This window comes from Lemur catta, chromosome 5 (assembly GCF_020740605.2).
Source record: "Lemur catta isolate mLemCat1 chromosome 5, mLemCat1.pri, whole genome shotgun sequence".
NCBI classification, from domain to species: domain Eukaryota; kingdom Metazoa; phylum Chordata; class Mammalia; order Primates; family Lemuridae; genus Lemur; species Lemur catta.
The window spans coordinates 79869603-80446318 of record NC_059132.1 but is presented as its reverse complement, the minus strand read 5'-3'; the positions used below and the strand labels follow the sequence as shown (position 1 = coordinate 80446318).

The window sequence follows — 576716 nt, the reverse complement described above, 5'->3', positions numbered from 1 at the left end:
ACAGAAGGCAACTGGGGAAACGTTACTCTATGGCTCAGAGATTTTAAAAGGCATCGATCGATACATGTAATTACAGAATAATAAACTAATTTTTATTGATTATCTTTTACAGACATGACTCAGACTGACGTGTCACAGTGTGTGATTTTTTTAAAAAAATTAATATGTCAAATGAAGAAATAATTATCTAATGAATTTTTACTTTTTATTTATTCATGTCTTACAGGACTTTCTTGTTAGAATCCATCATCTGATCATCTTTGCTGACTAAGAATTCACTGTGTGGACAACACTGGGAGCTGACAGAGCTTCAAACCTAATAGAAGGGACCTGCATCCAGCCTTTATACACCAATTCTAGGGAACTGAGAAAGTTATGGACAACATTTACTGATCTCTACACACATATATAAATATCAGTTTTCTACTTGTTCATGTATAAATAAAACTATCCTTCTATTAAATAAACAGATTTGCTAAGCATCCCTCAAGTTCTGAAGTGTATTCACCTATGCCTATTTACAGCCACAAATATCAGAATTATGTGGTAATCGTAGGCCCAGAACCATAAAGACTCAAAAGAGAAAGAAATATTTTTGCTCTTAAAAATTCAATTCTATTTAATAAAGACTTATTGAGTTCCTGCTAAGTCAGACACTCTGTCAGGAGCAGGGAATATCAAGGTGAATAAGACATTCCTGATTCCACATGGAACTTCTACTACCCCAACAGTCATTGTGATAGGTGTTACAAGCAATAGAAAAATGAATTAAACATAGTTTGAGCTTTTGAGACAAGGTCTCACCATGTTCCCCAGCCTGCTCTTGAATTCCTGGGCTCCAGCAACCCTCCCACCTCAGCCTCCCGAACAGTTGGGACTACAGGCGCGTGCCACCATGTCTGGTTTAAACATAGTTTTATAAACATTGTTTTCATCCCTTTCCCCTGCACCTCTGTTCTTTTCAGAATAGCATGAAAAAATCATATATTAGACTTAGATTAAGTGCAAGTATAATTTAACGTTAACTAAATACTTCTTTAAAAGAGATGTACGACTAGATGCTATATTCAAGGAATCTTAAAATTTTTTCCCACAAACTAGAATAACAATACCATTATTAAATTTTATTGACAACACACATCGGTCAGGTTATGGAATGGGAGAAGTTATAAAAGGTGTTCCCATAAGGGAAGAGTCTGAAATGCACTGATTTGGCCCTGCCACACAACACCCTTCCTAGAGACCTGAGTCCAAGCCTAGGAAAAATGGAGTTTTTCAGAGGCAAACAAACCGTATGGGGGTTGGGCACCAGGAGGCAGACACAGGTGTAGGCGCCCACGTTTAAACCTGAGTGCTAACATAAAGTAAGCACAAACCGAAAATTAATCGGTTTCATAAAACCTTGGTACCATTTGTATAACAGCTTGTTTTGTTTTAGTTTACAGGACAAACAGGGATGCTACAGTAATTAGCTTTTAAAAAGGGAGTTTTACACATGACTAATGCCCATATATAACTAGACATTTATTTGATAATCAGTAATTTATTAATTAATCTAATGGTTGGCATTTATAAAATTGCTAGCTAATAAATGAACTCTATTTTGAACATAAATGTAATGTATACGGATGCCTTGAAGTCTCTGACACTACTGAATAAATACTTTGTTGAGTTGGTAAAATACCTGAAATCGGGGATAGTGTGGTAGAAACGAGGGTGGCTGCCCTTCTTCCCCTTCCTTTTCTCTCCCAAGAATCTCTGCATTACCAATACGCCCAGCACCTGTGGGACCAGACCCCCAATCCAGCCAGAAAGCACAGGGAATGAGTTTTGTGGGATTCTACTCCCAACAGGTGTTTTATGTAAAAGAGAGTTTCCCGTTCCATAATGTATATTATCATTGCAGCATCATTCAGAAATCCAATAGTTAAAAAACAAAAACAAACAAAAAATATTGCTATCAATTGAAATTTATTGAACTGATAATTTCTCAAACTAACCTTGGGAGCACTTTATTTCAAGTAATAGTTACAACAGAACATACAAGGTTTGGGGTGATGGTTGGAATCTATCCAACCTTCCCGGGCAGCTTGAGTAACGCAACTACCTAAGGTAAATTAGATTTCCCATTTAGTGACTAAAAACTGACTTTATATTAAGGTGCATCACTAAGAATTTACTCAAGTGAATACTTTTCTCCCATATTATCACTGGATTTTTGTGAATACTTTTTATGTTCATGTTTTTAAGCTTTACAGAGAGGAGTCAGTATATTACTAGAGGCATTTTCTGTTTTTCTCTGGGCTATTAGTGAAAATATGGGAGACTATATTTTCATTCTTCCATCATTTATTGAAAGCCTGTGCTGTGCAGATTAAATGAACGAATGGGTGTAAAGCACTTGGAGAAGTGCTTGGCACACAGAAATCACTAAAGAAGTGTTAACTGCAAATTACCACGTGCCAGACTCTGCAAAACGTGGGACTACAGGCGCGTGCCACCATGTCTGGTTTAAACATAGTTTTATAAACATTGTTTTCATCCCTTTCCCCTGCCACCTCTGTTCTTTTCAGAATAGCATGAAAAAATCATATATTAGACTTAGATTAAGTGCAAGTATAATTTAACGTTAACTAAATACTTCTTTAAAAGAGATGTACGACTAGATGCTATATTCAAGGAATCTTAAAATTTTTTCCCACAAACTAGAATAACAATACCATTATTAAATTTTATTGACAACACGGGTCAAAGCACGGGTCCTTTCCAGGCCTAAAATTTCTGTAGCTAGAATTAAAGCCCTTTCTGGGAACAGATCAGTAATCTACTGGGCTTTAGTGGCCAAAGTCACCCAGCTAGAGACACTACCCTTCACTCACTCGAGTTATGTTCTAAAAGCCATTCATATTCTCTCTCTCTCTCTCTCTCTCTGGGCATACACACACACACAAACACACATACACCCTCTCTCTCTCTCTCACACACCCCCTGTTTTTTTCTTTTCTTTTTCTTTCTACTACTGATCTTTCAGATACTGCTAAGTTCTGACACCCTTTGACCTGTTTCTACATACAGCTTGATGAGGCAGAAATATTATTTAGTAGCTCATTTTAAAGATCTGTTTATAATCTGATCAACTTTTATTTTTTAAATCATATTTCTTTAAGAACACCAGAAAAAGTAAACATCTGGACTCAAGTATTATTCACCAAAATTAATTTTGACTTCTGTCATAACCCCTTAACAAATGCTCTTGTTCTCGAATGCTTCATCCACCAATATTTCACAAACCAAAGAGAAAGATTGTGGAGCAATATACAATTTATTTTGGTTGTAAGCATATACAATGGTAGGAAACAAAAGTTTTCTAAACGTGTCATGAGATAAGAATATGTTGATAGATCTAATATTTTCCTGATTAAATTACCTGTAGACATTTTTGAGTGTTGATATGACTATGCTTGATGGAAATAGCTCCACGAAATTTTATTTGCCTTATAACCACTGGAGAAACTTGCCCAAAATTTAACAATTTGTAAGAATTTAATATTCTTCTAGCCTCCTACCAGGTCCAAAAGACATAAGCCTCATGTTAGGCATACGTGGATTTATCTTCTAGTCAACTACCTTCTAAGTCAAACAAACCTGGGCAAGATAAGTTCTGTGCACCTCAGTTTCCTCTATGAAATAGATATAATATAGTGACCAAATGACGTAATCACTGTGAACTATAGAATCTTCCTTACGGATGCCTCTCTTTTCCAGTCAAGGTCCTCCCTAACTTTAGGTCTGATATTTTTCAAATTCAATTCCAAAAAAATAAATAAATAACCTTGTTCTTAACACTGTGATACCTAGAACTAGCATTACTGTAGTTCAGCTTTGTATGTTCCCCCCAAAGTCTATATATTATGAACAAATCTCATATATACAGAGAGAAACTCACTGCTTCGAATACCTTAAGAAATTTTACAAACTGAGTAACTTCCATGTCATAATACACTTATAGTCCAATTACCCTCCTCTGTGAACCTTCAAATTTTCATGGTTTAGAATTTTCTCAAAGTGATAACAAAACTTGCGCTGTTTCTGCTTTTATGTGAGTAGTTTTGTGTCTGATTGCAAAAGCCTCCAAAACAGTTATGTATTTGGCCCGACACACGCCACAACTAGATGTGGTATAAGCACAAAGCTTTATTCCCGCCATACAGAGCACGCTGCCTCTAGACCCTGGAGGACAGTCTGAACAGACACACCAGGGTGTGGGGAGGTCTCTCTCAAAAGTTCCTTGCTACTTTCTTACATAATAATAGTGTTTTAGAGGGAGCTATTAATATAACAGAGAAGATTTGAAAAGATAGGGCTTATACACGTGAATATTTCACGTGTCTTTCTGCCCGAACATATACTTTTATGTGTTGGAATTAGCTACTGAAATGTGGTAGGATCCTTGCCCTCTCCCAAGGCAGAAAGGCCACCTTCATGTTTTTCGGGGTTAGAATCATAAACTTCATTAGCTACAGGTGGGCAACTTACAATCTATCTAAAATTTAATTCTTACATATATGAATTAGGGATGATTTGAACACAAATAGTATACCTAGGACTCCTGATGAGAAAAACAAATCATCAAAATTAGTAAATTGGTTGAAAAGAGGCTGTCAGTCACAAGACAATTGATGTTCCTAAGCAAATACTTTTAGAAAGCCTTTTCTATTGGATGTTGAAAGAAAGCATTGAGTAGGAGGAATTGCACAGGAACTTCACTTCAAAATGGAAAAGTAAAATCCTTCAGTGTGGTGAGAGAGTGTATGATCTAAATAGCATATATTGCAAAATGTAAGGCTTTGCCCATTTTTCCAAAGATAAATCAATAATAAGATCACTTGCACACAAGTTACTATATGCCAGGCTGTGCTCTAAGCACTTGCATATACATTACCTCATTGGCTTTTTATAACAATCCTACAAGGTCGGTATTGTGACTATTTTATACAGGAGGAACCCAAGATGCAGAAAAGTGATTTGCACCAAGATCATACAGCAAAAAAGGTGACAGAGATTCTACCCCCGGGTGAAGGGGTCTGGAACGTACACACTTAAGCATTAAACTTTAATGTATTTATTAGTTCACTAGTTGAATTGAAAACTCTCATAAATATTGATGAAATTGTCAAATGGCTACTCAAATCCATTTATTATTAATAATATAGATTCTCATATACATTTCAAAATCACATAGAAAATAAAATATTAATTTAAAATAATTTCTCACTTTCATGAGTCAAACTTATTAAAACTTTGCACCTGCATTTCCAGCATCCATGACTTTGACATTGCAAAGCCTAAGAGTTTCCTTGCTTCAAATTGCTTGAGATAGTGATGTATCTACATGACAGTGCTGTATATAACATTAGTCAAGTTGATCTTTATCTTTGCAGCTTCTTTACAACTACAATCATTTACTATTTGCTTTATAAATTACTCTTTAAAAGGTTTATGGTGATATCCTGGATATTACTGGATAGTAATTACAATTTTTAGATAATATAGCTTGGAATCATTATTAAATCTATGTAAAACTTATTTAACTCCTTTACACCAATTCCATCCATGCCCCTATAAGCACACCAAGCAAACATTGCTTGGGGTCACTTCTGCTCTATTTTCCTTATTGAAAAATATCTTTTTGTTAACAACAAAGAAAAAGAAACTAAATTAAGAGAGAACCTCATAATATAAGAGATTAAGGAAACCCCTTTTCTGACAGTTAATTTTGGCAGAAATAAAACCTTGCCTCGTATTTCATTTCTAACATCTGAATATAAGAAAAAATTACGAGTGTGTGTATGCACACACACACATATTTAATCTAGTCAGCTAATTTTATCACTTTAAGAAAGATACCTGGCACAGTGAGAGCAACTCTAGAATTATTGTCAAATCCACTGAAAGTTTCCCATCTAAAAGATAGCTCTATTTTTTCAAAATGAAAATGTTCATCTGAGATCCAAAACAAAGCAATCCAAACTGTACAACTTTCCATAGAAATATTGAGGTATATGATTAATTATCATGTTTACATGGCCAAATGAAATGTTCTGTCACTTGTTAAGAAACACAGCAGCTTTATGATGGTTTTCAAGTGACAGCCACTCCATTCTCCAAACACACACACACACACACACACACACACACACGTGCACACACACACACACACACTCAGCATATAATCCCTTTTCCCTTTCAATTTATTTCCAACCATCAACAACCATGCACCTGAAAAGCACAAATTCCTCTGAGAGATTCAAAAAAATTCTCTAGGTCGGTCAGTCCTAGAACTTTTAATGAAAACTATGGCAACTGTTTGCACTGAGTCAGGTGATTTAAAAGCCATCTTCTGGGTAGAATTTCATCTATTATAAATCCCAAACTCCTTTGTATGTTTTCTCTTAATGTTAGTAATAATCACTGCCATTACTATGGGGAGCATGTACTAGGTAATGGGCAATGCACTGAATGTTTTGCATGTTTTCTCTTTGTTCTAATACTGAGAAAGAGCCCAGGTGCTGCAGAAGAAATGGAAGCTCAAAGAGCTCATGTGGCTTGTCCAATGCCCCCAAGTAACAGGCTCCAACATCTATGAATGTTTATAAAAGAGAGTAATTGGAACATAAACATACCATGACAATTATACCATCCATAAAGTCATACTGATAATACAGTAATGCTGATAACACTCTACAGTTGCCACAACTTCCATTCTCAGTCTCTTGTTTTCCAGAACCAAGTGAGACTGGTGCCATGGAAGCAGCAATCCCCGGAGAGCAGGGGGTGTTGCTGGTAATACCAGAAGACAGCTTCTATGACCAAGTAGACAACAACTCTGATGAGCTCCAGAGGGACTGTGCTTAGTTATCCCAACTGAATAAATGCTCAGCGGTGTATGGAGTTTGGGAAATGAGAGTTTAATGTCAGAGAAAAAACATTCCGATGGGATCCACAGAGGAGTCTAAGCTGCCTTCTTTGTGAACAAAAATAAATAGTTGGTTTGGAGAGAAAGTCTCACCACAGAATTAAAAACATTAACCCACAAGTAATTTTAATTTTTAACTAGTTAAAAGTTATAAAAGCTACCTTACACCAAAATGCAAATGTACTTAGGTCTGCATACAATAAAATGGCCGGGACCAGCTAGCTATTCACCACTGTCCTCTTGCTGGACACACAGCGAGATTACATTTCCCAGCCTCTCTTACAGTTACAAAGGAGTTCAAGCCTTTGGAGTATGAACAATAAGAGTGATTATGCCACTTCCTTACCTGACTTACAACAACCTTCCACATGCAACTCTCTGGGATCTTTCCCCTTCCACTGAGAGAGTCTCTGCTGGAAGACAATACAAACTTTGTGAAGGTTAAAGACAACTGAGCCACAAAATGGAGCAGGCCTGGAACCCTGAATCACTACTCTGAAGGGAACTGTCGTCAATCAAGAACACTTTCAGATTTATGCAAAAGAGACTTAACAAAACCCAAAACTTCCATTGTGTTTGAACTATTGCCTTTTGTTTTATTTGGTACAACGGCTACATTATCTGTGGCTGAGGTAACCCTTCTTGAGGCAGTTTTCTCTTCCAGCTGAGCCCTGGTCCTCATCTCCTTTCTTACTTCCCAATCCCTGACATGCTCTCTGTCATCAGTTCTAGTGTCCTCAGATGAGAATGCCTCACAGTTCATGGGTTCAGAAAGCAAGTCTTTTGTTCTACCCACTCTATTAAAAGTATGGTTCTAGGGATTGCGGTCCTTACGAGTGTTATAATACTGCTGAGCATTGAATTTCTTTAATGTTGGTACTGCTGTATCACAGAGCAAGCAAATCATCTCATGTCTAGCAGAAACAAGATTAATACTGCAATTCCCAATCCCCATTAAAAAAAAAAAACACCTGTTTTCTTCCTTCAGCATTCTCTTGGTCTTCTTTGATATGATGGGTGTTAAGCAGACAGAATTAAAAAGTACTGTCGGATGTGCAACTATTCACAAAGTCTACTTCAAATAGAAACACAGTGCATTGTTGTCAAAAGCTGGTAACAGACTGGTGTACTCGACCCCCATAAACTCTCAGCAACCAGCCTCGTGCAGTAGCGGCACCAGTCGGGTGGGGGAAGTTAGAACTATAATAAAACATGAGCATGGCAGCTGTCAGTTTAGCCCTGATGGCTGACTAATGTTCTCATTGTGCTGCTCAATCTGGGAGGATTATTTCATTGAAGCTTATTTTATTCTTTGGTATTTTACATATATTCATTTTAAAAATAAAATACAAATATAAAAGATGAGCAAACACGTATGAATACAAATAAAAGCATTTGTTCTATAAAATTTGGATTCAGTCAGAAGGCCACACTTAAGGACCTAGAAGGCTACAGGTTCCCAACCCCTGTTCTAGGAACAGCTGGGAAGTCAGTACAAGCCCTGGGAAGGAGTGGGGTTGGGAAAGAGATATTCTGTGGTGAAATCATGTAGGGAAGCCACGGTAACGAGTTTGAATTTCATTATATTCTGAATGAGTTGGGAAACCACTAGAGGGCTTTGAGCACTCACAATGTGTGCATCAAGAATTCAAAACATTTTAAATATCGACAGTGTTGCAAAAAAGGTTTTCCTCATTTCAATGTGAAACAATTTTATACATAATCTATACAGATATACAAAATAAAGACCATAGGACATAAAGAAAATGTTACCAACAGCTACAGTTCCACAATGAGATTATGAACAATTAAAATAGTTTTGCTTATCTTTATTTTCCAGTTTTTAATTTAAACGTATTACTTTGTGATAAGAAAAAGAAAACTTTAAGAGTAATTCTACGTAACTTAAACAGAAAAAGATGTTTATTACAACTAATAACAATAGGCCATCCACAAAGAACAGCACCATAGATTATTTTAATGGACAGACCATGGGTAGGGACTCAACTGTGAGGCTGTATCTATTCTAAGTTACCATGTATGGATACACTGGCTATGTACCTTTATAGACTGAAAAATTCTACCCATCCCTCATCTCTCTGTCTGTCTCTCTCTCTCTGTCTGTCTCTCTCTCTCTCTCTCCCACACACACAGGAAACTACCTTATTTTAAATGACATCTCCGATTCTACCTCTAATGATTCATTTCTAGATTTCATTCAAACACCAGCACAGGTGCTATTTCACTAGATGAGTGTTACAACTTAGCTAAACAATAACCTTTAAATCAAAAAATAATTATATGTTACCCCTCTTAAGTTGCTAGCAAAAATACTAGGTATTAATTTTATGTCTAGTGTATCAGTTTTCCTTTTATTTCAATGACAAATATATTCATTTTTAGCGTTTATTTCCAAGGACGTCAAATGATAAGACATTTAATTTCACATTTATTTTCAAGGGCTTGAGGTGTCAACACTGGCAGGCCAGATAATTTCACTGCTTTGGCTCTGTCTGGAGGGCACCATGAAAGAGTTTGTGGTGCATTACTCACCGCCCAGGGCCAGCAGAAATATACACTCATAAACTGCAAGAAGTCTAATATTTTTTCCTTCATCATTTTTTCTTTTTCTTGCAAATCTTAGACACATGCTATCAAATGAATAGTCTGACTTACTAAGACATAGTCAAGCACACATTACCTCATAGGGAGACTCCTTCCTAATACCCTCACTGGTGTCAATGCTCCAGTATTTTTCATGACTTTCTCAGTCATCTGCAAAGATTTATTTACATAAGCAAGTGAGCAACTATCTTAGAAAGTACATACTTCCTAAATTAATACAAAGTTTGAATATTCTATTACTGTATAACACTTGGTTTACTTTCTTCAATTCAGCTACTTTCTCTGACTTTTCTTTTTCTTTTTTCTTTTTGAGACAGTGTCTCGTTCTGCTGCCCTGGGTAGAGTGCAGTGGTATTATCATAGCTCATTGCAACCTAAACTCCTGGGCTCAAGCGATCCTCCTGCCTGAGCCTCCTTAGTAGCTGGAACTATAGGCACATGCCAGCACGCTTGGCTAATTTTTCTATTTTTTGTAGAGACAGGGTCTTGCTCTTGCTCAGGCCGGTCTCGAACTCCTAAGCTCAAGTGATCCTCCTGCCTCAGCCTCCCCAAGTACTAGGATTACAAGTATGAGCCATTGCACCCAGCCTCTCTGAACTTTTCTAACTTTTCTGATAAGTGTCTATATGTATGCATATTGACTTATCCTGGGTGTTAAATCAGGGAGACAGAACAGTACTCATTAAAATACACTTAGAGACTCTGATGACTGGTTAAATATAATCTATGGTGTCATTAGTGAATATGAACACAGGCGTACGCGCACATACCTGCTAAAGCACTGATAACTTGAAACAGATTAACTTCCATAACCTAAAAATTATGTAGCCTCCATTCGCCCTCAGGAAAATCCAGAGCTTATCAAATTAACCAAAATCCCACTCTGGGTAAGAGCATTCTGATAAAGGACTTACAAATATTCTCCCACTTGACTCTAATGCTACTGCATTACCATTGTCCTGTGTTGCTTCTTGCAACAATCTCTTGTTGCAGCCAGAGTAAACTTTAAAACACGATAGGAAAATACACACCTGATCATGTCACTCCCCTGCCTAAAATCTTTTAGTGGCTTCTCTTTACCCTTAAGAGAAACAGTTTACACTCCTAACCACTGCACCCCACTGTCATCTTCTTTTCATCATTTCACACTCATCTCTCTTCCCTTCAATCTCTGTACTAAATAGATAAAGCTATTTCTCGTTATTTTAAATGTCATACTCTGTATCTCTCTCCTGGGTCTTCATTGTTCCTTTCTCCTAGAAGAACACTCTCGCCCCTGAGCTGGCTAATTCTCTGTATCCTCCTCCTGGAGTTAGAAATTCTTGGAAGATGCTTCTGTGACACGCAGAATTGTTGCCTGTCACAGAACTTAAGCCCCTTGGCAATAGCTGCTGATGTAATAATCCGGTGTCCTCTCTAGGTGAGTTCAATGGGACACGTCTGCCTTTTTCATCACTCTTTCCCTAGCCTCAAACATAATGCCTAAAATATAGTCAGTGCTTAATAAACAAATCATTGATGTATTAACCCTAGTTTAGAGTCAAGGATGTTGAGGCTGAGAGAAAATGAATGAGGACTGCCTGACCCAGTGTTCTCTCCCTTACCAACTCTAAGGTCTCCCATTCCACCAGCAATTACAGGTAGGATCACCAGAAAAAAATTATAAGACAAGGAAAATTAACTATTGTTAAGAAACAAATTTAGTTTAGATTTTCTGGAAGCAAGAACAAAAAAAGTTAAGGACAAAATTTCTGAAGTCACAAATTTCTAACTTTCTCTCTTTATAGATCTCAACAGAGGAGCCTGGCAGAGGAAGAATATATGAGCTCTACTCAGAACCCTGGGATTCGTTCATCTACTTTGATTATCTAACAAGTATTTACTGACATCCTGCAACAAGCCAGTCACTGTTATGGGAACTAGGGATATGGCAACGACTGGGATGGTACCGACTGGCAGATGTGAGGTCCAGCCGGCCCAGCCCATAGGACTCTCTGTCCAGTCAGAGGGTGGTGATTAGCAAAGCCAGTCAGACCGGCGCCCTCAGGGTGTGGACTACAGAACCTGAGTGGTCTGGCCTCTGCTGACCATTGGAGTGTGACCTGGTTCCTTGGCTTTCCTGTCTCTTCCAATACATGTATATCTTTAAAATAAGCTTTATTTTTTTAAATCTAGTACATATGTCAGATCCCTGCAACCAAAAGACCCAAAGGAACATAATATTAAAATCAGTGACATACCCATTAATTGGGACAGTCCTGGATTTTGCCCTGACATCTTTACCCAGTCCCTCATTTACACATCTCTTTGTTCAGCACATTCCACACATTATCTGATTTTTTTCTCCATTTTCCTCCTACCTTTCTCATATCTCTCTCTTTCTCCCTCTCTGTCCCCACTTTCTTTTATACAATTATAATTCCATTTTCCAGGGGCAATGTCATGGCCAGCCCTACTTCCCTCCCATTCTATTTTTTTCCTCTTCTTCCAATTCTATCCAATGTTCCTAAGGAGGCCTCTCAACCTCAACACTTCATCCTGACCTCATGTACACTTGAGGAGCGCACTCACACTAGGGATTAAGATTTAATACGTGTATGACTTAGAGCTCTGTGCTAGGACTGCACTGGGCGGGGGAGGGACTGGTCTGAGCTACCGCTGGAGGGAGTTAGGAGACGGGCACCTTGACCCAGGCAGTCAGCAGGCCCGAACAACGGTAGTGAGCACTGAAAAGGGGGCTCTAACTGGAAACCGCTGCAGGCGATTAGGCCGGCTCAGGGCGTGGCTGCAAGTGTACGACGCCCTGCTGGACTGGCGCCAGATTGTGGGAGGGCGACACACAAGAGACAGTGGGCATCCTGTTGACTCAGCTCCCCAATCTGGCATCTGCCAACTCCTGAACCGTCGCCCCAAGCGCTAGGGCTCTGCAGGTGGGCGGCTGCCATTTGGGGGTCCACAACCCAGACGCTGTGGTGCTACAGTCTCCAGCGGCACCCTTCGTCCAGCCAGGGGACTCTTGCACCCTTCGGTGACCTGTTGGAAACTAGCGGGGCCATTTTGATGGGCGGACTTTGAGTGCTTCCCCAGTCATGAGAAGCTGGCCCCTGCGGGATTCCCAGGCGCTGGGGCGCTGGGCAGACTTGGGCATCACCCCTCCCCCTAGGGCAGCGACTTTCATGCCAACAGTGGTAGGCTCCACCCCTGGGGGTAGGGACAGGCAGGAAATGCCACTTTCCCTGTGCGATTGGCATGAATCCACAGGGCCTTGGCACAGATCAATAGTTGACAGCTCAGTGACTAGGCCTCTGAGACTGGCTTAGGTCATCCAGTAGGATCATAACTCTGGGGCCTGATCTCCGCGTTCGGGCAGCTGCCAACAGTGGGGTTTGCAGTCACAGAAGGAAAATCCCGGCCAGAGGCCACAGCAGACGCACCAAGTAACCCCTCCCATCAGGAGTAGCCTCCCAAGCCTGGTGGAAGAACCCTGAATAACATATCAACGGCTCCCCCTAGCGGCAGATCAAGCAACCATAGACGCACACACATCCAGGCTGGCAGGCAGCAACTGCAATCTGCCTTGCTCCTGCCGCCACTTTAAGGGGGAATAGGGTCCAAGTAACCCTCGGGAGTGACAAGGTCCTTCCTAAAGGTTGGGGCATTAGTATTCCTCACCCGGGACCAGAAACCAACACAGAGGCATCAGATTACCTCGATACCTGGCTCCTCCACACAATCTACAACCAATGACAGAGAGGGTAACCCCACAGCTCGACACAGTGCCCTCTGTCTCAAGCTATTAGAGGGCAGTGGAGTTATACACACAGGTGCGATTCAACAGGTGGGTGCTTAAGCTGCGGGACCCAACTCACTAATCTCCACTGGCAGGAGGTGAAAACAACAGGTCAGAGGTAACCCAACTTGCCAAAATACCTCTAAGGCAATACAAAACCAGTGCACCTCCTCCTACCACTGTTAAGGAACGTCCCTTGGGGGCTTGAAGTTTAGGGCACAAACCAGTCCTAGTACTCCCAGTTCTCAATCAATTACTCTGATGAGAAAGAACCAGAGAAAGAACACAGGGAACATGAAAGAGCAGAGAGAAAAGTCACCCCCAAAGGAAATCATGACACCCTCAAATACAGATACTGACTTAAAGGAAATGATTAAATTCACAGAGAAAGAATTCCAAATGTGGATTGTAAGGAAACTCAATGGAATTTAAGAGAATATAGAAACCAATCACAAAGAAACCACGAAAAGAATACAGGAAATGAATGAAAAATTCTCTAAAGAAATTGAAATATTATGAAAAAACCAAACAGAAATCTTGGAAAAGAAGGAAGCATTCAAGGAACTTCAAAACACAGTGGAAAACCTTAAAAATAGAATGGATCATGCAGAGGAGAGAATCTCAGAGCTTGAAGATAATGCCTGTGTGCTAAACAAATGAGATGAAGAAAAAGAACACAGAAGCAAGAGATAGGGGCAGAACATACAAGAAATGTGAGATTATGTAAAGAAACCAAATATAAGAATTATAGGCATCCTGGAGAGAGAAGAAGAAAATACACAAGGTCTGGAAAATCTATTTCTTGGAATACTGGAGGAAAATATGCCTGGCCTGGCCAGAAACCTAGATATCCAGATACAAGAAGCACACAGAACTCCTGGGAGACTCAATGTGAAGAGGCAAACACCTTGTCACATAATTATCAGACTGGCCAAAGTAAACATGAAAGAGGAAATCCTTCCCATGGTAAGATGAAAACAACAGATGACCTACAAAGGAAAACCCATCAGACTAACTGTAGACTTCTCAAATGAAGCCTTATAAGGCAGAAGGGACTGGGGACCCATCCTCCATCTTCTTAAACAGAACATGGCCAACCTAGAGTTCTTTACCTGCCAAAACTGAGCTTCATCTATGAGGGAGAAATAAAGACTGTCCCAGACAAGCAATCACTGATGGAATTTGTAAAGACCAGACCGGCTCTGCTGGAAGAACTCAGACCTGCATGATACACTGAACAGCGCAACAGACACCCACCAAAGTAAAATCACGCAAGAGTTAAAGCCCAGAACCTGGATTCCACAATAGCTTGAGAGGCAAAACAAAATAATAAGAACTTACCCAACAATATGAACAGAAATCAGCCTCAAATATCAATCTTCTCAAGAAATGTGAATGGCTTGAATTGTCCTTTGAAGAGACACACTGGTTAAGTGGATAAAAACATCATAAGCCAAGTATCCGCTGTCTCCAGGAAACGCATCTAACCCACAAAAATGCTCTCAGACTCAAGGTCAAGGGTTGGAAAACAAACTTTCAGGCAAATGCAAACCAAAAGAGAGTAGGGGCAGTGATTCCGATTTCAGACAGCATAAATTTTAAAATAGCAAAAGTGAAGAAAGACAAAGATGGTCACTATATAATGGTGAAAGGAAAAAACCAACAAGAAGACTCAACAATTCTTAATACCTACGCACCCAACACAGGAGCACCGAGACATATAAAGCAAACCCTATATGAACTAAATAGCATGATAAACAGTAATGCCATAGTAGCAGGAGATTTCAACACCGCACTGTCTGAAATGGACAGATCCTCCAAACAAAAAATAAGCAAAGAAATAATGGACTTAAACAGAGCTCTAGAACAAATGAGTCTAACAGGCATCTACAGAACATTCCACCCAAATAAAGCCAAATATACATTCTTTTCATCAGCTCATGGAACTTTCTCCAAAATCGACCACGTCAGGCCACAAATCAGACTTCAACAAATGTAAAAAAATAGAAATTGTACCATATATCTTCTCAGATCACAGTGGTATAAAACTAGAGATCAATTCCAACAGAAACGCTCATCGCTTCAAAATGTCATGGAAATCAAACAATCTATTGCTAAATGACTGCTGGGTGAAGGAAGGGATTCAGTTGGAGAGCAAAAAATTCTTTGAATTAAATGATAATAAGAACACAAGCTATCAAAACATGTGGGATACAGCAAAAGCATTCCTGAGAGGAAAACTAATAGCTTTAGTCCAAAAGACAGAAAACTCAAAAATCAATAAACTAATAAACCATCTCAAGGAACTGGAAAAGGAAGAGCAAATTAATTCTAAAACTAGCAGAAGAAAGGAAATAACTAAGATTAGACAAGAACTAGATGAAATTGAGAACGAAAGAACTATACAGAAGATCAATAAAACAAAAAGCTACTTTTCAAAAAGATAAACAAAATTGATAGCCTTCTTGCTAGATTGACAAGAACTAGACAGGAAAGGACTTTAATAAACTCAATCAGAAATGAAAAAGGATAGATCACTACAGACATCATGGAAATACAAAACATTATCTTTGAATACTATAAAAATCTATATGCCCCAAAGCTACAAAATGTGGAAGAAATGGACAAATTCTTGGAAACACACAACCTCCCTAAGCTCAATCAGGAGGAAATAGAATGCCTGAACAGAACAATATCAAGCCAAAAATTGGAACAGAAATAAAAAATCTTCCAAAAAAAAAAAAAAGTCCCGGACAAGATGAGTTCACACCTGAATTTTACCAAACATACAAAGAAGAACTGACACCCATACCTCAGAAGTTACTTCAAAACATTGAGAAGGACAGTATCCTCCCCAACTCATTCTATGAAGCCAATATCACCTTGATACCAAAGGCAGGAAAGGATGTAGCAAAAAAAGAAAACTACAGACCAATATCCCTCATGAATATAGATGCAAAGATTCTCAACAAAGTTTTAGCAAATTGAATCCAACAGCACATCAAAAAAATAATTCACCACAACCAGGTGGGCTTTATCCCAGGGATGCAAGGCTGGTTCAACATACACAAATCTACAAATGTAATTCACCACATAAATAAAAGCAAGAGCAAAGACCATATGATTCTCTCAGTAGACACAGAAAAAGCATTTGATAAAATCCAGCACACTTTCTTGATAAAAACTCTCAACAAATAGGCATAGATGGGACATTCCTTAAAATTATTAAGGCCATATGTGACAAACCCACAGCCAATATCCTATTGAATGGGGAAGAATTGAAAGCATTCCACTTAGAACTGGAACCAGGCAAGGTTTCCCACTATCCCCACTTCTATTCAACAGAGTGATGGAAGTCCTTGCCAGAGCTATCAGACAAGAGAAGGGAATTAAGGGTGTCCAGATGGGGGCAGAAGAGGTCAAACTCTCACTCTTTGCTCATGATATGCTGTTATACCTAGAAAATCCCAAGGACTCAGCCAAGAGACTCCTGGAATTGATAAATGAATTCAGTAAAGTCTCAGCATATAAAATGAATCCACAGAAATCAGTGGCATTCACATATGCCAATAACAGTCAAGCCAAAAATCAAATCAAAGATGCAACACCTTTCACAATAGCATCAAAGAAAATTAAATATTTAGGAATATATTTAATGAAGGAGGTGAAAGATATTCATGGGGAAAACTACAAAATGCTGAGAAAAGAAATTGTAGATGATGTGCACAGATGGAAATCCCTACCATGCTCATGGATTGGTAGAATCAATATCGTTAAAATGTCCACTCTACCTAAAGTGATCTACAGAATTAATGCAATCCCTATCAAAATTCCACCATCATTCTTTTTTTTTTTTTAATAATCTTTTTTTTTTCTTTGAGACAGAGTGTCGCTTTGTTGCCCTGGCTAGAGTGAGTGCCGTGGCATCAGCCTAGCTCACAGCAACCTCAAACTCCTGGGCCTAAGCAATCCTACTGCCTCAGCCTCCCGAGTAGCTGGGACTACAGGCATGTGCCACTATGCCCAGCTAATTTTTTCTATACATATTTTAGTTGGCCAGATCATTTCTTTCTATTTTTAGTAGAGACAGGGTCTTGCTCTTACTCAGGCTGGTCTCGAACTCCTGACCTCAAGCGATCCACCTGTCTCGGCCTCCCAGGGTGCTAGGATTACAGGCGTGAGCCACTGCACCCAGCCTCCACCATCATTCTTTACAGATTTAGAAAAAATAATTCTACGCTTCGTCTGGAACCAGAGCAGACCTCGTATAGCCAAAACAATCTTAAGCAAGAAGAAAAAATTGGGAAGCATCAATGTGCCAGACTTCAGTCTTTACTACAGGGCTATAGTAACCAAAACAGCATGGTACTGGCACAAGAACAGAGATATAGACTTTTGGAATAGGATGGAGATTCCAGATGTAAAACCATCCTCATATTGTCAGCTAATCTTCGACAAAGCAGACAAAATTATACATTAGGGAAAATAATCTCTATTCAATAAGTGGTGCTGGGAAAACTGGATATCCACATGCAGAATTTGAAAGTGGATCCCCACCTCTCACAAAAATCAACTCAGATTGGATAACAGACTTAAACCTAAGGCATGAAACCTTAAGAATTGTGGAAGAAAATATGAGGAAGACTCTTTTAGACATTGGCCTAGGTAAAGAATTTATGAAGAAGATCCTCAAAGCAATCACAGCTGCAACAAAAATAAACAAATGGGACTTCATCAAATTAAAAAGTTTCTGCACAGCCAAGGAAACTGTCCTTAGAGTGAATAGACAACCTACAGAATAGGAGAAAATATTTGCTTTCTACACATCCCATAAAGGGCTGATAACAATAATCTACATAGAACTTAAGAAAATCAACAAGAAAAAATCAAACAACCCCATCAATAAATGGGCGAAGGACATGAACAGAAACTTTTCAAAAGAAGAAAGAATAATGGCCAGCAAACATATAAAAAAGTGCTCAATATCTCTAATCATTAGGGAAATGCACATCAAGGCGACAATGAGATGTCACCTAAGTCCAGTGAGAATGGCCTCTATCAAAAAGTCCCAAAATAACAAATGCTGGCGTGAATGTGGAGAGACTGGAATACTCTTAAACCACTGGTGGGACTGCAAACTAGTACAACCCCTGTGGAAAGTAATTTGGAGATACCCCACAGGGCTACAAGTAGAACTACCATTTGATCCAGCAATTCCACTACTAGGCATCTATCCAAAGGAAAAAAAGACATTCTATGATAAAGATATCTGCACTCGAATGTTTACAGCAGCACAATTCACAATTAAAAAGATGTGGAAACAACCCAAATGCCCATCAATACATGAGTGGATTAATAAAACGTAGTATATGTACACCATGGAGTTCTACTCAGCCACAGAAAACAATGGTGATACAGCATCTCTTATATTATCCTAGATAGAGATTCAGCCCATCCTTCAAAGTGAGGTATCACAAGGATGGAAAAACATGTACCACAAGTACTCGCCATCTAGCAGATACTAAGGTGCTCACATGGTAGTAATACTCACTGGGTGCTGGTCAGGTGGGGGGGTAGAGCGGGTGGGGAGGGTAAACCCGCAGCTAATGGGGGCGGGGCGCACTGTATGGGGGAAGGACACACTTGCGGCCCTGGCTTGAGTGAGGCAAATGCATTTCATGGAACCAAAGTGTTTGCACCCCCATATTATCCTGAATTAAAAAAAAAAAAAAAACTTCCCAGCCTCCAGAACAAATAAATTTCTATTACTTATAAAAAAATTACCTCAACATTTGGTTGTTTGAAACAAGCATAAACCTTTATTATCTCACAGTTTCTGTGGGTCAGGAATTTGAGAGTGGCTTAGCTGGGTAATTCTGGCTTAGGGTCTCCCAGGAGGTTTTAGTCAATTTATCGTCTGAGACTACAGTCAGCCCAATCCCAAGTCGTCTGGAAGTCTGACTGAAGCTAGGCCTGACTGAGGCTCCCAGCACGGTCAGTGAATGGATGCTGGCTGCCTCAGGGGCTGCGGTCCCTCACCCACTGACCTCTCAAGGTTTCTTCGGTGTCCTAATGCCACGGGAGCTGGCTTCCCTTGCATGAGGGATCTCAGCAAGAGCAAGGCAGAAGCAGTAACGTCTTTCATGACCTGGCCTCGGAAGTTACTCATCATAATTTCTGCCACTTTTTCTTGTTTAGAAGTGATCACTAAGTCCATTTACATGAGGAGGACTATTGAAGAACTTGTGGATGTATTTTAAAACTACCACCGGTCCCATGCCCACTTCTTTAGTCTCCCTCTCTCTAATTCTGTCTACTTAGTAATATACTATACTGAGTAAATATTCCATGGAGTAAATATTTTTAAAACATTATTAAATTCCTAGATTTTAAACAGTCTAATAAGCAATATATAGTTTTCAATTTCTTTGTCACTAATCCCTTTCTCCAACTGTTCCTAAACTTTCTCCATTCCAAGTTACACACTATTGTTCAAAAATAAATCTTCTGAGTAATTTGAAGGTCTATTACATAGCATAGCTGCTCCTGAATTGGCATCCATAAAATCAATTTTAATTCATTCGTATGTAGCTAAGTAATATATTTTATAAGACATTGGATCAAACATCTGTTCCACGTCTTTTGACTACTACTTCAGTATTGGATTATTTTTAGAAAAAGCAATCAAATTAGTTTCTCATAAATTTAGACTGTTTATTGTTCATATTTCCTGGCTTTTACAACATTTAAATGAGAGTGGTTGTCTTCTCTACAAAGCATTTCTTCCATTATTTCACTGCAAGCTAAAGCAATCTTATTTACCCAAGTGACCTGCTTCATAATTGAAGTCTTTTTCTTTGGAACAATGACAAACAAAGAGTGTTTATCTTATTGTTCCAAAACTGAAGGTATGTTTCTCTTCTGGTTTATTGATTTGTGCCTCTGAGAAACAATGGCAGGTATTCACAGGAAATGCTAGTTTAAGTGAAGCAAGAGTCTACCAATCAAAAACTGTGCTGATAAACATAGAAATCATTTCTTCTCTCCAAGTCCGTAAATTGGGTTAACAGGATAGCAAAAGTAAAACAATGTATCTAAATAGATCAAACAACCTTGTCTTTCAGTGAAAAAGTCATTAGACCAGTTGTTTTAATTCCTTTACTCATTCAATGAACACTTACTGTAAACCTGCTGTGTACCCATAGCTAGATTTAGATTTTAAATGCTCTAAACTCTGAAAGGATTATGGTTGCCATACTTATTTCCCAAATAAAACCAGTGCCCACATCCCATACAGCCAAGTAAGCTCCTATGGAAGCTGATCTTCCTGCAGACATCAGTTATTAACTGTAGGAAAAATAAAATAAAATAATGACCTAATGGTGCTAGAAGAGTGAAAAAAACAGACAAATTCTGGAAGGAAGACAAAAATTGGAAGAAGAAACCAGCATGAGACAGGACATGTTTATACTTTTTATGGCTTTTTACTTGAGAGCAAGACTCCGGTGGTGCCACGTGAAGTGACTAAAACTTTAACATAAAAAGACACATATTGCTGACATATTTCTGGCCAGAAAATAAAAGAAGACAGTGTTCATAACAACAATAGCTACTAGAAAGTGACAGGGGAAAAATCTCAGAAAAATTGGGAGGCTGAGGCAGGAGAATCGCGTGAGCCCAGGAATTTGATGTTGCTGTGAGCTAGGCTGACGCCACAGCACTCTAGCCTGTGCAACACAGCAAGACTCTCTCACAAAAAACAAACAAACAAACAAAAAAAACCTCAGAAAAAAAGAACCAGAGAACAAGAACACCGTGTTACATACAGAGAAACTGTGGCAAATAGAATACGACAACGATTATCTTATAAATCCTGAAAGAAAAATACTCTCAACCAAGAATTTTAGATCTAGTGAAAATATTCTTCAGATACGAAGATGAAATAAGGACATACTGGCAAGGCTCCACCAAGGAGAGAAACCACATTAGAGGTAAAAACAAAAAAAGTGGAGACATGTTTTTTTACTAGGAAGAAGCTTGGTTAGGGAGAGTTGCCTTGGCTTCCCGAGAATTCTCAGTTCTGAGCCCATACACCCATCTCCTTGATGGATGTCTTTGGTCTTCCTTTCCACATTTCTCACTCTGGAATATAAGATAATACCACGGAATCAAAAGAATATTTCAGATGGGCACCTGGTCTTTCTCCCCCTGACCAGACTTAATATTATGCCATTCCTTTTATTCCTTCCTCCCAATTTGTGCAATTACAAAACCAAAATCAAAGTTCTGTTTTAGTAAGTAACTCACAGAACAATCGACCCAGCTCTATGCATGTTGTTTTTCTTTCAGTAAAACTGGTTTTGAAATTATGTTACAATTAGAGAGGCAAGAGACATCCATATTTTACGTGGACTGTTTAAAAATAAGTTACAACAAACATGACTGGAGAGTGGAAGAATGGAATCAAGATGTACTCTTTACCATTCGTAAAACACGGTAAGACGTTGCGTCCCACCTACACCTCCTGAAATTCCTAGAGCGGTTAACCATGGAGCCAGCCTATGTTTCAGCAATTTTTATATTTGTTTTTTCACTGCTCAACTTCAGGAACCTGTCTGAGAAAGAGCAGGGTGCAGCCTCTCTCCTGGACACCACGAGAGCAAGCGCAGGCTCACCATTCGCCATTTGTGTCACCTTGGTGGTTCCTCCCTCAACCCTTGGCTATTGGAATTTCTTAGGTGCTTTTTAGAGAAAGGACATAAAGTCTATGACTTAATTGCTTTAAAATTTTAAGATAAGAATCCTGTTCAAGCTGTGTTGACTCACAGAGCATATTGTGCACTGCCCCCAGGACAGCAGCTCAGAGGCATATGTAGGTCACAGGCTGCATTTATAATGATCAGTTCTTCAACCCTAGTGTTGATTTGCTCCCTGGTGAACCCAGCTCTAAAGTTAACTGAAAATCCCTTTATGTGCTTTAGGTAGCTCAGAGTCTCAGCAGATCTTTGTCTCAAGACTTGTATCTTTTTCATTGTTACTTCCTGAGAAACTCTCACCAGCTGACAGTGTTAAGTTTGCAGAACAGTTAGGATTCTACAGATGAATATTCTGCCCCAAAGACCTTTTAGTCTACCACTTAAGGGCAGTGGCCAAAGCAGTATAAAATTGTCCTGGTTTACCAAGGTCAAGGCAAGTGAGGTAGAGCACTGAAAAGGTCTGGTTGGATGTCACATACAAATTTAACAAAGGTAGTTTACCCTAAGTTTTGGCCCGAGAGCCAATGGCACACATGGTCACAGGTTATGATTGTTACCCAGGACTAGCTTCGTGGGTGGACACACAAGGCTCAGAAATGCCCTGCATTTAGTTTAATGTTCTACTGTTGCTGTCTTAAATTCTGGGTAATTTTTTAATAAAGGCTCTGCACTTTCATTTTGCACAGGGCCCCACAAATTATGCAGCCAGTCTGCTGTCACATTTTGCTCTTTACAAACAACATGAAGCAGGAAAAAGAAAATGAAGAGCCAATGGAAGCTGAAGTGGCTGAGGATCAATTATGACTATGGGGGCTCCGTAGATTTCTCTCTCCATCCCCAGCCCCCTTGGCCAGCCTGGGCCATTCAGCACATTTTGAAATTATGCCTTCTGAGTCCTCACTTACCATCTGTTCTGATTTCACATAAGAAGCTGAACAATAGTAAAATACATGCTCATGCCCTTTTTTCATGCTTACTGGAAAGATCCACCGTACGGAATGAAGCTACAGGGGGGACTATTCTATAGCACGAGGCCCTTGAGGCAGGTTGGGGAAGAATGATTCTAAAAGGAGTGAAGGTGACTTTCTGGAAGACATGAAAAGAGGCCTTCAACACTCAGGAAGAAGTAAAATCAACAATACAATGGCATCCCCAGAAAATGATTCCGTTTCCCCACTTACTGGCACAATCAGCCCAGAGTTCCACGGTACAGAAGCATGACAAGGGAGTATGAGATTGGGAGGCCCCCGTGGTATCTCAGAAGGCCGTCAAGATAGCAGCCTGAACAAATAGGAATTTTGTCTTTTGTAAACAGAGAAGAGATAGCAATTTATCAAATGCAATTCCAGTTTTCTAAAACTCAGCACTTGCTATATGCAAGGGTGAGCCCAGGAGAGAAGGAGAGAGCTATGGATCCCTGGAAGGGTATTTCCTGTGCGTTGGTTAGGTAGAGGGTAGGCAGGGGAGTCACATCTGCCCTGGAGGATGGAGGAAGTTTGATTTGTGCTATATGGCATTTTCCATTAATTAACCTTCTTAATTAAACTTTATGACAAAAACATTTGTCTTTTATTTCAAATATCCCCAGGAGTGCTGGAAAAGGGAAACATACCACCAGGAATTATTCCATAAAAGTAATTGCCTAGAGGAATTCATGAAACAAATGTACTGATTCAAGTGTTACACATACTGTTAGTCACATCTGAAAAATCTTAGTACAAACAAAATATTTTTATTGTCTGTGGTTAGCATCAGCTCCGAAGAAGTCATTTTGTCATTTCAATGCTAAAGTGACAGATGTAGATGCTACAACAGTAGAAAGAGCAGCAGACTGGAGATATTGATTCTGGATCTGTCTCCTTCTGCCACAACCTAACTATAAGACATTGGCCAATCATTACCTGTATGGACTTCAAATGAAAAAGGAAATGCTCATACCACTAGTTCTCAAAGTGGGATACAAAACCAGCAACATCAACACCATTTGGGAACTTATTAGAAATGCAAATTAAAGACTGAACGTAGCAAAATGGCTAAGTTCACCCACTTGTATCATCCCACAAAAATCAGAATTCCGCACCTATACCCAGACAAAAATCTCTTTGTGGGCGCCTCAGGATTCAGGTCGGAGGTTATAGAACCCTGGTGGAGTTCAAGACCTAGAAGGATCATTTTGAGAGTTCAGACCTGCACCCAGGTGGCAAACCTACCAATTGGGCTCCCAGGTTCAAGCCCAGAAATGGCCCCATTTTCCAAGAAGCTTAGCTGCAACCAAAACCATTTACCAAGTAGTCTAAGACCAATCTCACACACACACACACACACACACACACACACACACACACACACACCCTAGAATCTTGGCAGAGAGACTCATCTGCCTGCTGACATTGGTCTGAGAAGTGGACTGAAAGTTTTCCTGTGGCTGAGCTCCAGCCTGGTCAGCTGTGGTCTCAGCTTAGTACTACTCACACAAGAGCCCAGAAGAAGACTTGCCCATATCTTGCAGCCTGGGAGTTACCCATTGAACTGAGTCTTAGTGACAACAGACTTGCCAGCTTCCGTCCCACAGCAGATCCTTTGTGGGCCCAGTCTCAGCTTTGGCCCCTCTTGGAACAGTCAGGCAACTATCTCACCTGTGTAAGAAACTGCTGGGAGATATGAGCCTCTCTGGGCCACTGGGGCAGCCTCCATCCCACAGCAGATTCTGAAGGGGCCCAGTCTCAGCTCCACCACCTCTTGCTGCACTCAGGGAACTGTTCCACCTGTGTTGAGAACTGTTGGAAGACATGTGCCTATCAGGGCCCACAGGACTAGGCTCACCAGCTACCATTCCACCACCAATCTTAAAAGAATCCAGTCTTGGCTCTGGCTCCTCTTGCTATAGTCTAGGGACTGACTTGCCTGTTCAGGCAACAGCCGGGAGGTAACCCCTCTGAGTCATTGGCACAGGCTTCGAGGCTTGAGCCCCTTGCCAGCTTTCCCACACAGCCTGGGTACCCTCCTCGAGTCTTCCCCAGGTCCATCAGGTTGGGGCACCACACCAACCTCAAAGCCCTTGTGAGATTCATAGCAAACCTGAGCTTCAGGGGACCTCTAGTGCTGAAATAATTGTAGCAGTCACAAGCTTAGGGAACACAAGTCAGTCTGCTTAGAATCTCTGAGCAGGTCTACTGAAGAAAGACAGGGACAAACAAACCAACACTGTGAAGACTAGAATAAATACCTAATTCTTCAATGCACAGACATCAATCCATGTCAACCAGCATCAAAAATAAGCAGGGAAATATGACCCCACTAAAAGAACAAAATAAGGTGACAGTGACTACCATAAAGGAATGGAGACCTGTGATCAGTCAGACAAAGAATTCAAAATAACTGCTTTCAATCCCAGTGAACTAAAAGAAAACACAGAGAAATAATTTAAAGATATATCAGAAAATGTTAACAGAGAGACTGAAATAATTAAAAAAAAAATCAGAAATCCTGAAGTTGAAAAATACAATCAATGAAATGAAAAATGCAATAGAGAGCATCAACAGCAGAACTGATGAAGCACAATAAAGAATCCATGAACTAGAAATACAAATTCTCAAGCTTCATTCAAGACCTACTGAGTCAGAAACTTTGGAGATACGCCTGGCAATCTGTGTTTTAACAAGCCCTCCAAGTGATTCTGATACATGCTGAAATTTGAGAACCACCAGACTAAATGATCTCCAACTTTCTTGACAGCTCAAAACTTCTATAGCACTGTCATCATTATCATCATCATCAGTAATATATATCAAGAGCTTCCTCTGTGTCTCCCGCCCCTATTCAAGGTACTTTATGTATAATAATCCATTTAATTATCATAACACCCTGAGAGACAGATTTTATTATTACCACCTCTTGGCAAACAAGGAAACTGAGGCCTGAAAGTATCAGGTAGCTATGGTAGAAATGCACCACCAAATCTTTCTTTGAGAAATGACTTATTCTTCCAGCTGTCAGTTTCTTCAGGGTTTTCCTCAGCTTCAGAAAGCCACTTTGCCCAAAGGTATATTTTTTCCAGCTAAGCCTTTATAAAGTAATAAGTCAAGCCTGAACCATGGGGAAGATCTGATGGGCATATAAGCTCTAAAGTTCCCCACTGGATTGGCCAAGGTTTTGTCTGACCTGCATCACAGTTTAGTTTCTCTCTCTGCCCAATCTTGCTTGCTTCTCCTTCCTTTAATGCCTTTCAGGGATGTATTGATCCTTAAATGTACTGTACACCAAATTGCTCAGCATCTGCCTCTAGAGAACTCACTTTATAATAGTAGCCGAATGAAGACTAAAGACCAGTAATTGGTGGAGCTGGCGTTCAGACTCAGGCAGATGGTCTCAAAGCCTTAGGTTCTTAACTATTTATTATGCTGCTTTACATCCTATAATTTGTCCCCCACTTGGACTTGGAAATTAGTGGCACAAGCATTTGAACATGAGCCTTTAGAAATAATTTCATTTTACAAATGAGGAAACTAAGGCCAGAGGAGATGGCTCTAGGTTGCCCCTGGTTGGTAGCAAATAAGCACTGACTTGATCTGAAATGTTCTGACTCCCAGTGTTCTACTGTGTCAGTTTACTTCCCACTTTAAGGAAAATCTTCACATATTATAATACCAGTAAGATAAGGTCTTTGTGGTAAATTATAATTTTGTTGGGGAACACTTGGCCCATAGCCCAGCTGCAAGTAATCTATTTCTAAATCTAAAAAGATCACTAACTGGTAATATGCTTAGAAAAGGGGCTATGGAGCAGATGAAGAAAAGAAAGCAAAAACTGTCGTGATAAAAATTGAATAAGCACTTCCTAAAGATCATAAGGGCCTCTCCAAATTCTTGCAACAGTTCTCTTATAGAGGCTCAGAAATTACCCCTTCACATAATCCCCTGAAAGGTGCTAAAGCATAATTAGAAAGAACATGCCCCCACTTCTAGGAAACCTTCAGGTTGGCTAAGAGCACAGGTTTCTGAGTCTAGCAGACCATGGTCCAAATCCCAGCTCTGCTCATACACATTGCATTATCTTAGAAAGTTTATTTCTCTGCCCCGCAGTTTCCTCATGTGACGACTGAGGACCTTAACAATACCTATTTTATAAGGTTCTGTGAGGACTGAAAGCAATATAGCTCAGGACCTGACACATAGTAAGTGCTCAGGAAATGTTAGAAGCTGCCCTACTATTTGTTGTTATTATTATTATGGCTAATACACTTTCTCATTGGCTTGAATCACAAACCTTGGGTTGTAGGGCAAGAAATACAACAAGCATCAGTGGCTCTTCAGGCTGACTAAGGTGACTAGGTGGCCTTTTGGCCAGGAGGACATGATGATGGTTAATTGTAAGTAATGAAGTCTAGAGATATTTGTTGAAATGAATTCACCAGAATCACAGAAGGAAGTGGACCACCTATAGAGAAATCTAACCAGTCATGTAATAGCCCACCTCACAACCAATCTCTTAGTGCCACAAGCCCGTTTCCCAGGTGAACATTAGGAATCCAGGTCTATGCCCAAGACTCACCAGAGTCCCATAGCAAGTCCATAGCAGCCTCACCTCTCTGCAGAGAAAAGTCACTGTCTGATTCATTTTCCCAAAGTCTAACACAAGATCAAGATCAAGCGTGGTAATTATTTACGCCTCCCGTGTGCTTTATTGGAGGAAAACCTTATAAGACCAAATAAGACACCCTTTGGCCCAACTGGTTGCTCTTCCTCTTCCTTCCTGATATAATAGATAATAAAATAATTTTTCTGTGAAAAAGATGAACAAAACCATTATTTCTAGAATTCTAATAATAATAATAGCTATCATTAGAGAGAACTTACTACATGCCAGAGCAGAGCCAAGCATCTTACAATGCTGTTATTTAATTTAAGTAACAATCCCATGAAGAGATTTCTGTTGTCCCCTTGTGTTAAAAACATGGAGTACTCAACATCACTCACCTAGTAAATGCTAGGGCCAGGACCCAAACCCTGTCTCTCACCATAAATGCGTGATCATATCCTCCTTGCTAGCTTGTCTAGGTAATTATGTACCTAACACCTTCAGTACTTAGGTTAAAGATGAGTGGGTTTGGGGGTCTTTGTTACTCCCTGCCAGATGGCACAAGGCAATAATGTAAACCAGGCTACCCAGTGCTCCCTGCTGACTCTGGCAGTCAAAGCATGATTCTCAATAGGGAGGATGAGGGAAAACCATGTCACCCAAGTCCCTAGTAGGCTGCATCAGGATCTGCTCTGTTCCAGCTCTGATCTTGAGTTGTGGCCAACACAAACTGACTCTGAGTAACTGAAGCTAGTCAGAAAGATATCTGGAAACTTACAGAACTAACAAGAAGACTATGAACTAGGCTCAAGTTTGGTAGGAACCATGGTGTCCCCAGAATTGAGGAAACAAGGACAATAAGATTATTATCACAGCCTGGGCAGACATCAGCATTGAGGTAAATAAACTCTAACTGTTTTTAGACTCTTTTATCTTTCTGTCCAAGATTAAGTTCAGGAGCATCTAATGTGCCCAGTTCGGGTCAGGTACCTGCCCCATTGTTATGGAAGGACAGGTGTCTGATAATATACCAATCTTTTCATGTCCCATGTACAAATGTAATTTCTTGGAGTGCTGGTAGAAAGGAAGAGAGATGCTGAAGAATGAAAAAATGACTCATGTTACGTTTGCCTGAAAATCCTAGCACTGCTTATACATGTAATGTGGATGCCCTGAGGAAATCAGAAACAATCTAGAAAGGAGAAAGAAATATCAATACCCATAAGATATGGACATTTCAAAATGGGTCTTAGACTCATGGATACTCTAAATGCAATTTATAACAGAAACATTAACTCTAAGCAGAATAGTCTAGAAATTCTGGTACTGGATAAATATCTAATCATGATGACTATAATAATTTAGGGACTTGAATGAAGGCGCAGTTTCCAGGAGACAGGGAGGAGGTGGTGATCCTAGTGAAGACGGTGACTCACATGCTTCAGAGAAAAGGGTTATTCTCAGGACTTTCCTCTCGAGAGAAGAGTTGTGAGCCAGAGAGCTGGCCCGGGATGTCAGAGGAGCCAGGGCCAATCAAGAATGTAGGTTAGATTTCATCCAGGAGGAGTGGAGGCCGCTGGACCCTGCTCAAAGGAAACAAAATAAACACAAGATGCTTGGAAAGTAAAGAAGCCTGATCTCACCGAGGCAGCCAATTTCCAAACAGGAGTGATCTTGCGATGAAAGGAAGGAGAAGGATAATGGAAACCTGGAAGGACAATGTCAACAAGAGTCGGTCAGGCAAACCCTTTGAATCAATGTGTCATCTTCAAAGTTGGGCATTTCTGAAGAACATGCTCAGAGATCAGCCTTGTAAAAGCTTCAGACAGTGTGATTCCTGGGACAAAATGTTAAGTATGACCCTGACATGTAATTTCCAGTTACACATGAAGCAAAGAAACTAAAATATGTATTTAAAGTAAATAACCATCCCCCAATAAAGACCCCTTACTGGAGGCAGACACCAAGAACATAAGGACCACGGTAAGTCTTTTAGCGCATTGATGCTCAATAGTGGATGCTCATTGGAATTACTAGAGATTCCGATGTAATTGGTCTGGGGTACAGCTTGGGCATTGGGATTTTTTTTAAAGTTCCCCAGATGACTGTAATACTCAGTGAAGACTGAGAACTACTGCGGCAGGCTGAACTCAATTCTCATTACACAGCAAACATTTCCTTATGGGGGAGAGCACTTGTGTTTGATAAATTTGGAAAAACATTTAAATATTTCATTTCATGAGGTGAGTTACTTGATAGATTTAATAGCATACGGGGGTTTGTCCCGATAGTGATGACATACAAAATAAAGGTACATTTCTCTTGTAAAGCAGGGTGGTGGGGCCACAAATTTCACCCACGTGTCTCCTTCCTCCTCCCACCCCGAAAGCAGCCTTGTTTGGATCACAACCATTAGAGTTCCCATTGGCCACTCAGAGAATGGCACAAAGATTTTAGGCTATTGACTCCATCTTAATACAAAAACTGACAACTGTACAGAATTTTATGCCTCACACAGGATTTCAAAGACGTTATCATATTTAACATTCATGGATGAAACTCAGTGAGGCTGTTGTGAGGAGGCATTACCATACAGAGCTGGGGAGGTTTAGTAACTTGCCCAACGCCACTGCTCTTTCTCCTTTCCCTGGAAATTCTCAGAAAATGCTCTGTTAGCTATCTAGGACTGTAAATACAGAAAAACAATAACTGAGCATCCCAATAAAATCTCTGTGGTGAACATGTGCAGAACATAACTGGCTAGAGGTGGACATAATTCCATCACAGTAGAAACAGTAATGGTGAAGCTGTGTCTGAGTTCTAGAGAAAAAGCAGAATTCCTAAATTCTAACCCCACTTTGATACTCGGTCTCATGACAAGCCAGATGCACATCAACAATTCTTGCCTCACTGGGATCTTTTCCATGTCACTAGACAAGGATGTGAGGTCAGACCTCTCTCACGGCATGCTCTTGAAGCACGTGCTCAAGGTAAGCGGCAAAGCAAACTGTGTGAGTGCCCGTTATTCATTCTGCAGCTTTACTCGACAAGTATTTATTGAATATCAGTTATGTACAAAGTACTAGAGGACACTCGATGCAGAGAGACAGAAACATGAATTAAACGCAGATCTTTAAGGAAGCGCACATTCTCAGAGAACATAAGACAAACGTGTAATTCCCACACAGACATGTCCTAACAGAGGTACAGAGAAAATGCAATGAGGATTCAGATTAGAGATTATATTGTTGCTAAGTTCAGGTTTGGTGGATGATAGGAGGACCAATTCACCAAAAAGCCAATCTGCTAAAGAATTACTTCTCCAAAGCCCCTACATGAGCCCACGATTGTGGAGGAGCAGGATGTGAACATGGAGAGACATGAAAAGGCAGATAGAGTGGGGGCTACCCAGGAACCCCTGGCTAAGGATTCTCAGTGATGAGAAAGTGAACCCATATTTTAAAATAATGTGACACAGGGCACATGTGACAAACAGAGAATCATTATTGCTTAACTGGGCTTGAGCAAAGAGTGTTGAAAAGGGAATAAGAGAAAATAAAAAAAAGGAATGTTGTACGAACAGATCTTGAAGAATGGAACAGGCAGGATTAAAAAGTCTTGACATTAGATGGGGCCCATGCTTTCCAGCAATGAAATAATATGGTCAGAATTCTGCTTCCAGAAGTTTATAATGACTGGACCTCTCTGGATCTGGAACCCCACATCTATTAAAAGAAAGAAGCGAGACACCTGGGAAGCTTACCCAGTCTCCCACTTTGCAATCTTAGGATTTAATATGATTGCCCAAGAGGAAGCCACTGTATGTTCATCAATAGGGAACAATAAGATGAAAGGGATGGTTTGAAAAGACGAGGCTGTCAGCAAATATCTGTTGCAGGAATAACTGCGTTCATAGCACTCAGCGCAATGCCTTCTATCCCAATGCTATATTGTCGATCCTTAGGAAAGCCTTTGATGTAAACCAACCACGAAGTATATATATGTCACCGGCTGAAGACAGGCAGTATGTTTCTCTTTTAGAAAGCATAATGATATAATTGCAAAATGTTTCCGATGAGATTTTCAAAAGAGGCGTTTGGGGTGGTGAAATATGTAACTAACACTCAGGAACTATTCAACATCCTTGTAGCGACAGCTACTCTTCATTTAGTCAGCAGATTATTGAGCATTGCTCTGTGCCTGGCGCAGTGCCAGGTGAGGAACACAGAAGGAAACCAAGCTGACACAGGCTTTTCTTTTGCACATTTGACAATGTAGTAGGAGAGACAAATACAAATGCATATTCAAACTGTCGGCAGCGTTACCATAAAAAATGTAGGAAGGGATGAGCAATTTTAACCTATGGACCTAAACTAGAACAGGGTGTGGGACCAATGACAAGTCCTCTGTGAGACAGATGTTTAAGCTGAGACCTGAAGGATGGCAAGTTAGCAGGCCAATAAGGAAAATAATATCTTGGGTTGGGGACAATCATTTCTTTTATCCTTCTGTAAGAGTATAGTGAAGACTAAATGGGACTTTATAAGGCAAAGGGTAGCAGCAGATCACGGTTGAATGGGAAAGGTGACAAATAATCCAGTCACCCCAGTCCCTTAAAATCTCCAGCTATCCCCGCAGAAGGATCAGTAGAGAGAATGTGGTCCCTGATTGATCGACATCATCAACACACCAGGCTGCAGGTGTTCACATCCCACGCTCACCTCTTTCTAGATTTGATGGTCCCCATACACCTCTTGTTTTCATTTCTTCCCTCTAATATTAACAGGGAAGGTACCTGGACCTTGGGATATTGTTTTCATTCATTTCTTACATGTCGTTTTGAAAACGATTAAAAAGGAAAATTTGCCAAAAGAAAAAACTACCCGAAAGATTTTCAGATCAGCTGCTCACATAGTATATAATGTAGATACTGGAAGTCTCCCCCTCTTCCACCACTCTCTCCCTGACTTTCGTTCCTATTTCCACAAACTTCTTACTACTGTTAACACACTGGACATTTTCTTCTCAGTTTTTCCTACTCAGACATAATATTTTTTTATAAATGACTTTTCCATCATATTTCAAATGTCAAAATCCCCAGTATGGATAGTCCCAAGATATTTATCTAATATCACTCATTTTCAGGAAAAAAGTCAGCCTAATTCAAGAACAAAAAATTCTACTTATCAGGGCCAGGGGCAGTGGCTCATGCCAGTAATCCTAGGACTCTGGGAGGCCTACCCAGGAGGATTGCTTGAGGTCAGGAGTTTGAGACCAGCCTGAGCAAGAGCAAGATCCCATCTCTATTAAAAATAGAAATAATGCGTCGGGTGTGGTGGCACATACCTGTAGTCCCAGCTACTCAGGAGGCTAAAGCAGGAGGATTGTTTGAGCCCAGAAGTTTTAGGTTGCTGTGAGCTAGGCTGACAACACGGTATTCTAGCCCAAGCAACAGAGCGAGACTGTCTGAAAAAAAAAAAAAAAAAATTCTATTAACAGCCCAATGTTTTCCTCTCCAGGGCTTCAGAATGAAAAAACTCTCAGTGGGTTCTGAACTGATGAAGACCTACTGAGACTAACAGCAATATTACTGGTGAGCAGCAAGGGAAACAGCAACCAAACATGCAGGATGATCAGTTTTTTCTGGGATATACTCTGTTGAGTATACATGTATACACAAATTGTATTCAGAATAGTAGAGTTTAGGCCAGGCGCGGTGGCTCACGCCTGTAATCCTAGCACTCTGGGAGGCCGAGACGGGAGGATTGCTTGAGGTCAGGAGTTTGAGACCAGCCTGAGCAAGAGCAAGACCCCATCTCTACTAAAAATAGAATGAAATTATCTGGATAACCAAAAATATATATAGAAAAAATTAGCCGGGCATGGTGGCGCATGCCCGTAGTCCCAGCTACTTGGGAGGCTGAGGCAGAAGGAGTTTGAGGTTGCTGTGAGCTAGGCTGATGCCAGGGCACTCTAGCCTGGGCAACGAAGTAAGACTCTGTCAAAAAAAAGAATAGTAGAGTGTACGCTTTAAAATGCAACAAGTGCCATATAAGTACTTTGTAAAAGAAATTAAGAATATTTTAGTGAAATTGTCGTATATATAGCCTTTGCTTCATTAAAAAAAAAAAAAGCTAACACACCCTGTAAAAGAGTTAAGGCAAGTGCAAATATCTTATTACCAATATACTTTATAAGGCCTTAGTTCAGAGAAGCAAGAAATAGGAAATGTATAAAAAACAATTTCAGCATGTAAAAGAGCAATGTCAAATACTGATGGGCATTTGTTGTCTGTTATTACAGAAAAATGAGACAGGAAAAACAGGCTAAATGTCATTTTAAAAAAGTAGGTTAGGGGCTCAAGCAAAGTAAATTGATTATTGTCAAACTAATTTTAAGGCCAATAAGCATATAAATGCAAATCCAATCAAATATTTCTCGAAATTACCCTCCTTTTAAACTCCCATTTTCCAAAATAAAATTAAACCATACTGCAGCTCCCCCCACCCCACATCCTCACTGGTGGTTAAAGGAACCAAGCAAAGCCGCTTTTAAATTGCTCAGTTCATGGGGAAGATGGAATCTCTTAAATGGTTTTCGGGATATATTTGTCATTTTTACTTTACTTTGAGTGGAAAGTTTACATTACAAAGAGCACAAGGGTGGAGCTAAAAGTCCGCCTCATTTCTGTCCATCACTTCAGTCAAGACATCGGAAGGAAATGATCTGCGGTTGCACAAGCTACCACCAGAGGGAGCCACGAGGAAGCAGCAGAGCCAGGAAGGAAAAAATCATCAGTAAAAGCAACTAGAAAGAAAATAATGTTTACCTTATTTAGGTATTTTTGAGACATATATTTTGATTTATAATTTAATATTTCATATACATAAATAAGGTACAAAGAATAAAAGGAAACACCTAGGCACCCCCCTCCTAGCTTAAGAAATAAGGCATTACCAACCCAGCCCCCCAGGCTTTCTCAGCCTCCTCAGCCTCCCTGCACCTCAGAGGGAAACACTGAGTCTGCTATTTCTCATCTCCATGCCTCTTTTTAATTCTTTTTAATATAAATGTATAAATCCCTGAAAAATTTGGGGGCTTTTTTGCATGTTTTTAAACTTCGTGTGGTACATCATACTAAACATGTTCTTCAATACCTTGTTTTTTATTCATGAGATCTATTCATATTGATACATGTGTTAATTCCTTTTAATGAATTTATATCATTCCTTTGTGTTGATAGACTATAATTTCTATATCTATCACCTGTATTCAAAATAAAGCACTCCTAAATTTCATAAGAAAAAGATAAACAATCCAATAGAAGGGCAGGCAGCAAGTATATGTGGAAAGATGTTTAAGATACTACCATCTTATGCCTAGTGCAAAAACAATCCTAAACATGTCCCATTCTGTTCACGTGAGGGTTTCTCTAGGATACGTACTTACGAGTAATCATACTAAGGTAAATTTCCACAGCACCGTAGAAGAGTTACTGTTCCATATCCTCACACATACTTGATATTCTCGGGTATTTTTTATTTTTCCCAATATAATGCACGCAAACTGGTTTCTCATCTTGATTTTAATTCTCATTCTGATCACTACTAGTAAAGTTAAGAATAATGTCATATATTTATTAGCTATGCATGATTGGAAATCAAATCCCATTTCTCTATTTTTTTCTTTTGTTATCTATGCTTTTGGTGTCATACCCACAAAATCATTGCCAAATCCAACGTCATGAAGCTTTCTCCTGGTGTTTTCTGCTTAGAGTTTTATAGTTTTAGATCTTATATTTAGGTCTTTGATTCACTTTTGAGCTAATTTTTGAATATGATATAAAGTAAGTATTCAACTTCATTATTTTGTATTTGCAATTGCCTCTCAACATCACTGATTGAAAAGAGTGGCTTTTTCATTGAATGATCTTAACACCCTTACCAAAATTTCACATATTTTCTTAAGTCAGCAATATTTTCCTTCTATCAGTCAAATGCCTTCTTATGTCAAATTGCCAGCAAGTGCCATACCCCTAGTCTTCATGTTGCCTTCTATAAAATGGGGATTTCGGCCCATGAAACGCCATGTAATGATTAAGGGCAGTATTTTGAAGTTAGATGGTTTGGATTAAAAATATGGCTCTACTACCTCTCAACTGTGTGGCCTTGAAAACATTATTTAGCTTCACTAGGCCTCAGTTTTCTCATCTTTGAAATGGATGTAGTCATAGTACCCACCTCATACAGTTGTTCAGAGAATTAAATGAGATGGTCCATAAAGGGTTTAGTTCAGTGCCTGGCACAGAGAAAACATTCCCTAAACAGCCCCTGTGTGCTTTAGATGCCATCAGCCCAAAATGCTCCACACAGAGCTGTATAGGAATATAGTATATTCTGGGATCAGCTTCTCAAGTGCAGTGATCCTCCAATGCAGGGACCAGAAGTAAGTTTCCTTCCCATTAAAATTTCATTAGGTGCCAGCAACCTCTGTGCTGACACACCATATGGAAATGCAGTGTAATAAACTCTCACACCCTGTGCTCCCATCCCCACCACCAGCAAATGCTTATTTTCATTTCATACCATCAAGCGCCTTCCTGTGGACTGCATTCCATCCAGTGTTCTCTGTTACAGGGGTGCCCCACTCCAGAAGGCACGATCCACCTCTGCCTCTCAGGACAGTCTTGGGAACCTGGCCTGTAGATGGTAGATACAGGGACCAACTGATCAGCAGCCTTATTGATGATAAGTCTGACCCTGCTGTGTTTTGGGTAGGGCGCTTTCTCCTGTTAAGCACTAGAGGGCGATCTGTACATTCCTATAAGAAGTGCTGCACCCATAAATTTCAGTATTCCCACCTGAAAACACACAAGTAGAGCAACACAGGCAAAGACTTACCCATGCACATACATGTATTTAGCTATATAGGCAAACATTCACCTATCATCACAAACATAACACACACCTTCACAACATAGATAGGTACGTATGTACACACTAGCATATGTGCACAGAGACCCATTCATCAGCACAGTCACATGTCCATAAAAACTCACAGAGACATACAAATAAACTTTTCTACAAACACGAAAGATGCATTCAGATACACTCACACAGACCCACACAGATCCATTTACACACACACACACATATGTACAGACATAAACATAGCTGTAGACACAATCGACAGACTTTCACACCCATGACCTGACACTGGGCTGGGATCATTATCTACATGCTATACATAGGGAACCGAGCCTCAGAGAGCCCAAGTGTTTTATCCAGGGTCACACAGTAACAGATGGTACAGTTAAGATTAAGCTGCAAGTAAGTTCCCAGTAAGGAGCACTGTTTCAAAAGAGGTAAGTTGCTGCTGCTCATATTTTTTTGCAATTACTCTAGTCCTAGTGCCAATTCAGCTGTTGTTCCTTGAGAGCTGTTGTTCTGAAAGTTCCACCTTCAGATTCACTGACTATTTAACTGATAGTCTTTTGCCAGTTGAAAGCATCTCCTCGTTTATTTTATTCTCACCAGGCACAGGGAAACATTTAGACCATTCTGTCTTTGCAGTTGCCTCTCAACTCCCGGGATAACAGAGGTGACTCCATGGGAGCCCTATTGCAGCCTAGCTTACCAGTAGCAGAAGCCAGGAAAGAGGAAGAAGATGGTCTCTGATTCAAGTCCACCTTTCAAATCTCACACAAATGCATCTAACACACATCCAGAACGCTAGCTGCATTAGAGTTCGGACATTATAGATTGTAGCCTTTACTCTCCAACTATTAATAGAAGGAGGGTGAAATGAGGTTTGAGCAGGTTGCTCCACAGTGTCTACCACAGCAAAGTTGCACAGTCTGTAAGTGGTGAAGCCAGGACTCAAAACTGTGGGTTCTGAGCCCCTCTCTTACTCAATAACCTTATATGGACTCAAACAAATAATATGATAGAATAAGTGGTGAGGTTTGGGGTAGGAGAAAATGGGGATCTCTGAAAACTGGGCTTTTTACTGTTTTTACTGCTTCTCTAAAAAAGCAAAGCCTGAGGTAGAAGAGTCCTGTGCACTGTTTATTACTTTATCAGGGAACAGAAGTGAGCACCCAGCAGGGGAAAGTGGGAAGGAAGGGGAGCCAGGACAAGAACGCGCTTTTGAGCTGGCCACAGCCAAGTGCAACTCACGGCTGGATCTGTGGAACTGCACCCCTGAGAAGTCATATAAAGTGCATCTCAGCTCAGTAAAATTGGAAAGGGGGTTCTGGTTTCCCACCAATCAAAAGTTCACCACCAGAATGCTAATTCCACCACCACTTCCCAGTTGCAAATGAATCTCTAGGAGACAGAAGTGACTGAACAAGGATGGTTAGTTAGTTTGGTTTTAATAGGCCTTGAATGGGCCGGGCATGGTGGCTCACGCCTGTAATCCTAGCACTCTGGGAGGCCGAGGTGGGAGGATCGCTCCAGGGCATGGTGGCGCATGCCTCTAGTCCCAGCCACTTGGGAGGCTGAGGCAGAAGGATTGCTTGAGCCCAGGAGTTTGAGGTTGCTGTGAACTAGGCTGATGCCACGGCACTCTAGCCTGGGCAACAGAGCAAGACTCTGTCTCAAAAAAAAAAGAAAAAAAGGCCTTGAATGAATGTCTCATGGAGTTGGGGCTTGATTCTGTAAGCAGTGGAGAACTGCAGGCATGTTTTGAAAAGGAAAGTGGAATGGGCAAAGGGGGCCTTCCCTAGTTGTAGGATCTCCTTATAGAATCTTCATCATCTACTAATGTGAAATATTTGTGGAAGTTTCCTTTGCATCCTTTGGGAAATAGGCATGGGAGAGATGAATCACCATTCCCACTTCCAGAAGAGGCAACACCAAGCAGGACCCATGGAAGATGGTAAGATTGGGCTGGCCAGAAATTAATGTGGCCAATGGATGAGACTGGACTGGAAAGTTTTGTTCAAACTGAGATAACTTTCATTCCCCTGGGGGAGAAAAATTAATGCTTCCGGGGTGGGGGAGGGGAACAGAAGGATAACAGTTTGTCCTCCCTTAGGGACTGGGGGATTATGTAGTTGGTGGCTCTGCCTTCCCTCCCAGTATCTCATCTACACCAGTCCCTGGGCTGGGCATCAGCCTGGCATTGCCAAGCCAGATGGTGAGGCTTTTGCTGCCAGTGTCATCCAGTGGGGTAGAGCAGACTTTGCTCCCTGCCTGCTGGCCTCTGAGTATTTCAGTATACAACAAAATCAGGGCGGAAAACATAAGCCATCTTTCACTTGTGTAGCAGTTTATAATACAAACCACTTGTCCAAATATTTACACATTTAATCTCTGCAATTTTCCAAACTATTCTGATTTCCTATCCTTATATTTCTCTCCTACCCTCAACCAGAGTCATTTGTGGACAAATTACTTAACCTCTCTGTAGCTTAAATGAAAAAAAACTGGAAAAGGCAACAATCTTAACAAGTCATAGTCCTTACCTCAGGTTTCCGGGCAGATAAAATAACGCATAAAGAGTGTTTAGCACAATACCTGGCATACAGACGGCCCTAAATAAATATTAGCTGCTATTGTAGTTATCATTTTTGTTGTTTCTATATTTTATAGTATCATAATCATTGTTGTTTTTATTGTTATCACCATCATCAGGGGTTTGGTCCCATTATGAACCTTCTAGAACTAACCCTAAATTATTATGAGATAATATAAAGTGCCTAGCTCAGTATCTAGTATGGAGTAGCACTCAGGATAAGCTGCAGATGCTAGCTGCCTTTTCCCAAGGGGGCAGGGGTATTAAAATCACCACCTCCAGGACTCAGGGATAAGTACTTCCAGGTGCTAGCTCTGTGATCTCTTCCTAGTAACTGGAATTCTTACGTGGTCCTGTGATGATGATTATTTAATGGTTAAGAGCACAGACTTTAGAGCCAGACTTCCTCAGTTCTAATCCTACTTACCTCTCAGTACCTCAGTTTTATGTTTAAAATCAGCAAGTTAATAGTCCTGACTTCATGGAGTTTTATAAAAATTAAATGGGTTAGTAAACGTAAAAGTGCTTAGAAAAATGCCTAGCACATAGTAAATACCATGTAAATTTGAGCTAATATTGCCTTTTTTTACTCTGTTCTGCCTGTGGGCTCACCTAATGTTCTCATCCAATTCTCTCTTGCTTCCTGACCACACGCGTGCACACAGGCGTGCATACACCACACACACGGACACACGGACCTCTGAGCTGCCGATGGCTCCCAGTGGTAACACAGAGATTCCCAACTGTAACATTCTGTACTGACACTAGGGTACCTCATTATTGTCATAGAAATTCAACTACAAATTGCATGATGAGGTTGGAGTCATGCCCAAAAGGCCCCCGGCTTCCTGATTCAAAGCCACAAAGAGTGACAGTATCTTGGTGTAATAACAGAGTTCACCTTTGACAAAGGCCCACAAGTTTGACTTTTCCAGGCCTCATGATTGGCCAATTTCAAGGACACCACCTGACAATATCAAAACGTTCAAGATCTTCATGTGTAAACCAGTGTGTCCATTTATTAACTTACAACAATAAATATATTCAGTGAGAAATAGAATAGTATTTCATATTATCTAGCCAACACACTTTGTTCCTATAGCCAAACTACTCAGGTAATCAAAATTCACACTGTTGTACATAAGAGTCGGTTAACAGATCTGAATGTTAAACCATCAGGCTCTCCGAACATGATGTATCCATCCCAACAAAAGGGATATTATCTGTCCCTTGACAACAAGTAAAGTCATTGAGTCAAAATGTCTTCTACTCAGAGTGCACCTATATATTAATTGCCAACATTTGCCTCTAAGACAGGCTGGTTTTCTGTTGTTGTTTCCATGGATGACCAATTTGTCTTACCCCGTTAACTGACATAGTATTTTGGAGGGAGAAAGAAAGGAAATATGCTAATAAATTTAATCAAGACTTGATCTGGACTGAGATCTATATCTTTAAGATTAATTTGCACTATTTATTCTGAGGACTCATTAATCACTTTTATATTTAGTTCTTTCAGAAGTAATCTTATTGCCCTTATTTCTATATTTTTGAGGGACATTATGTTCTACCCCTAGGAAGTGCCTACATTCTGTTTTGGACTGCTCCGTGATGACGGCTGTGCCCCTGAACTAACATTTTTTATTTGATATGCTACTCTGCTTGACCAGTCAAGCTGGGCATTTGCCTATCACTCTGGCTCCTTACCTGTTACTTCCCAGTGCAGTCCAAGTCCTAAACTCTAACTGTTCCTACTTTTAGGTCTTATACAACTTTATCAACAGATATGGCATTTAGGCTGTGCTAGGGGCTGGACTGTGCCCCACCCCCCACAATTCATATGGTAAAGTCCTAAGCCCTGGTTCCTTAGACTGCAATTGTATTTGGAGATAAGATCTTTAAAAGAGGTAATTAAGATAAAATGAGGCCGGCCATGGTGGCTCACACCTGTAATCCTAGCACTCTGGGAGGCTGAGGAGGGTGGATCACTCGAGGTCAGGAGTTCGAGACAAGCCTGAGCAAGAGTGAGACCCTGTCTCTACTAAAAAATAGAAAGAAATTATCTGGACAACTAAAAATATATAGAAAAAATTAGCTGGGCATGGTGGTGCATGCCTGTAGTCCCAGCTACTCGGGAGGCTGAGGCAGGAGAACTGCTTGAGCCCAGGAGTTTGAAGATGCTGTGAGCTAGGCTGATGGCATGGCACTGTACTCAGGGCAACAGAGTGAGACTCTGTCTCAAAAAATAAAATAAAATAGAAAAATAAGATAATATGAGTGGGCCCTATTTCAATAGGACTGGTGTTATTATAAGAAGAGAAGATTAGGAAACAGACACTCACAGAAGAAAGACAATAACATATGAAGGCAAAGGGAGAAGATGGCCACCTACAAGCCAAGGAGGGAGTGCAGTCTACAAATAGTTAACACAAAACCTCTGTTAATGAATCTAGTGTGTTTTATCCTAAACACTAAATGTCTTAAAACTGTAAGCAAGTTTATGCATTAAAATGGACAAGGAACTGGGCAGCTTTTCAACTACCAGTCATAAGGAATAACTAAAACTCACTTGATCTGTTGAAGTACGCAAGCACGTCCTGGAGCTGTTTGCTTCACCACCTGAGACACAAGCCTGCCGATCCTTTATCTGATGAACAGAAGGACCCACAGCCCTGATGGATCCTCTGCCCTGAGATGAGGTCCACGTGTCTTTGTTCCTGATGATACAAGAACAGAAAATTCATAAAGCATCACCCAATTGGTTTTCAGAGAAGGGACCATCATAGGACAGTGTAGAGTGAGAGCACTCACTAGAAATTAAAAAAAATAAATCCAAAGACGTTTGCTAAATGCAGAAAACCGAGGCAGAGGCACCAAGGTGCCACATTCCAAGATCTCAATGGAGGATTTTCTAATTGTCAACATCTGCTGTAGTACTCACCCAAAGCAAGACGGGAGATAGGAGGTTAGGGGGGAATTTAGTTTTGTTCTGAGAGGAAGAGACGTTGGTAAGCTATAATCCATCCCCCCAAAAAGAGTTTAAAATAGAGTTAAAATAAATTGCTACAGCAGAGGACAGAGAGAAACATAAAATGATTGTTGTTTTTCTCATGCATATTATTTATTTAATTAGTTCTACTATTAATGAATCTACTAATTGCCATATGAACAACAGTCTTATTGTTGTTTTCTATCACTAATACAATTTATGTGACAAAGAAGTTAACAATGACACATAATTTCAAAAATACCATGAATATGAAATATGGAATAATTGTATATTTTTATTTAAAGTAATCATCCATCTGTATATAATTGTTTATTATGTATTATGGGGCGGTAGTTTTTTGTTGTTTTTCTGTTTCTCCTGTGGAACAGGAGGGCGGGTCTCAGAAGCAGCACAGAAAGATCTAATTACATTTAACTCTCTCACTATATGGCTAGAACACATGCCCCTGAGCACATAATCATTCATGAGGAGTTTATCATTCTGACAAGACTTGCAAGAACAGAACAAGAATGCAAGAGCACAAAACATTGCATTTTACGCCAGCAAGGGCTGGTGCAGAACACTGTAAGGAAGCACGTTTCATATAACACAAAATCTATGACCTCAGCAGATCATCGAGCCAACAGCAGTGTATCCCGATCAATTAAGGAGGACGATTTTGGCGCTGATTACTATACTGATGAAATGGATTCCTTCTTGAACTTTTTATTTATTGTAAGTTTTTTTAAAAACTATTTTAATACTATTTTAGGTGTTTTCACCCAATTCTCCATTTTCTAATAGAGCTGGATTTTGCCACATGAAAATTTGCCAGGCACTCTAATTCTTAGAAACACCCTCCATTCACCAGATAAGAGTAGGTAGCCTACTGCATGTTCCCAGCCACAAAATTTCTTGGGTTTGATTGATAATTTTATTTTCACCTTCTTTGGAAAGAGCCCAACCCACAAATAGGTAGTTCCTACAGCCAGAACTACCTCATTGATTTAAGACAGAATTTTGGGTGTTTGAATTTGTTGGGCTTTTTTTCTTTTCCTTGTTTATAAAACACAAATTAGAATTATTTTCATTTGAATTTGGGTCAAATATTATGGGTCAGGTGATGCCACCAAGTACATATTATAGTAATCTCTAGTTCTTGAAATAACCAGAAATTCTTCCTGATTAAAGAGACCCTTTATTTTCTGACACTGGTCAGTAATATGTCCAGCCATAGACTAAGATAATCCCTATGGTACTGATATTTAATACTCCAGAAAGGGTTCTGTACTTTCAAGATTCCTCAAACCTCTTTGATTTCAAGGCTCTAAAATTGATTCAACCCTTTAATGTACAAAGAAAAAGATTCTGAAATAATGAAATGTCAGTGCTTAAGGTACAAAAATGTCAGAAAAGCTCAGTGAAGCATATTATATAGGTGTCATATAAATGATCTAAATGGTTATATTATTTGTTCTCAACACATTTATTGACAGTCTGCTATGAGCAAGGAATTATATATAACAGCTGCTATGGAGAATGAAAAGATAAAGTGAACACAGTCCCAGCTGATCATGAACTTACAATTCAGTGAGAGAGACAGACAGGCACAAATAATCAGAATATGAAGCACTCAGAGTTTGCCTTGCAGTGGAAGAGAAATGGAATTCAAAATTGGAGCAGTCACAGTTGTAGCAGTAACCAGCTGTATAACAGTGAACATAATTCAGAGTCTCTGTAACATAGTCCTAATATGTAAAATAAGGTGCTGCATGGGTTGATCCAATGGTCTCCAATATTTATTTATAATGATATGCATGTACTAACATACTACACATACTATAACACAATAATTAGCTCAGGAGGCTTTTAAAAATACCAAGGCCAGGATGCCCTCCCAATGAATTATATCAAGATGTCTGGGAGTGGGGCATACAAACGGCCATTTTTTGAAGTACCTTAAGTGTAGGCCATGAGTGGTGGCTCATGCCTGTAATCTTAGCACTCTGGGAGGCCGAGGCAGGAGGACTGCTTGAGCTCAGGAGTTCGAGACCAGCCTGAGCAAGAGTGAGACCCCATATCGACTAAAAATGTTGATAGAAAAATTAGCTGCGAGTGGTGGCGCATGCCTGTAGTCCCAGCTACTCGGGAGGCTGAGGCAGGAGGATCGCTTGAGCCCAGGAGTTTGAGGTTGCTGTGAGCTAGGCTGATGCCACTGCACTCTATCCAGGAGGACAGAGGAGACTCTGTCTCAAAAAAAAAGTAGCTTAAGGCTAGAATAAGACACAGATAAATAAGAAATAAAAATCTGTATTTACTTTGAAATTTGTCAGAGAAATCTCCGAGAAAGTGACATTTGAAGGATGAAAAGTGGCTCCCTGTTAGGAGTTGAGCACTGTGGGCTGGTCTGTGCTTGGGGAGAGGGGCTGGCAATATGAATATTGCAAACGGGAGGACAAGCAGGAGACCCACACCCGGAAAGAGAACCGAGTGGGGGCAAACCTGGCTGAGCCCAAAGAGTGACAGGAGATGAAGCTGGAACATTAGACACAGGCTGGTCCTCCAGGGCCTTATGGTGTGGAGTACAGTTTACACAGACTGTAAGAGAAAGCCAGGGAGTGTTTTAGCAGGTCAGTCATGTGGTCTGATGTGCATTTAAAGAAAATACTTTATATACACTTAGCCTCAACAGAGGCACATCATATAGCCCATCAGTTTGGCTCCCAGGTATACCTCTAATAGAAATGGGTACACATGACCTTGAAAATGCATGTGCTAGAATGTTCATAACAGCATTCAAATTATCCAAAAACTGGAAACCACCCAAATGTCCACCAACTGTAGAAGGGATGAATACATTGTAGGATAGTGCTAAAATGGAGCCCTACTACAACCACATGCAACAACATTGATGAATCTTGCAAACATTATATTGTGTGAAAGAAACCAGGCATAAAAGAGTATATACATGTGGTCCCTGTCATATAATATACAAAAATAACTCTTCCCCTGGAAAAAAAGCGAGGAGGAGGAGATGGGTCCTTTGAATATATATTCAAGGTTGAGAATCAATGATATGATATAATGGATGCCATAAAGAGGCAGAGTCTCTCTCAAGCCTGTAATTCTAAGTGTAGCTAGAGTAAAAGCATATTCCTGTAAATATATGTACACACACACACACACACACACACATATATAAATATCTGTTGCAGCTTTCAGATTCCTTTTTAAGAGAGCTTTGAGAAGATTAACACCTAAGAGTAGAATATTATAATTCTGTCCAAAAATTTTAAAACTCTCCTTCTGAAAAATTTTTTAAAAATACTATCTGCCTGGATTCCCCAAAAAAATAAATAGAGGGAAAGAATGGATTCATCGGAAGGGGATAATGGAGGCACCTGCAAAGGAAAATCACAAAGACCAATGACTATTATGGGCCTGTTGACAAGGCTACCTCTATCATGGAAATGTGGAAATATTGTAGAAAGCTACGTGGAGACCCACCAAGCAGTCTTCTGATTAAAATGTGGCACCCAAGTAAGAGCCCATCTAAAGGACGAGGAGTGATTGGTCCTACTAACAGGAACATGCTTCCATTCCTCTCTTTGTATCCATGTCTTTTTCCACAAACAGTCTGAATTTATACTTCAGTTTTTGTAAGCCAAGAGAATACTAGACTTTTCCTTAGAAAATTCCTTTTTGAATACTGCATGATTCCACTTATATGAGATATCTAAAATAGTCAAACTTATACAAACAGAGTGGTGGCTGCCAGGGGACAGGGAGAGGGAAAAAATAGGAATTGTTCTTATATAAATATAAAGTTATACAAGAGGAATAAGTTCTAGAGATCTGCTGTACAACATAGTACCTATAGTTAACAATACAATGTTATGCACTTAAAAATTTGTTAAGAGGGCAGATGTCATGTTAAGTGTTCTTAACACACACTACACATACACATACACACCATACAAAAGCAGAAGGACACAAGGAAACTTTGGGAGGTGATACACAATTTTATTACCTTGATTGTGGTGACGGTATTGCAGTTGTATTCAGAAGTCCAAACTCATCAAATTGTATATATTAAATATGGGCAGTTTTATGTGTCAATAATATCTCAATAAAGCTATAAAAGAAAAGTCCTTCCATGTGCTCATAAATTAGAATTCTTAGCTCACATGGCTAAGGGGTAAACCCAACCTTGGTGAATATGTTCTTTCCTCAGATCTAGACACAATTCATTGAAAGCTTCATACCTTCACTTTAACAATGGCTTTGTTTTGTGGGGCAGCAGGTGGGCAGGGCTGGAAGGATAAACAGGGGAGAGAAGAAACACCACCCCACCACCCCACCCCTCCACCCCACCCCGTATTAAATGGCCCTAGCAATTGTGAGATACTTCTCAACATCTGCAGTATTGAAACATGAAATAAAAATGTGCATCTTAGAATCAAGACCATAAATTCCTTCCAAGCCTCTTCCTGTTCTTTGTCTGGTGACCTCCCATTGTTTCAGCTTCCCTTTCCTCTGGTGTTGCATGCTGGTCTCACGAGCAAGGTCTCCCGGGCTTTTAAAAAGATTAAAAGAGACTACTTCCCTCAGCAGTGACATTTTTCCACTTGAGATGTTTCCTCTGGTGCCCAGTCCCTCAGCGTGCCAGCCGCTGCAGCTGAACGCAGCCGTGGGCATCCATTGTACTTGTGCTATTTGGGAGCCCTGAAAACCATGCTGCAGCCTGCGGAGGAAGAGCAATGTGGGTCATCCGTAGTTGGAGTGGAGAAGAAATAATACAAAGGCTTGCTAATAAAACCTTCCCGTGGATAAGGCCTCCTGGGAAGCAAAGGAAGCAGGCAGGCTAACCTGGGTGGAGTCACAAGAAAATGGAACAGCTATTTTTAGCACAAATGCTTGGCATTTAAAGGAGCCACAAACAAAGTCCTTAAGAGGAAGAAAAAAAGACAGGGACTGAGGCTACAACTGTCACACCTGTCACACTAGACAGGTATCAGGTGAGAAAATAGCCCTGCCCAGATATGGCTTCACACATATAACACACCCAGTTAGCAGCATAATCGACTAACTATTGCCAACTGGAATCAACTGTTTTTAAGCACTGCATTGAGATTATAATCCAATTGTTTAGTGACTAGCCAGGATTGAAACCCAAAACAATTTGCAATTCCATACTGTCCATTTATCACCCCTTGTTGCCACAGGCAGTTTTAAGCTGCCTCAACAAAGCAGATTGAGGAAAGTCTCAGGGGACTCGATGCTTAGGCTGACTTCCTGGGATTGCAAGACCCTTCTGTCTCCTTTCCCACCCCACCATAAAAATGAAAGAAAACAAACCAACACATACCAACATAATCACAGGGAATTCCATTTATTCCCACGGTATGTACCACTCTCACCTTGAAGACAATAAAAAATATTGCCTTTAACATTTTAAAAATATAAAACCTCTTAGATCCCCTGACTCTCTAAAAGAGCGCACGCACATGCAAGCAAATCCCAACCTGTTTCACAGCTTCATTAACTTGAACGTATGATACATCCCATCAACACACATTGATTGTTGTGGCAGTTGCTTGTGATGGTCGAGCCCCAAATGGCTAAGTTAAAAAAAAAAAGAACAGAATCAGGCAATGTCTGATGGAAATTCAAGAGAAAAAGAACAGCACATAGGTAAGTCTCTAGAAATCAGTAATCCCAAGAAAAGACAAACTCCACAAAATGTACTGAACATCTCCTGTGTGCTAAGCACTGTAGAGAATATGAAATAAAACATGGTCTCTGATCCTGAGGACTTAAGAGTCTAATGGGCCTAAAGACATACAAATGTCAATCAATTAATGATTAAGTAAGTGTTGATCACTGTATGCCCAAGAGGTATGATCAAGTAGGTTTGGGCTATGCTGCAGAAATCTGCGTCCCTTAAAGGACTGGCAGCTGATGATGATGCACAGACAAATTTGGGAACAACTGGTCCAGGAACAGTACTTGAGAACTCAAACCAAGGGCTTTGAAAGCACCAACAGAAAGGAAAATCAAGCCAGGTATGGTGGCTCACACCTATAATCACAGCACTTTGGGAGGCCAAGGCAGGAGGATTGCTTGAAGCCAGGAGTTTGAGACCAGCCTGGGCAACATAGTGAGACCCACAGCCTTTACAAAGCAATGATTTAAAAAATTAACCGGGCGTGCTGGCACACACCCGTAGTCCCAGCTACATAGGAGGCTGAGGCAGGAAGATCACTTGAGCCTGGGAGTTTGTGGCTGCAGTGACCTATGATGACACCACTGCACTCCAGCCTGGGCAACAAAGTGAGACCCTATATCTAAAAAGAAAAACAAACAATAAAAGGAAAACAATTAAAGCTTCATGGAGGTGATGGGAATTGAGCTGGGATTTGAAAGCTTTTTAACAGGCATGGACAGAGATAAGATGATTCTAGAATGAAGGGAAATCATATGTTATGTATTTGCTTATGGCTCTGTCCCTTAACAAATTGGCAATGCCCTACAACAAAAAATAAATAAAACATTAATCAAACAAGAATAAAAAGAGAGGGATGAGGTTAAAAGAAGAAAGGCAAATATGCCAGTCTTAAGTATTCAATCCGATTTCTGTGAATGAGCATGTAAGTCTGACTTTATGACTCCAGCCACCACACAGGCAGTGTCATCAAAAGCAGCCACCTGGAGGGCACAGCAAGTTCAAGGCACACCAAGAGGTTCACTGTAAGGTCAGAAAATAGATAGGACAAGGCTATGAAAAATAAGACTATTACTAATCCTTCTACATTTCTACATTGTACACAACTGTCTACTCTCCAAAGACACCTCTTCCAAACTGTTCTATTTCCAGTTTTTAAATAGTCCCAAATTCTTTGAGACTTTTCCCAGTAAGAGGTGGGGTCTGTGTTTCCTCCTCTGCAATGCACTTTGCCCAACAGAATACAGTAGGGAGGATCCTGTGCCAGTTACCTTAGAAACCAGCAGCTTCCACTTCCTGTGTCTTGGGACACTCATTCTTAGAGCCCAGCCCCACACTGCCAGGAGGAGTAGGCGCATGGACCGAGCCCAGGTAGGTGTTTCACTTTACAGACCCAGCTGGAGTCTCAGCAAAAAGCCAGCACTGATGGCCAGACACGCAAATGAAGAATCTTCCAGATGATCTCAGCTCCCAGCCGTCATGTTACCCTCAGCCTTCCCGTCTTTCTTGTTGACAGACAGACACCACGGAGCACAGACAAGTTCTCGCCCCTGTGCTCTGTGCAAATCCCTGGTCGTGGTGTCTGTGAGCACAACAGAACGATTATACTACCAAATTTTGAGGTAGTCTGTAATGTAGTGGTAAGTACCTGGAATACTCCCCTATATTTCCCTCGTCTCTTGAATCCTCTTATTAAATCCCTCTCCCCAAACACACACACACACACACACACACACACACACACACACACACACACTCTCACAGAACTTCTTTTCCCACTCTCAGGAAATAGCTTTATTTTCTACCTTAGAAAAAAATAAAAGAATCGAATCAGAACTCCCTCAGTCTACTTGTACCAAACATAGCGCATCACCTACAGCTGTAGCCATATTTCTATTGCAACGGCAATCTCCTTTCTAAGGTAATCTGAGGGGCCTGAGGGAGAGCATGTTGGTGGGGGACAGTGCATCACCCTCTCAGAAAACTCCCTGTGTCATGGATTTGACCTTTCCCTCCTGACTGGAAAGTTCCCATCCCCATTTAAACATGTCCAACTACCTCTTATTAAAATAAACGAACATTATGGACCCCACACCTCCCTTTTAGCTTCTGCCCTACCTCAGCTTCCTTCACAGAGCCAGGTATTCTAACCATGTCCCTTTCGTGCTCTGTCACTTTTCAGGTGCCTCTTACCTGGCTTCCACATCATCATTCCATTTAAATAATTCTCACTCATGTTACAGGAAACCTCCACTTCACTAAATCCTTTGAACATTCTGGATGTCTTATTGATATCTTCAGCTGCAAGCAACCATGTGGAGGCTTCCTTCTTTCTGGAAACATTCTCTTCTGCTCCTCGTTCTCCTCCTACTACTCAGTTTTCCTCCTCCTTCTCAGTCATATTTTCTGGTTCGATCTTCTACTCAGCCGTTACATTTTGGAGTTCCTTTCTTGGTCCCTCTACTTCTCATTACATACTCTTTTCCTGGGAAATCTCACCCACAGCCTTGGTTTAATTACCATGTGAAATCACAAATTTACATCTCCACCCCAGATCTCTACTGTAAAGTATTAAAATAAATCCATATATCTAACTGCCTATTTAATGCCTGTCTTCCGTCTTAAACCTGGTCCTCTTCCAACACTCCCTGTCTTAGTGCATGGTACCATCATCCATTCAATTTTTCAAGCCTAGAAACCTAGTAATTATCTATTATACCTCTCTTCTTCCTCCCCATATTCAATTTCTCACCAAATCCTGTCTATTTTACCAACAAAATATCCCCTATAGTCTTTCTTTTTAATCCACCACTGCTTCTCTTCAAACATCTGACCCGTTCCCCAGACCCAGAGTGATCTTTCCAGTGTAATTATTAGGTAGGTATTATTGTGACTATTTTATACAGGAGGAACCTAAGACGCGGGGCAATCACCTTTTCCCCCTTACAAGTGGTCTAGTAGATTCCGCCAGGCTGCCAGGGCTGTCACTCGAGGAGCCGCCTCCCCCGCCCCCCGCCGTGGCCCCGCCCCCCGCCGTGGCTGCGATCTCGCGGGAAGAGCGGCGGGCGCGGCGGTGCTCGGTGGGCGGCTGCGCGCCGAGCGGGAGGGCTCTCCTCACACAAGCGCTTCCTCGCCGAGAGGCTGGAGCTGCGGCAGCGCGGGCCTGAGCCGCGGCTTGGCGGCCGTCTCCTTCTCGTCCTCAGGGCTCCCGGGTCCGCTCGCCCTCCGGCGCTGCTCAGGTAAGAAGGCTCCGAGCGCGTCTCCGCTGAGGAGCGGCGGCAGAGCCGGGACGCCGAGCAGCCGGGGCAGGCGGGCTCCTGACGGGGGCGGCTCCGGGGGCTGCGCGGCGCTGCGTGGTGGGCGCGAGGCTTGGCGGGGGTCGGGAGTGCGAGGGGCGAGGAGGCGGTGCTGTGGGATCTGGGTGCGGGCGCCGAGGGGCGGTGTAGCGGGTTCCAGAGGTCTCGAGGTGAGGGGGCAGCTTACTGGGGGTCCTGGGGCTCTTCCGGCTTGGGATCGCGGTGGGTGGCGGCATAGAGGATTCCAGGTGTTTGGAGTCGAGGGAGATTTATCAGAGTCTCGAGGTTCTTGGAAGTGGTGTACTGGGGTTCCGGCCTAAGGGGTCTGTTTATTGGGGTCTCGGACTCTTTGGGGGCAGAAGAAGCAGTTTAGCAAGGTCCTGGGTCTCCGGGGGCAGGTCGTTAGGGCTTGGGGGGGTCCTTTGAGCAGGCGTGGGCGTCTGTTTGGCATTGCTGGGGTGAAGCCGCAGGGTATCAGGGTTCTGGGAAGAGGGGTCTGTTGGTCGGTGTGTCCGAGTGAGAGGGCGACGTATCTGTTCTGCAGGGGCTGGGGCCGCCTTCCTGGGTTGTTGGGGGCGGTAGGGTGTAAGGCGGCCAGCGTCTGTACTGGGCTTTCTGCTTTGCACAGGTCTCTTTGGAGCACCACTGTTGTGCCTGTCAAAGGGACTAGGTCACTGTAGTCAAAGAAGCCAAGTGTCAGTATTGACATAACGTTGAAAGTCTTCATTTATGCAACATATGTTTTTTTAGTACTTGCTATGTGTTAGTCATTGTAGTAAGCACTGGGGCTATTGTGGTGAACGAGACAGACAGGGTCCCTGCCCTTGTATATGTAGCACTACTAAAGACAATCAGAAAGCTATAGCATTATTTTATAAAGAATTCTTCATGTATTTCGTTCTTATATGAGCTCTTTGAAAACCAGTACTAGTGTTCTTTGTTTTGGCTTTTTCCTCATCCCAACACTACAACAGTTTTTTACATACTAGGTCATTAAATATGAAATGTTCGATTTCGAATCAAAAATGTAGTTTATTATATCTCAAACAAGAAGCCGTACAATTAATGAAAGTATGAGCCTAAACTATCAACACAGTTTTGCCATCTTTACGGTAGCTTGTTTATGCCAGCAGCAAAGAAGCCTGGACAGCGAGTGGCGATGAAATCGCAAAAGGTGTTTTCCATAGCTTGTTGAGAATTGAATATTTTTCCTGGCAAGAAGTGGTCCAAAGCCTGGAAGGAAGTGGTAGTCAGTCAGTTGCTGCAAGGTCTGATGAATACGGTGGATGACAGTTTCCAAGTCCAGTTTCTGTAGTTTGAGCAGCGTCGTTTGTGCAACATGTGGTCAAGCATTCTCTTGCAAGACGATTAGCCTGTCTCTAGTGTCTGTTGACCAGTCTTGGCTGCTTAATCACAAGCATCCTCATCATTTCATCCAGCTGGTTGCAGGAGACATCTGCTGTAGTCGGTTGACCAGGTTTCATGAAGCTGTAGTGGATAATACCAGTGCTGGACCACCAAACAGACACCATTAGCTTTTTTTTTTTTTTGATGAATATTTGGTTTTAGACTGTGTTTTATCACTTCATCTTTATCCAACCATTGTGCTGAATGTTTGCGCCTGTCAAAAAGAATTCATTTTTCATCACACATAACAGTACAGTACCGAAATGGTTCACCTTTATGTTGTGACAGCGAAGAAAGGCAAGCTGCAAGACAATTTCTCTTTTGACATTTATTTAATTCATGCAGAACCCATCTATCCAGCTTCTTTACCTTGCACCTTGCAGTTTGTTTCAAGTGGTCCAATATTGTTGGAATAGTAACATCAAACCTTGTGCTAATTCACACATGGGTTGAGATATTCGCTTCCACTACAGCTTTCAGCTCATCATTATCCACCTTGGTCTCAGGCTGCCGACATGGTTCATTTTCAAGATTAAAATCACCAGAATGGAACTTCTCAAACTATCGAAGTACTATGTGTTCATTAGGCACATTCTTCCCAAACACTTCGTTGATATTTCGAGCTGCCTGCAGTGCATTGGTTTTACAACAGAATTCATATTAAAAAATAACTCGAACTTTTTTACTTATCCATGGTTTCACAAAAATTGCTCTAAAGAACTTTGAAAGATAATCACAAGCCAAAATGGGCATTTGAAAGACTGAGGAGGTACCTTCACAATAAATATAAAACAAGAAGTGTCAAAGTGAAATGTCAGAGATATCAACTGTCAAACTTAGTATTTAAGGAAATCAGATATTTCATACTTAATAACCTAAAAGATACTCAACAGCTATCGTTAACACAGGCTTGCTTTGTTTTTGCTTTGCATTGACTTAGGAATGTCGCTCTCGCTCTCTCAGCTATTTGTTACTTCAGAAGCAGTGAGGAATTTTGAGATCAATCCAGACTCATGACAATTTAAGATTTAATCAGATGCCCATTGAGGACTTTTTAAAAAGGCCTCAAGAATTACCATGTACTCCATTTTACTTTTCCTAGTAAAGATTCTAAAGTGCTAAAGGCAGCTCTGTTTTGTTTTTTTCTCCTAGGTTCAACAGCCAGAAAACATTTACGAAGTTAAAAAAAAAAAAAAAAAGCAGTTGCTTTAAACTAGTATTCATCAATGGTGAAAAATCACCCATTCAGGAGGGTTGTTAAACTTCTTCATATGGCTTTTCTGTAGACTTTTTAAATAATGGAAGAGATTTACTATCTGTTTGCTATTCTTAGAGCTTCTGTTTTCTTCATAATTCCCTTTTGTGCTCCCACTATGTGTTGAGTGTCGGTCTACTCTGCATGGAAAAACTGCAGGATTCTCATCAGTTGTTGAAAGCCTTCTAAAAGCAGTTATTCTTAGTTTCCTTAGTGATAGTCAAAGTTACAATTCTGTACCATGTAGTTTCCCAAAGCAGCAAAGTGGAACTTTAGTAGTGATGGATTGGAGTGAGCAAAGGTGTGTGAGATTTATAGATAATCTACCCAGGCATTAATTTTAAACTTGGACATCACAGAACTTTGTATCAGAATTCTTAGCAAGTGGCTAAATACACTTGTAACACAAGTTTGAGCTACGAAGTATACATGTCACCTGGGACCTTAATTTCCATACGAGGCTCTCCATCCCAAATCCCTTCTTGATTCTTTGATGATTTAACATCATTTATGGATAATTTCTTATCAATCTGACTCTTTAGGATTGTAAACAGCCTAAATATATTGTATACCAAACTTCATTTCTGAAAGAAGAACTTGTGGAATAATGCGTGAAAAGTTCATTTGATTTGCTTCAGTAGAGGTGGCTATTGTGATGTCATTAATAAGTTGGGATGATATTGAGGGCAGGAAGGTGATAGCTAGTTTCATTTTTTAGAGGTAGGTAGTGTAATGTACTGTAGTCTTTAAAATGTCACTAGATAGTGTTGATTTCTGTGAATTTTTTGGCATCTCAGTGGCTAGTAAAGTATAGCATCCTTTACTATAGTTGGGTTTTGTTCTTATGTAAAAATTCTTATGAAATTGAAACTTTTGAAGTATACCAGTGAATGGTGCAGTAGTAATGACCGCAGTTTTCTTGATTCTTTCAAAAAGAGAGGGAAAAAAAGCTGTGGTTAGGGACATTAAAACATAGGAGTCACTTAAACATATACAATGCTACAGAGAGACAGATGAAATTTACTAACTTACTGAAAGATGTTGACTGGGTGCATTGTGTGTATTTGGAAGTGAGATTTGGATTACTAAAGCAGCCTTTGTTTAGTAAGTTGAACATCTAGTGAGAAGATTAGATGGAGCAATAAGCATAGAGATTTGCAGTAGGTGCTGTTTTAATGGATGTTTAAACTGACTGTAGTGACTTCTTATAGCTACTACATAGAAATAGCTTCAGTTATAAAGGATATGGTACCAGAAGTAATTCATATGTTTTCCAAACTGTGTTTCTGGTGAAAATAAACCTGAATTCTTGAAGCAGATCATTTCACATATAATTGGATATAATATTAGGAGAACAAAAGGCCTGAAGCAAAAACTGTTCTTATGGAGGCTTTTTGCTTTCCATTTTAAATTAGTACAATTGCTGATTATTTCTTTTAAATGTCTGATTCTTTTAAAAAGGTATAGCAGTGTGAAATCATTTTTAAATTGAGTACTACAAGTGAGAACAACAGTATCCTTAAACACAAGCAGTCATCGAGTTTAGCTTAAATGGAAATAGTTGACTGGATATGTTTTTTAAAAATAATACCTGAGATAAACTTAAGAATTGAATAGATTAAATAATACGATAAAGGTATACAGGAGGGATAGTACCGTTATACTAAGTGGTTTGTGTGTGTGTGTGTGTGTGTGTGAGGCAGAGACCTGCTCTGTCTCCCTGGCTAGAGTGCCGTGGCGTCAGCCTAGCTCACGGCAACCTCCAACTCCTGGGCTCAAGCATTCCTTCTGCCTCAGCCTCCCAAGTGGCTGGGACTACAGGCATGTGGCACCATGCCCGGGGTAATTTTTTCTATATAGTTTTAGTTGTCCAGCTAATTTCTTCCTGTTTTTTTCGTAGGGACGGGGGGTCTTGCTCTTGCTCAGGCTGGTTTCAAACTCCTGAGCTCAAACGATCCTCCTGCCTCGGCCTCCCAAAGTGCTAGGATTACAGGCATGAGCCACCGTGCCAGGCCTATACCAAGTTTTTTTTTAAAAAAAATGAAATTAGGCTGGGTGCGGTGGCTCATACATGTAATCCCACCACTTTGGGAGGCTGAGGTGGGAGGATGGCTTGAAGCCAGGAATTTGAGGCCAGCCTGGTCAACATAGTGAGACCCCATATCTACAAAAAATTAAAATATTAGCCAGGCATGGTGGCACATGGCTGTCGTCCTAGCTACTCGGGAGGCTGAAGCAGGAGGATCCCATGAGCCCAGCAGTTAGAGGCAGCAGTGAGCTATGATGATGCCACTGCACTCCAACCTGGGTGACAAAGCAAGACCTCATCTCTACAAAAATGATAATAAATAAACTTCGATTTCTGTAGTATGTGGATTTCAATGTTTTGTGACCACATGTATATGTAGTATAATAATAATTCACTGGAAGCTTATAGTATTACTGTATTAGTTGAGGAAAGATAAATAAATTCTTGCCAAATAGTGGAATTACTTCTGAAATATTGTTTTCTGGTTTACATCCTGTTTCCCTCATCCTGCTTATTCAGATAAAGCAACTATTTTTTCCCTAATAATAAAGGTAGAAACATGCTTGTTTTACTTTTTCATTGCCAGAATGCTTGCTATGCAATTGAAATAGAATTAATCACATCCCTCCTGCCCCAAATTCTCTACTGACTGTGAATCAGTATTCTTTTTTAAAAAAAATTCTTTAATGAAAGTACTTTTATGATACCACTAAGCAGATGCCAGGGTTTGCTTTTCAATTAGGTGGGTTTGTGATGGTTAGCAGATTAGACTCCTTCGCAGGTGATGTGTGACCTAGGGCAACTGACATTTAGACTGTTGATCCCCCCAGTGATTTTACGTGTTGGGACTGAGCTGAGAAATTTGTCACTTGCTCTATCTTAAAAGTAGGCAGAAATAAACAAGAGGATTTTTATAGACTGTAAAATCCAAACTAAACATCCTAGAAAAGACTTGAAGACTTAAAAGTTTTTTTAAGTATCAGAAATTTTATTTTTTTAATGAACCTGCAGGAAAACTGAGTTTTTCTGTGTACAGTTGATGTATTTCAACATATGTACAGATTCATGTAACCATCATCATAGTCAGTATCCAGAACAGTTCCATTAGCTCAAGAACTACTTCATGTTATCCCCGTATAGTCACACCCTCTCCACACCCCAAAATCCCTGGCAACCACTCTGACATTTTAATTTTGTCTTTTAGAAAATGGTTATTAAATGAAATCCTATGTCATGGAGCCATTTGAGACTATTACACACGTATTTACTCAGCATAATGCCATTTAAGATTCATCTGAGTTGTTCTATCTATTGATATCTTCATTCCTTTTTATTACTGAGTAGTATTCAGTTGTATGGGTGTACTGCAGTTTATTAGTTCATTAGTTGAATGACATTTTGATTGTTTCCAGTTTTTAGCTATTTTGAATAGAGCTGCTATAAACATTTGTGTATAGGCTTTTGTGTGACTATGAGTTTTCTTTCTCTTGGGTAAAAATACATAGAGGTGAGATTGCTGAGTCATATAGGAAGTATATATTTAACTGTATAAGAAATTAGCAAACTGTTTTCTAAGATGGCTATACTATTTTATATTCCCATCAGCAATGGACGAGTGTTCTAGTTGCTCTGCATACTTCCCAACACTTGGTATGGTCAGGTTGTTTTGTTTTGTTTTGTTTTTAATTTAGCCATTCTAATAGATTGGTAATGCTATCAGAAAAAAAATTTTTTTTTTTTTTGATACATAGTCTCACTCTCTTACCTGAGCTAGAGTGCCATGGTGTCAGCCTAGCTCACAGCAGCCTCAAACTCCTGGGTTCAAGGGATCCTCCTTGCCTCAGCCTCCCGAGTAGCTGGGACTAGAGGCACACGCCCCCGTGCCCGGCTAATTTTTTCTATTTTCAGTTGTTTGGCTAATTTCTTTGTATTTTTAGTAGAGATGGGGTCTGGCTCTTGCTCAGGCTGGTCTCGAACTCCTGAGCTCAAGCAATCCTCACGCCTCTGCCTCCTAGAGTGCTGGGATTACAGGCTTGAGCCACCGTGCCCAGACAGGGATAATGGTTTTAATTTGCATTTTTCTGATAGCTAATGATGTTGAGCATCCTGTCATGTGCTGTTTTTGTCATACCTATATCCTCTTTGGTTGAAGGATCTGTTCAGGTCTTTTGCCCATTTAAAAAAATACAACCTTTTTATTTTGAATTTATATAAGAGTTGCAGAAATAATACAGAGTTCCTTTACATCCCTGACACAGCTTCCCATAATGCTAATATTTTAGAAAACCAAAACCAAGTACATTTATCAAAACTAAAAAAACCAACATTGGTGCTTTACTATTAACCAAACTCTGGATGCCAGACTTGGATTTTGCCAGATTTTCCGCTAGTCTCCTTCTATTCCAGGATCTGTCCAGGATTCCAGATTGCATTTGTCATGTCTCCTTAGTCTCTTTTAGTCCATGAGAGTTTCTCAGTCTTTCCGTGTTTTTCCTAACCGTGACAGTTTTGAGTACCAATCCCAGTGAGGTGTTTTGCAGAACGTTCCTCCATTTGCATTTGTCTGATATTTTTCTTGTGATTAGACTGAGTTTATGGGTTTTAGGGAAGAATATCATAGAGGGAAGTGCCCTTCTCCTCACATCTTATCGGGGAGTACATGATGACAAACTCATTTGGTTAAGGTAGTATTTGCCACATTTCTCCACTATGAAGTTAGTATTTTGTCCTTCCATATTCTATTCTATAGAAGTGAGTTGCTAATTTCAGCCCACACTCAAGGAGATGGGGAGGTTGTTTAATCTTGTGGATGGGGTATATCTACATATGTTGTTAGGATTTCTTCTGTACAGAAGATTTTGTCCCTTGTCTTCCATTTGTTTGTCATTTATAGCAATATGTACACTTATTTTATACATTATACATATTTAATCCCATACTGTGTGATTTTGTTGCTAAAATTGTTCCAGTTTTGGTCCTTGAATCCCTTTGACATGTCCCTCTTCTTCTCTTTTTTTAATCCTTCCTTGATTTCTGGCACTACGCAATACTCCAGGCTCATCATGCATTTTCTCTGCCCTACCCCTAGAATCAGCCATTTCTCTAAGGAGCCCTGGTTTCTTGTATTGGAGAATTATGTTTCTACCCAGTACCCAGGATGTCTGTCTGGGTACTGGGTATACTCCTTGCTATGTAGGGTTATCACTGTTTTTTAGGCCTTCTTAGAGGACAGAGCTGGGGAATATACATGTATATACTAATCCACGTATCTGTATACATGTGTAGTTGTTTCTGTATCAATCCATCTTATGACATATTAAGCTGTATATGTTAAGTTCATATTGATGTCTGTAACTCTAATCCAGTGCCACAGGGTTCATGCTAGGCTTCCCTACTTTGCTTATCTGTAACTTTCCTCTCTAGCAGTGAGAAACCTGGCTTTGATCATCCATTTACTCATTTGTTCCATCCCAGTTAAGCAAGTTCAGAATTGTTAACCTGTAACCCTGTGGGAAATAAATTTACCCTATACCCTTCTGTCAGGTTATGTTGGTCCTTTATAATACAGGCAGATGCATTTGTCATAGACTGCATTCTGTCTTGAAGTTCCCCCAACATCTTAGCTGAATTTTAAAAATTTGTGTACAATAAAGTTCTGTCTTTGTGATGTACAGTTGTGTGGGTTTTGACAAATTGCACAGGGTCATGCATACACGACCTTGGTACTATCCAGAACAATTTCATCACGCTAAAAAATTCCTCTTTGTAGCCCTTACATCCCCTTTGTAGGCAGCCACTCTCCCATCCCCCAAGCCCTGACAACCACTGATCTTTTTGCTTTTCCTATGGTTTTGTCTTATCCAGTGTATCATGTTAATGCAATCATATATTACTTTTTGGATATGACTTCTTTCACTTAGAAACATGCATTTAAGATTTATCCATGTTGTTTCATAAATCAGATAGTTCATTCCTTTCTATTGTTGTGTATTATTATATAGGGATACCACAATTTATTTAGAGTTTATTTATCCGTTTACTTGTTGAAGGACATCTTTGTTGTTTGTAACTTTTGGTGATTATGAGTAAAGCTATATTAAATATTCACGTGCAGGTTTTTGTGTGTAAGTTTTCAGTTCACTTGAGTAAATATTTAGGAGTTCACTTGCTAGGTCAATATGGTAAATGTATATTTAACTATAAGAAACTACCAAACTATCTTTCAAAGTGGTTGTGCCATTTTTCATTTCCACCAGTAATGAATGAGAGTTCCTATTGCTCTGCATCCTTGGCAGTATTTGTATTGCCACGGTTGGTTGGTTGGTTTTAGCTATTCTAATCCGTGTGCTTTTGCGTATATTTAAATTGTATTATTTTCTTACTGTTAAGTTTTGAGAATTCTTTGTGTATTCTGGCTACAAGTCCTTTGTCCCATAGGTGATTTGCAGATATCATCTTCCTGTCTGTAGCTTGTCTTTACATTTTCTTAAAGATGTCTTTCCAGAGCAAAAAATTTTTAATTTTGCTAAAGTCCAACTTACCGCTTTTGATTCTATGGAATGTATTTTGGTGTCTTCTCTAAGAACTCTTTGCCTAACTCCAGTGCACCAAGATTTTGTCCTGGTTTTAAATTCTATTTTTTGTATAAGGTTTATAGTTTTATGTTTTATATTTAGTTAGGTTTATGATCTATTTTGAGTTAATTTGTATATAATATGAGAGGGCAAAGTGAATTTTCATTTTTTTTTGCATATGGATGCCCAATTGTTCCAACACCGTTTGTCAAAAAGACTCTTCTTTCTTCATGGTATGTCCTTTGCACCATTGTAAAAAACCAGTTGGCCATGTTTTTGTGAATCTATTTGTGGACACTCTATTCTGTTCCATTGATTGATGTGTCCGTTCCTTCACCAATACGACATTGTCTTGAAAAGTAGCTTAAAGCCTTAAAATTAGGGAGTATAATTGTCCAACTTTATTTCTTTTTAAACACTAAGTTTAGTCTACTCCAGTTCTTTTGCCTTTCCATATTAATTTTAAAATCAGCTCAGCTATAACTACACAGAAATCCCGGGATCTTCATTGGAGTTGCATTAAATTGTTAGACCAGTTTGAGGAGAACTGACATTTTTACTATGTTGAGTTTTCTGATCTATGAACGCACTATGTCTTTCTACTTATTTATATTTTCTGACTTACTGTATCAGCATTTTGTAGTTTTTAGCGTATAGATCGTGTACATGTTCAATTAGGTTTATTCCTAAGTGTTTTGTTCCTATGGAGTTATTTTGAATGGTATTATTTTTCAATTTGGGGGTTCCATATTGTTCAGTATTAGTGTATAGAAATGTGGTTGATATTGACCTTGTATTGTTTGACTTGAAAAACTCACTTATTAGTTTTAGGAGGTTTTTTGTGTGTGTGTCTATATTCCTTGACATTGTCTATCTAGATAGTCATTGTTTGCAAATAAGGACAGTTTTATTTCTTCCTTATCAATGTTGCCAGTGTGGTGTTATTTCTTTTGAAATGTTTGATAGATTTCATTAGTAAAACTATCCTGACCTGGAGATTTTCTGTTTTGAACGTTTTAAACTCAAAATTCCGTTTCTTTAATAGTTATGGGGCTGTGCAGCTTATATCATTGTAAGTGAATGTTGGTAGTTTGTGGTTTTAGGAAATTGATTCATTTAATCTAAGTTGTTGAATATATGTGCATAGAGTTGTTCACAGTGTGTCCTTATTATCATTTAAATGTTTGTGGGTTCTATGATGAAATCTCTGTTTTTGTATACATATTATATTTAATATATTGAGAATTTGTGTCTTCTCCCTTTTTGTCTTTGTCAGTCTAGCTAGAAAAACTTGTATTGCGTGTATTGATCTTTTTGAAGAGTTTTAGTTTTAATAATTTTTTTGGTATTAATTTTGTTCTTTTCAGTTTCTTTGATGTCTGCACTTTATTATTTTCTTGCAATTACTTTGTGTTTAATTTCTTTTTCCAATTTCTTAAGTTGGAAGCTTTGCATGTTAATTTTATACTTTTCTTTTTTCTAATGTAAGCATTTAATGCTATAAACTATCCTTTAGAGACTGCGTTAGCTGCATCTCACACATTTTAATATGTTGTCTTTTTATTTTTGTTCACTTCAAAATCTTTTTTACTTCTTGAGATTTTCTCTTTGGCCAATAGATTACTAAGTGTGTTTTTAAATTTTCTAATCTTTGGATTGTTCTGTTACCCTTCTGTTGTTGATATTTAGTCTAATTCTATTATGATCAGGTGTCATACTTTGTATGATTTCAGTTCTTTCAAGGTTGTAAAAGTTTATGATGTAGTGCATTAGTTTCTAATGCTGCTTTAAAAGCAAGCGACCACAAACAGTGGCTTTAAAATAGCGCAGATTTATTACCTTACAGTTCTGGAGCTCAGAAGCTTGAGGCAAGTCTCATTGGGCTAAAGTCAAGGTGTAAGCAGGGCTGTGCTCCTTTCTGGAAGCTCTAAGGGAGCATCCATTTTCTTACTTTTTCCACCTTCTAGAGGTTCATTCTTTCCTTAGCTTATGGCCCCTTTCAGCAATGGCCTTACTATTTACGTCATTATATTTGCAGAATGTTTCCTTTCTCCTATTTGTTTTTGACCGTCTTTTAATTGGTATGTTTTCATCTTTTACACTTGTTGTAATTATTGATGTATTTGGATTTATGCCTGTCATTTTCTTATTTGTTTTTCATTTGTTGCCCTCTTATTTATTTCTCCTTTCTGTTTCTGTTTTCCCTGCCCCACCTTTTTTTATTTATTTGATTTTTTTTTTTTTTGTTTTTTGCTTAGGTATTCCACTATTGCATGTGGTTTTAACCATATCTCTGTGTATAGTTTTTTTTTTTTTTAATGGTTGCTCTGGGGATTACAATATACTTAATTTTTCACAGTCTACTTAGAATCAACATTTTACTACTTCAAGTGGCACATAGAAACTGTACAACCATAAAACTCCCTTTGCTCCCCACACCTTATGTTGTACTTGTCTTTTATATTGTGTCATGTGTATGTGTATCATATATATAAAGCCTCATCAGATGTACTTTTGCTTTCAACTGTCAAACATATTTTAAGGAACTCAAGAAGATAAGAATAGTCTGTTATTTGTGCTGAAATATTTAACATTCTGTTGCTCTTCCTATATTCCTGATGTTTCAGATTTTCTTTCTAGTATAATTTCCCATCTATTGGAAGAACTTTGTTTAGCAATTCTTTAAAAGTAGTTCTGCTGTCAACACATCGACTTAGTTTTCCTTCACCTGAGAGTGTATTTATTTCACCTTCATCTCTGAAGGATATTTTTGCTGAATATAGAAATCTGGATTGATAGTTCTTTTCTTTGGGAGCTTAGTTAAAAATATTCCACTTCCTTCTGGACTGCTGGATTCTGAAGATAAATCATTTGACCACTTTTTCCCCTAAAAGTAATGATAAATTTTTCGGGTTGCTTTCAAGATTTTTTTCTTTGTCTTTCATTTTCTAAAATTTAATTAGGATGCATCTGGGCATGGATTTCTTTGTATCTATCCTGTTTGGGGATTTGCAGAGCTTTTTGACTCTGTAAGTTTATATCTTTCAAAAAATTTGGAAAATATTTTCATAAAATAATTTTATTTATACGGAACTCTTTCTTCTCTCCTGCTGGGATTTGAATGTCACAAATATTAGACCTGAGGCACTCTTTGTTTTTTTACCCCCAATCTTTTTCTCTCTGTGCTTCAGGTTGGGTAATTTCTATTCATCTGCAGTAAATTCACTGACTTTTTCTTCTGTCATCTCCATTCTCTATTGAGCTCATTTAGTGAGCTTTTAATTTTGGTTATTGATATTTTTTCACTTCTAAGATTTCCATTTGGTTCTTCTTTATATCTTCTATTTCTTCTCTGAGTCTGTTTTTTCATTTGTTTCAAGAATGCTTGCTCATACTTGTTGAAGCATTCTACAATAGTTGCTTTAAAATCTTTAATATATTTTTTAGATAATTTCAACACCTGTGTTTTCTTGGCATTGGCATTTTTCCCACACAAGCTGATATTTTCCTATTTCCTTGTATACCTAGTAAGTTAACGTTATACTCTGCACAAGTGGTGATGAAGAGATTATTCTCCAAAACATCAGATTCTTAGTATTTTTTTTAAAAAGTTTGAGAAATTAAACTTTTTGAAGGATGTTATAGAAGAGTCCCTGAGGAATTAGTTTTATAATGAAAAGATGATAGAGGTGAACATATAAAAACACATGTATATGTACAGTAACTTCATTTTTTTTGCTTTTTTTTTTTTGAGACAGAGCCTCACGCTGTTGCCCCAGGTGCAGTACGGTGGCATCATCATAGTTCAGTGCTGCCTCTAACTCCGAGACTCAAGCCATCCTCTTGCTTCAGCCTCCCCAGCAGCTGGGACTTACAGTCACGCGACACTGCTCCTGGCTAATTTTTCTGTTTTTAGTAGATACGGGTTGGTCTCCAACTTCTGAGCTCAAGTGATCCTCCTGCCTCGGCCTCCCAGAGTGCCAGGATTATAGGCGTGAGCCACTGCACCTGGCCTCGTAACTTCACTTTTTAATGAGTACAGTTGAAGCTACTGGAATGGCAACTTTTAATTCTCTAAACTGTTTTGGTGGCCAGATTTTCAAAATTTACTCCGCTAAATAGCTAGCACAAATGCTTCAGAAAGATGTTTAAGTCTGGTCAGTGGGCGTCTTTGCTTTAGTGTCGGGAGGACCTTTCTCCTGACTCCTTGCACCAGTCCCTGACGTTCTCTAACATCTTGTGCCAGTGCTTCCATACACTTGCACTCATCTTCTTAGACTTCCCAGTGATTGATGGATAATACTTTTAGTCATGCTTGCTTGAAGATAAGAAGTGAGTCGTTGATTTCAAAATGTGCTTATACAGGCTGCTACTTAACTGATTTTTTACCTTTTTAAATATAAGTGCCCCTTTGATAGACTGAAATATTATTCAGACTTACCACACATTAGCACTCACAGACATAACAATAGTATGTACTAATTAGAAGTCTAGAATCATTAGCTAAATGGTACCTTTAGTGTTGATGCCCTGCAATGTCGGTTTAAGATTTCTGAAGTCCTATTTCTCAGTGTATATACTGGGAATCAAAATATTATCTCCCACAGAGATTGTTATTGGAAAAAGGTTGAGAAAAGACACATGTTGTATAAATATATTGTGATACCATCTTCACTTTTCACTGAACCTCAAGGAATACTGAATTCTGAATATGGTATGGCTGGTGGTAGCATTAATGATATTTCTTGGAATTAACAGAAAGCTACACAAAATATTACAAATAGGCTATTGGGCAGTTTCTAACAACCAAGAAGCTAAATCTCTTCCGACCTCCTGAGGACTTGCTTCTGCAGTGAAACCAAAGGCCTCTATTCCACTTCAATAATAAAAAGCATGCATGATTCATTAAGAATATAGGCAAGGCTTTATGTTATATTTATTTATTTTCCAGCTTGTACAAACTGGATGTGGAATCATAAACATAGTACATTTCTACCATCTTCAACAAAAATATAACCAATATGTACAATTATTGTATTAAAAATACAAAAGGGATACAGACCCCACCAATGTCTTTCTAAAAGACGTACAGGTACAAGCAGTATCAAAAGTATGAGGAAATCACCAGTTAATCGTACATTCTGCACTTGACATCACAGAACTGAGATTAGCAGTCCTATGTTCTACAATTACTTAATGCTTAGGTAACATTTGTGCAATTTGTGGTAGAGCTAGATTTCTGTCTTTCTATATGCACATGAGGTCCATAGCCTATATAATAAAACTGGCAAATAATGCATAATTGACAATGTAATATACAAGCAAGTAGACAAATGCCATGGTACAGAAGAGAATTATTAAATAAAGCACTGACATTGTTTGATAGAGTGAAAAAGCACTGCAATTCCACTTCTAAAATTGGAAGCTATTTAGGTTTATCTACTGATCAATGTGATCAGCTGACTTTAATGGAAAAAAAATCCAAGACCAGCAGTTTCTCACATTTGAGTACTACTCAGATTGGCAGCCTTCACTTTTCCGGAGTCTGTGCAAAAACAACACAAAAATAGAGTGGAGGGGTCATTTTCAGTCAATATAGGGTTAATAGCAGCTGTGAGCAGATGGTTGCTACACTTAGGCCTTCTCTATAGTCAGCGTCCATAAAGCCTTTGGTGACTAACCTGCCTTGCAAAGGCTGGCATATGTAACTAGGTTTTTGATCTTTTATCATGTTTAAAGGCTTGTTTATTCCCTAACGCGAATTCAATAAAGGGAAAGAGCAGTATGAACAGCTGTATTAGCTCCAACAGTTCTTCACAGGGCAACTTCGTCACAGTTTTTCACATGTAGAGGGGAAGGGAAGAAGCCCCAATGCTGCTTTTAAGGCAGGGAAGGAGGCAAACTGGTCCACCATCCTCAGAATGTGAGTTCCAAGGCTCCAATGATAGAGACGTCTTCTTGTGCTCTCCTTGTAGGTGGCTCGCCTGTGCCTTAAACAGCAGATACTTGTTCATCTTCTGCAAATACAGCAAGGAAGAGAGGGGGGAAAATGAATGAACAAGCAAATAATTTCTTGTGCTATAGAGAATCTATTCACTGATGTGCTAAATAAAAATATTATAGCTATTGTTTTTAGTATAGTGTATTTAAAATCCTTGTCTTTTTTCCTAAGGCAATGATTACCACCACAAGAATGTGGTGTTAATACAATGCATATATTTAAAAATATATAATATTAAAAACATATATATTGTATATTTTTTGGTCAGAAAGTTATTAATAATAAATTCATTGGAAAAAGTTATAAAATACCATGTGCTTTTCCTGGGCAGGCATTGCAGAATGTTTTGTAGCACCCCCACCCCCAGCTGTGACAACCAAAAACATCTCCAGATGTTGTCAAGGATCCCCCAAGGACAAAAATCACCCTCAGTTGCTAACTACAGACCTAGAATTATGAAAATCATGGCCTTTTACAAATTTTAAAATATATAGCTCATCACAGTATTTAAAAGTATTAATACTTTCATAATAAGCTTGTGGCTTTTAACTAAGACAGTTCATGTTAGTTACTTAGTTAAGTCCAGGTTAGGTTTATATAGACAGCCTCTCTGGAAGGTAGTTAAATTCTTTTGGCTTTTGGTCATTTTGGCAACTATCATTGACATTTTAGTAGTTACCAGATGAAGTGGTATTTTAAGATTATACATAAGCTGAGAGTCTTTATATTATTAATTCAACCATATTATGTAAAATTTATTGTTATGTAACTCTTGATTTGCCTTCATACATTTCAGAATATAGTTTTTAATATTAAAAACTGTGCCTTTTATGGGTGAATAGTATAGTTTGTGAATTTATCTGAGTACAGCTGGTATTAAAAATATTATGTGCCCTTTTAAAAAAACAACATACAGTCGGATACACATTAAAAAGTCTAGAAGGATATAACAAAATGTTAATAGCGGCTATCTGCAAGTGGTAGGATGATAAGTAATTTTATGATGTTTTGCTTTTTTCTACAATGACTGTGTAATAAAACATGTTAAGCTGAAAACTTAAAGAGGAGGGGTGGGGGACATGATCTCCCTTCTCATCCTCAATCCAGCATGTCCAGGTAGATTTGTAGAAGGAAGGCAAAAAAGTCATAAAGTATATTTCTTTATCAGACTTTCATTTCCAAATGAGCCCCAACTTTTATTTTTTTTATTTATTTATTTTTTTTGAGACAGCATCTTGCTCTTAGCCATGGCTGGACTGCAGTGGTGTGATCATAGCTCACTGCAACCTCAAACTCTTGGGCTCAAATGATCCTCCCGCCTTGGCCTCCCAGAGTGCTAGGATCACAGGCGTGAGCCACTGCGCCCAGCTGATGCATCACTTTTAATAGGAAAGATGAAGCATGATTTAGCTCTTCACCACTCAGGAATAAGTTATATATTTTCCCCCAAGTTATTGAATAAGTGATTCAACAAGTAAGAATTCACCTTTAGACAAATTATTTAACTTGAAAATATTCTGCCTAAATTGTAGCAATTCATTGGTCATAAGGCAAAACGAATTTAAATAATATATATGGACAAAACATCTTCTGTACTCATTAAAAATTAAATTAGCAAATGTATAATGTCGCCATTGTACCCTGTAATGACAAATGAGCATGTTTAAATGAGATAGTATTCATAAAAACAACTCCTTCCCCTGGCAAAAGTAAAATTTACTTAACTTGAAAGTTTTATTGGGCGATAATAATCACAGAGAAGCTCAAGTATATTAGACAGAGTTCTGCAACACAAATATTTTTTTCCTAATCTGAAAAAACATGATAGGGAATAGCACCAAAAAAGGAAATGAATTTAATCACTTACCAAAATGTGGAAGATCCTTTACGGGGACTTTCTTCTGAGAAGGGTAAAGGGACACAGCAGGAACCTGCAGCCCCTGGTTGACTTTCTGTGGTGGCCGCAGCTGCCGGGGTTGTACTTTCTGTTTTGACCCTGCCCTGGGAGCCACCGGGGAGGTTTTGGATTTGCCAGGCTTTTTGTCACCAGGATTCTTAGGCACTGATACTTGTTAGGTCTGAAAATAGAACAAAGGATTTGAGACATTAGTAGCTATGTAGAAGATAATTCTAGAACTGCATGAGCATTTTCTGCAGCAAGAATACTAAAATGCACATCTTTTTCTCTGTTGCCTACATAAAGGACAGAAATTGAGAGGGTACCCTAGTTACATAAAATATTAGAGTCATGGGCCAGGGGCGGTGGCTCACACCTATAATCCTAGCACTCTGGGAGGCCGAGACGGGAGGATCGCTCAAGGTCGGGAGTTTGAGACCAGCCTGAGCAACAGTGAGACCCCAGGTCTACTAAAAAGAGAAAGAAATTATCTAGACAACTAAAAATATGTATAGAAAAAATTAGCCGGACATGGTAGCGCATGCCTGTAGTCCCAGCTACTTGGGAGGCTGAGGCACAAGGATTGCTTGAGTCCAGAAGTTTGAGGTTGTTGTGAACTAGGCTTGATGCCACGGCACTCTAGCCCGGGGAACAGAGTAAGAGTCTGTCTCAAAAAGAAAAAAAAAAAAAAATAGAGAGAGAAATGACAGGACAAAGATATTTACTTTATGAAATTAGCAATCTCAAAAGATGATTATACTATTAAACACATAAATAAAAATAGAAAAATGTGGACAGTTCTATACCTTATATGTATGTATATTTAAAAACAAAAATACCTGGTAAAATCTACAACAGCAAAGACATCACACATTATTTTTCTAAGATGGTGTCCAAAATTCCTGGATGCATAAGGCCAGAAACCTACACATTAGGGTCCTGTGGTTCACTATTAAGTGGCATTATTGCTTTAAGTGGTACCTGAATTTGCCGCTGAGTGTTGGCTGGGGTAGGGGAGGTCAAAGGCAGCAGGCACACCCAGTTCCGTGCTCTTCTGACCTGGTGGGCCTCATCCTTTTGGGGTGTCCATCACCTTGACAGTACCTGTGTGAGAAAACCAGGCATGCAAATGGGAGCCCCATTCACCCATGTGTCCCTTGCCTGTGTACTGGCTGTATCAGGATGAAACAAAAGCAGTGGTTACCCCTGATGCAGCCACAGTGTCATCCTCCCCAGTCTCCCCAATTTCCCCAGGTGGACACAAGGGCTTGGCCAAGCACAGTGCTGCATGGTACTCAATAGCAGTATTCAAGGGAAAGGCTAGGATATCTCAGTGTTGCTATTCCTCCCTCTGCACTAAGCCGCGTTTTCTCACCACCCATACCAGAGGAAACAAATCTGTATTCCAGCCAAAGTCTGCAGCCACTTTAAGGAAAAACTCACGTGTTGGTTGGTGGCTCACTCTGTAGTGATAATGTCCGAAGACTCTTCTCATCCATTTCTAGCTCCAGATTGGACAGGTACTGCTTCACTGTTCGAGCCATTTGGGCATCTTTATAAAGCTTTTTGGCATTGAGAAAGGAACTACGACGTACCCGCTTTTTATGGCCACCCGTCTGAGCAACATCTAGCACTGTTGCATTAGTACTACCCTGGCTGAGAGATCTGGAAGATGAAACGGTAGATACGCAGCTTACTGTGGCATGGGGTTATTTTATCTATCCAAAATGGGCCAAGACTTATATGAATATACATATTCCCTGTTTAGAAGGTCACATGCCCCATTCTAACAAGCATACTGTTATAAAGGAATAATACCGGAAAATTGTTTTAGTTAAAAAGTTATACATAGTGTACATAAAAATATGTATGTTTGGCCCCTGTTCTGTTCCAAGTAGGAAATTGTACTTTTCACCTCCATAGAGCATTCAAGGTGGTTCTATCATAGAAGCCAGTAAATAATAATTATATATACAGAAGTTCATGCAAGAATATACAGCTACAATCATTAAGGTTTGCAATATTAAATGTACTTTTCCTAAAGAACATGTTTTACCTAGATTTAAATCAAACTGACTGCGATCTCACAACTGTTTTCCTATCCTATGGGGTGAATGTGCTGAGTTGTTACAGTAGTATTGTGAATCTGTTAATAACACAGTCATGCAAATGTAAACACATATGTATGGAAACTATTAATATTTAACACATGAATTGTGAAGGATTATTGTTAAAAAAGATTGGTTTACAGAGAATGAAAATAGTAGTTAGTCGAGCTGTAAAAAATTTGGTTTTAACACCTGGGGCACCTTTTATATTATACATATTTACTTCTGACATACCTGTGCAATACTATTTTAATTGCATGATTTTTCCTTCTACTATCCTTGCTCCCCTCCTCCTACTTGGGGTATTGTTGTTTCAAGACATACAAATTACATTAAAATAAAATCTTTCTGAGAGCTCAGAAATATGCCTGGCCTACAGTTCCCCAGAACAATCATCAATCCTTTCACAGCTCTTACGGATCATGACTTCAAAAGCAAAAGCCCCAACAGAGTAAATTGGAAGTCAGTTTGCCATGTGAAATTCTGCTACAGCAAGAGGGTTAAGGCAAAAATGTAAAAATGCATCAGAAAATATAACAGGGAAGAAAACAATGCAGTGAGCAGAATAAGAACCACGTGTGGCTATGCAAGGTCTCCACCACTTACCCCAAACTCCGCCAGTTCTTCTTCCTGCAAGTGAGAGCCATGGAGATTGAAGCACGGGTGCAGAAGGAGAGACAGAGAGATAACAAGCTCAGAAAGAAAAGACTAGACTTCTGGATAAGCAGTTCTAGAAGCACACAAACATTAAACTACATAATTACCTCACACATACAACTTCTCCAGAATTATTTTTCTGGCTCAATAGACAAATATATTTAAATACTTTTTTCTAGAAGAAGACTGACTTCTTTCTCTCCCTCACTGAAGTCATCATTTTTGACCACACTGACAGCTGAATCCCATTGCGTGGATATTGAGACACTACTGTTTGGGTTATTTACATATTTTAGTTCATACTGCTAGGTATGAGTTTTAGCTCTGTATAAGTCATTGTTCTGAAAAATAAACATATCATTGTGACTAATGTTAAATCAAAAATGTCTGAAGGACAGGTTACTTTTACTGACAGTCAAAAGTGCCCTTGGTGCAGAATAAGACATTTACTCCAAAGAGTAAATGGTGGTGATTCTCAGCCTGTCCTAATATAATTTCTGACATACTACAAATATAAATATTCAACTTTTTTTCTCATTTGTTGGGAAGCTCTCAACTTAACCTTCTCTCATCCCACATGTGCCACACTGAAGAGGACACACTCACCGAGTCCTGAACAGGAGGGCCGGGTCCACGTTAACTGAAGCCATTTGGCCCACATGACGAATTTCTTTTGCAATCATCCTTAGCTTCTCAAAGTTAACGAGCCCGTCTACTTTTGAGTCATTTCCTGTAATTGACAGAGAAGGAAAAGGAAATCATATGGCATTTATTCTGTGCTGGTCCAAGTGATGAAAGAAATCCTCTACCTTATATTTACCTTCATGAAGGAATGTGAGATCTTTCTTGATAAGTGGGAAGAGAGGGATTATGGGGGGTTGTAGGTTTTGACTATTGAGGACATTGCGATACTTTGCCATGTTTCTGGAGGGATCAAATAGGTCTTGGAGATCTTGAAATAGCTTTTCGTATTTATTGGGAAGTTTTTCCCAGGTCGCTCGCAGTCTTGCCACTGGTGCCAGGTTGAGACCACTGAGAGGAGGAAGAAAAAGTGGTCTACAATTGAATGATCTCTTCCGAAATGAAGGGAGTAAACTAGCGTGCAGATTAAGTACTGACATATGACACCTCTGCAAGTGTGCTTTATATACATAACAATTTACAGAAGGAGGCATAAGAAACTCGCAAGGAGAATTCTGGGTAACAAGAATGGCTGATGGAAGTAGAGCCAGGGTGAAGCCAAGGGGTTTTATTCTTCTCTTCCCTTTGTTCCCTCCCCATCTCCCTCAGAACCACTAGAATATAAGTACTGATGCTTTGTCTGCGTACACACAGCAGTACGTGGCCGACAGCAGCCATTTGATAAAACAAACTGGGCAGATATCCTATAGTAACAAAATAAAACAAAAGCTCTAATAGCAATGAGAGCATAGCCAAACTCCCACAGAGAAAATGATTAATTTAGTAATCGTGCTTAACATCAATATAGCTAATTGCTTCCATTCGTACTTTCTTCCAAGCTCACTCTAAGGACTTAAAAGAGAAAAAAAATTAACATTTATTGGGCATCTGCTTTGTGCTGTCTGATGGAACTCCACATACATCATATCATTTAATCTTCTTGACAATTCTTTGGGGTATTGATATTTTACAGAGAAATAAAGCGGTATTCAGAGAAGTTCAAGTAATGTGCCCAAGGTCACAGAGCTAAAAAAAAAAAAAAAAGTGGGGGATATAGATTTTCAGGGCTCCAAATCAGCATATGACAGATTTTAAATTAAGGATTATATTAGGATTCAGAGAAAAGTAATTGTTCATTAGGAGTCCATTAAAACCTACTGCATTTATAGTAATTATGTGGTGTTACTGGATTGATACTAATTTTAAATCTGTAAACTGAATTCAGTCTTAAGAAAAGTATGCTCTCCTACCTGATGATTGCAAACATTGAGTTAAAATTCTTGCACTCCCTACAGTGCTGTGCTATCTTGATGAAATGCTTAATGAGCTTCATTCTCTTCAGCTGGTTTGTCTCTCTCAGAATTTCAGATGCTACCCAGAATGTTTCCTGGTTAATGACTTCTTCAAATTTCTTCAGGTTGGCACAGCCGGTCTTTGATTGGAGTTTAAATAAATCATCTATGTATTCAGTAGGTTCAATGTTGCGGAACAGTTCGAAATTGCGCAGAGAGAGCTGCGTGGCCACTTCAACCGTGCTGAGCTGAAGTAGGGAAATCTGGCTCTCTCTCAATAGCTCCTGAGCATTTTCGTCTGAACAAAGTATTTCTGTTTCCATGTTGTTTTTCAGATAATACCTATGCAAACCAGAAACAAACCAGATTTAAAGCCTGAGCAGCAGTCTCATGATATGCCTGGAAAGAAGAATGCTACTTTTTGCGGAAAGTTTGAGAGAACACTGCATTGAATGATGTAAGGGCTCTGTTCAACCAAGGCAGAGAGTGCAGGTGCTGTCTGAGTGGCCACGTCATAGAACCACCTATCCCGAAGTCGGTGATGGAAACAAACAGATCACATGGAATTTCATTTGTACCAGGTTTAATTCCTTTTCTTCTTTCCCGTTCGATTCTTGCTTTCTAAATTATTTTATCTTTTTGGCTAAAAATGACAGAAAATAGCTACAGCTTGTATTTTCAACTTAAATGAGGGAATAGGACCGATAGCAGGACGCAGGAAAGTTCAGGCACAGGTCATCACTCTATTTTCCCATGGTGAAGAGAGAATCTGTGATTCCTGATGGGTCCAAATTGGATGAATCCAACTTTACTTAATCTAGATTTTCACGAAAACCCTATGTGTAAGTGGAGCAGGTATAATCCCTATTTTTCAGAATAGGAAACGGAGGCTCCTAAAGATTAATGGCTAGTTATTGCCAGTGCCGGAACAAGAACTCAGGGCTGGTGCTCCTATCTTTTTCTAAACAATTGATTGAAAATAACATTCAGATATTTGCCTTGTGATTTTTTTTTGTCGGGGGGAGGGTTGGTAGATGTTTTTTCTAAGCCAAATTCCATAAATGAAGAAACACAGAAACAGAATGAGCACAGTGGGGGTCTAGTTAAAGGTTTTTGTTTTTTTTTTTTTGCATAATTCACCAAGGCAAATATTTATGACAGAAAACATACACCTTTCATAAATCCACAGATTTAACGTTCTCCATTTTGGTTACTCATGAGGCCAATGACATGGACCCATTAAAGATTTTCTTGAGAAATGAATATGAATCATGAATCTGAAGCTCAATGCAGATGTAGAATTCTATCACAGTTACAGATTTATCAATGTATATTCAAATGATAATTGAGAAAAGCTATCTGCTTATGTTTGGAAATAAGAATGAAGAAGAATAAGGAAGTAATAGTTGATAGCAAGAAAACAAGTTTTGAATGAATGAAGTAAAAATCTGTAATATGAAAAAGTACAATGAAACAATACATAAGAAAAATAGAAAAAATATGATTTACAGAACTACATAATATTTGTCAGTGTAGAACCTAGTCACTCACTATATGAGAGCCAAAACTTAACTATTTCATTTTTCAACGTTCATTCATTGTGATTTAAGGATGAAATTACACACTCCTAACAATGGAAATAACATTAAAGAGAATGACAAAATCAGGTACAATGCTTTCTGGCAAGTAACATGTATGATACGAGCACTTATGCAGCAAAGGACCCAGCTGTGTAGCAACCAAAGTTTGGTTTCAGAGTTAAGATGCGTATTTCATAGTATGGTATATAATAATAGGCAGTCTTACCCAACCACCTTGTCATAGATGTCTCTGACTAAACCAGTGAAGCTCCTAGAAAAGTTAGGTATGCACGAGCAAATGGTACTAGAATGTTATTAGAAAATGTGTCTGTGAACGTACATATTTCCAAGGAGAAGGCAGCATCAGGGTTTACCTGTGCCTTTACATTAAGCTTACTCGACCATGCTACTAGGTCAGTATCCTAAAGCGCAACCTCGAGAAGCTACTGCTATCACTTTGGGAGTCAGTAACAACTTTCAGGTCACAGTGTCCTTGAACAAGTTCTTAGAGGATCTTTGTCAGGGTCAGTAGTGGACCGTGTGCACTTACTTTGATACAGCAATTCTTGCTGAAAAGGAAAAAAACTGTTTAATCTGCAGGGGCACTTATTCATTATTTGATCCAGCAATCCCATTATTGGGCATCTACCCAAAAGAACAAATATCATTCTATAAAAAAGACACCAGCACCCGAATGTTTATAGCAGCACAATTCACAATTGCAAAGATGTGGAAACAACTCAATTGCCCATCAATACATGAGTGGATGAGTAAAATGTGATATACGTATACCATGGAGTATTACTCAGCTATAAGAAATAACAGTGACATAGAATCTCTTTTGTTCTCCTGGAGACAGTTGGAACCCATTCTACTAAGTGAAGTATCCCAAGAATGGAAAAATAAGCACCACATGTACTCATCAGCAAATTGGTTTCCCTCATCATCACCTAAGTGCACACTTGGGAATAACACCAATTGGGTGTCGGACAGATGTGGGGGGTGGGGGGAAGGGATGGGTGTATACCTACGTAATGAGTGCGATGTGCACTGTCTGGGGAAGGGACACGCTTGAAGCTCTGACTCGGGGGGATCGGGGAGCATGGGCAATACACATAACCTGAACTTTTGTACCCCCATAATAAGCTGAAATAAAAAGAAGATACACTTTAAAAGTGTTTATCTCTTAGACTTTGATGTGAGTTTGAAGGTGAAGAAATCCAGTAACATAGATAATGTATACCTTCCACTCAGTTGTATTCTATCAGCAAGTTTGGAAAGCTGATCTGGAAGCCTTCTCTGTTTGATTACTCCCTCAGGTGTGACAGAGACCTCACATAGCGAATATTGGTCCGGGGTAGCAGTAACGGCAAACTCCCTGATAGCCTGCATGACCACCTCCTTCGCTGTAGTGTCCTTACTGATCATGATGTATCGGCTCTGCTGGTCAGCCTTAAAAACCCTTAGTACTTGATCTGGCAAGTCTGGGTGGAAGAAAAGTCACACGTAAGTAGAAAGGAGTTTAATAATAGATTATAATGTAATTAAACAGAGTAATCTGGGGGGAAACTAAAAAAGGTAATGCTGACATTTCACCTCTCCCTTACTATAGCTCTCTTAATAAATTAAATCAAGAACACGTCTTCCATCTTCCCCTATAAATAACTGAATGATCTACAGACAATTGCAAACACATCAGTATATAGCAGCAGCACACAAGACTGTCATGTTTGTATCAAAACAAAGAAATTTAAATCTAGAGTAAATCTTTATTATATTGAAAAAACCGTTAAGTTGACCTAAAATATACCTTTTACTTTATTTACTGGATAAGACTTAGTAATAACTTCATGGTATGTACTGTCTTCATGTTATGAAAGAGGAAACAAGTTCGGAGAAATTAATTTGCCCACGGCCATATCAAAATAGTCTGCAGAATATAAAAAGAACTGGTTCCAGCTGCTTGAAACTTAAGGTTCATCTTGACTCTGGGCATCTGATATAATCCATGCCAAACCAAGAGAGATACGTCTAGCATTACCATTATGTTAGAAGGGGAAACAAAAGAAGTATTGGTGATGCTTACCTGGAGTAGCACTAAAATCTAAAATGCGATGATGTGACTGCAATACATCATCAGGATTACTGGATGATAAGGTCCCACTGACAGGCAATGCAGTTGGGATGTGCTTTGTCTGCCTTAATCCTACTATGTTGTCATCTTGAGACTGACCAATCTCAATATCACTGAACAAAGAGGAAAATTAGAAAATAAATTATCAGTAACTTAAAGTGTTGTAAGTTATCGCCATATAAAGAAACAGACCGTAAACAAACCCTATTCTATAAAACTTGCAATTAATGTAATATGTCATTAATAAATTTGGTTGAAGACTGTAAAAGCACGTACTTTTTAAATGTATCCAATTTGTTTTGCTGTTTCTTAAGTATATAGTATGTTTCTGTAGAACCTATTTTTTTAACTAGATGAGCTATAATAAATATTAGTAGCTTGTTAGAGAAATGTATTCAACAAAATATAAGTTCTCGCTTCTCATGAAAATGGATTTAAGAAAAGGTACGTTACAGAGAATGCATTTAGCGGCACTCAACTGATAGTTCTGCATGAGAATGATAAATTGTTTTATAATTTGATCTTCAAGACCTGAAGAAATTGAGTAAAATGAAAAGAGGGAAAAACCCAAACTGTCCTAATTGTATTCTCCATTGTTTTAGAGGAGAAAAATGAGATCACTATGGAGTCAAATGTAAGGATACCCAGACACAGACATTATTTCTTAATTATACACAGCATAAAAAAACAGTCTTGCATGATGACATTTCCTAGTATCAAATAAAAAGCAATGGAAATCCAATGACTCACTTTTAATTCCCTCCTCAAAATTTCTAGTTACACATTTAAATTCCCAGAGAAATACTGGTTGATAGATAAAAATTCATTTCCATTTATAAAACACCTGTTACTGTGAACAACTCTTGAAACATGATTTAATAATACATAAAAATGATTTCTAGTTTGAGGCGTCAACTGTTTCTAAAACAAAAGACCAAGCAAAATAATAAGCATACACACACAAAAACAACTAGATCACAAGCTAATGGTTATAGTTCTAACTAGTTTCTATAAAGACCTTGAAATGAGAAACAAGAAAATTATACTGAGGTTGGGATTTAAACTAAGGCATCATAGGCCGGGCGCGGTGGCTCATGCCTGTAATCCTAGCTCTGGGAGGCCGAGGCGGGTGGATCGCTCGAGGTCAGGAGTTCGAGACCAGCCTGAGCAAGAGTGAGACCCCGTCTCTACTAAAAATAGAAAGAAATTATCTGGCCAACTAAAAAATATATATACAAAAAAATTAGCCGGGCATGGTGGCTCATGCCTGTAGTCCCAGCTACTAGGGAGGCTGAGGCAGTAGGATCGCTTAAGCCCAGGAGTCTGAGGTTGCTGTGAGCTAGGCTGATGCCACGGCACTCACTCTAGCCCGGGCAACAAAGTGACACTCTGTCTCAAAAAAAAAAAAATAAACTAAGGCATCATAAATAAAATGAAGACATTTAATATGAATTATGTTTTCATACATTAGGGCTTGATCATAATACCTACTGTTTTGAGTGGTTGCGGTAAAAAAAAAAAAAAAATCTAGCCACATTCCTTGTCTTTACTTCTTTGGAAAATGGAAGTTATAGAGGCAAATAAGCAAGGACAAGAACTTTCTATTAAAGTCAAGACATAAATTAAAATCAAATCTATTGACTTATTCCTTCTTTCCTCTGGGTTCAACAGTCTTTCTCTCCAGCATCTTAACTTCTGTAATACTGATGAGGTTTGACAGAAAAAAACAAACCCAACAGTATATTACATCTAGGTTTCTTTGACTTACTAGTTTAGCAGATTTGTAAAAAAAAAAAACTTTTTTCATAAACACGCTGATTTCTAGAAAAGCTTAAATAGTAGCTACTATTAAACCAAGTCTATTACCAGTATCATGGATCAGACCGTTTACTGAGCCTTCCTGTAAATATCTTAGTTTTTTCAGTGTCAATATAACTAATTGTCTTTTCTTTCCCTTGTCTAGCTTTTGAGTATCTCTTCAGAGAGTTGTATTTAGTATGACTCTGAGATCTTTTTTTGTTATTGTGCTGCTAATAATTCTGCATTTTGGTAAGTTTTTTTTTGATCCATTTAAAAATAAATTTTTCTTCAAGAAGGGTCATTTTAAAAATCAAATCCTAGTTTCTGTAAATGCCAGCTGCCCTAATCCCTTGTCTCTTAGAAACTTACTCAATAGAAACATACCCTTGAGGTTATAAATAAAACCATCATAGTCTTTCCTTATCCTTAGGACTCTGCAACAGAAGTCTTCCTTAGCCGATACAAAACTACCAATCATTACTCTGTAGTTCAATGGAGACAACACAAGTTTGACACTTAGCCCATCAGTAGTATATTTTAAATCATATCTCTAATCTGTGGATTAAAATTTTATTTCACATGGAATTTTTTCTTTTTCTTTTTCGAGACAGGCTCTCAACTCTGTTGCCTGGGCTAGAGTGAAAGGTACAACCTCAAATTCCTGGGCTGAGGTGATCCTCCTGCCTCAGCCTCCCGAGGAGCTGAGACTATATAGGTGCACACCACCTCGCTTGGCTAACTGTTTAAAATATATTTTGCAGAGATGGGGTCTTGCTATGTTGCCCATGCTGGTCTCAAACTCCTGGCCTCAAGCAATATTCCTGCCTTAGCCTCCCAAAGTGCTAGGATCAGAGGTGTGAGCCACCGTGCCCAGCCTGAAATGGAAGTTTTTTAAAAAGTAAAAGAAATGCTTGATGTAGTCCTGAATGTCTGTGTCTACTACTTCTCTTTAGACTTATTAAATTATCAAGGAAAGAAATTAACCTATATGTTTTCAAGTTATCTCGTGTGTGTGTGTTTGTGTGTGTGCATTTTGTTTTATTTTTTTTAGAAACAGGGTATTGCTCTGCCGCCCAGACTAGAGTGCAGTGGCTTGATCATAGCTCACTGTAACCTGAAACTTTGGGTTTTCAAGCGATCCTCCCACCTTGACTACAGTTGTGCTCCATAAGGTCTCCCTATGTTGCCCGGGCTGGTCTTGAACTCCTGACCTCAAAGGATCCTCCTGCCTCAGCATCCCAAAGTGCTGGGCATGAGCCACCATGCCCATCCTCTTTTATATCATTGTAGTTTGAGGAATATATCCTTAAATGTGGCATATTGAGTTCCTTCACATGAAAAAAAAAATTGACAGGCTGGATGTGGAGAGTCATGCCTGTAATCCCAGCTCTTTGGGAGGCCAAGGCTGCAGGCTCACTTGAGGCTATGAGTTCAAGACCAGCCTGGGTTACAGAGTGTGACCAGGTCTCAAAAAAACAATGAAAGAAAACAAAACAAAACAAAACAAAACACGGGCTGATGGTAACTGCGTTTTTAATAAAATATCCCTAGACTCAAGAAGGAGCTAAAACGAAGAAGTAAACAAACAAGCAAAGCTAAAAAAGTATCAAGAGACACCTGCAACTTTGTCTGGCCTGAGCTTCTGGCACAAATAGCCAAGAAGAAACTCAAGAATACACCTAACATTCTGACTACAGAGTTGATCAGAAAGAATCAAAGTAGTTGTGTGCTTGGTTGCTGATGTCTCCACAACACTTAAATAACTGAAAATAGAAGAGTGAGGGGCAAAAGAGAGTGGCAGGGATGAACAGTGACAACTGGATGAAGCAATGATTTGAATGGTAAAGAGCAGATGCTGATGGTAGAGAAGATACCAGGAAACAACAATACAGTAGCAAAAACAATTCTAAATCTTCCTGGGGGACACAGGAGTCAAACACAAACACACACACACACACACACACACACTTTTTAAAAAGTCCAGACGAAAAAAATTCAAATGGGGAAGTGCTAGACTATCCTCTAATGAAGATTGGGAGTGGGCAATTAAGTAGCAAAAATGGGATTAAAACTAACTTGATTGTTTAATATTACTTCTCTAAAATAGCTCAGCCATAAAAGCTTAAAACAGTAGACTCATGCAAAACATTAATTACATCACTACCTTTGTGTATCATTTTAACACAATAAAATAACGTACAGAAAATTTACACAGACACTCACTTATATGGTTTCTGTGGTAAGATACTGATCTGAGTCATGTTGAGTATCTTCTTTTTTAGCTTCTTCCTTCCTCCAACAGTCTTGGCTTTGCTTTTCTTACTCACTTTTTCAAGTCCTGTCACCTGTTCCACATCTACAGCAAGATCTGAAATGGAGTAGCGGCTGGCCTTTTTGATGTCACCAGTTTTAGGAAGGTGAGGGGCACCATCTCCTTTCCATTCTGACAATCTTGTTAAAAGTTCCTTAAATACTAAAATAAATAGAAACACCACAAAGTGCTAATTATAGGAAATCTAAAGAACTCCAAAGCAATGGTGGACTTAGAAATGTATGAGAAGCACAGACTTCGGCTATCAAAATTGCAATCCTGTAGACAAACACGACTGCTGTAAATGAATGACACCAAGAATCTGCTTTGCACATTGCTCTATCGGAATAAGTTTAAAAAACAGTATATGCTTTAATCTATAGGTACTTTAGTATTTATCTGTAAAATATTTCATTTATCAATAAAAAGATATTAAACATAACTTTTATGGTCTTCAAGTCAGATTTGGACTTAGACCTCATCTATGCATTTTACTATAGTTCTTATGTTTGAAATATTACTTTTAAAAATGTCTTTTATTCATTCAATAACTAAATGTAAAAAAAGACCAAGAAAAAAATGAAAGTAGGTAATAATACTTACCAAAGAAATTGGTTTTCACAGTGATAGATAAATATGTGTTATTGCTAAGAATCTCCATGGCTTCTGACAGCTGAATCTGTTCAAAGTTTTGACCATTTACTTCTAGTATCTAAAAATGAAATTATAAAATTAATGTCAGTATCACAACGCACTAAAGGAAAACAAAGACCCCAAAATTCACCCTTAAATCTGGATTTAGAAATAGCGTACCTGATCTCCACGTTTCAAGCCTGCTTCACTTGCTTTGCTACCTGAATCTACACTGTCAACAAAGATTCCAAATCCCGTCTCAGAGCCTCCTAGTAAAATAAAAGGCAAAGGAGATTCTCGGGATGGTTTTGTTAATGTCATCAATCTTCTTTTTGCTTTAGCTGCGCATGCAATATTTAACAGCCTTAGATGTCCACCCATTTTCTGTTAAGAGTTCAGAAAGAGTGGTGTCAATTCAGACAGGATGAATGAATGAAATTAAAGCTGATTTTTTGTTAAAAGAAAAAACACAAAGAGTACCTCTCTTTCCAGATTATTTTCAAATTCTTCTAAAAATCGAGTCATCGCAGGATCTCCTTCAAAGTCATTGAAGTGATTATTCACCCACAATAATACTACCCGTGTAACCTGAAAATTTAATAATTTTCAATAAGTGTTCTTCTTCATGGTGAAAATGTGACTAAAGTCATTTCAAAAAAGAGATCTAATTTTCAATTGACCTAATAGTACTGAAAAATAACAATCAAACCTTCAACAAGCATTTTATTTATGTCAAAAGATGACCTTCTGAAAATATATATTTATACTTTGGATGTAGACTATGTTGCTTTGCCAGGAAGGGTTTTGAATCTGTGAAAGTATTTAACTTGCATCTTGATTCACTATTAAAACACATTTGAAACAGATCAAAAGAAAAGCAAAGGTATAATCAAACCAAGCTAGGTTAATAGAAAAAAAGACAGAAACTAAAAAATACAGGTAGAAGAACAAACGAGACCAAGAGAATGAATAGTATTAAAAAGCCTAGAAAGATCTCTAAGGGAATAGGTTGTAAAAGGAAGGAGATAAGACTATGTAATTTATCATCCAATCTGACCTTGACAGAGCTCTCCAGAGCTGCTAAAGATGGTCTCTAGTCTCCTTAAAATTATATTGCTAGAGCCTACAGGCAGCATTGGCTGTCATGAAATGCTGCTTTGGTGCCAATTTAGAAATTGTAACTTATATCTGAGGTACACTGTCTACCAAACTAGAGAATGCAGATTCCCATGGAATCCGGATGTTTGGTTATCTTTTAACATACTCCCAGTACAATTAAAGTTTAGGCATTTGGTGGCCCATCTATTGGCCTTGGCATTTAAAGAAAAAAAGACATTTCTAGGGCTGAACTTAGAAATGTATAATAAAAACTAATATTTGTATCACCTTTTTTTTGCTTAAGAAGTAAATTCTTGTATTAAATGAATCTGAATATAACTCATGGAACAAAAATATGCATTAAAAGTATCTTCAGGTTTACATTTGAACATTTCATATTTAAGAGCCAAAACAGTATAGTTCCAACCTTATCCCTGAGGCTCGGGTCATTAAACCACTCCATCAACTTTTTGCCCACTTCCATTGGGCTAGAAAGAAAAGTCCTGTAGGTCAGCAGAAAGTCTTCTATGAATGTTGGATCTACTACTGAATGCTCTTCCACCAAATGCATCGTTAAGCTTTCTGAGGTGTCCTGTAGCAAATCAAAGGTTTAATCACTACCCCGAATATTTAACATTTATATGGTATCTTGATTTCAACCCTTCAACATAAAATGAACTAGGTAGCAACACAGACAATAATTAATAAAACTACTCATCAGTAAATACGAAGTTTTTTTATAACTGATAACCGTTAACAGATACTAGGATTAAAAATGAAAAAAAAAATCAGGAGGTCAGGAGTTTGAGACCAGCCTGAGTGACACAGCGAGACCTTGTCTCTACCAAAAGAAGAAATTTAAAAATTAGCTGGGCATGGTCGTGCATGCCTATAGTCATAGCTATTCAGGAGGCCGAGGCAGGAGATTGCTTAGAGCCAGGAGTTTGAGTTTGCAGTGAGCTATGATCCTGCCACTGCCCTCTAGCCCAGGCAACAGAGAAGACCCTGTCTCAAAATAGAAATAGATAAATTCATTAAATAAAATAAAACAAAAACTGATAAAAACCTAAATTGCCACAAGTGATACTACCAAAAAAAATCCATTCTATGGGACGCAGGGGTGGTTCTTTGTCTTACCTTGATGACAATGTGTCCCTTTCTTGTTCCAGTTTGATCACGTTCTGGGTTTTCTTTCACCATAACAATCTCTCCTTCCTCTTCAACTTTTTGCATGTTCTTTTCCACTTGGTTGAGAATACGGCAATAATCTTGCTGGGCTATGCAGACGAACTGGAATAACACATAAGTCACATGTGATAAAGTGCTTGCAAAAGACCTAGCAGTACTAATAATTCAGTGTTTTAATTATTTAAAACTGACATTTTCCCCTGTTTTGAGAATTACTTTCTAAATTAATGCAGTAATGCACACTAATCAGACTTCTCGACTTTTAATGCATTTCTTCCTTGGTCACGAAAAGTTTCTCTTTTAGAATATTTATATGTATTTTACATTCAAAATCATAACAATTGTAAAACTCAGCAGACAAAATTAGAAGAGTCCTTTTTCATGCTCCTTTCAGTTAAAAACACTGACGGGGGAATGGGGGGAGAGGAACCCTAGGAGGACACATACAAAAATTTAATTATCATTTAGTGACTTTTAAAAAGTTTAAAGATTTAAACAGCAACAGCTTTAAATAAGAATGGTTTTAAATAAAAACTACATTCAAAGATACCTAATGGAGTGGATACATAAATTTGCTAGCTATATTGATGAGACACCATTTTTAGAAAGCATGTTCAAGGAAGGTTACAAAATAAGCCACACATTTGTCATAGCTTCACATCATTAACGGTAATCGTTGCTCTTAAAGTTAACAATATGCATATCAATTAATCACTCCTTCACGACCCCAAATATTAAAAAATTCAGAGCTTAGGACAAACCATTCAAATAATTACATGTCTTAGTAGTTTTAAAGAAAGTTAAGAATGAATTATAGAAACCACTTACTACTCAAATTAACCAGAGGCCAGTGAGGAGAGAAGAACAGACAGTTGAACAAATAAAAATTACTTTCCTTAAATTTTGAACAATTTATTCTGATTTAAGAAATCATTTGGGAACGGAAATAATTATGACATTTCTTTTTCTCTTTTAATATGAAGAAGATGAAACATAAGAAGGTAGTTAAATTAGATTGTACATAAGATAAAATATGATGCAACCACCCCAAATCATGTAGAACTCTGGCTTTAATGATCCTATTAAATGTTTTTAAAAGATACAGTACTAAATGTTGTAATAATAGTCATAATGACAAGAACATCATCATCATAATCACATCATATTATGGTAGCCATGCAGGAACTTTCTTAATTTGTTCTCCTAGTCATCCCATGAGGAAGGTACTCTTATCCCTGCCGAACAGATGAAGAAACAGCCTCCTAATTACATGCTGGCTAAGTTTTTAAAAACTTATACCTGCACACACAAAATTTTGGAGGGAAACATAATAAAATGTTAATATTATTTCTGAGCAATGCAAATTATGAGCAACTTTCCTTTTATTTAATGTCCTTTTCTATATTTTCCATACTTTCTGCATAATCAATAGTTTTTTTAAGAAGTAGAACAGCAAGTCATAAGAGAAACAACATATTGCAATATCAGGTTTCTCCCACTGAGTTGGCTGACATAATCTCACTAATTTTTCTATTAAGCATTTAGAATCAAAAAGTTTAAAATTCAAAAAGGTGTTTTTGTACATTATTATGCATAGTTTCATTCAATTTTTAAAAATACCTTTTTAAAAAACCCATTTCCATAACCCTGACCACAGGCATGTATGTTTTCAAAAATATGATCTTTAGTCTCTTAACTTAAAATTATCTTTATTTCTATTTATAGAGCAGCAAAATTGTTCCCCAAATCTGTAGAGGAGATTTAAAAAGGTTTTATCGCCAAATAATTTTAGGTGTTCTTTCTTACCGTCAGTTTTAGCAAACATGGTTAAAGCATCATTTCTCATTTGTCCTCTAAAAAAGAAATATATCCCAGAGTGAATAAGTAGATAAATAGATGGAAAAATGCTTTTTAAAGAGAAATATGCTAAAATTAATTTTCTTGACTAAAGACATTAAAGAAATTAGAATAAATTTGATTTGGAATTCCTGGTGTCTAGACGGACATTTTGGCATTTCTTTTGTAAAAACTGAAATATCATCCAAAAAGAAAAAAAGATCCCAACTGAATTTCTAATATGATCATATAGAACTGGTATCTAAAAAGAAATGAATTTTAGTTGAAAATATTTATCTTTTTAAAATAGCAACTTATTTTTTCTTGAAGAAATCTGTAGATCTAAGATGAAATTCACAGGTAAAATCTAATTTTAACTGGTATGGTGAAGTCTGTTGAAAAATCTGTGCATTGTTTTAGTGAGGTCTTAGACTTTCAGACAACTAATAAACACATGAAAGTACTGTGTAATCTTAGTACCCTGAGATGAACTAAAAATTCAAACAGGATTACATTTATAAAAGGTCCATGGCAGTTTATGTCACAGGATTATTTTCTTTTGAGCACATGACATAATAATTTATACTTAGGTAGAAAAATTAAAACAATGAATGAAATAAACTCAAACTTCAATCAACATATAGTATAGTCAACTTTCCATTTATTCATAGCAAGCTGCTTTCTCACCCAACACTACTTTTTATTTTATTTATTTATTTATTTATTTTGAGACAAAGTCTTGCTCTGTTGCCTGGGCTAGAGTGAGTGCCATGGCATTAGCCTAGCTCACAGCAACCTCAAACTCCCGGGCTTAAGCAATCCTTCTGCCTCAGCCTCCCAAGTAGCTGGGACTACAGGCATGTGCCACCATGCCCGGCTAATTTTTTCTATATATATATTTTTGGTTGTCCAGCTAATTTCTTTCTATTTTTTTAGTAGAGACGGGGTCTCGCTCTTGCTCAAGCTGGTCTTGAACTCCTGACCCTCGCGCAATCCACCTGCCTCGGCCTCCCAGAGTGCTAGGATTACAGGTGTGAGCCATCACGCCCGGCCCAGGAATCTATACGTCTTAATCAGAGTTTTTTTTGAATTGAACTCTACCCTTGCTGACCATCTGTGTTTCCTACCAATCCCTCATTCTGTAAACAGGCTAGACCCTCTTCCCTAACATCACCCCTACCTCCCCTTCCTTTCCCAGAGCTCCTACATAGCTAATGTTACCTGCTACATTTGATGTGACGTAAGCACTCCGTAATATTCAGATAACGTTTTTATCAATTATTCTGAAATATTCCTATGCCTCTAACATCATTTCAGCCCCACAATCATAAAATTTCTAACAGAAAGCATTTGACCAACTGTGAATGTAACAGTTGGAATTCTCAAAAACGAAGTAACTTTTACTTGCCCTTTAACAACAGAGATTCTGACTCCAGTCTTATTGTGATCTCAACATCGAAAGGGTTCGGGGGAGAACTGATAAGACAGTAGGATGGAAAAACCGTTACCAATTTTCTAACTTGTTTTGACTCTGCTTTTATTATTTTTTGGAGTACCATTCCAGAGTTAAAATATCACATAACCCCTTTTAATTGCACATTCCCAGGGCAAATAAAGTCTTAAGGATTTAGCTACTGTTTTGTTTTCCTGTATATATCAAATAATTGAGAGTTGACTATATAGAGAATGCTTTTCTGGCATTACACCTTTAAAACACTGAATTCCTAGCTTTTTTTTTTTTGCTTGCTGAAGGAATTATCTGGCAAAATTATTTTGATTCTATAGGTAAGATTATTTTGTGTATAGCAATGGTCATGTTTCTTTTGGTAAGTAAAATGCCAACAATGAATATTTAAATGAGTGACACCATTTTACAGTGATCTGACACTATAAAAATTCAATTATGTTCTTTTAGAATAAACCATATTCAGATGTCTTTCAAACTGCAGACTAATAAATACAATGAGTACTTAACATTAATTACTCTAAGTTAAACTTTTGATTATTTACTTTAAAACATTTTATCTTTCAAAGACAAATGCTTTTAGAAGACATAAATTATAAATTAATAACAAAAGTATCTTAAATTTCTCAGTAATACAGAGGCTACCAGTGAAATCAATCTAATTAAATTTCACATTTGGTCTTAACATTTTCTCTAGTCCATTATTAAATGCTTTTAAATAATGAATATTAATATAATATCATCATTATTTTGTTATCAAATATTTTTTATTAGCATTTATTTGACTAGCAAGTTTTTCTACTGATTCATACTATGATGAATTTCCATGACTCTTCTTCTAAAATCAACTCTATAGGTATTTAAGTAAAAACATTGCATAACTGTACCATATCATCTTTATTAATGTACTTATTTCTTTTCATGATGCGCGTTTATTTCCATATTTTTGATGGATATTATTGATGGCAATTTTTAAATACTGTATTTGTAGAACATTTTTTTAAAAAAACAGAACACATAGCTCTGTGGAGTTCAAATGACTTAAATGGAAATTAATTTTTAATTTCCCCGGGCACAATCAGACTAAAAGTAATAGTTGTACATTAAAATTTTACCTGCATATTTACATAGACATAAGAGTCTTATCACAACTGCATATAAATGTTCTTTTTCAAGAATAAAATATGCATTTTTAATGATATTTTATACCTGGCAGTCATCCACCTTTGTTCTCATTACTCCTTTCATGTATTCTTTGTCCATGGTAGGAGAGACACCAAAACTATTTCCCATACATAATATTTCTGCTTTTCCATCTGGATAAGTCAATTCCACAGAACCGTTGAGAATCACTGACCATGAGTCCAGCTAATCAAAAAAAAAAAAAAAAGAAAGAAAGAAAAAGCATAAAATATAACATCATGCTCATAATCTGTAAGTGCTAGAATGGTCCCCAAAAATGATTTAGCACATCTTCCATTTTTAAGATGGAACAAATAACAAGTGAAATAAACTGCTTAACAAGTTCACAAAACAAAGAATAAAACACAACCACATATCTACATATTTTCATGTGTCTAGCACAGAGTATGTATCATTGTGCCCTTTTAATTTGACTTTGGATTCTTCTTCTCTAAAATGACACAAAACAAAAAATTTCTTCTGTCCCCCAAAGCACATGTAAACAAGATAATATGGTAACTATTGCCTCAATAAGAATATCATTTTGTCTAACAAAATGCATTATATTTATGAACATTTAAGTTGCGAAAACTGAAAAGTTAATATCAAAAAATTTCTATCAGTATTAAATTATAATAAATACTGCAAATAATGAAAAATAAGATTAATGGATTTGGAATTCTGTGACATAAGGGTATCATGGTTCTTGATTTATTCAAACTTGTTGAGTTTTTAAAAGGAAGAGAAAGAAATGGGTTGTTCAACTGCTATATTGAGAGATCCTCAATAAGAAACTTTTTAAGTGGTAGAAGTATTTACTAACCTCTTCACCATCATTCAAAACTATGGTTCCTGCTCTTTCCACCACCGCAAACGCCATGACGGCACAGAGTTCCCGTCTCAACGACATTGTCATTTTGGCAAAAGCAGGCAACTGGTGAATAAATTCCAAGAGCTGCTTTGAAAAGCAAGAGCTAATTCTAGTCAAAACCATGACTTTTATTTAAAAACAAGTATTTAAAAAGAAAATGTTTCTTTTAGCCCAGTATATTGACAAATATACTGAAGTATCGTCAGGACAAGTTGAGTTTCTTACAGGTATATATACAAAGAATTCCGTCACCATGGAGATAGCAGTTGATTCAGAGGCAACTGTCAGTTTACAGCATCATTCAAACTCCAACGGCACTGAAGAAAGTACTAAACCTCAAATGAGAAATTTCAATTGAAAATGAGCTGTGATCTTATTAAGAGCTAAAATGAAATGGAGCTCTGAGAATTTTCCCATAAGTCAGTAGGACCATTCCAGTGCCTCTTGGGCAGGTGAATTTCTAGAACATCAGAAGTAACTACCTTTAATTCAAAAATAGTCTAAGGGATATTTTCTATGGATAAGAAAAATCCACAAAAATTCATTGATTAAAAAAATTCTACTAGCAGCGTAGAATGATTATAGTTAACGATAATATATTACATGGTTTCACTCGGCTCACACCTGTAATCCTAGCACTCTGGGAGGCTGCGGCAGGAGGATCACTTGAGATCAGGAGTTGGAGACCAGCCTGAGCAAGAGTGAGATCTGTTTCCATTAAAAATAGAAAAATTAGCCAGGCGTGGTGGTGCATGCCTGTAGCCCCAGCTACCAGGGAGCCTGAGGCAGGAGGATTGCTTGAGCCCAGGAGTTGGAGGTTGCAGTGAGCTATGATGACACCATTGCATGCCAGCCGGGGTAAAAGAGCAAGACCCTGTCTCAAAAAAAAAGAAAGAAAAAAGTGGTTGCTGTGAGGTAGGCTGACGCCACGGCACTTGAGCCTGGGCGACAAAGCGAGACTCTTATCTCAAAAAAAAAAAGAAAAACATATAAATATATATATGTGTGTGTGTATAAATATATATAATTTATATATGGCTTTAAATAGCTAGGAGGATACTAAATGTTCCCAACACAAAGAAATAATAATATTTGAGGTGATAGATTACCCTGATCTGATGATTTTACATTATATGTATCAAAACATCACTATCTACCCCATAAATAGGTACATTATTTGTCAATTAAAAAATTTAAAATTTATAACATAATATGATAAATGTAAATGAAAACTGATATACTATTTCTTCTCCCACAGTTTGGCAAACAAAAAAAAAGTTTGATCATTTTTCCTATTGGCGATGCTGTGGAGAAACAAACCGCTTACACTTTGGTATGTATGGTTCCAGCTATTGACAAGAGGGAAGACTTCACAGTCTCTTCCAGCCATGTCATCTCCATTACTAATGGTCCTGTGTTTCTCTATTCTTAATCAGTTTTACTAATTGGCTATTAAACTCTTTCCTTACTCCTCACCATGGCTATATGAAGTGCATGTGTTCTTTTTCATTTTGTAGGGAGAAAACTGAGGCTCAGAGTCATATAGTCAAGAGGTGGCAGTGACATGACTCAGGACCCTTTGCCTCCAAAGCTCACACTGGACTTCATGGGTAGCGGTAAAGAGCACAGGGTGTAATGTCAGACATTTGAATGCTTACTAGTTGTACTACTTTGGGCAAGTTGATTAATTGCCTTAAGGCATGGTTTTTGCATTTGCAAAAATATAATATAATATCTACCTTTCTGGATAGCTGTGAGAATCAAATGCAATAAAAATGACGAAGTCCATGGCACAAAGTAAATAATAAATTAGAACTATTGTCATTATTATTATAGTCAGGATATCATTCAACCTGTCAGCTAAATAAAAATTCTACCTACATTTTTCCTGTCTCCACATAATCATACTGTCCCTATGTATCTGTTACAATAGAAGGATATATTGTGAAAACAGTACTATACTAGGACAGACTGAGTGGTTTTCTGTGGTTCAGCTAGGTAACACCATGTTCTGATTAGACTCTGTGTCATCCCTCTTGTATAAGACTTTCCATTACACAGAGTGGCTCTGGTGCTAAGGAGAATAGCAATGATAAGTGGTACCCAAAGAGTCTAACACGACAGTGTTCTTCAATCTGACCCAGATTTATGTGTCAGGAAATCAATTTACTTTTGCAACTAACAGTTTTTAAGAAGAAGATAAAATATCAAGGCCCATCACTTATAGAAACAGTAAGTTCTATTTAGTGAAATTTATTTTTGGAATGAGTAGGCGTGCCTGTGCCATTCCATAAAGTCTATTTATTCCTTGGCAAAGCAGTTGAAGCAATTCTGAATACTACTGCAAGATATGACCCATACCTATCACATAGGTGAGGTAGGAATTATTGTTTTACAAATGTGCTGATTTGAATCATCAAGGCGAATGAAGAAGTCATGGTCCTCTGACTAGTACATCACAGTTCTGCTGTTTCCAGCCTCAGTGTTCTTCAGCCACAATCCCTCATGCCTTACGATAAGGTATTACAGTATTACCACATATGTTACTTTTTCCTCCCCTCGCTGTTGCTGAGTTTCTTGGAAAGGCACAAATTCATGGGTTTAAGAAAAATGCGAGACCAGAAATTATCAGATATTTTAAATTTGAGTGGGCGCCGTGGCTCACATCTGCAAACTTGGTACTTTGGGAGGCTGAGGTGGGAGGATTGCTTGAAGTCAGGAGTTGAAGACCAGCCTGATCAAGAGTGAGGACCTCGTCTCTACAAAAAATAGAAAAACTAGCCAGGCATGGTGGTGTGCGCGCCTGTAGTTCCAGCTACTAGGGAGGCTGAGGCAGGAGGACAGCTTGAGCCCAGGAGTTGGAGGTTATAGTGAGCTATGATGACACCACTGCACTCCAGCCTGAGTAAAAGAGCCAGACCCTGTCTCAAAAAAAAAGAAAGAAAAAAAAAAAGAAGTATTTTGAATTCAATGTGTGTTTAGACAATAACAGAAGTCAAATAGAAGCCAAAAGATTACAAATCTGATTGAAGAAGATGAAGTGGGCAGAAAATATAAAACATCTTGACAAATATTTGCTATGATGATTTTAAAGTGCCTTGGATAGACATGTTTCTTGCTTTTTGGCAGATTCCTATTGTATTAGTGGGTCATGAAATCAATTTGTGATATAGGAGTAGTGACCAGCATTAAAACAATGCAACAGGATAGAAAATATCTGTGTATCACATATTGTAGGAATAAAGGAGACAGAAAAGATCTAATAATAGTCGATGTACATCATTTTCTAGGCTCAGCTGAAAAACCAAAAATATGCAAATGCTTAACCAGATGGCATCTAAGAGTTTTTAAGATTCTTAAGGATTCAATAATGGTCTCATTGGTTTTGTGATAACTTCTACACTATATTACACTAGAAGACTGGAGCAATTTTAAAAAATAAAGACCTTTTCTATCACCAATCTTTCAAAGAAAATGATAAAAAAGAAGCATTTGGGCCAGGAGTGGTGGCTCATGCCTGTAATCCTACCACTCTGGGAGGCCGAGGCGGGAGGATCGCTCCAGGTCAGGAGTTCGAGACCAGCCCGAGCAAGAGCGAGACCCCGTCTCTACTGGAAAATAGAAATTATCTGGACAACTAAAAATATATGTAGAAAAAATTAGCCAGGCATGGTGGCACATGCCTGTAGTCCCAGCTACTCGGGAGGCTGAGGCAGAAGGATTGCTTGAGCCCAGGAGTTTGAGGTTGCTATGATCTAGGCTGAAGCCACGGCACTCTAGCCTGGGCAACAGAGCGAGAGTCTGTCTCCAGATGTCTACAGGAAGCTCAAAACAAACCCTAATAACGCCACAGGTATCATGCAGAGTTAGAGGGATTGCAGTTGCCAAGACTTTAGAGCTTGGGATGGGTATTAGCACAGTTCCTAGGAAATACAGAATGCAGTAGCCGTGGATGGGAGAAGCAAGTCTGCTTTCTTTTATGTTTCTTAGAACAATCCCATTAGAATTATACACTAATCTATTAAAATGATAGACTATTGTGACCTATTTTGTTAGGAAAGGGACATCTGTTTATGAAAAATATTAACCTTTAAAAAAAAAAGTTTTTCTAGTCAATGACCCAAAGAAAACACAAATAATCAACTTGCCAATACTAAAAGCTAAAGCCAATTCAGAACATCAGCGTACCTTGGGTTTGCTTGACTCAATTTTATATAAGAAATGCTTACTATTAAGATTACAAAAAAAATCTCGGGTTGTTTGAAAGAGATCAAAGTAGCTCTCTAATGTGTCAAGTGCTCAAAGGAAAAAATAAAATTCACAGAGTCCACTTGCTCAAGGCTTCTTGGGTGTGGCTCCCGGTACAAAAATAAATAAATAAAATTCACAAACATTCAGTAATCGAGTAACTACAAAGTTATGAGTTCTAGAGCAAAAATGAATATAATGAAGTTCCTCCCTTTAAAGTGTTGAGAAGGTATACCCAAGAATCTATGGGAACCCAAAGGGAAATTTGTTTCTTCCTGTAGCTGGTAAAATATGATAAAATATTAGCAATTGCATTGGATCCAACTTACACACTCCCGCACACGCACCCCATCTCCCCCTTTGTGGTGGGGATAGAGGAAGGTGGGTGGGAAGAGAGGCATCTAGAGAAAACTTTAAACTTACAGATTTTTGTAGTTCATATAAAAGGTGTCTGTTTTAACCAAATGCTGGAAGATGAGTTAGATTTAACAAGAGTAACAGCTAAAGAGTCCTCACACATGGTTTTATTTTGGGGAGATAGAATAAAAGATCTTTCAGGATCTCACATAGACCAAACAACACCCTTTAGGCCTTCTCTTTAATGTTAGTGATTTATTACTTTAAATAAATGTATATTTGATAGCTGCAAGCATCAGAGTAGTCACTGCTTGCAAGTCTATTGGTATTCAAGTAAATGTCATTCACTGTAGAGATTGTATTGATGAGCACATTTTTTAAAAAGACAGCTTTGTACTTATTTGTAGGAATCAGCACAGCTCCTGCTTTCTAGAACTTCTGGGAGAGACGTTCTTCTCAGATATCAACGGAAAGTCTTAAATTTCCAGGAATGACATACGTGCTACACATATTTTAATATAAAATAATCAGGATTTTCTTCTCCAACTACTCTAAAATGAACAGATTCAAAAGCAACATTCTGTGTAATTTTAAAAAAAACCCTATGAGCAAGGATTCTGGGTTGAAATGGTAAACTGAACACACTTACAATTTAATTTTTTCTTTAAAACTGCAATTAAGGGATTTAAAAAAAAAGAAGCTGGTAAGGACATAGAACAAGAGAGTAAGCCGAATTTTGGACAATGAAAATAAGAAGAATATATGTTATCAGATCTAAGAAAGCAAACAAGGAAGGGGAGAGCGAAGCCCAATTTTGGACAATGAAAATCAGAAGAATATATGTTATCACACCCAAGAAAGCAAACAAGGAAGGGGAGAGTGAAGACCAGTTTTGGACACTGTAAGTCAGATGATCATGTGGTATCAGACACAAGGAAGTAAAACCCTAAGTGTGCAGGGGGTAAAACTGAGAACCATTCCACTCAGGCCATGTCCCTGCTTCTATCACCCTGGCCCGCACTTTAATCTTTAATCTTCCTCATTGCACTCACTACCTGCAATGTGTTTTACTTGTTCACTTGCTAATCACGTGTCTCCCAAACAGACTGTTAATAGAGCAAGGACATTGGCTGCCTTCGTCACCACTGAGTTGCCAGGACGTAGAAGAATGCCCAGTACATTGAAGGTGCTCAACCACGTTCACTGAATGAACAGTTACCACCACAGGATACTCATTCATATATATAGTGAGCAATTCTTACAAAGATTAAATTTTAAGTATCTAATCCAATCAAGGTTTTGGTTTTTCATCTTTAATTTCCCAGCATATGTATATAGCCTAAATAAAGTTTTTCCTCATACATGGTTGTCTCACTCAAACACATACTACAAGCCACTCACACACTCATACCATCCTATACCTAATCCCAACACACTCAATTCACTGAATTTCTCTCCTAATTCATATTGGCCCAAAGAATTGGGGGAGTGGTAGAATAGATAACTGGGCTCAGGCATGGTGGGGAAATGACTCTCAACAGAAGTAGTCCTCACTCCAAGGATACAAAGGAAGAAGGCTGAGTCTGGGAGGGGGACTCAAACACAAAACCATTATCATGAAATCAACTCCTGCTGTGATGGAAAGGTGGCTATAAAGCCACTTCAATTTTTAATCTCAGGGTGCCCACCCCCCACAGCTAACCTGACATTGTGCTGCCTTCTTCCACCCAGTCTCAGCTTTATATGGAACCAGAGTAGAAGCAAATTCATCTGCATGACAGTTTTACCCACCACTTGACTAATGTTGACATACAGAAAACGAGCTTGATAGGAATTGTGCTCAAAAGAAAATTAACAGAGGTAATATTGCTTGGAAGACTGCTTTTAACATTTTATTTTTGGTCATAAACTAAGCTAAGACAGAGGGTATGTGGAAAGGTTTTACTAGGAAGTTTCATTCACAATATTATTTGTAGACTCTTGAAGGTATTGACTGAGGAAAATCGACTTTTTCGATCTTTTCCTCAATAAACAGTACTGTTTATACTAAGGAATTTAATAATGACTTTTTAAAGCCTACTAGTCTTGGGCTCTACTGTAACAGATAATTTTACCTCTAAATGTTTTTAATTATTCTTAGATTCATTTTCTCATTCAAACTTACCAATATCATCATCTGTCCGGTCAACTGGGTCCTTCTCCAGGCAGTCTCTCACAACGTCCCTACTCATCGGAGGATCTGACGCCCTCTCAATATCTTCTTCGTCGTCATCGTCCTCGGAATCCACTGCCATTTCTGGCAACCCACTCAGGTCCATATCACCACCTCACTTTCTGTGGCCTTACAACAGACAAGAAAAATTAAAAACTATTTTAAGTAAATCAGTCTTTGGGGCCCCAGAAACATAAGAATAAGTCTAGATCAAAACAATTTTTTTGTTATATTTATTTTTCTATAGGTGAGATGTACTCAACATCGCACAACTATTTGTATACCAGACGCTATATATAATAACCTCAATAAAATATGAATGATTTTATCTCCTCTTAAATTTTTGGCCAGGATTAATGATCTTATCTCAGTAATTGTGATTTCTTATCTCAGCTGTCATGTCATTTGTAACATAGTAGAATAAAAAAGAAAAAGACAGTATTTGGAGTCACACATTTCAAGATGGTCTCTTCTGTTGGGCTAGCTCAAGCATAGAACACTTATCCTTTTTAGTTCAATCTTGTGATTATCATCTCAGCAACATGTATTATGCATCATACTGATCTTATTGGACATTACATACATAGAACTCACTAACTACTTAAGCACAGTCAGAATGAATTCAATTAAATCTTAACTACATCAATCTTAAATATCACAAATATGTTTTCCAGATGAAATATTAAAATCTTGAAAACATTTTAAACTTGTTAATAATTGTTAATTTTGTAGAAAACATAATTCACCAACTTCAAATAAATGATAGCCCACATTATTTTCCATAATAAACATTTTTAAGAATAGGCAAATAAAGATTTTTAGAAGATAAAAAATATAAAATATTGAACCTGATCATAAGCCAACACTGAATATTTACAATGTGGCAGACACTGCTTTAAATGCTATGTGTGTTCAAACTCATTTAATTCTATAAAGTAAGAGCCATTATTAACTTTTATTATTCTCTGAACACTTACAGAGAAATTATTTTTCTGAGGTCATGCTGCTGATAAATTGTAGAATCAGGATTAGAACCCAGAAATTCCAGTTACAGAGTCTTCAGCCCTACCTAATCTGGCTCCTTATAACAGACACATACAAATGTTGCTTGTATAAAGGATCTATATCCTTTCTATAATTGAAGTCAATATTTAAAGAATAAATTGTGCTATTTTCTTAGCAATAAAGTTTCACCTTTGTAAAGTCCTGGTTTCCATCACAGAACATAAGATTCAATGCTACATTTCAAAGCAATACAAGCATGTGTCAATGTTTTCTCAAGTTTAACAATGAGTTTTAATCACATTTTCAGTTCTTGAGATACAATTTCCCAAATGGTAACACATACAGTATAAGCAAAACTTAAGGAGAAAATAATTAAAGACAGAAGACCTAACGTCTACAAAAGCTACAATGGCCTTAATACTACTGACTGTTATGAGCAGATGTGCTCCAGGTGGGAGCACAATAAGCCATCAGGGCCCATGCAGAAAGAACTGTGACACACTCAGAAGAAACATAGTCCACCGGAAAGACAATCCCATTAATTGCTGGGAGATAATTTTTCCAAACCCGACATGCTTACTCATGCCCACCAAGATCAAAAGTTGTAAAAGTCATTCCAGCAATTGTCAGTTCTTCTCATGTCAGATGCAGTGTTGGAACGTGTTGGCCCAATTTGTCATCTTTCAGCATGTGAAGAGTGGCTTTGCCTGCATATGCAAACTCAAGAATACAAGCTTTCCAGATTTCTTGGGGAGCACACTGCTGAAGCCATTGTAGTTCCACTCAAAGACGAAAGACTATTAATTCTTACCATGGCCCATGAGGCTCCTCTGGCGGCTTGGACTCTCCCTCAGAGCACACAGGCCAGCAGCACCTGGACTGCTAGTTAGTTTCTTTCTTTCTTTCTTTCATACAGAATCTGACTTTGTAGCCCCAGCTAATTGCAACCTCAAATTCCTGGTCTCCAGGAATCCTCCTGCCTCAGCCTCCTGAGTAGCTGGGACTACAGGTGCACACCAACACGCCCAGCTAATTGTTTCTATTTTTAGTAGAAACAGAATCTCTCTCTCTCTCAGGCTGGTCTCAAACTTCTGAGCTCAAGCAGTTCTCCCGCTTTGGCCTCCCAGAGAGCGAGGATTACACGTGTCAGCCACTGCGTGCAACTGCTGGTTTCTTTTACACAGTGAAATGTTAAAACATTTTCTCTTCTACAATGTGTGTAATACCTACACATTATTCCATCATAGTTATGAACCAGAATTTATTTATCCATCCACCACTGGCATTTTACTTATTTTCAGTATTCTATCTATGATCATGAATCATACTTTTTGTATATTTTTCTTATTATTTCCACAGAGTACTATCTTGAATTGTCATTGCTGGGTCATAGGCTACTGTCAAGTCGTTTGAAATCTTGGGAGCGGGTTCCACATTGTAATGCTCCTTAGTCACAAACAGGACCACCCTGCCATGTAAAGATGGCCCTATATAAGCTCCCCACTAAGGTGAGCCAGGTGTTATTCACAACTTTTAACCTACTTTAACTCCAGCAAGACTGATTTTATAGACTTTCCAATCATACTCATTTTTTAGTAGTTGACCCCTTCCTCTGCTAAAATAAAGTTAATTGGTTAAAAAAATTAATATTAAAAAAGAAGAAACACATCTCCTAATTTAAATTCAAAATTCATTGAATTATCTCTAGAGTCTAGGAGACTGAAGTAGAACTTGACATGATACAGTATGCCAGGGTTGTGACGAGAGAAATTCGGTCAAAATTGTTATCACCACACCTTACTTCTGAAGAAAGGTGACAATTTGCTAATGCTTGCTAACATTACACTTGTACCCCACTTTCATCTTCACACTGAAGATTATTCATTACCAATCACCTTATATTGTCAAATATACTGTGAGTCCTCTATTATACACATTCTTTGTTATTAGCAGAGTGAAGAAAGGGTACTTTACGGAAGATATAAATCTTAAAAATCTGCATTTTAAATGATTTAATATAATTAAAGGATTTTCTTTAATTTTAAAACTTCTAATAGATGCTTAACCATGAAAATATATTTTGCAATACCCCAAGGAAATCATCATTTAAATGAATTATATTTAGGTCTTAGAGAAAAGAAAGAGATTTTTAAATGTCAATTGGATTCATCTCTCCAAAACGGAACCTTCCACTCTATTTGTGTAAATGATCCTAGTTGTTAGCTATCTCTTGGTATTCCACTCTTTAAGAAACAAACTATTGATAAAATAACATTCACTAATCCAATAATTTAGAGGATTACTTTTATTTATACTAAATATCTACTTTATTTTAAAATGCTACAGAATTCCCTAAATCAGACATTTCAAAAAACTTGATAAACAACTTTTCAGGAATCCACTAATTTCAAAATACCACTGTCTCATGAACAACAAGACATTTGGAGACTGAGTTAAAAGTTTGCTGAAAACAAATTGGTATTCTGGAGAAGAGTATTACACTAAACTTAAGAAGAATGACTGGAAGACAGTATTTACTGGATTTATATTTGCTGAAGGAACAAACTCAGTTTCGTGGCTCCAAATCTCACCTCTACCGCTCATTATGTGGTTTTGGCAAAGTCACTCAACCTCCATGAGTCTAAGTTTTATCTGTAAACTGGAGACACAGCTTCTCACCATTCCTGGAACTGCTTTTGGATCAAACAAGGGAAAAGAAAGCCAGTTACAGGCTAAGATCAAAAGTTCCTTCCTCAAGGTGTTACATTTTTCATCTTAGTATTACACTTGTACAGCTTCTACCCATACCAGCAGTGAGCCTGGCACACAATTTATATTTGCAGAATTTGATTTAAAAAAGAAAAACATAAAATTCCATTAAACACCTTACCTCCTTACAAATTTGCAAATAAACCTCTCAGACTATTGCACCCATTAAATTCTAGCCAAATGATTCATACAGTAATGATAGTGATCCTATATTGAATGACTACTAAATATCTAGCAGTAAATTTATGCTTTGAATACATAATCATCACTCTTCATATCAATTCAGCAAGTTAGTATTAGTACCCCTATTTTATAGATGAGAAAACATTCAAGGAAATTAAATAAGTTGTTCAAAGTTAACAAAACCAAACCTAGTAACTGTGCCAGGACTCAAAATGAGGTCTGACCAACACAAAAAATACTAAATACTTTGCATTATGCCCAGCTTTCTCAATAGACAGTCTTTATAAAGAAAAGAGTTAAAATATAATACAGTAATAATAACTTTGCTAAGTTATAAAAGATACATTTATAAATATATATTTGCATATAAACATAATTGAAACACTTGCTTTCTAGCTTCCTTGAATCCAACACTACTAAAATTTATGCTTGTCTTTAAGCCCTTTTATTCTAAATAAGCATACTCAAACAGATACGTTATATTTAAAAGTTTACGACTATATTTGTCTCAGCAACCAGAAGAAAGGCTTACATATTCCAGTTAGGCAACTAACTCCTGTCCTAAATTAATTTACCCTATACATGTACAGCCTAACATAAATTTAGTTGCCTGTTACTATTTTTCTCAGATCAATGCTGAAAGACCTATGATTTAAATAAAAAGGGACAAAAATATATTCTTTTATAGTGAATTTTTTGGACTTTTTTTGGACTTTTTTAAAGGATGTCAAGAAAATGAACAAACTAAAAAAATTTTAAATGCCATAAAGCTCTAGTGAAAGGTTAATTTAAGTAAAAATAAAATACTGCACATATTTTATTAAGCACTTTAAAATCATTTGCAAAAAAGTTTTTTTTATTAAATATCTCACACATACAGCCATTTTAAGAGGATTGCTTAAGAAGTATACCCCTCCCCACCCCCCACCCCCCGAGACTGGGTCCTGCTCTGTCACCCAGGCTGGAGTGCAGTGATGTGATCATACCTCACCGTAATCTTGAACTCCTGGGCTCAGGCGATCGATCCTACCACCTTAGTCTGGAAGTAGCTGGGACTACACACGTGCATTACAATGCCCAACTTAATTTTTAAATTTTTCATAGAGATGGGGTCTCCCTATGTTGCCAAGGTTGTTCTCCAATTCCTGGCCTCATGCTGTCCTCCTGCCTTGGCCTCCTAAAGTGCTGGGATTACAGGCATGAGCCACCATGCCCAGCCTTTAATGGAAATAAAATTTACAGAATCTCAAACATATATATTTAACCCAAATAGCACCTAAATTAGACTCATATAAATTTAGGCTAGAAAGTACTACTGAATGCTAATTTAAGTGAGATAACAGAGAAGGAACATCACATAAAATTATATATATGTGGAAAGTATAAACATATATTTAGAAATATAATGTTGGTTTTAAGTCTAGTTTGGATATAATTTATGTTGTTCCTAGTTTTACACTGTCAGTATTTTTTACTTCAATATATGCTTTTAAATACACACGCACACATATACACACATACACCTAAAAGAGAGGGACATTTTTTTTTTTTTTTTTTTTTTTTATTTCAGCTCATCATGGGGGTACATAAGTTCAGGTCATATACATTGTCCCTGTCCCGCCCATCCCCCCAAGTCAGAGTCCCAAGCGCGTCCGCTCCCACTCTCCAGACAGTGCGCCTGGCACTCGCCATGTATTCATACCTCGATCCCCTTCCCCCCCACCTCCCCTGGTCTGCACCCTCAAGCATGACCATTCCCCAGAGGGTGCGCAATGCACTCGTCATGTAGGCATACACCCATCCCCTCCCCCCACCCCCCCATCCCAGTCTGATATCCAATTGGTATCCTTCCCTGATGTACATTTAGGTGATGATCAGGGAAACCAGTTTTCTGGTGAGTACATGTGATGCTTGTTTTTCCATTCTTTGGATACTTCACTTAGTATAATGGGTTCCAGCTCTCTCCAGGAGAACCAAAGAGATGTCGTATCATCGTTATTTCTTATAGCTGAGTAGTACTCCATGGTATACATATACCACAGTTTACTAATCCATTCGTGGATTGATGGGCACTTGGGTTGTTTCCACATCTTTGCGATTGTGAATTGTGCTGCTATAAACATTCGGGTACAGGTGTCTTTGTTAAAGAATGACTTTTGTTCTTCTGGGTATATGCCCAATAATGGAATTGCTGGATCAAATGGTAGGTCTACTTGAATCTGTTTAAGGTATCTCCATATTGCTTTCCATAGGGGTTGCACTAGTTTGCATTCCCACCAGCAGTGTATGAGTGTTCCTGTCTCTCTGCATCCACGCCAACACGTGTTGTTTTGGGATTTTTTGATAAAGGCCATTCTCACCGGAGTTAAGTGGTATCTCATTGTGGTTTTGATTTGCATTTCCCTGATGATTAGGGATGTTGAGCATTTTTTGATACGTTTTTTGGCCATTCTTATGTCTTCTTTTGAAAAATTTCTATTCATGTCCTTTGCCCATTTTTTGATAGGATTGTTTGATTTTTTCTTGCTGATTTTCCTGAGTTCTAAATAGATTCTTGTTATCAGTCTTTTATCTGATGTGTAGTATGCGAAAATTTTTTCCCATTCTGTAGGCTGTCTGTTTATTTTTGTGACTGTTTCTTTGGCTGTGCAGAAGCTTTTTAATTTAATCAGGTCCCATTCGTTTATTTTTGTTGTTGCTGCGATTGCCTTAGGGGTTTTCTTCATAAATTCTTTGCCTAGACCAACGTCTGTGAGAGTCTTTCCTACATTTTCTTCTAGAATTCTAATCGTTTCCCATTTAAGGTTTAAATCTGTTATCCACCGTGATTTGATTTTTGTGAGAGGTGAAATCTGTGGGTCCTGTTTCAGTCTTCTACATGTGGCTATCCAGTTTTCCCAGCACCATTTATTGAATAGGGACTCTTGTCCCCAGAGTATGTTTTTGTCTATTTTGTCAAAGATTAGATGATTATATGAGGATGGTTTTATATTTGGGTTTTCTGTTCTGTTCCACTGGTCTGTGTCCCTGCCCTTGTGCCAATACCAAGCAGTTTTAAGCACCACAGCTTTGTAGTATAATTTGAAGTCTGGCAAATCAATACCTCCCATTTTGTTTTTATTGCTTAAGATTGCTTTTGCTATACGGGGTCTTCTCTGTTTCCATACAAAGTGTATAATTATTTTTTCTAAATCTGTGAAAAATGATGTTGGTAATTTAATAGGAATTGCATTGAATCTATAGATTACTTTGGGTAGTATAGACATTTTAACGATGTTAATTCTTCCAATCCATGAGCATGGTATGGATTTCCACTTATTTACGTGTTCTGCAATTTCCTTCCTTAGCGTTTCATAGTTCTCTTTATAGAGGTCCTTTACCTCTTTAGTTAAATATATTCCTAGATACTTTATTTTCTTTGTTGCTATTTTGAAAGGTATTGAGTCCTTAATTTGGTTCTCCAATTGAATGGTATGGGCATATATGAATGCCTCTGATTTGTGTGTATTGACTTTGTAACCTGAGACATTACTGAATTCGTTAATTAATTCCAGGAGTCTCTTGGTTGAGTCCTTGGGGTTTTCCAGATACAACATCATATCATCAGCGAAGAGTGAGAGTTTGATCTCTTCTGTCCCTATTTGGACACCTTTGATTCTGCTCTCTTGTCTGATAGCTCTCGCAAGGACTTCCAATACAATGTTGAAAAGTAATGGGGACAGTGGGCAGCCTTGTCTGGTTCCAGTTCTGAGTGGGAATGCTTTTAATTTTTCCCCATTCAGTATGATGTTGGCTGTGGGTTTGTCATATATGGCTTGTATTATTTTTAGGTAGGTCCCATTTATGCCTATGTTGTTAAGTGTTTTTATCATAAAAGGGTGTTGAATTTTGTCAAATGCTTTTTCTGCATCTATTGAGAGGATCATATGGTCTTTATTTTTGCTTCTATTTATGTGGTTAATTACATTTATAGATTTTCGTATGTTGAACCACCCCTGCATCTCTGGGATGAAGCCTACTTGGTCGTGATGAATTATTTTTTTAATCAGCACTTGGATACGATTTGCTAGGATTTTATTGAGAATTTTTGCATCTACGTTCATGAGAGAAATTGGTCTGTAGTTTTCTTTTTTTGTTGCATCCTTTCCTGGTTTTGGTATCAATGTTATATTGGCTTGGTAGAATGTGTTGGGGAGAATTCCATCCTTCTCAATATTGAAGAATAGTTTATGTAGGATGGGCACCAGTTCATCTTTGTATGTATGGTAAAATTCAGGTGTGAACCCATCTGGACCAGGGCTTTTCTTTTTGGGAAGGTTTTTTATTGCTGTTTCAATTTCAGTTCTTGATATTGGTCTATTCAGGAATTCTATTTCTTCCTGATTGAGCTTGGGAAGGCTGTGTGTTTCTAAAAATTTGTCCATTTCCTCCTCATTTTCCAATTTGTGTGCATAAAGATTTTTGTAATATTCATAGATAATGTCATGTATCTCTGTGGCTTCGGTTGTGATTTCTCCTTTCATGTTCCTGATGGAAGTTATTAAAGATTTTTCTTTTCTGCTCTTGGTTAGTCTGGCCAGTGGTGTGTCTATTTTATTTATCTTTTCAAAGAACCAACTTTTTGTTTTATTAATTTCCCTTATAGTATTTTTGTTGTCTTTTTCATTTAATTCTGATTTGATCTTAACAATTTCTCGCCTTCTGCTGGGTTTGGGGTCAGTCTGTTCTTCTTTCTCCAGCTCTTTGAGTCTATTCATTAAGTTGTCTATTTGTAAGTTGTCTGTCTTTTTGAAATAGGCATTTATGGAAATGAATTTTCCTCTCAGGACTGCTTTAGCTGCATCCCATAGATTTTGATAAGTTGTGTCACCTTTGTCGTTTAATTCAAAGAATGTTTTGATTTCTGACTTAATTTCTTCCTTTACAAAATTGTTATTCAGAAGAAGGTTGTTTAGCTTCCATGACCTTGAGTAGGAATGAGAGTTCCTGTTAGGGTTCATTATTACTTTTATTCCATTGTGGTCTGAGAAGATGCAGGGTATGATTTCTATTTTTTTAATTTTTTTAAGACTTGCTTTATGGCCTAGGATATGGTCAATCTTAGAGAATGTTCCGTGAGCCGATGAGAAGAATGTATATTCAGTGGATTTAGGGTAGAATGTCCTGTAGATGTCAGTCAGGCCCATTTGTTCTAGCCTTCTGTTTAAGTCTACTATGTCTTTGCTTATTTTCTGCTTGGAGGATCTGTCCTGTGCTGTCAGTGGGGTGTTAAAGTCTCCAACTATTAAAGTGTTGTTGTCTATCATTTGGTTTAGATCGAGTAGGATTTGCTTTATGAATCTGGGTGCACCTAGATTGGGTGTATATATATTAAGTATGGTTATGTCTTCTTGTTGAATTGTGCCTTTCACCAGTATGTAGTAACCGTCTTTGTCTTTTATTACTTTTGTTGGTTTAAAGACTAAGTTATTGGAAATTAAAACTGCCACACCAGCTTTCTTTTGGCTACCATTTGCTTGAAATATCAAGTTCCATCCTTTTATTTTCAGTCTAAATGCATCTTTGCCGGTTAAGTGTGTTTCCTGAAGGCAGCAGATACTTGGTTTGTGTTTTTTTATCCATTGGCCCAGTCTATGTCTCTTGAGTGGGGAATTCAGGCCATTGACATTTAGTGAGAGAACTGATAATTGGGACAGATTTCTGTTTATCTTATTGGGTAGAACTTCTTTTCTATGTTTTCTCTCTTGAGCCATTGTGGTGGCTAGAATTTGATCTTTAGTTCTTGGGTGGCTTTACATTCGTGGGCCTTTGTTGTGATGATCCGTGTGTAACTGGGACATTTTTTTAAAGCTTTTTTTTTTAATTTCAGCTCTTCATGGAGGGTACAAAAGCTCAGGTTATATACATTGTCCGTGTCCCGCCCATCCCCCTGAGTCAGAGCCTCAAGCGTGTCCATTCTCCAGACAGTGCACCTGGCAGTCACCTTGTAGTCATACCTCCATCCCATCCCCCCCCACCTCCCCGAGTCATCACCTTCAAGCATGACCATTCCCCAGACGGTGTGCAACGCACTCATCATGTATTTAAATTATAAGGTTGCTTTCCTAAATTTATAATCCTATAAGGAATGTATAAAAATGTCTATAAATATTTAAGAAAATCTATGCTAATTTGATAAGCAAAATAGTTCTATATTTAAATTTCATATAGTCAATTATTAAATGTCTTAAATATTTTATGTGAGGTAGAGATATTTGCATTTTCTTTTCTGTAAATGACCACCTTCTGTCCTTTGAACATTTTTGTACTATGAGGTGAGTATTTTTCTTATTAATTTGCATAAATCAGTTATATTTTGACTTTAAATCTTCATGTCAATTGATCTTTTAATTATCAAGTGTTTTGATCATTCATTACAACATTGTTTGCTAACTCTTTAGCTTATCTGGAACTTACTTAATTATGATACAAAGTGAGAATATAAAATCACTCCCACACCCTAAAGATCACTTATTGAATAATCCATTGCTTTCTTCACTGACTTGTGGCTTCCTCTGTTACATATTATACCCTTACACGAGTTCCATGTTGCTTGAACTCTGTTTTATTGATCTATCTATTTTTGTACAACTATTTCCAGTCTGCGTAAGCCACTCGCTCTGACGGTCATATCATTTAACCAGGACCTTATCCTGGATGGAAATGGCATTGTCTCGTATCCCTAACTTAGGCATTCTGCTTTTTTTCAACACCAACCTCCTAGTCTTTCAGCTTGCTCCCATCTGCTTCTAAGAAAACCCTTTTTCAACTTAAGGAGGATCTTTAGTCTTCAACACTCTATTACCTCTGTGTCTAGCACTCGCACCTCCCATCTTAACTTCCTTTCATATTCTGCTTATATTCCCTAGTCTATTATTTCAATTACATTCATTCAACACGTCTTGACTGAATTCTTATGATCTCCTGGCACTGTACTAAGGCTCTAAAGAGAAAATGGAGATGAGACAGACAAGTTTTCTGACTTCTGGAAACTGTTATTCTAGTAGGCAGACAGACAACAAAAAAGTAATAATCATTTCACTTAGGGTGTAGGACAGAAATAAAAGGACTAGCCGGGAAAGGAACCAAAATGTAAGCCCTCTCTTACAGAGGATTATCTCGCTGAGGAGATAATACTTGAAAATGAAGGCAGAAAAGGATCAAGCTAGGAGAAAACATTCCAGCCAGCAGGCATGCAAAAGCAAAGCTCTGTAGTTGGAAAAAGTTTGACATGTTGCTCCACCTGTCTTTGTATCACCCTCATTTAGCACAACTTCAGTCCTGGATGAAGTCAAATCTTTGTGCTAACCGTGGAGAAAATTACTCACCAGGGTAAAGGGAAATCATTTTATATTTGAAGGTACCAACTCAATTGAGTCTCCATTTCTCTGGTCAATTTGCTCTACTACGCTCTCTGCAACTATTATTTCAAAACTTGTCTCTCCTTAAAACTCTCTACCCACCAACTCTCTCACTCTCAACAAAGGAACTCAACTCTTCAGAGAGAAAACAGAAGTTTAAGAAAGGACCTCCCTCAACTCCCAAAGTGCCCACTCCAAACCCAGCAGAATGTGTCCCTGTTAAAACAGAGGAGGGTTTCTTCTCCTAACGCTCATCATTTCACTTTCCTCTGAAATTTCTCTGCTTCCTCCACTGCAGCAGCAACATTATTCTACCCATTTCTCCCTTGTTCACAGCATTCAATTTCAACCTCTCCGTGCCCATCTGATGAGCATTTACACTCACCTCAATGTGACAGCTTTCAACAAAAAAGGAAAAGATCCCCTAAGTCAGAATTGTGCAAAGATTAAATGGGCTGCCATGAGAGAGAGCTGCTCGTCCCTGGCACTGTTCAAGAATAACTGGATGCTTGCTGGATAGGATCCAATGTAAGACTTGGAGTTGGACCAATGAGATGTCAGGCTTCTTCTCACCTTAAGAAGTTCTGATTTAAAGATAATAGAAATGGTCTATTGAGAATATTAAATGTTAAGTTTTGCCTAGCTAATAGCCAAATCCTTAGATACAGCTATGGAGTTTTCCTTATGACAAATATAAACTTACAGGCTACATGCCTGTCATCAAGTTCGAAGCAAATAGCTTTGAAACTCAACTAAATGTATCAAAATGATACACAGGGACCCTCCTTTTTATCTAATACCAAGACAAAGTCATACTGCAGACTGTAAGCTCCAACTGCGCCAGAGCAATTAGGAACTCTCACCCACCCAGACATTTGGATGATAGCTAGGGACAGACGTACCATCAGGAATTTCATCATGAATGCAACCAGCTTACTCAAGACAATTGTACATTTGGGTAAAATTCCCCTCAGAACAGCCCTCAATAAATTATAGAAGCAAATTGTTTCATTCTTATTATAAATTTATCTTTTAGAAATTCCATTCGTTTGTGTATGCTTGAAGAAAACAGTAATAACCGCTATAATCCCAAGCTGTATTCCCATTATAGATTGTCAAAATGTGTAATAATCATCTCGACGTTTAGAGGACAAGGGCTCTTCTGTGATATTTTCGTTAATATAAGCTTAAGCACAGCTTTTATGTATACCATTCATAGTTCCATGGAAGGGAACTGTGGAATAAATGTTTTTAAAACAATGAACTTCCAGAAATAGATGGTGTTGGGTAGGGAGGCAGGTAGATTGAGAAAAGTGTATAACTAATAGACTATCTCTTTAAAAGAAAATTTATTTTCTAAGATCTACTAAATTTGGAACTTAAACAAATATGTCTTATATTTATGGCATTCTAATTATTCACTTACGTTTAGTAATTAAAAAATATAGAAACTTAGCACTGCCTAAATACACCAATGATCCTTCATAACTATAATGTTCCTAAAAAAGGGTACTTTTTATGGTCACCTCATGTCACAATTCCTAAGGAGCCACGAACTATACTTTGTGAATGTAATGTTCTTTTGTTTGAAACCATCTAAAATCAAGTATTATTGGAATGTGTTTGAAAGGAGGATTTCTTTTGCATATTTTAGTCACTTCCTAAATTTGCATATTTGAAGCCAATCAACTATTCCTTAACAATTAAGATTATTTTGTTTTAAAAATATGTTTGGAATCCCATAGTTCTAGCTTATTTTCCATTCATTGGTACCGTAAGATTTTTATTTGAAACACATAGCTAAATCTATAGGTAATTTTTTAAAATACAATGAATATAATTCAATGATCCACTCTTAATAATCCCTTCCTTTTGTCATACTCAATATGGACTTTAATAAGAAACACTTAGTATAAAAGCCCCCCTCCAAAGTTTCCCCCTATGGTGTTTAGTCGAGAAAGAGTCATAAACATACTACACCTGTAGTCAAATGAATGAAATATTTAAAGTCAAGACAAATGATTCCATTCCAACCACTCTGCTTAAAATTCTGATAACCGGTAGTAGCAGAGGCAAGTACAATTAGGCAGTAGTTTTACATCCCAAAACAAACAAACATATAACATGCTGTCTGTGAGAAGTATAAACATTAATGTTTTACGTACATATATGTACATACAATATACACACAAATATTTAATTTATAGATTCTATTAATATTAACTGAGAACCCTGAAACTCCTTGGAATACATGAAAATGAAGCAAATGACAAGAAAATCTTCTTACCTGGTAGATATCAGAAAGACTGCTGCTTCCAGAATCACTAGTGATACTACATCCTGAATGGCTAGAAGAAACGTGGGTCACCTGTGGGTGGAGACTGCCAGTACGGTGTAGTTTTGTGAAATCTACAAGAAGCTATGGAAGGAGCAGGAAAAACTAGGACTACAACTTGAATCAGATCTCCAAGAAGACATTTTAAAATTAAGATATTATATTCTATTCCATACCACTAAGCCAAAAATGTTATTAGGTAAGAGTCTTCACTTTTTAAATTCATAAATTACTAAATATTATCCTATTTACCAAAAATCACATGATTTTTTTTTTTTTTGAAACAGACTCTCACTCTGTTGCCCCAGGTAGAATGCGCTGGTGTCATACCTCAGCCTCCAGAGTAGCTGGGACTACAAGGGCATGCCACTGCTCCTGGCTAATTTTTCTATTTTTAGTAGAGACGGGGTCTTGCTCTTGCTCAGGCTGGTCTTGAACTCCTAAGCTCAAGCTATCCTCCCGCCTGGTCCTCCCAGAGTGCTCAGATTACAGGAATGAGCCATTGCTCCCAGCCATAAATTTTTCAAGTTTATGGGCATACAATGAACCTTAAATAATATGAAATTTGATGGTTAAATAAGTAGGTTTGGTGGTCAAGAAGAATTTGCATCAACATTTAATTTAGTAAGTTACAATTCCCAAATCACACATCAATGAGCAAATTATTCTGCTACTATCAATATTTATTACTAGTCACAAATGCAACTTCATGGCAAGAAACAGTTTAAATGATAAAACAGATTTGAGGTTCTTTTATGCCCACATGATGTTTAAAAGTTAAAAACAAAGAGCATCTTAGAGTCGATTAAGTATATTGTCATACAAGTGACTACACTAAGCTCTATGGAGAAAAAGAAAAGAATGCCAGCAAATAACTGAGAATTGAGAAGGTTATGGACAGCGTTTACCTATCTATCTACTTGTTCATGTTCAAATAAAAATAGCCTCTATTAAAATAAACAGATTTGCTAAACATCCCTCAAGTTCTGAAGTCTACTACCCCTCATAATATCAGACAAAATGCATTCACAAAAAGGAAAACATTCACACATTCGCTCATTCAACAAATATTTACTGAGGCCCTTTTCTCTTATTATGTCCTAGTTAGCAAGTAAAACACTGCCCTTAAGAACCTTACACTCTTATCAGTTACTGCCAAGTCTTCTGAATTTAAAAAGACACCATATTCATCTATAATATCACACTTATACTATTGGCCAGTAATACATATGACAGTTTAAAAGATATGCTAACTAGCATCATGAAATACTGATAACATTCTCTTTTTTGTGCCTGCATACTGATCCTATTTAGCTGGTGAATAATAATAAAAAGACTAACTGTTAAAACTTAAATAAAGATTTACCTTAGTAACATTCCCATCTACCCTTTGATCCTTTTCCCCTCTCTAGAATAAGCCTCCTGAGGGAGATGATTCAGGTTTATGACAATGATCAATGGGTTTTGATACTTCAAAGGTTCAAACAGGCAAAATGTGCTTTGTTTGTTTATTTATTTTTGAGACAGAGTCTGGCTCTGTTGCCCCAGGTAGAGTGTAGTGGCATCATCCTAGCTCTCTGCAACCTCAAACTCCTAGGTTCAAGCCATCCTCCTGCTTCAGCCTCCCGAGTGGCTGGGACTACAGGTGCGCACCATGACACCCAGCTAATTTTTCTATCTTTAGTAGAGATGGGGTCTCACTCTTGCTCAGGCTGGTCTCAAACTCCTGAGCTCAAGCGATCCTCCCGCCTTGGCCTCCCAGAGTGCTAGGACTATAGGCGTGAGCCACCGAACCCAACAAAATATATTTATATCCCATATCATTCAGACCTGATTCTGAATAAATTACACCCGTCCCTACATTAAGTGCATGATACTTAACAATATTTATACACAATATGTTGAGAAATAGTATTTTTAACTCTAAAGGAACAGGGTATACAAAGGACAGATTTAAACATGAATTTGTGGCCGGGCGCGGTGGCTCACGCCTGTAATCCTAGCACTCTGGGAGGCCGAGGCAGGTGGATCGCTCGAGGTCAGGAGTTCGACACCAGCCTCAGCAAGAGCAAGAACCCGTCTCTACTAAAAATAGAAAGAAATTATCTGGCCAACTAAAATATATATATAGAAAAAAAAATTAGCCGGGCATGGTGGCGCATGCCTGTAGTCCCAGCTACTCGGGAGGCTGAGGCAGTAGGATCGCTTAAGCCCAGGAGTTTGAGGTTGCTGTGAGCTAGGCTGACGCCATGGTACTCACTCTAGCCCGGGCAACAAAGTGAGACTCTGTCTCAAAAAAAAATAAATAAATAAATAAAAAATAAACATGAATTTGTTAGGGGGCATATGATTAGATGCCAAATAAATGGACATAAACCCATATGTTGGAGGAGCTCAGAGAAGTGAGATGTTTATTCAAATGTGTGAAATAACTGTAAGCCCATCTCACTAAGAGTGTTTTTAAGAAATGATAAAGATATTATGAAATATTAATATATAAAATTTAGGAGAATAACGACTTCTATATAAGGAGTAGATAGACAAATCCTTCTAAATTCAGAATTTCTATGTTTTATTCACAATGTAGAATAGTGAATTAATTGCAGGATTTATTTATGAACAATTTGAAGACAGAAGTTTGTAGGAATGTATTCATGACTAAGATTTTAAATGTAGCTAAGCGACAGTTATCAGATAGTAAAATAAATAACATGTTCATAGCCAGGATAAATACCCTTCATCATCCTAGCTCCACTGCCATTTAATTCAGTCATTTACCACAGAAGACAACTGGGGAAACGTAACTCTATGGCTCAGGGATTTTAAAAGGCATCAATCGATACATGTAATTACAGAATAATAAACTGATTTTTATTGATTATCTTTTACAGACATGACTCAGACTGACATGTCACACTGGGTATTTTTTAAAAAAATTAATATGTCAAATGAAGATATAATTATCTAATGAATTTTTACTTTTTATTTATTCACGTCTTACAGGACTTTCTTGTTAGAATCCATCATCTGATCATCTTTGCTGACTAAGAATTCACTGTGCGGACAACACTGAGAGCTGACAGAGCTCCAAACCTAATAGAAGAGACCTGCGTCCAGCCTTTGTACACCAATTCTCTGGAACTGAGAAAGTTATGGACAACATTTACTGATCTCTACACACATATATAAATATCAATTTTCTAATTGTTCATGTATAAATAAAAATATCCTTCTATTAAAATAAACAGATTTGCTAAGCATCCCTCAAGTTCTGAAGTGTATTCACCTATGCCTACTTACAGCCACAATCAGAATTATGTGGTAATTATAGGCCCAAAACCATAAAGACTCAAAAGAGAAAGAAATATTTTTGCTCTTAAAAATTCAATTCTATTTAATAAAAACGTATTGAGTTCCTGCTAAGTCAGACACTCTGTCAGGAGCAGGGAATATCAAGGTGAATAAGACATTCCTGATTCCACATGGAACTTCTACTACCCCAACAGTCATTGTGATAGGTGTTACAAGCAATAGAAAAACGAATTAAACATAGTCTGAGTTTTTGAGACAAGGTCTCACCATGTTCCCCAGCCTGGTCTTCAATTCCTGGGCTCCAGCAACCCTCCCGCCTCAGCCTCCCGAACAGTTGGGACTACAGGCACGTGCCACCATGTCTGGTTTAAACATAGTTTTATAAACATTGTTTTCATCCCTTTCCCCTGCCACCTCTGTTCTTTTCAGAATAGCATGAAAAAATCATATATTAGACTTAGATTAAGTGCAAGTATAATTTAACATTAACTAAATACTTCTTTAAAAGAGATGTACGACTAGATGCTACATTCAAGGAATCTTAAAATTTTTTCTCACAAATTGGGATAACAATAGTATTTTTAAATTTTATTGACACACACATCGGTCAGGTTATGGAATGGGAGAAGTTATAAAAGGTGTTCCCATAAGGGAAGAGTCTGAAATGCACTGATTTGGCCCTGCCACACAACACCCTTCCTAGAGACCTGAGTCCAAGCCTAGGAAAAATGGAATTTTTCAGAGGCAAACAAACCGTATGGGGGTTGGGCACCAGGAGGCAGACACAGGTGTAGGCGCCCACGTTTAAACCTGAGTGCTGACATAAAGTAAGCACAAACCGAAAATTAATCGGTTTCATAAAACCTTGGTACCATTTGTATAACAGCTTGTTTTGTTTTAGTTTACAGACAGGGACACTACGGTAATTAACCTTTAAAAAGGAAGTTCTACACATGACCAATACCCATATATAAATAGGCATTTATTTGATAATCAACAATTTATTAATCTAATGGTTGGCATTTATAAAATTACTAGCTAATGAACGAACTCTATTTTGAACACGGATACCTTGAAGTCTCTGACACTACTGAATAAATACTTTGTTGAGTTGGTAAAATACCTGAAATCGGGGATAGTGTGGTAGAAACGAGGGTGGCTGCCCTTCTTCCCCTTCCTTTTCTCTCCCAAGAATCTCTGCATTACCAATACGCCCAGCACCTGTGGGACCAGACCCCCAATCCAGCCAGAAAGCACAGGGGATGAGTTTTGCGGGATTCTACTCCCAACAGGTGTTCTATGTAAAAGAGAGTTTCCCGTTCCATAATGTATATTATCATCTCAGCATCATTCAGAAATCCAATAGTTAAAAAACAAAACAAGACAAAAACAAACAAAAAATATTGCTGCTATCAATTGAAATTTATTGAACTGATAATTTCTCAAACTAACCTTGGGAGCACTTTATTTCAAGTAATAGTTACAACAGAACATGCGAGGTTTGGGGTGATCGTTGGAATCTATCCAACCTTTCCGGGCAGCTTGAGTAACACGACTACCTAAGGTAAATTAGATTTCCCATTTAGTGACTAAAAACTGACTTTATATTAAGGTGCATCACTAAGAATTTACTCAAATGAATACGTTTCTCCCATATCATCACTGGATTTTTGTGAATACTTTTTACGCTCATGTTTTTAAGCTTTACAGAGAGGAGTCAGTATATTACTAGAGATATTTTCTGTTTTTCTCTGGGCTATTAGTGAAAATATGGGAGACTATATTTTCATTCTTCCATCATTTATTGAAAGCCTGTGCTGTGCAGATTAAATGAAAGAATGGGTGTAAAGCACTTGGAGAAGTGCTTGGCACACAGAAATCACTAAAGAAGTGTTAACTGCAAATTACCACGTGCCAGACTCTGCAAAGCATGGGTCCTTTCCAGGCCTAAAATTTCTGTAGCTAGAATTAAAGCCCTTTCTGGGAACAGATCAATAATCTACTGGGCTTTAGTGGCCAAAGTCACCCAGCTAGAGACACTACCCTTCACTCACTCGAGTTATGTTCTAAAAGCAATTCATATTCTCTCTCTCTCTGGGCACACACACACACACACAAACACACATACACCCTCTCTCCCTCTCTCACACACCCACACCTGTTTTTTCTTTTTCTTTCTACTACTGATCTTTCAGATACTGCTAGTTCTGACACTCTTTGATCTGTTTCTACATACAGCTTGATGAAGCAGAAATATTATTTATTTAGTAGCTCATTTTAAAGACCTGTTTATAACCTGATCAACTTTTACTTTTTTAAATCATATTTTAGAACACCAGAAAAAGTAAACATCTGGACTCAAATATTATTCACCAAAATTAATTTTGACTTCTGTCATAACCCCTTAACAAATGCTCTTGTTCTCAAATGCTTCATCTGCCAGTATTTCACAAACCAAAGAGAAAGATTTTGGAACAACATACAGTTTATTTTGGTTGTAAGTATATACAATGGTAGGAAACAAAAGTTTTCTAAATGTGTCATGAGATAGTAATTTAATATGCTGATAGATCTAATATTTTCCTGATTAAATTACACACAGACATTTGTGAGTGTTGATATGACTATGCTTTATTGAAATAGCTCTACAAAAATTTATTTGCCTTATAAGCACTGGAGAAACTTGCCAAAAATTTAACAATTTGTAAGAACTTAACATTCTTCTAGCTTCCTACCAGGCTCAAAAGACATAAGCCTCATGTTAGGCACACATGGATTTATCTTCTATTCAACTACCTTCTAAGTCAAACAAACTTGGGCAAGACAACTTCCGAGCACCTTAGTTTCTTCTATGAAACAGATATAATATAGTGACCAAATGACATAATCACTGTGACCTATAGAATCTTCCTTACAGATGTCTCTCTTTTCCAGTCAAGGTCCTCCCTAACCTTAAGTCTGATATTTTTCAAATTCAGTTCCAAAAAAATAAACTTATTTTTGACACGGTGATACCTAAAACTAGCATTATTGTAGTTCACTTTTATATATTCCCCCAAAAGTCTGTATGTCATAAATAAATCTCATATATAGAGAGAAACTCACTGCTTCAAATACCTTAAAAATTTTTGCAAACTGAGTAACTTCCATGTCATAATATGCTTATAGTCCAATTACTCTCCTCTGTGAACACTCAAATTTTCATAGTTTAGAATTTTCTCAAAGTGATAACAAAACTTCTGCTGTTTGTGCTTTTATGTGAGTAGTTTTGTGTCTGACTGCAAAAGCCTCCAAAACAGTTATGTATTTGGCCCGACACACGCCACAACTATATGTGATATAAGCACAAAGCTTTATTCCCGCCATACAGAGCACGCTGCCTCTAGACCCTGGAGGACAGTCTGAACAGAAACACCAGGGGGTGGAGAGGTCTCTCGCAAAAGTTCCTTGCTACTTTCTTACATAATAATAGTGTTTTAGAGGGAGCTATTAATATAACAGAGAAGATTTGAAAAGATAGGGCTTATACACATGAATATTTCACGTGTCTTTCTGCCCAAACATATACTTTTATGTGTTGGAATTAGCTACTGAAATGTGGTAGGACCCTTGCCCTCTCCCAAGGCAGAAAGGCTACCTTCATGCTTTTCGGGATTAGAATCATAAAATTCATTGGCTACAGTTGGGCAACTCACAATCTATCTAAAATTTAATTTTTACATATATGAATTGGGGATAATTTGAATACAAATAGTATACCTAGGACTCCTGATGAGAAAAACAAATCATCAAAATTAGTAAATTGGTTGAAAAGAGGCTGTCAGTCACAAGACAATTGATGTTTCTAAGCAAATACTTTTAGAAAGCCTTTTCTATTGAATGTTGAAAGCAAGCATTGAGTAGGAGGAATCGCACGGGAAGTTCACTTCAAAATGGAAAAGTAGAATCTTTCAGTGTGATAACAAAGTGTATGATCTAAGTACCGTATATCGCAAAATGTAAGGCTTTGCCCATTTTCCCAAAGATAAAGCAATAATAACATCACTTGTACACAAGTTATTATGTGCCAGGCCATGCTCTAAGCACGTGCATATATACATTAGCTCATTAGATTTTTATAACAATCCTACAAAGTAGGTATTGTTGTGACTATTTTATACAGGAGGAACCTAAGATGCAGAAAAGTTAAGTGATTTGCACTAAGATCATACAGCAAAAAAGTGACAGAGAGAGATTCTAGCCCCAGGTGAAGGGGTCTGGAACATACACACTTAAGGATTAAACTTTAATGTATTTATTAATTTACTAGTTGAATTCAAAACTCTCATAAATATTGATGAAACTGTCAAATGGCTACTCAAATCCATTTATTATTAATAATATAGCTTCTCATATACATTTCAAAATCACATAGAAAATAAAATATTAATTTAAAATAATTTCTCACTTTCATGAGTCAAACTTATTAAAACTTTGCACCTGCATTTCCAGCATCAATGACTTTGACATTGCAAAGCCTAAGAGTTTCCTTGCTTCAAATTGCTTGAGATAGTGATGTATCTACATGACAGTGCTGTATATAACATTAGTGAAGTTGATCTTTATCTTTGCAGCTTCTTTACAACTACAATCATTTACTATTTGCTTTATAAATTACTCTTTAAAAGGTTTATGGTGATATCCTGGATATTACTGGATAGTAATTACAATTTTTAGATAATATAGCTTGGAATCATTATTAAATCTATGTAAAACTTATTTAACTCCTTTACACCAATTCCATCCACGCCCCTATAAGCACACCAAGCAAACATTGCTTGGGGTCACTTCTGCTCTATTTTCCTTATTGAAAAATACCTTTTTGTTAACAACAAAGAAAAAGAAACTAAATTAAGAGAAAACCTCATAATATAAGAGATTAAGGAAACCCCTTTTCTGGCAGTTAATTTTGGCAGAAATAAAACCTTGCCTCGTATTTCATTTCTAACATCTGAATATAAGAAAAAATTACGAGTGTGTGTATGCACACACACACATATTTAATCTAGTCAGCTAATTTTATCACTTTAAGAAAGATACCTGGCACAGTGAGAGCAACTCTAGAATTATTGTCAAATCCACTGAAAGTTTCCCATCTAAAAGATAGCTCTATTTTTTCAAAATGAAAATGTTCATCTGAGATCCAAAACAAAGCAATCCAAACTGTACAACTTTCCATAGAAATATTGAGGTATATGATTAATTATCATGTTTACATGGCCAAATGAAATGTTCTGTCACTTGTTAAGAAACACAGCAGCTTTATGATGGTTTTCAAGTGACAGCCACTCCATTCTCCAAACACACACACACACACACACACACACACGTGCACACACACACACACACACACACTCAGCATATAATCCCTTTTCCCTTTCAATTTATTTCCAACCATCAACAACCATGCACCTGAAAAGCACAAATTCCTCTGAGAGATTCAAAAAAATTCTCTAGGTCGGTCAGTCCTAGAACTTTTAATGAAAACTATGGCAACTGTTTGCACTGAGTCAGGTGATTTAAAAGCCATCTTCTGGGTAGAATTTCATCTATTATAAATCCCAAACTCCTTTGTATGTTTTCTCTTAATGTTAGTAATAATCACTGCCATTACTATGGGGAGCATGTACTAGGTAATGGGCAATGCACTGAATGTTTTGCACGTTTTCTCTTTGTTCTAATACTGAGAAAGAGCCCAGGTGCTGCAGAAGAAATGGAAGCTCAAAGAGCTCATGTGGCTTGTCCAATGCCCCCAAGTAACAGGCTCCAACATCTATGAATGTTTATAAAAGAGAGTAATTGGAACATAAACATACCATGACAATTATACCATCCATAAAGTCATACTGATAATACAGTAATGCTGATAACACTCTACAGTTGCCACAACTTCCATTCTCAGTCTCTTGTTTTCCAGAACCAAGTGAGACTGGTGCCATGGAAGCAGCAATCCCCGGAGAGCAGGGGGTGTTGCTGGTAATACCAGAAGACAGCTTCTATGACCAAGTAGACAACAACTCTGATGAGCTCCAGAGGGACTGTGCTTAGTTATCCCAACTGAATAAATGCTCAGCGGTGTATGGAGTTTGGGAAATGAGAGTTTAATGTCAGAGAAAAAACATTCCTATGGGATCCACAGAGGAGTCTAAGCTGCCTTCTTTGTGAACAAAAATAAATAGTTGGTTTGGAGAGAAAGTCTCACCACAGAATTAAAAACATTAACCCACAAGTAATTTTAATTTTTAACTAGTTAAAAGTTATAAAAGCTACCTTACACCAAAATGCAAATGTACTTAGGTCTGCATACAATAAAATGGCCGGGACCAGCTAGCTATTCACCACTGTCCTCTTGCTGGACACACAGCGAGATTACATTTCCCAGCCTCTCTTACAGTTACAAAGGAGTTCAAGCCTTTGGAGTATGAACAATAAGAGTGATTATGCCACTTCCTTACCTGACTTACAACAACCTTCCACATGCAACTCTCTGGGATCTTTCCCCTTCCACTGAGAGAGTCTCTGCTGGAAGACAATACAAACTTTGTGCTGAAGGTTAAAGACAACTGAGCCACAAAATGGAGCAGGCCTGGAACCCTGAATCACTACTCTGAAGGGAACTGTCGTCAATCAAGAACACTTTCAGATTTATGCAAAAGAGACTTAACAAAACCCAAAACTTCCATTGTGTTTGAACTGTTGCCTTTTGTTTTATTTGGTACAACGGCTACATTATCTGTGGCTGAGGTAACCCTTCTTGAGGCAGTTTTCTCTTCCAGCTGAGCCCTGGTCCTCATCTCCTTTCTTACTTCCCAATCCCTGACATGCTCTCTGTCATCAGTTCTAGTGTCCTCAGATGAGAATGCCTCACAGTTCATGGGTTCAGAAAGCAAGTCTTTTGTTCTACCCACTCTATTAAAAGTATGGTTCTAGGGATTGCGGTCCTTACGAGTGTTATAATACTGCTGAGCATTGAATTTCTTTAATGTTGGTACTGCTGTATCACAGAGCAAGCAAATCATCTCATGTCTAGCAGAAACAAGATTAATACTGCAATTCCCAATCCCCATTAAAAAAAAAAAACACCTGTTTTCTTCCTTCAGCATTCTCTTGGTCTTCTTTGATATGATGGGTGTTAAGCAGACAGAATTAAAAAGTACTGTCGGATGTGCAACTATTCACAAAGTCTACTTCAAATAGAAACACAGTGCATTGTTGTCAAAAGCTGGTAACAGACTGGTGTACTCGACCCCCATAAACTCTCAGCAACCAGCCTCGTGCAGTAGCGGCACCAGTCGGGTGGGGGAAGTTAGAACTATAATAAAACATGAGCATGGCAGCTGTCAGTTTAGCCCTGATGGCTGACTAATGTTCTCATTGTGCTGCTCAATCTGGGAGGATTATTTCATTGAAGCTTATTTTATTCTTTGGTATTTTACATATATTCATTTTAAAAATAAAATACAAATATAAAAGATGAGCAAACACGTATGAATACAAATAAAAGCATTTGTTCTATAAAATTTGGATTCAGTCAGAAGGCCACACTTAAGGACCTAGAAGGCTACAGGTTCCCAACCCCTGTTCTAGGAACAGCTGGGAAGTCAGTACAAGCCCTGGGAAGGAGTGGGGTTGGGAAAGAGATATTCTGTGGTGAAATCATGTAGGGAAGCCACGGTAACGAGTTTGAATTTCATTATATTCTGAATGAGTTGGGAAACCACTAGAGGGCTTTGAGCACTCACAATGTGTGCATCAAGAATTCAAAACATTTTAAATATCGACAGTGTTGCAAAAAAGGTTTTCCTCATTTCAATGTGAAACAATTTTATACATAATCTATACAGATATACAAAATAAAGACCATAGGACATAAAGAAAATGTTACCAACAGCTACAGTTCCACAATGAGATTATGAACAATTAAAATAGTTTTGCTTATCTTTATTTTCCAGTTTTTAATTTAAACGTATTACTTTGTGATAAGAAAAAGAAAACTTTAAGAGTAATTCTACGTAACTTAAACAGAAAAAGATGTTTATTACAACTAGTAACAATAGGCCATCCACAAAGAACAGCACCATAGATTATTTTAATGGACAGACCATGGGTAGGGACTCAACTGTGAGGCTGTATCTATTCTAAGTTACCATGTATGGATACACTGGCTATGTACCTTTATAGACTGAAAAATTCTACCCATCCCTCATCTCTCTGTCTGTCTCTCTCTCTCTGTCTGTCTCTCTCTCTCTCTCTCCCCCACACACAGGAAACTACCTTATTTTAAATGACATCTCCGATTCTACCTCTAATGATTCATTTCTAGATTTCATTCAAACACCAGCACAGGTGCTATTTCACTAGATGAGTGTTACAACTTAGCTAAACAATAACCTTTAAATCAAAAAATAATTATATGTTACCCCTCTTAAGTTGCTAGCAAAAATACTAGGTATTAATTTTATGTCTAGTGTATCAGTTTTCCTTTTATTTCAATGACAAATATATTCATTTTTAGCGTTTATTTCCAAGGACGTCAAATGATAAGACATTTAATTTCACATTTATTTTCAAGGGCTTGAGGTGTCAACACTGGCAGGCCAGATAATTTCACTGCTTTGGCTCTGTCTGGAGGGCACCATGAAAGAGTTTGTGGTGCATTACTCACCGCCCAGGGCCAGCAGAAATATACACTCATAAACTGCAAGAAGTCTAATATTTTTTCCTTCATCATTTTTTCTTTTTCTTGCAAATCTTAGACACATGCTATCAAATGAATAGTCTGACTTACTAAGACATAGTCAAGCACACATTACCTCATAGGGAGACTCCTTCCTAATACCCTCACTGGTGTCAATGCTCCAGTATTTTTCATGACTTTCTCAGTCATCTGCAAAGATTTATTTACATAAGCAAGTGAGCAACTATCTTAGAAAGTACATACTTCCTAAATTAATACAAAGTTTGAATATTCTATTACTGTATAACACTTGGTTTACTTTCTTCAATTCAGCTACTTTCTCTGACTTTTCTTTTTCTTTTTTCTTTTTGAGACAGTGTCTCGTTCTGCTGCCCTGGGTAGAGTGCAGTGGTATTATCATAGCTCATTGCAACCTAAACTCCTGGGCTCAAGCGATCCTCCTGCCTGAGCCTCCTTAGTAGCTGGAACTATAGGCACATGCCAGCACGCTTGGCTAATTTTTCTATTTTTTGTAGAGACAGGGTCTTGCTCTTGCTCAGGCCGGTCTCGAACTCCTAAGCTCAAGTGATCCTCCTGCCTCAGCCTCCCCAAGTACTAGGATTACAAGTATGAGCCATTGCACCCAGCCTCTCTGAACTTTTCTAACTTTTCTGATAAGTGTCTATATGTATGCATATTGACTTATCCTGGGTGTTAAATCAGGGAGACAGAACAGTACTCATTAAAATACACTTAGAGACTCTGATGACTGGTTAAATATAATCTATGGTGTCATTAGTGAATATGAACACAGGCGTACGCGCACATACCTGCTAAAGCACTGATAACTTGAAACAGATTAACTTCCATAACCTAAAAATTATGTAGCCTCCATTCGCCCTCAGGAAAATCCAGAGCTTATCAAATTAACCAAAATCCCACTCTGGGTAAGAGCATTCTGATAAAGGACTTACAAATATTCTCCCACTTGACTCTAATGCTACTGCATTACCATTGTCCTGTGTTGCTTCTTGCAACAATCTCTTGTTGCAGCCAGAGTAAACTTTAAAACACGATAGGAAAATACACACCTGATCATGTCACTCCCCTGCCTAAAATCTTTTAGTGGCTTCTCTTTACCCTTAAGAGAAACAGTTTACACTCCTAACCACTGCACCCCACTGTCATCTTCTTTTCATCATTTCACACTCATCTCTCTTCCCTTCAATCTCTGTACTAAATAGATAAAGCTATTTCTGGTTATTTTAAATGTCATACTCTGTATCTCTCTCCTGGGTCTTCATTGTTCCTTTCTCCTAGAAGAACACTCTCGCCCCTGAGCTGGCTAATTCTCTGTATCCTCCTCCTGGAGTTAGAAATTCTTGGAAGATGCTTCTGTGACACGCAGAATTGTTGCCTGTCACAGAACTTAAGCCCCTTGGCAATAGCTGCTGATGTAATAATCCGGTGTCCTCTCTAGGTGAGTTCAATGGGACACGTCTGCCTTTTTCATCACTCTTTCCCTAGCCTCAAACATAATGCCTAAAATATAGTCAGTGCTTAATAAACAAATCATTGATGTATTAACCCTAGTTTAGAGTCAAGGATGTTGAGGCTGAGAGAAAATGAATGAGGACTGCCTGACCCAGTGTTCTCTCCCTTACCAACTCTAAGGTCTCCCATTCCACCAGCAATTACAGGTAGGATCACCAGAAAAAAATTATAAGACAAGGAAAATTAACTATTGTTAAGAAACAAATTTAGTTTAGATTTTCTGGAAGCAAGAACAAAAAAAGTTAAGGACAAAATTTCTGAAGTCACAAATTTCTAACTTTCTCTCTTTATAGATCTCAACAGAGGAGCCTGGCAGACGAAGAATATATGAGCTCTACTCAGAACCGTGGGATTCGTTCATCTACTTTGATTATCTAACAAGTATTTACTGACATCCTGCAACAAGCCAGTCACTGTTATGGGAACTAGGGATATGGCAACGACTGGGATGGTACCGACTGGCAGATGTGAGGTCCAGCCGGCCCAGCCCATAGGACTCTCTGTCCAGTCAGAGGGTGGTGATTAGCAAAGCCAGTCAGACCGGCGCCCTCAGGGTGTGGACTACAGAACCTGAGTGGTCTGGCCTCTGCTGACCATTGGAGTGTGACCTGGTTCCTTGGCTTTCCTGTCTCTTCCAATACATGTATATCTTTAAAATAAGCTTTATTTTTTTAAATCTAGTACATATGTCAGATCCCTGCAACCAAAAGACCCAAAGGAACATAATATTAAAATCAGTGACATACCCATTAATTGGGACAGTCCTGGATTTTGCCCTGACATCTTTACCCAGTCCCTCATTTACACATCTCTTTGTTCAGCACATTCCACACGTTATCTGATTTTTTTCTCCCTTTTCCTCCTACCTTTCTCATATCTCTCTCTTTCTCCCTCTCTGTCCCCACTTTCTTTTATACAATTATAATTCCATTTTCCAGGGGCAATGTCATGGCCAGCCCTACTTCCCTCCCATTCTATTTTTTTCCTCTTCTTCCAATTCTATCCAATGTTCCTAACGAGGCCTCTCAACCTCAACACTTCATCCTGACCTCATGTACACTTGAGGAGCGCACTCACACTAGGGATTAAGATTTAATACGTGTATGACTTAGAGCTCTGTGCTAGGACTGCACTGGGCGGGGGAGGGACTGGTCTGAGCTACCGCTGGAGGGAGTTAGGAGACGGGCACCTTGACCCAGGCAGTCAGCAGGCCCGAACAACGGTAGTGAGCACTGAAAAGGGGGCTCTAACTGGAAACCGCTGCAGGCGATTAGGCCGGCTCAGGGCGTGGCTGCAAGTGTAAGACGCCCTGCTGGACTGGCGCCAGATTGTGGGAGGGCGACACACAAGAGACAGTGGGCATCCTGTTGACTCAGCTCCCCAATCTGGCATCTGCCAACTCCTGAACCGTCGCCCCAAGCGCTAGGGCTCTGCAGGTGGGCGGCTGCCATTTGGGGGTCCACAACCCAGACGCTGTGGTGCTACAGTCTCCAGCGGCACCCTTCGTCCAGCCAGGGGACTCTTGCACCCTTCGGTGACCTGTTGGAAACTAGCGGGGCCATTTTGATGGGCGGACTTTGAGTGCTTCCCCAGTCATGAGAAGCTGGCCCCTGCGGGATTCCCAGGCGCTGGGGCGCTGGGCAGACTTGGGCATCACCCCTCCCCCTAGGGCAGCGACTTTCATGCCAACAGTGGTAGGCTCCACCCCTGGGGGTAGGGACAGGCAGGAAATGCCACTTTCCCTGTGCGATTGGCATGAATCCACAGGGCCTTGGCACAGATCAATAGTTGACAGCTCAGTGACTAGGCCTCTGAGACTGGCTTAGGTCATCCAGTAGGATCATAACTCTGGGGCCTGATCTCCGCGTTCGGGCAGCTGCCAACAGTGGGGTTTGCAGTCACAGAAGGAAAATCCCGGCCAGAGGCCACAGCAGACGCACCAAGTAACCCCTCCCATCAGGAGTAGCCTCCCAAGCCTGGTGGAAGAACCCTGAATAACATATCAACGGCTCCCCCTAGCGGCAGATCAAGCAACCATAGACGCACACACATCCAGGCTGGCAGGCAGCAACTGCAATCTGCCTTGCTCCTGCCGCCACTTTAAGGGGGAATAGGGTCCAAGTAACCCTCGGGAGTGACAAGGTCCTTCCTAAAGGTTGGGGCATTAGTATTCCTCACCCGGGACCAGAAACCAACACAGAGGCATCAGATTACCTCGATACCTGGCTCCTCCACACAATCTACAACCAATGACAGAGAGGGTAACCCCACAGCTCGACACAGTGCCCTCTGTCTCAAGCTATTAGAGGGCAGTGGAGTTATACACACAGGTGCGATTCAACAGGTGGGTGCTTAAGCTGCGGGACCCAACTCACTAATCTCCACTGGCAGGAGGTGAAAACAACAGGTCAGAGGTAACCCAACTTGCCAAAATACCTCTAAGGCAATACAAAACCAGTGCACCTCCTCCTACCACTGTTAAGGAACGTCCCTTGGGGGCTTGAAGTTTAGGGCACAAACCAGTCCTAGTACTCCCAGTTCTCAATCAATTACTCTGATGAGAAAGAACCAGAGAAAGAACACAGGGAACATGAAAGAGCAGAGAGAAAAGTCACCCCCAAAGGAAATCATGACACCCTCAAATACAGATACTGACTTAAAGGAAATGATTAAATTCACAGAGAAAGAATTCCAAATGTGGATTGTAAGGAAACTCAATGGAATTTAAGAGAATATAGAAACCAATCACAAAGAAACCACGAAAAGAATACAGGAAATGAATGAAAAATTCTCTAAAGAAATTGAAATATTATGAAAAAACCAAACAGAAATCTTGGAAAAGAAGGAAGCATTCAAGGAACTTCAAAACACAGTGGAAAACCTTAAAAATAGAATGGATCATGCAGAGGAGAGAATCTCAGAGCTTGAAGATAATGCCTGTGTGCTAAACAAATGAGATGAAGAAAAAGAACACAGAAGCAAGAGATAGGGGCAGAACATACAAGAAATGTGAGATTATGTAAAGAAACCAAATATAAGAATTATAGGCATCCTGGAGAGAGAAGAAGAAAATACACAAGGTCTGGAAAATCTATTTCTTGGAATACTGGAGGAAAATATGCCTGGCCTGGCCAGAAACCTAGATATCCAGATACAAGAAGCACACAGAACTCCTGGGAGACTCAATGTGAAGAGGCAAACACCTTGTCACATAATTATCAGACTGGCCAAAGTAAACATGAAAGAGGAAATCCTTCCCATGGTAAGATGAAAACAACAGATGACCTACAAAGGAAAACCCATCAGACTAACTGTAGACTTCTCAAATGAAGCCTTATAAGGCAGAAGGGACTGGGGACCCATCCTCCATCTTCTTAAACAGAACATGGCCAACCTAGAGTTCTTTACCTGCCAAAACTGAGCTTCATCTATGAGGGAGAAATAAAGACTGTCCCAGACAAGCAATCACTGATGGAATTTGTAAAGACCAGACCGGCTCTGCTGGAAGAACTCAGACCTGCATGATACACTGAACAGCGCAACAGACACCCACCAAAGTAAAATCACGCAAGAGTTAAAGCCCAGAACCTGGATTCCACAATAGCTTGAGAGGCAAAACAAAATAATAAGAACTTACCCAACAATATGAACAGAAATCAGCCTCAAATATCAATCTTCTCAAGAAATGTGAATGGCTTGAATTGTCCTTTGAAGAGACACACTGGTTAAGTGGATAAAAACATCATAAGCCAAGTATCCGCTGTCTCCAGGAAACGCATCTAACCCACAAAAATGCTCTCAGACTCAAGGTCAAGGGTTGGAAAACAAACTTTCAGGCAAATGCAAACCAAAAGAGAGTAGGGGCAGTGATTCCGATTTCAGACAGCATAAATTTTAAAATAGCAAAAGTGAAGAAAGACAAAGATGGTCACTATATAATGGTGAAAGGAAAAAACCAACAAGAAGACTCAACAATTCTTAATACCTACGCACCCAACACAGGAGCACCGAGACATATAAAGCAAACCCTATATGAACTAAATAGCATGATAAACAGTAATGCCATAGTAGCAGGAGATTTCAACACCGCACTGTCTGAAATGGACAGATCCTCCAAACAAAAAATAAGCAAAGAAATAATGGACTTAAACAGAGCTCTAGAACAAATGAGTCTAACAGGCATCTACAGAACATTCCACCCAAATAAAGCCAAATATACATTCTTTTCATCAGCTCATGGAACTTTCTCCAAAATCGACCACGTCAGGCCACAAATCAGACTTCAACAAATGTAAAAAAATAGAAATTGTACCATATATCTTCTCAGATCACAGTGGTATAAAACTAGAGATCAATTCCAACAGAAACGCTCATCGCTTCAAAATGTCATGGAAATCAAACAATCTATTGCTAAATGACTGCTGGGTGAAGGAAGGGATTCAGATGGAGAGCAAAAAATTCTTTGAATTAAATGATAATAAGAACACAAGCTATCAAAACATGTGGGATACAGCAAAAGCATTCCTGAGAGGAAAACTAATAGCTTTAGTCCAAAAGACAGAAAACTCAAAAATCAATAAACTAATAAACCATCTCAAGGAACTGGAAAAGGAAGAGCAAATTAATTCTAAAACTAGCAGAAGAAAGGAAATAACTAAGATTAGACAAGAACTAGATGAAATTGAGAACGAAAGAACTATACAGAAGATCAATAAAACAAAAAGCTACTTTTCAAAAAGATAAACAAAATTGATAGCCTTCTTGCTAGATTGACAAGAACTAGACAGGAAAGGACTTTAATAAACTCAATCAGAAATGAAAAAGGATAGATCACTACAGACATCACGGAAATACAAAACATTATCTTTGAATACTATAAAAATCTATATGCCCCAAAGCTACAAAATGTGGAAGAAATGGACAAATTCTTGGAAACACACAACCTCCCTAAGCTCAATCAGGAGGAAATAGAATGCCTGAACAGAACAATATCAAGCCAAAAATTGGAACAGAAATAAAAAATCTTCCAAAAAAAAAAAAAGTCCCGGACAAGATGAGTTCACACCTGAATTTTACCAAACATACAAAGAAGAACTGACACCCATACCTCAGAAGTTACTTCAAAACATTGAGAAGGACAGTATCCTCCCCAACTCATTCTATGAAGCCAATATCACCTTGATACCAAAGGCAGGAAAGGATGTAGCAAAAAAAGAAAACTACAGACCAATATCCCTCATGAATATAGATGCAAAGATTCTCAACAAAGTTTTAGCAAATTGAATCCAACAGCACATCAAAAAAATAATTCACCACAACCAGGTGGGCTTTATCCCAGGGATGCAAGGCTGGTTCAACATACACAAATCTACAAATGTAATTCACCACATAAATAAAAGCAAGAGCAAAGACCATATGATTCTCTCAGTAGACACAGAAAAAGCATTTGATAAAATCCAGCACACTTTCTTGATAAAAACTCTCAACAAATAGGCATAGATGGGACATTCCTTAAAATTATTAAGGCCACATGTGACAAACCCACAGCCAATATCCTATTGAATGGGGAAGAATTGAAAGCATTCCACTTAGAACTGGAACCAGGCAAGGTTTCCCACTATCCCCACTTCTATTCAACAGAGTGATGGAAGTCCTTGCCAGAGCTATCAGACAAGAGAAGGGAATTAAGGGTGTCCAGATGGGGGCAGAAGAGGTCAAACTCTCACTCTTTGCTCATGATATGCTGTTATACCTAGAAAATCCCAAGGACTCAGCCAAGAGACTCCTGGAATTGATAAATGAATTCAGTAAAGTCTCAGCATATAAAATGAATCCACAGAAATCAGTGGCATTCACATATGCCAATAACAGTCAAGCCAAAAATCAAATCAAAGATGCAACACCTTTCACAATAGCATCAAAGAAAATTAAATATTTAGGAATATATTTAATGAAGGAGGTGAAAGATATTCATGGGGAAAACTACAAAATGCTGAGAAAAGAAATTGTAGATGATGTGCACAGATGGAAATCCCTACCATGCTCATGGATTGGTAGAATCAATATCGTTAAAATGTCCACTCTACCTAAAGTGATCTACAGAATTAATGCAATCCCTATCAAAATTCCACCATCATTCTTTTTTTTTTTTAATAATCTTTTTTTTTTCTTTGAGACAGAGTGTCGCTTTGTTGCCCTGGCTAGAGTGAGTGCCGTGGCATCAGCCTAGCTCACAGCAACCTCAAACTCCTGGGCCTAAGCAATCCTACTGCCTCAGCCTCCCGAGTAGCTGGGACTACAGGCATGTGCCACTATGCCCAGCTAATTTTTTCTATACATATTTTAGTTGGCCAGATCATTTCTTTCTATTTTTAGTAGAGACAGGGTCTTGCTCTTACTCAGGCTGGTCTCGAACTCCTGACCTCAAGCGATCCACCTGTCTCGGCCTCCCAGGGTGCTAGGATTACAGGCGTGAGCCACTGCACCCAGCCTCCACCATCATTCTTTACAGATTTAGAAAAAATAATTCTACGCTTCGTCTGGAACCAGAGCAGACCTCGTATAGCCAAAACAATCTTAAGCAAGAAGAAAAAATTGGGAAGCATCAATGTGCCAGACTTCAGTCTTTACTACAGGGCTATAGTAACCAAAACAGCATGGTACTGGCACAAGAACAGAGATATAGACTTTTGGAATAGGATGGAGATTCCAGATGTAAAACCATCCTCATATTGTCAGCTAATCTTCGACAAAGCAGACAAAATTATACATTAGGGAAAATAATCTCTATTCAATAAGTGGTGCTGGGAAAACTGGATATCCACATGCAGAATTTGAAAGTGGATCCCCACCTCTCACAAAAATCAACTCAGATTGGATAACAGACTTAAACCTAAGGCATGAAACCTTAAGAATTGTGGAAGAAAATATGAGGAAGACTCTTTTAGACATTGGCCTAGGTAAAGAATTTATGAAGAAGATCCTCAAAGCAATCACAGCTGCAACAAAAATAAACAAATGGGACTTCATCAAATTAAAAAGTTTCTGCACAGCCAAGGAAACTGTCCTTAGAGTGAATAGACAACCTACAGAATAGGAGAAAATATTTGCTTTCTACACATCCCATAAAGGGCTGATAACAATAATCTACATAGAACTTAAGAAAATCAACAAGAAAAAATCAAACAACCCCATCAATAAATGGGCGAAGGACATGAACAGAAACTTTTCAAAAGAAGAAAGAATAATGGCCAGCAAACATATAAAAAAGTGCTCAATATCTCTAATCATTAGGGAAATGCACATCAAGGCTACAATGAGATGTCACCTAAGTCCAGTGAGAATGGCCTCTATCAAAAAGTCCCAAAATAACAAATGCTGGCGTGAATGTGGAGAGACTGGAATACTCTTAAACCACTGGTGGGACTGCAAACTAGTACAACCCCTGTGGAAAGTAATTTGGAGATACCCCACAGGGCTACAAGTAGAACTACCATTTGATCCAGCAATTCCACTACTAGGCATCTATCCAAAGGAAAAAAAGACATTCTATGATAAAGATATCTGCACTCGAATGTTTACAGCAGCACAATTCACAATTAAAAAGATGTGGAAACAACCCAAATCCCCATCAATACATGAGTGGATTAATAAAACGTAGTATATGTACACCATGGAGTTCTACTCAGCCACAGAAAACAATGGTGATACAGCATCTCTTGTATTATCCTAGATAGAGATTCAGCCCATCCTTCAAAGTGAGGTATCACAAGGATGGAAAAACATGTACCACAAGTACTCGCCATCTAGCAGATACTAAGGTGCTCACATGGTAGTAATACTCACTGGGTGCTGGTCAGGTGGGGGGGTAGAGCGGGTGGGGAGGGTAAACCCGCAGCTAATGGGGGCGGGGCGCACTGTATGGGGGAAGGACACACTTGCGGCCCTGGCTTGAGTGAGGCAAATGCATTTCATGGAACCAAAGTGTTTGCACCCCCATATTATCCTGAATTAAAAAAAAAAAAAAAACTTCCCAGCCTCCAGAACAAATAAATTTCTATTACTTATAAAAAAATTACCTCAACATTTGGTTGTTTGAAACAAGCATAAACCTTTATTATCTCACAGTTTCTGTGGGTCAGGAATTTGAGAGTGGCTTAGCTGGGTAATTCTGGCTTAGGGTCTCCCAGGAGGTTTTAGTCAATTTATCGTCTGAGACTACAGTCAGCCCAATCCCAAGTCGTCTGGAAGTCTGACTGAAGCTAGGCCTGACTGAGGCTCCCAGCACGGTCAGTGAATGGATGCTGGCTGCCTCAGGGGCTGCGGTCCCTCACCCACTGACCTCTCAAGGTTTCTTCGGTGTCCTAATGCCACGGGAGCTGGCTTCCCTTGCATGAGGGATCTCAGCAAGAGCAAGGCAGAAGCAGTAACGTCTTTCATGACCTGGCCTCGGAAGTTACTCATCATAATTTCTGCCACTTTTTCTTGTTTAGAAGTGATCACTAAGTCCATTTACATGAGGAGGACTATTGAAGAACTTGTGGATGTATTTTAAAACTACCACCGGTCCCATGCCCACTTCTTTAGTCTCCCTCTCTCTAATTCTGTCTACTTAGTAATATACTATACTGAGTAAATATTCCATGGAGTAAATATTTTTAAAACATTATTAAATTCCTAGATTTTAAACAGTCTAATAAGCAATATATAGTTTTCAATTTCTTTGTCACTAATCCCTTTCTCCAACTGTTCCTAAACTTTCTCCATTCCAAGTTACACACTATTGTTCAAAAATAAATCTTCTGAGTAATTTGAAGGTCTATTACATAGCATAGCTGCTCCTGAATTGGCATCCATAAAATCAATTTTAATTCATTCGTATGTAGCTAAGTAATATATTTTATAAGACATTGGATCAAACATCTGTTCCACGTCTTTTGACTACTACTTCAGTATTGGATTATTTTTAGAAAAAGCAATCAAATTAGTTTCTCATAAATTTAGACTGTTTATTGTTCATATTTCCTGGCTTTTACAACATTTAAATGAGAGTGGTTGTCTTCTCTACAAAGCATTTCTTCCATTATTTCACTGCAAGCTAAAGCAATCTTATTTACCCAAGTGACCTGCTTCATAATTGAAGTCTTTTTCTTTGGAACAATGACAAACAAAGAGTCTTTATCTTATTGTTCCAAAACTGAAGGTATGTTTCTCTTCTGGTTTATTGATTTGTGCCTCTGAGAAACAATGGCAGGTATTCACAGGAAATGCTAGTTTAAGTGAAGCAAGAGTCTACCAATCAAAAACTGTGCTGATAAACATAGAAATCATTTCTTCTCTCCAAGTCCGTAAATTGGGTTAACAGGATAGCAAAAGTAAAACAATGTATCTAAATAGATCAAACAACCTTGTCTTTCAGTGAAAAAGTCATTAGACCAGTTGTTTTAATTCCTTTACTCATTCAATGAACACTTACTGTAAACCTGCTGTGTACCCATAGCTAGATTTAGATTTTAAATGCTCTAAACTCTGAAAGGATTATGGTTGCCATACTTATTTCCCAAATAAAACCAGTGCCCACATCCCATACAGCCAAGTAAGCTCCTATGGAAGCTGATCTTCCTGCAGACATCAGTTATTAACTGTAGGAAAAATAAAATAAAATAATGACCTAATGGTGCTAGAAGAGTGAAAAAAACAGACAAATTCTGGAAGGAAGACAAAAATTGGAAGAAGAAACCAGCATGAGACAGGACATGTTTATACTTTTTATGGCTTTTTACTTGAGAGCAAGACTCCGGTGGTGCCACGTGAAGTGACTAAAATTTAACATAAAAAGACACATATTGCTGACATATTTCTGGCCAGAAAATAAAAGAAGACAGTGTTCATAACAACAATAGCTACTAGAAAGTGACAGGGGAAAAATCTCAGAAAAATTGGGAGGCTGAGGCAGGAGAATCGCGTGAGCCCAGGAATTTGATGTTGCTGTGAGCTAGGCTGACGCCACAGCACTCTAGCCTGTGCAACACAGCAAGACTCTCTCACAAAAAACAAACAAACAAACAAAAAAACCTCAGAAAAAAAGAACCAGAGAACAAGAACACCGTGTTACATACAGAGAAACTGTGGCAAATAGAATACGACAACGATTATCTTATAAATCCTGAAAGAAAAATACTCTCAACCAAGAATTTTAGATCTAGTGAAAATATTCTTCAGATATGAAGATGAAATAAGGACATACTGGCAAGGCTCCACCAAGGAGAGAAACCACATTAGAGGTAAAAACAAAAAAAGTGGAGACATGTTTTTTTACTAGGAAGAAGCTTGGTTAGGGAGAGTTGCCTTGGCTTCCCGAGAATTCTCAGTTCTGAGCCCATACACCCATCTCCTTGATGGATGTCTTTGGTCTTCCTTTCCACATTTCTCACTCTGGAATATAAGATAATACCACGGAATCAAAAGAATATTTCAGATGGGCACCTGGTCTTTCTCCCCCTGACCAGACTTAATATTATGCCATTCCTTTTATTCCTTCCTCCCAATTTGTGCAATTACAAAACCAAAATCAAAGTTCTGTTTTAGTAAGTAACTCACAGAACAATCGACCCAGCTCTATGCATGTTGTTTTTCTTTCAGTAAAACTGGTTTTGAAATTATGTTACAATTAGAGAGGCAAGAGACATCCATATTTTACGTGGACTGTTTAAAAATAAGTTACAACAAACATGACTGGAGAGTGGAAGAATGGAATCAAGATGTACTCTTTACCATTCGTAAAACACGGTAAGACGTTGCGTCCCACCTACACCTCCTGAAATTCCTAGAGCGGTTAACCATGGAGCCAGCCTATGTTTCAGCAGTTTTTATATTTGTTTTTTCACTGCTCAACTTCAGGAACCTGTCTGAGAAAGAGCAGGGTGCAGCCTCTCTCCTGGACACCACGAGAGCAAGCGCAGGCTCACCATTCGCCATTTGTGTCACCTTGGTGGTTCCTCCCTCAACCCTTGGCTATTGGAATTTCTTAGGTGCTTTTTAGAGAAAGGACATAAAGTCTATGACTTAATTGCTTTAAAATTTTAAGATAAGAATCCTGTTCAAGCTGTGTTGACTCACAGAGCATATTGTGCACTGCCCCCAGGACAGCAGCTCAGAGGCATATGTAGGTCACAGGCTGCATTTATAATGATCAGTTCTTCAACCCTAGTGTTGATTTGCTCCCTGGTGAACCCAGCTCTAAAGTTAACTGAAAATCCCTTTATGTGCTTTAGGTAGCTCAGAGTCTCAGCAGATCTTTGTCTCAAGACTTGTATCTTTTTCATTGTTACTTCCTGAGAAACTCTCACCAGCTGACAGTGTTAAGTTTGCAGAACAGTTAGGATTCTACAGATGAATATTCTGCCCCAAAGACCTTTTAGTCTACCACTTAAGGGCAGTGGCCAAAGCAGTATAAAATTGTCCTGGTTTACCAAGGTCAAGGCAAGTGAGGTAGAGCACTGAAAAGGTCTGGTTGGATGTCACATACAAATTTAACAAAGGTAGTTTACCCTAAGTTTTGGCCCGAGAGCCAATGGCACACATGGTCACAGGTTATGATTGTTACCCAGGACTAGCTTCGTGGGTGGACACACAAGGCTCAGAAATGCCCTGCATTTAGTTTAATGTTCTACTGTTGCTGTCTTAAATTCTGGGTAATTTTTTAATAAAGGCTCTGCACTTTCATTTTGCACAGGGCCCCACAAATTATGCAGCCAGTCTGCTGTCACATTTTGCTCTTTACAAACAACATGAAGCAGGAAAAAGAAAATGAAGAGCCAATGGAAGCTGAAGTGGCTGAGGATCAATTATGACTATGGGGGCTCCGTAGATTTCTCTCTCCATCCCCAGCCCCCTTGGCCAGCCTGGGCCATTCAGCACATTTTGAAATTATGCCTTCTGAGTCCTCACTTACCATCTGTTCTGATTTCACATAAGAAGCTGAACAATAGTAAAATACATGCTCATGCCCTTTTTTCATGCTTACTGGAAAGATCCACCGTATGGAATGAAGCTACAGGGGGGACTATTCTATAGCACGAGGCCCTTGAGGCAGGTTGGGGAAGAATGATTCTAAAAGGAGTGAAGGTGACTTTCTGGAAGACATGAAAAGAGGCCTTCAACACTCAGGAAGAAGTAAAATCAACAATACAATGGCATCCCCAGAAAATGATTCCATTTCCCCACTTACTGGCACAATCAGCCCAGAGTTCCACGGTACAGAAGCATGACAAGGGAGTATGAGAGTGGGAGGCCCCCGTGGTATCTCAGAAGGCCGTCAAGATAGCAGCCTGAACAAATAGGAATTTTGTCTTTTGTAAACAGAGAAGAGATAGCAATTTATCAAATGCAATTCCAGTTTTCTAAAACTCAGCACTTGCTATATGCAAGGGTGAGCCCAGGAGAGAAGGAGAGAGCTATGGATCCCTGGAAGGGTATTTCCTGTGCGTTGGTTAGGTAGAGGGTAGGCAGGGGAGTCACATCTGCCCTGGAGGATGGAGGAAGTTTGATTTGTGCTATATGGCATTTTCCATTAATTAACCTTCTTAATTAAACTTTATGACAAAAACATTTGTCTTTTATTTCAAATATCCCCAGGAGTGCTGGAAAAGGGAAACATACCACCAGGAATTATTCCATAAAAGTAATTGCCTAGAGGAATTCATGAAACAAATGTACTGATTCAAGTGTTACACATACTGTTAGTCACATCTGAAAAATCTTAGTACAAACAAAATATTTTTATTGTCTGTGGTTAGCATCAGCTCCGAAGAAGTCATTTTGTCATTTCAATGCTAAAGTGACAGATGTAGATGCTACAACAGTAGAAAGAGCAGCAGACTGGAGATATTGATTCTGGATCTGTCTCCTTCTGCCACAACCTAACTATAAGACATTGGCCAATCATTACCTGTATGGACTTCAAATGAAAAAGGAAATGCTCATACCACTAGTTCTCAAAGTGGGATACAAAACCAGCAACATCAACACCATTTGGGAACTTATTAGAAATGCAAATTAAAGACTGAACGTAGCAAAATGGCTAAGTTCACCCACTTGTATCATCCCACAAAAATCAGAATTCCGCACCTATACCCAGACAAAAATCTCTTTGTGGGCGCCTCAGGATTCAGGTCGGAGGTTATAGAACCCTGGTGGAGTTCAAGACCTAGAAGGATCATTTTGAGAGTTCAGACCTGCACCCAGGTGGCAAACCTACCAATTGGGCTCCCAGGTTCAAGCCCAGAAATGGCCCCATTTTCCAAGAAGCTTAGCTGCAACCAAAACCATTTACCAAGTAGTCTAAGACCAATCTCACACACAGACACACACACACACACACACACACACACACACACACCCTAGAATCTTGGCAGAGAGACTCATCTGCCTGCTGACATTGGTCTGAGAAGTGGACTGAAAGTTTTCCTGTGGCTGAGCTCCAGCCTGGTCAGCTGTGGTCTCAGCTTAGTACTACTCACACAAGAGCCCAGAAGAAGACTTGCCCATATCTTGCAGCCTGGGAGTTACCCATTGAACTGAGTCTTAGTGACAACAGACTTGCCAGCTTCCGTCCCACAGCAGATCCTTTGTGGGCCCAGTCTCAGCTTTGGCCCCTCTTGGAACAGTCAGGCAACTATCTCACCTGTGTAAGAAACTGCTGGGAGATATGAGCCTCTCTGGGCCACTGGGGCAGCCTCCATCCCACAGCAGATTCTGAAGGGGCCCAGTCTCAGCTCCACCACCTCTTGCTGCACTCAGGGAACTGTTCCACCTGTGTTGAGAACTGTTGGAAGACATGTGCCTATCAGGGCCCACAGGACTAGGCTCACCAGCTACCATTCCACCACCAATCTTAAAAGAATCCAGTCTTGGCTCTGGCTCCTCTTGCTATAGTCTAGGGACTGACTTGCCTGTTCAGGCAACAGCCGGGAGGTAACCCCTCTGAGTCATTGGCACAGGCTTCGAGGCTTGAGCCCCTTGCCAGCTTTCCCACACAGCCTGGGTACCCTCCTCGAGTCTTCCCCAGGTCCATCAGGTTGGGGCACCACACCAACCTCAAAGCCCTTGTGAGATTCATAGCAAACCTGAGCTTCAGGGGACCTCTAGTGCTGAAATAATTGTAGCAGTCACAAGCTTAGGGAACACAAGTCAGTCTGCTTAGAATCTCTGAGCAGGTCTACTGAAGAAAGACAGGGACAAACAAACCAACACTGTGAAGACTAGAATAAATACCTAATTCTTCAATGCACAGACATCAATCCATGTCAACCAGCATCAAAAATAAGCAGGGAAATATGACCCCACTAAAAGAACAAAATAAGGTGACAGTGACTACCATAAAGGAATGGAGACCTGTGATCAGTCAGACAAAGAATTCAAAATAACTGCTTTCAATCCCAGTGAACTAAAAGAAAACACAGAGAAATAATTTAAAGATATATCAGAAAATGTTAACAGAGAGACTCAAATAATTAAAAAAAAAATCAGAAATCCTGAAGTTGAAAAATACAATCAATGAAATGAAAAATGCAATAGAGAGCATCAACAGCAGAACTGATGAAGCACAATAAAGAATCCATGAACTAGAAATACAAATTCTCAAGCTTCATTCAAGACCTACTGAGTCAGAAACTTTGGAGATACGCCTGGCAATCTGTGTTTTAACAAGCCCTCCAAGTGATTCTGATACATGCTGAAATTTGAGAACCACCAGACTAAATGATCTCCAACTTTCTTGACAGCTCAAAACTTCTATAGCACTGTCATCATTATCATCATCATCAGTAATATATATCAAGAGCTTCCTCTGTGTCTCCCGCCCCTATTCAAGGTACTTTATGTATAATAATCCATTTAATTATCATAACACCCTGAGAGACAGATTTTATTATTACCACCTCTTGGCAAACAAGGAAACTGAGGCCTGAAAGTATCAGGTAGCTATGGTAGAAATGCACCACCAAATCTTTCTTTGAGAAATGACTTATTCTTCCAGCTGTCAGTTTCTTCAGGGTTTTCCTCAGCTTCAGAAAGCCACTTTGCCCAAAGGTATATTTTTTCCAGCTAAGCCTTTATAAAGTAATAAGTCAAGCCTGAACCATGGGGAAGATCTGATGGGCATATAAGCTCTAAAGTTCCCCACTGGATTGGCCAAGGTTTTGTCTGACCTGCATCACAGTTTAGTTTCTCTCTCTGCCCAATCTTGCTTGCTTCTCCTTCCTTTAATGCCTTTCAGGGATGTATTGATCCTTAAATGTACTGTACACCAAATTGCTCAGCATCTGCCTCTAGAGAACTCACTTTATAATAGTAGCCGAATGAAGACTAAAGACCAGTAATTGGTGGAGCTGGCGTTCAGACTCAGGCAGATGGTCTCAAAGCCTTAGGTTCTTAACTATTTATTATGCTGCTTTACATCCTATAATTTGTCCCCCACTTGGACTTGGAAATTAGTGGCACAAGCATTTGAACATGAGCCTTTAGAAATAATTTCATTTTACAAATGAGGAAACTAAGGCCAGAGGAGATGGCTCTAGGTTGCCCCTGGTTGGTAGCAAATAAGCACTGACTTGATCTGAAATGTTCTGACTCCCAGTGTTCTACTGTGTCAGTTTACTTCCCACTTTAAGGAAAATCTTCACATATTATAATACCAGTAAGATAAGGTCTTTGTGGTAAATTATAATTTTGTTGGAGAACACTTGGCCCATAGCCCAGCTGCAAGTAATCTATTTCTAAATCTAAAAAGATCACTAACTGGTAATATGCTTAGAAAAGGGGCTATGGAGCAGATGAAGAAAAGAAAGCAAAAACTGTCGTGATAAAAATTGAATAAGCACTTCCTAAAGATCATAAGGGCCTCTCCAAATTCTTGCAACAGTTCTCTTATAGAGGCTCAGAAATTACCCCTTCACATAATCCCCTGAAAGGTGCTAAAGCATAATTAGAAAGAACATGCCCCCACTTCTAGGAAACCTTCAGGTTGGCTAAGAGCACAGGTTTCTGAGTCTAGCAGACCATGGTCCAAATCCCAGCTCTGCTCATACACATTGCATTATCTTAGAAAGTTTATTTCTCTGCCCCGCAGTTTCCTCATGTGACGACTGAGGACCTTAACAATACCTATTTTATAAGGTTCTGTGAGGACTGAAAGCAATATAGCTCAGGACCTGACACATAGTAAGTGCTCAGGAAATGTTAGAAGCTGCCCTAGTATTTGTTGTTATTATTATTATGGCTAATACACTTTCTCATTGGCTTGAATCACAAACCTTGGGTTGTAGGGCAAGAAATACAACAAGCATCAGTGGCTCTTCAGGCTGACTAAGGTGACTAGGTGGCCTTTTGGCCAGGAGGACATGATGATGGTTAATTGTAAGTAATGAAGTCCAGAGATATTTGCTGAAATGAATTCACCAGAATCACAGAAGGAAGTGGACCACCTATAGAGAAATCTAACCAGTCATGTAATAGCCCACCTCACAACCAATCTCTTAGTGCCACAAGCCCGTTTCCCAGGTGAACATTAGGAATCCAGGTCTATGCCCAAGACTCACCAGAGTCCCATAGCAAGTCCATAGCAGCCTCACCTCTCTGCAGAGAAAAGTCACTGTCTGATTCATTTTCCCAAAGTCTAACACAAGATCAAGATCAAGCGTGGTAATTATTTACGCCTCCCGTGTGCTTTATTGGAGGAAAACCTTATAAGACCAAATAAGACACCCTTTGGCCCAACTGGTTGCTCTTCCTCTTCCTTCCTGATATAATAGATAATAAAATAATTTTTCTGTGAAAAAGATGGACAAAACCATTATTTCTAGAATTCTAATAATAATAATAGCTATCATTAGAGAGAACTTACGACATGCCAGAGCAGAGCCAAGCATCTTACAATGCTGTTATTTAATTTAAGTAACAATCCCATGAAGAGATTTCTGTTGTCCCCTTGTGTTAAAAACATGGAGTACTCAACATCACTCACCTAGTAAATGCTAGGGCCAGGACCCAAACCCTGTCTCTCACCATAAATGCGTGATCATATCCTCCTTGCTAGCTTGTCTAGGTAATTATGTACCTAACACCTTCAGTACTTAGGTTAAAGATGAGTGGGTTTGGGGGTCTTTGTTACTCCCTGCCAGATGGCACAAGGCAATAATGTAAACCAGGCTACCCAGTGCTCCCTGCTGACTCTGGCAGTCAAAGCATGATTCTCAATAGGGAGGATGAGGGAAAACCATGTCACCCAAGTCCCTAGTAGGCTGCATCAGGATCTGCTCTGTTCCAGCTCTGATCTTGAGTTGTGGCCAACACAAACTGACTCTGAGTAACTGAAGCTAGTCAGAAAGATATCTGGAAACTTACAGAACTAACAAGAAGACTATGAACTAGGCTCAAGTTTGGTAGGAACCATGGTGTCCCCAGAATTGAGGAAACAAGGACAATAAGATTATTATCACAGCCTGGGCAGACATCAGCATTGAGGTAAATAAACTCTAACTGTTTTTAGACTCTTTTATCTTTCTGTCCAAGATTAAGTTCAGGAGCATCTAATGTGCCCAGTTCGGGTCAGGTACCTGCCCCATTGTTATGGAAGGACAGGTGTCTGATAATATACCAATCTTTTCATGTCCCATGTACAAATGTAATTTCTTGGAGTGCTGGTAGAAAGGAAGAGAGATGCTGAAGAATGAAAAAATGACTCATGTTACGTTTGCCTGAAAATCCTAGCACTGCTTATACATGTAATGTGGATGCCCTGAGGAAATCAGAAACAATCTAGAAAGGAGAAAGAAATATCAATACCCATAAGATATGGACATTTCAAAATGGGTCTTAGACTCATGGATACTCTAAATGCAATTTATAACAGAAACATTAACTCTAAGCAGAATAGTCTAGAAATTCTGGTACTGGATAAATATCTAATCATGATGACTATAATAATTTAGGGACTTGAATGAAGGCGCAGTTTCCAGGAGACAGGGAGGAGGTGGTGATCCTAGTGAAGACGGTGACTCACATGCTTCAGAGAAAAGGGTTATTCTCAGGACTTTCCTCTCGAGAGAAGAGTTGTGAGCCAGAGAGCTGGCCCGGGATGTCAGAGGAGCCAGGGCCAATCAAGAATGTAGGTTAGATTTCATCCAGGAGGAGTGGAGGCCGCTGGACCCTGCTCAAAGGAAACAAAATAAACACAAGATGCTTGGAAAGTAAAGAAGCCTGATCTCACCGAGGCAGCCAATTTCCAAACAGGAGTGATCTTGCGATGAAAGGAAGGAGAAGGATAATGGAAACCTGGAAGGACAATGTCAACAAGAGTCGGTCAGGCAAACCCTTTGAATCAATGTGTCATCTTCAAAGTTGGGCATTTCTGAAGAACATGCTCAGAGATCAGCCTTGTAAAAGCTTCAGACAGTGTGATTCCTGGGACAAAATGTTAAGTATGACCCTGACATGTAATTTCCAGTTACACATGAAGCAAAGAAACTAAAATATGTATTTAAAGTAAATAACCATCCCCCAATAAAGACCCCTTACTGGAGGCAGACACCAAGAACATAAGGACCACGGTAAGTCTTTTAGTGCATTGATGCTCAATAGTGGATGCTCATTGGAATTACTAGAGATTCCGATGTAATTGGTCTGGGGTACAGCTTGGGCATTGGGATTTTTTTTAAAGTTCCCCAGATGACTGTAATATTCAGTGAAGATTGAGAACTACTGCGGCAGGCTGAACTCAATTCTCATTACACAGCAAACATTTCCTTATGGGGGAGAGCACTTGTGTTTGATAAATTTGGAAAAACATTTAAATATTTCATTTCATGAGGTGAGTTACTTGATAGATTTAATAGCATACGGGGGTTTGTCCCGATAGTGATGACATACAAAATAAAGGTACATTTCTCTTGTAAAGCAGGGTGGTGGGGCCACAAATTTCACCCACGTGTCTCCTTCCTCCTCCCACCCCGAAAGCAGCCTTGTTTGGATCACAACCATTAGAGTTCCCATTGGCCACTCAGAGAATGGCACAAAGATTTTAGGCTATTGACTCCATCTTAATACAAAAACTGACAACTGTACAGAATTTTATGCCTCACACAGGATTTCAAAGACGTTATCATATTTAACATTCATGGATGAAACTCAGTGAGGCTGTTGTGAGGAGGCATTACCATACAGAGCTGGGGAGGTTTAGTAACTTGCCCAACGCCACTGCTCTTTCTCCTTTCCCTGGAAATTCTCAGAAAATGCTCTGTTAGCTATCTAGGACTGTAAATACAGAAAAACAATAACTGAGCATCCCAATAAAATCTCTGTGGTGAACATGTGCAGAACATAACTGGCTAGAGGTGGACATAATTCCATCACAGTAGAAACAGTAATGGTGAAGCTGTGTCTGAGTTCTAGAGAAAAAGCAGAATTCCTAAATTCTAACCCCACTTTGATACTCGGTCTCATGACAAGCCAGATGCACATCAACAATTCTTGCCTCACTGGGATCTTTTCCATGTCACTAGACAAGGATGTGAGGTCAGACCTCTCTCACGGCATGCTCTTGAAGCACGTGCTCAAGGTAAGCGGCAAAGCAAACTGTGTGAGTGCCCGTTATTCATTCTGCAGCTTTACTCGACAAGTATTTATTGAATATCAGTTATGTACAAAGTACTAGAGGACACTCGATGCAGAGAGACAGAAACATGAATTAAACGCAGATCTTTAAGGAAGCGCACATTCTCAGAGAACATAAGACAAACGTGTAATTCCCACACAGACATGTCCTAACAGAGGTACAGAGAAAATGCAATGAGGATTCAGATTAGAGATTATATTGTTGCTAAGTTCAGGTTTGGTGGATGATAGGAGGACCAATTCACCAAAAAGCCAATCTGCTAAAGAATTACTTCTCCAAAGCCCCTACATGAGCCCACGATTGTGGAGGAGCAGGATGTGAACATGGAGAGACATGAAAAGGCAGATAGAGTGGGGGCTACCCAGGAACCCCTGGCTAAGGATTCTCAGTGATGAGAAAGTGAACCCATATTTTAAAATAATGTGACACAGGGCACATGTGACAAACAGAGAATCATTATTGCTTAACTGGGCTTGAGCAAAGAGTGTTGAAAAGGGAATAAGAGAAAATAAAAAAAAGGAATGTTGTACGAACAGATCTTGAAGAATGGAACAGGCAGGATTAAAAAGTCTTGACATTAGATGGGGCCCATGCTTTCCAGCAATGAAATAATATGGTCAGAATTCTGCTTCCAGAAGTTTATAATGACTGGACCTCTCTGGATCTGGAACCCCACATCTATTAAAAGAAAGAAGCGAGACACCTGGGAAGCTTACCCAGTCTCCCACTTTGCAATCTTAGGATTTAATATGATTGCCCAAGAGGAAGCCACTGTATGTTCATCAATAGGGAACAATAAGATGAAAGGGATGGTTTGAAAAGACGAGGCTGTCAGCAAATATCTGTTGCAGGAATAACTGCGTTCATAGCACTCAGCGCAATGCCTTCTATCCCAATGCTATATTGTCGATCCTTAGGAAAGCCTTTGATGTAAACCAACCACGAAGTATATATATGTCACCGGCTGAAGACAGGCAGTATGTTTCTCTTTTAGAAAGCATAATGATATAATTGCAAAATGTTTCCGATGAGATTTTCAAAAGAGGCGCTTGGGGTGGTGAAATATGTAACTAACACTCAGGAACTATTCAACATCCTTGTAGCAACAGCTACTCTTCATTTAGTCAGCAGATTATTGAGCATTGCTATGTGCCTGGCGCAGTGCCAGGTGAGGAACACAGAAGGAAACCAAGCTGACACAGGCTTTTCTTTTGCACATTTGACAATGTAGTAGGAGAGACAAATACAAATGCATATTCAAACTGCCGGCAGCGTTACCATAAAAAATGTAGGAAGGGATGAGCAATTTTAACCTATGGACCTAAACTAGAACAGGGTGTGGGACCAATGACAAGTCCTCTGTGAGACAGATGTTTAAGCTGAGACCTGAAGGATGGCAAGTTAGCAGGCCAATAAGGAAAATAATATCTTGGGTTGGGGACAATCATTTCTTTTATCCTTCTGTAAGAGTATAGTGAAGACTAAATGGGACTTTATAAGGCAAAGGGTAGCAGCAGATCACGGCTGAATGGGAAAGGTGACAAATAATCCAGTCACCCCAGTCCCTTAAAATCTCCAGCTATCCCCGCAGAAGGATCAGTAGAGAGAATGTGGTCCCTGATTGATCGACATCATCAACACACCAGGCTGCAGGTGTTCACATCCCACACTCACCTCTTTCTAGATTTGATGGTCCCCATACACCTCTTGTTTTCATTTCTTCCCTCTAATATTAACAGGGAAGGTACCTGGACCTTGGGATATTGTTTTCATTCATTTCTTACGTGTCGATTTGAAAACGATTAAAAAGGAAAATTTGCCAAAAGAAAAAACTACCCGAAAGATTTTCAGATCAGCTGCTCACATAGTATATAATGTAGATACTGGAAGTCTCCCCCTCTTCCACCACTCTCTCCCCGACTTTCATTCCTATTTCCACAAACTTCTTACTACTGTTAACACACTGGACATTTTCTTCTCAGTTTTTCCTACTCAGACATAATATTTTTTTATAAATGACTTTTCCATCATATTTCAAATGTCAAAATCCCCAGTATGGATAGTCCCAAGATATTTATCTAATATCACTCATTTTCAGGAAAAAAGTCAGCCTAATTCAAGAACAAAAAATTCTACTTATCAGGGCCAGGGGCAGTGGCTCATGCCAGTAATCCTAGGACTCTGGGAGGCCTACCCAGGAGGATTGCTTGAGGTCAGGAGTTTGAGACCAGCCTGAGCAAGAGCAAGATCCCATCTCTATTAAAAATAGAAATAATGCGTCGGGTGTGGTGGCACATACCTGTAGTCCCAGCTACTCAGGAGGCTAAAGCAGGAGGATTGTTTGAGCCCAGAAGTTTTAGGTTGCTGTGAGCTAGGCTGACAACACGGTATTCTAGCCCAAGCAACAGAGCGAGACTGTCTGAAAAAAAAAAAAAAAAAATTCTATTAACAGCCCAATGTTTTCCTCTCCAGGGCTTCAGAATGAAAAAACTCTCAGTGGGTTCTGAACTGATGAAGACCTACTGAGACTAACAGCAATATTACTGGTGAGCAGCAAGGGAAACAGCAACCAAACATGCAGGATGATCAGTTTTTTCTGGGATATACTCTGTTGAGTATACATGTATACACAAATTGTATTCAGAATAGTAGAGTTTAGGCCAGGCGCGGTGGCTCACGCCTGTAATCCTAGCACTCTGGGAGGCCGAGACGGGAGGATTGCTTGAGGTCAGGAGTTTGAGACCAGCCTGAGCAAGAGCAAGACCCCATCTCTACTAAAAATAGAATGAAATTATCTGGATAACCAAAAATATATATAGAAAAAATTAGCCGGGCATGGTGGCGCATGCCCGTAGTCCCAGCTACTTGGGAGGCTGAGGCAGAAGGAGTTTGAGGTTGCTGTGAGCTAGGCTGATGCCAGGGCACTCTAGCCTGGGCAACGAAGTAAGACTCTGTCAAAAAAAAGAATAGTAGAGTGTACGCTTTAAAATGCAACAAGTGCCATATAAGTACTTTGTAAAAGAAATTAAGAATATTTTAGTGAAATTGTCGTATATATAGCCTTTGCTTCATTAAAAAAAAAAAAAGCTAACACACCCTGTAAAAGAGTTAAGGCAAGTGCAAATATCTTATTACCAATATACTTTATAAGGCCTTAGTTCAGAGAAGCAAGAAATAGGAAATGTATAAAAAACAATTTCAGCATGTAAAAGAGCAATGTCAAATACTGATGGGCATTTGTTGTCTGTTATTACAGAAAAATGAGACAGGAAAAACAGGCTAAATGTCATTTTAAAAAAGTAGGTTAGGGGCTCAAGCAAAGTAAATTGATTATTGTCAAACTAATTTTAAGGCCAATAAGCATATAAATGCAAATCCAATCAAATATTTCTCGAAATTACCCTCCTTTTAAACTCCCATTTTCCAAAATAAAATTAAACCATACTGCAGCTCCCCCCACCCCACATCCTCACTGGTGGTTAAAGGAACCAAGCAAAGCCGCTTTTAAATTGCTCAGTTCATGGGGAAGATGGAATCTCTTAAATGGTTTTCGGGATATATTTGTCATTTTTACTTTACTTTGAGTGGAAAGTTTACATTACAAAGAGCACAAGGGTGGAGCTAAAAGTCCGCCCCATTTCTGTCCATCACTTCAGTCAAGACATCGGAAGGAAATGATCTGCGGTTGCACAAGCTACCACCAGAGGGAGCCACGAGGAAGCAGCAGAGCCAGGAAGGAAAAAATCATCAGTAAAAGCAACTAGAAAGAAAATAATGTTTACCTTATTTAGGTATTTTTGAGACATATATTTTGATTTATAATTTAATATTTCATATACATAAATAAGGTACAAAGAATAAAAGGAAACACCTAGGCACCCCCCTCCTAGCTTAAGAAATAAGGCATTACCAACCCAGCCCCCCAGGCTTTCTCAACCTCCTCAGCCTCCCTGCACCTCAGAGGGAAACACTGAGTCTGCTATTTCTCATCTCCATGCCTCTTTTTAATTCTTTTTAATATAAATGTATAAATCCCTGAAAAATGTGGGGGCTTTTTTGCATGTTTTTAAACTTCGTGTGGTACATCATACTAAACATGTTCTTCAATACCTTGTTTTTTATTCATGAGATCTATTCATATTGATACATGTGTTAATTCCTTTTAATGAATTTATATCATTCCTTTGTGTTGATAGACTATAATTTCTATATCTATCACCTGTATTCAAAATAAAGCACTCCTAAATTTAATAAGAAAAAGATAAACAATCCAATAGAAGGGCAGGCAGCAAGTATATGTGGAAAGATGTTTAAGATACTACCATCTTATGCCTAGTGCAAAAACAATCCTAAACATGTCCCATTCTGTTCACGTGAGGGTTTCTCTAGGATACGTACTTACGAGTAATCATACTAAGGTAAATTTCCACAGCACCGTAGAAGAGTTACTGTTCCATATCCTCACACATACTTGATATTCTCGGGTATTTTTTATTTTTCCCAATATAATGCACGCAAACTGGTTTCTCATCTTGATTTTAATTCTCATTCTGATCACTACTAGTAAAGTTAAGAATAATGTCATATATTTATTAGCTATGCATGATTGGAAATCAAATCCCATTTCTCTATTTTTTTCTTTTGTTATCTATGCTTTTGGTGTCATACCCACAAAATCATTGCCAAATCCAACGTCATGAAGCTTTCTCCTGGTGTTTTCTGCTTAGAGTTTTATAGTTTTAGATCTTATATTTAGGTCTTTGATTCACTTTTGAGCTAATTTTTGAATATGATATAAAGTAAGTATTCAACTTCATTATTTTGTATTTGCAATTGCCTCTCAACATCACTGATTGAAAAGAGTGGCTTTTTCATTGAATGATCTTAACACCCTTACCAAAATTTCACATATTTTCTTAAGTCAGCAATATTTTCCTTCTATCAGTCAAATGCCTTCTTATGTCAAATTGCCAGCAAGTGCCATACCCCTAGTCTTCATGTTGCCTTCTATAAAATGGGGATTTCGGCCCATGAAACGCCATGTAATGATTAAGGGCAGTATTTTGAAGTTAGATGGTTTGGATTAAAAATATGGCTCTACTACCTCTCAACTGTGTGACCTTGAAAAAATTATTTAGCTTCACTAGGCCTCAGTTTTCTCATCTTTGAAATGGATGTAGTCATAGTACCCACCTCATACAGTTGTTCAGAGAATTAAATGAGATGGTCCATAAAGGGTTTAGTTCAGTGCCTGGCACAGAGAAAACATTCCCTAAACAGCCCCTGTGTGCTTTAGATGCCATCAGCCCAAAATGCTCCACACAGAGCTGTATAGGAATATAGTATATTCTGGGATCAGCTTCTCAAGTGCAGTGATCCTCCAATGCAGGGACCAGAAGTAAGTTTCCTTCCCATTAAAATTTCATTAGGTGCCAGCAACCTCTGTGCTGACACACCATATGGAAATGCAGTGTAATAAACTCTCACCCCCTGTCACACCCTACCCTGTGCTCCCATCCCCACCACCAGCAAATGCTTATTTTCATTTCATACCATCAAGCGCCTTCCTGTGGACTGCATTCCATCCAGTGTTCTCTGTTACAGGGGTGCCCCACTCCAGAAGGCACGATCCACCTCTGCCTCTCAGGACAGTCTTGGGAACCTGGCCTGTAGATGGTAGATACAGGGACCAACTGATCAGCAGCCTTATTGATGATAAGTCTGACCCTGCTGTGTTTTGGGTAGGGCGCTTTCTCCTGTTAAGCACTAGAGGGCGATCTGTACATTCCTATAAGAAGTGCTGCACCCATAAATTTCAGTATTCCCACCTGAAAACACACAAGTAGAGCAACACAGGCAAAGACTTACCCATGCACATACATGTATTTAGCTATATAGGCAAACATTCACCTATCATCACAAACATAACACACACCTTCACAACATAGATAGGTACGTATGTACACACTAGCATATGTGCACAGAGACCCATTCATCAGCACAGTCACATGTCCATAAAAACTCACAGAGACATACAAATAAACTTTTCTACAAACACGAAAGATGCATTCAGATACACTCACACAGACCCACACAGATCCATTTACACACACACACACATATGTACAGACATAAACATAGCTGTAGACACAATCGACAGACTTTCACACCCATGACCTGACACTGGGCTGGGATCATTATCTACATGCTATACATAGGGAACCGAGCCTCAGAGAGCCCAAGTGTTTTATCCAGGGTCACACAGTAACAGATGGTACAGTTAAGATTAAGCTGCAAGTAAGTTCCCAGTAAGGAGCACTGTTTCAAAAGAGGTAAGTTGCTGCTGCTCATATTTTTTTTGCAATTACTCTAGTCCTAGTGCCAATTCAGCTGTTGTTCCTTGAGAGCTGTTGTTCTGAAAGTTCCACCTTCAGATTCACTGACTATTTAACTGATAGTCTTTTGCCAGTTGAAAGCATCTCCTCGTTTATTTTATTCTCACCAGGCACAGGGAAACATTTAGACCATTCTGTCTTTGCAGTTGCCTCTCAACTCCCGGGATAACAGAGGTGACTCCATGGGCGCCCTATTGCAGCCTAGCTTACCAGTAGCAGAAGCCAGGAAAGAGGAAGAAGATGGTCTCTGATTCAAGTCCACCTTTCAAATCTCACACAAATGCATCTAACACACATCCAGAACGCTAGCTGCATTAGAGTTCGGACATTATAGATTGTAGCCTTTACTCTCCAACTATTAATAGAAGGAGGGTGAAATGAGGTTTGAGCAGGTTGCTCCACAGTGTCTACCACAGCAAAGTTGCACAGTCTGTAAGTGGTGAAGCCAGGACTCAAAACTGTGGGTTCTGAGCCCCTCTCTTACTCAATAACCTTATATGGACTCAAACAAATAATATGATAGAATAAGTGGTGAGGTTTGGGGTAGGAGAAAATGGGGATCTCTGAAAACTGGGCTTTTTACTGTTTTTACTGCTTCTCTAAAAAAGCAAAGCCTGAGGTAGAAGAGTCCTGTGCACTGTTTATTACTTTATCAGGGAACAGAAGTGAGCACCCAGCAGGGGAAACTGGGAAGGAAGGGGAGCCAGGACAAGAACGCGCTTTTGAGCTGGCCACAGCCAAGTGCAACTCACGGCTGGATCTGTGGAACTGCACCCCTGAGAAGTCATATAAAGTGCATCTCAGCTCAGTAAAATTGGAAAGGGGGTTCTGGTTTCCCACCAATCAAAAGTTCACCACCAGAATGCTAATTCCACCACCACTTCCCAGTTGCAAATGAATCTCTAGGAGACAGAAGTGACTGAACAAGGATGGTTAGTTAGTTTGGTTTTAATAGGCCTTGAATGGGCCGGGCATGGTGGCTCACGCCTGTAATCCTAGCACTCTGGGAGGCCGAGGTGGGAGGATCGCTCCAGGGCATGGTGGCGCATGCCTCTAGTCCCAGCCACTTGGGAGGCTGAGGCAGAAGGATTGCTTGAGCCCAGGAGTTTGAGGTTGCTGTGAACTAGGCTGATGCCACGGCACTCTAGCCTGGGCAACAGAGCAAGACTCTGTCTCAAAAAAAAAAGAAAAAAAGGCCTTGAATGAATGTCTCATGGAGTTGGGGCTTGATTCTGTAAGCAGTGGAGAACTGCAGGCATGTTTTGAAAAGGAAAGTGGAATGGGCAAAGGGGGCCTTCCCTAGTTGTAGGATCTCCTTATAGAATCTTCATCATCTACTAATGTGAAATATTTGTGGAAGTTTCCTTTGCATCCTTTGGGAAATAGGCATGGGAGAGATGAATCACCATTCCCACTTCCAGAAGAGGCAACACCAAGCAGGACCCATGGAAGATGGTAAGATTGGGCTGGCCAGAAATTAATGTGGCCAATGGATGAGACTGGACTGGAAAGTTTTGTTCAAACTGAGATAACTTTCATTCCCCTGGGGGAGAAAAATTAATGCTTCCGGGGTGGGGGAGGGGAACAGAAGGATAACAGTTTGTCCTCCCTTAGGGACTGGGGGATTATGTAGTTGGTGGCTCTGCCTTCCCTCCCAGTATCTCATCTACACCAGTCCCTGGGCTGGGCATCAGCCTGGCATTGCCAAGCCAGATGGTGAGGCTTTTGCTGCCAGTGTCATCCAGTGGGGTAGAGCAGACTTTGCTCCCTGCCTGCTGGCCTCTGAGTATTTCAGTACACAACAAAATCAGGGCGGAAAACATAAGCCATCTTTCACTTGTGTAGCAGTTTATAATACAAACCACTTGTCCAAATATTTACACATTTAATCTCTGCAATTTTCCAAACTATTCTGATTTCCTATCCTTATATTTCTCTCCTACCCTCAAGCAGAGTCATTTGTGGACAAATTACTTAACCTCTCTGTAGCTTAAATGAAAAAAAACTGGAAAAGGCAACAATCTTAACAAGTCATAGTCCTTACCTCAGGTTTCCGGGCAGATAAAATAACGCATAAAGAGTGTTTAGCACAATACCTGGCATACAGACGGCCCTAAATAAATATTAGCTGCTATTGTAGTTATCATTTTTGTTGTTTCTATATTTTATAGTATCATAATCATTGTTGTTTTTATTGTTATCACCATCATCAGGGGTTTGGTCCCATTATGAACCTTCTAGAACTAACCCTAAATTATTATGAGATAATATAAAGTGCCTAGCTCAGTATCTAGTATGGAGTAGCACTCAGGATAAGCTGCAGATGCTAGCTGCCTTTTCCCAAGGGGGCAGGGGTATTAAAATCACCACCTCCAGGACTCAGGGATAAGTACTTCCAGGTGCTAGCTCTGTGATCTCTTCCTAGTAACTGGAATTCTTACGTGGTTCTGTGATGATGATTATTTAATGGTTAAGAGCACAGACTTTAGAGCCAGACTTCCTCAGTTCTAATCCTACTTACCTCTCAGTACCTCAGTTTTATGTTTAAAATCAGCAAGTTAATAGTCCTGACTTCATGGAGTTTTATAAAAATTAAATGGGTTAGTAAACGTAAAAGTGCTTAGAAAAATGCCTAGCACATAGTAAATACCATGTAAATTTTAGCTAATATTGCCTTTTTTTACTCTATTCTGCCCGTGGGCTCACCTAATGTTCTCATCCAATTCTCTCTTGCTTCCTGACCACACGCGTGCACACAGGCGTGCATACACCACACACACGGACACACGGACCTCTGAGCTGCCGATGGCTCCCAGTGGTAACACAGAGATTCCCAACTGTAACATTCTGTACTGACACTAGGGTACCTCATTATTGTCATAGAAATTCAACTACAAATTGCATGATGAGGTTGGAGTCATGCCCAAAAGGCCCCCGGCTTCCTGATTCAAAGCCACAAAGAGTGACAGTATTTTGGTGTAATAACAGAGTTCACCTTTGACAAAGGCCCACAAGTTTGACTTTTCCAGGCCTCATGATTGGCCAATTTCAAGGACACCACCTGACAATATCAAAACGTTCAAGATCTTCATGTGTAAACCAGTGTGTCCATTTATTAACTTACAACAATAAATATATTCAGTGAGAAATAGAATAGTATTTCATATTATCTAGCCAACACACTTTGTTCCTATAGCCAAACTACTCAGGTAATCAAAATTCACACTGTTGTACATAAGAGTCGGTTAACAGATCTGAATGTTAAACCATCAGGCTCTCCGAACATGATGTATCCATCCCAACAAAAGGGATATTATCTGTCCCTTGACAACAAGTAAAGTCATTGAGTCAAAATGTCTTCTACTCAGAGTGCACCTATATATTAATTGCCAACATTTGCCTCTAAGACAGGCTGGTTTTCTGTTGTTGTTTCCATGGATGACCAATTTGTCTTACCCCGTTAACTGACATAGTATTTTGGAGGGAGAAAGAAAGGAAATATGCTAATAAATTTAATCAAGACTTGATCTGGACTGAGATCTATATCTTTAAGATTAATTTGCACTATTTATTCTGAGGACTCATTAATCACTTTTATATTTAGTTCTTTCAGAAGTAATCTTATTGCCCTTATTTCTATATTTTTGAGGGACATTATGTTCTACCCCTAGGAAGTGCCTACATTCTGTTTTGGACTGCTCCGTGATGACGGCTGTGCCCCTGAACTAACATTTTTTATTTGATATGCTACTCTGCTTGACCAGTCAAGCTGGGCATTTGCCTATCACTCTGGCTCCTTACCTGTTACTTCCCAGTGCAGTCCAAGTCCTAAACTCTAACTGTTCCTACTTTTAGGTCTTATACAACTTTATCAACAGATATGGCATTTAGGCTGTGCTAGGGGCTGGACTGTGCCCCACCCCCCACAATTCATATGGTAAAGTCCTAAGCCCTGGTTCCTTAGACTGCAATTGTATTTGGAGATAAGATCTTTAAAAGAGGTAATTAAGATAAAATGAGGCCGGCCATGGTGGCTCACACCTGTAATCCTAGCACTCTGGGAGGCTGAGGAGGGTGGATCACTCGAGGTCAGGAGTTCGAGACAAGCCTGAGCAAGAGTGAGACCCTGTCTCTACTAAAAAATAGAAAGAAATTATCTGGACAACTAAAAATATATAGAAAAAATTAGCTGGGCATGGTGGTGCATGCCTGTAGTCCCAGCTACTCGGGAGGCTGAGGCAGGAGAACTGCTTGAGCCCAGGAGTTTGAAGATGCTGTGAGCTAGGCTGATGGCATGGCACTGTACTCAGGGCAACAGAGTGAGACTCTGTCTCAAAAAATAAAATAAAATAGAAAAATAAGATAATATGAGTGGGCCCTATTTCAATAGGACTGGTGTTATTATAAGAAGAGAAGATTAGGAAACAGACACTCACAGAAGAAAGACAATAACATATGAAGGCAAAGGGAGAAGATGGCCACCTACAAGCCAAGGAGGGAGTGCAGTCTACAAATAGTTAACACAAAACCTCTGTTAATGAATCTAGTGTGTTTTATCCTAAACACTAAATGTCTTAAAACTGTAAGCAAGTTTATGCATTAAAATGGACAAGGAACTGGGCAGCTTTTCAACTACCAGTCATAAGGAATAACTAAAACTCACTTGATCTGTTGAAGTACGCAAGCACGTCCTGGAGCTGTTTGCTTCACCACCTGAGACACAAGCCTGCCGATCCTTTATCTGATGAACAGAAGGACCCACAGCCCTGATGGATCCTCTGCCCTGAGATGAGCTCCACGTGTGTTTGTTCCTGATGATACAAGAACAGAAAATTCATAAAGCATCACCCAATTGGTTTTCAGAGAAGGGACCATCATAGGATAGTGTAGAGTGAGAGCACTCACTAGAAAATAAAAAAAATAAATCCAAAGATGTTTGCTAAATGCAGAAAACCGAGGCAGAGGCACCAAGGTGCCACATTCCAAGATCTCAATGGAGGATTTTCTAATTGTCAACATCTGCTGTAGTACTCACCCAAAGCAAGACGGGAGATAGGAGGTTAGGGGGGAATTTAGTTTTGTTCTGAGAGGAAGAGACGTTGGTAAGCTATAATCCATCCCCCCAAAAAGAGTTTAAAATAGAGTTAAAATAAATTGCTACAGCAGAGGACAGAGAGAAACATAAAATGATTGTTGTTTTTCTCATGCATATTATTTATTTAATTAGTTCTACTATTAATGAATCTACTAATTGCCATATGAACAACAGTCTTATTGTTGTTTTCTATCACTAATACAATTTATGTGACAAAGAAGTTAACAATGACACATAATTTCAAAAATACCATGAATAGGAAATATGGAATAATTGTATATTTTTATTTAAAGTAATCATCCATCTGTATATAATTGTTTATTATGTATTATGGGGCGGTAGTTTTTTGTTGTTTTTCTGTTTCTCCTGTGGAACAGGAGGGCGGGTCTCAGAAGCAGCACAGAAAGATCTAATTACATTTAACTCTCTCACTATATGGCTAGAACACATGCCCCTGAGCACATAATCATTCATGAGGAGTTTATCATTCTGACAAGACTTGCAAGAACAGAACAAGAATGCAAGAGCACAAAACATTGCATTTTACGCCAGCAAGGGCTGGTGCAGAACACTGTAAGGAAGCACGTTTCATATAACACAAAATCTATGACCTCAGCAGATCATCGAGCCAACAGCAGTGTATCCCGATCAATTAAGGAGGACGATTTTGGCGCTGATTACTATACTGATGAAATGGATTCCTTCTTGAACTTTTTATTTATTGTAAGTTTTTTTAAAACTATTGTAATACTATTTTAGTTGTTTTCACCCAATTCTCTATTTTCTAATAGAGCTGGATTTTGCCACATGAAAATTTGCCAGGCACTCTAATTCTTAGAAACACCCTCCATTCACCAGATAAGAGTAGGTAGCCTACTGCATGTTCCCAGCCACAAAATTTCTTGGGTTTGATTGATAATTTTATTTTCACTTTCTTTGGAAAGAGCCCAACCCCAAAATAGGTAGTTCCTACAGCCAGAACTACCTCATTTATTTAAGACAGAATTTTGGGTGTTTGAATTTGTTGGGCTTTTTTTCTTTTCCTTGTTTATAAAACACAAATTAGAATTATTTTCATTTGAATTTGGGTCAAATATTATGGGTCAGGTGATGCCACCAAGTACATATTATAGTAATCTCTAGTTCTTGAAATAACCAGAAATTCTTCCTGATTAAAGAGACCCTTTATTTTCTGACACTGGTCAGTAATATGTCCAGCCATAGACTAAGATAATCCCTATGGTACTGATATTTAATACTCCAGAAAGGGTTCTGTACTTTCAAGATTCCTCAAACCTCTTTGATTTCAAGGCTCTAAAATTGATTCAACCCTTTAATGTACAAAGAAAAAGATTCTGAAATAATGAAATGTCAGTGCTTAAGGTACAAAAATGTCAGAAAAGCTCAGTGAAGCATATTATATAGGTGTCATATAAATGATCTAAATGGTTATATTATTTGTTCTCAACACATTTATTGACAGTCTGCTATGAGCAAGGAATTATATATAACAGCTGCTATGGAGAATGAAAAGATAAAGTGAACACAGTCCCAGCTGATCATGAACTTACAATTCAGTGAGAGAGACAGACAGGCACAAATAATCAGAATATGAAGCACTCAGAGTTTGCCTTGCAGTGGAAGAGAAATGGAATTCAAAATTGGAGCAGTCACAGTTGTAGCAGTAACCAGCTGTATAACAGTGAACATAATTCAGAGTCTCTGTAACATAGTCCTAATATGTAAAATAAGGTGCTGCATGGGTTGATCCAATGGTCTCCAATATTTATTTATAATGATATGCATGTACTAACATACTACACATACTATAACACAATAATTAGCTCAGGAGGCTTTTAAAAATACCAAGGCCAGGATGCCCTCCCAATGAATTATATCAAGATGTCTGGGAGTGGGGCATACAAACGGCCATTTTTTGAAGTACCTTAAGTGTAGGCCATGAGTGGTGGCTCATGCCTGTAATCTTAGCACTCTGGGAGGCCGAGGCAGGAGGACTGCTTGAGCTCAGGAGTTCGAGACCAGCCTGAGCAAGAGTGAGACCCCATATCGACTAAAAATGTTGATAGAAAAATTAGCTGCGAGTGGTGGCGCATGCCTGTAGTCCCAGCTACTCGGGAGGCTGAGGCAGGAGGATCGCTTGAGCCCAGGAGTTTGAGGTTGCTGTGAGCTAGGCTGATGCCACTGCACTCTATCCAGGAGGACAGAGGAGACTCTGTCTCAAAAAAAAAGTAGCTTAAGGCTAGAATAAGACACAGATAAATAAGAAATAAAAATCTGTATTTACTTTGAAATTTGTCAGAGAAATCTCCGAGAAAGTGACATTTGAAGGATGAAAAGTGGCTCCCTGTTAGGAGTTGAGCACTGTGGGCTGGTCTGTGCTTGGGGAGAGGGGCTGGCAATATGAATATTGCAAACGGGAGGACAAGCAGGAGACCCACACCCGGAAAGAGAACCGAGTGGGGGCAAACCTGGCTGAGCCCAAAGAGTGACAGGAGATGAAGCTGGAACATTAGACACAGGCTGGTCCTCCAGGGCCTTATGGTGTGGAGTACAGTTTACACGGACTGTAAGAGAAAGCCAGGGAGTGTTTTAGCAGGTCAGTCATGTGGTCTGATGTGCATTTAAAGAAAATACTTTATATACACTTAGCCTCAACAGAGGCACATCATATAGCCCATCAGTTTGGCTCCCAGGTATACCTCTAATAGAAATGGGTACACATGACCTTCAAAATGCATGTGCTAGAATGTTCATAACAGCATTCAAATTATCCAAAAACTGGAAACCACCCAAATGTCCACCAACTGTAGAAGGGATGAATACATTGTAGGATAGTGCTAAAATGGAGCCCTACTACAACCACATGCAACAACATTGATGAATCTTGCAAACATTATATTGTGTGAAAGAAACCAGGCATAAAAGAGTATATACATGTGGTCCCTGTCATATAATATACAAAAATAACTCTTCCCCTGGAAAAAAAGCGAGGAGGAGGAGATGGGTCCTTTGAATATATATTCAAGGTTGAGAATCAATGATATGATATAATGGATGCCATAAAGAGGCAGAGTCTCTCTCAAGCCTGTAATTCTAAGTGTAGCTAGAGTAAAAGCATATTCCTGTAAATATATGTACACACACACACACACACACACACACATATATAAATATCTGTTGCAGCTTTCAGATTCCTTTTTAAGAGAGCTTTGAGAAGATTAACACCTAAGAGTAGAATATTATAATTCTGTCCAAAAATTTTAAAACTCTCCTTCTGAAAAATTTTTTAAAAATACTATCTGCCTGGATTCCCCAAAAAAATAAATAGAGGGAAAGAATGGATTCATCGGAAGGGGATAATGGAGGCACCTGCAAAGGAAAATCACAAAGACCAATGACTATTATGGGCCTGTTGACAAGGCTACCTCTATCATGGAAATGTGGAAATATTGTAGAAAGCTACGTGGAGACCCACCAAGCAGTCTTCTGATTAAAATGTGGCACCCAAGTAAGAGCCCATCTAAAGGACGAGGAGTGATTGGTCCTACTAACAGGAACATGCTTCCATTCCTCTCTTTGTATCCATGTCTTTTTCCACAAACAGTCTGAATTTATACTTCAGTTTTTGTAAGCCAAGAGAATACTAGACTTTTCCTTAGAAAATTCCTTTTTGAATACTGCATGATTCCACTTATATGAGATATCTAAAATAGTCAAACTTATACAAACAGAGTGGTGGCTGCCAGGGGACAGGGAGAGGGAAAAAATAGGAATTGTTCTTATATAAATATAAAGTTATACAAGAGGAATAAGTTCTAGAGATCTGCTGTACAACATAGTACCTATAGTTAACAATACAATGTTATGCACTTAAAAATTTGTTAAGAGGGCAGATGTCATGTTAAGTGTTCTTAACACACACTACACATACACATACACACCATACAAAAGCAGAAGGACACAAGGAAACTTTGGGAGGTGATACACAATTTTATTACCTTGATTGTGGTGACGGTATTGCAGTTGTATTCAGAAGTCCAAACTCATCAAATTGTATATATTAAATATGGGCAGTTTTATGTGTCAATAATACCTCAATAAAGCTATAAAAGAAAAGTCCTTCCATGTGCTCATAAATTAGAATTCTTAGCTCACGTGGCTAAGGGGTAAACCCAACCTTGGTGAATATGTTCTTTCCTCAGATCTAGACACAATTCATTGAAAGCTTCATACCTTCACTTTAACAATGGCTTTGTTTTGTGGGGCAGCAGGTGGGCAGGGCTGGAAGGATAAACAGGGGAGAGAAGAAACACCACCCCACCACCCCACCCCTCCACCCCACCCCGTATTAAATGGCCCTAGCAATTGTGAGATACTTCTCAACATCTGCAGTATTGAAACATGAAATAAAAATGTGCATCTTAGAATCAAGACCATAAATTCCTTCCAAGCCTCTTCCTGTTCTTTGTCTGGTGACCTCCCATTGTTTCAGCTTCCCTTTCCCCTGGTGTTGCATGCTGGTCTCACGAGCAAGGTCTCCCAGGCTTTTAAAAAGATTAAAAGAGACTACTTCCCTCAGCAGTGACATTTTTCCACTTGAGATGTTTCCTCTGGTGCCCAGTCCCTCAGCGTGCCAGCCGCTGCAGCTGAACGCAGCCGTGGGCATCCATTGTACTTGTGCTATTTGGGAGCCCTGAAAACCATGCTGCAGCCTGCGGAGGAAGAGCAATGTGGGTCATCCGTAGTTGGAGTGGAGAAGAAATAATACAAAGGCTTGCTAACAAAACCTTCCCGTGGATAAGGCCTCCTGGGAAGCAAAGGAAGCAGGCAGGCTAACCTGGGTGGAGTCACAAGAAAATGGAACAGCTATTTTTAGCACAAATGCTTGGCATTTAAAGGAGCCACAAACAAAGTCCTTAAGAGGAAGAAAAAAAGACAGGGACTGAGGCTACAACTGTCACACCTGTCACACTAGACAGGTATCAGGTGAGAAAATAGCCCTGCCCAGATATGGCTTCACACATATAACACACCCAGTTAGCAGCATAATCAACTAACTATTGCCAACTGGAATCAACTGTTTTTAAGCACTGCATTGAGATTATAATCCAATTGTTTAGTGACTAGCCAGGATTGAAACCCAAAACAATTTGCAATTCCATACTGTCCATTTATCACCCCTTGTTGCCACAGGCAGTTTTAAGCTGCCTCAACAAAGCAGATTGAGGAAAGTCTCAGGGGACTCGATGCTTAGGCTGACTTCCTGGGATTGCAAGATCCTTCTGTCTCCTTTCCCACCCCACCATAAAAATGAAAGAAAACAAACCAACACATACCAACATAATCACAGGGAATTCCATTTATTCCCACGGTATGTACCACTCTCACCTTGAAGACAATAAAAAATATTGCCTTTAACATTTTAAAAATATAAAACCTCTTAGATCCCCTGACTCTCTAAAAGAGCGCACGCACATGCAAGCAAATCCCAACCTGTTTCACAGCTTCATTAACTTGAACTTACGATACATCCCATCAACACACATTGATTGTTGTGGCAGTTGCTTGTGATGGTCGAGCCCCAAATGGCTAAGTTAAAAAAAAAAAGAACAGAATCAGGCAATGTCTGATGGACATTCAAGAGAAAAAGAACAGCACATAGGTAAGTCTCTAGAAATCAGTAATCCCAAGAAAAGACAAACTCCACAAAATGTACTGAACATCTCCTGTGTGCTAAGCACTGTAGAGAATATGAAATAAAACATGGTCTCTGATCCTGAGGACTTAAGAGTCTAATGGGCCTAAAGACATACAAATGTCAATCAATTAATGATTAAGTAAGTGTTGATCACTGTATGCCCAAGAGGTATGATCAAGTAGGTTTGGGCTATGCTGCAGAAATCTGCGTCCCTTAAATGATTGGCAGCTGATGATGATGCACAGACAAATTTGGGAACAACTGGTCCAGGAACAGTACTTGAGAACTCAAACCAAGGGCTTTGAAAGCACCAACAGAAAGGAAAATCAAGCCAGGTATGGTGGCTCACACCTATAATCACAGCACTTTGGGAGGCCAAGGCAGGAGGATTGCTTGAAGCCAGGAGTTTGAGACCAGCCTGGGCAACATAGTGAGACCCACAGCCTTTACAAAGCAATGATTTAAAAAATTAACCGGGCGTGCTGGCACACACCCGTAGTCCCAGCTACATAGGAGGCTGAGGCAGGAAGATCACTTGAGCCTGGGAGTTTGTGGCTGCAGTGACCTATGATGACACCACTGCACTCCAGCCTGGGCAACAAAGTGAGACCCTATATCTAAAAAGAAAAACAAACAATAAAAGGAAAGCAATTAAAGCTTCATGGAGGTGATGGGATTTGAGGTGGGATTTGAAAGCTTTTTAACAGGCATGGACAGAGATAAGGTGATTCTAGAATGAAGGGAAATCATATGTTATGTATTTGCTTATGGCTCTGTCCCTTAACAAATTGGCAATGCCCTACAACAAAAAATAAATAAAACATTAATCAAACAAGAATAAAAAGAGAGGGATGAGGTTAAAAGAAGAAAGGCAAATATGCCAGTCTTAAGTATTCAATCCGATTTCTGTGAATGAGCATGTAAGTCTGACTTTATGACTCCAGCCACCACACAGGCAGTGTCATCAAAAGCAGCCACCTGGAGGGCACAGCAAGTTCAAGGCACACCAAGAGGTTCACTGTAAGGTCAGAAAATAGATAGGACAAGGCTATGAAAAATAAGACTATTACTAATCCTTCTACATTTCTACATTGTACACAACTGTCTACTCTCCAAAGACACCTCTTCCAAACTGTTCTATTTCCAGTTTTTAAATAGTCCCAAATTCTTTGAGACTTTTCCCAGTAAGAGGTGGGGTCTGTGTTTCCTCCCCTGGAATGCACTTTGCCCAACAGAATACAGTAGGGAGGATCCTGTGCCAGTTACCTTAGAAACCAGCAGCTTCCACTTCCTGTGTCTTGGGACACTCATTCTTAGAGCCCAGCCCCACACTGCCAGGAGGAGTAGGCGCATGGACCGAGCCCAGGTAGGTGTTTCACTTTACAGACCCAGCTGGAGTCTCAGCAAAAAGCCAGCACTGATGGCCAGACATGCGAATGAAGAATCTTCCAGATGATCTCAGCTCCCAGCCGTCATGTTACCCTCAGCCTTCCCATCTTTCTTGTTGACAGACAGACACCACGGGGCACAGACAAGCTTTCGCCCCTGTGCTCTGTGCAAATCCCTGCTTGTGGTGTCTGTGAGCACAACAGAACGATTATACTACCAAATTTTGAGGCAGTCTGTAATGCAATGATAAGTACCTGGAATACTCCTCTGTATTTCCCTCGTCTCTTGAATCCTCTTATTAATATCTGTCTCCCCAAACACACACACACACACACACACACACACTCTCACAGAACTTCTTTTCCCACTCTCAGGAAATAGCTTTATTTTCTACTTTAGAAAAAAATAAAAGAATCGAATCAGAACTCCCTCAGTCTACTTCTACCAAACATAGCGCATCACCTACAGCTGTAGCCATATTTCTATTGCAACGGCAATCTCCTTTCTATGGTAATCTGAGGGGCCTGAGGGAGAGCATGTTGGTGGGGGACAGTGCATCACCCTCTCAGAAAACTCCCTGTGTCATGGATTTGACCTTTCCCTCCTGACTGGAAAGTTCCCATCCCCATTTAAACATGTCCAACTACCTCTTATTAAAACAAATAAACGAACATTATAGACCCCACACCTCCCTTTTAGCTTCTGCCCTACCTCAGCTTCCTTCACAGAGCCAGGTATTCTAACCATGTCCCTTTCGTGCTCTGTCACTCACTTTTCAGGTGCCTCTTACCTGGCTTCCACCCCATGATTCCATTTAAATAATTCTCACCAATGTCACAGGAAACCCCCACTTCACTAAATCCTTTGAACATTCTGGATGTCTTATTGATATCTTCAGCTGCATGCAACCATGTGGAGGCTTCCTTCTTTCTGAAAACATTGTCTTCTGCTCCTAGTTTTCCTCCTACTACTCAGTTTTCCTCCTCCTTCTCAGTCATATTTTCTGGCTTGATCTTCTACTCAGCCATTACATTTTGGAGTTCCTTTCTTGGTCCCTCTACTTCTCATTACATACTCTTTTCATGGGAAATCACACCCAAAGCCTTGGTTTAATTACCATATGAAGTCACAAATTTACATCTCCACCCCAGATCTCTACTGTAAAGTATTAAATAAATCCATATATCTAACTGCCTATTTAACACCTGTATTCCATCTTAAACCTGGTCCTCTTCCAACACTCCCTGTCTTAGTGAATGGTACCATCATCCATTCAATTGTTCAAGCCTAGAAACCTAGTAATTATCTATTATACCTCTCTTCGTCCTCCCCATATTCAATTTCTCACCAAATCCTATTTTACCAACAAAATATCCCCTATAGTCTTTCTTTTTAATCCACCACTGCTTCTCTTCAAACATCTGATCCGTTCCCCAGAGCCAGAGTGATCTTTCCAATGTAAATATGATCAAGTCCACTTAAAACATTTCTAATGACTTTCAATAGCTCTTAGTATAAAAAGAAAAATCTTAACATGGTTTATAAGTCCTGTATGGTCTATCCTGTGTTTGTTTCTTAAACATTATGTTACTTTTCCCCTTCTGCTAGAGCCACTCTGATCTTTAGTGCCTTAACTTTCTGTCCTTACCATAGAGCCTTTATGCCAGTTATACTATCTGACCAGAATACATGTAGTTAATCCCTATTCCATAGAATATAAACTTCAACAGGCAAGGACCTTGTCCATTTTACTTGTCACTATATTCCTAATGCCTAGCACAGTACCCAATATTTAATAGATGCCTAAAAGATATCTGTCAAATATATAAATATGTCTCCCATGTCCTTGGCTAGAATAGTTACAATGTCAGTGATAAGGAAGGCTAGGAAAGATGACCTAACAGGTCAGCCATGAGCCCAGTTGTATCTGTACTACTCTGGAGAAATGGGTAATGGATATTGGTGGATAACTAGTAGTCTCTGCCAGAGCTCACCACTCTGGGCATCTATGTATCCATGTGCATCTTACTTCCTACAAGTAGAATGCAACCTTTCCTCAAAGGAGAAATCCAAAGTCCCATCCAGTTACTGAATCCAGCTTAAAGTCTGGAAACTATAGATAATGTTCTTTTGGGACTTTTGTAGTTCAGGTACCTATAAACTAAAAGACTTTTTAATCTGCCCAATCTTTCTGCCCTACCCAACCTCCAACTCTGGAGAAGAAAAAAGTAGGAAACACAGGTCACTAGTGCACAGAAATTATCAAATCCTGCTGGGAAGAAAATGATATCAAAAATTGGAAAGAAGCTGGTACAGAAAAAGCTCTCCACCCTCCACCTATTTGCCTAAAACCTGGACATAAATTTATCAAGGTGTACCTCTCCCTTCTCTCCCAGGAAAAACAGAAGTTAATCTCCGGAGACAACTGCAGATCCTTATGATCCCAGAAGTAACGCCAGAGGAATCTACATAACAACTTCTACATAACAATCTTCCATTCATTCCCCCATATAGTATATGTACCTTCTCACAGTTCACTGTCCTTTTCTTTTGTTTTGTCACTTCTCTAAAAATGTAGTGTTCTTTTGTTAAGATGCTACATAAACCCAAGTTCTAACCACTTCAGGGAGTTACTCATCACTGAGTGTTCCCACCTGTAACAGTGATGTACACGTTAATAAGCTTCTGTTTGTTTTTCTCCTGTTAATCTGTCTTTGTCAGTCTAATTTACCAGTCCTTAGGCACAGAACTTAAGACGGTACAGGGAAAAAGGATTTTTTTTCTCCCCTACCTCAAATAATTTATAATTAATTGGCATGAAGCCTAAATTGCTTTAACAGAGACCCAAAAATACAGTGGGTTGAAGAACAATAAAGGTTATTTCCCTATCAGGTCGGGCAATGGTCCCAGTTGAGCAGGGCATCTTCCTCTGAATGGCGATTCATGGACTCATGTTCCTCTATTTTATTTTATTTTATTTGTTAGGCAAGCACAAAAATGGTGTTTATTGAGGAGAGAAAGATAGGATTATAGGGCGAGAGCAAGATATAGGTTTACAGAGCATGATACACGTGCCACAGATGATGACCGAACCCCTTGTCACAGCAAAGGGAGAACCAAAGGAAGGGCACAAAGAAGGCTCATGTTCTTTCAATCCTGTTGTTCCATGTAGGGCTTTATTGTCACCTGCTTGGTCAAAGCTGAGTCAACGCCATAACCTGTGTCCATAATCTGGTGGGAAGGGAAGAGATAAAGCTCAATGTTCTGAGGGAGAGAAAAAAAATTTAATTCTTCCCTCAACTCTCATAATTTCTTAGCTAGGACACCTCTATAGCAAAAGACAAGTTACCAGGAAAAAAGGCGTGCAAATGTATTCATGTGCATATGGACACGGGAGCCATACACAAAGTATGAAACTCAAAAGAGAGGCCAGATAACTGGAGTTTTTATACTATACAGAAAGGAATAAGAGCTTTGAGCATGGAAAACAGGTTATGGGAAGAAGAGGGGAGGAAAGGTTTAAGAGCAAAGGCCGTCTTGTAAGGCAGATGGAGCCTTGCAGGTAGCAGCCGTCAGAAAGAATAGACAGTGGCCTGTGGTAAAAGTTTCTCTGTCAGACTTTAGTCTCCTTTCCCTGTGAGTTAATCTTTCCTAGACCTGAGTAAAGAGGTCATCAGAGAGCCTGTCTATGTCTGCTGTTTGCCTCCTTGTTTACCTCACTAATGTAGTAAATAGATTTTCTCTACCAATCAAATCTCCCCTACAAAAGGGAAGCTTTTCAGAGCTATTTATGTCTGCAGTTTCTCTGAATAACCATCTTGAAATATGCCAAAGAAGTATATGTTGGGGTGAAATATTCTGGTTTCCTCCAGTCCTAAGACCTATACTAACAAACGTCAAACACCACTTCTGCTTATATTCCATTGACAAAACCTAAGTCACATCACAAGGGCTCTCTGTCGTATGTGGATGGAGCCAGAGGCACTGAACAAATGGAAAATTCTCATTGATGGCATATTGCTTTTACCTAAGTTGCAGAACAAACCTCTTCTACTTGTAAGGTAAGAATTCTCCAAATTGATTTCTGCAACTGACCTCCCAGACAGGGAGCTGAGTTTCTGCAACGCTCCATGGAATCCAGCTAAGGCCCTGTGCTGAAAGCAATCAATTCTCATCAACAAGCTTGGACCCCAGCCCCCCAGCCATGCCAGCAGAGAGCAGGTGTTTCCCCAACCATAAAACCTGATGTGGTAAATCCCACTGCTGTCTTGCCACATTATACAGCTGTACAGCCATGCATCACTTACTGGCAGGGACACATGCTGAGAAACACATCATTAGGTGATTTTGTCATTGTGTGAACATCATAGAGTGTACTTACACAAATATACATGGTATAGCTTAACACTTACTGCTCTTCGGCTACAAATCTTATAGCATGTTACTTTACTGAATATTGTAGGCAATTGGAACACAATGGTAAGTATTTGTGTATCTAAACATAGCTAAACAGAAAAGCTACAGTAAAAATACAGTATTATAACCTTATATGTGGTCTGTAGTTGACTGAAACGTCATTATGTGGCACACGATTGTAATTACAAGGCTTGAACACCAGATCCCTGAAAATTCCAAAGAAAAAGCTAGTGCTTCCCCAGTTGTAAACACTGAACCCTCAGGATGAAGCTGGACCCAAGATTCTGCCTCGTCTTGTTGCTATTGTATTATTGCCCTGACCACAACAGAAAAGGACCTGGTGCTTCCCCAGCCATGCAGCTCGATAAGCCTGAGTCCAAAGGCGGAGGACCCTGTTCTGTCTCTGCAGTTTCCTAGCATACGATGTTCAATGAAGGACACGCATACCTCCTACTAATCCTGTTTCCTTGAGTCTTAGCTAATGCACACTGCTCCACCAGCCAAAGTGGGTATGCATCTCTGGCTATTTGTCCTGTCTGCTCCTCAGGTATGGACTTTGTCTCTAAAGGAAGGCTCAAGACCTTTGTATTCAAGTGCTAGGGGGACAGTTAACTCACTGAAGCTTGAAGGGCATGAGATACATGGGAGACTGACACCAAATACCAGACACAACTAGATAATTTTTTTTCCCCAAAAGCATAGTGATGAAGAAATTAAGCCCTGCATAATAACAAGACACACTACATGGAGGAGTTAAAGTTGAAGTCTGGACACAGTGATATATCATTATAGTTTTGCTATTTAAAAAAAATATCAATAAGCTTTTTCAAATAAGCATTATCAGTACAATTGTGGGGAAGAAGGATAGCTTCCCCTTCACCCCCAGAAGGTTCGCTGGCAGACCAACTCACAGTAAGGCAGATAAATAAGACAAAGAGATTACAAATTTATTTACCATGTACATGAGGAGAATCACAGAATGATTACCCCATATCCCAGTGGGGTCTAGATGTTTATATACTCTCATTTTAGAGGGGAGAGGAAGATGAGGAATATAGGTAATTCTTTTGGGGGGCAATAAATGGTTGCTAGGGAGGATGAATAGATACTTGCATGAATAAATGGATGGGGGGATGGGAGAAACAGACTGACTTTTGTAAATGATTCTCTTTGGAAATTAAATTAACCGGAGAAGGCCGGGCGCGGTGGCTCACGCCTGTAATCCTAGCTCTGGGAGGCCGAGGCGGGTGGATCACTCGAGGTCAGGAGTTCGAGACCAGCCTGAGCAAGAGTGAGACCCCGTCTCTACTAAAAATAGAAAGAAATTATCTGGCCAACTAAAAATATATATACAAAAAAATTAGCCGGGCATGGTGGCTCATGCCTGTAGTCCCAGCTACTCGGGAGGCTGAGGCAGTAGGATCACTTAAGCCCAGGAGTCTGAGGTTGCTGTGAGCTAGGCTGATGCCACGGCACTCACTCTAGCCCGGGCAACAAAGTGAGACTCTGTCTCAAAAAAAAAAAAAAAGAGTCGAGCTGCTCGAGTTCTAGTGGCTCCCACAATGGTGGTTTCCTGCTTTGCAAGTGGAGCCACTGGGGTTGTTACCACCGAGTGTTCTGCCCCAGTGTCCACCATGAACGTTATTGGTTGGCCCCCTACTTCCATGACGACCATAGGCTCCTGGGGGCCAAGAGTCAGGGAACCCAGTTGGTCCTATTCCAAGTCGACCCCAGTGAGACCAATGAGGTCCTGGGTCTCCAGCTCCTGCTGGAAGCGCCTGGGCAGGTTCCTGTTTGGCGGTGGGTGGTTTTTTTTTTGTTGTTGGGGCATTTATATGTCCAGCAACCAATCCCCTTATAATAGGCACACTGGTCAGACTTCAGAGTCCCTTGTCTCCTGGATCCTCCTTCCCGTGGCAGGCCAGGTCTCTTGGCTGGGTCAGGTCTTCTGAGGGCAGCAGCCAGGAGAGTGGCTTTCTGTTTTATTTTCTTGCCATTCTCCCTCTGTGCAGTCTGATCTCGATTAACATAGACCCTCTGGGCAACTTGTATCAGCTGTGTGATGTTCATTCCTGCAAACCCGTCAAGTTTCTGGAGTTTCCATCAGATGTCAGTAAAGGACTGCCCAACAAATGCAGCATTTACCATCCACTGATTTTTGGCCGCCTCTGGATCGAAGGGTGTGTAGACTTGTTAGGCCTCACAAAGGTGCCTCGTAGAATTTGCTCCATGATTTCTCCATCTTCTGGGAGATTAGAGCGTCTTTGTTCATGTTGGTTGGTTTTCTGGCTCCCTCCCAGACTCCATGGAGGAGAGCTTCCCAATACTTTCTGAGTGCTTCGTGTCCACTGGGGGAGTTGAAATCTCAGTCCGGGTTGGTCTCGGGTGCTGCTCCCTTGCTCACTGCTCCACGTCCAAGATCCCTGCTGGAGCCTGGTCCTAGAGCCACCTCCGGTTCCCAGCTACAATCCAGAGTACATTCTTCTGTGTTAAGGGTCAGAAGGAGCTGGCGGCAGTCTCCCCAAGTGGGTTGGTGGGACTGAAAGATGGATTCCAGGAGGTCAATGAGGGCCTGAGGTTTTCTGGAGTAACCCAGGGCGCAGTGCTTCCAGTTTAGAAGGTCACTGGTGGAGAAGAGCTGGTAGCATAGGACTGGCTGCCCTGGCTGAACAGACCCATCACCTGGGTCTCGCACCTCATGCAGGGGCATCTGGGGAGCCGAAGTTGGGGCCTGAGCTGACAGTGGCTGGCAGGTGATGGGAGTGTTGGCACCTGGTTGGTCCGGAACTGGTGGTGGGGAGACTAATGGTGGCAGGCTGTCTGGTGGATTCAGGGTTACTTCAGGAGGTGTCACGGTAGGATTCTAGGGCAGTGGTGGTGGATCCTTTTCAGGAGCTTCCTGATAGATGGGTTTGGACAATTTGGAGTCTCTGGTCCTTTGAACCACAAAAATCCTGCTCTGTCTCTTATTAGCACAGAACCGGACCCAAGGGGGCATGGTCTGAGCAATCTCTAGCCATGAATCTATGTAAGGGAACTGGTCGGGGTGGCTGGGAGTCCGGTCATGACTTCCCAAACTGCTCGCAAGGTGAGGAGGTCTAAGGTTTCTGTTGCGTGCCAGTTGACCCTAAATGTGGGCCATTAGTGTTCACAGAGGGTCCTAAGGCAACTGGGACTTAGTGTGACGCTATAATTTTCTGTGAAACCCTTTTTAAAGTTCTTTAAAGGGCCAGGCACGGTGGCTCACGCCTGTAATCCTAGCACTCTGGGAGGCTGAGGCGGGCGGATCATTTGAGCTCAGGAGTTCAAGACCAGCCTGAGCAAGAGCGAGACCTCGTCTCTACTAAAAATAGAAAGAAATTATATGGACAGCTAAAAAAAAAATATATATATATATATATACATATATATACATATGTATATATAAAGTTAGCCGGGCATGGTAGCGCTTGTCTGTAGTCCCAGCTACTTGGGAGGCTGAGGCAGGAGGATCGCTTGAGCCCAGGAGTTTGAGGTTGCTGTGAGCTAGGCTGACGCCACGGCACTCTAGCCTGGGGAACAGAGTGAGACTCTGTCTCAAAAAAAAAGAAAAATTCTGAGACAGAGTCTCACTCTGTTGCCCGGGCTAGAGTGAGTGCCGTGGCATCAGCCTAGCTCACAGCAACCTCAGACTCCTGGGCTCAAGCAATCCTCCTGCCTCAGCCTCCCAAGTAGCTGGGACTACTGGCATGCACCACCATGCCCGGCTAATTTTTTCTATATATATATTTTAGCTGGCCAGATCATTTCTTTCTATTTTTAGTAGAGACGGGGGTCTCGCTCTTGCTCAGGCTGGTCTCGAACTCCTGACCTCGAGCGATCCACCCGGCTCGGCCTCCCAGAGTGCTAGGATTACAGGCGTGAGCCACCGCGCCCGGCCAAAAAAAATCAAAGTTCTTTAACATGTATTTAGGGACTGTAGGCTTAGATTTCACGCTACCCATCCTAGACGCTTAAACGGTGTGACAGCTTAACGGACAAGGGGGAGGGCGGTTTCTCTCAGGTGTCCCCTGACTGCGTCCTTCACAGGAACTAAGTTGTGCCCGTGTAAACCCCGGGCCTGGTCGCTCCCTTTAGGGGAGTGAATCACCGTTATGCCCTAGAATGTCGCTGCGGAACCACAGGTGAGGACCCACTCAGGTTCCGTAGCGGTAGCGGTGGAACCACAAAGTCACTCTTCACTCACTCACTCAGACAGGCAGAGGTTCCACATTCCCGCCCTGGGAAGTCCCTGCACTCAGGAGGTGACCCAGCTCCTCTTCTGTCCTCTGACGGGCCTGACTGGGTCGGGGTCCCGGCACCTTACCTGGTCCGATGCCTCCAGACTTGATTTGACTTGTCCGGCCCTCCGTGCCGGGGCGAGTTCTGGACCCCGCGGCCGGCGGCAGCTCCTGAGGAGCGAAGATATTCCGCAAAATGGCGGCTGGCGCCGCTTCGCTTCTGTTGCCGCCGTCCCGCCCTGCGGGCCCGCGCGCTCGGTATCCCGCTCAGGGAGCCAAAATGTTACGGCAAGTGTTACAGCGGCTGGTTGCGAGGAGAAACCCAGCGGCACACGGAGTCGGAGAATCAAGGTTTATTCACAGGTGGGCTCAGACGGGTCTCGCCACCAAATTCTCAGCCCCGTCTACTGGGTTATTCCCACTTTTATTAGGTTGGGGTGGTCCAAGGGGTGGGGTCGCAGGTGGCTGAGCCAGGTAATAAATTAGTATTATGTTGGTGTCTCAGGTAATAGGTTAGTATTATGTTGATGAGGGTCTTCCGAGGGGTGGGGTCTCAGGGCTGAGGTGCTAGGTAATTGAGGGGGGTCTTCCTTATCAACATCAGACACCAATAATCCCCTTAGCACTGAAGTCTATGAGCCACCTGGGCTGCTTATTCCAGACCATCTGCACAAATTCAGTTCTGGAAACTAAGTAAATGAAAGAAGACTAATGTTAGCTTAGAAGATGAGATATGAATACGTAATTGGCACAGCCATTACAAAATTTTGTTGTGAAGAATGAGACAGAAATCACATTAGAAATCTAGAGAAGCAGCAGACTAAAAAGTGGGAAAAATGGAACAGAAGGGGCAGATGTATCCGTGTTGTTCTTCTCTATTAATTTGTACCCCATGTCATTTTTTTTAAAAGATTTTAAACCAAAAGTGACTTTTCTGCAAAGAAATTAAACATTTTAAGTTTCTGTTTAAGGGTAATTAATAAATTATATTAATAGCAATATACCCCATAACAATGGTTCACTAAAATTATGCTTTTTTTAAATCAACAGCCATAGACTGTCACCCCATTAGAAATTCCAGAAAATTAGTGAATTGGTTAGCATTTGCTTTCTGATTAACATGTTATATGCAAGTTCCAACAATCAACTAGATGTTATTAAGATTTGAAAATAGAACTAATAGGCAGCATATCATTCTGATCTCTAAATTTGTACATACTCAGTTTTATTTATTTATTTATTTATTTTTTTGAGACAGAGTCTCGCTCTGTCACCCTGGCTAGAGTGCCGTGGCGTCAGCCTAGCTCACAGCAACCTCAAACTCCTGGGCTCAAGCAATCCTTCTGCCTCAGCCTCCCGAGTAGCTGGGACTACAGGCATGTGCCACTATGCCCGGCTAATTTTTTTCTCTCTATATTTTTTTTAGATGTCCATATAACTTCTTTCTATTTTTAGTAGAGACGGGGTCTCGCTCTTGCTCAGGCTGGTCTCGAACTCCTGACCTCGAGCGATCCACCCGCCTCGGCCTCCCAGAGTGCTAGGATTACAGGTGTGAGCCACCGCGCCCGGCCCATACTCATACTCTGTTTTAAAGACTGATAGTAAGGAAAGAAGAATATCACCTTTGCTCTCTCTGATTTGAGGTAATATGTTGTAAGCTTTAGGAGAATAGGAGATTCGACTGTTTGTACCCCAAGTCTAGTGTCCTGGCACAAGGAGGACACTTGGTGAGTACCTGTGAATTTGATGAATAAATATTGTCTTTAAATATCAGCCCTTGTATATTCAGAGCTTTTGCCATCATGTCAATCTAAGCTCAGATCTTAAAATTCTAATCAAATAGCAGAAAGACCAAGTTCTTTCCTTTGTGGTTTAGAAATACAACATACTCAGTTTTCATCTGTCATGATCACAGGGACCAGATGGCTACCTCCTCTATAACACTCCCATCCCAAGGAGGACAGCATGACAGAATGTGAAACTGGCAGCATTTAATATGAGTTCATAATTCTGCAATGAAGGCCCTCCTTTCATTTTATGTTTTTTGGAGCATGCACACTCTAAATATGACCCATGAGATGAACATTTATATAATGGGGGAACCTTTGAGGCAGACAGAGCTTACCAAGCTTTCCTGTGGTGTTTTGAGATATTCCCAGAGAGCCTTCAGCGCAGACAGTGCTCTAGGGCACCCCAACACCCACCAAGGAAAGGAAGCTTCAGATCCCGTCTTTCTGGTTAAAGACTAGAATAACAGAGGTAGGCTGTATTTTTCTCACTTGATAGACGCTATAAATATGCCCAGCTGCAAAGGGAAGTGAGTAAAATGCAACCCAGGGTTTCAAGTGCTGGCATGCCCCCGACCTCGCTCACTAGTGGCAGCGTATCTCATCTGTTAAAGCGGCAATGTTGTTTTGGAAGAGGCAGTTCAAACTCTATTACTGGTTAGTTCAGAATCCCCTTTGTCTTGCAAAGGATTCCACCAATTTTCAGGTCAATGTCCAGACTGGAGCCAAAACGTGATTTCAGTATTTCACCATGTCTACCTACAAATTGCCGTGACATATCATCAGACTGCATGACCACACAGGCTCTGTCTCCCAGTGTTGCTTGTGGGGGAGGCTGTGCAGAGCTCTCAGTTCTTCAGATTGTTCGTGTCTCTATACTGTGGTTGTCCACCTTCAGCTTCTTGGTTTGTTTCTGTCATGCTAAAAACGTCTCTGATCTGCAGGAAAAATTGCAAAATAGTTTTACATCTTCATTAGAATTAGTCACAAAGGACTATGATTTATTGATTTGCTGTCCCTGCTACTCAGAACTAAATATATACTTAAGGTTCTTTTGGGAAATCTTTGTGTGTGTGTGTGTGTGTGTGTGTGTGTGTGTGTGTGTGTGTAAGGAAGTTCAAGGGGGAGGGATTGATATTTGTCAAAATAATTTCAATAGATTTTTAACAAATGATGGCTCATGCTCTCTGACCAAGTAACAGACAACATCAAGCTTACAAAACAACAGCAAATCAAAGAACAGAGCCGTAAAATAAACAATGAAAGGTAGAGAAAAATCAGGATGGAACACGGGACAACAAAAGCAAATTGAATACACATGATACTATAATCCATAGTCTTCAGACCCTATTGTAAAATTAAAATTCCAGCACAAAAACATAACAAACTCTCCATTTTGATCAGCTTAACTTTTTGTTCTTTTTTGAGTTTTGTTTTTTCAATTATCATCTCTGTTTAACTACCCATGGGTTTAAGATAGGTAGATAGATAAAAAGATGTATAAAGATAGATAGATGATAGGTAGGTAGAGAGATTTAAGGTATATATATTTTAAATCAATGAAAATTGAGACAAAAATTGAGTAATATGCAAACGAATGTGTGTGTGATTATGTGTAAGATATCTTATTTTGTCCTTTCCTTGTTAACTAGAGAAGTCTACTGGAAAATTGATATTTCCTCTCATCTCAGGTTTAGCTCTGGTTGATTTAAAATGGCACCGTGGGATTGAGAAGCAGTGAAAGCAGACAAAGGCTTTCAATAAAATTGCCCAATATCTGTCCTTGGTTAATCCCACCTTAAATCAGCACAGCTATCACCTACATGTCCTCAAGGGGAACAAAACCGACTCAACTGTATTCATTCATCATTCAGAAAATATTATGAGCTCCTACTAAGTCCCAGACACATATAAGTAACAACAAATATTTCTATAGTGCTTTAAACTTTTTCAAATAGTTTCCCCTACAGGTGATGCCAGGCAATCATCCTAACATCCCTATAAAGTAGAAAGTATTGTTATTCTTATTCCATTTTTAGAGGTGAGGAATTGAATATCAGAGATGTTTAGCAACTGGCCAAGGTCATGTAGCATTTGAACCGCAGATCCTGAACTCAGGTTCATGATCACTAATGGCAGAGCTACAGTTTTATCACATTACAAAGTGGTTGGTCCAAAATTCACAATAAAAATAGATGAATAAGCTGTCAGAGAGAAAACACTGGGAAGTCTCTTTGATCTAGGTTTGGTATCTTTTTACGTGCTTTTTGGCAGTTGGTCTGGTAATTATAAAGAATTTGCTTTGGAGAAAGTGATTAAGTTCTGTATTAGGGAAATTGTTCAAAATTGAATATAGTCAGTTTGGTAAATTAAAAGAGAGATACGATGGGAGAGTAAGAGCCAGAGGATTATATAATATATAACAGTATTTAATTAGCTTTTTAAAAATATGTTGCTAGGAGGCAATGATTGTATTTAAACATTGTATTGAATTGGATCGGCTATAAAAGTCATCACTTGATATAAGTAAAAGTAATTTGTTCCTTCTGTAACCTTCATGACCACCATCAGCTGCCAAGAAATAAGGAGTGGGGAAACATCTCAAAGCTCCCGTGAAAGGGGTCACTTTGGCCAAGGAAAACAGAGAGACAAAGTCTTCCCTTCATGGGGATTATATGCTAGTAGAAAATGAACAAATAAACATGTATTTTAATACATATAATATCACATAAAGAAGTAATAAGACCTAAATAGAAGAGAAAACACAGAGTGGCTGGGCACAGGGTCTCATGCCTGTAATCCCAGCACTTTGGGAGGTTGAGGCAGGAAGATCATGTGAGCCCAGGAGTTCCAGACCAGCCCGGGCAATATAGCAGGACCCCATCTCTAAAAAAAAAAAAAAAAATTAAAAATTAGCTGGGCCATTAATAGTCTGTCCTGAAATGGGTCGTTGTGGTTTTCTATGGAGCTAATCACAGGGCATGGTATTACTAAGAGATGCCTAAGGGATGTGCTGTATTGCAGACATATTCTCCCTTACCTTTATTATGGAGTAGCAATATTTTCCTACTTTCGTCTCAGTAATCAGGAATCAATCACCCAGACAACACTGTAACTCCCTCCTTTGCCTGTTGACTCAGTAGCATGAGATACCCAAAGTGGCCACGCCGCAGTCTTAACTTCGAGTTCAATGGAATCATTGTGTGTCCAGATGGAAGCATTCCTCCATTTGAAACTAAGAACTCTAGGCCAACAGACCATAAGTTTGCAGGAATAGGAAGCAAAAATTTGCTGGTGGTTTACTAGGGGTAATAGTGAATAATGCTACTCCCATTTCCATCGCTTGATTTCTGGACCCATAAATCCTGGCCATGGGAGAAATAGCACCATATATTGGATGCTGATTGGAACACACACAGCCTTCTGGAGAACCTTGCCACAGCCCTGCAAGGTATTGCCACACAGCTGGCATGGTAACTGAGTCTTCAAAAGGCCATTCCATTGTTCTGTCAAGCCAGCTGGTTCAGGATGGTGGGAACATGCTAAGACCAGCAAATCCAACAGCATGAGCTCATTGCCATACCTCATTTGCTATGAAGTGAGTTCCTTGATCAGAAGCAATGCTGTGTGGGATGCTGTCAGATAGACATTACCACCACAATAAGCTCGACAATAAGTCATCATAGGATTCTGAGTAGAACCTGACATGATCTGGTTACATTTCAGAGAAGATCAATAGGGCAGTTGTGTAGAGAATAGACTGGAGGAAAGTAAGAATAAAATCTGGGAGACTATTGTGGGAATGGGCTTGGACTAGGTAGTGGTGGGGAAACAGAGGGGATGTATTTTGAAGAATCTACCAGATGTGATGATGGGCTGGCTGTGTGTGTGTCATGAGAGAAAGAAGAGAGTCCATTCCAAGTTTTGGAAATTGTGAAACAAACAGAGTGAATAGTGATGCCATTTACTAATATTTGGACCACTTTGGGGGAAGGGACTTGGGGAAGGCAAATGAAGAATTTGGTGTTGGATATGTAATAATCAAGCTCCCCAATAGAGCTAATGAGCTTGACAATCATTTCACGATATATGCATATAGCAAAACATCATGTTTACTGTAAATATATACATTTTTATATCAATTATATCTTAATAAAGCTGAGGGGGAAATCTCCATTAGAAATGAAGCAGTTGGATTTATGAGTTTAGAGTTCCAGAGAATCTCAGCGTATATATGGATCTTTTACACCATGAACTGTATGAGATCATCTAGGATAAAGTAAGTGTAGAAAAGAAAACAAGAGCCCAGAGACTGAGCCTGTGGGCACTCCAACAGTTAAAAGTGAGAAAGAGGAGGAAGAGTCAGCAAAAGAGGATGAGTAGGGAGGAAAAGGAAAACCAGGAAAACAGAGCCCTGGAACCACCGTGAACACAGTGTTCCGAGAGTGAATAAGCAACTGTATCAAATGCTGCAACAGTTCGATGAAGATGACTGAGAAGTGAACCTTAGAAGAAGCTGTGTAGACATCATTGCTGACATTGACAGTAGCTCTGGACTGGTGGGCTTGAATATGTGATAGTAGTGGTTCAAGAGAGACTACGTAGCAAAGAAATGGAGGCAGAGAATACAGGCAACTCTTTCCAGCAGTTCTGCTATAATGGAGAGCAGAAAATTCATGCAGTAATTAGAAAGCAATGTAAGTAAAGTCAAGAACGTTTTTTCAGCTGGGCGCAGTGGCTCATGCCTGTAATCCTAGCACTCTGGGAGGCTGAGGCAGAAGGATTGCTTGAGCTCAAGAGTTCAAGACCAGCCTGAGCAAGAACAAGACCCCACCTTTCTAAAAATAGAAAAATTAGCTGGGTGTGGTGGTATGTAACTGTAGTCCCACTTACTCAGGAGGCCAAGGAAGGAGGATTACTTGAGCTCAGGAGTTTAAGGCTGCAGTGAGCTATGATGATGCCACTGTACTCTAGCTGGGGCCACAGAGCAAGACTCTATCTCAAAAAAAAAAAAAAGAAGAAGAACACTTTTTGTTGTTTATTTTAAGATGAGAGGTGTTATAACATATTTGTATGTTAATGATCCAGTAGAGAAGAGGAAAAATAATAAAAGAGAAAAGAGGCTGGGCGTGGTGGCTCATGCCTGTAATCTTAGTACTCTGGGAGGCCAAGGTGGGAGGATTGCTTGAGGTCAGGAGTTCCAGACCAGCCTGAGCAAGAGCGAGACGCCATTCCTACTAAAAATAGAAAAAATTAGCTGGGTGTGGTGACATATGCCTGTAGTCCTAGCTACTGGGGAGGCTGAGGCAGGAAGATCGCTTGAGCCCAGGAATTTGAGGTTGCTGTGAGCTAGGCTGATGCCACAGGACTCTATCCCAGGATATAGATCAAGACTCTGTCTCAAAAAAAAAAAAAAAGAGAGAGAGAGAAAAGAGAAAAGAGAATTATAGGAATTCAATAGATGAGAGAGGGTGGGATATTGTGCACAGTAAGGAAATTGGCAATTGGCTTTACCCATAAGTAGGGTCAGTTCACCCATTACATGTCAAAGGAAAGCAGAGAATATGTACAGTTGCATATAAGGTGAATTAATGCAGTGATGGGAGGAAGTAGAGATTTTCTTCTAATTATGTCTATTTTCACAGTGCAATAGAAAGCAAAGTCTCAGCTAAAATATCATTTCTGGGGGGGCAGAAAAGGAGTTTGAGAAAAGTGAGACAGTGTAAAGGGAATATGTTGCAAGATGAACAGACCATGCTGGGGACCACTTAAGGTTTGATGTCACAAATTTAGAATGAGACTGGTTCAGCTGCATTTTTTTTCTGGCCATGATAGCTGCTTGGCTGTAGATATTAGGGGAGAGCTGGATTTAACCAGTTTCAGAGGTTTGCTGGAAAGTACAAGTAAGATGAAAAGATACATGGGACTTAAACATATATGCAAGGAAGTAATTGTAATGGTGAGCCAGAGACCATAAGCTGGATAAATGAAAAAGTGATTGAGCCCATTAATTGGAAGTGCTAGTGGAGTCAAAGAATTGTTGAGTTGGTTACAGTGGGACGTACATCTATAGTCCCAGCTACTCAGGGGGCTGAGGAAGGAGTTTTGCTTGAGCCCAGGAGTTCAAGGCTGCAGTGCATTGTGATTGCACCTGTGAATAGCCACTGCACTCCAGCCTGGATGACAAAGCAATACCCCATCTTAAAAAAAAAATAGTATTGTTGAAATGAGGAGTCTAGAGGAAATAAGCTATACACATGAGAGATAGCACTCAGAGAATGGGATGCCTGAAATTAAGATTTTGGAGGTTGTGAAACCATGGGCAATGACAAAGATATGATTATTAAAGTAGGTGGCTGAGATGGGACAAAGGACAAATCCTTTTAAGTGAGGAAGTCAGTGAATGGAGAGGCTGGGGTGTTGACCAATTATCTGGGGGCATACCAGTGACCAGAGTGATGACCCGAATCATCATGACTTGAGAACACCAGTGAACTTCAATAAGGGGGGAAGGAGTAACTAGGAGAATGGTGGGTAACTGCAATGCGAATGGGTAGAGGCGGGTCTAATCCAAAATGGCATGTGCTTCAAAAGATCTGGGATCTTTTAGGAAATACTATGAGCAATGGCTTGGAAAGAGCGATGGGAAGCCAGGAGCTACCTGCCACACCTCTAGGTCTAGTCTGAACAGAGGGCATGAGAACAGGACCAGCCACCATCTGAGAGAGCTTCTGAAGAAGCTGGGCTTTCAGGGGGCGGGCAGATCTCAGGCAGAGCAGCACTATATATGTTTTGTACACAGCAATACAATGTGAGCCATATATGTAATTTTAAATTTTCTACCAGCCATATTCTTTAAGCTGAAAAGAAATAGGTAAACCTGCTTTTAATAAAATATTTTATTTAACCCAATATAGTCAAAATGTTATAAGAGACCATGGAGACCAAAAGGAAGTGATAACATTTCTGAAGTGCTAAAAGAAAAGAACTGTCAGTGCAGACTCTTATACCCACCAAAATATCTTTCAAGATATTTTAAGTTCTTTTTTTAATAGGAAGTCTTCAAAATCCGGTATGTATTTTATACTAATAGAACCTCTCAATTGGGACTCATCCCATTTCAAGTACTCCATAGCCACGTGTGGGTAGAAGCTGCTGCACTGGGCAGCTCAGAGTTAAAGGTGAAGGAAACGTTCCCAGACAAGACTAAAGACGGAAGATTTTACTGATGACAGACTGACTTCCAGAGGGTCAGAGGAATGGCCAGGGGTCAGAGAAAGACGGGAGCATGAGTCAGATGAGAGAATGTTCCAAACCCTATGAGGAAAAGAGTCAGAGTAATGAGGGATGACCCTGAAGACTTGGACTTGAACTTCCAGTAGTGACTGAGGTAAGCAGGGCCGTACGTGCAGAAGGGATTTGTCCCAGTGGTCTCCTGTCAGGATGTGGATAATCAACTCTAATTACAGCCTCTTTGGGGACTGGTCTCTTAGGCAATTTGTAGTGAAACAAAGTGCAAGTGGAGGCATGGGGACCGGAGGATTATCAGAGCCCCTGGAGGGTGGCTCTCAGGCTAGGAGAGGGGCCAGGGCACCCTGCACATTCCTGCTCCAGCTTTGCTGCCAGCAGTGAAGAGTAAAAATAGAGGAAATGTGGTACATGGCCGGGGACTCGGCAGGATTCATTACTTGGAACAAAACAGCATTTTGCCTGAGGAAAAAATAACACAATAGTGATACTGATGACTATCCTTAGTTAAAGGACACTGATAAGATTTTAAAGAGGAAACAAAGTCAACAGAGCAGACTAAAGAAAGGGTGGAGAAAAGGCAAGAAAAGGGAAGAGGGCAAGCCAGGAAGAAGAGAGGGTGGAGTAGGACAGGAAGAGGGAACCAGAGGGGTCAGTGAGGGACAGGAAGGCTCCTGACCTTCTCTGTCCTCTGTGTTTTCAGGGACCTCAGAAGACCAACTCTCTGTGGACCAGTGGCCCCAGTCCTGAAGACAGTGACTGTCAACGGTTAAGTGCTGAGCCCTGCTTCCAGGCACACCATCTAGTCCCAAAGAGACTTTCTCAACGGTGCCACGCCGGGCTGTCTGTCTCCCATGTGAGTCTCCTTTGCTTCCCCCACAGAATCATGTGCATCAATGACTTATGTCATATCCTCGGAATAAATCCCTCCTTAGCATCTGTTTTCCCACCGTGTTCTTTCCAAATAGTGGGACTGTTCCACAGCCCCCAGCCAGCACGTTCCCACTGAGTTGTCTTGTAAGCACTGACTCATCTGCCTCAGATATGCACCTCCAAGGATCAGAGCAGTAACTACAACATCTCCAAAGCCTTCACTTTACTCCAAGCTCTTTCTCAAAAGTTTAGAAGTGTGGAAGTATCCAGCAGCTGTTCTCCAAGAGAAGGTGCAACCAGTGGCAAGTGGCAGCTCTGCGCTGTGCGAGGCCGAGGGGCCAGCCCTCCTGTCAAATTCCTCCACGGCAGGTTTCACGAGGCAGGAGATGCAGCAAAATCTTTAGGAGAAACCTCATTGTGATTAAAAGGGGCTGCCTCGTCCAGCCACATCTTTGCATGAAACATTATCTCAGTTTATAAAAAAGAAAAAAAAGAAAGCTGTGAGAAGTTTTCACCAGTGAGTCTAATTTTAGAATAGCGTTCTGCACAGTTCAGAGGGAAACAATTGACACTTGCTAAATTATTTCAAATTGGTTTGACTGCAAACAGAATCATGTTTCCCCAGAGTCAGACAGCCCCATCGCAGGCAGAAAAGGATGCTGGAGTCTGTCCTGAGCTTGAACCCTCAGGGCTGTGTCCCATCCTCTCTGTCCTCTGCCTCGGGCTGCCCATCCACCTTGAGAGCTGGACAGACCCCCTCCAACATCAAGGCAGGGACACGTCACCCTGCCCAGCCTCTGCCCTCCCTCAGAAGGGAAAACGTCTCTGCAGGCAGACTCCCTTTTGCTTGAAGCCATCGTTATCTGTTTTGGGTGGCACCTTTCTTCCCCTCTCCCATTTTCCTCCTGCCTAGACTGCCTGAATCCTGGTTCCCCCTATATACTAGCTGGTGTGTTTGGACTTCCCATGCCTCTTTTCCTGTCTGTCAAACAGGAATCATAACAACAGCACTTTCATCATAGCGTTGCTATGTGGGTAAAAACATGTAAAGCACATAAAAGACTGTCTCTCCTTCAGAGTACGCTCCTGGCAAATATTAGCTATTTTCAGGGGACATCTTTGTTGCTTGCTGTTCTTTGATGGTATAAGTCTAGCCTCAGTCTATTCCTGGTCAGTTCCTTGCAGCAGCTAGTTTTGTACCTAAGTTCATCTTTAGGGTAAAGTGGGCCCCCCATACCCTGCCCACCAAATGCATTCTACACTCCTACACCTACTTCCACCAATAACAACTCTTCATTTAAAGAATCTAAATCAGAAGGAATAAGGAAAATCCTTCAGCAACACCAGAAAATTAAATACCTAAAACCGTTGTACCTTCGCGCCAATGTTTAACCCACAGACAATGTTGGTTCACTTCAACTGCTCTTCTTGGGCGGAGGGTGTGCCTCTGCCAGCCCACAGTTTGGAAGTTTAAGGGAAGGTCTTGCCCCCGAATTCGTCCAGGAGTTTTGTGGTGAGGCTAATCTAAGTGTCAACCCCACCAGTCCTTGTCTCTCTGGAAGAGCTTAAAGCAGAGAAGCTGCACAAAGGGTGCCCACAGGCCTAAATTCCCATGGTGGGTACCTCAGGGCCCCAGCTACACAGAGTCAGGATATGTTACTCTAAACAAGATGGCGCTCAACCAAGATAGGATTTAGCTTCTAAGTTAAAGTCAAGCTGAAAGCTTATTTTTCCCTTTTTGTGGAAAAGTTTTGGGTAAACCCATAGGATACACAAGGTGCAATAGAAAGGCAGCCACCCTTTGTAGGAAATACAGGCCGGAGGTGCTCGCCAGCCTCCTACTTCTCATTGCTCCCTCTGGCCATGCTACTCCCAATTGCAGAGGCAGTTTGGGACGACCGTAATTGTCCTACAGTCTGTTTTCCCCAGAGTCAAACATCTGCTCAAGTCCAAGAACATTTCAAAAAGCTAAAGTAAATAAACAAAGAAACCTTTTTCCATGGCTCACCAGTTGCTTTTCCCAAGTTTTTCCCAGCTATAAAAAGATATTTCAACGGACAGGAAATAGTTTCCTGACTGACACACTGTCTCCTGTGGGGAAGTTTAAGCTCTTGTCTATCAACATTTCAAGTTGGCTGGAGAATTAGCCCACCTTCCTTTGAAAGCCTCCTGATACTCTCTCTCTGGGTTAATTAGGTGTCCAAGTCATGAGCACCATGATATAATTTGAACTTTATGATCCCTTTAATAATCCAACTCGCTGGGAAATCCCCATCTTTACCACTAATTAGCAATGTTCTTTTAATTAACTCAAGGAATAAGGCCTGGGCATATTTGGAGAACTTCTCCCCCCTCCCGCCCCCACCCTTATAGAGACTAAAAGTTCAACAGGCAAATTTTTTTTTTCCCAAAAAATATCCACTTAACATGGTGGATTTATGAGTTTTCTGTTGCTGCTGTAACAAATTAGCACAAATGTAGTGGCTCGAACAACACAAATTTATTCTTTTACAGTTCTGGAAGTCAGAAGTCTAAAATCTGTCTTATGCTGATGAGGCTGGTCCCTTCTGGAAGGTCCAGGGGAGAATTTGTTTCTTGCCTTTTCCAGCTTTCAGGGGTTGCCTTGACACTCCTCAGCTCACAGTCCCAGCACTCTATACTGTTTCTGTCTTCACATCACCTTCGTCCTCCTTTGACCTTCTTGCTGCCCTTGTATGAGTACACTTGCGATTATATTTAGGGCCCATGCAGATCATCCAGTATAATCCCCCTTCTCAAGACCCTTAACTCAATCACGTCTGCAAAGGTCCTTTTGCCATGTAAAGTAACAAGCATAGGTTCTGGGTATCATGAATTAGATATCTTGGCAAGAATGCTATTTTTAGCCACATACATATGAATTTTAATTAATTTTGAGTAATGTGAACCAGCCTGCACTATTTTTTTTTAATTATTATTATTATTATTTTTTGAGACCGAGTCTCACTCTGTTGCCCAGGTTAGAGTGTCGTGACTTCAGCCTAGCTCACAGCAACCTCAAACTTCTGGGCAACAGAAGCAGCAATCTTACTGCCTCAGCCTCTTGAATAGCTGGGGCTACAGGCATACGCCACCGTGCCCGGCTAATTTTTTCTATATATTTTTTTAGTTGTTCAGCTAATTTCTTTCTATTTTTTTAGTAGAGACGGGAATCTCGCTCTTGCTCAGGCTGGTCTCGAACTCCTGAGCGCAAACGATCTACTCACCTCAGCCTCCCGAAGCGCTAGGATTACAGGCATGAGCCACCACGCCCAGCCCAGCCTACACTATTTTAAAAACACTTTCTTGTTTCATACGTTACAAAAGGGTCAACTTAGAAAACCAAATGTCGGTCTGCCAGCTTGCACTATTTTAATTGCTGATCTGAAACTCTGTCCTTTAATCTGATTGTCCTCAATCCCTCTCATCTAGGACCACAAGACCTGCTAACAGTATTTCATTTCTTGCCCTGGCTAATTGTTCCAATTCACAGAAAACTAATTGTATCAATCAGGACTCTTTTGGTTGCCAGAGTAACCTAGCTTAAACTGGCTTAAATTAAAAGAAAAAAAAAAAAAACGTGTAGGCTCACAAAACTAGAAAGTGCAGGGGTATGGATGGCCTCAGGCACAGGTGAAAGCAAGTCCTCGATTAAGCCTTCAGGAATTTCTTACCTGCACCATCCTTTTGAGTTGCTTTCTTCTGTGTTGGTTTTTTTCTCAGGCAAAGGTTAATACTCCTAAATATTTCCAAAAATGACTACCAGAAGTGCTGGTCTTCTGTCAATTTGGCAGCCCCAGCAGAAGGAGACAGTATCTCTTTCCCAAAAGTTCCAACAAAAACCCCAGGAAGGATTCCCCTTGACCCTCCTGAGGTCACGAGCACAGTATGGAGCCAATCACTGTAACTATTGGGATATGGTGCTCTGCTTGCCCAGGCCGGAGGCATAGACTCTCCTTGAAACCCAGGATGAGTGTTTGACCTGGGCCACACAACACACAGGGGTGGCGTCCCTCCCCAAGATAAACGTACAATTAATAGAAGAAGTGGATGATGGCCAAGTAAGATTAACATGTCCACTGCACCAGAGTCAGATCTAAGCGGGATCTTTTATATGGAGCATGTAATAGTTATATCCACACACAGTTTCTGAAGGCAGAATCATCTTGCTTTCTTAAAGCTGGATTCTTACCTCTATTCTTGAGCTACACAGTGTTAATCAGCTGTTTTTGGATTCTCAGCTAACACTGGAGTCAGGGGAAAAATTATCTTTTCTCACGCTGAGGGTTGAATGATGAGAGGATCAAATACCCTAGAACTGCAAAACCACATCACAAAAATCTCAACCCGGAGTCAGGTCAACAGCTCAACCCTGGGGAAATTTAAAAGAAAATAAATAATTCAATTGTCCAAAAGATTAAATGACAACTAAGAAAACATGATGTTTAGAGTGCTATACTCTCATTTTCAATAAGGCACAGAGTGATAGGCGTAACTATCCAAAGATTCTTGATTTTGAAAAGTCTTCTGAATAAATGAAGTAATAAAGGACCAATAAAGCTTTCAATTTCATGGCTTTTAGAGTTTATTTTCACAAACTAGTTCTTGGATTCTTGAATCAGAAATCTATTTCTAGGTAGAGTGTTCATTCTTCATCCAAGAGTAGATATAGTCTTAGTCCAATTTTAATTTTTCTCCTATTTGGAAAAGATGACTTGGAGAATTATGAAAAATTATTACATGGATAAAGGAATCTGCAAAATCAGAGAATTTATATTTTTCCATATAGATATTTATCATTTGTATTCTAAAAGTATAATCTTAGTTTCTCACAGTTTTTTTGTTAAAGGATGGTAACACGTAATATAATCTAACAGGTATTTGCCCAATCAAGGAACCAGACTGCAGGGAGGGCTGCTTACCTGGTTTTTCTGTTTTGGGTGACAGAATTTTATTTTGATTTCCAGTGGGGATCCACTTTGCCCACATAACTGTAGAAATAACCAAAGGAGGTATTAATATATAATCAACACATTATGTAAACAACTGAAAAGTTAACAAAAATAATTAAACTTGCATGACAAAATGAGAATTATATGTTATCATAACTGATTTAGTCACATAGGATGACCAATAAATAATAAACCCTGAGATTTTGATATTCTAGTGCCTCTTAAGAATCTATGACACAATTAAAAGTATTTCACACTTTTCTGATTTTCTCTCTTTTGTCTTTAAGTTCTTCTGGTTCTTTCTAATTTTAGAAGTCTCCATTTTTCAGCCTTCAGTTGCATCAAGTTGGAATTTAAAATTTTTCAGCCTACAGTTAAATCAAGTTGGAATTTTAAATACAGGGTCTAAATACTTTTTAAAAATTCTTTTCTTTTAAATCTTCTGTAAAATTCTTGCAACTACCTGTGTGCCTCTGAGAATAGTCCTTCTCACTCAAAGCATGTGAAACCCTAGTAAAACAAGAGGCCCCCTTTTAGCCAGGTTTTTGCTCAAAGTTGCATTCTGAAATAGCCCTTCCAGGGCCTTGTGGTGGTGGCTCATGCCTGTAATCCTAGCACTATGGGAGGCTGAGGCAGGAGGATCGCTTGAGGCCAGGAGTTTAGAAACACCCCTTGCAGGAAGCAAAGTAATTTTAAAAAGAACTTCCAATCTTTTCTTGAATATAATGAATAATATAGAAAGAGATCTCTTATTCAATTTCACAGAAACACTTCTCAAATGTCTCCCCCTCTCCCTATTCCCCATTTCTCTCCCACCTTGTAACTACTCAAGTTTCCCTCCTGTGCTAAACCTAAAGCTCTCGCTGAGCCTCTGCCTGGGCCTCTTCCTCTGTAGCCTCCTAGCCTCTGTATTATGTGCAACTAACTCTGAATGAGTTGTTAGCCTTTCCTCTTGTACTGCCCAATGGTCCAATTCCACGGACTGCAGTACTGGAGACTGGGAAACTCAACCAGCCAAGTTAAAACAAATTTAAAAGAGCAGGGAAAAGTAGATTCTTTGCAGAGAAAACTAAAATTTTCTGAAGTCAGAGCAAGGTAAAGGGTTAAGGGGAGAAGGAATGTTGCACAGTACTGAATGTGGCCCTTGTGTTTTTATAACTTTCAGCACCAAGTTTTGGCACCCTCTGGCTGTTACTTGTTCAAGCCTGTGTGACTCACGTCAGATAAAAGTGTTAGAAAGTTTAGTGCAGTCATTTGTTTTTCAAAGAAAAATAACTTCCAAGCTGAGTCTAAACTAAAAAGTCTCCCCTATTGCCCAGAAATCATGGGTGTTAAGGTAGTTTCAAGGAAAACCATTTATGCAACCTCTCTGGACACAGCATTTCAAACTTTACTGTTTAATCATTCACGGAGCATGATTAAGAGCACAGACTCTGGAACTAGTCTGGCCAGGTTCACATTCTAGTTCTTCCATTTTCTAACTGCAACCTCAGCAAGTTGCTTGCCACCCCATGCCTCAGTTTCTCCTTGTGAAAAAATGGAGAGAATAATAGTATCTACCTTATAGTGCTTTGAGAAATCAACATGTCACTACGTGCGACATGCTTAGAACAGTTCCTGGCACACACAAAAAAACTCAATATATATTAGTTATTACTGTTTATGTTTACTCTCGTGTAGGCTACATAGATGTTGATTTGAGATATTAGGATATCGTCTACTAAAGTACTTTCAGTATAGTCATGGTTTAGAAAGATTTCTATAGGCTGCAATATCCATAATGCTGTCAGTTCTGAGTTCACAAAAACTGTTCTTTGGTGAAACTGAAAAATCATAGTAACTCTCAGAGTCTCCTACAAGCAAAACACCATCTCTTCTAAGAAAAAGGCTGATGTACCTACATGTTGTACCTATGATGTCACACATATGTACCAGTGTGAACTTTTTGATTGAATTTACCATTTGACAGACATAGTTGGCCAGTGGCCTGCTATTCCCAAACCTGAAGCTGTTACACGCAGGTCTGGGCTCTGGGCAAATGGGATTTTGTGTTTACTTTCCAGGCCGGGTTCACTCCAGAGATGTGTTGGAATCACAGAATCAGAGGCTCCGTGGTTCTGCTGGCCCCGGTTGTCTCCCTAGATGACTTGACATTACCAGGCTTAGAACCTTGTTCAATTTTTATAACAGCTTTAGATAAATTTGGGTCACTCCAAATTTGCTGGTTCTGAAGTCGGCTGTATTGTTAGACTTTAATGCATTTGTTGCTCTTGAAAGCATCTTTAATCTCTTCCCTTGTTTTCTGCCCCAAATTAGGCCTTACACCTTTTTCCCTCTGCTGCAAGTTTTCTGTCTCAGATTGCAGCCTCATAGTTCTTATCTCCAATAGAAAGTAGCAGCATGGTGATTTAACATTCTTAATTTCACTGGAAAAAGTATGAGAAATGGTTAATGTAGGAGTCTTGTATGGGTAGGTATGGGTAATTAACCAGCAATAGTCCACATTTTTAAATGATAGTTTTCTCATTCAAGGTTTAATCCGTCTCTGAAAGCACATGTGTCTCCTGTTCTTCATCAAGGTAAGGAAGTTCCTGTCTATTCCTACTTTTCTGAGAGTTTTTATCATAAATGGATGTGGAATTTTGTCAAATGTCTTTCCTATATTCATTAATATGCTCATGTGATTTTTCTGTTTTAGCCTGTTAATATGGTAGATTGAGGCTTTCTTTATGGTCAAAGATGTGGTCTAACTTGGTATAATATATGCTCCATCGGTACTTGAAAGGAATGTTTATTCTGTTGTTGGGTGGAATGTTATATAAATGTTGATTAGATTCTCCTGTTGGCTGAGGGTGTTCAGTTCTTTCCTTGCTGATTTTCAGCCTAATTATTGACAGAAGAGTGTTGAAATCTCCAACTATAACTGGATCTGTCTACTTTTTTTTCAATTCTATCAGTTTTTACTGCATGTATATTGAAGGTCTGTTGTGGGGTGGATACCCATTTAGAATTGCTATGTCTTCTTGATGGATTGACATTTTTATCATCATATGATATACCTCTCTGTCTCTGGTAATTTTCTTTGCTCTGAGGTTTACTTTTTCTGTTATTAATGTAGCTACTCCTGTTTTCTTTTAATATTTGCATGATCTAACTTGTTCCATTCTTTTTCTTCCAACATGCCTATATTGTTATATGCGTTTCTTGTAGACACCATATAGGTGGGCCGGGTTTTTTTTAATTCACTCTGCCAAACTGACTTTTAATTGGTATATTAAGTTATTTACATTTAATGTAATAATTGATATGTTAGACCTTAAGTCTGCTATTTGTTTTCTGTTTGTTCTTTCCATTTTTCGTTTCTCCATTTCCTTTTCCTGCCTTCTTATGGGTTACTTAAATACACTGTAATATTCCATTTTGATTTATCTATAGTATTTTTGAATGTAAGTATTTTTGTAGTTTTTTTATTGAGTGCTAGGTATTTATTTTATCTCACTCTGTTGTTCGGGTTAGAGTACTGTGGCGTCAGCCTAGCTCACAGCAACCTCAAACTCCTGGGCTCAAGCAATCCTCCTGCCTCAGCCTCCCGAGTAGCTGGGATTACAGGTGTGCACTACCATGCCTAGCTAATTTTTTCTATTTTTAGTAGAGACAGGGTCTCACTCTGCTCAGGCTGGTAGATTTGGGATCTTATTTAAATCTCTTGAAAGGGAAAGTGGAAGTGGGGCATGAGCTGCCTCATTACTGCCAGCTGAGGTAGAAGTTCAAGTCCCCACCTGGCCTGCACTGACATCTGTGGAGAGAGGTCACTCATTACTATTAGGAGGGAGTGAAAGTTCCTATTTTACATGGATCCTCCACTGCCACCTCCGTGCCTGGAAAGGGTGGAAGGGCCATGTTACTGCTCCCTCATGACTTCCACTGATGCTAGGGGGGAGGAGTGGCCGAAATAAAAGCCCTGACTCCATCCAGTAGGTCTCCTCTGCAACCATCCCAGCAGGGAGGGACAGGCACCTCGTTACATGGTAGGTGTGGACATCCATGTGGTCTCCACTGATACTGCAGGGGAAGGATGAGAGTTCCATCTCCCTACTCAGTTTTCTCTTGACACTAGCCCAGTGAGGGAGTTGGAGGGGGAGATTGGTGCCAATACAGCCTGGGGACAGTGGAAGTCTATGTTTCTCACTCAGCTTTCACTGGCATGAATTGGTGGGGCTGCAGTATTTTCTGTGGTGTTTGGCCAAACAGGGCAGTTATTATCTGATTGTTTTCTGTCTCACTAGCTACCCATCTCTCAGTCCTTCAGCTAGAGGGGATTTTTGTTTTGTTTTGGCCTGCACTCACTGGCACTTCTGGGTTTCCAGCTTCTTTAGCTACAAGTCTGGGATGTACGAGTCAAGAAGAAAACACAAGGAGCACGCTGTCTGGGGTCTCTAGCCAGTCAGCCTCTTCTCTTCCCCTTTCAGCGTCATTTATGTTTGTTTTGTATATAATGTCCAGGGTTTTTAGTTGTACTTGGAAGCAATGTGGGAAAGTACAGTTATTCCATCTTCCCAGAGGTAGATTAAAAAAAAAAAAACTGCAGTAAGCTAGTATAAACACAAGAGGTCTCTTCTAACATACTTCTTACTTTTTTTTTTTTTTTTTCAAATCAAGGACTCATTTTCAGCATTCTGAAACATAATTCTGAGGGATTAAATTGCCATTTCAATTTATTTTTGATATTTAAATATAAAAATTTTCTTCCATTTCATCTTTTAACAAATCAGCTTTGTCCAATTATTTTCTTAAGGTTGAGTCATTCAATAGGAAAGACCATAGGCCGGAGAAAACTGGCATTATTATTATTCATCCATGTGAATCAGTTTATTTTTGACACATTACATTCATTAAAGTCTTTGAAGGAAACACATCACTACCTTCAAAGAGATTACAATCTGAAAATACAAAGTAAAACTTTAAATAAGTTTTCAGATTTTTGAAATTACACCAGGTTTCAGTTAGACAAGAGGAATAAGTTCTGGTGACCTATTGTACAGCAAGGTGGCTATAGTTAATAATAATGTATTATATATTTCAAAATTATTAAAAGAGTGAATTTTAAATGTTCTCACCACAAAGAAATGATAAGTATATGAGGTAATGGATATGTTAATTAGCCTATTTGCTCATTCCACAATGTATACATGTATTAAAATATCACATCATATCCCATAAATGTATACAATTTTACTTGTCAATTAAAAATAAAAATAGAATTAAAAGAATTTAGAAATTCATTTTATTATTCATGTGTTTTTACAAAAAAAAAAAAGCATTCATTAAAAACCTAAATTGTTCCCACAACCTGAAGAAAGACAATTTATAATAAAAATCTTTCCCATTTTAATCAATATTAGTAGCTGGACAGCAGATGTTATAACTCTTGGATCTCCAAACATTTGTTTATCAAATGTAAACACAAAAATGAGTTAAATATTGCAACAGGAAATATTGAAAATTCTTGAGGCTATTCCAGTGGACGGCCAGCTCCCACTGGCAGTGCTGTCTGCTCCTAACCTCTCACCCACATTCTTTCATCTTCTCTCAGGATAGACAGATCCATCTTTTCAAGTGTCACCACAGAAATTTAAATTGGAACTCTTAGCGCCTTTGGAAATGTAGATTACCATTCCAGTTCAAGTGTAAGTGAAGGTCACAAACTGCTCCTCTAAGCCATCTAATAATTTAAAATCAATTTCTTTCCATTCAGATAGAGAGGCAGTCTCATGACCTCTAACCGGCAAGCAGGGTTTTACTACTAAGTCACTTCTGTTTTTGAAAATCAGAAATTACCATAACAAAACATCAATGCCAGTTCAAACCATTTTCCCTAAACTTTTGACCTGGGTGCATTTGGGAGGGAAGAGAGTGAGGAAAAAAAAAAAAAAACTATCTTCCAACAGAAAGCATTTTAGTTGCTTATTATTCAGAATTAGTGGTCATGACAGCTTTACAAAAGAAAAAAGAAAAAAGGTCAAAAATCTACATAATGAAAAGCATCCCCTGCTGTGATCTCTGAAAGGGATGTATATAAAACAAGGGCACATTTGCAGTGCAGCAGACTCTGGGGCATCATTCCTATAGACTAAATAGGAAGGTGCCTGCTGCGGTTTTCCAGTGCCTTCTATTGCTACCATTTACTGACTGCTACTGCTACTCTGCTTACTTATCCATAGAAGCCAATACCTGCCTTACACACTTCACAAGAGCTTTTGAGGAATGAATGAGATGGATGTGAGCAGGATATCAAAAGCCCAAAATAATATTTAAGTTTCCTCTTACATCGTAAGCCATGTTTCTTCCAAAACCAGAAGAGACGTTGCTGAGACTGATGGTATATCAGAGTCCACTGGCATGATAAGGAGGAGTCTTGGAGAAAAAGAGAACATGTAAGAAAGCACAGTTGTCTGAAATAATTTAAAGCATAGAAGAAAAGCACAGAGTAAAGAAATGAACAGGATCCAGATCATGAGCAGCCTTGTTTATTTGGAAAGGAATCTTCCTTTCTTCTTCAGCAATAGGAGGTCACTGAGGGCTTCTAACAGAGAGTGAAGTGAATAGATCTACACTGAAGAGATCCTGCTAGTAGTTTCTGGGGGACCAACTGAAGGGGGCAAGTCTAGAGGTCAAGAGATAAAATTGGAAGCCTGTTGCCAGAGTGTAGAAATGATGAAATCCTGCATTTAGGCAGTGACAATGGGAGTAGAGATCTTTGAAGATGCTGAATATACAGAACTTTGGTCTGATGGTTCGGGAAAGAGAAGAGGGGAATTAAGGATGAGACTCAGATTTTCTGATGTTGAAAGTTGAAAACTGGATGGAAGATTCCCACTGCATCCCAGCCCACGCCTCTTTGTTTTTAGTAAAGAAGGGTCAAAATGGTCTAGATAGGCCTGGTACGCTGTCTCACACTTGTAATCCTAGCACTCTGGGAGGCCAAGGCAGGAAGATCACTTGAGGCCAGGAGTTCTAGACCACCCTGAGCAAGAGGGAGACTCTGTCTCTACTAAAAACAAAAATAAAAAAGAAATTAGCCAGACAACTAAAAATAGAAAAAATTAGCTGGATGTGGTGGCGCATACCTGTAGTCCCAGCTACTCAGGAGGCTGAGGCAGGAGGATTGCTTGAGCCCAGGAGTCTGAGGTTGCTGTGAGCGAGACTGATGCCGTGGCACTCTAGCCAGGGCAACAGAGCAAGATTCTGTTTCAAAAAAAAATAAAAATAAAAAAACATAAGTGTATAAGAAACTGCCAAGCTGCTTTTCAAAGCAGCTCTACCATTTTACATCCCCACCAGCAGTACATGAGTGATCCTATTTCACCACATCCTTGCCAGAATTTGGTATTTTTTATTTTAACCATTCTGATAAGTGTGTAGGAAAGAGTTTTCTGTGAGTGTGCCCTTGAGCTGCACCCAGAGGCTGTTGCACTCATGAACCTGAGATTTTGCTCTTAGCAACCTGGTGGCTCAGCAATCACCTGTTATGGACTGAATTGTGTTTTCTCAAAATACGTATGTTCAAGCCCTAACTCCCAATGTGACTGTATTTGGAGAGAGGGCTTTCAAAGAGTTAAAGTAAGGTTACATGAGGTCATCAGGGCAGAGACCTAAATCAGTAGGATTCCTGTCCTTTTAAGAAGAGGAAGGTACCAGGGATGCACACACAGAGGAATGACCATGTGAGCACACAGAAAAAGAATGCCATCTGTGAGTCAAGGAAAGAAGGCTCAGGAGAAAACAAACCTACCAACACCTTAATCTTGAACTTCTAGTCTCTAGAACTGTGGGGAAATAAATTTCTGTTGTTTAAGCCATGCACGCTGTGGCATTTTGTTATGGTCGCCCAAGCAAAGTAATACAAGGATCATGAAAGAAAGAAAGCAACCCAGGTAAACTCACAGAGTCCTTGCCTTCCAATTCCTAATGCTGCCTGTGCCCCACCCCACCCCCACCCGCCAGCCTCCAAGCCACTAGAGGTCTGGCATGCACACCAGTAAGCAGGGGCTGTGTCTCCTTTGGGTGCCCACTGGGCTCCTGTCCACTCCCTGCTCCTTCACAGAGCTCTGTGGCCAGCGGCCACTAATATCTCCCTTGTAGCAGATGACCAGGCAGTGTGTACCCTGTTGTCCTGATAATGCTTTGATTTGTCACAATCAATAACGCTTTTAAAGAACAAACTAAGGATTTGAAGTTTTCTACCACATTTGTACTTGAATTCCTCTTCTAGGGTTCACACATTCCAAAGAGGTGATTTGGAGACTTTGCTTTAGTAATAGAAGGAAGCCCTCCTGGCCATGCTAGCCTGACCAGGACCAGGGCACAGGAATTGAACATTCAGGGGAATTGAATGGGTACGTGGGCCACAGCAGGAGATGCCAGAAGGCCATGCTGCGCTGAAAGGGAGCTTAGCTCAGAGCACTCTTCTGGCAGCAGAAAACTAGCTTTGTCCTCACAGGGGAAGAAAGCCCCAAACACATGCAGACTTCCTGTCACACGGAACCAAAAAAAAAAAAGGCATAAAAGCCCATCTACTCTCTTTGAGGAGAGCTTCTGGACGGGCATTCATACACAGCTTTATATACACACATCACAGGAAAAGTAAGCATGACCGAGAAATTGGAATCGTTCACATCCTTTTATCTGAAAGAGTTCTCAGAAGAGAAATAATCTCTTTTCAGGATGCCCCCACACAATTTATTTTATTGTGAGATAAACGTTTGTTTCTATGTAGACATAAGCCAGGAAAAATGGTTTGCAATGTCTTTAAGAAGTTTAGCATATTTTCCAAATGCTTTTTGGTTTCTTGACATCCCAGCTTAAAGAACACTGTTACATTAAAAAAAAATTTTTTTTTAGTTGTAAAACTGTACTCACTGTGTGCATTTACTGTTTTGTTTTTTCCTTTGAATCTATCTTCTTATCCCGCTCCCCACTGTATTTACATGCAAACTTCCGCACCTGTGCTCACACAGATGCACACAAATCGTCTTCCTTCTCCATACTTACGTCATATTGAGCAAATTAACTGGGATTTTTTGCACTGCCAAGAATTTTTCAGAAAACAAACACCAACCTGACCTAAGAAATTAAGAAATTAATTTAGTGAACTGGTGGTGGCTGTTACTCTGAGTAATTTTTTTTAAGAGGGAGGGACAAAAGCTTATTTTGTTCTTGGGATGGAAATGAACATTCTCCAAGGTTTGTGTGCAGAGGGTGATGTGAGAACTTGAGGCAGTAAGAACAACGGTGAACTTCACCTAAGTTGTAACGGTTGGCTTTTAAATGCCTTAAGATTTGGCAATAGAAGAATCATAATGAGCCTAAAGATGGGAATTAATGCAGTTTTAAATTCCTATTGGGAGAACCACCCTTCAATAAGGTGTGGATCATAGTAAAAGAAAACTATGAGAAAAACGGAACTGTTTCCCAGGGCAGGGCACGTGGTCACTGTGACCGCAGCGGGAGAGAAAGGAGGAGGGACGGGCAAGGGGAGGAGGAACTATTTTACGGTAGAAATTGATTTAAGAATATTCCAAAGAGAACAAAGCACCGCAATGGTTAATATCTAGTATTTATTCATATCCCACTTTGTTCCAAAAACATATTTAAGGGGCTGGTTTGAAAATCATCTCAAGCTCACTGCAGCACAGACCCCGCACGGTGGCGGCCGCGCCAGGGCGGAGTCTTCCTGTCTGGGCCGACAAAGCGCCACTCGGAGACACAGCGAGGCTGAGCTGCGACAGCCTGTGGGCAGGAGGGTGGTGTCAGCGCGTCAAAGAGTCCCCTGCAGTGACGTGACCTCCAGCAGGGAACGTCTCCTTGATTAACGTAAAGAGGGCAAAGGGGCAACTCCGGGCGAGCCCCAAGGAAGGAAGGAAAACACTCTCTTAGAGCCACTTGTGAAAGATTAACTAGAAAATTCAAGGCTTATTAATGGGTAAAGCTGATAAATTCTGGGTTCATTTCTGGGTCTGGAGAAGGAGAAAAGAATTTAAAGCATTTTAAAGTATTTTGTGTCTTTAACAGTGATTATTCATGTAAATCCACAGATTTCTAGATCCAGTCATGATCAAGGAAGTGGATCACTTAGTAGGTTTTCCCATCCAGGGGCTGAGATACGGGAGACACTCCTCTAAAATACGGACGTGTAACTTGAAGGTGCCTCAGTGCACTCTAGTAAAATCTGTAAATATTTTACTAAAAGTGCACAATATGAATGAAATTAGCTCACTAAATTATATCTAGAATCATTGTACATATTTTCATCTTAATGGCAATTGTGACACTGGCCTGATCCTAAACCAATTTTATAGTTATTTGGGAAAAAAAGTTCCAATTTACATAAAGAAACCCTCAAATATTCTGAGATATTGTTACTTCATTGATTCCCATCTGACCACATTGCCATTTGTCCATTGCTCAGTGTTAGGTCAGTTAGTTAATATTAAAAGTTTCTTACATTTTATTAAATGATCTGCAGAAAAAAAATGAAGCTAGCTTTTAATTTTGAGGTGTTGAACACCTAGGACTGAATTTGTTTTCACTTTTGTCTCGTCTATATAAAATTGGTCATTTGACTCAATTTACTTTGGATATTCTAAGCTTAGAAATTTTTCCCGTACTAAAAATTGTTATAATATTGATTGCAGATAAAATAAAGCCTTTTTTTAGGATTTAACCTTACATACAATGCTTTGATCATTTCTTTAGATTTTTCTGTTATGTAGCCATGGCATTGTAAAAACTAGCTGGACAATAAGTACAATCTCAAACATAGGCAAGGATTTTAGTGTGCTTGCTTTGTATGTGGCTAAAATGTGATGTTAGAAAAAGTGCAATTTATAAATATTTCAATTTCAATGTTTTTTACTCTCAAATAGATAAATTCTCATTCATTTAAAAATCTTGCTTAAAATTGTCATGTTGGCCTCGGTTGCAGTCTGCTCTACACATTTCCATTGTATTATTGCTCCTTTCAACAATCATAGTGAATATTCACAAAATCATTCACCTCTCAAATCAACAACTTGACTCCTTAGTCGCTACCCTACTTTTATTCTCCAAGTAAGTTATTTTTAAAGAACAAGATCATGAGATATTATGGGATCAAGGACTCAGAGAGCTTCCTAATTTTCTTTGGCATGAACGTAGTGCATTGGCATTGAGAAATACAGACCTAATACTTGTGTTCATACAAACATCCTCAGTGGCTTGCATCATACAGGAATATTTTGAGATATTATCAGTGAACTGGAGATAAAATAAAGTGTATACATAACTGTAAAAATCTACACCTTTCAACAGCAGGAAAATGGATTGAAACTGAGAAAAATATTCAGAGGACTTTAACTTGTATGTATAAAAACACAGACCCACATCTGTTTGGCCTCTTTGATTAGGGTGAAGAGCATCAGATGTTCACCAAAACTTCCCACAAATTCCTAAAACCGCTTTAGCAGAGTTCTATTATTAACACAACACAGATTCAACTCTGTCACTGCTACTGTTTACATCTGACAGATACTTATTTCTTGAAATCCTGAAGTGGAGACAAGTCGTGTGCTACATAGAATTAGCCTAAAACATAAAAATGTAATACTTTTTTTTTTTTTTTGAGACAGAATCTCACTCTGGTGCCCAGGCTAGAGTGCCGCGGCGTCAGCCTAGCTCACAGCAACCTCAAACTCCTGGGCTCAAGCGATCCTACTGCCTCAGCTTCCCGAGTAGCTAGGATTACAGGCATGTGCCACCATGCCCAGCTAATTTTTTCTATATATATTTTTAGCTGTCCATATAATTTCTTTCTATCTTTAGTAGAGATGGGGTCTCGCTCTTGCTCAGGCTGCTCTCGAACCCTGACGTTGAGCGATCCACCAGCCTCGGCCTCCCAGAGTGCACTTTTTAATGAGTACAGTTGAAGCTACTGGAATGGTAACTTTTAATTCTCTAAACTGTTTTGGTGGCCAGATTTTCAAAATTTACTCCGCTAAATACCTAGCACAAATGCTTCAGAAAGATGTTTAAGTCTGGTCAGTGGGCGTCTTTGCTTTAGTGTCAGGAGGACCTTTCTCCTGACTCCTTGTTACAGTCCCTGACGTTCTCTAACATCTTGTGCCAGTGCTTCCATACACTTGCACTCATGTTCTTGGACTTCCCAGTGATTGATGGATAATACTTTTAGTCATGCTTGCTTAAAGAAAAGAAGTGAGTCACTGATTTCAAAATGTGCTTATACAGGGTGCTACTTAACTGATTTTTACCTTTTTAAATATAAGTGTCCCTTTGATAGACTGAAATATTATTCAGACTTATCACACATTAGCACTCATAGACATAACAATAATATGTACTAATTAGAAGTCTAGAATCATTAGCTAAATGGTACTCTTAGTGTTCATGACCTGGAATGTCAGTTTAAGATCTCTGAGGTTCCATTTCTCACTATATACACTGGGAATCAAACTATTATATCCCACAGAGACTGTTACTGGAAAAAGGTTGAGAAAAGACAAATGTTACATAAAAACATTGTGATACCATCTTCACTTTTCACTGAACCTCAAGAAATACTGAATTCTGAATATGCTGTGGCTGGGGTAATATTGATGATATTTCTTTGAATCAACAGAAAGCTACACAAAATATTATAAATAGGCTATTGGGCAGTTTCTAACAACCAAGAGGCTAAATCTCTTCGGACCTCCTGAGAACTTGATTCTGCGGTGAAACCAAAGGCCTCTATTCCACTTCAATAATAAAAAGCATGCGTGATTCATTAAGAATATAAGCCAGGCTTTATGTTATATTTATTTATTTTCCAGCTTGTACAAACTGGATGTAGAAGCATAAACATAGTACATTTCTACCATCTTCAACAAAAATATAACCAATATGTACAATTATTGTATTAAAAATACAAAAGGGATACAGACTCCACCAATGTCTTTCTAAAAGACATACAGGTACAAGTAGTATCAAAAGTATGAGGAAATCACCAGTTAATTGTACATTCTGCACTTGACATCACAGAGCGAACTGAGATTAGCAGTCCTATGTTCTACAATTACTTAATGCTTAGGTAACATTTGTGCAACTTGTGGTAGAGCTAGATTTCTGTCTTTCTATATGCACATGAGGTCCATAGCCTATATAATAAAACTGGCAAATAATGCATATTACATGTAAAATTACAAATGCATAATTGACAATGTAATATATAAGCAAGTAGACAAATGCCATGGTACAGAAGAGAATTATTAAATAAAGCACTGACATTGTTTGATACAGTGAAAAAACACTGCAATTCCACTTTTAAAATTTGAAGCTATTTACGTTTATCTACTGATCAATATGATCAGCTGACTTTAATGGAAAAAAAAATCCAAGACCAGCAGTTCCTCACATTTGAGTACTACTCGGATTGGCAGCCTTCACTTTTCCGGAGTCTGTGCAAAAACAACACAAAAATAGAGCGGAGGGGTCATTTTCAGTCAATATAGGGTTAATAGCAGCTGTGAGCAGATGGTTGCTACACTTAGGCCTTCTCTATAGTCAGCGTCCATAAAGCCACTTGGCGGTTAGTCTTTGGTGACTAACCTGCCTTGCAAAGGCTGGCATATCTAGCTAGGTTTTTGATCTTTTATCACGTTTAAAGGCTTGTTTATTCCCTAATGCCAATTCAATAAAGGGAGGCTGTCTTGAAAGAGCAGTATAAACAGCTGGCATTAGCTCCAACATCCCAAGCTGCTTTCACTGCAATGCTGTCCAGTTATAAATGTTTCTTAAAAAAAAAAAACAAAAAAAAAAAAACTAAAACTCTAAAGTAACAAAAATCAAAGAAACATAACTTAAAAATGGGTTTGCCATCCATCTCGATGGAGTAGGACACGCCCTTCAAATGACACTGTCCTGCCTCCATAAGGCTCAGACAGGACATGAGAGTCCTATTTCCCTCCCCTGGCCATGTGCAAACAGTTTTACAGAAGAACCCCACCCGCTGGGGAAGGAGCAGATGAGGTGTCTTGGTATTCGAGTAATTGGCTAACATTTTATACTTCCAGGATAGGGCACTTCATGGGTGAGGCCAGAAGGATGTGGGAAGACAGGGTCACAAGCCAGGTCTTCCCCTCTTCTTGGTGCGGCCACACCCTGTCCGGCATATTTGGTTTTTTAGAAACCAGGCTGGCAACCCTAGTTAAGGTTCAAAATAATACTGTAATCATTAAATGGATAAAACATTTACTCTCTAAACATAATCTTTAAACTCATTTTTTTTTTTAAAAAAGGAGGACATTGTAAACAAGTGGACAAGCACTGTGCTCAAAGGATTTCATTGTTTTTCTTTGTCTTCCTTGATGGGTTAAAGGCCCCAAGTAGTTCAATGGCTAGCTTTTCTCATTATCCCAATGAGACCAAGTGCTAGGACTGGATTGAAATCTAAAAGGAAGATTTTTAAAAATCCTTCCAGGCATCGAGAAGTGCAGCCAGAGTGAATCATCTCGTCGTGATGATCTTGGAATTTGGAATGATACTGTGTGATGTGGCAGGCAGCAACAGCGGGAGCTTGAAGATTGCTGCACTGTGCATTTCAAGCAACAAAGTCTGAAAAGTGCCAGGGCAATTTCTTCACAGTATTTCACATGCAAAGGGGAAGGGAAGAAGGGGAGAAGCCCCATGCTGCTTTTAAGGCAGGGAAGGAGGCAAACTGGTCCACCATCCTCAGAATGTGAGTTCCAAGGCTCCGATGATAGGGACGTCTTCTTGTGCTCTCCTTGTAGGTGGCTCACCTGTGCCTTAAACAGCAGATACTTGTTCATCTTCTGCAAATACAGCAAGGAAGAGGGGGGGGGAAAATGAATGAACAAGCAAATAATTTCTTGTGCTATAGAGAATATATTCACTGCTGTGCTAAATAAAAATATTATAGCTATTCTTTTTAGTATAGTGCATTTAAAATCCTTGTCTTTTTTCCTAAGACAATGATTAACATCACAAAAATGTGGTGTTAATACAATGCATATATTTAAAAATATATAATATTAAAAACATATATATATTTTTTGGTCAGAAAGTTATTAATAATAAGTTCATTGGAAAAAGTTATAAAATACCATGTGCTTTTCCTGGGCAGGCATTGCAGAATGTTTTGTAGCACCCCCACCCCCAGCTGTGACAACCAAAAACATCTCCAGATGTTGTCAAGGATCCCCCAAGGACAAAAATCACCCTCAGTTGCTAACTACAGACCTAGAATTATGAAAATCATGGCCTTTTACAAATTTTAAAATATATAGCTCATCACAGTATTTAAAAGTATTAATACTTTCATAATAAGCTTGTGGCTTTTAACTAAGACAGTTCATGTTAGTTACTTAGTTAAGTCCAGGTTAGGTTTATATAGACAGCCTCTCTGGAAGGTAGTTAAATTCTTTTGGCTTTTGGTCATTTTGGCAACTATCATTGACATTTTAGTAGTTACCAGATGAAGTGGTATTTTAAGATTATACATAAGCTGATAGTGTTTATATTATTAATTCAACCATATTAAATACAATTTATTGTTATGTAACTCTTGGTTTGTCTTCATACATTTCAGAATATAGTTTTCAATATTAAAAACTGTGCCTTTTATGGGTGAATAGTATAGTTTGTGAATTTATCTGAGTACAGCTGGTATTAAAAATATTATGTGCCCTTTTAAAAAAACAACATACAGTCGGATACACATTAAAAAGTCTAGAAGGATATAACAAAATGTTAATAGCGGCTATCTGCAAGTGGTATAGGATGATAAGTAATTTTATGATGTTTTGCTTTTTTCTACAATGACTGTGTAATAAAACATGTTAAGCTGAAAACTTAAAGAAGAGGGGTGGGGGACATGATCTCCCTTCTCATCCTCAATCCAGCATGTCCAGGTAGATTTGTAGAAGGAAGGCAAAAAAGTCATAAAAGTATATTTCTTTATCAGACTTTCATTTCCAAATGAGCCCCAACTTTTTTTTTTTTTGAGACAGTATCTTGCTCTTAGCTATGGCTAGAGTGCAGTGGCGTGATCACAGCTCACTGCAGCCTCAAATCCCTGGGCTCAAGTGATCCTCCTGCCTCAGCCTCCAACAGTGCTAGGATTACAGGTGTGAGCCACTGCACCCAGCGAGAGCCTCAATTTATTAAGAGTCCAAATGTAATGATTCTACAGGAAACTTTAACCATCCAGTTTGACAGCTGAAGATGTTTCTAAAGATTCTTGAAAATAGCACAATCTTGTGAAATTTGTATTTGTTTCCTTAAAATAGGGCCACAGAAGTACTTCAATTCTGGTGAGAATTCGAAAAAAAAAAATCCAGCCAGGTACACACGTTATTAAAAGTGATTCCCTCTGCGATCTTTGGCGTTTCTTGAGCCATTCAAACACACACACACACACACACACACACACACACACACACACAGAAAGCAGTCAAAAGCTCTAACCCTAAATGTGGAACTCTGAGTATAAAATGATCTTTGTGTAGTGCATGGAGACACAGACATAGCTGACCACAGTATTAAGAAAACGGAGATGCCTTGGGAAGCTCACAGGCAGCCTAAGTGAACACAGCTAACTTCAAGCTCTTAAGAATACATATATGTGTATATACCGTCCTCCTCCGTGGAAAACCCTTGGGACTGGTAGGGGGCGAGGCGAGGGTCGGACTCGTTGGGTCTGTGCCACTGAGGTTTGTTCACAGGCCTGCTGCTCGGCGGGTGCCCGTGTGGCGGCTGTGCGGGCGAAGGCCCAGCTGCGTCGGAGGGTCTGGCCATCATCCGAGACCTCTGAAGCGCCACGTTGTAGTCCGGAGGTTTCCTGGCTGGATGAGAATGCCCTTCTGGAAAGTCAGCGATGGGAATTCCAACGTAGCCCGGCGGGGTGGGCGGGGGCTCTCGATACCTGCCCTCCTTTCGTGCTGCGGTAGAAACAATATGCCAGCCATTAAAAATTTTGTAGATTGTTTTACACCACAAATGTTTATTAAAAATACAAAAATAATTATTAAAACAGTAAACACAGCATAGTAGCAAATGTGATGCTGTGTGGTATGGGATAGAGGTGTGGGTGCGAGGCAGGGCAGGGTATGGATGTAACCAAAACAAATATTCATGATGGCTAACTCTCAGTGTTGAATTGGTGAGAGAAACTACTAAGGCACCTAAGTATTTTTATCTTTTTTTTCTTTTTCCTTTTTGAGACAGGGTCTCGCCCTGTGTCCTGGGCTGGAGTACAGTGGTTCAATTACAGCTTACTGCAACCTCAAACTCCTGGGCTACGCCTGAAACATGTTAGCACGTGGTAAAAGTTCCCTTTCTTTCCCCTCTCTCTGTCTCCCACACAAGGTGGCTACTCCATCTTTGCTGGGCATTTGCCTTTACCAGGCAGAAAATCCATTCCATATTATTTTCAGGTCTCTGGATTTCACTTTGGAAAATAGTGAATTAAAATAAATTTGAAAATGTAGCACAAAGGATACTAATCTAAAAGCTCTAAAACTAGGTCCTTATTTTTCTTAAAATCCTTTTACTGGTGCTCATGACCTAGACCATGAAATCTGCAAAGGCAAGTAACACTAAAGCTTTAGTTTCATCAACTTTCTAGGCTCAGCTGTTAGAAACTAAAAATCATTCTTCCTTTCTTCACAATAAAAATTCTAAGTATTAGTTTGTTGTGAGAAAGCACCTGAAAGGGTTCAACCTAAGAACATGTACTGTTTTCTTCTTCTTCAGCTTAAAAAGGTATTAAATTTGACATTTACCTATGACTATTTACATGGCAAAATAACTACAATTTCCCTAACAAAAAGGTCTGTAATGATTATACTTCGGAATTTGTCCCTCTATATCCTATAATCTATTCCTACACTTCAACTGTAGTGATGTTAAATATGCCACAGAAAATACATCCCGGCAGGACTGAGGGAACGCGAGAGGCTTTAACAAAAACAGCAGCAGTATCTTCCATGTACTTACGGATTGACCATCCAGCACTGTGCTAAATACTTTGCACAGACTTCCTGTAATCCTCACACTAAACCTATTAAGTTAGAAATGATAATAACCCTCATAGCAGAAATTATTCAGCTCATTTTACAGATGAGGATACAGGCACTTTAGTACTCTGCCAAATGTCACAAAGCTAGTGAAGTGGAAAAGCAGGGATTCAAACCCCAATCTGCCTGACACCTAAGCTGTGTTCTCCCTCATTCTATAGTGTGCCGAGAGAATCTGTTTATTGCAGAAATGATTTGCTTGCAAATCAAAAAAATCAATGGAAGATTTCTGAACACGCAAAATATAAAGTTCTAAATGCAATCAAGAGAACAAAATAGAATAAAACATTCAAACAGTTTCAATTAAAGAAGAATTCTTCATCTATGAAGAATGGGCATGCATCCTGATAATAGCCACAATGACAATCTACTGATCCTGACAGCTAGGATTTATTGAATGTTTTACTAGGTAGGAATATGTCTATATGTACCTGACCACAAAACCCAGTATTCATTTCAAAATCCTGAACACACTGCTAATTTGAAGCCCTATTGAGCAATGGACAAAATGAGGAAAAGCACCACAAATATATAATTTTACTTTTGAAATAAGTTAGATTAAAGCCACGATCCAGACATGATGAAGTCCCTCAATTTTTAAACTTACCAATAAGCCCCTTTGTAGTACTCGATGCCACAGCTATGTGGGCAGGCATGGGAACAGGTTTGGTTTCTTCAGTGGTCACAGATGTTATGCTACTGCTTTCAGCTTCAATGGAAACGTCCTTCCCACCCCTCCGCTTTATTGTGCCTGTGTCACCTTCTGAGTCTTCTCCCCAGTAACCCGTGGAAGATGCCCAGCTTGCCCGGGATTGGGCTTGTTCAAGACTCTCTCTGCTTTGATTTTGCCTGTTATGCTTTGTGCTATGATCAGAAAACATGATTTGGTCCATATGGCTGCTTGAGGCCCAAAAACCTGCAGGATCCCCTGAATAATCGAAGTGAGTGTGCCCAAACGGGAGCGTCTCCCAGCTTCTCTGGTGCTGGATGGTCTGTATGTTATCATGGGAACCACTGGAGCATGACGTCCAGCTCCCACGGCCGCTGTCGGCAGCATCGAGTGAAGCACGATCCCCCTGATCTTGGGAAAGTTCCTCTGTGCTTGGAGAAGAAATTACTGTAGCTGTAGCATATAAGCCTCGACTCTCCGACATCGGTGCATAGGACCTAAATGGTCAAAAGAAACAAAAAAGGAAAAAAAATAAAAGCAAGACTGTTTAACTAATTCACCTACGATAAAACCAAAATGTCGTGATTTTTATTTTCCTAAAAAGGTAGCTTTCTTTTATTCCAGAAAGAGGATGAAAGTATCACTGAATTGCATTATAGTGGCGAGTTCTGCCATGTCCAGTTTTCTTACTTTGTCATTACTACCTAATAAACATGGGGAAAAGAGCAACAACTTGCTATGATAAAAAAAAAAAATTTCTTCCTTACAACATTAAGGATGGCTCAACATAATATGATTATTTCAGGAAGGCAGCTTGTACAAAGAAACTGGATATATCCTGAAGCCACCTTTTGCATTCGGCACAGAACAATTATATTCCAATAACGAATAAACCTGACTTTAAAAAGCAGTCTGTGCAACAAAAATAGCATGGTACTTAATCTAGAAATTGTGACCATCAGAACTGGGATGGGAGCAAATGTCTCAGGCATTATGTAAAATAAACAAAAATATGTATCTGGAAGAAAGGACTCGTTATTAAAAGAGAGATGGAAGAAGGAATGCAAAGAGCACTAGGTAAACCCGCCTACCCTAAGCTGTACTGATCCGGCTCAATCAAGGTCCGCCTCTCCATCCTGCCCACACCCAGGTTTGTTTCCACGATGCTGACAGAATGCCTCTGGCGCCTCTCATCATGCAGCGACACCGGCACTGAGTCAAAAGAAGAATTGCTGACAATACTGGATCGTGAAGAAATTTCGCTGTGACCAGAATCTGAAAAATTATCCACAGTACCACTGGGAGCCAAAGTATAGCCTGCATGAGAAATACAACCATATTAATTAGACACTCTAGGTTTATAACATAAAATGGAAGCCTACCAAATAGAAGCAAAAATAAAATGCAGGCACAGATATCACCATTAAAGTGGGGAGGATAAAACCCATTTTACTTGTAGAGACCAGGTGACTATGAGATAAAGTTTTTACTATAATGAAGCTTAAGTTGCTTAGTCAAAGTTTAGAGGAGAAAAAGGAAAAGACTGTTATACAAACTAAGAAAAGATGCAGAAATCATAGCACTACTTAACTATTCTTAGCTCCCTAGCTATAAATTATACTACTATTAGTCTATATGAAAGAAACCAAGAAGAATAACTGATCAGATTTAAAAGTATGGCTTTTTCCAAACTGCAAACAAAGCCAGTAATCTTATTTTCAACTGAGTCTTCTGTTTTTAGAACTTTAAGTATGGCACAGAATAACTGAACTGGAAATATCTATATTATACTTATCATTTTAAATAGACATATAAAAAAAGAATAAGAAATAAGAGATGGAGATGTCTTTGAATTTTTGCCATTTGGTTTTTCAACATTAGTATCAGTTGAATCACATAAAAGGTCATTGTTTTGACAGAAGTAATGTGCGCTTTTCCCTGAGATCATTACTATAAAGTATCTAAACAGATGTCTATTTCTTGTCCTGAAAGGACTCTTAATTCTCCTTCATTACTAAAAATAACTTTAAAAGTCACAATGAAAGAGGCTTGTCTTAGTTTTTTCCTTTTTTTTTTTGAGACAGAGTCTCACTCTGTTGCCCAGGCTACAGTGCCGTGGTGTCAGCCTAGCTCACAGCAACCTCAAACTCCTGGGCTCAAGTGATCCTCCTGCCTCAGCCTCCCGAGTAGCTGGGACTACAGGCATGTGCCACCATGCCCAGCTAATTTTTTCTATATATATATTTTTAGTTGTCCATATAATTTCTTTTCTATTTTTAGTAGAGAGGGGGTCTCGCTCTTGCTAAGGCTGGTCTCGAACTCCTGAGTTCAAACGATCCTCCCGCCTCGGCCTCCCGGAGTGCTAGGATTACAGGTGTGTGCCACTGAGCCCAGCCTTGTCTTAATATTTTCAATGAAGAAAATCTAAATCTTTTTTCTCAATATTCATTTTTTTCTTATCTACTAAGGATCTCATGTTACTCAACATTGGTTTTATATGACTGTATGCAATGCAAATTTTTTCAATGCTGCTTACCTAAAAAATAAATAAATAAATCTAGAACATCTGAATGTTTCTAATTTAAGTATGTTCCCATCCTTTCAGTAAGTTGGTAATTCCTGATTTATTTTTTAAAGGCTGCACAGGTCTTGATAAGATTTAACGTGTTCATCTATGAAATGTCTTTTTATAAACCATACTGCAAGTTCTGACAGACAAGATTTAAAGCCTTCCCTGAATGGTCTGCTCAAAAAAATATCTCCAGAAAAACAATCACTCAGATGGAACACTTGACATTTGGAGGAATTCTCCCATTTTCTTTAACTAATGAGATGACTCCTCTCTTTCCCACCCTGTTTTTGGTTCTATAAACCCCACCTATCCCATAGGTCCGTGGTGCATTGTTATTCTTGTTACTGTTCTCACTTCCAAGAGAAGAGGAGGAACTGGTTAAGTCCAACTGCCCGGAGCCAAAAGATCTCAGCTGATTGCCACTGCCACCTGACAACAGGATGAGAAAAGAATTTAGATATATCCATTTAGCAAGGATGGTAGAGACTGATACCCACACAAAATGCACAGAGGTCTGAAATATCTACAAAGTAGAGCAGTATTTGTTATGTCAGTGAAATCTAACAATTTATGAACCCTTTTGGTCTTCCTCTAGGGAAAACTAAGTCTTAGCCACTTATTACTGGCCTACACCCTCTCAGTTAAACGGCAGGAAGAAGTAGCCTGGAGAGTCATGAAATTCTCTGCTCATTTAATATGAGAAAGTATCGACATAAGGAGACTCTGATTGCCTAAAATGTAGTCTCTTTAAAAAATAAAACAAGGTAGCAACGAAAGAGGTAATCAAGACCTGTGTTAATACAATGAAAAAATAAATCAGGAAGATATTAGTTTTTCCTATGTTTTTAAAGCCCTCTTCTCTGTATTAATGTCATATAACCAAATTTAGTCAGAACAAATTGCAATATAAAAAGAATTCATACTTACAACCAACAAAATTAAATGTATTTTTAAAAAGTTTTATATAGTTATATATTTAATACACTTACTATAAGTATAACATTAAAAAATACCAGAATTCTTCCAAATTTATAAACTGAGGGAAAAAAAATCCATTGGACATTATATAAGAGATCATCTTAAGTTATTATTAAAAATTATATAATGCATAACTCTGGAATTTATTATACCCGAAGTATACACATTGCAAGAAAGGAAAACAATACGTAATTTAGTTCTACCTTTCCTTGGAGAACTCTGTGGAGAGGTGGGTGGAGAAGAAAGCTGCGATGATGCGTTTGATACCGTGTCTTCAGCTTGTTTCCTGTGACGTTCCAAACTTCCCTCTTCAGACAAAGAAAGAATTTTCTTTAAAGCTTGTGGAGAGTTTATGCCTATGAAAGAAAAGAACTTAAATGTATATTTTCAAGACTAAAAAGAAAAATACTAATGAGTAAAAATCTTTTTCATGTTAAGATTTGTATTATTACGTTGAGTTTCAACCTATTTTCAATCTAAATGTCTTCATGGTCCGAACAGTAAGCTTACAGAAGCCATGAGATACCTGCAGTTTGGTTTCAGACTGGTATCTGCCAGCGTATGAGAAACAGACTGCTTTTGATATTTTACTTTCGAGTCTAAACCTTTAAAGTCACCATCTTTATTCCACAATGTTAGGTAACAATGAAGGAAAAAAACAGACAATTTGGAAACAGTTGAATTTAGGATGAAAGTGGCACAGCTAAGAATATTTACTGTTAGAACTCAAGTTTGAGCTAGAAACATATTTTGGTGGTGTTGGCTATGTTAGTTCAGGGGAAGTGGGAATGACAGGAGAAAAGTAAAGGGCCCAGAGATAACAGGAACTAGAAAAAGTGGATGAAAGAGCTCTAAAGAATGCTACACAGATAACACTTGGTCAAATAAACAGATGAAAGAGAAGGCAGGGAGACCCATGAAAGTGTCATGTCACAGAAACCCTGAGAGAAGGTTTCAGAAGAAGGAAGTGAACCAGTGCCAAGTGTAGGATCCAGTGGGATGAGGGTAGGGGAAAAATAATTATATATGCCAATGTAGGTGATTTCCAACCCCCCCCAAATTTATTTTTCAGAAATGAGGGAGTCACATTAAAATATTTTACAAAGGCTCTCATATTATTATGAGGTTGCTCTTGATTACCTTATTTTGAACAACAAAGAGATACCTGCGAAGGCACCATAGCCTGAAACTACCTCAAATCACTTCTAGTTTTAACTGGTCATAGACTTAACAGAATCCATTAAAAAGGAGTCAATAAAATTTAACAAAGATCTAATCCTTCATTTCACCTCTTATTAAGTGGTTTGATATTCTTTTAATATAATTTTTAAAAAAATCGCTTTTAAAGCAACACTTTGATTACGAGTAGAAATAGTAATATACACAGGATACATGAAAATACCAATTACAGTAAAGCTATGCGAATGAACACTTTTGATTTGGAAACAGTTTCCAAGGCCAGTGTCATGCACAAATTCAGAAAGTGCTATCTTTCAAACAGTGTAGATGGGTGTGAAGATGTTATCTGCCTTAGAAGGCTGTCTTAGATACTTCAAAAGTGGTTCCAGTGATGACAAAGACACCAATGTAAAAGATGCAGAATTGGAGTGAGGGAAAAAACCCTCAGCATTTCTAAGTTAATATTTTATATGATATGACTTTAAATATTTATGTTAAGCTAAATAAACATCATAAGACAACATATGATATTTCAGCTACATTTCTAAAGTTCATAAATTCCAATGGAACTAAAACCATTTTGAGAGATATTCTCTGGGAGAGTGGGGGATACAGCTTTATGCTCAGGCACATCTACATTCTGTTCAATGCAGCTAATAGGCTACTGTTAGCTAAAATGAAGACGGATAACCTTCCATAAGAAGTGCAGCATGAAACGTGGAGACAGAAGTCAGACTGCAGGGGATTTAGGAATACACACATTTTAAGCACATCGTGGATAAAGAAAGATATAACTCAATTTGTTTGTGATGGAGGGAGCAAAACAAATATTTGGAAGGGAAAACATATCAAGGAAAGGTGTCCTTTTCCCACACTTTCCCAAACTCAACAAATACGACACTTGCTGATCAGGAGGAATGGGGCAAGGATAGAGTGTATGAAGGATCTACTAAAGGACTCTTGGCCAACTCACAAGGACAGGTTGTAATAGCTCAGGAACTTAGCTACCAACATCCAATTTTACCTTTGCTATCTGTTTATTTTTAAGAATTTTATTTTATTAACACTGTTTTTCTTTTCCCATATAGGTAGGAAAAAAGTAGTACATTTTATGAAACATTATTTTGTCATACAATTTACAAAAAGGGACTCAACTAGTAGATGTATCACTTTTAATAGGAAAGATGAAGCATGATTTAGCTCTTCACCATTTAGGAATAAGTTATATATATTTTCCCCAAGTTATTGAATAAGTGATGCAACAAATAAGAGTTCACTTTTAGACAAATTATTTAACTTAAAAATATTCTGCCTAAATTACGGCAATTCATTGGTCATAAGGTAAAACTAATTTAAATAATGCATACGGACAAAGCATCTTCTGTACTCATTAAAAATTAAATTAGCAAATGCATAATGTCTCCATTATACCCTATCATGACAAATGAGCATGTTTAAATGAGATACTATTTATGAAGACAACTCCTTCCCCTGGCAAAAGTAAAATTTACTTAACTTTGAAGTTTTACTGGGCGACAATAATCACAGAGAAACTCAAGTATATTAGACAAAGTGACGGAACACAAATATTTTTTTCCTAATCTGAAAAAATATGACAGTGAATAGCACCAAAAAAGGAAATTAATTTAATCACTTACCAAAAGGTGGAAGATCCTTTACGGGGACTTTCTTCCGCGAAGGGTAAAGGGACACGGCAGGAACCTGCAGTCCCTGGCTGACTTTATGTGGTGGCGGCGGCTGCTGGGGCTGTGGCTGGGGTTGTGCTTTCTGCTGTGACCCTGCCCTTGGAGCCACTGGGGAGGTCTCGGATTTGCCAGGCTTTTTGTCACCAGGATTCTTAGGCACTGATAATTGTTTGGTTTGAAAATAGAACAAAGGATTTAAGACATTAGTAGCTGTGTAGAAGATAATTTTAGAACTGTATGAGCATTTTCTGAAGCTAGAATACTAAAATGCACATCTTTTTCTCTGTTGCCTACATAAAGGATGGAAATTGAGGAGGTACCCTAGTTATATAAAATATTAGAGGCATGGCAGGACAAAGATATTTACTTTATGAAATTAGCCATCTCAAAAGATACTATTAAACACATAAATAAAAATAGAAAAATGTGGACAGTTCCATATGTTATATATATATTTATTTAAAAACACAAATATGTCATGAAATCTACAACAGAAAAAACATCAGATATTATTTTTCTAAGATGGTGTCCAAAATTTTTTGATGCATAAGGCCAGAAACCTACACATTAGGGTCTTGTGGTTCACTATTAAGTGGCATTATTGCTTTAAGTGGTACCTGAATTTGCTGCTGAGTGTTGGCTGGGGTAGGGGTGTCAAAGGCAGCAGGCACACCCAGTTCTGTGCTCATCTGACCTAGTGGGCCTCAACCTTTTAGGGTGTCCATCACCTTGGCAGTACTTTTGTGAGAAAACCGGGTATGCAAATGGGAGCCCCATTCACCCATGTGTCCCTTGCATGTGTACTGGCTGTGTCAGGATGAAACTAAACCAATGGTTACCCCTGATGCAGCCACAGTGTCATCCTGCCCAGTCTCCCCAATTTCCCCAGGTGGACACAAGGGCTTGGCCAAGCACAGTGCTGCATGGTACTCAATAGCAGTATTCAAGGGAAAGGCTGGGATATCTCAGTGTTGCTATTCCTCCTTTTGCACTATGCCGAGTTTTGTCACCACCCATACCAGAGGAAACAAATCTGTATTCCAGCCAAAGTCTGTAGCCACTTTAAGGAAAAACTCACATGTGTTGGTTGCTGGCTCACACTGTAGCGATAATGTCTGAAGACTCTCCTCATCCATTTCTAGCTCCAAATTGGACAGGTACTGCTTCACTTTTCGAGCCATTTGGGCATCTTCATAAAGCTTTTTGGCATTGAGAAAGGAACTACGACGTACTCGCTTTTTATGGCCACCTGTCTGAGCAACATCTAGTACTGTTGCATTAGTACTACCCTGGCTGAGAGACCTGGAAGATGAAACAGTAGATATGCAGCTGACTCTAGCATGGGATTATTTTACCTATTCAAAATGTGCCAAGACTTATATTAATATACATATTCCCTGTTCAAAAGGTCACATGCCCCATTCTAGTAAGCGTACTGTTATAAAGGAATAACATAGAAAAATTGTTTTAGTTAAAAAGTTATACACAATATACATAAAAATATGTATGTTTGGCACCTGTTCTGTTCCAACTAGGAAATTCTACTTTTCACCTCCATAGAGCATTCAAGGTGGTTCTCTCATAGAAGCCAGTAAATAATAATTATATATACAGAAGTTCATGCAAGAATATACAGCTACAATCATTAAGGTTTGCAATATTAAATGTACTTCTCCTAAAGAGCATGTTTTACCTAGATTTAAATAAAACTAGCTGCAATTTCACAACTGTTTTCCTATCCCGTGGGGTGAATGTGGTCAGTTTTTATAGTAACATGGTCAATCTGTTAATAACACAGTCATGCAAATGTACACGCATATGTATGGAAACTATTAATATTTAGCATATGAATTGTTAAGAATTATTTTTAAAAAGGATTGGTTTACACAGAATGAAAATAGTAGTTAGTTGAGCTGTAAAAACTTTGGTTTTAACACCTGGGGGGCAGCTTTTATATTATACATATTTACTTTTCACACATCTATGCAAAACTATTTTAATTGGATGATTTTTCCTTCTACTATCCTCCCTCCCCTCCCCCTACTTGAGGCTATTCCTGTCTCAAGACATACAAATTACATTAAAATAAAATCTTCCTGAGAGCTCAGAAGTATGCCTGGCCTACAGTTCCCCAGAACAATCATCAATCATTTCACAGCTCTCATGGATCATGACTTCAAAAGAAAAAGCCCCAACAGATTAAATTCGAAGTCAGTTTGCCATCTGAAATTCTGCTACAGCAAGAGGGTTAAGAAAAAAATGCAAAAATGCAAAGCATCAGAAAATATAGCAGGGAAGAAAACAATGCAATGAGCAGAATAAGAACCACGTGTGGTATGCAAGGTCTCCATCACTTACCCCAAACTCCGCCATTTCTTCTTCCTGCAAGTGAGAGCCATGGAGATTGAAGCACGGGTGCAGAAGGAGAGACAGAGAGATAACAAGCTCAGAAAGAAAAGACTAGACTTCTGGATAAGCAGTTCTAGAAGCACACAAACATTAAACTACATAATTACCTCACACATACAACTTTACCAGAATTATTTTTCTGGCTCAATAGACAAATATATTTAAATACTTTTTTTCTAGAAGAAGACTGACTTCTTTCTCTCCCTCACTGAATTCAACATTTTTGACCACACTGACAGCTGAATCCCATTGCGTGGATATTGAGACAATACTGTTTGGGTTATTTACATATTATTTTTACTGACAGTCAAAAGTGCACTTGGTACAGAATAAGACATTTACTCCAAATAGAGCTCAGTGGTGATTCTCAGCATGTCCTAATATAATTTCTGACATACTACAAATATAAATATTCAACTTTTTTTCTCATTTGTTGGGAAGCTCTCAACTTAACCTTCTCTCATCCCACATGTGCCACACTGAAGAGGACACACTCACCGAGTCCTGAACATGAGGGCCGGGTCCATGTTAACTGAAGCCATTCGGCCCACATGACGAATTTCTTTTGCAATCATCCTTAGCTTCTCAAAGTTAACCAGCCCGTCTACTTTTGAGTCATTTCCTGTAATTGACAGAGAAGGAAAAGGAAATCATATGGCATTTATTCTATGCTGGTCCAAGTGATGAAAGAAATCCTCTACCTTATATTTACCTTCGTGAAGGAATGTGAGATCTTTCTTGATAACTGGGAAGAGAGGGATTATGGGGGGTTGTAGGTTTTGACTATTGAGGACATTGCGATACTTTGCCATGTTTCTGGAGGGATCAAATAGGTCTTGGAGATCTTGAAATAGCTTTTCGTATTTATTGGGAAGTTTTTCCCAGGTCGTTCGCAGTCTTGCCACTGGTGCCAGGTTTAGACCACTGAGAGGAGGAAAAAAAAAAAGTGGTCTACAATTAAATGATCTCTTATGAAATGAAGGGAGTAAACTAGTGTACAGATTAAGTACTGACATATAACACCTCTGCAAGTGTGCTTTATATACATAACAATTTACAGAAGGAGGCATAAGAAACTCGCAAGGAGAATTCTGGGTAACAAGAATGGCTGATGGAGGTAGAGCCAGGGTCAAGCCAAGGGGTTTTATTCTTCTCTTCCCTTTGTTCCCTCCTCATCTGGCTCAGAACCACTAGAATATACGTACTGATGCTTTGTCTCCGTACACACAGCAGTACGTGGCCGACAGCAGCCATTTGATAAAACAAACTGGGCAAATATCCTACGGTATCAAAATAAAACAAAAGCTCTGATAGCAATGAGAGCATAGCCAAACTCTCACAGAGAAAATGACTACGTTAATAATCATGCTTAACATCAATATAGCTAATTGTTTCCATTCGTACTTTCTTCCAAGCTCAATCTAAGGACTTAAAAGAGAAGAAAATTAACATTTATTAGGCATCTGCTTTGTGCTGTCTGATGGAACTCCACATACATCATATCGTTTAATCTTCTTGACAATTCTTTGGGGTACTGTTATTTTATAGAGAAATAAAATGGTGTTCAGAGAAGTTCAAATTATTTGCCCAAGGTCACAGAGCTAAAAAAAAAAAAAAAAAGTGGGAGATATAGATTTTTCTGGGCTACAAATCAGCATATGACAGGTTTTAAACTAAGGATTAGATTACATTCAGAGAAAAAGAATTGTTCATTATGAATCCATTAAAACCTACTGCATTTATACTAATTATGTGGTGTTACTAGATTGATACTTATTTTAAATCTGTAAACTGAATTCAGTCTTAAGAAAAGTATGCTCTCCTACCTGATGATTGCAAACATTGAGTTAAAATTCTTGCACTCCCTACAGTGCAGTGCTATCTTGATGAAATGCTTAATGATCTTCATCCGCTTCAGCTGGTTTGTCTCTCTCAGAATTTCAGATGCTACCCAGAATGTTTCCTGGTTAATGACTTCTTCAAATTTCTTCAGGTTGGCACAGCCGGTCTTTGATTGGAGTTTAAATAAATCATCTATGTATTCAGTAGGTTCAATGTTGCGGAACAGTTCAAAATTGCGCATAGAGAGCTGCGTGGCCACTTCAACCGTGCTGAGCTGAAGTAGGGAAATCTGGCTCTCTCTCAATAGCTCCTGGGCATCTTCGTCCGAACAGAGTGTTTCTGTTTCCATGTTGTTTTTCAGATAATACCTATGCAAACCAGAAACATACCAGATTTAAAGCCTGAGCAACAGTCTCATGATATTCCTGGAAAGAAGAATGCTACTTTTTGCGGAAAGTTTGAGAGAACACCGCATTGAATGATGTAAGGGCTCTGTTCAAAAAAGGCAGAGAGTGCAGGTGCTGTCTGAGTGGCCACGTCATAGAACCACCTATCCCGAAGTCGGTGATGGAAACAAACAGATCACATGGCATTTCATTTGTACCAGGTTTAATTCCTTTTCTTCCTTTCCGTTCCATTCTTGCTTTCTAAATTATATTATCTTTTTGGCTAAAAATGACAGAAAATAGCTACAGCTTGTATTTTCAACTTAAATGAGGGAATAGGACCGATAGCAGGACGCAGGAAAGTTCAGGCACAGGTCATCACTCTATTTTCCCATGGTGAAGAGAGAATCTGTGATTCCTGATGGGTCCAAATTGGATGAATCCAACTTTACTTAATCTAGATTTTCACGAAAACCCTATGTGTAAGTGGAGCAGGTATAATCCCTATTTTTCAGAATAAGAAATGGAGGCTCCTAAAGATTAATGGCTAGTTATTGCCAGTGCCGGAACAAGAACTCAGGGCTGGTGCTCCTATCTTTTTCTAAACAACTGGTTGAAAATAGCATTCAGATATTTGCCTTGTAATTTTTTTTTGGGGGGGGGAGGGTTGGTAGATGTTTTTTCTAAGCCAAATTCCATAAATGAAGAAACCACAGAAACAGAATGAGCACAGTGGGGGTCTAGTTAAACTGGTGTGGTTTTTTTTGTTATTTTTTTTTTGCATAATTCACCAAGGCAAATATTTATGATGGAAAACATACACCTGTCATAAATTCACAGATTTAATGTTCTCCATTTTGGTTACTCATGAGGCCAATGACATGGACCCATCTAAGATTTTCTTGAGAAATGAATGTGAACCATGAATCCACAGCTCAATGGAGATGTAGAACTCTATCACAGTTACAGATATATCAATGTATATTCAAATGATAATTGAGAAAAACTAACCTACTAAAACAAAACAATCTGATTGTATTTGGAAATAAGAATAAAGAATAATAAGGAAATTATAGTTGATAGCAAGAAAACAGAAGTTTTGAATGAATGAAATAAAATACATAATATGAAAAAGTACAATGAAACACTGCATAAGAAAAACAAAAAAATATGATTTATAGAACTACATAATTTTTGTCAGTGTAGAATCTAGTCACTATATGAGAGCCAAAACTTAACTATTTTATTTTGCAACTTTCATTTATTGTGATTTGAGGATGAAACTACATACATCTAACAATGGAAATAACATTCACAAGAATGACAAAATCAGGTACAATGTGTTCTTGCAAGTAACATGTGTGATATAAGCACTTATGCAGCAAAGGATCCAGCTCTGTAGCAACCAAAGTGTGGTTTCAGAGTTAAGATGCGTATTTCATAGTGTGGTACGTAGTAATAGGCAGTCTTAGCCCTAAACCACCTTGTCATAGATGTCTCTGACTAAACAAATGAAGCTCCTAGAAAAGTTAGGTATGCACGAGCAAATGGTACTAGAATATTATTAGAAAATGTGTCTGTGAACGTACATATTTCCGAGGAGAAGGCAGCATCAGGGTTTACCTGTGACTTTACATTAAGCTTACTCGACCATTGTACTAGGTCAGTATCCTAAAGTACAACCTTGAGAAGCTACTGCTTGCACTTTGGGAGTCAGTAACAACTTTCAGGTCACAGTGTCCTTGAACAAGTTCTTAGAGGATCTTTGTCAGGGTCAGTAGTGGACTGTGTGCATTTACTTTGATACAGCAATTTTTGGTGAAAAGGAAAAAAAACTTTTTAATCTGCAGGGGCACTTATTCATTTAAGATACCCTTTAAAAGTGTTTATCTCTTAGACTTTGATGTGGGTTTGAAGAGTGGGTGAAGAAATCCAGTAAGATAGACAATGTATACCTTCCACTCAGTTGTATTCTATCAGCAAGTTTGGAAAGCTGATCTGGAAGTCTTCTCTGTTTGATTACTCCCTCGGGTGTGACAGAGACCTCACATAGCGAATATTGGTCCGGGGTAGCAGTAACGGCAAACTCCCTGATAGCCTGCATGACCACCTCCTTCGCTGTAGTGTCCTTACTGATCATGATGTATCGGCTCTGCTGGTCAGCCTTAAAAACCCTTAGTACTTGATCTGGCAAGTCTGGGTGAAAGAAAAGTCACACATAAGTAGAAAGGAGTTTAATATATGGTAATGCAATTAAACGGAGTCATCTGGGGGGGAACCCAAAAAACTTCCCTAAAAAAGGTAATGCTGACATTTCACCTCTCCCTTACTGTAGCTGTCTTAATAGATTAAATTAAGAACACGTCTTCCATCTTCCCCTATAAATAACTGAATGATCTACAGACAACTGCAAACACATCAGTATACAACAGCAGCACATAAGACTGTCATGTTGGTATCAAAAAAACACAATTTAAATCTAGAGTAAATCTTTATTATATTGAAAAACCCGTTAAGTTGACCTAAAATATACCTTTTACTTTATTTACTGGATAAGACTTAGTAATAACTGCATGGTATGTTTTATCTTCATTTTATGAAACAGGAAACAAGTTCAGAGAGATTAATTTGCCCATGGCCATATCAAAATAGTCTGCAGAATATAAAAAGAACTGTTTCCAACTGCTTGAAATTTAGGGTTCATCTTGACTCTGGGCATCTGATATAATCCATGCCAAACCAAGAGAGAGACGTATAGCATTACCATTATGTTAGAAGGGGAAACAAAAGAAGTATTGGTGATGCTTACCGGGAGTAGCACTAAAATCTAAAATGCGATGATGTGACTGCAATAAATCAGGATTACTGGATGATAAGGTCCCACTGACAGGCAGTGCAGTTGGGATGTGCTTTGTCTGCCTTAATCCTACTATGCTGTCATCTTGAGACTGACCAATCCCAATATCACTGAACAAAGAGGAAAATTAGAAAATAAATTATCAGTAAGTTAAAGTGCTATAAGGTATCACCATATAAAGACACAGACCATAAACAAACCATATTCTATAAAACTTGCAATTAATGTAAAAGTCATTAATAAATCTGGTTGAAAATTGTAAAAGCAACTACTATTTAAATGTATCCAATTTGTTTTGCTGTTTCTTAAGTATACAGTATGTTTCTCTATAACCTATTTTTTAACTAGATAATCCATAATAAATATTAGTAGCTTCTTAGAGAAATGTATTCAACAAAATGTAAGTTCTAGCTTCTCACAAAAATGGATTTAAGAAAAAAAGCATGTTACAAAGAATGCATTTAGTTGCTCTCAACTGATAGTTCCGCATCAGAATGATAAATGGTTTTAGAATTTCATCTTCAAGACCTGAAGAAATTGAGTAAAATGAAAAGACGGAAAAAATCCAAACTGTCCTAATTTTATTCTCCATTGTTTTAGAGGGAAAAAATGAGATCACTATGGAGTCAAACGTAAGGATACCCTGACACAGACATTATTTCTTAATTATACACAGCATAAAAAAGCAGTGGTTCATGATGACATTTCCTAGTATCAAAGAAAAGGCAATGGAAAATCCAATGACTCACTTTTAATTCCCTCCTCAAAATTTCTAGTTACACATTTAAATTCCCAGAGAAATACTAGTTGATAGATACTAATTCATTTCCATTTATGAAACACCTGTTACTGTGAACAACTCTTGAAACATGATTTAATAGTACATAAAAATCATTTCTAGTTTTGAAGGGTCACTGTTTCTTGATCAAGCAAAATAATAAGCATACACACACAAAAACAACTAGATCACAAGCACATGGTTATAGTTCTGACTAGTTTCTATAAACACCTTGAAATAAGAAGAAAATTATACTGAGGTTGGGATTTAAACTAAGGCATAAATAAAATGAAGACATTTAATATTTATTATGCTTTCATACATTAGGGCTTGATCATAATACCTACTATTTTGAGTGGTTGTGCTAAAAAAAAAAAAACGTAGCCACATTCCTTCTCTTTACTTTTTATGGAAAATGGAAATTATAGAGGCAAATAAGCAAGGACAAGAACTTTCTTTTAAAGTCAAGACATAAATTAAAATCAAGTCTATTGACTTATTCCTTCTCTCCTTTGGGTTCAGCAGTCTTTCTCTCCAGCATCTTAACTTCTGTAATACTGATGAGGTTTGAGAGAGAAAACAAAACAAAACAAAAAAACCCAGCAGTATATTACATCTAGATTTCTTTGACTTACTAGTTTAGCAGCTTTGTAAAAAAAATTTTTTTTCATAAACACATTGATTTCTAGAAAAGCTTAAGTAGTAGCTAGTATTAAACCAAGTCTATTACCAATATAATGGATCCCACAGTTTACTGAGCCTTCCTTTAAATATATTATATTAGTTTTTTCAACGTCAATCTAACTAATTGTCTTTAATTTTCCCTTGTCTAGCTTTTGAGTATCTCTTTAGAGAGATGTATTTAGATACATACAGAACAAAATTATACATAGTATTCTCATGCAGTGTGCCTTGCCAACATCCTGTGCTGTGGATAGATTACATCCCAGTTCTTATATGTCACATTCTATTAATACTTGCCAGGGTCATGGTGACTTTTTTTTTTTCCAAGGTTCACATTTAACTCTTGGTCAAGTGTGACTCTAAGATCTTTTTTTGTTATTGTGCTGCTAATAATTCTGCATTTAGGTAAGTTTTTTTTCATCCATTTAAAAATAAATTTTTCTTCAAGAAGGGTCATTTTAAAAATCGAATCCTATTTTCTGTAAATGCCAGCTGCCCTAATCCGTTGTCTCTTAGGAACTTACTCAATATAAACATACTCTTGAGGTTATAAATAAAACCATCATACTCATTCCTCATCCTTAGGACTCTGCAACAGAAGTCTTCCTTAGCCGATACAAAACTACCAATCATTACTCTATAGTTCAATGGGGACAACACAAGTTTGACACTTAGCCCATTAGTAATATATTTTAAATCATATCTCTCTAATCTGTGGATTAAAAGTTTATCTAACATGGAATTTTTTCTTTTTCGAGACAGGGTCTCACTCTGTTGCCCAGGCTAGAGTGCAATGGTACAACCTCAAACTCCTGGGCTCAGATGATCCTCCTGCCTCAGCCTCCCGAGGAGCTGAGACTACAGGTGCACACCATCACGCTTGGCTAATTGTTTAAAATATATTTTGTAGAGATGGGGTCTTGCTACATTGCCCAGGCTGGTCTCAAACTCCTGGCCTCAAGCAATATCCCTGCCTTGGCCTCCCAAAGTGCTAGGATCACAGGTGTGAGCCACCATGCCCAGCCTAAAATTAAAGTTTTTTAAAAAGAAAAAGAAATGCTTGATGTAGTCCTGAATGTCTGTATCTACTACTTCTCTTTAGACTTACTAAATTATCAAAGAAAGAAATTAACCTATATGTTTTCAAGTTATCTCGTGTGTGTGTGTGTGTGTGTGCGTGCGCGCGCACGCGTGCACACGTACATGTCCGTGTGTGTGAATTTTATTTTATTTTTCTTAGAAACAAAGTCTTGCTCTGTCCCCTAGGCTAGAGCGCAGTGGCTTGATCATAGCTCACTGTAACCTGAAACTTGTGAGTTTTCAAGCGATCCTCCCACCTTGACTATAGTTGTGTGCCACAAGGTCTCCCTATGTTGCCCAAGCTGGTCTTGAACTCCTGACCTCAAACGATCCTTCTGCCTCAGCCTCCCAAAGTGCTGGGATTACAGGCATGAGCCACCATGCCCATCCTCTCTTATATCATTGTAGTTTGAGGAATATATAATTAAATGTGGCATATTGAGTTACTTAACACTAAAAAAAGTTGACAGGCTGGGTGTGGTGGTTCATGCCTGTAATCCCAGCACTTTGGGAGGTCAAGGCTGGAGGCTCACTTGAGGCCATGAGTTCAAGACCAGCCTGGATTGCAGAGTACAACTGGGTCTCAAAAAACCCAAAAAAACAACAAAACAAAACACGGGCTGATGGTAACTGAGTTTTTAATGAAACATCCCTAGACTCAAGAAGAAGCTAAAATGAAGAAGTAAACAAATAAGCAAAGCTAAAAAAGTATCAAGAGACACCTGCAACTTTGTCTAGCTTAAGCTTCTGGCACAAATAAATAGCCAAGAAGAAACTCAAGAATACACCTGACATTCTGACTATAGTGTTGTCCAGAAAGAATGCAAGTAGTTCTGTGCTTGGTTGCTGATGTCTTGGCAACAGCTAAATAACTGAAAATAGAAGAGTGAGGGGGAAAAGAGAGCGGCAGGGATGAACAATGACAACTGGATGAAGCAATGATTTGAATGGTAAAGAGCAGATGCTGATGGTAGAGAAGATACCCAGAAACAATGATACAGTAGCAAAAACAATTCTAAATATTCCTGGGGCACAGAGAAGGCAAACACACACTTACACTTTTTAAAAAGTCCAGATGAGGAAAAAAGTAGTTCAAATGGGGAAGTGCTAAACTATCTCTAATGAAGATTGGGAGTGGGCAATTAAGTAGCAAAAATGGGATTAAAACTATCTTGATTGTTTAATATTACCTCTCTAAGATAGCTCAGCCATAAAAGCTTAAAATACTTAGCGGACTCATGCAAAACATTAATTACATCACTACCTTTGTGCATCGTTTTAACACAATAAAATAATGTACAGAAAATTTACACAGACACTCACTTATATGGTTTCTGTGGTAAGATACTGATCCGAGTCTTGTCGAGTATCTTTTTTAGCTTGTTCCTTCCTCCAACGGTGTTGGCTTTACTTTTCTTATTCACTTTTTCAAGTCCTATCACCTGTTCCACATCTACAGCAAGATCTGGAATGGAGTAGCGGCTGGCCTTTTTGATGTCACCAATTTTAGGAAGGTGAGGGGCACCATTTCTTTTCTCTTCTGACAGTCTTGTTAGAAGTTCCTTAAATACTAAAATAAATAGAAATACCACAAGGTGCTAATTCTAAGAAATCTAAAGAACTCCAAAGCAATGGTGGACTTAGAAATGTATGAGAAGCACAGACTTTGGCTATCAAAATTGCAATCCTGTAGACAAACACGACTGCTGTAAATAAATGACACCAAGAATCTGCTTTGCACATTGCTCTATCGGAATAAGTTTAAAAAATACTATATGCTTTAATCTATAGGTACTTTAGTATTTATCAGTAAAAGATTTCATTTATCAATAAAAACATTAAAAATAACTTTTATGGTCTTCAATGAGATTTTTACTTGGATCTAATCTATGCATTTTACTATAGTTTGTTCTTATGTTTGAAATATTACCTATAAAAATGACTTTTTTTTAATACAATAACTAAATGTAAAAAAAAAAAAAAAGACCAAGAGGAGAAAATGAAAGTAGGTAACAGTGCTTACCAAATAAATTGGTTTTCACAGTGATAGATAAATGTGTGTTATTTCTAAGAATCTCCATAGCTTTTGACAGCTGAATATTTTCAAAGTTTTGACCATTTACTTCTAGTATCTAAAAATGAAATTATAAAATTAATGTCAGTATCACAACGAACTAAAGGAAAACAAAGACCCCAAAATTCACCCTTAAATCTGGATTTAGAAACAGCGTACCTGATCTCCACGTTTCAAGCCTGCTTCACTTGCTTTGCTACCTGAATCTACACTGTCAACAAAGATTCCAAATCCCTTCTCAGAGCCTCCTAGTAAGATAAAAGGCAAAGGAGATTCTCGGGATGGTTTTGTTAATGTCATCAATCTTCTTTTTGCTTTAGCTGCGCACGCAATATTTAACAGCCTTAGATGTCCACCCATTTTCTGTAAGAGTTCAGAAAGAGTGGTGTCAATTCAAAGACAGGATGAATAAATGAAATTAAAGCTGATTTCTTGTTGGAAAAAAAAACCCACAAATATTACCTCTCTTTCCAGGTTATTTTCAAATTCTTCTAAAAATCGAGTCATTGCAGGGTCTCCTTCAAAGTCATTGAAGTGATTATTCACCCACAATAATACTACCCGTGTAACCTGAAAAATCAATTATTTTCAATAAGTTTTCATCTCTTCATAGTGGGGAAAATGTGATTACAGTCATTTCAAAAAAGATATCTAACTTTCAATTTACCTAATACTACTGAAAATAACAATAAAACCTTCAATAAGCATTTTATTTATGTACAAAGATGACCTCCTGAAAATATATATTTATACTTTGAATGCAGACTATGTTGTTTTGCCAGGAAGGGTTCAGAATCTGTGAAAGTATTTAACTTACATCTTGCTTTACTTTTAAAACACATTTGAAACAGATCAAAATAAAAGCAAAGGTATAATAAAATCAAGTCAGGTTAATACAAAAGAAGACAGAAACTAAAAAATAAAGGTAGAAGAACAAACTAGACAAAGAGAATGAATAGTATTAAAAAGCCTAGAAAGATCTCTAAGGGAATAGGTTGTAAAAGGAAGGAGATAAGACTATGTAATTTATCATCCAATCTGGCCTTGACAGAGCTCTCCAGAGCTGCTAAAGATGGCCTCTAGTCTCCTTAAAATTATATTGCTGGAGCCTACAGGCAGCATTGGCTGTCATGAAATGCTGCTTTCGTGCCAATTTAAAAATTGTAACTTTTATCTGGTGTCCACTGACTGTCTACCAAACCAGAGAATGCAGATTCCCATGGAATCCAGATATTTGGTTATCTTTTAACATATTCCCAATACAATTAAAGTTTAGGAATTTGGTGTCCAATTTATTGGCCTTGGTATTTAAAGAAAAAAAGACATTTCTAGGGCTGAACTTAGAAATGTATAATAAAAACTAATATTTGTATCACCTTATTTATTTTTTTTTTTTTGCTTAAAAAATACAGTCTTGTATTAAATTAATCTGAATATAACTCATGGAACAAAAAAAATATACATTAAAGGTATCTTCAGGTTTACATTTTAATATTTCATATTTAAGAGCCAAAACAATATAGTTCCAACCTTATCCCTGAGGCTCGGGTCATTAAACCACTCCAACAACTTTTTGCCCACTTCCATTGGGCTAGAAAGAAAAGTCCTGTAGGTCAGCAGGAAGTCTTCTATGAATGTTGGATCTACTACTGAATGCTCTTCCACCAAATGCATCGTTAACCTTTCTGAGGTGCCCTGTAACAAATCAAAGGTTTAATCACTACCCCGAATATTTAACATTTATATGGTATCTTGATTTCAAACCTTCAAAATAAAATGAACTAGGTAGCAACACAGATAATAATTAATACAACTATTCATCAGGAAATATGAAGTTTTTTTGTAACTGATAACCTTTAACAGATACTATGCTTAAAAATGAAAAAAAAATCAGGAGGTCAGGAGTTCGAGACCAGCCTGGGTTACACAACAAGACCTTGTCTCTACAAAAAAAAAAAAAAAAAAAAAATTAAAAAGTTTGCCAGGCGTGGTGGCGCATGCCTACAGTCATAGCTATTCAGGAGGCTTAGGCAGGAGATTGCTTAAAGCTAGGAGTTTGAGGTTGCAGTGAGCTATGATCCTGCCTCTGCACTCTAGCCCAGGCAACGAGCAAGACACTGTCTCAAAATATAAATAAATAAATTAAACAAAATAAAACAAAAAATGACAAAAACCTGAATTGCCACAAGTGATACTACCAAAAAAATCCCTTTCCATGGGAAGAGGGGTGGTTCTTTGTCTTACCTTGATGACAATGTGTCCCTTTCTTGTTCCAGTTCGATCAAGTTCTCGGTGTTCTTTCACCATAACAATCTCTCCTTCCTCTTCAACTTTTTGCATGTTCTTTTCCACTTGGTTGAGAATACGGCAATAATCTTGCTGGGCTATGCAGACGAACTGGAATAACACATAAGTCACATGTTAATGATAAAGTGCTTGCAAAAGACCTAGCAGTACTAATAATTCAGTGTTTTAATTATTTAAAACTGACATTTTTCCCTGTCTTTCTCATACTTTCTAAATTAATGCAGTAATGAACTTTAATCAGACTTCTCTACTTTTAATGCACTTCTTCCTTGGTCAAGAAAAGTTTCACTTTTAGAATATTTATATGTATTTTACATTCAAAATCCTAACAATTGTAAAACTCAGAAGAGAAAATTAGAAGAGTCCTTTTTCATGCTCTTTTCCGTTAAAAACACTGAGAGGGGGGTGGGGGGAGAGGAACCCTAGGAGGACAGATACAAAAACTTAATTATCATTTAGTAAATTTTAAAAATTTAAAGATTTTAAAAGCAACTTTAAATAAGAATGGTTTTTAATAAAAAATACATTCAAAGATATCTAATGGAGTGGATACATAAATTTGCTAGCTATATTGATGAGACACCATTTTAGAAAGCATGTTGAGGGAAGGTTACAAAATCAGCCACATATTTGTTATAACTTCAAATCATTAAGGATAATCATTGCTCTTAAAGAAAAATTTAATAATATTCATATTAATTAATCCCTCCTTCACGACCCCAAATATTAAAAAATTCAGAGCTTAGGACAAACCATTCAAATAATTACATTTCCTAGTATTTTTAAAGAAAGTTAAGAATGAATTATAGAAACCACTTACTACTCAAATTAACCAGAGGCCAGTAAGGAGATAAGAACAGACACTTCAACAAATAAAAATTATTTTCCTTAAATTTTGAATAATTTATTCTGATTTAAGAAATCATTTGGGAATGGAAATAATTATGGCATTTCTTTTCCTCCTTTAGTATGAAGAAGATGAAAAATAAGGAGGTAGTTAAATTAGATTGTACATAAGATAAAATATGATGCAACCACCTCAAATCATGTAGAACTCTGGCTTTAATGATCCTATTACATTTTTTTAAAAGATACAATACTAAATATTGTAATAATAGTCATAATGACAAGAACATCATCATCATAATCACATCATATTATAGTAGCCATGCAGGAACTTACTCAATTTGTTCTCCTAGTCATACCATGAGGAAGGTACTACTATCCCTGCCGTACAGATGAAGAAACAGCCTCCTAATCCCATGCTGGCTAAGGTTTTAAAAACTTATACATGCACACACAAAATTTTGGAGGGAATGTTAATATTATTTCTGAGCAATGCAAATTATGGGCAATTTTCCTTTTATTTAATGTACTTTTCTATATTTTCCATACTTTCTGCATAATCAATAGTTTTTTTAAGAAGTAGCACAGCAGGTCATAAGAGAAACAGCATATTGCAATATCAAGTTTCTCCCACTGAGTTGGCTGACATAATCTCATTAATTTTTCTATTAAGCATTTAGAATCAAAAAGTTTAAGATTCAAAAAGGCTTTTTTGTACATTATTATGCATAGTTTAATTAAATTTTTAAAATACCTTTTTAAAAAACCCATTTCCATAACACTGACCACAGGCATGTATGTTTTCAAAAATATGATCCTTAGTCTCTTAACTTAAAATTATCTTTATTTCTACTTATAGAGCAGCAAAATTGTTCCCCAAATATGTATAGGAGATTTAGAAAGGTTTTATCACCAAATAATTTTAGGTGTTCTTTCTTACATTCAGTTTCAGCGAACATAATTAAATCATCATTTCTCATTTATCCTCTAAAAAAGAAATATATCCCAGAGTTCAAATGAATAAGTAGATAAATAAATGGAAAAAATGCTTTTTAAAGAGAAATATACTAAAATTAATTTTCTTGACTAAAGACTTTAAAGAAATTAGAATAAATTTGATTTGAAATTCTTGGTGTCTAGACAGACATTTTGGCATTTCTTCTGTAGCAAACTGAAATATCATCCAAAAAGAAAAAACGATTCCAAACTGAATTTCTAATATGGCCATACAGAACTAGTATCTAAAAAGAAATAAATTTTAGTTGAAAATATTTATCTTTTTAACATAGCAACTTATTTTTTTCTTTAAGAAATCTGTAGATCTAACATGAAATTCACAGGTAAAATTTAATTTTAACTGGTATGATGAAGTCTGTTGAAAAATCTGCGAATTGTTTTAGTGAGGTTTTAGACTTTCAGACAACTAATAAACACGTGAAAGTACTGTGTAATCTTAGTACCCTGAGATGAACTAAAAATTCAAACAGGATTACATTTATAAAAGGTCCATGGCAGTTTATGTCACAGGATTATTTTCCTTTGGGCACATGATATAATAATTTATACTTAGGTAGAAAAATTAAGACAATGAATGAAATAAAATCAAACTTCAATCAACATATAGTATAGTCAACTTTCAATTTATTCATAGCAAGCTGCTTTCTCACCCAACACTACCTTTTAAATCCAAAACATCATTAGCTCCCATGATCCCAGGAAAAGTTGAGTCTGACACAGATTTACCTTAAGAGGTTAGATCTGTTTAAACCGGCACTTTGTAGTTTGTAAGGGAAGTTCATACCTAATTGTTCACATAGGTTTCCAAGTGCTCATTCCCCACTGAAGGGTGGAGGGCAGGGCTAAGCAATGCCTGGGTGTCACTGGCAGGCCTAAGACACAGGCAGTGGAGAAGGCAAAAAGGGAGAAGAATAAAGGGAGTAGGAGGGTGGAAGAGGAGGAAAGGGAAAAAGGGACACAGGAGAAGGGAAAAAGAAAAGAAAGAGGTATATATGGGGAATGGAAAACCATTACCAAGCGCTTGGTATAGAGGATGTCTATACCAAGCTCTGACCTTTGTCCTTCCCATCAAGCAGGGGAATAAGAATAAACACTAAAGAGAGAGAACTGGAAGAGGAGAATGCAAAGAAGGGACCCAGAACAAAACACAAGTTTGAGCATATCAAGGGATCCAAATAAATGGAAATAAATGTTAAATTTAGTCCATTACACCTTTGTGTTCTTAGGCTTAACACGAGCTCAACCATATATCACATTACCTAATATTCATTTTGGAACCCACTGGAATATAAGATAATGAGGGCCAATCCTCATTAGGCAAAGTTGCTTTTGCTTGGTAAAGATATCTTACTTTTGTTAATTTTATTCAGCAGCTGTTGATTCCCTACAATGTGGGCAACAGAATGACAGAAACTTACGGAGGCTACTTTACGGAGGAGTAAAACTATTCTCACTGTTTCCTTTACTTTCCCTAATTACAAGTTCACAATTACAAGAGGATAAGCAGTTGGCATTTGTATTTTCTGACAGATACATGACATTTTAACAGAAAGGCCCCCAAATGCTATCCCAAACAAGCAATTACATTAAAATGTCCAAATTCGTTCCCAATCCCTGTAAAGGGATCCCTCAGGGATAGAATGTCAGGCCTGAGCAGAGGGGTTGGTGGAAGTACAGGACTGAAACTCCTGATTTAACATGTCCCTTTTACAGTGCCTGGAGTGGAGTGGAGAGGAGACAGAGATTTTCTCTAACAGGTACCTTGCCCTTGACCTTCTTTATAATTAATTTTATTTTAGGAGCTACAGGCCATATTAAGAGCTATAGGAGTCCATATAGCTTTTTTTAAAAATTAATTAATTAATTGTTTTTGAGACAGAGTCTCACTCTGTTGTCCAGGCTAGAGTGCCCTGGCATCAGCCTAGCTCACAGCCACCTCAAACTCCTGGGCTCAAGCGATCCTCCTGCCTCAGCCTCCGCAGTAGTTGGGACTACAGGTGCTAACCACCACACCCAGCTAATTTTTTCTATTTTTAGTACAGAGGGGGTCTTGTTCTTGCTCAAGCTGGTCTCAAACTCCTGACCTCAAGCGATTCTCTCACATTGGCCTCCCAGAGAGCTAGGATTACAGGCGTGAGCCACCACGCCTGGCCCAGGAGTCTGTATATCTTAATCAGTTTTCTTTTGAATTGAACTCTACCCTTGCTGACTGTGTTTCCTAACAATCCCTCATTCAGTAAACAGGCTAGACCCTCTTCCCTAACATCACCTCTACCTCCCCCCTTTCCTTTCCCAGAGCTCCTACATAGTTAATGTTACCTGCTACCTTTGACGTGACGTAAGCACTCCATAATATTCAGATAACGTTTTTATCAATTATTCTGAAATATTCCTATGCCTCTTACATCATTTCAGTCCTACAATCATAAAATTTCTAACAAAAAGGATTTGACCAACTGTTAATGTAACAGCTGGAATTCTCAAAAACGAAGTAACTTTTACTTGCCCTTTAACAACAAAGATTCTGACTCCAGTCTTATTGTGATCTCAACATCGAAAGGGTTCGGGGAAGAACTGATAGGACAGTAGGATGGAAAAATCTTTACCAATTTTCTAACTGGTTTTGACTCTGCTTTTATTATTTTTTTGGAGTACCATTCCATAGTTAAAAATATCACATAACCCCTTTTAAACGCACATTCCCAGGGCAAATAAAGACTTAAGGATTTAGCTACCATTTTGTTTTCCTGTATATATCAAATAATTGAGAGTTGACTATATAGAGAATGCTTTTCTGGCATTATAGCTTTAAAACATTGAATTCCTAGCTTTTTTTTTTTTTTTTTTGCTTGCTGAGGAATTATCTGGCAAAATTATTTTGATCCTGTAGGTAAGATTGTTTTATGTATGGCAATGGTCATTTTTCTTTTGGTAAGTAAAATGCCAACAATGAATATTTAAATGAGTGACACTGTTTTATAGTGATCTGACACTATAAAAATTCAATTATGTTCTTTTAGTATAAACCATATTCAGACGTCTTTCAAACTGTAGACTAATACATACAAAGAGCACTTAATATTAATTACTCTAAGTTAAATTTTTGATTATTTACTTTAAAACATTTTATCTTTCAAAGACAAATATTTTTAGAAGACAAATTATAAACATTTAATAACAAAAGTATCTTAAGTTTCTCAGTAATACAGAGGCTACCAGTTAAATCAATCTAATTAAATTTCACATTTGGTCTTAACATTTTCTCTAGTCTATTATTAAATGCTTTAAAATAATGAATATTAATATAATATCAACATTATTATTTTTTTATCAAATATTTTTTATTAGCAATTATTTGACTAGCAAGTTTGTCTACTGATTCATACTATGATTAATTTCCATAACTGTTCTAGAATCAACTCTTTATACATATTTAAGTAAAAACATTGCATAACTGTACCATATCATCTTTATTAATGTACTTATTTCTTTTCATGATGTGCATTTACTTCCATATTTTTGATGGATATTATTGACAGCAATTTTTAAATACTATGTTTGTAGAACACTTTAAAAAAAAACAGAACACATAGCTCTGTGGAGTTCAAATGACTTAAATGGAAATTAATTTTTAATTTCCTAGGGCACAATAAGACTAAAAGTAATAGTTCTACATTAAAATATTATCTACATATTTACATAGGCATAAAAATCTTATCACAACTGCATATAAGTGTTCTTTTTCAAGAATAAGATATGCATTTTTAATGATATTTTATACCTGGCAGTCATCCACCTTTGTTCTCATTACTCCTTTCATGTATTCTTTGTCCATGGTAGGAGAGACACCAAAACTATTTCCCATACATAATATTTCTGCTTTTCCATCTGGATAAGTCACTTCCACAGAACCATTGAGAATCACTGACCAGGAGTCCAGCTAATCAAAAAAAAAAAAAAAGAAAAAAAAAAAAGCACAAAATATAACATCATGCTCATAATCTGTAAGTGCTAGAATGGTCCCAAAAAATGATTTAGCACATCTTCCATTTTTAAGATGGAACAAATAACAAGTGAAATAAACTGCTTAACAAGTTCACAGAACAGAGAATAAAACACAACCACATATCTACATACTTTCATATGTCTAGCACAGAGCATGTATCATTGTGCCCTTTTAATTTGGATTTGGATTATTCTTCTCTAAAATGACACAAAACAAAAAATTTCTTCTGTCCCCCAAAGCACATGTAAACAAGATAACATGGTAACTATTGCCTCAATAAGAATATCATTTTGTCTGACAAAATGCATTGTATTTATGAACACTTAAGTTGCAAACACTGAAAAGATAATATCAAAAAATTTCTATCAGTATTGTATTATAATAATACTACAAATAATGAAAAATAAAATTAATGGATTTGGAATTCTGTGACATAAGTGTATCATGGTTCTTGATTTATTCAAACTTGTTGAGTTTTTCAAAGAAAAAAAAAGAAATGGGTTGTTCAACTGCTGTATTGAAAGATCCTCAAAAAGAAGCTTTTTAAGTGGCAGAAGTATTTACTAACCTCTTCACCATCATTCAAAACTATGGTTCCTGCTCTTTCCACGACCGCAAACACCATCACAGCACAGAGTTCTCGTCTCACCGACATTGTCATATTGGCAAAAGCAGGCAACTGGTGCATAAATTCCAAGAGTTGCTCTGAAAAGCAAGAGATACGTCTAGTTAAAAACCATAACTTTTATTAAAAACAAGTATTTAAAAAGAAACTGGTTCTTTTAGCCCAGTATATTGAGAAATATACTGAAGCATCGTCAGGACAAGTTGAGTTTCTTACAGGTATATATACAAAGAATTCTGTCACCATGGAGATGACAGTTGATTCAGAGGCAACTGTCAGTTTACAGCATCATTCAAATTCTAACGGCACTGAAGAAAGTACTAACCCTCAAATGAGAAACTGAAAATGAGCTGTGATCTTATGAAGAGCTAAAATGAAATGGAGCTCTGAGAATTTTCCCGTAAATCAGTAGGACCATTCCAGTGCCTCTTGGGCCTAAAACATCAGAAGTAACTACCTTTAATTCAAAAATATTCTAAGGGATATTTTCTATGGATAAGAAAAATCCACAATAATTAACCGATTAAAAAAATTCTACTAGCAGTGTAAGAATGATTACAGCAGGAGGCTACGGCAGGAGGATCGCTTGAGATCAGGAGTTGGAGACCAGCCTGAGCAAGTGTGAGATCTGACTCTACTAAGAATAGAAAAATTAGCCCGGCATGGTGGCACATGCCTGTAGTCCCAGCTACTCGGGAGGCTGAGGCAGGAGGATTGCTCAAGCCCAGAAGTTGGAGGTTGTAGTGAGCTATGATGACACCATTGCACTCCAGCCTGGGTAAAAGAGCAAGACTCTGTCTCAAAAAAAAGAAAGAAAGAAAAAGTGGTTGCTGTGAGGTAGGCTGACACCATGGCACTTTAGCCTGGGCAATAAAGCGAAACTTTATCTTTAAAAAAAAAAAAAAACTATAAAAAAAAAGTGCGTGTGTGGATAAAAAAAAAATATATATATATATGGTTTCAAATAGCTAGGAGGATACTGAATGTTCACAACACAAAGAAATAATAATATTTGAGATGATGGATTACCCTGATCTGATCATTTTACATTATATGTATCAAAACATCACTATCTACCCCAAAAATATGTACAATTATTATTTGTCAATTAAAAATTTAAAATTTATAGTATAATATGATAAATGTAAATGAAAACTGATGTACCATTTCTTATCCCACAGTTTGGCAAACAAAAAAAAAAAGTTTGATCATGTTTCCTATTGGCGATGCTGTGGAGAAACAAACCGCTTACACTTTGGTATGTATGGTTCCAGCTATTGACAAGAGGGAAGACTTCACCGTCTCTTCCAGTCATGTCGTCTCCATTACTAATGGTCCTGTGTTTCTCTATTATTAGGTAGTTTTACTAATTGCCTATTAAATTCTTTCCTTACTCCTCACCATGACTATATGAAGTGCATGTGTTCTTTTTCATTTTGTAGGGAGGTTTGAAACTGAGGCTCAGAGTCGTATAGTGAAGAGGTGGCAGTGACATGACTCAGGACCCTTTGCCTCCAAAGCTCACACTGGACTTCACAGGTAGTGGTAAAGAGCACAGGGTGTAATGTCAGACATTTGAATGCTTACTATTTGTACTACTTTGGGCAAGTTCATTAGTTGCCTTAAGGCATGGTTTTCTCATTTGTAAAAAAATAATATAATATCTACCTTTCTGGATAGCTGTGAGAATCAAATGCAATAAAAATGACAAAGCCCTTGGCACAATGTAAATAATAAATTAGAACTACTGTCATTATTATTATAGTCAGGGTACCATTCAACCTGTCAGCTAAATAAAAATTCTACTACATTTTTCCTGTCTCCACATAATCATACTGTCCCTATGTATCTGTTACAATAGAAAGATATATTGTGAAAACAGTACTATACTAGGACAGACTGAGTGGTTTTCTGTGGTTCAGCTAGGTAACACCATGTTCTGATTAGACTCTGTGTCATCCCTCTTGTGTAAGACTTTTCATTGCACAGAGTGGCTCTGGTGCTAAGGAGAATAACAATGGTAAGTGGTACCCAAAGAGTCTAACAGGACAGTGTTCTTCAATCTGACCCAGATTTATGTGTCAGGAAATCAATTTACTTTTGCAACTAACATTTTTTAAAAAGAAGATAAAATATCAAGGCCCATCACTTATAGAAACAGTAAGTTCTATTTAGTGAAATTTATTTCTGGAATGAGTAGGCGTGCCTGTGCCATTCCATAAAGTCTATTTATTCCTTGGCAAAGCAGTTGAAGCAATTCTGAATACTACTGCAAGATATGACCCATACCTATCACATAGGTGAGGTAGGAATTATTGTTTTACAAATGTGCTGATTTGAATCATCAAGGCGAATGAAGAAGTCATGGTCCTCTGACTAGTACATCACAGTTCTGCTGTTTCCAGCCTCAGTGTTCTTCAGCCACAATCCCTCATGCCTTACCATAAGGTATTACAATATTACCTCTAGACCACACATGTTACTTTTTCCTCCCCTGGCTGTTGCTGAGTTTCTTGGACAAGCACAAATTCATGGGTTTAAGAAAAATGCGAGACCAGAAATTATCAGATATATTTTGAATTTGGCTGGGTGTCATGGCTCACACCTGCAAACCTAGCACTTTGGAAGGCTGAGGTGAGAGGATTGCTTGAAGTCAGGAGTTCAAGACCAGCCTGATCAAGAGTGAGACCCCGTCTCTACAAAAAATAGAAAAATTAGCCAGGGGCGTGGTAGTGTGTGCCTGTAGTTCCAGCTACTAGGGAGGCTGAGGCAGGAGGACAGCTTGAGCCTAGGAGTTAGAGGTTGTAGTGAGCTATGATGACACCACTGCACTCTAGCCTAGGTAAAAGAGCAAGACCCTATCTCAAAAAAAAAAAAAAGAAAGAAAGAAAGAAGAAGAACAACAACCAAAAAAGAAGTATTTTGAATTTAATGTGTGCTTACACAATAACAGAAGTCAAATAGAAGCCAAAAGATTAAACATGTGATTGAAGAAGATGAAGTGGGCAGAAAATATAAAACATCTTCACAAATATTTGCTATGATGATTTTGAAGTGCCTTGGATAGACATGTTTCTTGCTTTTTGGCAAATTCCTATTGTATTAGTGGGCCATAAAATCAATTTGTGATATAGGAGCAGTGACCAGCATTAAAAAAATACAACAGGATAGAAAGTATCTGTGTATCACATATTGAAGGGATAAAGGAGACAGAAAAGATCTAATAATAGTCGATGTACATAATTCTCAAGGCTCAGCTGAAAAACCAAAAATATACAGATGCTTAACCAGATGGTATCTAAGAGTTTTTAAGATTCTTAAGGATTCAATAATGGTATCATTGGTTTTGTGATAACTTCTACACTATATTACACTAGAAAACTGGAGCAATTTTAAGAAATAAAGAACTTTTCTATCACCAATCTTTAAAAAAATTTATAAAAAAGAAGCATTGTCTATAAGGAGGCTCAAAACAAACCCTGATAACGCCACAGGTATCACGCAGAGTTAGAGGGATTGGAATTGGCAAGAATTGAGAGCTTGGGATGGGTACTAGGACAGTTCCTAGGACATACAGAATGCAGTAGCCGTGGATGGGAGAAGCAAGTCTGCTTTCTTTTATGTTTCTTAGAACAATCCCATTAGAATTATACACTAATCTATTAGAATGATACACTATTGTGACCTATCCTATTTTGTTAGGAAAGGGACATCTGTTTATGAAAAATATTAACCTTTAAAAAAAAAGTTTTTCTAGTCAATGTGACCCAAAGAAAACACAAATAATCAACTTACCAATACCAAAAGCTAAAGCCAATTCAGAAAATTAGCTTACTTTGGGTTTGCTTGACTCAAATTTATACGAGAAATGCTTAATATTAAGATTCAAAAAAAATCTTGGTTGTTTGAAAGAGATCAAAGTAGCTCTTTAATGTGTCAAGTGCTCAAGGAAAAAATAAAATTCACAGAGTCCACTTGCTCAAGGCTTCTTGGGCGTGGCTCCAGGCAAAAAATAAATAAATAAAATTCACAAACATTCAATAATTGAGTAACTACAAAGTTATGAGTTCTAGAGCAAAAATGAATATAATGAAGTCCCTCCCTTTAAAGCATTGAGAAGGTATACCCAAGAATCTATGGGAACCCAAGGGGAAACTTTTTTCTTCCTGTAGCTGGCAAAAACATGATAAAATATTAGCATTGCATTTGATCCAACTTAAACACTCATGCACACGCACCCCATCTCCCCCTTTCTGGCAGGAGTAGAGGAAGGTGGGTGGGAAGAGAGGCATCTAGAGAAAACATTAATCTTACAGATGTTTGTAGTTCATATAAAAGGTTATCTGTTTTAACCAAACACTGGAAGATGAGTTAGATTTAACAGAGTAACAGCTAAAGAGTTCTCACACATAGTTTTATTTTGGGGAGATAGAATAAAAGATCTTTCAAGATCTCACATAGACCAAACAACACCCTTTAGGCCTTCTCTTTAATGTTAGTGATTTACTACTTTAAATAAATGTATACTTGATAGCACGAAGCATCAGAATAGTCACTGCTTACAAGTATATTGTTATTCAAATAAATGCCATTCACTGTAGAGATTATATTGACGAGCAAACACACTTTTAAAAAAGACAGCTTTGTACTTATTTGTAGGAATTATCACAACTCCGGCTTTCTAGAACTTCTAGGAGAGACGTTCTTCTCAGATATCAACGGGAAGCCTTAAATTTCCAGGAACGACATACATGCTACACATATTTTAATATAAAATAATCAGCATTTTCTTCTACAGCTACTCTAAAATGAACAGATTCAAAAGCAACACTCTGTGTAATTTTAAAAAACCCAATCAGCAAGGATTCTGGATTGAAATGGCAAATTGAACACACTTACAATTTAATTTTTTCTTTAAAATGGCAATTAAGGGATTAAAAAAAAAAAAAGAAGCTGGTGAGGACATAGAACAAGAGAGTAAACCCAATTTTGGACAATGAAAATCAGAAGAATATGTGTTACCAGACTCAAGAAAGCAAACAAGAGGAGAGTGAAATCCAATTTTGGACACTGTAAGTCAGATGATCATGTGGCATCAGACACAGGAAGTGCAGCCCTAAGTGTGCAGGGAGTAAAACTGAGAAGCATTCCACTCAGGCCATGTCCCTGCTTCCATCACCCTGTCCCCCACTTTAATCTTTAATCTTCCTCATTGCACTCACTACCTGCAATGTGTTTTACTTGCTCACTTGCTAATCACGTGTCTCCCAAACAGACTGTTAATAGAGCAAGGACATTGGCTGCCTTGGTCACCACTGAGTTGCCAGGACCTAGAGGAATGCCCAGTACATTGAAGGTGCTCAACCACGTTCACTGAATGAATAGTTACCACCACAGGATATTCATATATATAGTGAGCAATTCTTACAATGATTAAATTTTAAATATCTAATCCAACCAAGGTTTTGGTTTTTCATCTTTAATTTCCCAGCATATGTATATAGCCTAAATGAAGTTTTTCCTCATACATTTTTGTCTCACTCAAACGTATGCTACAAGCCACTCACACACTCATACCATCCTATACCTAATCCCAACACACTCAATTCACTGAATTTCTCTCCAAATTCATATTGGCCCAAAGAATTGGGGGAGTGGTAGAATAGATAACTGGGCTCAGGCATGGTGGGGAAATGACTCTCAACAGAAGTAGTCCTCACTCCAAGGATACAAAGGAAGAAGGCTGAGTCTGGGAGGCGGGCTCAGACACAGAACCATTATCATGAAATCAACTCCTGCTGTGATGGAAAGGTGGATATAAAGCCACTTCAATTTTTAATCTCAGGGTGCACACTCCCCACAGCTAACCTGACATTGTGCTGCCTTCTTCCACCCAATCTCATCTTTATATGGAACCAGAGTAGAAGCAAATTCTTCTGCAGGGCAGTTTTACCCACCACTTGACTAATGTTTACATACAGAAAACTTGACCTTGATAGGAATTGTGCTCACAAGAAAATTAACAGAGGCAATCAATATTGCTTGGAAGACTACTTTTAACTTTTCATTTTTGGTCATAAACTAAGCTAAGACAGAGGGTATGTGGAAGGGTTTTACTAGGAAGTTTCATTCGCAATATTATTTGCAGACTCTTAAAGGTACTGACTGAGGAAAATTGACTTTTTCCATTTTTTGTTCAATAAACACTACTGTTTATACTAAGGAATTTAATAAATTAATGACTTTTTAAAGCCTACTAGTCTTGGGCTCTATTGTAACAGATAATTTCACCTCTAAATGTTTTAATTACTCTTAGATTCATTTTCTCATTCAAACTTACCAATATCATCATCTGTCCGGTCAATTGGGTCCTTCTCCAGGCAGTCTCTCACAATGTCCCTACTCATCAGAGGATCTGACGCCCTCTCAATATCTTCTTCGTCGTCATCGTCCTCGGAATCCACTGCCGTTTCTGGCAACCCACTCAGGTCCATATCACCAGCCTCACTTTCTGTGGCCTTAGAACAGACAAGAAAAATTAAAAACTATTTTAAGTAAATCAGTCTTTGGGGCCCCAGAAACATAAGAATAAGTCTAGATAAAAATAATTTTTTTGTTATATTTATTTTTCTATAACTAAGTGAGATGTATTCAACATCCCACAACTATTTGTATACCAGACACTATATATAAGAATAACCTCAATAAAATATGAATGATTTTATCTCCTATTAAATTTTTGGCCAGGATTAATGATCTTATCTCAGTAATTGTGATTTCTTATCTGAGCTGTCATGTCATTTGAAACACAGTAGAATAAAAAAGAAAAAGATAGTATTTGGAGTCACATGTTTCAAGATGGTCTCTTCTATTAGGCTTGCTCAAACATAGAACACTTATCCTCCTTTTTAGTTCAATTTATAGCCTTTTGTGATTATCATCTCAGCAATATGTATATACGCATCATACTGGTCTTATCGGACATTACATACATAGAACTCACTAACTACTTAAGCACAGTAAGAATGAATTCAATTAAATATTAACTACATCAGTCTTAAATATCACAAATGTGTTTTCCAGATGAAATATTAAAATTTGAAAACATCTTATTTTAAAATTGTTAAATTTTGTAGAAAACATAATTCACCAACTTCAAATAAATGATAGCCCACATTATTTTCAATAAACAAACATCTTATTTTTAAGAATAGGCAAATAAAGATTTTTAAAAGATAAAAATATAAAATATTGAACCTGATCATAAGCCAACACTGAATATTTACAATGTGGCAGACACTGCTTTAAATGCTATGTGTGTTCAAACTCATTTAATCCTATAAAGTAAGAGCCATTATTAACTTTTATTATTCTCTGCACTTAAAGAGAAATTATTTTTCTAAGGTCATGCTGCTGATAAATTGTGGAATCAGGATTACAACCCAGAAATCCCAGTTACAGAGTCTTAACCACTACCTAATCTGGCTCCTTATAACAGACACATACAAATGTTGTTTATATAAAGGATCTATACTCTTTCTATAATTGAAGTCAATATTTAAAGAATAAATTGTGCTATTTTCTTAGCAATAAAGTTTCACCTTTGTAAAGTCCTGGTTTGTATCACAGAACATAAGATTCAATGCTATATTTCAAAGCAATACAAGCATGTATTAATGTTTTCTCAAGTTTAACAATGAGTTTTAATCACATTTTCAGTTCTTTAGATACAGTTTCCCAAATGGTAACACATACAGTATAAGCAAAACTTAAGGAGAAAATAATTGAAGACAGAAGACCTAACGCTACAAAAGCTACAATGGCCTTAATACTACTGACTGTTATGAGCAGATGTGCTCCAGGTGGGAGCACAATAAGCCATCAGGGCCCATGCAGAAAGAACTGTGACATACTCAGAAGAAACATAGTCCACCAGAATGACAATCCCATTACTTGATGGGATATAATTTTTCCAAACCAGACGTGCTTACTCATGCCCACCAAGATCAAAAGTTGTAAAAAGTCATTCCAGCAATTGTCAGTTCTTCTGATGCCGGATGCAGTGTTGGAACGTGTTGGCCCAATCTGTCATCTTTGAGCATGTGAAGAGTGGTTTTGCCTGCACATCCAAATGCACGAATACAAGCTTTCCAGATTTCCTGGGGAGCACACTGCTGAAGCCTTTGTAGATCCACTCAAAGATGAAAGACTATTAATGCTTACCATGGCCCGTGAGGCTCCTCTGGCGGCTTAAACCCTCCCTCAGAGCACACAGGCCAGCAGTATCCGGACTGCTTATTTATTTATTTATTTATTTTCTTTCTTTCTTTCTTTCTTTTCTTTTCTTTTTTTTTTGTTTGATACAGAATCTCACTTTGTAGCTCCGGCTAATTCCAACCTCAAATTCCTGGTCTCCAGCAATCCTCCTGCCTCAGCCTCCTGAGTAGCTGGGACTACAGGTGCGCACCACCACATCCAGCTAATTTTTTCTATTTTTAGTAGAAACAGAATCTCATTCTTGCTCAGGTTGGTCTCAAACTCCTGAGCTCAAGCAGTTCTCCTGCTTGGGCCTCCCAGAGAGCTAAGATTACAGGTGTCAGCCACTGTGTACAGCTGCTAGTTTCTTTTACACAGTGAAATGTTAAACATTTTATCTTCTACAATGTATGTAATACCTACACATTATTCCATCATAGTTATAAACCAGAATTTATTTATCCATCTACCACTGGCATTTTACTTATTTTCAGTACCCTATCTATGATCACGAATCATACTTCTTGTATGCTTTTCCTATTATTTCCATAGAGTACTACCTTGCATTGTCATTGCTGGGTCGTGGGCTACTGCCATGTCATTTGAAATCCTGGGAGCGGGTTCCACATTGTAATGCTCCTTAGTCACAAACGGGACCACCCTGCCATGTAAAGATGGCCCTATATAAGCTCCCCACTAAGGTGAGCCAGGTGTTATTCACAATTTTTAACCTACTTTAACTCTAGCAAAACTGATTTTATACACTTTCCAGATCATACTCATTTTTTAGTAGCTGACCCCTTCCTCTGGTTTAACAAAGAAGTTAATTGGTTAAAAAAATTAATATTAAAAAAGAAGAAACACATCTCCTAATTTAAATTCAAAATTCATTGAATTATCTCTAGACTCTAGGAGACTGAAGTAGAACTTGTGATACAGTATGCCAAGGTTGTGACGAGAGAAATTAGGTCAAAATTGTTATCACCACACCTTACTTCTGAAGAAAGGTGACAATTTGCTAATGCTTGCTAATATTACACTTGTACCCCACTTTCATCTTTACACTGAAGATTATTCATTACCAATCACCTTATATTGTCAAATATACTGTGAGTCCTCTATTATACACATTCTTTATTATTAGCAGAGTGAAGAAAGGGTACTTTACGGAAGATATAAATCTTAAAAATCTGCATTTTAAATAATTTAATATAATTACAGGATTTTCTTTAATTTTAAAACTTCTAATAGATGCTTAACCATGAAAATATATTTTATAATACCCCAAAGAAATCATCATTTAAATGAATTATATTTAAGTCTTACAGAAAAGAAAGAGACTTAAATGTCAATTGGATTCATCTCTCCAAAACGGAACCTTCCACTCTATTTGTGTAAATGATCATAGTTGTTAGCTATCTCTTGGTATTCCACTCTTTAAGAAACAAACTACTCATAAAATAACATTCACTAACCCAATAATTTAGAAGATTATTTTTATTTATAATAAATGTCTATTTTATTTTAAAATGCTATAGAATTCCCTAAATCAGACATTTCAAAAAACTTGATAAACAACTTTTCAGGAATCCACTAATTTTAAAATACCACTGTCTCATGAACAGCAAGACATCTGGAGACTCAATTAAAAGTTTAATGAAAACAAACTGGTATTGTGGAGAAGAATATTATACTAAACTTAAGAAGAATGACTGGAACGCAGTATTTACTGGATTTATATTTGCTGAAGGAACAAACTCAGTTTCGTGGCTCCAAATCTCACCTCTACCGCTCATTAAGTGGTTTTGGCAAAGTCACTCAACCTCCATGAGTCTAAGTTTTATCTGTAAACTGGAGACACAGCTTCTCACCATTCCTAGAACTGCTTTTGGATCAAACAAGGGAAAAGAAAGCCAGTTACAGGCTAAGATCAAAAGTTCCTTCCTCAAGGTGTTACATTTTTCATCTTAGTATTACACTTGTACAGCTTCTACCCGTACCAGCAGTGAGCCTGGCACACAATTCATATTTGCAGAATTTGATTAAAAAATAAAAACACAAAATTCCATTAAACACCTTACCTCCTTACAAATTTGCAAATAAACCTCTCAGACTATTGTACCCATTAAATTCTAGCCAAATGATTCATACAGTAATGATAGTGATCCTATATTGAATGACTACTAAATATCTAGCTCTAAATTTGATGCTTTTAATACATAATCATCAATCTTCATATCAATTCAGCAAGTTAGTATTACTACCCCTATTTTATAGATGAGAAAACACTCAAGGAAATTAAAGAAGTTGTTCAATGTAAACAAAACAAAACCTAGTAACTGTGCCAGGACTCAAAACGAGGTCTGGCCAACACGAAAAATACTAAATACTTTGCATTATGCCCAGTTTTCTTAACAGACAGTCTTTATAAAGAAAAGAGTTAAAATACAATACAGTAATAACAACTTTGCTAAGTTATAAAAGATACATTTATAAATATATATTTGCATATAAATGTAATTGAAACACTTGCTTTCTAGCTTCCTTGAATCCAACACTACTAAAATTTATGCTTATATTTAAGACCTTTTATTCTAAATAAGCATAGTCAAACAGACACTTTATATTTAAAAGTATATGACTATATTTGTCTCAGCAACAAGAAGAAAGGCTTACATATTAGGCAAATAACTCCTGTCCCAAATTAATTTACCCTATACATTTACAGCCTAACATAAATTTAGTTGCCCATTAATATTTAAATAATAATATTCTTTAAAAATAATAATATTCTCAGATCAATGCTGAAAGATCTATGATTTAAATAGTGAATATATTTCTTAAAACCAGTTTATTTTGACTTTTTTAAAGGATGTCAAGAAAATGAACAACCTAAAAAAATTTTAAGTGCCATAAAGCTCTAGTGAAAGGTTAATTTAACTTAATTAAAAATAAAACACTGCATATATTTTATTAAGCACTTTAAAATCATTTGCAAAAAACTTTTATTAAATATCTCACACACACAGCCATTTTAAGAGGATTGCTTAAGAAGTATACCCCTCCCCACCCCCGAGACTGGGTCTTGCTCTGTCACCCAGGCTGGAGAGCAGTCATGTGATCATAGCTCACCGTAATCTTGAACTCCTGGGCTAAAGTGATCCTCCCACCCTAGTCTCGAAGTAGCTGGGAGTACACACGAGTGTTACAACACCCAGCTAATTTTTAAATTTTTCATAGAGATGGGGTCTCCCTATGTTGCCCAGGCTGGTCTCCAATTCCTGGCCTCATGCTGTCCTCCTGCCTTGGCCTCCTAAAGTGCTGGGATTACAGGCACGAGCCACCATGCCCAGCCTTTAATGGAAATAAAATTTACAGAATCTCAAACATATATATTTAACCCAAATAGCACCTAAATTAGACGCATATAAATTTAGCTAGAAAGTACTACTGAATGATAATTTAAGTGAGATAACAGAGAAGGAACATCACATAAAATTATATATATGTGGAAAGTATAAAAATATATTTAGAAATATAATGTTTGCATTAAGTCTAGTTTGTACATAATTTATGTTGTTGCTAGTTTTACAGTCAGTATTTTTTACTTCAATATATGCTTTTAAATATACACACACATGTATACACACATACACCTAAAAGAGAGGGACAATTTTTTAAAGCTCTTAATGTAAATTATTAGGTTGCTTTCCCAAATTTATAATCCTATAAGGAATGTATAAAAATGTCTATAAATATTTAAGAAAATCTATGCTAATTTGATAAGCAAAATAGTTCCATATTTAAATTTTCATATAGTCAATTATTAATATGTTTTAAATATTTTATGTAAGGTAGAGATATTTGCATTTTCTTTTCTGTAAATGACCGACTTCTGTCCTTTGAACATTTTTATACTGTGAGCTGAGTATTTTTCTTATTAATTTACATAAATCAGTTATATTTTGACTTTAAATCTTCATATCAATTGATCTTTTAATTGTTAAATGTTTTGATCTTTCATTACAACATTGTTTGGTAACTCTTTAGCTTATCTGGAACTTACTTAATTATGATACAAAGTGAGAATATAAAATCACTCCCACACCCTAAAGACCACTTATTGAATAATCCATTGCTTTCTTCACTGATTTTTGAGGTTTCCTCTGTTATATATTATACCCTTACACGAGTTCCATGTTGCTTGAACTCTGTTTTATTGATCTATCTATTTTTGTACAACTATTTCCAGTCTGCCTAAGCCACTTGCTCTGACAGTCACATCATTTAACCAGGACCTTATCCTGGATGGAAATGGCATTGTCTCGTATCCCTAACTTAGGCATTCTGCTTTCTATCATCAGCAACCTCCTAGTCTTTCAGCTTGCTCCCATCTGCTTCTAAGAAAACCCTTTTTCAACTTAAGGAGGATCTTTAGTCTTCAAGACTCTACTACCTCTGTGTCTAGCACTCGCACCTCCCATCTTAACTTCCTTTCATATTCTGCTTATATTCCCTAGTCTATTATTTCAATTACATTCATTCAACACATCTTGACTTAATTCCTATGATCTCCTGGCACTGTACTAAGGCTCTAGAGAGAAAATGGAGATGAGACAGACAAGTTTTCTGACTTCTGGAAACTGTTATTCTAGTAGGCAGACAGACAACATAGAAAGTAATAATCATTTCACTTAGGGTGTAGGACAGAAATAAAAGGACTAGCCAGGAAAGGAACCAAAATGTAAGCCCTCCCTTACAGAGGATTATTAAGGAAGCACTCGCTGAGGAGATAATACTTGAAAATGAAGGCAGAAAAGGATCAAGCTAGGAGAAAACATTCCAGCCAGCAGGCATGCAAAAGCAAAGCTCTGTAGTTAGAAAAATTTTGACATGTTGCTCCACCTGTCTTTGTATTATCCTCATTTAGCACAACTTCAGTCCTGGATGAAGTCAAATCTTTGTGCTAACTGTGGAGAAAATTACTTACCAGGGTAAAGGGAAATCATTTTATATTTGAAGGTACCAACTCAATTGAGTCTCCATTTCTCTGGTCAATTTGCTCTACTACGCTCTCTGCAACTATTATTTCAAAACTTGTCTCTCCTTAAAACTCTCTATCCACCAACTCTCTCACTCTCAACAAATGAACTCAACTCTTCAGAGAGAAAACAGAAGTTTAAGAAAGGAACTCCCTCAACTCCCAAACTGCCCACTCCAAACCCAGCAGGATGTGTCCCTGTTAAAACAGAGGAGAGTTCCTTCTCCTAACATTAGTCATTCACTTTCCTCTGAAATTTCTCTTTCCTCCAGCAGCAACATTATTCTACCCATTTCTCTCTTGTTCACAGCATTCAATTTCAACCTCTCTGTGCCCATCTGATGAGCATTTACACTCACTTCAATGTGACAGCTTTCAACAAAAAAAGAAAAGATCCCCTAAGTCAGAATTGTGCAAAGATTAAACGGGCTGCCATGAGAGAGAGCTGCTCGTCCCTGGCACTGTTCAAGAATAACTGGATGCTTGCTGGATAGGATCCAATAAAAGACTTGGAGTTGGACCAATTAGATGTCAGGCGTCTTCTCACCTTAAGAAGTTCTGATTTAAAGATAATAGAAATGGTCTATTGAGAATATTAAATGTTAAATTTTGCATCGCTAATAGCCAAATCCTTAGATACAGCTATGGAGTTTTCCTTATGACAAATATAAACTTACAGGCTACATGCCTGTCATCAAGTTTGAAGCAAATAGCTTTGAAACTCAACTAAATGTATCAAAATGATACACAGGGACCCTCCTTTTTATCTAATACCAAGACAAAGTCATACTGCAGACTGTAAGCTCCAACTGCGCCAGAGCAATTAGGAACTCTCACCCACCCAGACACTTGGATGATAGCTAGGGACAGACGTACCATCAGGAATTTCATCATGAATGCATCCAGCTTACTCTAGGCAATTGCACATTCGGGTAAAATTCCCCTCAGAACAGGCCTCAATAAATTATATAAACAAATTATTTCATTCTTGCTATAAATTTATCTTTTAGAAATTCCATTTGTTTGTACATGCTTCAAGAAAACAGTAACAACTGCTATAACCTCAAGCTGTATTCTCATTATAGATTGTCAAAATGTGTAATAATCATCTCGAAGTTTAGAGGACACGGGCTCTTTCATGATATTTCAATTAATATAAGCTTAAGCACAGCTTTTATGTAAACTGTTCATTGTTCCGTGTAAGGGAACTCTTGAATAAGTGTTTTTAAAAAAACCAATTTCCAGAAATAGATGGTGTTGGGTAGGGGGGCAGGTAAATTGAGAGAAGTGTGTACCTAATAGACTATCTCTTTAAAAGAAAATTTATTTTCCAAGATCTACTAAATTTAGGACTTAAACAAATATGTCTTATATTTATGGTATTCTAATTATTCACTTTTAGTAATTACTAAAATTACTAAAATTACTTTTAGTAATAACTTAGCACTGCCTAAATACACCAATGATCCTTCATAACTATAATGTTCCTAAAAAGGGTACTTCTTATGGTCACCTTATGTCACAATTCCTAAGGAGCCAAGAACTATACTTTGTGAATGTAATGTTCTTTTGTTTGAAACCATCTAAAATCAAATATTATTAGAATGTATTTGAAAAGAAGATTTCTTTTGCATATTTTAGTCACTTCCTAAATTTGCATATTCTAAGCCAATAAACTATTCCTTAACAATTAAGATTATTTTGTTTTAAAAATATGTTTGGAATCCCAGAGTTCTAGCTTATTTTCCATTCATTGGTACCATAAGATTTTTATTTTAAACACACAACTAAATCTATAGGTAATTTTTTAAATATAAGGAATATAATTCAATGATCCAATCTTAATAATCCTTTCCTATTGTCATACTCAATATGGATTTTAATAAGAAACACTTAGTATAAAAGCCCCACTCTGCAGTTTCCTCCTATGGTGTTTAGTCAAGAAAGAGTCATAAACATACTATACTTGTAGTCAAATGAATAAAATATTTAAAGTCAAGACAAATGATTCCATTCCAACCACTCTATTTAAAATTCTGATAACTGGTAACAGCAGAGGCAAGTACAATTAGGCAGTAGTTTTACATCCTAAAACAAACATATAACATGCTGTCTGTGAAAAGTATAAACATTAATGTTTTATGTACATATATGTACATACAATATACACACAAATATTTAATTTATAGATTCTATTAATATTAACTGAGAACCCTGAAACTCCTTGGAATACATGAAAATGAAGCAAATGACAAGAAAATCTCCTTCTTACCTGGTAGATATCAGAAAGACTGCTGCTTCCAGAATCACTAGTGATACTACATCCTGAATGGCTAGAAGAAACGTGGGTCACCTGTGGGTGGAGACTGTCAGTAAGGTGTAGTTTTGTGAAATCTGCAGGAAGCTATGGAAGGAGCAGGAAAAACTAGGATTACAATTTGAATCAGATCTCCAAGAAGACATTTTAAAATTAAAATACTATATTCTATTCCATACCACTAAGCCAAAAATGTTATTAGGTAAGAGTCTTCATTTTTAAATTCACAAATTACTAAATATTCTCCTATTTATCAAAAATCACATATATATATATATATTTTTTTTTTTTTTTTGAAATAGACTCTCACTCTGTTGCCCCGGGTAGAATGCGCTGGCGTCATCACAGCTCACTGCAACCTCAAACTCCTGGCTCAAGCAATCCTCCTGCCTCAGCCTCCAGAGTAGCCGGGACTATAGGTGCATGCCACTGCTCCTTGGCTAATTTTTCTACTTTTAGTAGAGGTGGGGTCTTGCTCTTGCTCAGGCTGGTCTTGAACTCCTAAGCTCAAGCTATCCTCCCACCTGGTCCTCCCAGAGTGCTCAGATTACAGGAATGAGCCATTGCTTCCAGCCATAAATTTTTCAAGTTTATGGGCATACAATGAACCTTAAATTATATGAAATTCGATGCTTAAATAAGTAGGGTTGGTGATTACGGAGAATTTGGATGAACATTTAATTTAGTAAGTTACAATTCTCAAATTACATATCAATGAGCAAAATATTCTACTACTATCAATATTTATTACTAGTCACAAATGCAACTTTATGGCAAGAAACAGTTCAAATGAGAAAACAGATTTGAGGTTCTTTTATGCCCAAATGATGTTTAAAGGTTAAAAAAAAAAAGAGCACCTTAGAGTAGATTAAGCACATTGTCATACAAGTAACTACACTAAGCTCTACGGAGAAAGAAAACAGAATGCCAGCAAATAACTGAGAATTGAGAAGATTATGGACAACATTTACCTATCTATCTATTTGTTCATGTTCAAATAAAAATAGCCTCTATTAAAATAAACAGATTTGCTAAACATCCCTCAAGTTCTGAAGTCTACTACCCCTCATAATATCAGACAAAATGCATTCACAAAAAGGAAAACATTCACACATTCGCTCATTCAACAAATATTTACTGAGGCCCTTTTCTCTTATTATGTCCTGGTTAGCAAGTAAAACACTGCCCTTAACAACCTTACACTCTTATCAGTTACTGCCAAGTCTTCTGAATTTAAAAAGACACCATATTCATCTATAATATCACACTTATACTATTGGCCAGTAATACATATGACAGTTTAAAAGATATGCTAACTAGCATCATGAAATACTGATAACATTCTCTTTTTTGTGCCTGCATACTGATCCTATTTAGCTGGTGAATAATAATAAAAAGACTAACTGTTAAAACTTAAATAAAGATTTACCTTAGTAACATTCCCATCTACCCTTTGATCCTTTTCCCCTCTCTAGAATAAGCCTCCTGAGGGAGATGATTCAGGTTTATGACAATGATCAATGGGTTTTGATACTTCAAAGGTTCAAACAGGCAAAATGTGCTTTGTTTGTTTATTTATTTTTGAGACAGAGTCTGGCTCTGTTGCCCCAGGTAGAGGGTAGTGGCATCATCCTAGCTCTCTGCAACCTCAAACTCCTAGGTTCAAGCCATCCTCCTGCTTCAGCCTCCCAAGTGGCTGGGACTACAGGTGCGCACCATGACACCCAGCTAATTTTTCTATCTTTAGTAGAGATGGGGGTCTCACTCTTGCTCAGGCTGGTCTCAAACTCCTGAGCTCAAGCGATCCTCCCGCCTTGGCCTCCCAGAGTGCTAGGACTATAGGCGTGAGCCACCGAACCCAACAAAATATATTTATATCCCATATCATTCAGACCTGATTCTGAATAAATTACACCCGTCCCTACATTAAGTGCATGATACTTAACAATATTTATACACAATATGTTGAGAAATAGTATTTTTAACTCTAAAGGAACAGGGTATACAAAGGACAGATTTAAACATGAATTTGTGGCCGGGCGCGGTGGCTCACGCCTGTAATCCTAGCACTCTGGGAGGCCGAGGCAGGTGGATCGCTCGAGGTCAGGAGTTCGACACCAGCCTCAGCAAGAGCAAGAACCCGTCTCTACTAAAAATAGAAAGAAATTATCTGGCCAACTAAAAAATATATATAGAAAAAAAAATTAGCCGGGCATGGTGGCGCATGCCTGTAGTCCCAGCTGCTCGGGAGGCTGAGGCAGTAAGCCCAGGAGTTTGAGGTTGCTGTGAGCTAGGCTGACGCCATGGTACTCACTCTAGCCCGGGCAACAAAGTGAGACTCTGTCTCAAAAAAAAAAAAATAAATAAATAAAAAATAAATATGAATTTGTTAGGGGGAATATGATTAGATGCCAAATAAATGGATATAAACCCATATGTTGGAGGAGCTCAGAGAAGTGAGATGTTTATTCAAATGTGTGAAATAACTGTAAGCCCATCTCACTAAGAGTGTTTTTAAGAAATGATAAAGATATTATGAAATATTAATATATAAAATTTAGGAGAATAACGACTTCTATATAAGGAGTAGATAGACAAATCCTTCTAAATTCAGAATTTCTACGTTTTATTCACAATGTAGACTAGTGAATTAATTGCAGGATTTATTTATGAACAATTTGAAGACAGAAGTTTGTAGGAATGTATTCATGACTAAGATTTTAAATGTAGCTAAGCGACAGTTATCAGATAGTAAAATAAATAACATGTTCATAGCCAGGATAAATACCCTTCATCATCCTAGCTCCACTGCCATTTAATTCAGTCATTTACCACAGAAGACAACTGGGGAAACGTAACTCTATGGCTCAGGGATTTTAAAAGGCATCAATCGATACATGTAATTACAGAATAATAAACTGATTTTTATTGATTATCTTTTACAGACATGACTCAGACTGACATGTCACACTGGGTATTTTTTAAAAAAATTAATATGTCAAATGAAGATATAATTATCTAATGAATTTTTACTTTTTATTTATTCACATCTTACAGGACTTTCTTGTTAGAATCCATCATCTGATCATCTTTGCTGACTAGGAATTCACTGTGCGGACAACACTGAGAGCTGACAGAGCTCCAAACCTAATAGAAGAGACCTGCGTCCAGCCTTTGTACACCAATTCTCTGGAACTGAGAAAGTTATGGACAACATTAACTGATCTCTACACACACATATAAATATCAATTTTCTAATTGTTCATGTATAAATAAAAATATCCTTCTATTAAAATAAACAGATTTGCTAAGCATCCCTCAAGTTCTGAAGTGTATTCACCTATGCCTACTTACAGCCACAATCAGAATTATGTGGTAATTATAGGCCCAAAACCATAAAGACTCAAAAGAGAAAGAAATATTTTTGCTCTTAAAAATTCAATTCTATTTAATAAAAACGTATTGAGTTCCTGCTAAGTCAGACACTCTGTCAGGAGCAGGGAATATCAAGGTGAATAAGACATTCCTGATTCCACATGGAACTTCTACTACCCCAACAGTCATTGTGATAGGTGTTACAAGCAATAGAAAAACGAATTAAACATAGTCTGAGTTTTTGAGACAAGGTCTCACCATGTTCCCCAGCCTGGTCTTCAATTCCTGGGCTCCAGCAACCCTCCCGCCTCAGCCTCCCGAACAGTTGGGACTACAGGCGCGTGCCACCATGTCTGGTTTAAACATAGTTTTATAAACATTGTTTTCATCCCTTTCCCCTGCCACCTCTGTTCTTTTCAGAATAGCATGAAAAAATCATATATTAGACTTAGATTAAGTGCAAGTATAATTTAACATTAACTAAATACTTCTTTAAAAGAGATGTACGACTAGATGGAATCTTCAAGGAATCTTAAAATTTTTTCTCACAAATTGGGATAACAATAGTATTTTTAAATTTTATTGACAACACACATCGGTCAGGTTATGGAATGGGAGAAGTTATAAAAGGTGTTCCCATAAGGGAAGAGTCTGAAATGCACTGATTTGGCCCTGCCACACAACACCCTTCCTAGAGACCTGAGTCCAAGCCTAGGAAAAATGGAGTTTTTCAGAGGCAAACAAACCGTATGGGGGTTGGGCACCAGGAGGAAGACACAGGTGTAGGTGCCCACGTTTAAACCTGAGTGCTAACATAAAGTAAGCACAAACCGAAAATTAATCGGTTTCATAAAACCTTGGTACCATTTGTATAACAGCTTGTTTTGTTTTAGTTTACAGACAGGGACACTATGGTAATTAACTTTTAAAAAGGAAGTTCTACACATGACCAATACCCATATATAAATAGGCATTTATTTGATAATCAACAATTTATTAATCTAATGGTTGGCATTTATAAAATTACTAGCTAATGAACGAACTCTATTTTGAACACGGATACCTTGAAGTCTCTGACACTACTGAATAAATACTTTGTTGAGTTGGTAAAATACCTGAAATCGGGGATAGTGTGGTAGAAACGAGGGTGGCTGCCCTTCTTCCCCTTCCTTTTCTCTCCCAAGAATCTCTGCATTACCAATACGCCCAGCACCTGTGGGACCAGACCCCCAATCCAGCCAGAAAGCACAGGGGATGAGTTTTGCGGGATTCTACTCCCAACAGGTGTTCTATGTAAAAGAGAGTTTCCTGTTCCATAATGTATATTATCATCTCAGCATCATTCAGAAATCCAATAGTTAAAAAACAAAACAAGACAAAAACAAACAAAAAATATTGCTGCTATCAATTGAAATTTATTGAACTGATAATTTCTCAAACTAACCTTGGGAGCACTTTATTTCAAGTAATAGTTACAACAGAACATGCGAGGTTTGGGGTGATCGTTGGAATCTATCCAACCTTTCCGGGCAGCTTGAGTAACACGACTACCTAAGGTAAATTAGATTTCCCATTTAGTGACTAAAAACTGACTTTATATTAAGGTGCATCACTAAGAATTTACTCAAATGAATACGTTTCTCCCATATCATCACTGGATTTTTGTGAATACTTTTTAGGCTCATGTTTATAAGCTTTACAGAGAGGAGTCAGTATATTACTAGAGATATTTTCTGTTTTTCTCTGGGCTATTAGTGAAAATATGGGAGACTATATTTTCATTCTTCCATCATTTATTGAAAGCCTGTGCTGTGCAGATTAAATGAAAGAATGGGTGTAAAGCACTTGGAGAAGTGCTTGGCACACAGAAATCACTAAAGAAGTGTTAACTATAAATTACCACGTGCCAGACTCTGCAAAGTACGGGTCCTTTCCAGGCCTAAAATTTCTGTAGCTAGAATTAAAGCCCTTTCTGGGAACAGATCAATAATCTACTGGGCTTTAGTGGCCAAAGTCACCCAGCTAGAGACACTACCCTTCACTCACTCGAGTTATGTTCTAAAAGCAATTCATATTCTCTCTCTCTCTCTGGGCACACACACACACACACAAACACACATACACCCTCTCTCCCTCTCTCACACACCCACACCTGTTTTTTCTTTTTCTTTCTACTACTGATCTTTCAGATACTGCTAGTTCTGACACTCTTTGATCTGTTTCTACATACAGCTTGATGAAGCAGAAATATTATTTATTTAGTAGCTCATTTTAAAGACCTGGTTATAACCTGATAAACTTTTACTTTTTTAAATCATATTTTAGAACACCAGAAAAAGTAAACATCTGGACTCAAACATTATTCACCAAAATTAATTTTGACTTCTGTCATAACCCCTTAACAAATGCTCTTGTTCTCAAATGCTTCATCTGCCAGTATTTCACAAACCAAAGAGAAAGATTTTGGAACAACATACAGTTTATTTTGGTTGTAAGTATATACAATGGTAGGAAACAAAAGTTTTCTAAATGTGTCATGAGATAGTAATTTAATATGCTGATAGATCTAATATTTTCCTGATTAAATTACACACAGACATTTGTGAGTGTTGATATGACTATGCTTTATTGAAATAGCTCTACAAAAATTTATTTGCCTTATAAGCACTGGAGAAACTTGCCAAAAATTTAACAACTTGTAAGAACTTAACATTCTTCTAGCTTCCTACCAGGCTCAAAAGACATAAGCCTCATGTTAGGCATACATGGATTTATCTTCTATTCAACTACCTTCTAAGTCAAACAAACTTGGGCAAGACAACTTCCGAGCACCTTAGTTTCTTCTATGAAACAGATATAATATAGTGACCAAATGACATAATCACTGTGACCTATAGAATCTTCCTTACAGATGTCTCTCTTTTCCAGTCAAGGTCCTCCCTAACCTTAAGTCTGATATTTTTCAAATTCAATTCCAAAAAAATAAACTTATTTTTGACACGGTGATACCTAAAACTAGCATTATTGTAGTTCACTTTTATATATTCCCCCAAAAGTCTGTATGTCATAAATAAATCTCATATATAGAGAGAAACTCACTGCTTCAAATACCTTAAAAATTTTTGCAAACTGAGTAACTTCCATGTCATAATATGCTTATAGTCCAATTACTCCCCTCTGTGAACACTCAAATTTTCATAGTTTAGAATTTTCTCAAAGTGATAACAAAACTTCTGCTGTTTGTGCTTTTATGTGAGTAGTTTTGTGTCTGACTGCAAAAGCCTCCAAAACAGTTATGTATTTGGCCCGACACACGCCACAACTATATGTGGTATAAGCACAAAGCTTTATTCCCACCATACAGAGCACGCTGCCTCTAGACCCTGGAGGACAGTCTGAACAGAAACACCAGGGGGTGGAGAGGTCTCTCTCAAAAGTTCCTTGCTACTTTCTTACATAATAATAGTGTTTTAGAGGGAGCTATTAATATAACAGAGAAGATTTGAAAAGATAGGGCTTATACACATGAATATTTCACGTGTCTTTCTGCCCAAACATATACTTTTATGTGTTGGAATTAGCTACTGAAATGTGGTAGGACCCTTGCCCTCTCCCAAGGCAGAAAGGCTACCTTCATGCTTTTCGGGATTAGAATCATAAAATTCATTGGCTACAGTTGGGCAACTCACAATCTATCTAAAATTTAATTTTTACATATATGAATTGGGGATAATTTGAATACAAATAGTATACCTAGGACTCCTGATGAGAAAAACAAATCATCAAAATTAGTAAATTGGTTGAAAAGAGGCTGTCAGTCACAAGACAACTGATGTTTCTAAGCAAATACTTTTAGAAAGCCTTTTCTATTGAATGTTGAAAGCAAGCATTGAGTAGGAGGAATCGCACGGGAAGTTCACTTCAAAATGGAAAAGTAGAATCTTTCAGTGTGATAACAAAGTGTATGATCTAAGTACCGTATATCGCAAAATGTAAGGCTTTGCCCATTTTCCCAAAGATAAAGCAATAATAACATCACTTGTACACAAGTTATTATGTGCCAGGCCATGCTCTAAGCACGTGCATATATACATTAGCTCATTAGATTTTTATAACAATCCTACAAAGTAGGTATTGTTGTGACTATTTTATACAGGAGGAACCTAAGATGCAGAAAAGTTAAGTGATTTGCACTAAGATCATACAGCAAAAAAGTGACAGAGAGAGATTCTAGCCCCAGGTGAAGGGGTCTGGAACATACACACTTAAGGATTAAACTTTAATGTATTTATTAATTTACTAGTTGAATTCAAAACTCTCATAAATATTGATGAAACTGTCAAATGGCTACTCAAATCCATTTATTATTAATAATATAGCTTCTCATATACATTTCAAAATCACATAGAAAATAAAATATTAATTTAAAATAATTTCTCACTTTCATGAGTCAAACTTATTAAAGCTTTGCACCTGCATTTCCAGCATCAATGACTTTGACATTGCAAAGCCTAAGTTTCCATTCCTTCAAATTGCTTGAGATAGTGATGTATCTACATGACAGTGCTGTATATAACATTAGTGAAGTTGATCTTTACTTTGCAGCTTCTTTACAGCTACAATCATTTACTATTTGCTTTGTAAATTAATCTTTAAAATGTTTATGGTAATATCCAGTAATGACAATTTTTAGATAATATAGCTGGGAATCATTATTGAACCTATGTAAAACTTATTTAACTCCTTTACACCAATTCCATCCATGTCCCTGTAAGCATACCAAGCAAACTCTGCTTGGGGTCACTCCTGCTTTATTTTCCTTATTGCAAAATATCTTTTTGTTAAAAAAAAAAAAAAAAAAAGGAAACTGAATTGAGAGAGAACCTCGTAATATAAGAAATTAAGGAAACCCTTTTTCTGATAGCTAATTTTGGCAGAAATAAAACCTTGCCTTGTATTTCATTTCTCTAACATCTGAATATAAGAAAAAATTATGAGTGTGTGTATGCACACACACATATTTAATCTAGTCAGCCAATTTTATCACTTTAAGAAAGATACCTGGCATAGTGAGAGCAGCTCTAGAATTATTATCAAATCCACTGAAAGTTTCCCATCTAAAAGATAGCTGTATTTTTTCAAAATGAAAATGTTTATCTGAGATCCAAAACAAAGCAATTCAAACTGTACAAGTTTCCATACAAATATTGAGGTAGCTGATTAATTATCAAGTTTACATGGCCAAATGAAATGTTCTGTTGTTTGTTAAGAAACAGCAGCTTGATGGTTTTCAAGTGACAGCCACTCCATTCTCACTCCAAACACACACACACACACACACACACACACACACACACTCAGCATATAATCCCTTTTCCCTTTCAATTTATTTCCAACCATCAACAACCATGCACCTGAAAAGCACAAATTCCTCTGAGAGATTCAAAAAAATTCTCTAGGTTGGTCAGTCCTAGAACTTTGGATGAAAAATATGGCAACTGTTTGCACTGAGTCAGGTGATTTAAAAGTCATCTTCTGGGTAGAATTTCATCTATTTTAAATCCCAAACTCCTTTGTATATTTTCTCTTAATGTTAGTAATAATTACTGCCATTACTATGGGGAGCATGTACTATATAATGGGCAATGTACTGACTGTTTTGCATGTTCTCTCTTTGTTCTAATACTGAGAAAGAGCCCAGGTGCTGCAGAAGAAATGGAAGCTCAAAGAGCTCAAGTGGCTTGTCCAATGCCCCCAGGTAACAGGCTCCGACATCTATGAATGTTTATAAAAGACAGTAATTGGACCATAAACATACCATGACAATTATGCCATCCATAAAGTAATACTGATAATACAGTAATGCTGACAACACTCTACAGTTACCACAACTTCCATTCTCAGTCTCTTGTTTTCCAGAACCAAGTGGGATTGGTGCCATGGAAGCAGCAATCCCCGGAGAGCAAGGGGTGTTGCTGGTAATACCAGAAGACAGCTTCTATGACCAAGTAGACAACAACTCTGATGAGCTCCAAAGGGACTGTGCTTAGTTATCCCAACTGAATAAATGCTCAGCGGAGTATGGAGTTTGGGAAATGAGAATTTAAAGTCAGAGAAAAAAGATTCCTATGGGATTCACAGAGGAGTCTAAGCTGCCTTCTTTGTGAACAAAAATAAATAGTTGGTTTGGGGAGAAAGTCTCACCACGGAATTAAAAACATTAACCCACAAGTAATTTTAATTTTTAACTAGTTAAAAGTTATAAAAGCTACCTTACACCAAAATGCAAATGTACTTAGGTCTGCATACAATAAAATGGCCGGGACCAGCTAGCTATTCACCACTGTCCTCTTGCTGGACACACAGCGAGATTACATTTCCCAGCCTCTCTTACAGTTACAAAGGAGTTCAAGCCTTTGGAGTATGAACAATAAGAGTGATTATGCCACTTCCTTACCTGACTTACAACAACCTTCCACATGCAACTCTCTGGGATCTTTCCCCTTCCACTGAGAGAGTCTCTGCTGGAAGACAATACAAACTTTGTGCTGAAGGCTAAAGACAACTGAGCCACAAAATGGAGCAGGCCTGGAACCCTGAATCACTACTCTGAAGGGAACTGTCGTCAATCAAGAACACCTTCAGATTTATGCAAAAGAGACTTAAAAAAAACAAAACTTCCATTGCGTTTAAACTATTGCGTTTTGTTTGGTACAACAGCTACATTATCTGTAGCTGAAATAACCCCTCTTGAGACAGTTTTCTCTTCCAGCTGAGCCCTGGTCCTCATCTCCTTTCTTACTTCCCAATCCCTGACATGCTCTCTCTGTCGCCAGTTCTAGTGTCCTCGGATGAGAATGCCTCACAGTTCATGGGTTCAGAAAGCAAGTCTTTTGTTCTACCCACTCTATTAAAAGCATGGTTCTAGGTATTGCATTCTTTATGACTATTATAATGCTGTTGAGCATTGAATTTCTTTAGTTTTGATATTGCAGTATCACAGAGCAAGCAAATCATCTTATCTCTAGCAGAAACCAGATTAATGCTACAATTCCCAATCCTCATTAAAAAAACACCTGTTTTCTTCCTTCAGCATTCTCTTGGTCTTCTTTGATATCATGGGCTGTTAAGCAGACAGAATTAAAAAGTACTGTCGGATGTGCAACTATTCACAAAGTCTACTTCAAATAGAAACACAGTGCATTGTTGTCAAAAGCTGGTAACAGACTGGTGTACTCGACCCCCATAAACTCTCAGCAACCAGCCTCGTGCAGTAGCGGCACCAGTCGGGTGGGGGAAGTTAGAACTATAATAAAACATGAGCATGGCAGCTGTCAGTTTAGCCCTGATGGCTGACTAATGTTCTCATTGTGCTGGTCAATCTGGGAGGATTATTTCATTGAAGCTTATTTTATTCTTTGGTATTTTACATATATTCATTTTAAAAATAAAATACAAATATAAAAGATGAGCAAACACGTATGAATACAAATAAAAGCATTTGTTCTATAAAATTTGGATTCAGTCAGAAGGCCACACTTAAGGACCTAGAAGGCTACAGGTTCCCAACCCCTGTTCTAGGAACAGCTGGGAAGTCAGTACAAGCCCTGGGAAGGAGTGGGGTTGGGAAAGAGATATTCTGTGGTGAAATCATGTAGGGAAGCCACGGTAATGAGTTTGAATTTCATTATATTCTGAATGAATTGGGAAACCACTAGAGGGTTTTGAGCACTCACAATGTGTGCATCAAGAATTCAAAACATTTTACATTTCGACAACTGTTCCACAAAAGATTTTCCTCATTTCAATGTGAAACAATTTTATACATAATCTATACAGATATACAAAATAAAGACCATAAGACATAAAGAAAATGTTAACAACAGCTGCTTACACAATGAGATTATGAACAATTAAAAATATTTTTGCTTATCTTTATGTTCTAGTTTTTAATATAAATGTATTACTTTGTGATAAGAAAAAGAAAACTTTAGGAGCAATTCCACATAACTTAAAGAGAAAAAGATGTTTATTGCAACTAGTAACAATAGGCCATCGACCAAGAACAGCATCATAGATTATTTTAATGGACAGACCATGGGTAGGGACTCATCTGTGAAACTGTATCTATTCTAAGTTATCACTTATGGATACATTGGCTATGTAACTTTATGGACTGAAAAATTCCACCCATGCCTCATCTCTCTCTCTCTCTCTCTCTCTCTCTCTCTCCCACACAGGAAACTACCTTATTTTAAATGACATCTCCGATTCCACCTCTAATGATTCATTTCTAGATTTCATTCAAACACCAGCACAGGTGCTATTTCACTAGATGAGTGTTACAACTTAGCTAGACAATAACCTTTATATTGAAAAATAATTATATGTTACCCCTCTTAAGTTGCTAACAAGAATACTAGGTATTAATTTTATGTCTAGGGTATCAGTTTTTCCTTTTATTTCAATGATAAATATATTCATTTTTAGTGTTTATTTCCGAGGACTTCAATGATAAGACATTTAATTTCACATTTATTTTCAAGGGCTTGAGGTGTCAACACTGGCAGGCCAGATAATTTCACTGCTTTGGCTCTGTCTGGAGGGCACTATGAAAGAGTCTATGGTGCATTACTCACCGCCCAGGGCCAGCAGAAATATGTACTCATAAACTGCAAGAAGTGTAATATTTTTTCCTTCATCTTTTTTTGAAAATCTTAGACACATGCTATCAAATGAATGGTCTGAATTACTAAGACATAGTCAAGCACACATTACCTCATAGGGAGACTCCTTCCTAATACCCTCACTTGTGTCAATGCTCCAGTATTTTTCATGACCTTCTCAGTCATCTGCAAAGACTTATTTACACGAGCCACTGAGCAGATATCTTAAAAAGTACATACTTCCTAAATTAATACAAAGTTTGAATATTCTATTACTGTATAACACTTGGTTTACTTTCGTCAATCAACTACTTTCTCCGAACTTTTCTTTTTCTTTTTTTTCTTTTTGAGAGAGTGATTCGCTCTGTTGTCCTGGCTAGAGTACAGTGGTATTACCATAGCTCACTGCAACCTCAAACTCCTGGGCTCAAGCGATCCTCCTGCCTGAACCTCCCTAGTAGCTGGAACTACAGGCACATGCCACCACGCTTGGCTAATTTTTCTATTTTTTGTAGAGATGGGGTCTTGCTCTTGCTCAGGCTGGTCTCGAACTCCTAAGCTCAAGTGATCCGCCTGCCTCAGCCTCCCCAACTAGGATTACAGGCATGAGACACTGCACCCAGCCTCTCTGAACTTTTCTAACTTTTCTGATAAGTGTCTATATGTATGCATATTGACTTATCCTGGGTTTTAAATCAGGGAGACAGAACAGTACTCATTAAAATACACTTAGAGACTCTGATGACTGGTTAAATATAATCCATGGTGTCATTAGTGAATATGAACACAGGCGCACATACACATACCTGCTAAAGCACTGATAACTTGGAACAGATTAACTTCCATAACCTAGAAGTTATGTAGCCTCAATTTGCCCTCAGGAAAACCCAGAACTTATCAAATTAACCAAAATCCCACTATGTGTGAGAGCATTCTGATAAAGGACTTACAAATATTATCCCACTTGACTCTAATGCTACTGCATTACCATTGTCCTGTGTTGCTTCTTGCAACAATCCCTTGTTGCAGCCAGAGTAAACTTTAAAACATGATAGGAAAATACACACCTGATCATGTCACTCCCCTGCCTAAAATCTTTTAGTGGCTTCTCTTTACCCTTAGGAGAAACAGTTTACACTCCTAACCACTGCACCCCACTGTCATCTTCTTTTGATCATATCACACTCATCTCTCTTCCCTTCAATCTCTGTACTAAATATATAAAGCTATTTCTGGTTATTTTAAATGTCATACTCTGTATCTCTCTCCTGGGTCTTCATTGTTCCCTTCTCCTACAAGAACACTCTCGCCCCTGAGCTGGCTAATTCTCTGAATCCTCCTCCTGGAGTTAGAAATTCTTGGAAGATGCTCCTGTGACACCCAGAATTGCTGCCTGTCACAGAACTTAAGCCCCTTTACAATAGCTGCTGATATAATAATCCGGTGTCCTCTCTAGGTGAGTTCAAGGGGACACGTCTGCCTTTTTCATCACTCCTTCCCTAGCCTCAAACATAATGCCTAAAATATAGTAAGTACTTAATAAACAAATCATTGATGTTTTAACCCTTGTTTAGAGTCAAGGATGTTGAGGCTGAGAGAAAATGAATGAGGACTGCCTGACCCAGTGTTCTCTCCCTTACCAACTCTAAGGTCTCCCATTCCACCAGCAATTACAGGTAGGATCACCAGAATAAAACTACAAGACAATGAAAAGTAACTATTGTTAAGAAATAAATTTAGTTTAGATTTCCTGGAAGCAAGAACAAAAATAGTTAAGGACAAAACTTCTGAAGTTACAAATTTTTAATTTTCTATCTTTATAGATCTCAACAGAGGAGCCTGGCAGAGGAAGAATATATGAGCTCTACTCAGAACTGTAGGATTCGTTCATCTACTTTAATTATGCAACAAGTATTTACTGACATCCTGCAACAAGCCAGTCACTGTTATGGGAACTAGGGATATGGCAATGACTGGGGCTGGCAAAATCCCTGCTCCCTGAAATTTACACTCCTGGAGGGAAGAGGGGCTCGAGGGTGGAAGGGGAAAGGGGAAATATGTAACAATAAACAAATTAAAACGATCTCAGATATCAGTAAATACTACACAGACAACAGCAAAAGGGGGACATGCAATGGACGGTGATGGCTGGCAATGGACAAGTTATTATTTCAGACTGGGCAACCTGAGAAGGCTGCTCTGAGAAAGTAACATTTGAAGCGAGAGATGAATAAATACCAAGGATCCAGCCAAAGAAAGACCTGGAGGGAAAGCTTTACAAATGGAAGGAATACCAAAGGCAAAAGCCCTAAGGTGGGATAAACCTAGGAATGGTCAAGAAAAAGAAGTTCAAAGTGACTGGAAGTAAAGAGTAAGAACAGTTGAGGAAGAAAATATTTACTCAGAAGAACCTCACGGTTCTGAGAAGAATACAAGAGTACATGCTCTGGAGGGTGAAAAGTGAGAACGGTTGAGTGGTACAAACAAGGTCAGAGCAGTAGGGACTAAGCCTACTAAAAAGTAGGCTTTTAGCTGGGCATGGTGGCTTGCACCTGTTATCCGAGCACTTTGGGAGGCTGAGGCAGGAGGATTGCTTGAGGCTAGGAGTTGAAGATCAGCCTGAGCAACATAGTGAGACTCCATCTCTACAAAATATAGAAAAATTATTCAGGCATGGTAGTGTGTGCCTGTAGTCCCAGCTACTCCAGAGGCTGAGGCAGACGGATAGCTTAATCCCAGAAGTTTGAGGTTGCAGTGAGTTATGATAACGCCACTGTACTCTAGGCCAGGCAACAGCACAAGATCCTGTCTCAAAAAAACAAAAATAAAAAGTAGGCATTCCAAGTAAAATGCGAATCCACTGGGTCTTTCAAATAGGCATTTAACAAGATCCAGTTATGTTTTATAAGATCATCCTGGCAGGGGGCGGGAGGATCAGATTGTAAGGGGTTAGAATGGAAGTGAGAAGACAAGTTAGAATGGAGTGAGGTGCCATCTCAACTACAGCAAACGAACCTAAAAACGGCCTTTCCAAACCTGAACTGACGGTACTTTAGAGTCCTCTGTGTTCAACTATTTAACTTTTTCAAAAAAGAAAAACTCCATTTACTTAAAGGACCATAAACATGATTAGGTATGTGTCATGGATTATTATAACACTTTAGTAATTAGCACTGGCTTCCTACAAATTATATGGGTGGATGAATCAATTTCCAAGGTCCTTTTATTTCTCATAAAAGTCCTCAAGTTACTGCAGAGTAGTAATTCATTAAATATGAATACTTGTTTTGACCAAGTACCTAAACATCACCAGGAATTAACATCAGAAGGTCAAAGATTATAATATGAAATTACAGAAAGAATACATGGCCAGTTCTAAGTTAGCTGTGTGACTCAGGAGAATAATCTTAATTCTTTATAGGTCAATTTACTCACCAGTGCAGAATAGAAATAACAAGGTCTGTCCTGCCTACCTAACACGGTAGTTGTGAGAACAAATGGAGAACAGATGTGAAAGAATTCTAGTAATATAAAGCACTGTGCAAATACAAGTTTTTGTATAGAAGCACGATGATAGACCTGGAAAGGTTTAAGGATTCCTTTAGCATAATCTTCTCATTTCACAGCTGTGATAACTGATATCAAGAGAGGTGAATCAGATATGGCACTGCTAAAACTGGAATCCCGATCTCACTTTGATACAATAGACAAAAAGTAATTTGAATAGCTTCCAAATTTTCTACAATATAAATTATATCATCAATTTTTTTAAAAACAAGTATTTATACACAAACCAAAAAGATTAAAAGGAAAAAGTAACTTGGAATACATTACTAACAATTTACTATGTTGTATAAACAAAAATTAACATAGTATTTTTACCTCAATTCCATGATATATGCACATTAAAATACGATTGCACTTAGAGAAATATGTAACTTTCATAATGCTGTATGGTCAAGGCCCATCACTTAAGGAGACAAGTGAGTAGCTTCACCTGGTTTTTGGCATTGGATTATACTGAAGGCCTTCAAAGACAGTTTCATCTTTAAAATAATCCTTATTAATATTCTTCCTAAATAGAATGTCTGAATTTCTAAAACTACCATCTAAAATTCCTAAGCAGCTTAAACCAGAAAATTTTTACTGCTTGAACAAACATTTCCATATTTTATTTAAATGTTAAAATTAAAGAATCATATGACATAACAATTATTATAGTTAACAATGCTAATCCTAATTTATTATTAGGATTGCTAATCTGAATATTCAGTGGTTGATGTTTACTGACTGCTTACTGTCTTCAGCCTTTATAACCTATTCCATTTCATCCAGGTAAATCTAGCCACAAGGGGGAAAAAGTCCTCCCGAGGTGACGATCATCTACTGATTCTGAATTTATTGACATGTTTGTCTGTACCTGCATTTTTATACTTATTAATTCCTCTCACATTCCATAAATATTTATTAAATGGTTTTTTAATGTTAAATGCATCCCAGACATTCCAGAGAGAGTGATGAAGTCCCTACCTTCAGGGGGCCTGCATGGAAAGGGGGCTTCAATGGAAAGAGACATAATAAACAAGCAGTAATAACAGGAACAACAAACAAAAACCAAAAACGTCATAATAAATGCCTGGCAGTGGGTTATAATAATACGGTACAGTAGAAACGCCCGAGTGGCTGCTTTGGACTGGCCTGTCAAGAGAACCTTCTACAGCTGGGATCTGGGAGTCATGGATCCAGCCAGGTAAAGATCCAAGACTGAATTCCGGGCAAGGGAAACAAAGGCACAGAAATGACATGGCCTGATTTATATTTCGTAAGTCTGATTTACATTATATAAGTGTGAAGAATAGCATGGAGGAAAAAAGGGCGAGTTTAGAAATAAGGGGAACATCAGGAATCACTGGATAGTATCAGGGAGATGACAGTAGCTTGGACCAGGGTGGTGATAATGCAGATGGAGAGAAGAGCATCAATTCATGACAAGGAGGGCAGAATAAAGACGACTTGCTGAAGTATGTGCAGGTTTGGGCAACCTGAGGAACCAAAGATAATTCGTGGGCTTGGGACTTTGATATCTGAATAGACGGCAATGGCAGTAATTTGGGATGAGGAAAACTGGGGAACCATGAGTTTGTTGACTGCTTGGTTGGTTCGGTTTGGTTTGTTTGTTTATTTATTTATTTATTTAGGTGATGGCTGAGGGAAGAGTCAGAAGTTATGTTTGTCCATGTCAAATCTGAAGTGACAAAATCCACATCAAAATATCTAGCAGGTAATTAAATATACAGTCTTGCATTTTACTATAATCAACCAATGAATGTTTTTTAGACTAAAACTGTAAAACTTCTCACCTGCTCATTAAGTGCTTACATGTTAACACATAAAATATAACTATGAATGGCAATCAAGACAACTATGATGATGAAGAGGAGGATATTTTTATTCCTACCATGCTGGGATAATGATTCTTGAAATCAATAAACAGATGGGGTAACAAGATAAAAGGCCTCAAGTTTTCTCTTTTGTTTGAGCTAAGCCACTATTTAAAATAGTTACATACATGTTAACCAAAAAAAAGTAGCCCCTCAGGAATGTAAAATAGGATTTCATTTATATTTTACAGTAAAGTTTGCTCAAACATCTAAACCTCTGCTCATAAATCTTTTAAAGAACTTAGAAAAACCTATTTCCTCCTCTAAATTTAGAAACCTAATAAAAGCTCAGGTGAAATATGAACTTGGCTAGATGTTTGTCATTTGAATTAATGTATCTTTGTAAACAAATTCTGTTCTTTAATGGTTTTACCAATAGGATTAACAAAGCTCCTGAAATAGAATCTTTCCTTTTATATCACAATTCATAGAAGTCACTTAAAGATTAGAATCAATAAAAACTAAATAGTAACCAAGCCACCAATAACAAAACATACCAAGCAAATGGGACATAAACTTTAATTTCTTTTATGTGTCCTCTTCACTTGAAGGCCATAGTCTGACAAGTGTGATTCTCTGGTGCTTATGAACTAGATATTTTCATAGAAACGGGATATATGCATACCTTCATACATGACTGAGCAAGGCTTACTCTAATATAACCTATCAACCATGGAAAACTGGAAAATAAAAATGAAAAGTAATGGAAGTGAAAAATAGTATCTAGTCAATGCAAGAAGAGTAAATTAAGAAAAGACATCTTTAATTCCAAGGTAACTAACTGCCTTACATAGTAAAAGGAGGGGAAAGATGACAAATTACACAACTGCCATGAATTTTATATATTTCAATGAGTAATGGCCCAAATTTATTAGATATTTTGAAGTGAAGGGAACTATATATATATAAATATTTAATCACCTTTAATTCAGGAAAAGGGGGATTGGGTGCCTATTGGAATGAACACCTAGGTAGTGAGGCACTACATACCCCCCAGTCAGGGTATCTTTTCACTTACCTTTGTGCATATGAATGGCAGAATGCATGCGTGCGTGCGTGCGTGTGTGTGTGTGTGTGTGTGTGTGTGTGTGTGTGTGTGAGAGAGAGAGAGAGAGAGAGAGAGAGAGAGAGAGAGAGAGAGAGAGAGAGAGAGAGAGAGGCGTGCCACAGTAGGGTAAGAGGTAGAAATTAACCATATCCTTAATGTTTCCAACCTGACTCCTTCCTAGTGTGGCTAGAGTCATAGGGTCCCTTAGAAAAAATTCTCGAGATGTTCAATTTCACAATTCCTGAAGGATTCCTTGGGGTTATGTGTGCAAGAAGCAGCTTATATAAGCTTTGCCTTCCAAGTCAGTGCTCAGGCAAGAAAATACTTGGCCTGCATGAGAGCATATTTGGTTGACAGGGTTAGTACATTACTCTGTTACTATGTTACAAGAGGGCAGGTGCCTTTCTCAGTTGATCTGGGGAAAACAGCTCTGAAAAAACAATTGTTATTCTACTGGGGACGCAATGGGCAGTAAGAGGAGCCAATGAAGCCAGATTTCAGAGCTTTTATGCCACTTTACAGTAAAGAAACTTTAGCCTGAAGTCGGTCACTTTTCTCAAATTGAAATATAGACAATTTCACCACGAAACAGTCTAAAATCAAATATGTTTCACATAGCAGATAAGAATTTCAGTGCTGACACCTCTTTTGGCACAGATTCTGAGTTTTTACTGCATGCAAATTTGGGGAGGGGGGCGGAGAATGAACTCATGGCTTAAGAATCTGGCAACTGTTTGAATTTCACTGTAAAGAAGCATCATTAAGAAGCTAGGAATCTGAGTCACTTAATATCAGGCTTCAGCTAAATTCTTAAACGGTTACATAACACCACTAATTTTTAAGAACAAGAAAGGGTTTTTTAAAATGTCATGGTTTTAGGATTTACTCTTTCTCTTTTTCATACTATAAAAATGTCTCGTCTGATCCTTCCATATATATATATACATATTTCTTTATTTATATAACTTATTTACTTTCTTCTTAAAGAATAAAAGATCTCCACACCTTCAGACAGATACCCATTATTAACCTGACTCTCTAAGATATGTTTTTCATTACTCTAAGACAATGCTTCATGTTTGCAACATAAAAATAAGAGAAATTTTATTGTAATAATTAAAATATCTCTAAAATCCCAGTGGATTCACACACTATCAAATAACTAAATTAAAAACCATGCCACGGTTTTAAATCCTAAATGCTTCCTACCATGCAGATAACATATTTGAATGAATAACAAAAGTTTTCACTCAAGCTTTGACATTTTGACATGTAGTAGCTATAACTTAAATTGTGGAAAATGAATAAAGAACGTATGCTGGAAAATGAATTTTAAAAATTTTTAAACTTCCTATATGAATAGTCTCCCAAAATTGGCTGTCATAAAATTAGAAAAAAATAAGTTCCACGTTTATTATTAACAAAAAGCACCCTTCTGTGAGAACAAGTGTCACAAACAACTAACATTAATTTCTTAAGCCTTAAGAGCTTCTTTTCCCAGTATTTTGACAGGGATGAGAAGAACCAGATAAAAGGAGATATTATCATAACTTCATATAAACACTGTGCTTAGAGCAATAAGAAAGCAAATAACCATGTCCCTCTTACATGCTCAGCATTAAATTATCTTTCACAAAGCAAATGGCATTTTTTTTTTGACCGATAAAAGCAGTGTGTACAGTTAAGAGGTATACAACTCCCACATCCTGGCCTTTATATTTTTCTTCTTAAGAGAAAGCAGCATTTATGAGCCCCATAATGACTGACTATTTTAAATCCCCTGGATCACATCACAATAGGAAAACACTATATGCCATAATGTATAATGGCATATTTAAATATGACCCAAAATTCCATGCTTCCATAATCTATACTAAGTTGTAAGCAAATAAAGACATTTCTACCTTGATCATTTCTCTAAGCAAAGGTTAACTAGAAAGGCCAGCATTAGGAAGAAATAGAATACATACCATGGTATAGTCTCTTTCGTTAGAAAAGGCAAGAAAAACAGATTTAGATTAAGACTTGGTGTATAAAAGCTGAAAGCATAGAATTTGTATCCACATAATGAACTGATGTCTCCTCTAAAAGACGTCAGATTGCTGTTCAGCTAAACTATCTAAAAATACCTCCTTGCAAACACACACACGAAATGACTACAAAGACAGGTCTTACTAAGCAGCTCTACTTGCACAAAATCACTTAATAAGTGGGGAAAAATTCTGAAGTACTTAGGGAAAAAATAATGGGAATTTTTCATATCCACTGTGATATTTTATGAGCTATTTTGCAAACCACTACCCATTTGTAAAAAGTAGTTAATGAAGGATCTTAAAGCAAATTATAATTGATCTAAGACGTCCAACAGAGAATTATGGTCTATGAACTTAAAATCAGATAAAGAAAAATAAATCTGCAAATCACCATCAACAGTCTAGTTAAAAAAAAAAAAAAAAAGGAAAAATTTTCAGCTGGAAAAGCAGGGGTCGAATTCATGGATGCCACTGTGTGTCTGACCACGTGCCAGATATGTAATCCCTACAAAACCTGTGACGTATGCATCATTAACAGCACTTGACAGGCCAGGAAAAATAGTTCCAAACATTCAAGCAATCTGCTTAGGGTGATGCAGCTACGAAGAGGAGCTGGGATTCCAACCCACAAGTGATTGGGTTTAGAGCTGTGGTCCCAATCCCCAGGGCCACAGACTGGTACTGGTCCATAGCCTGTCAGGGATAGGACCGCAGAGCTCCACTTCCTCCCCCAAATACATATGAGGCAAAGCTTCATCTGTATTTACAGCTAGCTGCTCCCCATTGCTTGCATCACTGCATAAGCTCCACCTCCTGTCAGATCAGCAGCAGCATTAGATTCTCATAAGGAGCGCGAACCCTACTGTAAACTGCGTGTGAGAGGGATCTAGGGACCCTACTGTAAACTGCTCCTTATGAGAATCTAATGCCTGAGGACTGAGGTGGTGATGCTAGCGCTGGGGAGTAACTGCAAATACAGATTGTCATTAGCAGAGAGGTTTGACTGCACCATAAATGTAATGTTCTTGAATCATGCCGAAATCACCCTTACCCCCTACCCCCATCCATGGAAAAATCGTCTTCCATGAATCCCATCCCTGGTGCCAAAAACGTTGGGGACTGCTGCTCTAGAGCATTATAGCATTGATCACTGGCATTCACACAGGGCTTTACAGTTTGCAAAAAGACTCTGAAAACATGAACTCTTTTTATATTTTCCTTATTTAAACCTCAAAACGGGCCGGGCGCGGTGGCTCACGCCTGTAATCCTAGCTCTGGGAGGCCAAGGCGGGTGGATCGCTCAAGGTCAGGAGTTCGAGACCAGCCTGAGCAAGAGCGAGACCCCGTCTCTACTAAAAATAGAAAGAAATTATCTGGCCAACTAAAAATATATATACAAAAAAAATTAGCCGGGCATGGTGGCTCATGCCTGTAGTCCCAGCTACTCGGGAGGCTGAGGCAGTAGGATCGCTTAAGCCCAGGAGTCTGAGGTTGCTGTGAGCTAGGCTGATGCCACGGCACTCACTCTAGCCCGGGCAACAAAGTGAGACTCTGTCTCAAAAAAAAAAAAAAAAAAAAAAAAACCTCAAAACGAGAATACCACTTTGCTCCTAATATTGTTTGATGATTAAAGAAAATCATATATATATATATATATACATAAAGCACTTAGTAAAATAATTTTAACTATTACTGTGACTATTAATAATCTTTAAAACAATGTTATGAGGTAGACCAGTACTATCATCACCATCCCCACTTTGAAATGAGAAACCAGAAACTTCAAGAAGTTAAATGCTTTGTCTAACCATTACACAACTAGTCAACATCAGAACAAAGACTCAAAGCATAGATCTCTGCAATAAAAGTATTTCAGTGTTTTATTATGACACAGAAAGTCTAGTTAGAATAGTTCCTTCCTATTTACTATGTGGAAAAGTCCACCATTGAAAAGCTTCAGAAGAGTTTGCTTTAAATGTGCCTATTAGCGTGCTGGAAAACGGTATGCAATGAGCACTGTTAAGCAGTTCTGCTACACTATGATGTTTCAATTATGCATCCAGTTTGCTCCCAGGCTACAGGTAACATTTCAAAGCCACTCATTAACTTTATTATAAATCAACTGAAGGCACTATCTTTTTCTATAGCAGCCTGGATGGCACTGAAAGGAGGGAACAATACAGGGAAAAGAAGTAATGTATACAGGTGTGGCTAACAAAGCCAGCACTGGGTACCATACTCCTTGAAGACTGTGCTCTTATCCTCCCACCCCAATGACCCACCTATCACCAGCGACCTACATTCTCTTCTGAGAAGTGAGACTGAGCGCAGGGCCAAGAGCACTGCCCAGAAAGGACTGTTTCTCGATGCAGGAAGGACCATAGTCATTGGATTTCAGGTCGCTTTGTGGTAGCCACATTAAAAAAAAATGTATATATATATATGTGTGTGTGTGTGTATATATATATATATATATATTTTTTTTTTTTTTTGAGACAGAGTCTCACTCTGTTGCCTGGGCTAGAGTGCCGTGGCATCAGCCTAGCTCACAGCAACCTCAGCCTCCCGAGTAGCTGGGATTATAGGTATGCGCCACCATGCCCAGCTAATTTTTTCTATATAGATTTACAGTTGTCAAGCTAATTTCTTTCTATTTTTAGCACAGACGGGGTCTTGCTCCTGCTTAGGCTGAACTCCTGACCTCAAGCGATCCTCCCTTCTCGGCCTCCCAGAGTGCTAGGATTACAGGCGTGAGCCACTGCGCCCAGCCTAAAATATATTTTAACACAATTTTTAAGATATATAATTATATTCATGGTCAAAATTATAATAAAGATGGACCTAATTATTATTATCTGTATTTTCAATGACTAAGACAACATTGCTAAGTGGGGTTGAGAAAACTCCTTCATCTGGCTATACGCTAAACCTAGCTCCCTATAAATTACTTATCTAACTGGAAACAAATTAAGAGAGCAATCATATCACCCAAACAGTAAATCAAAGCAGGATTTTTTTCTAAATTCAAGTCTAAAAAAGGATAATGTGAAATACCTCTGGAGAACCACATAGATGGGAAATCTCAGATAAGCATGGTGACCTTCTCCTAAAAGGTTAAATTAACTAGAGAAAGCTTGCATGTGAAAAGTTAAAAAGTAGTTCTTCAAAACAAAATTGTATTCTTGCAGTCTGGCTAAGACTGAAGGGGAATAAAATACACTGCTTTTATTTCCATCAAGATCAAGGTAGAGTGACTTTACATTTTATGACAGGGATGGTAGTAGTAACTACATGGCACACATGACATCCCTTTGAAACTTATACCAAAGAAAATCAATTCTAAAATGCAGAGGGAAGAATATCTGTTCTCAAACTTTCTGATCAGAGTTATAATTCACAGGACACATAGAAAACAAAAGGAATTGTCCATCCTTGCAACTATGTAATAAGAGCAAAGTTTATATAATAGATATTTCATGCAGCTTCCCAAAATAGATCTGTGTGCGCACATATCTGTGTGTATTTGCAAGTATAAGAAAAGACTGCCAATGGCTCCATCATGTATTAGCTCTGTGGAGAAAGTTACTTTACCTCTTTATGCCTTTGTTTCTTTATATGTAAGGGGGCAGCACACTCAGGCTGTTGTGACAATTAAATGAGATGATAAACGAAGAGTTTAGAACAGTGCCTGGCACACAGGGAGCCTTCCATTTTAGCTAATGGTATTACTACTGTTGCTTTTTCTACTCTAAAAGTGAATTTGTAAACAGGAGTTTGCTTGCTGAGTATGTAACTGTAGGGGGGAAAAGGTAAATCAACTTAAGGACATATCATCCAGGCAAAGGAAAACATCTATGCATGTTTCTGACCCACTTATATGGCAGATTTATTTTTCTTTACCTCCTGGGTAATGGATAAACAATTCCTACAAAAACGAAAGAACTGTACTTATTATGGGCTGTGCATTACTCTAAGCACTTTATAGGTTTTGCCTCATTTAATCTTTACACAACCCTACTATCCAATTTACAAACAAAGATTGTGTGTAAAAGGGCCACACGGCGAGGACCACACCGCAAGTGAGTGTGGAAAGCCAGGTTATAAACCCGAGTTTCTGGTTCTGGAGCCCTCCTCTGACCACTATGCTATGGCTCTTACTAATCCCTTCTCTTTGCATAACTTTCCTCCCAAAGGTTACAACTGGTCAGATTAGAGTTTTCATAATCACATGTACGAACTATTTCCTAACAGGAGACGTTTCACTTTCTAAGTGAGATTCACCCTTCCCATCCATTGCTAAATTCTGAGAGTTCCTGTGGAACCCTAGGTAGTTATTTCAACATTTCAGTGTTCATGTTCCTTAGGGGTAGGAATGATAGCATCATATAAATGACAAGAGCAGAGTATTTAAATCAACATAGGAGCAAATCATCTTCAACCCCATTTCATCTGGGGCTTCTTTGAACCCTGTATTCTAGCTCTTCTGAATTACTCTGATGTGCTGTTCAAAATCTCCAACTCCATCTGCCTGCAATGTCCTCATTCCCCATGTTCGCCCATATCCACCTGGTGTGCCCCAGCTGCCCCTGCACAGCCCTCAGTTAACCCCCAGACATAAACGTATGTCAGCAGGTCTCTCACTACTACTATTCTGTGAGCAAAGCTAAGATTAGGCCAAGTCTTACTCACAATCAAATAACCAAGACAAGTGAATCCTGACATAGAATTCTCCTTGACAAGTCAATCTCTGGTAAGGAAACTGGTAAGGCTAATAGTAGATCTAGTTCCACAACTACGTGCACACTACTATTACCATAATATACAAATGCTATTATATTAAACACATAATTACATTAATGGCTAATACCACATTTCATTGATTCTAAGATTTTATTTCACTTTAATCTCTTTGAAATTAGGATCCATTTTACAAGCAATGAAAAGAAAATACTGAATCATTTAAAGTAAGGTGAATCAATCAATAGTGTCTTAGATTTGATGAAAAATGATATTTTCATTAAAACACATACAATCAAATTTTTAAGGAAAATAATGCCAAATAATACCTGACCCTTCCATTTGCTCACATAATATAGTAAGAAGTGAGTCAACTATGTCCAGATCAACGGGTGGTTTGACTCAACTAGTCACTCAATAAGACGGTCCTCATGAACATAATCCCACAATGGTGCTCTGGCCATACCACATGATTTTATTTCATTATATTTGACTGTTAATGGTTAATTATTACTTGTATCCACAGGATGAGACCAAAACTCCTTGATGTGACACTGAAAGGCTTCTGCAGCCTGACCCTTCTCGGCAACCCTACTTTCCTGCAGTTGCCCCCATCTCAGCCAAATTGATCCACATGAACATTTTTGATTCAGCGCTTGTTCCATTTTGTTCCTTTTGTCTTGCAAAAATTCCTCCCATTTCCTTTTTTCTTCACATCTTGCTTATGTATTGCCTTTATTTGTGGTATAGTTTGAGTCTTATTTCCTCCTTTGTGGACTACTCAGATGACAAATGACATTCCTTCCTGTAAATTCCTATGTATTTTTTGTCCATAATGTTCACCCAGCATTTAAATATATGCTTCTCCAACCAGATGCAAAATTTTCAAACTGTATTTTTAAACTTCTTTTATAGAACTCAAGAAAACCCACAAGGAAACATTCAAAATATGTTGTTTCATTATTAATATCTCTCCTCACAAAATAAATATGCAAAACATATAATTTCAAAATGAACAAAACAAAATGGAACTTCTCGTATGTAAAAAGAACAGTAATGTAAATAATGTTTTATAATGTTTCTTATCCCCATGTATGGTTCATTTTTCACAATAATATCAGAATGCTGCTGCACTAGTCAATGGGTGTTCTTATGTAAAAATGTACTTCTTTTTACCTATGTGTTTTGAATATCAACATAAATTGACTTCTTTTCTGATTAGCCACACATTTAATAAGTACTCAATAATGTTAACATTTCATTTAGCTAACACTGAAGATACTTTAATGAAGTATAATCTATCCTCTTCTTTTGAAAAATATAGCTTATGTAGCCTTGCTCCGAGAAAAAACTAAAAGACATTTAGAGTTATCCATGTTTCTTTTTCTATAGCAAAATGAATATTTCACTTAGTATCAGTACTGATGACTTTTGTGGGGTGTGTCGCTAAACAGACATGCTTTCTTATTTCTATCAGGGTGTTAATTTTTTTCAGGTGGGAAATAAGAAAAAGGATAATGATGGGAAGATTTTAGTGATAAAATGGTTTATAATATACAGTGGAAAGGGAGAAGGAAAGGAAAGTTGTCACATGTGTCTATATTTTCTTTAGCTAAGCAATTTGAAATTTCACTTCTCTTTTTTCTGACACTTTCATGTTGACTTCTCATCTTAAACTTTTACATTAACTTCAAGAAAAAGCACAATGGTATGAATATAGTAAGCTTTATTAGAATCATGCTGCATTCTTTCCCATATTTAGGGTGGAATTCTAAACACTAAATGAAGTTCCTAAGTAAATGACTTTCCCCCCTTAATTTTGCATATGTTATATACAAATTATATGTTATATATTAATATAAAATATATGGCAAACTTTAAAAATACAAAGTAGACAAAGCAGCTTAGGAATAGAAGCTTCATAATGGTTATAATGTCTCTCTTCAATTAGTTGTCTTTAAATAGATCTTCTACATGTATTTTGGGGGGAAAATCTAGAACCAATACCATTACCAGATTTTTATACAATAGTCTAATATATCGCTTCTTGGCCTTTTGCCTAAGATCAAGTACAATAGTATAATATAAAAACATTTATATAATAAAAGGATTTGTACCAAACTGTTAACAATGGTTTTATCTGGATGGTGAAACTGATTCTTTTTCTGTCCTTGTCTTCACCTGTTTTCTATCTTTGATACCTTTTCTTCAATAAACACATAGCTATGTATTTTTTAATTAAAAATTATTCATAATACTAATAACAGACATGCCACAGATCAAACTGCTGCCTAAATAACCGTAACAAATGAAAACAAGCAGAGAAAATTAATTTAGCTACTCAAAGCGTATCTTTTCCAAATAAAATGGTTTTAAATTACTTTTATATTTAGGTAAATGTTATCCCTAAGGTAGAATGATTTTGACATTTAATTGTTTTCACAAATGATATTAATTTCAACAATAAATAGGATGCCTCATATATTCATATTTTAAATTGCCATATAAAATGAACAAAAGTATATTTTTAAGAAAACAAATAAATATAAAATCCTTATTTTTTTTTTTTTTTTTTTTGAGACAGAGTCTTGCTCTGTTGCCCAGACTAGAGTGCCATGGCATCAGCCTAGCTCACAGCAATCTCAAACTGCTGGGCTCAAATGACCCTCCTGCCTCAGCCTTGCAGTAGCTGGGATTACAAGTGTGTGCCACCATGCCCAGCTGATTTTTTCTATTTTTCGTTGCCCGGCTAATTTTTTTTCTATATTTTAGTAGAGATGGGGTCTTGCTCTTGCTCAGGCTGGTCTGGAACTTCTGACAGCAAGTGATCCTCCCACCTCGGCCTCCCGGAGTGCTAGGATTACAGGTGTGAGCCACCAAGCCAGCAGAAAATGCTAACTCAATCCTTTACATTCTCAGTCACTGGAAACCTGGGGTGTAACTTCTGTTGACCTCCTCCCTTGCCCCACTAACCCAGCCAGGGGCTCCGTGACTATAGAATCCTTCTAAATCTTTATTGACAAGAAACTCAAAGCAATCTTCTTTTTCACTATTATTAAAGGCACTATAGGCTGGGTGCAGTGGATGATGCCTGTAACTCTAGCAATTTGGCAGGCTGAGGTGGGATGATGGCTTGAGGCCAGGAGTTCAAGACCAGCCTGGGGAACATAGTGAGAGATCATCTCTACAAAAAATTAGCCAGGGCGTGGTGGTATGTGCCTGTAGTCCCAGCTACTCAAGAGGCTGAGGCAGGAGGATCGCTTGAGCCTACGATGCAGTGAGCTATGACGACACCACTGCACTGTAGCTCAGGTAACAGAGCAAGGCCCTATTCTCCTCGCCCTGCAAAGAAAAAGAAAAAAAGAAAAAGGAAAAAAAGGTACTATAATATGTTTAATAGTCCTTCTCAGTTTTATAATACCCATAAAAACTATATGCCACTGTACTTCTACTTAACTCCAAATATTTCTTTTTTTTTTTTTTTTTGAGACAGAGTCTCACTCTGTTGCCCAGGCTAGAGTGAGTGCCGTGGCATCATCCTAGCTCACAGCAACCTCAAACTCCTGGACTCAAGCGATCCTTCTGCCTCAGCCTCCCGAGTAGCTGGGACTACAGGCATGTGCCACCATGCCCGGCTAATTTTTTCTATATATATTTTTAGCTGTCCATATAATTTCTTTCTATTTTTTTAGTAGAGACGGGGTCTCGCTTTTGCTCAGGCTGGTCTCGAACTCCTGAGCTCCAACAATCCGCCCGCCTCGGCCTCCCAGAGTGCTTGGATTACAGGCATGAGCCACCGCGCCCGGCCCAAATATTTCTTAATGACAGAGAAAAAAGTAAAAAAAATTCCACTGATATTAAAATACTTCAAAGAGTACAAATGTCTGATTTACCCATTATTTTTTTTCTAGGAAAAGAGAGGGAATCAAAAGATTAAAACTCTCACAGCTTTTTTACAGTCATGTTTCAATGTGTTCCTTTATCATGAAAAGTATGATGTTCTGTTCTGGTACTTTTAGTAAAATAAGTGAAATGTTAGCTTACTGAAAATACCCCACAATAAGGTACCCCCATTGTAATCTGTATTTGTAAGATCTCTAATATAGAGTAGTAAGAAAATAAAGTATATGTCATAAGAGATAGGGCATAAATTCCTGAAAAATCAACTTTTACTAGTAAACTAAGCAGAATTTTTTTTTTTTTTATTTCAGCTCTTCATGGGGGTACAAAAGCTCAGGTTATATACATTGTCCATGTCCTGCCCATCCCCCTGAGTCACAGCCTCAGGCGTGTCCATTCTCCAGACAGTGCGCCTGGCACTCACCATGTAGTCATACCTCCATCCCCTCCCCCCACCCCCCACCTCCCCGAGTCAGCACCTTCAAGCATGACCATTCCCCAGACGGTGCGCAACGCAGTCATCCAAATTCTAGCTTTTTCTACAAATCTAAATTAGAAATGAGATTATACATTAATCATATTTACACAGACACATCTATGCACGAAATAAGTACATATAGATATATATATATATATAGAGAGAGAAGGGGTGTATATTTCATTTAATAATCAAACCATGTCAGTATTATAAACCAATAATGTATTTCCCTAGAGTTTGTTGAAGAAGAATATGACCTTAATAATGCTAAGGGAATTTTTCAGGCTGCCATTCTATTAACAAATCTGAGCCTGATCCATGCCTGAGAAGTCTCTGAAAACAGCATTTACGATGAAGAGGATCTGGTGTATTGATATAGAATGAAGAGATCTGAAGCATGTGGGGAATATTTATATAGTGACTTGAGAGTACAAAAGAAACATAGGTAGGGGATGACTAATAAGCTATACAGATATGACACATATCATAGACTGTGTAAGATTAATTACTATATATCACACACATATCAACGTATATATGTGAAAGAGAGAGAATGCAATATACTTACATACAAGGTTTATGTCAGAGGTTCAACTAATAAGAAATGTCAGAGAGTGACAACTGATTAGTTCTTTATGGCATGGATGTTTCTGTACCAACAAGAAAGACAGTGGCAGGACTAAGAGTTTCAGAAAACTACCTGTGTGATGCGATCTGTTGCTTTTGTGAGTGTGCCCTGTTATATCGTGCCTTTGTGTGCTTCAGAGTAGCAAAGGTATAGTTATATTCTCTTAAATATTACTGTACTAGCTTCTTAAACTATGTTCCAAAAATTAGCCACTGTTCTATTTAGTCCATTCTGTATAACTCCTAAGACGATACTAATGGCATTGGCATTTTAATACTGTAAATGGAAATAATCACAAGCATGTGTCATGTCTCCAAAAAGATCTTAGAACAAGGAAATTAACAGAGACCTTGAGAACACATTTACAAACTTTCATTTAAATCACACACATGTGTATAATTTATATATATACTCACATGATTATATCTCTATTTTAATTTTTAAATTTTTTTTTTTTTTGAGACAGAGTCTCGCTCTGTTGCCCAGGCTAGAGTGCCGTGGCATCAGCCTAGCTCACAGCAACCTCAAACTCCTGGGCTCAAGCGATCCTCCTGCCTCAGCCTCCCGAGTAGCTGGGACTACAGGCATGTGCCACCATGCCCGGCTAATTTTTTCTATATATATTTTTAGTTGTCCAGATAATTTCTTTCTATTTTTTAGTAGAGATGGGGTCTCCCTCTTGCTCAGGCTGGTCTTGAACTCCCGACCTTGAGCGATCCTCCTGCCTCGGCCTCCCAGAGTGCTAGGATTACAGGCTATTTTTAAAATCTTTAAAAAGAAAAGCTCATAACCAAACCATAATCCAAAACAGAAAATGACAGGTTATTTGATCTAAATAGAAAAGCCTTTCAAAAGTTTATAAAGATTGCCACAGACGTGATAGTAACAAGTTATTCTTTTTTTTAAACCAGGCATACAAAGAAAGCATTAAAAAAGTATTTCATTAAGCATTTAGATTATAAAAATAATTTTTACATGATTATTGTTAAGCACAGGAAAATAAAGAAAACTGAAGCTTCACTCTGGAGGAATTCTTAACAGATTACCTGAATAAAATATTTAAGAATGTGGTCAAGCCTAAAATCAAAGAGGTGGAGTAAAGAAATATAAGGTTATGTTTAAGGGATTATACCATTTATTTTGGCACAAATTAAATATTAGTATTTCAAATATAAAACATGACATCTAAATGGAGAAAGAAACTATGATTAGTGATCTTCCTATTGTTAAATAGTTAAAGGAGAAGAAATAATTGGGCTTCTAATGATACAGTTTGAGCATTCTCTTCTTTTCCTAAAGTTGATCATTCTCTTTTTCACTAATCTAAATTGATTTTATTTTCAGGTAGTTTTTAAAATGAATCATTACTAAACAATATTTAAAAGCAAGGATATGAAGTATACTTCTTTTGACTAAAAGCAATGATCTTACTTTAATATGTCCTACTATGGTATTGAAGAAAGCTCTATCTTATACATATAAGCACTGTATACTATGCCTTAGCAAGTTTCTAAATACACTTCTTCACTTCTAACAGGGGTAAAAAGATCTACTATTTGTTGCCAGGGTTTCCTGGCCCAAATCTAAGGCAAGATGACCTTGTCCTTGAATAAAACAATAGATATTGCTTCCTCTCAGCCCTCTCTGTTAGCAAGCCCAGTGGAAAACCTCCCCAAGAGATAAGTTTATTTCATCTCAGGAAATACATCTGTCATAATAGACAAAATAAACATCAGATAGTGAAGAGGTAGAGTCTCACCCCAAAAGAGGCATAACTGGGCATCTATAATTAGTCCTGGTTTTTTTTTTTCCCCAGCATTGCTAAGGAAAATGCATCAATCAAATTATACTAAAGAGACACTCTCCCCAATGTTTACAGACAAGGTCAGACTGTCATGGTAGGATAAAAGAACATTTTTAAAAATTGAGTTTTCTTAAAGCTGTTCTAGTTAAGAGATAGGAGGGGGAAGTGAAGGAGGAGGCTATGCTTTTTTTTGCTAGATCTTCAAATTATAGTCATTAATTTGTCAGGTATCCTAATATCCTCTACTCCATTCTCTACTCCATCACTCCAGTATTGACCTACTTCTCTCTAACACAATCCACTCCAATAGTGACGACTTCATTGTTTTTCTTCATAACCTTCTGTATGCTCATATTCTTCTACATCTTCCTGCCTTGGGCCCTCACATGTTATTCTTCCAGCCTAGAAATGCATTCTCTATACTGTACTCTTAACAACTGAGAAACAGTTTTAAACTCCAACCATATCCTTAACCCATGGTACACAGAAGGAGGAGAATTCACCCAAGATATATGATCTGTCATCTAATGGTAAACCCCAAACCAATTTATAAGCGCCAATTAGAAGAATCAATAAATTACACATTACATATAAAGTGCTACTGAATCACTATTCAGAGATAGCAGAGATAAATATGAGATAAGGAACAAGTCAAAGTCAAATCAAGAGCCCTGCAAGCTGAGAAACAGGAAAAGAAAATGAACCTGATGGTTTATAATCAGACCAGCTTGTCCTAAATAAAATAAATAAATAAATAAAGCATAGTTCTCGTATGTTTATAAGGGAAAGAATGTAAATTATAGACAACCTTAAGTAAACAACAGGAAATTAAACAATGTCATTAAGTTACATTATATCCTTCCTGGTTAAGGGGATTAAGAAATGATGAAAATGATAGTTATGGCTACAAATGAGTCATGACCAGTACAGACTTAAGAGAGGTGATCATGAATTGAAGCTGGGCTTCATGACACATCCAGGGTGCACCAGGGCAGACACAGGGGAGATGAAACAGCAAAGCTCAGGGCTTCTGGTGGGACACAGTGGTCATGGTCTGGCAGTCAGAGATTAAAAAGGGAATAGACAGAGGAAGTTGAAGCATGAAGTTTATGCTTTTTTGTTTTTGTTTTTTTGAGATGAGGTCTTGCTCTGTTGCCCAGGCTAGAGTGCCGTGGCATCATCACAGCTCACTGCAACCTCAGACTCCTGGGCTCAAATGATACTCTCGCCTTGGCCCCCCAAAAGTGCTGAGATTACAGGTGTGAGCCACTGTGCCCCGACAACCTTTAAAGAGTTGAGCAGCAAAAAGGAAAATGTGTATGATGGTAGGGCCGAACACAGAAAAGTAGGAGGAGGAGGGAATTGGACTAAATGGCATCTATCCCTGATCATCCCAACTCAAGTCTCAAGGTAATTTAAAAAGGATAGATGCATTATTGACTGAGCCAAGCAATGGGAAGTTTTGTAAAATAATTTGATCATAATACTGTTGCTCTTTTATATTAATAGTACTTGGAATGTCACACATCCCAGGAAAAAGAGTAAAGGGGGCAAAAAGCAAGCACTTTTTCTCAAGTTGTGTATTCCACTAGCTAATACCAGCTCTCATAATTACAGTTACACACCTAATGTTGACCAAATTTGACCACAAATTTAGTACTAGTTTGTGGGTCAAGCGATGGCTATGAAATCAGACAAATGTAGATTCTAGTGATGGCTCTACCATTTACTAGGATACGCCCTTGAAAAGAACTTTTTAAAAAATTCAGTTCCATATCTATAAAAACTGACAATATATCTTTCCTGAGAGGTTGGTTCTAAGAATTAAGTCAGATAATATATAACATAGTGTCTGTCACACACTAAATGCTCAGTAAATTATACCTATTGCAATTTATTCTCTACATTTAGGGAATAAAGATCCAGGTACTTTCTTATGTATACCACTATTTTTATTATTTAATTATGATTTGAGGTGTGGTTTATTATAAGTACAGCACAGTTCATAAATCAATTTCTATAAAAATGTAAAAATAGAAAACAGGTTATCACTTTAAAAGCATCAAATTCATTTACTCTAAAAATTTACAAAGTTTCTAAGTTGTCCTATATAGCAGACTTTCCAAAGGCATCTATGCTGGGCAAAATGGGGAGAGAGGGATTCCATGGTAACAAAAAAAAACCAAAATAGTTGGTAAATTGAGTAATGAGACTTTTAATACTATCCCAACATTTTCCCCAACTTATCAAGCTTACAAAACTTTTTCATCTAACATCTATTAATAGTCTTTACAACTGATGGTCCATAGTAGTCTTTTGAAAAATGCAATTTCATAATACATTTCTGAAATGTTAATAGTCTCCTCTTATTTAAAAAAAAAAAAGATTTTTATATTTTTATGTTCACAAAAATCAAAAGATTCCTCCGAAGACTAAACAAAAAGCCTACATGACTATAAAAATACAGCCAGTGCTGGGTGCATTTTTGGTGACACACAGGTATTCATGTTAGTGTTATGTTATCAACTGACCATATACAATAGGGATGGGAAGGAGGCATGATAGATATGTAAACTTTAAGGGGCTAAATGACACTTTATTAATCCAGTAATTCAATTAAGTGAGAAATCCAACAGTTTTTATTGTACATCCATTATGTGTCAGCAACTGACATATGCCCTAAGATAAAAAATGAATAAAGAATAAAAGCCCATGACAAAAATATTGGGGGGAGAGAATAAAAGCCCATAAAAGATCTGAAAGATTCTCACAAGGTGAGATAACTGAGTTTACTACTCGTACCTAACTGTAGCTTTAAAAAAAAATGGCCTCCGCAATGTAGTATTTTTGTTTTTTTCTGTAGTCAAAGAAGCAAAGGTACTTAAAAAGCCAAAAACTTTACAAAGAAGCAAAAATAGAAGTATTTGTGAATTTAGTAAATTTTACTCATTTGAAATTAGCACTGACACTATTCTCATAAAGCCTCATAGGTTGAAATAAGTTCTCACTTATTTTTGCCCAACAACTGTTGAGTCACCTGTTATGTGCGAGTCAGAGTAATTATTCTCTTATTCAACTCCTTGTACATAATCATCAACTTAAAGGTCTGATTATTAAACAGTGAAGTCTAGATAACCAAAGGATTCGTCAACAAGTATATAGCAAGGCTGTGATATCATAAGCTTCCAACTCTTCTGCATATGATATTCTGAGATGGCAAATTCTGGTATTTTAATTTCTAACAAAGTATCATGAGAAATACCACTTGTGTTTTCTATAAATTGCTTGATCCTAAGTTATTTTATGGCGTTCCTGCTGTCATAGTATTACACTAAATTTTAGTAAAATATAAAGCACTTGTCAAGAAACAGATACGCTTACAGAGTAGATACCCGGCACTCTATTTATGTACCATTTGGTGTTATCTGTCCCAACTAATCTTGTTTTCACCAATCGAGTGATATGTTTTCCTCTCCCTACCAGTAAATAAATAGTTTCAATAGTTTTCCTTGTTCATTAAATTTATATTATTATTAATTTAAATACCCCCTCCCCCTCCATTATAGGAAAAGATATATGAAAAAGGTAAATAAAGGGCCTGTGGTTTAAATTTTGTTTCTAAGGTTCCTCAAGTACAGTTTAACTAATAACGCTTATTTTACCTGGAAAAATCATGACTAAAGGAGCTTAATTTCAAGGGCCCTGTTAATAAAAAACTACAATGGAACTTCTCTATAACAACATTTCCTATTAGTGAAATCAAATATGAGGTTGGTCTTCTTTTGGATCTGATCCAAAGAGATTTAATTCGTGAAGTGCCACAAGGACCTCATTATGAGGGGGCTGGTCTCCCAACACAGCTATTGCCTTAAAACATCCCCTTTCGTTCATAAGGTGAGATTAACGCCTAATATTCATTTCATCTAAGAAAATCTCAGATTTAGTTAACAATTTTATTCATAAAGAACAAAACCAAATTATACTCATGAAACTAAGCATCTAAATATTCTAAATTTGTGGCCTGCTATTTATAAATTTACAAAGCCTCAGCAACTTATATCCATTTTTAAAGTTTAACATCTCATCTTTTTAGAATACATAAAAGACAATTTCTGTACTGTAATGCAATAAGCTGCTAGATGCTAACATGTAGAAGTAGACATTTCAAAAACATTTAGAGCACTATATAAGCTGCCTACATTTATGCATTTTCATTTTGCATATTTAAAATAATTGTATGTACGTGTATGTATCAATCATGTGAATTAGTGTGACAGCAGAAAACTCCCAACATGGTGATAGAAAAGTAGCACTGTGAGAACTCACATTCCTGAAACAGGAGGCTCTGACTTGGTGTGAGGCATAGAAAAGTGTTTCTCAGAAACAGCAGTAGCTGCCCATGGGATTTCAGCATGACAAACGCATAGCTGACTCATGGGATCAATTATAAAGAAGCAATACTTTTTTTCACGGCACTAAAAAATATTCTGTGTTTTCATCACTGATTAGTACATATTAAGAAGTCAAAGGAGCTCCCCTGATGGTTTTATTACCAAATCAATAGCCAAACCTCTCCCTCCACTCAAACCTACATGTGAATGCCTCACTACAGATTCCCGTTCTCAATAACCTTTCTCGTGATCTCTCATTAAATTCAACTACAGAAACATTTTTTGAAAACTATTCAAGTGTTAAGTTAAAGCTGAATTCTCAAGCTTTAGTTTCTGATTATAAAAATCAGCTGCCCAGTATTTCTCAATGTTAGTGATTTTGCTTTAAAAGATTTGTTGGTCTCGTTTAAAATTTTTTTCAATTACAACAAAAGTGGAAGAACAAGCCGGTTGTAATTTACCCTCCCCTCCTCCAAGAACACTATTATACCCCCTAAAAAACGGTTTTCCCTGAAGAGAAAGAGCAACAATTCCCATTTTAAAGCAGTTCTCTATGACGTGCTGCCAAAGCACAAGCAGCGTTTGCAATACTTACTGAGAGCTTCTCCTGCTGGCCCATAACTCCATGGTTAGCTGGGATTGCTAGTGGTTTCATAATGAAGAAACATATGCTGAACTGAATTTACACATCATGTACCAATCTCTCACGATGGCAAGTCACCCTCTACAGCATTAAATTAAAAGAAAAAGGAAAAAAAAAAAAAAAAAAGAGGGAGGAGGGAAAACCAAGCTGCAGCTTAAAGTGTCACTACTGGTAAGCTTAAAAAACCCTTCACACTTGTAGACCAGAAAAGGAATCCGAACAACGGTGTTCGTCTCCATTTTTATAACATTGAAACTCTAACCATCTCAAGCTATGACAAGACCGGGAAAACCTCACACAACTCTCGGTCTTCCAAGGAAACAAGATCATTTCTGAGATTGAAGAACAAGAGGCAAAAGAAAAGGAGGAAAAAAAAAAAAAAAGAAAAGAAAAAAGCTAAAATGGCTGACTGCACACAGACTCTCCTCTAAAAGGCTTAATACAGAATTATATTAGTCAGGGTGGTATAACAACCAGGCGTTAGCATTCAGCCAAGCATTGGTAACACCCTTGTTTCATTTGCAATCACACATACAGACCCCTGCAACCAAGAGAAAAAGAAAGAGAAAGAAAGAAGAAAAAAAAATCAGGGCAGAGCGTGTGAATCGGGACCTCCTCCCTAGCTGCTAATGATGCTGACAGAGTGGTGACCAGTGATCTCTGTCCCACTCCACTAACCAAGTTTGCACAATTAATCTTAGCAGCATGACACTGATGGACATTTAATTTAATGATGTCTGTCCCTCACACTCAACACAAGCATGCCTGCTAGCAAGAGAGTCACTAACAGAAACACAGCACATGCACACACACACACACAATCTCAAGAATCATGAGTCTGAATGCAATACACCAATATAATTACATTATTGTGCTTACTTTGGAGGACCATGGCTGCAGGCAGTTGGCATAGCAACGCACAAGGAAAGCCATTTCCTGGGTAGAGAGAAAGCTTCCTTTTCTAAATAAAAAATTCCTCTTAGGAAACAAACGGCATTGCTGCTTCCTGCAGAAAGCAAGACACTGTAGTCTGTCTCTTAACCTGCAAGGCTCACACTCAATGCAGTTCTAGTGATGTAAGTGGATTTCTCTCTCACCCTCCCTCTCCCTATATACACTGAAATATTCAGCTCAAATGGTACACACATTCCTTAAGGCTCGCCCCCTCCTCTACTTAACCATTTCAGTCATTAAGGTAGCAATGGACAAATCAGATAAAGTAACAAGCTCTTGCCTGTATTATATCAGCGGCTGTAGGTTAAGCAAGTCTCAGAGGGATGGAATCCATTGATTGCTGACTCCAAATAATATCACTGAAGACAGGGTGGGAAAACGGAGCAAGGACTTACTTGAACAGCTTTAAACTAAAACATGATTTTTCACCAAGGTGAAGATAAAGGAATCTATGTGACCTCTACCCCACCCTCAGATATCACTGTGCTACAGTAAACAAATATCTATCAAAAATTTATAAAATGCACACTTGACAAGCTTTGTAAAAATTTAAAAGATGTGATTTTCACAAACACCCCTACGCACACACATACACACACACAGAGATGCACAGACTGCCTTGCAAATAATATAAAAATAAACCCAACCAGGTCGTGATGTTTTTTTTTAAATCAACCAAACTTCTAAAGGTAGAGAGTTGAAATTAAATTAGGATACATTATTCTACGATAAACTCTTTATTTCACCAAGGTATGTAGGTTATTTGAAAGACTGCATTATAGTGAAGAAAGGATAAGGATGTTTCAACTCTGAAACACTGGTCAGTTTCTCACAATCAGATCTATAAATGGTATATATAATAGAAAACAGATATGGAAAATGTGGCATTTTTAAGAATTGACTTTGGAATTGTCAATACTTGCTAACTTGGGTTCCTTGACTCTACCTAAGACTGTGCCCGACCTATTCTCTTTCCTTCTTTCTCCTCGTATCTAAAGCTGACCATGCTCCCTCCATATCACTATTTTGGATCCTTCTCCCCACACACCCCAAACCCTTTCTTAAACTTCTTATATTATCCATTATCTTTGTTCTCCCACATATATTTCACTCTCCCCCACAACCAGAGGTCCTCCCCACCAACTTTTAAACGTGCAGGTCTCTCCCATCTCAAAACCAAAACAGAAACAGGAGCATTCCCTGGACCCTGTATTTTCCTATGGCTACAGTCTAATCTCTTCTCCCACTTCACAACCAAATCTCTCAAGAACCTGTTTTGGCTTTCACCAGTCCCTCATCCTGTGCGCTACTCAAATGAAAACCACAGCGGTCCTGTTATACAATCTATACATCTAAGAGTTTTCCTTAACACCCTTCTCCATGACCAATCCATCACAACATCCATTTATTAAATTCTCTGATTTTTCTCAAATTTAGATTTCTCTTCGTCTCTGATGCTATCATCCCACTCCAGTCATTAATTTTTGCCTTGAGAACTGCAAAAGTTTCCTTAATAAACTGTCTGGATTCAATTTTAATCCCATCCACCCAACTCATTTACCATACTACCTCCTGAGATCTTTAAAAGCTAAAGTCTGATCACCTTACCCTCATCCACTGACCCCCTTTTACAAATTAAAACCCTTCCACGGCTTCCTACGGCAAGATTATGATATGGGTTTTGGTCTTTATGCCAGGAGCACTGGAAAGCCATGGAACCTGCATGATTTATACACTTTCCAAACTTACACCATGCTCATGCTCACTCTCTGCACTGCAAATTGCTTGGGCTGCGCTTGCTACCTTGATGGGCAAAAGGCCCTTGCACATGTTATTTCCTCTGCCCGAAACTTTCCTCCTACCTCCCCTTCTTGATTGACTACCGCCCACTCCCAAAAGTATATTGGTGAAATGCCCTCCTCTTCACTTAAGCACTTATTTATTAAGGTTGTGATTTCACATTTAGTGATGAAATTACTTAAGCAGCTGGTATCTGCTTCCCCCACTACACTCTAAGCTCCGCGATGGCTGTGCCATGTCTGTCTGTGTGCACTCACATTTTCACTGAATGAACGAACTCTCCATTCACTGGGAATGGACACTGGCAAAACCATATTTGCTCTTATAGACTAGTTCCTGTCAAGATTTCACATACTTTTCTATAACAGACATAATGAATGATTTAAAAGTAATTGTCTCCAAAAGGTAGAAGCAACAAAAGTGTTCGTCAACAGATGAATATACAAACAAAATATGGCATATACGTAAAATGGGACATTATTTAGCCTTAAAAAGGAATAAAATTCTGTTGCACACTACAGCATAAATAAACCTTGAAGATAACAGGCTAAGTAAAATAAGCCAATCACTGAAGGACAACTACTATATGATACTCTACTTTTTTAGATACTAGAGTAGTCAGATTCTTGTAGACAGAAAGTAGGATGGTGGTTGCCAGGTGCCGGGGGAAGGCGGGATTGGGGTGTTACTGCTTAAGAAGAGCTTCATCTGGGAAGACAAAAAGTTCTGGAAATGGATAGTGATAATGGTAGCAAAACAATGGGCATGTACTTAATGCCACCGAATGGTACACCTAAAATTGGTAAACTTTAATGTTATGTATATTTTATCACAATAAAAAAGTAAACGGCCACTCAAAGACTAAATAATCAAGTTCTACATCTTCCATCTAGCCCACATCCCACACATCCATGTGCCAAAAACTCTTTTCCAAGTCAAATTACTCTCATGCTGACGGTATCTGACCTTATACCTGAAGGTTTCCCATTGCTCGCCTCTCTCTGGAAAAATATGTCACTTCTCTCAAGAAGGAAACTAACCTAATCGGGGAACCTGACAGATGAGGTAAGAAAATCACACATCCTCAGGCACTGATGCTTTTCTGTGCTGAGTTGGTGTGATCTCTCTCACAGCCTGGCTCTATGCCTACAACCTACATAGCTTCATATCTTAAAACTCTTAACTGTAATACGAAAATTTTATAATCCACACTATCTTGTACGTTGAAACACAATTATGCCAGGTTATAATATGCCAAACACTGCTTAAGAAATAAAATACAAACACAAGATTTAGGAGAATCACATACTATAAATTTTACACCAACAAGAATAAATCACACTTATCTTGAAGTAGCCCTAATTTGGGTTATATTTACCCTGTTCCTTAACCATCTAGATTAGCAAGTAGCATTAAGTGGATCCAGCTAAGAAAAAGGACCCTGTAACAACTTTCTGCCCTGTGTCAAGAACATCCAATGACTTCTAAATTATTAGCAACAATGTTCCAAAAGATGGAAATTACACAGTTCAGGAAACTATGCAATGTAAAGGCTTTCTGTACTAAATTTAATAGCATTGTATGCATTTATATTTTTCCACCTAAAGTATTCACTTTCTAATTACTATGAAATTGAGAAAAATGGTTTGCTGTTCTCAGACATGATTAATCATATTTAGAACTTATACAATGTTTATTTATAGAGCCTAACAACTCTAGGTTTCTAATATCATTCACTGCACTCAATAGTTACATATTGATTTCTTTTCTCTTTCTTCTACCCCAGAGGAAAAATAATACAGGTTGGGAAAAACTTTATAGGTATGGCAGGAGGAAGTTATTCTCTGATACCAGGAAACAAGAAATTTTACAAATTTGATTTTTAATGTTTTATTGTTTCCAAAAGAAATGACATTTAAAATGCTATTTTCTATATGAATACACCAAGCCAATTAAGAACTAAGCCACTGCAAAACAAAGGATGGTGGATATGGTCAGAAGTTTTACCTTTCTTTTCCTAAACCCAATACATCCCCCATTAGTATTATACTTTCTTCTAAAAAGAAAAGTTGATTATCTGACTCTTACGCTTTAACTCAAGCCTTCATTTCCACATCGTTTGTTTCATTCTTGGTTATACCTCAGAGGTCAATGGCACACCCCAACCCAAAACAGTCCTACAGAAAATCTGGGCTAGAATTTTATTTCTCTGCTTTGACCAAATGAAATGGTACTTCAGCTTCATTATTAAAAATAATTTAATTATAACATAAAATATGACAGAAACCAATGTAATGCCTGAAATATAATACATGCCGAATAAACATCTGCGTTGGATTTTAAAAGAGGCTTTAGAAATACTAGCAATCTGTTACTTGAGTTAATGTCCAGTATCAAAAAAAAAAAAATCACCCAGATATACTTCAGAGATATGAAATCTTTAGGCTATTTCTCTCTTTAATAAAAAAGTTTCTGATAGCAAACTATTTATGTTGCATCTGATTTATAATTAGAAAATTAGGCTGGGTGTAGTAGCTCATGCCTATAATCCTAGCACTTTTGGGAGGCTGAAGTAGAAGGATTGCTTGAGGCCTGGAATTTGAGACCAGCCTGGGCAATAGTGACCCAGTCTCTACAAAAAAGTAAAAAATTAGCTGAGCATGGCGGCGCATGCCTGTAGTCCCAGCTACTCCAGAGGCTGAGGCAGGAGGATGACTTGAGCCCAGGAGTTTCAGGTTGCTGTGAGCTATGATGATGCCACTGCACTCTAGCCCAGGCAACAGGAACCTTGTCTCCAACAGAGTGAGACCCTCTCAAAAAAAAACAAAGAAAGAAAAAAAATAAAATTGATGTAGCAACTATCCATAATAAATACACTTAATATTCATACAAAGCATGTTTGAAGAGAAAGATAACAAGATGACATGATAGAGGCATGCAGAAAAACCAGTAAAATAAAGAAGCCTGTAAGTCAGTGGGAAATTCCAACCTGGGGCTTTTAAAAATGCACTTGCTTGAAAAATGAGCAGACATTAATAGCATATTTAACAAAGCTTACTTCATTTCCTAGAATTTATTTTTTAAAAAGGCCAGACTTCTTCATCTTACAATGCTCAAGGTTTCAGAGGTGAAGCCCTTGAATACCAGTTGCAAATCATTTCAAAGCTTTTTCTAGGGACAAGGGCTTCAGACAGGGCTTCCTACTATAATATTTCATAAAACAACACTCAAATGTAAAGAATTAGTATCTGTATTCCTAATTTGGCAGGTAATATATTTCTTTGTGATTAATATGTTTGCATGAGCACAATGAATTGTTAATAATCCCCAATTATTTTGTTTTTATTTAACAAAAACACATGAAATATTGTATCACAAACTGGACTATAAGTTAGCCGGGGTCGGGAACCATACAACATTTTATTTATCTGGTACTGACAACAATAGATTATGTTTTATTGCCCCGTACTTGCCACAAGTAATTATTAAAACAAAGGAGGAATGCATAAGTATAAATATATATAACTATTATGTACCCTTAAGAATTAAAAATTAAAATTAAAAAAATTAAAAAAGAATGAATACATAAGTGATTTCACTTAAACTTCAAAACTAACCTGTGAAGTTATTATTTCACAGTTTTTAAAATAAGGAAATAGACATAGGATGGCTGTGTAACTGTAAAAGATGTTTAACTTCTTTACTGACAAAATCAAGTTTAACAGGGATAAATATTAACACCTACAAGTGTACTATCAACATGCCACTTGTACAGGATGGGGGCACTCAGACTTGAACAATTCACAGGGCAGTGGGAGGTAGGAGGAGTTATCTGTGAAATTGAGCTAGCCAAAAGCTCTCTATGATCCAATGCACAATCCCGAAAACCTTAATAAAATTTTAGGGTACATTATCAGATGTATGATGTCCAGAGCAAGGAAGACAGGAAGTTCTGTTGTAATCTGCATTGTAGAGTATTGCAGGACTTTATGTAAGCAATGGCAACCAGTAACTAGCAGAAATAATGAATAACTATAGTATTCATATGGCAGAAAACCTGGATGATAAGGTGTTTAGGAAAGCTACAAAAAGCCGATGATGTTTAATGCAGAGAAGAGGCTTAGAGGAATAGGATCTTTTTAAATATCTGAAGCAGTTATATGAAAATGGAATATTAATATTCATTTGTGTTGCTTCAGAAGAGATCTAGAAACCATGAACTAAAATTAGAGAGAGGGAGGTTTCAGTTAAACATGAATTTCTTTTTTTTTTTTTAATTTCAATAGATTTAAGGGGTACAAGTGTTTTTTTGTTATATGGATTAATTGTATAGTGGTGAAGTCAGAGCTTATAGTATACCCATCACCCAAATGGTGTATATTGTACCTGATAGGTAATTTCTGATCCCTTCCCTCCCCTTCCCCTTTCTAAGTCTCCAAAGTCCATTATACCCCTCTGTATGATCATGCATACCCATCACTTAGCTCCCACTTATAAATGAGTACGTGTGGTATTTGTTTTTCTGTTCCTGAGATACTGCCCTTAGGATAATGGCCTTCAGTTCCATCTAAGTTGCTGCAAAAGGCATTATTTTATCCTTCTTCATAGCTGAGTAGTATTCCATAGTACACATATGCTACATTTTGTTAAGCCACTCATGAATTGGTGGGCACTTGAGTTGATTCCACATCTTTGCAATTGTGAATTGTACTGCAATAAACATACAAGTGCATGTGTCTTTTTTGATATAATGACTTCTTTTCCTTTGGGTAGATACCCAGTAATGGGTTTGCTGGATCGAATGGTAGGTCTACTTTTAGTTCTTTAAGGAATCTCTATACTGTTTTCCATAGAGATTGTAGTAATTTACATTCCTATCAACAATGTATAAACGTTCCCTTTTCACTGCATCCAATGTCTATTGTTTTTTGACTTTTTAATAATGGACATTCTAATGGGGGTAAGATGATATCTCATTGTGGTTTTAATCTGCATTTTCCTGATGATTAGTGATATTGGGCATTTCCATATGTTTATTGGCCATCTGTATATCTTGTTTTGAAAAATGTCTGTTCATTTCTTTTGCCCACTTTTTAATGGGGTTATTTGTTTGATTCTTGCTGACTTGAGTTTCTTGTAGATTTTGGATTATTAGTCCTTCTTTGGATACAAAGTTTGTGAATACTTTCTCCCATTCTGTAGGCTATCTATTTACTCTGTTGATTATTTCTTTTGCTGTACAGAAGCATTTTAGTTTAATTAAATCCTATTTATTTACTTTTGTTTTCATTGTTTTTGCATTTGGGGTCTTAGTCACAAATTCTTTGCCAAGAAGAGTTTCTTAATAATTAGCCCTTCCCTACAATAAATAACAAGTGCTATGATTTACTAAGTTCTTACTTTGTACCAGGCACTGGGACACAAGTTTGACACATGTTACATAAAGGACAATCCCCCAAATACCAGCTCACACTGCAATTTAAAAATCTTAAACCACAGGCTTAATGTCAGTGACTATAAAGAAAATAAACAAACTGCAATAAGTGGTAGAACTGGGAGATTCTTAAAATCTTTTCACATTCTTAAGGTGGTCTTATCTAATATGGCTGTTACCAAACATCAGCTGGTGACAAAACGGCAGTGGAAAGGGTGGTATGACAAGGAAGGACAGAAAAAGAGACACTACATGAATGCAAGTGCATCTATCTTGGGATAAGATTTCCTGGTAGTAACTATTCTTTATTGAAAGACTTTTGTCTATTTTGGCAGCGAGAGGGAGAATATTAAAATGCCCTTACTTTTAAAAGAATGATAATGATATTGATAACCGGACAATAGTTACAAGTTTTCTTACAACATCCTTACTTGAAAAATTAAAAGTTGCCAAACTTAGAAGTGGGTCAGGGAAAGGTGATTTCCTTAATTTAAACAGTAAGTTGAATTATTAAAAATTGTACACAACTAGTCAGTAAATTTTACAAAAGTTTTTATAAACCCTCTCAATTTACTTAACATAATTTTTCAATGTTCTTAAATATTACCAAAATGTTTCCAATATTTTCTGGTTCAGAAGCTAGCAATTTAATGAGTGGTATTTTTTCATCTCTAAAAACCATGACTAATTTTAGACAACTGTAAGTTGTTTTCAGTTCATTAAAGAGTCATACCTATGAAAAGGCCTTTCAGCAAGATTTTGGCTTTTCTTATTATAAGTGCGCTAAATACACTAATTACCCAGTCATCTCTTTGTTATGAAATGGTACTACTTAACAGTGAAAAGTGAAAATGGTACTACTTGACGGTGAAATTCCTGTATTGGAATGAAACTAGAAAGGTTTAAAAGGAAAAGAAAAAAAAAAAAAAGCTGTGCTTTATTGATCAGAGCTACGTGGTCCAAAAAGGGAAAACACTTGCAACAAGAGACTGTTGAATCAACCAAAGTCTGTCATTGTTACAAATATAACTCACGAATCGTTTCTTCACATTGGACATTCTATGCTCCAGACTATTTCTTTCAAAGATACTTAAATAGTAGGCATCTATAGTGGTTAAATTATTTGATACTTATCTCCTTTGCATCGAATTTCAAGTTTAAATAACATAAAAAACAATATATGTTAAATTCATTTTTAAAAATCAATAATTTCCTGGATTGGGAATGGAGAAGACCTATGTTCATATTTGACTCCATCACTAACATTTACTATCTGAGTGCTTCTCCCCTAGCCAGGAAATACCATCACCTAGTGTTCAGAACTGTAGGTTGGTTTAATTAACAAAACATATGAGAAAACATCTGGCAGATTCGTATACTACAAACATTCAATAAGAGTCAGTTTTACGCCTTCCAAAATATTACAAGAGTCAGTTGTAACAAGATTTAGCCAACCCATTAATTAATCTTGTATAGTTGGCTGGGACTGATATCTTTGTGCTTATATCCTTGCGTAGAATTATTAATGCAGGTAGACCTATAATGCCACTCCTAGAAATACTAAATAATGCTGATTCTGTGAGTCTGATCCACAGATATCAACATATAACCATGGTGCTGCACACACCTCTATTATCTGTTATGCAGAGGGTATATATAAAATGGCATAAAGATACTATCTGCTTTCAAAAGACACTATTGACTTTCGAGTCTTGCTCTGTAACCCCAGCTAGAGTGCAGTGGCGTATCACAGCTCGCCGCAACTTCAAACTCCTGGGCATCCTCAAGAGACCCTCCTGCCTCATCCTAATGAGTAGCTGGGACTACAGGCGCTCACCACCATGCCCAGCTAATTTTTCTATTTTTTGTAGAGATGGGGTCTCACTGTTGCTCAGGCTGGTCTCAAACTCGACCTTAAACGAGCCTCCCACCTCCGCCTTCCAGAGTGCTAGTATTGTAAGCCACTGTGCCCAGCCTCAAATTTAATTTTTAACAGACACATTTTCATTTTTAAAAAATTTAATGTCTGGAAACAAATACCAAATGTGTAAGCTTTAAAAATGGCTTCATAGTCTTCATTCTAAAAGAAAAGGACATTAATTATAAAAGGAAGCATTAACCAATGGCCTTCACTACCAGGAATAGAATTGGGCCTGCCCTTTTGTTGTAATCAAATATATTCCAGACAGGAAATGTTTCCAAATAAACTTGCCTGGAAAATAATTAAATATAGAAGACTATCTCAATATAGAAAATATTTTAAATGCCACAGAAATTTTTTAAATGATTTATTGAAAGAAAAAAAAATTCAACCTACAGATATGGCCACATGAGTTTAAGATGACAACATTTAATCTTCTTTCTCATAAATTAATGAATAAACTAACAATGCCCAAACCACACACCCTCATTTCTCCCTCTCCTCAGCAGCTCTAAAAAGGGAAACAGAGCATTTTATCTATTCATATTTTAGTTATACTTTGAAATCATCAGTTATTACTATGCTGATATTTAAAAAGCAAAGATAATACTAGAATATTTAATTGTATACATGAGACAATTACAATTGTTAGAATTGCTCACAACTGGCCATATAGATCATATTCATGGAATATTACATCTCCTAGGTGTGCCATAAAGTAACATTTCACAGTATTAACACATAACCATAAATCTATAATGATCCACTGAATAGAATAAGGCATTCAATCATTCATTCTACAATTAACCCTTAAGACTTTAAATAGGATAACACAAGAAAAACAAGAAATCAGGGATGAACTTCAGAAATCATACTGGTCCATTCAACAGTGTGCCAGAATAAGCAAAATGTATTGGTCATCATACATTTAGTATAAACATATAACAAAACCTATTTTTTGATGGCTTGTGTTTTATAGGAAATAACTGTTTTTTTCCAGAACATAAAGCAAAATAAAAATTTGTTGGATCAAAATTTATGCTACTCAATTCACTGAACTTTTAAGATTAAAAACAAAAACAAAACAAACAAGATATTAATAATAAACATAAACTACTAGAAAACACGATATTTACAGTTAAAGTAAAAAGACAGTATGGAAGAAAATGACACAATTATTTAAAGGAGCCTATGGTGCCTGCTTACCACATAGAATATTCATGTGGCAATTTCGTTTTTCACCAAGGGAGACCCACCGTTTCAAATTTGAGGAGTGGAGACAACATTTCCAGTTCCTTTCCAAGGGTAGCTCTACGTCCTCAGATCATTACTTTGTCTTAGTAGTTCACTGAACCTCAGGGCACAGCCATGAGTTGTCAGTCACACTTTGCAGTGACAAAGGAAACTAGCCACTAATGTCTTAATACAGGCAGAGCAAGTGGATAGAAAAAGACTGAAGGCAGCATCTTTAATTAGATACAAAAGAAATAAAGGAGCCAGTAAAGGAAAAAAAAAAAAGACAACAGTTATTCAAAGTAGAGGATAACAAAGATAGAAAAGAACTCCAGAAATATATAAGAGTTTTGAGAAGAAAGAAGTTTCAAATATAGTCACATGTCACTCAATGACAGGATACATTCTGAAAAATGTGTCATCAGGTGATCTCATCATTGTGCGAACATCATAGAGTATATGTATACACACCTGGATGGTGTAGCCTACTACGTATCTCCGCTGTATGGGGATATGAAAAAGTTTGAGAACTGCTGCAATTAGGAAGCAATTAGCCTCTTAGCTCTTTTAAAGAATGCACAGTTATCAACTGCCCTCAGATTCTCTGTGTTTATACCCACTTCAGCAGAACCCTCTGACTGATAACTTAATCCACTTGCAGAATGGTTGGCTGCTCATCCAGTCCAGCCGAAGTCAGTACAAAAAGTTAGGCAAAAGGTTATACCAACGAGAAATTTTAAAATAGCAGCTGTCAAGAGCTCATCAGTAACGCCCATGCCAAGTGCACCAATATCATCGAGAATATCGATGATGTCCAAGTATTCCCTACATCCCAGTTGGTTGGGGATATGCTGATTCATAAATTAGCAAATGGGAAAAAAAATCTTTTTCCTAAAAACTTTCCTGAGTAATCCAAAATTCTTGATGATTCACATAGCTTTTTAAAGATTTGGTTTAAAGGCTTTCACAAAGAAATATTGCTTCCCGGCCTCTTGGCCAAGATCAAAGGTAAAATTTTTTATAAAGAAATGCTTATAAAGTAGAAGTGTGCTAATAAATAGAGAAAGGGAAATATTACAACTTATTTTTGAGATTTTAACTTTATTTTCTAACACTCCCAAATACCTTCGAGATTGTACTGAAACCACAAGTGACTGATTATCATTGCTATCCTCATAGGCATCTGAGTAAAAGTTAACACAACCTGAATATTTTCTTTTTCATATTACAGATTTGGCCCACTCTGCTGCTATATTATTTCTCCTCTAGGCCAGCTATTGCAAATTCCATCTTATATCCAACTGTCACCTGTCTTCCACTTTAAAGACAAAAAGGAAGAACTAAGAAATAAAAGGCTATCTGATCGTTTACTGAGTCCATAAGAAATTGTTCTAATACAATTATTCAGTAAAAGTTTTTTTTTTCCAATAGATTCTACAATTATTTTTTCCAAAATACCTCCTAAGTTATTTTTTAGCCTATGTGTAATTTCAATGATCACAAAGGATGGGAGGTACATCTGTGAAATGGGTACATTCAAGTCTGTCACAAGTTTACCACTGATATACTTAACACTACTGAGCTGTGCATCTAAAAATAGTTAAGATAGTAAAATTAATGTTATATGGGGGTTTTTTGGGTTAAATTATATACTTTAAATAGGCAAACTGTATGGTATTGAATTATATCTCAATAAAGCTGTTATTTAAAAAAACTGGAGGTTTGCAACTGATCAGTTATTTTTTAAAGTTTACTACTGAGATATTATGGATAATGACTAAATTTTTTTGGAGAGACTAAAGGGGAAATTTTTATATACATAAATATGCAAAGAAGTTAATAGGTATTTTTATTTTATTTTAATATAGGTAATCAAAATATTTCCTTTCACAAATGATTTAAATATATTTCATAAAATGCTAGAGTTTTATCCAGAGGTCAACAATATCTCCTAGATAACAGAGACGCATTTCAAGTTAATAATGTTTTAACACTGGATGCAAAACCAAAAGAGAACATTTTTAATCACCCGATATTTCAAACAGTGAAAACAGACAACTTAAAACTGATCATTTTAATTCAGTACTGGGTAGGATATAGGTCTGAATATCAAAGTAGATTTTTCCAAAGAAAAGAGACATTTTTCAAATCAGCATGTAGCTCTGCAAAATCTCATGACAAAAAAAAAAAAAATCACATGATAAGAAAGGAAACAGTTGAAGATGAAAAGCATCTTTGCTATTGTGACTAAAAGCTAAATTTTAGCCAAGTATATTTAAAACATGTACAGGCACAGAGAGCCACCAGTGTTCACAATAAGAGGCAGGACAAAGTGGCAATGATCTTTTTGACAAATAAATTGCTTGAAATATTGCATGACTTGCTACACAACACCCTTATTTCTTTCAATTTCCAAGTGCAACCAAAAGACGGGTCCAATTATGACATCAATACAAGCTTTCTTTCAAAATGGAATGAAAGAACAGTAAATCCCAGTAGACACCGGAGTTCTGTAGCAGAGATGATGTAATATATAAAAATAGACATCCTCCAACAGAAGCTGAAACTTGGGTAAACAGCACACTGCATACCATTCTCAACTGCCTTGCATGAATTTGCAATGCATGCTGTTAATAGCGTTAGAGAAATCATTTTATGTTTTAAATTATTTCCTGATTTACATTTCAATTTCTATACATACTCTGTAGTGTAATTTCCCAATCTATAGGAATTAAATCAACATAAATACCTGATTAGAACTTCAAGAAAAAGAAATAGTCCCCCCCCAGCAAGGAGGATCTGACCACTGCAGCAGCTTTAACACGCTGCGTTTTGCCAGAAATTGCAGCACATTGAGCACAGTATTGTTCCATCCACCCATTGTTCAGAGACCTTTCCATAGGGAGCTTTCTGCAGGATTTTAAAATGCAACATAATCTAGGTAAAGAGGAACCAGTAAACCTGCCGATAATGAGTGTGAAAAGCAAAGGCTACTTCTGACACTTCTCTCAAAAGACTCTCTGATGTAAATATGAAGCATCAAGCGTCCAAACAATAAATTCTAGCACTATATGGGGGGGGGAGGGCTGGGGTATACATCACTGTTCTCTAACACTCTCTTTTCCGTTCTTTATTACCTAATGCAGTTTTCCCATGTCTATTGAGCTTTCCTGGATTAAAGAATAACCTGCTTCAAACTAATCTACCTGAACCTACCACTTGAGTGTTTATATTCACATAAAGTCATTAAACACTACTGCAACAGAGTACTGCTCACAAAGGGAATCATCAGAAATTAATAAATTAAAGTTTTATTTTGAAACATAATTATTTCTACTTTCTCTCCCCTGAATACCGCTTAAATCCCCCACCTTCAATTCTTACTCCAATTGTCAAGTTCTAGCCACTGTTTCCATCCCCATTACTTAGCAGTCCCATCTTGGCATCTCTGCCCTCAAAACCTATTCCATCCTAAAGGCAGGTCAGTTTATTTAAATGTAAATTTTTTATGTTGAACACCTGGCTCCTTATAGTCATGAAAAGTCCAACTTTCAACACGGCTTCTGAAAACCATAACATTACTCAACCTATACACCTTTGAACAAAAGCGGTTCTTTCCATACAAAATCTTTTTCTATGAGCCAAGACACTAAGGTGGTTCAGGACGCCATCCCTGATTCCTCGGTACCCGTGTGTACGGACCTCCACAGTACCTGCACTGCCCTATATTTTAGTTGCCCATTTATGTACCTGTATTCCCTTGTAGTCACAAGGTCAATGGGGCTGAGATTCTACCTGCTTTATACCCCTAGAGTATGGAACAGATCTGAAACACAGTGAGCACACAACAAACGCTTGTTAAATGACTAAAAATATATAAATGAATAAACTGAGCTTTCCTGTGATACAAGAAATACATTACAAAATTTCCTGAAACTCTATTATTATTCAGAGACATTGACGACACCACTGAAGACAAAGGCTTTAGGTTCAATTAAGCAAACAAATGTTTAATGAATTTAAAATTAGTAAGGGTGAAAAATATTAAAATAACTGAGATATTTCCCCCGTATTTGAATAACTTCTTATATTCATAAAGATATTTAAGTATCATCATATGAATAAGTAATAGTCAAGTGGGATATGACATAAACTGAAGGTAAAATCTGAAGTCCTTAATATTCTAGGAAACTTACTGGGTATACAAGTCATTGATATATTACTCAAAACACATCCTCTTACTGTTAAGTAGCAAATACTGAATTAAATCTAAGGAGACCTCTGTAAAAATTTAAATAAGTGACAAAGCAAAGCCATGACATGAATGAAAATATTACCTACTTCTAATTTAGGAATAGTAACTCAAGACAAAAAGTCTAACGTCAAATAAATGTGCATAATCACAGAAACTAAAGGTTGTATTTTTTTTCATTAGTTTCAATAGCTCAACAGTTTTTGAAACTAACCAAGCCTACCAAGAAGTCTTTAAAGAAGAAACCAACTTAAATCAAATCTATCTCAAAATATATCATAGGAATGGTTATAAGAAATGGGACTTGTCATATAGTATACAGAAAAACCTTATAAAACATATGATTGATTTTCATAAGCCTCATACATGAATCAATCTTACTACATTGATGCCACATTTTAAAGATATTGTATTATCACTAATTATAATAAAAAATTATTCCCATAAAGTTGTATTATATTATATTAAACTTATATTAACTTAATCTTATATAATATTTCCCATTACTTTTGTATACTCCCACCAAGAACATTAAGCCTACCTACTGAAAAGTTCAACATGTATTTATTAATCAATGGAGTGTATATTCACGTTGTAGAAAAGGACTACTAATAAAATGTGTGGGAGGTATCTTTTTACATGACGGATGGGTTTTCATTATTTTAAAAATTTTACATTGAAATTTTATGAACATGTTTTATGTTATACTGTATTCACATCCTAAACCAATTTGTATAAAAGGAAGCCATATTTGGGGGTAAGGGGTGGGGGTAGAACAGCCATCAGAACGTCAAAGCACAAAGAACATTTTAACTTTGCAACCAGCCTAGGAAGGCGATTTTTTTAACCATCAGTTGGGACACACAATCTCCACAGTTTGGACAGGGCAAATTTTCTTCAGTCTTCAGTCTAATACCTCTCTGTACAATTTTTTGCTCTCTCCAAACTGGGGAGAACTGATTTTTCATTAAAATCAAAGGAGGCATAAAAGACAACAGGAAAGTTGGGTAAAATAAACAAAGCTTCCCCCCCTCCCACATGCCCATTCTGAACTTGGAGACAAGGTAAATTATTACCTGTTCAAAGTCCCAAGTTAATCTCCTTAGTGACTAACCTCAAATCTTCCAGCCTCTGCCAGGGACCTAATATATTACCTGCCTCTATGATCTACTCATTCTAAGACTGAAAATACATGCCACATCTTATTTTTTGGCAATCTTAAATACCGGCTCAATCTTAACTCATCAAAATGTAAGAAAATGCTAATGAAAGCCATCTTCAATCTTCCTTTCTCACTGCATTTTAAAATGCTATTCTCTCTGCAAACCTCACACACTTGAAAAGTGTCCTGAAAGCATTCTACATGGACTATATGAGTATTCGTGTTTCTGAAGAAAATCATTATAATCTGTTTTAAACTATTGCAACACATCTAATTTTAAAAAGTTTACATAAGATATACATCATAACTCACTGCACATTTTAAATTCAATTCCAAGTCTTAAGTTTGAATTAGACTGCTTATTTTTCATGCTAAAAACAGGGAGAATCAAGTACATACTGATTTACCTTCTAAAACATTAAGTTATATATTTTAAGCATATTCTTTCCAGAAAATTTTAAAACACTGAAGTAAAATTTTTATACAATTCATAAATTATATAATTACCAAATTTAAAACCTGCACCAAAAATTTTTAGATTTACCATCTCACTTAAAAATTAGCAGTGTGTCTAAAAAATAATATAGCAATCATGCCACCTGTGGCATTTTAACATGAACTCTTATATAGAACATAAAGTAATTGTTTCATTTTAATTTACAAAATTATACAAATAATTCATGCTTTTAGGCAGTTACTATAATAGCCAAAGATATTATATTGATGATAGATTTCCTGTAATGTGAATTATTCATGATCTCATGATCTTTTTCCTGTACAATAAGACACACCATAAAATGTTACTAGTTACTTAACCAATTAGTTTCCAGAGACAGATCAGTTTTTTTTCCTTAACTCCAAATTCTCTGATGACCCCAAATTTGGTTCACAATTTCAAAAGACTAACACTGAAAATCATAGATTAGTCATGTATTGGTATGAAAGAAATGAGCAAGTATATTATTATAGGCCTCTTGATTAAAATGTAGAATGAAATAAAAGCATGAAGTCTGGTTAAAAATAAAGTGCAAACAAGAAAGTACAGCAATTTTAAACTCTTGTTTCCTTTTTCACTAAACTTTCTTTCTTACTAAAATTTTATCAGTGGCCTTCAAATGCTCTCCCATTGGGATTTCTGAACTTTAAAGTTTTCATCTATAGCATTTAAAATTTAAATTTCTAATGGATGTCACATAAGCTCTCACACAAAATGTAAAAAAAATTACATTGTCTTTCTCCTTATTTCTTTATTTGCAAAGCAAGTTAGTAAACAGTACTCCATTCATTCTTAAAAATAGGTAGATTGCACTGGTATTCTTTCTTCAAAGGTGGATAATCCACCCTTAGGTCTGTACAATTAAAGCGCCTATGTTACCACCTAAACCACTGATAACTTCAAACTTTTAAGAGATTTTACTAAGTCAGGGCAAAATACAAAAGAACATTAGCAAGCAAAACACATAAATATTATAAACTCATTAGTTACAATGCAAATACACACATAAATTTAGGTTAGTGTTAGGAGATCACACACAAATTACAATACCTGAGATTTAGTGCATTCCTTTGAGCCAAAATGAAATGAGTGCCATAAAGGAGGAAAGGAAAAGATGAACATTATCAGACATGCTATATTACATCTGCCAAAATGAAGATAATGTTAAAATTAGGTTAAGAATGACCATATAGAATTGGCTATATGTATAATGTTCTCTATGATCTTTAGCCATGCACTTGAAATGCACTTGTAATCATTTTAAATCACCTGTGAAATATGATCATGCACTTCTTTTAAATAAACTTTTCACCTTCAGTCCCACCTTATTAGTCAATTTCTTTCAGAGAAATATTTCTGTTAAAAATAAGTATATATGACTTAGAGCTAATGAAGAATAATTCTTATTTCATTCCTTTTACCATGTGGTATTATATATATAAAACAAAATTTTGATGTTCTCCTATATTAAAATTATGTATTTAGGAAAAATAATATAACCAATAAATAACATAACTAAAATGCAAATGTGCACCCCCAAAAAGGATCCTTTTAATTATGATCATGTTGTTGCCAATCTTAACTCATTTAGTAAAATTAATACCAATGTGTCACATAATATTAATAGTAAACTAATAAATGATCCATTAGCAATCAAGTTAAATTTCTCATCCTAATACTGAATATTCCCTCCAAGTACACATTGGCCAGGTAAGACATTCTTAAAAACCACTAAAAAAAAAAACTTGTAATAATAAAAAAAAACTACACATTTTTTAAAACAGAGCAAGAAAGGGGAGTTACGTAAGGAAAATGAATGAAGCATTCCATAAAGGGAGGACAGTTGGGGTAGGGAGAGAAAAATAGTTATGAAATGGCCCACCCAACTTATGTGCAACAAATATGACTAAAAATCAAAACAATCAACTTTAACTCTACATTTTAAGTAATCCACACTCCCACTATCTTAGTTTGGAAACTAATTTGGAAAAATAATTCTAAAGTACAAAGACATTAACAATATTAGTACTGGTCTAAAATATTAAAATCTATATTGTACTTCTAATATGTACAACTATTTTAATACATATTTCCTTCTTCCATGATGCTACACTAACACTAAAAATATTACCTTCTTTTATGGACAATGGTAACAAAAAAATCTTTCATGGGCTTTTTTTTTTTCCTCCAAATACCAAGTCTCTCCAACAGACAAACAAAACTGTCTTTGTGATGAGTAAAAAACACCCTTTCCAAATGAGCTGAATGAAATGATTCAAGTATGAAATTCATGTTAAACTAAAATAGCACATGGGTAGCGAGAAGAGTAGGCAAGTCACTAGTCGTCAAAACCACATTAAATATTTAAATACAAAGAGCTCTCTGAGAAATAGAATACATGAAGTGTGGTTGTAAAATATATCACTTAAAGTTACTAAATATTGAATGAATAATTTTAAGTCTATATACATTTTCCCAGTCATTTTGCATTTATACTTATTTGCAGAAAGAAAAAGGTAAGAAAAACTGAGAAGCATAAAATAACTGTCAATTATCTATTTTTATTTTTTCATGCTTTTATTTTAAAATTTTACATATAATAACCACTTCTTTAATGGTATTATATGCATAGATAAACTTTCACCTTATTATGACATATATCCAAGAATTCAAGCTGCTTTGTTTTTAAAAAAAACAAAGAAATAAAAAAAATAAGGCTCTAACGTGACTTTATTGAGGTCTTATACAAAGCACTCATTATCTGTGTCTTGGTTTCCTAAAACATAAAAAGTAGTTTATCAAATATTCATAAAATAAATGACAACCAACTGGGTTATGGCATTTAAGAGATCTTTGAACCTATTAGAAATATTTCAGGACACCTTCACATTCAGATTTTTAAAAGCATCGTCTTGAATTCTTTTCTTATTGAATTAAAAAAATTTTTAAATAATAGTCTCACAGTGATATAAAAAGCTATGAAAATAATATGCAATTTTTATATATCTCCTTTTTAAATAAAAAACAGGTATGATACCAGTCATTTGGGTAGGGGAAGAACAGAGAAAGCAGCTGAAATTTTAGATTAAGGTCAAACAACTTAAAATATTACAATTACAATCGCATGTGCTTATCCAAAGCTGATCTTCAGAGAACATTTTAAGAAATAAAAGAGCTAATTAATGTCTGTTGACATCTTATTTCAATGCCTTTTAAAAACTACTCATATCACGTGTGTTTCCAGCAAAATCTGCTCTTTGGATAATAAGTATATCATAGAAAAGAATTATTCATCAAAAATTGAACATTGAAATGTCTTTTCACAAAACTCCCAACAAAAACCCAAAGATAAATAAAAATATTACACTTGTGTAACTTACCGTATGATAGCCCCTAGGCAAAGGTGGTTTGCCCACAGGGTAAGGATCCACAGTGTCAATAATTGTTTGTCTTTCACCTTTCTGGTTGATTTTTCTAAATCTCCTTCGAGACTGTCTATGGGAAGCTTGACGCTGAAAATATTCTTCATTTTCATCCATATAGTCTACCTGAAATAAACCCCCCCCAAAAAAACGTCATTTCTCCAAACATAACATTCTGTATTAATATTAGATGTAGAAAGAAACTTACAGATAGTCCAGATTCATTCATTTTGCAAAGACATTTGTAAAGAACTTTAAGTGTCTCTGAACTTCTTTGGAACTAATTGGTTTTGAGTAACTTTTCTTTTCTGAAGAGGCATTTTCAGTTCCACTTAGGACACTATGGGTAACTCTTGAATTTCCTGCCATTTCAAAGGGAAGGATATTTTAAGTAGTCTTTGTACTGAATTATTAGTGAAGATCTCACAGGATACACTGCCACATATTATGAAAGTAAATGCCGCACTGTCTTAACAGCAAAAAAAAAAACAAAAAAAAAACTAATGTATATGAGTCAATCTGTAAAAAACCTATAAATCCCAAATGACTCAAACAGGACTGCTAGCAGAATGGCTTTCGTAGATTATCTAAGAGTTTCTCTTCCTACTTTCATTCTGCGGCTTCAGTTTCTTTTCAGTTGTTTAAAAAATAATTCCTCATTTTAAACATTTTAAAAACTCCAATGAATGGATTAACAGAGAACAAAAGTTACGTTAGGTTATTCCTCATGCGAGTGCTCACAATAGAAGCGTGTTTTGATTCCAATACTTTTCTCACACAGACAAACCTAGTAGTGTGTGTAATAACTGCAAGTATAAAATACTCAAGGCATTTTGAAAACTAGAAATCCTTCAGAGAAATCCAAAAATAGCATTAACAGAGGACAAAATCTCAAGGAAATATCTAGAATTCTTTACAGACCCACTGTTGGAAATTCCTATGTATCTGCCTACATTCTTCCCTATCCTAAATCTTTACTCATAACCATCCCACCTTCACATGAGTAAATTTTGTAAAGTTTTACCAAAAGTTTTAGTGAATTTTACAAAAAGTTCACTAGCTTTGACAAGGAAGTCCTCATTTCTAACGGAATTCCTCTACTACATCATAGGGAAAAACCCTAAATCTTTTCTTAAAATAGACCTAGAGTTGTCTACCAGGTACTTTATTAAATATGAATAACAGCTTCCATCACCATCTCTATTCAGCCATGACAAGGTTTTCCTTTCCAGGGAGGATGCTGGCTGGGGACAAAAAGAATATCAACTGAATTCCTGGGCTGGGAGTCTCTCCTCCCACCTCATCTCATTTTTATTACCGATTTGTTAAAAAGGGTACATATTAGCCCATCTTAAAATCATTTGTATACAGCAAGGAAGAATTATGACAGGTTTTCTTTTTCCTTTTTTTCCCCCTTCCTCAGCACTAAAAGCTTTCATCTCTCACCATTCAGTGGCAGAAATGGACAGAGTTTTCATCACAAGAAAAGCTTTTTTTAATTAAACTTCAAGAAAAATAATTATGTTGCTAATATCTACTTTAATACTATATTTTATGCATAATCTCTCTTATCTTAGTAAATTTTTAAAATCACACAATTCAGTTAAAAAGAGAGATAAAGATGTCAGAGGTTAAACACCATAGTAGTCCAATTTTCTTTCAATTACCTGAAAGAATTCAAATGATTTTCTTATGTTAATTGTTCCCTGAGTACTATAATTGCGATTTCATTTAAATTAACTCATTCCAATCAATACTTCGACAGTTAAAATCCCGCAATTCAAAGATTTTCCTCAAATTTCAATTAAATGGTATTATCAGGTTGAATCACACAGTTCAAATGCCAAACATTTGGGTACCTGCCCCTTGTAAACTTTCTACCTTTTATATTTAATTAAATCCTTTAAGTGAATATTATAATTATGAACTCAAATTCATAATAATATAATTATGAAATAAACACATCTAATGTTATAAAAATATAATGTACTATTATAAGTAGTTTGTAAAAGTGCCTTTGTTTCATACAGTTTTTTAGGGGGGAAAAAGTCCTCACAAATAATCTTACCACAATCATTTCAGAAGGCTCTAAAACAATGCATTCACAGCCACGCCTAAAGCTTCCTGCAGAACGTTTGCCAAAACTAGAAAGGGGAGAAAAAAAAGAAAAATCAATGAAGATAATCCCAGAGATTTAAGAAATATGAATTGATAATTTAAACCAACCCTCAAGATAAATAAAAATGAAAACTAAAAACAATTAGAAGAAGCACACACTGGAGAAAGTGAACTATCTTTAATAATTATTTACACAGAATGACAAGGAAACATTCAAATTCTTAAGTTTCAGTCATCTAATTTTCTGGAAAACTTCAACATAATGTTTTTAAATTAATAATGTAAGTAAAGGAGAATTAGTATGAATGCATTTTTGTGTTCAGTTGTCATAACTCATCCTCAAGTTTTAGAATATTCCAAAAGGGATGGAATATGTCTCAATGGCAAACTACAGAAGTGTCCCAGAAAAGTTTAAAATGCATGTAATTCTCTTCATAAATTAACTTGCTTAGGTTAAACATTTCTTTCACCTAAAAAGTGTATTTATTTTTCTAAATTTTCAAATCAACTTATTCTAAATTTCTTAAGGAAAGAATAACTCAATTTAAGACTGTTTTCTTTAACCTATAAGGTGATTTCAGTGGACATGCATACTAAAAAAGTCCATCCTCCTGAAAACTTTGGACTAGTGAACCTAGCACCTTTGCCTTATCTGTGGTGAACTCTCACTTTAGTACTGGAGGAGATTTATTCTTTCTGACATAGGCGTATGTAACAAACTAGAATCAAGAGCAGAGAAGTCTGGTAAAGCTAGGTAATCCCAATTTGCTCTATTAGTGTAATACCTACCCCTCACTCATTCATTATCCCAAAACATAGTCCATTCCCTCCAGTTAACATTAACATTTTTAGTAAGCATACTTAATAAACTGAACTTTAAGGAAAAAATGAGAAAAAATTCTTCCAAAGAACTATTTCATAGAGCAATTTTTTCCTAAATTAATTAGGCATTTTGAGTGATTCCTAAGGAAATCCTTGTTCCTTTAATAATCCTCTTTGTATCAGGGTGGTACACAATGTTTCATATATTAGGAGACAAACTATGGTGCAAAAAGTCACGGAAGAGGAAAACAGGAAAGTCAACGTTCTCATCCTACCATTTGTGATCTCTAGCAAACTACTTCATATGCTAAACTTTATTCATTTATAAGATCATCAGGTTAGACTACGCCATCACTTAAGTCCTTTCCTGCTCAAAAATTGTTTCTATGAAAATCAAAATCAGAATCAGAATTGACATATTTGAAAAATTATTTTAAAAATATTCATGTATACATTCATATGTATATATATATATACTCACACAGACATACATACCAGAGCCCTTTTTTAAAGTGAAAAAAATTTTGTCAAGAAAAACATAATAAATCTACCTGCTTGGTCACATTATTTCTCATGCAATTAAAATGATCTGAATTGTTATGTATTTCTTATAGTTTACAATTAAATACAACTAAAATTTCACAAGGCCTCAATACACATAAAACTTTGTTGCTGGTTTCTGAATCTACCTAGCTGCAATTTCATTTTTTACAACAAAGTTTATAAATATACACTACAAATTAAGAAATAATCTCAATGTGTTAGCAAAATATGTGGCAGGTTACAGACCCAGACAAATTTATAGACATAATAATAAAATGGTTACCTGTTTTTAAATGTAATATAGTCAAAAATCATAAATGTTTATAATGCAATGTTCATCCAACACTCAATTAAAAAATAAACACATGCTAGAATTGAGTTGTTTACAAATTTTAGCAACAAAAGTTGTTAATATTCACGTAAGTAAACTATATGGTTGTCATTAATATTATGTCTAATTCTTGTACCAACTCCCTACTTCAGAATTTAGGCTGTAAATCCTCTTATCAATTAGTCATTCATTTAACAGAATTTTATGGCTAGGAAGTCACATTTCAAGTTTCACTAACACTATTACTTTGGGGATGAAGAGTTTACATTCCCCAAAATGTGCTATAAAAAATACTTCCTGGAGAGTTTTACAGGAAGTCAGCTGTACCAGAACCTGATGAAATGCTTTGCAGCCACAAAAAGACTCCAGTTCTACAGACTATCACAAAGACGTGAACAGAAGAAACTGTAGACCCTCCATCAGATTCATTTCTTGAGTACACTGAATGGAAAAAAAGCAAGTGCACACAGAACACACATTAGCAAGGCAGAAGACATTATTTCATTTATCCAAAAATCTATTTTTCCAAACACAGCCAGGAACCCAGAAGGAAAGAGCAGCTCAAAGGAGCAGAAGCGTAGGTCAGGAAGGCACACACCAGGCTTGATCAACAAGGCCTCTGGGCTCTCGCAGAGATGACTTACCCTTAGCTTACAAACCAAAAACTTTAAGGTAGAAAGAAACAGACAAAGCAACGAAACTTATCAGCTAGAAATTCCTTGAGTCCACAAAGTACTTTTGCTTCTACTATCTGATTCTCTGAAATAATAAATATATAAACAAAAGTGAGTATAATGATTTATTTATTAAGATTTCAAAAATCCTTGACCAAGTTATAGACTAATAAACTGTTTGAAAAATTCAGTTCCAGAAAATAAGCACGGAGATTTAAAAAAAAAAAAAAAGGCAACCAGATGAAGATATATAGGAGGTGAAGTTCCTTGCAGATGACATTAAGAACAATTCTTTCAAACATTTTAGATTACTTAGTAGAAAGAAATGGAGCAAAATCTTCAGGTTTGCAAATGACACACTTTTAGATAGTAAAACACAAAAGCAAACCAGGAAGAATGAAGTACAAAACATTCTATAAAGTACTATGTGAGTCCAGGAAAGCAGTAGAGGATCCCATGTGCACAATGCAATATTCTATGTTTAAAAAGTGATCAAAAGCACACAGCATTTACTATTATATTAAATAGGTTCTTATCTTTCTGTTATAAGTCAGAAATGAAAACTAGAAGACTTTGAAGGCATTAGTTTAGCAAGCTACTTACACAATAAGTAAAATGATAAATAAAGGCAAACCTTGAAATGATAGACACACAGGGAAGGAATTAAAAACAAGAATTATTGGCCAGGTGTGGTGGCTCATTCCTGTAATCCTAAGTACTCTGGGAAGCCAAGACGGGAGGATGGTTTGAGCTCAGGAGTTCAAGACCAGGCTGAGCAAGAGCGAGACCCTGTTTCTACTAAAATAGAAAGAAATTAGCTGGACAACTAAAAAATATGTAGAAAAAAAATTAGCCGGGCATGGTGGTGCATGCCTGTAGTTCCACCGACTAGGGAGGCTGAGGCAGAAGGATTGCTTGAGCACAGGAGTCTGAGGTTGCTGTGAGCTAGGCTGATGCCATGGCACTCTAGCCTGGACAACAGAGTCTCACTCTGTCTCAGAAAAAAAAAAAAAAAAAAATGAAAGAAAGAAAAAAGAATTACTATACATACAACCATGCAAGTCTATGGTGGGGTATTGCCCTAGAAGAGTTTCCAAGGGGAAAAACAGAACTGAAAAGTTTCCCATAAAAAAATTAAGGGAATTAGCCAAAGGGCTTTCTGAGAGGCCAGAGACACAAATTAAAATAACATTTCATTAATTCCTATTAATAGCAGCTGAAAGTCAGTATCATTTAAGTTTCTAAAACAATGATTAAGAAAACTTAGAAATGATACTATTAAAGAAAAACTTGAGTAACTTAAATGTACACCTATAATCCCTGAAGGTTTTGAGAAAAATCAGAAATAGGTAAGAATTGTTCTAAAAACATATAACTACATTCTGATCCACATGTGATTATATTCTGTTCCTTGGTGCTGTTGAAATAGACAATCAGTGCTATCAAATGTAGTATTCTTTTTTGTTCTTAAGTCTTATAACAGACTACATAAAGTGATCTATAGATTCAACACTCTGTATTAAAATTCCAACAGCCTTTTTTACAGAAATAGAAAAGTCAATCCTCAAGTTCATATGGAATTTCAAAGGGCCCTAATTAGCCAAAACAATCTTGAAAAAGAGCAAAGTCAGAGGACTTAGACTTCCCACTTTCAAAACTTACTACAAAGCTACAGGAATCAAAACAGTGTGGTACTGGCATAAGGTTAGACATTTAGGCCAAAAGAATAAAATTGAAAGTCCAGAAACAAACATACATCTGGTCAATTAATTTTTGCCCAGGGTTCCAAGTCTGTTCAATGGGGGAAGAACAGTCTCTTCAAACATTGGTGCTGGGATGCCTGGATTTCCACATGAGAAAAATGAGGTTGGACACCTACCTCATGCCACAAACAAAAATTAACTCAAAATGAATCAATAACCTAAATGTAAGAGCCCAAACCCCAAAACTCTTAGAAAAAAACATAGGAAAAAATCTTCATTACTTTGATTTGGCAATGGATTCTTAGGTATACATCAAAAGTATGAGCAGAAGAAAAAAATACATACAATGGATTTCATAAATCAAAAATGTCTATGTATCAAAGGACATTATCATCAAACTGAAAAGACAACTTAAAGAATGGGAGAAAAATATTTGCAAATCATATATCTAGTAAGGACTTAAGATTCAGAATTCCTGAAGAACGAAAAGACAATCCAATTTAAAAATGACAAAGAACTTAAATAAGTATTTCTCCAGAAGAGATACACAAAGAGCCAATAAGCACATAAAAAGTGGGCCAACAACTTTAGTCATTAGGAAAAAGCAAATGGAAACCACAATAACATACCATTTCACACCTGAAACTAGTAAGTGAACGAGATACCAGGATGGTTATAATTTTATGCCATTTTATTTTTCTAAGAAAGTGAAAAGAAAGAGGATGTGGAGGACCTGGAACCCTTGTATATTGTTAACAGGCATGTAATATGGTGGAGTCACTGTGGGAAACAATTTGGCACTTCCTCAAAAAGCTAAACATAGAATTACCCTATGACCCAGCAATTCGACCCCTTGGTAAGTAAATACCCAAAAGAACTGAAAACAGGGGCTCACACAGGTATGTGTATACAAATGTTCACTGCAACATTATTCACAATAGCAAAAATGTGACAACAACCCAAGTGTCCATCAACAGATGAATGGATTAGCAAAGTGGGGTATATATATTCAATACATATTATTCAGCCATAAAAAGGAATCAAGTACTGATACATGCTACAACATAGATGAACCTTGAAAACATGATGCAACAAGAGAGTCACAAAAGTACAAATATCATATGATTCCACTTATATGAAATATCTACAATAGGGAAATTCATAGAGACAGTAGATTAGAAGTTAACAAGGGTTGGGGGCTGGAGGGAAAAGCTTCATGGTTTCTGAGTTTCTGTTTGGGGTTATAGAACAGATTTGGAAATAGGTAGTGCCGTTGGTTGCACAGTGTGAGTATAATTAATGCCACTGAATCATATCCTTACATGTAATCATACATTTAAAAATGGTTAAGATGACATTTTATGTTATACATATTTTACCACAATCAAAAAAAAACAACTTAGAGAAACTATCAAGAGAATGTGTGTGTGTGTGTTTCAGTGGCTGTGGGTTTCTTGGCGAAACTTTGGGACTGGAATTTTTAAAATATAGGAACTCTACTTTAAACAAACAGCAAACCTTAGGAAGAAAGATAAAGTTTCATGATTGATAAACCTTGAACTAATCTCATTCCTATGGTAATTTAGCAATGAAATGATGGAGGTTGCAGGTGAAAGAAATAGAAAGAGATGGGGAGAAGGTAAATAAATATGACAGAAATAAAGGTTGAGCATCCCTTATCCAAAATGTTTGGGACCAGAAACGTTTCGAATTTTGGAATATTTGCCTTGTACCAGTTGAGCATCCCTAATCTGGAAATCCAAAATCCAAAATGCTCCAATGAAGATTTTCTTTGAGCATCACATCAGTGTTCAAAAGACTTTGAATTTTGAAGCATTTTGGATTTCAGATTTCTGGATTAGGGATACACAGCCTATATGTACATTTTTCTTTCACTCAGCACTAATCTCATTTTTTCTTTACCCATGGCCATATATTTGAGGTTCTTCCTCCCTCTTTATATATATATAAAATAGATATTATTTCTCACATATGTTATGTGAGAAACTTGTCTTCAAATTTAAGTTTGCACATAAATTGTATGTGAGAAATTATATATTACATATTATTTATATAACATATAACCGCTAGCAAAATGTGAAAAATTGCATATATATTAATATACAGCCATGTATCACTTAACAATGGAGATACATTCTGAGAAATGCATTGTGTGGCAATTTTGTTCTGTGAACATCACAGAACATACTTACACAAACCTATATGGTATAGCCTACCGCATACCCAAGCTACATGGTGCAACCTATTGCTCCTACACTACAAATCTGTACAGCTGTGGTCCCCAATCCCCAGGCCAGTACTGGTCCATGGCCTGTTAGGAACCAGGCTGCACAGCAGGAGGTGAGCAGTGGGCAATAGGTGGGTGGGCAAGCGAGAGAAGCTTCATCTGTATTTATAGCCAATCCCCATCTCTCACATCACTGCGTAAGCTCCACCTCCTGTCAGATCAGCAGTGGCATGAGATTTTCACGGTAGCCTGAACCCTACTGTAAACTGTGCATGGGAAGGATCTAAGTTGCAGGCTCCTTATGAGAATCTAATGCCTGATGATCGGAGGTAGTGATGCTAGTGCTGGGGAGCAGCTGCAAATACAGATTATCATCAGCAGAGAGGTTTGACTGCACAGTAAATGTAATGTATTTGGATCATCCTGAAGCCATCCCTCCTCACCCCATCTGAGTCTGTGGAAAAATTGTCTTCTATGAAACTGGTCCCTAGTGGCAAAAACATTGGAGACCACTGCTGTATAGCATGTTACTGTAGTGAATACTGCAGGCAATCACATTACAACACAGCGGTAAGTATTTGTGTATCTAAACACAGGAAAGGTACAGTAAAAATACAGTATTATAATTGTATCAGACCACCACTGTATATGTTATACAGTACATAACTGTATATTATACATAATATATATTATTTCTCACATATATTGTTTGGCTACTTGTTCTTTCAAATGTTCACTAGACACTTAACAGGATTGATATTACCAATATAAATTCAGTAACCAATACAGAACTTATTTAAAAAACTCATTAAATATAGTATCTATTCTTAAGTAGTTTATATTCTATGGAAGATGAGTACACAAATAGCTGTAACCCAATGACAAGTGGAAATGTGAGTTTCATTGAGAGGTGGATTCTCAATGGCTAGGCTCACTCACTAGCTAGTTGAGTGAAAAAGACAAATCAGCATTTGTAATTCAGAAGGCAATTCAAATTCAGCAAAATTACAAATGACCATTCAAGAGCTTTAGAGTTACCCCAGAATAGTCAAAAGATTTGAATGTCAAATCTATAAAGACTAAATCTCTTCAGGCAGCTACTGCCAGAACTTCAACTAACAGGGCATCTGCTTCTTTGATATGGCATTAATACCACATACCAAGATAAACAAAAATATTTTAAATTTTTGGACTCCCTCATTTTTAAAGATATATGGCTTATTTTTTAGCTTTGAATTAATGTATCTTTAAAAAGTCATCCCAGTCTTCTAATAGTTTTAGTCTGTGTGTGTATGTATATTGTATATAAGACACAAATGTTAACACATATACATGAACAGCTATTTTCAAAAACAAGAAAGATGTAGATTACAGTTATTAATGAGTCTTGGCTGAATATTTAAAACTGTGTTAGCTCCTTCTAACTAGATAACCATCCTTTGACAAGAGGCCATATATGACCAGAGGCCCAACAGCAGGAGCAGGGTGGCAGGAGGGAGAAGTTCCCCTCCTTGCCCTTGCTCCCCTTAAAACATGGTATATATGTTTTAAGAATGCTGATAATCTTCTAGTTCTACATAGTATGAAAATTTAATCACTATAGTCTATTTTAAACCCTTTTAAATTGTTCTCTCTAAATACACTATACAACTTGGCTTTCAGCTTTTCAATCTCAATGAATTTCAGAATGTCCTTATGATCTTATATCAAACCACCACAAGATGACAACTAATAGTAATGCAGGTTCACTTTTGGTCATCTATTGGTTCTCTGCCATATTAAAAAAAAATTAAGCTCACTAGCAAATGATGAATGAAAAGACCACTTGCAGCATTAAAAAACAGAGTATTTCTTTTATTCTTTTTATTTTTTAATGACAGTTATTTAGAATGAGGATTATTCCTAAATGCTATTACTCCCTCAGTGTGACTAACTAAGGAACAGTTAGTCAGCCCAAAACAGTTCAACATCCAGATTTTCATTCCTGTTAATTTTTTTGCTAAAGTTTTTGTACAGAACTTAAAAATTGCTCCTAAAATTGAAATTAACTACATGTTTTTACACATGGAAATGGCTTTGTAATATCAAAAATAATGAGGACAAAAAATTACTAATTAATCTTCCACATAATGTAAAATAGAGAAAAATTTTAATGGCCTGCTAAACTTCCCTTCAAGTTCAAGACTCAACCAACACGAATGTTTGACAATATAAAGTCTTACCTAGTGTTCGTAAATACCCACAGGTAATGAAACACTTGACAGGCTGTTGCAGGTGTTGTAAGGCCGAACTGTCCTAAGTTTCTGTGACCACATTTTCTCCACCCAAGATGAGTCAAGAGAACTTTCCACTGGTATGAGTTTTCCAGGAAAGGCTGTCGCTGAGCACAGAAGCCTCTTCTATCAGTGTCCCTAATCTTGCCCTTTGTAAGGGCCTCCACATGCTTGTACGTCAGAACTTCCCAGTGGAATGCAGTTTCTCAGGATTGGAATGTAAACTTATTCATGTCAGGCTATACCCAGCAAGGGAATACACAGCAATAGAACTGAGATTCTACTGCTGGGCAATCCTAATTTAAAAGATGATTAAAAATGTAATACTCCAAGATATCAATTTTTCACACTATGATTTTTCCAGAAAATCATAGGCAGTTACTGAATTTCATTTTCCTTCTAAAAAAATCTAAGTAACTGACTGGACTGATGCTCCTAAACCAAAACCAATTTATTTGTTTATGACTTAGAAAAATAGATTCATGTAACATTATAGTCTTTAGACAGCAGAGTAGCAATTAAATGGGGGGTGGCGGGGGGCGCCGTGATCTACCACGTAACTGCTGATGCCATCAATTCCATTCTCAGAAATTAGAGAATGTGCAGGAATAAATTTTAATAGAAGTATAAAAGAAAAGTGGGTCCGAAAGACTTGTTGTAAAAATACATTTAGTCTTTTTAAAATATTTTAACTTCACTCATTCATTAGTTTAACCAGAAAAAGGTAACAGCTATTTAAAAACAAAATCATACACACACCAAGTATACATATATATATATATATGTGTGTATAAATTATAAACTGTTTCTAAAGCTTTAACCGGCTCATATTTCAGAAGTATTTGGAAAACTAAACATACACTTAAGTATCGCTTAATTTCTTTCAAAGCTCATTTGGAAATATTCTAACAACCATCACCCTGCACAAATTAACAGAGGTTTGCTCCTCTTTGCAGTGAATCTCCACATTTAACCTTTGCTTCTAAAAATAGAGCACAAGAAAAAAAAGACAAGTGAAGGCCTCATGGCTGCATTCTCCCCCACACAAACCATTCCTCAGTAGTCTGTTTAACTACATAAGTATTAAACATTTGATGTTTACGCTATTAACATTTTGACTCCTTTTTGTAAAAAATAATCTAACCTGCACTGTCTTCAATGTCTTTGAAGCACCAGTAGTAACAGCAATAGTGCTGCCACCTTCTACAGGAGCTCTGTTCTCTGCAGCACTGAGTACTCCCATCTCCCTGCGTGTTTTCTCCCAGGGAGTCCGTGCGGCTGTAGCTTGTACCGAGAGCCAACATTCCTTCTGAAGGCTAATTTCCTGCTTTGATGACCCACCCACCTCTCCTGGCTGCAGTTATGTGTTTCACATGTTGTATGGGCACTCTTTCGGCATACCAGCTGCATGACCTTAGTGGCTGCCTGACAGATGCTCTTTATCAATTTCTATTAAGTCATTATCGACTCTCTCATAAGTCAAGGGCAAGTAGGGAGATCTGTAATGTCTGCTCGCAGTCTTCAAGGTCAAATGCTTAGTTTTGCTCCCAATGCAATTCTGTTACTAAAATTTACCCAAGCTGTACTACAAACTAGTTGCTCTCCACCAAAAGGATGCTGAATTGTATACCTGGCCTGAGGGATTATCATGGAAAAGACTAGAATAAATTTAAATCAAAGCAGCATGGGAAAAGTTAAGAGACTGCTTTCGCTCTTGTTTTTTCCCTTCAAGAGGAAAAAAAGGTGGCTCTTACCTCAGCTGTATTGGGGTGACGAGAGCAAGCAGTTTTTCTCTCTTGCCACAATCTAAACCAGCAAAGATCAGTGGTGTGATGACTACACTTTGGTAGTGTCTATGCCCTCGTGATCAAACTGCTAGAGAACAGCTCAGCTAAATTGATCTGCTGCTATCAGTCTACACAGTGGCACAAAAGGTCTCTGCTGATCACAGCGCTTTGTACGCAGATGGCAGCTGATCAGTTTGTATGAAAGTTATGGTCCATAACAGCTTTTCCCTTCAGCATGTAGACATATGCCCATCTGAAATGCCTTTGTTAGATGTTCACCATTTCATTGTGCAAAATGTTCAAGTTGAACTGATGAAGGAAGCTTAGCTCCGACACCTGATCTTCAAGTGACCCAATTTTTATAAAATTCATTAAAGAAGCAAAATAAACAATTACATTAAGAAATAACCAGATTTATGAATAACTTACTGAGAAAAATGGCAGATGAATTAATGATGAATGATTCAGATTGGCCCTAAGCCAGTAAGAAGCTGAACTGATCTCAAGAATCAAACAAGATCTCAAGAATGGCAAGCAAACATCTGATAGTAATATTTAAAGGCTTATATAAATGGCATCAAAACCTAGCCCTCAGCTTCCACAAAAATCTGACATATACCATAAACAAAAATTCAGGTCACATGAATAATACTATATTCATAATTCTTGGAAGTCAAAAGAAAACATTTCCAAGAAAGGAAAAGCAACAACTCATACACATATATAATCTCTTACAAGATGTCAAGTAATAAAATGCCAATTTATTTAATTCATCTGAATTAAATGGGGACTTTTCACATGAGCCACATTTGTAGGTAAAAAACTGCTCCTTCTAATTCTACCAATAACTAACACTGGCAAATATTGTTTAGCCTCTGTTTCAGAGCTTCCCTTATAGACTGAAGTGGTAAAAACCTATTACTTATCATCAAAAAATAAAATGCTTAGGAATAAATTTAATAAAAGATATACAAGATCTATATGCTAAAAACTACCATAGGGAATTTAACCTTAGAAAGGGAAATTCTAGAAGACTTAAATGGAGAGAGCACATGGCTAGGAAAGCTCAATATTGTTAAGACGGTAATCTTAAATTGGTCTATATAGATTCAGTGCAATTGAAACCAAATCCTAACAAACTTTTTTTTTTCCCCTGAGATGGAGTCTCACTATATCACCGAGGCTGGTCTCAAACTTCTGGGCCTAGGTGATCCTCCTGCCTCACCCTCCCAAGTAGCTGGGACTACACGTGCATGCCACTGTGCTCAGCTCCTAACAAACATTTTTGACACTGACAAGCTCATTTTAAAGTTTATATGAAAAGGCAAAGACACAGGAAAAAAATAATTTTGCTCAAGACCAAAGTTCGTAATTTATATTACATGATTTCAAAAGTTACTACGCAGCTACACAAATAAAGACAGGGTGGGATTGGTGTAGGAACTGACCGAGCAATGGAACAGAAGAGAGATTCCAGAAGTAGATCTGAACAATTTTTTTTTTTTTTGGAGACAGAGTCTCACTCTGTTCCCCGGGCTGGAGTGCCCTGGTGTCAGCCTAGCTCACAGCAGCCTCAAACTCCTGAGTTCAAGCAATCCTCCTGCCTCAGCCTCCCGAGTAGCTGGGACTACAGGCATGCACCACCATGCCCGGCTAATTTTTCTATATATTTTTAGTTGTCCAGCTAATTTCTTTCCATTTTTAATAGAGAAGAGGTCTCTCGCTCTTGCTCAGGCTGGTCTTGAACTCCTGAGCTCAAATGATCCTCCCACCTCGGCTTCCCAGAGTGCTAGGATTACAGGTGTGAGCCACTGCACCAGGCCTGAACAAATTTTTTATAATTAAATATTTTATACAAATATTTTCACAATTAAACCACTGATTTTTAACAATGTATCAAGGCAATTTGATGGATAAAAAACATTCTTTTCAATGAAATGTCCTAGAACAACAGAATACCTGCATGGAAAAAATATAAACCTCAACCTGTATTTCATATCACACACAAAAAATAAATCAAAATGAATCTCAGACCTAAATGGAAGAGCTAAAACTATTAAATTTCTATAAGAAAGACATGAGAAAACCTTTATGATATCAGGTTAAGGTTTCTTAAAAAAAAACACTAAAAGTACAAAGTATAGAAGAAAATGTTGACAAAATGAACTTCATCAAGATTAAAAGCCTTAGCTTTTAGAGAGACATAGTTGAGGCAAGCCAGAGATCAGGAGAAAATTTTTGCAAAATATATCCAACAAAGGAATTGAATCTGTTAATAGAATAGATAAAGAATGCTTACAACTCAAAAATATGGCAGACACTCCAATTTTTTCTAACGGGCAAAAGATCTGAACTGACACTTCGCCAAAAAAGATATATGAATGGCTACTAAGCACATGAAAAAATTATCAACATTAGTCTTCAGAGACATACAAGACACAACCACAGTGAGAATACCAACATATTTCTACTATAATGGCCAAGATGAAAACGACAGGCAACACCAAATGCTGGAGAAGATGTGAAGCAAACAGAAATCTTATAAACTGCTATGTGAATGCAAAATGTTACAGCCACTATGGAAAACAGCTCCTTATAGTACCTTGTTTACAAAATTCAGTGAGATTTATGAAATCTGGCACCCACTTTATATAAGGATTAACAACATACTGCATGGCTTGCTAAAGCATGGCACAAGATAATCCTGCACTGGGATGGGCAATAAAGTAAAATTTTAAAGGTGCCAAAGTCTGTCCCCGTTACCTTCTGACATAGCTGTAAGCATCCCTCTTTCCTTCTGCATTCTCCCTATTTACCCAGGCCTTCATCTACTCTACCCTGTATCTCCAACTTTTTCAGGTGATCCAATGCCCAGGTTATCTCTTTATATCTCCTGTAGCTCCCACCTGTTTGGCAACTTGACTTAATTTAGTCAAGTTAACTTAACATGACTAAAATCAAATATCTTCATTTCAACCCTGATAACCACCCATCTCCATCCCCCTCCAGATGTGGTTACACCCATCAAAGACATCACTGTACACACATCCAAGTTCAATGCATTGGAACCATATTTTATTCCTTCTGCCTTATCTGTAACCTCCAGTCATTAATTTCATCAATTAACCCTTCTAAATTACTCCCATCACACATAACCCACTAACTTCTACTTCCAAGGAAATCTAGTCAGGCCCTTAGGCATGGCACACTGAAACCCCTGAGATAAGGTTCCTGTCTCTGGTCTCAACTTTACCAAATCTTCCAGGGATCCTCTCATTCTGACCTACCTTCACTGGTTACACATCTGTTACAAAGTCCTTAGTCCAGCCTCTCATTTTGAATCTGATTAACCACCTGCTCGTAAGCTTTTAAAACAAAAGTCTAAGGTTCAACAAAGAAGCAGTGAACCAAAAACAAAAAAACAAAACCTCTAGGGTCTGGGACTCAGTATTTTACCTATCCTAAGCCAGGTGAATCTAGTAACTAGCCTGATTTGAAAATCTCTACCTTGGCAATTGCTTTTCATAGTCTTGCCATAGACATGTCATCTTCTGACCATCTTTATTGCCAAACAAAGACTCTAATGTCTTTTCTACATACTGTCCCACAAGCACATTCTTAGCAAAGTCAAAATTCATACTTCTTGTGCTTGAATAGTAATCAGGCAGCTCTCCTCTACTATATTTGAAAGACTGTAATTACTTTAAATTCTGACCTAGATAATCAATGAAAAAAATCTTTTTTAGCCACACTGATGCTTCCATACACAAAATTAACGATATGTAAAGGTGTTTAAAAGATCACTTAAATGGGTTAATGGTTATGAAGCCTAGAATACCTTATTTCACAGACAACTCTTAGTCTGTGTTTCCAAAATTATACAGTAAGTTAAAATTCAAGATTAGGTGATAAAGTGGTAAACTGAAATGATCTTAAGATTCTGAATAATGATTATTATTTTAGACTATGTAAATTATGGCAAGAAATGAAGGGAACACTCATATATGTATATGACTGAAATCCTGGTGTATATATATATGATTTACACTAATGAAATGGAATACTCCTAATTTGAAGTTTTTCTACGTATAAAACTGAATCATTCAAATACTTAAATGATTGTTTTCCAAATTTACCTTAATGAACCATAAAATAATAAAACACAGTAAAGTGTTTGACCAAGTTTGACCATTGCCCTAATTTTTAAAATTATCTGAAAATGTTTAAGAAATACCAAAGTTATCTTAACGAAATTACACACTAACACCCTAAGCAGTTTATAGCTATAAAACATGATAAAGGTAAACCATCAACAAATTTCAGGTAAAATAATTTGTCAGGTAAAAATTATCCTGAAATATCTGACTTTAAAAAATTAGGTAAAAGCATAACTGAAAAAGTAGTTATTTAATGTTTATGTAGCTCTATAATTATATAAACATTCAATACTGGAAATTCTATTTTATATTTAATTGCAAAACTATGTAAGTCCTATGTAAAGCCATAAATGTGTGGTAAAAGTAAGAAACAGCTAAGAATAAAAGTACTTTTAATATTTCGAGCTCACAGTTCAATATTTTCATCAGTAATAAATATTAAGCAGATAGTTTTAAAACCCACATGTATTTAAATTCTCAATATTAAAAAAGCAATAATATACTTATCTAAGCTATTACTTTACTTATTTCAACTAATACTCTCAATTTGTAGTACATGGACAAAATTAAGTTGGGTACATAATATAGAATAAACTCACTTTCTTTAACATTTGAATATATGATTTTGCTGTTTTAATATATATAATTCAATTCATAATAAAATAAAAGAGGTCTCTGAACTATGATTAAACAAAAATTTTTTATTTTAATAAAGACAATCCAATTTCCCTGAGTATAATTTGCTTCATATATCAATTCCTCTTTTAACAATATTCTTACTCTTGTTACTTTCTGTTAGTGTCCCTACTACAGAAGATATGCTTCCTTAAACAAAAACAAATTTAGTTGCTATATATTTTAAGATATACCTTGAATTCATACAAGTAGAACAGTAATTTACACAACCCTCTATCCCTCCTCCAAAAATAACTGTGGCACAAAAAAGGGCTATGCGTTCCTCTGCACTTAGCAGTGAATAAAGAATCCAAACATTTTATAGAGAAAAACAATATTGTATTTCATTGACACATAAGTCAGACTTTAAAACCTTTATGAAATATAATAATATTTATTTCTGCAAGAGAAAGCCAAACATCACTGCAAATAAGGACTTCCAGGGTGAACTATCACACACTCATTTATACCAAGGATCACAAATGACAATCCCCTGACTAAAGATTTCAAGCATCAGATGACCTGTGATACTGTATCAACTGTACACACAAAAACATCAGAGTCCTTCTCCTTAAGGCTACTTACTGTTACTGTGTTAAGACACTACCCAGGCCAGTATTCCAAAGACCACAAAAGCCTGCATTTACATGTACAGCACATCTGTGATGTTGTAGTTATAGCAACCAAATTCCCAACTTGATCCAGCAATTGAACTCCCTCTCTGGAGAACGGTTTTGCTCTGTGCATCAGGTATCACAGAATGTGATTTAAAAAGGGAATAAGTGGTCTAAATAATGCAAAAAAAATCATGTTATTTAATAGCTTCCCAGGATAAAGACATTTCATACTGAAGCAGAAAGTACAACTAATATCCAATGGGAGAACATTTTTAATATATCTCATTGTCACTATTTACATATTTTACTTTACTCCTTTGATTTAGAGACCAAGTACCTTATTTCAAATTTAAAATAGGATATGTTTACATCAAGCACAAACTAAACTTTCCCTTCAAGATCATCAACTCTAGTCAAACCAAGTTCACATTCATTTTATAATTTTCTCTGCTTTACTGGGAACTCTCTCCAAGCACTTTCTTAAAACCTTTAATGTAAATCTTTGCCTTATATGCGTCATGGGATTACCAGGACTTGAATCAACTTTAGGTAGAACACACAGTAATTACAGATGATGTAAGAGCTGAAGGAGTGTGGCTAAGCTGATGCAGAGTGTGACCAAGCACATGAAGAGAATGATGATCTAGCAAAGAAAGATACTTAACACACTACTAGAAGGTGGGGGGGAAACAAAAGAGCAGGTGTAACAGAGACCGCTGGTGGCCTGTTTCAATATCCATTCTCCTCTTTCTCCTTAGAAGGATATTTTTATATTATTATTTTTAGCAGGGCACATCACATTGCAGAATAAAGGACTATATGTCCCAAAGTCCTGGGTAGCCTGAAGTGGCCATATGACCACATTCTGGACAATAGGATATAAATAGAAAAGTTGCTTCAAGGAATCTGACTTGGAGGGAAAGGTAACTCTTTTGCTCTTCTGCCTTACCTCCTGCTTCTAGCTTCCAGTGCACACAGGATAGCTGGAGCCAGGCAGCCATCTGTGCTAAGAACTGACCTGGAAATGCAAGCCATGTGCTAGCACAAGCAGAGAAGAAAGAAAGACGCCTGTAACCTTTTCACACTGTGCAGCCACCACCGCACCATCCTGGAGCATCCATCCCGCCCCCCCCCCCAGGTCTTTTACATGAAAAAAAAAATTAGCCCCTGCTGTGTTTATACAATTATTTTATGCAACTAAAACTAATTGGCATTAACACAGTAAGCAAGCCAATACCCAGCAAGACACTGTCTGCCTTTTTCCATCTTCTGCACCCCTGCGCAGGTCAAACAGTATCGACTTCTCATGAGCCTCCCCCAAACTCCTTCCATCACCTTGCAACCTCATTCTTTCCCCTGATGATTCTTCTCCTCTGTATCAACCTGACATTAAATAAATTTAGGTTATTGCAAAGTTTTTTCTAAAAGGGAATATGTCATCATAACATTGTTAGAACTTTCTTTAAAGGGCAAATTAAAAGTACAACCCTGACCCAACAGGATCCAACAAATATTTATTAAATGCCTGCTATGTCCTAAGCACTGGGGAAGCGAAGCTGAATAATACGGCCCACGCCCTTGAAAAATCCCTTAGTATGGATATGGAATGATTATTCCTGACAGGTGGGTGGGTGGAGGTGGAGTACAGGTGGCAACAATAAGTGTACATCCCAGGAAGAGAGAGCAGCCTGGGCAAAAGTGTGCTTGGACCAGAGTGATCAGTAACCGGAGTGGGTATCAGGAGTCAGGAGTGATGTAGGCTGAGACATATTATGAGCTGCCCCGTATGTCTCACTAAGGAATGTGGACTTTACGTTTGCCAGTGGGAAGTCATTTGGGTTCATCACGCAAGGGATCAACAAAAAAACTTCTGTGCTTTTTAACGATGATTATGGTGGCACTATGGAAGGAGAACCAAAGGCATTTGGTGGCGGGGGGCAGCACTTTAAGAGAACAGGTGACGTGTGAACAAGGCAACAGCAGTGGTGAGGGAGGCATCTGATTTGATAGATACTGTCATTTCCAACTCTGGAGTGTTATTTGCTTTAAAAAAATTGGCAGAGGAAAGAGGACAGAACAGAGACTCACAGAAATTTCTAGAGCAGGTGACAAGTAGTTTATTAAAGCCATTGGAGACAGGAAAAATAGGAGGTCAAGTGGACTTGTAGGTGTTTGTTGAATTCCAGACATGGAACCTAGAGTTTGAGGGACCTGGAGAAAAAAAAAATCCACAAAAAGATACAGGTGTTCTAGATACACCCTTAACTCCTACACCCTTCTCTCCCTTTACTGTATGTACTGGCAAAGCACAAACCCCAGCAAAACCCAATCACCACCTTCTCCATGCCTGTCCCTAAACAGCTGAAAGTTGCTAGTGTCTTTGTGTGTATGTATGTGTAAAAATAAATAAATCTATGACCACAAATACCAATTGAGCACTCAATACTCCCTATTTCACAACCTCTCTTTTTTCAAAACTTCTAAACATCCACCATTGAACTCCCAAACCTACCAACTGAATGAACCACACCTCTTACCCTGAGCCTGTAAAACATGATGAAGCACTTTCACACTTTCAAAAGCAAACACCATCCTCACCACCCCCACCCCGGCCTCCCACCCCATTTGTGGGCTTCTCTGCAAAGGCCCTCCTCCCTCCTCCTTCCTCTATCATCTATACAGCTCTCTCTGCCTGATCATCTCCATCAACATACAAACATGCACTCGCATCTCCCGATTTTAAAGAAACAAATCCCTCTTGATTTCACAACTCCCAGCCACCACCCCATCTTCCTGCTCCTCTTCCGGATGAAATTTCCTGAAATGATAAAATCTTCTCCTTCACTAGTTCTTACCTTCCCATTGTCTCCTCAACCAGCTCCACTACTCCACTGACACTGGCTCTGTTAGGTCACCTACGACTTCCATGTTGTTCAATCCAAAGGTTATGTCACTATTTTCACATTATTGAATCTCCCTACAGCATTGGACAAAAGTAACCCCTCTTCCCTCTCAAAACATTGTTTTATCTTTTGGTTTTGATGACACACGAGCAGGATCTTTGGTTCAGCACCATATTCTAAGCAGGCACATATGGGGCACTGAGTAAGATTTGTAGGATGAATGAATAAGACAGAAGTATAGGCTGGGCATGGTGACTCATGCTTGTAAGCCCAGAACTTTGGGAGACCAAGACGAGAGGATCACTTGAACCCAGTAGTTGGAGACCATCCTGGGCAACGCAGCGAGACCCTGTCTCTACAAAAAAATTTTTAAAAATAAGTATAAGCATATAAAGAATTGCAGGTGAGCAGTTTAAGGACAGAAGTCACGATAAAAGGGTTCACTAGTACTAATTAAGCATGAAGTTAAGGAATCTCTTGAAAAGACATAACAAATAACCTGTTAGAAATCTCTTCTGATCATTTTGCTCATCACTTTTGATGATCCTCTTGGTAAACAATTCTCCTATGACATGAAGTTGTAAGGACACTATATCTTATAGTGAATAGGTTTTTATACGTTAATATTTATAAAAGAACAATACATTTACCACTCACTCTTAATTACTATCTGTTATCTTAATTACTCAATCCATGAGATAGAATGCTTCCGAAGACTCAATACAGGTATGTCAAGTTTTAAAACCTGCCGCTGGTTTAGCTGTGGGGTAAATAACTGCAGAAGACTGAGGGGAACACAGCCAAGTCCTAGAGGATGGATCGACACACAAGCACACACAAATACATATTTATGCACATATGCGTATGTTTTAATCCAATTCTACGCTGCTACACATTTATGTTTATATTAATATATAGATGAAATTGAAGATTTTTAAGTAAAAATAAAAATAAGTTTCTATGACTCCCTGCCTAACCAACTATTTCTACTAACTGACCAACTACAGGCCCCAATCACCTGCTTGGGCAAAAATACTACGATAATAATGGGCGGTGTGATACAATGCCTAAGAGAAGCAGTTCTTACACAACTTACCAACCCTAACTGACTCTGCCATCGTCCACTAACTTGAGGCCATTCCAAATATGAATTAAACAAAGTCCTATGGTATTATTCCTTTTAAAGGAAAAAAAAAAAGACTTCTAATAATGCTGTCTATAAGGAAAACTTCTAAAAAGCTTATGTCTTAATAGCATCTCATTTAATCCTATTATACATAAGAGATACCTTCCCACGATGGGAAGGAAGGTACATAAGACCAATGTATTATTTTCAAAACTCAATGAGGACAGTTTTAAGATGGTTTCTAGGTTTTCTCTCTCTCTCTTTTTTTTTTTTTTTTGGTATTCCTTCTTCAATCACCATTCTTTTCCTTCCATGCTCAATATGCACTTCTACTGTTGTAGTTTTACCAATACCTGAAAGTAAATTTTATTTTAATGCACAATTTCCACTAAACTCCACTCCTCACTTCTTTTTATGCCTTTTGGGTATGTTCAATGTCCAAGAAAGTTACCCTTCTGTAAGGTAACTCACTAGTAAGTGGTGTGTTTTGTTTTTGAGACAAGGTCTCACTCTGTCGCCCAGGCTACAGTACAGTGGCATCATCATAACTTGATGTGGCCTCCAACGCCTGGGCCCAAATAATCCTCCACCCTCAGCCTCCTGAGTAGCTGGGACCACAGGTGTGCACCACCACATGCAGCTAATTTCTCATTATTATTTTTTTTTTTGTAGAGACAGGGTCTCACTATTGCCCGGTCTGGTCTCAAACTCCTAGCTTCAAGTGATCCTCCTGCCTTGGCCTCCCAAAATGCATGAGCCACCACACCTGGCCCAGTGAACTACTTTTGAAATGCCATACTACTTCAGACACCTCCAATAAAGCATCACACGACTTACAACAAATGTGTACTCTTTCAAGAATATGACTTTCTAATCCTATACGGCTCTTTATATGAAATAACGAACACTTAAATTTGTTTTCAGTCCCTACCACATAAATATAGAATGACTCATCCATTGTTTTACCCTCTTTCATTACTAAAAAGGCTATCAAGTTCTCAGGGTGATCAATTAACTTATCATGTAGCACTGGCAAGCAGAAAGTAGGCCTGCGATTTTTAAACTCAAGTAGCTCATTGTTTGTCATATGAATCATAATGAGAATAGTATTTCAGGCTCTCAGAACTGATTAGTTAAATGTCTTGTTTCTCCACTTATTCTCATTATAGCTGCCAGCTCTAATTTAAAATGTGATTATTAAGAGTACCATAGCACAATTTTAATTTTTAAATCATGGACATATTTGGTATCAATGAAAAAGAAACAGTACTTGTAAATGGACACAGTCAACGTGGTGCAAATAAATGATGTGCACATTTCTTCCAACCTCCTGCCAGTGTTACTTGAGATCTAATTTACCAATGGTCCTAGCTTTCCAATCAAGTTATGCAGCTTTGTAAACTAGACCTCTCATTAATGCTACCATTACCAATGCTTTTGCAACTATTTCACTCCCCAAACTGCAAGTGTATTCTAGATAAATTGATCCTGTTCTTTTGCCTTCAACTCACGCTATTGGTTATGTTTGGACTGCCCTCCCTCCATCCTATCTGTGTCCATCACTCACATTCTCCATAATGTACAGATTTTCTTTCTGACCACTTCCCAACAATCTAAATTATAAACCCAACTTAAAGGCCACCCTGGATTACCTCCCACATACATTAAAATACCCCCATCTTTGAAATAATTTTGCATTCATATGGTCCTTGCTACATCAATTTACATATACTACCTGTTTAATGACATCTAGGCAATTTTTTCATGTTTCATATACAACTGCCTCACCTCCCCAAGCAGAAATTAAGTTACACAACAGCAAGGGTGGACCATCTTGCATCCTTTGTGTACTTTGAGACTTAATGTAGAGACCATCGAGTAGGACTCAATGCAAGTTTCAATTAATGTATGAAATAACATGGAAATATGACTCAAACCTGTTTTAGAATGAGACAGAATAACCCATCAACACGGAAAGGGCCTACGAACCAAACCTCAATTGTGATGGCACGTCACTGTACAGCAGTTCCTACTGACGGTGCATTGCCAGTTATGGACATAATTTCTTAACACACTGTAGTATACAGATTACTTTGTCTGCTAGAAGTCTGCTGCCCAACATAACCTGTCAAATTAGACCCTAAAGTCCATGAATCAGAAGACTTTGCCCTCTGTAGAGGTCTTTGCCCTAATCACTCTGATTTCCAACCTTAATTACAATCCTTCTCTTGGCATCTTCCAAATTCTCAGGTTTACAGCTAGACTGGGATTACCTTCTCCTTCAACCTTATAGTCCCTACCCTAGCCACCACATAAATACGAAGTGAAGAAACTGCTTACCAATTGCTCTGAAAAAAAGATACAGAAACTTTTAAACTATCAGAGCAATGAAGATGTTATTTGTTTATGATTAAATATGACATACATCCTTATTTCTATTAAAAGGCCCTTTCTTTGAGACTTCCATGATAAAATTGATTCTATTAAGAAATTCAGAGCCAGGTGCAGTGGCGCGTGCCTCTAATTCCAGCTACTTGGAAGGCTGAGGCAGGAGATCACTAGAGCCCAAGAATTTGAGACCAGCCCAGGCCAAACAGTGAGATCTCACCTCAAAAAAAAAAAAAAAATCAAGTTCAGCATTTCAATAGGAATGATTTTTCCAGGATTGTGACCAACGTAAATTCAAAGAAGAGTCATTCTGTCTAACAATAATGGTTCATGTCTTAAATATCTAGCATACTGTTTTTCTCTTCTTCCAAACAGATTTTTAAATGACTGATAAACTAATAGAAAAAGACTCTAAGACTTAACATAAAACCTAGGTAAACTATCTCCTTCTCTAACAAATAGTACAAACAGCAAGATACAAGTTTAGAAACACAATCTGAGCCTATCTTAATATCTAAATTAGAATTCTCAGCCTTTCAAAGAAGCCAGCAGTCAAAAGTAACATAATAATTCAAGTTATTACACTGTGACCTTATTACAAAATAGGCTTCAGCATTCATAGCATGGGTCAATTTTAGAGGAAATGTTAAATTACATAACAATTTCTATTGTAATGTTTTAAATACACTGACTTAGGGTACATTAGGACAATAAATATTAATGTTTTCCTATTCATTATGTAGTAAAAACCAAAGGTACATTAGAAAACTATTTCTAAATCTGCAACTTTATAAGACAATTTTCATTTATTGCTTCCAGCCCCACTGCTAGTACAAATGGTGCCTTTGAAAATATTAGGCAGGAAAAACTGCTTCCTCACCTTACTACCCTATACCTGTCAATTATTCTAATAAATCAATCTAAAGTGACTATGGATGTAAGCAGTACTTCATAAAGCTGTACAGCACACAACCTGCATAACATAGTGGCAACACCACTGCACTCATAGGTTTGGAAAAACACAGGTAGTTTGCACTGTTTCTATATTCATCTATGGCAAATATTCCCTCTGAGTCCACACACTATATTCTTAAATTACCTTTGCTTACAATCTTTCTGTTAATGCAAAGAAACTGAATTCATTTTAAATAAGACTTTAAGAAAAACGTAAGTATAAATTGTACATTGCTTCAAGAATACAAGTTGTACTCCAAATAAGAGTTTAGCTCTATCTTAGGGCAACATTATACGTAACAACATAAAATACATGACATTAAGGACACTTGTACAAATATCGTGTTTTAAAACTTGACGTGTTTCTAACAGATTTACAAGAAAACTCACAAAACACCATTTATATCACTGAAATTGCTCGAGGTGGGGAAGAGTGAGCAAGCTGTCACTGACAGTCGCATAGGAATTCATAGGCTCTATAACTGTTACGAATCTTACTAAAGAATAACATTCATGTTTGAACAAAGTAAAGGCATATATACCAAAACAACCCTCATTTATCCAGGAAGATAACAAAAATGAAAAACAAAACTAGAAAAACCTAAAATGCTGACTTAAATGTCAACTGAGGACTTCAATAAAGCTCATGAAATCTGGAAGCCAAATGACAGATTGTCTACAATATATATATAAAACCCTTCTCACCTGATGAAATCAGATGTCAAAACAATTTCATGAGCATTAGTTAAAAACAAAAATGTTGTTCAAGATACTTTGATACTTTCAAGGTGAATTACCTGTCAAATTGAGTAGGCACTTTCAAGAGAATGCTCAGTTTAATTATATACACTGATAACTGATTTCCAGGTATACATGATAAAAACATGTTAAGTGTGAAGAATCATCTGCGAACTAGTTGTTTTATGTAACTGGACTGTTACTAATACCTAATCCATACAGAATCTCAACATTTTCTGGAAAGAGAAATGTATATGAATCACTAATGTCAAACTTTAACATAGTAACAATAGACTCTTTCGTATGAAAACAATCTCAGAACAATTCCTAAGGCAACATCCCCAAAGGAAACAAACAACTTGAACAGAGCAAATGTCACCAGGTGCAACATGAAGGAATACCTATATATAGCACTAGTTTGTCATTCGGTCTGAAACACCACTCCTTCCTTCATCCTATTAAAGTACTAACTTGCAAGCATTTGACATCTAGCCAGAGAAAGAGTAACTTATGTCATCTTTTAAAATAATTAGATGTAGAGTCCAATGTGCTCGTGAAATAGGTCTGAACTGCAAGTCCTCTTTCTTCTAGAACAGCAGTTTTCTGAACATTAAGTTCCCTTTCCAGAAGTTAGAACAAGCTGTTACTTGACTAGCTGATGATGGCTGGTAGTCAAAGAAGACGATTACTGGCTTCTTCACTACTCTAGGGCGTCAGTCTATGGATTTAGTTTGTACAACAGACCTTGTTATCAAGACGATAAGGTCATAATCAGTGTTCTCTTTAAGATATATAAATTTCAAATCATATTCATTACAGCATTATTGATAATAAAAAGTATGCAAAATTTACCCTTTGCAATTAAATGAATTGTGGAAAGTTCAAATAACTGAATATTAATAGGCATTAAAAGTTATAAAGACTAAACTCTTCTTATGAAGAGTTTTTAATACTATGAGGCAATGCATATAGACACACATATGTAACTAAGATTCTAAATTGTATATAAAGCATGATCTTAAACATGTAGAAGACATACATATAAGGAAGCCTAGGAAAAAAACCAGAATATTAAAGAATGATTATCTTGAATGAGAGGATTTTAGATGATGTTTTCTCTTCTAGTTTTGAAAATTTATGTAATTATTACTTTTTACATTAAAATTATATATGTTTTTAATAACAATATGTCAATGCTTAAATAGCATTTGCCTACACTTTCTTCAAAGTAACAAAATAGAGTCAGACAGAACCTCCAAAATGGACCAATCAGCAGGTCCTGTGTTTGAAGGAGTGGAAGAATATTTGTTCAATTCTCCATTCTTCCAGGAAACAAAATTCTTGGAATTATAGGAGCTGGCTCACAGGGTCACTCTACGCTTTCTAGGTAAACTTGTAAGAGGTACACCCACCCACCATCCTATACTACCAGTTTCCTCATTCACAACAGGCAAGTAATAATTATACCTGTCTCAAAGGGGTGTTATGAAATTGAATGATTTAATATATACAAAGCATTTAAAATGGTACCTGGCAAATAGAAAACACTATAAAAGCCTTAGCTATTTTGTCATTATCATTTTATTACCATTATTATTATTATTACTACTACTACTACTACTACTACAATTATTACTGCCACTATTACTAATACTACCACCACCACCACCAATGCTATTATCATTACTAAGACTACTGCAACTATAAGAACAACAGGAAAGAGTGTCCCTCTTACATGGGACCATTTTCCAAAGAAAACAATATTTGCCAATTTGACCTCAAAGAAGTAGAAGGGCAAAGAGGCATGAGAATTGCACCAGAGATTATTTTTAATTAGACGCAATGTGCCTCTGGCACTCCCTCGCTGGCATTCTGGCCACCAAAGGCCCGTCCCATCCCCTTCTGTTACCACACCCAGGCGAATGTTTCTCTACAGTGTGAAATGACCTCTCCCGTCTCAGTGACTCTTTTTATAAAAATTTGTTCACATCTTTAAAATAGATTCTTAACATGGACCCTGACTTATTCAGAACTATTTATCAAGAATATATTTGGATATTTTTCTAGAGGAGTTAGATGACAGAAAGGGAGGAATCACTATACTTTAATAAATTTAGTCAGTTTAAATAAAATGCTTAATAATTTAAAATAAAAATAGTGAAAATATAAAATCTTTTGTCAAAATATAAATATTTATTTGTGAAAAACACATAAGAGGAAAAAATACCTACTGAAACTCAGTAGCTGATACTTTCGGGAAACTTAAACATAGACAGCCATGTATATAACAGATGAGCCCTAACCCTTTCTGGCCAGAGCTGATTGCAACAGAGGTACACATCTGCCCCAAGCTAGGCCAATCAGATGGTATCCTGAAGAATCCAAAGAAAAGACATAGACACTGCATTCAAATGGTGTAAACATTAGGGACGTAAGATTATACGTCAATAGCACACACAAGCCAAAGTCATAGGGAAAAAGAAATTAACAGCCTAAGAAAGCAGGAAACTAATTTACAGAAAAATGCAAAAATGAGAGACCATATGGTCTGCAGAAGCAAAAAAGTCAATGACAGCCCTTGCCTTTCCACTTCTAGTCCTGTGTGGTCTTAATGACCCTCCTTTGCCTCTTTTCAGATATTTATGAGACTACCTGCTATACTCAAAGTTAGTTCTCCTTTACCTAAGCTATTTTGAGGTCAATTTTATTCACAAACGTGCCCTAAACACAGCAGACATGATCGTGTGACAAATGTATATGTCACCAGCATGTTTTCTGTTCTCACCCTTTGTTAATCAGATTGGAACAGTGTTTACAACATAAAATAGTTATTTCTTACAGATTTATTATGTATTATATCAACATTCTAAAGTACTGCCTTGTTTTATAACAGTAAAAGAAGAAAAAGGAAGAAAAAAGAATTTTGTAAAAGAACTCAATTCTGTAAAAGAATTTCAAGTTTCATAGATAATCTATTATAGAATGTCTATACAATACCTGCTTCTTGGAAGAAACATGGATTCCTTAATGAACACGGAACCAGAGAGAAGGATATACCAGCAGGTCCCAATATCATCAGGACTGAAAAGAAAATATAATAGAATCAGATGGTTATCTATAAGAATAACAACAAAAAAATCAAAACCTATGTAGTGCAAAGTACAGTGCCCAGGTTACATTTAGAATCATCAAGATAAACAGCATAAAACACATACTTAAAAATACCATTATTCAACTATTGGAATCATTTTTTTAATTTTTTTTTACCCCTGAAATACACTAAAATATTTATTAGTATACTTAAATGTTTTAAATGTTCCTATAGCACTTATCATACCTACCATTCCAAGTTTCATTTTTTTAGTTAATTTTTTGAACAGAAAATACTTTTGACTGCTTCAGAAATGAAAATACAAAGAGCTATCAGTGAAATTCAGTCTTCCCAAAGCTTTCCCCTGTTTACCAAGTTCCCACATTTTTCCACCACACTTCTTACGTATTCTATCAGGATTTATTTATGCATGTGCACATATTAATGGATGTATATTCTTATTCCACGCACTATCTTTTTTTTAAGCAGAAAAGATAGTACACTCTACACAGTTCTTTACTTTGTGATGACCTCTGGAGATCTTTCATCAGAAGACAGCTTTCTTGTGCATTTATAGCTGTAGAGCATTCCATTCCATTGTACAGATGTGCCATATTTGACTTAAGTAATTCCCTATTGACAGTCATTTCAGTTGTTTGCAATCATATACAATATATAAAAACTGCAATGAATAACCTTGTACGTAATACAGAAGATCAATGAAACAGAAAGTTGGTTCTTTGAAAAGATAAACAAAATCAATAGACCTCTAGGCTAGATTGACCAGAAATAGAAATGACCCAAATAAGCTCAGTCAGAAATGAAAAAGGAGATATTACAACTGATACCAAAGACATACAAAATATCATCTGTGAATACCACGAAAATCTCTACGCACATAAACTCGAAAACAGAGAGGAAATGGACAAATTCCTTGAGACACAAAACCTTCCGAGACTCAATCAGGAAGCAACAGAACTCCTGAACAGACCAATAATGAGCAATGAGATTGAAGTAAAAAAACTTGTCCAACACAAAAAAATCCCCAGACCAGATGAATTCACAGTCAAATTTTATCAGACCTACAAAAAATAGTTGGTACTCATATCGCAGAAATTATTATATTCCATTAACATTGAGAAGAAGGGAATCCTCCCTAACTCATTCTACGAAGCCAGTGTCACCTTGATACCAAAGCCAGGAAAAGACACAACAATAAAAGAAAACTATAGACCAATATCCCTTATGAATATAGTTGTAAAAATCCTCAGTAAAATATTAGCAAACTGAATTTAATAGCACATCAAAATAATAATCCACCAGGAACAAACGGCCCTCATTCCAGGAAGTAAGGATGGTTCAACATATGTAAATCAATAAATTTGATTTATCACATAAACAGAAGCAAAAGCAAAGATCATGTGATCATCTCAATAGATGAAGGAAAAGCATTTGACAAAATTCAGCACCCTCTCATGATAAAAACCCTCAACAAACTTGGCATAGAAAGAACCTATCTCAAATTTATAAAAGCCATATGACAAACCCACAGCCAGCATCATAGTGAATGGGGAAACGTTGAGCATTTCCACCACGAACTGCAACAAGACAAGGATGCCCACTGTCACCACTTCTATTCAACACAGTACTATAAGTCCTAGCCAGAGCAATCAGGCAAGAGAAAGGAATTAAGTGTATCCAAATCAGGAAAGAGGAGGTCAAACTATTGCTTTTTGCTGACAATATGATCTTATACCCAAGAAAACCCCAAAGATTCCACCAAGAGACTCCTGGAATTGATAAATAAATTCAGCAAAGTCTCAGGTTACAAAATCAATGTACACAAATCAGTGGCATTCCTCTACACCAATAAAACTCAAGCTGAGAGTCAAATCAAAGACTCAGTATCATTCACAGTAGCTACCAAAAAAAAAAATAAAAAAAATAAAAACCCTAGGGATATACTTAACCCAGAAGGTGAAAGACCTCTACAAAGACAACTACAAAACACTTAGGAAAGAAATCACTGATGATATAAACAAATGGAAAAACATATCATCCTTATGGATCAGGAAAATCAACGTTGTTAAAATGTCCGTAGTACCCAAAGTAATTTACAGATTCAATATAATTCTCATCAAAATACCAATGTCATATTTCACAGAACTAGAAAAAATAATTCCATGTTTTGTTTGTGACCAGAAAGGAGCCTGAGTAGCCAAAGCAATCTTAAGCAAAAGGAACAAATCTGCAGGCATCACATTACCAGACTTCAAACTATACTACAAGGTGTAACCCAAACAGCATGGTATTGGCACGAAAATAGAGACACAGACCAATGGAACAAAACAGAAAACCCAGACAAAAAACCATCCACATACAGCCAACTGCTCTTTGGCAAAGCAGACAACAGTGTACACTAGGGGAAAGAATATCTATTTAATAAATGCTGTGACAAGTGGATAGCCACATGTAGAAGAGTGAAACAGGATCCATATCTTTCACCACTCACAAAAATTAATTCAAGACAGATAAAAGATTTAAATGTAAGGCATGAAATCATAAGAACTTTAGAAAAAGATGTTGGAAAACTCTTCTACGTAAAGGCCTAGGCAAAGAATTTCTGAAGAAGATGCCAATGGCAATCACAGCAACAACAAAAATAAATAAATGGGACTTGATTAAATTAAAAAAGCTTCTGCACAGCAAAGGAAATAATCAACAGAACAAATAGACAACCTAATGAATGGGAGAAAATATTCACAAGCTATACATCCAACGAAGGTCTAATTACCAGAATCTACAAAGAACTCAAGCAAAGAAAAAAAATCAAACCACCCCATTAAAAAGTAGGCAAAAGATGTGAACAGAAGCTTTTCAAAAGAAGGTAGACAAATGTCCAATAAACATATGAAAAAATGCCCAGTCACTAATTATCAGGGAAATGCAAATTAAAACCACAATGAGTGATCACCTTACTCCAGTTACAATGGCTTTTATTAAAAAATACATTAACAATGGATGCTAGTATGGAATCAGAGAAAATGCAAGGCTTATACATTGTCGGTGGGACTGCAAATTAGTACAACCTCTACGGAAAACATTATGGACATTCTTCCAAGAACTAAACCATTTGATCCAGCAATCCCACTTCTGGGTATTTACCCAAAGGAAAGGAAGTCATTTTATCAGAAAGACACCTGCACTCAAATGTTTATTGCAGCACAATTCACAATTGCAAAGATGTGGAATCAACCCAAGTGCCCAACAATTCATGAGTGGATTAACAAAATGTGGTATATATGTACCATGGAATACAACTCGGCCATGAAGAAGGATAACTTAATGCCTTTTGCAACAATATGGATGGAACTGGAGATCATTATCCTAAGTGAAGTATCTGAAGAATGGAAAAACAAACACCATATGTGCTCATTATTAAACTGGAACTGGTGAGTACACATGTGCATACAGGGAAGTATAATTCAATGGAAATCAATCAAGGGGCAGGGGGAGGAGGGGACGAGTGAAAATCTACCTAGCATGTTTAAAGAACACTATCTAGGTGATGGGCACATTAATAACCCTGACTCAAGCATTACAAAAGCAATTCTTGTAACCAAAAACATTTGTACCCCTGTAATAACTGGAAATAAAGATTAAAATTAAAAGTTTTTACAAAAAAAAGTCTGGAAAACTAGTAAGTTAAAACCAGAATTCGTATAAATCAAAAGTGTTTTGTGATAACAGATGATGCTTAATGTATGCCTGTTATATGCAAAGTATGGTGCTAAGGAATTTAATGAATTACTTTATTTAATTTTTGCAACAACCATTTAATGTAGATAGTAACATTATACCCATAAGTGGTAAAACTAAGGGTTAAAAGGGTTAATTAGTGTGTCCTGTGTTACAAAGAAACATGTGAAGAGTAAAAACATTCCCTAAAGGAATATGTACCAAAAACAAAAATAACAGTAAAAAAAAAAAAAAAGATAACTAAAATAACTCGAACCACACACACACACACACACACACACACACACACACACACACACACAATAATCTTGTACATACAGTAGTAGTATAACTGGAAAATAAAGTCCCTGAAGGGCAACTGTTGGGTCCAAGGGTATATACATTGCAATTTTGATACTGTCAAATTGTCCTCCATGAGTAATTAGCAATACATATGCCTACCTACTTCCCCACAGCCTTACTAATAAAGTTTGTTACAATTTAACAAATGTTGAACAATTTTGTGTGGAGGACTATTCTAGGTGCTTAGAATACTTCAGGAAACAACAACAACACTAAAAGGTCCCTGCTCTCATGGAGATTATATTCAAGTCTCATTGAGAAGAGGACATCTGAGCAAAGCAGAGGAGTTAGCCAAGCGGGTCCTGAAGGGATCAAGCATTCCCAGCAAAGGGCAGGGATGATCAGGAGTGTGAATGCAAAGTCCACAGACTGACACTGCCTAGCAGGAGGCTAGAGTGGCTGAGGCAGATGGAGTAAGTTATTTAATAATACCAATCATACCATCTAATCATTTTCACTGTGCTGTTTGCTTCCAAAGTGAATCAGCAGTTGAACATCTTTTCCCCCACAAAAGATGTTCCGCTTAACCAAATTAACCAAATTCTTGACTGCTAAGCTCAACAGCAATGCCTCAAGAAAATATAAAGAAAAAAATCATTGTTAAACAGTTTAGTTCCAATGAAGAACCATAAAAGTAAAATAATTTCTCAAATGAAAATGCAAAGTACTTCAAAGTATAATTTATATCTTTGTCTCCCAAGTTTTTAATCATTAGCTTTTGCAACCAGCAACCATATACCTAGTTTGGGGGAAAAAATTATTTGTCTTTTTTAATATAAGATGACAGCATTACTATTAAATTCTAATTTATGACAAGTAAACATGATATGTTCCGCCAGACTCAAAACTAGTTAAAAAAAATTTAATAACAAACGACAAAACATTGAAATAAAAAGCAGAAAAAAAAGGAATATTTTGTAATCTGTTATTACAATATTCTCTTTAGCACAAAAAGGTTGATCCAGGGAAATGAAATCTAGAAAAATAGGAAATTAAGGTAGATCACCACTTACTATGTAGCCTTGGGCAAGTTACTAGAGCTGCTGCAAGTATTAAATGAACAATGATCATTAAATGCAGATAATAATTATTCAACGACAACTAATAGTGTATTAACATGTTAAAAAGTTCAATAAATAGCACTATGATCTAGATCTACTGTGACACAGAGAATATAGCAAACATTAACTGGTTTTTCAGTTATTTCATATCTGTCAACTCTGAAGGCAAAAATAACATGGACAAAATAAGTGCAAGGTTTATAAACTCAGCTCTCCTGGCACTGATCACAAAATACACATGAAGTAAAAGGCAACCAATGTCAAAGTGGATAAAATACCATGACAGTGAATACTCTGGCACCATTAATAACCCTTGATTACCCTATAAATAGGGTTGATTCTTCAGAGCAGGAAATCTGTGGGAAATATTTGGGGATGTGAGGGTAAGAAACTAGATCTCTCAATCTCTACCACTTACTGCAATTTTGTTATCTGATAGATGGGCTATTCCTCTACCTTCTCAAAAGAATCCAAAGTTAACCTGCAAGATTTACATTGGCTTGAATAGCCATTTGCAGTGAACAATCATTCAATCAACAAACATTTTTTGAATTTAGTGAGCATTTACTATAGACCATATAGGATAATCATAATTTATTATTGTCTCTTTTAAGGATTCAGGTGTTATTTAAAAAGTAAGCTAATTAGAACTAAGACTACAAAAACAGTGAATCTTATTTTAAAGACACTCTGGAAATAGCTGTAAAATAGAAAAGCCCTCTTTTCCTCTGCCCCTACCCATCCCCCACAGAATTCATGTTTAGTTTCGATGATGAAAGTTCCTTGTTGGTAGATGGATACCATCATCAAAACCTGTTTCACTCAATCTTAATACTCCAGAAATTTCCGTTAGTTTGTCAGGATGCATTGTACTAACTGTGCTCACTTGTTTTCACTTACAATTATGCTTCAGACAGGCAGGATTTCAGGGTGGGGTACAACCTGCTTCCCTTCAAGGTCTACAAGCACTCCCTTCACCCAGTGTGGCTGTCACCAAAGGGGTTTACAGCATTTTCACACATGCAAAGTGACGACTGCTTTTTAATAGCAAAGATGAAACTGAAATTATGAGAACAGTACTTAGTAATAGCAGCAGCACACTTTTCAGTGCTTAAAAGATATGTAACCGGAGATCACCTTGGCAGACACACCAACAACAAAGCCGGTTAACAGGAGACTGAAAATAAAAGTAATAATAGTACAGACGGTCCCCCACTTACGATGGTGCAATTTAGGATTTTTCAACTTTATGACACATTCAGTGGAAATGAATACAACCATTCTGTTTTTCACTTTCAGTGCAGTATTCAATAAATTACATGAGAAAGTCAACGCTTTATTATAAAAAAGGCTTTGTGTTAGATGATTCTGCCCAACTGGAAGCTAATGTAACCGGAGCACGTTTACAGTAGGCAGGCTAAGCAATGATGTTCGGTAAGTTAGGCATATTAAACACATTGTGACTTACAATATCACCCCATCATAAGTCAAGGATCATCTTTATAAGTAGTAATAATAAATATCTAGGACTAACACTGAGATTCTATGCTGTCTAGTGGCTCTCAAGCTTTAATGTGCATATGAATCACCTGGGATGCTGATTAAAAATGCAGGTTCCCAGACTCCACCCATCTCACCCAATCTCCCAGTTTCTGATCATTAGATGGGAGATCCATCAAAGTGACTTTTACACAAATATCCAAGATGATTCTTATGCATGGGGCTTGTCAACTGTGAAAAACCTTCAGGAAAAACTGTCTTGATACCAAGTCCCAACAGGAACAAATGGCAGGGAAAAAAAAAAAACTACAATTCTATCAATACCCATGCAATTAGGTAACATGTTTTACTAACGAGTGCTATTTTAATTTTTCTCAAATAACTGTTGTATGTTTTTGAATTATGAGCTAAGCAGCCCCTACAAGGGTCACTGAAACAGCAAAATCTTAATCTTGGAAGAACCCTGACCAAGCATTTCCAAATAATCTAAGTCTTACGCTAGTATAAGGTAGAAGCAAGAAATTTGACAATTGAGGGTTTCATATAGGAGAGCAGTACTGAGCAAGTCTCTCTTATCAGCCAAACCCACACTTAGGGAAGACCTAAGTCTTCTCAGAATCTCAGAATTTGACTTCACAGGATCATGAGCTAAAAACAACACTGTACACAACTGATTTGATTCCAAGACATCCCACTCTAAAATGGACAAAATAACACCTCAAAAGTCCAGATGTATACACACACACACACACACACACACACACACACACACACACACACACACGGCACTCTAAAAGGCTCCCATTTTTGGTTTTTACCAACAGTAAGGACACTAATAAAGTCAAACAAAACAAAACACAAACAGACCATCACGAAATGATCAATTCAATTTCCAGTATAATCAGGAAGAAAGCCTCTGAACCGGTCAAAAATGCATGGTCCCTACTGGGCATTCCAAGTGTAAACTTAGCACTCCAGTTTAGACTTGGAATAAAGGGCAAGATGTGAATACGTAATCCAATTCCACCCTTTTCCCACCTTGCCTTCCACTACTCCTCAACAGAACCCACTGCTCCTGACTAGCTGCCTTCCTGCCTGTTCCTTCCTTACTCGGCCAATCTGTTCAAGATGCTTGCCTTTCTCTACCTTCTAAATTACACTGTACCTTAAGGAATGGCTCTAACCCACTTTTTAAAGAAAATCTTCTCACAACTGCATTCCAATTCTAAAATACTTATCCTATCTAATTTCATTCTGTTTTATATTTTTCTCTAATGATTTCTATCCCTGAGGTATCTTCTTCCAACCACACTGAACTTTCTTTTAAGGCAAGAACTGTGTGTCACACCTTGTAGAAGCTGGGCAATATCTCACTTATCATTTGCCTAGGTATGCTCAGATCATGACATACTTCTGCTTATACCCCAGGGTTCCTTAACAAGAGAAGTCCAAACCCCCTGACATAGCATAGCAAGAAAGTAACATGACGCCATGCAAAGAGCACAGGTTTTGGAGCATAGACTTGTTCTTTCATGTCAGCCACGTGATACTGGTGAAGTCAAATTCTGAGGTTCTAGTTCCTAAACTGTAAAATGGGGAGATCAGTATCTCTTCACAAAGTTACTTTCATTGAATGAAGCAGTATACAAGAAGTACCTTGCATAATATACCACCAAAAAAAAAAAATTCTAGTTCTCCTCCCCTCCCCTCCCCTCCTCTCCTCTCGTACAACCGTCTCCAAAAAGGCCAACCTACGGCTTTACCTTCTGCTCCGAACCCCAACATTCCCTATGCTGCAAGCCTCATGCTGTTCAGCTACACCACACTTCCTTTCCACCTGTGCCTCAAGCCTTTGAACAAATCTGCTGTTCCAGCTTCTAAATGGTACCTTTTATCTGGCCAACTTCTTATTTATCCTTCAAGTTCCAGGTTAACTACCACCTCCACTGAGAAGTATTTTGGTATATTCCAAGTAAAGTGAGTCATTTTCCTCCCAGATTCCCAGAGTGCTTTGAACATGCTCACATGAAGCAGTTGCCAGAGTATAATTATTTATATTAAGACTTTTTTTTCCATTAGCTTTTAAACTCCTATAACTTATCAGTACCCCCAGTATATACAGTACATAATGCTTTATTGGCACTCAGACATTTTCTTAATCAATGAATTGATGAACTGAATAGACACCAATTCAGATAAGATATTATAATGTCTGAAAGTCAAAGATGTGAGCTTCGATTTACCAGTAACTGGAAAAATGAAGCCAGGCTTAACGAACTTACTCAGCAATATCCTAGAGATCCACAAGGTGGCGATGTCTCCATGGGAAAGAGCTGCATGTGCGGCTCCACTTTCTAAAGTAGGAAGCCAATAAACGCAAGCGATCAACTTGAAGTTGAAAAAATAAATGCTAATAAATCAAAAGAAAATTAATTCAATCAGCAAAGATAATTATTAGGGGGCAAGAAAGTAACTTTGTGAAAAAGCTACTTTATTCGGCTGTCAATGCAATATGAAAATTTACGTGAAGCCCATTCAGCCAAAAAGGGCTGCTAATGGCAAAGAAGACAGGAAGTGACAGGGGAGAGAAGGGGGAGAGAAGAGAGTTGTGACAAAACGGAGTGGGGGGTGGGGTTTGAGGGCAAAACAGTGGGCTCAAAACGGGACTCCTGTCCAGCCACAAACACGGACATTTGTCTTTTAGGGGTGGGAGGGACAAACAGAAACCGAAAGAGCGGTTCCCACGAAAAATACAAACAATTTAGGACCAGAAGTTAGTGCTTTCTGAGATGATCCTTACAAAATACGGAACAAGAAGGGATTCTTCCCATGCTAGAGAGCAGGTGCAGCATGGCATGGTAAGAAGCGGCCCAGGGGAGTGAGGAAGCACCTCTCAACGCTTCAGACATTAACAAGGGCATTAAAACACAGAGTAGCAGAAAGGTGGCAATGGCTTTGTGAATAAGAACAGGTGAGATGCCCACCGTGAGATGTCCAGAAACAGTGGATGGTTAGGAAGAGCCAGGGACACAGCCATCACAGACAGTTAGGTCAGCTGAGAACCACGCATAGCATCAACTATTTCAGAGGGGTCACATTATACTATCCAGGATGTCATACCACACAGCACCACCTTCAAAGGACAAAACTGTTAGCATCTGGGAGAAAAGAAGACAGGAATCCCCTGGGGCTACTGGCCTCACATCTTCAGCTGAAAAACCAGAGAAAGAAATAAAATGAAGACTAACAGAGGTTTCAATAATTATGTGGAGACGACCAGCAAGGAATCCAAGAGGGCTGCCAGTGACCAAAAATAGAAAGCACCTGTTCCTTTTCCTGTGTCTGCTGTCTCACCAACCTCATCCCACCGCAAGATACAACCAGAAAACAAAGTCTTCCTAAACTCTGCTTCTCCACAACTACCATCACATTCTGTGGACTTCCCTCCCAAGTCTCTTAACCAAAGCCCTTTGCTGAAGTTCAGAGCCTCATTTTTGCTTCCCTAGACTGTTATTCTAGTGTTTTCACCAGCTTAGACTTGTATTCTCCAATATATGACTAGGCCAAAACAACACAGTGAAAATAACTTTACTTATTTACAACAAATTATCCTGTATCCTTTCACAGGTGTCCAGCAGACAGTTCACATGAGCGGTTTCCAATATTGAGCGCCCCTGGGACTTCACTGTGTCCAACCCTCTTTCAACCATAATAGCCACTGCTGTTGAGCTGAGCAGGATTTCCTATGAACAAAATGTTCCATGGGCTTAAAAAAAGAAGTTCTGACAATGGCCACCCTCCAATACACAGATGGCTTTTCAGATAATTAAAATTATTGAATTTTAATCTTTTCCACAAATACATCACTTCTGTAACTGCATTTATCACAAAGTTTAATAGTTATTTGTGTATTTTTGCTTCTCTGATGGGGCTCTAAGCTATAAGCTCAAAGACAAAAATCTGTATTATTTATTTTTGTATAGCCAATGGCACAAAAGAAGCTCACCAGATAAATTAATGCAACACTGCATACTAAGTGACCCTAACAATATCAGGCCAAAAGAAATATAAAGGCAAATACCATTTTTACTAAGGCATGAAGTATTTACCATGTTCTAGAAAGAGCTCTACCAAGAGTTAAAGGATTTGGCATTTACATTTTCCACCTTCAGAACGGCAATATTTTTGAATGATATCATTCATAATATTCAATTATACAAGTATATAAATTACGTATAAATTCCCACATTAGGAAAACAAGTAACATTTTTAAAGTAGAGGATAATTTCTGTTCTATTTCCTAAAAGTTCTAAATTATAAGAAAATTACTTCACTTATAATTAAAAACTCTGAAGTGAAAAAAAAAAGCACCACCAAGTTTTTCAGAAAATCCTTATTCAACAGTCAACAGCAACTCAATTACAAGGGCCTGGAACCAATAAACGGGATAAGTCGGTAACATCAATAAGAACTCTGAAAACTGATGAAAATGAATGAAAATGTTAAGGACATTTTAGCTTCATACTGAAAACACAGGGAACATAGTGAACATCCATTTTTTAAAAAAAATCATGATAATGCACATCACCAGTAGAGTGAACAATATAAACTACTGAAGAACTAATAAAGCCAGAATCTATAGGCTCATTAATGTAGTCATTCTTACATTTATAGAATTCACTTAAAAAATGAAATGAGGCCAAAAAATGAAATGAGGCCGGGCGCGGTGGCTCACGCCTGTAATCCTAGCACTCTGGGAGGCCGAGGTGGGAGGATTGTTTGAGCTCAGGAGTTCGAGACCAGCTTGAGCAAGAGCAAGACCCCATCTCTACTAAAAATAGAAAGAAATAATTTGGACAGCTAAAAAATATATATAGAGAAAAAATTAGCCGGGCATGGTGGTGCATGCCTGTAGTCCCAGCTACTTGGGAGGCTGAGGCAGGAGGATTGCTTGAGCCCAGGAGTCTGAGGTTGCTGTGAGCTAGGCTGACGCCATAGCACTCACTCTAGCCTGGGCAACAGAGCAAGATTCTGTCTCAAAAAAAAAAAAAAAGGAAAGAAATGAAAAAATGATGCACTGGGAGTTATGAAGTTATTCAATAAACTTTTTCTTTCAAATGGAAGGAAAAATGTCAATATAAATTACAAATTTATTACATCAAATCAATGATTCAGCTATACTGAGGGTAAAGGGATAAATCCAGATGCTCCAGGAACAATTTATCAAATTTAACGGAGCAGTAAGATCTGAAAAATTGACTCTTTTGGAAAAACTGACTCGTTTGGAAAAATTTGGCTCTTTCGGAATTTTGTCATTTAGACTTTATACATTGCAGTTTCATCTTCACAAGAAATCTGTTCCTCACCCAGCGTAATCTGGGTCTCAGAAAGGTTAAAGATAACTTATACACACCCAGAGAGAGAGTCAAATTCAAAGCTAAATCTGCCTAACTCCGCTAAAGAAGCCATCTCTACCACAATGGGCCACAACAACACTGCAAAACAATAGCAGCACTAACCCACATTTATCAGACAGCACATAAAGTAAACCATATTTTTCTAGTATACGTTACATTAAACAGGTTTTTATTCCCTAAGTATTCACTAAGTAGTTTCATAGAAAATTGATACAAAGAATCTAACACGTAATGACATGTAACCAGCCATATTATGAGGAAGTCAGACCATAATGAAGGTCTTTACAGATCAAAGGAGTTCCTTCCTTTGAAACAAAATAAACACAAAAATAACAGAACAGACAATATCCATTTCTGTGTTAGGCATGGCAAATACAAACTTAAAACATAACCACAGTCCCTACCCCCATGGAGTTTGAATTACATTTTTAATTTTTATTTAAATGTTCTTCTGTTCAACATAAAAATAAAACATTTTCATTTAAAAATAGTAAATATAAAAATATCATCATTGTCAAGAAGCCTTAAAATATCACCATATGTACATAAAACCATCCTTAAGTATGTGTATGTGTGGGCACAGGTGTATGTATGCTGGAATTTTCATACTTAAATAAACACGTACATCATAACATGCCAGGCTTGGTGGTTGAACACCCTTGTCCTACAATTCTATGCAAAGGCTAGTTCTTTAAAGATATCATTTTTTCAAATAAATGAAACCTTAGGTCTCGCCATTTTCTTTACATATATATACAAGGATAGCAAAATTATGGAAACATGAACAGAAAAGATACTTCAAAGCAGTGGTTACATCTTGCTGGGTAGAAAGGAGATACGAAGCATCTTTGCTTCTTAGAGGGAAAAAAAAAAAAAACTAAAACAACCTAAGTAGTAGATGAGGGCTTTTATAATAATTTAAAAACAAGACAGTAATGTAAAATAAAAGTTGGGCCACATCAGGAAGGATAAAAAATAGTGCAATAATTGGATTCGGGTTATAGAGTCGGAGGAGAGAGAAGGAACTATTAAGAGGGAAGACATGGCACACTCGCAGTTTGCAGAAAAGGGGAAGATGCAGTCAAGATGAAGATGAGAACAGGAATAACAATATCATACAGACAAAAAGGCATCTCTTTCTCCTGAAGGCAGCAGTTGGGACAAGAGGCAAATGCACCTACAGATGAATTAGGGCATTTGAGAACACAAAGCAAAGCTTGAGGCACAGTCAGCTGGGGTAGGTGTGGGAAGGCATGTGCAAGGGGTTAGCAGCCTTGCAGAGCAGTGGGAATAGCTGCTGTGAAAACAAAACCAAATCAACAAGTGCAAAGACTGCTAAAAGCAATGAGAGCTCCGCTGAGGCTTGCAGTTCTAAATTGCACATTTACAGATTTAAATGAAAATGCTTTAAAAGACCCAATAGGCTTCAATGCAGCTCTTTTATGGAGGAACAATTTCCTCTCCTGGAATAGAGAGAGATAAACCCCTTAACAAAGTGCTATGAAAACTCTTTTGGAAACCAAACCATTCAGTGTGATGTATGTGGAAAACAGGCATTGAGATATAGAGTTACATATATTTATAATTTGGGTACGCATGCGTGCACACTTAAATTTTTCCAATGGTTGAATTTCTGGTCCAAAGGTTTTGAGCATTTTAAGCGTAATTATATATTGAACTGAAATAGTGAGGGTGGCTGGCCATTAAGGAAAAACTAAAGCAGAACAGACAGCTTTAAAAACTGAGTTTCCAGATAGCCCCGGGTTCTAAGCATTTTTCAGAAGAAACAAATTCTCAACTGACACCTCTTCTGCTTATTGATGAAATGCTGCAACTTTTACTATTATATATCCAGTGTTTTACATATATGTCTCATTTCATATTAAATTCTTAAATAAAGACAAATATAAATTAAGGTCTCTCAGGTTAGGCATTTGTATTATCCACCTTAGTATTCCCAAGACAGCAAAATACCTAACATATAGTAGATAATAAATGAAAGGAAGGCAGAAATTACATGGCAGTCTTTCTCATTCTGTAAAGTTCAAATAATTTTATCTTTTTTTCTTTTTTTTTGAGACAGAGTTTCACTCCATCACCCGGGCTAGAGTGCAGTGGTGTCATCATAGCTCGCTGCAACCTCAAACTCCTCAGCTCAAGCAATCCTCCTGCCTCAGCCTCCCGACTAGCTGGGACTACAGGTGTGCACCACCATCCCTGGCTAACTTTTCTATCTTCTGTAGAGATGGGTCTCACTCTTGCAAAGGCTGGCCTCAATCTCCTGAGCTCAAGCAATCCTCCTGCCTTGGCCTCCCTCGTGTGCTAGGATTACAAGCATGAACCACCACCCGGCCTATCTAACTGTCTAATGCAAACAAATACTAGTCAATTCTAAATGGGCAGTTCTAAATTTTAAAATGTAATCTTACCAGAATCGCAACTCTTCCCCCCCATCTCAATACAATTTAAAATGGCATTTTTGTCTATTTGTTGGTTTATGTTAAAACAATAACACCATGGGAGTTAAAACATCACTACCATACTTTCACAACATAAGGAATGTTAGGAGTATTCCTTCCTAACAAAAGTTTAAAGCAACTAAAAAACTGGAAGACCAAAGTGTAAATTATCAGTGCAATGATGATAATGACAATGATGTTTGTACTGACATTTTTTGTGCACTTATTATAGATGAACTATTCTAAGCACTTTTTACGTATTATTGCATTTATCCTCACACCAACCATGAAGAGTAGGAACTATTATTATGTTTCCATATGACAGATGAGATTATAGATGAGTAAGATGAGGTACAAAGGTAGATCAAAAGAGTATTATATTTACCTGGTAAAATTATGAAAACCATAGACTCAGAAGTCACCAGGACACAAACATAATGAGGAAAATGACTACTCATCTCTTGATCATAAAACCAAAGTCTAAAAGTCTTTGATTTTCTGACTACAGTATGTTCTTTAAACTAAGCTCATGGGAAAACAAGAACAAACAAGTCATTTCCCCACGAAGTAATAACATCAGGTCCCAAAAAGAGGGGTACTAGTATTAAGTTATCACAGATTTACATATACCACAAATATGGGTGTTAATTTTTAAAACTACACTTACACAAACTGGTAAGAGCAGAAGCATGCTGGCTCAAGCATCACAGAAGAAAATAATTCAGTTACACTTCGTCACAAGACTGGTCAAATACTAGAAATCTGATTATGTGAATCTACAATTAATACCTGTGTATTTTCGGTCTTATGAAATCATGATATACTGAATACCCACAGACTTTTCATCGCTTATGAACACTGTCACCTAATTCTAGCTAGTCAAATATGACCAACTGCTATAACCAACTCTAGCTACAAGTCAAATGCACTCAATTTAGGATTATCTAAAATATGGCTTTGCATTATCAGCACAGCTCACATGCACTGTCTAAACTGACTTAAAACACTGCAATCTACCTTCAACTTAAATAAGTAATAAATAATAACAGCTGGGGAGTCACAGTAACACAGGCAGAGCTGCTGATGGGTTTCAGGTGCCACCATCGCCCTTCGGGGAGGACAGGGATAGGGAGAGATTGTGTGTTTATCCCAGCATGGATGCAAGTGGTACCATTTTTTATGGTGTCATGGCATAAAAAAAGGCTGGAAAATGCTGGTGACTAGGATAAGAGCTAAGGCTGTAAAATCACAATGTCTGGGCTCAAATCCAGGTCCCCCTTTAGGCAGTTCCTTATGCTGGGCAAGTTCTTTATCTTTCTCAAAGCCTCGGTTCCTCCATGTGTAAAACTGGGATAATGATAACAGCTACCTCACGAGACATCTATGAAGAATAAGCAAATTAATGCACACAAGGCACGTATCAGAGTACATGGGACACAGCAAGTCCTTGCTGAATGTCTGCTATCACCTCCTTGTCATCAACACTGTCCAGACCATGTTTCAGAAGGGAAGGGCAACATAATAGAAAGTTGATGCCTACTGCCACTAGACTGCCTCAAAAATATCAATAATATTGATCAGTTTTCCAACCCTAATTTTTGTACACCTTTTCTGTTGATAGCTTCTTATTGCTCCTAAAAGAAAAAAATATTTTAAGTTATTTACATCTTCATTTCTTCAAGAATAAGGACATTTGCCTCTGTGGTTAGTTTTCTCATTATCAATTGTCTATTTACTACTTTTATATTTGATGCATGTTCTTTTAAGATCTCCGTGGAGATTTATAGTTGGCTCCTGAGCATAGTTTATGAACATATTAGGAACACAGTTTCATAAGTGACAACCTAAGAATCCTGCCAGTTCCTACCCACCTACATCTTCCTCTAAAATCCATCCTGACTCCTCCATCTCCTCAGCTTTGCCTCAGGTCAAGCACTCGCCACCTTGGACTGCCCCAACCTTCTCCTCACAGTCCCTGCCCGGCCACTCAATCTAGCCCACCCTTCCTATTTTCATACAGCCACAGGAATTATCTCTGAGGGGACGAGTTGGGTTGGGAGGCATCTGATCACGTCATTACTATTAAGAGGCTTAAGCCGCCAACCTACTATTAAGAGGCTTAAGAAAGAAAGCAACAATCCAAATGGATGGGCTTTACTTAGATCTTGATTCGAGTAAGCTGTAAAAAAAAAATTCTGAGATGAAGAAATTTGAATATTTTTATGATATTAAAGAGATAAGACTTGGTGATAATAATGTATTGAAGATTTTTAAAAGTCATTATTATTTAAAGCTATATGTCAAAATAATTATGGATGAATTGATACAATGTCTGGGACGTACGTCAAACTAATCCAGTTGGAGTCAGGAGAGGGAGAATGAAAGAGGAAAAACAGTTGGCCGTGAGTTCCCCATGTTGGATGATGAGTATTTGGGGGTCCACTATACCACTGTCTCTAATATTGTGTCTGTGATTTGCCATACCATAAATGTTATTTAGGAGGGAAAAAACTCATGTCTAGTTGACTAAACAATGGAGCCTCTTTTTTAAACAACTCGTTCACAAAAAAGTGTGACTGTGGCCTGTCTCTTCTCTGGATCCATCACCCCACCCACACCACAGGCTGGGCACACCCACCATCAGGCCAGGCCCCTTCACCTGTGTCCCTTTTCCGCCAACAGCCTCTCTACACTCCTGGACACATCTTTGAGACCTAGTTCAAAGGGCCACTTCTCTGAGGCTCTCCCTACGTCCCTCGAGTGCTCCTGTGCACAACAACTTCAACACTCTGCACATGTCTACAGTCTCACGATTATTTTGGTTTGTTATAATATTTTTTGTTGTGGTGGTGGTTTTACTTTTATTCTATTTTTACCTCCCACAACAGATTATGGATTCCTTAAGGGCAAAAGCTATGTTTTTTTCATTTCAATAAATATTCCCTATAATATGCCTGGAAATAATCATTTAATAAATGCTTTGAAAAACAGAAGGCAAAGTCAACAGAACAGTGATGGCAAACATCATGAACAAAATAATGTGTCTAGTAAATCATAGATTATATACCCGTAACATGCCATTATTTATCTATTGTATATTTCTCACATTCTTTAAAAATTCACTATCATTTTTTTAAGGAATATGTTATACATTTTGTAAGGAATGTCAATATTATTTAGAGATGAAACTATACCCAAAGAGATGTGGACAGCTTTATTTTCCTGTTTCTGAAAATAAGTATAAACTAAAATACGGTCTTTATGCTATCTTCGCATTCCATCTGGCATGGCTGTGGGAATGTATATTTTGCTCTGCTGGAAAGACTGTGTACCATTTCTTACTGCATAATGATAAAAATGTCAAAATACTCTATTAATGTGAAATAATATCTCTGACCTACACATGAGAGATAAAGTACAAATGTGAACTTATCAGGAAAGGACTGTTACTACTTATGACAGGAAACAGTCCAAAAGTTTCACATTTCTAAACTATGAAAAATAACACAGAAATAAGTTAATGCTAACTTAGCCAGCTGTTATTAACACTCCTTTGATACTTTAAGGGAATAAACGATAGAAAGGGAACACCTACTAGTATAAAACTTCATTTGCTTCGTGTCTTTCGTATCTCACAGTTTCACACATTAACCTGCAAAAGAGATAAAAGACATGAGTTCGATAACTGTCATTAAAAACAGACTAACAGTTTAAAAACTTAAATGAGCCATGTAGTCCAGAAAGATTATTTTACGTGGCTTGTCACCATCCTTTATTAGCCTCGAGATGAATATTTTTGGTGCGTAGGTTAACAAAATTAAATAAAACAAAATAAAATCTAGTAAAGATATGCTAGAAAAAACATCTGATAAGATGTCAACTTCACTCTGCTTATTTTGTGGGGAAAAACATTGTATGTATTTTATACTTTGTAAATGGCATGTGGACAAATTAATGTTCCCCAAGGTAAATAGAGAACAAGTAGGGACCTAAAACTTAGAAAGGAAAACCTATTCATTTAAAAAATGATAACATCGTTCACGGCTCAACATTAACATTACTCAACAGTATGGAATTTCAGACAAAAGTAGGCTTTTATTAACTAAGTATTTTTATTACCAATGACTAAATGGAGGCTTTAGGACCTTAAAGATGTGTTATTTCAGCTTGACTCACCCTGGAGGAAAAAATTATGAAATTATAAAAATTATGGAAAACATGAATAATGTTTAAATATTCAAAATGACCTTGAGAACAGCATCTTCAAGAAGCATCCGATTGTATTAAGCCGATTAAGTTTTCTCCAAAACACAGAAATGCAAATCAGAGAATGACTATTCTGTCTTTTGAAGAAATGAGTGAATAGAAAAAGCTTGCTACAAAAGTGATTATTTCAACAGCGCCTCCATTTTGGTCAAAGGGGCTAATGTTTTCCAACCTGTGAAACACTGCAATCAACCCACATTCACGTTTCTTTCCCGTTTACTAAATCCAACAAACAACTCTGCGGTACACTTCTTCCTTGTTCTTCCCACTTCCACCAGCCTACGTTAGAGGTCTTTAGCCTCAACCTCATCCTCCAAACACTCCAACTAACACTCACTGAACTCCAGGAGGCAGCAGTAAATCTTGAACACACATCATTAAGCGCACATTCTTCTTTAACAGGTTGAATCCCAATTCTTCATAGGAAGGGGATGATGTCACAAGTGATGAGTCTAAAAATATATGGTCTCAAATGAAGTAAGAGGCTCTGCCTTGTTTCCTCTTAGAACAGAGGGGTCTTGGCCTCAGCCTCTTTACTTCTACCCTAAATCTCATTCCTTCTCCTGCACGAGACACTGCGTTCCTGCACACTTACCTCCTTCCCCCACATTACCACCCACTTCTCCCTCTCTACCCAATCATGCCCACCAATACATAAACACATCTTTGTATAGCACCTCTTGAGTGGGGTGACGATCCTCTCTTAACTTCACATGACCCTCCAGCTATTACCTACATTTTGCTCTTCCATTACAGAAAATCTCCTTTTAGAGCTGTCTACACACTCCACCTCCACCTTCCCACCCTCTTTCCCACTCTTCAAAATTTGGTCCCTGAAACTCCAAAGAAAAGGATCTAAAAGTAATCTGCATCCCTCTTGTTATCTAAATCCTATCTGTCCTTACCCTAATTTCACTTCTTGGCAGCATTTGATTACTCCTTTTTCCTTATAGCACTACATTCTTTAGGCTTCCTGTCTTTGGCCTCTTAGTTTTCTCCACTTAACTTACTACTCATTTTCTGGGTTTCCTTTGGATTTCCTCCCACTCTATTCCTCTACCTGACCTCTAAATGTTATCATTTCCAGGGGCCTGGCCTTATCCCTCTTCTCTATTCCCAAGTAATCTCACCCAGTTTATGATTTTCATCTATAAACTGATGATTTCCAAAGCAACGACCCAGACCTAATCTCTCATCGAGACAGCCATTCATCTAAATGACTACTCTATGTAGCTACTTGAATGTGTAATAGCCACCTCACGTTTAAAATATCCCAAACAGAACCTTAATTTCTCCCCCAAAAGCTGCTTTCCCAAAATTCGCATCTAAATATTTAGGCCAACAACCTTGCAGTCCTCATTCTTAACTCCTTTCTTTTCTTCACATTCATCTTTTTTCCAGCACCTGTTTCCAAAATGCATCCTCCAAAACGGACCAAGTTCACCATCTGCCCTGCTAAAATCCAGTATGAGCCATCATTAGCCCACCACTATCTCTTACCCGGACCACAAGTGTAGACTTCTACTTCTATCTTTGCATGCCTACTGCCCATTCTCCACCCAGCTTCCACAGTAAGTCAAATCATCTCACACCTCTGCTCTTCATCTCCACAACCTCAAGAAGAAAATCCAAACTCCTTACCTTTGAATACAAAGTCCCATACTATTTGCTATACTTACTATACTATATTTTACTTATTACTTACTATACTTTACTATACCATAGTCCATGCCTTCCCCTGCACCAAGCCTGTTCCCATGACAGAGCATTTGGGGTCTCTCTACACTGCAGAAATCTCTGTACGGCTGCCCTGACTCAACTGTCACCTCCTTTTGACTCCAAAGTCAGAGCAGCCCAGCATCCATTCTTACCACACTCAACACACTAACATCTGAATAAAACAATATTGAACCATTATCTCAATCTTGGCTGCTCCACTAGGAACATAAGTTCGGTGATGGTTTGATCTACTCCAAATGTATGTCTCCACAGTCTACATCAATTTCTAGCACACAACTGGCCTCCAATCAATCAATAATTGTTTACAAAATAAATACATGTAACCACTGATATCAGGAAATCTTGATAAAGTTTCTTATGTGACAAATGTTGTAAATAAATAAGTACCAGATACTTTTGTCTTTAAACTTTGTTAAGGAATGTTTTAGCAAAAGCATATTGATCTTCCCTGATTTCCTAAGGAGTATTATAATCCTAACTTATTCCTTAATGATCTAAAGGTGCCTATAAAATGACAATTACACTCATCCAAAATGCTGAAGAAAACATATATGTATTTCAGCAGGCTCTTGTTTCCACACTAAATAGCCCCAAACAATGGCTCTACTTTTCACAGATTTTTGGTTTCCGCTCCAAACTACAGCATTCTCTTCCCCTTTGGCAAATAATGCTGCTTCTAGTCTGTACAGATTAAAGGGGTACACATTAGAAAAATAGTTTAAATTATGTTGAAAAAATATAGTCTTTAAGTGAAGATCTGAAAACTTTTACATTCGTGAGCTTATAGCAAAATAGTGACATCTATTTTAACTGCTCCCCAACACTGCAGGGAGCTGAAGCTTTCAAATAAATGAAAGCCCCTTTCCCTCCCCTCATGGGAGAACGCTAACATTGCTCTACTGCCCAATACTCAATAAACAAACTGAAAATCTTGATTAAGAGCATTTTTTCCCTAAAATTCGAAAACACTGTTATATGGGAATCTTAACTGAATGTTCTCTATTAATCCCAGGGTGACACCTTTATTTATAAAATTGAAAGAAAATAACTTCTCTAAAGGAGATGTGTATTTCCCAGAAATGGTAACACATAGTTTATCCAAGTCATGGGGCTTATCTGTACCTCTATTTTTGTTATTATGTGGTATCTTGATCTTGTTCTAAAAATGAACTTAAGTCAGTTTAAGCTAATGATTTCCATAAATGTGACTTTTCAACACAAGCACAATAAAATACACATCTTAAAGGCCCCGCCTGTAAGTTCTTCCCAACAAGCAAAACTGTACAGGCTCCAAAACAGACTTTGCAAGGTGTAAATAGACCAAACTATACCCTTGAATTAATCAGGTATTTCTAACCAAAAATTACCTTTGAAACTGCAGAAAGTTGACAGTTCTGAAGCTGGCTGATGGGTGTATGAAACTTCATTGTATCATCATTTCTACTTTTGTAATGAAAATTGCCATAAGTATAAAAATCCTTATTCTATTTCATGGAATTCCTATTATCTAAATAATTTTATAACTACACACTGGAAACATACAAAATATAATCAATGTATCTAAATATTACATGTGTGTAGTTTTATGGGCACAAGGGAGCTGTGTCATTTGTATTTGCATATTATTAATAATTATTTATATTTGCATTTAAGGATTAACCACACTTGATTAAATCAACAATTGCTACTACAGTTTTTTTCTTGGGAAACCTGTCATCACAAAACATAAAATGAAAATTATACACTGTAAAAATTATTCTTGTTCTAATTTGAACCATCTTTTAAAATCCCAATGGTTTTGCCCTTTCTAATAAAACTTGACTGAATTTTTAAACACTTAATCTGCAATCTACTTTAAACGATTTTCATTAAAATTTAATTTTAGAACTACTCAATCCTCTTGATACTTTTTTCAATTAACAACTAAATATGAAATTGACATGCTCACAAATTAATTAGTGTTTAAAGAGTAAAGGGGAAATACATAGAAAAAGTACTCCTTTCATAATTACAAACTGCCAGTGTAACAGAGGTAAAGGTCTGAAAAACAGCAAAATGTTTTTTGATTTGTCTCTTTAAAATCCCCAGTCCTTTTTGAGAATTAAAACCTGCATTCCTGCCCAGGCCAGTAATCAAAGGGACAGGAAAACTGTTTTCTAGCATCTTAAACCACAGGAGATGGCTCAACCTAATTGTCTGGATGAGGGTCATGAGATCAGTCTTCACTGGAGACAAGGTCTACTGAAACCACCAACTATAGCTGAACAATAGCCCGAAGCCATAACATGTGACACTGGTCACACAGACCAGAGCCCAGGAGCCCAAACACCTTTGAAAACCCCCCCTTTAAAAAGCCCTGTACTTTTGCTTAAAGGCAGGATGGTGGTCTTTTGAGATGCTGGTCTGCTGCCCACTTCATTTGCTGGCAAATTAATAAACTTCTCTTTCCTTTTCCTCAAACCACTTGTCCTCATTCTTTGGTCTCACTGATTTGGCCTCAATACAACTAGCTAGAGCTGGAGAAAACAAGACCTTCCTGTTATGTCCTACTTGGTGTTTATATGTTTACTCATCTTCCCAGAGTCCTTTATTTTCTATTCTAATTAAGGCAAATTCACTTCTATTCTTTAATATGAAGCCCAGATAACCATAAATGAAGTTACTGTATCACTGTATAAGAGAATTGTTAAGATTTTTATATGAGTAGACTATATAAAAACAAAAATGGTATAAAGTGTGTTTCCCAGAAAGAGGCAGTCTACTTAAAGCAATAAACGTATTACTACAAAAACCTAGATACTAAAATAATGAACCTGATCATTCTTTGAATAATTAGAAGTGTTCTGTATCCATGTAACAAAACTGCACTTGTATCCCCTACATGGAAGTTCTGTTTCCTAATGTATTTAAGTGCTAAGTAGTAGATTTTTATTTGCCAGTATGGCAAATCGTGCCACTTTTGATATAGTCACCAAGTAGTGTTTATTATTTTCACAGAGACAGACAGACACCAGAGTAGGGGTGGGAGAATATTACTATGATGAAAATGTCAAAAATTATTAGATACAATTGAATGTAATTTTGTAAAACTTGTAAGTACAAGGGCTGGATAAAGCAGAGTTTTCGTAAGTTTTCTTTAAGCCCACTTCTTAGCTATAATAAATGATCATATAAAATTCTAGCATTCACAATAGGAGGAATAAGTTCTAGTGTTCTATAGCACTATATAGGGTGACTATAATTAACAATTGATGTTATATTTTCAAAAAGCTAAATATGTGTTCCCAACGCAAAGAAATGATAAATGTTTGAGGTGATATGCTAATTATCCTAATATGATCATTACACACTATATATATATGCATGTATTGAAATATGCCACTGTACCCCATAAATATGTATAATTATTGTGTCAGCTAAAAATAAAAGCAAAAATTCTAGCATTCTATTATTAAATTAAATTCTATTATTATTAAATTAATATTAAAATGACATACCTAAGTTGATGCTCTCTCAAGTTTGACAAGGCTTCCATACCATGTAAATAGGAGTACACTATTTCCAGATCCTGTTTGAAAAGAAAAGGATAGGAATTATTAGACTTGTCAGGAAAAGAGGTTTCTAAAATAAGTCATTATATCTATAGATCAAATTGAGCTATGGATAGCTTTTTTAAAAAATACATGTTTTCTTAGATATTAAAAATAAACATTAAAAGAAAAGCTGAATTGCACAAATGTCATCCATTACAATTGCTTTGGAGATATGCACAAAACCTACTGAAAATACATAATAAATCAACAAATTAAGGAAAATAAATTCCTCATTAGTTATTTTTTAACCACCTATTTTCTGCCTTTTACATCAAAATAGCAAATCTAACATTTTAATTTCATAGATATCTGCCAATACCATTATTAAATCAAATTTTCTTAGTCAATATAAAATTAATGCACATTATATCAAGAATATACTTAAAAATTGAGTATGAATTCAGTTTTTTTCAGTTCTTACCAAAATGACTTTCCTTATATATAATATTTACATTTAAATATTTTCTTTTAACAAAGGCAACACGCCTTGTTTTCCTAGTTCACACTGCAGTAAATAGAAAAAAAGATCCAAAGTTATTCATGAAAGTTCAGAACAGGTACAAATTCAAAGTCCTATTTATTTTCATATTTAAGAAGCCAGCAAGGAATTAGTATTTTAAGACTCTAATGAACATCTAGGATTACACACAGTTTGTGATAACAAGAATATGAGTGGATATTTACTCCTCCCCTAAATCTTAGTCAAAACTTAAAACAGGCCGGGCGAGGTGGCTCACGCCTGTAATCCTAGCACTCTGGGAGGCCGAGGCGGGTGGATCGCTCGAGGTCAGGAGTTTGAGACCAGCCTGAGTGAGACCCCGTCTCTACTAAAAATAGAAAGAAATTATCTGGACAACTAAAAATATATATAGAAAAAATCAGCCGGGCATGGTGGCGCATGCCTGTAGTCCCAGCTACTCGGGAGGCTGAGGCAGTAGGATCGCTTAAGCCCAGGAGTTTGAGGTTGCTGTGAGCTAGGCTGATGCCACGGCACTCACTCTAGCCCGGGCAACAGAGCGAGACTCTGTCTCAAAAAAACAAAACAAAAAAAAAAACTTAAAACAAAGGTATTTTAAGAAATTTGTAAAATAATCCTCCCCTTTTTTAAGTAACAGCTTTATTGAGTGATAATTCTCATATCATAAAATTTATCCTTTTAAAATTAACTCAGTAGTTTGTTGTACACTCATCACTAATTTCATAGCATTTTCACTATCCTAAGTAAAAACCCCATACCCGTTAGCAGTCATTCTCCATTCCTCCTCACCCCAAGCTCCTGACAACCACTAATCTTTGTTTCTATGAATTTACTATTCTGGACATTTCATGATGGAAACTGCACAATGGAATATATGTATGACCTCTGGGGACTGGCTTCTTTTACTTAGCATAATGCTTTCAAGGTTCATCCATGTTGTAGCATGTATCAGTACTTTCCTTTTTATTGCCAAATAATACTTCATTGTAGATGTATATTACATTTTGTTTATCAACTGGTGGACATGTGTGTTTTTCTCACTTTTGGGCTATTATGAATAATGCTGCTATGAACTCTTGTGTTTAAGTTTTTGTTTGAACACCATTTTCAATTCTCATGGGTATATACCTCCCAGTGAAATTGCTGGTTCACATGGTAACTTTATGTTTAACCCTTTAACGAGCTGCCAAACTGCTTTTCTAAGTGGCTGCACAATTTTATAATCCCACCAGCAACATATGAGAATGCCAATTTCTCTATGCCCTTGCCAAGCACTCGTTATTGTTTTTTGTTTTAACCATCTTACTAGGTGTGAAGTGGTATCTCATTGTGGTTTTGATTTGCATTTCCCTAAGGACTAAGGATGCTGAGCAACTTTTCATGTGCTTTTTGGCCATTTATGTAACTTCTTCAGATAAACCAAGTCTATTCAAATTCTTCGTTTATGTTTTAATCGGGTCATCTTTTTATCAAATTGTAAGAGCCCTTTATATACTCTGGATAGAAGGTCCTTATAATTGGCAAATATTTTCTCCCATTCTGTATACTATCTTTTTACTTACTTGATGGTGTCCTTTTGAAGCACAAAGTTTTAATTTTGATGGAACCCAATTTATTTTTTCTTTTGTTGCATGAGCTTTTAAAGTCATATTTAATAAACCATTACCTAATACAAGGATCATGAAGATTTACTATTAAATTTCCTTCTAAGAATTCTATAGTTTTAGCTCTCACTTTTAGGTCTATGATCTATTTTGAGTTAATTTTTATATGTAGTATGAGATAGGCGTCCAACTTTATTCTTTTGCATGTGGATATCCAGTTGTCCCAGAACCATTTGATGAAAAGATTATTCTCTCGCCCATTCAACTGTACTGGTATGCTTGTTGAAAAAGAATCAATTGGCCATAAATGTCAGAGTTTGTTTCTGGACTCTCAATTCTATTCCCTTGTTCTATGTGTCTATTCTAATGCCAGTGCCACACTGTCTTCATTATGCAGCTTTAAGGTTAAGTTTTCAAATCAGAAAATATAAAGCATTCTAATCTTCTTCTATTTTTTTCAAGATTATTTGGCTCTTTTGCATGCCATGCATCTTCAATCTGAATTTTTGGATCAGCTTATCAATGCATGCAAAAAAACCCAGCTGGGATTTTTAAAAGACTGCACTGAATCTGCAGATCAATTCAGGCAATACTGCCCTCTTGACAATATTAAGTCTCCTGATCCATGATATGGGATGTCTTTCTATTTATTTAGGTCTTCTTTAATTTCTTTCAACATTGTTTTCAACTTTTCAGTGTACAAGTCATACTCCCTTGATTAAATTTAATCCTTTTAATTAAGAAAAAAATTTGTGGCCTTAGGAAAACATTTAAGAATAATTAGAACTCTTGTGCAATTACATTTTATATATTAAGGGCACAGATGATAACAATTCAAACTAACTAGATAAGGAATTGGAAATGTTTTCGAAGAGGATACTAAGAAGGTTTTCAGCCTAAAATATTTCATTATAGTCCTTAAAACAATATTATGGTGTGTTAAGGGGGGAGGGGGAAGACCTGACTTATAATTTTAAATCATCCCAATTTAAAACTTATTAATATTAAGAATTTAAAATGTCACCCTCTGGTGGTCAATTTTCAAATAAACTGACGACCTTTCAATTTACTCATCTGTAGTCTGATACTTCTGAGAAGTCTTTTAAAAATTTAAAGATTGAACTGTAAAAATAGGCCTTATAAATTCAATACAAATAAGAAAGTAGAAACAACCTTTTCCAACATCCAAATAACCAAATGTACATTCCTAAAGCTACTAAATCCCTTCTTTAGAAGCAATCAGACTCCAATCATAATGTTCTATTTGCAGTTAGGGAAACCCAATAAAAATGTCCTAATTAATGAGACTTTTTCTTTCTTTAATGCGTATAATAAAAGGTCCTTCTGGACAATCCTAAAGTTCACATTCTAGTTTAAATGTTATGAATTTGTATAATACTTGCAATCATTACATAGGACAGAAAAACTGTCCTATCATTTCTGAAGAGCTTATATTCTGATTCTAATTTTTAAGTTCAACATTTTATTCACTGAAATACATGTCAACCTGTTACAATCTGCCCAAGGCCTACATGGCTTTTACCTAAGCAAACAGTCTATTTACATTCATTTAACCATTAAGCAAATAAATTTATACTGGCCAAAAAAGTATATTTGGAAAAGTATTAGAAAGAAACAAGATTTTTAAAATCTGTTTCTGGAAAGGAGGGAGAAGTTGAAAAGAAACATTATAGAAGCAAGAATTTGGAAGCTTAGAGACAGAATCAAGGAAGGAATAGCCCTAAAGCCTTAAAAGAGAACAAGTGGTAAACAGGCCTTGAAATAACAAAGTATCTTCTCCTTCAACTAAACCAAACAAACTTAAAATAAAAGGACTGGTTCCTTGATCAAATGTTACTTTATTAATCTGTTGCTTTTTAACAATATGGAATTTCATAGTCGTGTAAGAGTCAGAACACTGAATAAGTTAGCGATGTCATAACACATTATGTCATAACACATTATGTGCGTCAGTATAATACACATGGACTTAACAATATTGAGTATGAATGTATAATTCATATGATTAATAGAATATATGGATAATCACCATTACTTCTTTATCTTAAGACAATATGTATAACTTGCAAATTAAATAAGATTGTTGATTAGTTAATAAAAATATGGAACAATGGAATATTACCTCCTTATAATTCACTGACATAAATGCATGAGTTAGGAAGTTGTTGCTGAGCCTGCATCATAAAAATTAGAGAGTAAAGGAAAGAGACGATAGACATTGTTACACTATTACTACGTGACCTAATTAAAGCAGTTTTTCCTTCTGTATGTATGTACCTGCATATAAGACATTCGCACCTCACATCATCATGATGTATTTGGCGGAGTACTTTTAAATATGTGTATTCAGGCAATACACAACCTGAAAATCCTGTGTTTCATGTGAGTATTTTATATATCTAGCCAGATTAAAAACTTCTTAAATGAATTCAATAATTAGGGTCAGAGTTTCTTCTATTACTCTTACAGTAAGTCATCCCAAGAGAAACTTCCTTTAAACGGCAGATGCCACAAGAAGCTTAGAAACTAGGAGAGCAGACAACATTATTCCACAGTATTCTGTGAAATGGCAGGCAGTATTGTCAAGCTTGAAGTAGATGACTTTACACATAGATTGTATCTAAACTTGAGATTTCTTCATTGTAGCTAACAGGAGTGGTAAGAAATTGATGTCTAGATGGCAGGCAACAAACAAGTGATGTTTCACTATGCAATATGAACATGACCATCACAGATCTGGGTATGAAGAAAAAACAGAGAAATTATATATGGCAAAGGCATTGAGAAATCTCTGCTCTCCCACCCTAAGGAATGAAAGAAAGTTGACTAAAGATAAGCAAAAGAAACGCAAACCAAAGAAAGGAAGAATCCGTAATCTGTGTTTAACTTTCTTTAATAAAGAGCCCAGTAGCCAAATATTAAGTTTACCAGTGACTACAGACTGCATAGGTAAACAGCACTGAAAGGTAAAAAGGAAAATAAGTTTTCTTCTCCTTTCCTGGAACAAGGTGGACTTAATCATATTCTGAAATAGGCAAATATTGCCTTTTCAATCCTATCAACTTTTTCTAAAACTCTCTCGACAAGGTGTCCAGAGATTTCACATTAGCTAAGCCATGCACAAGTCACTATGCCCTGGGGTGAAAATTAAAGGGCAGGCAACCTGAACACAGATGCAGGTGTGAATGATCAATCAGTGGGAGCCCTAGAACTATCTTCCTCGAATTCTTTGCTGGCATTTGCACTTCCAAAGTCCAAACAAATCTCTGAGTGGTATGACATTTCAGGCAGCACAACCGAGAGAAACGCAATGTATCAGCAGCATGAGGGAAGGAGACAGGGGGCACCAGAGGCCACTGCAAAGCAATCCGGCTCTGCACTGCTGGGAACCACCCCCACTCCCTGCCTGCCTGCAGTCCTCACCCCTGTTTCTCTTCCTTCACTTCTGTCTCAACCTTTACTTCCCCTTAGTGTTGGCCTTTATCAAAATAATCTACTAAATGGCATGGAAATGCCTCTACCCAGCAAGGAAACAAAAAGTACGGGTGAGGTACTGAGGAAGCTCTGCTCCCCAAATCAACCTGAAATGCGCAACCACAGGGAAAACCAGACATGCGGCCTCACAGAGCAAGACTTTGTCTTAAGACGCCCAAGGAAAAAGTATGGCCTTCAGGGAGTCGTATTCTTAGATTCTAATTCTTTTTTTCTCTACATAAACAAGAGACATATTCATAGAATGAACTATGCTTCAACAAACTTGACTACAGAAAAAAAAATGCTGGAGAGTTAAATCCCCTAGAGCATTTCAATTTCCATTTTTGTCAAGAAACTATGACATGCAAACTGAGAAATTTCTAACCTCCCCAACTGTACTTCCCAAGACAAATAAAATTCACATGACTATTAGTATTATAAAGGACCCTGAAAAAATGCAAGCTATTTTTCCCCCAAATTCTCTAGTCATTGAGCACAAACAGGAACATATTGCTCTAGCCAGGAAGCAGCATTTTTTTAGAACAATAAGCCTTTCGTTCTACTCTAGGAAGGACATCCTTCTTTCAAAATTAGATGCTATTTGAAAGCAGATCAAAGTTATAAAACCACTATAGCCCAGAAGACAAAGATATTGACACTCTAATTGGAATTAAAGTTTTCCCATAAAAAAACAGACTTTTTTTTTTTTTTTGCCCCAAATGTAAACCAGGTTCAAAACCCAAAAGCATCCTCTAAGTGGTTTAGGAGAGTTACTGTTCACCCCCTAACCAAAGTCAACCCTCTTGCTCAGTCTGTAATCACAATACACACCTAATGGGAAAGAAGTGAGAAGGAAAGCACTCCACATCTTGGGCTCTATCTCTAATTTCTCCTTAGAGACTCATTCAGAATATGCAATAGGCCTCATGGCAAACTTAAAATTCACTTAAAACTAGGTTTCAATTTCATTTGTTTGCTAGCATCAAGATTTCACTAATAACATCCAGCAAATTTTAGTACGGTCTTCGGAGAACTAAGAGAAGATAACTATTCCTCCATCTCCTTCCCCCACTGCCTGCCCACACCATATGTTGGTGCACTCGCTCCCGTCCTCTGCAGACTCCTTGCTGCTGTACACAACAAAAAATAATGAAGAGGGGATTATTTTGCACTGCACAGAGAGAAAGAATATATATCTCTTCTTCCTTTAAAATGAGTTTTGTTTTATATATGAGCTGTATATTTAACTATATTTGGAAGTAGATTGATTCCTTTTAAAAGGACTCTATCTCAATTATCAAGGAACTGAGGCCAAGACTGTGTGACAATTAGCAGGCCTGTAGAGGTTGCAGCCTAAGTGGTAAATGTCGATAGATTTAAACACAAGGAGGACGAGAGAAGCACCATATCTTGCTTAAAGTAGCAGCAGTCACAAGGCCAGAAACTGTCTTGACTGTACTGTACTAACTCTAGCATATCCTTCCTTGTGGATTCATCAGAGAAGAACCTGGAAAGACAGAAATGGAATTTATCCTTCTGGGCAAAATATCACTACAATGAATTAGAGAGTTATATCTTGAACATTATTAATAAGGGGGTTAAAAGCTACATTATCCAAGGCTGAAACTCATGTCTACAATCAAATGGGGGGGAGGGGCAGAAAGACAGAAGTTCTACAAGTTCCTTTGTGTTTACTGATATAATGGTTAAAAGTTTTATTTAGGAAACTTCACACTAAAACATATAAAAGAGCCATCCTAAGAAGGCAAGGGATGTAATGGAAAGAATATGGGCTTTGGAGTCAGATGGTGCAGACTTGAATTCCTGGTCCTCATCGGTCCCTAGCTGTGTGTCCCATGTCTAAGGCTGTGTGGCTGAAATTAACACATAATTTCACAACAACACATGGCACGTGTAGATCCTCAAAAAACTGTAGTTGAGTTTACTATGAGATCTGAATACAAACTCAAGTAATCCTAAGAACACAAAATTTAAAATATTCCTGAAGTAGTTACTATATATAATCATAATTTTTATAAAGGCATCCTTTTAGAATATATCTGTATCCCCAAAAAGTCAAATGACTTATTTATCAAATAGAAAGGGCCCCTAAATTGTCTGCTTTATAAATACCCACAGACTCTCTACCTTAAAAAATTCCTTAAAATATTTACATTTCAATTTTAAAATTATAAGAGGCTTCCCACAAGTTTCAAGCCACATTGGAGTTACTAAAACTGTCTTTGAAGGACTAATTTATTTTGCCACCATTCTTGGATATTTGTTCATCTGTGGATGATATTAAAAAACAAATTGAAGTGTTATGTAATATTTTCTTCTAAAATATATTCACATTACAACTAATATACAATTTTGAAGTATAATTTGAAGAAAACCTGTTACATTGAATTAATTCAATATAAAAACAGAAAAACAGCATTTTGTTAGGTTAATTAATTCAATATAACAAATAGAACAACAGCATTTTGTTAGGTTAATTCTTCTAAAACACTGCTTTTTGCAGTATCTCCCAAAATGACCCCCACAGAACCTTGTTGTGTACAATATCGTATAACACGTATTTCTAGCAGGTTCACAAACCACATAGAGACTAACTTTAGCCTAAAACTCCCCAAATGAACCTCACCTGTCTTCGTTGCTGTTTGAGTTGGGAGCAGAGGATACCTATTACCTCCAGAGCACATACTTGTCAACACATTCAAACCACCTGTTTCCGAGGCTCCCCACACTGGAATGAAGCCCAAACACCAATACTCACCTACCCTTTCCAGAGAATGACCAGCAATCTAACACAGTGTCCCTTAAAACACACTCCTCCCTATCCCTGGTGAGCAGCAGTGACCACCTCACTTCTCAGCCACTGAGCTTCTTACTGCCTTTACCACTCATGCTTGGCCCTTCACATGTGTTCTGTGTAGTCACTTTACTTTCCAGGGTTTATACTTTATCTCCTCAATCAAAGAACAACCATCTTTAACAAAGACATTGCCTTTTCTTACACCTCTTTCTAATCTCTGCATCTAGCAGCAGACTGTGGATGCACTGGGTACAAGGAAAGGCAAGGGCAACGTTCCTGCTGGGGGTGGGGGTATGCACCACCCTAAGGTGAGCACTCCCTGAAAACAGGGAGAGAAGGAAACGGAGGGAATGTGTTTTCAATCTTGGTGCTCAGCGCCTCGGAAAATTCATACCTACAGAGGCTGACGCTGAGACAATTCTGTAAATAACCACAAGGTGGCAGACCAGACCAACAGTCCTTCCCTAGAACCCAAAAACTCAGTAATTGGTCTCACAGGCACACACATCCATTGCACAGAGATCTGGCTCTTTAAAGCATTTTTAAGATCATCTCAAAGAATATGATGATTCCTTTCTCTTCATGCCCCTAAAGAAAAGGGGCAGGGAGGGGGGACAAGTCCATCAGCACCCCTATTAAACCTGTTCAATTTCTATTGTCCCTAGCAGGGAAATTTTTATTTTAAACCAGCCTCCCCATCCTACACACCTTTGTAAAGCACCAGAGCAATTCCAAATGTCAGTTCACTAGACCGTTGGGGCATTTTGAGCCATCCCAGTTACTCATACCTGAGAGAGTGAAGTCATCACGTACTTTTGGAAAATGCAGGAAAAAAAAAACCCATGGTAGAGTGTATGGTTTTCAATAACATTCTTACATATGTTCTTAAACAACTATTTTAACCCTAAATCATATGAAGGCAAAATACTGTTTCTGATCTTACTGATTTATACCCAAAAGAAAAACAATCCTCCAGGATTGTTTCATTCATTAAAATTCACATGTCAAAGCCCAGGAAAACCTGGTAATCACACTACTGGCCATCTATGATAAGGCCCTGATATATTTCCTCAGCCTTAGGATCTCAAGCATTGTAATTTTATGACACACATGTATGGAGAATTCCAGAAGTAAAAGATAAATATTCAAGCTATTCCCTGTTTGTCTAAAATTTCCTCAGGTGTTTTCCATTGAAAAATGAATTCTTTATAATTCTTTTAAAATTGTTTTTGAACAATTCATAAACTTGAGACAAAAGTAACTATACAGTAATGAGCTCATGAATTAATCATGAAAATTACACAATGGACTTGTGAGTTACAACAAAACACTCCCTTGTCCCATATTCCTCCTTTACTTCAAGTTGGTGTCAAGGAGCCGCCATGCCTGCCCACGCCAGGAGTCATGTGCCGAGAGAGAAGCTGAAGAAGATAGAAAGTACTTCATAAATTCTAAGGGACAGATGAAGCATCACCTATAATCTTCATTTTCAAAGAAGAATTTCTTCAATTCTCATTGAAGAAAATGCAAGCGTTAAATGATAGAGGAGAAGTCACAAGGCAGTTTTTATGATCACTAAATGTGCAGTGTTGTATTAAGCAACTTAAAATACAAATTACACACTGTATTCATTGTCATGTCCTTGGGGGAAATAATCATGTAAGCAACTTTCATTTGTGAAGATTAAAATTCCTCATTAGAAGAGCCAACAATTTAGTTTTAACAAAAAACTCATCTTGTGAACAAATAATATCAAATGTCCAACTCAGTCCACAATTCTTGTTTTCAAGAGTCAGTATAAATATTTCCCCTTGAGAACAATGCATTACACTATCAAGCCTACTGCGTCCCAGAATTCGCATCTCTTAGGCAGCAAGAAGAATAAATTTAACAAAAGATATCTTTATTTTAAAAGTAACTATATTATTTTAATAGACTCTAAGACTGCAAAATTTGTAGTCAAATTTTAATTTCACATGTGTAGATTAACACATTAAAAAATTATTTGCACTGGTTTTTACTCTCCATCATTAAAGCTAGCAGGCTGTGGACGATTACATTTTAATTTAACATTTGATTCAGTAAAAAAAAAAAAAAAAAAAAAAAAGACCAGAAGTGTAAATTGTATACACATAGAGACACAAAGACACAGACACAAACACATACACACTCTAATAAAATGATTCCTGGACAACCTTTGATTTCAATTTTTTAAAAAAGTCAACCAAACACCCTTCCCCTAAATTTTCCTCCAAACAATACAGTTAAAACTTTCAGCTTGGTGTTCAACTCATTTCCCAAACACAGTCTGGCTCTGGTTAAACCTTGTAGAAACCTTGCTGAGACGGGGGTGGGCAGAGGGGGGCTGCCATATATCACTGAACTTCTATCTCTGCAACAGGGGACTACGGAGTCTACACAAATCACCCTCAGGAAGCCTCAAGTTTCTAACACCGACCCAATTCCAGAGGCACAACCAACTGTACTCATTTTAAACTGTTCACTACACAAACCTCAACAGTTCTACAGTGGTAGAGTTTAGACAGTCTTAATAAAAGCAAACCAGAACGGGTCACTAAGGACACAGGCTCTTTATTGCCTCTTAGCAAAAAAGGAAGCACTCTCTGAATGGAAGCAGGTTTTAAATATAGAAAACTTCATTGCAGCCATTTTTCTAGGACAAAAGACAAAAATAATTTGACATCTGTTTTTCCCATCTTGAATGTTTTACTGAGGAGTCAACCACCAATAGTATTACTTATTCTCAAATTTTATATTTCTCAAGAGGATGAGAGAAGCAAGTGAGAATATTCCACATCTGTAATTAAAGCCTTCCACCTTTATTGGTCAGAAATGAGTTAAAATGCTAAAGAAATTTTAGGTACTATTCAGAATTGGCCTCTTTCAGACCTATCCGTAAAAGACGGAGGGGAAGAGAAGTGGGACCGTTTAAGCATCCGACCGGATAAACACTTGGGGAAAGGGTGCGGGAGGAACAGTCATAGAACAAGAAGTACATTACTGAATGTTTTGAAGAAGAAATCAGGGACTTTTAAAATATGTATGTTATATATATTTTCTACTAAGTGCTCCACTAGAAATGATAGCAGGTTGGTCATAGTTTCCGAAGTATCCCACCTTTCAATTCATGCTTTGAATTCTCCTTCAAAGCTAAAATCTAACATTTTTACTTACCCTACTAATAAGTGTTTTACCTCTCCCACTCACAGAGGATGTAGCATGCATGCATTACAGCTTAAATGTGTACATCTGATTTATAGGACAGACTCCATCTCATTCATAAATAAAGAGACCTCTGCCTTCAGGACAGAAACACTCTAACCTTGCACCCCCAACATCTAAAGCCCTCAGATCATCACTACCAAGATCCTCCAGAAGTCAGAAGAAAGCCAAGAGCCCTTGGTGTGGTGAGTGATCCTCCTCAGCAGGCAATTACCGCAGAGCAGCCACCACGATGAGAAAGGGAGAGAAGGAGGAAAGGTAGGACAATGGTTCCCACTCCACATTTCCTAAACACTTGTATATAACGTAAAACGTGTGTTGCTTCACAGCCAGTGTTACAAAGGGTGGCTGGGGTTTGTCTATCAGCTACTATATCCTAGAACTACAGGATCCATACAAGAAGAAGGAAAAGGACACTGTAAACTCTTTTCCTGGTAAAGGACACATTTCAAAGAAGGTTAGTGCAAGGGTTCCAAATGTAGGTCCAACAGGAAAATTTTCATCATCAGTATGTGGCAAAATGAGAGAGCAAAGACAATGGGGTGAGATCTTTGATGAGCTAAATGTATTCGATTTAAAGTGCTCTTCTTTATTAATAGGACCACAAACCTCCCTTTTCTTTTGCCCTTATGTCATTAGAAATTACATTGATACTAGATAGTAGTTCATTGTTTTGCCTATTATCATTAATAGAAGAAATTTTATAATTGTCCATCTTATGTTGATATCCTAGTTCTTGAATGATATTTGGAGAAGGCAATGCTTGATGAAATCCAAAAACTTGGAACACTAGTGTCTCTGACACCTACTTGGGCAATTTTACTAATGTGCAGGTGGGGTGACTGCAAATTTCCAAAGTTATTTACCTCCAATTTCCAGCTCTTACTCTCTGTATCAAAACTTTCCAGAGAAAAGCATTCTAGGTATTTTGACCTTCCCCAAAGTAAGATTTTTTTTACTTAAAAAATTTTAAGAGACATTTCTTTTACATTAAAGAAATCTCTAAAACTTCTGGTAGAATTCCGGGCCTTGGAACAGATGGAAAATTTGTAGGAAATGTGGGAAGATGTTTGGGCAGGGGAGGTAATCAGAGTGCACCATGCCAGCAAACTCCCCTAAGTACTCTCTGCTTGCCAGGCCACTGGGCTAAGATTATGAGCCACTGGAGCCACAAGTCCCAAATTCAGAACCAGAGTCTGCCATTGACCAGCTCTGCATCCCTGAACAGTCACTCAATCTCTCTGGGGCTCAGTTTCTTCACCAGCAAAATGAAGATAATAACACTATTACGATTTTTGCAAAGTGCTTCAACAGGGCCCTGGCACATAGTAAGCACTTTCTATTTTGAGCACTGGCTACCATTATTATTCAACTTTTAATGGCAATTATGAATATCTAAGGGGGAGGGATGTCTCAGGGTAAAGGAGACACCAGTAATTCTCTGGTATCGGCCAAGATTGTTTCAGGCTGTAGAGACCTCCCACAACATACTGAGAACAGCATTTTAGTTTTTCATTTTTGTTTTCTTACTTAGATAATTCCTACATAATTTCTGCTTTTAAAGTAAAATACAGTGTACTCTACACTCTAATAGCAGACAGTTTAATAAGTAGACAACGGAACAGAACAGAAAGCCCAGAAATAAATCTACCATTTATGGTCAACTGATTCTCAGCAAAGGTGCCAAGAACACACAAAGGGGAAAAGGACAGTATCTTCAGTAAGTGTTGAGAAAACTGGACATCTAAATGCAGAAGACTAAAATTAGACCCTTATCTCATACCATATACAAAAATCAACTCAAAATGGATTAAAGACTTAAATGTAAGACCTGAAACTGTAAAACTACTACAAGCAGAAAAGCTCCACGACATTGGTCTGGGCAATGATTTTGGATATGACCCCCAAAACACAGGCAACAAAATCAAAAATAGACAAATGTCCTTACATAAACTAAAAAGCTTCTGTACAGCCAAGAGACTAAAGAGACAACCTATGAGATGAAAGAAAATACAGTCGTCCCTCAGTATCCATGGGGGGGTGGTGCCAGGACCCGCCCTCGAGAATTTTCCTTAAATAAAATGGCATAGCATTTGTATATAACCTAGACACATCCTCCCATATAGTTGAAATCGTCTCTAGATTACTTATAATACCTAATACGATGTAAATGCTACATAAAGTTGTTATACTGTATTATCTTTTTTATTTATATTAGTTTTTATTGTTGTATTGTTATTTTTATTGTTTTTTGAAATTATTTTTGATCTATAATTGGTTGAATCTGCAGGTCCAAAACCCAGGGATATGGAGAGCCAGCTGTATTGGCAAACCATATATCTGACAAGGAGTTAATATCCAAAATATATAAGAAACAACTCAATAGCAAGAAAACAACCCAATTAAAAACAGGAAGAGAACTTGAATAGATGTTTCTCAAAAGCAGACATACAAATGGCCAACAGGTATATGAAAAAATGTTCACATCACTAATATCAGGAAAATGCAAATTGAAAGCACCATAAGATATCAACTCACACCTGTTAGAATGGCTGTTAACAAAAAACACAACAAGTGTTGGAGAGGATGTGAAGAAAAGAGAAACACTGCTCACTGTTGGTGGGAATATAAATTAGTACAGCCATTATGGAAAGCAATATGGAGGCTCCTCAAGAAATTAAAAGGAGAACTACCATATGATCCAGCAATCCCACTACTGGGTATATAGTCAAAGGAAATGAAATTAGTATGTAGACAACGTATGTGTACTCCCATGTTCACTGCAGCATTATTCATAATAACTAAGATGTAAGATGGATTCAAGCTAAGTGTCCATAAACTATGGATAAAGAAAATATACACACACACACATATAATGGAGTACTATTCAACCTTAAGAGAAAAAAAAGAAGGAAATCCTGTCATTTGTGACAATATAAATGAAACTGGAGGATATCATGTTAAGTGAAATAAGTCAAATACCACATGATCTAACCTATATGTGGAATTGAGAAAAGTTAAACTCAAAGAAGCAGAAGTAGAATGGTGGTTATGGATGGGAATGTGAGGAGATATTGGCTACAGGATACAAAATTTCAGTTACATAGGAGGAATAAGTTCAAGATATCTAATGTACAACAAGGTTTCTATAGTTAATAACAATATATTGTATACTTAAGAAAATTACTTAGAGTAAATTTTAAGTATTCTCACCACAAAAAAAGATGTGTGGTAATGCATATGTTAATTAGCTCAATTCAGCCATTCCACAATGTATACATATTTCAAAACATCATGTAAACCATAAATATACACAATTCTTGTGTGTCAATTTAAAAAGTAAACTTTTTAAAAAGTAGAGAACAGCAGGATTTAAAATGTAATAAGGAATCTTTTATTAAATACAATCTATACTTTTCCTAACACAAACGACAACTTCTATTTAGTCTCAAATTTCAACAGAGACTGGGAGTAGAAGAGATTGAAAATCTGTTCATATTTTATCCCTTCCCTTCATTCACAGTTCACTGGTAAACGTATTGAATACTTGTCTTCGCAGAGCACCGTGCCAGGAGGTTGTCTGGGAGATACAAAGATTGGTACAACACACTCTGGCTCTTAAAGAAACTCAGTCTGTTAGAATAGATTAAAAAATCCTCACAAATGGCCACAATGCAAGAGAGAAATTCAATTGTGAATCATGGGTATCGGAAGACAAGTTTTCATTCTCCCAAATTTAACAAATGCTTTCTGTCACTCCACCACTGCTGCCAGCTGATATCAAAACTTCTCTAGCCTATCATATATATTCTTCTCTTCTAGCCTTTGATCCTCAAGCTACCTACAAAGCAAATTAGTATACAGAAAATGATAAATATCTATAACTGCTCATTGTTTCACTTGACAGATTGTTAGTGAGAACCTCCTTGCATAAGGAAATGTGATTATATCCTATATTTAGCATCAGGTCCTTTTGTCATTAGAAAAGGAGTGTTCTTCCCAAAGCATATTTTGTACCAAATTATTTAAATTTATTACGGTTCAATAATAATTTAATATAGAGTGATGCCTTCTGTCAAGAAGTACTAATAAATCTGCATGGCCCTGGGCCCTGGGGATGAAACCCAACTTTGCAGAACCACCAGCTGTGCTGAACATGTGTGGGGCCTGGCCTTCCCCTGCCCTGCATCCAGTCTGCCTACTGTGCAACTAACTGGGGAGGAGAACAAAAGGAAAGGGAAGGCTGAGGATGGATTTGTCTCCTCTCTATTCCCTGGTCATTCCCAGTAATGTTCAGGCTACTTACTGAATGCTTGCATTGGTATCTGTGTTTCAGGAATACCTGTAAGCACATTCTTTTGAATATCACCTTTTGAATTAGTAGTAATTCTTCATCCTTTCTGAGGAGATTTGGCTTTTGGAAACATCCAACACTCACCTGAACTAAGCTTGGTGAAGGAGGTGGATATTTAAAGCTCAATCAGGCTTAGAAACAACATACAATTATATAAAGAGGTAACTCCTTTGTGGGATTTACTAAGCAACTCTGATAATAACCCCAACATAAATTCTAAAAATGCTTTGAGCAATGGCACTGGGGTTTTTTGATAAATGTGAAAGATAACATATATTTATATATAAAAGCCCTACCTTATTTTAAATTTCATTTCACTATAGCTGATCCTCACTTTTAGAAAAATGTTAGTACATCAAAGTCAAACGATCAATGTTTATGGAACTAAATCTACGGCATTAAACTACTTGTGCCTATTTGTCATTTAATATCTGCTTAGCCTTAACATATAAGGCAGATAAATACTATCTGTTGTATTTCTTATTCTCTGGAACCAGAGCATTGTCTTTTTCACCCACAAAAGAAAATATTATACCATTCAAATGATCCACACGTAACCTTTACAAACCCTTGCTTTATAATGCCAGTGAGAATTCTACCCAATATACAGGTACTGCTAAAAAAGACCAATTACCTTTTAAGCAGGAGATTCAGTGTAAAAACATGAAATGCAGGAAACAGTCTGATAAACCAGGAAAATTCCCCCTCATACCTACCCCCCAACAAAAAAATTCACATTAGTTCTGCCTTTATTACTAATGCCCAGCAAAAATTAAATTTTTACAAATTAAAAATGAACAGAAAAAAACAGAATGGGTACTTTTTCCTCATTATCACCTTTTTATATATCTTTTCCAAGTCATTCAAGCATACAAGATTACACAAGAAATAACACACAACCAGATTTTTAAGCCATTCACTGTGCTCTCTCTGCATCATCTGTAATTCTCTCACTAATGCACAAGTTTCCCACCTCAGAAACCCCTTCTTCTAACCCTTCCTAAACGCTCTATAGCTACAGTTCTAGCTCTCTGCCAACATTCTGGAATGAAAGGTACATTCCTTTTGTCCACTTTCTCAACTATCCAAATATAGTATTATATAAACTTTGGGAATCTGATCTTTGCCCCTAAATTTACTGAAACTCCTTTCTCCAAGATCACCGATGATCTCTTTAAAACAAATTAATATTTTCTTTTTTCCCCATGTGCCAAGACTAGCATACAAAACAGACAAAAATCCCTGTCCTTGTGGGTATGACAAGGGACAACCAAGATTAAATAAAGTAATAAAAAAAAAAAGATAGTGATAAACAAGAAGAAGAAAAATCACAAAAAGAAGGAGTGTATGAAATGCCAGGGAAGGTGGCCAGTCCCGAGTGTGGCCAGTCCTGCCCGTTGGGGTCCCTCCCTAGCCCCACACAGGGCTCTGCAGGCTGCACCAGGTCCCTTCCCCCTGGGTATCTCCAGGGCTGGACTTTGAACTGTTGCTCTTCTTCATAAGGATTTTTTCCTTTAGCAACTGCATCTATTCTCCGCCTATCTTTACAAATGACTCCCGGACCCTAACTTTTCCTGCAAACCACCACAATCACCAGCTCATCAGTTACCATTTGAAAAGCTGTTGAAACAAAGCTTCAAAGGGTAACTAATTACATTTCACACCAAATTTCCCCGAACAACTAGCCACACCTTTGGATTTCTCCACTTCTGCTGCTGGCACAAGTGTGCCAGCTATTCCAGTGACAACCATGTGGGAGTTCTCTTCAACTGGGTGGCTACTTGTAGCAATTCCTTTCATTTTTCTTCACACATTTAATTAGTTGTTTTTTTAATCCTGTCAAGTCTCCTGTCATACTTTTCATTATGGTTTCAGCAACATGGACGTTTTCAGGGCCCTCGACCTTTCATCACATGCCACATAAACAAAGGAAGGGACCCAAAGTAGTTCTCTTTAGGTTGTGCCCCTCCCCTGCTGAAATACTCCCCTTGATCGCCACATTCCAGCTCAGGCCCCCGGCTGCATCTGAGGTCCATCCCAGCCTTCTCCCTGCTTGCCTGGCTCCTGACACATGCCTTGTACACATCCACCGCCCAATCTGTCCCGACGAGCATCAACTCACACGTCCTCTGAGAAGCCTTCTCAGACCCCTCTGACCCCTGGTCTCTGCCCTCTACTCATCTCCTAAGCATTTATTCATGCATTATTCATAATCAATGATTTTTTATTGTTGGGTTTTTCAAATGTATACATGAAATATCTATGGGAGCAAGACAATACAGACACTATTCAATGAAGACCGTATGCTTCCAAAATGAGACCATAACTTGTACTTCTATTTACTTGCCATAGTCCCAAGAAAATGCCTAGATTTGTTGAATTCTGGAACCTGAGTGCCAGAGAGCTCTGTAGTGAATAGCTATGTTCACTTCTCCAGTTTGACTGATCTGAGACCCAGAGAAATCAACAAAGTAATGGGACTAAAATCCCAAGGCAGAGGTAAGAATGTCTGGTCAATATTTGTTACCTGCAGAACAATATTTCTTTCCTCTAGAAGCACTTGCCCCTCACCCAGCAGCCCTCTGCCCCCACCCTGCCTCACTGCCAGAGCCCTGGGGGTTTGCTCAAGTTATGATTTATACCTCTGCACTTTTCCTTACATCTTTGGAGCACTAATCCACGTCTGACTGGTTCCTACTTCCTAATTTCTTATTTCATTCTGCAATTACTTTGTTTTTTATTTCTTTCTTTGAACATCTGTGATTTTTTTTTCAAATTTCACAAAATATCCATTGTTTGCATAATTTGACTGCTGTTCAATATCCATCATGCTAAGATAAAAAAATACCTGTTTCTATACTCCATCTAATTTGAATTCTTCACTAATGATAACATGACTTCAAAAACCTTTAGGCAAAGCAAGGATACATTTAATTCTATTTATGTATGCACAGATAGACATAATGTGTAGAAAATCATTGCCAAAATATAGCTGATCTGTATGTTTTCCTCCGAGTTAAGAATGAATAGACTTTAAAATAAACAGTTACACCAGAAAGAATTAAAACTTTGTACCAGGTGGCCCGTTTTAATGTTCTATTCGATGCACCATTATTTAGGACTCCTTTATAATGAGTCATCATTTAATTAATATACAAATACCTTGAGAGCCAATAATAGTTCAACAAAACAGCTGGAAATCAAATATCAGAGATAATTACTCACAGCTGGCTTTACTCAACTGATGTCATATTAAACTGATCCCACAGACCTTTTCCCCTCCCCCCGAAAAAAGAAAAAAAAATTCCTTCAAGAAACATAGAAGGCTCTTTGTGTGAGAATTTTTTTTAAGTTTATAGAATATATTCCAATATTAAAGATTTTCAGGAGTACAGAATATTAAAGATTTTCAGCAGGAGTACACTGCTGTTTTTGTACCATTCTATGCACCCGCAATATTTTAGAACTTTATTTTTTTAAGACCAATACAAAAACAGCGAACTAGACTAAGTCACAAAATACACTGGACATCTATATTTTTACAATTTTGGCACTCAGTTTACTATTGAGATAGGAATCAATTTATTTTTGTCAAAATGTCATGTCTCAACACCTTAGTAATATAAACTGTCAAAATGAAATACTGGTTTCAAATCTACTGTTTCAAGCCATTATTTAAACCATTTTACTAAATTGTGCCACCCAAGTTATATGAAGGGTAACTAATATAAACAATAACAATTATCTATTATATGCCAGGCATTGTGCTTAATGTTCTACATCTATTATCTCTAATTTCTATAACAATCCTACATGTAGATACATATCTAGTAATCTCCAAAAGGAAAGATGGGGGTTTTCTGTTTGCTTTTTGTTTTGTTTTTCTGCATTATTTCACCTTTATTTTTGAAGAATATTTTTTGCTATGGATAGATTTCTAAGTTGACAGTTACTTTTTTTTTTAGCACACTGAAAATATCCCACTGTTTGTGTGTGTGTGAACTTTTTTTTTTAATGTCAGAGTGTTACAGGGTGTTTGTTTTTTAAAAGAGACAGGATCTCACTCTGTCGCCCAGGCTGCAGTGCACTTGTGTGATCATAACTCACTGCAGCCTCAAACTCCTGGGCTTAAGCAATCCTCCTTCCGCAGCCTCCCAAGTAGCTGGGACCAAAGCCTTGAGCCATCGTGCCCAGCTGCAGTTTTTAAACTGCTACACACAGACATACATGCACACACTAACTCCACAATAAGCCAGATTACTATTATATACCTGCTACAGTAGAATTTTCAAATCCCAAATAGAGATACGCTCATATTCACTACTCTCATTCACTCAAATTCATTCTCATATTCATTCATATTTTCTCCCCTCCTGCTCCTCTTTAATAAAGAAGAAAAAAACTACCAGTAGTGATACATGTTATTATGATTATCTACCCAGCAAACGTAAAACTAATGTCATAGGAAACCTCACAATTAGTTCTGATGTCATCTATGACAATCAACAATTGCCACTCCAGAAAACTAAAATTATGGTCATGCTCCATAGCAGCAGTTTAGGAATAAAAACAAGTCCCATCATAACATATCACTTTTTAAAAAACAGTTTATCATTTATAAACTACTATATACCTTAAAACATACCAACATAATATTAATTATGCTAAAAGCAACTGGTACCCTTCAGAACCTAAGATTCTAACTTTGCTCATCTTATCTGCATCTTCACACTCATATGGATACCTGACATGACTTCCACCATTGTATTAATAATTAATAATATGTCCACTTATTTTCCAGATCCTCAACCTTTCGATATAGCCTTCTTGGCATCTTTTAAAACTATACAGTCTCTAGCATGTAGTGAGCCCTCAATTCAAATGTGTTGAGTCAATGAATAAAAATTTTTTTCCAATGCACTGGAAAAAGTGATTCTAATTTTTATGCTTACCAAATTATTCAAATAGATTAAATGAACACAATATTATCTGGAAATATCTTAGACTGTTTCACTGAATTGATTTAATTTGTGGGTTTTAAGGAAGATGGACATTATATTTGGAATCAGATCTTTTATTTTTGCATGTTAGCTCAAATTACTATCTGCAATACATGATATGAAAAATATGGACTTATATTTAGAATGTGCTCTTGCATTTTCATTGAGCTTTTACAATCTTTCTTATTTGCTTTACTTTAAGCAACATAAGCAACCGATTTTACCCCTAAAAAATAAAGCAAGTCTCTACAAATAACTACACCTAATTCTTCATCAAGACAAAGTGCTTATTCAACACTCAAATTGAAACCGTCCTTTATAAAGTTAATAAAAGGTCATAGGGAGGAACTGTGGTAGGGTCCTGAACTCTGCAAAGGTATAGGCATAGTTTAAAAGAAAAAACAAAAACAAAAAACAGCCACTGTTCCTTGGATGGCTTTCCTATAACTGCTTACTACTCTGGAGTCACATAGTTGATGGTCATGAAGATTCTTAGCTTTCTTCATTGCTCCCATAGATAGCATCACCCTTGTGAAACCTAAGGCCGGTCTCTGAGATATCTTCCAGGACCTGCATTCCAGGGGACCGACTGACCCAACCAGACCAGTGGCCCATACCAAGGAACCAACACAACTGGTCTTGTGACCTGGGAACTAACTCAGCACAAGAAGGTAATTTCTGCTTTCCGACCCTGCAAGTTCATCCCCAGCCAATCAGCAGACCCAATTCCCTGGCCCTTTGCCTGCCAAACTATCTTTAAAAATCCTTTCTCCCAAATTCCCAGGGAGATGGACTTGAGAAGTTCTTCCTATCTCCTCACATGGCGCCTGAGACACTGAACTCTTTCTTCACCTGTAACACCTGCTGTCTCAGTGTATCGGCTTCCTCTTGAGCAGCAGGCAATGGACCTGGCTGAGCTATAACAAAATGTTCACACCTCACCATAAAATGTCTTCATGATCATCTCTGATTATGTGAAGGACTAACAGAACGTTATTAGAGGTTCTGGAGGAAAACAAATTCTGTCACAATTGCCATAATCATAAATCTGTAAAATAGGCAAAATGATAACACACAAAATTATTGGAAAAGGAAAGACCATTCTCACTCTATCAATAACTGAACCATTTACTTCAAGTACTCCCATCTTTTAGTAAGGATAAACACCCAGTGGCTATATTTGCTGGAAGAGTATGGTACAAAATTTAAAAAAAAAAAATTAAGCCCTTACAGCTCAGCAGGTAGTGCACAGTCATCATCAGCAACAATTCCTTTTGGGTACAATGTATATGACTTGAGCAATGGGTGCACTACAGTCCCAGATTTCACCACTATACAATTAATTCATCCACGTAACAAAAAACACCAGTATCCCCATAATCTTTCAAAAGAAAAAAAAAAAAAGAAAGCATTCCTATTTGGAGCAGGTGTTTGGGAGTAGGACAGAGGCAGGTAACAAAAAGATGATTCTAAATTACAGTCCACTGCCTAAACTCTTTGGCATTTCATGTATTACTTTCCTCCCTGGGTAATCTTACGGGGGGAAAAAATATTACAAGGGCCATGTGCAGTGGCTCACACCTATAATCCTAGAACTTTAGGAGGCCAGAGACAGGAGGATGGCTTGAGGCCAAGAATTAAAGACCATCCTTGCTGGGACACAGAAAGACCCCATCTCTACAATAAACAAAAAAAATTAGCCAGGCTTTGTGGCACATGCCTGTAGAGCCAGGTACTCAGGAGTCTGAGGCAAGAGGATCACATGAGCCTAGGAGTTCATGGCTACAGACCCAGTCTTAAAAAAAAAAAAAAATTTACTGAGGAAGATGACAGAGTAAAAAAATAAAAACAATACCACAAGGAATAACAAAAGAGACTACTGAAATGTGTATGTTAACATACTTTGCAGGCTAGCACAGTGGATAAAAGATTGAGCTCTGGAGCCAGGCTGAAATAAATCTACAGCTCTGCTACTTGCATGCTTTTTAACTGTAGACAAGTTACTTACCCTGAGAATCAGTTCCATTTGAAAAAGGGTGATAAAACTAATGCTCAACCCATAGGGTTGTCATGAGGATTTAATGAGAAAATGCAAGCAAAACCCTTAGGTGCTATTTTGATAGTTGGGAGACATACTGTGCACAAGTGGGTGGGATTTAAAAGTAGGTTCTATAATCCAGGTTCATTAATGTATACAAACTTGAATTTTAAGTATAAAGATTTAAGAATGTGCTTCTTAAATCTTTAATATTGTTTTCTGTTAACAATTCTGACAGTTATCATAAAGTTTTTAACAAACACTTAAAAATTTGTTAGAGACAGAATTTAAGGTTTATAGGTTTTGTATGCTGCATTCTGAGGAAATTTTCTGTCCAGAATTTTATAAGGCATGCTTTAAAAGACTAAGAAAGTTTAGGATATAACTGGGAGATAATCTAAAATGCTATGGTTCTTTTTAAAAAATTCTTAACTTCCTCTACTAAACCACTACATTTTTGAAAGGTATCGCCATTCTTGGTTTATTTATCAAACCTGACCAAACCAGGGGCCAAATTTAAAATGTATGAAGATCAGCAATTTTGTATGCCTATGATTAACAAGTTATCAAAATTGCCGTCGCAATCTAAATTATTCCTTTATTAAAGAACAGGTTCAGAGAAAGAAAAACTACAAAGGAACTACAAATTGTAATTGATGCAAACTTTTGAAAATATGATTTTACTCTTAAAGAAAACTATCTCCAAATACAGTTAATAGCTCTTCTAATCACAGGGTTTCTGAGACCAATATCATAGAAAAAATTCATTTATAAAATTCAATTTTGCCAATTTTTAATCCACTGTCAATAATCAATTCCTGAAAAAAAATTAATATATACACCTCAAAATGTTTAGAATGCTACAAAGTAATCCATTTTTCCTATGATTGTATCCAGGATCTTTTCTAACCATATACGTGAAAGAATGTCCTCATTCAAGTTGCTATCTTTTCTTCTCTCCCAAGTAAATTTACATATTATCTCAAAAGCATTTTAAAAAAAAAACCCCTATGTATTCAACACCTATAACTTTAACGAACCGTATTTCTAATTAGTTTCAAATATTTGATCAGAAGGAAATTAGTAGAGGACTAGGCCAAATTACAGATGAAATTGTTAGAGTTTTTACCTTTTAAACCCCAATGTGAGTAAGTAAACTCCACTTTAATATGATTTCCTGCCTTGTACTGAACAAATCTCATTGTGAAAGAGGAAAAAAAAAAAAAAAATGAAGTACAAGATCCTGTGGAGAGAGCGTGCATTACATATTCACTTAAATCAAGTCCAGTTCCTTTTGGAGTCATTACTTTAAAGCACAAAGTAGCAGATGTTCACCCATATAGCTTGCTACATATAGAAAAAGATGTTGAACAGATTGTTCCTTGATGAAATAATCTAGTTACACTGAAAAACAATTTAAGTGTGCAATTAATATGAATTCAATATCAAATTTCATACTTAGGCATTACAGTTAAAATGGATTCTCCTTACAGAAGAATAAAAACTTAGTTGGAGGGAGATCAATAATACCTGTGTTATAATTGTCTCACATTTCCCCACAGGATCATCACCTGATGATCTGAGAACAATAGTGTTCCTCTTTAAGTAAAGAAAAAGGATGCAGCTGCTTCCACCTATAAATAGGATGCTGCTATACAAGTTGAGAACACTATTGTTCACACCATCAATTAAAATCACTTCCACATTTCCAATGAAGAGGTCAAGTTGTAGAATTTTTATATTCTGCTAATTTTTTTAAAAAGCAAAAGTATTTAAGCCATGAGAAAGTACCTAACAAAAGGGCAAAAAAACACAGAAAGTGATGAATGAGCTGATAAATAGGTAGTTCCACCATGACATATGCTTTTGAAACAACGAATCATTATAATTTTGAAGACTGAAAAAAACAATGTCACTGATATTTAATTTGCCATAACATATACAAGAACATTCAGCAGTCAAACATGATTCTGAAATACCTTATACACATTTAGGCAACACATTTTTCCCAAGAGAATAATGACATCCAGCCACAACTGCCAAACAGCGGGATCTGAGTGTATGAATTCTTGTTTGTAAAATAAAAGGAGAGCAGAGCAAAATATAAACAGCTCCATGATCCAGGAAAAAGTCTGAAAAAGATACTGCAAATGGGCACTGCAAGTGACAGAGGTGGCAGGGGATAACAATTGGGAGGAAGTATTTTGGCATCAGAAACTAGTTGAACTCCTGACTTTCCCATTTGTTTTTGTGAGACTCTAGGAGAGTTACTGATCACCATATATAAAACAAGGGTAATACCTACACTTCACAGTGTTGCTGTGAAGACCAAACATTAATAAAATAAGGTATATAAAATACGTAAACACTGGCCATTATATAGCTATTGCTGCTGTTTCAAATGTAAGGAAAAAGAAGATTAGCCAGACTCAAAAAAGACGCCAAATAAGAATGAAATTTGAGTTAAGGCTTCTAACAAGCTGGCCAATGACAATTTCTGGTACCTTTAAGTTCCAGGGTCCAATTTAACAAATACCACTGGTAAAAATTCATCCTTCTCAGTAAAATTTGATTAGTATTGCACAAATTTAATAAATTTAAAACACTTAGTTTTGTGTGCTTTTGAAGATACTATGGGAGCCTTCCTGAATAAGTGAATACAGTCATTGCAGAATTTTTTTAATTTTTGCAACCACTAAGGGTTGCTATTGGTAATCACTCACTTTTCCCTCCACACAGAGAACATTTGTATAAAATGTTCAATAAGAAACTTGTAAATGACAGGTGTTAGCTACTTAAAAGGGGACAGATTTAGTAGGTAGGGATTGTTTAATGACCTCTGATAACCTTATGAGTGCTCTCAAGAAAGATGGTTTAGGTACTGCCCCATGGAAGACTGAGATTAACTAACTAGATAATCTAAAAGTTCTAGACTCAGCACACAAGGAGATTCAACGGAAAGGAATATGCCTTCCTTTGCTTTTTTGTTCACATATAGCCTATAACTATATTTACACACAAGTAATAATGCTCTCCCACATAAGGAGAACAATGAAAGATAAAAAACCATTGAGCAGAAGTTCCTGAATTTATTGCTGGGTGGGGACTGAAGTTGGAGGAGAATAAGCAGGAATTTTGCCTCTTCTCACTTTAGGCAAAAATGCAACGCAGACACTCTTAAGAATAAAAATTATTGAAACCTTCTATTTAATATTTATCTCCCCTAAGAAGAAAATATTATAAACTTTTAATATAACTCTGGAATGCCAAATAAAACAAGTCTTTTAAGCAACCCAATTGAGGGAAACGAACTCTTTAAATTGTACGACCACGGCACATTTGCAAGCACTACTCCAGACGTCCATCATGCTTTGCTGCTGCTGGCTCAGTCCACAACCCAACTCCAAACCCCAACTTCCCTGCTTCAACATTCTTGCCACTGCCATCACCACAAGATGAAAGGAAAAGAGGTGGAATCACCTCCATTGCTCAAGGGATTGTCACAAGAGAAGGGCAATTCCTTTCTTAGACAATGAAACTCTAGCAACAGAGCTATGGTGGGAGTCTTTTTAAAATTCCAAATGTGAAAGTAGAAATTATGATGGACAAGGAAAACCATGGCAATAGAAAAATTAAAACTGTTGCCTCATAAGACTTCTCCTCCATCCTAAAGAATAGACTTAAAGAATTCCTTTCCACAAATTAATTATAGATACCAACTGCAACAAAACTTCTAGTCTTGCAAAACATATTCTCTTAAAAAGTCATTCATTCGGCCGGGCGCAGTGGCTCATGCCTGTAATCCTAGCACTCTGGGAGGCCGAGGCGGGTGGATCGCTCGAGGTCAGGAGTTCGAGACCAGCCTGAGCAAGAACGAGACCCCGTCTCTACTAAAAATAGAAAGAAATTACATGGCCAACTAAAAATCTATATAGAAAAAATTAGCTGGGCATGGTGGCACATGCCTGTAGTCCCAGCTACTCGGGAGGCTGAGGCAGTAGGATCGCTTAAGCTGAGGAGTCTGAGGTTGCTGTGAGCTAGGCTGACACCATGGCACTCACTCTAGCCTGGGCAACAAAGCGAGACTCTGTCTTAAAAAAAAAAAAAAAAGTCATTCATTCATCTTGACTAACAGATATATCAAGTCAAGTCTAAGGCATGACTTGGAAACCCTAGAAACCACTTTAAAAGACTACAGGCTTATGATTCTCAAACTGAAAAAAATAAACACATAATTTAGGAGTATCAGCAATATGGATGAGAACATTAACAGCACTCCTCTCCCACTTGCTTAGTAATGGTCCTGTTAGATGGCTTTAAAAAAACAAAGAAATAAAAAAACAAAACTGCCACTGAACAGCACACCCTCCAGGCCAGCATTTTCACTGTTACCACATAGCAGTTTCATTCAAGCTCACTCAGTTATAAGGAGCTGAGATTCTTACAACAAAAGGCAAAGCTACAGTCCTAACCTCGTGGTTAACAGAGTCCGCATATGTTTACTGACATTTATAGATCATGAAGCACCTTGTGAAGAAAGCACAATTGGGCAGTATCTTTTCTTCACCTTGAATGAGCAATGAAGGAATCCTGACCAGCCAAATAAAGGGAAAACCCAAGGAACCAAGCTACACGCTAAGTGGGAGAAAATGGTTCCTAAACTAAGCACTGGAATCATTGAGCTCTGTAAATAATATATATTCGTGGGCCCCTCTTTAGCTATACTAAATCCTTAACTCTAGAGACCTAGCAGCTATATTTTTCAGAAGCAGAATCCACTCACCTCCCCCTCCAAATAATTCTTACAATCAAGTAAATATGAGAAACAGAAATAAGGGAACAATTGAAGGAATCATTGGATTCCTATCACGTGCAATTAATTGGGTTCCTTGTCAAAAGTACCTAATTACCAAAGTACCTGCTAACATTATGGTGTTATATGCTACTGTGATACCAGAATTTTAACTTTTTAGCCAAGGTACAAAATCCATGGGTTTTGTTAAAGTAGATTGGCTTTATGGCTATCACAAAGCAACATAACTGAGGATGCCATAAGCCAGTTAAAGTAAAAATGTTAACATAAGGCATCTTAGTTATTACAGCAAGCTCCTAGTTGAATTTTTGGAATAAATGTATATAAGTATTTGTTATTTCTTTTAGGAAAACAGATAAAGGGTATGTAGAGGCACGTTAACAGTGGCCTGATTTGGGAATTTGAAAGCACGGATGTGAATTTCAGCTTTCCTACAAAGAAACTTCTTTTTATAAAAAGGGGTAATAATGATTTTATAGTTTTACCATTATAATTCAATGAGAAATAGGTGTAACATTAATAAAAGTACTAACATATTTCAGCACTTACCTCATACTAAACACTGTTTTAAACTATTCTTTTTTTTATCAAAAATTCATATCAAATTGAATGTCTATAATTTCTTATTTCTGGCTCTAAAAAACAGATTTAATAGTGTCAAACTCACAAAAGCCACCAGTTTGAAAAGGACCCCTTTCAATCCTCACAAGAGTCTTATGAGGTGTGTTCTTTCGTTCCCCATTATACAAATAAAGTGAGTTCAGACACATTAAGTAACTTGCCCAAGATCACACAGCTTTTAAATGAAAGAGATAATTTAGCATTAACCATCAGGATAAACTAAATTTTTCCAGCATCAAATATTCAGAATAAATTTTAGCACTTTCCACCCAATCTTGGCTAATTCAGGATCTTAGGTGGTAAAAACAGATCTCAAGCTTCCAATTATGTTTTTCACCTACTCCTTTCCCAGCATATTAAATGGAATTGTTTCTTTTATGCACCCCATCTGGTTGTTCAAGGATGTCCTGGTGTGTCTTGCCAAAGTATAATTTTTTAAATTGTATGTACGCCCAATTTTCAAGCTAAGAGTGCTTTCTGCTTGTGTTACCTACCTTTTATTATTAATTATAATTTATAATAAATGTAATTATCATTTCAGCTGGATTTAGTACTCCATTAACTTTATCCATAGAGCAGTGATAAACTAACAGTAAAGCACAATTAGTCTACCTACTTTTGCACTTTCATAGCACTTTAAAAGAGAGCAACTTACAACAGGTAGCTTTTATGCGTTTGACACTATTGAATTGAATAACTGAATTTTGAATGACAGCTGCCCTTTGGGTTAGAATCTTGATAGAAGTTGGGTAGAGCTAGGAAGGAGAAAATATAAGCAAAAAAAATTCAACTTGATGATATAAATCCTTGCTTGAGGAATGTGAATCTTTATATTTTAATTAAGGATACTTTTCTCAAAGGTTTCAGAGCAAGGAAGTTAGAGAGGGACTATTTTCAAATTATTTAACACATCTATGCTTTGTAACAATATACATGACAAGTGAATGAAATATGTTGTTTTTCAAGATCACATATTGCTTTTACATTCTTCCCTCCATATCCCCAGGGGATTAGTTCCAGGACTCCCAAGGATATCAAAATCTTTGAATGCTCAAGTCCTATATATAAATTGGCATAGTATCTGCAATATAACCTTTGCATATCCTCCTGTATACTTTAAATCATTTCTAAATTACTTATACCCAATATAACGTAAATGTTTTATAAACAGCAACTGTATTTTTTATTTCTATTATTTATTGCTGTATTGTCATTTTTGTTTTTGTTGTTTTTTTAATATTTTCCATCCATGGTTGGTTGAACCCACAGATGTAGCCCCCAGAGATACCAAGACCAACTATATTTTTAAAAATGAGTCCACCGTGAAGAATAAGGATGCATTTATTCATTAAATGGCACAGATCTGCCAACAGACAAAACAGTGCTATCTTATCCTTGAGACAGAATCAAAAGACGTACTTACTTAAGAATTGTCACATCATCTGCAATATCGCTAAAATTCCAGGAATTTCTCCTGTCCTATATAGAGTCAGTTCAAGCGGGGAACAATAAAATAATGCCCAGTAATGGCCCTGCTAGAGAAAAAGATAAGATCACATATGTTTTCCTACCTAGAAACTTCTTCTTACAAAAAAGCACATTATCTCCTTTCCATTAAATATATTTCTTCTCAAGACAGAATTACATTATTGAAGAACATTCCCACCTTTGTTCAAGGCCAAAGGGAAGAAGAAATGCCTAAAGATTCAGTTTCCTAATCCTCTTAGATCTTGTCAAAACAAGGAAGAGGAAATAAAAAGAAATGTGCAAAAGGTTGGCTGTCAATCAAAATGGAAAATTAAAACTGCTTAGCTGGAATTCCATACTGGCTTTAGGTGCTAGGTTTCTCAATTTTTTTCTCATCTATGTATACTGCCGGTAAACTTAAAAATCTACAGCTGGTCTGGAGGCTGAGGCAAGGATCGCTTGAGCCCAGAAGTTTGATTTCAGCTTGGGCAACACAGAGAGCCCTGTTTCTTCAAAAATTAACAAAATAAAATTTTTTTAAAATAAATAAAATCTCATTGTCTCCTCACCATGGTTTCAGGTTTTCCCCCATTCCCAATTTGAGAATTACAGTAGGCATACCAGCTAAAAGTTTCCCTGTGTTAATTTCTTTGGTTTATATTATGGAAGTTATAGGATGTTCTGAATTGCAAATATCAAAAAATTTTACAATACTGTTTCACAACCGAAAATTATTGCTTTAAATAAATATGTAAGCTACTAAAAAGTGGTATTTATAGTAAGTTATACAACTGATTGCCTTTCTAGGCAAACAATCATATCTATGGCACATAGATTACCCTCATACCAATTTCTATCAAAACAGAACCAACCATCTGTTTCCACTCCCTTGGTCTAATGTAGAATTCTTAAACAGCAGTGTAGTGACATGGAAAAGAATCTGATGAGATCTGGAATCAAATCCTATCTGAGAACCTGAGCAAGTTACTAATTCCCTCTCTGTCTCTCATTCCAAATGTGTTTAAGAATGGTCAAATAAGAGATCTCTAAATTCTAAAATCTCCTTAGTCAATCACTAACTCAGCCTGCTTATCTACCTCCAGAAACAGTTTAAATCATCAGCACAATAACAGAGCTAAACATCAATCACTCACCACAAGATCTTAAATGCTAAATTCAGTCACTGGTTTCTGGGGCAATCTGAGTTAAAAACAAAGAAAAAACAAACGTGATGTGAGTGGAAGGAGAGATAACATAAGAACGTGGATTGTAATCTGAGTTCACTGATACTAGGAGTATGCATTCTCCAAAATACATTAGTACAAAGACAACTCTATGAATGAAAGGATTTCAAAATAAGTAAACACATACAGGACAATAAGAGTTAGGCAATGATATAATGTGCCTCATTTACTTCTTAGAGAACACAAGGGTTGTGCTGGGAAAGAAAGAACCACTATTATTATTGCCCTTTCGAAATTCTATTTATCTAGTAAGTTTTCTTGTCATTTCACTAGGGTACTGAGTCCTGCTTGCTTTTCTAATTCTAACTCTAGATCAACAACCTCCTAATTAGCCCACTAAGAACAATCTCTCCTCTTGAGACTGCTAGGAGATAAAATATTAATACCATTTCTTTAAAATTATACTGCATATATTAATGGTTATAAAATCATAAAATGATAGAGCTGGAAAAGCATTTATAGAAAGCTCTGTCCAACTCTAATTGTATACGGAAACTAAAGCCTAAAGAAGTTAATCAACTTGTAAAAGGTCAGATTCCTTACCTAACCACTCATGTTAATCAATACAAAGATCCTTGCTGGCTACAGTATTTATGGACTGAGAGGTAGAAACGTGTTTAGAAATGAAAACACGGGCCTTTCTTATAGTCACTCAAATACTGAGCATCGACTATATACCATGCCAAGCACTGAGGTTCGTATGTGTCCTTTTAATGTAACATTAGCTAATTCTCAGTTTCATTCAAAACATCCTTTTATTTGCAATTGTAAAGTACCCTTCCTTGAACAGCCTACAAAAATTCAATAAATAACTTCAAAGAAATGGGTATTTTCTTAAAGAAACAGCACAGATCCAATTCCAGGAAACTGCTGGAGATGGGGGAAGAGACATGAAGGAAACGCTACACATGCCAGGGGAAACAGCCACTCCTGTGCTGACACTCAAACTCCTCACCCTTTTAGAAAGTCAGTGACAGTTCAGTTGAAAGAAGAAAGGAGGAGGAGAAAGAGACTCTCCAGTCTTTTGTTACTTTTAAATTATTAAAACTACCAATATGAACATCTATTTTAAGTCATTCTACATTCACCAATTTTAATAACAATTTTGGATCCTCAAAGTACAAATTACTTGATTAATAAGTCTGAGTCTCATTTTTCTTGTCCACAGAGTGAGGAACTATAATAGTGGTTCTCAAACTTGACTTGCACATTATAATCATCTGTTTTTTTCAAAGTCTGGTGCCTAAGCCACACTCTAAATCAATTACATCAGAATCTCTGCTGGGTGGGACCCAAGCATGAGAATTTTTTAAAGCTCCTCAGATGCTTTAACGTATAGTCAAGGAAACCACTGAATCAGATGATCTCTAGCATCTAATCCAGTTTCCAAAATTCTTCATCAAATTCAACTCATAGCCACTGCATCGGGGAATTTTAATGCTAGCGATGGCTAGTAATGTAATCAAATTGTCTCTTCAAGACAAATAAAAGATTATTGAAAGAATATAGTACTTGACCACCATGTAAGTATAAATAAAGTGAAAGGTATACAGCAAGCATTCAAATATTTACTAACTAGATATAAGACAGCAAAACCTAAAATCAGAAAGCTAAAAGAAATAGAAGACAATATGAGCCAAGAACATATTTAAGATATGTAACACTTATAAAATTAATTATAAATACATGAGTTTACATAGTAATTTCTCTGTTTCCCTAGCTTTCCCTTGTCAATACTCTCATAAAACATAGTGCCTTAAAATGATATGCCAATGAATCTTCCTCTAAATAATCTCTCCTACCAGAATTGACATTGAAAATAAAGGACTTCAAAATGATATTCTGACAGCCTGGGCAACACAGCAAGACCCCATCTCAACAAAAACAACAAAAATTAGCCAGGAGTGGTGGCACACACCTGTAGTCCCAGCTACTGGGGAGGCTGAGGCAGGAGGATGGCTTGAGCCCAGGAGTTTGAGGTTGCAGTGAGCTATGATGATGCCACTGCACTCTAGCCAGGCCAACACAACAAGAGACTGTCTCGAAAAAAAAAAAAAAAGAAAAGAAATTCTGTACCTTTTTACAAATATGAAAGCTATATGAAAACATCCTAGTGTTAAGCCCAACATCTATCTCTTTTATGAGCTCTCATTGTTAATTCATATTACTCTGTAGTTTTCCCCTCACCCCAAAATAATATTATAAAAACAACAACAACTTAAAACCATGATGTGTGGTTTATATGTATTATACTGGCTGACTCTTCAGCACTAGCTTAGAAAATATATAAAGTTTATTCTGTACTAATCATAAGCATTAATTTTTTTTAACAAAATGAGACACATTAAGTTCAGCAACTAAATTATATAAAAATGACAATGCACCATAAGCTATAAGCCATTAGGCACATAAAAGAAAATTTCTTCTAATTAATGGCTCTCAAAAATATAAACTTTAACATTAAGTAATTCTAACAACATTAGTAAGATAAACATATTGTAAAATGCATGCGTATGGACAGAGTGCTTATGAACATTAGAGCAAATACACATTTTACACAGTGCTACATGAATTCTCAATCACTGAATAAATGCAAATGATACATTAACTCACACTGAGATTATCTGGAACTATCACGCACTCCATTTCATGGATAGTAGAAGTTTAATAAGATTCCCCCAACAAAAATAAAATGCTTTTAAACTCTGCTTCCTGATTCTTTACACTATTCTGAAAAGCCTTCAGGGGGAGCGTCTAGGACGTTGTAGCACAGTGCCTAGCACACAGCAAACAGTTCTTACAATTTTGTTCAATAAAAGGTCAAAGTTTTAATTCAACAATAAATGAGAAGGGGGCTATCAGGTTCAAACAGATATTCAATAAAACTTAAAACGTATCAGATGACTACCCTATGATAGTATGGGGGGAAGGACTGGAATAACAGGGTATCTGTATTCTAATCTCGAATCCACTATTAAATATCTTGGATGACTATAGACCATACAACTTACAGTGAGCTAAATTTTATTACCTGAAAAATGAAAGGAAATACAAAAATATAACTTCTTAGCTCCCTTTTAACACATAACATTTAAGCAATGCCTACAGCATACTGAAAAATCAAATCAATTTTACTTAAATGGTCATGGTGAGGAAGGACCTAGTAAAAGCTAGGTCTTTCCTAGCTCATATCACAATTCTGAATATATTTCTATTCAATCCACAGGTAGCAGAAATGGTGTTTTATTGCTTGGGTTTATGAATAATTGGTAATTAAGACCAGAAACAGAAAGACAGCAGTAATCCTGGTTAATGGGCCATTTGCATATCATTATAAAAATAAGATAGAGAATAATGATACTAATAGTAATTTTATTTAAAATGGAAAAACCCTACAAAATATAGTAGTTTACACTGAACTTGTTTACAGTTTCCCCTCATTTGACATAGATGATGGGAAACTGCTTTACTCTAGAAATTGAAAACCTCCATTTTTATTTAGAAAAACATTAAAAAGATATCTTGTAATCTAGAAGTGACGATTAACTGTTCAGTTTAATTATTTCTATACCTGAAAAATCATTAAGATTGTGAGTGCAATGTCTAATACGGAAATTCACACATGTGAATCTCTTTTCATAATCAACTAAAAAGTTTTTAATTATCCCAGTTGTAACTCATCAAACCCAAAAATGACAGAAATTCAAGCATCTCACTACAAAACAAATAAAATATTCTTTACAGACTGCAAAAAAGTCCAGCCCAAAACAATCAACAGTAATAAAAACACAATAATGTACAACTAAAAAAGAAAAAGACGCCTTTGGAGAAGATATCTAGTATACTTAATAGTATTGTCTAATCTACTTATAAGATTTATAAACATTCATTACCTGTACCTAAATGTATACCAATTAAAAGGAGTTCCATTTTAATTTCAAAATTTTAAGCTTCACACATACAGCATTGAAATCCCTTGATATAACAAAACCATACTGATGTGTGTCAACATATATACATTTATTCCCTAGCTCCGTCCAGGGAGGGGGCCTAGAGGAGTTCATACCCCAGTAGCAAAGAGCACATCCAGCATGCAGATATTGGTTTCTAAGACCATTCTCCACTAAAAGGAGCCAGGAGTCCTTAGAGAAATGGCTGATTCTAGGACAGGGGTAGAGAAAGTACAAGATGAGCCTGAACTATTTAGTTATTTAGTAGTATCAGAAAGCAAAAAAGTACTCAAAAAAAAAGAGGCATGTCAAATACAACAGAAACAGGAAGAAACCTGAAAAGGCTCCAATGCCAAAACCTGGAAAAATCTGAGCAATAATGTACTATTAAATTATAGCCCAAAGTATAAGATAAATCATACTGATATAAATAAATGTGAGAAAAGAGATAAACCTTCCTTACAGAACAAGTCCAAATAATTTATATAAATACTCCCTCCTCTAGGACTTGGTGGGCAGTAGTAACTTTACAGTGGAGAAACTCAGCAGGTAACCAAGGTCAACATCAACAGTGACCAATCATGTTGACAGTATGTACCCTTGATATAATATGAGGAAGACAGTACTCTACCTTTGTGGTTTTCCTCTCAAAAACCCATAACCACAGTCTAATCATGAGGAAAACATCAGACAAATACCAATTGAGGGACATTGTACAAAACGCCTAACCATTAGCCTCAAAACTGTCAAGGTATGTCATAAAAAACAAAGAAAGACTGAGAAACACAAGTCAGAAGAGATTACTAAGGAGACATGATGCCTGTGGTATTCCGGATGGGATCCAGAACAGAAAAAAGTATCAGCGGAAAAATCAGTGAAATTCAAATAAAGTCAGGAGTTTAGTTAATTGTAATATACCAATGTGGGTTCCTTACGTTTTACAAATGCATCATGGTGACATAAGATATTAACAACAGGAAACTCAGTGAGGGATATATAAGAATTTTCTAGACTATCTTTACAACTTTTCTGTATTCTAAAATTATTCTAGAACAAAAGATTTAATTTTGAAAAAGCCACACCCATGTGGATAGATAATCTAAAAAATATTTTGTGTCCTAACTAAAAATGTAACCATGCAAAAGAACTGCACAGATCCAGGCATGGACATTCTGCCTCTGAATCTCTGAAACTGGATTCAAGTTTGGGAATGATTTACAGACCAGACAGAAGAAACATTCATTATTTTAAAGGCATAAAAGCTTCCTTTCTACTTTCTCCTTATCCATATTCAGAAATCAAGACATACCGATGCTTGCTCCTCAAACACCTCTGTGCCACTAGCACGCACCTAGGTAAAGGCCCTCATCCCTGCAGATGAAGCAGTAGCTCCTATTAATACTGTTTCCAGTCGTATCAATTGCACACAACTGTTACACTGCTGAAAAACAAAACTTACATATGCAACTCTAACACACACACACTGACTAAAAATCACATAGTCACTGATACTGGCTTTTACCTACCTCTCAGCACACCTTCCCCAAGCACCCTACTCTCTAACAAATTTATTTCCAGAAGCCCGCACACTTTTACTGTTTGCTTTTTTTAAAGTATTTTGCATCCTGTACCAAACTGTGAGCTTCTAAAAGACAGGGAATAGCACATTTTATTTATTTAGATTCACTGTCCACAGTCTACCACAGGGCTTTATGCGTAACAGGTGCTTAACACTATATGTTTTTTTAATTTTCTTAAAAACTAAGTTTCCACATAAAATCAATTTGACAATCTCAAAAAAAGGGCCCCTAATAATCAGTTAACAATCTCTGCTCAAAATTGGTCATTTGTCTGCATTGAAATCATCTTTTCACTTACATACAGTTCAGATGACCAGCACCAAACTGAACTAGACTCCTTAGACAAGCCTTTTCATTGATGCAACTGTGAGCCCACATGGAAAAAAGCAGCCAAACAAATGAATGGTATAACTGAGTATTTTTTCTTAAGTGCAATCTGTGTGTATACACACTTTTTGCATATGGTATAGTCTAACTTTGAAACCAGTATTTATGCTCCCCATCATAAATTACACTAATACTCAAAGTACAGGAAATAGAAAAGCACAATATATAGATCTTTGATTTATACAATAATCTGGGACACAATCAGGAGCAAAATATCTATAGCCGAGCCCTGGCTCTACTCAGGACTCAGATTCCATTACTTGGTCCCATCCTATTTTTGCTTACCAGATTGGCATCAACCTACACACACTTCACAATGAAGCCGGACCAAGAACAATACCAAAGTGGAAAAGAAAGGCAGTCAACTAAACAGGAGCTGAGTTACCTGACACCTGAGATTTTGGGTCAACACCTGATTCCAAAACAATCCATAATCTAGTCAGTCCTATTATTCATGGATTCTATATTTGTGAATTTGCCTACTTTCATCAGGCTCATTCAAGGACATGCACAGAGAGCAAAAAATCTGAGTTCTCCAGTACACACGTTCCCAGTTGAGGCTGAACGAGGAGACACTCTGCCTTCTTGTTTCAGTTCTTATACCATAAAAAAGTATCCTTTTCACAGTGTATTCAGTACCACATGTTTCTCATTTTTTGGCTTTCTTTGGTGATTTCACTGTTTAAAATAGCCCTCAAGCATAATGCTGAAGTGCTGTCCAGCATTCTTTAAGCACAATAAGGTTGTGATTTGCCTTACAGAGAAATTATGTGTCAGATAGGCTCCCTTCAGGTATGAGTTATAGCGCTCCTGGTCATGAGTTCAATGTTGAGGAAACAACCATACATATTAAATAAAGTGTCTTTAAATAGAAGCACATATAAAGCAAAGTTATATATTGATCAGTTGATAAAAATGTGACCAGAGGTTTGCAGGAAATCCTGTATTTCCCCTAGGGGCAATGGTTCATTATTCTATAATCCAGTGGACATGAGGACTTTATAAAATATAACTACAGCAAATCACAAAATAAATTGATACTGCTAATAACAATAACTAATAACAATATAAATTAATACTACATGGTGAACCTCCTACAAGGATTTGCAAAATTCAGGGCAAGAAACAAAACGTTCTAAGGAAAAGAACCAAGATTACAGGGGCAATTTTATAGATCTAACTTCCACCTGTGCCCAACTATTTTTATTAATAGTGTTAGTACCACGATATTTTATAAAGTTTTAGGATTATGTTTTCACTAAGTCGCATCTGTTTGTGATAGCAATTCTGTCTCCTAAGAACTTCTGATTATTATTTCTCTAAAACAAACAATGGGCTAACCTACCCAATATTAAACAATTCCACTCTATGAAGTGCTTACACAAAATTGGACAGTCTAATATGTAAAGCAATTTTTTTTTTTTTTGAGACAGAGTCTCACTATGTTGCTCTGGGTGGAGTACAGTGGTGTCATGCATCATAGCTCATAGCAATCTCAAACTGGTGGACTCAAGCAATCCTCCTTACCTCAATCCCCCCAAGTAGCTGGGACTACAGGCGCGTGCCACCATGCCCGGCTAATTTTTCTATTTTTAGTAGAGATGCGGTCTCACCCTTGCTCAGGCTGGTCTCAAACTCCTCAGCTCAAGCAATCCTGACACATCAGCCTCCCAGAGTACTAGAATTACAGGCGTGAGCCACCACACCGGCCGTAAAGCAATTTTTGAGCACTCATAGTACCAATACATAAAGAAATTATCTATTTAAGGAAATACACACTCAAAATAATTCTCTAGTTCTTTTTCATTGTTTACATAACATAGCCTCTTATTTTAAAAGGGGTGTTGATGAGGAAGGGGAGAGAAAGAGGAGGAAGAAAAAAACTAAAATTTTAACTTGTTATTTTTTTTAAAGTAGCCACAAAAAAATACAATTTTAAGAGCCAGTTTTATTTCTTATTCAATGGGTGGATATTTTAGCTCTTTTTTCCATCTTCTGCTCGCTATATTTTTATTTAAAATAGTATTTCCCAGAGTGTGTTTCACAATGCTTCTGCAAACTTAGTGAACTAAGTTTAGGAAACCTATACTCTGCCCTCTCTTGCCTTAGAGAGGCATGATACAGATTAAAAAATCAACGGTTCCAAAAAATGCTGCAGTAAACTTGTTTAATTTGAATCCAAAAAATAATTGTTCCACAATATCCCCTTTTCAAAAAATATAGTAAGAAACATTTATAAAATGTCAAATTTGAGAACATAGGCCACAAAGAGAAATTAAATAAAACAAATGTGTTCATAAGAATTACATTTACTTTTGTTTCTTCTGGACCTGTTCTTGGCAGTCACACCAGAATGCAACCAATAATCGGGAAGACGTACATTTACTACTGAGAATATGTAATGTGAAATTTGGATTCACTTCTGTACCAAATGCCCAAGTACACTCAACCCCTCTCAACCCCAAGAGTGGTTTACAAGAAAATCATGAAAAAAAACCAGTGAAATTCCATTGTAAATATTAAGAGCAGGCATTCAATAGGTAGTAATTAAACATGGATCACCACATGTATTCAGATACTTTGAAGGATTTAGAAGCAAAATGGAAATAAAATGAGGAAAAATAATTGGAAATAGCATTATTTTCAACCCAAGTTAATAAATATTTTGAGTTTCTCCTTATTAAGGGATCATAACACTTCCTAATTCAAAATATAAGAAATGATTTAAAAAAAAAAACTTGCCCAAAAACAAATACAAGGAATTATTATTTACAATTTTCAAAATCTTTTCTTTCCTTATTGACCCTTGCATAACCACCTATCTTAAAGACAAAGAATGGGCCCCAGGATTCAATAAAATCTACTATTTATTGATAAATACTATTAAATGTAAACACGGTTGAAGGGCTATTTTTCAACATCAAATGAATTATTCTCTAAATTTTCCAAATCAGTAAAGCAATATAATAATGTCTGATATATATCTCATGTAACATCTAATTTATCTTTGCTGTCTTTAACCTAAAAGCAAACTAACCATTTGCTAACATCTTAAAAATTCACAAAACACATCTATTGTAGAAAAATTTAAATATAGATAGGAAAAAATAAGAAATTTCAAATTATGTGTAATCTTCTCACCCAGAAATAGGATTTTATTTTATTTATTTATTTATTTATTTTGAGACAGAGTCTGACTCTGTTGCCTGGGCTAGAGTGCCGTGGTGTCAGCCTAGCTCACAGCGACCTCAAACTCCTGGGCTCGAGCAATCCTTCTGCCTCAGCCTCTCGAGTAGCTGGGACTACAGACATGTGCCACCATGCCCGGCTAATTTTTCTATATATACTTTTAGCTGTCCATATAATTTCTTTCTATTTTTAGTAGAGATGGGGTCTCATTCTTGCTCAGGCTGGTCTCGAACTCCTGAGCTCAAACGATCCGCCCACCTCAGCCTCCCAGAGTGCTAGGATTACAGGCGTGAGCCACCGCACCTGGCCTCAGAAATAGGATTTTTAAAGATTTCTGAGGGCCATTTATTGGTCATGTACGCCAGGCAATGCAGAGAACTCTTTCTTCACTTTTCATCTAATTTAAGCCTTACAAATACCTGTAAATCTGTAATGGAATCTCTTTGAAGAAAACTTAAAGCAACAAGAGGTTAAGTATCTTGACTAAAGTCACACACCTAATAAGGAGCAAAGCAAAAATTTGAGCCTGTCTGTAGAGGCTATTTTAAACAAAAATTCAACTACAGTATGCATTGTTTTGTAATCAGCTTTCATCACTGACATCTAACCATAAATATCTTCAGGAGCAACTACAAGATAATCTTCTATTCCAAATTCTTTCTTTACTTCATTAAGCCATTCATTTTAGACATGTAAGTTCTTGCTGTTTTTTCCCACAATATATTGCAATGCTGCATTATTTCTTGGCCACTTGATAATGTGTGACCTTAGGTAAGTTAGCTATCTTCTCAAACCCCTAGGAAAACTGGGTATTACCCTTGTTTTCCCAACATTTTTCCAATTTCATGAACAAAAAATGCTATTTCATGCAAATTGCATATTTTTAATGAAAATCCTTTTTTTCATATATTTTAAACCATTTGTATTTCTTCTTTCTGTATTTTCCCTTTTCCTTTATTACTGATATGTTTGCTTTTCTTTTTGAGTTATAAACATCCTTTGCCTTCTTTAAAGATAGTACCCTTTTCGTTGCAAATAATTTCCTCCATTAATGTTTAGTCATTAACGTTTACTTTCAAATAAAAAGAAAAGGCTGGTTAATATAACAGTAATGTGGAAAATAAAAAAGAAGAATTTTTAGATTAATGTTGTCAATGGTAAATCTTTTTGTCAGACTAGTTTCAGATTTACAAAAAAGCTGCAGAGATAGTACGGAGACTTTTCAGTCTTCCATCCTTGGTTCAGGTTGTACTAATGTTTTCACATTAAAAATCACTGGAGATGGAGAGAAAGAAACGGCTGGATACCAAAGAAAAGCTAGGAGAGAAGATACATAAGTCAGCCCCCAGAACAGGCAGTTCAGTATCACAGTTAATAGTGTTTGTTCTAGTGCCAGGTAGCCCCTGGGTTCAAATCCCAGTTCTTCCTCTAACTGTGTAAACCCCAAATAAGTTAGGTCATCTCTCTATGCCTCGGCTTCCTCATATGTAACATGATAACGGTAATAATAATAGTAGCAACTACCTCACTAGGTTTTTCTGAGAATTAACACATGTATTAAAAGTAGTGGCGGCTGGGTGCGGTGGCTCACGCCTATAATCCTACCACTCCGGGAGGCCGAGGCGGGTGGATCGCTCGAGGTCAGGAGTTTGAGACCAGCCTAAGCAAGAGTGAGACCCCGTCTCTACTAAAAATAGAAAGAAATTATCCAAACAACTAAAAAAATATATATAGAAAAAAGTAGCCGGGCATGGGTGGCACATGCCTGTAGTCCCAGCTACTCGGGAGGCTGAGGCAGGAGGATCGCTTAAGCCCAGGAGTTTGAGGTTGCTGAGAGCTAGGCTGACGCCATGGCACTCGCTCTAGCCTGGGCAACAGGGCGAGACTGTCTCAAAAAAAAAAAAAAAAAAAGCAGTGGCAACATAGTAAGCACTCATCAAATGATTTTTGTTGATATTTCCATAGTTTACTGAGTTCTTCAAAGCTTTCAATCTTTGAATTTTACAACCTACCAGAGACTACCCTAATAATCCCTATCTTGTATACACAAAAAAAGCTTAAATGCATTAAGAGTTAAAATTTCTGATTTTTGATTGCATAACTTTTTAGATGCAAAGTGTTAAACATACACATGCAACTAACATTCCACTTTTTATCGCTTTTGTAAACTCATTCTCATCTCTCTTAGTCATTCTCTTTATAGTGATAAACATCCAATTTAGAATTATATAACCACCACCTCACAGTTTATCAGAATCCTAATTCATTCTGCTAGGACAACCATGAAATATGGGAACAGGGGAATTAATTAGGGGAAGAGACATGAAATAGTTGCATAAACCTGACAATCCTTCCTCATGATCTGTCTAAGGAAACGGCTATTGGAAATAGATAGCCTGCAACTTAGACACTCACAATTTTTTATCAAGTAGTGGCAGTTTATCTGTCAACCCTTCCTTCCCACTTTTCTGAAAGCTATCTGTGACAGGCAGGCTACTTACTGTTTCGGGGATAAGTCAGATTTGTTCCCACCACTACGTCTTTGCTCCAGCCATGTACCTAGGGTCCCTCCCAACCATCCCATGTGGCACATGATGCCTTTGATCTACTTACCCCTTGGTTCCTCCAGCTCCTCCCTGAAACCTCCCCTCCACCCCAATCTCTCTGATTCTTACTCACACCTCTTAAACATGTGCTTTCTATACCCATGCTATCCAACTTGGTGGCCACTAGCCACACGTGGCTACGGAATGCTTGAAATGCAGCTGATCCCGGTTTAGACATGCAAGATTTTGAAGACCTGGTATGAAAAGAAGAATGTAAAATATCTCAATGAACTTTTACACAGATTATGTGTCATGCTGAAATGACAATGTTTGGGGGGTAAACCCTGGTTAAATAAATTTTACTTGTTTCATTTTACCTTTTCTAGGGTGGCTCCTAGAAAATTTAAAATTACATGGGTGCTTTGCATTATATTCTACCAGATAGCACTGATATAACCTATATTTTGACAACTGTATTGGGCAAACATTGAGTCCTGAGCACTATTTTCTGAATAGCATTATGATAATAAAGAAACAAAAAAACAAGTTGTTTAATAAGCAAAGCCACCAATAGAGCTTGATCAAAAGTACTTAAAAGGTTACAGCTATGCTTTATAAATCCCAGACTCACCAAAGATGTTACAAGCAGCTTCTTACAATAACAGTGCTGTTACTTATAATCTTCTGAAGAATACATAACTTAAAAAGAGAATAGATTACTTCCTGGAACCTAGCCAGGCTACAAGTGCATGGGTAATATGTATCACAGTTTCACTAGGCTGAACATGTGAAGAGCAGGAATGACTGGATGGTACCTAAAACCTTTTCTTCAATAATAACTGAACTGAGGCCGGGCGCGGTGGCTCACGCCTGTAATCCTAGCTCTGGGAGGCCGAGGCAGGTGGATCGCTCGAGGTCAGGAGTTCGAGACCAGCCTGAGCAAGAGTGAGACCCCGTCTCTACTAAAAATAGAAAGAAATTATCTGGCCAACTAAAAAATATATATACAAAAAAATTAGCCGGGCATGGTGGCTCATGCCTGTAGTCCCAGCTACTAGGGAGGCTGAGGCAGTAGGATCGCTTAAGCCCAGGAGTTTGAGGTTGCTGTGAGCTAGGCTGATGCCACGGCACTCACTCTAGCCTGGGCAACAAAGTGACACTCTGTCTCAAAAAAAAAAAAAAAAATAACTGAACTGAGACCATTTGAAAGAGGTAGGAGAACAGATTAAGGATAGCTTGATGGCTTCTATCCTTGCTTTAGCCAAATCAAAATAAAGTCAAGCAAGTATTTATTGAATTCCTATACTCAACACCATGGAAAGGATAGGAACAAATGGAACTGAGGAGTTACACAGAAACACAACAGGAGAACACCTAAACAATCGTCTAACACTTAGGGACTAGATCTACTGCGGTACAATGGAATACTACACACCAACTAAAATAAATGAACCACACAAACTCAAAATGAAGAGACCTCAACAAATATGGTTAAGACTAAGGAACTTGTAGAATGATATATGAAGCATGATAGTATTTAGACGAACTTTAATAACACAAAACTGTGGTTTATGGAAATACATATGGAGAAAAGGAATTACAAACATGAATTGGAAGGATATCCACCAAATTTTCAAGAGCGGGTGGCTCTGGGTGAGAGGGAGGACAGTTAGACTAAGGAAGGGGAGAGGGAGTCTGCATACTGTTCTACTCCTCCTACGTCGGACATACACACACATACACAGGAAAAAAGGATATGAGAAAGATTGTAAAAAGGCCAATGTGCATCTAGCTACTGTAAAAAACAAAACAAACAAACAAAAAAAAACCCGCTTCTTTGAACAAACTGACTATACACATCTGGACTGCACTCTGCTCTCAGAGCCCCACACAACGACCCAATGCCATTTTCCCATCTAATACTGCAAGTGACAGTTTACAGAATATATAGGTCTCCATGGCAACACGATCTGTCAAAAAGGGAGGCATTTGTTTAGAGTCAGAGAAAACACTTTCCCCCAAAAGCATCCTGCCCATTCAAAAAGAGCCAAAAATACCCACTCCATCCAACTCACTCCCCAAATATCAACTTCAAAAGCAACCATGTAACATTTGATCCAGCTCTCACCCAGAGCCTTATATGCATATCTCTGCAGCTGTTAAAAAAATTGTAGCATTTGATCTAAGTTCCCAGTCAAAATCAAATAAATTAAATCATATGGCTTTACAAATCCTCTTTTTATTAGTCAACTAGTTATAGGCCCAGTGAAATATTTTGTACCGGAAAATATATTCTCCTTGAATATACTATAAGATAGAGAAAATAGACATTCCAAATATCCATTTTTATGTGCTTATTTTTATGGATTTCCATCTTGTGTGGGAGTTCCCACAGATCTTTGAACCCAAACAAGAGAACATTAAGATCCAAACCAAGAATAGGACAAATACCAACATTTTTCATCAATAAAGTAAGAGGAAATTTACTATAGAAAAAAAATTTCTTCCTTTTTTTTCAAGAGATAGGTTCTTGCTGTGTTGCCCAGTCTGGAGTGCAGTGGCTAGTCACAGGCACACATATAGCACACAACAGCCCTGAGCCCCTGGGCTCTAGCAAGCCTCCTGCCCCAGCCTGCCAAGTAGCTGGGACCACAGATACATGCCACCATGTCCACCAACAAATTTCTTCTTAAGCCCCGAAAGTACTCAAGGAAGTTTTTTTAATGTTTTAAAATAGACAGGTATTTATTTCAATGAGATACGCTCAATTCACAAATTACATGTTATGCTTATGTGGAGCCCATTCTAACACAATGCCTAAGAGCACAAGTCTAGAACCAGAGTCCCTGGATACAACATGAGTTCTACCACGTACCATCTGTATCAACCCTGACAAGTCACTGTCTCTTCTGAAAAATGGGGACAATATGCTTATTACACAATACAGGTGAAACTTTTAACACAGAGCCTGGCACACAAAAAGTATTAATATTTGCTACTAGTACTATTTATAAACTAGATGTCTTTTTAAAATTAATCTATTGCTTTCTATAATTTAAAACACTGAAAACAAAAATTTTAAAAGGCCTTTTTTTTATATGTCTTAAGTGATCTTTTCTATTTATTAACAATAAACTTTCTCCATTTACCATTTCATGCCCAAATGCATTTCATTTCTTTTTAAATAAACCATGAAGAATTCTGGTACATCAACCCTTCCCCCACAGCAGCTGTTGTGTGAAACTGACTCATGAAATGTAGACGTAGAAATGAAATATTTGATCATCTGGTCCGATCCACTTGCCAATGTACCAGTAGGACTTTTCCATCCCACAATTTATTTTCAAATACTCCAAATAAATTGCTTATTGGGTTGTCGGAAAATCAAGATTCATTATATATGAAAGAAAAATATTCCTCATTTTGTCAAAGCTACAAATACATTAACTTCTGACTATAACAAAAAGTGAAGGAAGAACAACACAAGCTATAACCATGATTTTTAATATTGTGAATAGTATTGGGTTGGGAGACCTCTTTTTTTACTTTCAAAGTAAAAAATAAATATCCAAATTAAGTCATTTATTAATTGCTTTAGAAGATAATATTCGTTAAACAAAGTAAGAATAAAATCGCTATTCCTAAAATCTTAGATGTACATAATGTGGAAAAGACATTTGGTCACACACATTCGGAAGGTACAGGGGAACTCTTTATGTCTTTCATTGTACACGGATGCCCCAAACAACAGGGACACACTGATGAGCCCTCTCTCATGTTAGAGATTAGCTAGGCTTTCAGGATCTCACTGCTTGTCTCTACTTAATATTAATCATTTCTAATTGAAATAAATGTATAACTGGTAAAAACTGTCTTCAATACTGGCCACTAAACATATAAAAATATGTTCAACCTCACTTAGAACCAAAAAATGTTATCTAAACACTGTGATACAATTTTTCACTTCCCAAATTGGCAAAATTAGAAAAGTTTAATGAAAATCCATTGCTGGCATGGATTCTTAAACACTGTTGGTGGAAACATAAATTGGTACTGCCTTTTCAATAAGCCATTTGGTAATATCTACCCAAATATTAACTATATGTATATATAAACATATACTATACACACACACACTTAGACTCAGTAATTCCACTACCAGGAATCTAGTCCATGTATCTACTCAGAAAATGCATCATATACACACATATATAATGATATTCACCACAGCACTACTTGTAAGGGGACATATTATAAAATCTGGAAATATTCTAAATGTTCACCATCAGGGGACTGCTAAAATAAATGATGATGCAGTCGGGATTACTAGTGCACATTCACTGGACAGAATGAGGCTGACCTCTGAGATATTTAAAAGAAAAGGCAAGGGCCAAGCACAGTGGCTCACACCTGTAATTCTAGCACTTTGAGAGGCTGAGGTGGGAGGATTGCCTAAAGTTAGACATTCAAGACCAGCCTGAGCAAGAGTGAGGCCCCATCTCTAGGAAAAACAGAAAAATTAGCTAAGCATGGGGGCGTGTGCCTGCAGTCCCAGGTACTCAGCATGCTGAGGCAGGAGGGTCACTTGAGCCCAGGAGTTCTGAGGTTGCTGTGAGCTATAATCTTGCCACTGCACTCTAGCCAGAGGGATAGAGCGAGATCCTGTCACACACACACACACAAAAAAGCAAGAATTGTGTATAGAATGGTTCTATTTGTTTAATAAAATATATCTAAATATGCTAGGATTATAAAACTTTTTCTTCAAGTATATAAAAACTTACTAGAGACTCTGGAATGATGGTGTACAGAAGAGAGACTATTGTTTTTTATTAGGTTCTAGAGTATATTTTTTGATAAAAAATATATTTCTAGAAAAAAAATTTTGAGGAATAAAGATTGAACATCATTGCTTACAAGATCTTTCATTAGATATTAAATTGGCATTATCAATGTTAAATTCTCTCCTCCCAGCTCCTAACTGCTAAATAAAATGCTGGTCTTCTTGATTTCATTTTCTACTTCTTTGTCTAGTAGAAGCACTGTCACTGAGAGGTTTTCTTCACCTTGATTCCCCCCCCACCCCGTAATTAGAACAGTCTCCTACAACACCAGCTGGGTCATCCACTTCTCTATTTTCCCAGCTTACAGCAAATCCCAAATTCTTTGATACTTCAACACTTAAAGCTGTTATCATACAACCTAGCATTTGGCAATTACAAAAGAGCCATCCCAAGAATATCCTTAAGAAATGACAATATCACTGGAATTAATATATAGCTTCCAACAACAACTGCCTTAAAAAAGAGAAAGGTAAATTCAAGTTTGTTTACTGTTTACCTGCTTGATTTCCAGGAGGGAGGAGTACTTTTTTAATATTATGCCTGCCATTTTCCCAACTTTCTTGAATACATACATGTGTAAATGTAAAAACACATGGCTGTACTAAACTACTGACATTAAACTAACCATACCAGACTATACAAAAATTATTTTTAGCTAAAATGAAAAATTATCTCCTTTCAATATAAAGCACTGGAAGCATAGAAGCTAAACATAAACAAATCTGCAAAAATACAACAGAATTAACTTTTAAACCTTTAATCTGCAACATGCCATCCTAGTAAAAGTAATTTATCGCCTATAGTAGTATTTAAAGAGACTACTTGACACTCCATTAAATCCAAAAATCTTTTGGGGGGGGTTATGGGGGGGGAGACAGAGTCTCATTCTGTCACCCAGGGTAGAGTGCAGTGTGGCATCATCATAGCTCACTACAACCTCAAACTCTTGAGCACAGGCAATCCTCCTGCCTCAGCCTCCGAAGTAGCTGAGACTATAGGTGCAGCTAATTTTTTCTATTTTGGGGAGAGACTCAGTCTCATGACTCTTGCTCAGGCTGATCTTGAACTCCTCAGCTCAAGCAATCCTCCAGCCTCAGCCTCCCAGAGTGCTAGGATTACGGTGCGAGTCACCTCACCGAGACTAAAAATCCTTTCAAAAAAGTACTCATAATGGTGAAATATTATTCAACTGAAATTCTAAGTGCATGGGCTTCCATTTCCCTTTCAAAAATCTCTCTCTTCACACGTAATTCCTGTTTACTGGACTTCTTCCTTCCTGTTCAGGAAGAAAGACTCTACCCTTAATCTGACAAAAACCGAAAATCTGAAGAAATCTATTTTTAGCATAGACATTCACTGAAGTATTTTCTATTTAATCAACAGGATGCAAAGTTATTTATGCCTGACAAAAATCTGGCTGTTTTGTTCACTGTCCACTTACTAATATTGAACAAAGGGAAATCTTTTAACAAATCTTAACAAAAGATGACCTTAGAATAATTAATTCTGGGCTTAATATCCTTGCAATAATTATATTTCAGGACTTTAAATTACCAAAATAATCTTTAAAAAAAATTAAAAGTGTCACATGTATTTTCAGTATATAAAATAGGTAAAGGAAATGTTGCTCAAAATGCCTCAGAATCTTTTTTTGTTCTGTGCTCTAAATGTGTATTTTACACTATACAGGATGCTCTTCTCCAAGCCTTAAGTATTACAGAATTATAATCTGAAATGAGATTGAAGAAAGTCTATAGGACAGGCTGCAGGGGAAGCAACAATCCCTTTAGTAGAAACAGCCATGGAGTCTGTCATTTGACACCTGCATGTTCAAGTTCCTTTCGCTCTTTTCCATGTTGCCTCATCACTGCACTTCCACGCTGTTGTATGAATTCTTCTCCTATGGGCACTGCCCTCACTGGAGTTTAGATCCCTGCAATACACCTTGCTCATCTGTGCATCCCAATGCACCTGGCAGCACAGTGCCACACACAAAGATGTGTTTAAAAATATTAAGCATGTGACAGAGGGCCTCGAGTGTGCAAAGGTACACCTACCTCCCAGAACTTTACACAGTTATCACTTACGCTAGGTTCACCCATTCACTGAAAATGTTTTAGCCAAATGCCCCACATTGCTTGAGACTCTATTTAATGGAAAATCTACAACATTCTTCTGCCCTACCTATTTCAATTCATTATTGTCTGGAAACTTCCTTCATGTGGTAGTTAAGTTGGCTATGCTTTCAAAGCATATGAACTAACTGTAACCTGGAACTACATGATTGGTATTTTTGTCCTCTTATTTTTGGTTCAAATGGTCTCAGAGAACAGTTTTATGCTCCAGTGAAATAAGAAAATAGACAAAAATATGGTATGAGATTATTAGACTGCATGTCCTAATTCTTTCAATCATCTAAACTCAAAATATAAATTCAAAATTTTCTTGTCTTTATCATTTAAAAAAAAAAGTACTCCAACATAGAAATTCTACTCCTTCATATGAATCTTTGTAGTTCCCTTTGTAACACATCACAAAAGGGGATTCATCTCATCCTCATTGGTAAAGTAGAATCTTTTCACTCTACCCAAAGAGATATTAATATTTGAACAGAGTGGAATTCTGATGTACCTTTGGCCTACATTCTAAGGTGTGAAATTATTCTTACTTCTCCTCAAATCTGCTTAAATTTCAAAAGCTGAAAGAGATAAAATTTTCAATGTGGCAGTGAAAACTACAACCAAACTAATTGTGTCAGTATTTGGAACTTGGAGACACTAAAATATGAACTCTATACTTTTTTTTTAATTTTTAAAATTATTATGGGTACATAATAGTTGTATATATTTATAGGGTACATGTGATGTTTTGATACAGGCATATAATATACATTAATCAAATCACGGTAATCAGGGTATTCATCAGCTCAGGCATTTATCATTTGTTTTAGGAACATTCCAATTCCACTCTTTTAGTTATTTTAAAGTGTACCCTAATTTATTGTTGACTATAGTCAATTTGTTGTGCTATCAAATATTGTTCATTCTAACTATATTTTTATGCTCATTAACCTCCCACTTTATCATCCCCTCCCGATCTACCCTTCCCAGCCTCTGTAACCTTCATTCTAGTCTCTGTCTCCATGAGATCAATTGTTTTTAATATTTAGCTCCCACATGAGTAAAAATGTGCAAGATTTGCCTTTCTGTATTTGGCTTATTTCACTTAACATAATGTTCTCAAGTTCCATACATGTTGTTACAAATGGCAGGATTTCTTGTTATGGCTATATAATATTTCACTGTGTGTATGTATCACAATTGCTTAATCCATTCATCCACTGATGGACACTTAGGTTGATTCCAAATTTTGACTGTTGTGAATAGTGCTGCAATAAACATGGGAGTGCAGATATCTTTTTGATATACTGAATTCTCTTTTTTTTTTTTTTTTGAGACAGAGTCTCACTCTGTTGCCCGGGCTAGAGTGAGTGCCGTGGCATCAGCCTAGCTCACAGCAACCTCAAACTCCTGGGCTTAAGCGATCCTCCTGCCTCAGCCTCCCCAGTAGCTGGGACTACAGGCATGCACCACCAGGCCCAGCTAATTTTTTCTATATATATTTTAGTTGGCCAGATAATTTCTTTCTATTTTTTAGTAGAGACGGGGTCTCACTCTTGCTCAGGCTGGTCTCGAACTCCTGAGCTCAGAAGATCCACCTGCTTCGGCCTCCCAGAGTGCTAGGATTACAGGCGTGAGCCACCATGCCCGGCCTGAATTCTCTTCTTTTAGATATATACCTAGCAGTAAGATTGCTGGGTCATATGGTAGTTAGCTCCATTTTTTGTTTTTTGAGGAATCTCCATACTGTTCTCCATAGTGGTTGCACTAATTTACATTCCCACCAACAGTGTATGAGGGTTCCCCTTTCTCCACATCCTTGCCAGCATTCATTATTGCCTTTTTGATAAAAGCCATTTTAACTGGGGTGAGATGACATCTCATTATAGTTTTGATTTACATTTCTCTTACGACTAATGATGTTGAGCACTTTTTTCATATGTCTGCTGGCCATTTGATTGTCTTCTTTTTCAGATCCTTTGCCATTTTTAATTAAATTATTTCACGTTTTCCTATTGAGTTGTTAGAACTCTTTATATATTCTAGTTAGTTATTAATCCCTTGTCATATGGGTAGTTTGTAAATATTTTCTCACATTCTGTAAGTTGTCTCTTCACTTTGTTGATTATTACCTTTAGTGTGTAGAAGCTTTTTAGCTTGATGTGGTCCCATTTGTCCAATTTTGCTTTGGTTGCCTGTGCTTTGAAGGTATAACACAAGAAGTCCTCACCCAGACCAATGTCCTGAAGTATTTCCCCAATGTTTTCTTTTAGTAGTTTTAAAACTGTATCCTTTCTTACTTTCTATCAAAAAAGGAATACTCTTTATCAATGCTTTTAGTTGTTTTGTGTATATGTACCCATTATATATAGGTGTGTGTGTGTGTGTGTATGTGTGTGTGTGTGTGTGTGTGTGTGTGTGTGTGTCTCCATCCATCCCAGATCAGAGTTCCTTTCGGCAACATAGGAGTGGGATGAAACAGATAACCAATGTAAAATCTCTATGGAGATACCTCTCATTCCAACATTTCCCTAAAGAAAGCTTGTGGTTGATGTATCAGGACACTTTATGTGGTAAAATTAAACCATATTCATTAGTTATACTAATTAGTAATTCAGTCTGTGCTAAAGTCGATTATACCATAAAATGCTAAGCAAGTTAATAATGCAATTAAATCTGTATGTGGGCATGTTAACCCAACTTAAGAAAAGAACACTAGCAGATTAGTTTAATGATAACTACAAATGAAAATCTTAATTCACTAAATCAATTCAATCAGGATAAAGAAATATTTTTTAACAATCAGTTACTCCTCATTCTTATAATGAGTTGCATGTATTTTTAATTTTTAAAATATTTTACAAAGTAAGCATTTCAGGAATTTAAACTTCCTTTCCCAGTAAATTTAAATCTTTGCAGCTTTTTTGCATTTTCTTTTTTTTTTTTCCCACAAACTCACTCTCATTGCCCAAAATGGCACCTCAGATATAAACACCTAAAAAGGTGTATTCTTTTTTCTCTCTCACACCCACGGGAAATGTAAAATAACCCCAGTATTTAAAGATGCTACCTTGGTAAGTGTTATGGATTAAACTGTGTTCCCCTAAAATTCATATGGTGAAGCGCTAACCCCCAATGTGATAGTATTTGGGATGGGTCCTTTGGCAGGTAATTAAGGTTAAAAGAGGTCACAAGGGAGAAGCCCTAGTCCAGCTGGATTGGTGTTCTTAGAAAAGAGGGAGAGGCATTGGAGCACTAGCTCTCACTCTCTCTTCCTCCTCTATTTCCTTCACACATGCAGAGGAAAGGCTATGTGAGGACAGGGCAAGAAAGCTGTCTACAAGCCAGGAAGTGGGTCCTCACCAGAAAATGAATTGGCCAGAACCTTAATCTTGGACTACTATCCTCCAACAGAGTGAAAAAATAAATTTTGTTATCTAAGCCACCCAGTCTGTGATACTTTCTTATGGCAGCCCAAACAGACTAATATAGTAAACTTCTTAAACCAAGGCAAGTTTCAAAAGAGCATTAACTAATACATTCAAATGGATTTCTAGGCCCACTGAACAGAGTCAAAACACAATTACTACCATGACTCTCCCTTTTTCTGTTGACAAATAACCTATGATGCATATAAATCTAACTTCTTACATAGTTTAGCACTGGAAACCAATGGCCATTAAGGACAAGAAGCCTGGGACCAAGGAGAGCACTTTCCCTAATGGTCAGGAATAGAGGCTATGACTGGGCAGTGTGAACAGCTCCAGCCCAGCTGCATGCTCTACTTTTTTAATGTCTGCACATGTCCAGAAATTATCAGCTTAACAAGGGTAATCAAACTTTCTCATAACTTGATAAAAATCACATTTTATTATATTAAAGCTCATCTGAAAGAAAATCATGTACATTTCAAGTACCAGAAACTATTATCAGAGTAAAATATATAATTATGGAAAATGGTATTGAGAGGTACCTTTCAATTCAATTCAACGTATCCAACATTAAACACCTCCAGCAGGTGGAGCATTGTGCTAGGCTCACATGTTCCTTAGAGAAAATAAAGACATCTAATGACAAACAGATGTCAGGTGTAAGTTAAAAAGCATAATAGCCTTAAACCTCTAGCCCATTGAAATCCAAACCACAGTACTTACTTGACAATTCCTCTTTGGATTACAGATAAGCATCCCAAACTGCCCTTGTTCTAAAACTGAACTCCTAATCACTACCACCACCACCAGCACCACCACCACTCATCCCCTTAATCAAACCTGGTCTTCCCAAAAAGAAGCCCTCTTCTCCAATAAGTAACATCTCCATCTGTCCAGAAACTTTAAAGTCATCCTTAAGTGTTCTTTTTCTTTCACACCCAAATCTAATATACCCTGTCAGTTCTACCTTCATAATGTATCCAGCATGTGGCCATGTTCTCCCTTCCAACACTTGCTCTCACAAGGGGCTGACTGCATCAGCCCCCTGACTGGTCTCCCTGTTATCTACTCTTTCCCCTCTACTGACCCAGCATCCAGCGTAATCTTATCACACCTTTATTCAAATCCCTCCAATGATTCCCTAACATACTCAGAGTAAACGCCAAAGTCCTCACATGATCAGGCCTCCTCTGCTAACCCTCTGATGTCAGTGCCTTCCATCTGTCACTACTTCTGCCCCAGCCTCAAGCCTTCTTTCCATTCCTCACCATGCAAGACTCCACCTAGCAGGCCTCCGAACTTGAGTTTTCTCCCCTGTTCACCACAAAGCTGGCTCCCTCACTTCATTCAGTCCCTCTCCAAATATGACGTTATTATCAGCAAAGCTTTCTGAATGTGGCCTTAGCTTAATTTTCTTCTATTACATATTATAATACTTACCAATATCTGTCATGCTATATATTCTCTCATTTCCCCTCACTAGAACGTAAGCTCCATATTCCACAACAAGGGCTTTTGCTGTTGTTCATATACCTACAAGAGAGGTGCACGGCATACAGCAGACCTTTTATAAACATTTGTTCAATTAATTTCTATTAGCAGGACTTATACGAGCAGTGCATGTTTACTGATACCTGCTAAAGCACAAATATTTCTGCAGCGAGGTTCACTGTAAAAAGAAAAAATTAAAAATGAAAAGCATCTGCCTTGATATAAAAGATGCTTTGGCCAGCCCCCCAACTCTTAGAGGCTTTCTATATGCAGCCATATGCTTGTGTTCACAGTGGATCTTTCCCTGTGTTTATAAGCAAAATTACTCACATAACAGAGTATTCCAGCAACGAGAAAATATTTTTCTAAAGACATATTGACAAAAACTATGGTGGAATCTGAGAAAAACATAATTTTAAAAAATTTTTAGAACATGTACACTTATATAATCAGGGAATCTACAGACTTCTAATATTATGTAAATTAAATTAGTCTTAAAACATACATATATACATATTTGCATTTAGCCAAAACATTAGAATAAGTAATGATTTTGCTACAAATAAATTATTTTGCAGAACTATGTCAAGTTAAAAAGTGGCATTTAATCTAATGAAAGACCTGTATCCAGTATATATAAAGAACTCTTACAACTCAAGTAAAAACCAAAATTTTTTAAATGCTAAGTGCAATATGGTATTCTGGATTGGATTCTGAAGAGAAAAAAGACATTAGTGGAAAAACTGGCAAAAATCCAAATAAAGTTGGTAGTTTCATTAATAGTATTGTTCCAATATTAATTTATTTGTGACAAATAACTGTAAAGTGTTAACAGCAGGAGAACCTAAGTGACAGGTATGTGGGAATTCTCTGTACTATCTTAGCAACTTTTCTATAATCTAAATTTATTTTAAAATAAAAAATTAAAAGGGAAACAAATATTTGAAAAGACCAAAGAGATATGGATGGAAAATAAGTATATAAGGGCCAAGCTTGGTGGCTCATGCCTATAATCCTAGCACTCTAGGAAGCTGAGGCAGGAAGATTGTTTGAGCTCAGGAGTTCGAGACCAGCCTAAGCAAGAGTGAGTCCCTGTCTTTACAAAATATAGAAAAATTAGCCAGGTGTGGTGGTGCACACCTGTAGTCCCAGCTACTCGGGAGGCTGAGGCAGGAGGATGGCTTGAGCCCAGAAATTTGAAATTGTAGTGAGCTATAATGGCACCACTGTACTTTAGCCAGGTGACAGAGCAAGGCTCCGAAGAAAAGAAAAGAAAAGAAAAGAAAAGAAAAGAAAAGAAAAGAAAAGAAAAGAAAAGAAAAGAAAAGAAAAGAAAAGAAAAGAAAAGAAAAGAAAAGAAAGAAATGAAACAAAAAGAAGTATATGAAAAGGCTCTCATTATTGATCATTAAGGAAATGCAAACTTGTAAATGAATGTTTATAATAGCCTATACCTAATAGCCAAAAGGTTGTACCAACAAAAATGTCCATCAACTGATGAATGAATAAGCAATATGTAGTATATCTATACAATGGAATATTATTTTGCCATAAAAAGAAATGAAGTGCTGATACTACAACATGAATGAATCTTGAAAACTTTACACTAAATGAAACAAGCCAGTTGCAAAAGACCATACATTATATGATTCCATTTACATGAAATGTGCAGAACAGGAAATTTTATAGAAAGAAAGTAAACTGTTAGTTGCTTAGGACAGAGGTGATGAAGGATGGGGGTAGTAGCTAAAGGGTACAGGGATTTTTTTTCTCAAGGTGATAAAAATCTTCTAAAATTTACTGGTAATGGTTGCATATATCTGGGAATATACTAAAAACCATTTATTGTATACTTTAAACGGGTGAACTGTATGATATGTGAATTATATCTCATTAAAGCTGTTTTTAAAAATGCACAATTAGATACCATCACACACCTATTAGATGGCTTAAAAAATAAAACTGGCAAGTACACATGCTGACTAGGATTCAGAACAACTGGAAGTTTTATACATTGTTGGTGGAAATACAATATGATATAGCCACTTGGGAAAAGGGTTTGTCAGTTTCTCATAAAGTTATACATATACTTATTATATATCCCAGCAATCTCAAACTTAGGTATTTACAAAGAAAAATAAAAACGTATGTCCATATATTAATACTTATACATTAATGTTTATAGCAACTTCATTTATAATTGCCAAAAACTAGAAGCAACCTAAATATCCATCACCTGAGGAATAAATACACAAATTTCAACATATCCATACAATGAAATATTCAGCAATAAAAAGAAACAACTATTGATACATACAATAGTATGGTTGAATATCAAAAGCATTATGCTCAGTGAAAAAAAAAGGCATACAAAAAAGATCGCACACTATATGATTCTACATACAGTATATGGAACTCTTAAAAAGACAAAACTATAGAAATCAGATCAATGGTTGCCAGAGACAGGGCTAGGCAGGGAGGACTGACTACAAAAAGGCACAATGGAACTTTCCAGGGTGATGAAAATGTCTTCCTTTTGATTTTTCTGTTGGGTATATGAGTATACACCTGTTAAAAGTCATAGAATTTTACACTTAAAAAGGCTGACTCTTAACTATATATAAATTATATCTGACTTGTGCAAAAGTTGCACCCAACATAGTTGCAATTTTATATTTAAAAAAAAAAGAAAGAAATGTCTTAATACAATGCTGGTAGTACTGTAAGATGATAATACAATAACTATTAAAATTAGAAATGCAAGCACCCTTTAGCCCAGCAGAAATTTTCCAGGTCACATATGTGAGCAATGTCATTGTAGCACTGTGAATACTCTATGATTGTTTTTCTTTCCCTCTTTTTCTCTTTCTCTCCCTCTCCCCCTTCCCTCTCTCCCAACAGGAGCTCTTCGTGTATTGATCTAGAAAAATCTTCAAATTATATTTAATAAGTAAATAAGCAAAGGGCAGATATGTATATAGACATAATTTGGGGAATAGGGAAGTATATTTTTATAGGTCTACGAATGGACTTTTTTTAATATTTGGAAGAATAAACAAGCAACTAAAATCATCCGCTATTATTAGGGAATTGGGAATCAGGCAGATGTGGACGAGAGAAGGAAGTGAGACTCTGCACTGTGTACCTTTTTATATGTTTTGCTGTGTAAACCACACACACACACACAAACCCTAAGCACACAATATTTAAAACATTAATTTAAGTACAAGTTATAAACATTTTTGGAACACCGAAAGCATTCCAAAGACAGAAAATATTATCATGTACACTTACAATGCAAGTTAACTTTCAATTACCAGAAGAAAATGAGCAATCTGCATACGAGACTATGTACTTAACCTTTCTTTCTAACCCAGTACCCTACAAAAATAGAAGAAAATAAGGAGTGTAAGAAATAGAAAACAAAGAATGGTTTGGAAGGAAAGGCTATAATTTTAAAAAGAAGCATAAATAAGAAAACTCAGTGTTTAAAAAGCCAAGAACTTGTTACACCTCTGAAAATCTTCCACCTTTCTCTCTTGGAGTGCTGTGCTTACCTATCCCTAAAGTAACAATGACCTTTTCTGTGTCTTATGAGGGCCAAAGAAAAACAAATAGGACTCCTTGCCACAGACACAAAGTGACACGTGTCCTCTACAACTGAAGGACTCAAAGCTGTCATTTACCCAACACACCCAAAGCATATGGGTGGATTATTTTATTAACAGGATTTCAGAAGCATTTAAGACTCCTTGAGAGCACACATTCCAAAATCTAGGAAGTTAATTCTGTCTTTCATTCTGTAGTTAAGACTGTGAGGTACAATCATAAAATGGTGTTAGAGCTATGTAACTTTAGATAACTTAAGTAGTGTTTCTGGGAAAGACACAAGCTTATGAATTAATTCTCTGTATATTTAAATAAATGTTTCTCAATTCTAGATAAATTTTAGTCCAACCAGCCCCCCTCTGAATAGTGTGGTCAGACAACAAAGTTCACTCACAAGCTAAGATATTACCCTCACAGCAACAGTTAAAAAAGCAAAAACTCCAAGAATATTTCACTCTCCAACTGATTAGTTTCAAAACACTACACCTGTTCAAATCTGGATCCTTGTTGTTCATGTCCACAGTTGGATCTGGATCCTCTTCGTTAAGAGGTTGCTATCTCCCAAACCTTTACCCTGGCATTTTCAGTTAGCCTTCAAAAACCAAGGTTCCCAGCTAAGTCCCTACAGAGGAAGGATAAGCATTAACCAAGTAATTCCATCTTGAAACTTTATAAGGAATTGAAATAAGAGATATGCCAAATCTGTGTTTCTGACAAACCAACAGGTAGGTCCCTGGTTGCTGAGGAAAAACTGGTTACTTTTCCAAGTACAGAACCTGAAAGACATCAATCTAGCCCAGGGTTCTCTAGCCCAAGGTTTCCAACCAGAGAACTCTAACTGGACTCATCACTTACATTTCTCTTCAACTAGCAAAAAACCCTAATAGTGTAGCTGATTGAATAACTTAAAAAAAAAAAAAGAACTAAGAAACAAAATACCAATATCAAGATAACAATACATTTAAGTCCTTAACATGATTATCTAGTGACAAAATCAGCAATCAATAAATCTTATATGTTCTTAAAACCATCATGTGAAACTATTATTTTCAAATAAAACTAGAGAATAAAACAGGCTATTTAAAATATTAATAGATAACATTTATTGAAAGTAATTTACTACTAACATTTGCTAAGCCTGGATCAAATTAAAAAGACCTTCCAGTCTGACTCTAACTCCAACTGTTTTAAAGATTTAAATTTTAAGAAAGTTAAAGTTTAAACCTGAAGTTCATCTCATCTGTAAAGTGAAAGTAACCTAATGGAGAATTCTGAATAAAGAAAAACATCCTAAGCAAATCAGAACTTCATTTCATAGAAGTCCTGATGAATGACAATACAGACATTTATACCTGATCTTACTGTAGAGGGAGAATAGAGACTTTGAAATCAGACAGTTATGTGCTCTTAAGCAAATTACTTAACCGCTCTGCATCTCAGTTACTTCATTAGCACCTTCTGGTTTACTGGGTTGATGTAAGAACTAAATAAAATAAACTATGAGAAAATATCTAGCTGATTTTTTGGCACATAATAGACACTTAATAAATGTCAATTGCTTTTCCTCGTCTTTCCTCAGCTGTTTTTTTCTGAGCTATGTGCTCTCTAAATATAAAATAAAGAATGGACAACACAACTCAAAGTATTATACATTATTACATTGATAGGCAACCTGAAACAGCTAATGTGGCACTTTCAAAGGACTACATTATAAAAGTAACTCTCAAAGATAACTAAAGGCATAATATAAAGATTCATTTACTGTTGCACCTTTCAATGGTGAACATTTATAATATGAAAGCAATTCAAATTTGTTTTCACATTCTTCAAAAAATAGCCACAAGAGTTCTATTCTACATTCTTATTCCTATTGCACTTCTGTGCAAGTTCCTGGCTACATGGCTAAGCTCACATAATCAGTATTCAAATTTAAATACAGAATGATGACAAATTTCAACAATCACAAGAAAGGAAAAGTTTGTATCCATTTATATCATACAATTACAAAGCTTTTCTCCTAAAAACATGTATTCCAACAAACAAACTTAGAATAGAACATATATACACATTACACATATGGAAAGACTGGCCACTTTTGAAAGCGAGGAAATTTGAGTTCAGCTTCTTTATTCAAATAAAGTGATCAAAACTATTTGAGAAACATTAGTGTAGAGTTTTTACACAATGGCTCTTTGAAGTCTGAAAATGCTTTACCAATGAAAAAGCTCTTTACAAAACTCAACACAAAGCCTATGCTTCTAAAATGATCCAGACAAGTATTAATATTAACCTGGATAATCAAATAATCTGAAAACATGGTTTTAGTGGTTTATACACACCAAAAAGAGGCATGCTTCTATAAAACTATCAGCAAAATATTAAAAGGATCTTAGGCTATTATTTTCATGACTCACAATTTCTACTGGCACTGATACTTTTATTGTCGATAGTAGTATCTTATGTTAATGTAGACTTTTCCACTTATGAAGTACTTTCTCACATATTATGCTCATTTAACTCTGAAAATTAAGTACAGCAAGCGGTGTATACCATTTTGCAGATGAAAAAACTAAGCCCCAGTGAAAACTGCCAAGGTCAAACAGAAAGTACTGTGTGAAAGACCAGTCCCTCTCTTCCAGCTGCTCTTCCGCACTAGAATTAGGCCCCAAAATGTACTATTAGAGTGACATTAATGCAAAAGAAAAGTTAAGGCATTATTAGTCTCAATTTTTTTTCTTCTTAGAGTTTGTAAGAAGAAACAGAATACCCAAATTAAAATATTTGTTGATCTCCTAACGTAAGAAGGGTTATGAGATACATTTATAAAACAAAGAGTTCAAAATCCAATGAAAGCAAATATATACATACCTAAATATAATCCAAGGCAACAAACTGAAGTCTAGGGCATAGTAATTCACAATGCCATGCCTAGAATTCAAGTTTTCCCTTTTGACCGGATTCTGTGACTCAACACAAGTCACAGTGACTAAGTAAAATTTGAATCACTATCAGCTAACCAGGCAATTCTAAGAATCAATTTTGACTCAGTCTTAAAATAATTACAAGCCTGAACATTACATTCAAACAATAAAAATGACTCTCTAAAAGTTTTTAAAATCACACCAACTGGGTTACACGCTGTCAGGATTGTTTATTCTATTACTATGAGACTCTCACACACACTTCATACATCTGAAAGTTTATGAAATGCTAAGGTATTATAAAATGCCATAGAGACACAAAGGTTAATAAGACAGTTTCACCTTCCAGGAATTCCACAGTTTAAAAGAGGAGATAAGATGTGTATATCTAATTATGAAATTACGAATTACCAAGGAATAAATGCCTTAAATGCACAAGCTAAAAACAGAATCTCATAAAGAAAAATTCAACCTCTACTCTAAGTGACCAGAACAAGCTTCATGAAGGAGGAAGCATCAAGCTAATCCTTAAGAAACTATCAGGATAGAAACAAGGGAGGGAGAGAGGCATTAAATGAAGAGTTACTAGCATAGGTAAAAAGGGAGGAAACAAAGGTGCGCTTGTGTGGGGGGCATTGATTACGCCCTGAAAATGGTGGCGGTGAGAACGGAAAGACCTGCGAAGGAAAATGAACTAATGGTTTCTTTCCCAAACACCAGTTACCTCTCTACAAAATCAATTCAAACATAGGAGCAGTTTACCTAGAAGATAACGCAAGATTATTGTTCTTCAAGGTTATAAGTATGATTCTTGACAATAACCCTCCACATGAATGGGTTCTACTTGACAATGAGAAATGAGGGCTTGGGTTTTTCCCTCTAAAACACCACCCTAAATAAACAGGTCCACAACAGCATTTTTCTTCTTGCAGCTTTCATATTATAATCAACTGAAAAAAGTAAAAATTAAGGGAAATGGAAATTAGGACCTAGCCTAAAAGCAGAGGGGAAGGATAAGTGTGGGTTCCTGTAAAAATTTTTAAGATAGTCATTTTCACAATCAGCAGAGGGGAACAGTAATCCAATAAATTAAAAAGAAAATTCTAAGAAATTCTTATAATCTTCTAAATGAAATGAAAAAAAAAAAGCCTGGACAGCAGATAAAGAAATGGCATTTTACAATTAAAATCATTTCACCTACTTCATATATGAAGAAAACTGTAAAGATATACAAAAGGCCAGATTTTAAGTTATGTGGGTAAGAGCTTTCTTATTTATTTTAAGATTTTCGCCCAGCTTGATGAGAATGACAAATTGCTTTACATCAGGTTTTCAAACACTTACAGACTATGCTAGATTGTTTTTCCCCTCTCCTCTATGCTATTTTGTATTTTGTTTCAACCAATTTGAAAGGTATTATTTTCCTGAAATTGATTCAATGTGTTTAATATGTACTCCCTTCCTTAAAAAAAAAAAAATCATAAACAGAAATGCATAAAATGCCACATAATATGTTTGAAGGTTTAAATAGTTTTCAATCCTTTCTAGAAAACTATATTAATTATGTTTTCATTAATAACTGGGGTGATATATGAAAGTATAAAAAGTGATTATTCTCTAAGGATAAGTAACTGAAGGAGAGGAAACACTAGGAACATTTCGATTTAGAAGTGCTAAATTCTGATACTACAAACATTCTAGTAAGTTTTTACAGGCACTTTCTAAAAAGTTACACTTAACATCGCTGGCAAGACAGTGTTGCCAACTTCTGAGTGGTCAGTGTCTCTCCTGAACCATGATATCAAAAAATGCTCAACTAAGTAATTTCCCTTCTAACCTCAAAAATCCAACTGGAATAATCTTTTTTCTTGACATACATTGACATAATTGATTGCCACAGATGCACAAATTATAATGTTAACTAATTATTTACAAGTTATCTTTGTGGCTGTCAAAAAGTAATGTAGCTACTGAAGACAATTCCATAGCATCCTACAAAGAAAACAGATTATAAACCAATTCAAGGGTCTGTTTTGATATAAGATAAAGAAATGTAAACAACTTAATAAACAGTAAACAATTTTATCTCTGAATCCAATTTCAAGGTTTATACAATCTGACTACAATCATTTTAAATAAGATAAAGTAGCAGTAAAATATTTCTTGACTGCAAATTAAACAGAAATTAGGGAACTCTGAGTACAAGACAAGGTTGATTTATGGAGCAGAGCACCCAACACATGCCAGGTACTGGGGTGTGGTACATCTGACAGGTTTAAAAAATTCATAGTTGTGCGTTTGTTTTTAATAATGAAAGCTTGATTCAGGAAGCTGTATTAAAACCTCTCATCTAATTCTAGATTTCTAGAAAACCTAAACAAAGACAACAGTTCCAAGAAAGTTAAGCTGGAAAACTGAAGACAACAATTTATACAAAAATACATCCTTCCTATGAGCAAAAGTGTATGATTCATAAAAACTATACTGGATGAACATTAACAGATGAACAATATAAATATGTATTATACCTAGTATCTTTAAGAAGTTTTATAAAGTTATGTTAATAATATATGTAGAATAAAATTTCATTTTCCCCCCTCAGTATATTTCTAAAGGTCACTAAGAAATACTTACTAGAGTTACTAAAAGTCCTAGTCCTTGATTGGCTATATTTAGGAAGAAAAAATAACTGAGATAGACAAAAGAGCTTTGTTTTAGCTGTTTTTAAATTAACAGTCAAAGTAGGCTGGAGTGAGTTCCCCCCTTTTCATTCCTCTTTGAGTTAAAGATATGTCTTCAGCAAAAAAGAGTACAGGCTTGTAATTATAGAAGACATTAAATCCTTGAGAACTGACACTAGTTGGAAGTTCTCATCAAGAGCCCAAGAGACAATCCAGGAAAGAAAAATTTAATATATTTAACCAAAAGAAAAAGAAAAAAAAAGAGTAGAACGATAAGAATCCATACCCAACACACACACTTCAAACTTCCCTTTAGTCTTCCTGACAATGAAACTTTCCTCATTCTCTTTATCCTTACCTTCCACAGCCAGCGGGTAACTTAAAGATATTATTCTTACCATACTCATAATAATACGAAATACTCAACATGTTCTGTCCCTCACACCACAATCGATTATTCAGAATCACAAAAAAGAAAAAAAATACAGTCATTAATTTCAAGGTATCATCCATCCTGAGCCATCGCTGGTTCCTCTTCCTCCCAAATTTGTCTGCTTCAATTCAGTCTCATTGGGTCGTGTTTCTTACCTATCTCAATGTAGTGTTCTGGTCTAAAGTACACAGTCTAGTTGAAGGGCATGCCTCAGGCATTGCAAAAGCCTCAGCTGTCCTCTACCACTTCCCCATTCATCCCTTCAAGACTAAATTATTTGTCTTTAGGGACTACCCTGACTCTTAGGGTTGCAGTCAAAAGCCTCCAAGGATTCCCTACAACACATCAGACAGATCAGAAATTTTTAACCTGGCATGATCAAACATTTCGAGCTGCTAAGCCAACCAGAAGACAGTAGAACACAAATTTTTATAACCACCAGGGCAGACAGCAAGATGGTTTTCATAGAATATACGCAAAGTATGAGGGAATTAACACTTTCAACATACCAAAAGAGAAATATCTATTAATAATTAAACATTCCATCCCAAAAGCCAAAAACAATCTTGCTAAGACTCGTAAGTAAATTTACCCCATCAAGCAGGTAACTTTCTAAATACAGCTGAGTCTTGAACAATGTGAGGGTCACACAGTTGAAACTCTTCATATAACTTTTGACTCCTCAAAAACTTAACTACTAAGTTTTTAATACTTAAAAGCCTATTGACTGTAAGCCTTACAGATAACATAAACACTTAACATATTCTGTATGTTAAATGTATTATTATATACTGTATTCTTACAATAAGCTACAGAAAACAAAGTGTTATTTAAACATAAGGAAGAAAAAATACATTTACTATATTTATCAATATCATAAGTTGATGTCATCTGAGATAAATCATCTGTCTGAAGTGATGGGCAACCACAGCTGCAGACCTCAATCTACAGTACATATCGATTCAACTTTCTCCTGTAACGTCATGACTTTTCTCTGCTTCCTTGGGGCACTTCCAGCGTCACTAGTGGCATTTCATATAGCTCCCATGGTGTTATTCAAGGTTTACAGTCCGGCCCTAAAAATGATGCAGAATACATGAGAATGTCCAAAGATCACCTTTTATTGTGATATGCAATTTAGTGGCAGAGGAACTGCTCACACAGAGATGATTAGCGTCACATGGCATTCTAAGCAGATACTCGCAACACTGAGCTCACCACAATACCAACAGGAGGTGGCAACGAAATTATTATAGTACAGTATGCACTACAGTTAATTTTATGCAGTTATGATTTCATGCTGCATCTTTACATTTGTTTACCTTTCTCAAAACTTTGGCACCATGTATGTGTTTGCATGTGTGAGTTTTGATAAATTTTAACTTTTTATAATAGATTTGTGTATATTTTATTGTACTAAATGATAAAACAGACTAGCATCTATGTACATTTTTCTGTGTTCATGACATAGCTAACTTTCTTATTTTTTTTAATATTTCTAGGCTACACATTTCATCTGCAAGTTTTTTTAAATTGTCACAACTCTCCAAAAAATTTTCTGATCTATTTACTTTTTAAAAAGCTGTGTATAAGTGGATCTGCATAGCTCAAACCCGTGTTGTTCAAGGGTCAACTATATTTTTTGCCCCATACCACCAAGTCTCAAACTCTCAGAAAAGCAAGATCAAGTCATCAAACATTTATCAGCTCCAAGTCTATACTAAGCATTATGTCAAGTACTGAGCTTTAAAGACGACTTTAAAGTCCCAGCCCAACAAGCTTTCAGTCTAATGGAGCTGATAAACATAGCGCAAGTTAACCCGTTTTAAATGAAGACAGGGTCCTAAGACTCTAACTAACTTAGGCACATGTTACACCCCCATCAAAGCAAATAATTCATAAAAAACATAGAATATTTAAAGATGACAAATGCTCCCAAGTCTTACCAATAACATTTCTAGCCATTAGCTTCTAATAGCAAATTGTTCAACTGACCCCACCACACAACATTAAGAGCAGTTGATCTATATAAATCTTCAATGCTATCAGAAAAAGCCCATAACTAAACACATATCTGTTGCTTTAAGGCAGGATACAATACATACTTAAAGTTTTAGTATCAAAGCTAGTCCTGTATAACATTCAATATGAAACGATTATTCTTAAAGATATAAGTTCATGATATAAGTATGAATCTAACAAGTACAGAAGACTATTTAAACAGCTATCTTTTACATATATTTTATATACAAATATATATTTATAAAAAGTGATGATTCAGCTTTTGGGAGGAATGACAAATTGAAACCTTAAAGTCCCAGAAATACAACGGAGCATTAAAACAAGCAGAAATATCAATACATATATACAAATGGAGCACCAAAAAAAAAGAACTAAAATTTCTAGAATTTAAAAAATAAATTTGAAGCAAAGGAATTGATTTAGAAAATATCACACACCACTATTTTTAAATTTTAAATCAATAGATGGGATGTTTAGAGCCCAGTTACCATAGAAATAATTACACTTAAAAGTTACATGCGCTATTTTATACACAAATATTTATATATAATACAAACCAGTATTTTTATCTCTATCTGTAATATGAGATTGAGTTCAACAAATTAATAATCATACACTTAATAAGAAAACCAAACAGTTGAATATATCTATATTCCATTACTGTGGCTATTTTAACTCTATAATTCAATAAGACCATCAGAGAGGTCTCCTGAGAATCACTGCATAAACTTACTACAATCATCTATGTCCTGTGCAAAGTAAATTGGACAAATACTATCAGCACACAGCACCTATTAATCTTAATCCCTTTCTTTCCTGCCTTTCTATACTATAGAAACTTAACAGCAAAACACTCAACATTTCCAGCCTCCCTTTGCAGCCAAGAGTAGCCATGTGACACAGCCTGGGCCAATATTAAGTACCTAGAGAGGAGTTTCCTTAAACACAAAGACAAAACCCTTACCAAGAAAAGGATTTTCAACCTCTCTGTTTCTTTCCTGCTTGATGGTGCAACTACCATCTTGTGACTTTGAAGACTAAAATCACTTGCTAAATAGAAGACTGAGCCAGCTTCCTTAAATGACATCCTTAAGTATCTGCACCAACCCAACCCTGCCCTGCCTACCTTTAGATTTCTTACTGTGTGAGAAAAATAAGCCCATATTGTCAAGCCTGTGTATGTGCAGTTTTTGGCAACCTGCAAACTAATGCAATTCTAATACAATCTATGCTATGAGTCAAGTCTATCAAATCAACTTATGTTATAAATCACTTTGGTGAATTAGTCATTAGATATACTAAAGATGGAAAGTTATCTATAGGGAAAAGTAAGATCAGAGAGTAATGAGGAACAACTATTAGAAATATAGCAATAACAAGAGCAAATATTTATTAAATATTCCATGTCAGAGACTGTGTTAAGAACCTGTGTTATTATACATTAATGTATTTAATCTTCACATCCATGAGGTTGGTAATACCTACCCATGGTAAATTTTTCATCATTGACAAAATCAGAATAATATGGCAAAACAAAACTAAATTTATTTATTCTGAGATTACAACCTTCCTATTCTTATGATAGTAAATGTTCTTTCTTAAATGAGAATAATGGCTAGCAAATTTATGTTTATTTTAACATGCTTCCTTGGTAAATAGGTTACAAACCAATGTCAATGCCCCACTGTATCATGAAATTTTAACAGTCTATGACATCCAAAAGCCTGAGACCCACTAAGGTTAAGTAACCTGCCCAAGGCCACAAAACAGTGTGTTTGAAACCAAAGCCAGGATCACAACCGCTAAGTTATATGAAGGAAATACACTAAATAAACTCAAAATAACTAGTTTGTGAATATGATTAGAAAGTAAAGATATTAATTTATAACTGCAAAGGAAAACAATCATCCAAAAATATACAAAGAGGAAACAAAGACTTTTAAAGTGAAATCCCGCCGAGTTTTTTCTGTGTGATGTAGATTTAAACCGTACCAGAGAAAATAGAATCTAGACAGGAATTCCCACCAACTCTAACTTAAGTCTCAGACGACACTTAGGTTTGGAGGTTCACATTTGGGAATAAAGAACTTTTGGGTACACCGTCTGGATCTAAATGAAGTTTGTGGTATCCCAAATTCAAAGAACAGACATGCAGAAAATGTATGCCCCTAAACTTGCTATTGAATCTTTCAGCGCCACAAAAATAGAAGGTGGAAGGAGAATCAGATATGGATGAAGATTAGAAACAAACTGAAATGCTGTCAATTTCTTCCCTACCTCAATTCTTGACATTTTCTAATACTGATTTCAATTATTTAAACTCATGAGTTTCTAAGACTCATTTCTATTTGTTTGGAAATGTATCAATTTGATGAAGTAGTTTCTTAATACAGTAACAAAAAGATACAACTTAGATCGATAGCCAAATACTTTTAACAACTTGACCAAGCATTCCCCAATAAATCTGAGTATGCTTAAAAGAAAATGGAGTTTTCAAGACTACATAAGGTAGCTTAGAGAAAAAAATCAGAAATGTATTGCCTTGCAGAATTCAAATAGTTACTATATAAAGAACTGGATGAATGTTAAATAGGTTTACTCTAGACTTATACATAAATACACTTTTTTATTTTATAAGATTTTAGTTACTTCAAAACCTGGCCAGCTCTTCTTTTTCATTTATGCCCTCAAATGCAACTTAGTATTAAAAACATCAAACATAGAAAAAAAATCTCTTTAAATACAGAAAACAATTTATGTCTTTATTACCGAAAACAGTAAATACTGTCCTGCTTATGTTTGATTTACAGTTATCTCAAATGTGAGGTCCCATATTTTTAATCCAATCTTCCTACACCAGTGTCAGATCTAGAAAAAAGTACATAATATACAAAAACAGCATGTATTCTCCAGTATTTACCACCACCAAAAAAAAAAAGAGGTAAGGAAGGTGGGGGAATGACTTTATAATCTAAATGCAAAGGCATATATATGACGGGGGAAAAAAGATTCGTAGAGATTTTTGCCTTAATTTGATTTTTAAAGAAGTTCTTGTTATTTTCTTCTTGGATCCTAATAAAATCCTTAAAAAGTCTAAATCAAAGTATTGCACGTACTGAGTTTAGATTTCACTATTATCCACAGCTACAATAGCATCCCTGACTAGACTTTTAAACACACCCTTGCCACTCCTTCCCTCCCTTCCACCCCCTCACTCCCACCAAAAGAATTTAAAGAATTTTCAAGTTCACAGGAAATGAAAAGGGGGGTCTACAACTTAAATTTCACTGAAATTGACTTAAGTTACTACCACAATCTCTTTTCTATTTTGCTTAATATACATGGAACATTCTATTTCCTATATTTTTTTCTTGTAACAAATATTCTAGTTTAAGTTCAGACTCATGAAATATTCAAAACCTGATAAAAGCATTCCATCTTGAAAATATCAACAAAATCCAAGTAGGAATAAAGGTGAATAAACAGTTACAAGTTATTGTTCTAGTTCTTCTCATCCACTTATTTATGAGCTATTATGTGTATGTGAATTTTAAACTTTTTCCTAACTAATATATTGCTTCAACCATTTTACTAATAGCCCAATGCATACAGAAATATTTAGCTGAAAGGTACTGGGCTCTTCATTAAATCATTAATCACGAAAAAGATTTTTTTAAAAAATAACTTGGTAGCCCCTTCTCAGGGTCACAAAGACAGTCCAAAAGCTATTCTTCCTTTCTTTAACTTTTAATTTTGAAATAACTTTAAAGTTATTTTAAGAAAAAATAGTTGGAAGATCCCATATCACCTTTACCCGGATTCCAATAACTTTTTTTTTTTTTTTTTTTTGAGACAGAGTCTCTCTCTGTTGCCCGGGCTACAGTGAATGCCATGGCGTCAGCCTAGCTCACAGCAACCTCAAACTACCAATAACTTAACATCTAAAATAACCAGAGTGAAATGATCTAAATATTCAAATGTCACCTGGTGCCCTAATAGTGCTCTTTTTTCTCATCCAGGATCAATTCCAGAGTCCCACGTCACATTTCCTTAGTGTTCTCCACTCTATGACAGTTCTTCAGCATTTCTACATACCTTCAAGACTTTTGGGGAGTACTGGCCAGTTAATTTGTAGAATGTCTTCAAATGTGAGTCTAATGTTTTCTCCACTTACACTGACTTTTTTTTAAGTAAGCATACCCACAGATGTCTCCTCCTCGGTGCATCATATTAGGAGACACATGATATTGATATGTCTTTTTACTAGTGATGTTAACTTTGATCATCTGGTTAATCTGGTGTTGCCAGTTTTCCTCACTGCAATGGTATTGATTTTCCCTTTATAATTAATTAATTAATCTTGTGGGGGGGATACTTTGAGATTATAAAAATATCTTGATGGTGTGACATATAACAGTATTTCTCATCATACTTTCATCCACCAATTTTGGCATCCACTGATGATCCTTGCTAGCAACAATTACTACTGTGGCGTTTGCCTACTGGTAATTTCTATTTCCATCATTCCTTCTACATTTTGTAATTGGAATTCTGCTATAACAAAGAGTTATCTCTTCTCCCTCATTTGTTTATTTATTCATTTAGTTACTTATATCAGTATGGGTTCATGGATATTTTCTTCCCTAAGGGTTATAATCTGTTACTGTCATTATTTACTTTGTTTCTCAAATTGTCCCAGATTTCTCAAATTGTCCCAGATTTGACCGCTGGGTCTCCCCTCTGTATATATTAATGTATTCATTAGACTTCCTTCTGATTTGTTTAAAAAAAAAAAAATTTCAATTGGCAAATGTCAAGTAATTTCTTTGCATGAGGGATCATGATGGCTAAGACTAGCCTTATTACTTCCATTAGGACCAAAAAAATCCCAAATGTGTTGTACTATCACAACCCTTGCTCATCCAAGACCTTATGATCTTTGGTCTGTATTTTATACACATTATTATAGAAATTTCTCTTCATTGTCACTATTGGAATGGGGCAGTGATTGTAGCTGAAAAAAAGGAGGGGGGTACCAAGAAGAACCCTTCATGGTGCTGGAACTGTTCTGTATCTTGACTATATCAAAGTCAACATCCTGGTTGTGATATTACACTATATTTACAAAAAATATTATAATAGTAACAGGAGAAACAGGATAAAGGATACACAGGATCTCTCTACATTATTTCTTACAATTGCTTATGAATCTACATTTATCTCAAACTTAAAAGTTTTATTTTAAAAAGATAATGCTTCTAATTAAGAGTAGTCATTAAAAATTTTTTTTAAGATAGGAGAGTCTTTACTCCAGAATGAAATTTCAGGAGAAATAAGATAATCACCACAGTACCCAAACCCTCTTAGATCCACTGATTATTAGCTTCTAGGAAAGTTACTATCAGGCCTCCCCAGAACGACCAGCTAATGATTAATTCTTGTTCTGTATCTCTTCTTTTATTAGCTTTTATGTTGGGTAGAAACAAATACCATGGGCTAGAGAAGACCAGAAAAGGTGTCAAGAGCCATATATTATGAGAAGTGTTGGTTTGACAACTGCCAATGAGAGCAAAATATAAATTTTTATTTCAATTTACTTAGTTCATATTAAATATTTAAAAAGTTCTAAAGCTCTACAATCTATGATTTTCAACCTGTGGGAGGCAAGGAATGAGAAACCATAGCAAGAGGAATAGGGATTTAGTTCCAATGACAAAAAAAAGTTCCTCTTCAAGTCACTGACATGAACTCCTAAAAACACTTTTTATACATAACGGATGTAAAAACACAGAAATGGTGGAGGCAGGATAATTTAAAATGCAAGGGCTAAATTTTACCCTCCACAAAAACTAACCCCACCACCACCTCACCAAGGGTAAAAATCCTTTCACAGACAGGAGGAGAACAGGAAACACCTGAATACAGCAAGAAACACATATTTTTTACAGTTCAGTAAGTAGTGGTTAATTAGCAGATGAGACCAGAGGTTGGTTTTTCTTTCCTAAAAAGATAAAAATCCTAATAGTCAAAATAATGTGGCAATAAGCTTTTTTTCTCCCTACAAAGACTAACATAATCACTGAACAGATTTTTTAACTAACTATAGATATTCTAGCTCTGATAAAGCTACAAAAGATCAATTACATGTACTATAAATTGCTTCTGCTAATTTACCTACATTAATCTATCTAAACAAAAAATGGTATAGTGGAGTGAAAACTGTTCTCAAAGACTCAATACAATCATCACATTGTATCACCACAAGTCAAGTTCAGGTTTTTATATAAATAAATTCATTTTTGCTCTTCCAGAGGACAGAATGCTTGAAAATCACATTATCATTACAGATTAAGAAAAACTATTACATTTAGTATAACTACATGATAAATCAGATATTTCATACCAGATTCCAAGAATGAACATGCAGTAGAAGATATTAAAGTTTAAGGGGAAAAAATAGTATAAGTAAGAAATCTTAAAAGTCAAGCAAATTATATTTAATAACTTGAATTTTTTGATATAATTAGGAAATGTCCTATCATCATCACGTGCCATGATCAGGCTGCACTGGCATAATGCAAGCATAGTTTAACATAATGAGTAGTTGATATAGATGTGCACACATTCAACTGGCCTGTCCAGCAGATTCTACTCCTGCAGTATTTCTAATCCATCTCCACGGTGTAATTCAGGCTCCCAATTATCTCAAGCCTGGAGAATAAATGTTAGACCTTAACAGAACTCTTGGTCTCTTCCCATTCTGCTCCAAACCACAAGCTTCTACACTCAGTGGGGTCCATCCCCTAGCCACCCCCTTGGCTCCAAGTACACTGAAGAAAGGTCTACACGTGTATTCCAGACTCATACGACAGTAGGTCAATCTGGAATATCCTTCATGTCCCTTAGTCCACACTGGTGGGTGAATTTCTACTCCTCTACAACTCAAAACACATTCATATATAGAAAGTCTACATCCTCTTCAGTGTTGTCATAGGATAGGACCAGTGTTACAGCCTACTTATAAAATAGATGAGTGATTTACTTGCAGACACACATCTCATATCATCTTTGAATTCCTAACGCCTGATAAATAATATTTTATTAAAATGTGCTACAATAAGAACTGTCACCATGCTTTGCACTAAATAGTTAATGTGCTTTCACTTAATCCGCAAAACAAGCTCAGAAAGCAATCATCACTTTACAGATAAGAAAATGGTTACCAAAAATGGGGTGAAGAGAAGTAATATCCCATAAAATGCAGATATCAAGGGACCACTGACTATCAACAGTCTCCATATCTCCTTAGTCTAGATCAAAGCTACTTCTGTATAAAATTGATAAAATAAGAAACAAAAATTTTTTAAGTTAATTTTCATATGAGTCAAGCAGAAGCAGAGTCTCTCTGTGTTTCTAAAAGGTTATCAGATCATTATTTCGGATAATAGATTTATATTTGAGGCATATCCCACTACAACTCTATGCTATTTAAATTTCAAATATCACCAAAGAAAGACAGATTTTGATAGTTTAAATCACCCAAAAATCTACCCAGATAAAGTTTTTTTTTCAGCTCCAAAGTAAAATTAAAAAACAAAAAAGGCTTACTAAGTTTTCTTATGAAGCAATGAATATTTTATTTCAAGACTGAGCTTGGGAGTGATAGAGCATCCCTCCTTAGAGACAGCAAGATTAAATAATAGTGATAGAAGGTTTTAACTAGTTTTATTTTTATTTTATGTTCTTTCTTGAGCGGAAAAAAAGCAAAATGTTAGCAACAACACAGTCTTTTTTTTTTTTTTTTTTTAACTTTCTGTGAAATTCCAGGGTTGGGGAAAGACTGTGACTGCATTAAACTATAAACTAGTATCTGCACACAGTACTGCAGTTGGAGAGATTTTCATTTTGAACCTCAGCCAAGATATGCAAAGTGAATTATGGAACTGTTAATTACTAAATGTTTAAAAGGTTATTTGAAGGCAACTAAGCTTCCACTAATATTGCAAAAGAATGTTAATAATTTTTACCATAAATTTAGGTCCTTACTTGTTTAAAGTCACATGCTAATACAGTTGAAATTAATATTTCAGTTATAAATGTATTTTTAACCAACAAACGCAAATATCATTATTATGAAATCTAAACGCTTGTAGCCAATCATTTCTTTGTAAGACATGCTTTTACATTTGCATACAGACAGTTCAGTTGTTTTACAAACAAAAACTACTTAAGAAACAAATATTACTAGAGCACAAAAATGAGCTAAAACATAATCAAGGTATAAGCTATCAGACAAAGTAAGATTATTAATTAGGAGGAGATGAGGTGGGGGTTATTTTACACATACCATTTTTTTAAAGTAACTTTTACAACTGTCTACAAATACACTAAATTAGGTCTTTAAAGAAGAAGAAACAATTTTGCCATACATGTTTCACCTGAAAAACTAAAAACATTATGCACTTAAATGCTTTACAGAAGCAACTTCAAAGGGCCTGAACTCAATAAGTTAATAAAATGGTTTAGAAAAATCATTTTATTGTATAAGCCTTGGGGGGGTAAAGCTGTTTGTAATTTATTATGTCTTTTACTTCACCAAATTGCTTTGGTGACCAAGCTTCTCATTTAAGTGATTAAGGACACAAACCCAAATAGTTAAACAGAGCAATGACTTAAGAGTCCTGTTTTTCAAAAGAGGTGCCCAGGAAAATATCAATAGAATGTTTAGTGCTCATTATTTTCAAAGGGGTTTGTTATTTAGAATACAGTGTCCCATTGACTAGGACTCAGCCAGGTTTCCAGACAATATGAGACACACATTGAATTAAAGAAGACTTTTTTCTTCCTCTAAGAATACTCACAATATCAGGTGAAACAAGGACAGCCTCTTGAATCTGAATATGCATGATTTGGCTAAAAATTCAGATGACAATTTCTTTTGGCATTTCTCCTCACTATTTCCCCTCTCTAATGACATGTCTAAATAAAAAGAGTTCCCATTTTCCAAATGGGCATGAAAAGGTCCCAATTTATTAAAGTTCCTGGGGCTCTTCTCACCTCAGATTCGCTTCTAGCCAACTTCTTTGGTTACATTAGTGACATTAGGGTTAACTGTAGGCAATTGATTGACTAAATACAAAACTATGTCTTCACAGAGTTTGGGAGAGGAACTGGGCTGGCAGGAATTTTAAAAAAAGAAAACTTGAATTTAACAAAAAAATTTACATATTTTCCTCTATTCTTTTCACGCTTTCTTTTTTCCTATAATAAGAATCACACAAACTCCTTTATCAAATCTATCCTCAGAAACAGAAGGATGCAGGACAGCAAAACTTTCCTAATTCACATCCTTCTGTTCACGATACCAAGCTTATTTAATAAGGTTGCTTTTCTTATATTACAAAATTCTAACTCTTACATTCATGAGAAAAGACTATGGGGAAAAATTGCCAGTGCTGCATTCACAAAGTACTGCTAATATGAAAAGCACCTTCTACAAAAGAATTTTTTTTTTACTTTTGAGTAAATTTCAAACTTTTAGAAGACATTATTTCTGACTAGTCAGGTAAAGATGAAAACATTCACATTTCAAACTATTTTCTCTTTAAAACAACAACTAAACGTGGGGGTTTGATTTAGTAATAACCAAATGAACATCAAAGTTAATAGGGCTGACACTTAGGAATGTTCAAAATGTTTGGTTAAGTTTCTCTACGTTTACTTCTTCTATGAAGGTTTGGTGGGGTAAATGTGCTGACTTCAGATGGTCAATGGAGCTTTCACGTGTGGTGTTAGTAGTAACCAGCCCACTTAACTTCTGACTCAGGCCAAGTTCTATGTTGGATCCGTTTTTACCCCATTCTACACACAACTGGCAGGGGAACAGGAAAATTTAAATGTTCATTTATTTGGCACAATCCCCACACTGTCACAGGAGAGGTTTTGTCTCTTCCAGTATTTGGTGATCCCTGACAGTAGGTTTCTGTCATTGCTATTCTTCTAACTAATCAAACCAAAGGCCCATGACATCATTTTCTGACCAACCTTGCTCAGGATCTAACATTCCAAGCATGTGTAATTTCTCTCGGCACTTCAAACAGTATTTTCGAAAGGTACTGAAGTATTTCACTGAAATCTGCTTTTCCTTCACACTGAGACTGGGAACGTGCATTTTCAGATGCAGAAGAAATCTGATTCAACTGACAGGTTTAAACAAACAGCAGATGAGGAAGGCACAGGAGAGTCAGTATAACACCAAGGGAAAGACAAGATCAAAGCAGGACATTCCTTGTTTGTGATAAAAATAGTCTTTTAGAATAGAAACTTTCTGGGCACACTGAAATAAGTTTTCTTGTAAAATTGCTGCCCGTCTTCCACACATTCGATAAATATGTGCGACCTATCCACAATGCCCCAGATGTGACAGCTCCATCAGGGAAAATGAAAAATCAAAAACAGTACCAGGTGTCATTCTTGGGGCTTGTCCAAAGGCAGCCAGTGGAAGATTCTATTTTATTCTGTTCTCCTCACATTAAATAATAATAATCAACGTCAGAGAACGAGAGCATTTGGATTTGAACAGATGGCATCCAACACCTAACAAGCAAAGCAACTCTTCCAAGCATTAGGTCCTAAATGTCTGATGGTCCCAAGGATCAGGAGGGCTTATTTGTCTTAAGAGGGTTGGCAAGCAGGATCCCCTGTAGTCACCAACCCAATGCTTAAGAATATGCGTCATTATCCAGTCAGCAACTAAAAGCAAAGAAAATCAAACCACATTTTTATAAAACTTTGCCCTCTCTAGTCCAACTTGAGACGACCAAATCCAACCCCATCAGCAATTCCTCCACTTGAACTAAGAATAAGCCTGAAGCTAAACAAATGTATAAAGGTTAACAAACTTATCTAATTTTGACACGGTTGTGTAACACCAAAAGAATCCGCAGGGTGCCCTTCCCATGGTGTATTTGAATATGCCTGCTCTAAAGTTATGTCTGCAATTTAAACTAAAAGCACTAGCCTTGCTATTCAACTTTTTTTTTCCCCCATCAATGGAAAACAACATCCGTTTTTCAAAAAAAGCAAAATAGTAACTATACAAACATCGCAATGTTTTCCTTTGGAAGGCCAACATGGATTTTGTCTTTCGCACCAGCACAGAAGTTTCCTCCTGTACCTTTGCAAACACCACTGAACTCTAAAGATAGAAGGGTCACATGCAAGGGGAGGAAGGGACCTGCAGTCAGGGGGCAAGACCGGCTGGCTGCGGGGAGGTGACACTCCACCCCCTGAGGTTCAGACAACGGCTGGGAGACAGGGAAGGATAATTAGAGTGTCCCCCCCCCAACACACACACACACATCCCCCGCCCGGCAAACGCAGGGGGAAGGTCAGCAACGGGGAGGGGAATGAAGGAGGAGAATATCAAAGGCAGGGAAAAATAAAAGCGGGATGGCCAGAGAAAGACTCAGAGGTGGGATGCCGCCGAAAGTTGGGGGTCCTGATGGGAGAAGTGGGGTGCTCGGGGTGAACTGTGTCAGGAAAGGGGTGTGGGGAGGACAGGGGAAGGCGCAGTCTGCGAGATGCAAATGCGGCCAAATGCAGACGGCGGCGGTTCTCACCTGGGGGGTCCTCTCGGCGGGGTTCTTCATCACCGCTTGGCGGAAGCTGTTATCCACGTAGGACGCCATCTCCCCGCGCGGGCCGGGCCGGGGCCGCTCCGCACCCTCGCCGGCCTCCTCCCAGCCCGGAGCAGCCGCTGCCTCCGCCCTGCGCGCTCCGCCCGCCCGAGGCTAATAAGCCAAACCGCGCGGCGGCGGCGGAGCGGGGCCCGCGGGGGGGGGGGGCGCGGCGGGGCCCGGCGGCACGGAGCGCAGGACAGGCGCGACCGGCGCCCGCGGCGGAGAGTGTCCCTGCGGCCCCGAGCCTGCGGCGCGCTCGGCCGTGGGGCGCTCCCCTTCCTCCTCCTCCTCTTCCTCCTCGCCGCTCGGTCGGCTCCCTCCGGGCCCTGGCTCGACACGCCTCCCCCGGCTCCACTCGGGGGACAGTGGCGGCTCCTCCTGGTCCCAGCAGGCCCGAGTTATTTTTAGGGAGGTACGAGTGGCAGTGGGGAGGGGGAGGGCCGCAGGCAGGCGGAGCCTCCTCTCCCCGCTTCGCCGAGGGTCGCCCCCTCCTCTCAGGGGCTCGCGCCGCCGCCCAGGGGTCTCCGGGAAGCGCTCGGGTCTCCCGCGTCCCCAGTCCTCGGGCACTTGGGCGCCGCGGCCGCCGATCGCGAGGACGGACCGGGTGGGTCTCGCTCAGGTACGGGCGCTGCGAAGCCCGGTCGCCTCGGCCGCCGTCGCCGCCGCTCCTGGGCTCCGTCTACTGCGATCGGCCGTCCCTCCCGACTGCTGCTGCATCCCCTCGGGCCGCCGCGCCACCGCCGCCGCCGCCTCTGCTGCTCGGGCCGCCGCCGTGGGCTCCGCCGCCGCCGCCTGCCCCCATCAGCGCGCCCGCAGCGGAGCTGCCCCGGCGCCCGCGCCGCCGCGGCCAGAGCAGCCGGCCCGGGCTGCAGCCCTCCGGCCCAGGCGCTCTCCGCAACTTTGTTCCTCGTCCGCGCGGGCGGGGGAGCGGGAAGAGGGGCCGCGGGCAGCCCAGGTCCGGACTCCCGGCGGCGGGCGTCCGAGGGCCGAGCGCCGCGCACAGCCCCTCGCAGAGTGTTTGGGGAGCGGCGATTCCCCTCCTCTTCCTCCGCCTCTTCCTCCTGCGCCTTCTCCGGCCGCCCGAGCCGCTCCTCAGGGAGGAAGCGGCCTCCGGGGCTTGTTGCTTTGTGCTGCAACCATGGTGAGGAGTGAGTGACAAGGCGGGGGCCAGTCGGCGGCCGCCGCATCATCGGGGGCGGGGCGGCCCCTCGCGCCGGTCCCTCCTCTTCGCGCTCCCGGGCCCGCCCGCCGGCCGCGCCCTCGCTCCGGAGCGGCACCTTCGCCCGCGACCAGGTGAGCCGGCGCTCGGGCCGCAGGGAGGCGCCCGGCCCGCGGCCGAGCTGGCCTGGCCCCGAGGAGGGGGCGCGAGTCCTGGTGCCCAGGCGAGAAGCGCCCAGTCCCCTCCGCCTGTGTCGCACCGTGCCCCCTGCCCACACCCGGGGCAGGAGCCAGCAGCGTGGGGTCGCCTCCCTCGGACTGCCTCTGGCGCCACGCCGCCGCCCCGGGGCTGAAAGTTAACCCCGGGCAGAAGTCCGGCCCGCAAGCCTGGGCCGTACTGGGCGTTCTTTCTGAACCCAAGAGTTGGCCTGGAGTTGCTCCCGTGGTGATAAATCCTCTTAGGGTTTATTTTGCTTGTTTGTAATTTACTGCACCCTCTCATGCCTTCCGTGCCCACTCTGGCACCTTCAGACACTAAAATGACCACGACCAGAAGTCAACACCAGACCCAGTACCGTCCCCCAGACACATAAACATGCCAGATTTAAAGGTGATCAGTCGTTATCCAGAGACCAAAGTGGCAAGTTCTGTGACATAATCAGAAACATTTATTGGTAGATCTGGCTTTGCCTTGGGCAGAGCAAACCTTCTCTAGATCCCAGATTTCCAAGCCAGACTCATTTGGTGCAGAGACCATAACATAGTCCTTTAAGATATTACTACTCCCTCCCTGAGCCAGGTCTAGGTGTGTAAGGTCAGCCCAAAAGCAGAAAGGTCACTAGCCAAGCATCAGGGACTACACTGCTGTTCTGGTCCCAGAGTTTTATTTTTGTATGCCATGTGTGCGCACACAGGTTCATGTTTTGATGTCTATATGGAGTCTAAGAGGAAGATTGTTCATTTATGAGCTACTACATGGAACTTTTTCCAGATTTTCAAACATGCTTTTTCAACTTCTAGTTTATTTTAAACATTTGGAATAGGTTGTCAGCTAACACAGTCCCCGACGTTTTTGGCACCAGGGACCAGTTTCATGGAAGACAACTTTTCCACGGACAGGGGAGGGGAGGAGGGGATGGTTTCAGGATGGTTCAAGTGCATTACATTTATTATGTACTTTATTTCTATTATTACATTGTAACATATAATGAAATAATTATACAGCTCACCATAATGCAGAATCAGTGGGAGCCCTGAGCTTGTTTTCCTGCAACAAGACAGTTCCATCTGGGGGTGATGGGAGACAGTGACTATAAATACTGACCAAGCGCTGGATCTCCCGCCTGCCCTCTGCTTACTTCCTGCTGTGCTACCCCGTTCCCAGGAGGCCAAACATGTCACAACCCATACCAGCCTGCAGCCCCAGGGGTTGGGGACCGCAGAGCTAACATTTTGAGGTCCTTAAATCACCTGTGTGGCACTAAACAGCTTGTGTGGCTTCCTAGAGAAGGGACTGTCCCTGCCCAACCTTGTGAAACTGAATCTGAGTTATAAATGGTATTTATAGACCCTTTTATATTACTCTTGCTGGAACTACTTTCCTATAATTCTCTTCCCCCTCTTAGCCGAGCCCCAACATCAAATTCTTTATGACATAGACTACCACCTTCAAAGCAAAGGAACATGAATAAGTGCCAATATAGCTCTGTAAAAAGAAGAGAGGGGGATAAAAGAATTCAAACCCAATGAAGTGAAAAAATGTGCCTGATGTCTCCACCTGGTGTCTAATAGACATCTCAGAATTAACATGTGCAAACCAGGCTCCAGATCTACCTCAAACATCCTCCACCCACAGCCTTCCCCATCCCAGTTAATGACATCTACACCATTCACATCACCCAGGTGAGAAACTGGAATGTTTCTTGACTCCTTTCATTCTCTTACACCCCACAAGGGTCAGTAAAACCTGTCAGTTCAACCTTCAAAATGCCATATTTGAACTCTAACTTCTGTCTACCACCTCTACGGCCATGACCTGGTCCAACCCAGCATCTTTTGCTAGCCCTTTGCAATAACCACCTACCTGGTCTCTCCCTTTCTGCCCTTGCCTCCTGTAGTCCAGTTCCAACACAGCAGACAGAGTGGTTCCTTTCATTCCTGTTCACCTCATTCTTCTGCTTAGCTCCCCACGTCACTCAAAAAGCCAAGGTCCCTCCCATGGCCTGAATGACCTATGGACCTGGTCCCCCTTCTTTATCTCTCTGACCCCATCTCCCACTCCTCTATTCCCTACTCATTTTCCCAGACACATTAGTCTCCATGATGTTTCTGGAGCAGTAAGCAAATACCAGGTTCATGGTCTTTCCATCTTCTATTCCCTCTAATGCCTGGATTATCTCACCACCTTTCCTCACTCCTCCACCTCTCCCCACCCCACCTGCAGCCACCAAAAAATAAAGAAAGAAAAGACAAAGAAGATAAAGACCCACAAAAACAACCAAAAAAATAGAATGTTGTCCCTCACCTTCATCATATCTTTATTTAAATGTCACCTTCCCTGTAACTCCACACCCAAGTTCTCTTTCTTGCTTTATTTACCATCATCTAACATACTATAGATTATACAGATGCTCCTCAACTTACATTGGAGTTATGTCCCAATAAACCCATTATAAAGTGGAAAAATTGAAAGTCAAACCACCATAAATCAGAGACCATCTATACTTATTTATTTTATTTATTGTTTTTCTTCCTCTACTGTAAGTTTCTTAAGTCAGTTATGTTTGTTCCTTTTGTTCACTGCTATATCCTCAACACATGATAGGCAGTCAACAGATATGTATTAAATGGATAAACGAATTGTTAACTATCGTGTTACCTTGTATTTGTATGAGATTATTGTGTACATTATCTCACTTGTGTCCTGGTGGGGGAAAGAAGGCTGGGAGAGGAAACGTAACTTCTCTGAGCCTGTTTCCTGTTCTATAAAAAGAGGGGAAAAAATGCATACCCTGAAGATTTGTGAGAATCCAATATAATGCATGCAAACTGCCTTGCATAATGCTTAAACCATAGTATTAATTCAACAAATGGTAGTTATTTTTAAGATCATTCTTATCATCCCAGTTCTTTGAGGTTAGTGGGACAGTTACTATCAACTTGTTTATAGATGAGGAAACTGACACCAAAATAGGCTATGTGACTTGCCCTAGTTCCAGGCCTGCCTTTGACTTAAGAAGGGTCTGGAGCAATCTAACAAATGGAGACCTGTATACCCTATCATAAACACTAAAAGCTACAAATTAACTAGGGGAGTACTGGCTTCAGGCCTACAACTCGAACTCCCCTTTCTTCCCATCTCAGCTCCATTCCATCCCACAGAAAGGCTCACACATGAGGACAACCCAGCCCACACATCTACACTGCATCACACCCCTCACAAAAGCCACCCCTTGGTGATTCCTCGGGCCAGGGTCCAGCCTTGGAGAATGAGGCTTGGATGGTCCAGGGTCCCAGGGGCTCAGAGAGTACGGAACTCCTTGCCCCATGGGAAGGAGGGAAGCCGGAGGAGGGCCTTCCACTGCCATGGGCAGTGGACGGGAACCCCTCAGCCAGATCTCACAGCCAGAGATCTGTGAATTCCAGCTGCAAACCGAGCTCTTTTTTTGTAGTATTCTACTGTGATGCTGAATTACACCTATCACCTCAGGTAAGGCATGATAGTATGTCTTATCCACCAACAAAATGACTAGCACAGTGTCAACTTCTAAGCTATCATTTAACTTCAATTAAAGCTAATTTTCCCACTATTTATAATCTACTTATCTACCTATGTCAATAAGGCTTATCACCACTCAGCATCTAGGACATCTGATACTTAGCATGCACTGCTGTTTTATTAACATTTAAGCACCAACAATGTGCTAGGTACAACATGGAAGACAGAATTAGACACCGATCTGCCACACTGCCAATTAGTCTCAGCCAAACTGTGTCAACAAACCATAATCAAAGTAAGCCATCTATTATGCTGCCTTATAAAGGCAAGTATAAAAATGAGAATTTCTTTGTTCTATTTCTACTACCGTCATATTATCCAGAAAATCATTAGGGGAAAGGAAGAGAGACAGAGCACTGGGTTTTAAGTCCAGAAATATATTTCAAGTTCTGGCCTTCATACCATTCTGCTTGTAACTTTAAAAGCCTTGATCTTTGCAACTGTAAAATATGATGCATCCCTAAATATATAATGTAGGTTAGGCATTTAGAGTCATCTTTAAAAGTGAGTTAAAATAATTTTTAGGCTAGGCACAGTGGCTCATGCCCGTAATCCTGGCACTTTGGGAGGCCAAGGCAGGAGGATCACTTGAAACCAGGAGTTCAAGCCAGCCCAAGCAACATAGCAAGACCCCCATCTCTACAGCATATAAAAATTAAAGAAAAATTAGCCAGGCATCATGGTGCATGCCTGTAGTCCCAGCTACTCAGGAGGCTGAGGCAGGAGGATCACTTGAGTCTGGAAGTTTGAGGCTGCAGTGAGCTATGATGACACCACTGCACTCCAGCCTGGGTGACAAAGCGAGACCCTGTCTCAAAAAAATAATGATAACATTTTTAAAACATTCCTGTGAGTCCAGCTACAGCACAAGATTTGGGAGATTACATAAACAGTTATTTCCTTTAAAACACATTGAGTGCCTGCTGTTCAATCAGCCAATAAATATTTATTGTGTGCTTACTATGTGTCAGGTACTGATCTTGATGCTTGGAATACCAATGGTAAGACAAATATGGTCCCTTCCCTGGCCTCGTGGGAGCTTGTTCCATGTGCCAGGCATTGGTTTAACTTTCTCACCTCTCCTAGGAGGCAGGTCGGGATAACATTAACTAGAAAGGATTCAGCAAGCTGCACTGCTCTAAGACAAGAGCTTCCTCTCATTACCACTTTCTCCAGTTGTCACAGCTCTCTCAATGCAAGGTTTCCAGCTGAGAGAAATTGAATTCTATTAAAGACATTCCACACACACTTCCCCCTTCCCCAGAAACCTTTTTTAATGTTGTTTTACAGTTACTTTTACCGGTGTAGTCAAGTCAGTAAGAATCTCAGGAGAATGGAAGGCTGTCGGTCAGACACTGTATCATTCTCGGTGAGCACACTCCGCCAGGAAATATTGTATTCACCTGCAACTGGCATTCCACAGAGTCCCTGATGGGGAATACAATTACAGACATGCAGAGAGAGATACAGTGTGTTCACAGGATAGAGCTCATGATGAAGTTTGATGATATGTATCAAAAGCACAGTTAGAATATCACACTCATAGTTTCGATTTTATAAGAATCGTAGCAAATTCAGAGTAGAAGATGCTGCCAGGCGAGTAAGAACTACACTAATGTAGATGTCACGTAGATGTTTAGGTATTTTGCAACTGATTCTAGAAAAAGAAAACCATCCCCCCCTGATTTATCAATATCATTACCTTGGTTCTGTCCTGGACATAAAATTAAATAAAAATAAATAATAGACAAACTAACAAAACTGTTCTATTCAGTTATACTATTTATCCCTCACACTGACATAACTACTTTCTTCCATTGATTTGTTTGCATTTGAAATATTGGGCCAGTGGGAGAGAACAACCTTCTTTATTTCCCTTATTGTGAGAAAGCTGATGCTGACATTTCTAAAAGGAAATGTATTGTTAAACTTTTGATCCACCATCAATTCCTTCTATTGTTACCTAGCATTTGGTATTTATTTTTATAAGTTGTCCTATGGAACTATGGTCCAAAATCAGTTGGCCAATTTTTAAGGGGACCTGTAAAGGAATTTAGGTAAGATATACACATTGTTGTTTTGGGTGTTTTTAAGCCTAAAATAGGTAAAATAAAGGACTTCATTTTAAAATCTAACAATATAAATGTGCTACACAATCAATAAGAGTACTTAATGCACAGATTTGTAGAGCCCCACACTGGATGTCATGAATGCTCAAGTTAGTAATTCAAAGGGGGGGATACCCCTTCCATTTCAAACGTGCAAAGTTAACCCAGTAAGATAATTGTCGTAATGGAGCACTGTATAAGATTGTGGTCTGGGTTTTTCCAGTTGTGTTAAAGTGATTATACACAACTGAAATTCCATCTACAAACAAACTGGTATTCAGTGCAGAATTTATAAATGTGTTCCAAAGATCAGCTACAATGATTGCCAGCTCTGGTCTCCAGGTGGTATTCAAAGGTAAATGCAAGTGTGCTGCAGTACAGCTGACTATCATAGCAGTGTCAAAATCAGACAAGGTCATTTAAGGAAAAAAAAAAAAAGCACAGTATTCTTGGCCAGCTGTGATTTTTTATAATGCCAATACTAATAATCATTCTGAAGTCATGATTATTTAATACTTGTTAAATCCAAAACTAGTGCTAGGCACCATATGTACATAAACAAAGACAAAGTGCCTATGTGTTGAGCTTACAGATCTAAATTAAGCAAAGGAAATGAAGGGCAAACAAGGGCGTGGGAAATACCCGCACTGAGGACCTGTTTAGAAAATGAGGCTAGTTTTCTTTTTGTATTGTTATTTTAGTTTTAACTATCAGTAAGTTCATTATGTTGCAACACAAAAATTTAAGGGAGGGAAGTCAAAGGAGAAAAGCATGTTGCCTTTTTGGGAGTTGAAAGAGGAAGCCTTAAATATGAAGTGGCAAAATTTAGAGACCTAAAGGAGAGCAAAATGGCAAAAAGAGAGAAACTCTGAACATTGGATGGGATACGATACAGAGACGAAGTAAAGATAATACATGAGACATGGCTCAGAAGAACATAGAACTGTCCAAGCTTTTGAGAGGCATATCACAATTGGTCCTGACTTCTCCCACGTTTTTCTTACAGTAACATTTTACTGATCACCTAAAACAAGTATTGTGAGTGGTAAGTGCTGGTAAGGCATTTAAAACAGAGTTCAGTTTCACCTTATGCTTATCTCACCTACAGGGAATGAGCCTGTGTCATCATCATAGCTTGTCTGTAAGAATCCAGAGACAATTAAACCAAGTTATAGACCAATAACAGTCCTTGGTACTCCACCCCAACCTGGCCAGGTGCCACACAGATGGATCTATTGACACAAAAGAAATGGCACAGAAGTGATTGAAGTAACAGAGTTTTATCACATTGCTACAGCGGGGGAAATGCAATCTGTATTATCAGTGGAGTCAATAAATGCAGTTTTATACAAGGGTATAGTGAAAAATATGACATATGTGATATAGTGGAAAAACCTTGGAATTTGACATTAGACAGGCCTGAATTTGAAAGCTTATTGTGATACACATTAGCTCTGTGACCTTGAGTAAACAATTTAACTTCCCTGAGCCTTAGTTGCCACCTTTGTAAAATGTGGTTAGTAATAACTTCCTTGCTGGATTAATATGACAATGACTCAAAACATAATTAATAATAGCAAATACTCTTTCTCATCTATCCCTTCTCCCCAAAAGGAGCTGCATTAGTCATGGAGTATTTATGTGGCCCTTCAAGTTTCTAGGAAAGATTTTAGGTTAAAAATATATCAACCTGTCCAATTAGCTTTCTAGAATTTTGAACTTAGAGAAGTAAAACAGGCTTTGATTTGTTGTAAATAACCCAGAGGCTCAAGTGTGAATAATTTTCCATCTGGATCATTGGTCCCCAGCTTCAGATGATCAGCATCTTCACAAGCTAAAAGTGCTGGCACAGCTACACAAAGCTGGCAGTCTCCAGAAAGCCTCTAGAGTTCCACAGGGCAGAATAGGAGCTGCTTATCAGACGTGTCAAACCTGAGTTCTGAAAGCATCTCTGCCTCTATTGAATAAATGAAAACCTAGAATTTATTCTTACAAATATTTAATCTAGTACCAGTTTTATGATCACTTTATAAAGCAAGAGATAGTTGCCATCCATTAATTTGTGTTATTGTCCCATTTTTCATATGGCACAATTATCGATTCCAAATATTATATGTCCAAATCTATACCTCACACTCAAAAGGCTAAATCTAACATGTGTAAAATAATATCAAAGTGTATAATAAAATGAATTAGAGAGATGTGATTTAATTATATTCAAAGATAATATTCACAGCGGTACTTGTGACATTTGTAATTCCCAGGTTTTTAAAAGGTTTTACACTGAAATCAATCTGCACCATTCCCTGGCACACCACAGGCCAAAGAATGATGCTTCAGGAGCTTCTCAATCCACTCTACCCAAAGTTAGCTGCAGCATTACAATCTGAGAAACCTAGAGGAATCTGTGCAAAATTACGCGAAGCATTTCTTCCGCCAATTTATCTCTACGGCAATTTTAAAAATACTTTCAAGACACACTGTACATAATCTAACACAACTTCCATCAAGAACTATGGAAACTAGTGAACACAAAAGCAATGCAGAATTTCTGAAAGGAACAGTAGTAGCAGCATTGGCATGGGGGCTCAGAACAATTGGCTTTCTCCTGACAATGTACTATGAGAGATCTCAAAGGAGTACACTCTTTGCCTGATAGAGCATCTGTAGTATATGTGTCACTATGTTAAAAGCAAAGTTAGCTCACTGCCAATATTAGAGAAAGGTCTTCTTTCTGAGCAAGACATCCTTTGACTCTCCTTTTAAACACAGTGAGATGGGAATTGGAGAAGACAAAAACTTTATTACAGGGTTTCAATTCTCCCTTTTCCCCCATTAAACAAAATGTCAAGCAATGTCCAGACCGTCTGTCACTGCACAAGCTCTATTCTTCCCCTGAAGTGAAAATCTTTTGAAGAACTCTGGGTCCAAGGTTGGGCCAGCTCACAAAAAGCTGCAGAAAGGCTTTTATTCAAAGAATTTGTTGAGTAAAATTTGGATTCAGTCAAAAAGGCCGCACTCAAGGATCCAGAAGGCCACATGTGGCCCCAAGGTTGTAAGTTCCCCACCTCTGGGCTAAACCACGGGGTAACCTCTGTGAGCAAAGCCAGGAAACCACTAGGGGTGAGGAGGAATGGGGCGGGGGGGAGGATATGAGTTCTAACTACTTTTCTGGCTTCCCTCCAGAAAGAAATTATGAGTCCATGGTGATACCTAGTCACAACTCTCGTACTTCATTTGGCAGATGTTTAAAACACAGCAGGCCGGGCGCGGTGGCTCACACCTGTAATCCTAGCACTCTGGGAGGTGGAGGCGGGTGGATCGTTGAGCTCAAGACCAGCCTGAGCAAGAGCGAGACCCTGTCTCTACTAAAAGTAGAAAGAAATTAGCTGGACAACTAAAAATATATACAAAACATTAGCTGGGCATGGTGGCGCATGGCTGTAATCCCAGCTACTTGGGAGGCTGAGGCAGTAGGATCGCTTGAGCCCGGGAGTTTGAGGTTGCTGTGAGCTAGGCTGACGCCACGGCACTCTAGCCCGGGCAACAGAGTGAGACTCTGTCTCAAAAATAAAATAAAATGAAATAAAACAAAACACATCAGATATTGCAAGTGGGGGTGGGGAGGATGAAGAAAGTTTGATTAACGGTTACAAACATACCGTTAGAAGGAGTACGTTCTAGTGTTCAATAGCACAGTAGGATGACCACAGTTAACAATAATTATTGTGTATTTCAAACAGCTAGAAGATTTGAAATGTTCCCAACACAAAGAAATGATAAATGTTCAAGGTGATGAATATCCTCAATATCCTGATCTAATCATTACACATTATATGCATGTATCCAAATATCACATGTACCTCATAAATATGTACAATTATTATTTATCAATTTTTTTAATGCAAGCAGGCACGGTTTCTAAATGAAGAGCTGTTAGCAGGGAATTTCAGATGTTACATATTCTTTATTATATGCAGTTTATCTTTGGAAGGGTTCACTAGACCTGAGCATATCTCATATGAGAAAAATTATTACAGTCAGTAAATCTCAATTTTTCTTGTGAAAATCAATAGTTATTACTAGAAAATGCCAGGAGTCTTAAATGCCATAGAGTTCTTTCCAAGGTGTTCCCATGATAAGCTTCTAGAAAGTTATTTATACAACTAATACAAATGGCTGACAGGTTTTCAGTGCTCACTATATCCCAAGCACTGTTCTATGCCCTCCGTGTGCACTGTGTTATTTAATCTTCCAACAACTCCATGATGTCGGCACTATTACTATACATGTTTTACGGTTAGGGGAACAGATACTTAGCAAGGTCCCAGAGTCAGGACCTAAACACATACTCTTGGGTGCCAAAGTGCATGTGTTAAGCCCTCATCATGGGGGTTCTCAGGTCTTCCTTAACTTATTTCTTAAACTTAGAACATCAAGTGCCATAATTAACCGTTTGTTGGTAATTAAGGTGACTTTTAATCCTTAACCCAATTTTCTTCTCCATTTTCTGTCCTTGAGAAATGTGACATTTTCTGAGAAATGTGACTATACTAAACCTGAATTTCATCCTACATGATACTCCAGACCTCTGGATGTTCATTATCTATTTTCTCACAGGACTTCTGCACATAAATGTTCACAGACACCTCAAGATGAACAAGTCCTACAAAAACAAATGAAGTACTTAGGGATAAATATAACAAGATATATGCAAGATCTGTATTCAGAAGACTACAAAACACTGATACAATAAATCAAAAATGTCTGAGTTAATGCTCATGGATTGGAAGATTCAATACTATTAAGATGTCAATTTTCCCCAATTTGATTTTTTGAATCAATGCAATCCTAATCAAAATCCCAGGAAGCTTTTTTTAAAATAGATATTGACAAGCCAATTCTAAAATGCATATGGAAAGACAAAACACTTATGATAAAAAAGAATGAAGTTGAAATTCTTCAAAATTGAAGGACTCACATTACCATATTTCAAGGCTTACTATAAAGCTACATTCAACCAAGATAGTGTAAGACTGGTGAAAGAATAGGCATATAGGCCAATGAAACAGAAAAGAAAGGTTACAAATAAACCCACAAAAATATAGTCAATTGATTTTGGACAAAGGTACAATGGACAAAGAACAATCTTTTCAACAAATGCTGCTGGAATAATTTTTACATCCAAATGCAAAGTCAACATGTTCAAATTTAAACTCAGCATCTTTCTTTCAAAACTCTTCACTCCAAATATTCCTATATCTTGTGCAATGGCACCACCATCCATCCAGTTGCTCAGGCAAAATCAGGAGTCATCTTTGACTCCTTTTCTCATTTTGGCCCCTGAGTTCAATCTTTTATCAAATTATGTTAACTCACATAGCCAATCCTCCCTGCCACCACCCTTACTGCCCTTGACCCAGTTCATACACTGTTTCCCTTAAACCTTATCTCCTATCTCCAATCCCCCAAAAAAATCCCTCCTAAGAAGAAGCATGGCTGGAAGTAGTAAAGGGAATCACTGCTTCCCTGAGCACCATTTGCAAAAAATGGTGCCTTTTTAACATTTTTTTAAAAGAACATGTTGGCTGGGCGCAGTGGCTCACGCCTGTAATCTTAGCACTCTGGGAGGCTGAGGCGGGTGGATCGTTTGAGCTCAGGAGTTCGAGACCAGCCTGAACAAGTGCGAGACCCTGTCTCTACTAAAAATAGAAAGAAATTATATGGACAACTAAAAAATATATATATAGAAAAAATTAGCCAGGCATGGTGGCACATCCCTGTAGTCCCAGCTATTTGGGAGGCTGAGGCAGGAGGATTGCTTCAGCCCAGGAGTTTGAGGTTGCTGTGAGCTAGGCTGACGCCAGGGCACTTTAACCCGGCAACAGAGTGAGGCTCTGTCTCAAAAAAAAAAAAAAGGAACATGTTGACATGATGGTTTTTATGGTTATGATGAACAAATGTTACATTTTGTCACGTTGAAAGAATTGTGTAGCGAACACAGGCAAAAGGTAAGACTTTTTTATCGTGCCAGATGCCTCTAGCCATAGTGCAGGCTCCACCATGAGCCCTGTTATGGAGCACCAGGCTGCCTCCTGTTATAATCCGCTTGGGCCTTTGCGCAGTCATGTTCCTGAACAGCAAATCTTATCATGTCATTCCAAAGCTTAAAGTCCTTCAGTGGCTTTCCAACACTTACTCCATAAAGTACAGTACTCTTTTCGTAATATTCAAGAGCCCTGCATGTTCTAGCCCAGGTAGGACTATTTAGTTATCTCCCCCAACACTTTGTACCGACACTGCAATCTTTCCTACTAATTGGACCTAAGCGGATTTGCCAAACTCTCTAATTCCTTAATTCCTTGCATATGCACCTCCTGCCTACAATTCTCTTTCCTCCTTGGCTCACCTGTGAAATTCCTACTTCTTTTTTTTCCCCTGAGTCAGGATGGTAGTAATGGCTCACTATGTTGCCCAGGCTGGCCTTGAATTCCTGAGCTCAAGACATCCTCCCACCTCAGCCTCCTGAGTAGCTGAAACTATAGGCACATGCCGCCATGCCAGCTTTCTACTCCTTTTGTTTGTTTGTTTGTTTAAGGACTCTCCTAAGCAAAGGTCTGTGGGCAGCTGGTGTTACATACTAAATGGAGCAAGAGCCTGGGACACTTGAGTTCTAACCTAGATTCTATCTTGCCACAGACCAGCTGCTTGTCCTCAGGCAAATCACATACCTACGGTCCTGTGAGCCCCAGGGCCTGTTTTAAATGAGGGCACTATTATCTAGATGACATATGGGAAGCACCTGGGAAGGGAGTCTGTGGCAATGGCAAAAATATTCTAGCCAGGTAAACTTGCTAACATTTTTTTATCGGAGATTTGTATTGCTATATCCTGGGCCCCTTCCCTACCTGGTAATTTGAATTGGCTTCTGCCAACTGTCGACCCTCACCTGCTCCTCCATTAGTATAACTATTATATTTAGGACTTGCCTAGTCCATAACCACTATTATTATTGTTGTTACCATTAATACTTATTATTGTATCATTATTACCTGATTCATCACCTCCTCCCTTTCCCACCAGATAAATTAAGGCTCCTTACACCATGCACCCATAATAGCCTACATGCTATTGTAACACTTTTTACATCATACTCTAATCATGTGTGAAATATCTGCCTCTCCAATTGACTGTGAACTCCTTGAGGACAGGGCCCAAGTATTTTTATCTGTATGTGTTCAGAGCCTAACACCCACCCCTGGTATAGAATAGACAGTCACTGAGTTTTTACTAATTGGATGACTAAAGGAAGAAAATACATCTTATTGATTAGGATAGCATAAGAAATATTGCTTTATTGATCCTTAACAGGTTCTGAGCTGCTAGAAAGCTAATGTAGAAGAAGAAATTCATCAAAATAAACTAGTTAGTTGGCTTTTAAAGGGCTGGACTTCCTCAGAAAGCAATCGGCATTTGGCCAATGACTTCTGAAATTGATCAAATTCATGTCTTTGTGTTTGTATATGTTTGTAAATCCATTTATCTAAAGTAAGTGACTAAAAATAATCTTAAAATTTTGATAAATTTAATAAATTAAAGACATAGCCTCCCAAATATGTTAGAGACTATGAAAAAAATACAAAATATTTAGCTATATATAATATCAACTATATTTGTTTTGACATTTGGCATTCTAGTTTTAGTGATTGTGGGTTTTTTTGTTTTTTTGCTTAACAAATTTTGCTTAACAATCATGACACTAAACCTCTAAATATTTCAGCATGTACCTCCTTTTGATGAGAACATCTTCACTGTAATCACAATACGGTATTATTCCTAAGAAATTTAATTAAATAATATCTAAAATTCAGTCTATATTCAAAGTCACTCAATTGTCTATAAAATGCTTTTTTATTGCTGTTGATGATTTCAGTATGGGTTTGGGCATATCATTTTGTTTCTTTCTCAGTTTTTAAGGAAGGAGACTCACCTTCCTGAATTGAGTTAGCAGATGAAATTTAGACACACCTTCTTGTTGGAATACATTCTAGACATGGTTCATAGGGGCTCCAGCAAACTTGAGACATTTATGACGTGTCCTTTAACACAGTGCTGAGTAACTGAAGAGACAAACTAAACACATATCTAGGGTACTGGCATAGTAGGATCATAATTTTTTTTAAAGGTTTTGAAAGAACTCAAAAGAAAGGAAGATCCAGAGTACTTGTTACTGGGGGGGAAAAAAAAGAAATGAAAATAAAAAGGGAAGAAGGTAGGAAGGAGAGAAGAAAGAGAAAAAAAGGAAAAAGAAAATGAGAAGTTGTTGAATGCTACCTTACAAATTAGTATTGTTTTTTTGAGAGTTGAAGGTGGGGGTGGCACACCATAATGTTTTCAGTGTTTCTATTTCTAAGAGTCTGTATCCAGGCCTGGCTGACTGTGACGAAGGACTCTGTTGTTTTGTTGTTTTTTTTGTTGTTTTTTTTTTTTTTTTTGACACAGAGTCTCGCTCTGTTGCCCGGGCTAGAGTGAGTGCCGTGGCATCAGCCTGGCTCACAGCAACCTCAGACTCCTGGGCTTAAGCGATCCTACTGCCTCAGCCTCCCGAGTAGCTGGGACTACAGGCATGAGCCACCATGCCCGGCTAATTTTTTGTATATATATTTTTAGTTGGCCAGATAATTTCTTTCTATTTTTAGTAGAGACGGGGTCTCACTCTTGCTCAGGCTGGTCTCGAACTCCTGACCTCGAGCAATCCACCCGCCTCGGCCTCCCAGAGCTAGGATTACAGGCGTGAGCCACCGTGCCCGGCCAGTGACGAAGGACTCTGGAAAGACAATCCTGCACGATTTGAGGCACCTGCCCCAAGAGGAACAAAATGTGAAATTGGACAGGGCTGTGTGCTCTGATTGGAATGAGTCTTCTTTTCTTCTTCAAGGACCACTTTGGGAGGGTGCTATCAGCCAAAAAAGTATCTAAGTTGAAATGTATGCTTTTAAAAAAATAACTAAATGTGATTCCTTCTGTAATAGAATGGGTGGTAGATTGCCTCGTAGATTATTCAGGGTGGTTGCAACCCTACTTAACACTCAGGTGTCAAGCATTGTTCTGGTTTCTATGCTTGCAGGAAGTTTTTAAACACAAAATACATATGATAGTTTTGCCCTACATATATCCAAACTAAATGATTGCTCTGAGCTCCGTAGAGGTGGTCCAATGACCTTTCTAATTGTACCTTTCCTCTAATTATACTTTCTTATTTCATACAAAAGAATAATTCGTCCTCATTTGTATTCTTCAATTTGTAGATTGCTAAGAAATTCATAAAACACAGCAGGTACACAGGACCTAATCCTTAGTTTTTCAACCAAGTGGTTTTGAGTAACTTTAGCAATTTTCTTAAATCACAATATCATACTGATATTTACTATTATATATTTGCTTGTAACTATGTAGTTAAGCTGGGGAATGTTGTCCCCTGTGGTTCCAGAAGCTCTTTAAAAGTAATGGAAATTACAATGCACTCTGGAGAGAATTATGAGAATATTAATTAAAATCAACTTGTCCTGGTTTTCATAGTTTCTCCAGAACTGAGAAGGATAATGAGTAGGGCAAAACTGACATATTTTCAAAATAAGACTGCTCCTCAAAGCTACAGTTTTAAACAAAGTTTAATGAATCTTCAGAAAAGATGATTTCTAGTAAAACAGAACATTTTTACCTCAAAAATTACATAACAATTTATGCTTAGGGTGCACAAGGGATTCAACTGAATTAATGAAATAGGGAAGAAATAAGGCAATTTCTGACAGTGAGAAATCTGCAGTATTTTATCTCCCAAGGCATGGCCTATTCATAGTCTTACTTTGATGTGCACACATAATATGTATTAACATTGACAAGAGTTAAGTATACAATTTAAAAGAGAAAATTGCACCATTGTGAATGTGTTTCCCAAATGATTAATAAACAGCAAAAACTACATTTAAGTAGAAATTGAATAAAATACCAGGAGCCAAGAAATTCAGCTCTGATTATGCTGTCAGATACCTAGACAAACTGAGGCGAGAGATCCAAAAGTTGAATTTCATACATACTAAGTACTTATGCTGTTAAATTGAATTGATTATTTACCTGCCAATTTATAGGCAGCATTGGTTCTACAACTTAGTTTCCATTTGTGATCAGACTAATTATACTTATAAAAATATAACTGGACATCTTTTTTTTCTAAAATGCTCAATATTTATTTGAAGATAACATGTCAGCACTCCCAGCTGCCTTTCTCCCCCCACCACTCCCAAATGCCTTTCTTACCTTCCTATTCCCAGCCTTGAGTCCATTCATTTTTTTCCAAGCTCATACTTGGTCAACACTTCTGCCTCTCAGGTCCAAAACAAAACACACACACACACACACAAGGTAAATTGTCAGATGTAGATTATTCTTTCTTCTTCTTGATGTATTTCTTTAAGTTTTTATCTCCACAATCATGGTAGAACCACCACTTTTAAAGAACTCTCACATAAACCAGGTTCATTTAATGAGTAAGTGTCCAGTCTCAACAGGGTGTGGATGGGAGAGGATGGAAAAATCAACAATCTAACATTTTATACACTTAGAATTCCAGGCCCTTCTTCACTCACCATTTCACTCCTAAAAATTTGTTATAAGTAAATAAGAGTTAACTGCAGCACTTTTTACAATAATGCAAAAGTGGTTACAATCTAAATATTCAACAATAAAGGGCTTATAAAAGAAATTATGCTAAAGCAATAAAATAAAATATGCAGCTGTTAAAATCATATTTTCAAGATTATTTAATAAACATGAATATATGCTCACATTACATTTTGTGAGAAAAAATTATCCTTTAGACCTGAATTTATGAATACAATGATAGCTTGATTTTGTTTTTGTTTTTTTTTTAAAAAAGATATATAGAGATAGATACAGATATAAAATTGAAATAGGGGTAGGGGCTGGAGGGCACTCACTATAAGGAAATATCCAAAAATGTTAACAATGGATATTTCTGTTTTATTTCTCACATTTAAAGTTTAAAACATACACATTTATATTTATATATGTAAATATGTACATATGTGTTCATAGATTTTTCAGATAGTTATAGAACCCAATCTCAAAAGTACATAAGAAAAGCTTTCAGATCTGTAGAACTCCTTAGTTGCTCTTTTATCTATTAATAACATTGTTTTCCAATCCTAACCTCTTATTATGGCTAATCCATATGTCACAATAACTTACTGCCCTTCTATGGACTAGTTCATGGATCAATTAAGTTCTCATTGCCTATGTATCAGTACACATGTATCTTTTCTAGATTGTAAGCTTCTAGAGGCCGGAGGAAAAGTCTATACAATCTCTTTGCACATCAAGACATGCAAATAGACAACTGATAGTTGCTTCTTTGATAACAGTGGGATGGAATTATTGATGACAGAACAAAGCAAAAGATAATTTTGAAACTGTAGGTGGTATATAACTGCTAGAGAAGGGCTTCTTAAGCAACATAAGTAGTAAAATTAAAATGCATTACTGTTTTAAAAGAATACTCTCCTCAAGTCCATTTTCTTATAAAAATCTAACTAAAAATAGGAAAGAAGGATCAAAAACAAAGGTGATAAAAAGTAAAAATTAATTTTCTGTGGCAATTTTCATGCTACCAATATAGAACATATACAAAACACCAGATTAAATCAGAACCTAAAATGAAATTCAGTATTGCAAAATTTGTGCTTTAAATATATGCTTGATCTCAGGCTTGGTAAAACCCATCTACCAACCAAACAACAACTATGAAAATCCCAAATCTTCTTGACTAGAAATCCATATATTTGTCTTAGTCTACTCATGCAGCTATAACAAAATACCTTAAACTGAGTAGCCTATAAACAACAGAAATGTATTTCTTACAGTTCTGGAAGCTGGGACAATTGAGAACAAGGTCTCGCACCAGTAGGTCCAGTGTCTGGTGACCGTCGGTTTCCTGGTACTTAGATTGCACCTTCTTGCTGTGTCCTCACCTGGTGGAAGAAATAAGGAAGCTCTCTGCAGTCTCTTTCATAAGGGCACTAATCTCATTCCTGAGGGCCTAGCTTCATGCTTAATTGCCTCACAAACGGCCCCACCCTCTAATAACATCATCTTGGGAGGTAGAATATCAACGTATGAATCTAGGAAGAGACACAAACATTCAGACCATAGCAATGTTTTAATGTTTCCAGTTGGTTTTTAGATGACAAGTTGGTTTATCAACTGGAAATATTGATCTACAAAACTAGGTGATGTTTGAGTTGTGTAGGACCCCATGTATCCCCACATGTAAAGTGGGAAGTTTGTCTTTTTACTTCCTGCCTGTCCTTTGGTCTCCTACCCTTACCAGCCTCTTCACCTTCTCACCCTCAGCCATTCTCCACTAAATACCCAGGCTTGGGAAGGTTGTCATAAATGTATTCAGCCTAATATAAAAAGTGTTGACCAACTCAATGAAGTATTTCAATGAAAAATTTTTGTATTTGAGTAAAGAATGAGTCTTGAAGTCCCCAGTGTTTCTCAACTGGAGCCCAATTTGCATTTGGGGTGGGGCCATTCCAAGGCCAGTAGGAACTCCCCACCCACATCACTCTGAAATCCAAAATATTGGTGTAGAACCAGTGCCATCATGTTCCATTTAGGATTCCTGCCAATTCCTGCTCAGGAATTCATTTATTTATCAGATATTTCTTAGAGACCTACTACAAGGCCAGGCACTGTTCTGGGATTTCAGAGCAACCTTTGGTGCTTATGGCTGTACAGAAATCATGAAATAAAACATAATATACTGAAAACATCATTTAACAAAAATTATTTGTATGCTATTTATTCTAGTTTCCCTCCTTTCTGTTTAATTTTTGAAGTAAAACAAAAAATAAAAATTAAAGGTTAGATTTAACTTGCAAATATCTGTCTCCCCAGGCCTTTGATTTCTTTCACATTTAAACTATGATTTTTAGAGATACCTTGACTTCGTTCTTTGTTATTTGTTATGGACTTAAGACTCCTGATTACATTTGGTAAATGAATAAGAAAATGAAAGTGCCACTTGTTACTACTGAAATAGAACTGGTTTGCCTACCTACGTTTGAGTAGTTTACTTGACAGGTTATTACTTTGTTCCACTAAATCGAAGGCCTCTGTTTGTTTTATTTTTGTTTTCAGTATATTAGTCATCATCACTGTTACTTAAGAGATTCTTTCTAGGTAATTAAAGATCTCTTCATATTATGCTTGAACACAAAGTCTTAAATGAGTTAAGCAATGGATTTCAATCCTTTGAGCATAATAAGACCTGTTTTAATGAAAGAAATTTTTTGATAAATGTTAAAAGTATATACTTGGGAGGCTGAGACAGGAGGATCGCTTTAGCCCAGGAGTTTGAGTCTAGCCTGGGCAACATAGTAAGACCCTGTCCTTTAAAAAAAAAAAACATAAATTTTAAAAGTATAAAAGAAAAATTTAATTATACATTTTTAATACAGCTGGGATTAAAAAGCATTTCAGTTTATTAAATAATGAGTATATGGCTGGACTCAGTGACTCACACCTATAATCTTAGCACTTTGGGAGGCCAAGGCAGGAGGATTGGTGAAGGCCAGGAATTCGAGGCCAACCTGAGCAAAAGTGAGATCCCCATTTCTATAAAAAATAGAAAAATTAGCTGGGGGTGGTGGCATATGCCTATAGTCCCAGCTACCTGAGAGGCTGAGGCAGAAGGATCACTTGAGCCCAGGAGTTTGAGGTTGCAGTGAGCCATGATGACACCACTGCATGTTAGTCCAGACTACAGAGCCAGACCCTGCTTCAATCCATCAATTAATCAATCAATCAGAATAATTTATAAAAACTATTATAAAACTCAAATTTTGAGTTAAAAACCAAAGAAGCAAATATTCCCCCCTAAAGAAAAACCTCCCAAGACAAAAACACATGTAAAAAGTCTGTTTTAAGTATTCATTACTGTTCATACGCTATCTGTTTTAAATGGACATCTGGATTTTACCCTTACTTTTCTTGTATTTTAAATTGTGGGCATGTATTTGATTTGTAGATTAAAATAACACTTATTTTAAAAGCATGTTTTCTTCCTAGGCTGGTTGTCCCATTAATATTCTAGTAATGGGACATTATATATACATATATTGCAACTGATAGAAAAACAGCAGTTACAACAATACTCAGAAATAACTGAAATTAATTATAGCTGATGTGTGCTGTAAAGTAATAACAAAGTAAACATATGACCCAGAATTAAAACCATAAGTCAGAAGAGTAATCTTTTGGGAGTCCATATTCTTTAGCCATTAGGACAAGGCTTGGAATGACCCAGACCAGAATATGAAAATGGGTTTTAATACCTCTTAGAAGTATGACCTTGTTTTAATAACCCTCTCTGAGTGCAAGTTCTTCACCTGTAAACTATGGACAATACTACCTGACTCTAGTTGTTGGAAGAGTTAAGTATGAAGCACATAATAGCACACAGTCCCCCACAAATGTCAGCAGCAGCAGCAGCACCATCATACCTGTCATTAAAGAGACTAAAAGCCAATTATCAGTTTAAAGGCCTAGTTGGTGGCAAAAACTTCTTGGTTGTATATTAAAAAAATTAGTCCCACTAAACAGGCTTTTTTTCTGCTATCAGTAGTGAAGCAGAATTTTGGCATTATTAAATGCTCATGGATGTTCATAACTGCAAACTCAAAGTACTCACTACAAAATAGTAAACAGCCCTCAGAATTTTTAAAAAAAGACAAGTCACATTATGTTCTGCTTGATGGTCATGGCATTAATATTTTAATAGGATCTAATAATTTGAATGTTGGTAATTTATGAATACTAAAAGTCACTGAATATTGGTCTATGACATGTCCCTTCTGCAGGTGGGATTGCTTTGGCCCACCCAATGTTGGTGTACATGACGTTAAAGTGACCAAGATTATCACACAGAATTCAAATCCAAGTTAGCCTGGCTCTAAGAGCCATTGTTATGAACTTTTTCTTGGCCACTCATCAAATACAACTTTTGAAATCTTTCATCAATGTAGAAACATGACGATTACAAAATGATCCAATGCAATGCAGTGGTATTAATTTTTAAAGAGTGGTTAGAAAAAAATGTTAAAGGGAAATAATAACCTTTAAATTTTGTTTAAGCAATATTTGATTATGAGTTAGTCTTTCAATATCATGGATAGTAGGTCATTGACATATATTAATATATGCTCATATTTATTGAATATTTAATTTTGCAGATGTTTCCATCATATTAAATGTGTATGTGTGTGCATGTGGATCTGTCTGTCTGTCTGTATATACATAAGGCCATGCTGGGAATTTTCTGTTTGGCCTTCCAGCTTGCCAACCTTTTCCACTCTGTACTGGAAAGCTGATTTGTAAGGACTATATGGATGGATTCCCTTGGCTGCTGGCTTCTAGCTAGGGTCAGCCAGCAGGGTACATCAGCAGGAGATGTGACAGACGGACAGCAAGAGTTTGGAGTATTTATTCCCCATATCCTTCCCTTGGGTGGTTCCTACGAGGGGACCTGGGCTGGATCCTTGACCAAGCTTAGGACTGGTAAGGCCCTTGCTCTTACCAGCCCCAAAGGATCACTGTGGTCTCCTTACATCCTCCTTGCACCCTTGTACATAGTCTTCTTATTAAAGTCTCTTCCAATTACCTAATGTGAGTATATCATGCTACCTCATGTTATGAGGTCTCTGGTTGATACAAATTCTTTTTTTTTTTTTTTTTTTTGTGAGACAGAGTTTCACTCTGTTGTCTGGGCTAGAGGGCCGTGGCGTCAGCCTAGCTCATAGCAACCTCAAACTCCTGGGCTCAAGCAATCCTACTGCCTCAGCCTCCCGAGTAGCTGGGACTACAGGCATGCACCACCATGCCCAGCTAATTTTTTCTATATATTTTTAGTTGAACAGCTAATTTCTTTCTATTTTTAGTAGAGACCGGGGTCTTGGTCTTGCTCAGGCTGGTCTCGAACTCCTGAGCTCAAGCAATCCTCCCGCCTTGGCCTCCCAGAGTGCTAGGATTACAGGCGTGAGCCACCGCACCTGGCCGGGTTGATACAAATTCTTAACAGAAGTGATATAATGGTCTGTATGGTTAATATTTTCATCTGCCTTCCAGTGGGATGTGCAAAGAGAGAAGAGCTTCCATTTCTTCTCATTTTTAAAGTAAAAAATATGGCTAGATATCAATGATGAATAGTGGTGTTTTGGTTTTACTACTTATTGTAGAGTTTTACTTATTTATTTTTTGGCTGAAGAGAGCCTGAATGAATTTTGGGTAGAATAATGGAAGAAAGTTTATTTCCTAAACAGAGTAGCTTCCCTATTTCAGTGTGACATTGTGCGGATTCAAAAAAATACCAAGGCAGCACGAAAGACAAATGGGAGTATCCTCCATTACGATAGTTTTGATATGTATTAACAATCCTTGTCGCCCGCTGCCCTGGCAGCATCATTGCGAGGCTCACTAAGAAAGCCTTTGAAAAGATAGGAAACGGTCCATAAATATTAACAACAATTTACCTTCCTAATTTAGAAATATTAAGCCAACCCAACTCACCATTATCTGTTGTACTTATTGATGAAAGCACATCTTTTCACTAAAATTCTAAGTTTGGTTTTAGAGCATCTGTAGTATTACTGATAAAGGGATTTCTCGGAGGAATTTGGGGCACTTTAAAAAGAATTCATGAGATTAATAATGAACATAATGAGAACATTATAACAGAAAAGAAAAGACCAAAAAATAACCACAAAGGAGAGATGAGGAAGGGAGACATCCAAATCCAAGTCGTCCTCCATCTGCAAACTGCTGTTTTTATTCTCAAAACAGATATTTGTGAATTCATTTGGAACTTAGAAGAAAACGTTCCTAGGGAAACAATGTTTAAAATGGTGGTTAAGGCCCTACCAGGCCTTGTAAGTCTATTAACCCCCATGTAGGGAACCAAAGAACTCTGGCTCCCTGTTGCTCCTGCGGGAAAACAGCGAAATTCCAACCTGCAGCGCTGGGTGCTGGGCTAGCGCCCTGCCCTCTGACGCCACCATCCACCGTGACTCAGGGCTTGGGAAGTAGGAGCGGAACCCTCCAGTCTCTTCTCCTCCTGGGCCAACAGGAAGAAAGAATTCCTTCCCTCACGGTGACCAAAGAGAAAAGAATTCTAAGGTAGCAAATGTTAACCGGAGGGAGGCGGTGACTCACATACAAGGGATGTTCTGAAGTTAGTTTTCAGGGCTTGGGAAGGGCCCACGTCCAGATACTTGCGTCATTTTCTTTCACCGCGAATTTGTCATGGCTGCCCTGTGTTGGGTTTGGTTGAAAAGAAATAGTTGTGTGTGTTGCTTTTCTATCCTGAAAGGTGGAAGGTGTTTTGAATCTTCGTTTTTGTGGGGAAATAATAGAATCTGTAAGTCCAAGGCTCCTTCTGCTCCTCCTGCCGTTTGTGCTTAAGGGGAAGCTCACTCTGGGCAGCTGAGATGCCAGAAACCACATGCGGGTCCTGCCAGGCACCTCGCAGGATTCTCTGATGACATCACTTAAGCACGATTTCCTCTATGCTATTCCAACAGCAGCTACAGCCAGAAATAACTCCGAGATACATTTTTTAAAAAAGGTTAGGCCTGAAAAACTTTTATCTCCCCCTCAAAAAACATTAGCATGCAAAGGAGTTAGCAGTCACTAATAACGTTTTCTGCTGCAAAATTATTGGCTAATTATACCAATTATTGCATTCTTAGCCTATCAGACCGTGCTTTGATCATCCAGAGACAAAAATGTTTCTTGGAACCAATCCATGGGGCAACAAACGAAATCCGTTTAGATTGTTCTTTCAGAAAACCATGTTGTCAATAGTACTCATCATCACTGCTGACCACTGAGGCCTGGCGTGGGTCCAGGATGAACGGTTACAGCACGCTATCACGGGTTCTGAGGAGATGAGTCCTCCCTTGGCAACTTTCCCTTCTAAAATATTCATAAAACCGAATAAATGCCACATAAATGTCTATCCTCTGACACAAAGTTATCGCTGTCTTTCAGAATACTGGAAATTCTGAGTATATGGCTATGCGCACAGTTAGGTGATAATCTCGTGTGTCCATTTCACAGCTGCCTTCCTGAACACTGTGTCACACAACATATTGCCATAGCGAAGACAATCTACTAAGCCTGACGTATGAAGAAGGTAAGAAATGTCTGCAAAGTTAGCAAAATACCCATCATATCTACCACTTGGTTGATAATTAATGATTTCAGGTTCCTCTGAACCATACATATGTCTTTCTATTTGAAAATGTCTTGTGGTTGTCTAGCATTAAATCTTAATCATCACTCAGAAAAGTTTACTCTGCATAGGTCAAAGCTTAGTGAACTATTAAAGCAACAAAAGCTTAGAGTGGAATTGTCAAGATCATACTAGACCATACGATGTTAATGTTAGTGTGTACCCTAAAAAATGACTTAAAACATATTTACAATCAATCATTTGCTAGTGTCTAGATTACCTTTAAATCAAATAAATACTTGATGACTGTTGATGTTTGTTATGCCAGAAGTTTTTCTGACTCCACCGTATTGACATAAATGTACTTCTCATTACATTGTGGTTTTAAACAATTTGAGCATAAAATATTGTAGATTTTTATTTCATGATTTTTTTCTCCTTCACAGTTTTGGTACAAAATTCTATTTATGGTAGGGAATGATTATTCAAGTTAGGGGCAGGGTGTAACAAGAACCATCTGTCCTTTTTCCCATCTGAGTCCTTCTGTCATGATTAATTGTTGTTACAAAAGAAAAAAAAGTACCACCTCCTTGCTAGAGCTTTGCAAGGAGTTACCAGTCATTATCTTCTTTTATAATAATGCACTTAAATATTACGTGCTTAGTTTTATGTGGCACTAAATATGCACTCTCTGCTATTAGGATTCCAAAGCCTTCCAGTAGATTTTGAGAGACAGGTGGAAGCCATTCTTATTAATGTCAGAGTCTTACAAAATGGAGACAACATTTAAATGGTTAGGAAAAAATGCTTCACTTTTTACCAAGCATCTCAGTTGTCTGCATCTTGAGGAATTTTTTTAAAATTGAAGAAAAATATACATTTCATGTTTACACCAATACAAAGGAGCTTCTAAACTGAGAAAACTGCTGATAATACATCAAAGTATAGTTATGTTTGATAGAAAACAAGTTAAAAACATAAATTTGCATTTTCTAAAGTCTTCTGTTGTTACTTAATTTCAAAGCATTTTAAGAGAAAGTGAAAAAGGCTGAATTGTGATTTAATTTTTTATTGGAAGGAAATGCATTCTGGGAGAAACCAATATGAGAGGTAATCTAGGAGATGAAAGATCCACTCAGAGATGTTACATTATTAGCCCTAAAAAGGTAGTTCCCAAAACGATCTACTTAAGCTCAAGTGGAAGATTCACCAAGTTGTGCTACAATACTAAAAAAAAAATGCTACCCAGTTGTTTATTCAACCAGCATTTATTAAACCTTCTATATATCCAGAATTACATATAGGGAAGGGGAAGAAGATGCAAAAGTGATGGAGGGTGTATCTTTTTATCACCAAGGAAATTTAATCAAGTTAGGAAACAGAGACATAAAACCCAGTATAATGAAGGGATGAATAGAGACGGCCTCTACTGATATGATTTGAGGAGCCACAGAGGCTCCGTCTTTCCCAGATTATTCCTTCTTTTGTTCTGCCAAGTTTTCCGAAGTCCTTCCTGTTGGAGCCATCCTTCAAGTTCAGGTTTTGTACTTAGGTAGAACACACACACACACACACACACACACACATACACACACAGTTCCTACAAAGTCCCTCATACGGTTATCAAATAACATCTCTCAGTCTTGCCACAATGCAAAACAAGACTCTGAGCTAATGATATATAAGACATAGAACAAAAATATGGGTAAGGATGAAAAGCAAAATGATCCAGAATAAGATGCAGGAAGTAGGTAAGGGAAGTGCTGGGGTACTGTGAAGCTGATAAAGTGTTCAAACTACGAGGCCAGAATACAGGAATATTTCAGTGCCAATGTGATAAAGCTGGACTTTACTCATGAAGAGTGAAAAGCCAACAGAGGGTGATTACCAAGAAGAAAGTGTTATGCTGGTAACCTGGCAATCAGAGAGATTAATGAGGAGGCTGTTGAGTACTTCAGGAATACAGACACGAAACACCTGCATTAAATCAAGTTCTTATAAAAATGAATTAATGTTTTTAATACATATAATAAGCTGTAATAACAGATTTCATGTGAAAATGGAGGAAAAGAGGGGCAATAACTCCAAAGTTCTTTTTTTTTTTTTTTGTAGACAGAATTTTACTCTGTCCCCTCAGCTGGAATGTAGTGGCATCATCATAGCTCACAGCAACCTCAAACTCCTGGGCTTAAGTGATTCTCCTGCCTCAGGCTCCCGAATAGCTGGGACTACAGGTGCGTTCCATGACACGGGGCTAATTTTTCTATTTTTTCCTTAGTAGAGATGGGGGTCTCACTCTTGCTCAGGCTGATCTCAAACTCCTGAGCTCAAGCAATCCTCCTACCTCAGCCTCCCAGAGTGCTAGGATTACAAGCATGAGCCACTGTGCCTGGCCCAAAGTTTCAGTGTAAATGGAAACTGGTAATGGCATATATGATAGATATAGGGGCATTGTAATGACGTCTAATTCAACCTCTAGTGGCAACATGGAGAGATGGAGAAATAGATGAATGACACTTTAAACACTTTCATCTGCACAATCAACTGGACATTTCTTGTTGCCTTATGACCCAAGACTAGATTTTTAATGAAATAAGAGCAAAAGAAATTTGGATCTGCAAGTCACAAAGAATTGAAGCATTGAGGGTAAGTAATGAAAAACGGTGGAGAGCCAAGAATAAGTTTTCTTGGAATGTTCACAATTAGGTGGGAAAGAACAGAGTCATCATAATTAGAAGAAAATGGATAATCAGAGAGGTAGAAGAATAAAGGAAGAGCTTTAAGAAGGATAAGATGATCAGTGGTATGAAATGGTGTTCTGAAACATTAATTTTTTTTCTCACCCTCAAAAGATTGTCTAGCTGGATATAGAATTCCGATACAGGTTTTCTCTTAGTACTTTGAAATTAGTGTTCCATTGTCTTTTGGCTTCTGTTGTTACTGTTCAGAAGTCCGGTATCACTATTTAAAACTATTCTCTTTGTTTTTGTTCTGAAATTTCAGTAAAATGTAGTTTTATTTATCTTGCTTAGGACTTACTGTTAATCATAAATCTAAGGATTATATTTTTTAGCAATTCTAAAAAATTTTCAAATATTATCTCTTTAAATATTGCATTTTTCCCATTCTCTTGGCTTTTTAAAGAAATCTAAAACTTTTATAAGGGTAGCTGTTAGATCTTCTTTTTTCTTCTCCATATTAATTAACCTTTTATATTTTCCATCTTTTTCTCTCCCCAAGTTATATTATGGGTAGTTCCCTTAGACCTAACTTCCAGTTTATCAAGTCTCACTTCTGCTCTTTAACTTTTCTATTGATATTTAATTTCAATTACTTTTGTCTTTCATTTGTAGATGTTCTATTTGATTATTTCTTTCAAATCTATGTTTTTTCATAGACTTTCTTTTTCTTTTCTTTTTTTCCTTTTTCTTTTCCTTTTTTTTTTTTTTTTTTTTTTTGAGAGAATGTCTCACTCTGTTGCCCAGGCTAGAGTGCAGTGATGTCATTATAGCTCACTGCAACCTCAAACTCCTGGGCTCAAATGATCCTCCTGCCTCAGCCTCCACAAGTGCTAGGATTACAGGCATAAGCCACCATTCCCAGCAGACTCTGATTCTTTTCTTATATTTTAGAGTCTTTCATTTATGCTCTTAATCACATTTATATTTATTTTATAGTTCATATCTAATAATTCTATTACCTGAAGGTCTTGGGAAATCTAATCCTCCTACCTATGTTTGCTGGCTCTCAGGCATGGTGAACAGTTTTCTTGTATGGTTTGTGTTCAGGAATGTGTGTTCATCTGCAGCAAAGGAATCCATTATATCCTGAGCTTACAATGTGCCCCTCCAGAACAGATTTTATGTTTGCTTCTCTTAGGAGCCCTAGAGTTATCACCAACAGGACAAATTTTTATATCAAATTTTTGACTTATGGGTTTTGGACCCGTGCAGATAGCATAAGTTGACAAATCATCATCTGTTTTTGTAAATAAAGTTTTATTGAAACACAAACAAGCCCGTTTGTTTACATATTGTCTATAGCATTTTTCACTCTACAATGGCAGACGTGAATAGTTGCAGTGGAAACTGTATGTACAAAGCTGATAATATTTTACTCTCTGACCATTTACAGAAAATGTTTGCCAACTCCTGGTGTAAATTCAAATCCTAAGCCAGGGTAACAGCTGGCATAAGGTTACAAATTCTCAGCAGAGACTTTCCTTCCACTTAGAGTCTAAGCTGACAAGCTTCTTTGTTGATTCCATGCATTAGTGGAAAAGGTGGTTTTTTGTTGTTTTGTTTTGTTTTGTTTTGAGTTCACCCTTTCACTAAGGACATAGTTTTTGGAGGGTTCTGAATTCATGCAGAGATGTTGGTTTTAGCTCCCTATCTTGCATGAGCCCAGGACCCACAGCCCCATATCCTGAAGGCATTTAAATTCACACCTCTAGATCTAGGAAGGCGCATTCCCTGCTATCAGCACACCTTCCATAGGATTGCAGCACCCACATATCCTGTACTCACTATTCTCTGTTTTTGTCTCCTTCAAATATCACTTACAGGCCGGGCGCGGTGGCTCACGCCTGTAATCCCAGCACTCTGGGAGGCCGAGGCGGGAGGATCGCTCGAGCTCAGGAGTTCGAGACCAGCCTGAGCAAGAGCGAGACCCCGTCACTACTAAAAATAGAAAATTATCTGGCAAACTAAAATATATGTACAGAAAAAATTAGCCGGGCATGGTGGTGCATGCCTGTAGTCCCAGCTACTCGGGAGGCCGAGGCAGCAGGATCACTTGAGCCCAGGAGTCTGAGGTTGCTGTGAGCTAGGCTGACGCCACGGCACTCACTCTAGCCCGGGCAACAAAGCGAGACTCTGTCTCAAAAAAAAACCAAAAAAAAACAAATATCACTTACAAATCAGCTATGCATTAGTTATTTTTCCACATTTATAGGTGTTTTATAGCAAAACATTTCTCATGTTACATAATATGTCACATTTTTGAGAATTGAAAGTTGTGTAAAATGTACGTGGAATCTTATAAAACTGAAAAATTTTAAATTTTCCTAAAATAATTTTAGAATTTTGAATAAGACAATTTCTATGGAATTGTAAAGATGGAAGCTATTTAGGGAGAATTGAGAAAGAAGTGGATAATGAGAGAAATAAAGATACATACATAGCCACTAATGATTAGAGGCTCCATAGCAGAGAGGACTCTGATATCAGACTTGCCTCAATTTGAATTCTAGTTATATGACCCTTGAAAAAGTTATTTAATTGCTCATAACCTCAATTTTCTTTATCTGTAAAATGGGGATAATAGGTCTGACATAGCAAAATCTCAATATATGGCCCTTGCAATTAATGTGAGTGCATTACAATGTCTCAAGAATGTTACACTCTCTTCAGATTACCTCTCTCCTACTTTGAAGGCGGGAAAGAACCATATTTAACATGTGGCATATGTAACAGCCAATATTTATACCTAAATTTAGCCATTATCGTTGTTTCCATGGTAACTACCTTCTTCTGAGAAGAGGTACAAAACATATAAAGATGTTATAAAAGATTTATGGTCACTTGTTTGGGATGATCTGCACAACCCTCAGGGTTATAGGGAAAGAAGTTGTCTCAAACAAGTGGTAACAAAAACCTAAAATGGCCATCAACTGTTTCCCTTAGAAAACTATTTAGCAATTCTTAATCGTTTAATAATCTGGTCTGATTTTTTTAACATGACCACACAACTGTCCCAGAAGCTTATCAGGCTGTTATAAGTGGTTTGTCAGAGCATATTCACCAGGTGGACATTAGAGAGAGAAAAATTAGCCAGAAATATTGTGTGAGGACAGAAGAGATGTTTGGAAAAGGAAGGTCAGGTGCTGCTTCTGATTGTAGGGGTCTGGGAGATGCAGTGCAGCCTAGAAGCAGCGACATGTTGGTGGGGGAGTCTGGGGCAAATCACTATCATATGAGTGCTGTGGGTCAATATTATTCTGATTATATGACTGGTATACAACTGGTGTGAAGGCCTTCTTTGTATCTTGTTTATTCAGATGTACAATTTTTTCCCACTAAAGAAAGCAATGACTCACTTCTCCAATAAATTGTTTAAATGACTTTGTTTTCAAGGAATCTTTTCTGATAGGGTTTTTCACTTTCTGCAGGAACTCACAGAAGACAACACTAGTCAATTTCCCAAGTGAATTTTCTATGTTCCACAATGTTTCAATCAGCCAACAGCTTTATTTCTTAAAATCTTAGGCTTGTTTTCAACCAGAATATATTGAATTATAAGGAATATAAGACTACAAATCTGCTGGGTGAGGTGGTTCATGCCTGTAATCCTAGCATTCTGGGAGGCCGTGGCGGGAAGATCACTTCAGGTCATGAGTTCAAGACCAGCCTGAGCAAGAGAGAGACCTTGTCTTCTAAAAGTAGGAAAAGATAGTGGGGCATGGTGGTGCTCACCTGTAGTTCCAACTACTTGGGAGGCTGAGGCAGGAGGAACCCTTCAGCCCAGGAGTTTGAGGTTGCTGTGAGCTAGGCTGACACCATGGCACTCTAGTCCAGACAACAGAGTGAGACTCTGTCTCAAACAAACAAAGAAACAAAAATAAATCCTCTTTGATTATGTATTTTAAATGACTTTTGAACATATATTAATATAATTTCACTTACAACCATGCCAAAAGAAAAAGGAAAGCAATATAGTGCTTGAGTACTTTTAGTCTCTAAAATACAAATGCTCACAATTATTATGAAGCTTATGTTCTATAGAGAAAAATAGTTTTAAAAAATTGACCAAATGAATAAATACTTCAAAAATCTCAATTTTATTTAATACAAACAGTGGATGAAAAGACATTCTCCCTTGTGGTGTGAAACTTAGGTTATGATGCCATTGTCTAGAGATATCCAGGACATTTACTTAGAAGGTGGGGAATATATTCTATCCCACCGCTTCTTCCACAACAGGTGCTACAGTTAGGTCTCTATTCATCATCAAATATTCAAAATCAGCTAATAGTTCCAAAAGAAAATCTGGGTGTGTGATGAGAAATTAATGGGTACAGTGTACATCATTTGGGTGATGGATGCCATAAAAGGTCTGACTTGACTACTGTGCAATCTATGCATGTAACAAAATTACACATGCATACCTTAAATTTGTACAAATAAAAAAATTAAAATTAAAAAAAGAAAAGAAAATCTGCTTAGAGAGGAACTAGCAAGATACCTTTACTTAGGAGCCTTCCAGAATAAAAGTGCAAATTTATGTAAGTTTATGTGAATAGGTATAATGTCAACACTAAGAGGTCCCCTGACCGAATACATCTTCCTCAGCACCACTCTGCCCAGAAATGTGAAATTCTGTTTGCAAGTAACTGCATGCATTATTAATGCAAAGGTATGGCACCAAATAGAAAACTCAATGTTGAGTTACACTAATGTGATTTGAGGGCTAATCAATGATTCCTTTATCCCCTCAATACACATGGGTATTATTTCCATATGTAGAACTTGACTTTAAAAATCTGTACAACTTCACAGGGGAAAGAGAATAGTCTCAATAGACTTAGATGAAGACATTTTTAATGAAAAGGGTCTTAAAACATATATAAAATATATATTTATATGTACAAACCTTTTACCACTCTAGTTTTCATAAATTTGGGGGTATTTAATATTTTTCAAATATTAAAATAATAGAATTTGAGGGAAGAACCCCCTAAACATTGTGAATGTAAGGGGAAAAATTAACATGAAAACACAATGATGCTTTTTTGTTTATTTATTTTTTAATTTTTATTATTATTTTTAGAGACGGGGTCTCACTCTGTCTCCCGGGCTGTAGTTCAGTAGTGCAATCATAGTTCGCTGCAACCTTGACTTCCTGGGCTCAAGTGAGCCTCTTGTGCCTCAGCCTCCCAAGTAGCTGGGACTCCAGGAATGAGCCACTGGGCTGGTCCCAATGATGCTTTTTAAAACAATCCTGTCAGTCACTATTTTTGAGTAAGAAAGGTAGGAGGAAAAATACTATTCATCTGTATTCCTTTCAAACAAGAAACAGTGAAGAATTCCAGGAGAATTGCTGACATCAGAAACATGATTTTACTTAGTAATTTTTTCTAGCCTTTGGCTTATTTTTCAAATTCACATGGAAAACAAGGAAGAAATGGAGACATTTCTTTTAAACACTAAAATGGGCACTGAGAAAGAAGAGCCATAAAGCTACTAATACATTGCTTTTGTTTCTCTATGAGCTTCTTTTTAAGAAAGATTTCAGAGACAATTCACTTGAAGTGTTTTAAAATTTCCTAATACATTTTTCTAGTTCCACATGATCCTTTTGCCCTAGTAAAATATGAAGAATGCAAACCCGTGACCCACAGAACATCAATCACCCTATTCTAAACACTGCTCAAACCAATTTTGTTGATTCAAAAATATTCATTGTTCATCTTACTGTTCATTATTTATTCATCAACTCATTAATAATACATAGTTATAAATTATAAATATCAAAGTTAACACTCTTACGGCTGTCTTTTGAAATTATCCTTGTAAGTACCTAAATAAACAAATAAGAACTAAAGCTTAAGGAGTAAACTTCAATGAAAAAAGACAAGGAAAATACCACCCTCTTAAAGACAAGTTTATTTATGTTTAGAATACAATGAAGCTAAATAACCTAGTGAGTCAGTGGGGCTTTCTGTTGCATTTTGTAAGCCTCCTATTTTTGCTCAGTATCTTCTCTTTTGTTAGTCTTTAAAATGAAAGAATTGGAATTTTGTGCTGCAAGGACACTCTAACATCTTATTCTGTAATTATCTTTGTGGGTTGAGGCATAAATAGAGCTAAACTTAAACCCAGTGGCAATGCCTTGATACATTTTTATCAACTTTTTTGGGATATAGACCATTTAAAAATGCAATCAGCCTGAATAAACTAAGGGCAAATAAATCAACAATGTAGACAGTGAATCACAAGACTAAGACTAAGGCAGTTTTCAAGACTAATCCAGATAGCCAGGTGAGGCGATAAAGAGTTGAGACACCACACTTTAAAAGGTAATCAGTAAAAAAGAAAGAGGGAGGGAATGTGGCGACAGTTTGGAGTCTGGAACTAGGCACCACACCTGAGTTCAGGTCTTACTTAGTGTTTCTGAGAGTCAATTCCCTTCCTAGAAAAGGGGGATAGTTCAAATCTTTTACACATATGTAAATACCCTATCTTACCATGATGACTAGCACATGATAGTTGTTTAAAAATAGTGGCTTATATTAGTAATAAAGGAAAAAATATTAAAGCAATTATATGGAAACCAAAGCCAATTATTTTAGTTTCAAATGCACGTAACCCTTGGTTTCTAGACCATAGCAGCCTTGCAGGAAACAACCAAGAATTAACCACTTCAAAAATAAGGAAAATAGTCTCTGGTTTTCAGCTGCTCACAGTGGAATCCCCAAGCCTCCTCCTCTCCTCTGGTAGGGTCCCTAGGTGGTCCTGTCTCTTCTTGGCAGCCAGTTAAGTTCCACTGAGGTCCGGCGCTCTCCGTCCACACCTGGCCTTCCTGCTGCCATCCGCTGCTCCTGCAGACAAGGGCTGTGCTATCTCACTGTTGCTGGCTTCCCTGGTCACTGCCAGCCTCTACTCCACTGCTATAGATGGCTGCTGACGTTGACACAATCGCTCAGTGCCACCATGCCCTCCCCATCAGTGCCAAGACACTGGCAATGTTCCCAGGGGGACGCTCTCGGTTTCCATGGTACTCCTGCTCTTTCAGTTCTGTCTTTTAAATGTTCGCTTCTCTTACATGCCATCATTTTGCTTCAAAAGATAAGTGGAGGATCCCATGCTATATCTCTTCCTGCCCATTAGGAACCAGTGTCCCAGGGCACCACCAAGGGACAATAGTGTCTCTAACGTCAGGGTGAGGCAAGTGCCTGTTTGGAAGGTGGGCTGAGGCCTCTGGGCGTTGGGCCTGAGGGTGCTGAGGGGACCGGGGAGAAAAACACAAGACTGGGGCAGCTCTCACAGCTGAGACATGCAAGGCAAGGGTGGTGAAATTTTTCCAGCAGAGGTCAAACTTCAGGATTCCAGGCTTTTTTTTGTTGTGGTGGTTTTCTGGCTGTATTCTTGTCCCTGCAACTTGTCCACTTTAGTCAATATTCAGATATTACACACACTTCATACTATGCTATGAAAGGGACTGTAGGAGTGGGATTTACATATAGTTAAGCTATTTCACAAGTAGTTTATGTTACTTGGTTTGCCTTGCACAGGATTAAATGCCAGGGTGACACTGTGGTCTCCACCTCTCTGGCCACCCCAAAGTCTCTCAGATTTTAAAGAGTTAACCACACCCCCTTCCACATACAACTATTCAGAAAAGTCTTTATCTTCCTGGTCTACACTATCTTTAAACGCTATTCCTTGTTCAAGCCACTATTGTTACTAACCCCCTTCCCACGTCTAGGAGAATAAGTTTTTCCTGTGCAGCCCTCAGTTCTAGACATTAGGCTTCTGTTTCTGGCCCTACTGGGCGTGGATCGCATCTGCGGTGGCAGCTGGGGCCAGGGGTGCCGCTCTAGACTCCGCTACACTTTAGCTCTGGACGTTGGCAGCAAGTACAAAGGTCACCATTTGGAGCTCAGTGTCAACTCTCCTTATGGGACTGACTGGGAAGCAGTGCCCTCCCCTCGCCACCAGGCCTCTGACCTGGTGTCCCTCTTTGTCCCTGTAAGGTTTTTTGGAGTGGCCAGCGCCAGAGAAAGAAAGCAGAGTTGAAAGGGATAAGTAGAGAGGCTTTATTGGGGTGCTCCCGGGTGGGGGTAACGGGTCCCAAGAGAGGGGCCCAGCCGAGCCTCATGGTCCCACGAGTGGAACCAGGGAAGCTGCCCTGCCCGGAAGTCTGGGTGGGCTTATATATGTTTTTAGGGGCGGGGGATGGGAGTTTCTCTGGAGGGAAGGTTTCCGCCGGAAGAGTGAGGAATTTCTTTGTTTCAGCTTTAGGGCAGGTATGGAGGAGTAGGAGGGGCTTCTTCTTTTTCCATTAGGGAGTAGAGGGGTGCCTGCCACCAGCCTTACAGTCCCAACCTGGTCTTTGGACTCTTCACTAAAGTTCCAGCTTCTGCGTTCATTTTCTTATCTGGCCTGGCTGGTAAAACTGGAAATCTGTCTTGGTCTCTGTTCTGGAATTTTTGGAATATATTAGATTCCTAGTGGAAATTAAATTGGCCACCCAATGGCTGGTGCCCTGCACTCAAGAGTCAGGCCCGCCAAGAGTCTTGGATACCCGACCGAGGACAGGATTCACTGTGCTGTGGCCTGTGCACCTGGGGGGACTTCTGCTGCCCCACCTTAGATCCGCGCTGTGCCTCAGCATGACTGGAAACCACTCTCATGCTTGGTACCTGTGTTTTTTCTCACCTCAAAGAATCTCTGAGTTCAGCCCCTGCAGCATACTTCCCGCAGGGACAGACAGCATCCTTCAGCCCCCTGCTCCATGTTTTAGGAGCCAGTCAGCCACGTCTCGTTAAATAATCCTGTGCTGGTCTCCACTCCCTGCTCAGACATTATCTGCCCTCCAACAACCCATGTATGGCTTTCCAAAATTCATCTGCATTTTAAAATCAACTCTGTCAACTTCTACGGGATGTTAAAAATATTTGACCCCATATTTTATGACTCCTAGATTCACATTCCTATTTTAGCATATAGGATCTCAGGAAAAATTGCTTTCTGGGGTCTGTGACAAGGACTACAACCCCCAGCCTCTTATGGAGTCACATTGCATGGGGCAGTGTCACCTTGCATTGTCTTTGCAGCGCCTGTCCGTCTACTCTTCCACTTGTACTATTGTCTTTTCTCTGTCTTTGTTCATTTTGCTGAGTGTCCTGTGATATATGTCTACATTCCTGCTCACTTTAGAACATAAACTCTCACAGATCAGGTCTATGTTCACAGGATATTATTCTGTAAAGTACCCATCACAATGACATTTGCACTTAGATGTTTTTTTTAACAATTGTACTATATTTTTATTATAATGATTACCCTAAATTAAAGTGGAAAGGCAAATTAAAGGTATTATTAGCCATTTGTGGATCAGTATTTTACTTTATGGAAAATTGTAAAGATAATGGGTATCAAAGTGCTTTGTAAAATATTATTCAAGTTATTATCTCAGTTATTCCTGAATTATTGCATGTTCATAAATGTGCCAGTTAAAATAAAACGGTATATTGTTCTCTATATTATAATTATGCTTTTAACTAGAAATAAGCCACTCTTAACCAACCATGCTTCCATTATTTCCTTTGCAGGTATTTATATTCTTTCTTTTTCTGTAATAGCTATGAATTTCTAGAATGATAGTCATAGAATCCTACACCTAAAAGGGACTTCAAAGCTCTTATCCATATCTTTGCATTTAGGCAGAGTTGCCCTTAAACCTATTCAGACAGATGAAGACATGTACAATTGAAAAATATAAAGTGAGTGATTTCCTGATTACAAATATGACTTATACATTTTTAAAAGAAGTTTCCTATCTTCCCTTCATTTATCAAATATGTCTGGCTTAACAATATAACTACTCAACGATAAAGGGCACAACAAAACAACAAATAAAAATAACTAGCCAGGTGCAGTGGCTTGTAATACCAGCTACTTTGTAATAATCCCAGCTAGTCTGGAGGCTGAGGCAGGAGAATTGCTTGAGTTCAGGAGTTCAAGACCAGCCTGGGCAACATTGCAAGACACTATCTCTAAAACAATAAAATAAAATAAGAAAAACTATATTTCTTTTGCTAGTACTTGACATAAAAAGCAACAACTGTGATTTGATATTACTGATCTTAGTGATGGATTTTCTGTCCCCTTTCAACCTGGTTGCTTCTGCCTGCAACCATGATATTTAGAAAATAATACACTAGTAAATGTTCAAAACAATATTAACGAGAATTTTAAAGGAAAAGAAAGCCCAAGCCAATACAATTGCCCTTTTCTACTTTACTATCCTGTAGTTACTGACACATGTGCTGATTTTAAAAATTATAATCATATAATCAGCTTTCTCCATATAACATTACATCATAAATATTTCCATATTTTACATGGTACTGATATTTTTCATTTTAATAAATTCATAATATCTCATTATGTGTATATGCCATTATGGTTTATTTTCTATTATTATATAATGAGACAATAACCACGTTGGGGCACAGAGTTTCCTCTGGTTGAAGTAGTGTATGAATCTAAATTTCCAAAAATTCACATTTTCAGGACTTGATCTACAATTTCAAATTACTTTTCCAAGTGATTCTTCTAATTTTTCTACCATCAGCCATGCATGAGTGCTCTAGCACTGAATGTTTCAGTGATTTTAATTTGCACTAAGTTTGGAATAGGTGTCTTTGTTGTAATTAATCTTTTGAGAACCAAATAAAGGGGGGAAAAGGCACCTCAAGTGCTGCACACATTGGATTTTATTTTATTTTTTTTTTATTTTATTTTTTGAGACAGAGTGTGGGGAGCGCGGACGCCATTGCAAGATGGCGCCGATTTCCGGTGGCCTGGCTGAGGTAAACAAGTGTGGCGCATGCGTAGTACATCTGTAGGTCTGTTACATAAGTATGCATATGAGGTTTTCTGACTCGGCCTATTGGTGACCGCTTGTGATTGACTTTGACCTATCTCTGTTACTTCCTGTTTCCCTGAGGGTATATTACTGTGTGAGAGCTTGTGCTCAGGGTCTTCCGCATCCTGAAGCTTAGAGGGATCCCCAATAAAGCACTGTAGAAGAACTCCTGTTGCCGCGTCTTCCTTGCTGGCGAGGCGGGCGCGACAACAGAGTCTTGCTCTGTCACCTGGGCTAGAGTGCCGTGGCATCAACCTAGCTCACAGCAACCTCAAACTTCTGGGCTCAAGCAATCCTCCTGCCTCAGCCTCCCAGGTAGCTGGGACTACAGGCCTGTGCCACCATGCCCTGCTAATTTTTTCTATTTTTAGTTGTCTGGCTAATTTCTTTCTATTTTTAGTAGAGATGGGGGTCTCCCTCTTGCTGAGGCTGGTCTCAAACTCCTGACCTCAAGTGATCCTCCCACCTCAACCTCCCGGAGTGCTAGGATTACAGGCATGAGCCACCACGCCCAGCCTACACACATTAGATTTTAAATACTCAGACTAATTTCAGATTAGTGAGAATGATGTAAAATCTTACATCAGATAATCAGTTACCAGGTATATTAAAAGGGCAGTCTGGAAATGAGAACTACTGATCCCTGCCTGCTAACTACCCCATCTGGACCCCTTGCTCTAGAGGCCCTTTAATAAATGTAAAAACATAACTTTTTTTTAGATGATTCTCTCTTTTATGATTTGATTTCTGCCTTGCTGAAAAAGCTTCAGTGGCTCCAATTGTCCATAGATAAGTTCCAAATCCTCAGACTTGGATCCGAGGTGAGAGAAAGGATGCATGGAACAGCAGCACCCTGAAAGCGGCACAACCAGGTACTCAGAGGACTTGGGTTTAAGTCCCATCCCTGTGCTAATATTTAATCTTTCAATTTGCTTATCTGTGCAATGAGAATAATAGTATCTATTTTACAAGGCTGTTTGGAAGATTAGATGAGAATTCATCTGAAAGGGCTTGGCACAGGAAGAAGGGACTCCTCCATGGGAATTCCTTTCTTTCTTCTTTAATCTGGGCTTAACCTGTGTCCACCCACTAGCCACGAATCTCCACCCCCACTTGTTGCTTTTCGGCTTTTCTATGTCTGCTCATTCTATTTTCCCCAGCAGATTCTTGTTCTTCACATCTCCAAAATCCTATCAAAGACCTAAGTAGGAAGCGTTTCCAATGGATCGCCCCAGCTGCAATGAACGTCTTGTGTGCCACCATGTGCCTTCTAGCATTCGTCCTGGTGTGCTGTATGCAAGAGCCACATCCTGTGGAAATGGAGCCCGTGTCTCAGTGTTCTTCACATCCCTGTATCACCCTAACATGGTACCCAGCACACAATAAGCGACGTTCATTGTTGGTTTTGCTGAGTTCTGTCTTATGCTCCATGCTTTGTTTTCTCTTGCTCTCCCTCCTCTGTCTTTATTTTTTATATTTCACATGCAGAGACATTCCACAGTGAACATATTCACTGCGAACAATAGGGATGGAATCCTGCGAACTCCCCCCCCCCGCCCCCGCCTCCACGCAGGCATGTGAAAATCCAAATAAGTAAATGGAATGACAGTTTTAAAGAAGGGCGAGGGGAAAAACTAGCTTGTCAAAGAAGCAGCTTTCGCATGTCTAAATCTGTCTGTTTTGGGATGTAAGCCAAAGTCGGGGGTCCAAGGCTATTCCAATTCTATTGCATTCCATCTATTATTTATATAGTGCATATTACTGTAGTCTCTAAGCACTCTCAAATGAAATACAACATACCTTTGGGAGTGAAAAAGGAAATGAGAAATGGGGAGGAGGGGGAGGTGTTGGAATACTGGTTATCATTTTGACTGTGGTAAGGTCTGAAGCAGAGACTAGCGTCCCCTCCCCTGTCTGACACAGGTGTGAATAACGTATTGTTTGGTATCAGTGGCATAAATTTACATTGTGAGCTGGAAGCCAAGCTTTGCAGAAAAAGCTTTCTTTATTTTTTCATTGAAAAACGCACAGTGCTCAGGGGAGAAGGACCTCCTACTTCTTCGGTATCCACCCTGAAATTTAAAACCTGGACAGAATATAATCACTATCAATGCTCACCATGTAAACCTCACCCTTCAAGATTTTGGTTTTGGTTTTGATTTTTTGTTCCTTGTGACAACAGAGACTACAGATGCTAAAGCTTCTGAATGGTGAGTTTCATTCGTATGGTTCAGTTTCCTGTGGCATTTGTAAATTCTCAAAAGGGAGAAGAAAAGGAAACAGCCAAGTGATGTCATTAGAGCATTTAAGAGGCACCCCTGTTCTGTCCAGGCAGTGCCACAGGTACGTGTACAGTAGTTCAGCACGTGCCTTTCTTCTACCTGAATCCTTCAGGTAGTTCCTTAAGATGTGCCCTTCACTGAGAAGGTCTAGGAAAGCCTCAGGATCTCGCTAGAAACAGAAAAGCATCCAAACTTTTTTTTTTTTTTTTGAGACATCGTCTCGCTCTATCATCCTAGCTAGAGTGTGGTGGAATCAGCATAGCTCACTGCAACCTCAAACTCTTGGTCTCAAGAGATCCTCTAGCCTCAGCCTCTTGAGTAGCTGGGACTACAGGCACACACTGCCACACCAGGCTAGTTTTTCTATTTTTAGTGCAGACCGGGTCTGGCTCTTGCTCAAACTGGTCTTGAACTCCTGACGTCAAGCGATCCTCCCACCTCCGCCTCCCAAAATGCTTGAATTACAGGCGTGAGCCACGTGGCCAGATCCAGCCAAACATTTTGACACCAGATACAAACATTTCTGATGGCTTTACCAGTGGTTTTAGGGCAAACTCTCCTTTTATTGGGGCAAGGGGGAAGGGGGGACTTGGCTGAGCCTTTTTAGTCACTCAGATTTCCTTGCAGAAGACTTGGACCAGGGGAATAAGTTAAATACAGCTGCCTCAGCCTGGGGTGCTCAGTATTGTCTTTAATGATTAAAAATGCTGACTCCAGTGGGAGCAGAGTGCAGGCTGCAGAGATTATTATGGTTTGAAGCATTTTCTGTGCAAGTGGGGAGGGCGCGGTGGGAGGGGCTGGGGAGGAAGACCATGGAAGATGTCAGTGGACTCAGCAGCTCAGCTGGAGGAGGACAGAGACAGGCAGGAGGGTCTGTGGGAAGGGGATGGCTGCTGCCCTCAGGAGCCAAGTCTCAAGGTCTTTTCCATTGTGTGTGCAGTACCCGCCCTTCAGTGAAGAATGTTCAAGACAACTGCTTTCTGTTAGCGGTGCACCCAGGGATATGGGGAGCATGCGTCGTGCTCAGGGGGGAAGGGGACTAGAGAGAGGAGTTAGCACGAGAGGAGACTGAGGAAAAGGCTCTGCGTGTGGTCAGGAGTGAGGGGGGGCTTGTGGAACATGTAAACATGACCCCTGGCTTCTCAGAAATAGTATGAGTTAGGGCTGTACTTCCTACATCCATGTGAGAGGGGGAAGGGGGATTGAAAGGGAGGATCATTATTATATGAGTTTTAAAGAAAGAATTGAGCTGGCGTAATGGTAAACTGGTTGAAATAAGAATTGCTGAGGTATTGATGTGTTTTTTTCTTTTTTGTTTTTCTTTCTTTTTTTTTTTTTTTTTGAGACAGGGTTTTGCTGTGTTGCCCAGGTTGGAGTGCAGTGGCATGATCATAGCTTGCTGCAGCCTCAAACTCCTGGGCTCAAGCAACCCTCCTGCCTCAGTCTCCTGAGTAGCTGGGACTGTGCAGGTGTGCATGCCTGCAGCTAGCTAATTTAAAGATATTTTTTTTTGTAGAGATGACGATCTTGCTATATTGCCCAGGCTGGTCTTGAACTCCTGTCCTCAAGCGATCTTCCAGCCTTGGTCTCCCAAATTGCTGGGGTTACTAGCATGAGCCACTGCACTTGGCTGGAGTGTGTTTCTAATTGAAGGAAGGAAAGAAAAAAAAGAAAGGAAGAAAGGAATGGGAGACAGGAAGGGAGGGAGGGAGGAAAGAAAGAAGAAAGGAAAGAAAATCTCTGCTGACCTATTCCTACGCCATCCATGGACTCATGTGCTCAGAGTGGATCCTGGGGAAGGGAATAGTAAGGTCTGTATCTCCCAGGAGTGGCTTTACGTGGTGGATGGGTGGAAGAGAACTCAGAAGCAAAACACGGTTTGAGCTTTCAGGAACCACGGAAGGCCCTGGAAGTGACCTAAAAATAGGAAGGCCTGGGCTGAGAGAACCCAGGAATGTGAGGTGAGGGTTCATGGCTAAGGGTGGCTGATGGCTCACAGCCATCCTTGTGTTCTCACAGGTGTTATTATGCATCTGTAACTCAGTATATTATCCAACCATGCATGTGTGTGTTTTTAGAAAAGGTGCAATGAGTAGATATGATACATAATCCAAAAGAATGATCCAGTGAAACCAGCAGCCATTCAATTTAGTGAGCACACAGTACTTGCACTCAAATCATTTAAAAAAATATCTGGTCCTCATGACAACCCTGTGATGACAGATAGCAGCACCACCACCCAGGCTGCAGAAGAGGAGATGGAAGCTCGTGGAGGCCAAGTTCTAATCCCAAAACTTCTCCCTGTTTTCGGTCTTCTTTACCCTGCACAGCTAGCTAGTTGCAGATTCTGTGGCATCAAGGTGACTCACTCTTTTCTTGTGTGCAGGAGCTGTGTTGTTGTTGTTTTCTTTTCAGGGTCTACTTGACTCATAGAGCGTGGGACGCTCCGCTCAGCGCTAGCTGGTTGTCACCATGCAGGGAATGTGGGTCCAGGTCTTCCAATTTTTCAAGAGAATGTGGACACTTCTATTTGTACACAAAGTCTGCTGTTTTAACATTGGTTCATTTGAAGAGAAAAAGAAATCAAAACATTGTACACACCCGGTACACTGGCCACCAGGGTGAGACTTCTGCCTTACGTCTGTGCACTTGGCCTGGATCCCTCATGTCCTTTATCTACTTCTCTCCATCGGAGTCATTTGCACTTTTGTGGAGGAATCTTGGAAATGAAGTGATGGCCAGGGAAACAGGTTTTGTTTTTGTGTCGTCAGCATCCAGAACTGGGGTGAGCCAGGGGGCAGGTGCTGGGCAGAGGGGGGCAGGTAAGGAGGAGCGAGGAAGAATGGGGGGTTGCCATGCACAGGAGCCGCCGTGAGGAGGGGAAATGGAAGCAGGGAGCTGACAGCACTCTCAGTCAATATTAAATAGTAATGCAATAGAGACTAATAGGCCACAAAGAAACTATGATAAGCACGCCAGCAGTTTACTGTATTTCAGCACCCAGCTGGGTACCAGAGCTTAACACATCTCTTCTGACTTCACAGGCAGTTTCACTGTGCTGGGAGCAAAAACCTGAGTAATAAATAAAAGGCAAATGTTTTTGCTATTAAGTAGAATGAGAATGACAGAATAAAAGAAAGGAATTCTATTTTTCCATTGTTCTCAATAGACATTACGTCTCATGGCAGATAAGATTTCATTAGAGAACAGCAAGAGATTTTGGAAATCACCATAGTATAAATGGTCTTTGCTCTGCATTTGGTAATGAAAGCGCTTTGAATGTGATGCTTTAGTAATTCAGACACAATATTTCTTAATTCCCGTTGTGTACAAGTACCAGGCACTGTGGGGAGAGGCATGGGAAATGGTGGACGTAATCCTCTCATCTGAGCAGCTTACAGTCCATTGGTATTAGATTTTCAAGAAGGACGAAGCTCCTCCACCCCTCAAAAGCCCATATCAAGTCTTAAATAGTTTCAAGCAGTGAAAAAGGTATGTGCTAGACTCCTCTTCCAGAAAACATATCACTTTGCGTTCATCTGAACGTAATTCAAACCACATTTACTAAAACTCTCTGTTACTCTCTTATACGGCCACTTTGTTTTTATGTTTCCGGAAGAAAATGCAAAGAGTAGCAGTTTTTTGGAAGCAACTTTACAATTTCAAATAATAAAGTGGTGTCTATATTTGCCCAATCTTACAGCTATCTGAGTCTAAGCTGTTGGTTTCAGTTACTGTGATCCATTCTCCTAACCTGCACCCCTTCTTTTCCTACCTCTCTTCTTTTTGAATATTATACTCATCCCATCATGAATTTCAGATATATGGCTCAAAAATGCAATCACACCTCTCTCTCCATTCTCTCCCCTCTCAATGCAGCAGGCCAACAATAGAGTCAGGGAGTCACACCTGTCTTTCCACTTCTCAAGCCTGACAGGGGTTATCAGTGAGCACAAAGAGTCAAAAAAATAAAACAGAACAGTGGCAATGCCACCCAGTGAGAAGAATGAATTCCAAATGCTGTCAAAATAAAGACTGGTTTGATTAATGCCAGTGTTCACTTTATTTTCACCGTTTCCCCTGCAGGGTCAAAAAAAGCAGTCTAGGGCCAGAGAGAAATGTGTTCACACTGAGGGGCATCTTTTAGCAATGCAATTTTTTTTTTTTTTTAGTAATGTCTAAGTTACTCAATGTGTTATCAAGAGATTGCATTATATCTATGAAGAAGCTTTAATGCTCATTTCTGACCAAGACTTCCCCAATACCAAATTTACTTTTTGTCTCTTCTGTGACAGCTACAGTATCAGTGATACAATGCGGTGTATTAATATTTTGGGCTTTTAAGGACATCTGTGGAAGTCAAACCCTATTTCCCAGACAGACACAAAATGCATGTGGCTTTTAACTCATTTTTAAGTAGATTCTAACCTAGTACAAAAAAATTGAGAACAGGTGAAAAATATTCCCAAGGAATCATAAAAATTCAGAACATTATAAAGAATAAATGCCTTCAAGAAAAGTGGACTAAAAATCCTAAGTTGGGATCAAACAAATTACTGTGTTTAAAATCACTTGGTTTGCCAAAATAGCTTTAAGAGAAAATTTGGAATGTTCCCCACATAAAGAAATGATAAATGCTCAAGGTGATTGATATCCTACATAGCCCAATTTGACCATTACACATTATATGCGTGTATCATATATCACATGTACCCCATAAGTATGTATAATTATTATCAATAAAAATTTTTGAAAAATCACTTGCTTTGTATTCCATCGTATAATTCGTCTCTGTGAGTCTTGATAGCATCTGTATGTTTCAAGCTACTTTCTTACATCTTCTCAGCCATTTTCAAAGCTTGGGGCTTTTAGCAAATCAATAAGAATTTCTTAGACTTCTGTGTATAATGAAGAAACAGAAAAGTAAAAGGAACTTAATTGGTTCAGTAGAACCTTCTTGTTCATTTAAATAAAAAAATAAGCTAAAGTGTGCTGAAGGTACAATCTGTTGAAATGTGACACACTGATGTTGATTTATTTTTCATGACAGTGATTTCTCAGAAATCCCATCATTCTTACAAATTTACAATAGTCAGAAAATTTTTAAATTATCTCTGTGAAAATTAGCGATTGCTAATTGTTTATAAATATAATAAACATATCTGACATAACCTTGCCATTTGACATCTATATTTTAAGTCATTCAAATCACAGTATGTCAACTAAAAGCCCACATCTTATATTCTGATTTTAAATATTTTTTTGAACTCTTTATCATTTGGTAAATCATCTCAGGTTTTAAAAAAATAATTATTAAGCCAGTCACTGTGGCTCATGCCTGTAGTCCCAGCTACTCAGGAGGCTGAGGTGGGAGGATGATTTGAGCCCAGGAGCTGGAGTCCAGCCTGGGCAACATAGCAAGACCCCTTCTCTGAAATTAAAAAAAAAAAAGAGAGGGAAGAAAAATAACTATTAATTATCATTGTAAGCCAATTTCTGCGACATCTTCAAAACCAAACTGATAGGCATTTTCAATTCAGGATCCTTCTGTACATTGAATGTGGGAAGAAAAAGCCTTGTGAAGTGTCCCCTACCCCTCTCTGTTCCAGGCTCTTCTCTCGTCTGGCTCAGTGGCTGTAGCTCACGGTCATGTGGCTCTGTGCCAACAGACATGCCTATGGAAAGGAAAGGCTGTTCTGAGCAGAGGGCTGCCCGCCTTTGTGAAAGATGAGAAGACAAAGCCTAATACAGTGAAACTCCTTTAGAACATTTTCCAGGGAACTGAACATTTTGAATGTTCTACGTGGGAAAACATGCGCCGAGAGAGCCGCACAATGACGGCATTGCACTGTACTTGAGCTTGCCAGACATTCCAGCGCGAGGCTAATAAACGGGCTCCAACAGGAGACCGCACTGCTTACCCCGGCCCCTTTGTGGCTACGCGCAATGGTCAATTACTTCCGTCTGAAACAGAGGCCAGGTCTGTTCTCAAACACCGTGCTCTGGAGCAGGTACAATTACATAAGCCAGTTCAGGGGGCCTAGAGACAGGCAAGACAGTACCTTTATAGACTGCCAAAGTCACTTAAACAATGAACAATCACCTCCCAAGGAAGGTGAGCACACCCCCTTGGTAAGTGGTTAAGGATCTCTCCAAATGTTGGGAGTGGGAGCTGTTCTATTTTGCCTCTTTGTGTCTGTGTCTATTGTGTGCTATTCTATTACATGCTATCATTTCATGCCTCTTATGCTTGAAACCCCATCTTCTTAGTCATTTTAATTTATTTCAGATCATACAGAACCTCAGACGACTGAAGACAAAAATCTCAGATCGCCAGGTAGAGGGACAGGCCATTCACTCTGCTTCTCCTCCATTGTGCTTTGTAGACCCCAGGGGCAGCGCTCCCAGAGAACTGGGACGGGGCAACCGTGCTGTCAACTACTGGCTCCAGCCTGGTTCTTTTTCTGCAGAGCTTGTTTGGTAGAGCGCAGGAAATCCTACTTCACTGGGGTTCCCAGCTATCTAAGAGCATGTTGGTATTTTTTAGATTACCAAGAATCTGCTGCAATGTGACTTAGACACAACAGATAAAGAGATCAAGACAGATCGCTGATGGAGACTCTGTTTCCTAAGTGTGGATGATAAGTGTTAGTAGATAAAAAATGTAATCAATCAAGTACTGGAACAAGGCAAGAATGAGAAGAATGTTTCTAATTTAAAATGTAGTGTCAATTTTGCTTGTAACAAAGTCGGAGAAAATAAAGAATCAAAGGAAATGTATTAGATACAAAATTAAGCAAGAAAAGTATTGCTTAAATGAGCATATGGTTTCAGACATAAATAAATAAATGTATGTATGTATGGAGCTTTGTCTTTTCTGTTAGGATTGAGTAACGTTTTATAGCAAATTTATTTAGAAGTTGATCATTTAGTTTGCCAATAATAACAATCTACTTTTTGTAGTTCTTAAAAAAACTTTAAAAAATGCACAAGATTAGATGTTTGTTTTAGAAAAACATGAATAATATTTTTAACTTTTCTAAATGCTCGGTTCCAGAATCTAAGTGGTCTGACAGAACTGATAGAGTCATGGTCACGGAAAGTGGAATGCTCTAAGGCTTCAGAGGATGCAGGAATGAAACAACCAGGCAACCAAATGCCAAAGTCCGGATAACTTCCAACTTTCTATCCACTGACCCCAACCCATCACACGTCTTATGCCCTAGTCATTCTTCTAGCACTTCATGGGTTGTACAAAAGTCAGTTTGGGGCTTAAAAGGTTGAAGCAGTTCTATAAACAACTGAAATTTAGTATGCAGCATCCCTGCTGTCAAAATACTCTCAGCCACAGTGCCACGGGAGAGTTCTCATTGGCTGCCGGTACCAGGCAGTCTCTAAGGGTCCCCAATAATGCCCACCTCCTGGTATTCATGCCCTGTTAATGCCCTCCCCTTCAGTGTGAGCTGGGTTTTGGGGCTTGTTTCTAGCAAATAGAATGGGGCAGGGGTGATGGAATGTCACCTATAAGGTTGCAAAATGACTGTGGCTGCTATGTCAGGTGCTCTTTCTCACTTTCTCCCTCTGAAGACAAGCCAGCTACCATGTTTTGAGCTGCTCTATGGAGAGGCACAGAACGCAGTCAATACCCCTCAAGGATCTGAATCCTGCCAACAATCATGTGAGTGAGCCTGGAGTCAGATCCTCCCCAGTTGAGTCTTCATGTAAGACCTGAGCCCTGGCAGACAGGTCGTCTGAGACCTCATGAGACACCTTGAGCCAGAGGCACCCAGCTAAGCAGTGCCCAGATTCCTGACCCACAGAACCTGTGAAATAACAAATATTTATTGTTAAGCTGCTAAGTTGTAGAGTAATTTGTTATGCAGCAATAGGTAACTAATCCACCATTTTCGTCCAGTTCCAGCCTTCTGTCTTCTTCAGCCTGCCTTCTCGTTTTCTCTTTCTTGACCCCTCTCTCAGTGCTCTTCCCACCCCCACATTCCTTTGACTTCTCTTGTGCAACAGTTTAAAAGTATTTGTTTCAGCGGCTCCTTTAGGCCATACCCTAAGGGCTTCCCCTGCTTCACTTTAAATGGCCTAAAAATAATAAAGTAAATTTTCGACCCAAGAGACGCTTTAGTGCTAGCTAATAGAACAATCTTTTCAACTTCCATTAAGAATGTGAGTCATCCTAAATAAATAATGTATCTATGATTTCATCAACTTAAAAATACCTTAGCTTGGGTACCTTTTATAAAATTGAGATTAAAAATCCTGATGATTAAATAATTGGTTCCCTGAGCACTTACACTTTTTATAGTAATAAAACAAGTTATTTTAAAATATTTTAGTTATTTTTGGCTTACCATGTTATTTGGGTTATTGCAATATGTGAGTGTGAGAGGTTTCTGCCTCGCAAATCCTCAAGTGTCCAGCCTTCTGGGCCTAGCTCTTACTCCAGTACCATAAATAAAATGCCTTGTGCCACCCTGGTCCCACTTGTCACCTTGAAAAAATATTATATTAGAGGTGACAAACAACTTAAAATTAGGCATTAAAAAAACAAAAATAAAATTAGGCATTTCCTGAAAGTAGACTTTTCCTCCAGTTGCCCAGATGACTGGAGCACGGGAAAATCCTGGCACTGTCCTCCTCCAGCCCCAGAGTCCTCTTTCACTTGCCCCCTGTTCTACTCAAGCCCTTCTTGTCCATCTTGCTATTTTTCCTTCATTCCCAGAGTCCCCAGGTGCATTTCCCACACAAGCTTATTTTGCCTTACTACAGAGCATTTGGACTTGGTTTTGCTTAAACTCCCCCCATCTAGGTTGTACAATAGTGGGGAGGGGAGGGTCTCCCCTTCCACCAACGAGGTCCCAGACACCCAAGTTTTCTTTTCCAGATATTGTCATTTTCCTCAGCTCAAACTTCCTTGCCACTTAATAACATTTTTTAAATGTCATACTGGAATTGAATTTAAAAGATGAAGTTTAAAAATCCTAATAAAACATACACAAAGAAAATTCATTTTCCCATTGAAATCTTGCTGAATTTGCTAAAAAAATGAAAATTTTCAGAGTGGAGTTTTTTCTGAAGACTGGACCAACCACTCATATTAGAAACCAATTTATAATCTATTTCGAGTAAAAAGTAACAGCTATTTTTATGGATGTAATCATAAGACCCTCTTTGGGGATCAATTTCCATATATTTGAATGTTCATCCTATGGCATAGCAAATGAATGGCTGAAGACTGGACCAACCACTCATATTAGAAACCAATTTATAATCTATTTCAAGTAAAAGGTGACAGCTATTTTTATGGATATAATTATAAGACCCTCTTTGGGGATCGATTTCCATATATTTGAATGTGCATCTGATGGCATAGCAAATGAATGGCAAATATTAGGAAGTTATATCTTCTTTTTCAACATCAAAGGTATGACATTAAAATGAATCCTGGCTTGTAGACTGCTGTACATCATGCTCAGTTTCAGGTATCTGGATGGAGATGAGACATTTAGCTTCAGACATTGGTTTAAGGGGGAACTTTAGAAGTCCTCATGGAAGAATACACATCAATTCTAAATGACATTCAATTGTGGTGCTTTTTTCCCAGTAAATGTAAATATTTGTATTCCATTATGAAAGTGCATTTCCCCAGGAAGGTAAGAAGGGTTAATTTCTGGCTGTGCACCATGGAAACATTCCCTTTCTGCTTCACTCTTGGTAGCTAGTTGCATCCAATATTTTCAAGGGGAGTTGGGAGTTTCTAGGAAAAATAACTTGAAACATGTCTGCTGAACTGGATGAGGATAGGAAACAGGGAGTTAGTGAGGGAGGAGGGTGGTGATGAAAGAAAATTTCCACAGATAGATTCTTTGAGCAGGAGAAAGAATTCCTCAGGAGCAAAGAATAAAAATAGCATGGTGCATTGGAGTCAACAAAAGACCTGAGTGTTGGAGTAGAGGAGTTTGCAGCCAAAAATACCTAGTGTGACGCCAGCCAGTCAGCAGTATGCTCATTAATAATTAAAAGAGCTGTCACCCAAAATTGTGTTGCCCTTTGGGTCCCAAGAAAACCTGCCAGGGGCTCTCTAAAAACCATCTCAGAGAGGAAAGGTCTTGTCTCCCTTCTTGCTGAGCCAAGGAGTCTAAGTCAGAATGGTGGTACAGAAAGTGGAATGATAGCCAGAAGTCCAGTGGAGTTGACTGAGCTGGGGACCAGCGGTTAACAGAATTTCACTTTGGCCACTGGCCAGTGTGGAGAGGCACTCCATCAGCTTAAGCAAAATGTGTCTGAGAAGCAGCCAAATTAAAACTTAAACAGCAACAGACTATAGGAGAGCAGAGAAGAATATGGGCACTTGGGACCTCCAGAGATTCGAGCTGGTGGATGGAGAAAAGTTTGGAAAGGGATTGATTTTTTTTAAAAATAGTTACAAGGGTGGGAGAGTTATTAAACTAGGAAAATTTAGAATTCAATGTTGCTGTCACCTAACTTGCATTCACAGGCTGGGAAGTTGCAATCACACGCAGAGATAATAATTTCTAACTATGATCATTTTTCATATGGGAGAATTTCAATCATGTAAAAATGACGTTTTGAAAAACATGCTTATTGAAGATCAAAATTAGATTTCAATTATTACAACCCAGAAATAATTAGCCAGATTTGGGAATCTCTGTTGTGGACATATAATAAGATATAACTTTGACACTAAACTCCGTGGAACTCACCTCTTCAGTAGATCAGGGTAATAATTCTATGTCATAACATTATTGTGTAGTTAAGAAAACTTTTGGGAAAGTGTTTAGCACAGTGCCTGGCACATGGTAAGTGTGCAACTATATTTGTTCATTGATCAATGGAAAGGCTTCAGCAGAAAGTTAAAGTGGTGGCAGAAGAAAGATCAGATAAAACACTAGAGCAAACTCCAAGGGATTTTGATATCCGCAGCACCATGAATGAGATGACAGATTCTTTTACAAGGCAGAGTGAGGACAAAAGCATCCTGAACCGAGAATCAGGAATGTGAGTTTTTTGTTGTTGTTGTTCTGTTTCTGCTTCCAACTCCTCTGGTGCCTTTGGCAAACTCCTCAACTAACCTCTCCCAGTACCAGCTGGCTCTTGGGAAAAAATGATGGGCTCAGCCTCAGTAATAGATAAGATCACTTTTAACAATAACAATGCATACGCTTATAAGATATGACCATTATTGTTTCCATAACACGTGCTCTAAATTATTTATTTTTTTTCAATGTATACCATAGCAATTAGGGGATAGCAATTATAATGTTTTGTGGGTTTAATTTTTAAACTGTGCTTTCATGGAAAAAGACTAACTGTTTTATAATCTCCAATTAAATTAACTACGACTGTGGGAAGTTGGGATGATTGGACTGGTAGAGAGGAGCACTCCTATACTTTGGGTACCAACCGATCCAAATTAGAATTAAATGAGCAGGAGATAGACCACAGACCCTTTCAAGAGCTAGTCTTGAAAACTCAAATATTAAGGGTAAAGTTACATGAGCCGGGCATGGTGGTGTGTACCTGTAGTCCCACCTACTTGGGAGGCTGAGGCAGGAGGACCACTTGAGCCCAGGAGTTTGAGGCTGCAGTGAGCTATGACTGCACCACTGCACTCCAGCCTGGGTGACAGAGAAAGACCCTGTCTCTAAAACAAAACAAAACAAAACAAAACAATAAAGTTATGATGGTCACAGTATAAGTTTGTATTAGATCTATATTTTCTCAGGAAAGAATGCAGGGTGGCAAGGATGTAGGGGAGGGGTGATGAGACTAATGTTACAACTAGTATTTATTGAGTACATACTATGTATCCGGTACTGTGACAAGCATTTTATATATATTATCCCATTTTCCATATAGGTAGGCATAATAATTCTCATTTTATGGAAAAGCAACTTGCTAATGTTACACAGAAGAGTTGTTGGGATTTGAAGCCAAGTCTGTGACTCCATTTGGTGTATTTTCCAGATTATTTCCTGAAAATACGAATATATGGAAAGGACATAAAAATATTTGGCACTTAAAGGTATAAGGAAAGGTTCACTGATACATGGGTGGCAAAGCCTCCCAGTTTGCAAAGTGTGTTTAGTAATAGGATATTCAAACATTATCATGTAATTTTAGCAAATTCTGACCCATGTTTATCTGGGGATATATATCACTGCTATATTATAAAAGTTTCTAGTTTGTATCACTTTTATGTCATGAAAATGTATACCTCAATTCTTTCCCAAATGTTAGAACACGATATTTTTGCAGGGCCACTGCATTTGCCTCCACAGTTGTAACTGCTGACATAGTTATCAACTCTGAAGCAGTTATTAAATTATCGAAGCAAGACAATAGCCAAATTTTCATTTGTGCTGAGCAGCAAACCCTGACTTTCATTAGAAGAGGCTACTATTGATTCACAAACAATAGGGATTTTCTCTAATAGAGAGGCATCTGGTGGTTAAGGGAGACCACCTTTAATCCCTATAATGAGCTCAGTAACTGTCATAATATTTTATGACAATTTGGGCTTAATTTTAACTGCTCTATTAGCCTGTTGTGCAGCATATACAAATCCACATCTAGTTAATACTATTGCTTTATTTATCAGCCTTTCTTTCATTTCCTCTGTCTTATTTTGGAGTACTACTACTCGCCAGTCAACCAAGCTAGAAAACTCAGGCCATCCTTACCCATCAACATACATTCCAAATGTGTCTCCTCTGCTCCAGTCACCCCTGACTGAGTTCAGGCCCTCAACCACCCTGGACTGCTTCAACAGCTGCCTGCATTAATCATATCTAGGAATCTATCTTAAAGATGACTCAAAAAAATATGAGAAGTTGTACACAGAAAACTATACTTCGTATCACTTTTTGCAAGAGCAAAAAATTGGAAACAGCTCAAATGACCATTAACAGTGGACTGGTTGAATAAACTATAGTAAATGCATACAATTGAGTACTTTGTTGCTGTATAAAAAATGAGAAATATTTTTATGTAATGCTATAGAGTGATCTACAGATGTTAAGAGAAAAAAGCAAGGTAAAAAAGTATGTTCGGCGTGGTATTTCTTTAAAAAAGGTAAGGATATGATCACAAATATCTATGTAGTTACATTTTTTAAAATGTTTCCTACAAGGAAGAGGGAGGAAACAAGGTAGAAGGATCAAAGCTGGACTTCTTTTACTATGTCTTATTTTAAGGATTTTACTTTGAAACCATGTATTTACTTAATTATAAAATAATTTTTAAAATTTCCAAAAAATGAAAACAATATCCACATGAACCTAAAAATGTATTGAGTTGGTAGAATAATCTCATAGAGAAGAACTAACCTGACTCTTCTCCTCTATATTCCCTTCTCTCTAGCCTTTTGCCATCAGAATTTCTGACTCTAAGGCTCCAACACATTGTAAAATTTGTAACAGTCTCAAAGGCATAGCAGAAGCCTGTGTTCCCCATGATGGGTTAAGAGGAAGTCCTCCATCAAAAGCCAACATCTCCATTATTTTCTGCTTATTTTACCAAAGAATTATTTTTTTCACTTAGGTTCCTTCTTCCTTTCTCTTCTCAGCATCACTAAAACCACAAGTGATATACCCAAATGGGCAGGTTTCTGTCTTCTACTAGGAACCATCAAACTTGGATGCCTTGGAAAATGGTAGTTCCAATGATACAAATAGGGAATTTTCAAAGAAGGATACTTTCTTAGCTAGGGAAGGAGAGCCCTTGACTGTAGTAACCAGAACTAGGTAACCTCAGAAACGGTTGAAAGGCTTCTGAAACCATAATGGGCCAGTATGGAGGTAGAGAAGAATGCAACGCAGGTCAGGACCAAAGAAAATGACACCAAAGATCGGTAACACAACAGAGACTGACTCTAGTGGCCACACTGGGAAATAGAGTCAGTTTCCAGCTAGAAGGTTGAGTGGTTAAAATGAGACATGGTCCTGTAACATACATTTGTGCATTTCTGTCTGTGCTGTCGACTTGTCTCAGGTTGGGTTCTCAGGAAGGGGTTGGATGGGAGCTACACCTGTGGAGAGAAAGGAGCGGAAGCCGGATTGAGCAGAGGAAGACGCTGAACTGCGATGAGGGCTCAACAAAGCCTTGGCCAACCAGGTGAGAAATCTCCCCACGGCAAGCTGAAATGACGGGCCTTTGTACCCCCGCCTTACCTAGTCACCTGGCACAGGCTGCCCCAGAAAGGGCTTGACCTCAGACAGAAGAGGCAGCTCTCTGCAGCTAAAGCAGACCCTGAAGGCGCTGCCAGCTGGAGGCTGTCTGCAGAGAGCACTTCCTGCAGCTGGGATATAAGCCCTTCCTAGAGGGGGGAATGTGCCCTTCCTATGGGGCACATCCCTCTGCCAACCATACTAGTAAACCTCTCCAGAGCTAATATAGCATTTTCACTTTAATTCTCAACAAACAAAAGGTATTACAGTCAAGAACTCCATATATTTAGGGTTGAATTCAAAATTACTGTTAGAATTTATATTCACTGGATTGTAAGACAGTCAATATTATATTTCTAGAACTAAATGTTCATTCATTTATTCATCCCACAAACATTTATTAACTATCTATCACATACTAGTCTCTGGAAATTGCAATATGAATAGAGATACTTCTATCATGAACTCCTAGAAGTCACATTCTAGTGGGGAGGTAGACAAAACAGACAAATAACTAAAATAAAGTAATGAGTTAAAAAGCTAGGTTTAAACATGATGCTGTAGAAAGTAAAGGGACACGAAGAAGAAAGTCCTTAGCTGTGTGCACAGACATCCTCCTGGAAGAGATGTGGGCGTTGGCTCTTAAAGGACAAGAAATATTTGCATAGGAATATTACAGGAAGAGCAAATTGTGTACACAAAGGCCCAGAACAATGAAAAAACATTGCAAAGATTGGAAATCACAAATAAGTTGATATAACCAAAGCACAAATTGTGTTTAGGAAATGATTAGAATATGGGGCTAGAGAGAAATACGTATAAAATTATCTTATTCATTTATGAATGTAATTTTTACTGTATTTTATCTAGCAAGTGTTTTTCACATATATTTAACCATAGTTTGGGTTTTTTGTTTTGTTTTTTTGCCACATCTATGCAGAATATTCTTTGGGAAATGTTGAATGACACTGGTGATTGAGCCTGCCAGGCTATCTGGGACCTAAGCCTGCTCCAGATCTAGTACCTGGACAATTCTAGTCTGACTTGTTATTGACAGCTAAGGAGAGTTATCACTGGATACAACTTCTGGGAATGCTATAGCTGTATTTACTGGTTCTCAGAGACTGGAATACTGAACTCTGTTAAAAGAAACATTCTATAGCCCTGTCATAAAGAGTCCTTAGCAACCACCTAGTTGAGGTGACAGGAAGAGCAGAGACTGCAGTCTTTGGTTCTTTCTTGTGCAGGTTAACTGGTCTGCAGAAGCCAAGGAGGAAAATCCAGCGGCACAGTTAAGACTGTAGCCATGGCATCTGTATCGTACCGGGAGCCAACATCTGCCACTGTGGGAAAACGGATGATTGTTACAGGTAGATAAAGAGTTTCATGTGTGCTTTCGCAAGGAGACCTACTTCCTTTTTCCTTCCCCTATATGAGACTTATGTAATGGACATAACAATGAAACGATCCATGTTTATTTTATGTGATACTGCTATCTCATTATGCCCACTCAGCCATGGCACCTTGTTGCCATAAACACGTCTTTAACACAGCAGTTGTCACTGTATCTGAGCTATTTTTCACAAAGGAACATTTTCATTAGTGTAACATTCACGGTTTGTATAAGAGAAACTGCTTTGTTGTTAATAAGAAAGTGTCCTTTTAATCAAACTTTCATTACTACTGATTTAAGTTTCTCATATCTTTATAAACTTAAAATATTTGCTTGATATATTTTCTTAAAATTTTCAGAGTATTATGGGGGCACAAATGCTTTGCTTACATAAATTGCCTTTGCACTGCCCGACAGTCATGCCCATACCCCAGACAGCAGGTACTATATCCGTTAGGTGTGGATTTACCCATCCCCTCCTCCCCCCCCAACACCCTATGAATGTTACTACCCATATGTGCACATTAGCGTTGATCAATTAGTAACAATTTAATGGTGAGTACATGTGGTGTTTGTTTTTCCATTCTTGTGATACTTCTCTTAGAAGAACGGGCTCCAGCTTCATCCAGGATAATACAATAGATAGTTCATCATTTTTTTATGGCTGAGTATACCATAGTATACATAAAAATTTGAGAAAAATGTGCATTAAACCTAGCAAAGTTGTTGGTTTGTGTTTTGTTCCTTCAATTTACCTTAAATAATTTGGGCAGTATGTGTGTGTGGAATCATAAAATCTAAAATATGGAATATGACTAATTGGAATAAATCTATAAGGCATAAACTAAATTTCTTCTTATTTCCTTTATGTTTTCAAATCAGGAGCATATTTTACAGTGCTACAGAAAAATAATCAAATGTGTATTTGCAGTGGGCATTTATGATTTCTGTTCCTCATCATCTATCTCTTCTACTCCTCTTCTTGTGACTCTCTTGGCTTTGGGAAAACCACCCTTTTCCCACTCTTACCGCTTTTTTACTTCTGTGGGAAAAAGCTTTATCAACTAGAGTGCAGTGCTTACTTGCAGTTCCTTTTGCCTTTAATGTTACAAACTCTACTCGTTTCCAAAGTTACTTAGGGCAGCACTTTTTTCCCCCAGCCCCTTAAGTGAGGTTTTTTCACACATTTGTAATAACATCTGGATTCTCTTGTCACAGTCTGAATTCCCTCCTGGAATCTGCCAACCTCCTCAATTTTTTAAAAATGTGCATGCATTAAGGTTTGTTCTTTGTGCTATAAAGTATATGGGTCTTGACACATTCGTAACTCCATGTATCCACCATTATTGTACCAGGCTGAGTAGTTTTACTACTTTAAAAATCCCCTGTGCCTCACCTACTCATTTCCCTCCTTTCCTCCCTCTGAGCTCCTGGCAACCACTGATTTTTTTCACTGTCCCTGATTGGCATCTACCCCTTATCAGTATGAATTTAAGGTTCCTTTATAATATCTTTTCGATGGCTTGAGAGCTCGTTTCTTTTTATCACTGAAAAATATTTCATTGTATGGATGTACTGCAATTTTTTTCCTTTTCTTTTTATTTTAGCATATTATGGGAGTATGAAAGTTTAGGTTATGAATATTGCCCTTGCCTCCCCTCCCTCCCTGAATCAGAGCTTCAGGCGTGTCCATCCCCTATACGGTGCGTATTGCACTCATTATATATGTGTACACCCATCCCCTCCCCTGCCCAACATCTGCCTGACACCCAATTAATGTTATTCCTAAATGTGCTCTTAGGTGATGATCAGTGAAACCAATTTGATGGTGAGTACATGTGGTGCTTATTTTTCCATTCTTGGGATACTTCACTTAGTAGAATGGGTTCCAGCTCTATCCAGGAAAATACAAGAGGTGCTATATCACTATTATTTCTTATAGCTGAGTAGTACTCTATGGTATACATATACCACATTTTATTAATCCACTCATGTATTGATGGGCACTTGGGTTGTTTCCACATCTTTGCCATTGTGAATTGTGCTGCTATAAACATTTGAGTGCAAATATCTTTTTTATAGAATGTCTTTTGTTCGTTTGGGTAGATGCCCAATAATGGGATTGCTGGATCAAATGGTAGGTCTACTTGTATCTGTTTAAGGTATTTCCATATTGCTTTCCACAGAGGTTACACTAGTTTGCAGTCCCACCAGCAGTGTATGAGTGTTTCTGTCTCTGCGCATCCATGCCAACATTTATTGTTTGGGGAGTTTTTGATAAAGGCCATTCTCACTGGAGTTAAGTGATAGCTTATTGTGGTTTTGATTTGCATTTCCCTGATGATTAGAGATGTTGAGCATTTTTTCATATGTTTATTGGCCATTCTTCTGTCTTCTTTTGAAAAATTTCTATTCGTGTCCTTTGCCCACTTTTTGATAGGCTTGTTTGATTTTTTTTTTTTTGCTGATTTTCCTGAGTTCTAAATAGATTCTAGTTATCAGTCCTTTATTGGATGTGTAGCCTGCGAAAATTTTTTCCCATTCTGTAGGTTGTCTGTTTGCTCTCGTAAGAGTTTCTCTGGCTGTGCAGAAGCTTTTTAATTTAATCAGGTCCCATTTATTTTTGTTGTTGCTGTGATTGCCTTTGGGGTCTTCTTCATAAATTCTTTGCCTAGGCCAATGTCAATAAGAGTTTTTCCCATATTTTCTTCTAGAATTCTAATAGTTTCGCACCTTAAGTTTAAGTCTGTTATCCACCGTGATTTGACTTTTGTGAGAGGTGAAAGGTGTGGGTCCTGTTTCAGTCTTCTACATGTGGCTATCCAGTTTTCCCAGCACCACTTATTGAATAAGGATTCTTTTCTCCAGTGTATGTTTTTGTCTGCTTTGTCAAAGATTAGATGGCTATATGAGGATGGTTTTATATCTGTATTCTCAGTTCTGTTCCACTGGTTTGCGTCCCTGTCAGCCAATATCAAGCTGATTTAATAGCCATAGCCTTGTAGTATAGTTTAAAGTCTGGTACTGCAATTTGTTCATTCATTCACCTATTGAAGGACATCTTGGTTGCTTCCAGTGTTTGGCAATTGTGAAAAAAGGTTCTATAAACAATTGTGTGCAAGCTTTTGTGTGGACAAATTTTCAAATCAATTTGGTAAATAACTAAGAGTGTGATTGCTGGATCACATGTTAAGCTTTGTAAGAAACTGCCAAACTGTCTTCCAAACTAGCTATACCATTTTGCATTCCCGTAGGCAATGAATCAGAGTCCCTGTTGCTTGGCATCCTTGTCAGCATTTGGTCTTGTTTTTTTTTTTACTTTTAGCCATTATATTAGAATGTGTTAGGTGTGTAGTTATATCACATTGTTGTTTTAGTCCACAAAACCCTAATGAACAAAGATGTTGAGCATCTTTTCATGTATCAATACTTATTTTCCATCTGTATATCTTCATTACTGAGATGTCTGTTTATAATTGTTTGCCCATTTTCTAATGGGTTTCTTGGTTTCTTATTGTTGAATTTCAAGAGTTCCATGTGTATTTTGGATACAAGTCATTTATTAGATAAGTGTTTCTCCAAAATTTTCTTTCAGTGTGTGACTTGTCTTTTCATCCTCTTAACATAGTCTTTCACAGAGAAGTTTTTAACTTTAATTAAGTTACAACCAATCAATTTTTTCTTTCATGGATTATGCTTTGGATATCAGGTCTAAAACCTTATCATCAAAATCAAGTTCACCTAGATTTTTCTCCTGTGTTTCCTTCCAGAAGTTTCACAATTTTGTGTTTTCATTTAGGTCTATGCTCCATTTTGAAGTGATTTTTCTGCCTCTTAAACTTTTCATTTGCATCAGCCAATAAATTTCTTCTTTCCCTTAAGCCAGTTTTGGTTGGGGTTTCTGTCACTTGTAACTGAAACTGTCTTAATTAATACTTAAAATTTCTTCTAATTTATGCCAGAGTATACTTAGTTTCATGTATTTACATAATTCAAGTTCTTGTCACCTTTGGTAGATTTTTGGTTTTTCATTATATTGCTACATAATAATTAGCTTCACATTCTCCTGTATTTTATATTAATATTTAATTTCCAAATTTTCACTATTATAAATCTACATGAATACTTTAGCATAAATTATTTTTTTCTTTCTGTTATTTTCTTGTGGTATACTTACAAAAAGCAGAACTAGCAGGTGAAAGATACAAACAGATGTCTAACTCTTATTAATGCCACGAGCTTTGGATGATTGTATATGATACTATGAATAATGCATATGTATTTAAAGCCCATCAATATTTTAAAAAATAACTCTTATTTATTTTGAAGACATATATATCAATCTTTTAGTGCCTTTAACTTTTTAAAAATTTTTCGTGAATCTTTTAAAACACATGTCAATAACTCCCACTCACTTGTCAGCCATATTCAACAATTATTAAAATTTTGCCACATTTGATTCATATCTCTTTTGTCTTTTTCTCTTGCCAAAATATTTTATATCAAATCCAAGATATATTATTTCACTTACATATTTTGTTGTACCTCTCTAAAAATATGAACATATTCCTACATAAGCATATTGTGATGATTGCACCTACAAAAATTAATTATTATCCTTTCGCATCATATAATAACAACCACATAATAAAGTTTCCCTGATTTTCTCTAAAATGTATTTTTATAGTTGATTTTGAGAATAAGTATCCAAATAAGGTCCATACATCACATTTGGTTGTGTTGTCTCTTTTAGTGTCTTTTAAGCTGGTGCAGTCTTCCCTCCTTTTTTCCTACTATTTACTTCTTGCAGAAACTGGATCAGTTATCCAACAGAAATGTCCAATGTTCTGAATTTGTCAATTGCTTCCTTGTCATGTCATTTACAAGTTCCTCCATTTCCCTGTAAACTGAATTTGGCTCTAGAGGCTTGATTACAGTCAAGTTCAACTCTTTACAGACATTCATGTCTTAGACGCTCCTGTGGTCAATATTGCAACAAACAAACTTTAAAGCTATTCAAGCCTAACAATCTTAATGACTGTAAGGCTCATCACTTTCTACCTTTCTAAGCTATTGGGACTTAGACACCTTTTCCTCTGTGTTTGGAACTGTTTATAATGGAAAGCCCATGTTTTTATAGAAACATTGGTAGAAGTGAAGTACTCATGCTAGGCAAACAAAAACTTGATTTAATCCATGAAGATATTGTATAGTTGCAATAAAAACATGGAAAATATCTTGTCACTATTAATATTTAACAGGAAATAAAATATCATGACAAATAATTTTTAAAATTTATTTTAGATGTTGATACATAAGGAAAAACAAACCAGATTATAGGAAAATAAGAAAATAGCTGCAAAATTTTGTGGCAATTCTGAGGGTGACTTCAGAACACTTTTAAGAGTTTCATAGTATTTTTATTGATGTCTAATTTAATTTTGAAGTGAAATTTTGCTTTTGGTTTCTCTTGCTATAGGTATAATATTAGTATTTATCATTGATAAGAATAGTTGTTTTAATTTTCATTTCTATAATTTCTAGTGAGACTCAAATTATTATTATTATGTAATTTATTTTTTTTAGACAGAATCTCCCTCTGTTGCCCAGGCTAGAGTACCATGGCATCAGCCTAGCTCACAGCAACCTCAAACTCCTGGGCTCAAGGCATCCTTCTGCCTCAGCGTCCCGAGTAGCTGGGACTATAGGCATGTACCACCACGCCTGGCTAATTTTTTCTATTTTTAGTAGAGAGAGGGGTCTTGCTTTTGCTCAGGCTGGTCTTAAACTCCTAGCTCAAGTGATCCTCCCACCTTGGTCTCCCACAGTGCTAGGATTAGAGGCGTGAGCCACCACTCCCAGCCAGAGACTCAATTATTCCGTGTGATGCTTTACAGTATGTATTTACTTAGTGTACCTTGACTACTTAACTAATTTGATCACTCATCAAGTCTTATTTTTCTATCAAATTTTGATATATTTCCTTTTCAAATATATTTTGATACCAGTTTTTATCATATATATTTGAAATCCAATTTAACAACATAGATTGAATCCCAAGTGAATACTAAAAATTTTGCCATGAGCTTTGGAAGATACAAAAATGAACATAAGATGTCCTTTTTCTTCTAGAAGCTTCTAGTCTATCATATAACCAGAACATAATAGGGTTGATTTGTTCAGTCTAAATATTCACCACAGCCTAGTGTGGCATCCAAAGGAAACACAAATCCAATTCTGAAATAATGTAAAAGAAGTGGGAAAGGAGGAAAATTACCTCATGTAACACTCCACAAAACTCCACCACATGTTTTGCTTTGTTTTCCTACTCATTTCTCTTTTTTGAATATCATAATTAGAATGTAAATTACCTCCTACATTGCAGATGGATTTTGTAATTTATCTAGTTTTTGATTAGTAAAAGGATGGAGATTCTTTTTGAAAAAACTGTTGTAAGTCCAGCTTTTAAAACTTTTAAAAAAGTTAATATATAACATGTTTTATTAAGCACATTTAGTGTTCAGCTTGATAACATTTTACAAAGTGAACACCCTTTATATATACTTTTTAGATGAAAATAGTGAATGTTTTAACACTAAAAAGTTTCTTTATGCCTTTTCCCAGTCAGTCCCCCCACAGTCAAACACTGTTCTGATTTCTGCGATCCATATGTTTTTGATAACTGTATTAATCTGATAGGGTGAGTTATTCATCTGTACTTTTAAAACACTTATTTGCTGGCTATTCTTCCACATTGGTTTTACCACCAATTTGCCAAATTCTGTAATGTAGTAAGGAGATTTTATTGATAATGTTATTTTTACATCACAAAGATTTTACTACAAAAATCTAATATTATAAACAAAATCAGGACGAGGTTTAAAAATATTTAGAGTATGAGCATATATTTTTTAAACTTCTATTTACATAAAATAACATTTGTTTACTTAGGTCCAGGTCCTATGCTATTTTAAAGTTTAAAAATTACATTTATTTAAAAATATATTCTTTAATTCAGATTTTTTTCCATGAATTCCCACTTGTTCCAAATTAAAGATACTTACAGAATAATTAATATGGGACATAAAATTAAAAGGACATTATAACATATAATCTAATTTAACCCACTGTTTTTCAAATGGTAATGCTTAGGGTTCAGAGAAGTTAAATGACTTACTCAAGGTCACATAGCTTTGCTCAGAAGGATAGAAGCCAGCTGGGCACATTGGCTCCTGCCTGTGTCCCAGTGACTAAGGAGGCTGAGGTAGGAGGATTATTTGACACCAGGAGTTCAAGAACAGCCTGGGCAACGTAGCAAGACCCCTGTCTCTAAAACATGAATAAATAAATAAAAAGAACGGAGGCCTCCACTTAACCTCTGTTTATATGGGCTATTTATGTGCATTATGTCTAGATTACTGACTAAATAAAAATATTAATGTATTTAGTCAGCCATCGTATATTTACTAGAAAATCTGCTCATGTAAGTCAAGAATATTGCAAAACTGTACCTTTTAAAGAAATGATCACAGCATGGGATTTCTGATAGAAGTATATCAGAATTGGAAATGTGCTCTAGGATACGGCCAGAAACCAATATGATGAATGAAACTATAAGTGGTAGGAGAAGAACATAAATGTATATGTAATTTTGAAAAGTATTGCTCCATTAGCCTGGGTTTCAGACCCATTTGTTCATCTTATTTTTTGCTGCGTGAAACTGTCACACTAATAGTTATGTCTCAAATTCAATTATTTTAAAAATAGAAAATGACTTCACACTGAATTGCCAGTGGTTTCCTGTTTGAAGAAATAATAAAATAGTCCTCCTGCAAATTCAGTTGAAGTCTCATCGCTATAATCCACAAGGCAACTATTTTAGATTTTTAAAAGCTAATTCATGACAAAAGCTTACACATTTTCATGTTACTGAAACTTTTGGTTGCTAAACTGCATTTTATTTATTTATTTATTTATTTTTGACTGCATTTTATTCTTTTGTCATAGCATGCAGTTTGCCCTGAATTGAAATTTGTTCTGTTATTTGAAGATATATATTGTGTACAATATACATATGTCCTTACTATGATTCTTTGACCTATTCAGAAATAATAAAAAATTAAAAGCTAAGTATAGTTGGAAATAATCTTCTGATAGAATATAATGGGCCATTTACTGAAAATAAAATTATCAAACGTCTACTTAGCCTAACCATATCCAGTTGTAGTAATTTATTTATTTGCTTGCTAAAGGTATGTTAGACGTCAGGTACCTCTACTATAATACCAAAAGTAAGAGGCCTTATGTACTCACTATTCATTTTCCTCTAAACACTGGTTTGTTTGTTTGTTTGCAAAAGCTATTATAATTTTTACAAAAACATAATGTTACATGAAGGCCTCATCTACATGTGACAGGAGTTTCAAATGAGTCCTACCTTAAATTGTTGGTCATCTAAATCAACACCAATGTGATTTGCAAGGAAAAAAAAAATTAGTTGCTTTCATCACTTTGAAAAGCATCTGAACCAACCTCTTAGAATAGGACTTCTAAGGACAAACTTTGTCTCATACTCGTTTTTTTGTTTTTTGTATTTTGGGTTTGTTTGTTTGTTTTCTTTAAGAACAATAAACACTTTTACTACATGAGCTAAAATAGAAGGGAGAAAGATTTATTTGCCTTTCAGGGCCTTGATTTAATTTTCCAATGTTGATACCTTGTAGGTTACGTTAATATCATTTCTTTAAATCAGAGTGAAATGCTCATGATTAAGCAAAAAGAAGTTTGTGTTGTTGAAACAGGGTTTGAAAAAATTTACTCTTTTGTAACGATAAGTTGGCTGTTTACTGCATGTTAGGCCCTGTGCTCCCTACTAAGAAACAGGGATAAAGCATGAAGACACTGCTCTCAGAAGCGAGAACTATAAGCTTGGACATCAATCTTGGCTTTTCCCCTTAACCTTTCTGAACTCAGTTTTTTTGGTCTGTAATTTGGGGGAAATAGTACCTATTTTATAATGTTTTCTATGCTATTCTAATGAAATGAAAGTACCTGCGTATAATATAAATTCAATCTTAGTTTTTATACTATTTTTCTTGAGAAGTTGATTATCTGGGGGTGGTAGATGCTGGGTAAAGGACACAAAAATCATCTTAAAATCCTGTTCTTTCTTAATAAGCCGACCAAGTGCACTTTATTTCCCAAAGTCTGAAGCTATAAGCAGGTTTGTAAAGTAGGGGAAGAAAGAATCTAAGATTATCTAAGTGAATGGTTTTAAAACTTTAACGTGCATGTGATTCACCTGGGGAGTCCTGTTCAAATGCAGATCCCGATTCCCAAAGTCTGGCATGGGCTTGAGAGTCTGCATTTCTGTCAATCTCCCAGCTGATGCCTCTGCTGCTGGTCCAGGGACCACACTTTGAGTAGCAAGTATCTAAACTCTTCTGGCTCCATTCACCTGTTGCTGTGACTTTGGACAAGATACTTTACCTCTCTGTGCCTTAGTTATACGATCTGTAAAACAGCAATAATAATTGCTACTTCATAGGGCTTTTAAGTGAGTTAATGCACGCAAAGGACTTAGAACAGTGCCCGGCATGTGGTAAGTGCCATATGTATGTTAACTCCATAAATGTGCATTGTCATCTGACATAGAACATGGGCAATAGAAGCTGCTGGCTATGGGGCCTAGAAGATGAAGTTATTTGTGATTCTAATAATTAACCCGATAAACATTGGCCTTTGGGATTTTCTTATAAACTTGATCTAAATAACACTAAAGAAAAACAAGTTCCATTAAAAATGTTTTATGGCAGAATGGCAGATTTTGGAATTCTACTGATAAACCTCATTAGTTTACATAATCTTGGTTGACAAAACCTCTATTCTATAGGCAGTAAGAATAGAAAAATCTTATTAGGGTGCTCTGAGTGGGAAGCGTTTTACTACAGGCGTCATTTTGTCTATTTACCTTGAGTCCACTTCCTTTTCCTTTCCTTCCTCTTCTGCAAAAGGAGAGGGAGCACATGCTGAACTGCAGCAAGGAAGCACTTTACCCTTGGCGCCTGCTGTGCACCATCCTAGTCAATTTCATTCACAGCAAGTGCCAAAGGATAAAGTGCCTCACTGTCTTGCTAACCTCAGTTGCCGGCAATTATCTCAGAAAAGGTAAAACCTTTCACAGCACCTATTAAAAGCCCCCTTTGACCACAAATATCACCTTTTAGAAAAATATGCCCCAGGGAATAGTCTGAGGTGGATAGAAGATTATCCATGCCTTCAAGAATTATGGCATTGAAAGGAACATCAAATCCTTTGGTTGGTCAAATCATTTATTTGGGGCAGCAGTTTCTAAAATAAAGATAATTTCTGGAAACTATGGGATTGCAGGAGAGGCAATGATCTGAGGGGAAGAAATGAGCAGACTGATCGCTCCTGCCCTGTAGTAAGGTCGAACCAGACAAGCATCACAAGGAGTCCAACCACTCCATTTCCAAGCAGAGTCTGAGCAGAACTGAACTCCCAGTCAGGATGATGCCCACTGGTGGCTCTGAAAAGGACCTACAACAGCCTTGGGAAACCTTCGGGTGGAGGAAAGAAAAGATCTGCTTTGTTTCTAAGCTTTATTCTTGGCAGTCAGGAGAACCGCACTGAGAATGGAGGAGTGAGAACCGGAGGGCAGAGCCAAGAACCCTAAGTGGCTGAAAGAAGCACAGCAGCTTCCAAGTTTACCAAACAATGATCGAAACTTACAAATGCATAATTGGGGGAGGGGGTGGCTACTGAAGAAAAAAGAAGACACCGTGTGCCATGAAATGTGAGCCAAACCAAGTGTCTGGGTCCTTCGTGACATTCTACTGCCAGTAATACTAAGATCTCTGTTAGGGTCCTCTAGAGAGTCAGAACCAACAGGACATACATAGATATTTAGAAAGAGGTTATGAAGGATCAGCTCACATGACTATGAAGGCTGAGGAATCCTGTCATCTGCAGTCTATAAGCTACAGGACCAGGAAAGCGGGTGACGCAGTTCCTCTCCAAACCCGGAGTCCTAAGAAGCAGGAGTGCTGATATCTGGGGCCTCAAGCAGAGGGCTAATTTGCCCTTCTTGCCTTTTGTTCTGTTCAGGCCCTCACAGGATTGGACGATGCCCACCCACATTAATGACAGGGTCTTCTTTACTCAAGTCTGCCAATCCATATGTTCATCTCTTCTGAAAACACCCTCACAGACACACCCAGAAATAATGCTTAATAGACTCTCTGAGTGCCCTTTAGCCCAGTCAAGTTGACAGGTAAAATTAACCATTATAATCTCCCCGAAAGAGTCTCTGAGCCAACCACTATCCTGACTGTAGGACATCGATTCTCCAAATGTAACAGGCATAAGAACCACTTATGGAGACACTGAAGAATGCAGAGTCTCAGGCCCTATGTCTCAAATTCTGAGTTAGTTTTTCTGGGGCCCTGGAACCTGCATGTTAAGGCAGCACACCAGGAGACTGTGACATAGGCAGTCCAGGTGACACTTTGTGGGAAACACAGTTGACCCAAGAGCAATAGGGACTGTACAAGTTCTGCTCCTTGAGGTTCACATGTGCTCCAATTCTATTGCTCATTAAGGTCTAACTTGTCCTAATCAGAAGATCAGAAAGCTTCACTTGCGACCACTGATTTTTAAAAGTAATATAAAAGCCCAAAATTTGAAATAAAAAAAAAAGGATGGGAACATTTGTATAATCCCAATTAGTGTGCATTATAATCATTCTGTAAATGATTATATAAAAATTCAATATGTTTTCAGCCAAGTGAATGATGGCACTGGTGACAGGATAATTAGGAATCTAAGTAGTCAAAACTTATGCAAACAGCTATCTGGAGTTAGTGAATAAATGCTGATCGTATTTGGGTTAAATTCTTTGTTCACAGAAAGGAAATAATACCTCCCACATCTCTTTCTTTTAGAGATTTCCAGACTCTTTCAAAGTTCAATTTACAAGCTAAGTAGCTGTCACTACCCTCTTTTCAAAAAAAAAAAAAAAAAAAAAACGGAAGCAGAACAAAGTAGACATGCTAGTCATGTGGGCTAAAAAAAGAAGTTAAAAAAAATAACCTATGATTTTATGATCCTAGGAAGTAACAAGATAGATCTCATTCCTTTCCTTTTCTGTGGATTCTATAGCCACTTAAAACACAAGGTCCACCACTGAAGCACGCTCACCTTCCCCATCACCACCCTCACCGGGGAGTGCACACCTCTGAGATGTGGAGACATCCTGAGACTTCCTCCCTTGCCATCAAAGATGAAAAGATTCAGGCTCTTCCACAGATATCACTAGATAGAAAGCCACCTCTACTCTGAGCAAGTTTTGCCCAGTGAAGACAGGTGACATTCACTGGGCTATTTACCCTTGTCTAGTTTGGATCTGTTGCTCCTCTTGACTAAAGATGACTTATCTCGGACCAGCTATTGAGTTCATTGTAAACCCAAGAAGACTCTGAATTTATCCCAAATTCTTTGTAGCAATTCCAGAGACAGCCTAGTTTGCAAGGAGGCTGAGAGTAGCGTTCTGAGCCATCATAGTTGCTTAGGGGAAAAAACAAAATACAATTTCCTTTCAGTTTTTAGAGTTTGGACTTTTCTTTTACCTTGTTCAATGATAAGCTGGCCATGGATTCATCCAGCTTCTATCATTAATCAGTATGTATTGCCTAACACTAGACTCAAATAACTGATACAAAGAGCAAATAAGAGCAATAGTGTAAAGCGTTAGCTAGACTGAACTCCTTGCCCCAACTAAATGGGGTAGATTTGTACTGTGTCAACTGAGCTAAGTTGGAACATTTCCCAGATTGCCCTTTGTAAGATAGTTTTGGGTTGGTCGGGGCCACTCGAGGAGTTGTATGTGAGATTTGGAAGGCAGACGTGAAGGAGCAGACATGTCATTTCTACACGAGAGCTCGGAGGTGGGTGCAGGTCCCCAGACACTGTTGCTGACGTGTAAGCCCACCCTGCTGTGCCGGGCCAGTTCCACACCCCCTCCTTTGGCATCTCTGACTTCCGGGCCAGAGTTGTTTAGCCCCGCGTTGAAAGGCACTGGTTTCACCACAAGCCACCGACCGCATCATCAAATTTGGAGGCTTGGCAGGGGTAAGAGACCTACCTGGGTCCAGCTAATCCTTGTGGGTTCCTGTTTGTCGTACAACTTCAAAGTCCACGTTGAGCCTGTCAGGAGCATCCCCAGCCACACCTGAGACAGCCTCAGTAGCCAGCATCCTGGACTTCGATGATTCATTCTTATTCTAGCCCCTCACTGTATACTCACTGCCCCAAGAACCCTTCTTACCGTTTCACACCCACAGTGGCTTAACTCGGCTCTGACCTAGAGCTTGTTTGCCAGCATCAGTCACTCTCCTGCCCTTGTGTCAGAGTCTCTTGTGAAGCTGCCTGGTTGGGCAGCTCCAGCTGGGGGACCAGGACTCTGGGACTCACTCTCTTTCTGGTTCCAGCTTCTGAGAATAGGAAACACAGGACGTACACAGTCCTAGCACCAAACACAGCCTAACTCAGAGTACACTAAAAGAAATTTGTGGAAGGGGTAAATGAACTGATGGACAAATCCTTGAGAAGTTTGTATTCTAGGGCATTTTCTTTTCTCTTACTATCCACAGACATTAACTTACAGATTTGACTGATTGTTCTCCTGTCCAGAGAGACATTCTAGATAACTGTTTATCCCTAAAAACTGGGCCAATAATTGCCTCAGCATAAAAAGACAATGCCTGCTGGGCATTGTGGGTCATGCCCGTAATCCCAGCACTTTGGCAGGCCAAGGTGGGAGGATCGCTTGAGCAACATAGTGAGACCCGTCTCTACAAAAAATAAAATAAAATAAAAAATTAGACGAGTGTGGGGGCACACACCTGTAGTCCCAGCTACTCGGGAGGCTGAGGGAAAAGGATCACTTGAGCCCAGGAGTTGGAGGCTGCTGTGAGCTATGGTCACGCCATTGCACTCCAGTCTGGACAACAGAGCAAGACCCTGTCTCTAAAAAATAAATAAATAAAAATAAAAAGACAATGCAGAAGGAACATATCATTGTTCTCTATGTTTGCTTCTTCTCTGCCTGGCCGAGCGTGTGTTGGAAAGGAGAGGAGTCCTCCCCACTATGGCCTTCCTCTCCCATCCCAAAATCTCTCCAACAGCTGCTTTCTCACTGATCCATATGATTTGGTCACTAATAGAGGACTGCTGAGAGAACAGCCAGAAGCAGATTTCAGATAGAGCTTCCACCTGTGCCCTCCAAGCCATGTTGGATTCAACCCCGCCCCTTCTCATCACTCCCTACAGAGCTTTCCAGGGTGGTGGCTGCTTAACGTTCACTCTCCTTTGGAAGAGGCAGAGACTGGCTTTCTGGCAGATGTGGAAAAGTAAAGGCACCGCAGACGCATCGTGGGAAGCAAAGGGGAGGACTCGTGCAACTTCAAAGGGAATGTATTCACCCCCTCCTTCGCCAGTGACCCAGCTGTACTCGCCCGTCTCCTTGTGGGGGGCAGGCTGCTGTCAAAAAGGCAAAATTGAAAGCACAGTAAGACACCCCGCTTTAGCCCTTTTAGCTGGCAAACACGCTAGAAGTAGCTAGGCTACCGCAAGGGGTTACCAGAGAAAAGGTAGGAAAATAAAATAGCAAAGGTGGCAATCTGGAAAGCCTCCCTAAGAGAGAAGGAAAAAAAAAACCAACAACAACAGAATTAATACCCTCTTTTTTTGTTAACTGGAAAATTGGGAACTAGAAAAAGATCTGTAATTTTTAAATTGTATTTTTCCCAGTAATAATTAACATGAAAAAGTCAATACCTGAGGGAGCAAAGGTAATGTTATTTTTTATTTGCGAACAGCAGAATAGTAAGTGGGCTAGAGAGGGTTCAGCTCATTGGTCCATGGTTATCGCTGTAATTTCTTCATCTGCTGTAGGGAGTAGTCAGCTTTTGAAGAGGGTGGAAAACGTGAGGATTTTTATATGAACCTATGGCATGTCATAATGGTCTGATTAATGGAGATTGGCGGTGATTTTAGAAATCTGCTTTACTGTCCATGTCTCTTACACAGAGAATGGGAAATGTAACAGATTCTCATCCCCATATTTCACGTGTATTTGATTATATACTTATATTTTTGAAATTATGAATTCTAATTTTAAAACTTGTGTGCTTGTTACAGCCTTAATGCATGTTTTGCCCGCTGCTCAAGAGGAAGCCAATGCGCTGAGCCAGCAGGGACTGCAGCAGAGAAAGGGTTTAAGGTCACTGGCGCCATGCGAGGAGACAGGAGGAAGTTCTCAAATCCATCTCCTCAAGACTTTGGGAGAAAGGGTTTTTAAAGATAGTTTGGCAGCCTCAGGGCTAGGAAATTGGGCCTGCTGGTTGGCTGGATTTGGGGTGGAAACATAGAGGTGTAGAAATTGTCTTCTAGTGCTGAGTCAGTTCCTGGGTGGGGGGGTTCCAAGACCAGTTGAGTCAGTTCCTCGGTATGGGACACTGGTCTGAGTGGCTCAGCCGAGCCACTGGAATGTGGAGCCTGGAAGATATCTCAGAAACTTGCCTTAGGTTTCACAAGGATGATGTTATCTGTAGGAGTAATTAAGAAAGATAAGAATCTTTATGACTCTCAGCTATGTGACCTATGAGTAGCAATTATTGGAAAGCAAACTAGAGGACACTGGCTGGTTATATATATATGTATTTTAACTATGCCTATACCTTGCAGAGTTCAGGCCCCAACCACAGTTCCCACCTTGTGGCCCTTTATTAATTTTATAAACAGTGGCTTCACGTTGACTCTGTCAATCAGTCCTGCTCAGGACCCACGTTTTCTATGACTGCTACACACTGATTACACCTTTCTCTGAATTTCTTTTTCAGTTAAAGGAAGCATCACCCAGCTCTGCTTTAGATGTTCCATGTGTAAGACTATTTTCTTAGCTAGATTATAAGCTCTCTGAGGACTGGGCCAAGCCTTATCCTTTTGCCTCCTCATCCATCAACATTATATAGCACATGTAGTCACACTTTATATACTTTTAAAACAGCTGTAATCATTAATCATTCTAATTGCACAAAATTCTAGGTTTTTAATCTTTTGTCAGCATTTTAACATGCATTATTCATATTTATATATAAATTATAATGCAAAGCATTGCAAAAAGTCAAATTTCTTTGTTGCAACTCATTCTAGTAGGATAGACTATTTTTCTTTGGTCTAGCAAATCTTGAAATTTATATTACAATATGTACAGAGACATTAAGACAGATACTCAGAAGTTGCACCAGTTTTTCTTTTTTGCTTTTCAAAAGGAACTAAGTAATACTGAATTAAATTTTATTTCTAAATGTTTTGCTGCAAACAAAATTCATTCTTTCTAAATGGAAAGTTATTGGCTTTATTTTAAAAGCTGAATTATTCCTGCAATAATGTGATGCTGTCCCACAATGTCTTCTTAGAGGTCTGGTTTTCATGAGACACTGCATTTCTCCCTTCCTTCAGTGAGGGGATTCTTTTCATAACATGCAAATGCACACATTTATTCATTTATTCACAAATACTTATTGTGTATTAGGACCCAGGCATTCCTTACATGTGTAAATTAGTCAAGGAAGGGAAAGAGACAGAGGCAAAATAAATCTGGGACTTTCCAATTCTGCTAGTTTAGAGTCAATTAACATCTAACAATATTGCTAAATTATTTACATACTTGCAGGACTTGGAAGTCCCCAAGCTGATTTTTCCATAATTCAGTAAATGTATAATTTTATTACCATCACTGTGATGACAACACATGGGAAAAATGAAGTTGGAATTCATACTTAAAATCTAGGAAATTCGACGGAAAGGTGGACATAAATGATGAAATAGCCATCTGATACATTTGAAAAGACAGCATAGAAAAAAAGCATAAAACAAAGATTAGCGGTTGACGGACTGAAAGTACCTCATGGCAACATGGTGTTGCTGAACCGAACTGGGGTCCACTTACCCCGTGCAGCAAAGGCAGACGCGGAAGCCTAGAGCCGCACTGGGAGAAAGAGGCATTTTTTTGCAGGGCTCCTTGCAAGACCGGGCAGCTAATGCTTAAGACCCGAACTCCCTGATGGCTCACAAGAAAGGGTTTTTAAAGGCAGGGGTACATTTCAGGAAAGCAGAAATTGCAGGCAAAATTGTAAACCAATACATGGAAGTTGTACAATGGTCTGGCCCAAAAAGGCAGGATATCCCAAAACAGGGGCTTGTGGGTCATAGGCGGATTCAGAGATTCTTTGATTAGCCGAAAGGGATGTTGAGCACAAAACCTCATGCACTTTTCAAAGCTAGGTGCCTGGAACTTCCCCCAAGGGACTCAAGATTTTCCTTTCTTTCCTTGGTTGGAGGGCCCATCAGGCCCCTGAGAGAGGACCTTGCTCCATCTCCATGGTTAAAGGAGTGTGCTTAAATTCGTTTCAGGAGGAATACGTCCACCAAGAGTGGGTACCATACTAAAACAGGAACAGTTTAATCTAAAAGTGCTTTTCTCGTTTTTTTTTTTTTGTTGTTGTTGTTGTTAAAAAATGGTGGTAAAATAAACATAACATAGAATTTATGATTTTAACTATTTTTAAGTATGGTTCTGTGGCATTAAGCACATCCACATTGTTGTGCAACCATTACCAGAACTTTTTCATCTTGAAAAACAATTTCTGTGCCTATTAAACTCTAATTCTGTTTTCTCCTTCCCCCAGCCTCTGGCAATCACCATTCTACTTTCTGTTTCAATAGATTTGACTACTCTAAGAACCTCATATACGTGGTATCATGCAGTATTTGCCTTTTTGTGACTAGCTTGTTTTACTTAGTATCATGATGTCCTCAAAGTTCAACCATATCATAGCATGTGTCATAATTTCCTTCCTTTTTAAGCCTAAATAATATTCCATTGCATATTGTTATGGACTGAATTGTTTTCCCCAATATTCATATGTTAAAGCCCCAACACTCAATGTGACTGTATTTGGAGACCAGTCCTTTACGGAGGTAATTAAAGTTAAATGAGGTCATATGGGTGGGGCCCTAATCTGATAGAACTGAGGTCCTTTTAAGAAGAGGAAGGGGTACCAAAGTTTGCTCTCTCTCTCTCTCTGCACATGCACAGAGGAAAGGCAAGGAAGATGGCCTTCCACAAGCCAGGAAGAGAGGCCTCACCAATCACTAACCCTGACAACACCTTGATTTTAGAGCTCTGACCTTCAGAACTGTGAGAATGTAAATTTCTGTCATCTAAGCCACCCAGTCTGTGGCATTTTGTTAGGGCAGTCCTAGCAAACTTATACATAGCTATACACTACATTTTGTTATTCACTTGTTGAACGCTTCAGGTGCTTCTATACTTTTTGACTGTTGTGAATAATGCTGCTATGAACATGGGTGTACAAATATCTGCTCAAGTCCTCACTTTTACTTCTTTTGGGTATATATATCCAGAAGTGGAATTGCTGGATCTTATGCTATTTCTCTATGTGAGTTTTTGAGGAATCACCATACTATTTTCCACAGCAACTGTACCATTTTATGTTACCACCAGCAATGCCCAAGAGTTCCAATTTCTCTGTATCTCTCATTTTAAAAACATTTAAATATGATATTTTGCTTACTGCTAGGAACCTGTGACCACTGAATAATAACTATTGACTTGGGACTGTTGACCACATATTCAAATGTGTGAAGTTAATTTGCTTGCCTGCAAGCAGTGATGCAACAATACACAATACTGCTTTTGAGGGGGAAATTCAAAAAACCAGGATTATTGGTGCCATTTTGTATGAGCGTAACTTCATCAAAAATTACTTCAACATACTGTGGTGCTAGGTTAGCTAGGGTTATTCATGTTTTAAAATGAAGCAGTTGCCACCCCTTCTCCCACAGTGCCTTCACTGTGTCTATTGAAAATACATTTTCTGGTCTTTCCTCTCTGGCTGCTTGAAAGGGATCAGATCCAGTATCATCTCTGAGACCACCCCTGAGGTGAACGGGGTATTTGCAATCATGACATTACTAGCTTTCAGCTCCACATTTCACATATCATGTAGCTCATAAATGGAGTTCAGGAATATGTTTCTTCACACAGCCTGTAAACGCTAAGTGTTAATCCTCTGTGCTAAGTAGGTTATCTTTAAAAAATTTTTTCTATATAATTATTTTCTATTTTTATAAACTTGAGCCATTTGAGGAATAATCTGTATAAGCACAAAACTAACTCAAAATTACAAAAAGCTTCAATTTTCTAGTAATGGTTTTTAGTACAGCATCACTACTCTCTAAATACCTCAATTAATCCAAGATTATGAAAAAAGCTTTTAATTATGCTATAGTATGTGTAAACTACTTTCTTCTGCACACATCAAAGGGATTTATATTTCGAATATTTACTCCCTGTTAAGCATTCTAAATGTTCCCTAGGAATTATTTACAGTGATTGGAGCATTTTCATTTTTTAGGCTACTTCAGCTAAAAGACAGATTGAAGTAAAATTGGCAAGTGAAAGTCAATGTTTAACTGGCACTTCCCTGGGACATTTTATTCTAGTTTCAAGCTTTAATGTTTAATAATTGATTGCGAGAGAGGAGCAGGAATTAGCTCTGTCTTGTTCAACAGTTTTCTCGGTGATTTTATAGAGAAGGAAGGCATGTTATGTTTGCAGCAGGTAAAAACCTAGGAGAAAGAGAGTAAAATTAGATGACAATTTGCATTGCAAAAGATGTTAATATTTTAGAATTAGAGGCTGAAACTAATAAGGTTATAATTTAATAGGAGTAAATATGAACCTTGCACTTGGAGTTAAAAAATCAACAATCCAAGAGGACAGGCGAGACATGACGTAATCGGTTGGTGTGGAGGTTACCTAACTGCAGACTTGAGATGTACCCGGAGGTTAGCACAGTTGCCAACAAAGCTGACATAATCACAGGCTGCATTAACAGAGCTCTGTGCTCCATAAACAGATGCTGCCCTGATTGGACCACATTGTAGCATTATTTCTGGTTATGCATGCCACATTATAAGGGAGACATTAAAAAATTCAAGAGCATAAAGAGGCAGGATGGTGCACAGCCTGAGAATCATGTTGCATGGGGAACTCGAAAGAAGTGGGGAAGCCTAATTTGCAAAAGGGCCTTGAGTGAGCCTTTTCTGGTATCTGACAGGATATCCAATGAGACAGGGATTATTAACTAGAATTCAGACCAATGTGTGACTGCTGCAGATCTGCTACAGAAGGCAAATTTCAGCTCAGTGTATGGAAGAATAATTAGACCTGTCCAAAAATAGAATATGCTTCTGTTACTGGAAATATTTTGGCAGTTGGATGAACACGTGCTGTGAGAAGGAACCTACACAGAGTGCAAGGTTGTCCCTGCTGACCTCTGTAGGTTGCACCAAACCAGAGCTCCCTCAGAACATGCGGGAAACCACGTACATCTCCGCCAGCGCTGTGTATGGTATAAATTTAGGGCTGTATTAACATGATTTCCAAACAAACAACTAGCAAAACAAGTGGATTAACATGTCCACTAATATAGCAGGGCATATATTTATTTTAGCATAGGAATTTTGCTCATGGTCTATGCTGTAGGAGCCACTTGAAATTACAACCAGTAGCTTTTTACTGCCCCTTCTCAGAATCTCTCAATAGCAACGTGAAGCATGGAAGCATTTGAAGATGAAATTACCTTTCTACCCTAAGAGCAACAGCTTGGTATCCTTTGTTGATTCTCAGAACATGTATTAATAAAATGCAATTTCAGAGTCTATAATTAGATGCTTTGAAGAATCAGAACACCAACATTTTTGGTTTTGGTACACTAGTTAATATATATTAAAAGTCACTCGGCACTTCTGCCCCTTCAGAGACAACAGTGGTATGGGGCAGTGGTTCTCAAACATTAGCATTCATCAAAATCACTTGGAGGGATAATTAAGACATGGATTGCTAGGTCTCATTTTCAGAATTTCTGTTTTGAGGTAAGGCCTGATATTTTGCATTTTTAGTAAGTTACCAGGTGATGCTTATGCTATTGGTCAGGGGACCACACTTTCAGAACCATTGGCATAATGAATGAATGAACACAGCGTAAGGAGCTGTGTTATAATCAGGAAATTGCCAAGTGTTTATATGAGTGGTCTGCAGGAGCCGGCTTATATTAGTACCTGCTTGAGAGAACCAATTGTTAGCATCTGTTTCCAACTTTGCATTCAGTGATGTCACATTGGTAGTTTGAAATTGGCCATGATAGAAATATTTATACCACAGAAGTTGGTAAATGCTAAAACCATAGCTTTTTCTTTTCTTTTTTTCTTTTTGTTTTCATTATTGAGACTTGTTTTGAGACATTGGTGTTATAGCTCACTGTAACCTCTAATTCCTGGGCTCAAACAATCCTCATACTCAGCCTCCCAAGTAGCCGGGACTATAGGCATATGCCACCACGCCTGGATAATTTTTCAATTTTTTGTAGAGATGGGATTTTGCCATATTGTTCAGACTGGTCTCAAACTCCTTGCCTCCCAAAGTGCTAGGATTACAGGTATGAGCCCTCACACCTGGTCCATAGCTTTTTCTCTTACGAACTGGTTGCTGAGCATTTACTAGTAAACCAATGCTATAGACTCAAAGTAGAGAGAGAATATTGGATGACCAAAGGTCTAATGCAATGTTTCTCAAATTCACTTCATTCATTTTTTTAAGAGATGGCGTCTTGCTATGTTGCCCAGGCTGGTCTCTAACTCGTAGGCTCAAGTGATCCATCCACCTCAGCCTCCTGTGTAGCTGGGACTATAGCACCTGGGCCACTCCACTCAGCCATTTATGGTTTTAATGAATATTTCCTGAGTCCTGGCTATATAACCACAGCAATATTTTTTTTTCGATTACAATCTGTTGAAAAGACTTAACAAGAAATGGAATTCATGAAATAAAGTGTATTCTTGGATTAAAGCAATGAAATATGGTTTCATATATTAATCATTTGCTCTAAGAAATAGTCAACATTTGATCCATTTTATAAATGAGTATTAAAATTACAACATTTAACTTTTAATGAACACGGACCAGTGATCATTAAATTATATACAGTACTGATTCATCATAATCATCATGTAACACTGACTGCTTAAAATGGGCACTGTTCTAAATTCTTTACATGCATTCTCTCATTTAATTCTTACAAAATTCTGTGATACAGATGTAGTTATCCCCACTTTACAGATAAAAAGCTGAGTCACAGTAACAGGTATGTGATACTTATGTATCAATGTGTGTATGAAGTATCAGGCAGCCACGTGTCAGATGATCTCACATGTAATGTCTTGGAAACCTCAAATACAGTGTTCTTAAAGACAGTTTACAGATAACAGCTACATTATTGTTATATAATCACTTAAATATATTTTAAATACATTTCAGAAGAAAATACTGCTAGCATCAATATTTTTACAGAATAATATTAGAACACCAGCATTCTAGGGAAAACAATGTTAAACATTGCTTAATATCATTAAACCATGATAGCCTGACCAATCCTAACTTTCCTCTTTTCAACTATCCCTCTCAAAAGGAGAACCCCCAGCCCTATTTTATGGTGGGCTGATACTGTTTGCCACTTTCTCCAATTGCTTTGCTTCTCTGAGATTGACCTACATATGTTTGACATATTTTCAATTTGTACATTATTATTAGGTTATTGTCAGTCTCTGATTGCTCCGACTTAAATACCTTCTGTCTTTAAGGTTCTTTTGTACCTTATCACAAATAGATTGTGATCTATTTGATCACAATCAGTATGGATCCTGGGGGATTTCTATCTGTCACCTCTTAGTATTGCCTACAAGTCATCTTTTAAGCTCAGCGTTTCATTCAAAGCCATAATATGACCAAAAATGAGTATTAGATTGAATGCAAAACTTAGAAACTCGAGATGTCAGCATGTGCAACATATCCTGTAGGGAGTGTAATCTCACCTTCACAGGGATCCAACTGTGAGCAATTAGCTATAGAAACCTGGGAGGCAGGTTTCAGGGATGAGTAACAGTTGAATATTACATTGCATTGGCAGGGCGTGGCACATTTACCCACAGGTTAAAGCTACTGGCTTTTCCTCTGCATAAACATGGTTGCTCAAACTAGTTTCATTTTGGTCTTGGGAATGGACCTTCCTGTACTGCTTCTGTCTGACTCGTCAGCCAGTTATGTGCACTAAAGACCTTGCCCTAGACAACGGACATCGCCACACGTTTTCCAGACCTTAATGAGCCACATTTACAATTATCCACCAGCTTTATGTATCATAGAATTTCACAAGTTACTAAACTCTAGACCAGCGATGTTCGATAGAAACATAATTCAAACCACGTATATAGTCGAAAATTTCCTAGTAGCCACATTAAAAAAATTAAAACAGGTGAAAATAACTTCAGTAGTATTTTTGTTTAATCCAGTATATCCAAATACCTATCATTTTGATGTGAAGTCAATATTGAAAGTTATTAACATAATGTTCTACATTCTTTTGTACTAAGTCTTTGAATCTGGTATTTTTGACTTATAGCACATGTGTTACGTGGCTAGTGGCTACTGCATTGGAAAGTGTAGCTGTAGACTTTTTAGAGCTCAGGTTAATATTATCTTGGAACATCCAAATATCCAAGCACCCCTGGTTGATGGCTTTTTAACTAATTTTCTGGAAGGAGTCATTAATTAAATACTCTTGACCTGGTAGCTTCAATACCAGGTCATATAATTAATAGTTAGAATTATTAATAATAAAGAATTAATTATAATGAAGAACAACTAGAAGTTTACTGTGTATAAATAAACATGAGTAAATGTATTAAAGTTGTACAAAAATAGAATAACCATGTTAGATGCCATAATTTCAATTATTTACAATCAGGTGAAGTCTACCCAGGCTAGGAATCTAGGAATTCATAAAGTGGTATATTTAATGAAAAAAAAACCATAACAAATATAGAATAGGTTCGGACAATTCCTAGTTCCTCTTCAAAATGGACTCAACTGGTGATAACTCTTAAACAATCAGTGTTCCAGTCTGATTCCTTTTTCTGTGTCTGACATTTTCTTCTCTGAAATAAGAATATTCTTGCCCCCGTCAGTAATCCGCAGGACATTCTTATTTTTGGCTTTTAAGTCCTAGGGAATGGTAGTTTGACTCACTTAGCCGAGTGTTCAGCATTTCCAGAAGCTGTGTTGTCTCTAGAGAGGAGTATTTTTATGTCCACATTTATAATAAGAGGGAGATTTTAAGGTTTCTTTTGTGGAAGAATAGTTTCTCTCCTTTTTTTTTTTTTTTAAGTAAAATTAAATCTGATCTCCTTCATGTCTTTGGCACCATGGCAGTTCCTGTGTAAGATCATTAAGCATTTCTCACTACAGTAGTTTAGGGCATTGAATTTAATCCCCCCAGGCCCAGTACTGTACAGGCTACGATAGCATTAGCATAGTATAAAGTACGGACACGGGGGAAGGCGATGGAAATAACAGAAGTGGTTAGAAGGTACATAACGTGGTAATAATAGCTATCATCAGGCATCGGTTATGTGCCAGGTACAGGGCTATACATGACTTACATATGCTAAATGCAATATCTTGCTTAATTTTTACATCAAATACATGAGGTGGTTGAATGTGGTTTTGTTTTTCAGAAAAAGAAACTGAGCCTCAGAGATAGTATTTTGAAGGAAGTTATAAGGCTATTATGAAATAGAGTGCAGATGAAGTATGGTACATTCTCTTTTCTCCATATCAAGTTGCCTCCCAATAAAGCAAAACAAATGAAAAAGGAAATGATTTGCTGTAAACCAATCGCAATCCATAAGAAATATTGAATGAAAGGTCACAATGTGAATTACACAGAGTGATATAAATGTGGCAGGGAGAAATAAAATGTTTCATTATTTCCCTGTATAGCAGAGAGAAGAGGGAAAAATGGAAGGAACAGTGAAAACAGTAGTTTCCTGAGGTGATCATAAATGTGCTTCCACAGAAAATGAAATTTTAGAGGCACAGAGGGAATTGAAGAAGTAGGAAGGACTGAATATACAGAAGTGATAGATATGTATGATTAAGAGACCAGAGGAGAAAAGAAAATAATTCAGGTGACCATTATAGCAATAGCTTTCAAACTTTTCTGACTGTAGCCAACAGTAAGAAATACGTTTTACACAGGGACCTAGTTAACAAACACTGTGTGTGTGTGTGTGTGTGTGTGTGTGTGTGTGTGTGTGTGTAATTTAATAATATATATATTTAGTGATATATATCATTAAAACAAAGGTGCAAGGCAATTCAGTGGAGAAAGGATAGTGATTTACAAATGGTGCTAGACTATCTAGATATCCATATACAAAAATGGAACTTCATATCTCTTATCATATATAAAAACTGACTTGAAATGGATCACAGACCTATGTAAAACCTAAAACTATAAATATTCTAAAAGAAAACATAGGAGAAAATCTTTGTGATCTTGGGTTAGGCAAAAATTTTTAGATACGACACATAAAGTATGACCTATTAAAAAACAAATTTATAAGTTGAGGTTTGTCAAAATAAAAAACTTCTGCTCTCCGTGAGATACTGCTAAGAGAACAAAAATATAAGCACATACTAGAAGAAAATATTTGCAAAGTACACATATGAGAAAGAACATGTGTTCAGAGCATATAAAGAACTCTCAAAACCCTCAATAAGAAAAAAAGTAATTAAGAAATGGGCAAAAGATTTGAACACTTCACTAAAGAAAATATATAGATGGCAAATCAGTAAAAGATGCTCAACATGATTCGTCATTAGATGATGCAAGTTAAAACTGCAGTGAGATACCACTACATACCTATTAGAATGCACACCTTAAGAAGACCAGGTAGTGACAAAGATGTGAAAAAGTAGAATGCTCATACACTGCTGCAGGGAATGTAAAATGATACAACCATTTCTGAAGCAATTTGAAAGTTTCTTTAAAAATTAATACAGCTACCACATGATCCAACCAATCCACTCCTAGATATTTACCCAAGCATATGTCCATATAAAGATTTATACACAAATTTCCATAATAGCTTAATTTGTGACAGCCCCAAAGTGAAAACAGTCTGAAAGTCCATCAGCAGGTAAATGGATAAACTGTTGCATATCTGTACGATAGAATATTACTCGGCAATAAAAAGAAATACACTATTGGTACATGTTATAAAATATGGATGATCTCAAAGTAGTTATGCTTAGTATAAGAAGCTGGACAAAAGAGAGCTCATACTGTATGATACCATTTACATCAAATTCTAGAAAATGCAAACTAATCTATAGTAACAGAAAGCAGAAAAGCGGTGGCCTGGGTATGGGAAAAGAGCAGCAAGTAGGAAAAGAGAGGATTTACAAAGGGGCACCAGGAGAGTTTGCCAATGACAGATCTGTTTGTGATCTTAATTGTAATGATAATAAAAGGACAAGGCTGCTAGATTTAGCAAATAAAAATATAGGGTGCCCAGTTAAATTTGTATTTCAGATAAATGTCTTAGTATATTCTACTAAGTGAAGTATCCCAAGAATGGAAAAATAAGCACCACATGTACTCACCATCAAATTGGTTTCCCTCATCATCACCTAAGAGCACATTTAGGAATAATATTAATCGGGTGTCGGGCAGATGTTGGGCAGGGAAGGGGATGGATGTATACATACCTAATGAGTGCGATGCCCACCGTCTAGCGGATGGACACGCCTGAGGCTCTGATTGGGCGGGGGGCAAGGGCAATATACATAACCTAAACTTTTGTACCCCCATAATATGCTGAAATAAAAATAAATAAATAAATAAATAAATAAATAAAAATGTCTTAGTATAAGTATGTACCATGCAATGTTTGGAGGACATACTTATGCTAAAAAAAGAGTCAGTTTATCTGAAATCCAAATTTAATTGGGCATCTTGTATTTTAGCTGACAACCCTGTTCATGTGTACACATACGTAAAAAGATACAGACTGTACACTTTATATATGTGCAGTTTATTGTATGTCAGTTATACCTTAATAAAGCTATTTTTTTAAAAGAAAGAAATTGATGTTAGTGAAGGAAGATGAAATGACTTTCTCAAGTTCTCTATGCCAATGGCAGCAAGGCCAAGACCAAAAATCCCAATTGCCATTCTCCCGGTCCAAGTGCTGTTTCTATTATATCAAGTTGATGCTAAAAGAAAATGTTTGCTCACAGGGATGGAAAAATAGATCCTCAAAGTAAGAATGTTCAGATATGGACTGATAAGAAAAATTAATTTGTAAGTCTTTGATCTCATGTGGCTTTATTCACCTAATATTTTACCTGTTTACAAATCTATTTATTTTAAAAGCTAAGTGCTACAGCACAATGGAATCCATTTTTGGAATGAAATAAGGGGTCATTGTATTTCAATCTTCTCAGTAATCTGGAAGTACAGCCAGTCCCCTGGCTAAATAGAGAAGGGTAAAGGTGTTATAAAAAGAAAACCAAAAAATGTAAAGAATACCTATCTGTTGGTTACTGCTTACCTGCCTTTTACAATTAAATATTTCTCAATAATCCAAATAGCAGGTTCACATGTTTTCCTTACAGCATATTTTTAGCCATATTCACTTGTTTATTTTATAATTTACAAGGTTGATAAATACCACTTATGGTCTAAATTACCCTGGCCTAAATTGAAGTCACTTACTGCCATCTAGAAATAGACAAGCCTTTCCTGATATACTGTTTATCCAGGGAACAGAGAAGGGAATTGCCCTACGTCACCTAGGCTAAAGAGTATCATTGTCATAAATTGCACTTAACTTGTCTGTAATTGTGATACTCCTTCCTATCAATGCCTACATTTAAAGTGATAAATTTGTTTTCTTTTCTCTATTTGAAGCAAAGCTGGGATTAAGTCCATGGTACCTTTTACAATCTGTATCATTACAGAGTGGAGGGTTTTGATCACCATTTCCACCGCATGCAATGTTAGCTGTGCTCTTCTCTCCGGATTACATCATAATTACCATGATCACTCAGAGCAGTAAAAAAGCAATGCACACCTCTCAGCTCTTTGCAGTGTGGGTAAAAGCAGGGCAATTCTTACCTGATGTTATTATTTCCAATCTGTCTGTATAATTTAATATGCCCACCCCCAAATTGTTAATCTTTTAATTACACTGGAACATCTATTTTATATTCATATCTTCTCATTGGTCACTTACACAACTCTAATAAAAAGAAAACTAATTATCACAAAGTCAGAAATGGGATGGGCCCAAAGTGACACTGGCAAGGTAAAACATGATTCTCCACTGGGATCTGTTATTATACAAAAAAAAAAAACTGTGCTCTTTTATGAATATGCAAAATAGTACATTTAAATGAAAAACTTATTTTTGCAGTTATATAATCAATTAATTCTAACAAATAGAGAAGCTTTGTATCTAAGATATGCACGGAGGAGGTGTAAGACAAAAGACAAATATGAAAGGTTAGTAGACTATGGCTCAGGGCCCAAATCTGGCTTGTCACCTGTTTCTGTACAGCTGAAAATGATCTTTCACTTTGTAAGCGGTTGGAAAAAATTAAAAGAAGAATAATATTTACTGCCCCGTGAAAACTGTATTAAATTCTAATTTCAGTGTCCATAAGTTAGGTTTTATTGTAACACAGTCACACTTAATTATTAATAGTTTACATCTTGTCTAGCAATTGCAGGGTTGCAATAGAAGTGGTATATACAGTCCCCAAGCCTAAAACATTTACTATCTGGCCCTTTACAAAAAAGTCTGCTGCTCTCCGCTCTAGATCAAAGAGTCTGATCAGCAATTGCTCTCTCCCTGGCATTTTGTGACGATGACTTCCAACTGAGCCACTGGCTTGCCTGCGCTCCTTGCACTGTTTCGGTATAAAGCCATATCCTCGAGTATGATGAGTACAGATGCCATACTAATTATACTTTAGCAAGTGACTAAGACCAAAGGAGAGGCCAGGCGCGGTGGCTCATACTTGTAATTCCAGTGCTTTGGGAGATGGGGGCCAGAAGATCACTTGAGGCCAAGAGTTCGACACCAGCTTGGACAACATAGGGAGACCTCAAAAGAATTTTTAAAATCTTAGCTGGATGTGGTGGCGCGTGCCTGTACTCACAGACACTCTGGAGGCTTGAAGTGGGAGGATTGCTTGAGCCCAGGGGTTCGAGGTTACCAAAACAGCAACAACAAACCAAAAAACCCCAGAAAAAAAACAGAAAAACAGAAAAAAAAAGACCAAAGGAGAGAAGAGTAGTGATTTCAAATAATTTCATGTGATCTTAAAAGGAGATTGCAAAGCAGCAGCTAAAAGTTGCATGTGTGTGGTGTGTGTGTGTTTTCTGTAAGGAATGTTTTCCTCTCTGCTTTGCAACTGAAAGAGGCTAGTACCTCTTTCTCCCTTTCTAGAGAGCCTCCACTTTATCTGGGTGTCTACCTTCACCTCACATGACTCAGGATTAAGTTCTGAATCATCCAGGCCGGTCATTGAAATCCCAACCCCTTTGCCAGTGCTTGGTTTTAGGAAGAAATGAATGACTCAATTCTGGCAAATAAAATGAGAGAAAATTTCATCTGGAAAGTTTTCTAGGAAGGGCTTCCCTGCTGATTAAACACACACACATACCCTCTTGGACATTATCATTTCTCACTATGAAATCTGAAACCATGACAGCCTCCTTGGGACCTCAGGGGGACTTACCTGAAGATATATGGAGGATGCAATATACATAGGTGGAAAGAACCTGAGATTCCAAAGACATCATTGTGCTACTGAATTAAACAACCCCCAATTCTTCCTCCTTCAGAATACCTTATTGTGTGACAGAATTTTCTTTTATTATTTAATCTATTTTGCAATGGATTTCCTATTACTTGCAGTAGTGGATTTTTATTAGTTCTACATACATAGATCTTGCTATTTTTTATGAAATTTCTACGATAGTAAGAAATCTTCAAGAAAGATAAGAATTTCTTGTAATAAAATTGACTATATCATGCATATTTTTGCTAGAAAAATTCCAAGCCCAAAAAATGTCATTTATTAATTATCTACTTAGATTTCTCCTTCACGTGAGATGGGTATGTGGAGAGTCACCTGGTTGCAAAATTTTATCAGGATGAGTCTGTCAGTTTTATTTGCCAAGTAAAAGTCCCGAGATACTTACACGATATTTGTTTTTTGTTTGTTTGGTATTTTTTAACATTTTTATTATTAATGTAAATATACTAAGGATGAGAATTTTAGGGCAATATCAACTTTTCCAAGAAGAAAATCAATTAATTCTTTTTCAATCCCTCCTCTGATCCTACTTTCTTTCTCTATTCATCAGAAACAATGTGGAATTTTATATTTTTGGATTACATCAGCAACTTTAATGATAAAGCAGTCACTCTTTTAAACAAATATTACCATGCATTTGCTGAGTGCATTGCACTGACGAGAATTCTATGGAAGTTACAAAGCAGATGGGAGATAGTGCAAGTCCCTAAAGGGGACCAATAAGGGATTGATTGACAAGTAAAGAGACAGGACACATACTCATGAAACAGCTAGGAAACCTAAGCACACACATGAACATAGATCAAAGTGTATTTAAAGTTTCAGTGAATAATAGTGTCTGTCATGAAGAGCAGAAAATGTTTCCTAAAGGAGGTGAGCAAGGTCTTCTTGAGGTTGTACAGGAGACCAGAAAACCAGAGTGCATGTCACAACAATCTTTGTTCATGTTGACCCAGTGCCAGGCTCATAGCAGGGTGCTACCAATGTTAGTTAAACCATTGGTTGAATTGTGCATAAGTGTCAAGGGGATTCGCTAATTCTTTGTAACTCTGAATTCCAATTTATGATTCTATGCATAATGATATCTGTTATCTTATTGACCGATAATCCTGTGAATTTACTGGAAGCAGTAACTGCTGCCCCTCATGCAGAAGGTGTATCATTTGAGAAAAGAACTAATGTATGTAGCGAGGATGTTTCTACCTGATGTGTGTTTGGCTCATTCAGAAAATTGACAAGCTGAGCCTTTCAATTCTTGCAATGATTTAGACCCTTTGCATAATTGCATCAACTGAATTGAAATGCAACATTTAAAAATTTTCTAGTCCATGAGTCCATTCTGTGATAACTCTCAGAATCGGAGAGTCTTATTCACGTTAGCAGTTGTAGTAATTAGTCTCTAACATTGTCTCCTCTCTTCTTTCCCCTATGCACAAGTCAGATGTGCCCGCTCGAGTTCATCTCACAGTTTCACATACCCCCCCCCAACACTCTCACTCTTGCGTTGGCTTCACTCCCCTGACAAGCCCAGCTGTTCTGCCCTGCACATCTGCAATGGGCAAAATATGCCCCTGTTGTCAATAGATTATCAAATATTCTTACTGAAATACTCCTTTCTGTGTTCCACTTCATTCCTTCTGATTTATTTCCATGGTATGTTTCATTTTGGTCACTGAAGTGGAGAAGTGACCTCATACGGCAATATTATAGAATGAAGTAATACTACTATGAACTCTCATCTTCCTCTCTGCCTCTAGCTATTAAAAATAAATGTTGTGAAAAGCAATTCTTCCTCTGACCTTAAGTGTCTTACCAAGAAGTCTGTAACAGGAGGGTTTAGGCCAGGGGTGGGGAACCTTTTCATGTTAGAAGGCTGCATTAATTTAGCTGTAACCAAATAAGGCTGCATTCAAGAAACTTCAATTAGAGATACCTTAAAATGTACATTATTTTATAAAAATCTAACTACTATGTACTTAATAACTTCAAAAAATGAAAACTATTTGCTAATTTTAAAGTTAACTAACCTATTAATGACTTTGTTGTGTCTGCTTTTTGTTGGAAAGCATTTGAATATTTGGCTGCAGCATGGAGGTCTGCAGTTTCAGTTGATCCTCTAGATGGGTATCAGTCATTTGTGACCTTAAGGGCATCTCGATTTGGGCTAGGTAGGAGAATGTAGATTCTCAGCAGTGAGTGGTTGAAAAACAAGAAAGCATTTTTCAGGTATGTTGCCTAAGGGGTGGGTATTCTATTGCATTTTTCCATATTTCGTTCCATTGGATCTTTCTTAGCATGAAACAATGACTTTAAAATGTCATCTACTGAGAGCTTGATCAATTCCATCTGTAGTTCTTTAGGTACCTTGGTGATATCAACTAGGTGAGACACAAATGCTAATTTGAGTGTGATGTCATGATTCCTAAAGTCAGTGAATCTTTCATTGTACTGGCCAATTAATAGGTCTATAACAGCTGCATATTCTTCAAATGATACACATATATCATCCTGCTCATCAATGGCCTTTGCTAACTGGGGAAAATGTTCATCCAAAATTTCCTTTGGAAGAAGAAGTGTTTTGAAAAAAGATAGCTTTTTTTCAAAATGCTTGGCTTTTTGGCCACATATCATATATACACTTAGTTCTACCTTGCGAATAAATATTCAAGTCATTTTGATTTGACATGATATCACACAGAAATGAAATGCTTCATTCCTATAGAAATCTTCTTTTAATAATTCACATTGCTGATTCTGTTCTTCATAAAATTTAACTTTCTGGTATCACAGAGGTAAAATTTTGGCTAACACCTATCCCTGAGATAGCCAATGCACTTTAGAATGATATGGCAAATCCACACTGAATAGCTCATTGTTCAACTTTAGCATGTTATGAAACTGACAATGCCTTGTTGTATTTGCACTAATATAGCTAACAATAATTATAACCTGTTGCAAAGTGTCATTTAAAATAGTAGTTTTAGCACAGAGATTTTGCTGATGTTTGATATAATGAAAAGAAATCAGAGTATCTGGATCTGTTAATACTTTTTTTAACTGTGCAATAAAACTTTCATGTTTTCCTGTCATGGAAGGTGCACTATCTGTACATACACTCACTAAAATTTACCAAATTAAGACTGGCATGGTGGCTCATACCTGTAATCCTAGCACTCTGAGAGGCTGAGGTGGCAGGATTGCTTGAGCTCAGGAGTGCCAGACCAGCCTGAACAAGAGCAAGTCCCTGTCTCTACTAAAAACAGAAAAATTAGCCAGTACTCAGGAGGCTGAGGCAAGAGAATTGCTTGAGCCCAGGGGTTTGAGGTTGCAGTGAGCTACGACGACATCATTGCATTCTATCCAGGGAGACAGAGCGAGACCGTCTCAAAAAAAAAAAAAAAATTAAATAAATAAATTTACCAAATTCAGTCCAACTTCATGACATTTATCTTGAAAGTTGTTGAAGATATTCCCCGTGTTATGTTCACAAGAGTGCCCAAAGTGAATAACTCTTAGTAACAAAGAAAATCTGTTATGACCAGAATTAAAGTATAAAACTTAGGCTGAGTCAGTAGTATCAGTTGATTCATCCAAAGCAATTGAATAATATATATTTTCCTGTTGAAGTATTGCATGAAGTTGTTTGGTTAAGTTGAAGGCTAATTTATGCTGCCGATCAGTTATGTTTCTCTTTGAAAGAGGCAGTTATTTGTGCTTTGAAATGTCATTGGGGTCTGAGCATCCTACAACTGCAATAATGCATCCTTTCACAATTTCCACGTCACTGAATGGCTTCCCTTTTCTCCCAAGTATAGAAGCTACTTTATAAGTTGCTTCAGTGGTATTATTTCCAGGCCTTATTGCTGCTTGAAAAAATTGCCTTTGCTTTTGCTTTTCTTCCTTTAATTTCTACAATACAACCTTTTGGGCTTCTTCTAACTTAAAATATTTGTGGTCCTTATGAGTGTTATAATGCTGATGAGCACTGAATTTCTTTAATGTTGATATTGCAGTATCACAAAGCAAGCAAATCACCTTATTTTTATTTTTTTTATTTATTTATTTTTTTTATTTATTTTTTTTGAGACAGAGTCTCACTTTGTTGTCCGGGCTAGAGTGAGTGCCGTGGCGTCAGCCTAGCTCACAGCAACCTCAAACTCCTGGGCTTAAGCAATCCTACTGCCTCAGCCTCCCGAGTAGCTAGGACTACAGGCATGAGCCACCATGCCCGGCTAATTTTTTCTATATATATTTTTAGTTGTCCAGATAATTTTTTTATTCCTGTTTTTAGTAGAGACGGGGTCTCGCTCAGGCTGGTCTTGAACTCCTGACCTCGAGTGATCCACCTGCCTCGGCCTCCCAGAGGGCTAGGATTACAGGCGTGAGCCACTGCGCCCGGCCATAATCACCTTATTTTTAGCAGAAACAGGATAATATTGCAATTCCCAATCCTCATTAAAAAGTCTGTTTTTTTCCTTCAGCGTTCTCGTGGTCTTCTTTGACATGATGGGCTGTTAAGCAGACAGAATTAAAAAATACTGTCAAGCTGTGCAACTATTCACAAATTCCACTTCAGACAGAGACACAGTGCACCGCTGTCAAAAGCTGGTAACAGACTGTCGTACTCGACCCCCATAAACTCTTGCCAGCCAGCCTCGAGCAGTAGTGCTGCCAATCAGGCAGGGGAAGTTAGAACTAAATCGTGAGTGTAGCAGCCGTCAATTTAGCCCTTATGGCTTCTAATGTTCTAATTGTGTCAGTCAATCTGGGAGGATTATTTTGTTGAAACTTATCTTATTCTTTGGTATTTTAAATGCATTCATTTTAAAAATAAAATATAAATATAAAAAATGAACAAAAATGTATTAGTAAAAATAGAAGAATTGTTCTGTAAAATTTGGATTCAGTCAAAAGGCCGCACTTAAGGACCTAGAAGGCCACATGTGGCTTTAATGCTGCAGGTTCCCCACCCCTTGTGTAGGCAGTTCTGAAAATTAAATTGCTTGTTAGATATGTAAAGAAGTGCTTGCCTCTCTTCCAATATGACTTTGTATGTCTTCAGTCTTCTGATGGAATTCTTTCCTTCATTTACTCAATCAACAATTTGCTTATTTATTCAACACACGTTGCTTGTGTGGATCTCCTACGTTCAAAGCACTGTGCTTTCAATTAAGAGTTAACAGAGAGAAATATATAGCTCTTACCCTCTAGGAGCTCACAAATGGAGAAGATTCATGAAGTTTGGTATAGAAAAGAAAAATGAAATTCAATAAAACTACCATGATTACAGTATGCTGATGTTCTAATTTTGAACTGGGAGGATTAGGGATGTTTTCTAGAAAAGGAAGCATGTAAGGTTTGTTTTAATAATGAGAAAAGGTTACAGAAGGTATTGTGGTCAGATTATGAAAACACTGTTCTGCAATCCTGAGAAACACAGGTGGACACAAGTTTACAAGCATTGGAGAAAAGCACCTTATGTTTTTTACAAAAGGAGGTATTTGATAATGTCTGAGTTTCAGATCACTCTTTGGAGCTGTGTGGAAGATGAATTAGAAAGGAAACTAGAGCCAAGACTAGTTAGGAGGTTGTGGTGATAATCCCGATGAAAGACAATGAAGGATTGTTTTCTTCTATCACTTGCCTTTCAACTAAAATATAAGTTCCATGAAGGCAGAGCCTTTGCTGCATTCACTGCTATAGTTCCAGCACTCAGAACAGTGCCTGACGTAGAGCAGCTGTTCATAAGTATTTGTTGACCAAATGAATAAAGTCAGTGAAAGAATAAATGAATGAATGAACTTAATGAGACAATAAAAATGCAGAGAAGAGGTCAGAAAGAGATATTTGCCTCAAAGATGGAATATTCTCCTTCTCTATTGACACACATTGTAGCTGGGTTCTTTTTTCCAAATGTTGGCAGGAGAGGAAGTTTGTTGGACACACACACACACATATTTTGGTTGCAAAGCATGTGCACTTTTCACCATATCCTCTAAAACCAAGTGCTTTTGTCTCCGCTTGTTCTATGGTTTGAATGTGTTCCCTCCAAAGTTCAGGTGTTGGACCTTAATGGTCAATGTGATAGTATTAACAGGTGGGGCCTTTAAGAGGTAATTAGGGCATGAAGTCTCCTCCCTCACAAACGGGATTGAGGCCCTTAAAAAGGAGGCATCAGGCAGCATTCGGCTCACTTGTGCTTGCCGTTCGCCTCTGTTGGGTGAGGACGTAGCATTCCTCCCCTCCCAAGGTTGCAGCAACACGATGTCATCTTGGAAGCAGAGAGCGGCCGTTACCAAAGAACCTGTCCACACCTTGATCTTGGACTTCCTCAGCCTCCAGCACTGTGAGAAAATAAATTTCTCTTCTTTATAAGTTATCCAGCTTTAGGTATTTTATTATAGCAGCAGAAACTAAGACAGCTGGCATGTAATGGCTGTTTTCAAAAAGTTATCACAGTCCACATAGCAATAAAGGAACTACGGATGTATATCTGCTCTCACATTTATGGTGGTATGTGGTGATGACAATTTTAAAGATAACTGAAACATTACACAGAGGGTCAGTATTTCCTCAAATTTTTTGGTGTCTGTAGGATGCATATTAGTGACCCAGTAGGGGAAAAAAATGTTTAAATGAGTTAGGAAACAATGGATTATATACTTGTAAACAGGTTTATTGACCATGAGACTTCTCAGAACTCTTAATATATTTTCATCTGCTGTGAATATCTAAAAGGAAAATGTAGCAAGCAGAGTTCCCAAATGGATTTGACCATGGACCTTCTCCCCGCCCACACACACACACACACACACCTTCACGGTGCACTCACAGGAGCAGCATTTGATGAAACATTTGGGAAAACGTTTCATAAATGTGTACTGAAATGCCAGCAAGACAAGCGTACTTCTTCTATATTTCACTGTTTACAAGGGATTGCAAAAACGTCCTTGGGTTAGGAGCTTTGTAGATAAAATTTCCAACACCTGTCTTATGGGGAGAGAAGATAGTTTTTTGTGCTCTGACAATGCTATACTTTATGAAAGTAGTTACACCTGAGTGAAAACCTGAAGAACATAAAATTGAAAGCACACTGTATTCATCAGGGGAAATTAGCCACTCAGTGAATACTCGATGCATTGTGGGGAGTGATGGTGATTAGGAAGCTTTGAAAACACCTGCCGAGGTCGTGTTTCTGAAGAATTCTCACATTTTTCCCTTCCTTGGAAAGCTGAGATTACTTTCCTAAGCACAGACCTGTTACCACATTGACCATGACTGGAATACCTGGTCCATGTGCCAGGGACGGTGGATCAAAGCCCTCGTCCACCTCGTGCTCTCTGTAAATACTGAACACCTGGATCCAAGAGCAAGGTGAAAGGAGCCACAGGGCCAGGGAGGGCCCAAGTGGTGATGTGACCACAGCACAGCTTCCTCCTCCAAGGTCTTTGGTCAACTTTTGGTTACAGGAATGAAGTTTCGTCTTTGTTTACCCAGTCCACCCGTACAATCCTACCCATTTTGGTTCTGGGGCTTTTGAAATTCTCCTTGGGTCAGTAAGTAGCTCCTCTATTTTTAATCAGTACCATTTCTTCCAGAAAGTCTTAGCTCCCCTTTACACTTTCACGCCCTCAACTTTAAATACTAAATTCAGCTGGGCTCGGTGCCACGTGCCTGTAGTTCCAGCTACTCAGGAGGATGGCCTGAGTCCAGGAGTTTGAAGCTGTAGTGATCATGTCTGTGAATAACCACTGCTCTCCAGCCTGGGCAACATAGCAAGATCTCATTTCTCTAAAAAAAAAAAAAAAAAAAAAAAAAAAAAAAAAAAAAAAAAACCCAAAAAACAAATTTAAGTGATCTTTTCCCAGACCTTATTTTTGCTTGTTTCACTCATTTCCATGATTCATTGATTATTCCTCATTGTTTTACATGTAAAACACATACATTTATTAAATGCTCCTGCCTTTGGTCATCATTTGTTGTAGGTTATCCTTCTCATCTAATAATTTTCTCCACTTTACAATTGTTGCTAATACATTTGAGGAGTATTCTAATTCTTATTTCAGATTTTAACTAGATAAAACACCCCAGTGTATGAAGGCCTACATCCTGCAAATGAGGCATGTGTGAGAAATCTTAGTCTATAAAACATGTCTGTATTAAGTTGGTTATAATTCAAGCAGTTTAGTGAGGCAGCTGAGAGCCCAACCATCACAGCAGCCTGCGTGGGTCTCAAAAGCTTGTTAGCTGTGATTCTGGAGAAGTAACCAAGCCGTCTTCCTGTCCCTCATTTTCCCGTCTATAAACTGAGGAAAATAATTCTACCTAGCTCATTTGGTTATTAGTAAGGATTAATTGAATTAACACGTCTAAAAGGTGAACAAAAACACCCACATCATAGTGTCATATAATCATTACTTCTGCCGTTAAAATAATGACAGCATCTTAAAGTGTGGAATATTTTTTAAAGTATTTCTTTTTCTTTTGAAGGTCCAGATTATATCAAGGAGCATCTACCTAAAGTTCACCAGCCCACTTCCTACATAGGAGAAAAGCGTCCGGCGTTGGAAAAAACCGGAGATCTCAGATATTTATGGAGGCCGGCCTCAGACCGAAGCATGCCAGCGAGATACAAACATGAGTATGTTGGTGGAATTGGCTGGGGAGTGCAAGAGTATAATTTCATCAACAGATCAAGACTTGAGAGCGGCTTTCACATCAAGGTATTACTCCTAATTGATGCTCTGCATAGTATATTGTTTTCTGACTTGAGTTCTTCCCAAGGAAATGATGGCAGGTGTTTGGTCTCTCACTGAGAATTAATGGAGTCTTGAGTTTTGCAAAAAGGCAAATGTGTGAATAAATGTCCTTGCTCCCACAACGCCCCTTTAGCCCCCCTCAATATAAGAGAGGAGGGGTATGAAGGAAATGAAGTCATGGATAATGCAAAAGCATTTGTGTTTGGTGTTGGAATGCATGCATGTTCGCATTTGTGCTGAGACTCTCGCTCGTCCCCCGTCCTAGCGCTGCTCTGTGAGTGGGTGGTGGAAGGGGAGAAGCCTGCGTGGGATGCAACCCACGAGGCGAACATACGCGTCTCAGATCTTTAAAATCCACCGTGTTGGTGCTGCCTTTGTGTCAGGTGATTCAGGGGATGTCGTCAGAGGGTTCTTAGAAAACTCGTCTTATTTCCTTTTGGTGATGTGGACATGGGCACGAGCTCAACAGTCTCCTCTGAAACAGAAAGAATAGTACAAGTGTTTTTGGAAGTAAAATCTGAGAATTCAGATGTTTTTTCTTTCCGGCAGGCCTTCGCATTGTCTGAAAATGTATCAGTTGTGCAATAACTGGATTTCCTCAAATTCTTAAGGCAGGATAGGACAGTCTCATCTGGTAAAGGTTAATAGAAGAAAAAAACCTTTTTTTTGGCCCAAACTACAGCAGTCGGGGGGAGTGGCTGGAAGCTCAGTCTTTGAGGGGAGGCTCTGACTTAGGTCTAGCTCTGTGACCGTGGGCAGAGGGGTTCACCTCTCCGCATCGTCGTCCCCTGCTCTTCCACGTGGCAGTGTTTGGATGCCCACTCCGCAGGATCACCTGAAATCCTATCCTGGTTCTGTCACCTACTAGCTGTGCGTGGCCTTGGTCAAGTTCTTTAACCCCTGTGCCTCAGCGTCTTCATGATGAAATCTTAGTATCTACCTTATCGGGTTGCTGTAAACAGCAAACAAATTAATATCTGTAAGGTGCTAGGAGCAGTGCCTGGCACGTAGCAAGCCCTGTGTGTGTTTAATATTGTGAGGATTAAATGTGAGAACCCAAGGACACGCTGAGTGTGCCCCTGGCACGTGGTTGACATCCAGACTTCGGCTATTAGTATTAATTGTCGTTGTATTTGATGTTACTCAGTATCAGTTAAACAGAGGGATTGCTCAGTGTCTCATACTGTGTCCTAGTCCACTTGGGCAATAAATAGAAATTTGATTAAATATCAAACTGGCCACCAGGAAGAAGAGTACAACCCACAGCAAAGCAGCTGGTTTGACTAGAGTCCAGAACTCTTGTTGCCGTGTTGTTTCTCTTTGGGTGATGCCCTGCTTTGGTACGCAGTCCTCGCTCTGTCAGAGCTTCTTGAGTGTGTACAGCCTCTTCCTCCTTCATCTTTAGCTTAAGAACCTGTTTTTCTGCTCACATGAAGTGCAGTCAAGCATTCCTTGGTCTTTAAAGCAAGCTGGGTATTCAAAAGAGACGACAGCCACGGGTTAGCCTTCCGACAAGGTATTTATTCCATTCTTTTGGTTAGTATTTCACGAGTGCTTTTCATCACTGCCCTGCTGGGTAGCAGTGTCCTCTTGGGCTCCGTGGGATTGAGTATGAGCCATACACTGATTTTCCTCCCCAACTTATGACACGCTAAAAAACTGGCTTTTTTTTTTTATTTTTTATTTTTTTAAGAGATGGGTCTTGTTCTTGCTCAGGCTGGTCTCCAACTCCTGAGCTCGTGATCCTCCCGCTTCAGCCTCCCAGAGTGCTGGGATTACAGGCGTGAGCCACCGCACCCGGCCAACCCCCATCTCTACTAAACATAGAAAAATCAGCTGGGGGTTGTGGCGCATACCTGTAGTCCCAGTTACTCTGGAGGCTGAGTCAGGAGGGTCACTTGAGCCCAGGAGTTTGAGGTTGCAGTGAGCAGTGATGATGCCACTGCACTCTACCTGGGACAACAGAGGGAGACTCTTTCTCAAACAAACAAACAAGAAAACCACTCTAGGTTTTGTCAGTGAGATTGCTCATCTTCCCTTCTGTATCCAAGGCAGATCACAATGTCATTTTTTGAGTCTACACTCAGACTTTGATTTCCAATCAACCCTGGGTTTCAGGTAGTTCCTACCAATCAGTCAGACTTGGTGTGCGAATTGACACTTGAGCTGATACATACACATGCACTTCATGCATACAAACATGCACCTCATTATAAAGAATATACAAGAGTGGTGGCATTAACCCATGCCTTCCCTCACAAGGGAGCTGGTAAATTTCTCAGTGCAGTGTCACTTAGGGCAGTGTCTCAATCCACTTCCTGTTCTTTCTCTAGTTCTTGCATGTCTTTCTTTCTTTTCCTTCTTTTCCTTTTCCTTCCTTTTCTTTCTGTTCTTCTTTCTTGAGACAAGATCTCGCTCTGTTGCATAGGCTATAAGTGTGGTGGCACAACCTCAAACCCCTGGGCTCAAGCGATCCTTCTGCCTCAGCCTCCCAAGTAGTTGGGCCTACAGGCATGCACCACCACACCTGGCTAATTTTTTAAAATATATTTTGTAGAGACAGGGTCTTGGTGTGTTGCCCAAGCTGGTCTTGATCTCAAGCAATCCTCCTGCCTTAGCCTACAAAAGTGCTGGGATTACAGGTGTGAGCCACCACACCCAGCCAGTTCTTATCTTTCTGTAGACCCTTCCATATGCCTTGCTCTTCCTTTATCTCATGATAGTTCAAATCAAAATGGTCACTTATTTCAGTCTCACTGCAGAGACTCCTCAGTGTCTCTCACTGCAATTGCTCAAAACTTAGATTTTAAGCACAAACTTTCATCTACTGGATTTTTATAGCTCTAACAGCTGCTCTTCCTAATTTACTGCTCCAGGTTTATATAAGACTGGAGGCAGAGGAAACTCGGGCACCTCCCCTAGACGCTTGGTAAAATGCCTGGGGCAGCTGCCTCCTGCCTGGGAATGCTCTCTCCTATTTGGGGCACTGGGAGGGGTTCTATAGATCATCTGGATTTTAGCAGGAAGATAATAACTTCCATGCTGAGTGACACCTGAAAAATTTCCCCCACATTGCAGAGGTCAGTAAAATCACAAGATCAGGTTTCTCTTCCGGATTTTTTTTAAATGTTTAGCTATTTCCTACTCACTCTTATGTGGGTTACACATGCCATAATAATACATGTATATATAAACCAGGAAAGATCATTACTTTTGTTGTTATTTCAGATTTAAGAGCAGCACATTCTTTTTTTTTTTTTTTTTTTAATGGATTTGGTGCCTGCCAAACTATGTTGTTTCTACAAGAATATATGGAGACAATTGAAATCATTCCTTTGGTTTCAATCCCATGCTAAACCGAGGAGCTTCTCTAACTGCTTCTGGTCGTGTCTCCCCTTCCCCTGGCCTGTATCTAACCCAAACCTCAACAGGGTCAGCTGGCCTCCTGGTGCCATTTCTGCTCCTGTGCTCTGACCTGGTGACAAGATAATTTAAGTCACTTGGTTTTCCCACAGATCACAATGTTATGCTGGACTTGATGACTAACTTTTTTTCATTGGTGCCAGCCCAAGGGCAATATTAAACCAATGAATCATAAGATATTATAACTAATATATTATACAATATAATTTTAAAAAATCTATGTAAGGTTATAAGGAGAACCATGGGAAACAGATCAATATATTTGCATGTGGTACAATATAATGGAAACTAAAATTTTTGAGGCTTTGAAATCTCTGCCTCATTTTTTAACTGCCACAAATTCTACCATCATGAAATGGAGAGGTGGACAGTTTTATGGGTACTTGAGCAGACCTCTGATGAGATGTTGAATTTCTTGATGGCTGTGAAATGAACTCATCTGAGAACAGTTAGCTCACTATGAATTTATTTAGAGAAGATAAACATAAAAAGAGCTACATTGACTGAGTGTTTAATAAGGATGGTCCTCTGATTATTTTACAGTGGAGGAAACTGAGGTGACAACAAGTGAAGTTCCTTGCCTGAGGCCACACAGCTAGAAATGGCAGAGTCAAGATTTCAACCCAGGCCCTGTGAATTCAGGGACTCGGGGGGAATACAGCATGTACGAGGTGAAATGATAGACAATGAGATCAGAACATTATACACTGGAGCCAGTATATAAAGAGCACAGCTGTGTTGTTTTTCTGTAAGGCAGGGTCAGTTTGGGTTTAATTCCAGCTATCTTCTCAGAAAAGATAGGCACCCTTTTCTTCATGATTCTCCCAATTTTTTCCCAGCTTCCCACTTGGCATCATTTACATATGGTATACTTCATTTATAATATTAAAATAAATTTAGTAGATACCACCCACCTATTTGACATAATAAATAGCTTGGTAAGAGTAAATTTTGAATTTTTATTTGATAAGTGCTTTGTCACCTTTCAAAACATCTCATCAAATGCATTCATTGTCACTGGCTGGGGGAAAGAAGACAGCAAGGTCTCACCAAGCCGAACCGTCTTTCCTTGTTCCAGCCTAGCGCTGTGCATTCTTGCAAACTGCTCTTACATATCAATGTCCTCCCATTTTTCAAATTCATCTGGAAAAAGTGTGTAGCCATCATGGAGCTGATAGGTATGGAGACCACCAAAATACATATTTCAGAATTTCTGGGTTTTTTTTTTTAATTCTCCAAGTTCTCATTTACCTTTGGGTTCATTTAGAGCAATCATAAAAACAGCCACCAATGTTGAGTCTCATTAAAATTTCTAATCTCCAGATGTTATCCATATGGAAGATCTTTAAAAAAATAATGCTTCCTTTTTCAACTCAGTTATAAAAGCAAAATAGAAAATAGCTTTGCTAAAGTTAGGCACATCTTTGGAGTGCTGCTGTTCCTTCCCAGATGGGCGTGTGTTTACTTCTCACTTTTTACTTCTTACGGTTATTTGCATCCTGACAGTTTGTGGTTTAATATAAAAATAATTACATTAGCACCTTTCATCCTTAAGTGCTCTACAAAGTAACATCTTTTATGATACCATGGGAAGCCTTTAGTGAGGGAATGCCACGTGCTGACCATCTGTGAGGAAGGAGAAACATCAGCGAAGGGAACCAAATAACCCTCCTTTTTCTTGAAAATAATACATTAACACCATTAACCTTCTTATACACAGATGTTACATTTTCCTGTTTTACAAAGCTTTACAGGATTCTTCAAATACATTGAAGAAAGCAATTTCCTTATAAAATCTTACTTGTATCTGAACTTTCAGAAAATAAATTTTATGTTTGATGCTTGCTTTCTCTACCAGACTGTGGAACATCAAGGGAGGCATGTATCACTGATTTGCACTCTTCATACTGTGCTCAGAGCAATTCCACGCAGAATATTGCATTCGGGATAGGAAGTGTTTCTGCTAGTAGCTCGCAATGCCGCTATATTCTATTGGACATCCCAGCCCCAGATGACCTGGCCTCTCAACTAAATACAGTGCTTTCTCTCTCTCGTTGAGGTGATTTTAAAGAAAATTATTGGTCCACTGGAAAGCAAACTCATCCTAATTTTCACGTCTTTTGTTAGGATGTGGAAATTGGTAGGGAGTGGGAAGGAAAAAAAGAAAAAGAACCCAGTGTAATATAAAGCCTAGTAGGTGATTTTATCCCTTAATTTAGGAAGGCTAAAAATACACGATGGTGGGTATTAACTTTTGTAGGGCTTGACATAACATCTTGAGTATGCACCTAAATGTAAACATCACCTTTTGTTAAGAAAATTAAGCTACTTCAAGTTATCAAGCAAATGCCATAGTTTTTCGACAAATATTATTTGATGATGGGAATATGCAAAGCTAAGAAAAGATTGTGTAACTTAGAAAGGTTATAATTGTATTAAAATTGTGGTATGACTCCATAGGTAGGATCTTTTAAGTATATTGTCAAAAAATTCTGAAACTTGTGTGTGATATAATATTCCAAACACAGGTGGATAAAATACTAGGACATCTGTTTTTCTAAATCTGGCATTTATCCTATCTTTTTTTAAAAAAGCTCATTGTGGAAATTTCTTAAATCATCGTAAATTTATGATTATAGTTTTCCCTATTATCCTAATAAACACTGCTCCCAGAGCATCTCAGCTATGTTGTCAAAAATGGATAGCAAAACCAATCTGGAGACACCTATTCTTTTCCCAGGCTTGACTCTAGGAAATCAAGAAACCTTAATTGAGAAAGTTTAGGAACCATTCATTAAATATAGGGGGGCTCCCTGCCACATGGACCCAGCTCTGTGTTTGACACAAAGAAAATAACCCTGAAAATACATGCTGTAGAAATCCACTGTGACCCCCTTCAGTTGGGGAAGAATTTATGGGAAAGTTTCTTTGTGGTGTTGCTGAAGTTTTTAGCACAACTTTTGTCAGTAATTGTACTGCACAGGCTCAGCCACATTCCAATGGCTTTAAGCAACTTGAGGTCTGAAATATATTATAGTTGTCATTGTACTGACATCAACACACTCCCCCACCTACCACCTCTTGGTGCCCAGCATGGGGTAGATGATCATCAATAAATGATGAGAAATGGAGACTGAGATTGCTTCGATTTTCAGCTCATGCAGTGTCTTTGTTGAGAGACCAAGTTGTAGATGAAGAGTAATGAATTTTTAAGTGTGCATTAGATTGGCAATTATTCTACTCCCAGCTTATTCAGTAAAATCATTCAAAAACTATTTACCTTTTTTTTTTTTAAGTGAAACATAGATATATTGTTACTGTTCACAGTGCCTGAGTTACCACCCCTAGTTGTAGAGTTAATTGGACAATTAACTTGGAGGAAGTATACTTTTTAACCTTAGAATTAACAACAGTGGCAAACACATTAAAAAAACTCTAAGGGTGAGTACAGTTGCAAAATGGGCACTTGATTATTTTTCAGAAACTATGCACTGAGCACACGTAGAGACTTGGAAGCTCTTGTATGGCTTTTCTGTAGCTCGAATAGTTGAGTCCGCTCAAATTTCAGACCCTGCTAGGATCATCAACCAGCTCTGGATAAAGGGCCGATAGCAGGATGATTGGTTACGTGTCACAAAGCATAACAATTCCCAAGAAAATAAATTCTAGTCTGTCTTTAAAAGAAAATCCTAGTGTATCTTGAATTATAGAATGAATAAGGAAAATGTTTATCTCCCTGGAAGAACATAGGGAGAAAAATAATAGAAACTTGCCTTTTCTTTGCAAATTAATGAAGCAATTAGTATTCATTATTGTTTTTTAGGGCAAATCTGTTTGTGGCCTTAATGAAAATTGAATGTGGCTTACAAGCTAAAGTAGCTGGTTGAAGAACTTTGTTTTCCCCCTTTTTCTCCACCTGCATGCTAGTCTGTTGTTTTTTATGATGCCTCAGTTTTCCCATCTATAAAATGTGGATTATAATGGATTTGTGCTGCTATAGTAACAAATTACTACAAATTTAGCAACTTAAGGCAGCACCCACTTATTTGCTCACAGTTCTATGGGTCAGAAGTCCAGGGATGGTGTGGCTGGGTTCTCTGCTCAGGTCTCGCAAAGCTGCAACCAAGGTGTTGCTGTGATCTCATCTGAGGCTTGTGCTCTCTTCCAAGTCCACGTGGTTGTGGCAGATTTTAGTTGCTTGTGATTATAGAACTGAGGTTCTGTTTTCTTTGCTGGCTGTCAACCAGGGGCCATTCTCAACATCTGGAGGCGCCATGTTCCTTGCCACGTGACCCCCTGCATCTTTAAAGCCGGCATGGAGAACCTCCCTCCCGTCAAATCCCTCTCATGCTTCAAATCTCCTTTGCCAGGAAGAGCCCCAGGTCTTTTTAAGAGCTCACCTCATTAAGTTAGACTCACAGAGGATAATCTCCTTTTCATAAAGCCAACTGATTTGGGGACCTCATTACAACTGCAAAATCCCTTCACAGCAGCACCTAGATTAGTGTTCTGCTGCATATCTGGGAGAATGTGTGCATATCAGGGGTGAGAATGTTGGGGGCTATCTGAGAATTCTGTCTACCGCTGGGATAATAGCAATACCTTAGAGTGTTCTTAAGTGGCTTGAGATATGCATGCAAAGTACTTGGCATTATATATAGTGCAAAGAGGTTCAATAAATGGGATCTAGTATTGTTAATGTCTATATATACTATATTTTCCTGCCTGCATTGATTTTTGAATTATAGCATTATAAGCACATTAGAAACATGATAGAATATGTTGCTGATTATTTGGATACTCCACAGAAAGCAGAGATACTAGGCCATAGTCAACAAACTCACAAAACCCAATATTTAGTCTATTTGCTGGAAGTTGATTAATTCAAACTGCACTAAAAACAACAACCAAAAAAAACCCCAAACCCAGGCTATCATTCATGTTGATACTCAAGCCCCTGTATAACATGGCATGAAATGAAATATGTATGGGTCTCTACATCGTTCATTTATTTTTGCTTTTTAACAAGAAAAATGCATTACAGAATCCATGCCTTAAACACTGACATTTTTCAGAAAGAGTCGTTTTGTTTCTACTCATGTTCTGAATATAAAATGAGTGCTTCAAATGCTTCATTCATGCCAGAGCCTCTATGCCCCCTTTCTCCCTTCAACAGTTCCAGTCTAGAATAGGCAACATTATGCAAGTTGGTGATCCAGCTATAACAATAGGAATGCTTCTCACTGGCTGTGGGAAGAAAGATACCTAAGGGGTTAACAGTAATATTTTGCAAATTGAGGCAAGTGAAGAAAAAATACATTAGCATAAGAAAAGGTAGCCTTAGGGGATTTTCCAACTCAAATGTTTGGTACTAAGAGCTCCATGTTACCAAGGGGGGAGGTTAGTGAAGAAAACCCTTAGTGTTGCATTCTCAAAATACATTGCTATTGTATTTATTCTACTGGAAAGAAAAGACCTCATAGTTAAAGAGATGGAAAATGGTTCTTTCTAGTAAGAAAAGTCAAAATCTTGATGTAGTAAGGAAAGCATCTCAGAGTATCGAAATAGAGCAAGAGGATTCCTCAGGGATCGATCCCAAAAAGATGATTTCCTCAGTATGTTAGGACTAGACTAGAGGTGGTTTGAAATTAAAAGTCTTAAGCAATGATTTTAATTCTTATCTAGAATGAGCCCCAAATGTCCACAATTAATTTAACTCTAACAGTTTTTACTCCTTTTAAAAATTGTCTAATAGTATCTGAATGCAGTTAGCAGGTATTTCCCTTTTATTAGTACCTAGACTTACGTAAGAATTATTATGTAAGAAATATCCAAATAATTTTTAGTTTAAAACATTCAAAATAAGTATAAAAGATTCTCACTGATTTCCTTAAGAAAGAGAATGCAGTAATTGTTACTCTTCCTATGAAGATGTTGAACTAGTTAAATCAATCTTTTCCTTAACTCTTATGAATGACTGAGCAGTAAGAAAGTGATTTATTTGATTCTGAATCTAATTAGCTTTAACACCACAGTGAGTATGGCTGTCCAAATAAATCATGATGCATTTCATTAATAAATTAAGGTGGAGAAGGGCCAGCTTATTTTAGATAAATTGTTTATGACATACATTATCTATGGGGAAAATGCAAAAAAAGATGTTATTTTTTTCTGAGAAAGGTCTTTTCTAGTTAATAAGATGCAATTTTGGTTATTAAAAATAGGAATAGCATAAGATCAAAGAAGATCATCCAAGTCCTGGAGAATCTGTCCACAAGTAAAATATTTATGATATTAATAAATATCATAAATAATGAAATTAATTGTAAGTCAATGGATAAAGGCAATATTCAGCGATTCATATGTCAGGAATCAATTGAGAAATAAAGCTACACCATGGTCTTTCCTTGTATGCAGATTATTAGTTTTCAAATCTTTTGTGGAATAGTGATCTTGTTTATCTTGTCTCTTCCTTTGTTTGTTCATTTTACGTATGGATGTTGAAGAGATCAAGGTTTCAGGTCTTTATTCCTGAGAAGGCATAAGTAAATGGATCTTTCTCAAGCACAAATAACTCTGAAGTGGTCAATAAGGAAACCAAAGCTTGAGGGAAAAGGAAGGAAAAAGGGAAGATAATTTAAAAAGTACTAGGTAATTCCTCTGATGCTGAAATTTTCATAATATGATTTTGCATTTTGAGATACTATGAACATAGCATCCTATATTAATGTAAGTTAAAAATGCATTCCAAAACTCAAGTGAAATTCTTCTGGATGATCCATGTTATGGTTTCCCAACCCTAGTATGCAAAATTGAGAAATGATTATAGACCAAAACCCTTTTCAGTATAAATCTGACACTTCTATCCCACATGCTTATTCACAAGATGTGCCCTTCATTGGCCCGTTCCCTGCGAAAAGAAGGCAGTATATGTCATTCATTCAGTAGTAATTGATCATTGCAATGCATGTGGGAAGGTGTGGGAATTATTTTTTAATGTGGGAACTGGTTCTAAGCTACCAAGTTTTTTTTTATCAATAGTCTGAGTTACGCTCTCTGAAAGTTTTCAGATCTACAGTTTACCACAGACCCGCTATAATCCAACTCTTTCGTATGTTATTGCCACAATGTTTTTCAATTCTGTGAGTAGAAGGTAAAGCGAAGAGAGCTAAACTGTTAGAGTCTAAATGGTAAATGGTAGTTCAGAAGGCCTGCTTATTTAGCATCATAGAGGAGCAAGGTGCTTAGAGGTTATGTCACACCCTTCTTGCTACCCAAAACCCTTCCTTTCACAGAGAGGGAAAGGAAAGCACATTGGATCACGTTTATTTTACCTCTTGTGCTTTTTTCTCTCAGTTCAGGAATCAAAAGACCATCTTCTTTTAACTGAGTTTAGCATTTCCTAACGTGACTTCCTTTTTGACTAGAATTATAGACCCTTAGATATGTTGATGCCTATTTATCTTGGAACTAGGGTACATCAATTTTCTTCCTTTTACAGTATGGAGAACACAGTCATGCTGCTCTTGATAAAGTAACCCACAGATATCAAAACCCATGGTAAGCACATACAAATATATTTTTTATTAATATTATTAATGTGTTTCCTTCCTAAATTGATAACAGGGTTATTTTTTTTTAACTTTTAAGTATATTACCACTTTTTATTTCATGTAGGTTTTTTTGTAAAGTTATGAATTTTTTTTTCTGATAAACAATGAATTTTCGCTTTCTGCTAGATTTTAATTAAGGAGAGGAAAAGAGTAAAGCAAGCATAGTGAGAATAAGAAACTGCTGGATTATAGCGAAGAAAAAGAGAAGCCTGAAGCTATTAAGAATGCCAATTGCATGAGAGATTGGCTTTAACTTTATAAATAATTCTCTCTGTGGAAAAAAACAATTTTCTTTTCAGTTTAAAGAAGAAAAAAACCTTATTTCATGCTGTTGGCCTGGAAACCATCATAATGGATAATCTTGGTTAATAAACATAATCCGACTGAAGTCACATAATGGCTTGAATTCATGCTATCTTAAGGCAGTTTCTAACCAAAATTAAACACATCTAGCCAAAGACATATTAAATGATGGGGAAAAGAACAAAACCAGGGTTTGTCATCTAGATGTAACATATGATTCAGGTTCGATTCAGGTTCCTAATAGGAAAGGAATTAATCAGCATTGCTCTTGCAAGATTGCAGATTAAATATTGTCCTATCATAGGTTTTTGAAGGTGAGGGTTTCTGGGGCCTATTTCATCTCCTTTTTAATTATTGAAGGATACAATTATTAGCATGTGCAAAATTACTATATTTTAATCTCTATTTGCTATACCACCACAACATAAACTGCCTCAAAGAGAGACAAGACTTCAAACCCCATGTCAAAAGCCAGTTAGTTAGTATTCCAGGATAATAAAAGATCTTTCTGGGCAATTCCTATAACTTATTAACATATCCCATATTTAAAGCCATAGAGAAATAGTTATACTTTATTGCATGAAAAGTATATATTCTTATTTAAAAATTCCACTTCAAATTTTTAGATAACATTGCAGGTATCTACTGCAAATAGTCTACCACATATTCCTAAGCAAAGAAAAACATTAAAGTCCACTGAAAATCAATGAAATTTCAGTAAGCATTGATGATAAAAGTGTAAAAATTTGCTGCATTTAAAATGTTGGAGAGTATCTGAGAAACACTGAAGCTTTGAATATTTTCTTAGATAAAAGAATGTTGGCTATCTGCATTTCTGGAGAATATGCAATGGATTGTACCAGGTCATGAGGATGCAAAATGTTTATGAAAAAGACTTTGTACTTAAGGAATTGTGGATTCAATTGGGAAATTGGGCATATATGTGAAAGAAAAAAATAGCAAAATCAATCTGCATATGTTGAGTGCCAAATTAATAATGAAGATAATAACTAGAAAATTATAGTTAGGTTTAAAGTTTTTTTTAATGTATTGACGACCTCTTGGACTCATCTGTAACTTCTGGATTGGGTCCTATTTCTTTTTGTTTTATTTCAAAATATTAAGGGGGTACAAATGTTTTTGTTACGTGGATACCTTGTGTAATGCTTAAGTCGGGCCTTTTTAGTGTGCCCATCACCAGAATAGTGTTCATTGTACCCAATAGGTAAGTTTTTACCCCTCCTTCTCTCCTTCTTGATTTCCAATGTCCTTTACATCTCTTTGTGTCATGTGTGCCCATGATTTAGCTCCCAATTATTAGAGAGTACATGCGATGTTTGTTTTCCCATTTGGGTCCTATTTCAAACTAGTCAGATACCAATAACCCAAATGTTGCTTCCCTCCTAAGACTTTAAACTCCTACACGGTTTAAAAGCTTCTCTTCCCCACTCTTGGGCTGGCAGGATACCCTTGAATTAGGGTACTGACTTGGACAGGCCCAGGTGTGCTCTAAATTGGCCTGCGAGCCATCTCTTTCTTGGGCAGAGTTAGTGCTTGGCCTCCCCATCAGTTTTCATGTTCTCAGTCAACAGCATCCACTGAATAAATTCAGCACTGCCTGTGTTCAGAGCACTGTTAGATTCCGCGGCCATGACAGCCAATAAGCCAGTCTCAGTTTATGCCCTTCTTGGAACTTGTATTCTACGGGAGGAGAAAGATTAAATGTATGGGTTTTTAAAAACATTATACTGTTTTTCATGGTTCAAAAACATTTTTTTAAATTGCAAATATAAATCATGCTTGTGGCAACAAATCAAACAACACAGAGGTATACTGAGGAAAAAGTTAATCCCCTGCCCTAATCCATTCAGTTTGTGACAAAACAGAACATTATGAAGGGTATTTATAGGATTAAAGAGAAGGTTTCCCTGGGGTACCCACCTGGATGGAGGGTTGGAGAAGTGTTTACCGAGAAAGTGATTATTAGGCTGGTATTGAAAGGGTGAGTGTAAGATCATTTCTGGCAGAGGGAAAATATTAGCCACATTCTGACGTAGGAAGGAGAACATCAAGTTAGGACCTGTGCTGCCAGCCCACAGAAATAAATGGGGAGAGTAGTAAGATGAGGATCAGGTTTTGTAGGACCCTGTGGACCAGGTGAGGGAATTTGGATTTTAGTCTAAGAACAAAGAGAATTCATTGGAAGGTATAACATAGGGAAGCAGCATGATCCAAATTTTTTGGTTAAGAGCATTCTGGAATGTTGTAGTCCTGTGTGGAGAATGAATGGATTGGAAGGTGACAAGAACAGTTCTGGGAAGATCAGCCAGGAGATGATTTCATTTTTATAGGCCGTCTTGAGTTTTCAGTGGGCTTTGCCGACAGCCAAAACAAACGCACTTACGGAGAGCTCTGGGGCAAGGCAAAGGGTCTGAGTTGAATTTTTAAAGAAACACAGGCTTTAAATAAATGGAAAAATATATTTGCTGTAAAGATGGGGAGCATTGTAGCAATCTGATGAAGCAGATTTAACATGGTCTCTGAAATTTGATGTCTTCACCTGTAACATTAAGATAAAGTCACATGACTAAGGGCCACAGAGCTCGTGTTTCGGACCAGGCTGACTGATTCTATTGATCCAGATGGGAACTGGACTTGGATATTTTTAAAGAGCTCTACAAGTGATTGTGATGAAGGGCTGAGAACCTGTAGCGAAGACTGAGAAAAGAAGGGGATACCCTTGAATAGGGTACTGTTGGGATTGCCGGGGTTGCCCACACTGAGGGCAAGACCAACGGGAGGCACTGCAGGAGAAAAGGAGCCATAGAGGTGGGTGACTTAGGACAATGGAAAGCCACCAAAGCCAGGGAGGAATTTCGAAGAGGAGACTTTAATACAAGGAAACAGAAAAATCAAGGAAAATAACAGACAAATATTTGGGAGTTACCAGTGGCCTTAGAGAAAACAGTGTAGGAAACTGGGATGATTTGAGTCTATATTACCAGCGTCAAAGAATGTTTGTCTACTAACACAGTGAAGGCAAGAGTCCACTCTGTTTTTGAGACAAGACATTCAGTAGAGGACAATTACAGGATTTCTTTCATTCTAAGGCACACTTTTTAATTTTAATTTTCTTGAAATCAGGACAGGTTTTGTAATAGTTGTTTATAAATATAATGCACAAATGTAGTGCTGATTTTTTTTCCTTCCACGTAAAGCTATATTAAGTCAATGGTATGTTATACAATTTATTGTATCTTAAAGACCAATAAATACATACTTTAGCAAATATGAAATGATGACTTGCTGTGGGCCACGTGTGCAGAATTTAAAAATTAATAAGCAGGGCCCTTACTGTCAAGTTGCTCAGAGACTTTCAAGATAGATGATGTCAACAGAGGATTCCAGCACAATATACATCAGTGGAGAATGATTGTAGTAACTGGGTGTAGGTTAACGCCCTCTTTTCTTAATTAAAGGAAACATACTTTTGTTCTAAATAGCTCAGGTTTCTCTAGATATGTGACCCAGTGATTTATTCATTTCCATACAGTCTTTTCTGTTTGCAATGGGATGTGTTCCAACATATACATACATTACTTCTAATTTCCACAAGCAGAATAAAAAAGCATAGATAGAAAATAGAGGAACAGTTTACAGCCCAATTAAGAAAAGTCATAAGAGAATGTATTTGGCAAACGATGAATTGGCAGCGCTTTTTATTTTGTTCTGAGAGGTAAGTGAATTCTGTAGAAGCTACTCGCCATTACTGAAGAGCTCACTGTATCCTCTAGGCCTTTAACAAGTAATACGAAGGCTGACTTCAGGAATGCCTCGGCTTCTCTTTTCTCATGAGAGAAAACTTTCTTTTATCATAATCTTTTGTCCTAGACGTTTTTGAGTCACTGAGCTCTAAACAAAATTATTTCCAGGGATAGAATGTCTTTAGATCTTTGGAATACAACTTATTTAGGTGGTTGTAATTATCATGTTATTAAACAGCTGGGAACAAGATTCATCTCAAAGTCACTGGGTTTCTCTAAAGCCACATTAATTTAGAGATAGACAAGTTTGGAAAGGGACGATGTTCTTGTCATTCTTTCTACTCATGATTCAATAAAATGTTCTCAGGTCATGTCCTTCTCAAATAAAAAAAGCGAAGAATACTGATTAGTTGCTAAACTTCATTTCCTTCCACAGTGTGCCGTATTTTCTTTACCTCAGAGATAGTGGATCAGCGAACATGAAATACTTAAATATAAATCCAGTCTTTAAAGTTAAAATGTCAAACCAGAAATCCCAAATTATACAAAAAGTAGAAATAATGTGTTTGTCTGCCATAAAGTAAGCAGATTCTGGATTTCCCTGCCATTTTACAGGTCAAAAAGAGGAATTTAGACAAAGTACTTTTGGAAACTGTCTACCCTAAATCTTCTCTCCCTTCCTTGGCCCCACACCTGTAGTGAGAGTCTATGGAAAACTACTCAAAGTAATGAAATCACTGGGCAGTCTGAGTTTTCATCCATCCTTGACATATTTCAGTTAGTCACCTAGTTAGGGAAAGCATTTTGCTGCAATCGGAGCTCACACATGGGAACGTGGCCCCCAAAACATGGTCTCCCGCTGATCTGACATATTCTCTGAGGCCTAGCTCCTCAAACCTGTCATATTTTTTTTCTGGATGCATTTTTTTTGGCATATGTTCCTTGTTGTACCTGAAATAACTTTTAAACTTTCTCTCAAGGCACCCTCCCCTCATTTGTTTCTTAGACTTATTCATAAAACTAGGAATTCAGCATTCATTCTCCATTCAGTAATGACAGCCATGTGCTACATAATGATGTTTCAGTCAACGATGATCCAAATGAGACCACCTAAGATGATGGCTCTGTGAGGTTATAACACTGTATTGTTAGTGTACCCTTTATATGTTTAGGTATGTTTACATACACACATACTTACCATTGTGTTACAGTTGACCACACACAGTTCAGTACAATAACGCGCTGTACAGGTTTGTAGCCTAGGAGCAACAGGCTATCCCCTAGAGCCTAGGAGTGTAGTAGGCTGTACCATCTAGGTTTGTCTAAGGATACTCTATGATGTTCATACAACAAGGAAATTGCCTAAGGACACATTTCTCAAAATGTATCCCAGCATGTATTCTCAGAATGTTTAATAAATGACTACATTTATTAAACACATACTAGATGGGTAGGTACTAAAGCAAAGCATTTAGGAAACAAAGATGAGTGAAAGTATGGCACCTACCATCAAGAAATTCATAGTAGAGAGAGGAAATAAAAACAGGGTATGACAGTGCAATTCAAGAAGATAAGATAGAAGGAGAAGCGGTGGGTCCCAATCGGGAAGCAGCTCAGAGTAGGAAACACCTCTAGCTCCCTGGAAACCCTTATTCACATTTCAAGACACAGCTTGAATGTGTTCGTTCTTCTGTCAACCCTTTAACCTTCCCATGGGCCCTCCCTCCAGACTCCGTTTTGAAGACTGTGACTCAGCCCCATGGCATATTGATCTTCCCCACGAGATGGTGGGGCATGGAGGTATTTTGCTTTCTCTTTCTTTCCCTTCCGTTTAACACAGTGCTTGGCACATAGGGGGCATGCAATACGTATTTGCTGAGTTAGCTGTAAAAGACAAGTCCTGGTCCTGACTGTACTCCTAACAGCACAAATTGGTATAGTTCAGTCTTGAGAAGCTGAATGAGCCCACCATGAGGACTTCCTGAGAGAGATGAAATTTAAGCTGGGCTTAGAATTTTAGGAAAATCTCTAGCTGCCTCCTTGGGTGAATTTTTTAATACATACAAGTGAAAGACTTGTTGATATTATGAAAACAACAGAATTACTCATAGGCAAACGTCATTCTAGAAAGAAATGATGATCTAATGTCACAACAAAGTTGCCTCTTCGCCAACTGGGGGCTCCTGATATTTGCCACTTATTTGCTGATTTGTGGATTTGTCTCAGGAATAGTGTTTAAAGGGACACTTTGCGTCCCTGTGCATGGCCACTGTCAGTAGATGGGGGTGGGAGTCAAGGAGGCTGCAAACTCCAGGGGAAGGACAGCCAAACTGGGCGTCAGCCGTGAAGAGCAGAGAAGCATGAGTTTTAAGGATCAGAATTAACTACAACCTCCCCTAGGTTTTCACTTAAGAGTCGCAGAGACACAGGTCTTTTCAGTGTTGACCCTCTTAATCTGCCTTCTTGCGGTTTGCCTTTTCATAACTGTGGGATTCGTTAGTGAGCACCCATGCTCAAGGGACATGCGGCGTGGCCAAGTTGGAAGAGTGTTGATTGAGAAACAAGTTGGTTTCACTAGGAATTTATCCTTCCCAAGTATGTAATAAAGGAGATGCCTAAAGATTTAGCTAAAAGGAAGTCCAATAGTATGTTAGCAGGAAAGTCAGAAATAACCTCATATCCCCCCAAATAGGGGATTGTAAGCACTTACGAGGCAGTATCCATATAGAGACTAAGGGTGACAGCTCTTAGACCAGCTTCTTGAATTCAAGTCCCAACTTCACTACCTATTAGCTGTGACACCTTAGATACGTTCTTTAATCTGTTTATGCCTCAGTTTCCCAATCTGTAAAATGATAACAGAATCTATTCCACTGGGTTGTTGTATAGATTGTGGTTTTACATACATAGCACTTAGAACTGTCACACACTTAGTGCTCAATAAATCAACCAAAACAGGACACTTTAAAAGAGGAAGGTAATCAAATGGGGTCACCAAGACAAGAAACAAAACTGAAACTTCTCAAAACAGGCCCCTCTATTAATAAATATTATCTATCAAATAATGAAATACACTGAAATAATGTTGCAAATGCATATATTAAAATTCATAGCTAGCTAACAGTGATCAGTATAATGATTCAGTATGTCATAGAAATTTTATACTGCATAGCTTAGTTAATCCTTCAAAAGTAAAACAAAAAGTCCAAGAAATGGAGAAGAAGAGAGAAAAAATACGAAAACAGATTAACTAAAATGTCTAATCTCTGACTAAAGATCCAGAGAGGGATTAGAAAAAACAGAAGTAAGGAAATCAATGATGCAAGAAAATTATCACAAGGGAATAACATGAATTCCCAGACTGAAATTCTCCATCAAGTGTGAATGGGAAAAAAACCCCAAAAACTTCAAGACATATCATTGTAAAACTTCATAATACTGGGATGAAGAGACAACTCAAAAGCCTTCCAGAGGAAAACTGGGATATCTGCAAAGGATCGGGAATCAATATGGGATCACACTGCTCAACAGCAATACTGGACTCTAGAAGGCATTGGGACAATGATGCCGCTATCTGATAGAAGATGACTTTTAACCTAGAATTCTATACCCAGCCAATGGGCAAGTGGGTGGGAAGGTGGAAAAAAGATATTTGCAGGAATTTCTGTACTCAAAAAATGTATCTTCACCTATTTTTTTTTCCAGGAGGTTATCTACCAAAACAAGGGGATAAAGTAAGGGAAAAGAAAGAATTCAGTTCAGTAAACAAGATACCCAACAAAAGTGACAGGCAAAGGGAATTCCCAAGACAGTGTTAAGAGAAAGTACTAGGGATGTGGCCGTGCAGGGATGTAGGGAACTGTCAACTCGGACAGGAACAGGCAAAGTAGGGGCTCCAGGGGGAGCTTTTATGGTGTACAAAGATTGTGCTAAATACAGTACGAGAAGAACCAAATGGGCTAAAAGTGGTTGCTTTGGGGAAGTGAATGCCGGGGCATAGAGCAGGGAGAGAAGAGGAATGTTTTTATCACAAGTGCTTTAGTACCATTTACATGTATTATCTACATGTATCTAAATTAAAATGGAAAAAATAATACTCTGTTATATACATATATAAGCATTTTATTTGGTAAAAAAAATTATACTATGGGAGAAACAGCAATAGTCAACTGGAATTTTAGTAGTTAGGGCTCCTAAGTTGAAAAAATTGTAATCTAAAACCAGGACTTTCAGTGCTAAAGTTTATTCACTGACCTGAATAAACAGGACTTTTTATTTATTCAGGAAAGTGTAAGGTGTGCCTGTATTTGGCATTAATGGGGTGGTGTATAGAAAACTGCCTGTTTTATTCCATAAGAAGTACTGCCAAAACCAGTTGTTAAGCTAGCACAGACTTAATGACAGCCACTATTTAAAAATATATTAGTACTTAAATGTGTGCTTTTTTTTCTTGGAGTTGTTTTCCCCAAAGCATCCATAAATCTTGACAGCTTTCTATTTTTAAGGCTGTTGGGGCCTGACACATTGGAAGGATCTCCGTAAGCATTAAGTAGCAAAAGTTCTGCAATTTTTCAGATTTTTAGTACCTATTCCTACTTTGGTCCTTGAAGTCTGTTCACTGAAAACTGTCTTCCCTCGGTCTTTCCTGAGTCGCCTCCTCCCTCTCTGGCCGCCTCTTCAGCTGAGCAGCGAGGGACCAGTACAAAGCTCCCGTGGTGGTTACTGTCACAGTGCCCCATAGATGGCTGGTGCCAATCTATCTATTCTATAAATATCCAAGTGCCAACTGCGTGCCAGGCACTGTGCCTAGGCCTGGGGATTCAGGAGTGAACAAGACAGACATAGTTCCCTCTTCCTAAACATTTTCTCAGGGGAGATAGGACAGAAACAGCCTACTATACAATTAATTATTTAATTGCAATCATAGTAGGTGCCATAATGGAGAAATGCAGGGTGCACGTGAAATGTTCATTGAATGAATGAATGTGCTTCATCTCAGGATGGAGCACTTTTACAGCAAAAAGACAAGATGCAACGAATTTTGAAAGCTGCTGTTTTTAAAAGAAAAGCTAGCTAAAGAAGAAACAGTGCTGTTATTCTTAAGGAGAAAACTCACTAATTTATCACTTGATGCTCAGGTGAGGAAAAATTCCATTCATTTCAGAATGCAGCCTTTCTCTGCAAATTCTTCTCCACGTAAATTATGAAAAATACTGACATCTAAAGTGTGTAAGAAAAAGGCAGTAACAATTCACTGGCCTATCATCTATAATTTCTCAGCACTTCAGATAGAACTGTGGCTTTTACGGCACGTTTCAGGAGACCAGGGTTATTGAGGGAATAGCTGCTGGATGTAACAGAAAGGCTTATGGCAATGAAATCAGAGCAAGGACTGCAAATTACAAGCAAATAGATGAGCTAAAACTTTAGGCCCAGACAAAGAAAGTTGATGTGTTGAAAAGAGTACTACAGGAAAAAAAGGGCAAGGTATATTACAAGTGTGATGTCCATCTTACTGGTAGGCGGCATCAAACTATTTCAAAGAATTTAGGTTTGGTAAAATTTCAGCTTTCCATGAAATTGACCTATCTGTGGCACGTAGCTTCTCTTCGGTGCCACATTGGGTCCAAGGCTGGTGTGGTTTCCCGGTAGTTTATTGACAGATGATGAGGAAGAGAGCTGTGCTGCTCTATGTGATATTTGGAGACTATGAAAAAAACAAAAACAAAAACTAAGTCTCTGTAGCCGAGGGCATTTTAGAATTATTAATAGTCAAAAGGAAAGTTTCTGCTCAGCATTTGTATTTCTCTTGTAATTCGTTTTATTCCAAATGGTCTCTTTGATAGTCAATGGAGAAGAAATGCCCTTTTCTGACTACTTTGGTTTAAAGCCTTCAATTGAACCATTCATTTATTTAGTCAATATATCAATACATACTTCTAGAGCACTGTCCTTTCCATCACACAGCTCACAGTGTGCTGGGGAAAGCAGACACACAGATCATTGTGAACCCCATAGCAAGGGCAGTGACATAACCACGCCAGGGTGTTTGCACGTCACCCGGAGCAGGGGTGGAGAGGGAAGCACGGGAGACTCTCTGGGGAAGAGTCTGAGGAAGTGAGGTCAGGTAGGAGAGGAAGGGCAGTGATGCAGAGGGGTGGTTCAAGATCAGGTAACAGAAGTCCAGAAATAGCCGTAGCATGGATTGATGCAAATGAGAGCTTTAGTGCTGGATCCCATGGCGCAGGTACAGGGAAAGCCAGAGACGTAGTCGGGGGCAAGTTAACTCCTGGGTTCTGACCTTCAGAGGATGGGGAAAGCCAAGAAAGAATTTAAATTGTATCTATCTGTCCCTTCACACAGCACCTAAAGCGAGAAGGTCAGGTTTACAGTTTGGATAGAGGATGGATGTGCGTGGGGTATTACCGGAGACAGGGACACCAGGCAGGAGTCTGTTAGGGTGGCCCAGGAGACTGATGGTGACCTAGGGGAGGAGGATCAAGATGGACAGGAGGGTACAGACTCCAGAATTATTAGGGAGTAGAACCAGCAGGACTCGGGTATCAGATGTGGGGGATGAAAGTGCCAATGGAGGCAGTGACAGCATCAGATTTCTAGTTTGAGTGAATGAGCTGATAGTGGATCAACTCAGACTGAGCACAGAAGAAACATGTCCCGTAATGGGGCAGGACGATGGGATGACAAGTTCGTGGGGATATGAAGTACCTGTGAGACATCCACTGACAAACAGGCATAGAGATGTGTGAAGCTGGATGGAAGCTTTCTCTGTCACCATATTTAGGTCACATCTGAAAATGAGTGATTGCTAAGGGAGAAGACCAGAGAAGTAGGGCAGGATTGTAGAGAATTCAAACTCTGATTGAAAAAAGGGGAAGAGCTGTGGAAGAAGACATAGCAGGAGCTGAAGAGAACCGATGTTCAAAGTTAAATAAGATGTAGACCAGGCCAGGCGCGGTGGCTCATGCCTGTGATCCTAGCCCTCTGGGAGGCCAAGGCGGGTGGATCGCTCGAGGTCAGGAGTTCGAGACCAGCCTGAACGAGATCCCGTCTCTACTAAAAATAGAAATAAATTATCTGGACAACTAAAAATATATATAGAAAAAATCAGCCAGGCATGGTGGCTCATGCCTGTAGTCCCAGCTACTTGGGAGGCTGAAGTAGTAGGATCACTTGAGCCCAGGAGTTTGAGGTTGCTGTGAGCTAGGCTGACGCCACGACACTCACTCTAGCCCAGGCAACAAAGTGAGACTCTGTCTCAAAGATGTAGACTGAGCAGTGTCCACCAAAGAGAATAGATAGGAAGTCACTGGAGACCTTGTGAGAGTAAGAACCGATGGAACCATTTGGGGGGAAGGAGAAGGCAAAGATGGATGGAAGCGCAAATATAGTGAGTTGTCATATGATTGGGAGATGAATTTGAATAAACAAGTACCTGTCATGGTAAAATCGAAAAATTTAGATAAGAAAGGGAAGAAAATGTGAATAGTAGCCAGAGGCAGATGAAGGGCCAAGTATAGGCTTTTTTTAGGGTGTCAGAACTTTATGTGGAGAAGGGCTTGGGGCTATGGAGCAGTGTCGGGGGGTGGGTAAAATTGTGGGTTCAAGGGGACAGGTGAATGTGGAGGTCCTTGATGGGAGAAGGAATTCTTCATTCCCAGAGACTGAAGAGAAAGAGATAGGATTGTATTTGTACGTGTAAGTTCGGGGTGCAGGTTTAGGGTGGTAGTTGATGGAGCTTAGACCGGATGGCCTTGGTGTTCTCCATGGAGTCATTTATTTTATTTTGTTTATTTGGTGATTTTTTTTTTTTTTTTTTGAGACAGTCTCTCTCTGTCAGCCCAGCTAGAGTGCAATGGCATCATCATAGGTCACTCCTGGGCTGAAGTGATCTTCCTGCCTCAGCCTCCCAAGTAGCAGGAAAGACCTGGCTAATTTTTCTATTTTTTGTAGAGACGAGGTCTCACTTTTGCTCAGGCTATTGGTGATTTTTTTTAATGGTGGTATAGTAGACATAACATAAAATGTACTATTTTAATCCTTTTCAAATGTATAACTCAGCGGTCCATGAAATCTTGTACAAAACCACGTCCTATGGAGAGCTGATGAGAGTGATGAGAATGAGATGTAAATAGGGGTCTTGAGGAAACCAGGAAGGTCCACTTGAAGTTAGAGACCATGTGTTTATATCAGCAAGATTATCCAGTTGTTCTTTCTAGAAGAGTTAAGCCACCTTGATAAAGGATCCAAGAAAAATTGGAATCGGGGCAACTGGCTAACCTTTTGGAAAAAGTAAAATTATAGCTATACTTCATAGCATACAATAAGATGAATTCCAGATGAACTAAACAATTAACGTCTTTAAAATGAGATAATAAAATACAGAATAAGATATACACGAACATTTATGTTTGTAGAGTCATAGAGAACAAAAGTCAGACTGTAACATTGAGAGTTTGTATATTATTCACCACTTTATCTTTAAATGTTGACTCATAATATGATCCTTGAGAGCATCTCATGTTCTCTATAACTCTAGTTCAATTTTCAGCAGTGTTGCTTCTGTTCTTTGTTCCATTCAAACTATGGACAAGTATAGCACCAAGCAAATAAGACACAGTTCCTGCCCTAAAAGAGTTTATCTAGTGGAGGTGGGGGACACATAAACAGATAATTATATTAGAGTATATTAGAATGTAGCAATAGAAATATTTGTGGACTACAAAACGGTAACCCATAAATATTGGACCAAAAGGTGACCAATAAGGTCACCTGAGCTTGAAGGTTGGGTAGAAGTTAGCTTCTAGAACTGCTGGATTTAGATTCTAAGAGGCTATTTTAGAGATGGAATTTCACACATTCAGATGAATTACCTTGGAGCACAATTACCACATATTTGACAATATCAACTTTTCATTTCTAGCCTCTGCAGCAATGTATGAAGATGGCAGGGTTTACCCAGATGCTGCGGCTTGTTTTCTGTCTAGCAGCCTAAGGGCTAACTCATTAAAATTCAAAGATGAATTCGATGGTGGGTGGAAGAACAAATGTTTTCTTCACTGAACAGAGCTAGGGCCTCAGACAGTTTCTCCCAGAATCTAAGTCACCCTTTGCAGCTGTTCAGTAAGACATGATTCAGGCGTCACCTCCTCCTCCAAATCTACCATGGCACCAACATCCCTTCCTCCTCGCTAGAGGAATATGGTAATGACAGCAATAAGAAAAAAAAATAGAAGACCAATGCTGCTTCCATCCTTGACTTGACTTTGAAACCATACACATATCTTACCTAATTAAAAATAAATTAATTTAAATATAAAATTTTAAAAAGACTGTTTCCAGTTGATGGTTTAACATACAGAGAAGAATTATTTCAAGGGATTTAAAATACAGCAATTTGAGTATAAATCTCTAGTGGGGTATACCCTAAGAGAAAAAAGAACAGCAAAAAGTGTTCTGAAAGTGTGGGTATTGTTACGCAGATTTTGCTGTGGGTATATTGTGGGATACAGCAAATGAACAACAATATGATGTTCTTATTCAATCATTCCTGGTTTGGGTTAGTACTAGGATTCTTGGAGTGGGAGAAGGGAAATGTAGATGCTATGATGAAAGAGCTAAAAGACAAACCCTGACTTTGATTGAAGGTTATATATATCTGTCTGTTTGCCTATGTGTGTACATACATATAGCGTACATATACATATGTATATAAATGTGAATGTGTGTTTACATTGTCTTTCATTGCTCTGTTCACTGTAAAGGTCTAGATGCAGAGATCAACTCAGTAGCCGTGCAACTCAGTTGCTCCCCAAGTACTCAGGTTCTTCAAATACCTTTTCCAGTAAAAGGAATCGAGGCTTCTTGAAGAAATGGCTGATTCTGGGTCTGGAGAAGGAAATGAAATGAAAAAGATAGGCCTTTCTATCCCAGACAGCAAGGAAGCCTGCGAAGACTACCACAGGCCTGCCTAAGGGATTTAGGTGCCAAACCCGGAGAAATTTCCACTGGCCAAAAAAATAGGATAACTTTAACAATATGGGTTATAACTGTAATGGATTAACATATACATACATATTCATGAACATATACATGAATATTCATGAGTTCATAGTGTCATGTAAAAACCACAACCGGTCACATTGGAGGATTCCAATGAAACAAGTCATCATTTTGAAAATGGTAAATAAAAGCAAAGAGTTAAACATGAATTCCACCTTTGCAATACAAATTGTACCACTACATAACCAAATAGAAAATAAGATGACTTTTTAAAAAATTAAAGTAATCCAGTTAAATAAAGAAGCAATAGAATTAGGACATATCATCACTTTGCCAACCCTAATAAATTAATAAATCTAGGCATTGATCATCCATTGGCTGCCCAAAACCACAAGAGAGATGGTCAGATATGATATGCCTCTCGATGGAAGAACACAGCACCACCTAAGAAGTAGTGGTTAGGGCTGAACAGTGTCCCTCCCTGAATTCATATGGTGACGTTCTAACCCATCTAGAATGTGACTGTGTGTGGATATAGGGCCTTTAAAGAGGCAATTAAGTTAAAATGACATCATTGTGGTGGGCCCTAATCCTATCCTAACTGTAGGATTATAAAAAGAAGAAATATGACTAGTGTCCTTATAAAAAGAGGGACAGGTACAGAGGAAGACCATGTAAAGACACAGGATAAAGAGAGCCATCTACAAGCCAAGGAGAGAGGCCTCAGAAGAAACCAACTCTGTAGATATGTTTATCTTGAACCTTTAGCTTCTAGAATTGTGAGAAAATTCATTTCTGTTGCTTAAGCCACCCTGTCTGTGCTACTTGGTTTATGACAGCCCTAGCAAACTAATACAGTAGTCTTGCCAAAAAACCCAACCTGACTCAGAGCAGTCCTCTAAATCCAACTAACAATGTGTAAGAAATAAAATGACAGTGGAAATGTTAAATGACATCATGGAGATGTTATCAGAAAAACGTATTGTGGGGAATTTTATAGGAAAAATGACCCAGTTTTTTCAACAAATTAATTGGGAGAAGGAGAAAAAGAAGAAAATGGAGAGAAGAAAGAGGAGAAAAGAGACAAGAGAGAACCTATGAATTAAAAGAAACTTATCAACTAATTGCAAGGTGTAGAACTTACTTGGATTGTTCCAACAGTTAGAAATTATAACATTCATGAGACAAATTAGACTTTTGAATATTGAACATTTGATGAATTTATTAAATTTTTAGGAGAAATAATGGCATTGTGATTATGTTAAGAAAAATAGTTTTATATTTTTGAGAGTCATACCAGAAGGATATGTCTTGGCAGGATTGGAGTGGGATTAGAAAATAGGACAGAAATGAGATAAGAGTGGGTATAAGTTGACAAATTTTGAAGTTGAGTGATTAATACTGGGGATTTTATACTATTTTGCCTATTTCTGTGTATATTAAAATTCACGTAGTAACTAAAAATAAATTGTATTAACTTCATCCTTTGTTAATGAAAGTCAAGATTTACCATCTGGATAGATCAAACTTACCCAAAACTAAACTGAGTCACTCCTGCCATAGTCTGCCGACTGGCTTTCACCCTAATTGCTAGCAAGCAGCTGGCATAAACATGGCTCTCCCTTCTTCCCTGCTCTCTGATACACAAATACGCAAGTGACGTCTGGGAAGCACCAGCACGAAGGAGAGCCCTGGACTTGGCATTTCAGAAGCTCTGAGCTGCTGAAATTGGCAGAACTTCCTGAATGTCTTATCTAAAATCTCCCATATCCCTGGGAACATCAGGAATTATCTTTAACACTCCTAATAGGTGACACTAGATGATCTGATATGCTGCATTTCTGGGAAGATTTTGGACAGCTGCCTCTGAGGCTTATGTGCACAAGAAAACCTAAAGTGATCATCAGTCCGTATAAATCATTGAAAAATACTGAAGGAAAATCAATAAGCACCTCTGTGTATTTCTACATCATGGACAAACTCTTGGCAACCGTAACCTTTCGCAGTATGTTATGCTGTACAGGAAGACAGTGTGTTTGATTTAGAGCGCATAGCCAGTATAACTACAAGCCCAGCTGGAGCCCATAAGGGCAACCAGCAACATGCTGGTGACGTCACTATGGCAAGGACAGCATTTTTCACATTCTGGAGCTTGGGGACAACAATCTGGCAAATTAATGAAGGAGTGTTCACTTAGGGTAATGTGAGACCTTTCTTGTTTCAATTAATTCTTTACTTTAGTACAGCGGTAGAATATTTAAGAAGCCTTTCAAATAAAGTGGCTGTGTTTTCTATGAAATAAAAGCAATAAATCAAACCAAAATAGTCACAATCTGAGGTTTGAAAGCATATGGTGCACGTAATTTAGCAAAACTGCACACTCTTTTGATGGCATCCTTATAGCAGAGAGCCCAAGAAAGTGGGCTTTTCCTTCTTAAAGGAAAACTAAATATGAGTAAATTTTGTTTTGCCTTTCTTTTAAAAATAGTGTTCAAGCAACATTCATATGTCTGGGATAGTTACACTAGCAACATGGATAGACTACTCTTGTGCTTTCCCAAATACCACCTTGGGATGGGATTTCATTTTTGTCCTTGAGACAGTACAGATTTCATACTAATGGGGGAATATACAGTTTTGTTTATAAATGATTCCTACCTATTTTTGCAAAATAATTTGTGCCTATAGATATGCAGACACATTTCATGAATTTGTGTTGGAATTGTTTTGTTTTGTTTGAGAAACGGTCTTGCTCTGTTACCTGAGCTAGAGTGCCGTGGCATCGTCTTAGCTCACGGTAACCTCCAACTCCTGGGCTCAAGTGATCCTCCTGAGTAGCTGGGACTACAGGCATGTGTCACCACAGCCAGCTAATTTTTTCTGTTTTTAGTATTTTTAGTTGGAGATGGGGGTCTCACTCTTGCTCAGGCTGGTCTTGAGCTCCTGAGCTCAAGCGATCCTCCCACCTCGGCCTCCCAGAGCTAGGATTACAGGTGTGAGCCACGACGCCTGGCCTTGTTTTTGAATTGTTAATGATGTAAAACTGATCGTAGACATTTTTGCCATTTTGGGAGAGAGGAAATTCCTGAACAAGAATAAAAGATTTGAGCAGGTATAAAAAATTATCTTTCACATTTCATCATAAATGCTCATCCTTGGAAGTTTATTGCCATCAAATAAACATTTTACTCATTTATAGGTACTGCAGTGAATAAGCAATTGTTTATTCATATACTAATGTTTTTGCCTTTTGCCATGTGTCTATATGACACAGACCATTAGCTTTCTGTGTGGTTTCCCAGAGGACCTTGGTACGTAGCTGAACACATCCTATGTGTACGCTCAATGAACTCTGGCTCAGACACTTATTGTTTAAAGATAGGAGAACATATAGATAGCTTCTGGATCCTTGAGGCTACTAAGTGCCTCAAACTGTCCTAATTAGTCAGATCAATATTGCTTTGGACCTTTATTTTAAATAGGATGTTACCACTCAGAGGTAGACCCTCAATTTTCCCAGCATCCTGAAGACTGAACATAAAACAAGTAAGCGTGACTCATGCCTTCCAGATAAATCTCTGTGAGCTCCTTTGTAAGTCCCTTTCTCTTTTTACTTCCCACAAATCTCCTGGGCAACAACTAACCTTGGATAAACTCATTAACATTGAAATTTTTCTCGATTACTAATTGCTAAATATGGTTGTATAGTCATTTGTTCAAATACAAAATGTCAGGTTAACTTCCTGCTTTTAATCATCTCCGTGACAGCTGTTGATCCAGGATCAAATAAGTGTTATCCCAGAGGATTAAGATGAAATGTTTTGAAAACAAGACACAGTGTTATCGTGTATGATGCTACGGAGGCAGGGAGCAAAGGGAGATCAGTGTGGAAGAAATAAGGTTGGACTCAATTATGGTATGTCTGAAATGGATGTGTGGTGTCCCCGGTTTCCTCAGTTCTGCGTTTGTGGTACTAACCCTTCAAAATATACCGTCTTGAGGAGGGCCAGGTAATAATGCCTTATCGTTCCTCTGTGTGCACTGGGAGCCTGTCTCTACTGCTGGAAAGAAAGCAGGAGCAGAGTAGGACAGAAGGGAGTATTTTCTCAGGCAGCCAGTGTCGCATATGTGGCTGCCTGTGTCAGCAGTAACACCCACCCCACCTATGTGGACAGCCAATTTAGCAAAGGAAACATGATTAAACACATCTTTGGAGTCCTAATAGTGATTCCCCTGTAAGATTCTGTCTGTAGGTGTGGACTACACCATACACTCGAAGAGATCTCTCAAGAGCAGAGGTCTTGTTTTCCTGCAAATGTTCCAAAGAGAAAATAACAGGGGAAGAAGGCTTGTTCTCCCAGAAAGCACAGATCCTGCCAAATGGTTTCTAAATGTGTTTCTCAAAAATTTCCATGTGCCATCAATGGCTTTTTAGTACTTTTGGGAATGGAAAGAGCAGAAATCAATGACATTGTGAGAAAGCAAACATCTGAGGGGAACTAGCTTGCTGAGAAAACAGGTAGTCACGCTTCGAGGTCGCAGTGCAGATATGGCACCAGGCCTCTTCACAAGCTAGAAACACGTGAGCACACGGAGTTACGTCACTTTACGATGCCGCAAGGAAAATGCTGAAGCCCCAAAGGGAAGTTTCCACATAATTTCTCCATTAGAAACTCAAGTGAATGACTGTTTCTGGGGTTTATATTAGACTGACTCACTGGAACTTAAACAGTAATTTTCTTTCTTTAACTTTGGAATCCAGAAAGACAGTAATTTGACCACTTATTAGAACTATTTTTAGTCAACCAGAGAGCCCAGAAGGTGTGGGTCAGAATGCTGAACAGAAGAAGAAGATTTCTTTCTGGGAAAGACTGAAGCCCGGATGGTCAGTTCTCCAGAATAACCAGCTATTTTGATCCATTTAAGTAAACATATTTTTTTCAAGCTCTTTATTTTGCCAACATACCAAGAATTCATTGGATTGTTTGGTCACAAATCAAAATGGCTACTACTGAGTCCGCTGTGGGCCCAGCTCGAGGCGCAGAGCAGTGGGAAGACTGGAGACCAATAGCACCACCCCCGGCACAACCCCCTCCAACCGTCCAGAGTGTTTTCTCTGGCAGAAATGTCACAACGAATGTCAAGTTTGTCCCATCTGTTTTAGACAGTTACATAAGCTCGGCATAGCCAGTCATTTCCTAACTGAGTACTCAAGTCTATTTTATCTTCTTATCCCATTTCTCCCCTATTCAGGCTGCTAGGAAAATCTTGGTCATTTCTCAAGTAACCCAACAGTTCTCAAGGAAAATTTCAACATGTTTTATTATTTAAAATCAATTCCCCCCACACCCCAAACCTGTGTGCCATCACAGTCTCTGTTGGAGAGAAAAAACTTTTTTTTTTTTTTTTTTTTGGTATCTTTATAGAAGCAAACAAAATTGACTGTCCTATGTCAGGAATTCTGTTAGACACTGAACATACAAAAAAGTAAGGAATGGTTCCCTCCCTTTACTCATAGATTTACCAAGGGAGAGAGTCAACACAATAACACCCAGTGTAATATATTTGATAGGAATGAACAGTGTTCTGTGGGGAAGAAAGGAAGTAATTGTGCCCCAAAGTTGAAGGTGGGCAGACATTGAGGGATGTTTTGCAGGAGAGGTAACACTTGAACTGCATTTGAAAGGCTGCATGGAAAATCAAAAGAGAGGGGGAGGTGGAGGCAGGAAAGGAATTCTAGCCATAAGGAATTGCACAAGCAAAGGTTCACTTTTCATGATGTGTTGAGAAAATGACTGGTTGTCTGGTATGGCTAAAATGTAGGGTATTGATTTGGAAGTGTAGTGAAAGGCAAGGCTGGAATTGCAGTACAGGGATCAGATTGTTCAGTGTTTTATATTCCATAATGAAGATTTTGAGCTTAAATCTATTAAGCAATGAACTGTTGTTTTAAAAATTTTAAGTAGGGAAATGATATAATTAAATCCAGGTGTTAGAAAGAATACCTGGCATATAATAGGTGTAGGACACTGTTTGATGAGTGGATAGAGCAGAGGAAGGAGTGACTGAGGAAGACAAGTTAAGTGATATTGCAATAATCACAATGATGGGAGCCTGAATTAGAGAACTGGGGGTGTGTGAGAAAGTTTAGAAAAAGACTCAGTCTTGGCAACCAACTAAACGTGGAGGAATAGAGGAGAAGTAAAAGTGAAAGCTAATTCTGATATGTCTCTCCTGGGTGATGGAGTATATGGTTATGTCATTGACAAAAATAGGGAACACAGGAAGGAGAGGGTTTTTTGGGGGTTGGAGATGGGGAGAGAAAGTAGGGAGATGGAGAGATGGACCGAGAGGTAGCATCCTATAATAATAATAATAATATAGCTAACGTTTATGAATGTTTTACTATGGGCCAGATACTGTTTTAAGTGCTTTATAAGTATTAACTCATTTAATCCTCATAAAAAATAGGTACTGTACTATTATTCTCATTTTACAGAAGAGGTAATCACATGTTTTTAGAGTAAAACAACTCCAAGTTCAAATTCCAGCTTTTCTGCTTTTTAGCAGTTTTATCTTGGATATATAAAAAATGAGAAATGAGGCTGGGTGCGCGGTGGTTCATGCTGGTAATCCTAGCACTCTGGGAGGCCGAGGCAGGAGGATTCCTTGACCTTAGGAGTTTGAGACCAGCCCGAGCAAGAATGAGACTCCATCTCTATTAAAAATAGAAAAAATTAGCCAGGTGTGGTGGTGCGCACCTATAGTCCCAGCTATTCAGGAAACTGAGGCAGGAGAATCACTTGAGCCCAGGAGTTTGAGATTGTAGTGAGCTACGACAGCACCACTGCCCTCTAGCCCAGGCAACAGATCAAGACTCTTTCTCAAAACAAAAAAAAAAAAAAAAAAAAATGAAAAATGATATCTATTATATGTAATTATGAAGATTAGAGATAATACATATAAATCAACTAGCATAGTGTCTGTAACCTCATATATCTCTATATCTCTATAAATGCTAGAAAGTATTATTATGATTGGCTATGAGATATCCTGGTACTACGTCCAGTAGCTGAGCATTTTTAGATTACAGAACTGAAAATAAAAAATTTAAACATCACTGGTTGATGTCAGTTAGATCTGTGGATATAGATACTATTCCTTGGTTTGAAGAAGGGTGGTAATATATGAAGAGATGAAAATCAAGGATACCAATGGTAAAGGAGCAAAAAGAAGAAAATATTCTTCCAAAAGAAATGTAAATGAAATAATATTAGAAGTAACGTTGGTTTTCAAGGCTACCATGGAAAGAGATTCCAAGAGGAGGACAATGTCAGTAACTCTCTGGGAAGTCATTAAAAAGCCTGAAAAGAGATGACTTGATTTGGAAGCTAAAAAGGAGGTTACTACTGGCTGAGGTGAGAACCATTACAATGAAGTAATGACAACCCAAGGTAGAATGCAATATATGGAGGGAGGGACAAATGAAGAAGAGGAAACAGAAGGTATAGACAATTTTTTCTTTAAATAGTCTCCAATTTGTTTTACAGTGATTCAGTTTGGGGAGCACTTCAGGAATGGTGGAGTAAGGACCTCCAAAAATATGCTCCTCCAAAAAGAAATAAGAACACTGGCAAAAATCATCAAAATCACCTTTTTTCAAAACACTGGAAATGAGCCAAATGCTTACAGCAATTAATGGAGCATTTAAGAAAATTGGCCAGAACAATGATCTTTGTGGCATCTGAAATTGTGTTACTGGCTGGGTGTGGTGGCACTCTGGGAGGCCGAGGTGGGCGGATCGTTTGAGCTCAGGAGTACAAGACCAGCCTGAGCAAGAGCGAGACCCCATCTCTACTAAAAATAGAAAGAAATTGTATGGACAGCTAAATATATATATATAAAGAGTTTCTGTTGCTCCACATCCACAACCAGCATTTGATGTTCTGAGTTTTTGGCATTGTTGCTATTCTAATAGGTGTGTAGTGTAACTTGTTTTAATTTGGAGTTCCCTAATGACATAAGATATTGGGCATTGTTTCCATAGGCATATTTTCCATCTGTATATCTTCTTTGGTGAGGTGTCTGTTCATATGTGCACATGTGCAGGGCTGTGTGCATGCCATGGAAAGACCCGAAAAGGACTTAATCTCTCATCTTTGGCTGATCTTGAAGCTCTATGCAAGCAAGAAATGAAGGGTAAGGCAGAATTGTAATCTGACTCCCAGAGCATTGAAGGTATGCCTCAACACATAAAAAGACCAGAAATCTTATTGGTTCAAGGCACTTAAGGGAATTTCTGCCCAATAATTAGCTGACCACTAAACTAACCAAGCAGAAGCTTCAGGGGGCATATATGACAGACTTTACAGTAGTCCAAGAAAGTCACTAAACAAACATCCATAACATCACCACCACCACCAAAACCAACAGGAAGCAGCAGCATCAAGGTCTGTGGAGCTGGGTGCAGTGGTACATGACTGTAGTCCCAATTATTCAGGAGGCTGAGACAGGAGTGTGCTCCAGGAGTTTCAGTCCAGGTTGGGCACAATAGTGTCTCTAAAAAAAAAAAAAAAAAAATTCTGGAGTTGAGAATTATGATAACAAAAATATACTGGAGGAGCTCAGTAGCAGATTTGTGCTATTGAAAAAGAATCAGTGAATTTGAATATAGATCAATTGATATTATCCAGTCTGAGGAACAGAAAGAAACAAGAATAAAAAGAAAAAAAAATGAACAGAGCCTTTAAGACTGTGGGATACCAAGTGTATCAACATAGCATATAATCCCAGAAGCAGAGGAGAGAGAGAGAAAGGGAAGAAAGAATATTTGAAGAAATAATAGCCCAAAACATCCCAAATTTGATGAAAAATAGTAATTTATACTCCAAGAAGTTTAACAAACTTCCAAGTAAGATAAACTCAAAGAGATCTACATGTATATATGTCATAGTCAAACTGTTGAAAAGCAAAGACAGAGAATCTGGAAAGCAGCAAATGATAAGTACCCATCATGCATGAGTGATACTCAATGAAATTAACAGCTGAATTCTCAGCAGAAACCATGGATGCCAGAAAGCAATGGGATGACATATTCAAAGTGTTAAAAGAAAGATCGTCAGCCAAGAATTCTACATCCAGTAAAACTATGTTTTAAAAATGAAGGATAAATTAAGATATTTTCAGGTAAACAAAAACTGAGATTTTTTCACTAACAGACTTGCCCTATAAAAAATGCTAAAAGGAGTCTTTCAAGCTGAAATGAAAGGACTATACACAGTAACTCAAATCCACATGAAGAAATAAAAAGCTCTGGTAAAGGTAACTACATAAGTATATTAAAAAGTCAGTATTAATATATTTTTCATTTATAACTTCTCTTTTATATGATTTAAAAGATAATTGTATAAAACAATAATTATAAAACTATTGATAGGCTTCTAATTTAGAAAAACGTAGTTGGTATAAAAATAATAGCACAAAGGAGGGAGGAAATGGAATAACACTGAAGCAAAGTTTTTTATATTATGGAAATTAAGTTGTCATTAATCCAAACCAGATTATTTTTAAATTAAGATATTAATCCTCAGGCAAACCACTAAGAAAATAATTCAAAAACATAGCAAAAGACAAAACAAGCGAGTTAAAATAGTATATTAGGAAATGTCTATTTACCACAAAAGAAAGCAGTAATGAAGAAGTAGAGAAAAAAGATGTAAGACATATAGAAAACAAATAGGAAAATAACAGACACGAATTCTACCTTATCAATAATTACATTAAATATAAATGGATGAAACACTCCAATCAAAAGGCAGAGATTGACCAAAGCAAAAAACAAACGAAAACTATGATCCAACTATATGCTGTCTATAAAAGATAAACTTTAAATTAAAAGACATATAAAAGTAAAAGATAGGCCAGGCATGGTGGCTCATGCCTGTAATTCTGGCACTCTGGGAGGTCAAAGTGGGAGGATTGCTTGAGCTCAGAAATTAGTGGCAGCAAGAGCAAGACCCTGTCCCTACTAAAAATAGAAAAATTAAGCAGACTTCATGGCATGTGCCTATAGTCCCAACTACTCTGGAGGCTGAGGCAGGAGGATCACTTGAGCCTAGGAGTTTGAGGTTGTAGTGAGCTTGTGATGATGCCACTGCACGCTACCTGGGGTGACTGAGTGAGACTCTGTCTCCAAAAAAAAAATACATACATATATATATATATATATATGTATGTATATATATATAGTAAATGATATATCATGTGGTAATCAAAGAGAGTTGGAATGGTTGTTCTAATATCAGAAAATTTAGACTTTCAGGGAAAAATTTTTACTAGAGATGGAGGACATTTTGTAGTGATAAAATGGTCAGCTCACCAAGAAGACATAACAGTTTTTTGGAGGGGGCTCAGAGTGCACACCACCATGCCTGGCTAATTTTTCTATCTTATGCAGAGACGGGGTTTCACTCTTGCTCAGACTGGTCAAGATGTAACAATCATAAATGATCAGGCTGGGGACACGGTGGCTCATGCCTATAATCCCAGCACTTTGGGAGGCAAAGGCAGGAGGATTGTTTGAGGCCAGGAGTTAGAGACCAGCCTAGACAACATAGTGAGATTTGATCTCTACAAAAAAGTTTCAAAAAAAAAAAAAAAAAAATTAGCTGGTGGTGTGGTGGCTCCAGAGTGGGGAGTTGGGGGCTGTGGTGGTCCAGAGCAGGTGAGAAGGGTGTCTGGTAGGGAGTATCCAGGATGAGGGCGTCACATTCCAAATGGTGTGAGGAGGGTATGCACAAGGCAGGAAGAATGGTAGCGGTACTGGGAGATTGGTTATAGACAGGGAGGGAGATTGATCAAATAAGTATACACATAAAGGGAATGGGAGCCAGGTTTATCACCATAATAGAAGAAATTTACAGATACAGAAAGGAAGAAAACTATGGTTCAGGAGCAGTGTCACTCCTATAGTAATAAAAATGCTTGGAACCCAGATCTTGGTTTCTAAATACCATTCTTCACTAAAAGGGACTAGAGTTCCTTCGCAAAATGGATTATTCCAGGGCTGGGTCAGCAAAAGATGAACCTGGGACGTTTTTTGTACCAAAAAAAAAAAAAAAAAAAGGAAATACTCAAAGAATGACAAGGACATAGTCACAAGGACACAGAAGCCAATTGAAAGGGCACCTACTAGCCAAATATGGGACAACCTGAGTATCAGAATGAATAGCATTAGTGATGGGTTATTGCCCATTGGATAAAATAGGAAACCAGGAGTCCATACTGAAATAAATAAATTTATTTAAACAAATATAAATAAATAAAACATTTGATATGGAATGAGAATTTTGCATCATTTTAAGGTATTTTCCCACAAATTACTAATAAAAGGGCAAAAGTAATTTTACAAAGGAGAACCCTGGTAGATACCACTTTAAGCAAGTGACCTAAGTGAACCTCATCAGTAGTGAGATAAGTCAAAACTATGGCCATTCTGTGTTATTCCTGCCAAAGATGCATAACCCAAATCTGATCAAGAGGAAACATAAGATAAACCCAAATCCAAGAGACTTCTACAAAATAACTGGCCTGTATTATTCAAAAGTATCAAGGTGTGTGAAGGCCACAGGAAGACGAGAAACTGTTCCAGACTGAAGGAGATGTGAATATGAAATGTAATGTGAGACTCTGAACTAGATCCTTTTGCAAAATGGATGTTATTGGGACAATTGGCCAAACTTGAATGATGTCTGAAGATTAGCCGGTGGTAATATAAAAATGTTAATTTTCTGATTTTCTTTGATGTTGATGGTTATGTTTAGGTTAATGTAAAGTGTCTTTGTAGGAATTACACACTGAAGTGTCTGGGGATAATAGGGATCCTGTCAATGATGTACTTTCAAATGGTTTAGGAAAAGAAGCTTTTGAACTGTGCTTGCAACATTTCTATAAACTTGAGATTGTTTCAAATAAGTATCTGACCCTTAGGGGTCTACTTAATGTAATAATCAAGTAGTAAGAGTGTTGCACTAAGAATGTTTGATGTTCATTGCAGGGGCATGTGTGCTCCAACACCTAATCATGACTGGGGGCCCAGCATTCATGCCTCATCTGCAGTGAGACCTTCTGTTCCTTGGTTTATCTCTTTAGACTTTGGGGCTCATTTGTAAGTTCAATATAGTACAGGTATATCCCCATCATTGATGTGGCCAGTATTTCTATAAGACCTTTAAAAATCTTTGAATTACAACTAATTTTTAACTTTCCATTGCTCCTGGTGATTCAAGATTCAGGGACATAGGACATTCTGAAATTAAAGTAGAAGACTACAAAATATTTTAGCCCTTAAGGGAAGACTAAAATATGTGCAAGGATTTTTCTGCTCTAAACTATTCTATATAGTTACTTGTATGCATTATTGTAAAGCAAAGGTGACACATCTGCATGAAATGGTTTTCCTATGCACCATTAATCAAGCTAACATAAACTGTAAACAATATCTGTTTCCTGTATTCTAACCATCAGCTATCCTGCCCTTTAAAGTTTCTTGAACTTAACCGGGTTTGGTGGTTCATGCCTGTAATCCTAACCGTTTGGGAGGCTTAGGTGGGAAGGTCACTTGAGGCCAGGAGTTTAAAACCAGCCTGAGCAACATAGTGAGACCCTGTCTCTGCAAAAAAATAGAAAAATTAGCCTGGCTGTAGTCCCAGCTACTCAGTAGGCTGAGGTAGGAGGATCACTTGAGTCCAGGAGTTCGAGACCAGCCCGGGCAACATAGTGAGACTCCATCTCAAAAGAAAAAAAAAAAAAAGTTTCTACAAAAGAAATAAAATATCAAGTGCCATTGAAGGAGAAAAATTGCTGTCTGTCAGGAATAAGGAAAGTCTTCACAGAAATGGTGATGTTTATTTAAAGCCCTACCTTAGTTGCAGTTTTCAAGGAAAGGAGGAGAGAGGGAATTCCAAGCAGAAGGAAACATTGAAGCCAAAGGCTTCAGGTCTGACAGCGTGGCTTCTCCAGAGCTCGTGGGGGAAGTGAGAGCACAAGGAGGGACTGTGAATGTGTCTGAGAGCCAGGATGGGCCAAGGAGAGTGGACCAGAAGGGCTTGTCACCATTTTAAAAAGGAAAACAGACAAAACAACCAGCAACAACAAACACCCCTGTATGCTATGCTGTGGAGTTGGGATTTTATTTCAGGGCTATGGGATGTCAGTGGAGGGTTTGCTGCAGAGACCCCTGACCGCTTCCCTCCCACCGCAGGGATTCTGCGATTTCTGTGAATGGGAAACGCATGTCTGACCCCTGTGTGCTGTGAGGATCACTCACTCTTTTTGCTTATTTAGCTCTCTGCTCAAACAGCACCTCTTCCTCGCCTGCCTATCCTCACAAAAATAGCATGCCCCGGATTTTCTATTCTTTATGTCTTTATTTTTCTTCCTAGTACCTCCCAAAGATTTCCCTTATTTATCTGTCTCCCCCACTGGTGTATAAGCTCCATGATGGCAGGGACCGTGTCTTACTACTGCTGTCTCCCCAGCGCCTCGTACAGAGCTCGGCATCTACCGAGTGCTTGAAGGTTCTTAAATGAGTGAAGACGGATGCAGAACTGCCACAAATCTTGGTCCAGAGAACTTGGGAATCCATAACACTCATTCTAGAGTTAACATTCTAGAAAGGGACCTTTGTAGCCGCCAAGGGGCTCTGGTAGCCCAGATTGCGGGATGGTGGATAAGAAGAGCGAGGAGCCCTCTGAGCAATGGCAGCCTTCCAAATGGGTTGAGAAATCCTCACCCTTACCATCCCCTGCCTTTATGATGGAAAGGCAGGGCTGAGATAATGTTTTAATTTAGGATTGTTGGAACCTACCCAAGGATGTCACCAAGGAAAGAGGATGAAGCCTAGATCTTTCCTCTAAAATGATGGCCAAAGCCAGCATTAGGAATCTAAAAGCTGGCGTTTTCTTGAATGCCCAGGAGACCTCAAAAAGGGACAGGTTATGTCCTTCAGGAGAACACATGGGTCTCAAGAGATCTCAGCCTTAACATGCCACCTTCAGCTTCACACCATCTTCCCTGCTTGGCTCTGAAAAGATGTGAAGGGTCAGTCATGACACAGGAGTGCGTTCATTGACGAGGTTTCTAGGTGAGTGTCCACCCTGCAGGTAGTTTCTGGCATTTCCAGCAGCCCCGTGATGTAGAGTGGGTGGAGTCCAGGAACTTCTCAGAATGCTGGCTGATGGCTCAGGTGTTCAGCTCTCCCAAGCCACGTGGCTAGAACCACCTCAAATTACTAGAGAAACAGACAAATCTCGAGCATCTGTAAACTGGTGGCCTTGTTGCTAGATTTGTTCCATCTAAGAACCAACCAATTTGTTCCTATTTCAGGCAACCAAAACCTCATATCCTGGATATGCAAGGAAAATACAGTCGCGGTTTTATGGCCTGGCATATGGGTGATTACGAAGAAACCAATCAGAGAAATTCCAAACGGGCCATTCTTGTTAGGCAGAATAAGTCACTGTCACCAAGAGCTTGCAAACCACCTAAGCTGCCAACGCTACCAAATAAGGAAAAGGTGTGATTTTTTGCTTTTCTGAATCGTCCTAGAAAAAAATCAAGTAGTTTTTAACAATAATCTGTTGTATAGCTCCTTTTAACCTGCCAAAGCATTTTGTGATTTATATTGGATTGCCATAATAATGTTAGTTCAGTGGATATTATTCCCATTTTGTAGCTAAAGAAAGCAAGAGGTTGTGTGGTTTAGTCCTTAGAATTGCTTATTTATCACAAGGTTTAACATGGAGAGAATGTCCGTGTGACTTCCTGACCAGGAAAGCACTCGGTGAAATGGAGGTAAATCTCCAATCCCCTCAAAACCCGCACACGAGTGAGAATATACCAGTTAGCAGAGTGAGAATATGAATCTTAGGCAAATTGCATAATTTCTGTATATGGGTTTTTTATGAGTAAAATGGGGATATTTGTATCTGTTGTGAATATTTTATAGAGTGAGCATGAGAATCAAGTAAAAAAGTGTAAGTATATGTTCAGCAGCTATTTTCTGAGGTCTGTGTACAAACCACTCCTATAATAGCCTTGTGCATAATCCCACAGCACAATGCACTTTGTAGTCATCCGTATTTCACTATTGAGTTTGACAGCAAATTCCCATGGTAGAAAGGGGAATAGAACAGCTTGGATCCAGAGACTCCTGTTCCCTACACCCAGTCTTCTTGCTCCATTGCAGAATCTTGCCAACTCACTTAGAATATTACTTACCCTCTGTCCCCAGAGAGCTGATTCATCAGCAATTAATTATGTTTATTTGAAACATTCTCTGAGGGAGCCATAGTCGTCCTCCTTGGTAGGTCCTGACCTTAGGTATACTTTGTGTTTAAAAAGGGAACAGCTCAAGTGCTAACATCCTGTGTGGTCTGAATTTTGGGATAGATCCAAATGAAATGTTTTATTGCGGTGTGTGCAGAGGAGGGCTTGGATTAGTTACTTTACATCACTGAACTAATTTTGTGTAGCATTAGAGTTATCACGAATTAAATTATCCCAAATGCTTTCTTCTATCATTCACTAAATCCAATCGAAATATTTTTGTGCAGTAAAAAAAAAAAAACTGGTAAAAGACTTCTTATTTTGATTTCAAATTTGCAAAGCAAGTTGCAATAACAATACAAAGAACTCCTCATATACTCTTTACCCAGATCCATCTGTTGTTAATTTTACTTGCTTTAATGTTCTGTCTCTCTCTGCCTCTCTCTTTCACCATTTGATGGCTAGTTGCAGACATGTTTTCCCTCGTCCCTCCTCCCATACTCTTTTTAGAGATAGGGTCTCACTCTGTCACCCAGGCTGGAGAGCAGTGCTGTGATCGTAGCTTACTCCTGGGCTCAAGAGATCCTTCTGCCTCAGCCTCCCAAACGGCTGGGACTACAGGCAGTGCCATCACACCCGGCTTAACTGCTTTACTCCTAAATATTTCAGGGTATATTTCCTAAGAACAAGGCTACTTTCTCACATAACCACAGTACAATTGATAAGATTCAGGAAATTTAACATTGATACATTATTATTATCTAAAGTCCATAATCAAATTTTATTAAATGACCTTTGTATTTTTCCCTGATCCAAGATGCAATCTAGGGTCATGTACGACATTTAGTTATCCTATTTAGTCTCCTTCAGTTTGGAAGAGTTCCTCAGTCTTAGTCTTTTATAACACTGATATTTTTTGGAAGAGTACAGGCCAGTTCTATAGAATATCTTTTTATGGGCTTGTCTGAAGTTTCTTCACGAGTGGACTCAGGTTATTAGTTTGGGGCAGGAATCCCAGATAAATGCATCTCATTGCATCTCGTCAAGAGGCACCTGAGGTCATTTAACTCTTCGCTGGTGAAGGGGGTTGATCACACCCTTTCCCTTCCAGAAATAAACAAAATACTGTATTATTCAAAATAGGTTTTCTTTCAACCAGCCTTTCTCCTAAATTTCTGGAGATACTTAATACATTAGATACTTGTTCCCCAAGTTTATTTTTTGTACCATCCTGCAGAGTTCTTGTGGATATTTCGATAAGTACTCAACCCCCCTCCCTTTTATATAAATCCTTTTCAGGGAAAATAAATTGAAGCAAGTATTCTTATATATTCAAAAGCAAATAATGAATACCACATGCAAACAGCCTCCAACACAATGCCTCACATGTAGACACCAATGTGTGGCTACCATCACTGTGCCTGAGATGCCAGCACATTTTCCATTTTTACACTGGAAGAATCAGAACCATGCACCAAAAGCCTCTCAAAAGTGAAAATGTGTCAATGTTACAAGGGGATTTGAATGGGATTTTTAAAATCGTAACCCTATAGATAATATCACATGCTTTCTCATCAAAATAGATGGTTGAAAATGGGTGTAGTTAATACTCATGCTCTTGAGTTTGGTTTTCCATTTATAAAGTTAAGTTTAGAGCTTAATTACAATATTTCTAAAATGTACAATTTATGATATTTAGCAGTATGTATCATTCTTGTATACATTTACCCAAGATGCTCCTACAGATATGTTTGGAAATCCACTGGGCAAATTTCTAAACTGTTTCTTCTACTATATTCTCCCCAATTTCTCTTTTTAAATCACAAAATGTCTCTCAGGTTCTATCCTTCTGGTCCATTTGTTATTTTCCCTTCTTGATCTTTGGTCATTTTTTTCTCCATATAAGTAACAGCTCCCTAAGTGTTATAAAATTTATGTGCATATGACAGAATTTTTTTTTAATTTTAATTTTTTTTTTTTTTTGTAGAGAGGGCATCTAGCTATATTGCTCAGTCTAGTCTCAAACTCCTTGCCTCATGCAATCCTCCAGCCTTGGCCTGCCAAAGTGCCAGGATTATAGGCATTGAGCCACCGTGCCCAGCCCTGACAGACACTCTTAACATCATCCATTTCTATTTCATTTCTTTGCTAGCAAATGTTCTCGTTGTTCCCCTTCATTCCAACAAATGAACATCAATCGCAGTGACTGATATATTCTTTCCCTCATCCACTCACTCACATTGAATTTGAGAGCAGTATCCTCAAATCTGACTGTGCATACGAATCACGTGGGGATCGTATTAAGATGCAGATTATGATTCAGTAGGTCTGGGGTGGGGTTTGAGATTCTGCATTTCTGTCAAGTTTCCAGGCGATGCAGTTAGTTGGTGCTGGCCTGGGGACCTTGAGGAGCAAGGTGCTAGAGGATTTGACACAAATTGAATTTTGAGCTAGGAACAGGAGAGATTTGATGAGGCCAAGGGAAGAGGGAGACTAGAAAGAGCGGATTTATAGGGCAAAGTGTGGTTCAACATGCTGGATAATAGAGCACAAAGAGGAATATCTGGTGATGAGGCTGCAGAAGAGAGATCAGCTGGGTCATATAGGTGCACAGTGCTAAGGAACTTGATTTTACTGGGCTGACTTTTTGTTTTGAGAAAAGTTTGTCCCTGTTGCTTAGGCTAGAGTGCAGTGGCCTGATCACAGCTCACTGCAGCCTCAAACTCCTGGGCTCAAGTGATCCTCCGAAGTCAGCCTCCCATGTAGCTGGGACTACAGACACGCACTACCACATCTAGCTAATTTTTTCTATTTTTGTAGAGACAGGGTCTTGCTATGTTGACCAGTCTGATCTTAAACTCCTGGCCTCAAGTAGTCTTCCCACCTCCGCCTCCCAAAGCGGTAGGATTACAGACGTGAGCCACCATGCCCAGCTTGGACTGACTTTTCAACAGAGCAGTGACAGGGCTAAATTTTCATTTCAGAAAGATGTAGACATCAGCCTGGAGGATTGGTTAGAGCTGTTTGATATAAAAGGGAGGTGAGTTTCAAGCACATTTCAGTAACTCAATTGAGAAATGAGGAGGGATTGAGAGAAGGCAGAAAGAAGCAAAGGTGATGCATTTGAGACATAAAGTTGGCTTGACGCTACCACGTGGGGAAAGACTTCCATTATGATGGGAAGGGAGCCTGAACTCTCAGAACTAGTGAGGGTGGTGGGGAGTGGGGAGCCTGGTGGCAGTAAGTAGAGAATGAATAGGAAGCAAAGATGTGAAAGCCAAGCAGTCCCCAACCTTTTTGGCACCAGGGACCAGTTTCATGGAAGAAAATTTTTCCATGACCTGGGGGTGGTGGGGGATAAACCTCTTTGCTAATGATAATCTCGTATTTGCAGTCACTCCCCAGCACTAGCATCACCGCCTCAGCTCCACCTCGGATCACCAGGCATTAGATTCTCATAAGGAACTTGCAACCTAGATCCCTCACATGCACAGTTTACAGTGGGGTTCGAGGTCCTCTGAGAATCTAATGCCCCCGCTCATCTGACAGGAGCTGGAGCTCAGTTGGTGATGCAAGCGATGGGGAGCAGCTGTAAATACAGACGAAGCTTCTCTTGCTCACATGCACCGTTCACCTCCTACTCTGTGGCCTGGTTCCTAACAGGACATGGACTGGTACTGGTCTGTGGCTGGGGGGCGCGGGGCGGTGTTTGGGGACTGCAGCTCTAGAAAATGCTTGTCTGTCAAAAGAGAGGATAAAGGGAGGAGGGCTTAGGAGAAAGGCTTAATGTGGGTGAACCAAATTTTTTTATACTTTGTATAGAGTCAGTAGATTGAGAACCTGAGGATGATAGAAAGGGTTCTAGGTAAATGATGGTTTGAGGTTCCTAGGAAAGCAGAGATGCACAATTACAGGAATGAGCACACAACTGTGGGGATGTATCTGTGGGGAAGAGGGGAACATTTTTCTTTCACTTCTATAATGAAATGTTACCTCCTTTTCATCTCAGAGGGTTTTGTTGTTTGTTTTCCAATTCTTCTTTGCAGTACATATACAGAGATCATGTGACTTGTATTTTAACCCTTAAGGGATAGATAACTCTCAAGTCTATACTGTTATTATGTTAAAGGTCTTTGCTTAAGTCTACTTGCTATAACTTGGCATGATGATATTCTGATCCTACCGTACTCTATTTCGGGTTACCACAGATATCATTGTACTGATCTCCTAAGTACCTGTATCAGTGGCCTCCAGAGAAACACAAGCAGCGGGATGTGTACCTGTACAGGAGAGCAGGAGGGAGGGAGAGAGGTGTTTATTTTAAGGATTCCGCTCCTACAATTGTGGAAGCTGGTGAATCCAAAATCAGCAGGGTAGGCCAGCAGGCTGGAGACCCAGGGAAGAACTGATATGGCAGGTCAAGTCTGGAGGCAGAATTATTTCTTCCTGGGGAGACTTCAGTCTTTTTAAAGACCTTCAACTGATTGATTGAGGCCCATTAACATTATAGACGGTAATCTGCTTTAGTCTAAGTCTACTGATTTAAATATTAATCTCAACTAAGAAATACGTTCACAGCACCGTCCAGACTGGCATTTGACCAAATACCTGAGCATTGTGGGTTGGCCAAGTTGACA

General features: G+C 37.9%; 2 protein-coding genes, 4 long non-coding RNA genes and 1 other non-coding gene across 16 annotated transcripts in view; 1 reads left to right on the top strand and 6 right to left on the bottom strand.

Moving 5' to 3' along the window:
• Window positions 1–475, top strand: part of LOC123638531 — a 2996-nt gene extending 2521 nt beyond the window's left edge. The window contains exon 3 of the long non-coding RNA XR_006735382.1: window positions 227–475. This is a non-coding gene — a long non-coding RNA (uncharacterized LOC123638531). The remainder of the gene's footprint in view (window positions 1–226) is intronic.
• A 46149-nt stretch (window positions 476–46624) lies between these two features.
• Window positions 46625–50944, bottom strand: LOC123637697. Its single transcript, XR_006735029.1, has 4 exons — window positions 50892–50944; window positions 47759–47854; window positions 47602–47653; window positions 46625–46977 (listed from the first exon to the last, which is right to left on the bottom strand). It is a non-coding gene; the product is annotated as an uncharacterized LOC123637697 (long non-coding RNA).
• A 15466-nt stretch (window positions 50945–66410) lies between these two features.
• On the bottom strand, window positions 66411–69476 carry LOC123638528. The gene is made up of 3 exons (XR_006735379.1): window positions 69399–69476; window positions 68388–68598; window positions 66411–66536 (listed from the first exon to the last, which is right to left on the bottom strand). It is a non-coding gene; the product is annotated as an uncharacterized LOC123638528 (long non-coding RNA).
• Window positions 69477–73109: 3633 nt separating this feature from the next.
• Window positions 73110–88549, bottom strand: LOC123638815 (rap guanine nucleotide exchange factor 2-like). Its single transcript, XM_045552632.1, has 10 exons — window positions 88410–88549; window positions 83849–84001; window positions 83139–83303; window positions 82094–82201; window positions 81794–81997; window positions 81584–81692; window positions 80893–81142; window positions 76822–76982; window positions 75979–76219; window positions 73110–73497 (listed from the first exon to the last, which is right to left on the bottom strand). The coding sequence occupies exons 1-10, from the start codon at window positions 88491–88493 to the stop codon at window positions 73110–73112; spliced, it is 1863 nt and encodes a 620-aa protein (XP_045408588.1). The 5' UTR covers window positions 88494–88549.
• Window positions 88550–158886: 70337 nt separating this feature from the next.
• LOC123637696 lies at window positions 158887–160047 on the bottom strand. The gene is made up of 3 exons (XR_006735028.1): window positions 160021–160047; window positions 159864–159915; window positions 158887–159239 (listed from the first exon to the last, which is right to left on the bottom strand). It is a non-coding gene; the product is annotated as an uncharacterized LOC123637696 (long non-coding RNA).
• A 37959-nt stretch (window positions 160048–198006) lies between these two features.
• Window positions 198007–437183, bottom strand: RAPGEF2 (Rap guanine nucleotide exchange factor 2). 10 transcript variants are annotated; one of them, XM_045552193.1, is made up of 31 exons: window positions 436029–437183; window positions 357933–358003; window positions 352025–352081; window positions 333798–333881; window positions 306812–306887; window positions 304702–304869; window positions 302372–302389; window positions 246881–247012; window positions 237652–237829; window positions 231255–231391; window positions 230462–230620; window positions 224755–224907; window positions 224041–224205; window positions 222973–223080; window positions 222670–222873; window positions 222460–222568; window positions 221760–222006; window positions 217847–218004; window positions 216993–217233; window positions 214636–215019; window positions 213522–213733; window positions 213308–213431; window positions 212759–212782; window positions 211479–211702; window positions 210353–210559; window positions 207719–207871; window positions 206892–206966; window positions 205057–205282; window positions 203903–204462; window positions 201853–202158; window positions 198007–200031 (listed from the first exon to the last, which is right to left on the bottom strand). In XM_045552193.1, exons 1-31 carry the CDS (start codon window positions 436095–436097, stop codon window positions 200006–200008), a joined length of 5055 nt encoding a protein of 1684 aa, XP_045408149.1. In that variant the 5' UTR covers window positions 436098–437183; the 3' UTR covers window positions 198007–200005. The 10 variants fall into 10 exon arrangements, with proteins under 10 accessions (XP_045408149.1, XP_045408146.1, XP_045408150.1 ...); XM_045552190.1 differs by having other exon boundaries at window positions 206844–206966; window positions 436029–436187; XM_045552194.1 differs by lacking the exon at window positions 206892–206966.
• LOC123639056 lies at window positions 306159–306228 on the bottom strand. The gene has a single exon (XR_006735623.1). It is a non-coding gene; the product is annotated as a small nucleolar RNA SNORD38 (small nucleolar RNA).
• Window positions 437184–576716: the final 139533 nt, after the last annotated feature.

Bases quoted from the DNA above. Each gene is read 5' to 3' on its own strand.
- RAPGEF2 (XM_045552190.1), bottom strand. From the start codon at position 436,097: ATGGCGTCCTACGTGGATAACAGCTTCCGCCAAGCGGTGATGAAGAAC. The intron at 210,560-211,478 runs GTGAGTTTTTCC...AACAATTATCAG, and splicing joins TGAGCCAGCAACCAACACAT to TGCCTAAGAATCCTGGTGAC. The intron at 202,159-203,902 runs GTAAGTTTAAAA...TTTCTACCGCAG, and splicing joins TACTACAAAGGGGCTTATTG to CACGAAAGGAGGGCAGGTAT.
- LOC123638815 (XM_045552632.1), bottom strand. From the start codon at position 88,493: ATGGGAAATAGTTTTGGTGTCTCTCCTACCATGGACAAAGAATACATG. The intron at 83,304-83,848 runs GTAAGACAAAGA...GATTTGCTACAG, and splicing joins AGGGACACATTGTCATCAAG to GACACCTCAGAAAGCTTAAC. The intron at 76,220-76,821 runs GTAAGCATCACC...TCTTCCACCCAG, and splicing joins AGATTTTAGTGCTACTCCAG to ACTTGCCAGATCAAGTACTA.